General features: G+C 37.6%; 3 protein-coding genes across 11 annotated transcripts; 1 reads left to right on the top strand and 2 right to left on the bottom strand.

Annotated features, from left to right (window-relative positions):
- The first annotated feature begins 22,321 nt into the window (after positions 1 to 22,321).
- On the top strand, positions 22,322 to 478,617 carry VPS13B (vacuolar protein sorting 13 homolog B). 9 transcript variants are annotated; one of them, XM_080611863.1, is made up of 63 exons: positions 22,322 to 22,499; positions 23,200 to 23,377; positions 30,649 to 30,792; positions 64,766 to 64,889; positions 67,176 to 67,343; positions 68,442 to 68,623; positions 71,075 to 71,249; positions 77,885 to 78,153; positions 80,792 to 80,887; positions 81,242 to 81,364; positions 83,196 to 83,333; positions 84,527 to 84,614; positions 89,542 to 89,733; positions 90,333 to 90,502; positions 92,760 to 92,954; positions 94,586 to 94,710; positions 113,580 to 113,764; positions 161,235 to 161,369; positions 162,257 to 162,430; positions 226,101 to 226,210; positions 233,465 to 233,612; positions 246,332 to 246,459; positions 254,953 to 255,187; positions 264,170 to 264,390; positions 269,063 to 269,269; positions 279,608 to 279,779; positions 280,753 to 280,867; positions 282,834 to 282,975; positions 284,785 to 285,193; positions 290,264 to 290,375; positions 314,288 to 314,491; positions 323,166 to 323,292; positions 325,000 to 325,143; positions 357,725 to 358,427; positions 368,220 to 368,357; positions 379,396 to 379,803; positions 391,568 to 391,767; positions 394,360 to 394,567; positions 394,907 to 395,091; positions 412,233 to 412,429; positions 419,303 to 419,484; positions 421,255 to 421,604; positions 431,560 to 431,721; positions 440,815 to 440,970; positions 442,172 to 442,435; positions 442,590 to 442,673; positions 442,841 to 443,016; positions 443,517 to 443,687; positions 444,334 to 444,535; positions 445,169 to 445,357; positions 445,756 to 445,902; positions 446,977 to 447,260; positions 448,811 to 448,938; positions 449,520 to 449,719; positions 452,338 to 452,456; positions 453,624 to 454,447; positions 458,869 to 459,045; positions 459,954 to 460,124; positions 466,735 to 466,911; positions 469,376 to 469,478; positions 470,126 to 470,375; positions 476,462 to 476,719; positions 478,081 to 478,616. In XM_080611863.1, the coding sequence occupies exons 2-62, from the start codon at positions 23,231 to 23,233 to the stop codon at positions 476,705 to 476,707; spliced, it is 12,105 nt and encodes a 4,034-aa protein (XP_080467989.1). In that variant the 5' UTR covers positions 22,322 to 22,499; positions 23,200 to 23,230; the 3' UTR covers positions 476,708 to 476,719; positions 478,081 to 478,616. The 9 variants fall into 9 exon arrangements, with proteins under 9 accessions (XP_080467989.1, XP_080467993.1, XP_080467988.1 ...); XM_080611867.1 differs by having other exon boundaries at positions 64,769 to 64,889; positions 233,468 to 233,612; positions 476,462 to 478,617; XM_080611862.1 differs by having other exon boundaries at positions 476,462 to 478,616.
- Positions 478,618 to 480,881: 2,264 nt separating this feature from the next.
- COX6C (cytochrome c oxidase subunit 6C) lies at positions 480,882 to 486,665 on the bottom strand. Its single transcript, XM_080609590.1, has 4 exons — positions 486,564 to 486,665; positions 485,576 to 485,703; positions 483,835 to 483,972; positions 480,882 to 481,004 (listed from the first exon to the last, which is right to left on the bottom strand). Exons 2-3 carry the CDS (start codon positions 485,687 to 485,689, stop codon positions 483,853 to 483,855), a joined length of 234 nt encoding a protein of 77 aa, XP_080465716.1. The 5' UTR covers positions 485,690 to 485,703; positions 486,564 to 486,665; the 3' UTR covers positions 480,882 to 481,004; positions 483,835 to 483,852.
- A 4,030-nt stretch (positions 486,666 to 490,695) lies between these two features.
- On the bottom strand, positions 490,696 to 564,242 carry RGS22 (regulator of G protein signaling 22; the record flags this gene model as incomplete). Its single annotated transcript, XM_080609724.1, has 27 exons — positions 564,188 to 564,242; positions 563,492 to 563,520; positions 560,544 to 560,606; positions 552,173 to 552,394; positions 547,813 to 547,898; positions 546,258 to 546,423; positions 545,748 to 545,910; positions 542,166 to 542,835; positions 541,459 to 541,620; positions 540,300 to 540,480; positions 538,679 to 538,818; positions 538,056 to 538,161; positions 536,075 to 536,200; positions 534,424 to 534,525; positions 527,562 to 527,756; positions 523,233 to 523,325; positions 522,556 to 522,722; positions 519,501 to 519,663; positions 518,730 to 518,888; positions 516,878 to 516,937; positions 514,718 to 514,879; positions 511,700 to 511,879; positions 510,038 to 510,178; positions 507,846 to 507,995; positions 504,680 to 504,782; positions 504,010 to 504,197; positions 490,696 to 490,797 (listed from the first exon to the last, which is right to left on the bottom strand). Exons 1-27 carry the CDS (start codon positions 564,210 to 564,212, stop codon positions 490,696 to 490,698), a joined length of 4,104 nt encoding a protein of 1,367 aa, XP_080465850.1. The 5' UTR covers positions 564,213 to 564,242.
- Between the last annotated feature and the right edge of the window lie 6,652 nt (positions 564,243 to 570,894).

Here is a 570,894-nt window from a genome sequence, read left to right on the forward strand (position 1 = left end):
ATGAATGTAAATAAGAAAAAGAATTTGGCTTGGAAAAGCTGATTGAAAATTAAAGAATACCCTAGTCATTTTTAATGGGCCAAATTCTGTAGCCTTACTGGAGCAAAATTCCTGGTGGTGTCATTTGACATCGAAAGAGTGTTCCTGGACTCAGGGCTGTAGCTCTGTAACAGGAGATGTGCATACACTGGAGTTGGTCTTTTTATTCCCTGTCATAAATATTTTCAGAAGTGAAGCAAAGGATTTCCTTTCCTCTGTTGAATGCAGAGAGGGGCTCCTCTTTTTCATTCTATTTGACAAGAAGTGCTGCACCACACCAGTGTCTCTTCTTGCCTAGTGCAATGAGAATATTTCCTTCTGCCTCAAGTCTACTTTGTTTGGCAGATATTTGAGGGCAATACATGTGCTAATCTCTCCAGCAATCCTCCTGTGGCCAGTAGTGTCACTTCATATGGCTTCATTACATTGCAAACCACCACAAAATAGAACTGTATTTAGAATCCTACAGGAAAGAAGATAAAATCCACAAAGCAGGCATTCTTTAAAAGTTCACAGCAGAAGAAAATAAAGCAGAGCTACTGTAGTTCACAGCAGAAATACAACTATTCACAACTCCAAGGCATCTCTATCTGATTATCCAAAGGGATTTGGCAAATGTGCAAAAGGAATGATATGATTATCTTCTTTTGAGGGAATCAACAAATTGGATAAATTTAATTTCTTTCAGAGGCAGACATCTGTGACTTTTTCTGGGTTTGACAATGAAACTAGTTCCAGAATTGCTGGATGAAGAACCCCACATCTGAATGATAAATATGGTTTAATTTGAATATATTTTTACTCTCTTCTAAAATAAGTCTACTGATTTTGCATGAGTCGAATTAGACAACCTAGTAAAGAACATTTTATTATTTAAGAATCCTCTAAAATAGCCCCAAAATAGCTGTTCCACATTTCATAATGCCATAATTTTGCATTCTATCTCCAGAGCTCTCCCTCTCCTGCACTCGTCCCCCCTTTGGATCCATTCCAGGTGCAACACTAAATACCACTATATTCAAGACCTATGGTTGCTCTGCTTCTGAAAAGGAATGGAAACTTTTATTTGGCAATTTGTATTTTTGGTTATTTGATTCTTAATATATTCTAGGTTGTTTCACAGTAGTCACAGAGGCCTAGATGGCATACAGAGCAGAAGGTAGGTGAGACAGTTCATGATAAATGTAATTTATCTCATGAATATCAGCACCTCATTTGTGTATGTGTGTGTTTTTGCCGTTGCTGCGTTAATTATTCTTGGTAATAATACTGAGTCAGACACCTGAATGTTTCATTGCAGACAAACCCATGCTATTTATGCATTTTCATTAACTTAATCCTTGCCACGGGCGAGTTTTTAACCTTGTAAGGGATTGCAAGCTGCTCATGCATGTAGTTGCTCTTCCCAAGGAACAGATCGTGAACAAACTTAGAGTCATAGTCCTGGTTTGTGTCTTGTTCTCCTCCTGTAGGGCGGAATAAGAGACAGAGCTTCTGAAGGTTCTTTGATGCAGATGAAGTTTTACGTGAAGATAATTTAAGAAAAATAATTCTGGGCTGAGGAGCATGTCTTTCTTAAAGTCACCATAATTTCTTTATCAGGGACAGGAAGAAAGAAAAATACCAGCTCTCATTCATGACGGAGATAATCCCAGCTGTCATGCAGCCACTCAGGAGAGCTGAGCCCTGTTCGCTTCAGTGACTAATTCCAACTGAGCAGAGCACATCTCATCTCCTCTGGCATTTCCCTTTGAAGGACCTTACCACCCAAAACCTGGTAGTTCTCTTTCTTCCTTTCCCTCCAGCAGCGAAGAACCCAGCCTGGTGAAGCTGGAGACTGGTGGTGCTCCTCTGCAGGTAGGTAGAGCCACCTGCCTGCTGCTGGAACACAGCGCTGCCCCAGTGCTGAGTGCTGGTGCTGAGTGCTGGCGGCTTACAGCAGAGTTACAGGTAGCAAAGTTGCTATGTTAAGGTACACATTCTTACTCAACAGAGCTGTTCCCTGCTTACCCTGGAATTAGAGCTGCTCACTTTTCTGACCGAAAGCCTGTTTTTCACTATTGTTAGCACTGCAGAGCCATGGAGCTCTGGGAGGGTGAGCTGGCTTCTATTCTGTTTTGCACATCATCAACAATATTGTCAGCTAATTTCCTATTTCAGAATCTTTATTACCAGAAACGACCTATGAGGCAGAATGAATATTTTTTACTTTCAAATCTCAGGTGGAAGCTGTAAATTGGCAGCTGGAAAAAACAGATTTTTGACCTGTAAACTCAGCAAATATGATATGGAAGTCATAGAAAATGAAAAATAAGGATCTTAATTTTGTCCCTGTTCAAGAATAGCTGAATTGCAAACACATTTTAAACGTCTGTTTGGGGGGGGGGGGGTTGTTTGTTTGTTTTTGGTTTTTTTTTCGTCATCTGTTCTTTAAGACTTTATTATGTCTCTTGGTTTTAAAATCATGTTGACACATACAGTTTTTTTAACCCTAAAACTGGCATCCTACAAGGTGTCAAAAATAATGAGACTCGCTTAAAAATTTTAAGTTCCAGAAACAATAAGGTCGAATTTTTGAACTTCTAACCTTTTATCAAATGTGTTTGTATTTTCAGATCTTACAAATGTCAGGGGTAGAAACACACTTGAAGAAAAAGAAGCTTAAAACGGTCATGGGTTCGTTTACATCCAAGAATGGCAGTTATAAAGGAAGAAGCAAATATTGAAACACAAGATAAAATCTTGAGACTTTTCAAAACTGAACACCACAGTCCTCCCAGACCAAAAGCAGCTCTAATTCTGGAGCTCAGACCGCAAATCTCCACTAAGAAGGTATAGAAAAAAATACAGCAAAATAGTGTAATTTCTTAAAAAAGGAAATTAACTTTAAAATGTCCTGAAAGTAAAGCCACTTAAAGCTCAGCAGCTGGTACAAAAAAAACCTGAGGCACTGGAAGGCTTTCAAGTACAAGTTAGGGTACATTTCTCCTAGCCATTCCTAAAGTGAAGTAATTTTGTCTCCAGTTCTTTTTCCCCAGTGAATACTCTTTTTGAGGTGAAGACAGTCAAAACCGACTATGTCCTTACGGTTTGTAGAGGTCAACAGGAGTTTTAAATGTGAAAGGACTGCAGCACTTAGTCCTTGTCTAGTTAGCCATTACATCAAGTCCTGTTGACCATGTAACTGCTTATCCTATGCTGATATTTTAGGAAGATCACAAAACAGTGTAAATTATTCCAAGATTAAGAAAATCATAAAGAAGAAAAGCATGCAGCTGGAAAGCATCAGCCCCAGTGGAGAGTGGACTAAATCAAACTTGGGCAAGGGAAAGTTTTCAGCTCTGCTATCACAAACCAAAAAAAAAAGGAGCCATTTGCACAGTTTATACGTACAGTACAAAACCTCATCCCAGACAAGGATCCAGTGGCAGGAAATGTAGTGCAATTAGAATTTCGAAGGAGGAATAACCAGAGGCTGAATTCAATTTCTATTAGAAAATTAATTGTAGCTCTAATTCTACAGAAACTTCAGCCACTCGACATAATAAACAGGCTACAGGTGGAGATTCTAGTGCAACTTCAAAAAGAACAAGGAAAGTGGAGAAATACGAATGACTCTCCTACATCCACAGAAAGAAGCACTGAAAATAAATCATTGGTGTAATGTGGAGTAGGTGTTCACTCAAAAAAACCACGAAAAATGTATAGATCTACAAGGTACAAGCTTTTCCTGACTATAACACTTCTCCAAGATGTAAAATGTGTTTTAAAGAACTACTTATCCTATTGTTCAAAAATGAGCTATGTTTGCTGATACAGAAGCTCATGGCACACAATTTTATCAGAGTTGGATGAAATCCAAATAAATTGTTCAGTTTGAACTTCTGTATTTTTATCAGCTTTGCAAAACTCTAAAAAGATAAAGTCAAGAGAGAAGACTAATCAGAGAGACCTATTTTTTTGCCATCCCTAAAGGCAGTGATTTAACACAAAGTAAAGCTAATATGGGTGGAAGCAGTCTGCATGAAATTATTGTCAGCAACTTGCTTGAAACCCAAAGTGAAACTTTTTTGAGATTTGAAGTGCCTGTTACACTTCTGAGAATGATTTTATTCCTTGACTATCCCATTTGCTCCACTTACATTTGGCTGGGATCCGAATGCACAGAATGGCTGACTTTCTCGTGTGCTGAGTTCAGCCTTAAGCCAAACCAGTCATAACCTTTTTCGGCAGTTTTTTCCTTGAATTTTCCAGCCCAGATCTTCACAGTCATAAGAACCTGAGAAATTGGAAAACTTTTAGATTGCTGAGTGTTCTTCCAGGCTGAAAATCATTGCAGGGAAAACCAAATTAACATACTGCATTCATTTTATTTCAGCATACATAATGCTCCTAAAAAAGGTTAATAGAAAAAAAGCTATGAAATAGCCTGTATTCAAAAACCTTTGAATTTGTGATGTCTCTATTGCATACTCTAACTTTATCTTGAAAAATTATCTGTCTCTTGAGACAGTGGCCCTTTTGTTTGAAGTTGCTGTTAGGCAAGAGTGGTGCACTCTTGTTTCCTCCAAGAATAGGATTATTTTTATTTCTTGCTTTCACCTTGAAATTAAAAGAAAAACAACTTAAAGACTGAGAGAAAAGTGGAATGGTTTTGTTTACATACATGCATACATAGGAATATATATAAAAGCAAAACCAAATGGATAAATAAACAGAATCTATAACTATAGATGGTATTATTATTTGGTACTTGCCTCCATTTTCATATATGTTTTGTTGGAGAGAAAATAAGAAGCCCTGCACTAACAGATGTTGCAGAGCTGCAGTATGGTGTTCAACACTTCTCCAGAAGCACAGAAATTCCAAGCTTGATCCCTTATAATCACATCAGATGTTATCATTGGTTTGCAAATCATCAAGATTAATAATTTTAGTTTTAATTAAACATCCAGCTATGGACTTCACTAACTATTTTGCGTAAAATTTCAGCCTTCAACTGCCAGTGCAAACCTACATTTTCTATGACAACTGCCAACTTCTACAAGTGCAATAAGGGCAATGCCAAAAGGCAGTGGAAAAACCCCCTACCTCGGTATCCCTATTGAGCAAGCCCATTCTGTCCTTTGGAATAATGCATTGTATGGTATTTTCTACCTTGTTTGGTATTTAGAGGTGGAATTTATTGCCAGGCTTCCTGGCAGCAAGCTGTGCAGGTTGCAGGCGGAGGCTGATGGAGGTGAGTGAATTAATGTGGTGGCTGTTTGGAATGTCGTCCAGCTGCCAGGGAGAATTATGTTTGTTTGCCTTTGGCACAAGTGTGAAAGGAACAGCCGTAGATTTCAGAAGTGTGAGTCTACATTTTTATATCTCACACTAATGAATACATTTTTTTGTATCCTATACATTTGGGGAAATAGTAGAATTTATTTGTAGATTTTATTTACCACTTGTGTGGTAGAAAGGGAATGTTTCCTCAGAGACCAAACTTGTACTTTAGAAAACAGAAAGGAAAAAAGAGAAAGAAAAAGAAAAAACAAGAAAGAAAGAAAGACCTGACTAATCCAAGATGGTGTCAGTAAAAATGACCCTAATTTCACTATTTTTGTAACTATATCTAAAGTCAGATTAAAGGACAGGGAATTTCAGCAAGCTTTGAAAAGTTCTTCATGTAACACTTTTCTGAGGGGAAATGTCACTGAAAGACATAATTTTGTATTTGTTTTATGCTGGAATTTTATTTCTTCCAGTCAGATCTTTCCTTTACCTGCAACCTGTTGGTTACTGCAACCTCCTGTTCTATCAACAGAAGGATGATAATGCTATTTGTAATGTGCTCTGATGTGAAAAGTGCTGTAGAAGATTGAATTGTTGCTGCTGATAGGACCAGAAATTTCCTCAACTAGATCTGTCAATAGCTGACACTAAAACAACAAGGTACAAAGTGCATTTGAAGACTGTCAGACACCATTGCTTTTTTGTTTTCTCTAGCAAACTATTCCTTAGATAGCTGACTTGACCTAGTGTTGTTTAAAAAGATCAAGGGCTCAGTGGCTCAGAAAGAAGAAAAAAAAGATGGAAAAGAATAATATTAGTTACTCTATACTATGTAAAGTCTAATGGTCTCTTGTCCCATTATAGTATGCAAATAAAACTGTCATTTATATATCTTCTGGTCTTAATAATACAGAAAGAGAAAAGGTTTTCTGGGTTTGGTTCAGTAATGAACCAAAAATAATAATTTTCAAAATTATTTTTTAATAACAACTTGCAATTACATTATAGGACAGATTTTAAACAAGTAAATATGGATACATATACCTAGCTTCTCAGTTTCTATGTGCAGATATGTAACTTGCACATATGATCAGGAAAACTGCAAATGGAAATAAACTTTGCAATTTAATTTTAATGATTCTAAATTTGTTGTTTATATATTAATTGACTGCTGTTAAGATCAAAATATACCATAATATAATTCAGCGACTATTTGAGGAGAAGCAAACATATTAAACATTAATGAGAAAATAATATGTTGAATTAATGTTCCTCAAACCTTTGTTTCATTCTAACCATTAAAAAAATATATGTTTGCAACCCTGATTAGAGTCTATTCCCTTCAAGGAAGGAAAGATGTATTGAGTCGCATGACCAGCAGGAGAGAAAAACAGATGTGAATTTGTAAGCAGGACTATTTTCTTGTAGGATGAAGATGTGAGATACCAATTTGGAGATGGGATTGGGGCAAACAGGTGAGGGCAAGAACAAAGAAGGGGAAAGCAAAAGAAGGAAAAGGCAGGGGGTAACTAAAGGAAACAAGAATAAAAGGAACATAGAAAACAGGGAGTGGAAGGTAAAGAATGTGACAGAGAAGAAGAATGAAAAATAAACGTCAGTGGGGACAGAGAAAGAGCATAAGAAGCCAAGTGGAAAGAAAAATAAAAGAGAATTGCATAAAACAAGGCAGAGTGAAAAAGCAAAAAGGAGAGGAAAAGAAACCTCCCCAGATTAGTGTGAAACTGAAGGGGAAATAAATCCCTCTTGGACTAATCAGTGCTTCCCAATCATCCACATGGAACCCCTCTGGTTTACCATATGGTCATAGCTGTGCAGCTTTGATGCCAAGAACTACTTGGAGCTGTGGTCCAGCATCAGAGGGCGTAAGAAAAGATAGCAGAGAGTCCTGTGGCAGTGAAACCTCACCTCTCCCCAAGTGCAGTGCTTCTGCCAACAGACCCAGCTGCAGCCAGCTATGGCTGGAGTCACTTGGTACTTGCTCTGCAAGCAGGGTGAGCCACCCAAGAGTAGCAGGAGTGTCGCAGGCAGCCAGATCTCTGCAGCTTCCCGCCTTCTTTGTATGCCAGTGCCCAAGGAGATGAGGGTAGAAGGACAGCTGGAGAACAGAACAGCAAGAGAAATAAGGCAAAGCAAAACCTATTTTAAAAAGGGTCACAAAAAGAGAGTAAAAAGGAAGACAGTACAAGAGAAAAACAATTAATTGTCATGGCCTCTTTACAGGAAGAAATTACTCCTACTACAGACATAAGTGATCCCTATGGGAGCTGCAAGTAGGAGAGGCGCAGCAAGGAGCCTGCTGTTGCTCTCATGAGCCGAGTAATGTACATGAAAGCACAAGAGTGACACACATTTCTGACTAAAATCAAGCCACTTTCAAATGTGGAAATACTTCTGCTAGGGCAGTTAGGTGGAGTATATAAGTATCAGTTCCTTTCTGATCAGCTTTGACCTTTTCTAGAAGGCAAGCCCTTCTTTATTTATTTTGCCAACATGGCTGTATTTGTCAGCAGAGTAATTAGTTGAGTCAGTAGAGCTCTGGGAATAGACTTCCAGTTGACATGCACTCCCTCTTCTGGTTGGCATTTGCCTCTACAACCAAGATCAAAGTAAAGACAAATTTGGTTTGTCTAGCCTTCCAAAAGAATGAGTTTTAAACCATTCTTGCTCTGTTTTTATACAGCTGTGAGATCCCTGCTGCTCATACCACTCTTGGTGGACCAATAGCACATGCAGATTGACACCTTCTGTCTTTCAGACAAAAGGTTTACAGTCAATGAAGTCCATTCACGGATTTGTTTGTTAAAATGGTATTTGAATTGTTTTACTGATAAAGTGTGCATTAATGTATTTTTTTTATTTCACAGTAGGACAGATTCCTCATGCTGCCTCTCACAGCCATTCCCAGCTGAGGTCACAGGGAACACAGGGCAACCAAAGTTTCATTTCGAAGAGATCTGATACATGATCAGCTGGGTATTATTCATAGAATCATAGAATCACAAAATCACAGAATCACAGAATCATAGAATGGCTTGGGTTGAAAGGGACCTTAAAGATCATCTAGTTCCCAACCCCCTGCCACAGGCAAGGACACCTTCCACTAGACCAGGTTGCTCCAAGCCTCGACCAACCTGGTCTTGAACACTTCCAGGGATGGGACAGCCACAGCTTGTCTGGGTAACCTGTGCCAGTGTCTCAGCACTCTCACAGGAAATAACTGCTTCCTTATATCTAATCTATATCTACCCTCTTTCATTATTATCTAAATCTACCCTTTTCATTACTGTAGATTGTCTTGCTCGTTCACTTTATCTGAATTGCATAGTGGGGACATGCAATGTTAAAATATATCCTGGGTGAAACAGCTCAATCTGAGAATTTCTGTGAAAACAATTCTTTGTTTTGGTTGCGGCCTGTTTGTTAGAGCATAAACAAGTGAGCAAGTACCCACAATTGGTAACAGGGCGGGTCAGTTCAGAGAGCCAAAAAATGCTGTGTTCAGAGCCACGGTTTTTAGGATGGGTGGCCTCTGGTGTGACCATCAGCCACCAAGAGCTCCAGACACCTAGTAGCATGCCTAGCAGTTTCAGCTAATGAACTATGCTCAATAGCAATTGACTTCTGAATTCTAATCCTGTATGTAACACCAAGTCCTGGTCAAAATCTAGTTACGCTCTTCATGATTTGCTTCCACATCCACAAAGTGAGAATAATCCATACTTATAATACTTACTAGGTATGCTAAAGCAGATCTTCAGCATTTATACTTCATATCATCTGTTAATCTGTTCCTGCTTGACTAGGTCATGCCTCTTTGGTGCTACCACATAAATGTTAAAACTTAACCATCATCTTTTAGATTTTAGAAAAGGGCAGCTCCAATTCCCTGCTTTTTTTTTTTTTTTTTTTTTTTTTAATTACCTTTTGAAATACTGTTTTAATAAAAAAGAACAGATGAAAAGTCTTTTTGGCTGATTCCTATGTCAAGATCTAGGACAAATTGCTGGATAGTATTTTACATTCAGATTGGAATTATTACTTTGGCCCTTAGGCAAAATGTACCAGAAACTTGTCTTGGGTCATGCTAGCAGCAAACGATGAAGAAAGCAAAAATCTTTTATTCTAACTATCGCCTGTGAGTCTTTTCAAACATAGAGACTAAATTTAGACAATTCTCTTGGAAACAAACTCATGTAGAAAACGTAAAGAGAAAATGTAGATTTTTTTTTTCTGTTCGTCAGTTTTCTAACTGTTCAAATTTAAAATAAGCCGGATCAGTCAATTGCTATTTCCTCTTCTAAAAAGTTTTCTTTACTGGTTTCAGCTGCTTCCTATCATTATCACAGTTCAATTCTTGCAGACAGTAAAGCAGCTGAACAAAATAGGCATCCACTAATATTTTCAAGTCCTTTTCAACCCACAAGCAAAGCTATGTTCTATTTGTCCATAAGGATTTCACTCAAGCTTGCCGGGATTTCTTTTGGGACTTCATTGCATGAAATCAATATTCAAAACAAATTTAGTTAAATTAAGTTATCAGCTCGTGATTGCTAGAGTTTATATCTAGCCTGGAAAAGTTATTTTTTATAGTACAATCCAAATGGAACTATAATTTGTGTGTGAATTGCTTTATTATCATTGTCTACAACATCACTGAAGAAAAAGTCAGCACAATATTATGGCATTATTTTTAGGACACCAAATGCTCAAGATGCCCTTTAAAAACTTTGCTGATATTGCTATTGCAGTGATACAGATGTATCTTGAATGAATATGTATCTCAAAGTCTTTCTATCAATTGTTTTAAAGGAGCAAAATGAATAGCGCTACTGTTCACTTGAGAGGAAATTAAGCAGAGCTTAATTTCTTACTCATTCATCATTTCTTCAATATGAACATCTTGCAGGGATAACACACAAACAGCTCCAGTGACAGGAATTATTATGGCACATTATAAAAAACCTAAGATATAAAACCATCACACCTGGCTCTTTTGCTTACATCACCGATCCCCAAACTGCTTCATGAGTGCCTGCTGAGTAGATTGTGGCCACTTGGGGAATATCAGTGGGCACAGGTTTAGAGAGTGCTGTGAGGTAACAGAGGACAGCACCATGGCCTGTCACCTGTCTGGTGACAGGATATATCACATGGATCCCTTGGCATACAATTTGTCTCCTGTCCAGAGGTGCTCCACAAGCAAAAAACTTAACGAACAGTGTTGCCTGTCTTGCTCACAGAGGACCGGAGCTGCCCACCTCAATATTAGAAGGGAATTTCAGTCAAAATGAGGAGGAAGGGCTTCACTTGCTTGTGGACACCTAATAATGTGGTAGCAAGGAAATTTGCCTTGCCCAGGGCACACCCAGGTTTAAATCACTGCTGTCATATTTGAAGCAGTGTCTGAAACAGGGATTCACCACGACAGGTAACTATTTAGCCCCAGTGATATGTCTGTCTGCCTGCCTGTCTCCTTGGACTGTCTTGCTTTCAAACATGCTGAAAAGTCTTGATTTCACCCTGCTTCAGAATGAAACCAAATGCCAAAACCTCAGAATTTTTCACGAAACAGAATCCTTGTTTCCTGGCCAGCCCTATTATTGAACCTTAATATGATACAACATGTGTCCATATTTGCACACATGGTCCACAGTCCTTACACATGTGTAAATCCTACTGAAGTCATGTATAAAGGATCAGTCTCCAAGGCTGTTATAGAAAAAGTTCATGTTTCACTGAGTTTTTGGTATTCTTTGAAGATATTAGATTAAGAGTAAATATAGAGAAGTACATGTTATATGCAAGATTTTCAGAGAACATTTAACTTCCACACCAGAAGGTCACATCTAAGGCAATATGGTTTTGGAACAAGTTCAAAGTTGTCACACTTGATAAAAATAGCTTAAAGGGCACATAACTGTGCTGGAATATGGGAAAACAGTGGAACATGAGAGGGAGAATGATTGAAGGCCCCATTACTAATTATGTACATACTTTGCTGCTATTGAAAGCTAGGTTTCCAAGCATGTACATGGTACTTAAGTTAAATAGAAGTGCAAGTAATTAAAAGAATATAAATGCTTTTGCATTGCTCTATCTAAGGAAGCAACATTTTACAAATATAACTCTCTAGAATAACAGAAAATCTTTTATCAATAAACAGTGTAAATAAACTTTGTTTCTAGTTTCAAAATTATGCTTAGGCACTTACATTTTTGCATTACTTATTAATATTTTTGTACTATATTCTTGAAAAACAGACCTTATATATTTATTTCCCTGATATAAGAAACTGCATTCACTTGTTTTATATTTAATCTAAAATTATTGCAATTATTTTGTAAGGAAAAAAATTGTATTTTCTTCTAACATCCTGAAAGATGGACAAATGTACACAACAGGGAGCTGAACTTTAGGAACACTTAAATTATACTGGAAGATGGGCTTTTATAGTGCAATACATGGTGCATTATAAACAAAAGTTAACATTAAATTGCCTCTTGAAATACACATCACATCAGCCTGGCAGTCATTAGCCTTCAAGACTATGTTCTATGTATTGGACACCTGTTAAACCACAGTCAAGCCTCCTGATGATACTTCAGCCACACATTCAAGCGCACATAAAATAAGATCCTATAGCCTTTCTGCAAACTGATTCACTCATGCAAACCTGCCCTCAAAGGGCAGGTTGTTTTGTAACTAGCAGGACACTCAGTAAGTCATGGGCTGTACATGGAAAAGCAACATCACACATCTTCCAGTTAAATGTTTTGGTTTATTTTATTGTTATCTTAGTTTTGTCTCTGTAAATAAGAGATCATGCAGAGGAATCTTCTACTTTGCTTTTAACTGAGACATTCGATATATTTTGCACATACCTTCTAATGATTTATGGCATGGTGCAATCTCTGTACCAAAACTTAAAGAAAGAAATTAATGTTTGATGATTTTGTAATGCAATACTTTTGACTCAGTTCTGCCCAGAATTACTACATGCAGGGCTCAGTCCTGTCCTGATCCTATTGATCTCATCAAGACTCTTAATGATGAGAAAATGAAATTGCTATCTTCCTTGCCTGGAAACAAATTTTTCATTCATCCACATTCTTTCCTGTAGAGAAACTGCCTCAGATACAGGTTTGTTTATGGTTTTTTTACTAGGTTTAGTCTCACAAGAGACTCATGTAAATTACCATGTAAGGTAATTTATTTTATGGCATCAGTCTGCAAAAAGTACGTTTTGTGACTGCGACACTTTTTTTGCCATGGCAGTAAAGTACTTAAGAATTGAAGCTATCCCTTGAACAAGAGAAAGATGTCCAAAAGAGCAGTATCTCATGCCTCCTATGATACAAATATCTAAGAGGAAGATTTTACATCTTTGATGATTTGGAAGCAAGTTACAGCAAGTACCTGAAAGCCACTGTAACGACAGAGAACAACCAAACTCCAGGAGGTGCACTGGATACCCAGAACTCTCTATACCACTCTTTCAAAATGTATAACCATGGGAAAGGTTACATTATATTACAACAGAGAAGCAACAATGTAATTTATGCTGCTCAGTTTAAAAGCATCACATTTTTATACAATAACAAAAAAGCAAAGAGTCTGAGTCATTAGAAAAATACTTGCACAGCTGGTAAATTGTATTTTCTATGGACCCTATATATGTGATTCTAAGCGCTAAGTACACACATTATTAGGGTCAATCCAAATCCAGGCTGCTGAAAAATCCAAAGTGTTGGAGGATTTAGGATCTTCCTGTGGATTTTGTTGTAGCCTCCACAAGCTATGCTTTCATTAAAATAATATATGTTCTAACTTTCCACGTTCTGAAAGGAGCCTTTGCAATGTTAACCAGTACACTGTCTCAAGGACCATACAGCCAACAGACTGACACAATACTACCAGGATATGTAGAATAATAACAATATTTATTCTGTATTTTTTTCTTGTTAGAATGGATTGACCACTGATTCAGAAGCAAAGAACCACTGTGACATGGCCCTGGCTTCTCACCCAGTTGGAGACGGTAATGTTTAAGTGGTTTTAGTGCTAATCATCTATGAAGGAGCACAAAAGGTAGCATACCCCTGGAAAGCAAGACTGTCAGTGTCTCTGTGCTTGTTACAACTCTGTTAAGGGTGATTGTACTACATTTGGTTCTTTCGTCTTTGCAAAGTGAGTGACCCAGTCCATCAGAAGTTTGCTTAGCTGGGAAAAATGACACATCTGTTGTCCATTCTTTTTTGCCTCAGTCTCAAAAGAAGTGATTTATTTCTTGTTGCATCTGGACAAAGACAGACCTGGTGGAGGTGCTCCCAGCTCCCTAAAGTTTCTAGGATGTTTTGGTTTAAACTTCTGCTCTACTCAGACTTGTGTTCAGTTACTTTCCGAGTCATATTTACACATCACATTTCTTTTGGCTGTATTTCTCTGCAGTCACTATATGCCTCTCTTTATCTAGTGTACAATTCTGAGAACTGCAGTGAACAGGAAGGCTTTTAGTCCTCTTGCCAGTTCACATAGTCTGCTGCTCAGAAACCCTTGAGCTGGAAGAGATTAGAAGCCATATAATTCTCCATGAGCCAATGCCCACTGCTTTTAACTCGAACAGTTTCAAAGGCCATCCAAGTAATGCAAACTGAATTTGCATGACTCCAGTCCAATGGGTTGGATCTCATTGAAAGGGTTTTGCTACCAAAACTATTTGCACTGCAGCAGAGCTAAAAGCTGCAGTCAGAAATCAAAGTAATATTTTACAAGACACTGCACAAACTCAGAAGACAAAGATGGTCAGTGCCTGAAAAATACACAACATAAAGATTTCATCTAGCTTTATACTTTCCTCAGATATAACAGTTGGCATGTGTTTTGCACATAAGCTTTGCCACAGGAAAAAATGTTGCACCTAATTACATCCCAAGGTAACAAATAACATGGAGATATGACTGACAGATGGGGAGCCCAAGGACATAATCGTATGACAGTGATTCACCAGAAAAGGGAGGGTATCAGTTCCCTTGCTCCTAGCTGTTGTCATTTTGGTAGACATCCTGGTGACAGTGAGTTTTAAGAAAGGAGATGACAAAGTATAGTGAGGGTCTTTGTAGGTGTTTAAAACATGTCTTTATGTATGAAAGACTTGCTTAGGTGGTAACGCATGGGGTGAAAAACTTAGTGTTGGGATGGTGATTTGCATCAGTGTCAGAGCAGAAGTGAGTATAGATCTGCTGCAAGAATAGAGGGAGAGTAAAGGTAATGCGCTTAAAAGAAATGCAAAGCACTGAAAATTAAATCCTACCTATCTGTTGTGATAAACACAGACAACTTAATGGAGGGATGCAAAGGGAAGTTCGTACTTTGTGGAGAAGAGGAATGGTGTAGATTTGTAATTGTCAAGTGCTTTAGAAAAAAACGCTGTGGTACCTCAGACATGATGTGATGAGAACATGAACTTCACCTTGGCTAATTAACAGCAGCTGCTCCATTTTCAGAAGTTTTCCATTAGTGAAGTTTAGATTACTTTGGTAATTATTTTGTCCAGCTGCCCTAAAACTAGTATTCATCCTTTCTCAGTATCAAATTTGTATGTCTGAAAGAAGCAAATACACTTCCCTATGAAATACAAGTATTTCTCTCTTTTCATGCAGATTTATTTCTTGATGAAGAAGAAACTGTGTGAAACAGAGTGGAAGTACAAACAGAAAATAGCTTAAAATGGCTCATTTCACCCAGAATTAAAATCAGCAGCTATGTTCTGTTTGGAAGAGAACACCTTTTCAGTACACTAAATTTAGACCTAATTTCAATTTCTAGAAATGTCATGTGTTTGAGAACATAATAAAGGTGATGATAAAACAGCTAGATATAAGGTTATGAGACCTGCATCTATGTTTACCATAAAACAGGTGATCATGTGGGGTCAATCTTTGAAAGAGAAACTAAGAATTAATTTTTTAGCATTCTTTCCATCTCATAGGCTCATACATGTTTGTTCTTAGGCATGTCTATCTAAAGCTTGAATAAGCTATCAGAAAACTAGTGTCTGGAGGTCAGCAAGCTTTATTTTTGCAGTCTGCATCACAAATGTACATTACTAATAGATAGGGTTAGTCATATTTCCTTAATTTCTCACAGAGAACTTCAGAATCTCCAATACGGAGCAAGATTTAGAAAAGAGTAAGAGCCATCACTAATAAAATTATTTGGGATACCTTATACAACATTGTAACAACCCACAGTGTCTCAAAAATTTGAACAAACCCCAAAAACATCTCAAAACTGCAACCTGATGAATAGATGGTGTCCCTACCTCCTAATCACCTTTTCCAGGTCTCTTCTACAACCTCTGTGATGTAGTCACCTGTTCTGTCTTTTCAGTTTAAAATTCAATTGAACCATTAGGCTTTAAGCATTGGTACAGTCTCCTTTGTGGTGTCAGGGGATGGCCACTCTTTGTCCACCTTTTCAGGCTGTAACTTCCTCCAAACCTCCTGCTGTGTGCAGACATTTTTCCCAGATTCTAAATCTTGTTTTTCAGGGGCAGAAGGAATCCTAAGCAGTCCTTCCATCATAACTGGCAGCCTTGCAGAGCTTTTATTGATTTTTGCAGAGGTGTGAAACAGCTACTTAATTTCATACAAAATATGTAAGAAAATAATTACATGCTAATACATTTATATTTTTTTGAGAGAAAAAAATAAGCCTACCTAAGGCTTCTAAGTTATGTGCTAGGATGAAGAGCTAAAAATTACCAAAAGAAGCTCTGTAGATGACAGAAAGCTTCCCTTACATAAAAGATACAAGTAGCTCAATTATATGCTTTACATGTTCTCTTTTCAGTCCCTTGTCTCTTTTGCAGACTGATTTCAATTTATACATACTGATTTCAGTGTTAGGACTGATGTTTAGTTATCTATAAAGCCCAGGAAACCCAGGAGATCAGTGCTGAAGTAACAAAGATTTTATTCACGTGGAGCTGTGGCTGCCAATCAGGTTCCAAGGGTGGCTGGAGCTGACATGTTTTCTTGGCTTTGCAGTTCTTGTAGCTGTTCAACACATCTGATATTTATTAATATCAGCTTTACAATATACAAATCAAATCTAAGGACATTTTCATTTACATTAAGAAGAAACTTTAGAACAGACTTCAGCTCCTGCAGAAACGCACCCAGCTTCAGCTGCAGAAAAAGCCAAAGAAGGGGCATCACAGAGGGTTATAGCTTCACTGAGAAACTCATTTTCCCGATAAATAAAAAAGGGAATTGGATTTAACACAATTCAAGCAAAATACATTCCTGAGCTTTGCCATTTCTATTTTCACCCTCTAAAGAACCAACCAATGAAACAGAAAGAAGCTGTTGTTAAATTTTACATTTTGATAACATATACTATTGTTAAAATCAGGAAAATAAATATGTATTTGAAACATATTTATGAATATTTATGTATTTATCATTTATTGGAAATTATTTATAAATACAAATACATAGAAAATTATATACTTGCAAAGTTTTGTAAATAAAAATGAATAAAGATCAGAGAAATGTGGTCATTTAACTCTTGAAATGCAGGACTACTTTAAAGGAATGTAAGCTAGAAGTTGTCATTAGAAATACATACGTTTTGCATAAACAGTACAGCAACAGTAAAGCAAAACCTGTGTGAAACTTTTAGTGCATAAATCTCCTTGTGCCTGGGGGCAGTAATAAATTACACGTTTCTTTACACAGACATTTTAAAATTGTCAAACATACATTTCATGTACTAGAATCAGAAATAGTATCTTCTTGGCTGACTTTTTTTGATGTATTCCATAATTAGGTGTAGAAGTCAAAGGTACCTTTTTATACCCAAAGGACACATAAATCCTTTACACATATTAGAACAGGTCAAATGTCTTTATATACCCTAAAATTTCAGTTATGCAATTCAGGTAATTGTTCTCCTTTCCTACCAATTCAGCAAAAACTTGGAAGACGCTTTCAAGCTTCAACTTCCCTGGTTTAGATGGGCATGCATGCCTCTCATGATTTACTTGGAAATTATACTCCCAGAAGATCAAAACTGCATTGCTTTTACATTCCCATTCTGTTCCATTCATGTTTCCCATCTTGTCTTTCATTCATTCTGGTGTGTGAATAAAAGTTTAGTACCACAGGTATTCTGGAAATGCAATATCGCCTCTACATCAGAGGTTTAATAATTCCCAAAGCAACCTGAACATATCTAAAAAGTATTTATGCCTGCAGTTTACATTTTAACCCACCACTTACTGCAGTTGCATCCTTACATTTGAGTGCACCATCACTATCTGGACCAGACCCTTTTCAACCCAGCACTGCTCACAATGGTTAAACTGGTTGCTAGTCTATTGTACAACTTCTGAAGAGGAGGTTCATCAGATGTTTGTCCCATTAACTCAGAGCAAATGCTCCCTGACAGAGGAAACACTGGGGGAAGCTGGTAAAGCCCCTGAGCTGGGTTAGCACCCAAATGTGCATAAATGTGTCTCGCGCCCCTGTGTCCTGAGCATTCTATCCCCAGGCTGCTACAGGGATTTAAATCTACCAGATTTAGAAAGTGTTGGGAAAAGTGATATCCTAAAAAGCCAGATGAGGCAGCAATGAGCTGGATTATATATCAAAAAGCTACTTGCTTCCAGAACATAATGACCTTTGTTCACTGTATTAATACTTTCTGATTTTACTTAGTGTGAATTTAACTGTTTCAAAAAACTCTTGCTCATAATCACAGTTACAAATTCTAAAATTATTTTACTTTCATTTTAATACTGATTTTCCACTTTAAAAGTGCCACAATTTAGTCTATTTTCCTTAACACTCAAAAATTACCACTTTAAACCTATAGCTGAAAGTTTTTTCAGTATAATTTTCAGACAAAATTTAAGGAAGAGAAGAACAAACAAAACTTATGATAGACAATCATTTGCGCCTTTAAAACTAGAATATACCTAACATTCAGATCACAATGAAAATCTATGTGCAATTTAATTTTTTTTTTATTATTATTATTAGGTTTTATTTTTTTCCAGATTTCAAATCTGTGTGAATTTTGGTCAACTGGAAAATAACTTTAAATAATAAAAGTTGTATGTCAATTTTTATCTCCCAGTTTTTGATGGCTATACATGATTTAATAATTAAATAACATCACGTTACTAATAAGCTATTCTAATAGTGAAACATTGATTTATACTGCTTGCTTTTGTTGATGTAGTTTTTAAATGTCTGGAAAATATTAGGAGATAAATAATTTTGGTCAGTTTAGTCATGAGCTCAGGAAATTCCCTGTAAAACAGAGACAGCAAATCTTAATATATTTATATATATTATAATAAATGCACATTTATATACATATATATAAGATATTTAATGCATAATATATTTTGCTACAGATAATGATTTGTAGTAGAAACAGAAAAAGGAGCCAGGAAACATTACAAATTAAGTAGTCCAAGTTTTAGCACCCAGAACAGGAGAGGAGGAAGAAACCCAAGTAATTTTTATTTCCTTCATAGGTGTTTCTAAAATATCTCTATTATATTGACTATTTAGCATTACCATCTCTTTCATGCTGTCAGACACCTGCTGTCTACAGGGCACCTCAGTAGGGTATAAGGAATCATAGAATAGCAAAGTCTTTTCTCACTGCCCACATTCATGCCACTGTACTTGGAGGCACTGAAGCAGGACCGGCAGAATCAAAGCAAGATACACATGGACAGCAGTAAGCTAACCCAGTAAAGTGTTCAGTATTAGCTAAGGGACATAGTGATGGAAAAGGCTAGAGGACTGAAAACTTTTTTGCAGTGAAAAAAAGGAGCTTCTTACAGGTTGTCTCTCAGCCCTCACCATCAGTAACCCCAGAGTCTCTCAAGTCCTGCAAAGAGCCTGGGCCAAACATTAAAAAATCTATTTAGATGTCTAATTTCCTTGTTTTTTCCCTTGACTCAGGCAGTGGGATAGTCACTTAATCATCCTCTACCTTTTCCTGACTTTATTAACTTTTTATGAACTTTATTTTTGCCCTCCATTTTGCACTTCATTGATCCCACTTCTGCTGCCGAAAATGGTGAATCATCCATAGCAGCAGCAACACTCTGAAAGGTTCTTTTATCAAGCTACAGTCCCCTGCAGGTAGATACATTTCCTGAGGACTCTCTTGAAGCTCTGTTCCCTTTTCACTCCCAGCCATATGTTACACAATCTTGCCTACGTCTTCCCAGTCTCCTGTATCTACTTTTGTTAGCTTTTAAGGGGTTTGGAATGCCTCAAATTCTATGAATGAACAAGATGTGTGCACCACTAGATCTGCACTTTTTGGTTATACCTATCCTGCACGTTTTTCACTGAATTGCTGAAATCTTAATAGATAGTACTACCTCAGGCAGATGACATTTCCAGCAGACATGCCCTTGTTACGTTTGTGTGCCCAAGTTCATTACTACACACCACCTGCCTGTTACCTCTAATTCCCCATGTACTCAGCTCTCATCCCTTTGTACATCAGAGACCTCTTGTAACCCTCTCCAGGTTCTCACATTTCATGCCACCCATTTCCTTTCTGTCAAAGACTGATTCCCTCATGATCCCTTCCTCCCTTTTTTTTTTTTCTTCTTCTGTAGGAAATAAATTATTCAGGGCGTCAACATACTTGAACTGGAACTGAGATGGAAGTAGTTATAATGAAACGCTAGCAACTGCCAGGAAAATTACAGAGTTGTTCTGAGCTGCTAGGTCTGCCAAGCAGCTGCCAGGAGCACTACGTGTCTCCCCTACTCTTGTTCTAGTTTACTGATTTTTACCAAAATAGGGCGTTGTTCTTCAATTCCAAACTTTCAGAAAACATTCCAGTGTTTGTTGATTGCATGTGTCATTCAAAAGTAATCACATAATGGACAAAGAAACAAAGGAATGTTTTTCTGTTGAAACGAGGGCTTTTGATGCATGCTTACTGTGTGCTTCAACATTACACTTATCTGTTGGCACATCCCTCTGTTGTCAATGCAACTCTATAGAGAGGATGTGCTACAAACAAGGTTGCTTACATTAACAACGATTAATTCATGGCTTGCAGTGTAGACTCTCCAAAAGTTCTACCAGTAAAATTCACCACTCCCACAACTCTATCAGAAGGGCAGAAATATGTAGCAGTTGTGTGAAGGAACTCTGAGAATATTAGCACTAGATAAATTGTAAGTCAGAAGCACATCATAGAATCATAGAAGGGTTTGGGTTGGAAGGGACCTTAAAGACCATCGAGTTCCAACCCCCCTGACATGGGCAAAGACACCCTCCACTGAACCAGGTTGTTCAAAGACCATCCAGCCTGGCCTTGAACACTGGGGCATCCACAGCTTCTCTGAGCAACCTGTTCTAGTGTCTCATCACTCTCACAGTAAAGAACTCCTGATTATGTTGAAACATGTCTGTCCTTCACCTACCTGCTACCACCTCTTAGCCACAGGTTATCATGCCACAGCTGCTGAAGAACAGTTAGACATACGCTCCAGTATGTGCTGTGGGAGTGGTGACCTTAGTAAGAAGAAAAGCAGTCCAAGCTGCTTCAATCCTTTGTGAATACTGTCTTACAAGCAGTGATTCATGAGTGAAGATGGCATAGCAAATGAGGTAATGGTGTATGTAAAATGAGAGTAGATTAATGACTAACTCAGTATGTGTATACCAGAGGCAGAGCAGCCAGCCAACCCATCAGGAGCTGGAGCCTTCAAACCTGGATTAGTTTAGTCATATTTCAACATAGGTACTGCTGTGGGAGGTGGACTCCTATCTCAGCCCTCACTGTTCGGGCTCAGCTTCACAAAACCCCACCCTGTGTACCACATACTGCTCTTTTTTCTGTTTCCAGCCATGTAACACCACGCAGATAGAACACACAGGATTTCAGATTTCCAGGAGGAATGTATAACTGAACGGGCATATCCTGGGTTTTTCTTCAAAACTCAAATCAGAGGCCTTTGTGAAAGGCTTTTCATTATCTACATCAAAGCCATGCCCACTGGCACTGCCTGCTGAGCTTCACCCTGGAGAAAACGATCCCAGCTCTTTTCCAGGTCATCCACATGCCAACCTGTCAGGAGCCCATTACCTCATGCTTTTCCAGGGAATTCACTTGCTCCCTGGAGCAATCCCTAAAGGTCTCAGGCCAGCTGGGAGGGCTCTGCTCTCTGATCAACATATTGAGCTCTGGGCGCACACAAAATAGGAAGTATTCCTATGTTACCTTCTTCTCAAATCACAGAATCATAGAATAGTTAGGGTTGGAAAGGACCTTAAGATCATTTAGTTCCAACCCCCCTGCCATGGGCAGGGACACCCCACACTAAACCATGCCACCCAAGGCCTCATCCAACCTGGCCTTGAACACCGCCAGGGATGGAGCATTCACAACTTCACTGGGCAACCCATTCCAGTGCCTCACCACCCTCACAGTAAAGAATTTCTTCCTTATATGTGGAATGGTGACACTCAGAACCCGAGCTGGTTTGCTTTCGCGTGAAGTTCTGATCCCGTTCTGAGCGGGTGCCTTATTAAACACAGTGGGAACACACAGTATGTTTGCCATCACCACGATTTGCCCCAAATTCTCATTCATCAATAGAACACTGTGAAACAAAACCTAGAGCTGGAGCTTCAACACACCCCACGGCCTGATGGTGCCACAGGATGAAAAACAGCTACCCACCGCGGGACCCCCTGCGCTGCGATTTACACCTCTGTGGAGGAACAGGCGGCTGCGGCATCACGAGCTCTGCCACTCACAGAGACCCACCCCTGGACCGCCCCTCCCACCTCCCCAACGGCTCTGGCCCCACCCACCAGCGCCTGGCAGAGTGCGTCACCTCCGCCGCCTTCACACCCTCCTTCCGGCCCCGCCCCGGTGCTGCCGCCAAACTCTTCCGGCTGAGTCGCAAACTCGGGTCCCTGCGGGACTTTCGGTGGCGGACGCTGTTCTCCAGCACAGGCGCCGGGGAACCCGGAAGTGCCCGTGCGGCGGAGCCGGAGCAGGGGGAGGTGGTGCCTGTGCGGGGCTCCCGCGGCCCGGCCGGCCCGGTGAGGGCGGGGGCACGGCGTCTCGGGGCCAGGGCTTCACACCTCTCGGAGGGGCAGGTAAAGGGGTGCTGAGGGGACTTAGGGCTGGGGGGGGTGTGCGTGTGAGGTGTGTCCCGAAGCTACGGGCGGGGGTTTCCGGCTTCATGGGTGTGCCCGGGAGGGGCTGCGGTGGTGGTGGGGCGGGGTGGGGTCCCCTAAGGACAGGGGGGTGCTGTAAAGGCGGGAGGGTGGTGAGGATTGGTGGCAAGCGTCAATGCATTTTTGGCTTGGGCTGTGAAGGGTGCTGGTTTGCTTAGAGTTAAGGGTGGCAAGAAGATGGCGGTTTTGGCGTGTACACGATGCTCAGGTTATCAGGTCGGTGAGGTGTATCTAAGGGGGTGTTTTAATGTGGATTTCTGTCAATTAAAAGTGACAGGGTTTGTGTCATTTAAATTTTACATGAAAGCATGGTAGATTGCTCGATCTCCTTCTCTTTTTGGTTTGGTTAGGTTGGCTTTTCTTTCGATAGTAAACAAACCAGTTTTTAGTTCTAGTATATGTGTGTGTATAAGCTGGAACTTGTAAATAGATGTGCTTTCACTTTGGTACGTATTTCACCTTCATACATAAGTATATGTATCTCTACATAAAGACATACAAGTTTAGAAAGCAGAGTCTGAAATAAAAATTATCATCCATCCAATGTAACTGTTGCTTTATTGAAAATTAGACTGACAGATTTATAAATAATATCTCATTGTCTTGTTTTTTTCCTTAGTGCTTGCCCTGTAATACAGAAATTTTCCAGAATGCTGGAGTCCTATGTTACTCCTATTCTGATGAGTTATGTGAACCGCTACATAAAGAATCTGAAGCCTTCAGATCTACAATTGTCACTCTGGGGAGGAGATGTCGTACTTAGTAAACTTGAATTAAAGCTAGATGTGCTTGAACAGGTATGTTTATAGTAGTTGCAGTCTATGTCTTTGATCTAAAAGAAGTTGACTAAATAATTTAGGTTGGTCTGCACAGATAAATGTTCATTTAGTACTTGCTGGTTTTCTTCTTATGCAAGTCCTTTATTTTCCCAGCATTTAGTTATGTTTGCTTTAATTCTATGCCTTTTGTTTGGTAACGAATGGTAATTCTTTGCACACCCTATAAGTTATGGGGTGTGAAGAGAATGGCTTTTTGTGGACATGTTTCTTATTTCAGTAACTATTGTTTTACAGTATGAACATAAACTTAATTGCTTTTCCAGTCATATTTACTAATTGCATATAGTATCTAATTCAGAATGTCACAAAGTAGGATCTCTCTTTAATTGTGCAGATTTCTGTTCTCTGTATTGTTTTGTAATTCCAGGTTTCATCATTCCAGTTGTATTTAACTTAAGAGTAACTGAGGGACAGAGTTGATCAGCTGGTTTGTGTGGATTAGGTCAGGGGCTCTCAGCCTTTAAAAGACAAGCTTGACCAAGTAAAACACTTGATACAGAATTTGGAGCCTGCTGTTGATATGAACTGATTAACTCTTAGCGGAGGGACTGTTTCCTTGTGTGCTTATCTGAGTTGACAAGGAGTTGGATGTGTGAGCCGATAAAGCTGTTTTTTGTTGATGTGATGAGACTTAGCTGGTGTCCTGTGTCCAGATGTAGTCCAAGTGAAGGAGCTGAGAGAAGTGCAGCAAAAATAATGGGAGATTTAGGCAATATGGCCACTGAAAGAAAAATTAGACAGGAAATGTGGTTTTAATTTTGAATAAAAAAATTGAGACAAGATAGGACAAGAATCACGTGGATGAGACAAGAAAGAATGGAATGAATTTTATTTGGAGAGACTTAGATTGGACATCAAGGGAAATTTCCTCGTTTTAATCAGATTATGAGGCATTGGAGAAGACTAAGGAGGCTGCATGGTCTCTACGGGGAGCCTTTTTAAAACATGAAAGAATTTGATCTCTGATCCCGTTCTGGAAGAGGAGAAAATCTTTCAAGAGATCCTGTCCTGTTTTCTGTGCTTTTGTGAAGAGCCTGATTTGTCTTACTTGAAGTATCTGGTGGCCTGTGTATTTTCTATCAAGTCTTTTGGTTCTTCATTTTATTGGTACGGCTTGTCCATACAGATGGTGTGGATACTAGACTTCAGTTGGTACGATGTGTTCCTCCTGTGAATATTTGAAGCCTTTTTTAATGTATATATTAGGAAATCTGAGAAGGGTTGTTCAGAAAGGATTTCTGGAGGTTATCAAGTCCAACCTTCTCTTCTGAGCAGGGCTGTTACCAGTATTATGTCAGATCAGCTTGTGGTTTTCTCCAGTTGAGTCTTGAAATCTCCTGTATTGGTTTTGAAAACCTCCACTTGTTCTACTGCTATACTGTGTAGAGAGGTTTGTCCAAATAACAAATGGTGACTTGGGATGGATATATCAAACTTGCTACATTACCTGGTACAGTTAGGATTTTGCTGCTGTCACTTATGTTGTTCCCTCTCAGATAGTTGCAGTTTGCTGGTGGGTGATCTCTTCATCTTTGCCTATTTATCACCTGGGTACCTAAACATCCAGTGCAATCTGTTAATGTCATGGCTCTTGTAGAGGCAAATGTTGCCACAATATACCTGTGCTCATGTTCTATCAGCTTGAACGGGGATGTGAATATGCAGTGAATACAAAATTGTTGGGCAGAGAAGAGATTCAGAGCAGCCCTGCAGAGAAGGACTTCGGAGTGTTGGTCGATGAGAAAATGAACGTGAGCCGGCTTCAGTGTGCGCTCGCAGCCCAGAAAGCCAACTGTATCCTGCCTGGGCTGCATCAAAAGGAGCGTGACCAGCAGGTCGAAGGAGGTGATCCTGCCCCTCTACTCTGCTCTTGTGAAACCTCACTTGGAGTATTGTGTGCAGTTCTGGTGTTCCTCAACATGCAACTGTTGGAACAAGTCCAGAGGAGGGCCATGATCAGGGGACTGGAGCACCTCCCGTATGAAGACAGGCTGAGAAAGTTGAGGCTGTTCAGGCTGAAGAAGAGAAGGCTGTGTGGAGACCTCAGCAGCCTTCCAGTATCTGAAGGGGGCCTACAGGGCTATAGGGATGCTGGGGATGGACTGTTCATCAGGGACTGTAGTGATAGGACAAGGGGTAATGGGTTAAAACTTGAACAGGGGAAGTTTAGATTGGGTATAAGGAAGAAATTCTTTACTGTGAGGGTGGTGAGGCACTGGAATGGGTTGCCCAGTGAAGTTGTGAATGCTCCATCCCTGGCGGTGTTCAAGGCCAGGTTGGACAGAGCCTTTGGTGACATGGTTTAGTGTGAGGTGTCCCTGCCCATGGCAGGGGAGTTGGAACTAGATGATCTTAAGGTCCTTTCCAACCCTAACTATTCTATGATTCTATGAATTTAGCTCAGATTACTTTTTTTTCCCAGTATTTGGCTGTGTTTGTGTGAATAGTAGTGAACTTATTTTGGCTTTTATTATTCTTTGGAACTTGCCTGGATGCACAGACTGTATTTAGGATGTCTATTTTCTCTTTTTTTTTTTTTTTTTTTTTTTGTTGTGAGGATGCTGCTTTATGCCTGCTCAGCAAAACTCTTTTGAATATGTAGTAATACAACATCCCAAGACCTTTGCAGCTGGCAGAGAGCTCCCTTGAAAAGAAAGTCCTTCTGCCTAAATGGATTTGTGATGTCCAAAATTAGTTGCCTTATCTGCTTTGGTCTTCTAATGTCCTTTCCTGGGCTGTTATCCTAAGCCTAGTTCCCTGCTCCTTATCTGGCATAAACACAGCCTTAATTTCATGCTTTATGCTTTGGATACAAATGCACATACCCTGGATATCTTTGTCTGGAGCCCTAAACATTTTCAGAGAATTCCAGCTTTTCTGGAACTGTAGTGATTTATTCAGGTACAGTAGCATAAGTGACAACTACCTGGACAAAGCACCTTTTAAAAGGTTTGGGAACAAGTCCGTTCTTTCTTCCCTCATTCCTTGCACTTCAGCTGATGTTCCTGTATAGTTCTGGTGTCTTCAACATAAGAAAGACATGGAGCAAACAGCAAGTCCAGAGAAGGGCCACGAGGATGATCAGGGGGTTGGAGCACCTCTGTATGATGGCAGTCTGAGAAAGTTGGGGATGTTCAGCCTGCAGAAGGCTGCATGGAGACCTCATAGCAGCCTTCCAGTATCTGAAGGGGTATACAAGGATGCTGGAGAGGAACTCTTCATCAGGGACTGTAGTGATAGGACAAGGGGTAATTTGTTCAAACTTAAACAGGGGAAAGTCGGGTTAGATATAAGGAAGAAGTTCTTTAGCGTGAGGGTGGTGAGGCACTGGAACAGATTGCCCAAGGAAGTTGTGAATGCTCCCTGGCAGTATTCAAGTCCAGGTTGGACAGAACTTTGGGCAACATGGTCTAGGGTGAGACATCTCTACCCATGGCAGAAGGTTGGAACTAGATGATCTTAAGGGCCTTCCGAACCCACACCAGATTCTATGTTAATACTTCCATGTCATGTTGCATACTTGTGGGTCACCAAACACGCAGTACTTAATGAAAGAGGAAGAATTGCACAGAAAAGGAGGACAGAAGGAGATGGTCTTTGGTATGTTGTATTATGAGCAAATTATTAAATCTGGCACACGTTTTGTATTGTCTACTGAAATAGCACAACAAAGATTTGTCTTCATGGCTTTAAGAAAAGTTGGCTATGCAATTAAGATAATGTCAGACAAATTCCTTTGAGAAAGAGCTGTCTTTTAGATAAGCTGTGCATTTGGTTTTATCACCTCATTTTGAAAGGATTCCTATTTCTGTTTCTTTAACTATCTTACAGTTAACTAGACAAAAATGAGAATATGTTAATCCATCCAGCAAATAGTGGAAGAAGATCTATTCCAGAGTACCTTTTGAAGTAAACTTGTAGCTTACACATGTGAACACAAGTCAGGTTATAAATAGATGTTATGGTATTGATGAGCAACATAAAAATTATGTGCCTGTGAGTCTGGAAAGGAATTTATTTCTATTACTGTTAATAGTAATAGTTTGCTGTCTTGATTCTTGAAAGCATTGTCTCTTAAGTTGGAATGTATTTTTAAAGTCCGTATTTTTTTGTGCCTGCCTTCCTCCCTCTCTTCCCCCCAAGCTGTGGGACATAAGGTACTTTTTCATGTATTGTATGACCAGTGTAGTGATGTCTGTACTGAACTGCTCAGTATTTGCTTTTCAGTGGCTTAACTGAGACTGTGTGGGTTAAAATTTTGGTTGGGTTGACTGTAAGCATAAGGCTAAATTTTTAGGAGAGAGGCTTTCAGCTAAAATCCTTCAGTATATTAGTGAATGAGATCAGGAAAAAAAAGCTTTGTTAAAAAAAAAAAAAAAAGACAATTTTCTTTGAGCTGTTTTCATGGGGAAGCCTGTAACTGTCATCTTTTGGAATGGGGACTTGGAATTAGACGTGACTTTCTGTAAACATGGCTGAGGTAGCAGTCAGGAGGTTCCCTGACATGGGACAGTTGTGTGGCTTTTTAAATTGGTTGATGAAAGCTCACTAAACCCTAAAACCGAATTTACCAACTGAAAGCTTTATGACAACAACAACAAAACCTATAGCTATGATTTTGTGAGTTGTCTTCTCTGAAGATTTTGTTAGCAGTGAATATACTTCATCGACTATTTAGTCTTGGATGCAAGATGAACTTCTTAGTCATACCAGTAGAAAGGCTAAAGAGGTATTAACTGTAGAATGGAGAGAGTGTTCCTTAACATTGCTCCTATTAGGAGCTGTTGTCACTTTGATGATGCTAGGTATTTGTGGGTAAGAATAGGTGGCTTCTCTTTTGGATGACTAATTAGAGTCAGGATGCTAACCTGTCACAGTTGCAGTGATAGTTATTTGAAGTCTGAACTTATGGCATGATAACTACTATGAAAAAATTTTTAGTGGGCTTCCAAAACATGCCACTAAGATTTGAATGCAGTTTCAAGATGTTAGGCACATAATGATATTAACTAGCTTCACAGAAGGTAGACTTATTATATATGCTAAGTACTAAATGCAAAATATATTGTCCTCAAATTTTATTATTGTAGAACTTCTATACAGCAGGGGTGGGACTAAAGTAAAGCAGTGCAGGAAAATAGGCTTTCTGGGTCCTCTTCTGGATGTTTGTCTAAAATTCCCTACCACCTTACCTGCTTGATCTCAGATTTTCATCAACCTTTTCTATTTAACTTCTACTCATTCATAGGAGTACTGAGTCAAAGCACGCAAGTACCTAGTACCTAAATTGAGCCAAGGTGCAAAGGTGCTTAAGTCCCAGGTTCCCAGGGAAATTCTGAAGTTCTGAACAAAGGTTTATATCCCTGAGTTCACTAAGAAATACAACAGTTAAGAACCTGGGGGTGCTGACTGACAGCAGGCTCAATGTGCCCTGGCAGCCAAGAAGGCAAACCACATCCTGCGGTCCATCAAACAAAGAATAGCCAGTTGGTCAAAATTAGTGACTCTCCTGCTGTATGTGGTGTTGGTGTGGCCTCACCTTAAGCCCTGTGTGTAGTTCTGGGCACCACAATTTAAGAAGGATGTGGAGGTCTTTGAATGTGTCCAGAGGAGAGTAACAAAGCTGGTGAGAGGGCTAAAAGGAATGTCCTGTGAAGAATGGCTAGGACTTTGGGCTTGTCTAGTTTGGAGAAAAGTAGGCTGAGGGGTGACCTCATTGCTCTCTAGAGATCCTGAGGACAGTAAGCAGAGATGGAGGTGCTGAGTTCTTTCCATGGTATCCAGTGATATGACTTGTGGGAATAGTTCACAGCTGAGCCAGGGGAGGTTCAGTCTTGACCATAGGAAGAATTTCTTAACTGAGAGGGTGGTCAAACACTGGAACAGTCTTCTTAGGCAGGTGGTTGATGCTCCAAGCCTGTCAGTGTTTAAGAGGCATTTGGATAATGCCCTTAATGACATGCTTTAACTTTTGGTCAGCCCTGAATTGGTCAGGCAGTTGAACTAGATGATTGTTGTAGGTCCCTTCCAACTGAAAATATTCTATTGTAGTGGTTAGAACTATTGCTGAGTATCTGGGAGACTTAGATTCACTTCTTCGTCAACCAGAGAATATTCACACCTGTAGTTCCCAGCATCTTAAGGTGAAGACACAAACACCAGGCTATAAGCAGCTCCAGCGAAGAGATCTGTTGTTGTTTCACCATTAAGACTTAAAATCTTTATAGCCAAAAATGTCAGGATAGGAGATCAGGAAGTACATTATCATTGAAGCCTTGTCATAGAATGCTTAGTATTGAAAATGCTGACTAAAAATTCTGTAATAATATCAAATATGGTTTCTCTATTTTGCACTAAGCACTTATTTCCTTATTCCAAATCTTGATGTCTAGCTCTGGGACCAGGTCTCTAGCCTGACCATTTGTCTGATAGGCGTTAAACTCGTGATTCCCAGGAGAACCTCTGGAGCTACTGGGGGAATTTCAGCACTTCGTATCCAAAGAATTTAAGCTTTAGCACCCTGTTTTCTGCTGACTCACTGCATGCAGCAGCAGCTGCCTCACTGGGGCTGTCCTATAGAGGTGTGATCTACGCATTGACTGGGTGGAGCGCCAGGCATTTGTTAGGAGTTCTGGGCTGATTTGCACTGGTTTTTAGAGCAGTGTGATATACACATTAGGCCTTGGTGAGGAGTTATCAAATTTGTGAATGGAAAATTTAAGAACTTTGTATTTACTGAGCAGTTTGTTGTGAATGTGGCCACAGTGGGCCAATCTTAAAAGCTCCAAGCTCTTATAACTAAGATATTTTTGAAGAAATTGACTTGCTGTGGCTTTGTCAATGTTAGTTTAATTCCAAATTTGTGTTCTTCAGAATAATGCAGGTTGCATATAATTTTAAGTAATTACTTTCACCTGGTTCATTTCTACTTGTCCCTTGAACAATGATACATTTTGCAGTAGCTTCATGCAGGAGAGGTGGCTTTAAATTGTCTTTGATTATTAAGGACACAATAATCCAAATGTTTCCTTTGAATAGACTAATTGTATGTGTGCAAGCGATTGTAAAGCTAGTTGTCAAGGCCCATGGCTTGACACTGCTGATTTGGGGAGACAGAATAAATTCTGACTTACGTTTTGTGCTAGAACTGTACTATTTTAAGTTACAAATGTGCCTTGAATTTTGATGTGTTTCAGTAGTTCATTCACCACTCTTTTTGTTGTTGCTAGGAGCTGAAACTACCATTTACCTTTTTAAGCGGGCATATTCATGAACTTCGGATTCATGTGCCATGGACAAAATTGGGATCAGAGCCAGTTGTTATCACCATCAATACAATGGAATGCATCTTGAAATTAAAGGATGGAGCTCAGGTAAGAAATGTGATGAATGCATTTCTAACATTGAGAGGTTGAAAATAATAGCTTCTATGGTCACCTTCTTTAAAGCCACCTGAAGAATCAGGCACTTGAAGGTGTGGTCCCTGCTATTTTCTAAGAGGCTGATATTCCCAACATGGCTAGTATCTTTGTTCATGCTTATTTTTAAATCTTTATTAGGTGTAGCTGTGTGTTTTGCAGATGTAAGAGCATGTTAATAGTGCTTTGCTGGAATTTTCCTACGACTTGACAAAAAATGTATTTCAAGAATAATGCAGTTTCCTGCACACTTCCAACTTCTTCCTCCCAAGGAGCAGTGCTGGTTGCTTGAGACAGCTGTGGGCAGCACCACTGAGCATTGGGCATTTTTCAAAAGATGTGGTGTTATTATTAAAGGAGTGCTTTAAAGATCCTGGAGTGTAATTCTTTTTTCCCTTCAGAAGTTATAGTATTTGGTTGAATGTACTTAGAAGCTTTCTTACATGAAAGGGTCTCAAAGGGCTTTTTGTTTTGTTGCTTGCAGTAATTTGCCATTACACTGTTTCACAGGCTCAGGAAAGATTGTCTTCTGCCACAATGAAACTGAAATATGCAGTGGCTCGATTTTGTTCTATGTCTAACTTAGTTAACAAAAAGTACTTCAGTATTTTAACGTTGGACTTGGTTTTTTTTAGTCAGTATGGTGCTTTAACCCTAGAGAGGTTTTGTGGTTGGGGGTTTTTTTTGGTTGTTTTCTTTTTAAATCCTTGTTCACATTTTAATTTCAACACAGTCCTCCAGCTATATTAAGGATAATACAAAAGAAAATTCCAGTTTGTGCTAAGCTCTGAAGTGTTTGATAGGGTGCTTGATGAGCTGTTAACATTTAACATCAATAATTAGACATAAGCCAGTAGAAACATTTGAAAACACATTTCCATTATGTTTAATATTTCTTGTAATATTCTTTCACTGTTACAGAGCTAAAAGGCTTTTGTTGCTGTAATAGAAATCTCTAGACCTATGTGTGCCACTCATAAAGCATATACTTGCATTCTGTAGTTCACTCTGTGTGCATGCATGCATATACACATATGTATGCACACCAACGGCCAAATGCTAAGTACTTTTCTAATGGTAAGGTAAGATTTTGAGGCCAGATGTTCCATGAGAAATGTTTTAGAAGCAGCAAATTGCAACTAATTATAGAAGTTGCAGAAAAAGATCTGTAGCCTATGACTTTGTGCAACCCAGAACTAATATTTGATATTGGACCATGCAGATGGCTGCTGCTGGAATGATCAGATTTCCTGCTTGCATGGTATTTGAAACTTAAATTTTGTGGTGCATACAGTAAAAGGTCAAGTGTCATGAATGTAAAGCACTCTCAAAACAAGTATTTGTTACAGATGTTTAAGATTCAGAGGCAAGAAAGGTTTTTTGAAAATTGCAACTGACATTTGAACAAATTATTCAGTGGTATGTACATTCAGGAGGCTAAAATTTGGGTCTGTGCCATAGAAGGATTATCTTTGACTAACAGGACTGTAAATGAAAACAGTTTTATGCTGTTTTCTGAGGATATGGTTTTAAAAGTTGACAGCTTTAATTTTATTTCTTAATTAATATTTGAAAGTTTTTTTATAAAAAGAAAATGTTTTGACAAATTCTTGTGTTCTAACTTCCAGTGTGACAATGTGCTTGGACAAAGCCAATTGTCATAAAAATGTTTGCAATCAGTGAATAAAAAACCTGAGTGAAATAAAATATATCTGTGGAGCATAGTAGTAAAATGAACTTCAGTGAATTTAGCACCAACTGGAACTGTTCTACCAAAAACTTCGTATCAGTGAAGAGTGTCATTAGCAAGAAAGTTTAGTTCTCAAAAATGGATTGGCTTGATCCCGTGTTTCCTTCCTCAGGTCAAATTTCTAATAAGCACATGCATAATTTCACCTGAACAAAAAATAAAGTTTCTGACCTCAATTTAGTGTGATGTATATTCTTTGGAAAGGGGCTATTTCAGAGGTTATTGATTTTGAAGATCTGTGGGGATTCAAATACATGGTGTTGTTGGAAGCTATTGTTGAGTGGACCCTACAGATTTTTGTAAGCAAAAAAACCTCTCTCCTTTTGTATGTTTTTGAGAAGCTTCAGCCCCCTGGGGAATGCTTTTGTACATCTGTGCTTTTACTCTGATGCTGTGTCATAGTTCAATTTCAGTGCTAGGTTGGCTGATTTTTTGGTGTTTATGCTATTGCAGCATCTCCTTAGCTGAAATGAAAGTTTGGAGCGGAGAGTAATAGCTCAACTTCTAGTTTTATGCTAATAATCTCCTTTTCTAAGGAGAAATGTTGTATAAGAGGTAAGTTTGCCCAGTGATATACAAAATCCACGGTGTAGAATTAGTGATATTGTCAGTGAATTTCAAAGTTTGAGCCTTTCAAAGGTCATTGCTTTTTCTCTTTGAATTCATATGGTGCAAATTGGCTGAGATAAGCCTGTGTGTGTTTTGTTCACCTTCCTGACATTACAACTAACCACAAGACTAATCTTCTCTGTGTTCAACCTTGAATTCTGTGGGTTTTAGTTTTGGAACTGATGCAAATCAGGAGATTCAAGGAGAAATGTTTTATCTGTGTTACTGCTTCACTTCTGCGTCCTTGTCTTTAATCAGGACAAAGTGCATCAGGAGTATGCTGATGCATATGAAGATGAAAACTTTCCCTACCCCAAGGATGACTAATTATAGAGTCATGGAAAACTGTTAGATACAAGTGCTAACAGGGGCACAGGGAAGCCAAATAGTTGTTTGGATCAGCATACAGACAATTAAGCACTGTTCCTTTTATGAGATACTACAAAGAAAGTTTTGAAGGAGTGTAATAACTTTGCAGAAACAGTGGAAAACAGCCCACAATCATGACTGTCAGAATAGCAGATGTATTCTTATCTGAGAATCAGTAGAGACTGCCATCAAAGAATGCTGAAAGTAGAAATTGATCTTGACTGGGAAATGATTAAGATGGTAGATAAGGTATGCAGGACAGGTTATGAAGGACTGAAAGTGAAGACAGAAAGCTTGTATTTGAAGGTATAGTTATATGAAGTTTTTTGTTTAGGTGGTAAAGCTAGCTCTAGGTCTGAGGCAATGCTTTGCTGTTTTTCTCCTTCTCGCCTGGGTTGTAAAAGTTTGGTTGAATGTGGCTGTATGGACAAGCAGTGCTCTTTATTCACTAAATCATGCCACCCAAGGCTTTGTCCAGCCTGGCCTTGAACACCGCCAGGGATGAAGCACAACCTCACTGGTCAACCCATTCCAGTGCCTCACCACCCTCACAGTAAAGAATTTCTTCCTTATATCCAATCTAAACTTCCCCTGTTCAAGTTTTAACTCATTACCCCTTGTCCTATCACTACAGTCCCTGATGAAGAGTCCCTCCCCAGCATCCCTGTAGGCCCCCTTCAGATACTGGAAGGCTGCTATGAGGCCTCCACACAGCCTTCTCTTCTTCAGCCTGAACAGCCTCAACTTTCTCAGCCTGTCTTCACATGGGAGGTGCTCCAGTCCCCTGATCATCCTCGTGGCCCTCCTCTGGACTTGTTCCAACAGTTGCATGTCCTTTTTATGTTGAGGACACCAGAACTGCACACAATGCTCCAAGTGAGGTCTCACAAGAGCAGAGGGGCAGGATCACCTCCTTCGACCTGCTGGTCACGCTCCTTTTGATGCAGCCCAGGATACAGTTGGCTTTCTGGGCTGTGAGCACACACTGCCGGCTCATGTTCATTTTCTCATTGACCAACACCCCCAAGTTCTTCTCTGCAGGGCTGCTCTGAATCTCTTCTCTACCCAGCCTGTAGCTATGCCTGGGATTGCTCCGACCCAGGTGTAGGACCTTGCACTTCTCATGGTTAAACTTCATAAGGTTGGCATTAGCCCACCTCACAAGCGTGTCAAGGTGCCTCTGGATGGCATTCAAGATCAAGGTCTTTATTTGTGAAATATTTTCATTACTTATTTCCATAGTGTTATCTTTAATTCAGTAAATCTGATACCGAATTTTAATACTCATATGTGAAATTCAAGGTGAAGGTTGTATCAAGAGCTGCTGTACATGAAGCAAACTATGTGATCACTAGTGTTGAGTTATGATCTCAGGTTAATGATGAGGTTAATATGAAATTCATCATTAAGCAGCCAGCTCATGTTGCTTTTATTTGTGTTTTAATAGCTTAGTATAGCAAAGGGGATTTTATCCATTTGTCTGTCTGTGCATACAAATAAGTGTATGTAAGTAATAAGAACAGTTTTGCATCTTACTTTTAATGGAAAAAATCCTATATGTAAATTGGACTTTAAGTAGCTGAATCTTTTCCAAAGGTTTAGGAAGTTTTGGCAGAGCCTTTGGTTGGATTTTATGCCATTTGCAGTCAAGAACTCTAGTCTGAAGAGTTCTTCTGACATCACACTGTTCATAGAAAACATGTGTTTTAGGTAGGGGATTTTATTTCAAGGGTATTATCTTTCTAAGGGAGAAATACCATGTTCTACAAATCTCTTGCAAAAATATTTAGTAAACTTACTCTTTCAGCAGAGGAAGCAGTAAATGCAAGCTGCAGCACCTGCTAGAAGAGGGCTTGGAGCATTTGGTTCAGACACTTGTTGTCTTTTAATATCCAGTGTTTTCATGTGAGTGGCTGAAGAGGAGGTACTGAACAGCTTTGCTTAAAGATGGGTTAGTATTCGTATGTTCTAGCTGGGCAAGCAAGAGTGACCATGTAATTTACTTCTATTTTTTTCTACTAAGCACATTCATATGAAAAGACTTTAAAAGCAAGGTATCTGGCATTGTAAATTGCAGTAATTCTGCTGCCAAAAGAAGAAATCGCCTTTGCTGTGAATTTGTTCAGATGCCTGTGGACACATTTCTTAATACTCTAGCTGTACAAGTCAGTCCACTGCCATAGCATTGCCTCAACCTGAATAGCTGGCTTGCTTACCTAAGTCCCTCTTACCATTTTAGTAATTTTGGATGCTTTTCTGACCACACAAACTCTAGATGACCAGGCACAACAGGGAATGTAAGTGACCACTGCAACTGAACTTTGTGGTTGTTGTAATGTTCCCCCAGTTTATCATGACAGTGCACATGTACGTGAAAGATGGAAACAAGATATGTTTTCCTTTCTTTCTGCCAGCTTGTCTTCTAAGTAGTCTCCAACTGGCTGAAAATTAAATGCTTGTTAGAAAGATTTAGATCTTGATAGTTTCAGTCCTTGAAATATTTAGGCCTGCAAATGTCAACATTATACATCTCTAAAAAGAGAGGCCAAGTACACTATATCAGGCATATTTTCTGTGGAACCAGATTCAGGAACAGAAAAACAGTCAAAAATGTAGTTTGGGCTGTATTCTCACTAAGGAGGTTGGATTTTTGAATGCAGTTCAAGAAGGATATTGTCAAAACGATTAATGGTTGGACTAGATGATGTTAAAGGTCTTTTCCAACCTCAATGTTCTATGATTCTAAAATCAGCCTTGTTGTTATCACAAAATGTATTGAGATTGTATAATAGCAATGATTTTCAATAGATTGTGGGTTGGTTGGTTTGTTTGTGGTTTTTTATGTTCAAATGGATGCACTTTGCAAATTGCAAGTGTAATGAGCAGAATGCAAGGCAAGGATATGGATCTGTGCTGGTGCTGGTGTTGCAAGGTTAAGGGAGCTGCCAAGAGCTGTGTGTGGAGTTACAGTTTTCCCTTCAGTGCCTGTAACAGTTGAAGCAGTAGTATCTAGTTGAGTAAATGTTGCCTTTTCTCAGCTTGCCTGTTGTTTTCTGAACAAGACCTTATCTGTGTACCTCTTTATGCTGTAGTTCAAATAAAATTTGTGCTTTTGAAAAAATCTGGCTGTCCAGTGTTACTGTGCTTTGACCTCTGTCGTGGTTTGGTTTTGGAACTAATGAGCTGGATCTCTCTTGGATGAAACTAAAAGGAAAATGTATTCTAGGAGCATGGTAATGTGCTCCAGCGGTTAACTGAAATTCATAAGAGCTATTGCCTTGTGCAAGTTTTTAATAGAATCAATGTTCTGTGATCACCAGCCATGGTGTAGTCTCAGATTAGGAGCATGGTGAATCCTACTAGGCCAGTTGTGTGTCTTTTCAGATGTTCTGGCTGACTTGGTTCATAAAATCTCTCTAACCCACACTTAGTGCCTACTTCTCTGCTCTTTATAGTTAGCATGTCTGTGCCATTAGTAATCTCACAAAACATCTACTTACTGACATGGTGCAAACACCACTTCTTTTATTTTCCTCTTTCCTCCTTTATGAAAGCACACCCCCTAGCATTTTCTGAGACTGTAGTGAAGGTGTATGTTCCTCTTATCCAGGGGCTGAGGAAAAAGGTAAGAAAGCAAAATCTAAGCTGCCAGAATGATAGATTTTTATCACTCTCAATTTTTATAATGATTTAAGTAGCAAATGTTCTGCAAACAGTCTGTAATTGCTCCCTCAGAATGTAATTTCTCTTAAACTAGAAGAAAAAAAGAAAACTAACTGTGGTAGTCAAGTCAAGCAGGTCCTGTTTTGCAGGCAAGTACCAGCACTTGATATCTATGTATTTGGCATGGATAGAAGAGGGCAAATTAATATTCATATCCTACTTCCAGCAGTGTCTTGAACTCTGTGTAAAGCGCAGAACCTTCTGGTATGAGATCACTTGTCAAGAAAACAGAGTTAATTGGAAGAATTTTAGGCAGGTGAGGATGCAGTGATTAACAAGGAAGGTAAGGGACACTGGCACAACTGAGCAGTGCAGCTGCACTTCAGACTGTCATCATGAAATTTCTTTCTTAGGCATGAACAAGTGAAGTCCTGATGTCCTTCATGTTGACAGACATCAAAGTATAGTCTCATTACTGTGCGTAAACACCTCATAAGTGGTGCCACTCTTTGTTTTGTGGTCCTCTGTACTGTAGGAATCTAATTCAGTGCTGGTAGAGAGCAAAATATTTCTGTTTTGCACGTTTTGGAAGTGTAGCTCTAAAATTCTTGTTTTTATTGCTCCCTCTCTCCTCTGAATTGCCTCTTTCTAAACTGATGATTTGCTTCAGTTTGCAAAAATGATTGAAAGACAGTCTTCACAATGCAGTGCTAGTAGCTCTAAAGCTAATTTGACATGTATATATTATCTTCAGTTGCTATACTGGCGGAGGACCACTGTCAACTGCTGAGGTTTTGAAGTTCAAGACCTCAAATTCCCTAGGTGCCTTGTGATTTGTGATACTTTGTATCTTTTGGTATACTCATACAGTTGGTTTGATAGATGTATGCACTAAGCTTCCTGTCATCTGTTCTAAATTGCTTTTTTTGTTTTCTAAAATTTAAATCTTTAGAATTAAAGATTATTTGGTTTTTAGTACTATTAAGCTATATTGGCTTAGACTGAATCATTGCCTTTTTAAGATGTCTGTTGTGTGCTGGGGAATGTGGCTCACCCAAAGAGGAAAGAACACTTTTGAAGTTTTAAACAACCCATTGCCCTCAAAAAATTAGTCTGCTTGTCCTTTAAATACAAGGACAGAAATATATTTGCTTATGTATAAATATGGGTTATATAGATTAATATTTTAATTCTTTATGCATCTAAGTGCACGTGAACTTCATTTTAACTCCCAAATCAATGTCCCAGGTTTGGAGACTGAGCTCTTTTTCAAGTGCTTGTGTGGTGCTAGCTGTGCACCTCACTTAATATATGACCTTCCTGTAGGCTGTTAAGCAGCCCTGCAGCTGCAGAGGCTGCAGCTCCAATTTTCTTCGTTTAGCAGGTAAAGTTTGACTTTTTAACAGGGTGTTTGCAGGATATGTACGTTTTCAAGAGAGCTCTTCTAGAGTCATCGCTGTCTTGCTATAGAGTCCTATCATGTTTACAAAAGTAGGCACTTAACATCATAACCTCACAATTTCTATCAGATTTAGCACAAGGAACATGTTTGGAGCATGCCTTTTAAAGTTAGTTGGCCTTATGCAGGACATCATCCTGCTCTTTTGCTGGAACCTGCTGCCTCCAAATAGGAAAGGAAAGATGCAAACATTTAATGGCACATTGGCTCCTAGTGTTTACAGGCTATTAAGCTGAATGCAATGGACACATATGTCACTAATATCAATCAGAAGCCATTAAAAATCCACCAGTATCTTCACTTGCCACTCCACCAAGTGTTGAAAATTTTCTTAATCATTCAAGCCCAAAAGGAAAGGACCAGGGTATTGTCACTTGGATCCATTAAGGCCAAGTTGTTTCTAAATTTTATAGACCAATGATCATCCAAAAATCTTAACTTTCATAGAAGATGAGGGGGATTAGGAATTGTAAATTATGATGAACAACATGTTCAGGAATTTTGAGATTTATTTCATGACTGAGATGTTGTCTATGGAAGGCGCCCTGGAATCAGAACTGCACAGAAAGCATTACAGTTTGACTGAATCTGTTTTAACCTATAAGGCAAGTGTCCTGGGTTCAGCAGTAGCAGTCATTTTTTTCTCCTTCTTAGTAGCTGGTGCAGCACTGTGTTTTTGATTTTCAGCCTGGGGACAGTGCTGATAACACCGATGTTTTTAGTTACTGCTCAAACGTTTAGTCTGACCAAGGACTTTGTGAGTCTCATGCTCTGCCAGGGAGGAGGAGAAGCGGGGAGGAAGCAGAGACAGGCATCTGACCCAAACTAGCCAAAGAGGTATTCCATATCACAGCACGTCATGCCCGGGATGTAGCTGGGAGTTACCCGGAAGGGCTGGCTCACTGCTCTGTCGGGCTGGTTTTCGATGGGTGGTATCGTATTCTCTTCCCTTGTTATTTCCCTTATCGTTATTATTCTGGTAGTAGTAGTAGTGATTTGTGTTATACCTTGGTTGCTGGGCTGTTCTTAACCCGTGGGAGTTGCATTATTTCCATTCTCCTGCCTGTCCCTCTGGGAGTGGGGGGCTGGGAGGAAAGAAAGGGTAGGTGGGGGGAGTTGGTGACAGGGTTTAGACCACGACAGCAAGAAATGATAATTCATTTGTTTCAGCTTCAAATGTCCCAGAAAAGCTTACTTTCAGTAGCAAAGTTTAAAATCTGACAATACTTGAATCATTCCGCTGTGCAAGACTGGAGAACATAAGTATGGAAATTCTGTTAGCAATTTTCTGGATGGGTAGAACATACCCCAAATTGAATGACGTAGCTCATATCATAGAATCATAGAATAGTTAGGGTTGGAAAGACCTTAAGATCATCTGGTTCCAGCCCCCCTGCCGTAGGCAGGGACACCGCACACTAAACCAGTTCACCTAAGACTCCATCCAGCCTGGCCTGGAACACTGCCAGAGATGAAGCATTCACAACTTCCTTGGGCAACTTGTTCGAGTGCCTCACCAGCCTCACACTAAAGAACTTCTTCCTTATATCAACCTGAATTTTGCCTGCTTCAGTTTTAACCTGTTACCCCTTGTCCTATCGCTACAGTCCCTGATCCTAAAGGTCCTTTCCAACCTAAATGTTCTATGATTCTATAATTCTGTGATTCTAAGAGTCCCTCTCCAGCATCCCTGTAGATGTATCTTCAGATACTGGAAGGCTGCTGTGAGGTCACCACACAGCTTCCCTTCTCCAGGCCGAACAGCCCCAACTTTCTCAGCCTGTCTTCATACAGGAGGCGCTCCAGTCCCCTGATCATCCTCATGGCCCTCCTCTGGACTTGTTCCAACAGTTCCATGTCCTTCTTATGTTGGGGTCACCAGAATTGTACACACTGCTCCAACTGGGGTCTCACAGGCGTAGAGGGGCAGAATCGCCTCCTACAGCCTGCTGGTCATGCTCCTTTTGATGCAGCCAGAGATATTTTTGGCTTTCTGGGCTGCAGTCATTTTCTGGGACTAGAGATTATTCAAGACAAGGTGTGTGTCTGTTGCAATGCCGTGTCAGTGCACTTTACAGTTTCAGCTCAACATAGGGAATGAGGAAGCAGACTATGTCCTTTTTCAAAACTGAGTTGATTGGGAAATAATACAGTGAGAATTCAGAATCTCAAAATTTAGCGTTAAATCAACATATGTTCATAAACATGTTCATATGGTTTTTCTCAATAGTATTATTGTTGGTGGAAAACAATTAGTTTAATTGATGAAAATTGAAGTGTTCTGAGCTTACTGGATATATGCTGCTGTTGCTGAAAACAATAGCTGGATGTCAATATATAAGACTGCCTGGAACTGGAGTGTATTATGAGTGGAGATTTGTTGGTGTAGAAGCTGCAAACCATGCTGGGAGTATGTCCTGGCTAAAGTGTTTCACCAGATCTTAGTTGTGGAAACTTGCATATTGTTGAGAATATTTTATTGTTAAGTAATAGTAATAGTCATTTTAACCCATTTCTCTCTCTCTTCTCTCCCCCCTTGCTCTTTTATTTTTGCTTCTATAACATTCTCTAAAATGGATTCTGGTATTTGACTGTAACTTGCCAGTGGCAACTTACGTTCTATTAAAAAAAAATCAAACTATATACACCAACAGCCAGTAAAGCTCCTTGACCTTTAAATGTGCACATTTCTCTTTAGTCATGCCCATGAAAACTTAAAAATGTATACCAAATGCCACTATTAACAAAATATGCATTGTTTATTTTAACCAAAAGCAAGTGTTTCTCTATTCTGCATGGGTAGTCATGTTTCTGTGCTCATCTCTATATGAGTCCTACCATACAATTTCATTTTAGTGAGCTGCTTCTTACACATTTATTTGACACTTAACATCCATACATCTCCCACTTCTGTTATTCCCACTTTACGTGTGAAATATGTCAGAAGTTGACAGTTCAATAGTGTTGCCCATGTGGAGAGGAGAAGTTTTTGTCTCGGAGGAAGCTGATGTTGTTTCTTTTACTCATTTAAAACTGTAGTTCCCTATTTCCTACTTACTACTTTAGATACTTAACAAGTAAGGAAGCATCAGACCTACTTACCTGTTGTGCTGCGCTGGTGCAGAAAGCTGGTTCTTTCTGCATATGTGTGTATGTATAAATGCATGTTAAAGGCAGCTTTCTATCCAACTGCTTTTCTTTTCATTATTGCTTAATGGTAAAGTGGAACAGCTGGGACAAGAAACATTAATAGCACCTAGTACACAGTTGCTTTGGACAGTCATAATTTCCCTGTTACTTCACTTTTTTGTAAGGCAGTGGTAGCAGAGTAAAGCTCTTTTCTGACTGTTTTGTAGGCAGATACTCTCTCCTGTGCCCAGCTGAATGGTTGTCAGTGTATATTCAACTTATTTTCTTCCTTCGCTTGAACCACCCAAAACAGTTTTTATTTCTGGAGTTCTTTTATGGGCCATCTTCACATGCTCTGTAATCACTAGAAGACTGCAGACCCCAGATTGAGTACTTACACTATGTAGTACAGCTATTTTCTAGAAAGCTTACATTAAGATTGTGAATGTTATGGTTTTTTATAGATCAAATCAGCTGAATTTGCAGTGTGCAAAGAAAAGGGGAAGAAGATATGCAAGGGATTTTGAGGCTGCAAAATGAACTTTGAAACCAAATGTCAGGTTGAACTTTTGGCAAAGCATCACTTAGAAAGTGCATTGTTGAAATGTAAATAATAGTTTTGTTCTGTACCAGCTAGGGTAGTATCCAGTACTTTTTTTTTTGTTTGAAGTGGCTGTTGCACTTGGTAATTGAGGTGATTACATGTAGCAAACCAACATCATAGTAAGAAAATGAATGGCATAATAAGTTAAAACATGTAGCAGTGACCATTGTAACTTGCCTTTTAGAACTTTGGAGTAAGCTGTAGATCTCAAAGCTGTGGTGGATTTGAGTATGAATGCACTGGAATTACTTTTAGTGCAGCTGAATGTGGTATGTTTCTGGAAAAAACCAGTCAATAGATTAGTAGGTAGAAAAAACTATTTTTTTGATACACTTGATTACTGAAAGTAGAAACCAACAAAAGTATTTATTTATTTTAATTATGCAGGTGGGCAAGTAGATAAAGGACTTGAAACTAGATACTACAACCTTGCTGATTTATATTCTAGAAAATAGGTTTACTAAGGCAAACGCAAATACTGACATGTAAGTGGTGTATTTCTTTTTATAAAGTACAGAGAAGCTGTTCTGCTGTGTAGATACAGGTGTATAAAGTAGAAAGATTAAAAGTAATCCTTGTACCTTTACTGATTTTTACTTTGCTTTCTTTCTGAACTACTTTCAGCAAGGGAATGCAATGCCAATAGTCAGTGTCTTTGTTCCAAGCTATAGGGTGAAAGGATTTATATATCATCTTTGGCATAATTCCTAGAAGTCTAGGGTTGGATTCTGATTCAGCTTTCCCTGGCGTAGGTCTGGAATACCTCAATTGATTTACTTTGGAGTAATTCCAGATTTGTCCCAGTCCAGCTGACATCAAATCAGGACCCTACAATCCAGCTTTGTTTTATGTAGCCAGGTGAAGAGTTTGGATTGGTATGGTGTAACAGGGAATGAGGTGAGGTAATGGATTTAAAAATATTTCCTTGGAGAGGAAGTAGTTTTTCCTCATTTGTTGATAGATTAAAGCATAGTTAAATTTGTTGGAATGTATTTTAGCTCCTCATTATAGCAAACCCTACTATTTCAGAATGGGCATGATTACAGATTTTGTAGTGGAAAAAACCTGTAATTTATCCACCTTTGGTAAAAGCATCTTAAAATTCCAAACGACAAAATACTCTTAATTCTTTCATGTATGAAGTGTACTCTGAAATTATAGCTTGTTCCTTTTGGAAGGAGTGGTATTTTCTCTGAAAGGGTGTGATTCAATTATAATTTATTAAATACAGTTATTAAACTTAAGCAGAAAAATTCCCTTTATTCACCTTTTGGTTGTGACTTACCTTACAGTACCTGCATGTAGAGTGGTCCCTGCTAAATAATTTTGATGCATAACTGATGTAGATTGTTTTTTATTTTGAATGCTTTACGGGCAGTAATAAACTCTTATCCCAGTGAGCTGTACTACTTCCAAAGAACAGGGAAATGTTCACGTTTAAATGGGCACTTGCTCTTTTGAGAAAAAATCCCTGTCTTACCTTTTTTAGAGGTCTTAGAACCCTAAGGAAATTCTACTGTGCTGTTAGCAATACTCTGGACTATCCAATTGTCTCAGTAAACTTCCTAATTTAACTCCAACTGTTAAATAAACATGAACTTTAAATATTTATTTCTTTGCCTCTGGAGAAAATGGAACAAACTTGATCCCTCTATTGAGGTATGATTTTTCTGTTTTTTTTTTTTTTTTCTTGTGTCCTCTCTTTGGCATTTTTGTTTGGTGGTTCTGCCTCTGACTGGGTAAGAAACCATGTCCTGAGGCCATGACCTTGGCTTATAGAGAATCCTCATTTGGTTTCATTTACCCAGGCACCTGTCAGCTTTGGTTGGTGTCTAGTAGGGCTGTTGGTCAAAACACAAAGGTCTAAAGAGCCCTGAATGCTGTTGGGTGTTGTCCTTCTTTTTCAATGTAAGTCCTTCCACATTGCACCTAATTGGAGGATGAATAACACAAAGAGCTGCTTCACACGTTTTTATTTTATATGCATGACTCATTCTTCTGGAAGATTTTGTCATGTAAAGGGCTCTACTGATTGCAGTTGCTTAATTTGCAAGTATTTTCAGTTGAAGCTGAAAATGTATTTTGGTTTCATTAGACAGCAAAGCACCTTTTTTTTCTTTTTCTTTTCTTTTTTTTTTTTTTTCCCTTTCTTATTAGCCTGACAGCATTATCCAGTATTTCTGGTGATGGATTCCCTGAAATGAGCTAAAAGCTCTGATAATTATTTAGAATTAGGCCTAAAGCTTATTAACCCTGATGTTTTACAATTGTGTGAATAATAGGGGACTACTTTCCAGCAAACCACAGTGGTTTTCCATGCAGTTCTGTGAGCTAAGTGGTCTTCTGTAAGTGCTGCCCTGCTATCTGCTGTGGGGAGCAGTTGTTTCCAGTCCTTTGAGTGGGTGGGCTGCTCTTTGATTTGCTTTTTATTCCCACTGGCAGGAGTGTTGTATTTCATGGCTTCTGGGACACTTTCTGTAGGTGAGTATCATCTGGACTGTGTTGTGTATGTGTGTAGTTCTGCTGCCTCCTGGAAGCCTCGGCGTTTCTACTGGATTCCAGGTGTTTAAGCTTTCTGCCCTGCAGTTTTTCCCCAGCAGGGCCTGATGAAGATCTGAGAAAGTGGGCAGACAAGTGTGCTGCTGACTCCATACAAATCATTCAGCCTGTTCCTTATAGACCTCTTTCCCATATGTTCCTCAGCTGTGGACAGTGACAGGGCTGTGGGGTAAATGCATTGTTCTGGCAGTGGGAAGCGGCCATCTTCCCTGGAAGCTCTTCAACCCTTTTCCCAGCGTGTATTTAAATATGGGCTCATTATATGATGGGGAAGAAGCTACAAGCCTCCTAGATAAAATGGTCGTGGGGAGCAGGCTGCCTGCTCCAGAGCAGTCATCTGGTGTGCAGCTGAGGCTCTTTAGGAGAGGAGGCCAAAGGGAACAAGCTAGATGAATTGTCCTGCCATACTACATACGGCCTGTGGGCTATAGGTTGTTCATCCTGGATATTTGCTTACAATCATGAAGAACATTGGGATTTTGCAGTAAAACTTTAGAAAAACACTTAACAGCATGAGAAAAATCTGCTTAAGCCACAACGAACTCTCTAATTCTTTTTACCAGTCTTCCACAAGAAGGGAGCATCTGGTGGACAGAATAGATCAGAGTCCCAAGTGCATATGCTAGTGGTTTCATTGTCATCAACAGACATTACATTTTTGTTGATTTATTTTGTGCAACAAATAAAACTTCATTTCCTGCTCTGTTAAGGATGTTCTACTTTGCTTGACATGTACAAAAATGAACTATGGTTGTATCCATATAAAAGCTGAAGGCAATTGGGTGGCATGGAGTGAACAGTGGACATTTTTTATTTTTATCTACCTATATGCACACAACAGTTTTTTCATCTAAAATCCTCTAGTTATTGGTGATGCTAAATCTTATGCAGTTAACTTTCCTTCCTCAGGACTGCTATCTAAAGGTCAAGATACTCTCATATTTTCTGAATTTATTACATATCTGAGTATTCCACTCATAAATGTGGCTTATAAAACTGTAGTTTATTACTATATACTAATTGATTAAGCACTTCTGTTCTCAGTTAAGTAAAACCAAGGGAACTGTGCCTATAGTTGTTAGAAATCTGAGATTAGTTTCTATCAGTGAGTGTATAACCCAGGTTAACTTGAAGAGCATGCTAAAAGTAAAATGACTGAGCAGTTATGACATTTTTGATGAAAACGTATTTCTGCAAAATTGTGTTTTCTTTCTAATGGTTTTACAGTATTGTTTTAGCCTTTTTTTCTCTTTTGTCTTGGGGGAGCGGATGGGACGTGGAAGAAACAAGATACTGTGTTTGGAAGAACACAGAGCAATATTTTTGTGCTTGTCAAAAGCAGGACCCTCACATTTTTGGGACTATTCAGTATTGAGTTGTATCTAATTAAGCGCTGCTCTGTTGTGTGTAACTTGTAGCTTGGATGTCTGTTTCTCCATTCTGGACTGTGTTTCTGGCTGTTTCCTCCAAAACATTAGTGGTGTCTTTTTCACTGAAGTGCCTAATAAAGGACGTGAATCCTGTGCTTGTACAGGGCACCATCAGGAATATTTTCTTTGGAGGAGAGCTGGACACACTCAGAGCTAGTGTGTCTCAAGGCCACCCTTCACTTCCTGGTTTTTTCACACACACAGGTATTTTGATCAGACAAAATAAAGGTGTGTCAATTTCAGGAATATTGGAAACATTTATTTGAAACCAGTAACAAAGTACAGTGTTTCAAAAATCTGAAAGTAAACTTTGGTGCTTCCAGTTATTGTTCCCTGCCCTGTTTTTATCTGTATTAAAGTGCATTAGTGCTAAAAGCAAGTTATCAAGGTAATGGGACCACATGAGTCTGACTGTGGTGAGTTGGCTAGTGTTTTAGCAGTTGGTGAGGAATGGACTTGTTTCAGAATTGCCAGCTGATGAGCACTGATATTCCCTCCAGCCATGCTGGACCTGGCTAGAAGTTGATTATTCTGGCCCACAAATTCTTAATTTGGGATGCAATTATATGATTCTGACTGTTTGAGGGTAAACTGCAGCTAGTTTGAAACTGATGCTTTCTGTCTTTATCCATTATTAAGCCAGTCTTTTGATCATACTAATACCAAGATCCTACCATTCCTTGGCACCAGTGGGGTTGGTACAAGTCCTCTGTGTGTTGCTTGCTCATAGAAGATGGATTACAGCTCTTGAAGTAATTGTTTATGATCTGCTGACACTGGTCTTTTGTGATTCTGAGTTGCAGAACAAATGATGGGTAGTGCCACAAGAAGAGAAAGCTGTGGGGATTGCTGCTAGCAGTTCTGAAGAGATCCCCTGCTAGTGACATTCCGCTGTAACAAAAACATCAAGGAAGTGTGGTCTGGTGGGTTTTGCTCTTAAGAGTGGTGGTGCCCTTCCCCTTCAAACTTTGTCCTTTCCTGCTCTGCTTGAAGGCTGTCAGAGAGCAGCACCGCACACATACATGTTCTTTCCTTTCCCCCTGACTACCTTATGCCTCGTCTCAAAATTATCCTATATTTTTATTCTTTTATCCCCCAGTTTGTTCTAGTGTTAACATTTGCTCATTTTTTTGATGTCTGACCTGTGAGTTTTGCCCATCTAAAATCTCGAGTGTATGAAGTTTTAAATTTTATGACTATGTAATACTGGATATCTTCACCCAATTAAAAATCTTGATAGTGATGATACTTGAGTCTTTAATGTGTAGCATGTTTGTGTTTTATACTGTTTTTTCATTTGAAGAAACACATGTCTTAGATCTATGCAAAAGGCTCATGTATAATAATCCTGTGAAGGTAGAAAGCAAGAACATATTTAAATGTCGTGTTCTACTATTTTCAGTGTTTACCCCTGCCCTAGGGAGACATGTAGCACTTTTTAAAGTGATTTCTAAAAGCAACCTCATGAATACCTGTCAAGGTCCAACTGGATAAAATCCAGTGTTGAACATACTTTGCTTGTGATCCCCAGAGTGAAATTAAGATGCAAACGAGGTCAAGTACCACAATTGGTCTCTTTATTTATTATAAAAAAAGATTATTATTATAAAAAAAGATAATAATAGGTCATAAAAAAGGATAGAAATGAAGCAAGCATTCAGGGTGCAGAAATAGTCAACACCATGGATCCAGTGGTGTCCCAAGGGTCCATAGTTCTCTTCAGTGGTTGGTGGCCCCACGGCGATTACCTTTTTCCGCTTTTGTAATACCTTAGGGGGAAATACCTCTGTTCTTAATGTCACATACTGCACAGTCCTGGTGGGTCACGTGCATCCAGTTTTGCTGGTCTTGCAGCCAGCTCTTCCACTGCACATGCCTGGTAGCAATCCTTGGGGTAATGGACAGCAATTCCTCACATCAGTCCTCGAGATAATGGACCCTGGAGTCTTATCTCAACTCCTCCCACCCATTTCTCAGGCAATGGATGGTGGAGTCCCATTTCAGCTCCTCAAAACCCTCTCTCAGACAATGGACAGAGAAGTCCCATTTCAGCTCCTCACAACCATCTCTCAGACAATGACAGTAGAGTCCCATCTCAGCTCCTTACACCCATCTCTCAGACAATGGATGGTGGATGGACTCTTATCTCAGTTCCTCCCACCCATCTCTCAGACAATGGATGATGGATGGAGTCTTATCTTGGGTCCTCACACCCACCTCTGACATGGTGGACCTCAGCTTCTCACACCAATCTTTGAGACAATGGATGATGGAGTCTGATCTCAGTTCAGTGTCTCACACCACCTTCAGGTCATAATAGCTTCCTTTGTATAGAATGATTTTCTTTCATGGTTGAACACTCTTGTGATGAATTTGAATGTATCTTCCTGTCATCTTTGCTGGCTGATACAGCTTTTTGCACAAATCAAAATATTTTTGGTATTTATTCTTGAGTATAAATTCACGTGTTCTGTAATGTTTACTCTTATTATTGAATAAGAAATAGCTTTGATCATGCAAGGTTATCCTATTTTTTCTGCACTATAAGAAACAAAAGTATATTCCTAAATACACATTCTTTCTTTGCTCTGGTTTTGGTTGTCTGTAATATGTAGCCCATTCAGGAAGGAACGGTGGCTTCATCTGTCTTGTTCAGCTTCTGAAGGGCACCAAATAGTATATTCCCACATGTTGGGGTTACAGTGTCTGCTCAGTAAATCAGTTCTTTTGTACCCATGTAACAGCAGCTGTGACAGACTTCTAGCAATGCGTAAGTCTTTGGAAAAAGTCTGTAATAAAACTCATAGGTTTATCAAACTTTAGAACTAGTTTCTAGTACATAAACATGTTCAGAGATAGTCCTCACTGTGGGGCTTAGTCTCTGTTATATTTAAACTGCATACCTCTTGGTGTTCACTGTGTAAATAGCTAATATTCTTTTTTGTTTGGGCCAAGCACTGGCTCTGTAGGTTGTGCAAAAGGCTTCTTGTTGCTACAGGGTGTAGTGTTTAAGATGCTGCAGGAGATCAGGTTGGGGGTGACAGTGTTGCTACTTCACTGCCCTTGTATGTGAGAAGTCTGCAAAGCCGCTGACTCCAAAGGTTGGCCATCTCATCCATTGTTATCCACAGCCCTTCCCTCACTGTGTGTGTGGCCTAGCAGGTTCCCTAGTTGTCAAAACTCACATGTAGGTAGTTCACTAGTTTTACCCAGTGTGTTTCCTGTATTGCTCTTGATTAATGCAGTTCTGAAACCAATAGTTTTGTTGCCCAAAGATTAGTTTGAACATGTTTAGCCATTTTAATTTCCTACACGTGAGTGGTATCTGCACAAAATACCATGTGAGTAGCCGGTAGTTTCACGATTCTCTGGAGGGCATAGTTTGCTACAGCTGGTTTTGCTGTACTCTTATTCAATAAAGTGTTTTACTGAATAGCTCATAACAAGGTGCTGTTATACAGTCATGGTGGTATTTTGTAATATAGCTACAATAATCCACCTGCATAGACTTCAGCAAAAGGCTTAATGAATTGAGTCTTCCCCTGTTGCTGGCTGCTCCCCACTCTGAGTTGGAGAATGTCCCAAACTCTACTTGAAGTGTAATACTGGGGCAGAGTAACTTGGAAACTCAGGCTCCTTCCATCTGAGAAACATAGCTCCTTCCTTCAGAAGGTGGTGGTGGGGGAAGGAAAATATACAACCTTGCTAGGTATGGAGGGATAACAAACATGCCTTTCATTGCTTATTGGAAATGCTTGAGCACAGAATCTCCATTCTAACTAGATTGTCTTACATGGTCTGGTTCTGTATCAAGAATAAAAGGATGTATCCGAGGTGCATCCTGGCACCCAGTTTCTGAACACTGTGCTGTGGGATATTCAGATGGTTTAAAAGGTACTCATCTAAACAACTGTACTTTAGTATGGTGAAAAACCTGTTTCCAATAACTTTTATAGATCTTGCAGTATTTAATATACATCTAGTAATAGCTGTGTATGTAATTGTCTCTGTATGATCAAAATAAATTACTGGACATACTTTTACGTTCAGATGCCAAATTAAAATTTACTGTCAAATGTGAGTGAGGTTTCTTTTTCCATTTAATAATGCTGGAACTAAGATTTACCGCGCTGTGTGTAGTTCAACTTAGTATGTTTCAGTTGACTGAAGTATTGCTGTGAGATGCTTACGGGAATTTTCTCATGCTAGTTGGTTTGGCTGTTGTTCAGAAACCCATTTTCATAACTTCTTCCAAACTATTTTGGTGAACTTACAGACCTTACATATAAACCATGTAGAAAATTTTAATCCTTTTAAAATCTTGTAGAGAGACAATTGTGCAATGGAGGCTTACACAGCAAAAGAGATCAGTGAAAGAGAGCTAGAGTAATGCCTACTAGTTGTGTCTCTTCCTCCCACCTTGGATTAAGCCAGGTGCCTGGCCATGTTGTGACTCACACTTTTTGGTGAAGATTGTATTTCTTCTATATTAAAGATACTATTTTAAAAGATTTTTTGTTTGTTTGTTTCTACCACTCTGCTTTCTTCTTTGCTTTGTCTCTTTTCATCTTTGTCATACTATCCACCTCCATTTCTGATAATCTACTAGTCATCCTTTTTGGCACTATTCAGTAGTCAATATTGGTGTAAGTGGTTGTTGAAGAAGCTTCCTACCATCCTAGATGAATAGGCTTTTAAGATCAACAGGAACCTTTTGACCATCTAATCTGATTTTCTTATAAGAAGGTGTCTATAAATTGAACTAATTTTCCCTCATCTTTAGGGCCACCATAAACCAGGTTTCTTCCTTGGGCTAACATATGGAACCCAAAAAATTAGTTTGTTGCCTAGAAGTTTTTCTTGGGTATGAAGGATTGTTTTTAAACCTGATCAGGGACACTGTAATTTGATCATTTTAACAGTAGAAAGGTGGGTAAGGACTTGACTAGTTGTCTGTGGCTGGTGTATACGTTCTTCATGAGGTATTTGGCAAAATGAGCTATGTCATCTTTTGGTTGCATGAATACAGGTGGATAGACATAAGCATAACGGTGTGTATTAAGCCAAGTTTAGCATTTGCGTAAGAGCAGTGATGGAGAAATTAGAGGGGGCGGGACCAGTAAAGAAGTGCCGAGTAACTTGGTGCTTCTTGAGTCCTCTGGGATGTGATGTGCACCATGTATTTCTGCGTTTGTTTCCTCAGCACTGTGTGGAACATGCCCAGTTTTCAGACTGGAAAAACAGCTCTGGTTTTATGTGTTTGATTCAACTGAAATGCCTTGCTGCTTTCCAGCGCTTGCGCTTTCATTCCTGCAGTTTTCTATCCTTCATGCCACTGATGCAGCAGTCAGCAAAAATTCCTTTTGGAGGCCCTCAGTTTCTGGTGCTTTTGAAGACTTCTAAAGTTGAAGTTAGAATTGTTTTAAAATATTTTTTTTTTTTGGTGAGGATTTAATCTTGTTAAAAAAAATTAAACCATGTCGGGTGTTCTGCATTGGAGAAATGTTTCTGCTGTGTTTGGTCATTTGTCCTTTATGATAGAACACAAAGCTACTGCGAGGAGTTACTCTGTTGCTTTCTGCAGCTGTAAATCAGGATTGATTAGGAAAGAGTATGAAAGTGCAGTACCCTGAAACTTGGTAATTTCCAATCTTTTCTATGTGTAAATCCTCAGCAGCCTTGAAGTGCTTTCCTGCTTTTGGTAATTGTAAATAATCAAGCTGTCACTATCTATAAATGCAGCCCCTTGAAAATCAGTGCTGTGCACCTTAATTAAATATCCCAATGAGAGACAACAAATATGATTTAATCAGAGATTTACATTAATCAGAGCTCTCTGTAAGTGAAAAGCTAATGTCTTGGTATATTGACTGATCTTTAGTGCCTAAAGATCTTTATCCTAAACAAAGCTTTTATTCTAGAACAAATCCCAGTTGGCCCCATCATGTAGAAACAAGAGAAATGTGTTCAGTCTTCTGCTATCTCACATCATGCCTGTTAGACTTTGAGACATTTAGTTTTTGTTATGTTTGGAGCTTAAGAATTTTTCCATCTGATACTAGAAAAATGTAATATTCCAAATCTTGTTATGATTGACCTAAGTGGTGTAGTGGTGAGACTGGCTTGCATTTTACAAGAAAAATCTAAGCCTCTGCTTGATTTCCTAAACCAAGCATATTCTTATGCAATAAATAAATAAATATGGTTTTCATTATGTATTTTTAGCACTGTTGTTTTATAATCTTAAAAAGTCTATAATCTCTATATATTTAAATAACCTGATCAGAGAAGGAAATGTTTCATATTGAAGTGTAAACCTGAGTGGGGGAAAAAACAAACCAGGCCAAGATCTTTTAATTTACAAGGGTAATTACGAAAAGTTACGGATGTTTGTTACAGAAGTAATAGACAAAAAATACTTTCCCTGGCCTACAACACATACCACATGCAAAGTTTTTTATTAAATGCAAGGATATTTTTCTAGTAAAATATCACATTGTGAATACCACAGATGAATATCACTTACGTGATACTTGTCACAGGAAACATTTTCACATACTGTTTTGCTAAGCTGAGTACAGGAACACAGATTACTTGTGGAAAATGTTGTGCTGTAGTTGGGCCATCTGTGTTTTTTCTCTAAAATTTATTTTGCGAACGAAATCTAGGGGAAAAACTGCATAGTACGAGTTTTGTCCATGAAGATATGTATGGGACCCTTTTGTTTGTGGAAATAGTTGAAAAAATAATGTCTGAATAGATAATGATATTAGAAATCTGACACTTTAAACAAAAGTTTATAAATATATAGTATGTATATAGATACACAGACTATATGTAAGTACCTATCAATTTAGCTATAAGTATACCCACATATACTGTGTGTATATTAATCTGTTTTTATATACTACACAATACCTTCTTGAAAAGTAGTTAAAAGACTGTAATATAATCTATCTGCACATAGGAGCAGAGGGTATGTGACAAGCAAGAGTGCAACGAATGTGATTATACTCCAGGTTCAAAAGAGCAAAGGTGGAAGTTTCCTTGTTTTTAGTGATCTTGTATGTGACAGGTTCATTTTTTATTTGGAAGTGACATTTTAGAAAGCTGCATCTGTACGTTTAGAAGAATAAATAATATAAATTTGGAGATAAGTTTATCATTGATACTTGTCATGTAAAAATTTATAAGGACTTGTAGATGATAGCACTGTGACTAGTACTATTTTTGTTATCTAGAGTTTTCATGAAAATCATAAAGGTATATATACAATTGATAGCTTTTCCATATTCTGTGTTGTGATTTGGCATGAAGTTTTAGCTTCACATAGTGTAGGTGTTCTTTGTTCTTACTCTGTATTGTTACTGTTTTATTTTTTCAAGAGCTGCTAAAACCCACAGCTAATCTATCTCCAGTATTGCAAAATCTCTTGATTTTTTTAACCATTGCATTGAAACAGTAACTTTTAAATTCTATTTTAAATGATTTCTTATATTGTTTTTTCTATTTAAACTCTAATCCTAATGCTTGTAGAGTATGGGGTAGGTTTAAAAAAGACTGACGGAAAAAGGCTGTTTGTTTACTTACATGTAAGTGCACCTTTGTGCTTCCACAAAGGCAGCGGCATTAGGATGAAGTTCTGCCAGATCGTATTTCTAAAAACTGAAAGTCACAATGTAGGAAACACTGTTTAGTCTATTTTAAAAGATGAATATTTAATTATCATAGTGTGACTATATTGAGACTCATATCAGTATGATGCACTAATTCAATCATGTCCTGTGGTATCTTTCATAATATGTAGCGTATTGTCTACTTGAACCTTGTATATTACACCATAGAAAATGATTTTCAGGCTCACATAGATATAAAATGTCTGTTGCAGCAGTCTGTGCTTCAGTGTTTGTTCAGCATGAAGTGGGGATGTGTGGTTCTTGCACCCCAGCAAATTCGGAAATAATCATCTGCCAGCCTGTTAGCTATATGAAAGCTAGATGGTTTTTTTCTTATCAAGTACAAACCAAATACTTAATCTCTGTGTGATGAACTACAAAGCTGTGTTTCTCCCCACCAGTAAATTTTGAGAAAGAGTAGCTCTTGGACCAGATGACAACGCTTGTTCAAGATTTCAGAAAAAATCATTGCTCAAACTGACGTGTTTTAGAGCTTTGTATTTGCAGAACACTATAACAATATGTATCAATGCTATATGTTGAAAATACACGTTTTAAAAATGTTATTTATTCATTTTAATGGTATGTAGGACTCATTCAGAAGTGATAGTTGCAGTGTCCGACTTTGTAGGCACACGTGTGACATAGCGTAACATAATACACTGTGAGATGTGGAGTGAATATTTGGTCCACAGGCTGTTTGAGGGGAAAGGAAAGACAGTAGTGAGACCAGCCCGAAGAGAATAAGTGAAGGGTGTCTGTCTGTGTATGGTGGTTCCAGGAGTAGATGAACTATGGTCTGTGCCATGGGAGGGTGCTAAACCCTGATCCCTGAGAGGTTGCTATGAGTGGATAATACAGGATTGTCTTATGTAATACCAAATCCTAGTCCTGAAGGTATTGGTATTGTGTAGAATTCACATCAAGCCTTTTTTTATGAAGTGCCTTCTAAGTAATTGAATTCTCTGCTGCAACTGCTCTTTAGGACTGCAGATAAAAAGCAAAAGTCAAGGAAAGCCCTCTTCATTTGGTGTGAATGTAGATGCATTTAAATGACTTTATAGTATTATAGGTAGTATGCTTTAAGTTAGTTTTTAAAGAAGCTAAAGCTATCCACTATCCCAACAAATCTCTACCAGGTAAAAAGATAAACATTAGAGAAACCTGAATGAGTTCATGACTTAATGGTGTGTTACCTGTGATTACTCATGTCAACCTTAAATTTATAAAACAGCTTTTTTAATGTAAATTGATAGATAAAAACCTGATAAATTATAGATGTAAGAGAATATTTTTGTGAGTTTAGCTTTAAATATATTCTTTAGCCTGTGTTACTCAGTAGTTTTGTTACAGATGATGTTCCATGTTTTGATTTGAAACAGGATACATGATTTTCTTCTTCCACACTAAATTCTTGCTGAGTGTTTCTGCTTGGCAATGCATGAGATTAGAGGATGTTTCCAGGCTTTTAACTTTCCCACATACATATTTTTTCCCCAAGTTCTTTTGAATCTTATATCTCCACCCTGTTGTTCAGTTTTTAATCTCTTACTTCTGCATGTGGCTGGAGTGCAAAGCTGAGCACAGTCGCAGTCTTGTCTCCCCAGCTCCATATGTTTTGTTCCCTTGGGCACTCAGCTTCATTTCTTGCTGACACTTTTCTCCCTTATTTTAAACCTGTACTCATTCTTTAATTGCAAATTAGACCAGGGATGAAAAAAAAAAAATATTTTCCATACAAAGTGATTGGGACATCTTTGGAAGGAGGGGATTTGCCCTGAATTTTATGTAAAGCAAAACAAAGAAAGGAAAAAAAAGAAGATTCCTTCTGATCAGCTTGTACCAAGGAGGGTACATTCATTTGAGGAATTTTGTATGCCAAAATCTTTGTAAGAAAGGAAGTGGCATGCACATGGTGGTCACTAGAAAGAATAATTACTGTTGGATGCTGATAAAAAGTCCCTTCTGCCTGCGAGGAGGCACACTGTATTTTAAACTAACCAGTGTAACTAAAAAAATTATGTTATGTTATAATTTCAGAGGTATTTTGTAAAACTTTGCAACAGTTGTAGTGTTGACAGCTATACTTCTCTTAATGTATAGCATTCTGGTAGTTGTGTGTGATAGATTGCTGTTTTAGAAGATAAATTATTGCTTGTTTAGGTTTAAGGTAATGTGTCAGAAGCTTCCTTATTTAAAAAGCAGTACATTATAAAAAGCAATAAATTCCTGGAAATGGTGTACACACCACAGACTGACAGTTGCAGAAGAAATGACTGATTATAAGTAAAAACTCCTTAATGTACATGTTTTGAATAAGTTGTACCCGCATGTACTTTTTTAAACATTGATTAACCAGGAAGCTTTTGCAGCCACTTGTCCAGCTATGTAGTTTAGTCCATTTTTAACATTATTTAGATAAGATGTAATTGATAAATTACTTTTAGTGAAAATGTATTCTTCCCCATATTGGTGTTGGAAGTTAACTTAAAATTTAGTATTTTATTTTTATTCTGAGTTGTTACAATTCCAGTAGGGCTATTAATGTATAATTGGAAGTTTAAAAAGAGAAATCGTGATGTTGCTTTTATGGAAGTTTTGCTTGAGACACCTCAGTAGTGAAATCCTTCACTAACTTGGCTTCTGTGTTTAGAATTTGAAAAGTTAGAAATCTAAATTAGGCCAAATGATGTTTCAGCCAGGTGTATGGAAGTCTCTGAAATTTATCATTATACTCACCCAATAGATTTTGTTAAAGCTATTTGAATATTATTCATATATTTGCATACATGTATGTGCATATAATGCAGAAAAAGTATACTGCATGAGAATAACTATTGGAAATAAGTTAGGAAATTAAATTTTGTCCTAACATGGCACTAAAAAGACATTATAAGTATTCTTTTTGTGAAGAATAGCTCTTAAAAAGAGGAAGTACATTTTTGCTTGTGTCATGACGATGTTCCAGTCTCCTGCTATAGATTTTACTGTTTGCTGAGATCTTACTTTTTCTTTAATGAAATTCCCAATGCTTTCGAATTTATAGAATGTAGTGAAAACTGTAGAGTTCAAGTATTGCTATTGAGAATTCTCTTCTTGCTTGAACCTACCTGTACTGGAAGAAAATATCTTGAAAAATACCATTCCCAGCTTGTGAAGAATTCACTGATTGTTACGAGGAAAATGGCCATAAGCTCGAATTTGGCTTGGACCCATCTCAAACAGTAACTGAGGAGGAAAGGACAGATAGGCTAAAATCTGACCTCAGTACTTTTCAATTGCACTGGGTTTTAAGTTTGGTATCTTAAGGAAACCAGAATGATTTTTTTTTTTTTTTTTTGTCTGTCATTCAGTCTTGTTTTCCTCTTCTTTTGCACTGCTCCAGTGAGTTATGAACCTATTGACTAGTTTAAAACAATTTTGATGGAGAACTATTTGCTTTAAGGATAATAACCTATAAATTTGTCAAAATCAGTGGCAGCTGGGGAGACCCTAGGGGGTATACTAATCCTTCTGACATTGACATGTATAATCAATGGCCAGTTCATTGCTTCCTTTCCTCTCTTTCAATCCCCAGTAGCTGCTGAAGCCACACACTGCCGGAATGATGCCCAGCAATAAAAAGATCTCATGGATAATAAGTTCTCCTGAGGCACAGACTTTAGCCTGGTCTTTCCCTGTCATGTGTCAGAGTTTGTTGTGATGTTAGAAGTTTGAGAGCTGAGTATTACTCAGTTTGCTGGGTCCTGCTGTAGGTATGCTGCTCAACAGTGTTTGGGATTAGGGGAAAACTTGGTCTGGACAGTATTCTGCCTTCCTCTGAAGGAAGTGGGTGGCAATGTTATGTTGTAATAAAAACTATACTACATCCTTGGCAGGTGCTTGGTGGAGGGAATTCTTGCATGTGGAATCTGGCTTTCTAATAAATTGCAGTAGGAAATGTGTTGGGGTAAAGTACCCCTTGAAGAACGTGTGAAATGGAGCTGTGGGACACTAGGACAGTGGGGGGAAACAAGTACCCTTAGTAACCTGCCACCACAAAGGAAAGTGATGGTGAAGTGTCTGGTGCCAGATGAAACAGGGCTGGGGACTACTGCTAGCCTTCTAGCAGGTGGAACAGATTGCAAGAAGAGGTACCTGGATATGCCAAGTTTTTGCTAATGGTTCCCAGACGTTGTTTAATGAATTGGTGAGGTGATTGAGCCATGCTCACCATGATTGTTTCCATCTTCCTGCAGTGCACAGGACAACATACTTGATAAGTGCTAGAGAAATGGTGCTCGGCTATTTAATATTTCAAGGGACTTGTAACAGGGATAAGAGTATGTCTGGTCTTCAGTACAGGGTCTTCCAGAATAGCACACAAAAAAATTTAAACTGTCTTAAATACCATTACTGTACACAGAGGAAATGCAGTGGTGTAAGAAAAAAGTGTTTGTGGTGGTGCTGGCCAGTTCACTGTCTGGATCTGTCTGTGGGTGTCATGGTCCTGTAACAATCCCTGATTTGTGTTAGGCTGGATGACAGCAGAACAGTCAAAACTGTTCTGGAGTTTTTATGTATGGCAGTAAACTGTTTCAACTTGAATTATATATTCCTTTTCGTTCAGATTAGTTTTCAAGGTTTATTTTAATAAATAGCAGTTCTTTTAATGCTTTTAATTTTATTAGATTTGATGATGGTTTCTGAGCACAAGTTGGAAAAGAGAATAAAAATATTGTAGGTCACTACCTTTGCAGTATTTTGCTGAGAGGGACCATTTTTAGCCCACATCCATCCTGTATGAAGGATGCCCCACATCAGCAGTTTTGGTGAAGGAGCTTGCTTAGAATTAGTCTTTTTGCTACGTCTCTCTTCCTGAATCTTTTCTTTCAGGCCACGCTGGTGTGAAAATTATTGAGTGACAGAGTTCTGTGCACAGGGAGTTTTGTGGAACAAACATTAAGGGACTGCTTTTTCTATTTTCATCCCTTCCACCCTTCCTTCTGTAGTAATGCCAAATCTTTATTATAGCTGCCAGTTGCTACTGTAATATTTCTTACTCTGTTGTTTTCTTCTTTGTAGCTTTGAAAGATCTAGTCAAGGATCAGGACTCCCCTGTGCTAGGTATTAAACAAGCACAGAATAATGTTACAGAAGTAAGATATCCCTACAATATTACCCCAAACCAAAGTTCTGGGCAGATTTCCTGTAACATGAGGAAGAGTGAAATCTTTAAAAATCTTGTCATAGGAGAAATTGCAGAAGAGCCATTTTGGGATGTTTATTTCTATTAAAAAGCATTTACATCATGGTAGATGGTCTCATAATTAAAAAAAACCCCAACAAACGAACACAATAAATGTATTAAACTTTACTAAATGATCAGTTAACAGTTCATAATATAACTTTCTTTCCAAAACAGAAGATACTGGTACAACTCCCCTCAAAAAGACTTGCAAAGTCTTTATTTGTTGCTCTGTTTTGGGTGTTGAGAAATTGGAGTGTATTTCTGAGGAACACTTAATGAGAATAGCCTGTTTTATTTATGTTTGGCTCTATAGCCTTGTCACCATAGGCTTTCAGACACTGACAGCTCCCTTCCATGTAAAGAAAGGAACATTCCTCTCAAATATCTCAGATAATCAGCTAATGAAAACAATAGCAACATCACAGGGAGATGCTATTACGCAGAAATCAGTAGGCAGTCTGCAGGCATTCTGCAGGATCACTGCAACAAACTTGCTACAAGCTTCTTGGATTTCATCTGGGATGCTGTGACAGCATTTCAGCCTGTCCACAGCTTTCACGTGGATTTTTAACTCATATTCCTATTTCAGAGCACATTGTGCTATGCTACTATAGAATTAACAAAATACGGCTTATGATAAGAGGCCAAGAGGTAGATCTAGTGTAGGTCTCTTAGTGTGCCTTGCTGGTCACTGCTAATACTCTTTTATCTGAATCTAACATCAGCTGAGATCAGGTGAAACAAGATGCAAATGCAGGCAAAGACCTTGTTAAATTATTTCTTGATTGCTCCGGTTTGTCCATTATTCTTAACCAGGTTACCCTTGTTGGTTCCCGCCACTCATCAGAGTGCGTTACCACTGCATCTCTTCCACAAATTCCTATGTATTTCTCTTTCATAGTGGGGTACATAATTTTAAGAGTTGATTTTTGACATGTTCCTGAGTGAAATAATACTGAAAAAAAAAGAATCTAGTAGGAAAATAAAGGTCTTCCATCATGTTCTCGTCTGCCTTAGAGGAAGAGAGAGCTTAATCTCTGAATACTCATTCTGTGTGGTTTGCCAGTTTGAAAAGATTCAGAATTGGGTTTTGTGACAGCGAAAGAAAGAAAGAAAATGGCCTGTCTTGAAGGTGTAATTTCCATATATAATACAGAATGCCTTAATAATTCCACAAAATAATAACACAGTCTGATTTGGCTAAATCTTCTGTATTTTATACTGTCATTTTTAAGTGTACATATAGGTATATAATTTTAAAGTTAATGTGCATTAGACTATTGATGCTTTCCAAAATACTTACACATGTCATGTTCAGGTCACTGATTTTTCTCTGTTTCATTGTTGTTATGCTAGTTTGCTGTTTGTTAGAAAAATAATATTAATTTTCTGTCTCCATATTTCAGTTTGTTATTAACTCTTGGTAAAGTTTTCAATGCAGGATAATTGTGCAGTGAATTACTGAAACTGTAGTAAAGTTGATGACTTGTTTGCAAGTAATGCTTGACCTATGCTAGCCAGCAGAAATGTTGTTGCAAAGTTAGTGTGATACGATTTTTTTTTTTTCTTTCCCAGAACTTGTTTTCTTTAACTTGGTTTGATAAAAGCAGGACAATATTTGCATAAACAGCTGAGTGATCCACAGGAGAAAACAGTATTTTCCCATAAAGCATGCATAAGATGTGTTTTTGAGGCTTTGCACATTTATGTATTTTAAAATGAGAAAGTGTCTTTTTAAAGAGAAAAAGTAGCATGTATTTTAAATTTGGAAAACAGAAAAACAAACAAATATAAGCTCCACCTGTTAGGAAAGATGATAATAACCCTCATCTATTATGTGTTCAGGTGTTGTCAGCTGTAATTTGCTTTAAATCTGGCAATAACTGTTTTATATTGTAGTAGAAAATTGTTTGAGGAACGTGCATGTGAATGTACTAGCCTAGGTGTCTTTAGTATGTTACTTATGACTTGGATAGTTTTAGAAGTAACCATAGTGCTCCATAAAAACATTTCATCTGAGTACCTGCTCTGGTGCATTTGCCAAAATAGAAAAAGGAGCAGGGCTGTGCAAACTTCTGTTTATCCTACTCCAAGGTATATTTGTATAACGTAGGCAGGACCTCATGTTAAATTTTCTAAAGTTTTCTGGGCTTACTTACCTTTTCCCACTAACTTGTATCATATTTTTGTAAATGACTGACATTTTCTTTAAAAACCATCTCTCAGGATACATCATGAGTATTTTTAGTTTTCCACTGTTATGACTCTTTTTTGGAATCACTCGTTACTGCTAAAATGAAGAGGCATTTATCAAATCTGTACTATAGCTATAGTTATTAGCACTTTTAGAATGTAACTCCCTTCCCACCCCCAGTATAATTTTGACTTTAACTTTCAAATGTTTGTCATCTGGTGTGAGGTGGATTTATGGGAGTGCAGTAGTTTTAGTGCCTTTTGGCTGTGTTTCTGATGACATCACTGTGATCTAGACACAGTGTGTGACTCTAGTTGGTTCCAGTGTTAAATAGTTTAATAATTATGGTAGTTTTGGCAGTTTGCTTGGAACTTTTCCCAATCTCTTTAATGAACATGTTTTACTTCTGGGCTTATGAGACAGCCACGTTTGAGAAATTAATAGTGTGCTCTTAAAGTTGACATTGAACAGGAGCGTGCAGATACAGAAGGCTTTTGGGTATATATCTCAATAGGAATGTAGTTTCTGTAAGGTCATGGCCACTGTTATCATCTTCCGGTAATAAAAGAGTACAACATTTGTTTTATAAAGTATTAGTAGCTTTGTGGAAATTGGTGTGTGTTCACGAGCAAAAAAAAAAAAAGCGCCATACAGCTCTAAAACCTTTGTGATAATTGTGTAATACAAGGAGATGAATGGATGTTATCCCAGATTAAAAAACTTATTTCAAATGTTTGGCCAGGTTGAATTCTTCTTAAATGTAGGTATGCTCTCTTACTTGATGTGGATTGATTTCTGAGATAAACTTTTGTGTTTTATTATGGCACCATCTTGGAACATGTATATTTTTGTTTTGGTTGCTTTTAGGTCCAACTTCTCTAAATGGTTGCAGCCATTTTCCATTGTAACAGACTTGTGGCTCAGGGAAATATAAAAAGCTTATTGTATAGAACTTATTTATAGGTTAAGATCCGAGACCTTCAAAATTAACATAGTCTAAGGGTTCTCTGCCCCCTTCCTTTGAAACAAACCTCCTCAAAACCCAGTGTGCTAGTATGTTTTCTTAACTCTCTGAAAGTGGTAAAAGCGTAAACCACCTTTATTTTATCTTCAAGCATTAGTTACACTCTGTATGATTAAAATATCACATAGATTTTGCATGAAGTTATGATAAGATTCATTTAATGCGGTCATGTCAGTACGAAGATAGAAAACTTACTCTTGAATATAGTTGATACAGTTAACAATTAAAAAATAGACTGCCTTCCCCATCCTCTTGCCCTCCCTTTCTTTTCCTCATAGCCAACATAAATATTAAAAGGCAAGCGTAATGTGATCCTATCAGATCAAATCTCTAAATAGTCCCACCACAGCATTCTGTGCAATCCATAAGCGTGCTCAGGAAAGGAGGAAATGTGCTAATTGAGCTGTTTGGTCACTCTGACATCTTGAGGGTGTTTTGCAAGTTCAAAACATAAATAGCAGCATGACTCATCTGAAAAAATATCTTCATGCTACATGTGAAATGGTTTCCAAGAAAGAAGGTGTAGTTAAAAAGATATTTCAGAAATCTTAGCTTAAAAGTCTATGATCTAAGTTTTCTCAATAAGCTGGAGACGTGAAGGGGAAGTGAGCTTTTCTAATTACAAAATATACATCGAATCATATAATCAGCTAGGTTAGAAGAGACCTTTAAGATCATCAACCATTACTGTGGGACTGCCAAGTCCAGCACTAAACCATGTCACTAAGGGCCTCATCTACACAGTTCTCGAGCACTTCCAGGGACAGTGATTCCACCACTTCCCTGGGAAGCCTGTTCTAATGCCTGAAATGGTAACTCAGCCTTGTTTTAAAAGCTGTCTAGGGTTTGTTTGCTGTCTTCTGCAATTTCTCCAGATAAACTCAGCTTTATTCCCTGCTCCCCTCCACCCGCCCTGCTAAGATTATATTGCTCATCTTTTTTTCTTACTGAAATGATATTTCAGCTTTATCAGAGAATTACGCTTTGTGTTCTGTTTTTTTAAATGCAGACTGGAAGGAAAGAAACTGTCTCTTCAATTGTTTTAGAAGTTGTAGAGTTTTATTTAAAATGCATCATTACACGTAACTTAACTTTTTCTTTTCTTGTTTTATTTTTTCATGCAAAAAACTATTAAGAAGCAAGTAATGTTAGGGTCCCATTTTGTAATTTCTCTGAGAGAAATATGAGAAGCATTATAAATACCAGGCAGCATGCAGGGAAACACATGATCTATCCTGTATAAAAACTCAGCACAGTTTAAGCTGTCTGTTTTTTGGTGATTAAAGGACTTAGAGAATATTACAGTTTCATACTGCGGTACTTGACATTTGTTCCCCAAACTCTTCTTTTGCGAACACATTGTGTGATCCTAGTAGTGCCGTGACCCAGAGAGCATTTTGTTCTTTTTCTGCAACAGACTACATCAATGGAAGAAATAGTTTGGCTTGAGCCAAAAGTTGTAATTTGCTTCTTTTCTAACCTGCTTTTCTAATACAAGAATATCTGCATTACTTTTCTTGGCTCTCTTGCACTTGAGTCTTGTAGTTAAACTGTCATTCTGGAATGTAATGGGAATACTAGTGAGGTGTTTAAAACTCTAAATTCAGGTAATTAAGATTTTCTTGTGTCTGTGAATTTTATCTTGCAAGGTTCATATCATCTACTGTAATTGAGCCATGTTTCCTGCTTCTGAATTCCTTCAGGTGAATAAGCTATATATAAGCCCAAGATGAGCAGGTGCCCTCAGTTCATGTATCTTTTCTGGAGCTATTCTGAAAGTTTGCAAAAATATTTTGCTTTGTGGATCAGCTTCAATTAGCTGAAGAAGGACATGACTGACATCTGGGAACCATGTGAGGTGGTTTCATGTGTAGCTGTGTGAGCTCATAAAATTCAGTATTTTCTTGTATTTGTTTTGGTAGTGTGCAGGAAGGACTATGTCTCTGAAGGAATGTTTCAGCAGAAATGCAGCTAGATGAAATGTGTTCAATTGAAATTAATAATTAAAAGATTTTTTTTAAAATAAAAGTGAAAGTATTAATTACAAATAATTTTTTAATGCTGTCTAGCTAGGTTTGTAAGAATTTGTGCAGTTAGATGCATGTACAGAGCTGAATTGATGGAAAAATAATAACTCAAGTTTAGTTTACCACAACTTCACCATGTTGTTCTCCCCATATTTATTTTCTTCTTTTTTTATTTGGTTGACTGAGCTGCTTTCTTGTCCTCTAGCAGGAAGACCATGAAAGTTGTGGCTCCAGTTCAACAAACCGCAGCACCACGGAAAGCATGAAATCAGCATTAAAACCACGACGAGTTCAGCAGTCGGCTTCTCCTGACCCTGATTTACCCCCAGGTAATCCATAATTTCAGAAGCTGAACTGTATTTGAGTGATAGAAAATACCTAAATTTCATTCAGGTGGCCACAGTGTCTAAGTTAGACTATAATATCTTTGTTGACCTACAAATTATGTAAAGTTGAGTGAAATCCTTGACTATTATCAAATAGAACCAAATTGCAGTAGAATGTGGTTAATCCTTATATCTTCCATTTTGTTGAATAAATTTACAGAACTAATTTATAGTTCAAGGTAGATTAGAGTGAAAAATAAACTGTAGGGTTAGTGTATTAGATTTTACCCTCTGCTGCTTCGGTTCTTCTATTTAATACTACTCTGTTTTCTGCTGCTCATTAACTGCTCAGTGGTTCACATTAGGTTCTTTTCTTGTATGCTTTCAGACATTTTGTTTTCACAACTATTCTTATAGTAGTTTAAAGGTAAGGTTTTCTGTTTATGAGAGTAATCATTCTGAGAGATGTTTCTTATCAAGTCCTGTATCTACTGGTAGAAGCGTTCACCACCATCCTCTCCCTGATGTGAAATTTGGCTCAGTTGAACTTTGGCAGTTTTGTATCATGTAAATATTTCCAAGGAACTATATGTTTGATTACTGTTGTCTCTGAGTTTGCACAAAAATTTGGAGTATGAGGTGTTTTGTGCAAAAGAATGAAATTTGAGAATACTGGAATGAATTACAATTTGCTTTCTTGGGGAATGTATTTTAGATGGGTTAAAGACATTACAGTTTTTTGTGCTAGGCTTTTTTTTTTTTTTTTGGCTTTTTATAGCATTATAGAATGGTTTGGGTTGGAAGGGACCTTAAAGATCGTTTAGTTCCAACCCCCCTGCCATCGGCCGGGACACCTTCCACTGGACCAGGTTGCTTAAAGCCCTATCCAAGTTGGCCTTGAACATTCTTTTTAACGGAAAGTTTATACTTTGCCCTGAATCAGAAGATAATATTGAAATTTGTCATGTGGAATATAAGGTACTGCAGAGCGTCATCTTGCTTTGGAGTGGGTACTTGAGGAGCCAGATCTGGAGGCTTTCTTAAAGCTCTTGGGTCCAGTAATCTGATGGCCTGGAATCCAGGGTTCTTGGCATCCACAATTTGCTACCATGGACAGTGCTTCAACTCTGGCAGTTCCTTGGCGCTTGGTTCTTTGGGTCTCACCTATGAGTCAAAGCTTTGCCAAAGAACTGGGTGATTATATGGCCTTCAGTGATAGTTCTTGAGTTTTGTTTCCTCAAGTTTGTTTCTGTCAGTGCTATCTGTGTGCTCTCCAAAAGGTGTAGTCTTAGACAACTGAAGCCTCTGAATTTAAAACTGTATCATTAACTGGCTTTTTTTCTCAGCATAGTTACCAGACTAGATCTCTATAGCATGTATTGAATGTATTTTTAGATAGAATGTGAGTAATGTTATAAATTTTAAAACATAGAAATTTTTAGGTTTTTTTTTTTTTTTTCCCAGCAGAAATGAGTTAGCTCCATAGTTACATTCAATATACAGAAGAGACATGAATATGGGTAGTATTTAATTTCTTTACCATGTTGGTAAAATATGAGTGTTTACTGCATACTGGGAATTCACAGACGAGATCATTTTTCCAATCACAGTACGTCTGTAAAAATGTAAATGGATTTCTTCCCAACAGGCATCAGTGCAGGTGCTTACTATTTGGGTTGTTGACAGAAACTGATTTTGTTATGTCTCACAGGGGTCTTACTGAACATGATGTGGCTATATTAGCTTTTAGAATGAAAAAAGTACTGAGCATATTAATGTTTAGTTAACTTCTAAGAAACTAGGTGAAGGGGCAAATAGGTGTAGTATGTGTATACTTGAAATGTAACCTAGCAAATGCTGTTCGTTTTTCCAAACCAATGTCTAAATGTAAAAACATTAAGTAACATTTTACGTAAAAGTAAAAACATTACTGTCATTAAAATTCTTTGTCTACAGCAATCCGTAGTTTTCTGTTTTCTTAATTAGTTTGAAAGTCAATTCTTGCCACCAAAAATTTATTTTTTATTCTAGATTATATTCCTAGTAATTACACTTTTTTCCCTATAGTTTATTACATTTCCAGGATTCTGATTCACTTAACTGCTCTGAATGTTAAGAGTTTTAAGTCCTGTGATTTTTTGATAAATAAAGGCTAGTGATACTTAGTTTGTTTTAATTTTGATTTAAAAAAAAAAAAAAGAATGCAAGTCGGAAATAGTGATTTTAGTAATAAATGAATTTGGCGTCATGTCTTCCTTATAACTCCTAAGAATTTGTTTCATTTTATAGGTTATGTTCAGAGTTTGATCAGGCGTGTTGTAAACAATGTCAACATTGTGATCAACAATCTAATATTAAAGTATGTGGAGGATGATATTGTTCTCTCAGTGAATATTACTTCTGCAGAATGCTATACAGTGGATGAGTTTTGGGATCGAGCATTTATGGATATCTCTGGTGAGTGGATATGTTTTGGTTTTAGGTATCACTGTAGAGACATTCAAATTCATATAGAAATTTGCAAATCAAATAAAAATGGCTCTTTGTCAGAAGATACTTCCTGCCTGTTTTAATTTCTTCTCAGTTTTTCCCTTGTCCTTCATTTTGAAGAGCCAGTTATAATTATATTGATTATTATCTGTAAGCACAAACATCCTTCAGTTTTATGCTTGCTGCTGGCAGTGAGTGCTTAGGGAATCTATTTCTAGTTTTGTGAATGAGCAGTAGTATCTTAAGGCGTTCCATTACAACTCTTTGTGATGATCTTAAAACTCTCTAAGCAGGCTTTCTAGAGAGGTAGCAAAATGTGCTGCACTGCAGTGAGCATGGCATACCACTGCAAGATGTGCTTCATCTTGCTTCATATTTTCAAGAGAAAAAAGCCCCAAATGACAACTTTTTGGTCTTTGTTTTGGTCTTCAGTGTCTGAATGTCTCAATCTTTGAATTACCAGTGTTTGCACCTAAGTCCAGGTGTTCTTATGACATTTGTAGAGGTGGAATTTGGGCACAGTAAGAGTACTCTTAAGATCACACAGAAGATCTCTGTTAGAATGGAGAATTTACGTAATGGTTTCCTGACCACTGGACCCATTTCTTTGTTCTGGCTAAAATTATCTAATACGACAAAATTACAAAATACGTTTCATGTTATGATTGATGCCATAGCTTTTGTTTGCTTTGAAAGATTTGAAGGAAAACTTCGGGGAAAAATCTGCAAGATTCTTTCTTGGAGAATAATGAGAATAATATTTATTTGTCTTATGCTTGCACAGGAAGCAGCACTCTTACTTTATAAATAGATCTAAGGTACAGTGAAGGGATGTAAATTTGAATTGAGTGTAACTAACTTGTCCTCACTTTCAAGTATTCAGCTGAAGAAGTCTGTGACAGGTTAAATTATTCTTTTTAGTCACATAGGCAAGTACTTAGCTCATGATTTAAATAATGACTACACATCCGTCTTGTTATATTGCTTTCTTCTAGATAAGAATATGTATGTCTAACTTATTTTTCTTATGCAATATGTTTTTTAACCTGTATACTTCCTTTAAAGCCACTGATCTGGTACTGAGGAAGATGATCAACTTTTCTGACTGCACAGTATGTCTTGATAAGAGAAATGCTAGTGGTAAAATTGAATTTTACCAGGAACCTCTGCTGTACAAATGTTCCTTCAGGACTCGTCTGCATTTTACTTACGATAACCTCAACTCCAAAATGCCATCTATTATTAAAGTAGGTATCCAAAATATTTTATTTTGCTGCTTGCTTGTGAAGTTTTGAGGGTTTTTCGAAATATACTTTGGGATTTAAAGTAAAACAAAAAGCTAATGCTGGTGGGTTTTGTTAACAGGATTTAGTGATTGTGTTTTGTTTGTATAATGCAATTAGTCTGTGCACAGAAGCAGCATGTAAGGAGGGAAGTAATGGTCTCTACTACGTTCTGTTTTTGCTGAAGTTTTAAAAAAGAAAACATAATAATTGTAAGGGAAAAAAAGATGTCTACCGATAATCTGTTAAAAAAAAAAAAAAATCCCAACGTACCTGCGATGAGATGGAAATGATTTTTCACTTATGTTGTTCTTTCAAATGTAGCTTAAACTCTCATAAATAACAAGAAACTTCAGTGTATTAACACTAAGAAGTGAACCATGTGAAGTGGATTAGCAAACCAAGCTCAGTTCCTAGTGAGCAGGGGTGCAATATTACTTGTGGACACCTGACATGAGGTGACGTTTGCTTTTTGCAGTGCAGAAGCAAAACACTGGGTTGGTGGAGAGACTAAAATACCTTTCCCTCCTACTTTTCTTTTTCTGCTCTGAGCAGTCTTACGTGGAAGATTCGTCTTCCCTTCCTCATTTCCTTCATTCCCCCTCACTCGATGAATGCCAGTAGTGCCCATTTAGTTAGTTGAGAACTCTTCCAAATTAAGACACAGTATACTAGGCTTTTCCTGTTTTAAGAAAGTAAGCTTCAGGTGTGTACACTGCAAAATAGTCAATTTTGAGATAACTTTTGATGAACATTTCTCAAGAATATGATGTCAATGTGTCACTCTTTCAGTTAGGGTACTGCATTTGTTTGGCTCATGATGTTTTAGGAAGTCCTAGGCTGTTGTGAACTTAAGGTTAGGAGCTAATTAGGAATCATGTCCAATTTGGAGAATGCCCTTGTTTCTTGTATGTTCTGCACAGCTGTATGCCTGTGATTACTTTGGGCAAATTTGGAGATTTGTGGATATGATTGTGGCTATAGGAGTCTTTATCCAGATAATAATTGTCACGAAATGCTGGATACTTCTTTTTTTTTTTTTTGGCTCAGGGTAACTGGTAGTAATTTGGGACATGTCCTTATTTCAAGTTTTATAAACAAAAAGTTATGTATTCAATGATAATAAGACTTAACTACATGCCTTATAACTATGGGATATCTATGAACTCCAGTGATAATAAGGAATTATCATAGGACTGTCTATAGTTTACTAGTTACGGTCTTTATGTTCTGTGGTGACAGTATCATTACTGCATATAGACAGTGAATCTTAATGTTAAAAAGCCTGATTTTTAAGTTAGCCATATAGTTCTGTTAATTTTGGAGACATAATCTGTACCTGGCTAAGTCCTATATGCCAGTTTTGCAGAGCAGAAGTTTATGATCAAATTATAAGCCTTTGACAACACACATTAATGGAAATACTGACACAGTCTTCATATAGTTTAAAACGATACAGTTGTAAAAGTGATGATTATTGTTTTTTCATTATTAAATTTTTCAGTGGATACTGGACTAAAATAACACACATAATAGAAAACTCTCAGGCAGTAGTAATTTAATTAAATTTGTATTAAACTTTTCTGGTAATCTTTGTTGGTGGTCATTTATTGCCCCTGCCCCTTTTTAAGGCGTATTTCAGCTGGTTCAAAGCTGTCTTTCGCTTCTCCCCCTTCCCCCACATAAACTCTCAGGTATTTTTGTGTTCTACATAGTTTACTTACTTTTGAATCTTTTTTTAATGTTTCTTCTTTTTCTTACCTTCTTTTTTCTTCAGTTTTTCAAGAAGATACCTTTTATGAACATGTTCAGAGATGTGCTCAATTTAAACATTTAGATATATTATGATAGATTAATATTTAAGTGAATTAATATTTGTCTATCATGAGCCAAAGAATAATGGTCCAAAGGTGAAGAAAGAAAAGGTGGAAAAGAATCAAAATGAAGGACCTTGTATATTAAAGCCAGTGTATTTAAGTTTTCTTTTAGGATGCAAAGACTTTTATAAAACTCTGTAACAAAAATGAGTTTAATCAGATGTTCTCATGTGACTTATGGTTTAGAAATTTCTTCAGCAACAGTTGTAAACAAGCAAACAAACAAGCAAAACATTTATATATATATGTATGCAAAATGTGTTACATCTGGCATTTCAACCTGAAGATCGCTTGTGCAGAAACCCAAAGAGCATATGCTTTTGACAGCTATCGTTTGCAGCCCTTTGCCTTGTGTTGTGTTGCAGATTTTGAAAATTAAAATGCTCATACAAAATGAATATGATTTAAAAGTTGGCCTTAATGGGGGGGTTAGAACTAGATGATCTTAAGGTCCTTTCCAACTCGAACTATTCTATGATTCTGTGATTCTGTGACAGAGGTTTATTATTATTTGCTTTTGTTCTCTTTCATTTTATAGATTCACACATTAGTTGAAAGTTTGAAACTTTCAATCTCTGATCAGCAGCTTCCTATGTTTATACGTATAATGCAACTTGGGATTGCTCTTTATTATGGAGAAATAGGCAACTTCAGAGATGGAGAAAGTGAAGATTTGATTAGCCACACTAAAGATATGTTGGGAAATATCACAGGTAAATACACTTTTACATTTTAAAAAGAAATGTTAAAAACATTAATTTCTTTGCTTTTTACAAGTATAAATGGCAAGGCTAGTCATTGCAAAGTATCTTGGCAATCTGTAGTTTGTTAGAGGCAGTTCATTGTGCTGGATAAGTATGAAGTGCTCTAATATATTTTTTATGTTCTATTCTGAAAAGTATTCTGATGGTCCTGAGTAAACTAAGGTTAGACCTTATACAAGACTACTGTTTTAGGAGTTGTGACACAGTAGAGTGCTTTGGGTTTATCTGTCACTATCATGCAACAGTGATGCTCCTGCTATGTGGAACTGAGCAAATAAAATGTTTGTAAATAGTTCCTGTATTTTCTGTAAGGCTCAAATAGCTTTCTGCACTGGAAACTATTTGCCTTTCAAGAAATGTGGAGTTTGTTACTGAAGACATATGATTAGAAGTACTTAATATTCTTATTTGGGCTCAGTTTTTAATAAAATAGTAATCTAAAAAAGAAATAGCATTATGTAGCTTCGCACTGATGTACACACGAGTTGTCAGACTAAGGTTGCAGTGATGATAACTACCAAGGAGGTAATCTGTAATTTCCTATGCAATTTTTGTTCAACTACATTGTGCTCAAAAATTGTCATTGAACTTAGTGATATGCTCATTTATATTTGACAGAACTAGCTCCTCCAGAGCACAAGATGACAATTGTTGGGTCACCAAGCTAGAGAACTGTAGGAACAGTCCAATTCTGGCTTTCCTGCAAGATATTTTGCCACGTACAGGCTAAAACTGATACCATTTATGCATTCATACCATTTATGCTTGTTTCCTACATAGAGTTTAGTATGTGTGTAGGCATACGTGCACACACATAAATAAAACTTCTAAGCACCTAGTTATTTTTCCCCCATATTGGTCAGTGCAGTTAAGCAGGAGTGCCAGATTGACATTAATCAGGTTACCCATACCATTAGTTTGTGACTTTACTTTCTTTTTTCTTTTGACTTCATATTATGTCTGTGTCTGAGAAGGAAAAAAGCCGACTTTCTTAGCACTTCATGATGCCTTTGTCTTCCAATTTTCCAACCACAGATTTGAGCTTTTCTGAACAAACTTTGAATGTGCTACTACTTTCGGGGAAAAAAAAAAAAAGAAAAAGAAAAAAGTGATCAAGTTCAGTCCTAAATGACAAGTGTCATCTGCTGAGCTGTATTAGCTACATTTTTTTTTTTTTCAAGAGTAACGCTTCATGAAATCCAAGACTGATTCTGCTGGAATTGTGCCTAAATTCTTTACAGTTTAATAATGTACAGACCTCCGTCATAGATTATATTTTATAACTCTTTGAAAGGGTTCTGGAGATTCATTAAAAAGTTTGACCCATTATTTACTAGTAAGCAGTCCCCACCCTTCCAGTTTAAAGAATTTACTGGGTTCAGTTATCACAAATTCTTAGTCTTTTGGACGGAACTTACATTTGTTATGTTGCTGTTGACATAATAAAATCAGTCACCTATGCATGTCTAAGAATATTCCAGCAGCAGTTGGCTTATTCTTGTATATGCCAGTGTAATACCAAGATCTAGAGATTTTTCAGCAGGGTAGCCTGTGTTGTGAATATGTATTTTGCTACCTGAAAAACTCTGCTCACATTCTGTTTAAGCTGAAAGCATTCAAAATACACAGGTAAAATTACAGATCAGAAATACAGGTAAACTCACTTTAAGGTGGTCTGAAAATTCACTTAATACTGTATGCACACTGGACAGTGCTCCTGCTCAGGGCTGGACAGGGCTTTTGCTTCTACTGGGCGGAGGGCTGCCTGAACTGTGAGCCTGGATATCTGCCTTGGTAATGCAAAGCAGGAAATTGATGTATTTCAGAGCATAGAGATAGAAAAGTGAGAAGGGTTTGGACAAGAGCCTGTGGCAGAACCAGCAGTTGCATTTGTGGTAGGGTTGGATTTGAGAATAAGCTTTTGCTTTGTGGTGGAAAATTTGCTAATGTAACTAGAAGTGTAAACAATTTTGGCATGAAAGAGGACAAGAAGCCAGGATGCAAGGGAGAGCTGGAATTTAGTTGGATAGAGCTGTTGAGGTTGATGATCTAAGGCTGAAATACTACAGCTGGTTAAGTAAAGAATGATCTGAAATGACTGAAGAACAGAAAAAGCTCAGGCAGAAGTCTAGCACTTGCTGGGTGCACAACAGTGGACTAGAAATGAAAAGTTGCATTGCTGAGGGAGGGATGCAGGGCAGCTGAGCAGATAGCTGAGGTGGGTCTGCATGATGATGTTAAGAGATGCTGAATAGGAAGCTTGGGACAGATAAGAGAAGCTGGAGTCATGAGCAGTATGAGCTACTGAGCTTCTGAGCGTGGTTTTAGGAGTTTCTGGTGCTACCTACTCTGAATATTTGCCTTAAGAATCTGTATTATGGAAGTTTAGGGTTTGGTTTTTTTTTTTTTATTTCATGAAATGAAATCCATGGCAGATGTGATTCCAGCATATGAAGCGTGTTTCTCAGGTGTAAAATGGCAATAATAACAGTAACTTTCCATCCCAAAGGATGGAAACATCCCAAAGGAATGTTACGGTATTTTCTAATATTTGTAAAGCACAGTGACCTTATCATGATCTTTATTCTCAAAAAGCTAAGTGAAACTAAAGTAGGCCTTTGAATGTGGGTAGTTAACACTTCTACAACAGAAACAGAATAAAATGTTGCATAGATCCTATGAAACTCAGTTTTTAATGGGCTGAGTTGCTCCTTATTGAAAACTTAGTGGTAGGAACAGTAGTGTGAGGAATTTTTTGGATACCAATGGAACAGAAAGCAGGTCATGAGAATGAGTTTAATGTATTGGCAGCTTTGGGCTGAATATGAGATTTGAGTTGACCAAGAAAACCAGGTACAAATGATTTGTTACACCAAGAAATTCTAGGTGTGCATTAGTTGTTGAAGGAATTGATTCTGCTGTATTCTAATAGGACAAAAATGGAAGAACTGAAGTAGATTTATTTATCAATACTTGACCAAGGAAAAGCAGCTGCGCCCTGTGTTAAAGAGTATATATTTTAGTATCCTTCCAAGGAACAATAGGTATACGTGCAATTTGTATTTCAACAGACTAAAGATTCAGTGTAGACGGACACCTCTGGAATGGGTTTTTTGGGGTCAGTCCACTGTGCAGCTGTCTGATAGAGTGTGACAGTAACTAACTTTGTTATAGGCATCTATAACAATGGATTGTAACTGGTTGCTGAGATGCCATTAAAACATTAACAGTCCTTGAGTAGAGACCCCTCAAAATCTGATTAAATCTTTGAAATATAGGAGTCACACGTTGGCCTTTAGTTTTTACTTATAAGAGCTTAAGTATCAAGACAGTTTTTCTGCTGTTGATTTTAAAAGTGTTTTAATGTAGACAGCAGAATGCAAGCAACTTTTTTTTTTTCAGTGCTTCCGATGAGCAAAGTGTATTTTCAGTTGATCTGCTTGAACTTGTATGTGAGATATAAAAAACCACTTTTTGGTTTGGCATTGTCAGGTAACTAACATCTTCCTCTCCCTATTTGGTATCTACACTTACATATCACTTTAATATTAACTGCCTAGTGATTTGTACCTCAGCCCAGTGGCACTTGCCCTTTTGTCGTGATATTTCACATTATTTAGTTTCCTTTGCCATTAAAATAAAAATTCATCTCTTACCTCTTGTGCTGGCTCTGGTGTTTTAAAACCACTGCCACTTGTTTTGTGGGTCACCATTAGGTAACTCATACATCTGCTCTGAATTTTATTGAGGTTGGGATATTGTTTAAGTAATTGGAATTTTAAAGTAATTGATTAGCACCACCAAGTAATTTCATGGGGAGTACTTTATTAGTGTTATTCCAGCACTTCAGAATTGTTGTGGCATCGTTATTTATTGGGTAGTTTCAATTTACAGTAAGACAAGACAAGTAGACTAGGAGCAGAAGCTTGGAGAAGTTTGTTTAACAGATAGAGATACATACCATGAGAAAGCAGATTCTCTGGAGTTGAACCTGAAGGGTTTTTATAATATTACATTCTCATGCCATATTCAGTGGACTGTGCAACTCAGCAGTAAAAGGGAGTTATGATTTCTTGTCTTGATTTACGGTTGTCTGTAAGGTGGGAGTATATTCTAGTATAGTAGGATCCAGAGGTTCAAATTTAAGGAAGATTATATTCTCAATGGAGAAATAAGAAGAAATCTTGAAGTTTTAACTGTTTTGCAGTACTGGTACCTTGGCTACGAATCACTGTAGTGGGTTGTTGTTTACAAAATAAGTGTGATACCTCTTTAATGTGTCAGTATACAGTCACTGGAGTATGTGACTTCGTAATTTGTGCTACAATTATGATGGCATCAGATTCTCAACTAGAAAGTGTTGGATGTACATTTACTTTTAAAAGGAGATGCAGAATGCCTTTCAGACTAGAGCTTGGTGCATAATATTTTAGTTTCTACTGGTGTTGGTATTATTTCCTCCCTGTATCATAAATACATGAAAAGGAAAGTGATACAGGAAATATTTATTACCCTGAAAGCATATGTGGTATTACATTTGTGATTCTCCAAGGACAGGTCATGCTGCAAGGACAGATTTAAGGGCTATTGGATTCTCAAGGTCAGCACCAAAGCCTTTGTTTTCAGTCAGATAACTCTTGCTCCTTATAAATGTCTCTCTCTTTTCTTTTTTTTTAAATATGATTTATCCCATGTTTTTTTTGTATTCATGATTAATTATAATGTCCTAGATGTGAGTTTGCAGTCACTTCTTTAACTTACAACAGGTAATTTAATATCTACATTACTTAGGGATACAAGAATGAAACATCTGCAGCTGTGTTCTTGAAGTGCCTACGAAGTTTCATTTAGGCAGTTTCATGGTTGATTCAACCAGATGAAAATGTCTTCTATTGCCAGCAGGGATGGTGATGTATTCCCTCCCTTTTCCCTTAGTGCCAGCTCTTGTATTTAGGTAGCTACAGTCGTAGCTGGATCAGCCTTACCTGGCTGCAAACTAACACAGGCAGTATTACTTTGAAGTATTTAGAGGATTTTGTGGGTTGCTCACTAGGCTGATGTGTGTTTGTTCCAGAGTTAGACTGTTGAATACATAGTGTTTTTAGTAGTTTTAATTTAGTGATGGAAGATAGGTGTATCCTCTTTTTCTGTCTTCTGTCTCATGGTATATAGATATCGTCACTGTAGTCTAGCTGCTCTTGTGTATTGTTATATTGGCTTCCAAAATACTAAATAATGTTATAAACCAAACTATTATTCGGCATCTTTTACTATTGTCTCTGTGTGTACACATCCCGCAGCAAGAGGTATGCTAAATGATGGCTGAATTTTATGGCTGTATAGACCAAACGTTATGCATGACCCAGGTCCTACACCTCCACTTTTTTTTTCCCTCTCTCTTGGCAGACCTTCTACCATTTCCTCTGTACTTGCCAGCTATAGTCTGGGTTAAACTACTCTAGTCATGCTCTTTATCAATTTTTTTTCCTTTCTGTATGTGACAGTGTCTTGGCCATTTCCAAGGCTCTGTGTGCACCTCTTCTGTATTTCCCATGTTTCAAGATTCACATTTGAGCTGAAATCTGATCTCTGACACTGTTTTGTAAAGAGAGCAGGAAGGAAGCTTGCATTGCCCTTGTGGGAGGAGGTGTCCTTGCCTCTAAGTATGTGCAGGGAATGAATTCTCATGAGTGGTTTTTCATGTGCGTTCTCCCATTGCACAAGTGTATAAATAATTAGACTAGAAGACTAATTTGGCTAAAGAGTAAAAACTCTAAAATGCATAGGAATTGTATCTCCGAGTTTGAAAATAGGTAAATAGAAATGGGGTATGCCTATTTTTGTTCTTGGATAAATAATACATTCAATACTGTATCTGTCCTGTACTGTACCATTCAGAATGGTAATTCTGAAGTAGCTAATACCCCTCAGGAGTCCCGTAGGAGTGGTGATGAAGCCAGACAGGCTAAGCTAATTGTGCTGTTTGTACATGCACTGTGTTACCCATTTGGATCATGAACCTTAGACTTGTATCTTTTGGAAAATACTTATTTTGTCCTAAATGTTATCTCAACTGTTGGTCTTCTATGAAAAAAAAACATTTTTTTTTTTGTCTTGCAGGTGGCATACCAGCTTTTTTGAGTCTAGATAAACCTGTACCTTTGAATACCTGAAAAGTTACTTCTAAACAAAGTTTTTTTTCCTCATCAGGGCTTTTACAATTGAGGTCCTTTTTTAATTTAACGTTAAAATTGAAAACTACAAGATTGTAGTAGATCATTATTTAGAAGAAGTCTTCAAAACATGACAAATTCTGGTCTTACTGCAAATGTATGATAATAGAACTATTGCAAAGACCATTTTTTGAGGAAAATGTTATGAATCAAACAAGTGTTAATTTATATTAACAAGTGCAAATTTATATTCAGAAATTTAAAATCTGTTTATTTTCTATGATCATAAACCAAGTATCTGATATGTGGAATACTGTCCTAGATAAATTTCACATACTACAATTTTGAGTATAATAAATTAATTTTCAAGCATGATTAGTTGGAAATTTGACTTAGTTTTTGTTTTAAAAGGTGCAGAAGATGAAACAAGCTCAGTAATGCAATATCCTACACAGTATATTAATCAAGATCCTTACTTACGTCAAGATGATGACCAGCAACAAGGATGGGTTTCTTGGGCTTGGTCTTTTGTTCCTGCTATTGTGAGTTATGATGATGAGGAGAATGATTCTGGTGGAACTGATGATGGAACAATGCTGCATCAGCAGAAATCTCAATCCCTCAAGGATCCTATTGTTTCAGTTGGGTTTTATTGTACAAAGGCAACAGTAACTTTTAAGGTAAGTATTTCCCTATGTTGTATAGGATTACTTGGCTTGTTGAGAAAGCACATAAAGGTTATCTGAATGCTTGTGTACTGTTTGACTTGAGACAGGGAATACTACATTAGCAAATAACAAAAAATGTGAACATTGAAGGTGTTGTGTTGTTAACTGCAATGTAAGGTGTTTATGCCATTTGAGCTAGCATTTGAGTGAAAACATTTTCATCTTAAAAAGAAACTAGTTTACTTAGGTTTTTTTTTTTTTGTGGAAGAAAAAGCATAAAAGGCTCTCTATGAACGTTTATTGCAGATTCTATCTATCTAATGTTTGTTTATTTCTTTATAAAAAAGCCTTAGTATCATATAGTTTGTAAATTATAGGAATGCTTTTTTCTTTTTTTAAGATGTAATATGTGCAAATATGCATTTACATTGATAACGTTGAAATTATTTTCCATGGGTTGGAATTGAAATAAAGAAACAAAAGGCTAAATGACATACAGACTCTGAGCTATAAATTATATATGTGGAGAAAGATTTGAGTATTTTCTACAAACCAATCTCAAAACAGTTGCTGAGCTTCTCTCTAGTCCTTTCATAAGCTTGCAGAAGGGAGAATATGGAAGGTCTGAATAAGATACTGACATGTACTGACAGAAATGAAAAATTAAGTTTCTGAATTAGCAAAATACTTTTGACACATGCCAAACTATATGCAAGCAGTTCTGTATGCAGAACTATAATAGAAACTGGCTCTTGGTTGTACAATTAAACATATGTTAAATCAAGGCCAGAACCCTTCAGAACAGGAAATATTACCGTTTCTATAAGAAGCAGAATAACTAAGATTGATTTTTATGACTTTGAGCCTTTCAGATGAACAGCAGTACTTTTCATAATCTTTGTATAATGTTTATGTGCATGATTATACCCTCAGTACCATCATCAGTTCCTTTGTTGCCTGTTTGGCTTGTCATTTGTGCACAAGAGAGTGCTTTCAGGGGCTTCATGGCTACTTTCTCTTAGCTATTTTTGTTTGGCAGAGGATTTAGCTGCTCAGCAACTGTCGGAAAGGATGAGACAAATGACTTTGGGAGTTGCAAGCATTTCATGGAGGAGGCTAATGATTTAAGCCTTCAGTCTTCTGGCAAATTTGATTGCAGAATATAGCTTCAACAAACATTCACTTTTGTTCTTTTGTGTTAGTCTGCTTCAGCCTTAGTTTAAAACAAAGCAAAAACCAAAACAGCAGAAAAGCCAGGCTAAAAATAAATAATGGAAAATAATTTCTTCCTCCTTTAGTTAAAAAACCCCAAACTTAAATCTGAACAACTAACCAAATGTCAAATATCTCATTTTTCATGGCTCAGCATCTTCTTTCTTTTGTGCTTTGTCATACAGTAGTAATTTTGTGCTCTCTTTCCTCACATGAAAAAACTCATTAAGAATAATTTCTCTTTAGAACATGATTTGCTGCATTGGGCTCTTCTAATGTTTCATTGGCAAGTTTACACATTTTATATTAAGAAGTGATAAAAACTACTTAAAATGTAACATCTTGCATTCTATAAATTTGAAATGTGATGTATGATACTAATATGGTGACAGTTGGGAGGAAAACAGAATTCATTGTTCTGCTTGCATGCAAAGAATGTATGGAATTAATTTGTGGTTCATATTTTGGTTAAAAAATAAGGTCAAGTTTCTGCATTAGCATTCTGAACAGTTGATATCATTCCAGCTAAAAATCATGCCAAATTAAATGTAGCATTTTTGATAATGGTGAAAATTATTCTTGTAATGTCTGAGTTCTTTTAATCAATTAATTGCTTTTCCTCTACAATAATTGCACACAGCTGAAGGGTGATCAGTGATACTTTTTTTTCTTCTTCATACAATTTTCTTGGACATTTGGATTACAAAATTTTAATTTGAAACAACATCCATGTGTATCCACTCTTGAAAATAATGAGAGCTTGTGGAGATTGTGGATATTTTTATATATAATTGAGAATTTGAACTGTTCAGGCTGCTCAACACAAACAAACTTAAGTATTTTTTAATGCAAAACATGGCACCTTCATTATTTTGTGCCTCTTTTTTTTTTTTTAGCTGCAGGTTATGTGCTTTTTAACCTGAATGTGGGTTTTACCACTTGAAGTTTTTATATTGAAATCATGCAAGAAATATAAATATATGTTTCTCTGAATTCCCATGATGAGAAACAAAAACGAGTATGGTTGTAATCGAAATGCTTCCTTAATATTATCATGCTGTTTAATTATTTGCTGGGAAGAATAAATAATGTATTTATGGACTTTTACAGCAATTTATAAGCTAATTTGATACTATGTTAATAGCGCAGCTGTGTATCTGTTCCATCTTTTCACATAGTTTCTCTTTAGATAAGCAAACTAAAAATACTGTAGTGGATTTAAAACTTTCAGTTATGGCATACTTCAACCAGAAGTTGAATATGAGAAGTTCTAATATGGATAATGTGTTACAGCTGTTTAACTGCACCTGTTTCCTGCTTGTTAATAAATTTTGGCTCATAGTTTAATTTGTCTTCATCAGTTTTGTGTATTAATGACATTACTGCTGTTTAATACTAATATTGACTTATATAAGGTGTTTATCCTGTTGTTTCATAGCTCACTGAAATGCAAGCTGAAAGTAGTTATTACAGCCCTCAGAAAGTTAAATCCAAAGAAGTTTTATGCTGGGAACAAGAAGGAACCACAGTTGAGGTAATTTTCCATTGATAGGGTTTTTTGATTCATTGTAAATAACGTAGTAAGTAGTTTCCAATAAAATATTTTGAAATTACTTCATTACTGATTTTTCATATTCTGCTGTTTTGGATGTGTTTGTTGTAATAATCACTTAGATAAAAATTCTGTAAAGTTCTAGGTCTGTAGTAATCAGACACCAGACTAATACCTTCCTTCTAAGTGCCCTGTTCGATGAACTTGCTATTTACTAAAGCTTTAAATATATAAACCTAACCATATTTTGGTTCACTTTTATCCATCTTTTCTATTTCCTGTGGAGCAGAATTCCTCAGAATTCTTCAAAATATCACTTTTTTTCTCCCTCACTAGGTCCTTATGAAAGGTGAACTTTTTTTTGATTGCCAAATAGGTTTTGTTGGTTGCCAAGCTATGTGCCTTAAAGGAATTATGGGAATTAAGGATTTTGAAGAGAACATGAATAGGAGCGATGAAGTAAGTATATTTATGTATCAGTTGACCTGCTGAATAGGCAATTCTGGTATGCTTCATTAAAATATTTGGTTGCAAGAATTGGGAAGGCTGCTGTTACCAATTGTGTTTTGGATTTTTTGAATGTGTCACTTGAATATAGAACTCAGTGTCTATTACTTAGAGTTGGAAAGACAAATATCCAAGAGTGAGAAGCTGTAAAACATGAGACCTTTTTTTCTTTTTTTGGCAACCCCACTGCTCCCCATCATTTTGTTTATCTGCATACTTTGATGTTTTGTAACAAATTTAAACAGTTGAAAACCTTTGAAAGTATTTAAATCAACAGAAGATTGGAAGGAAAGATATGGGAACACTGTATGATAAAGATAATAGAAGTGTGGCTCAAATACTGAGTGATTATTTTGCCTAATTTTACAATAAGTTTGATGAGAACAATATCAAGTGAAGAAGTAAAACAGTATTAATATCTGTATTTTAAGTAGAAGCAAAGCTTCAGTTGCTTAAGACAAAATCAGATATCCATATGAACTACTCTTAAAATATTTAATGAAGCAGTGCATGAAATTCCAATTTCAATAATGAGGATTTTTGGTTGAACTATAGGTAGAATAGTGCCCTAAAGTTCTGAAGAACAGCAACTGTTACCCATGTTTAAATAAAACCTAATAATGCAGCCAACAACAGACCTTGATGTTAATGCTCTGTGAAGTCTTAGGAAGTATTTTAAGAAGAAAAGTTAAGAGTATGGAAGAAAATATAAAGTGACTGTATACTAATGTCAAGTATCTCCTCTTTTATAAAATGGTCATATATTTATATATACTTGTGATAGGTATGATTGGACAGGTTCTTTTGAAAGCAGCATGGCTTGGTGTCCATCTCAAGCATTTGTATACAAATGTGTGCAGCACAGAAAACAAACAAGAAGAATTAGATATCCTTACACAGCTGTAAAGAGCTTATAGAGGTGTGTGAGACACACTGCATGACTGATGTGCTGTAATGGATAGACATAGGCTTTTCCAGAAAGGAAAAGCAAGGATGAGCTAACATGCTCTGCTGACCTTGTTGGATATAAGGGAGACATGGTTGGGGATGTGAGGGTGGACAGCAGTCTATGTCTGTATCACCTGTGAGACTGAGATATAAAATCATGAGAAGTGATTCTTGGTTTGGGATGGGTGGGTGAGTGAGTGAGTTTTCTGTAGTTTAGTTTTTTGTTTATTTGGTTGGTTTGCTTGAGTTTTTGTTTGTTTGTTTGTTTTTCCCAACCATCTGTTCTCAATCTCATGTAAATAACTTTTTGGAAGAATAACTCTTGATGGAATAGTTGTATTAATTTAAGAAGGACAGAGGTCTTGGGATATGGAGAAGGCATGTGAAAATCTAGATGAATAAAGAAGAATGATAAGATAGTAAGCAGGTCATATATTGAAATAACTGTTTATGAGGAGGAGAGAAAATATCTGAAAGGTGTTGGTCAGCCAGCAAAATGGAGTATGTAGTGATAAGATTGTGTATGGTTAATAGGATGGGGCAGAATTTGGAGTAACAATGATCTGGGGATTTTTTTCTGTTCAAATGAATCTAGCATGTTCTATATTAGAGCTCAGGCCGTTTTTAATAATTTGAAAATAGGGAGGGAATGGTCAGGAACTGGAATGTTATTTGAATGACATTACTTTATTTGTCTTATCAGTATTCATAATGATATATGCTCTTGAGGGATGCTACCATGTCAGTAGTGTGTTATGACAGAACTGAAGCTGATGTGTTAACTTGATTATTTTTTTCTCTCCCTTGCTGTACTAATTTCTACTACCTCATAAAGGAGGTCTACTTCTTTAATTGTGGAGAAAATTTGAGTGCAAAAGGGATGACGTACCTTACCAACTCACTATTTGATTACAGAAGTCCAGAAAATAATAGTATTCGTGCAGAATTTATATTGGATGCTGCTCATCATAAGGTCAGAGAGTTACTTATTTCTTAGAAAAACATTTCTAATGCTCTCTAATGGATTTCTAATGATTATTTCAATTTGTGTACTATTAGAAGACTGATTGTCATTGCTTTGTCCTACTTAACTGAGTCTTACTTTGCAGCTGGCCAAAAAAAAAAAGGTGCAAAGACGTGTCCAAAAGAAACTTCTGCCCCCAAAACTGGATTAATGCCATAGTTTTCCAAAAGCACTAGCTACAGAACACCTGCAGAGAAAACAGAGATACGAGAGAATGTTAGCAAAAGGTCAAGCTTTAGCAGCACATACTTCTATAACCAAACAGGAAGTAGTTCATGGTCTTCAAATTAAGAAGTGCTGTCTTGGAAACCAGATATTGGGCAATGTTAATATCATTGCCTACGTGCTACAGTTGTCTACTTAGAGGAAGTTTTGCTGGTTCTGCCCTTTTTAGAGACAAATTTTCAGTCATTGATAGTTGCTGTTGTTGTAAACTTTGCAGGAAACCTTTATTCCCTGATTTGTCTGCAGTTATTAGAGACTGAATGTGCTGACCCATGTGGTCCCTTCTAGGCGTGTTCATAAGGTGGAGTGAAATCACAAGTACTTACCTATATTCAAACATTTCCCATAGTGTGTTTTAGTTTTAAGTTTTACTTTTTCCTTGGCCTGTCTTCAATGCTGCTGTGATTTGCCCTTTTTTTTTTTTTATGTATAAGAGGGGAAGCAACTTTGCTGTGTAGTAATGGGTTATATTATATACACATCCCAATAATCACATAAATTCTTAGTAAGTTTCCTCGTGTTTAAAGATAAAACCACAATATTCCTTAAAAAAGCTAGAATGAATGAGCTTCAGTTTTCAGTGTATTTAATTAGACAGATCTGTTGGATGCAAGAGGTCAACTGAAGAATATTTGCTCCATTAAAGCTACTAATTAACTAGTTGTTATTGATGAATTGGTCGGCATGTCCCCTGGAATTATGGATGTGCCTTTGTGTGGCCTCAAATAGAAGTTACATAACCTGTTGGAAGGTGAATTCTTTGGGGGATAACCTCTGTCCTTTGTTTTGATAAGCCTTTCTGTGTGTTGATGCACAAATCCAAACGTGAATGTATCTTGCTCATACCAGCCTATCAGTTGGTAATCTCAAGATTCTTTCCTTATACATTTTCTTTGTTTACTTTGCTTTGTTGGTAGGAGACATACACAGAGATAGCTGGAATGCAGAGGTTTGGGGCTTTCTACATGGATTACTTGTACACAATGGAAAGCACCAGTGGCAAAGGTACCTTTTTGTCTCTGTTTACCATGTTAAATAATAGAAACAAAGACTTTTCTTGCCCAGCTTGTCATTGACCAACTGTCCTCTAACTTACCTTACATTTAACATCAGGTTCTTCATTGAAATGGTTTTATTTTCATTGATGTGGTTGAGATTAGCTGTTCTGGTTAGCTGTTGATATGATCTTTTTTTTCCCTGCCCAATTACTTACATAACAAATCACAATGATATCTTTTATAGTCAGTTGCTAAACTGAAAATAATTCTCTCGTAGTGGTGAATTTATAAAGTATGTTTTTTTAAATTTTTAATTTTTTTTTTATTGTTGTCATTATTGACTGTGGGGGTGGGGTGGGAAAAGCTCTTTTAGGAGACCCTGGTTGAAGAATGAAGTTGATCATCTACTTGGAGTAGAAGATGAGAAAGGACTGTACTTTTCTTCTGTGAAATAAAATGCAAGGATGAGAAAATTAATCTTTAAATATGCATATCTGAACAATGTTGTGAGCAAATATTAGCCTAAAACATGCACACATAGATACTGGCTAGCTCTAAGTAATTTTTGAGATTCATACAAATTCTTTTCTAAATCTGAGACAATACAGTACAGTACAGTTTAATGCAATAAGTATATCTACTTTTGTGAGTGTCATAGAAGCCAGGACAAAAGAGTTAATGTGTCAGCAATTAGTATGTATATATCTTTATATAGAGACATCATTTTTATCATGAATTGCAATGTGATTTCCCCCTGCCCCCAGGAAGATCGTCATCTACAACTGCTGCTCTGCAGTTTTATTGCCTAAACAATACTTTCTTCCCTACCTAAGCGTTTATTATCATGAAGTCAACTTCTGTGGACATCTGTTGGGAACTTCTCGCTATTTTGTGACCGAACTCTGTATCTATCCTTACTACCTAGTCCGACTCATCTGGAGTTTTTTGCGTGTAAGAAGTCTCAACTCCTAATTGTTTTTGTTTTCTGGGCTTGTTGGATGTTAAGTATAAAAGGAGTAAGTAAGAAAAACTTCCAGTTTGGTTAGGGTATGGATCATGTAAAGCTTATAAAAAGAAATAGGTGATGCTATTACCTTTGATAGTAGAGTGGTATACTAGGTAAATTAACAGTTCTTTCCTGGCTCTGAGGCTTTCCTCTCTGTACTGTGAGTGTGATGTGAAGCTGAGAAACTGCACACAAAGTCAAACTTCTTCTGCAGTCTACTTCTGGTTCTAATAAAAAAATAACTGTTTAATTGCACACGGAACTTTTATAGAAAGTTCTGTGTAAAAGTTCTGTAGGAAAGTTGAAGATGTAGGGTAAGCTTTATCCTGTTTTTGAATTCTGTTACTGAAATTTTAACACACACAGACTACTCGATTATGAGGAAAAAAAAAGATTTTGTGCAGTATTTTGTCTTGTTTTTTGAATGCACAGGGAATGTAGTGAGACATCTTTTCCTGACTGTAACTAACTTTTTTCAGAAATTGCTGAACTCAAGGAATACTTTTTTACTATTTTTTTTTTTTTAACCTTTCTTCCAGGTCAGGCTACTGGTATTTTCTGACTACCTTTCCCCCTTCTTAACTTTGCTTCTCTTTCTTTCAGTTTATTTTGTCACGGCCTTTGCTTTTATTTTCTGCATCACTCACCAGAATACATCTTACAAAATGTAGCTTGGCTGCTGTGTGCTTTTATTTCAGTATAACTCCTCTAATTTCAGCTACCTGACTACATAAAAGAATGGAGTAATAATTTTTAAATTAATGGTTTAAATGGTTCTAGAATCAAGAACTTAAACCCTGAAATTTTCAAATAGTTCTGTTCTTCAGAAAAGCAAATGTGACATTTTCTGCTAGTTTTCTAGCTAATTTTTCCATACTGCTAGTCAAGTACATAATTATTGAAAAGAAGATGAACAAATAGGTGTAAATTATTTCTTTATAATGAAGATATAAAACCCTCAAGATTTTGAAAACAATGTAAATCTAGCTACATTTTTAATATGTGGTGCCTATGTTAAAGTATTTCTGTAAAAGTTTGCATTTGACTATTTCTTGTTTTGACATTAACTATGTTTAAGTTACAATCAGTGCACACCACCTTCCCCTGAAAAAACTAACCCAACTTAAGTTATAGGAGGCAGTTACTGTGATTGTAAGATTTTTATCTGTCAAGGCAATTTTGGTTTGACACATTCACTGTACCTTTAACCTTTCCTGAAGCATAGGATTACTGATTAAACCACAAGTGCCTCCTGGATAACATTAACCTCAGGAGTTTCATCTGTCACTTATAGAAATGCATTAATCACTTTTAGTATTTTGAATGAAAACAGGACAGATAGTCCTGCACAGTAGTCTGATTTTGAAATTCTGCCTGTTCTTCCCTTCCAACTTTATTTTTCTATTTTCTAGTTTGTATTTCAGTGCAAAACAGTAATTTCCCTGGAACATTGTGTAGCTTATCTGTTTCCTAATCACTGATTTACATGACCTATATGCCTAATGGGGTGTACTTTTGAAGTTACATTTTCTTCATAATGTGTACCTGTCTTATACTGGTGTCAAGTTTATTGTACAGCACTCTCGTTTTAAGATTTTAATTTTTTTCAGTTAGACATATAGTTTATTGAGAGCTGAATGCTCAGTGATCAGAAATTATTTTCCTTTCTGCGTTTGCGAAGTTTCGAAAGTAATCTGCGCTCATCTACTTCTGTAGGATCAATAGGTTTTCGATCACATTCTCTTCGGACTTAGTTAAAATTAAATGAAACTATTCCAGAAAGTGGTTTGTATAAATTCTGTCATTTCAGTGTATTATTCATATACATACAATATATACAAGTGAGTCTTTTGAAAAGGTAGGCTGTTATTACTTCTAAAGGCTTTTGACCTTGATATTTTTAATGTAATGTAATATAATGTTCTTTAGACTTCTTGGTAGCATTCATCTGAGGTAGATACTGTGTAGAATTGGAAGCACAAAATTGCATGTTAACTAGACATTAAATAAAGCATACCCTGGCAGCCTGCTGGATGCTGCCTTTTAAAAAAACCTGTCTTTTTCAGGATCTGTTAAAAAGTTTGTAAGTTCAGCTCCATCTGAAGATTTGAATAGATTTTATCAGGTAGTATCTTCCTGTCCTTTTTTACTTTTTTCTAATTTTCTTTTTCTTCTTAGAAATGGTAAACAAATCACTACGGGAAGCAGTGGCTATAAACGCTTTCATCATCAACTTCTGTTGGGTTTTCAGGGATCAAGTTAATTCTTCTGTTGAGTCTGCAGAATGTTAGGGCAGGTGTGCTTTAAATTCAGCATAGTCTTGGTTTATTCAGAACCTTTCTCCTCAACAGTCCTTAGAAGCAACAACATTTTATGGAGTATGATTCAAACATAAGGGGAAAAAAGCCAATCTTATCTTTTCTACCTTTTTCCCCAAGCTTGCTTCCACCATTAAAGACCGTTTTGAATTAGTACAGGAAAAGAGGATGGGAAAAGGAAGTGGTACCCTGAAGGGTAAAAGACAGCTAGGTTCCTCACAGGCAACCAGAAATAAAGCATGTTCTTCCACTTGATTTAAAAGTCAGATTTACCATGAAGTTGTGAAGCACACCATGCCAGGCTGCTTAACCACAAAGCCTCAGGTACTCAGAAGTTGCCAGATCCTGCATCTTTTTGACAAAGTGGGTAGGTGAACTGTCTGCAGCAGCTGCATTTCCCACTGCCCAATCTGGTGACCCTAGCTTGTCTTGCTGTTTACGTTAATAGAGGCTGATTGCGTAAGTGAGGAAGATGGTGTAATGGGAATTTGGAATTGACAGATTTTCCTGTGGTTTTGGGTCATAGTTCTCTACAGGTGTGTTTAGTTTGTTACTGTGACAGAAAGGCAGGAGGTTATTAGATTTATCCAAGGAAATAAGTTGATTTGTACAAGGCATATTGGTGAAAAGAGGAAGGGGTGGGATCTGTCTTTCACTAAGGAGGTGTACAAGATCTGCATTGGGTAAGAGCTTGGAAATCACTTGAAAAATATTGCCATTGAGAAGGATCATCAGGGAACAAGTCAGTCCAGTGCTTACACAGTCTTTGGTTGCTGTGACATGACATGATCATGAGTACAAGGAGAGCATATCAAAGGGACATCACTGCAATTGCAGGTGTATTACATTGTGGAAACCAGGGTGAATTTGATGGCAACGGCTGTACCTTTCCTGGCTTTCTTCTTTGTCACAGCTTTGACCAGGTGGATTATGGTGTACTGTGCTATCTAAGGAGTATGTGCTGTCCAGATTCTCTGTGGCAGTCCTTCTAAAAATGGTCTGAGACGTAATGATTAAAAAAATTTTTATTCTCACTGACCATACTTTACCTAATCAGTGAATGAGAGGAAGAGTTTGTCTTCAGTTATCAGTCTGGTTTATGACAGTGCAGTTGTGTGTGATTTTCATTGCTATTCTAGCCCAGGTACCAGCATTTCAAACATTTGAAAGGCCCGTTTCTGTAGTTTCTCTGCAATACATCTCTTCCATGATTGTTTGGGATTGATATCTTTGTGATAAACTCTAGAAGGTTTTGAACAGCATGGCTGTCATTGGCACCTGTAGGTTGCCAGGGAAGTCTGGACACCTTCAGAGAATCACAAGCTTAGAGACACAGAGTTAATGGAAACGTTCCCAAGTTGTGCTGTGCTTGGAGGCAGGGCAGAATCTTGCCCTGCTTGCTCTGCATTGAAAGGAATAATGTTTGTTTAAGCATGTTAAACCAGTCACAGTATATTTATGTGTTCAATTTGCATTGTTATATTTTCTCTATACTTATTATCTCTATACTCAATTCTGTGATCACAGGATTTGAAACAAAAGTGGCTGAGAAATTTTATTATGTCCAATTGTTTGGTATAATTTGTTGTAATTTCTGAAACTTCTTGTAGTTTCTGGGAATCAGCAAGACCTTTCTTCAGTAAAGAGTGAAGATTTTGGAAATGTTCAGGAGATGTCTACAAAAAGCCTCATTGTGGGCCCACTCAGTCTTCGACTGGACAGCAGTGCAGTACACCGGATAATGAAAATGATAGTTTGTGCTCTGGAACACGAATATGAGCCATACAGCAGAACTAAGCCAGGTTTGCTCCTATTGCATATATGCAAACATACAGAATTAAACCAGACTAAATTCAGTGTTCTTGAAGGTGTGACTTCCAAATAGTTGAATTCCAAATGTGTCAGGGAATTTTATGAGTCCAAAGAGCAAAATCTGAAAGATAAAATTAATTGCATTATCCTCAACAGTGTTGGAAATACCTCTGAGATAATTTCAGACACTTTGGAAGCCATTTGTTTCAATCACAAGCCTTCTGTTGCAAAAGGAGGGCTTATTTCATTGGCAACTCTAGCTTAAATTCAGAGTCTTAGAGAAGAAAGTGTCCCTAGTGGTATGTATATATTTGAAATACTAGTTATGTAGGGTAAAAATGCATGGAAACAAGCAATGGTAAACTGTCAAGATTAATATCTAAGAAAGAACTATTCAAATTTCAAAGTAAGAAAAATCCACTTATGGTTGCATTAGCCTTAGGTAGAACCAGTGTGGAATAAAATTATTAAATATAAAAGGCGTGGGAAGCTGCCAATTTTTTGCTAGTCCCTAACCATTTCTGAAACAGCAACTATAGGAGATACTTTATATATTTAATCAAACATACCTAATCTTGATTTATTGTAGATATTTTGGATGGAAATAGAACTACGCCAAGTTCAGAAGAAGTAGCATCATTGGAGGAGTACATTCCCACTCGACTTACAACGTTCACGGTTCTTAAGTGTACAATTATAATCCCTGTGGCAGAATTCAATTTACTAGACCACTTGATGCCAATAATCATGGGTGAGAAGGTATGTATGCACAGATATTTATTCAGGTCTTTATATCAACGTGTGCTGTTTCGTTTACATTTTCTCACTGGGCTGTTATTCCATATGCCAGATGTAGTGCTTATCAGTTTGGTGTCCAGGAGCCTTAACTTCAGATACCCAAGACAAGTGCTGTGTGCAGCAACTAGCTAGACTTGTCGAATCATGTATAAATTGAAAATGTGAAAATAACTGTATTTGTGAAGCATTTATATGTAAGAAAGATGAAGACCATTTGAAAAAGTTGTGGGTTTTTTGTTTGTTTTTTATAGATAGATTGGAGTGTATTAGATGATGGAAGGAACAATGACATTCTTGAAAACGTAGTAGATACATGCTGACAAGGAGAGCACCGACTTATGCTGTATTTTCTTATGAATGTGCTTATTTACAACATATTGATGTGATTTAAGATTGTGTATGTGCAAGAGGACAGAGGACAAAACTCTTCATTTGTGGTATTTCTTACAGTGTGCTTGTGTAGCCATTTTCATTGGTGAATTGAAATGCACACAATATATACACTAATACTTCACTTGATTTACCAGTTTGTAGGCTGCAGCATATATAAAATGTTCAGCGTGTGTCATTCAGTAAGTATACTTAAGGATGTGTATCTTTAAAATTTAGACTACTGTCTAGAGTGAGCAAACTGGTTATGTGTTATCTCTTGATGTATTGGGATATAGGCTTGTGAGTGTTAGAAGACAGGACAATGCTGGGTGCCTAATGGAAGCATTATTCCTTTCAGCCTGGAGTAGCCCAGTGGATTGTGGTGCTTTTCACCTTATGGGCGTGGACAGATGGTGTTTTTATAATGAGTGAAGCCAAGCATATTCAAAATAGTAATTTTGAATTTTGGATGGGAAATATGCGCACATCAACTTATTGTCCTAATTTGATACAAGTTTAATACAGTTTTTAGACCCATAAAGTGTTTCGGATTTGAAAAGATCTCTGGAGGTGATCTCCAGGAGTCCAAAGTCCTTTTCAAAGCAAGCCCAAGTGGAGCAGGTAGCTCCGGGGTGTGTCTGGCGTGACCATGAATGCATAATAATATATGACAGTGTAAAGGTTAGATCAGCACGTGTTTCGTGATAGTGCTTTGGAGGGATAAAAATGCAAACAAATATTTTATAGAACAAAATATTTTGAATTTACATATTTCTGTAGTGGTTTGACCTTGGCAGCTGCTAGGTGCTTACCTGGCCACTGTCTTGCTCCCCCTCCTCAGCAAGACAGGGGGAGAGAATAGGATGGGTTGAGATCATAGATGAGGGAGAAGATACCAGTTACTGTTATTAGCAAACCAGACTTGACCTGGGGACAATTAATTTAATTTATTGCCAATTAAAATAGATTTGGGTAGTGAGAAACAAAGGGATCAAAATAAAGTCTTTCCCCCATCCCCTTTTTTCCCCAGGCTGAACTTCACTCCTTCATTCCCTGACTTTTCTATCTTCAGGTCCACAACACAGGGGAATGGGAGGTTGTGGTTAGTCCATAACTGTTGATCTCTGCCACTCCATCTTTCTCACACTTTTCCCCAGCTCCAGTGTGAGTCCTTCCCACAGGATGCAACCCTTGAGGGAACAGTCTGCTGCAGTGTGGGCTCTGCACAGGACTACAGGGTACTTCAGGGTATATCCACCTGCTCCAGTATGGGGTCCTCCACAGGCTGCAGTGTGGAGGTCTGCTCTGCTGTGTGTGGTCTCTTCCATGGGCTGCAGGGGAATCTCTGCTCCTCTGCCTGGCACGCCACCTCCTCCCCCTCCTTCTCTGACCTTGCTGTTCATATTGCTTTTTCTCACTTTTTTTTTTTTTTTTTTTTTTTTTTTCCTGACTCCTCTCAGCCTGTCTGCTCTTTATACCTTTTTAAAATACATTTCCACAGAGGTGCTGATGGGCTCAGATGTGCCCTGCGATGGAACCAGCCATGTCCGGCACAGGGCAGCCTCTGGTCTCTCCTCACAGAGGCCGCCCCCTGCAGTTCCCTCGCTGCCAGCACCTGGACACCTATGACCAAGGCAATTCTGGATAAAAGTTTATACATATATTTTAAACTTTGAAGAAATGTTTTTGTAAAGATACATATTATAATGACTGTAAGGCCATGGTATCTATAAGCACTTTATTACATGTAGATTTCCTTGAGTGTGTGGGAAGGCAAGAATATATAAATATGGTAGAAAGTACATATTAGCATAATAATTGCATTTTTTTTTCCCCTCTCCCTTAGAATGTAAGTGGTCAGTTAAATGCTGCAAGCTTCCAGCCCCTTCGGCCTTTACCTTCCATCCGAATTTTGGTGGATAAGGTTAACCTGGAGCACTCGGTGCCGATGTATGCCGAGCAATTGGTGCATAAGGTCAGCAGCCTCGGCCAACCGTCTGACAACCTGCTCCATTACTGTTACTCACACTGCTATCTGAAGGTAAAAGAAGGCTTGAGATCTGTTTCTTACTGCAGTGTGCTGAGAAAAAGTTAATACAAGTATAGATAATCCTAACTGTTAGCAGGGTTCCTGGGAGAAGGTTTTCAGCTTATTTAAAAGGGCGTAGAATGACCACATTTTGCAGAATGTCATTGTTTGGGATTGCTGCTTCTGACTTGAGCCAAATGTTTTGTAAAATGAACAGAGAACTTCACACAAAGAAACTGTGCAGACTGAAGCCCTAAGGTCTTTGTGGCAACGCTGAGTTAAAATAATTTGGAAAGAAGCCTTTACCTTCTTCTAGGATAGTGCTGATAGAATATGTAGATGTCAGTGAATTACACTTAGAAACTTTATGGGATGTTATGAGGAAAAAACATTACTTCTAGCAGTATTGATAGAGCAAAACCATGATGGGGGAGGTGTGCAACCAAAAACTGTTACCAAACAATTTATTTTTTTTCATTATAAGAGGAAAAACCTCTGGATGTTCTCAATTAAAGATCTATTATGTGAGAGGAGTTTTTATTGCGAGATTGGAGATAGTTTAAGAAGCTACTGAAAAATTGCTTTGAGATGTTAGTAGAACAGAAAAGTGAAATCTCAAGAGTTTTAAAACAGGCCTTCCAACATTTTAGGATGTGCTCAGGCTGTTCGAAACCTTTTGGGTACTACTAAAATGTAAATATTTACTACTACTACTGTTCATTTTACATTTATTTTTTTTTTTTTTTTTTTTTTTGGCCGCCTTTTTTTTTTTTTCCCCAGTTATCCATTCACTTCTGTGCTGATCTCTTAATAGAGAGTTAAACAATGAAATTCTTACTACCTGCATAAAGCAGATTCTGTCCCAGAATCTTATGGCAAGCTTTAAGCTTTCTAGGTGACATATTTACCTAATTTAAAGTGATTGGGATGGCAATATTGCAGATCATCTGTGTTTTTCAGTTTGAGAGGATTTTTTTCTATTCAGAAAGTTTTTACCGGTTGTTTGATCAGTGTTTGCAAAATGTGGGCTTTAGTTTTGACTTTTATAGGTTTTATTTGCTAGCTTTAATAAAGGCCAAAGTATTCTGTTCTTACATGGATTGTGGTATAGCATGTTAAAAAGTTAACTCTAACACCATTTGTTTTCCATATTGAACAGGGAAAAATCATAAAGAATGGTTGTGTTGAACCTTTCTTTAGATGCTCTTAATACGAAAAAAGGTTTTTAAGGGAAGCTTCTAATTTCCTTTAAATACCACTTTTTTAGGCCCATGATGTTATAATTACAAACAATTACTTATTTTATATAAAAGGCAATGTGCAATCTGCAGTTTAAAGGATATAGAATAATGTATTTTAGTTGGTAAATTATAATTTGGCCTTTTTTTTTTTTTTTAATTCAGAGCACAGTTTACCCTTTTTGAGTGAAGAAAATACTTTTTATATGCATTCCTGTTGGGACATTTATTTAGGTAGATTTGGGTAGTTATATTTATGTTTGAGGGGAAAATAACTTACTTAAAAATAATGCACAGTTTATGTCATATTTGAGTATATTTAAAAATGTATCATATGGTAAGAGTAAATTGAAAGTAATCTAATAATGCAATAGTATACCATTTGACCAACCCGATTTGTTTCAGATATTTGGTTTTCAAGCAGCACTGACTTCTTTGGACAGTAAAGGATTGTACTGCATCCCTGTTCCAGTTATTCCCTCATTCAGTACTGCAGTTTATGGCAAGCTGATCAAGTTTCCCAAATATTGGTGAGCATTAAGCATATACATTTTATTTAAGTAATGTGTTCAGTTATTTTTGGGTTTCTAATGAATGATTTAAAAATGCCAAGCTCCCTATAAATCCCTTAACTTTGCCGTCTCATGTCTTCTGCCATATTCTCCTGTTAAGTCTGTTATGAATAACAAATTTCTTTGTAAGGATAGCTGAAACCTGGACACTGTTCTAAACTCAACTAAATAAAAAGCAACAAATGTGGAGGACGAACCCAAACCACCACAACCCCACAAAAAAACAGTCTTTTCTAGACTTTTATTTCTGTTGGTCATTACACTTGGAAGTGTTTTAACATTGTGATCAGGTTCTGAAAACAATTCTGTGCTTTATTATGAAATGAGCTGTATAATTTTTTCTTTAATGCCATGGAAATTCAGTTTTTAAATTAATCTCTACAGGTTAGATCTTGTGAATATGTAATGTCAGTATGTAATAGTTTTTATTAATTAAAAATTGTATTTATAAAAACCATTTTAATGAAAATGTATATTGGCAGTACTTTGGTTAGTTTTCTTTATCCCTCATTTCGAGCAGTAGCTATCTGCTCAAAGACTACATTATGACTAAATCTATATAAAGAATCTTACATAAAAGAATAAGATAACAGAAAAGCAGGTTAATGTGTTAAGTATTTTGGCTTCAAACACTGTGTTGTATAGCTAATTTGTAAAATTTGTTTGTGAAAGTTTATATACTAGTTTATCTCTCATAGCTTGTGATACCATGTCAGATATGAGGTTTTTAGCATAATCAGCACACTAGCTACTGCTCAAAATGAGGGATAAAGAAAACTAACCAAAGTACTGCCAATATACATTTTCATTAAAATGGTTTTTATAAATACAATTTTTAATTAATAAAAACTATTACATACTGACATTACATGTTCACAAGATTTAACCTGTAGAGATGAATTTAAAAACTGAATTTCCATGGCATTAAAGAAAAAATTATACAGCCTAATTGACTTTCTCATATTTTCCGTCAGTAGTTTAGAAGAGTACTAACCACTTCAAATTAGTTGGTGTTCTGTTATGGGAGTTTGCTAAAAAATAATAAATGTTACCAGGATGACCCATAATCAGCACTAATCAGAGTACTTCAGTACTCTGGTAGGATTGGCAGCCTTTCCTGACATGACCTGACATTTAACACTAAGCTCTGGTCAGTGATCTGTATTAGTAAACTGAAGAAATAAATTAGTGTTTAGTGGTAATCTTAAATTTCTTTAGTACATTATAAACCCCATGGTTAGGTGTGTGAAACAAAAATAATGTTTTAGAGATGAAAAGTAGTTGGGAAAAATCTGTCATGTGACAAGTTTATGGTATGCAAGCGCTGGTGCTTTCTCATGAGTGCTCTTGTGCTCTCTTTTGAGTGTGCTTGTGGTTGTTGCAGTCGATCTCTTGCTTGCTCATGCTTGATTTCTTATGCTTTTCCACACATGCTGTTGCATGCTTGCCATCATGCTCTGTTTCATGTGTGCATGGTCTTGGGCTAGTGTTCTCTCCCTTTCTCAGCCATTCTCTGCTTCTCTCATGCTTTCCGTCTTGCTCACTTTCTCTCTCTTAAAAACACATTGCATTACGATGTGTGCCCAGATGGAAAATAGAGCATGGTAGACTAACAACATAGAGAAATAAAAGTGAACAGTAGTTTTGGGGTGCGGAGGCAGGGGAATGGTCCTGACTTAAAATAGCAAATGATCTATCAGCACTTATTAGCAGATCTTCTAAGACCAGCACTTATTGTGGTCTAGTGTATTTTAAAATAATTTTAATAGTTTACTCACATTTTTCCCTGTGATAGAATATCTTTCTAAAGCTTATTTATTTATTAACAGTGTGAAATAATTATATAAAATTAACTTATTCCAACAATTTATATAAACTAAGCAACACCAATTTGCGGGTAATAAAGTAGAAAAACAAATGAGTACAGCAGCAGCCTGGTTAAATGAAGTGTAGTTTGAAGTGAATAAAACTCCAGATGAAACACATCAAATAGCACTTGAACTAAATCGAAATCAGCATGAGGACTGAGAGCTTCATTGAAGTCATGCAGTGAGTGAGAATTAGTCTGGTAGGATAACCTGGTAATGTCATTAAACTCAAATTCAGTCCTCCCCCCTAAATTATACCACCTGCTTTATTTGGACTTTTAGATTTCACATTCCAGAGTTTCTTAAAATACACACATCTGATGCTACATGTGTTCTTCTGTTTCTTCATAGAAAATATATACCACAGACCATACCTTTTTAAAACAAAGACATTTTATGAACTGTTATGGAATCCCTCAGGTAGTGTGTTTTGAGTTAGCAGTGAAAATCTCAACTTTATTTCTGACATAAATCAGCAGAATAGCTTTCTTTTCTAGTTTCAATATAATTCTCTCAAAATGTATAAAAAACTGCAGTAATATTTTTTTTTAAAACTAGTTGATAAACATAGGTAGCATGTTTTAACAGATGAAATTTCAGCAACATTGGCCCAGTAAAGTCCATTAAATAACCATTAATGTTACGAAAGTGTTGTTTCATTTACCTACTAGATTGATGTCTGTTTTAATTTCAGTTAATGCACTTTCTTCTTATAAAAGAAATACGCTCAAGCTTGCTAGTTAACTAAGTCATGGACATCTTTTAAATTGTATAGCTAATCTATTTTTATATGAAAGCAAAAACATCTGGTCTTTTGTTTTTGTCAGACATAACAAGATGCAAAATACAATGTTAATGTCAATATTTTGCAACTACTTTATGTAGTGTTGCATGCCAGATTGTAAAGCAACTTTCAAGAGGATGTCTAAAACCAACTGAGAATTAACAGAATATGGTTAAAAGCCTATAATGAATGACAAGAATGTTTATTGCCAAACAGAAATCTTGAGAGGAATTAGATGATTTTTTTTCCCCCCCCCTTTTTTTTTTTTCATTTGGGTACAATCAATGTCTGTGGTAACAGATGAGGTAATCTAGTCTAAGATATTTCAGTGTTATAACGCTCTATCACTTATAAAACATCACTTTATTGTAGTTCTGAAGAATGTTAAAGTAACATTAAAGAATATAGATTCTGAATAGCCTTCCTTTATTTTTCTCATGTCTGGATTGATAGTGAAGTATGCTGTCGATATATTTTGAGCTGGATATTGTTCCAGTTATGTGTGTTAATTTTATTGCTTTTTCTCTTTTCTTCACCTGTCTACTCTAAGTTCCCTTCCTATGACAAGTGTTCAGACTCTAATTTAATAAGGGTCTAATTAATAAGGGTCTCAGTTACTGTCTCCATCTGTGACAGGCTATGAGACTTTAAATATTGGTGGAATAAGGTTATAAATGGGGATGATGTGATCTCTCCTTGCATCTTTTCTATTCAGCTTCTTATTCCAGTAGTCTACTTTGAAGGAATGCATTACCTTGATAATGAGTCTTCTCTTTCTCATTTTGAGACTAAAGCAATAGCTGCTGGCTTGCTGTCTGCAAGGATACATGAGTACAGACTTAACTAATAGCTGGTCATGTTAAATTTGAGTGTGTGAATGAACCTTTTAGCAAAAAGTTGAGTGCTTGGTGGGTAAATGAGTATCAGGATTTCATAGCATGCACTTTAATGATTAGAGTACACAGCAGTTAATTGATTGTTCTGAATTGTTACTCTATCAGAACAAATCTGGAATAGAAACTTGCAAGTAGATCTTAGTAAACAAACAAAATCTTTGGGAGGCTCATGGATACAATTTTTGCAAAGATTCTTTCTTTTGAGCTGTTCTCTGCGAGTAGTGTCTTAGGAAATAAATTTCAGCTTAAAAGTAGGCAGTGTGCTAATAGTCATGTAATTCCTGGTGGGGAAGGATTCTTGATAAAGTAAAATTTGAGTTGTGTTGGAACATGATATTTGAGTTGTGTTGAGATTGAGTTTCTTTCCTTTTGTGTTTTTATTGACAAAAGCTGACAAAAGTTTAAAATTTGCTTTTAAAGGAAGTCATGTGTTTCATGTGCTGGGCACCTCAGCTGCCCAGAGATACGATGGCACTTATTTCACTTATGAAAGATGTGGGTTTACAGTCCTGATGTAATTATTCTATTAATATGTGCCATCATAGTACTGGAAGATCATTGTGGAATTGTAGATAAAAAGATCCTCCCATGGAATATATATGTGTATTTTCTGTAGGCTTTGTTTTTATGAACTCTTAAGAACATTTGTATAATGTGTCTGTTCTTAGTATTTCAACACAAATTTAGTGTTTTTAAACACTATTTACTGTGTCTCTAGAATCTGTTATATTTACATTAGAGTGGCATGTTAGGTCATAACCTCCTTTTTGCTAACTATTATACAGTGCTATTGAGAAACATACTTTGCCAGCAACCTGAACATCAGCAATCTGTTTCCTAACCTGACTTCCTAGCATTTATTTTGACTTTGTCACCCTGCAGTTGCCAAATGGTTGCTATGTACACATAATTTAGTTTAACTTTTTTGATTTCTCACTTAACATTACAAAACCTGAAAATTCTAAAGACCTTGTGTTACTGTTCTTTGGATTTCTGCTCAAGCTTTTGCTACTGTAAAGGTCTTTGTATTTTTATACAGCTTTACTTCCATTTTCTTGTCATGTATCCCTTACAAGGCAAATATCCCTCCCTTAATCAAGGCTATGTAGTCATATTCCATACAACTGTATTCTTATTGAACAATTCATCGTTAGACTCCTTACACAAGCCTGTAAACTCATTTAAGCTCCAGTATGAGTCAGGATGTGCACCTGCTCATGTGTGCTTTGTGGGTTGTCTTGAAAATCCCATGTGTTTTGAATGGTATCAGGGAATTTACCAGAGTGAGAGCAGTTTGTGTTGATCTACAAGCAGTGTAGTAGATGAAGATCTGGCTTACTGCACAGTAAGAAGTTATTTAGCAAAGAATTTAGCTCCTGCTTATCTGGCCTTTACCAACAAGGTGCTGCTTCATTCAGAGTAGGACATTTCAGGATTTGCTGTTCACCAAAGAGAAGATTAAAAGTATATAATGGGCTATCAGGCGAACTGTCTTCATTACTTTTTTGACTGAAGCATCTTTTATGGGCATGTCCAATGGGGTAATGTTGCTTAGAACTAGAAATCACAGATTTCTGACCCTGAAAGTCATGGGACCTAGCCATCATGCAGTTCTGTGCAGTTGTTACACTAAGAGGCAAGCAGGCCCTGCTGGCAGGAAACACTGGGCCAGATATCCACAGACTGTGAACATTAGATCATAAATCTAGGAAGTTTTCCAATAAATTGACACTTGGGTCTTGATTTTGGCAGCCCCTTTTTATTGACTAGTCACAGTAAATCAAGAATAATGTCAATTTAGATTGGATGTGGATTGTGTTTCACATGGGCAGTTGAGGGGCATGCTCGTTTCCTGGGTCAGAAGCAGAAACAGGTTGAAAACACGTGAAACTCATTTTGTGGCATTCAGTTGTGACTATTAGTTATGTCAGTAATTGGATATAACTACCAGATGAAAATTCAGGGTATCCTTCGGAACAGGAAAGATCTGAGATTACATGCCTGAACAGATGCCATCCGTGTTTGGGACAGGAAAGGGTTTCAGGCACATCAGCATCATGAGTTAGAACTAGCACATGTGAAAACCTGTTTGAACTATTGAGATATGCCAGTGATATGGGCTGTGCAGAAGCAGACAGAAATAGTCATTCTCTTGGGTTCTGCAGGGGTGGTTGTGTAGAATTGCATCAGATGAGAATGATCAGTCTAGGAAGTACACTGGGTTGCTTCAGCACTGTGTACTTCCCTGCTTCTCTGCCATCACCTAGAAAATGCATCAGAGAACATAAATACTAGATCAGGGTTTTGTGGGGTTTTTTGTTTTGTTTTGGTTTGGTTTTTTGTTTTTGTTTGTTTAATTTATTGGTAGATGTTTTCAGGATGTTTTCAAATTCACTGTTGTAAGCTGTGAATTTGACACTATAAGAAATTTGGTTTACTGTGCATCTTTGTGTTTGAGGAGTAAGTATGTCAGTATATCATAGCAACTTGTGAACAGTAATATGCAGTGATTTAACACTTAGTTTTAACAGAATGGTTTCTTACTGATAACATGGTTTAACGTGTCTTTCATTATAAAAGTTGTAGGCCATGCTTGTGCATGAGGATGAAGATGCATAAGGAACTTGTGTGGAACACTTGCTAATCTGCAGTGATACTGGCATAGCAAGTTTCAACATGAACATTTTGAGACACTTTCCAAGTGCACTCTTCTGGAAGGAGCTGTTGTCAGTTACCAAGAACAGCCCTCTGTCCAGGAGAGGTTTTGCATTCTGAGTACACATGACTTGCAGCTTGATTAGTGTGACTACAAATTAACTTCAGTTGGAAACCTTCAGTTTAATTTCTTTTTTTTTAAATCAAATCCAGATTTAATGTCACTGCTTCTCAGCAGATGTGGCAGGTGGCATTCAGCAAATCTGTTAAAAGTGCACTTTTAATCAATGTAAATTGGAAGCAATTGTATTTTTTTAGTATTGTCCATGAGGAGGGAAGTCAGCAGAGTTGACAGTAAATGGTGGTCATCTGTAGAGTTTTCAGTGTAGTTATTTAGACTAACTAATTATCAAGGCTCTTCAGTGAAAGTAAATTAAGCCTATTACCTAATACCTATCTGTCCTGGGAAAGTGACTGCACATGGTGAATACTTTATCCAGTATTGTCTGGCATTCGCGCTGGAAACAAGCAAATGTCATTTATTTCAAAATGTGTAGGATTTTCAGAGTTAAAGCCACATTTTGCTTTACTTGAGACTGGTAAAATGTATAAAAGACTTACTGTCTTAAAGCTGAAGTGCTGCTAAGCAGCATAAATAGTGAAGAAATTTTGAATCCCTAATATATATTCCTTTTGTATTAGATGTATTAGAAAATTCTGTTGCTCTTAGTGTTATCCCTATCTGTAGAAATACCTGGTTGGGATTTTCAGTGATATTCTTGGTTATGAAGCTTTACTCCTGTGAGCTCTGGACAGAAAGATCCACTGGTGGCAGTTCTTTGCACACATTTTGTCCTTTATTTCTTGAGTTTATTGCCTGCAATTTGGTGACCTCCGCTTCCAGCCTTCTGCCTTGAAGTGTATCTGTGAATCAAAGAGAAATACAGTCCCTGAGCTGGCGTGTGTTCTACAAAATAAAACATTCCAGAAAACAATCTGTGGACCTGAGGCCTAGTGGCCTGTGTGGCTCAGTTGATAACCACATGCCCACCTGTAGCTTTTCCTTCTGCTCCCCAAACAAAGCAACAACAATAAAACACTTAAGAAGGATATGGTCAGACTTTGTCTGCAGACTGTGGATGGGAGCAGCTTTTGGCATGCTTGGTCTCTTCAGCATTGCTTGAGAAAGTGCCAGCTGCTGTGGCCTGAGACTGGCAGGGACTAAGCTGACAGGTAAACTGTATGCACAGCCACTGGCCATTACGGGAGCTTGCACTTGGCCTATATTAGTTGGCAAATAAGGACTTACCCTGCTTGAAACTTGTATTCTGAAACTGAAGGGCATGGAGGTCAATGGTGGTGTCATCCTGCTAGTCTGCCCCATTCAAATGCTGATTAGCACACAGGATTTTGAAGGAGTGAGCTTTAGTGTTTGCAGTTGTTCTCTTACCTTTCATCTTTGCATTTCGGTCTAAGAATATGCTGTGGGTGTTGATAGGATTGAAAGCACTATTTTAAAAGGTTGTAGTTGTTAAATACAATAACTTGAAGGAAAATGTAGATCGTCTTTCATGCTTTAGGACTTCTGGTATAGTTCCCTATTGAATTATGTTTCTGAAATTTTACTATTCACCTTGTGTACCAAATAATCCTCCTTTACCAAGTTGTATGTGTAAGGGCTTCTTGAATAAGTCAGATGCTTATTAAACAAGCTGTGTAGAATTGTTGTTTTTTATCTTTTTATGGTTATCTTTGTTATGCTTATGAAGCCTTGCTATGTTGCTGGGCAAACTGTAGCGTATTCTTCTTTGACTCGCAGAGCTTCACTCTCAGGTGGTAGGCATCATTTCCACATGGAGTGAGGTAGCAGCAATTTCATAGTGTTAAATTATGCAAGCATAATCTATACAATTAAATTAAATTATACAAGCATGTTAATGTCACACTCAGTTGAATTTGGTAACCATAAGTGGTGACTGAAGCCATTTTATTAAAAAGCTATATTTATCTTCACTTAGAGCAGCAAATATACCAAAAAGAAAGGCTTATGTGGATGTTCACCTGTTCAGCTCTCCATAATACCATAGAAGCCTTACTGCACCTGTGTTCATCTCTAGGCAGGAGCAGCATACTGTCCTGTGTCCAGTATCTTGTTTTTTTTTTTCCTGTATTGTCCTCATGTTTGTTCTTTCTGAGACTTAGATGGGCTTTTTCTTTTCCATGGGAATAGTCCTCGTGGATCAGGATCTGTCTTTGGTTCTATCTAAGTACTAAGGCTAAGTATGTTGCTTTTGTACAGGGAAACATCCTGACCATTTTTACTCAAGCACTTTCATCCTAGTTGTTTATAGCTTTGTATTTATTTTTAAAATTATTATTTCTTTAGTAACACCTTTAAAAATAAGTTTAAGTAAACCTTTCAGCTGTACACACTGAGTAACAGGCACTGTACTCCAGACATACTAATCTTTGGACCTCCACTGGGCCTATATGTCTGGAAGGCATTTTCATTAGGTTTTGATCTTCTAAATGGTATCAGCTTCCACTTTCTGAACTATAATTTTAGTATATGTTTTGGATGAGAACATTACAGGGCAACTTGAGCAAAAAAGGAAGAATGAGAGAACAACTGAAGTTAGGCTCATGTGAGATAAGGCCCTTGAACAGTAAATTGTGAGAGTAAAATCTGTTTATCAGAACAGATTTGGAAATCAGTTATATCTGTTGCAGGTGCTTCCGATATGATGCAAGAGGTGGAAAGGAGTATGTTGACTGAGAGGCTAATAGAATTGTGGATTAATTTTTTTCAGCTAATCAGAATTTTTATCCATTGTAAAACGAATTAAAAAAAAAAAACCCTACAGGTTTCTATAATAAATTTTTAATTAGTTTTATTTGCTGATGTCTGACTAGCTTTTCCTTTGAGTTTAATAGCTGATTCCAAAACGAACCATCGAGTAGAAGGAAGTGTATTTGGTAAGCATGATGTGAATATTCCTTTGGTAGTCAAGAAATGTGCACATACATGCAGAATGGCAGAACTAAGAATCTGATTTTTATATTTTAAAGGGGCAAATTGAAATGGAATTGTTATAATGCTGTCACTGACTTAAGTCGCTTGCTCTTAAAGTCCATGTATTTGTTACACTCTAACTTTTATTTTGCACAATTCTTGGATTTGGCTGTGAACATATTTTATAGCAAGAAAATGTGTTTATTATGTGTTTTACTGACAGTATCTTTTTCTTCAGTATGTGTGTATACGATAATTTTGGTGGTCTTGAAGGCTCACTAGGGCTTATGAAGGTTTTTAAGTAATGAAATAGAGGTAGTGAATAGACCAAAACTGAACACAACCCCCCCTATATCCATAGAATCTGCCTCAAAGTTTTTGTATTATTTTTAATGAAAGAATGGTGTAAAGTCAATGCCAGAGTCAGTACTTAAGATGGTAAATTTAGACTTAACAGTTGTAGTCTTTGAAGTAAAAAGTGCAAGCATTTACTGGGATTTAATGTTTTGCTTTAAATAGTTCTGGTAGCCTTTAAAATTCTTTTGAGTTTGCAAATTAGTGAGGCCACAATATAATAATTTTAACAGCCTTTATACTTTTTCTGCTGTTGTGCAGCGTATACACGTGAATCGTTGTCTTCTGGGATGGCAACTTTTCCTCTGCATAAAATACAGCTCTGCACTCAAGTTTTTCTTCCACAGAGATAGGCTCATCTGGTCAGCTGTGCTGGCTCTGAAAAATGGAAAGGTCCTCACCACAGATAGGGCCCATGAGCCAGGCTGTATTCTTGTAAATAATGTGTATTTAATTTTTGAACATGTTTGACTGATAATTATCAAAGTGGTGGAAGAAACAGTAAAGAAGAAAGTCTCATTGGAAATGGGCAGGAGAGGCTGTGTGCAGTGTTGGATCGTTGCCTGCTGATGCTGATCGTTCCTTTACTGTAGAACTCATCCGGTTCTATCAAAGTTCATTCTCTGTTGGGATGATGGTCGGAGGGAAGTCAGGGCCAGTCGCTGGTGCCCTGCAGACTTCTAGTTGATGGGCTATAGCAGGCAACAGCATACAATTGAGTTCATTGTCTGTTTTCCCCTAAAATCAAATCCCCTTGAGGTATGCATTGGACTGCCCCATCTTCCCACATTACCCACCAAGTATATCCGGGTCCCTGAGCAAAAGCAATCCCACGAGTGGGTTTGCCTTTACCTGAAGCAGGAATAACCCAGACTGTCTTCCCCAGCAAATTCTTCATGTGCACCACAGGAACTTTGTCCCCCTCTACAATATGTAAAAGTTCTGACTGGGCTGGGCCAGCCCTGTTGGCAGATCCTCTGGTGTTGACCAACCAGGTGGCCTTTGGTAAGTGTGTATCCCAATGCTTGAAAGTTCCCCCACCCATTGCTCTCAGTGTAGTTTTTAACAGCCCATTGTACCGTTCGATTTTCCCAGGGGCTGGTGCATGGTAGGGGATGTGATATACCCACTCAATGCCATGCTCTTTGGCCCAAGTGTCTATAAGGTTATTCCAGAAATGAGTCCCATTGTCTCATTCAATTCTCTCTGGGGTGCCATGTCACCACAAAATCTGGTTCTCAAGGCCCAGGATAGTGTTCCGGGCAGTGGCGTGGGGCACAGCGCATGTTTCCAGCCATCCGGTGGTTGCTTCCACCATGGTAAGCACATGGCGCTTGCCTTGGCGGGTTGGTGGGAGTGTGATATAATCAATCTGCCAGGCCTCCCCATATTTATACTTCAGCCATCGTCCTCCATAGCAAAGAGGCTTTAACCGTTTGGCTTGTTTAATTGCAGCACATGTTTCACGCTCATGAATAACCTGGGCAATAGTGTCCATTGTTAAGTCCACCCCTCGATCACGGGCCCATCTGTATGTTGCATCTCTGCCCTGATGACCTGAAGTGTCATGGGCCCACCGGGCCAAAAATAATTCACCTTTATGTTGCCAATCTAAGTCCATCTGAGCCACTTCAATCTTAGCAGCTTTATCCACTTGTTGGTTGTTCTGGTGTTCCTCAGTGGCCCGACTCTTGGGTACATGGGCGTCTACATGGCGTACCTTCACCACCAGGTTCTGCACCCGGGCAGCGATATCTTGCCACAGTGCAGCAGCCCAGATGGGTTTACCTCTGCGTTGCCAGTTGCTCTGCTTCCATTGCTGCAACCACCCCCACAGGGCATTTGCCACCATCCATGAGTCAGTATAGAGATAAAGTACTGGCCACTTTTCTCGTTCAGCAATGTCCAGGGCCAGCTGGATGGCTTTCACCTCGTCAAACTGACTCAATTCACCCTCTCCTTCAGCAGTTTCTGCAACTTGTCGTTGAGGACCCCATACGGCTGCTTTCCGTCTCCGATGCTTTCCCACGATACGACAGGACCCATCAGTAAACAAGGCATACTGCTTTTCACTTTCTGACAGTTTATTATATGGTGGGGCCTCTTCAGCACGCACCACCTCCTCCTCTGGTGACATTCCAAAATCTTTGCCCTCTGGCCAGTCCATGATGACTTCTAGAATGCCTGGACGACTGGGATTTCCTGTTCGAGCTCGTTGTGTAATTAGTGCAGTGTAATTTTGAGCTGTGCTAGGAATAAGAAAGGTAACTTGACAGTAGCTTAAAAACTAAATAATTACTGCAATTTAAAGAGATCATAGAATCATGTTGGATAGAAATCTGTATAAAAAAATCCTTATTTGTATTCCTAGTGATTCAGCAAAATTCTATCCTACAATATAATATCCTACCATACAGAAATATTTTGTAAATCACAATTATTAGCTACTGTATGAATTTCCCTCAGGTTGAAGGGATGGCTTCTGAGAGCTGCTGCTCTTACTTCTGACAGCATGAAAGGATGATGGAAATAGATGCTGTTCTCAGCATCTCAGGGCTGCTATTCTCTTGCTCCCCTGATAACACCAGGTGAAGTTTGGATCTCTTTGCCAAATGGCAGGAGCCTTTGTGTCCTATTCTTGTTTTGTGGCATCATGTTCAACAGATGACTGTTTGCCAGTGTAGTTTTCTTCACTGAGCACCAGTGTGTTTCAGTGAGCACCTCCTGGCTCCGTGTTTTACCTGCTAATGGCAACCAAATGGCTCCGTGTGGCAGATTTAGAGGATTGATTTAATAGCTGTTGCTGCTGCTTCTGGGTGAAGGGGGAAGGAGTAGAGGAAAAGGGAGAGGATGAGTTGCTTCTCTGGACAGTAAAGCAGGCTGCTCTGTGGGAAGGCATTTTTCCAAACCCTGTTCCAGCCCTGTGGCTATTGAGATGAGATTCCACTGCAGTATCCAAAGCAATGATACTGGATTTACAAGAAAAATACAGAGTTCTAGTAAACACAGATTCTTGCTGTTTGGAGGTTTATGCCCTCTAGCAACTTTTACCTGTTAAGCTCTAGTGGTTTTGGTGGTCTTGGTCATCTGTAGCTGTTTAGTTACAGCATCTCCAAGTTCCAGGTGATTTCACCCCCGGAAACTATAATTTACCAGGAGGAAAATTATAATGATTACATTTATTTTAGCTTTGCTGCTTTACTGAGTAAGAGCTAGTTCTCTGAAACATATAGTAGATGTAAAAGTGCTCTGCTTCTGGTTTGATTCCCTCTGTACTACCTTCATCAAACCAGTGGTTCCCTATAAGAAGTCCTTGCTTCTTTCCAAATGTCTTTCTGGTGGTTTTTTTTTTGTTTTGTCTTTTAAAATATGATTTATTTTTGGTCACTGTAATGCGTACCAATTTTTCTCATGGACCTTATATTTGGATGTCTTTGAACGTGATGCAGCTAAATGTCATATCCCTTCTACTAATATTCACAGTCAATGGCAATAAGTTTTCTAGATTCAAGTAAAAAAGTTACAGGCTTCACAGAAGTAAAGAAAGAATAGATGTTTAAAGTGTAAGAAAAAATGTCCTTCATGGGCATTAATTGCATTCTATGAGGAGACTTTCTTATCCCTTGTTTTCTGATTTCCTACACACACCTTGTGGAGTTCTGAAGATGCAGTTCTTCAAAGATGTAACTGTATGCACAAGATTCAGTTGGTTGATAATGTGTCTAAAGCTAGCCATATATATTAAGGACAGAAAGAAGGCTGAGGGCTCATATTGTAATCTCCTCAGAGCAGAGAACTTTGAATTTTATTCTTTTATAGATTGTCCATATGACTTTAATGATTGTTTCTGGAGAGAAGTATTAACTAGTGGTTAGGAAAGGATTTTTTTTTTTTTTTTTCCTCCAAAGGAAGAAAGAGTAATTAGTGCCTGACCTCCACTTGCAATCTGATGGGAGTTCACATCCTTAGCATCTGTCCCATTGGTGAGTTTTCCCAAAGCCAGTAGGCTGATTTTGATCTAAACATCCTAAATATGTTTTTCTAATGCAGCTGCAAGTTTAACATGTTGCTGCATTACAGTTTTAGCAGCCAGTTTGGTTTCTTGTGTCTCCAGAAATCCTGAAACCTCTCCCCTTGTTGGTATCAACACATTTTTATTACAAATCCTTTGTATTTTGAAGTGCATTGCCAGTGACTTAACTTGAAGTGGAGATAGGCTGCTTTCTCGCCTTTTTTTTTCCCTTAAACTTTCAATCCAGTGGATGGAAAGACTCATCTGATGCTTAGTGTGGTTGGATTCAAGCTGAGGGAAATGAAGACTTTCCTACCCTCACATTCCAGGTCATTTGTTTTTTCTTTCAGCCTTCTGCATTTTTCTCTTTGTGTCTCACAGCAGATAAAGTTACAATAACCACCCCACTGAGGTCACTGCTTCTCACTTCCTTGTTGCTTCACAAACCAGTATTGTTATCTGATGATGGTGCATGTAATGGTCATCAGTTTTAATCTAATGATAATAACTTAATGTCCAGATGTAACAAAATAAACTAAGTTATTTTAAAACCAATCCAAGTTTAGAGCTCCTTACATGTATGTTCAGAGTCCTGCATTCTTTTTTTCAAAGGGATTTTTTTTGGTAAGGTTTCTTCCTCTTAGAAATTTGTTTGATTATATTAATTATTTTCCTTCGTAATAATGCATTTATATTTGCTTTGCTGAATAAAGCTAGGTTTTATTGTTGCATTAAAACACAAACTGTACCAAAAATTGAGAATGGATAATCTCTGTTCATCTAAAACATATTGAAGCTTGTACTTTGCCTCCATTATTTTGTCACTATTGTTTCAAGGAAATCTGTGTTTTTACTGAAGTTCACGTATGAATTAACACTTTACAAATGTGTTTCATCACTGACAATTTCAATTCCAGAACTCATATTAAAAAAAATAGTATACAGAAGCCAGTTTTCAAATTATTGTCTTGTTCCCTTCTAATCCCTTATTTAAAGTTTTCAGACAGAACAGGTTGGTTTGTTTTATTCATTAAAAAAAAGAAAAAAGTTTGGTGACTCTTGAAGTTCATTGTTTTCTCCCTTGTAATAAATTGTATGAGTAGCAGTGTTTCCTACAAGTAAGAGGCAAAGGCACCTGCAGCTGCTGAAAATTCCTCTGTGTAAGACATGACATAAGATATCAGGCAGCCTTTAGTGAAGCCTATAGAAGAACAGAAGAGGTTTTGAGGACATCAGTCTTGGAGATATGTTTGGAACAAAGAGTTCCAAAGCAGATTTAATTATTTGTTTAACAATTATTGATTTATGACTTCATTCTAGCATTAAAAAAAGAACAACAACTAAATAATTCCAGGACTGTAGCAGTTAACTTCCTTTCCATTTTTTCTCTCCATGCAGGCTCTCTTCAGATTTTTAATATTTGTCATAAAGTAGCTAGACGTTGTTTCACTTACCCAGTTGTTTAAATATTAAGTAAAAGGATCAACATTTTAATTTTCTTTAAGATGATGTGAAAGATCAGATTTAAGTAGAAGTATGGATTTGTTGTAGGTATGTAGATGAAGCCTTTGGTCATGTCAAATATAAAACCAGCATAGGCTGTTTTTTTGCCTAAGAGGCAAGGAGTACAAATGCTGACTGAAGTTATTTAGGCATTTAAATTACATTCATGTTCTTCTGAGACACAGTTGCTGGGTTCTAGTAGCAGGTTACTGGTTTTGTTATTTTGGAAAAAATGAACTAATCGTGTTTTACTGTACAGGATATGAGTAAGAACAAAAATTAAATTTTTGGAAACATTTTGCAGGTTGCAGCCTTGCAGTTGGGGACTCTATATAAACCTCTGGACCCAGCTGTTCACCACTATATTCTTTCAGTCACTCCAAGGTGTTGATTTTAAAAGAATGAGTTGCTGTTCCTGAAGTCTACAAGCTGAAGATACTTCATAGCAGGCCTATGAACATACATGGATTGGTTATATTGATGCCTATACACAGGGTATAATAAGGACCAGTTCATGTTTTCATTCAAAAACAGTGAAGAAAAGTATTTTCTTTACTGGTATACCAGATTTATCCAAATATTTCAGCAAGTCTGTATTACAGTTTGTCAGCAAACTGGGGTACAACCAAAGTGTATTTAAAAATCATTTAATTACGACAGATTCATTTTCACTCCATGCCACTACACAGCAAGACTTGCTTGTTCATATTTCCTTAAATTTATTCTGGAACTTGTCCAAGTTCAGCTTTAATGAGTAGCCTATCCTGCTAGTTACATTAGGATTTATTTTCCCCTAGAGAAGAGTGTTTGAATTGGTAGGTTTTTAACCTGTTCAGTTAAATGAACATATGTTCAGAACTTCATCTTAACTCTTGAGTGTAAAGATTTGAGAAATAATTATTTCTATTGTTGTTACACTTTTAAAGTGCAGTTTAAATAGTGGTTTTAGACTCCAGCTACGTGCCGTAACTGTTATAATATGGTGATGAGTTTTGATATGAAGTCATATTCAGATGCTTAATACAGATTTAATGATACAGTATAGAAATACAGATCTGACTTGGTTGACTGAAAAAAATTATTTGTACTTGTATTTTCACTTATTGCTTGAATATATCTCGTGGGTCATAAAACTTGGTTAAATATAGCTCAGTACCTTATTAATGATGGATTTTCTGTATTAACAGGTGCAGTTTGGTAGCAAACTTGTATTTTAAGTTCTCTTAAATGCATTGTTTGTTTTTCAAAACTATTATAATAAATCCTGAATTATAAATGTACTTTCATCACTAGCCAGGTCTAGTTAAAATTTCCTTTAAGCAACATTTGCTGCACATATGGTACAGTACTTCCCCCTGCTTTGCTTTCTTTTTTTCCTATAAAAATGGACTTACTTTCTCCAACTTCCCATTCCTGCAAAGGAATGAAAGGTACCTGAAAAGGACCAGTAGACTTTACTCCTATGAGATTGTTAAAATAGAATAAGTGTAGAATTTGCATATTGTTAAAAAAAATCATACACTGTTTCTACCTCTAAGGGACTATTTTATGTGAAGCTTTCAAGTTTCAAATTTAGCAAATTCAGTGCAGTAGCTGTAATATGTATTAAATGAGTAGTCAAACTTTTTAAGACAAAACCTTTTTAACTGTCATATTGTCACAGTTTTTCACAGATGTTCCTCTCCTCCCATTAAGTGTTTGAATTTGTTAATGCAAATGTGTTATTTCATTTGGAATTATTGCAGAGTCATGTTCATCCTGAATTCTATTGAAAGAAGTTTTCCACCTTCTTCCTTCACCATCTTGCATCAGGGAACCTGTCTTTTGAAATACTCAGAAACTTTTTCTCTGAAATGTTTAATTTTAATCCTGCAAAATACTATGCAGAAATAAGAGGGAATAGTAGAAAATGTAAGTTATCTGAAAGGATAACAAAAGGAAAAAGAACAAAAAAAGGACCTTAAGATCATTTAGTTCCAACCGCCTGCCATGGGATGCCTCACACTAGACTGTGTTGCCCATGGCTTACTTTTGGCTGTTATTGGCTGACTGATAGTTTTACTGAAACAGCAGGCTGCTCTTCTTGTTGTTTTGTTGTTGTTGGGTTTTTTTGGCTTTTTTTTTTTCCCCTTCTTTCTGAAGGTAATTGCTGGTACCAAACAGAAGGCTGAGTTCTCCCTATGGGAGATCGTGAAATGGTTTTCCTTAATGTTTTTTCTGCAAATGGCATTTGAAGGTGGCAGCACATTTGTGTCATTAGCTTCAAGTGAGTTCCAACTTGGACAGTCTTGTTGCTGGTTTCCTCCCCCTTTTCTCAGCGTTTTTTCAGACAGGTAATCCTGATTCCAAGCTTTATGAGGTTGAAAAGCCTTAGTGTAAAGAATACTGATTACTATTACAGAAGTCTGCAACATCTGTCTTTGTTTGTTCTTCGGCCTTCATTTGTATTTGCATCCATTTTCTGTGTAACTTTCCTGAATATCTTCTTTCATCGGAGTCAGTTTTTCTTTTATTTCCTGGTTTTTATTTTTAGTGAGGAGCAGTGGAATTGGCTTTTGTGAGTGGGTTTTATCTATGAAACCTTGTTCTACAGTGTAGATATCCACAGCTGAGATAATGTATTATAATATTCCTTTGTGGGCAGAAATAGTGACCTGTAGGAAGCAGTTAATTTAATCTTCAGATCTAGAATGAATGGCTCTGTTACATATATACGTGCTGTTTTCCTTCGTTTTACCTTAAAAGCGTCTGTACAGCCAACTTAGGTATGGATGTTACATGTTGGATACCTATAGTATATAGCTGGATACTATAGGTATCCAACATGTGATGAGATTAATTCCTTTTGCTCCAGATAAAATGGTTTTCAGTTAGCTGTACTGACAAGGAATTGAGGGAGAAGATCTTTTGACAATATGACAGTATTAAAGGACCTTTACAGCTTTTGTTGAATGTAGTAAATCAACCTGTTGCTTATTTTCAGGTAATAGTGTAGAAATTAAGAGGAAAAGGTGACGTACTTGACTTCACTATAGTTGTGGCGGAGCCTTCTTGTTGATAGTGGACTCTATTTTCACAGAAGAGTTTATTTCCAAACACAATGTCCTTTACCTTGTACTACTCTTGCAATGGCTGTTCCCACCACTTCCTACTCCCCAGTTACGCGGAAAAAGGCATTGGAGACTATCAGAATAACTTAATGAGCTCTGTGTCAGCCAGATAGGGAATATTGAGGACGAATATGGAGTACAGGGCTCTTCGTATTTTGTTGTATGGATATTGTCTGTATGTGATTTTCTTTGAACACTGAACATATCTAATTCAGTGATTCACTGTAAGCTTTTAAATAAAAAAATTGAGAAAATTCAATTTTTGAACAGATTTTCTCTGTGTTTTTAATAACCGCACGATTTTATGTGTAGCTCTTATTTTTGTATGAGCATTTGGAATTGCTTTTATTAAATGTTATAAACCCAGGAGATAATTAGGTAAAAATATATTATTTTTTTCCTCTCATGTTTTGGAGGGAGACGCAAAGTTAAATCATGTAACAGAAGTCCTGTTTAGGGTGAATTTCAGTATTAGTAGAATTAGCTTTTAGAAGAAATTTAACAGGGACACAGCTCCAACCTAACAAACTGACTGCTTTTAGTCTGGTATTTTGTGAGTAAGTTTTTAAATTGTTACTTTTATGCACCAAAGTAATGATTTTCTTTTTTGTTTCTCTCAATATTTTAAACAGGACCAAGCGAGCTCATGTCCCGCTAACAGAATGCATATTTGAACTTCCTAATTTGACAATTCAAGTGACTAGAGCTCAAACTCTTCTGCTTCAAAGTGTTTATCAGAGCTGGTGTCATCCTGTTGGAAACATCAGTTCGGTGGTGGTAAATGAAGCTTTACTGAGTGAGGTTTTCCAAACTTCAGGTAAATATGTGATGCATTTGGTTAAGTATTTATTATTGCACAGAGCACTGCTAGTGAATGTGCATGCAACTATATCCTTTAAATCCATGCTTTTACTTGCAGTAGTTAACAGACAGAATGTTTTTTGTATATATATATGGGTATTTATAGCTTATGCTTAAAATCCAGGATGTAGGCTAAGCCACCAAGCTTCACTCCTTGGCACCAATCACTGGATGTATTTAATTTTCCCATATAGGATAATTTTTCCATGCTTTCCTCATCTGAAACATCCACTCTTGCTGCCTTATATGGTGGAATGTTGTAACTTAAGATCATTCAGAGGTGAAGCTGGATTATTAAGGGCTTTATTAATCAATGGCATACACTGATTTTTTTTAAAGGGCTGCAGGTGTTTCTCATCGAGTTTCATAAATAAATGTTACTGAACTGTTGTGAAACTGCTGAAGATACGGAAGTCTCAATGATGATGATATAAATAATGAAATTGGTTGCTGTCATACTTTTGCAAAATACTCATGGATTTGTAGAGTAAATTAAGGATTTTGACCACCTTACCGTAGTCTTCAAGAGCATAAAGATCATCCAGAAGAAGATAATGCTTTTTTTCCTTATATAGGCTAGAATAATTTAGACCCATTATTGTTTAGACACATTATTGTGTATCTGTCGTGAATAAACACGTAACAAGAATAATTGAGATCTTTTAGAATCTCATTATCAACCTTGGAGAACGTGTTAGAAGAATGTTTCAGATGTAGTAAATCATGACTTGAGCAGAATGGTAGATTAGACTACTACTGGAACATTTTATCAGTTGTGTTTTTCTGAGTCCTATTTTTCTTTTTCAGTCTACTTGTTTTTTCAAGTCAAATCTGTATTGTTTTAATGGTGCAAAAACCCTGTTATATTTCTAGGTGTGTAACCCTTGGAATAACTGTTTCAAATGCTTAGCTTTTCCTTCTTTGCCAGAAGTCACTGATCCTCTTCATTCCTAGATTGTGTGGGTCACCGAAGGATGAGATTGTCATGTTTTAATTTTCAAGTAATGGTGCTTCTGAAGGTAGCAGGTTTACAATCGACACTTCAGAGAAATGTGAAAATACAGTCATTTGATAATTTCAGATGGTCCTAGGGTTTACACAGTTCCAAACTAAGCCGTTCCATCTTTTAACATGTTTCAGTCCTTCAGTACAATGAACCGTGATACAACCATGCTTGCGGTGTATCAGCAGAATAGAAATCTAGAGCACATATTTTAAGTACTTAAAGTAAACGAACAGTACAGTACACGTGTTTTGATCTTCTTTTGTTTGTGGCTTAATTCTTGACCTGGTAAATTTTACACTTCTGTCCTTGCACTCCACATAAACTAGTGAAGGTAGCTTTGAGTTCATGGCTATGAAATGATTGCTGTCTACCCTTCAGTCTTAATTCTTAGCTTTGTTCTTTCCATAAAACTACCTTTGTATAAAACTTAATACCATGCCCTGTTGAAAATCATCCTTGTACTTAGTAACATCTTAACAATATTATGTATGTGTATAAGCTTCTAAAATAACCTGACTGTAATTCTACAGGGAATTTGGAATTTCAGCTTTCGTTATCCTCATAGTTACTTCACTAAAAAAGAATAAAAAAAGTAGTCAACAAGGAACTTTTCAGTGAACAAGGCACATCTATTAATCACTGATACTCTTTTGCTAATATCCAGCATAGTTTCTCCAGCATAAATCAACAGCTGATTAATGTTCCTCGGGAGTCCTTGATTTGGGTTTCCTCTTGCCATTGCATGCCCCTGTGCAGCTTTTGATGGGCTGAAGGCTCCTGTGGTGGGCACAGAAATAGTTAAAGAAAATAGCTTTTCCTCCTGTTGTGTTGTGGATGTTGTTTCTTTGATCAATTTTGTACAAATAATCCAAGTATTAATGTATTTGCTTTATTTTCTTTTATAGCTCTTTTCCTTTGTTCCTTAGCTTTTTCTGATATTTGTTCGTATGAAACTGTAGTATTTTTGCAGGAAAAGTTTACAATAGGATTAAAGATCTCCTTACCTATTTCCTATGGGATCTTTCTTGAAATTCATTGCTTTATTCTGCTCTTACAAATATCAGAAACTGTGGGTTTTATGAGTACTGTTGCCCAGGTTATCTTCTAGCTTTACATTTTCAAACTTCTAAAATAGCAGGACAAACAGCTATTTCGTTATCTAGATTATTATGTCTCTGTTAAAAATAAATAAAAAAGCCTTGCCCAGACACAACGTTATTCTCAAGAAAAAAAAAAAAAAAGAAGAAATGGCTTGTGTAGTTTGTCTTCCTATTTTTAATGGTCTGCTGTTAGCCAGAGATTTCCAGCAACCTTGCCTACCTGATATCTAGATCACAGGATTTTATACATCCTTCATACGCAGTATGCTTTTTTGTCCTTTGTGAACAAACTGTGCACTCCTATAGAAATGTTCTAGTTATGCATTACCATTCCAGATGCCAATTTTGAAAATGTACTGAAATGTTAGATTTTTCTTCTATAGTTTACTCGTTGTATGTAGCTCATGTCAGATGTGTTTGTCATTTGTTTACATAGCCTACATGTTTCTCAGCTGCCTGTGTCTGTGCTACCACTTTTTGTGTGGTAACTGAAGAGAGTTACTGGTCTGAAACAGTTGTTGCTAAGCCCCTTATGCCTTTATTGCTGCTTTGTGCCAGGTGCTTTTGTGAATGATGTGCCTCCATAACATTGATTCAGTATTACTTGAACTCAAAAGTGATACCACAATCCTTTGCATCTTCTCAGCATAATTTTTTATTTTTTCAGCAGGAATTATTCTCCCCAGTTTTATGCTTTTTTCCAACACAACCATCTCCAGTTTTAAAACTGCATCACTGGAACTATGCTTTACAATATGGGCTAAGACATGCTGTAGGGAAAGAACAGGTGAATTAGGGAAAAAAAAAAAAAACGCAAAGGAAGGAAAAAGGCAAAAAAAAAAAGGAAAGCGATATGCAAGGGAAAACAAAGTGAGAGGAGAAACAGGCAGAGAGAGTTAAAGTAGAAAAGCAGTAAAAGATAAGGAAGCCAAAATTTAATACAAGTACAGATACAGGAGCTGCAGGAAAAGGAGAGAACATCACAGAAAAACTGTGATGATTGGCCTTTTGACATGCTGTGGAGAGTCTCATAAGGTATGAAGGCCTCTTTGGGAACCTGTCTGCTGGGTAACTGCTGAAGGATTTTCTCTGGATGTAGTTTAAAAAGGGAGCTCTGCACTGAAGCTAACTGCTCCAGAAACATAGGAACAGAATTTATAGCTAGTACATGGGCCTCTGCCCTATGGTTTTGTCTTCTGTCTGGAGCAGAAATGTTTTTCAGAACTATTTTAGGCTGAAGATGGTGTAGGGATTCAGAACAAACTCAGTCTCTTTCCTGTACAAATTCTTGCTGGGAATAAATTAATGGAATACCAGGAGGGAAAAATGCTTGAAGATTAGCAAACTTGTGTTCCCCACCTTCCTTCCCCTGCTCTACAGAAACCTTTTTCTACTAGGAGAAAACCCCTGTCCTCAAATAATTCATAGTTTGCTGGTTATTAGACTTGCTGTCTTCATCAGGTAGTCTGAGACTTTCTCTTTTGAGAGAGGCAGGTTGTCTGAAAAAATAAGTTTTGAAGTCTCAAAAGGAGGTTGTGTGTGTTTGGTTTCTGACAGAATTTAAGGATGAAGTGCCTGTGCTACTTAAAGTCTTTGTTTGTCATACGTGTCAATAAGGTCTGTTATGTTAAAATGACAGTAGAAAGATCAGTATGGTACTGAGACTAGCTAATTAAGTTCAGAATTTATGAAGGACTCATTATATGAGTATTTCAAGAAGGTTATATGGGTTTTACACTAGATATTTATTGTAAATATTCTTGAATATTATGCGTGCCTTAGCTTGAGGCTGTTTAATTTTGCTAAGAACACATTTTTAATTATGACTGTTTTGGAATTTAAAAATACAGGTAATGACTTACTGGGATTTTTGAAAGTACCTAACTCTCTTCATTGCAGTGACACTGTAGCACTTTTGTAATCCATAGTTTTAAGTGTCTGCATGGCAGAAGATGTTTTCAAATGTCAACTGGTATTTTTGGGGTTCAGAGAAGCCAAGGCAATAAAAAAATTTACATAAGTGTAAACCATGAAACTTATTACTTGAATGAATAGCATTTAACATTAAAAGTACAAGAAAAATTTATGCTGCCTAAAGTAGAAGTTATGCAAGAACAAAAGCAATAGAAAATTTCAAGTAGTAGATGGGAATACAAAGTGACAAAATGCAAAATAAGAAATGGATAAATAAAACAGCTGCAAACAACTCCTTGCTCTGTTTCACAAAGAAAAGAAGAAAAAGGCATTAGTAGGTTTTTGATAGTGCATTACATGTAGAAAAAAAGAACAAAAGCTCACACAGAGCTCTTTGGAAACTAATGTTTGTGTTGTGGTTTTATTTTATAATCCTTTTGGTATACAACCACAACAGTAGGTTCCGTGTCAGTTCAATTATATGTTAGTTCTTATGATTGCACATGTTTGAAGCATCCTGATTTTGCATTTCATCCACTGAAAATGTGGAAACAAATGTGAATCTGAAATGCATCATGCTTGCTACATTTTTGCAAGTAGATATATTGGATGCACTGATGATAATAAAATTGTTTTACAATTATTATTGTCTTTTTTTTTCAAAAATAAGTGCACAAAGTACCAAAATTTTAGAGCAATAGTGCCAGTTAAGGTCTTCCAAAGGTTGAGTGTAGTTAATCCCGTGGAATAAGTTTACTGTGTATTTTTTCATTATTTGTTAGTAGGTACCTGAAGCGCTCAGTTTCTAACCATTTCAGCCAGCCAAGAAAACATATACAGTCACACATGGCTTTAGTTTACTCTGGAAAACTGGAACTTGCTACCACTTTTTCCTTGTCCTGTTCAGGTAGTTCATTATTTTGTTGACAGTTCAGTTCCATTAATCTGGTATTTTTGGGAAAATTGCTTGCAGACCTTACATTTCTCTATTGAAGGTGATCAAATAGGCATTTGAATCCCTCATGTAAATGATGTCTTAAAGTTAAAAGAAAATCTACTTTCCAGAAAGTAACTGTAAAACTATTTTATGCAAGATTTCATGTGGGATACCTTAATGGTTGAATAATAAATTTTACCTCATAAAAATGAAATTCAATAATACAGTAGCTTTCTCAGCGCAGTAGCATCTGGTTGAATCTCATGAGAGCCAATATTTTCCAACTCATTAGGATCATGTCGTTCTGTATGTCGTCAACATTGACTTAGCCAAGCTACCTTTACTTACATAACCGCCAAACTATTAAATAGGTCTCTTGTGGAGTGAAGTCAAATATTCCTCTTATTTTGCTTTTGCCTTGGAAGAAGAGAAGAAAATGTACATACTGTAACATTTAAACATCTGGTCTAAACCACATCAGGGTAACGCTGAGGAAAGTAACAAGATTCAGTATTCTTCCCAGGTGTACGTATAAAAAAGGGTTGTGGAGCTGCTGCATAGTTCTTTTAACTACTTAGGAAAAAGACTGAAATAAGTAACTTGCCTTTCTAATACCACTGTTTTAAAAACTACCTTTTTTTCCTCTCACCTGCTCCCCAGCCACCAAACCCCAAAACACAAACCCACGAAAAGCCCAACATCTTGAAGCTAGTGGTAATGCAGGTTGTTAAGCTGTAATCATTTCCTTGCAGCATATTGGCATTAATTTCTCTTCCACGTAATATAGCCAGTTTCTGCATTCATTTCAACTTAAACTTTCTGATTAAAATCAAAGTGTGTGAGTGTATTCTGTTAAGTAATTGCTAGAGAGTGGCAGGACACAGCTGTATGAGACTTGTACAGTGTAAACAGTTGTCCTGGGTTCAGCAGTAGCAGTACTTTTTTCTCCTCCTTAGTAGCTGGTGCAGTAGTACTGTGTTTTTGACTTTATGGCTCTGAGTTACCAGCTGGGCTTAAACCATGACAACAGTTTACTATGTTGCATGGGTGATTGTATCTACATGTGTCCTTGGCCTTCAGGTAGGATTCTGAATGCAATGTGTAAATAAAATTATTTTTATGCATTGTAAATTCTTTGGAAGTCTGATAGATTATCAGCTCTAATTTCAGATGGAAAAAGACTGTGGATAAGCAACCTGGGCACAATTTATCCCTTAATTATTTGAACTCAATATAGCTGCGTATAATCCTTTATCACCTCTTCTTGTAAACATTTTCAGTTATATTCTTGAGTCATGAACTGACACTGAACGTGAGATAGGTGGGACATTTCATCTCTTTAAGATGTAATCTGTGGAGTTCAGCTTGTTGAGTAGCTTCTTAGTAAATCCTCTGCCTGAAGCAATAATTCTGTAGTGGCCTGGAATGAGGAACTAACATGTGAAGTAGGCATGTAAACCAGTCATTAGAATTGCTTTTTTATTTTTTCTGGTTAAATTAGTATATACTATTAAGGTTTGAAATTGAAACATACAGCATTCTGATGAAAGAATTCATTAAAACATTCATACAAGCTTGATTCTGATTTGTGACATCATGCTGAAGAATCTAATGTACTTAAAAGTCCACTTGAGACTTTTAGAACGTCTGTTGTGGTGAAAGTGGATGTATACTGAGAGTCAACAGCAGAGTCACAGAGAACATAAAAAGCTAAAAAAAACCCCAACTCAATAGGTTGTGAAAGGGAGATCTATAGGTGTACATATACGTATATAAACTTCCTAAGTTGAATTGTGTTTCAGAATTGCAGGAGAGCTCAGTCCTGTGTCTATGTTGAAATTAACAGTGAACTCTTGTTGGGTATGTTGGTGGCCTACAGAAAACAAGACACCTAAGTCTAGAGCTATAAATAGTGCCCTTCCTCCAGAGACCATAGTTTATTTGCACAAATAGCAATGGAAGCTGTGACTGAGAGCACCTGTTTAGTTTGTTCAGCTGTTAGCTTTATGTTATTTCTTGTTGCATTAAGAAAGGTATGTTTGGACAGCAGGAAGGTAGACTGCCTTTTTGCCTTGTTCTAGCTGCCATGTACTGTATCAGGTGAAAAACTCCACAAGGAGGTTGAGCTGGTAGCTGCTTTTCTAAGAGCAGCAGAGCATGTTGAGGCTAAACTACTGGAATTCAGTGTTACAACAAGACAATTGGGAAGAACATGAGTCGTGAATCTTCTGCATGATAGGAGCTGCAAAATATGAGAAGAGCGCAGAGCAGACAAGATAGAAAGCTTCAGATAACAGAAGGAAAGATTCTTTTCTGGGGGATGACCCAGAGAATTTGCTGTCAAATTTAGGGTGAACTGGGAAGCCACCAGTGGTCGCTAATATAAGAGTAAAATGTGAATGAGAAGGTCATGGGGTTTTTTTGGTGTCTGTTTTAAGAAGAATGTGCCTGCAGAGGTCCTGCAAGAGAAGGATTGACCCCATTCATGCTACCATTAGCTGAACAGTGCCTTTCAGAAGAGCAAACGGAAACTTTTTCTTTTATCCTGGCAGAAAATAATAGGCTCATCAGAAAATTGAAGTCGAAAGGTCAGTCGGAAATCGCTAGTCTCATCTTCTGCTACAGTTGTGGATCAGACCAAGTTCTTTAGGGCTTTATTCATTCAGACTTTGAAATCTCCAAGAGTAAGAGCACCCGGCCTCTCTCTGCAACCTGTAGCCCTGCTTGACTGTTCAAACAGTGAAAAAACTTTTCCTCCTATCCAGACAGAACCCTTTTTGTTTCACTGTGAAGAGCCTAGCTGCGTCTCCATCACAACCTTCTTGTACATATAGGAAGGCTGCTAATATGGCCAGTGTATTACTGCTGGTTATTACCTTTTTAAGCATTGAAACAAAATTATAACTGAGGAGTCTAAGCTAGTTAAAACTCAGTGATGATGCTTCTGAGATCCATTTCCTGTTCTGTTTCTCAGGCCTACTAGATTTAACCTGAGCTTTGATGCTTTAAGTATGTATAACATAAACTCAGTCTCACTGTTGTTTGGTTAGGAAGCATGCTAATTTATGACATCAAATACTTCCCACACCATCGCTCTGGTAGTTTGACAGTTGTGGAAATTTCAGAACCCAGCATCTCTCCTTTTGCTCTTCAGATTAAAGAATCCTACTTTGTAAGATATTAGATCAGTTTATATAGTGAGATATTCTGAGAGGGAAATGAAAATGCATACAGGTGATACAACAGGAAGAAATCAATAATTTATATCTAGTAATTGTATAATCTTTTCTGTTTATGGTTTCATGGGACCTCCTTTCATCTTAAAATGAAAACAAAGCTGTTGTGAGTTGTTAAAATTGCCTGTTACAGGGTTTTGTTCACAATTTTCAGTTCTCAGGCTAGGTAGTTGCTATTTACTATTAAACACTCTTAAACACAGTAGAAGCATGTTCTCTGTTTGCAAACATGCAATATTGAAGGCTGATCTTGAGTAGTGAGTTTGCATAATGTGTGTAGTAGTCTTGATCAGCTAAAAGTTGAAATAAGTTGAAATCATGTGACAGATTCCAAGTATTGGACTGTTGCTGAAAACTTGTAACAGCGCCTACAATGCAAATAGTTCACAAAATCTAGTATGCTGTAACATTACTTCTGTGTAATGAACTCTAATGAATAACATGGAAAACTACTTTCCATTTGTGGGAGCCTTTTGGTTGTTGTGACAAGGTAAGATGATACGTACTAATGATGTTCTTGCCATAGAAGGTTTCCAGAATATTAAATACTGTGATCGCAATTGCTAGTATGAAGCCTCCATATGATTTATTATTATATTAAATCAGGCTTTGTAAAAAGCTACATATGATTATTTTAAGACTAGAGATTATAGATTCAAATCTCACTTTGTAACTGCATGGATAGTCAAGAAAAGTATATTCTCCAGGACTCTATATTGTGGAAGATTAAGCTGTTAAGCTGTTCAAGTGCAGACTGAGGAATGATTGTTGTCACCCTTGCAGTAAAGAATAATGTTTTTCCTACATATATAGCCCACCTCATACTCATACAGTAAAATTAATGCAAGATACATCTAATAGGGTAATGGTCAGAACAGAAAGTGAATTTTTACTGGACAACACTAGCCAGCGATTAGAGCATTGCTTTGACCATGATTTTTTAGTTAGCATTATGTCCCTAAAGGTGGGCAGTTCTTTTGGAGAAAAATTCTACCAGTGGTGGAAATAAATAGGAATATTAAAAAGGTACTAACAATAAGGCAGACAAAGTTAATGAAATACTTGATTCTCAGGAAGCAATAATATGCAAGAAAATTTTTAAATTAACATTTTACAGTTTTGATTTTGCTTTTGGAATTACTGAGGAATAAAGGAAGAAAGGAAGGTGTTCTGTTATGGTATTATTTAACAGTGTCCAGTGAATGTCCCTTCTGTTTGTGTGAAGCGTTATAGGAAAATTAAATATGGCACAGCAGATGGAACTGCTTTGATCTTGCTTTGAAGTGTGGTACTATTGTAGGAAAGCACTCCTTACTTTGCAGTATTGTGTAGAATTTTTTACATTAATAAAGATATGTACCACGCTATGTGGTATGTTAATTAAAAGCTTGGATTCTAAGGAGATGTCATAATTCTATGTATAACCACACATCTTGAATTTTGGGAGCTTTATCTTATGCAGAATAAAGAGCTCCTACATCTGCTTAACATACTCCAAAACATGCTTTGGAACCAGGGCTGCTGTCAATTCAGAGAAAGTAATCAGATCTGTTTCCAAAACCACCTTTGTTTTAGTTGGAGATCATCTAAGTAAGTGTAGTCCCCACTCTGAGCTTAGTTTTTCTGTTATGATTACATCATAAGGCTGGTATGGATACACATCAAAACAAATGTGTGGTTTACTTTTTCATTGTTTTTCCCTTTTTCATCCTTATTTTCTGCTTCCCTTCTCTCCCCCTTTTATTTTTGTTTTGAGGGCAACATGGTAAATAAATCCAGATATTGCACCTTCTTATGCTGATTTCTCCTGTCTTTACACCCTGATTTGTTGCTGCATCTCATTCATGATCATGATTTTCCTCCTTTTACTGTTTTTATGTCACATCTATCACAGTATCACAGTATGTTAGAGATTGGAAGGGACCTCAAAAGATCATCTAGTCCAATCCCCCTGCCAGAGCAGGAACACCTAGATAAGGTTACACAGGAATGTGTCCAGGCGGGTTTTGAATGTCTCCAGAGAAGGACATTCATCTGGATGATGGGACATCTCTGGATGTTCAAACTGCTTTAATGGTCTTTTGATTTTTTTCCTTTCTCATATTGATTTGGCTGTTTTTCTGCTTTAATAAACATCAAGGGATCTGATCAGTTAGGTATGGAGGGCAAAACTGTTGCTTGGGTGCAGCTTCAAATGTTCTCATTAAAGATGCTTGTTCTGGGGATTTTTGTACCCATCTTTCCCCCCTTGATTCTTGCAGGGTATGTGGAGTAACTATGTTGAAAATACAGAAATTAAGACGAAATGCAGCTCTTGGGTAGTGTTACAGAAATGATTTAAGTCTAGACTGATAAAAAGGTGGGGTTTTTTTTGTTGTTGTTGTTTTGTCTTTTGGGTTTTTTTTCTTTTAAACATTGCAGTAATTTTTCAACTTTTTCCATTTAAGATGTTGACATGGTTTTTCTCCACCTGCTGTTGGAATAAGAAAAGCTTCATTGCTCTGAGGTATCTGGTCTTGTTAAGAAACGACATTTAGTTCTTCCATATGAATTGTCACCTTAGTAGGAGTATATTGTCTGGCTCTATCTTTTCTGAAAAGTGAATACTGGATGATTCTGAGGAAGATGCAAGAATCATAGAACCTAGTGTTATATTCTTGCACCTCTGCAGAAGCTTTGAGTTCCCGTGTGCTGTTCAATCTCTTGGTTTTAACCTTGCTTGAATAACATGTCACAGCTGGATACAGCAGCTTTGTGCCAACTACTTTTTTCTTAGCTATCTTTTTTCATTCTCTTGTATGTAATCTCAGATTTATGATGTAGCCAAGCAATCTTAAACTAGATATTTTAGTAACTGAAATTACTAACTAAAAGTTTCTAAAGAAAAATAATAACAAGTAAAAACACTAATAAACTAGTCACATGTTTTACTACAAGCTGACCAAGAAAAGTTTCTGTGCTCACTTAAAGACCTGTTGCAGCTTATCATTTTAGGAAGTCAAGGAGTCCTTGAGGTTTCTATTTTCATATATCTTCTTGAATATTTTTCTTATCTCTTTACTGTCTTCTCAAAAACCTGAAAAATCACTTCACTGATGTCTCTGTATCAGCCTCTTTAGTGTGCGCTCAGTGAATTGTACTCAGAAGCTATCTGATGTCTTTCAGTTTCAGTTTAGATGGCAAAAAACCATCCTCCAAGTGTAGTTGTACCCCTCTGTGTGATAGCTGGGTCCATTCAGCTTTTTGACTTCGTATTTTCTTATATTTTGACTGTCAAAGGAATATGTTAAATTCCGTTGCTCCCGTTTAACATATATGTCAGCATGTCATCTGAGAAATCCAGACCCCAAATAATTCTGGGGATGCAGAATTACTCTCTTTTCTGAGTACCTTCAGATTTGTTACCACTATGAAGAATTAGTCAGCCATCCATCTGCAGTGCGTTCTGCAACAGGAGGAGTTTAAGTAAGAAATCGATTTAGGTTTTTGCTTGGTAAAGGAGTGGGTTTTCAACTTCTACGCTTCCAAACGATGACTAGACTTAGAAATGAAATAGATGTTTTTCAGAGACTTTGGACATCACATGAGTCTCTTGTGACTTGATATCAGAAGTCAGTCCATTTTTACCCAGTAAAATGGAGACAAGTGGTAGCTGTGCCTGCCAGAAGGGAACAGTCTCCCCTTCCATCCAAAATGTACTAAAGTATAAGGTTCTTTTGATATGATCTGCTAACAAGACAAGGAATCGGGAACAGAGATTATTATTATTATTTTTAACCCAGGGTTTAAATGCAGTTTTTGAATGAGTTCTTGACAATGAGTATTTGCTGTTGTAAGTAGTTACAACCATGTGCTTGGTACACTCTTGGCAGTAAATGTCTGAATGACTCGCAAGTTTAGAATTGTGGGGTACAAAATTCTGAATTTACATGGTATAGAACACCTGTTAGATATCTGTTATACTTAATATTTTTCCCAATTTTAGAGTCCCACTTATCTTCTAAAGAATACAGTTTCTGCATGTATTCAATAGCTTTTCAAATGCTGTGAAATTGTGTTATAATGAAGATAAGGTAGAGTTCAGAAGGATGAACTGCACTATTCTGGTCATGCTCGTAGGAAATTGCATCTGAAAATATACTGTTTGTGCCAACAAACCAGATCACTTCAGAAACATTAGGAGTTCATAGATATTTGTCTACTCTTTTTAGACTGACTGTAAGCTTTACAGCAAAGCTTTGAGGCACTGACATCCCAGCATTTGCGGTTCTGTTGAAAGCTCATATGATTGTGTCTTGCTATAGCTCTCGTAGCTCCTGGTTTCATCAGTTAACTCTGTATTCCGTCCACTGAGCTTAGATGAGGTGGTTGTGATCACCAAAGTGCTAAGCACTTGATCTTCTGTCTTTCAAGAGAGCTTTTTATAAAACTTACTTTGATGTGTACTTTGTGTCCAGGCTACTTTCCCAGTGGGATCACTTTTATGATGCTATCCATTTGTATGTTGCAGTATCCCATATGTTATCAATGAAACACAGCTTGCCAGCAGATTTGTGCTTATCACCAAGGTAGTACCTCTACCATATTCAGCAAAAAGAACAACTGCTTCTTTAATTCATAAAATTTGCACAAGGACTTGAAAAACTACCCTTGCATCTACAGAATATTCCCTAAATACAGAGAAAAAAATAGCTGAAAAAGGGACTAGTACTGGAGCAAACTATTGTTATGATCTCAGTTTTCTCAGCTCGTGCCTTCCCAGTTGCTTTTTTACCTTCATTTGAATGATTTGTCTGACTTTGAATATAAACCTTTACAGAGGCTTTTTTTTAATGATGTCAGTGAAGAGCTGTTCTAACTTAAAAACTGGAGGAGAAAATGATCAACAGAAGGAGCTGGTGATCAGTTATTAAGGCATTGCAGTAAGCACTGTAAAGTCCGTATGTATGGTTGTGAGATGAAATAAAGAAATACAGTTCACAGAAGCACAGAATGGTTTGGATTGGAAGAGACCTTAAAGATCGTCTAGTTCCAACCCCCCTGCCATGGGCAGGGGCACCTTCCACTAGACCAGATTGCTCAAAGCCCCATCCAGCCTGCCTTGAACACTGCCATGTATTTTTTTTCTAATATTCATCTATCAAGCGATCAGTCACATGCTGTATTTGCTATGGTAGCGTTTGATGAGAAGATTGAGCTGCAGAAAAAGAATCTGCAAACTTCCTAACAGAATACCTTGAAGCACACCTACAAGTAAAATGGATGAATTTATAGAGAACTAGATTTGTGTATTTCCCTCCTTGTTATATTCTGATGCTAATCTGAGTTATGAAGATTGTCACATGTTTCTGTAATACTGCCCAGTCTTTTCTGGAACCCATCTGACTGTATGAATCCTTCCAGGGTGAACATGAGACTGTTTCAATTGCATCAAGGGGCTTTGTTCTTAGGCTTTCAAAATGGGATGATTATCTGTGTATTAATTAGTTTTTGGTGAGGTTTTCTTTAGTGTTCTCTTGAAATTGTTATTTGCTGTAATGCAGTCAAATTTGTGTGTAGAATAACAATTTGTCTATGAGTATCACATTCCTAAATCTCCTTTGCAGTCTGTTCTTTCAGTGTTTTGCTCTCAGTTGTTTGAATATAATTGAATGTATTCCGAGAACATGTCTATTTCCTATGTATTTATAGTACTTTAAAAGTTTCTATTGCAAAGACCAGTGAAACTTGAAGCTTTAATGTGCCAGCCTAAGTATTTGCCTGAATACCTATTTGGAATTCCAGTCCGCACTTCATCTATGAAAGTATAAGCTTCTGATAAATCACAGAAATACTGCAGGAGTCAGTTTGAAAACTTTTTGAAGAATGGCAGAAAGAAGAAATTATTCAGGGTGGCAGGATATAGAAAAGACTTGCTATAAGAAAACACCAAAGTGATAGTGAAAAATGAGCAGAATGTGCTTATAGGTAAAAATAGTGAAAAATAGGTAAAATAGTAACATGAACTAGAGTGTAGTTGGTTTTTTTTTTACCAGCTCTGACTTTGCTTTATTGCTGTTTTGAAACTTTTTGTCATTAAGAGTACATTGTTTAGTAAGTTGTAGTCAGAACTCAGTACCTCAGTAGAGGTCTTTCTAGCATCTTCTAATCTAAAGGGAAATATGCCCTTCATTTCTGTAAAACACACTTAAATTTTCCCCTGTCCTTAGAAGTCATTTTCTGTTTCCTTGAGGTAGTACAGAGCTTTTTTGTTCTAGTCAATTAGAAAATTACTTCTTGGTGCAGTTGCACTGAAAATCACAATTCAGAGCCTAAGTGTTCTTATGGATGCTTCCTTGTTTGGACAAAGCTTACCAGGGGGAGCTCAAAAAGTTGCTGGCCGTAGAGTCAGGATGCTTTGTTCTTTTCATGAGGCATTGAATTATTATTTAAATGAGAGAGTTCAAATATTTAGAATTTTTGTATTCACTTTTACCTATATAAAAGATACATACACACACACACACACATGCACACTCTTTTGGGTAAGTCTTTGTATTCAGGTGGGGAATATCTTTTCATTCCTTGCCCTTTTTGTCTTGGCTTTCAGTGATTTTAAGCCTATAAACAAAACCAGCATATGCTGAGAAGCAGCTCCAAGGTTGCTTATGTCAGATTAGTGCTGTACATTGTTTTGTCCTCCCTCAGAGAGCAGCTTGACTTCCAAATGTTGGTCAAATCATCATTTTGGCATTTGAAAAGCCACTGATATTAAGGCTCATGTGGACTTTGGAGTGGGAAATGAGATTCATAACAGAAATTACTTGCAAGCCCATAAAAGTTGCTTTGTAAGAGACAAATCTACTGACAGTTGTCTGCATCATGTATTCAGAATAAAACATTTCTGTCTAGCAAATTGAAGTGTAACAAATTCCAGTAGCCAAAAGAAATTCCAGCTAGAAGATGTTTTTTTATGTTAACAGTAGTTAATGACAGCAGCAACTTTCTGAGATTGCAGGGTTTTTTTTTGATAGATGCATGCTGCTGTTTAAAACACAGGAGAGGAATTGTGTGGCCTGTATTTTAAGAGAACTGAGGCTGGATGATCACAGGGCTTTTTCCTTTTACTTTTCATTCTCTGTTACTTGATGCTTCACAAATTATTTTCTGTTTGAAATGTTATTTCTCTCAGATCTCTAACTGGAGCCAGCTGATTTCAGAACTGTCCTCTTTATCAGGCTGTGTATGTTTAATGCAGTTGACCCTTGTTAGCTTTTGTTACTAGCTGAAGTTTGTATTTTGCTATTGGTTTATATTTAATTTGTATCTTGTGTATATGTTTTCTTTATGTGAGGCTTCTGTTCATTTTGTTGCATATTAACTTTATAGCTTTATCTGTAGTGAGTAGTGATTGAAAAATGAAATGTTTCATCAGTATTATGAGAATCCAGGCTTACAATGCCAAAAGTTTACAAAGCTTGCTGCCTGTGACATGTTATCGGAGTTGTCTTGTTTTTCTTTTGCTTTGCTGACTGTTTTAAATACAAGTTACTAAAGCTGTTAGGAAAAAACCCATAAAAGTGACTTCTTGAAGTTAAGTAAGACTAATACGATTTCCTGATGATTGCCATGTCATTCTTCAGTGTAATCTTCAAAATAAAAAAAACCCAACAAAACATCTAACATAACTCTTATATAGTGACTCAGCCATTTCATAAACTACTGGAAAAATTCTTTAGCTTAGAAAGTCACCAAGCAACAACTATTGAATCTGTATTTCCAGTAATTCAGAGATATTTTGTAACTTTAGACAGTAGGAAGAATGTATCTCTCCTTTTAACTGAAAAATTTTCAGTTGTTTCCAATTGATTCAGTGGTTTTCAATTGTAAGACATTTGTATTTAGCTGACTAGCTCAGATATTTTTCCTGGTTTGCACAATTTCTCTCTGGCAAAGGAAACTTTCTGATAATAAGAGGGAGGAAAAAAGTAGATAGAGGAATGTTTCAGCACCCTTCAGCTTGCTAGGTGTGTTCTGTGGAAGAGATAAATTGGTTTTTTATGATTTCAGAGATTTCTGACATGGCTGTTCATACTGTTTCCTTGCAATAAAAGTTAATGGGTTTATAAACTGCCATTAGTTATCATTTGTTGGTTATCCTTGCTCTTGGGTTTGAAATGAGATTGTCTTGGCACTGAAACCTTTGATGTTGGGAAGGTCAAATAACAACTTCTTCACTTTCTGTCCTTGATGTGGGTAATCAACTTTACTAGCATTGGAATCTAAATGTGTCAGAGGAATTCCTTAAGCCTGCTGTGAGTTGCCTGTGTTTTATCCTGCTTTTTGCAGTACAGCATAATGTTGTGCAGTGCCACTATTTTTATACTTTTAGTTCCACACCTGTTTCTTTGTAAAAAATAATAAAAGACTTCCAGAATATCTAAGTACAATAGAGTTGTCCTTTAGATCATTCTCATCTGTGTTAAGAACTGTTTGATATTTCAGTTGTAGGACTCTGTTTCCCAACAAAAGTCATGTGACATCAGCAGTGAGGTGCAGTAAGAGCTCTCTTAGGATTACTTTAAATAGAATGGAAGACTTTGAGCTTATAAGGTTGTGTGGCCTTGAATGTGATTTTTATTTGATATATGAGCTGTGACATAGCTATTGCATGACTGAGATGTGCCTGTAAGCAATGTAGTGTACAGATGGGGTTTCTCTGAAACAAAGCCAGCGACTAAATCTGAATGTGCTCATTTAAAGGGTAAAGAATACTTCATAAAACATATGGAAACATTTCTATGTTTTTTCATTAAATAGGCTTCTTACTCTTTATGCATTTTTTATGATTGTTCATGCTAATATGCCATTTACCTGACTCAAGACTGCCTGTGCATCCATTAGGTTTAGTGGTATTTGCATGATGTTATGAATATTTTATTTATAAACACACTGAATATACTTTTATATTTTAGTATTCCAGAACTTTTCAGAGGTGAAATACTCCTTTTCACAGAACTGTTGAAATACCTCTCACCATTATGTATTGCAAAATATATGATTTAGTAAGAATGTCAAATGATAGTAATAGGGCAGTTGCAAAGTATGATTTGAATTACACGGTTAATGGGATCCACTGAAGTAAAATCCAGGATTATGTACATTTGAACAAGAATTTTAGACTAAATTTATACAAAGAGTATCTCTTCAAAAGTATGGATGCTGAAAATGTGCAGGGATCGTAGCAGCCCACAACTCAACAGGGACTTTGTGTCATGCTATGTCAACAGGAGAATTGAGAATTCAAAGCATCTGAGCTTCTTCCGAGCATATGTGATCTGTAATTACTTACAGGGACCCTGTTGAAAAAATACATGTTATTGATTTTTGTCATTTAATTTAAAAAAAATAAAGTCAAATCCAAAATTTCTGAGCACTAATTTGGAATATTTTTCTAGTTAATTTATTTGCGGGGATGCAAGGTGGAAACTGCAACTCCTGAGTTGGTCAGTCTTGCCCACACATCTGTCTCTTCACTTCCCCGATTCCAGATACTTAGACTTCGAGTGCTTTAAATTCAAAACATGCTTTACTAATATGTGTAGAGTATCTTCTGGATGTAATTTTTTTTTTATTTGCTGTGATGGCAAATCCATAATGGTTCTTAACATTTAAATATTAAATTAATATAGTGGTGGCATTCATAGCTGCTCTTCAGAATCACTAGTTCAGAATCACTAGAAGTACAACAGGGCCCTGATGCTTGACAGTAGCTCAGAACAAATACTTTTTACCTTTGTAAGGAAACATATTAAGTACATTCTCCGGAAACAAAGCAGTAGTTTGTGTTCTTTCTTGGTAATTATCATCTTTCATTTATAATGGATTCAGAGTTTTGCTTTGTCCCCCTTCAGCCCCATGGTTACAGTGTGTTTGAGCCAGGTTTTTTTAAACTATTTTTTTCAGTCTAGTCGTACTCTTAATGGAAGGCTTTAAGGGTTCAAGGAATAAACACCTAAAACCTGGATCTAGCTCTTACAAAGATACAGTCTTTTGAAACTTTTGGCACCTGTTTTTTCTTGTATACACTATTGAAGTGTTTTGGTGCCAGAGTTTGATTGCGGGCATTTTCATAAGATTAAGGAGGTTTTAAAACCTCTCCTGTACTGTCTTACAAAGAGTGTGATTTCCTATTAGTTTTAGCTGATGCAGGATCATACTGCTGTGTAAAGAGGTGGTCCTCCTTTGCACTCCTGACAGCAGTTTTCCCACACGTTCTAATGATCAGGCAGATATGAGAACAGTTAGTTCAGCTTTTGTCGATCCAGCTGGAAATTTCTCCTTCTGAGGAGGGGTTATTTTTCAGTCAGTTTAGCCATTTATCTGGCTTATAATGTGCCCACATGAGAACTTGAGACAACTCAAGGCAGAGCAAATGATGGCATTGCCCCAGGAGAGAGACCTTATAGCTGAATGAATGTGTAAGCTGGTCTTGGTATCATGCTCCGCAATAATCTCAAGCTCTTGTTTTAAGGCATCAGTTTATTTTCTTTTACTTTCTAGAAGATGCATAATTTTGCAGGTTAAGATTGTTTGCATTCTTTGTGTGTTTAAAATAATTACTAATACCCACTACTTATTGTTTGCGCTGGACTAATGTAAATTGCATAGGATTCTTTCTGCCTTGTCTACTACTACTGAAGTCCATACTGCCTCCATCACAAGTTTGTCAAAGTTGATGAAATTCTACATTCTGCTGTGCTGTAACATACTTGTAGCATTGTGCCAAAAAATACTTGGGGAATTAGTCTTGAGAAGTAAACCAGCTGAAATTTCTTTTAATAACATCCCTACATTGAAAATTTACAAAGCAGATACCTGTAGTCGGCATGTAGGTAGGACTTAGTCCTCAATTTTGAAGTGACAAGTAACTTTCTGTAAGGTGAAGTGTTTTCTCTTATATGCTACTACTATTTGGTGATCATTTTAGAAGTTGTCACTACTTAGTCAATCTCGTATGGTGGGATTTCTGCAGATAAAATCAACTGGGTCTTTTTTTCAGGCCTTAAAGAGAAGGAAAAAAAAGGTCAACACTGAAAGGTTGTCATCTTATCTAGGAGATGTAAAAGGAGAAATTTACAATAGAAGTCAAAAGAGATTTTTGATTATAGGAAGGTACATACGCAGACTGTGTTTGCAATGGGATCTTACAATTGTAAAGAGTTGTAAAGTAAGCCTCTCTACAATTGCATGGGTATGATGTGCAAGGAAAGCTACTATTTGTATCCAGAGCCATTCTAAGCATTGATACTGTCCACACTATAAAAGCAATTACAATGTTCTTTGTAAGAGCTACCATACCTCGCCTGTCGGTAATTCTTAGTTAACCAGGAAAGTCCTTCTTCTGTGGAACAAATTGGAACAAATACGAATTTATTCTGTTTGTGGTCTGGTGTTTTTTGAGGGTTTGGGTTTGGTTTTTTTTTTGTTTGTTTGTTTTTTTAATTTTCTTTTTGAGGCTGCTGGTGGGGTTAGTTTAGTTTGCTCTGTGTTCTACAGTCTCCTTGAAGTCTCTCAGTCAATTATCTTCTAATTAAGTGATTGATTTCCGTGTTTTGCTGTGTTTGCTATCTGACAAAAATTCTTTGTACATCAGGCTGTATGGCTGTATTTTGTGGTGTTTCTTACTAAAATAAGTAAATACATTACCTCATCTCTTAATCAGCCAACTATGCCACTGATGACCCCATACTTATGGTGTAATACTGCCACTATTGAAGCTCAGCCAGACTCTAGGGACCTCTCGGTAACATGCTGCTGTAGGCAATTCTTAGGGTGTAGAGCCAAATACCTTTTCCCTGGGTTTCATTTCCACTTTGATTTCCTTTGGGATTTTTATTTCCTAAGGAGGGTTGGCCTTCAGTTGCTTGAATGCATAAATGGTCTACCTGTTTAGTGATCACTGGGTGCAGTTGGACCAAGAGTGTTTGTCTTCGTTTTCATAATTGTTTATTTTTTATAACATTTCCCTTGAGTATGTCACGTGTTTGTATAGGTGGCATATTTTTTCTACTAGCAAAGTAACTCATCAGCAACACAGATGAAATTTCTTCAGGTGGTATTCTTCTAAGATGCATAGCATTACTTTTTTTGGTTTTCAAATTTCTGCTGCAATTGCATGGACTTCTGCAAAACTTTAGGGAATGTAACTGAGAATTGTCAGTTTATCTGTGGCAGAAAAGTAGATTAATGAATTGCAGAACTGCTGTGCTTCCTTCTTAAAAAAAAATATAACAAATTGTCCTGGGTTCAGCAGTAGCAGTCATTTTTTTCTCCTTCTTAGTAGCTGTTGCAGCACTGTGTTTTTGACTTTCAGCCTGGGAACAGAGCTGATAACACCAATGTTTAGACTGACCAAGGACTTTGTGAGTCTCATGCTCTGCCAGGGAGGAGGAGAAGCCGGGAGGAAGCAGGGACAGGACACCTGACCCAAACTAGCCAAAGAGGTATTCCATACCACAGCACGTCATGCCCAGGATGTAGAACTGAGAGTTCCCGGAAGGGCTAGATCACTGTGGGGTGGGGGTGAGGTACTGGTTGGTGAGCGGTTGTATTCTCTTCCTTGTTATTTCCTTTATCATTATTATTATTGGTGGTAGCAGTAGTGATTTGTGTTATACCTTAGTTATTAAACTGTTCTTATCTCAACCCGTGGGAGTTGCATTCTTTCGATTCTCCTCCCCGTCCCTCCAGGAGTGGTGAGAAGAAAGGTGGGGGGGGAAGTAGACTGCGTGGTTCTAATTTACGGCCTGGGCTTAAACCACAACACAAATGCATTGTCTGAAAGGAAGTTGTTGGAGTAATTCTAAATGAGCAGTTTTCTAAAATTGCCAGGAGTTTTTAACTCCATTTTTAACATATGTCTTCTGGAAAAACAAAATTTGATCAGTGAGATTATTCTTGATGTTTCTTATTAAAACATCTGGATATTTATGATTCTATGATTCTATGATTTTTGGCCTCACCCTACAGTGATGGCATAGTTAGCAGAGAAAATTGAAAAAAAACCAAAACCCCAAAACCCAAACCAAAAGCCAAACAGAACACCTTGAGAAAATTCCTTATACGAGAAATGAGATGTCTGTCTTAGTTGCTTTCTTGTATTTTACACACTGCATATATGTTTGTCCGTATCAGTACAGACATATTTTCTTCTTTAAAAGGCATTTAAGTCTTAAGTATTAGGGTAGTATTTCTATTTTAGCTTTGTCACCAGTGTTAGAAATATTTACTGTTCTATTTTATTTGGGTCACTGTTATGGGGCAGATTGACTTTCATAAATCATGTTAACACCATCCTCTCTTTCCTTAATTTCCTGTTGTAAATAGTTTATGCCTTTTGTATGATGTATTTTTAGTGTATTGTCTCCCACTGCAGTGAAATACTTTGGGCTAGCAAGATAGCAACTCCTATCTTTCCACTTGTGAATGTACTGACAGATATATAGTTTCCCATGATAGGCTGAAACCTATTGAAAGTTTGTGGGTTTAACATCAGTTGCCATTTCATGTAGCTGATCTACAGATTGCTTCTGTGTACTCTGTGAAAAGGTTATTAGTGAACTGTTTCCTCTGGGAATTAATTTGAAACGTATGTCTTGATTATTAATTATGCATTCTGGTCAGTGTGTTGAAAAAATTTTGTTCCTGTATTTATTGACATTGTCTGAAGTCTTGGAACTACACTCTGATATGTTGTGTAACCACTACAAGAAGTAGTTAGCACATTGTACATGGAGGAGCTTGACATTAGGATATTTTATTTATTCTATCATATAGCTGAACTTATCCCTTGCTCCTCCACATCTAGACACGTTCTTCAAAGCATGGATGTAACTTGAAAAGTTTCATTATTGTAGTTTATTATCCATTTGCTGAGTAGGGCCTTTATAGCGCTGTGAAATTAATTTCCGTTACCATGTGTGAAACTTCTGTATTTGTTATAGTAGCATAAGGAGAAGTCCTGAAAGACGATGCAAGTTAAAGCTTAATTTAACATATTTTGTAGTGTGATCTTCAGGGAGAATGTCACATAGGTCTGTTTGCCTCTTACTAATTCTTTGGTGACTTCTCACAAGATACCCTGTTTATCCAGAAAAAAATAATCAAGTTCTTCTCAGTGAAGGGCATAATAGTTGAGCTCAATTTGCCATGGTGTAAAGAACCATGGGTTTGCTCTGGAAATAATAATTATAAATGAGCAACAATACTGCTGCTGCAGACTCAGTAATTTTAGTTTTGTTCCATATGCAAGTGCCTTCAGAGTTAAAGTTAACATGAGAATTGAGTATGGATAACCCAGATACAGACTGTATCTGGAGCAGTTTGGTTCGCTTCAAAAGTCAGCATAAAGAAAAGCAATATTCACAGCAATTCCTAATCAGCATTCTTGCATGGGCCCCTTAGCTCTGACTTCTGCAACGCTAGCAAGTATGGATTCAAGATATGTATATACATTAAATGTAGGTTTAAATTTTTGTTTGTGGGGAAAGAATCTGGACAGAAGAAATGTTCTCTGATGTGTGTGTTTGTTTCTTTCTTGAAAGTGACTGGAGACTATTGAGATCAAAGTCTGTCAGCAGGAGTAGTTAATGTGAGGTATGTGGAAATGCATGGTAAAGAAGTTTCCATTATGATTTTTATTTTATTATGTTTTTAGGATCTGTATATGTTTATTTTCAGAGAAGGACTTATGGCTTATGTTGTTAGAATACAGTATTCTAGACATGAATGCCATCTTTCCACAGCTTCAGTGTATGTTTGTGCCTGTAGGACAAAAATAAGGCAAATGAAATAATAAACATCTTTCTAGTTGTTTATTATGTTCCAATTTTTCTGCATTATGAGAGGAGGAGGTCTTTTCTGAGTGTGACATGCTAAATATTGAATTAATTTCCAAAGGAATGTCTGCTTTTCATTTTTAAGATGGTACTGTATTTAATGCATTCTAGACATGCGAAAATGATTATGGAAATGAGGGTATGTGATCTGAGCTTCACTGCCACTTTGGTGTGCGGTGTAACTTGTGTTAAAGACCATGTTATTCAACACTTCTGCTAATAAGGACAGTTTTCTGTTAAGCACAATAATAGTCTAATTTTATTTTTCTTTAGGAGACTTAATATATCCAGAAGTTACAGTCTCAGTATTGAAAGTCGTACTGAGAACACCACTGTTGACTTTTTAATGTTTTTCTCTGGAAAGTGATTTGCCTGAAAATATGTTCTGTTATAATTGTAGGGTCCTGTATCTTCGTATTTCCTTCTTTCTCCCCCTCACCCCTCAGAAAAAAGAAGTTCCAATTTTTATATCAGTGTTTTCCAAATATTAAGTAAAATGCTTCTAAGTAGCGAACAGAAGACAGTAGCTCTTCTGATTCAGGGTACTAGAAGGGCTGTTGCCATATGCTTTTCCTGTTACAGATTGGTTTTGACACTATTTCATGACTAATCTCTTGCATATGAATCTTCCCACTCTGCTGATGATTATAACTAGCAAAGTTGTGGTTTGATAGTCCCTGGGGAAGGATAGTAGCATCTTCTTACAGTGAAGCTATGTAAAAATGACCTGAACTATTGACCATCCCTCAGTTTACTGTTAACTGATTACGGTAATTGGAAAAGTTTATTAATTAACATAGCTTAGTCATAAATTAACTTGTTACAATACAGTGCATGAAGAACTTCATTTGGAAAACTTGAAGGACTTATGAGAATTGAGTTCTTAACTGGGGACAGCAACAGGTTGGACTGCTATAAAGAAATTAATTCTCACCTGTGAGTTCTCTGTCTTAAATTCTGAGAGGAAACTCCCTTGTGTTTTCACAGATCTATTGATTTACATAGAAGAATATACAATATATTGTTATATAGTGGAGACATTTAGTCCTCTTTAAGGATTTAATTTAGCTAGGCTTTAACCACAGATTTATAATTAGTATTTAAATACTTAAAAATGCTAGAGAAGCAAATGGGTTTTGAAGATTAAGTATCTGTTTGTTCTTCAAGACCTCAGAAGAGTAGAGGAAAAACAGTTTTATTTTGGTAAATAAGCTCCTTCATTGTTTTGTTGAAGAACTTGTACATGAAGACTACAGGTAGAGCTTTAAAAATCTACTGCATTAAAATATATGCCAGGAGAATTTTTTCTGTAAAACTGTGTAAAGAAAGCATTACATTAAGTCCAGATTTCATGGGCGTATTGTGGAAGGAAACTACTTATCAATGAGCATCTTACGCAGGTAGGTAGTATGCAAATACATTATCCTGTTTTCCTCACAGTAATCTTTTCCCCAGATCTTTTGAATAAGGAACATAAAGTTAGAATTTCATTTTATTTGGAAACAAAAAAGAACATGCAATTTATTTATTGAGTTATTTTGCCTTAAATAGCATTATAAAATACAAACCAGTGGTAGTTTCTTACTGATTTAATTACCAGTAGATGTAAGAGATACAATTTACTACAGAAAAAAGTAAAGTCTCAAAGATGAAGCAGTTGTGTAGTTTCCAAGCAAGTAATACAGGACACATTTTAAAAAACCCATAAGAAATGGTTTAATGTCATTAACTGTGGTCTAATATGTTGTGTATCCCACTCTTGGTAAACCACAGCAGCATTTACTGGCTGTTGCTTCAAAGCACTACTGTTTTTCATCCCTTTTCATTGGCCAAATGTGTCATAAGAGCATTAACTGAAGTCTGGAAAACAGTTCTCATGGATTTTGCTTTAATGATAAATCTAGCATATAGTGCACTTGCTGATATAATCAAGTGAATGGAATTTCCAAAATCTTGGCTTAATGTCTTTTAAGCATGAAGCAATAATGTTTTTATGAAGTAGCTTTTAAATGGCATTTGTTGAAGTGGAGAGCAGATGGATTTAGAAGGGCCTGTTTCTAACTGCAATCAGCAATGATCATAGTATCGTATTACAGTCACCCTATAAAATAGCTTGTATTTTAAGAAAAATGGGAAAAAAGTGGAGGTAGGAATGGAGAGAGAAGTAAACATGGTTTGTGTGATGCCCATAGGATCTGGAATTGGTTACAGTTTGATAATGTTGCTTCAGCTGTTTGGGCGACAGTGTAGTTCTCAATATAGGAAGTTCAATTTAGGTTTTATCAGGTTTTTAAAATGTTGTGGAAATGCAGTCAGTATGCATTTCTCAAGCATTTTAAGATGTTAGGTGGCATTTTAATTTTAATGTGTACCAGGTTAAGATATAACTGCAGTAAAGACTAAAATTACAGAATGTGTTGCAGTTTTCCCCTCTATTTCTCTACTATGAAATCTTTTTTACTAATTTTGAGTTTATATCCATTTGTATAAATGGACTGTATCTCTGCCTGTCCCACCTCGATCAAGACCCTTTTTCAGTTGATCAGGTCTTTGAACAGGGAAAAAATTTTCTTTGGTTTCTTACAGAACATCAGTGGTGGTAGTGGTGGTGTGTTCGAAAATTTAAAAGTCACTGCTGAGACTCAAACTTTAATTTAGGAAACCACTGCACCCTTCCAGTAATTGTTCATGAATTTTCTTCTTTAATGTGTTATATCAATGGATGAACTTAACAGTGAGCCATTGTTTTTGTTTCAGCAAGAGCTTGTAGCTTTCCAGCAGTAGGCAAGATGTATATACCTTACAAAATTCTCAAGGTTTGCTGGCCTACATTGTGCAGGAATGTCTTAACAATTTTAAGTCATTATCTTAATACAAATTAGCTTAAGTAATTTTCAAGCTATGAAATCCTCTTATTCATCAGTGCTCTTTTTCATTAGTATTCTTGAGTACTCCTCAGGCGGGGGTCTTATATGCTCTTTTATTAATTTGATAAAAAGAATTTCATGCTATCTGCAGCAGATTTGATTTATTCTAGAACGGTTTGATACAGTCTTAGGCAGGAAGTGATTAAGATACGTAGAAAATAACTGTGCCTAAAATCCCTGCCCACTAAGGTGGACAAATTGTCAAGTTTGATTTTTAAATTGAAAGAAAACAAAAGTGTAGATGACTTGATTATGGAGAAATTCTGCATACTGTTTGATTTGTCTAGGCAAAAAAAAATGCACTCATCCCTGCCCATTTAACTGTACAGATATATATCCTTCGTCATTAGAGTAAAAACTGCAGTTCCCTATCAGTTATCTCAAGTTTTATTGTTTTTTTTCCTCCCTGGAAAGGACCTTTTATTGAAAGGACTTCCCTTGCCTGAGCTCTTTAGACTTAGGAGATGTCTGTGGCTTGATTTAGTTGTACTGGAATGTGGTTACGTGGAAAAGAGTAATTCCATGGTTAAAGTTTTATGCATGCCTTCTTTTGCAGGCTGTAGATCCAAGATGGGTGCAAAATATGTATCCCTGAAATTACAGATCTTTCTGTTTTGATACAGAAAGATAGATTTGGTAGCATAAAAGGAATAATTAACTGTGCCATTTCTGTTTTCCCTGTAGTCTAAATATCCATTTTTTCTTTTGTTTTGAAGTGTTTCTTTAGAATTTTGTTAAGCCATGTTTTAGTGGCTCTAATATTGCGTATGTCTGAATATTGTTCATCTCTGTCTTTGGTGCCACGTGTGCCTTTTCAGCATTTACTACAACCTGTTGGGCCTCAAAGAACAGCTACCTTTATGTCACATGATGAAATCTTTATGTGATTGTTAGTTATCTATCAGTAATTCTAATCATTAGATCTTACATTGCCGTAATGTTAACACAACCCTCATGTACACTACTGAGACACCAATAGTGATATTTCTGGTGGCTGACAAATACATGGTCATGAAATATCCTTAGGTCATGTTTAAGAAAGCGACCTTTAAGAATCCCTTCTTTCTTGGAATCATGCTATTAACTTAATGAAGAAAGGCAGTTGGGATGGATTCCTGCTCACAGTGTTCCCAGGTGCTGCTGAATACTGCTGTACACAAGGAAAAATGTGGTAACATGCTCAGTGCCGGTCAATGTCCACCCTACTGATGTGTTGAAATGACATCTTCCTCCCAGCACGTGAAATCTGAGCGAGCTATTATGAATGTGTAAATATATGGTCTTCAGAGAAGAAAGCTATGGGTAAGGTCTGGTAAATTGTTGTGATTCTAAACAAACACCATGGAGAAGCAAACACATGTGTTTGCATGGTATTTTAACTCAAAGTTTAATGGATGAAATGTATGTAGGATTTTTCCTGATAGTGTTCATAGTTTCTTATATTTTCTGAGACAATTTTTAAATTTAAAATTTCATACCATACTCTAACAATCTGGATAAATAGGTAGCAAATTGTTTTAGAAGTTTTATTCATTTTCTCATTGATTTATTTCACAGTTGCTTTTGACATATGAAGTCTCTGAAAGGAAACTTGCATAAAATTAGGCTTACTGCTTTTTCTGGTTGATTAAAATACTTTTAACATCTGTATGACCACCATGAAATTCTGTGGATGCTGGTGTCTTCCAAACAGTTCTGAGAAAGGATAACTTTTGTTGTTTTTGCAAGCAAGCAAGCAAGCTAGTTACAGTAAAGTGTTTATTCTGCACTTTTTTTATCAAGTGTTTTTAGAAGCTCACCTGTGATCTAAGCAGTTAGAGCAAAAAAACATAGAGATAGAAAAATGCTATGTAATTATAGTAAATTTGACAAAGTATAATATGTAGCTAATAAGGAACTTTATGATATACTAACTATAATTGATTCCAGTGATTTGTCTGTTAAAGCCAATGCAAATAATTGTAACATCTGTCAAAAACCAACCACCAGCATAAAAACCTTTTAACGTTTTGCACTTAATAAACTATTTTATACATAAACTACCTTATTGTTTATATTAAAAACTAAAAAATATTCAGTCTGTTCCAGCCATTCTAACAAAAAGTTTAATAAGTAGACGTTGCATAAAAATGACACAATCCAGCAGTTATTTGGTAAGTCCAGCATAATCATAAATTTACCATCCACGCTTTTCCAAAAATACTAACCCATATTGTTCTCCCTGGACCTGTTGCAGGGATGACTAATCCAGCTGCTGAGGTCTCCCTTTATGTGTTTGATGGAACACTTGGCTTGCTAGACTACAGCTGTGTGTTTATGTGCAGTGCACACCTGCAGAGGCCTGACAAATAGCTGTAGTATGCAGAGTATACAAAATTACCCTGGCAGTGCTGCAAATAAGGAAGTTTCTGTTTTGAAGTCCATATGTGTGTGAGCTTGAGATGCCAGCTGGGGTATTTATGTTGCATTGCACAGATGTAAAACTGCCAACTGATTTTATACCAAATAAAGGCTAATCTTTTTATACATACTTGGTGTCAGAGTTATGAAGTGGTACATAAGAATGTTCTCACGACTTAGCTCTTTTAAAATAAAAGCTGATGTTAAAAATGTTCTGAATCACAATATGCATAGAGAGTAAAGATAAAAATGTACTTTATTTACTTAGATATCTGCTAAAGCACAGTATCTTTTAAGGGTTTTATTATTAGTGACGTATAGTTATTAGCTGCACATAATCAGGGCTTGATTTATTGTATGCTTACACACTGGACTATATATTCTTTTTTCCAGGTCACTTCAGCTCTATATTGAATCCAGTTTATGGGTTCTGAAATGTGAAAGCCCAGTTTATATAGCTACTTAACTTGAAATCTTTGCTTTTCTGTTTTCAAATGTGTTTAAGCACAGTGATAACTTTTCATCAAATTTAATACATATTCTGAAAATTGCTAGTAGATCTTGTTTGTGAAGATACTTTTAAGAGTAATATTTGCCTTCAAATACTTAAGTAAAAATGGAAGCACTAATTTCATTTGCTAAAAATAACAAATAGCACAGATATGCCTTGATTGTTTGATCATCTCAATCAGTACCTTGACTTTTAGTATGAAATAGTTGCAAAGAAAACAAGGTGAAATGAATAGTTTGTTTTCATTGTTCACTTCATATACTTAAGAGCTGCATGCTTCATGTTTTTTAAAAGCATAAAAGGAAGACTTGGGGAAGAAGGGGTTAATGTGCAGATATGAAAGTGAACAGTTTCTGTGCTTCTGACTGCAGGCTTTGGAAGTTCCTTAAGCAGTTATATTTTTAGGCTTAAGATGCTTTCTCTTCAATTTTTTTTTTTTTTATCATTATTACTATTGTTTTTAATTTGTTTGGGTTTTTTTTCTGAGCTACTAAAACATTTGAAGATGTGTAGAAATCTGCTTTGCCTTACCGTGTCACAATGTATACTTGAAACACATATGCTAAATGTGTAAGAACAAAGGAAATGGGAGCAACATTGAAGTATATCACTATAGAATGTGTCCCAAAGGATTTAGGAATTTATTTTGCTAAATGTAATTGTACAGCTTAGAAATGACTAGCCATCACACACAGCTCCCCTGTCTGGTGGAGCTTTTTTAAACCTAAAGAATTTCATACATACACACATGTGTGCATGGACAGGCTCACCCTGAGATAGCAGTCGTGGACTTTCTGAGCTTAAAATTAACTTCTGCAAATATCCCCCTGAAGCTCAAACGTTATCCAGGTTTACAAAGTTCAGAAATAAACTTTCATGATTACTGAATTTTAGAGCAGAAGTTCAGGCGTTAATATTAGTTAGCTGAAGAGGTAATGATGTTCTGCAAGTGGAAGAAAGAGTTGAGCTGAATCACCAATATTTACATTAGACATGTCTCCATGTGTAATGTAATGGAGTGAGAGTGCCTGTGGGATGCTCCAACTACCATTAACTGCTGAGAACCAGTCTACATAGCAGAGGAGGCTGGGAAACAATACAAAATGCCCAATCTCGACATGTCTCCATGTGTAATGTAATGGAGTGAGAGTGCCTGTGGGATGCTCCAACTACCATTAACTGCCGAGAACCAGTCTACATAGCAGAGGAGGCTGGGAAACAATACAAAATGCCCAATCTCGACATGTCTCCATGTGTAAGGTAATGGAGTGAGAGTGCCTGTGGGATGCTCCAACTACCATTAACTGCTGAGAACCAGTCTACATAGCAGAGGAGGCTGGGAAACAATACAAAATGCCCAATCTCAGTGAAAAATGGAAACACTTCCAAAGAAGTTACTTCTGGATGAGTATAGGAAGTCCTAATTGTTGTTGTATCCTCCATTTAGGAAGTATATTTAAGACCAAAAAAGCAGAATTCTATTGGCATGTGAGGAAATATGTTGCAAAGATGGTTTAGTTGTGTCTGAGCCAGCTGTCTCATAGAAGGATATCACTTCAAACAGATTGCCGCCACTGCAGGTTGCAAACACACAATTGAAGGCTTCTAGTTCTCAGCTCATGCACAGATGTCTTTCAATAAGTTTACCCAGTAATTTCTTCAAATTGCTCAGTTTATCAGCAGCACATGTCATCAATCCTGGAGTGGTTGCTCCAGTCAAACTACAGAATCCTTAGCTTACAGACACAGCTGCAAACAGGTGAACAGGCAGAAAGTAATTTGTGCAGCTTGGTGGCTGTCAGACAAAAGACAGACAATCTGTGTTTAAAACAGATTGCAGGCCTTGCATGAGCCAGACAAAAGGGATTTCTACAACTGCAAATAATTCCAAGGTTAACATATTTTCCTTTCTGCCATTAGGTGATTTGTTAAAATTGGAAACAATGAGCATTATAAATCTACACAGAAACTAGAGATAAGATGAAAGAGAAAAACAGATCGCTAAATAAGTTTACATCCTTCTGTTGAAAAGTGTACAACTGGCATTCATATAGGCCTCCTTTTATGAACTAAGCCAAGCTATAATACTTATAAGGACATTCAGTACATATTTGAAGTTATGGTAAGGATGTCTAATTGGCAAAAGAAACAACGTTGAAGAAAGAGTAAGTTCATAGTAATGCTCCTCTGTGTTAAAAAGCAGACTTTTTTTTTTTTTCTTCTTTTTCTTCTTCTTTTCAAATTCTCCCTTTGGTATCATTTTAAGACACTGTGAAGATTTATCAGGATTTCATTTTAACTTTGAAGTCCTCTGTTCCTCAGATGTTTCAATAGTCAGTAGATTTACCAAGATTTACTGTACCAAGTATATTGGAGTTAAAATTTGTAACAAACAAGCTTGCTGTAGTGCTAACCTAATTACAGTAAGTTATAAAACATGTACTTCTCCAATCACAGATTTTGCGTCTTCAAATGTGTGGCTGTAGAATATCTCTTCCTTCCACTTCTCATGGGGTCTGTAAACTTGCCTTGACCTCAAAACTTCTTCTGCAGCGTTCCATGAGGTACTAATCAAGCTAATGTTCATGGGGCTCGAACCCTTTCTTCCTGTTTAGTTCAGTGAGTAAGTACTTACGTGCAATAATATTGACAGGTAATTCTATGCTTAGTTTACGTTGGTTTGGCAAATGTATTTTCCATGTTATTTAAAACTTAACAACATAGAGATATGTGTGTGAAAGATGATGGAAAGAGTACTGTTAAAGGTAGCAGCTGGTTTTTTGAAGATATGATTCTGTGTGTAGAGGATAAACCAGTCTATTAAAGACACTGCTTGAGATACATTGAAATTGATGGACTTTCTTAGTGTAATGTAGTAATAAGTATTACAATGAACTCATGAATACAATTATATGACTCATTAATCGTGCAAAAGTGTTTACAAAATTATTTAAATTGACCTGTCAAAATTCGCTGTTGTTTTTTAAATGGAAAACAGGAGCTTACTTAAAAATAATGTATTTTTCATTACGTGGTCATGCCTAAATTACATACTCAAGTCCATTATGAATGTTGTTGTAATTGAAGAACACTACTATTAGGCGATTGCAAGTATTTACTTTTATCAAAATACCGTACTAAAGAATTCTGCAGGGAAACCTTATACTTGAGGGCGAGTGGAAGAATTCCTTAAGTTTCTCAATTATAAGGATGTAAGTCACAAGCATGAGCTTTTATAAGCTATATATACAGAAGTATCCTTTTTCATGTTTTGTGTTTTTTTTTTTGACAAAATGCTGCTTCTGAGATTAAATTGTGTTATTACTTATTATTAACTTGGATTTAGATTTTCTTTCTTATATGCTAATAGATGGGAAGATTTCTTAACCCTTCAGAAATTAATTATACTAATGGAGATTTTAGATACTTTGGCCAGGGAAGATAATGTATTATCTTTTTTTTCATAATGCTGACAGTGTTTGTGTTGGTTATGCAGGGTATATGCTGTAGGTTGTAGCCTGACATTGTTATGGTGTTAGCATGTATGGGCTTCATGTATTCACTGTGAAGGTGAGATCATCATTTTTAAAGGATGGTTTTAATTTGCATTGGTGAATCAAGTGGATACTGTATTTAAGGAGGGGAAAAAAGTGTACTCATGCAGGTTGTTGTCTGCAGTCCAAATTGCTGATCAGAGAGTCTTTATACACATCGGTAATGTGCTGTGCAATATAAGCTGAAATATATTCCACAAGGGAGGAAAACGGAATAGGTTACATACGCTGTTCCTAAGTGCAATGAATATAAAACTCCATTACTCACTTTAAGCAGGTGCTTTTTATATGAGGCTTTAAAGAAATATAAAACTGCTGGTGAAATGATTGGTTTGTACAGACACGACTTAACTTCCAGTACTTTGACCAGATAAAGAGGCTAAAAATATCTCTGCAAACATTTCTTTAATGATTTCAAAGATTAAAGGTTAATATCCTCCTAGTGTAAGAAACTGCCATTCCAGACACTAAATGTACTGTTTCTCTTGAAGTCCTCAGTAGTTCAATAGAATATTAAAAAAAAAAACAACAAAAAACATTTTTGTTAAAATTAGAGCATCATGTTTTTAAGTTTATATCCTAAACAATGTATATTTAAATTGCTGGGAGGAGCACAGCACTATAAAAGAAATGCAGTGAAATATAGAAAACTGTGATTAAGAATGATACTCCAGTTGGAAAGAAAACTTACCTTTAAAGAAAGTGAAATTTTGTCATGTATGCATGTGGAAAACTCTAGGTGAAGGGATAGCTTCAGATCTTTTCTAGTCTTTAAAGCATGTATTGTCTTGAGAAAGAAAATCATGGGTAGACTGTTCAAGATAATACTGGTTTACTGTATTTTAATTTTTCCATGTAATCTGTATCATGTTTTAGTTGCCTGCCTTGTCTGAATTAGTCTTCCTCCCATTTCTTGCTCCTTTACAGTCAGTATCCCCAGCGGCAACCTCTGCTGTCTATCTTTTAGCCATGTGACTGCTGGCTTTCTTCACCTCCCAGCTGAAAGATGTTAGTGTTCTCTTTTGCTTCCCCTGCCATCCTCAGCAACTCAGGAAATAAAACTGTTGATTAGACCTTAGATGTTCTTATTTTTGGTAATACTGTTACTGAATACATCTGCCCTTCTTTTGAATTTTTATAAACCTTTGCAGTTTCTTCTAAGAAGTGACTATGTCCATCCTCTAAAATCCTCAATATGTTGACTTTTTTACAGGTCCATAACTGTTCTGTCCTAAATGCAATTATCTCAAATTGAGCTTGTGAGAGATTTCAGTCACTAGATATTCTGTTTGACAGCAAGCAGATGATCAGGTTTTATGTGGGTTACAGGGAAGCTCACAACAATATGGATGAGATCTGGCATTTCTTTTCTCCTTCATAGTAGGTATGTTACATAGCACTATAAGGTTTGTGTCTGCTCTGCTTGATTGAAACTTTTTAACTGCTAAAGAATACAAACTTGTAGGAAACCAGGCTTTCTTAGTTTCATAGTTGCCAAATAGCGTATTTAAATAGATGTGTCTTTAAAAAATAAGCTTCACAGTTGAAATTGGAGGTGATGAGATTTGAGATGACCTGTGGTTCCCCTAAGACTTTATTCTTTCATCCTACATTTTGCTGTCCTAGAAAGCTGTAGATGCCTGTTTTCTCTAGTTGCTACCACCATTTTACTAAGAGAGTTGTAAAATGCAGGTTTTTTTCCAGAGTCTACGATGTATTGCAGCTTATGCTCAGTGTATTTGAAGACTGGGCGTTTGAACTGGTACTGGATTGAACTTGATAGAAACTTGACTTAATAGAAACTCAGGACAGAAAATGCAGCTCGTGTTTTTTGTGATTTTGTTACCATATATTAATGAGAAATAGTGTTTTAATATACTTCATGTGTTGACTTTTTGCATGAGCTGTTAAACTTATCCTCAGATACAGCAAAACTACTATATTTGAAAGGGATAGAAGACTCCTACAACTAAGATGGAAGCAACCAATTGTGAGTGCATGTCTCCAACCAAAGGGTGTATTACTAGGGGTGGAAACTGTAAGCTTTTTCCTCTATCCATCTGTCTGTGTTTTCCAGGATCTTGTTTCAAACTCTTTATGGTAAAAGTTTCTCAAGTTCTTATTTGTCTGTATTGTCAAAGCATTCCACACATTCCAGCATGTCACTTCTAGCATTTGTCTCCTGACAATGTATAACAGAAGGATTGATAAGCCATGATTTTTGAGTTAGAAATTCAGATTCTGATGTTTTTTTCTGTGTTTTCTTGGAAGACAAAAGTTATTTTAATGCATTAACTTGGGCTTCTACGATTTGTCTCAAATGATATTGCAGTATCCGAAATGCAGCTCTTGAATTACGCAGAAAGGAAAATCAATTCTTTTCTTCTTTATGAACCTCTGTTTACAAGAGCAGGAACAGTGCCACTAAAGCCACTTTAATCCTGTGTCCTGACCAGTATCATGTTGTCAGATCTAAAAGAATAGCTTCAATTAGGAATGCTTGTAATTGGGAATGCCTAATAGCCTGAGTGTTAGCAATAATAAGTTGCCCAAACCTACAATTTTCACAGTAAGGTTTTAGAGATATTTGCAAAACTATGTATGTTTAAAGATGGAAGGTGGTATTCCTTCTCTGAATGTTGGCTAATCAAATCAAAAAGAGCAGTAGTCAGACTATGCATGGATTGTGTGTCTGTACTCTGGAAATCGTGCCTGACCAATTTGGTGGCCTTCTATGATGGGGCTACGGAACTGATGGACAGGGGCAGAGCAGTTGATGTCATCTACCTGGACTTGTGCAAAGCGTTCGACACTGTCCCACACGACATCCTGGTCTCTAAATTGAAGAGACATCAATTTGATGGGTGGACCACTCGGTGGATAAAGAACTGGCTGGATGGCTGCACGCAAAGAGTTGTGGTCAACGGCTCGATATCTGGCTGGAGACCGGTAACGAGTGGTGTCCCTCAGGGATTGGTGTTGGGACCAGTTTTGTTCAACATCTTTGTCGGTGACATGGACAGTGGGATTGAGTGCGCCCTCAGCAAGTTTGCCGATGACACCAAGCTGTGTGGTTCGGTTGATACGCCGGAGGGAAGGGATGCCATCCAGAGGGACCTTGACACGCTTGTGAGGTGGGCTGATGCCAACCTGATGAAGTTTAACCATGCCAAGTGCAAGGTCCTACACCTGGGTCGGGGCAATCCCAGGCACAGCTACAGGTTGGGCAGAGAAGAGATTAAGAGCAGCCCTGCAAAGAAGGACTTGGGGGTGTTGGTGGATGAGAAAATGAACATGAGCCGGCTTCAGTGTGCGCTCGCAGCCCAGAAAGCCAACCGTATCCTGGGCTGCATCAAGAGGAGCATGAGCAGCAGGTCGAAGGAGGTGATCCTGCCCCTCTACTCTGCTCTCGTGAGACCTCACTTGGAGTATTGTGTGCAGTTCTGGTGTCCTCAACATAAAAAGGACATGGAACTGTTGGAACAAGTCCAGAGGAGGGCCACGAGGATGATCAGGGGACTGGAACACCTCCCGTATGGAGACAGGCTGAGAAAGTTGGGGCTGTTTAGCCTGGAGAAGAGAAGGCTGCGTGGAGACCTCATAGCAGCCTTCCAGTATCTGAAGAGGACCTACAAGGATGCTAGGGATGGACTATTCATTAGGGACTGTAGTGACAGGACAAGGGGTGACGGGTTCAAACTTAAACGGGGAAGTTTAGATTTGCCATAAGGAAGAAGTTCTTTACTGAAAGGGTGGTAAGGCACTGGAATGGGTTGCCCAGGGAGGTTGTGAGTGCTCCATCCTTGGTGGTGGTCATGGTCAGGTTGGATGAGGCCTTGAGTGGCATGGTTTAGTGTGGGGTGTCCCTGCCCATGGCAGGGGTGTTGGAACTAGATGATCTTAAGGTCCTTTCCAACCCTGACTATTCTATGATTCTATGATTCTGTACCCTCCCCTGAGAATGGTTAAGGATGGTCCTTGTCCTTTTGATAGGTTGTGGTAGGAGGTCCATCAGTGTTTGCTGGCTGGCTTTAGTATGGTGGGTAAAGGGAGTTTTGAACCATATCCAGCTCTGATGTATTTTCAGAAAAGTTGTTCTGGTCTCTTTGTGGCTGTTTATTTTGTGTGTGTTTTTTGTTTGTTTGGTGTGTCTGTGTCCTGTTTTCCTCCTCCGCCTCCTCTCCCCTCTCCATTTGAAGCAATATTTTAGGAAAATCAAGAAGTTTGCGGATTGATAGATGAGACCTGTATGAAGGCCGTTGCGTGGAGTCTCAAAATGGGAGCGTAACATCAGGGACTTGCCTACTCCTCGTAGGTGAAATATTGTTGTTCTTTAGCAAGCTGGGAAATATTTTGCAATATGTAACTCTCCATTACTAAATGATGGTGCTATATCTGGTTTAGTGTTTTGGAAATGGAGAAGCCTTAATTATTTTACAGGCAGTTTAAGGATTAAAGTGGTTAGTTACAGAGATTTTAATACTGATCTCCAAGGTGGAGACCGTTGTATAAGTGGCTGTGTGCTTGGCTCTGAAATCTGCCCGCAAAAATACTGAAAATACATGAAGAGATTCATTTTTGTGTTGTGCATGTGTGTGCATCTGGGTATTGCAGCTTATGTTCTGATGAAGAGAATGGTAGATACATTGATAAATATTTTGTCATTGTTGCATATTTCAGTCTGTTAAAAACTGTTTTCACCCTTCTATTCACTTACTTTCTCTTTGAGTATCGTGTTTGAAGAGAAAATGGAAGCAAGAGCTGTTTTTTGGGATAGGTTTCTTTTAGGTGTGGAACTGTGGCACAAGAAGCAAAAGATAGTAGAAAATCGGTCTAGCTCACCATACATTAGAGGCAAGACAAGCCTACCCCAGTCCTGTTGTTATTGCCCTTGAGTCTTGGAAGTGGGTGGGGTTGAAACTTTAGGTGTTGTATGTGAGGAAGCACAGGAATTGAAAGAGATGTTGAAGTTCCTATACTGCTGCTGTTTTACTGCAACAAAGAATGCAAAAGGTCATGTTCCCTGGTACTTTGAACATGAAAAGTAGGACTGATGCCAGTTAGATCTGGTCTTTGTGGCTTCTGTTATGTTCGTACTGCAGGGAGGAAGGAATGAAGTTTGGTTGGTTTTAGCTTCAGGTTCCTCAGAAGTGCTATCTCTGTAACAAAGTTCAGTACAGACTTTTAGAAATTCTCACTGAGGGCACTGCTTAAGCAGGGACTGAATACAAATGGATATCTCTCATGAAAGAAATCAGGTTTCTCTTATGCTTTAATTTGATCACTAGTTTTTGTTAGATATATAAAACTTAAATGTATGTTTCTGTGAAAATAATTGGATATTTTTTTCTTGATTCCAGTAGGACATAGGCCCCGATGTTATTTCATTTGGTTAATAGCTCCTTGTTTATTCATGGATTCATCTTTTTACTGAGTTTGAAATCATTTTGACATGTATGAGACCGTCTTTTACTATATTGTGTTGCCAAACCATAGTTTATTGCTACTTAATGCTTTAAATATTGAAAATTTTCCTTCTCAGGCCATAGCCTAAATATGGAGAGAATTCATGTGGAGCTGCTTCTAGAAGTTTTAGTCATGCCTTATTAATTTCTTATTTCATATTTTGCTGTTCTTTCTTTTATGATCTTTCTGAAGAATTATTTATTGTATTTCAGGATTTGGTATCACATGGTGCTGACTCTTGTCCTCAGAATCAGTAATATACCTGTTTTGCTGATTTCCTGTCTTTTCCGTTAACAGTTTAGATTTTGTCTCTTGGTTTCCATTAATCATTGCAAATTTGCCTTATTACGAATGAACTGGTGAAAGATGTGTAGGCCATTGGTAAAAATCACTAATTAGTTAACTTCATTAACAGGTCTTAAATGATTGCTCAGCATTAATAGGCTTGTTAGTATAAATCCTGGACTGATCTAGAAAGGTCACTGCTGTGACCTGCCTTTAGGAATTTAATTCCCTCCTGCTTGCGCACAGAATGTCACTGAATGCAGGTACTTCAGGCAGGCTGCATGGTTGGGTGGGTTGTATACATACAGAGAGACAAAGCTATGATGATCAAAGTTGGGGGAAGGATGTGCATGCCTGCTATAAAGCGTGAAAGAACCTTCCTCAACAGTGTGATACCTCTGTGTTTCTAGATCAGAATGGCTCTATTGGCTTGGAGTTAAAGTGAGTTAGTGTGCACAAGGTGTAAATTGTCAAGGTATAGTAGATTTTTAGGTTAGAAAATCTTTCCACCTACTTTAGGTTTCTGCAGTATGGAAGACCTAGCTTTTTAGGACTTTGAAGATGTGTTGTATTCTACATGTGATAGCCTGATTCAACTAACACAGATAATGCTTGATCACCAAGTATAAATATGGTTACATCTTGGGAAAGAAACGCCTGATTGTTACTGCAAATAGTTCTCCAATGGGCAAGATGTTGCCAATACAAAAACCACAGCTATAAATTTGTCATTTTTATCTGAAGCAGCCGTAGGCTATATTTGGTGGAGACAGGTATATGTATCTGTCTCCATAAAGTCGCATTACCATGCTCCTGATGAAAATACTAAATTAACTGAAGAATTTGAGCTGTACTTGAAAACAAACATGGTCACTCTGTTCTCCAGTTTTGACTACACTGAGCAACAAAGTCAAGTAAATGACAGTGCTGACTTTTGAAAGTATGATTCCAGAAGAGTGAGTGTGGCACAAATTTTGCTTTGTTGTCTCGCACTTTGGAAATAAGTCTTCCTCATGCTTCATTTCCAGGTCACTGAATTTGAGTAATGTTGCTGTTTGCAATGATAGATTTGATTTCCCTGGTTCCTCGTTGAATTCATATTCAATATCTTAACTAAGTGGAGTGTTTATCTCCATACTAAGTTTGAGTTGGTGTTTGGAGGCATGGAGTATTTCTTATCTAGGAGTTTTAACATCTTCCTGCTCGATCAGCCCCTTGAGAAGACACTGCCTCTAAAAAGATGAACATAGAGAGGAGGGAAGGGAGCCCCAGTCTTCGCTTGCTTAAACATTCGTTTGCTGAAATAGATATTTAAGGAACACTTTAGCTATTTGTACAGCTGTTGAGGCTTTGATTTTACAGTGATATTATCATCATGAAAGAGATAATAAAGGAGATTATTTAGGAAGAGCTAAAAGGATGGAAACTATAGGTAGTAAGAGGTATACATAAGAAACAAGGATTCTTACCTATAGAGTAGCTTTCCAATTTGACAAGTTTATGAGGAGTGGTTCATAATTTCAAAAATTTTCAGAGACTGAAGAAAATGTGCTGCTTCCCTGTATTAAACCTGTTCATTTTAAATGGTTCACCAGAAGTTTTCAAGTTTCCTGTGATTTCAAAAAGAGACTTGTAACTTGGCAGGGAGAATCACCTTAGGTTTAGGTGATTTTTGTCTTTGTGATGAAAGTCTTGTTAGGCCTCCTAAATTCCTTACTCCTCGTTGTAGGTTGTATAACCATTAATACATTGGTTTTCTGAGTATCTCTCAGCTTTTTCTTGGAACTTCTCCTTGATTACTGTGGGGTGCTGTGGTTATCAGATGTTAAAACTAAGAGTAGGATTATGTTGCCGTTTGATGTCAAAGCAAGCTTGAAGAGGAGGGGCATTGTTATGCTGTGTTCTCCTAATGCCGTTCTATTTTCAAAAAATTGAAAACAACTGAGAAAGTGTTAAATCCCAAAAGAAATAGCTTATTACTGCTGTAAGTTACTTCTTTGTATGCACTAAAATATGGTTGTTAATTGTACGATTATGTATTGAGGGTTTGTGGGTTTCTGCAAGGCCAAGCCATTCAGCTTTCCTAGCTGCCCGTCTGCTGGCTGAGTGAAACACAGTGCACTGGCTAGTTTGAGTGATGCTTTCCTGACTGGACAGGTAAAGGGACAAACATACCCACAATTTTATGAAAATTGTAGGAAATAAATGTCTTTGATAACCTTGCATATCTTACTGAAATTCAACAAGTCCAGCAGTTACTTGGTGAGGGAATAGGAGTGAACAGAAACAAATAGGAAGCATGGTCATGTGAACCTTGGTTACTTGTTTTCAAATATGATACTAAAACAAAGTTCAAGTTACACATGTAACTAGCATGTGAAGTTTTAGTCTTAAATGCAAAGAGGTTGGCCAGGGCAATGCATGTAAAAGTGGACTGCATGATGAAAATATTTAGTCTTAAAAGTACTTAATCTTCCATGGTGAAGTGAGAGAAATGTATTGGACATCACACCTTGTATTTTGAGGGATAAAAGAGCTGCTGAAAGATGGAAACAGCAAGAAGCTACCAGTTTTGAGAAGACTAGAAAGAAGGGGGTCAAATTATGAACTCAGATTTGTTTTGCTTTGACTGTAATCTTGGCTGCTACTAGTAGTATTTTATAATCTTTGTTTTGGAATAGGCAGAAGACAGGGCTGTCGTGGTTTAAGGCCAGGCCGTAAATTAGAACCACGCAGTTTCTACTCCCCCCCTCACCCCAGAGGGATGGGGAGGAGAATCGAAAGAATTTAACTCCCACGGGTTGAGATAAAAACAGTCCAGTAACTAAGGTATAACACAAATCACTACTGCTACCACCAATAATAATAATGATAAGAGAAATAACAAGGGAAGAGAATACGATACTGCCCGCTGGAAAAGAGCTCGACAGAGAAGAGGAGGTGCCCTTCCGGGAAACTCCCAGTTACATCCCTGGGCATGACGTGCTGTGGTATGGAATACCTCTTTGGCTAGTTTGGGTCAGGTGTCCTGTCCCTGCTTCCTCCTGGCTTCTCCTCCTCCCTGGCAGAGCATGAGACTCAGAAAGTCCTTGGTCAGGGTAAACATTCTGACCAGCAACTGAAAACATCGGCTTTATCAGTATTATTCCCAGGCCGAAAGTCAAAACCACAGCACTGCACCAGCTACTAAGAAGGAGAAAAACTGACTGCTGCTGCTGAATCCAGGACAGTATCCACCCCTTATTCCATACCATTCACGTCATGCTCAGATCCCACATTTTCCATGTACCCTCACTCTCATCTCAGTGCACTGTTATCTTAGTGCACGGACCAATTCCTATGAAGCTACTGAGTCCATTCGGTCCATGATGTTGGGCTCCATCTCTTATAACAGTCTTTCAGGGCAGGAGAGGCTGTGTGCAGTGTTGGATCGTTGCCTGCTGATGCTGATCGTTCCTTTACTGTAGAACTCATCCGGTTCTATCAAAGTTCATTCTCTGTTGGGATGATGGTCGGAGGGAAGTCAGGGTCAGTCGCTGGTGCCCTGCAGACTTCTAGTTGATGGGCTATAGCAGGCAACAGCATACAATTGAGTTCATTGTCTGTTTTCCCCTAAAATCAAATCCCCTTGAGGTATGCATTGGACTGCCCCATCTTCCCACATTACCCACCAAGTATATCCGGGTCCCTGAGCAAAAGCAATCCCACGAGTGGGTTTGCCTTTACCTGAAGCAGGAATAACCCAGACTGTCTTCCCCAGCAAATTCTTCATGTGCACCACAGGAACTTTGTCCCCCTCTACAATATGTAAAAGTTCTGACTGGGCTGGGCCAGCCTGTTGGCAGATCCTCTGGTGTTGACCAACCAGGTGGCCTTTGGTAAGTGTGTATCCCAATGCTTGAAAGTTCCCCCACCCATTGCTCTCAGTGTAGTTTTTCACAGCCCATTGTACCGTTCAATTTTCCCAGGGGCTGGTGCATGGTAGGGGATGTGATATACCCACTCAATGCCATGCTCTTTGGCCCAAGTGTCTATAAGGTTATTCCAGAAATGAGTCCCATTGTCTCATTCAGTTCTTTCTGGGGTGCCGTGTCACCACAAAATCTGGTTCTCAAGGCCCAGGATAGTGTTCCGGGCAGTGGCGTGGGGCACAGCGCATGTTTCCAGCCATCCGGTGGTTGCTTCCACCATGGTAAGCACATGGCGCTTGCCTTGGCGGGTTGGTGGGAGTGTGATATAATCAATCTGCCAGGCCTCCCCATATTTATACTTCAGCCATCGTCCTCCATAGCAAAGAGGCTTTAACCGTTTGGCTTGTTTAATTGCAGCACATGTTTCATGCTCATGAATAACCTGGGCAATAGTGTCCATTGTTAAGTCCACCCCTCGATCACGGGCCCATCTGTATGTTGCATCTCTGCCCTGATGACCTGAAGTGTCATGGGCCCACCGGGCCAAAAATAATTCACCTTTATGTTGCCAATCTAAGTCCATCTGAGCCACTTCAATCTTAGCAGCTTTATCCACTTGTTGGTTGTTCTGGTGTTCCTCAGTGGCCCGACTCTTGGGTACATGGGCGTCTACATGGCGTACCTTCACCACCAGGTTCTGCACCCGGGCAGCGATATCTTGCCACAGTGCAGCAGCCCAGATGGGTTTACCTCTGCGTTGCCAGTTGCTCTGCTTCCATTGCTGCAACCACCCCCACAGGGCATTTGCCACCATCCATGAGTCAGTATAGAGATAAAGTACTGGCCACTTTTCTCGTTCAGCAATGTCCAGGGCCAGCTGGATGGCTTTCACCTCGTCAAACTGACTCAATTCACCCTCTCCTTCAGCAGTTTCTGCAGCTTGTCGTTGAGGACTCCATACGGCTGCTTTCCATCTCCGGTGCTTTCCCACGATACGGCAGGACCCATCAGTAAACAAGGCATACTGCTTTTCACTTTCTGACAGTTTATTATATGGTGGGGCCTCTTCAGCACGCACCACCTCCTCCTCTGGTGACATTCCAAAATCTTTGCCCTCTGGCCAGTCCATGATGACTTCTAGAATGCCTGGACGACTGGGATTTCCTGTTCGAGCTCGTTGTGTAATTAGTGCAGCCCATTTACTCCATGTCGCATCGGTTGCATGATGTGTACAGGAGACCCTGCCTTTGAACATCCAGCCCAGCACGGGCAACCGGGGTGCCAGGAGGAGCTGTGCTTCAGTGCCAATCACCTCCGAAGCAGCTCGAACCCCTTCATAGGCTGCCAGTATCTCTTTCTCCGTTGGGGTATAGCTGGCCTCAGATCCTTTGTATCCCCGACTCCAAAAGCCGAGGGGTCGACCTCGAGTCTTCCCTGGAGCTTTCTGCCAGAGGCTCCAGGTAGGACCATTCTCCCCAGCTGCGGTGTACAGTACATTTTTTACATCTGGCCCAGTTCGGACTGGTCCAAGGGCTACTGCATGAACTATCTCACGTTTAATTTGCTCAAAGGCTTGTTGTTGCTCAGGGCCCCATTTAAAATCGTTCTTCTTCCGGGTCACATGATAGAGAGGGCTTACAATCGAACTGTAATTTGGGATGTGCATTCTCCAGAACCCCACAGCACCCAAGAAAGCTTGTGTTTCTTTCTTATTAGTTGGTGGAGACATTGCTGTTATTTTGTTGATCACATCTGTGGGGATCTGGCAACGTCCATCTTGCCATTTTATTCCCCAAAATTGAATCTCCTGTGCAGGTCCCTTGACCTTACTCCGTTTTATGGCAAAACCAGCTTTCAGCAGGATTTGGATTATTTTCCTCCCTTTCTCAAAGACTTCTTCCGCTGTATCACCCCACACAATAATGTCATCAATGTACTGCAGGTGTTCTGGAGCTTGCCCCTGTTCCAGTGCATTCTGGATCAGTCCATGGCAGATGGTAGGGCTGTGTTTCCACCCTTGGGGCAGTCGGTTCCAAGTGTTTTACTAATTCTTCTGGATTTTGCACTTGTTCGGTGGTGAAATTCCAAAACACTGGAGGGGCCCACTGACCTAGATACTTGCCCATACTATCCCGCACACCCTGCCACTCATGGCTGTTCAGCCTCGGGGAAAATCTATCAGTCTCCCTATATTGTCGTCTAACCCCAGACAAGACCCAAACCTGACTCTGCTTAACTCTTGAGATCAGACGTAATGGTTGTGGACAAAACACACTCTGTATGCATGCCAACATGGTGATCCCCATCACAATCAGCAAACAGGTCTCAACAATATTAAAAGGCCATTCAAAAACTTCAAAACTCTCAAACGATGCTGTAAGTGGTCTGGGAGGTGCACTGGGAGGGTAAAAGAATGTCTCCTTCATAGGTTGACCACCCAGGAAGGAGAAAAAAGATGTGTAATTGCTAAGCACTTATATTATATACTTCCCAAAGTATAAAGGTGGTGACCACATTGGGAACATAAGCCAGATCAGTTTCATGATCAATTTTTCTATTGTATTACAAGTCATTACCATAAAATACAATGAGACAATAACCTTAGCCCAAGCTCCACACTTAAAAAACACTAACACAGCAAATACCGGCTCTAAGTAAGCTACAGCATATTGAAACTGTGAGATCAAAAACAACAACTTTGAGAGCCAATAAATCAGCATTGTGACGAGTGACTATTAATCCAAAACACTGAATGCTTATCACAAATACGATTAGACACACTCCGGTCAGTTCTGTCGTTATCCCAACCCTTCGTGCCCCACATTGGGCACCAAAATGAACTGTCGTGGTTTAAGCCCAGGCTGTAAATTAGAACCACGCAGTCTACTTCCCCCCTCACCCCAGAGGGATGGGGAGGAGAATCGAAAGAATTTAACTCCCACGGGTTGAGATAAAAACAGTCCAGTAACTAAGGTATAACACAAATCACTACTGCTACCACCAATAATAATAATGATAAGAGAAATAACAAGGGAAGAGAATACGATACCGCCCGCCAGAAAAGAGCCCGACAGAAAAGAGGAGGTGCCCTTCCGAGTAACTCTCAGTTACATCCCTGGGCATGACGTGCTGTGGTATGGAATACCTCTTTGGCTAGTTTGGATCAGGTGTCCTGTCCCTGCTTCCTCCTGGCTTCTCCTCCTCCCTGGCAGAGCATGAGACTCAGAAAGTCCTTGGTCAGGGTAAACATTCTGACCAGCAACTGAAAACATCGGCTTTATCAGTATTATTCCCAGGCCGAAAGTCAAAACCACAGCACTGCACCAGCTACTAAGAAGGAGAAAAACTGACTGCTGCTGAACCCAGGACAAGGGCAAAACTTTTTTTTTTTTACTCTCTTTCTATATATGTGTGTGTATATATAGATATATACATATATATATAGATAGATAGATAGATATGTATTTTCCTCAACACAATGGCCTTTATTTGCACAAGTTTATAGGAAGTCTGAAGAGCCAGAGCCAAGACTGGGAAATGCCTACAAATACTGTATCTGCTTTTAAAAATTCATGTGTTGTGTCTGATACTACGCCTCGAATCAAAGGGGATTTTCGGCTTTAAAAGAGGCTTACTCCAGGCAGGACTGGGAATGATAGCGTATTCAGGAGACTAAAACTGGTAGCTGATCTTTCAGACTAAAAACTGATGGGATGTTGTAGTGACAAGCACACAAATGGATTGCAGTGAGCATTCTTGGAGCCTGAAGCCTTCGTGCATCACACATTAGGAAAAGGCTGGGTATAGCTCGAACACAGATTAAATTTTGATAAGAACGTATGCTTAGGTGTCTCTTTGTATTATGCTTCTCTCTCTCCCTACCTTAGAAAGTACTTTTAATTCAGAAATTATTTTAATGTCTTCCCAGAGCAAAACTTAAATAAATATGTTTAAGAAGTACATCAAGAAGTCTACTTACCAAATGATTTTATATGGACTACCAAATACATTTCAGTGTTTACGAACTGGAATAGGCACAGTGAACTAGGCACAGTTACCAGGCTTAGTCCTAAATCTGGTGTTTTCTGTCACATTTTAGGAATTTTTCCTTACCAGTTAAAGGTTGTTCTTTGCATTAAGTCTTTGAGAAATTGTGCAGAAACCTAGTGAGTTCACTCTGTAGACAGTATATTATGTTCCTTTTAATGTGTGTAACTATCTTGAAATACATATCAAAATGCTTTTATTTTTTTTTTTTTTTACCTGATATTGCATGATATTTTCCTTGCATAATTATGGCTTTTGGAACACATTCTGTGTTACGTATGCAAGGAAACGGTTCCATAATTATACTAACGTTTGCATAATTAACAAGCTGCTTGCCAATTTTAATGGACAAATTCCAAGTCACTTCTGCATGAGGGGAAAAGAACCCATAAAAAATAGTAACTTCTGTTAGTTTTTCCTTTCGTACTTCTTACAGGTGTTGAAACTATTTGTAATTTGCAAGTAAATGCGTGTCTTTTTTTCTGATGGGCAGTGCTGTACAGAATAGGAGGGCTGGCTTCCTCCACCCATGATCTGAGGCTATTTTAGGGGCTGCCCTTGAGCTCTGCCAGCATATCTCAGTCCTGACTTGTAAGATCCCCTGCTGCTGCTTCCACGGTTCTAGGCAGCTCTTCAGAAGTGACTGCCAATAGCACTGATTTCTTCCAACCTATGCAGTAGTTTTGTGGTGTGCACAAATGGGGGCTGCTGAGGAAAGACCACCAAAACTTGTTTCCACTTGTGACCTAAGGCAAGGTTTGAACTCCAGTTTCCGTTGAAAAATGGCAAGTGTGCCATTGGCCTTCTGTGCCATTCAGCTGCACAGATTTAATGCTTTATGTTGCTACTGAGTAAAATGTTGTCTAAATGTAAGCTGAAAACACTTAAGTCATTTTAAGATCCTGAAATGAAAGGGTCACAATAAAAACATGAAAGAGAATAGCAGAGGTGGTGCTTACAAAGTGAAAACAAAAGTGTATGTATATATATATACATATTTTTATTCCCATTTCTAAGTGGCCTTGTGTTTTCCTCACAGTACCTGTGTATATTTTATGCATAACTGTTTGTATTAAAATGCCCATATACAGCATTCTCTCACTTCCATTTAAAAACTGTGAATCACAACAAAAATGCTGTAAGAACATCTAAAGTAGATAATTAAAGTATAATTAAGTTTAAATGCCTTGGTGAAGGAATATAAAAATATTTAAATTCAACAGGCTAGTACATTTGCAGTTTTCTTTTATTAGGTGTGAAATCTAAGAATCCCCTGCCAACTCTTGAGGGCTCAATCCAGAATGTTGAATTGAAGTACTGCGGCACATCATTGGTCAAATGCGCCTCTGGGACCGTGGGATCAATAAAAATTTGTGCCAAAGCCCCAGGTATGTGCAGCTGGACCATGTAAAACTTTATTGCCTGTATAGGAGAATTGGCCTTGCTTTTTACAAGGAGAGTTACTGAAACAAGAATTTATTCATTGTTCCTATGAATCAGAGAGGGGTTTTTGTATTCTGGTTTTGAGTTTTTTTTATTGTTAATTGTGCCAGGATGATCTAGTCTGGCCCCAGTATCGTCAATTTTACACTGAATAAAAGATTAAAGGTGTTTTGGTGTTGGTTGTTTTTGTTTTTTTTTTTTTTTTTTTAATTTCCCTGTTGAGAGTAATATTAATTTAAAAGAATTAAAGAAACTGGAATAACTGCATTTTTGTATTGCACAGAATAGTTGTATTTTGCTTTATATGTAGCATAATTTTGATATATTCTGTTTATTGCCTAAGGTCTCATTTTCCATTAGTGCTACAAGCGTGTATTTTGATTATGAAGTTTTTGAGGGCTCTGTGATAAATAGTTTTGAAATTTCTTTAACAGAATTTTTCTTGAGGAGTATGCAGGAACTTTTCTGGTCAATGTCTGTGATCTCTTTATATATACAAAGACAGCTAATGTCAAGAACATTTAAAGAATAGTGTCTTGAAGTCTAAATTGAGTCCATGGTGATTTTTAAAGATACTATTTTATAAAGTTGGGATGGAAATTACTATTTTAAGGAGAATTGATTGTTTGAAATCCTCCTGGATGTGAAGACATTTACAAGATAACATTCAGGAAGTTGTTTAATAGTTTATATGAGATTGCTCTTTCTGTTTCCTATTTTAATTCTGCATTTACAATGTTAATAGCTATTCTCTTTGGACTAGTGAATGTTTCTGTGTTGAAAATTTATCGTGTTACATTAATAGCTGTAAGGAGTCTAATCTTTATTTTAGGTGATGGTGGAAAAGATAAGCTGATTCCTTTAATTCAAGGCCCTTCTGACACCAGAGACTTGCACAGCAGTAAATGGCTCAATGAAAGTAGGAAGCCAGAATCTCTCTTGGCTCCTGATTTGGTAGCCTTTACAATCCAAATTCCACAGTATATGGACTACTGCCATAATTCTGGTAAGTGCAAAACTCTTGTTAAGCTGGTATCACGTTACATTTTTCCTATCCAATGTAATTTTCAAAAGAGGGGCTTGATATAAAATGTGCCAAATGCCAGAGTGTCTTTTACACACACTGGACACGTTATAACTGTAGCTCACTTTGAGATAGAAAACATTAAAAGCTGTATTTTGATGTGTCTTCTTCAATAAGGAATGTTTTGTTGACTTTGATTGCCTTTTAAATTACTTATACAAAACCTCTTGTAAACTTTTTGGGGCAGGATCCATGCTGAGAAGACAAGTTTTATTCTTTCTTCCCTATGTCTATTAGGTGGAGCTTCTTACATAGAAATTGACATACTGAATTCAAAATAGTTCATATAAATTTGCAGCATAATTTATAAATAAATTGAAGATTTGATATAAAAATTGCTAATAATAACAAGTGATTTAAAGTGTTAAAGTGATGCTACAGAGCACACATTTGACATCGTCAAACTTGGTGTTGTGGTGGATTTGAATGAGAAACAAGCTCATATTTTTGGAGAGTGGATTGGATTAATTTAAGGATGTTGTTGACTTTGTGGGCATAAATATTTTTACCTAACATTCTTATGGTTTCTGTGGGCTTTAAACAAAACATTGGTCTGTTTTAAGCAACATTAAGAATTTTGAAATGTGTCTAGTTGAAAATAGCTATAATACGGTTTGTGAAATACACATGGATCTAGATTTTGCTGTCGGTATGGTGCATTTGAAAAACAATGCTTTCATGTTCTTAAAAGTTTACCCTCTTGCTGTGATAAGAGTAGAATCAAATAGGGGAAGAAAAACAAACCCCAGAATGATCTAGTTTGAGGAAAGCAAAAGAATTAGCTGATCCCGATATTATGAAACACGAAAGTAAACTTCAAAAGTGCTTTTTGCCTCTTAATTCTTTTTCATGTGTAAGGGTGGTTGAATGCCATTAGTCTGAAAAATAACAGTGAATTTATTACCATCTTTGTAATTTTTCCGTGCCTATGTAAGCAACACTTGATTCCTATGCAAAGTAAATATTTGTAAGCACTATGCACTCCAGCAGTTGTTAGATTATTTTTTCAGTAACTCTACTTGTATGTTTCTTGGAGAGCATCATGTTGGAAATGTTTACAGCACTGTTATTATAACAATTATCTTAAATTCCTGCCCTTAAAACATTACCCAAAGGCAGTTCATGATTCAACAGTCTCTGAGTTATTCAGATGTGTTTTTTTCTTTGTTAAAGAAAATCTTTGTTGCACCTGTTGTCTTAAGTAGCTTTTAAATACTCATAATAATAATGTTTATTATTGATTGTTGTATTTTCTGCCCTTTTTAAGGATCTTTTCAGTTTAATTTTCTGATTTTTATCTTAGAATATTAGTTACATTTTTAAAGGAGCTGTGCATACCTATACTACAGAATTACTGCTTTTTTTTACAGGTCACAGTGATGACATACATTAAAATGTATCAGTATTATGGATAGCCCAATTAGATAGTAAAGAGTACTTGATAGTTTGTGACAGGAGATGCCTAAGAGAATTAAGGCCCTGACAAATGAAGTGCCGGCCAGACTCATATGCAGGGACTTTGAGAGGCAGAAAATTGGTTTGTAATGGACAAGTGTCTTTTGTAGATGGATGAAGCTACATTTTAAAATGCTAAGGTTTTAGAACTGAAATTTACTGGAAACGTCACTCCCTCTCTCCCCCCCACCAAAGTGCCTCAGAAAAGTTGTACTGATTCTGTGCACTCAGTGGTAGTTGCTAGCCTGCATGCTCAGGCTTTAGCTCTGCTTCTCTGTATCTGTAAGGTGGCACCTGTGACTGATGACAAGTGAAAGGGAAAATCTGACTACCGTGCTAAAGCTTTGGCCCCAGTAAACATGAAGAATAGTGTACTGCAGATGATTTGGTGGGCTTTTTAAAATATAAATTAAAACTAGGAAACATTGATGTTTAAATTATCTCAGCTTCAATACAAAAGATGAGGGAGTTAATTAAAGCCTTTGCTTTCAAATACTTGCTGAAGTAATGAAGGCAATTTAATACAGGAGATATGGCTATCCCTTTCATTATGACTGTGAAAATTACATGGAGAGAAAACATGAAGTGATTTGAGAACATAAAAATGCTTTTGCTGTCAGTTGCAGTCATTTCTGGGAATTAAGAAAGCTGTACTGGATAATTTCACAGCAAATTCAACTTATGGCTCAGGGGAATAAAAGCGCTGTTTAAAGCTGTACTACTGGAGATGATTGTGCAGTACTGAAGTTGTGCTATTTGAACAATTTATCTTAATGATGTTAGATATGATGTTCAGGAATAGGAATTTGGGCTGCAGAGAAGAGTGAAGAGATTAGTGCAACCTGCTTATAGAGATAATAAAAAAAAACTATCCGGGAGAGATGAGAGAAATCATCTACAATTGTTCAGTGTTACCAGATTGCTGGAAGTAAGGCCAGGGTTGGACGAATCTGCTGACTCTACAAAGTACATATACAAATACCTGTATAGCTGGTACTTTCCAAATGCACATACTGTTTCTCAAAAGAGCCAAGGGGAACAGCAGTTCCGGCTGGATGGGATTTGGTATGTTGTCAAACAGCACTCGGATAAACTCAGTTTACTTCTCCCCATATACGAGATTCAGAAAACTGCAAGCTCAGTGTAAGTGGAGCTGATGGTCACATCCCTGCAGCGGAGCAGGAAGTGCATTGGAGCTGTACAATGCTAAAGAGCTGCAGGTTAGCCACCTCCCTTAAGAACTGAATGATACAATATTTTGTTTTGTGTAAAACCAAGAGAAGCAATTTCAGGAGAATATTCTGGGTACTCTGGAAGAATCTTGGAATACAACACGATGGCTGTGTAAGTGATTTTTAATAATATTTTGCTTGTATAAAAATTAGTGCAGGAAGAGTAACCATTTCATTATGCATCTGTGAAGTTGAAGGGAAAACAACTTGGTCTAGAATCAAAGCTATTGTTTGGATATAAAATGCCAAGGAGAAGGTTGTGCAAATGGCATGAGGTTCTTGAATAGATCAGAATGTATTTACCTGGAGAACAGGTAGGGGACCTTTCCTATCCTCTCCCTGTCGAGTCAGCAACTGTCTACTGTCTTGTGCCACTTGAATTGTACTATCCAGGGTGATCAGGGTGGTTGTGCTACTTCCTTTTACTGCTTGCCTGCAAAGATTAAGGGTATATTTATAGTTAGAGTGATAAACACTTTATAATAGTATTTTATTTCTTCTCTTTCACTTCTTGCTACTGAGAGGAAGAGAAAAAAAAATCACAATTCTAGTAGTGCCGTGCTGCATTGAGTATGACAAGTTAAGTAAAAAACTATAAAATGTAATTTGAAAAAGGGCAGCATTAAAGTGTGTGATGTACAGCATATACAGGCAGAGTAAGTATTATATATTAGAAATGCATGTACTCATGATTACTTAGCAAGAGTGTTTTACTGTTTGGTGCACAAAGTGTCATTAGCACAGTGAAAAACTGAACCACCTATGTTAGAGGAAGTATTTAGCCATGAGGAATATAAATATGATTTTGTTCAGTCCTTAAATACTGGTGCTTAGTTTTGGATACTTTTTTTTGTATGAAAAACTGTCCCAGAAGTCACTGTGCATAGCTGTAAAAATCAGTGGATATGCTTCCCAGTCTTTATCTCAACTACAGCATATAAAATAAGTACAAGAGAGGAGATTATTCCATTACCGCAGGGCTTTGGAAGGTCGTCTTACTGCTTCTCTGAAATAACGCTGGCTTTATTAACCCTTGGAGCAAGCTGCAGACCTTGTTTGTTTCACCTGGCCTTTGAGAGAACCAGGGAGATTGCAAAATGAACGCTGGTGTTAGTATTTAATTATGAACAGCTGTTGGATAGATGTGGTGAGTTGATTAAGCTCTGTTGGCTTTGCCATATTGAATAATTGGGAGTGTGTGCACAGTCGCTGTATGGAGAGCTTTGTTACATCTAAATCAAGAGGAACTAAAATAAAAAATACTGCTAATAAAGTTTTCTTTGAGCTGATCTTGAATTCAGTAATGCAGCAGTGGAATAAGGGAGTAACCAGAAGTACCTGTATTAATATCATGCTTATGTGTGGTAAATTGATGCACCCAGTGGAGCAGAGTAAGAGTGGGAAGGCCTCTCTAGTTTATGAAAGCTGCATGAAGGCTGAAGAGCAAATATGCAACCGTGTAAAAGTTGGTGTTTCTCATTTAAGTGATAGGTTTCTTAAACGTACAAAGATTTTGGGATCTTTTTTCCACTATCAATATTTTGTAAATTTAGATAAAATCACTCCTTTCTCTTCCTGTCCCCAAAAGGAAAAAATAATTAGTGAAGTGAAAATACTTTTAAGACTGAAGAAATCATATCTTCAAACATGAAGAAAGTACCATAAATGTACCAGCAGGAACATGAATTTTTTTGTATAATAAACCAGCAGATTTTTATCTGTTAGAACTTACTTGAAAGGAGTTGAGCAATTTTACATATGTTCGTTTTTATGCATACACACTTGTATGTGCCCACACTCCCCCTTTCTTGCAGTTAAAAAAGCCTATCATTGGCATTTTTTTTTACTGAATTTTGACTGCCTAGACTGGGGATACTGCAAAATCTGGATTTTAAAACTGGAACAATGGTATTTTTCAAGTTCTCCGTTCCAATTTAAGTGAATGTTTGTGCTAGTAAATAAAAAAATAACACTTGTAAAAGAGAATTCATAAGCCAATATGGAGTATTTTGGAAAGATTTGACACAATGAATGAGTAAAAATGCTTAATATATTGGAGTAATTAAAGACAAGTCACATTTGTGGTTTGGGCATAAATGTGTAAAAATTATACCCATCTATCTTATTACATTTCCTTTTCTGTCCCTGAGGATTTCACAATGTACTTTATCTGTAATTGTTGCCAGTTTTCTATCAAGTTCCCACTGGGCTTCTGGTGCAAAAAATCTTATCCTCTCGATGACAGAGCTTGCCTGAATGATTTCATGCTCTTAGCATTTTTGTTCACGGGAATTAGGGGCAGAATGTAGCTGCAGCTGAACATAGCATCTATTTTTGTAATTTTGAAGTTTAGACTCTGTTATTGGAACTAAATGAAGAGATGCAGGTGTTCTCCAGTTCAAGTCCTTTGGGATTTTTGATGGTAGATGCTTGAAAAGAAAATGCATGTGTTTCCAGAGTCAAACAGCAGCTGTGGACAAGGATTTATGTTTTTCTCAGAACTTTGGGATTTCAAAATGTTACATTTAATCACATGCACAGAAAGGAGAGCAAATGTTAAAGATGTTACATATAAAACTAGGGGACTGATCTTTTTACCATACCAACTAGTTGTGGGAATAGAGGAACAAAGTGATCTTTAATCTTAATACGCACAATTTCAAAAGGATTATGATAGTTGCCAGGACTCTGGTCTTTTGAGAACTGTGCTCTTGCAGTGCACAACATTTATATCTTCTTAATTGCTTTTAAAATCTGGCTTATTCTCATGTTTTTCCTTGGAAAAATATGAATGCTAAAGTTACTGAAAACACAGTATTCATGTAGTCTGATGTTAGTCTGAGTGAATTTAAATTGAGATAAGTATACACTTTTAGGAGAATTTTTCTAGTAGAATCATAAAATCATAGAATAGTTAGGGTTGGAAAGGACCTTAAGATCATCAAGTTCCAGCCCCCCTGCCATGAGCAAGGACACCTCACATTAAACAATGCTACCCAAGGCTCTGTCCAACCTGTCGCTGAACACCGCCAGGGGTGGAGCATTCACAACTTCCTTGGGCAACTAGTAATGCCCTCTAGTTTTCAAATTGGATTAAAAATAGTAGTTCAGTTGCCTGAACTGTGAGGCTATATTTAGAAGCTTTCAGAGTTATATAAATTGTGGGTGGAAGTATTTTGTGGTAATGCAATTTTTCTCTCCCTTTCTCTCTAGTATGGTTTTGAAATTAGTTGTAGTAAAAAAAATGTCTGACATCTTTTAATTTTATCAGAAATTGAATTTGGGGCAGCAGATAGTGATGCTACTGAGCAGTTCAGGAAGGGAGATTAGTGTGGGAAAGAGCAAGTTGGTAAATGCAAGTTAATACCAATCTGAGAAAGGAAGAGCCTCTTTTTAAATGCATTTAATTTTCCACATTCACCAGCTTGTGTGTGCTCCATCCTCCCCATTACCCTCACAACTCAGTATGTCACGCACTACAGCCAAGATAAGTATCAAAAATTTCTCCAGACCTGAATGACCTTTGTGTGTACTGCCTTACAAAGATCCAGCACTTAGTACTTTTTCTAAGAGGGAAGTGAAATTGTCCTCAGATGCAGTCTGTTGCTCTACTGGCTTGCATTATAAATTTCATGTCCGTGGGAGTAGCATCAGGGAGGGACATACTATACTACACTACACTAATATTTCCATTATTTCCATTATTAACATTACTGGTGGGTTGCATAGCTCTGGCAACTGGTGTTAAGTTCTGGTTATAGAAAGGTAATTGCACAGTGCAGAAATAAGGCAGGTTCAACTTTCCATCATGTAATTGCAAATGCTCTTGGGGGAAGAGGTGTTTTAATTTCTCTGCTGATGTTGCATTCAATTTCTTGTAATATGTTATAAATCCGTCAGCAATACGTGTACCCTAAAGTTCTGAAATTGTGACTAAATAGGATTCTGAGTTTTGTAAAATGGTAGTTGAAAAATTTGTATTGAAAAAAGCAATAGGCTGCTCTCTGTCCTATCAGTTGTTAGGAAGTCAGCCTATATAGTTAAGTTCCCTGAAAATATTTCTGTTTTTCCTTCAAGCCTCAAGGATAACAGCATTCTGCCTATAGGTAATGTAGTTGATCCTGAGGTCCTTGGGATAAGAGTTTGTGCTTCAGTATTGTCAGCTGAAGATTTGAGGTCTTGAGTGGTGGGTAACATCAGGTCTACGGGCTTTAACGGACATAAAGGAAACTGCACCTTCTCTTTAAACAGCACATAACCTAGAAAATTCTGTAGAAGAAACTAAAAAGAAAAAAAAGCCTTTTTTTAACTCATTTAATGTGTGCAAGTTAGGGAATGGCAGATAGGGGATTATTTCTGCTGCCTTTATTTTGTATGTATGCATATGTGTTCCATAGGATTTTTGTTCACTTTACAATCTGGCAGCATCAGAGTGTTTCATATGGCCACCAAAATCATATTTAACACTTCTGGCATGAAGCATAAAAAAAAAAAGAAAAGGTGGGCTCAAATGATAACTTCTATTTCCATAACAGTATAGGGTAATGTTGCCGTGCTTCATGTGCTCATGAGAATACATTCACCTTTTCCACTTGTGCATCTAGAATAGCTGTGCAAGGTGACGAGATACTTACTGATGGTATAGAGAGTTTTGGAAATGTCACAGGCATAGGCTCTTAGCAATTGATGACACATAGCTTTGGACATTGAAATCTGTTTTTAATTGAGAAAATACATGTTAGCCAACATATTGGGATAACTCCTACTCATTTAGAAAAAATGCCATGAGATCTTTAACTTTCATTTGGACACTTCCCAGACATGGGCATAAGGGACTGTAACTGTTTACTTTCAAATGGTGTTTAAACTGTTTCCAGCTTTTATTATTGAATAATACTGCTCTCACTACTGCTTTGATGATCTGAATGATTCATATAACATGGCTATTTTTTTTTTGTAATGAAATGCTAAATAGATATCACTGAAAATGAGTAGACTTCTGCTGGTAAAATCTAAATGCAGTTTGACCAGGTCAGTTTTTGTTTTTCAAATTTTAGTAACAAGTGATAAATAATATCTGAACAGAAATATATTTGATGAAAACCAGCATTAAATAAGTTATCTCAATTATTTTTAATGCAGAAATGATCTAAATTTATATTTGTTTGTAAATCTACAGGTTGCTTTCTCAGTAATTTTAGTGCTTCTGCTCTATAGTAGGTTAAAAAGAAACTACAGGTTCCTCCCGAGATTTCAGTGTTCTGGATATAATCATAGAATTATAGAATGGTTTGGGTTAGAAGGGACCTTAAAGATCATCTAGTTCCAACCCCCCACCATGGGCAGGGACACTTTCCACTAGGTCAGGTTGCTCAAAGCCCCATCCAGCCTGGCTTTAAAACACTTCCACAGAGGAGGGAGAAACACACAATACATACAAATGTACCAACAGTCTCAGTTATGTAGTTTAGGAAGCAGTCTTAAATACAGAGCGTGAATATTCAAGCACATTGTCCCCTTCCGCCCAAATATTACTGTCCTGAAGTTCCCACAGAAATTCCTTTCAATGATGTTAAAAATAGCTATTGGTGATCAGAAAATAAAGTTGTGCCATTATCAAGTGATTGACTAGTTAGTATTGTGTAGAAAGCAGCAGTTCACAGCCAAGATTAGACAAAGCAGATTAGAATCTTAGTAGTATGTTGATTTTTAAAAAAATTCCATTAGACAACCCCGGTGATGAGCCCCAAGCTAAGACACATTCCTGTAGCTGGCCAAACCGAAAAGTGATTTTGGACAGATTATCTTTGATGAATAAAACTTCGGAAACATTTAAATTAGTTTAATTTTCTTCATGTGCTGTGAAGCTTCTGAAAAATCAATCTGTGTTTTTATCAAAAGTCTGCAAACCGGATAGAAATTGGTACGGCAGGAACCATTAGCCACTTTTAACCTTTAGACCATTTAATCACTTCTGTGATGTATGAGCTGATTTCGTTTTTCTTTTCCCTGTGCACTGAAATAGAACTAATGTGTGCAAGTTACTTGTGCATATACTTTGGTGTAAGATGGCAGAAGTACTTAAAATCAATATGATACACAGTAAATTTAATAACTAAAATCAATCTACTTCTGTAACGTGAGCATTAAATGTTGAGTATCTCTATAGAACACATTTTGAAGTACATCAACTTCAAGCACAAATACTGTATATTTGAGGTATCTTGACATTCTCGGTATCACGTGGAGTACTAAATCTATTTGAGAAGAAATGCAGTGATAGGATTAGAGTGAGTGGATATATAATTAAATAGCTAAATATTTTGGATTCTTAATTTTAATCTGATTTACACACTTCAGTAGAGGAAAGATGTTTAGAAAAGAAAAAAATAAATTTGTTTTTCTGAAGTTATGTCTGAAAGAGAAGATTTTAGCTGTTGCCCTAATCTTCTAGCTGAAGAAACATGTGCTGGAGTAAAGCAATTTGAGGACCTGAGTCCTAAATACTCTTTTAAACACTATTCTGCTGCTAATTGTTAATACTGTGCTCTACACACAGCCTAGCAAATTAATGCGAAGTCTGGTTTTCCCAAGTGTTTTCCTAATTCCTTATGTATTTTCAAGATGAAGTAGGTGGGTCTGGAAAAAAAAAAAAAAAAAGGTGATTTTACCCTAGAGATTTAGAAAATTGATTCTTTGTGTCTGCAAGCAAAATAATGAATCATTTTGGGTTTGTACTATCTGAAATTAATGAGAGCATTGCATGGTTATGCATGCAGGAATGGGTGGCCTGACAGTGCAAACTGAAGGGATGGGAAGTCCCAGACAAACGTGTCAGTGCTTGCAGCTGGCACAGTAAGAATCTGCCTGCATCTGCCAACTCTTTCACTTTTAGCCCCTGTGCATTATCTGTCACTGTACAGCTTCTTGGGCCATTTGCCTGGGATCGGTGCCAAGCTGGAGAAGTAGCTTTGACTATGCTACCTCATGTCCAGAAATCTTGGAAAAACAGCCCACTGCTTGTAGAAGGTGAACACGAAAGGAGTCAGACTGATCTGAGTTTGATCTGTATCTTTGTGAATACCAGTGTTGATAGCTGTCATGCCAGAGGGATAAAGAAAACCCAATACCAAAACACTGTGTTCTAATAATATGATACAAACCATAAACAAAAATAAGGTGTAATCTGAAAATTAGTGTTCAATATTGTAGCAGTAGGACAAGTGGTAATGGGTTTAAACTTAAACAGGGGAAGTTCAAGTTAGATATAAGGAAGATGTTCTTTACTGTGAGGGTGGCGAGGCACTGGAATGGGTTGCCCAGGGAAATTGTGAATGCTCCATCCCTGGCAGTGGTCAAGGCCAGGATGGACAGAGCCTTGAGTGATGTTGTCTAGTGTGAGGCGTCCCTGCCCGTGGCAGAGGGGTTGGAACTAAATGATCTTCAGGTCCTATCCGACCCTAACCATTCTGTGATTTCTTTGATTCTATGAATATCAAATAATAATCTGAATAATTCAGGGTCTGACTGCTTCTTCCCATCTCCTCCCACCCTCAGAAGTGTCTATGCTTTTCTTATTTTTGGAATAAAACTATTTAAGCCATTCAGAATCTTTGCTTAGATACAAGATAAAATGTAATATTAGAATTGGTTATCATAGGGATTCAGACACCACCACCACTCCCTGCAAAATGCAGACAATAATGGAAATTTTGTAAATAGACGCAGTTCTACTTGGAAAAATAAAAGATGTGATTGAATCTAATGAAGCATTAAATACAGCGTTTGGCTCAACATTAGTCACTGAACAGGGTTATAGAGCACGTGATGGATTTGTCCATGGCATAGAAGGTAATCTGTCAGATGCAATCAATCATCTTCTAAATAAACTGGACATTTTTTCCTCTCTGGGCTTTGAATAAATTCTGCAGTATATGTTTTATATTTAGTGTAACTATGTTCATATTTGGTTATCTATGAAATGGAAATATGTTAAGGGAAGGAGAATATAAATTTTCTTCTCCCTCTAATTTTGATGTCTCTTACAATGACCCTGTTGTGATAAGAGAAAAAGGAACTCAGTATTGATCAAATTTTCTTTCCCTGTTGTGATCTGCAAATTTATACAAGAAAATAGAAGATACTTAATATGTATTTGTAGTATTTTAAAAATATTTTAGCTCAAGCCCTGGATTAATATTTTCAGACATTAAGATTCTTGCATAATAGTTGTTTTGTACATGTTTGATAATAGATCCATTATTAAAGGGTAAGCTTAAAATTAATTTATCATATTAAAGTTTTGTTTTTAAATCAACTTTTGCAAAACTTGATGGATATAAAGTAATCTTCAGTATAATGGAATTATCTGAAAATAGATGTGTGTGTTTTAAAAAGCACATATCATTCCTTTAAGTTGCATGCCAAAACTAATGAAATGAAACTTGAGTGCAGATTGCAATCAGTTGATAAAATTGTTTTTAATTGAAAACCAGGAAATAATAAAGGTCTATTTGATTGTATTTTGACATTTTAAGCCAGGCATAATAAAAATATAATAATAATAATCTAAATACTTATTATATTTAGTGTAAAGACTTTTGTAATAATACACTTTTTTATTTCTTCACCGGTAACATAACACAGAATGAGTATAAGCCTGTGAAAGGGATGACTTAACACAACTGTTGATGCACTTCAAGTGGAACATCTTTATCAAGTTAATACAAGAAGCAGTCATGCCCTCCTTGAATTACTCATTTATATTGGCTGAGCAGCAGCCTGGATGTGGACTTTGAAATCCTGGGAAAATAAGAATGCATGCATGCATTCAAATGTCTAAAGTCTTTGCTTTAGAGCAGCTGTAAAATGTTGAAGTGAGATGTCAGCTACTAGCTGTTGTCTACGTTTTTAGTCTGAAGGGAGATGTGATCATTTACTGCTAACCAAGTTAGTGTTATTTTAATCATTGCATCCTCAATTCAAGACTTTCTATTTTAAAGAGCCATTTCAACAGTTAGAACCTAAGAATCAGAATATTTATGTGCTTTTTGCATGGTTTTTACGCACAGATTATTCCAACTTTATTTTAAGAGCTTATTTGGTTTGTTATTAAATACACAATTTTTTCTGTAACTTTTATTGTGCTTGTAATGAGGAAGTAGTAATCTTACAGAATTGTAAACGATCAAAATAAAGCACATGTAAGGGTAGCAATTTAAAAAATGCTACCTGCATCTTCACTAAGAACAAAAGAGTATAATAGCCGGTAAAAGCCATGTATTAAAAGAATGTCTGCCTCTCTGCACTGTTAGGATGTTGCAGCTTGCACGATCTTTTGCAGATGCCTGCATTGCCAGGTTCCTTGTCTTCACAGCTTGATACCATGTTTCCTTTGAAAAGATAGACATGTAGGAAATTAACTGTTCAACTTTAATTTTTCTTCAGATGGTTGCACAATGCCAAAAAGTGTGCATCCCATTACACTTGAATCACAGATTTTTGATATGAAGTGCCAGATGTTGTGTCTCAAGTATCCTTAGACTTTCCAAGTCAGCAGTACAGAGGTAACTGCTCTTCTGCTGCAGGAATTGTGGGAGCTGCCATGACATAAGGTGAGTGAGAGCAGGAACATCCACTTTTGCTTGTTGGATTATATGTAAGAGCAGCATGAACTTTGCTTTTGTGTTGTGCTTTGGAGGCAGACAACAATAATAATCTTGCAGCAGTTGAGACTGCTGGTGAAACTGCAGGGATGCTTACTTAAGGACCATTCAGAGATTGGTAGTTAGAGTCAAGTAGTTTTTTCAGGATTATGTCTGTTACAAGTAGAATTAAGATACCTTGTACTTAATTTCAGTCTGTTTTCTGAAACTGGGTATCTCTAACATGCACCATACAGACTTGTTTTTTTCTTCTGGAAAATCACTATCCCAGAAGTGTGATGGAAGGAACAGGTGTTTTCTACCCAATGCCAACAAATTAAGTCACGAACTCAAAGATTGTGCCTTCCTTTGTGTTAATGGGAAAACTGAGATGCAAGAATAATCCACCTCAAAGGTAGAAATATGATGGTTAAAATCTTCATTTATGTTTGTCCAAGGTAGCACTACTAGAGGGATTGGAGATATCTCTTGGAAATTACTCTTTGCACAGGAATTAGCAGGGCTTATTGAAAGATCTTTAAACTGGATTTGAAGGGGGAAAGAGATAAACCCAGGCTCACTAGTGATGGCCATGAGGGCAGCACACCAGTGTTTGAGGGGTGGTGTGCTAGCATGTTCCTTTGATCTGCCATCTCTCTGGCAGAGGAATCCATACAGTAGCAAAGATGCAAGAGTTAGTGGTGTGTTAGAAACAACAGAAGCACCTGACAATGGAATGTTTGCATAGAAATTAGGGTTTCTCCCCCAAAAAAGATGGTGGGATCAGTAGCTCAACTGAAGTGTATCTACAGCAATGCACACAGCATGGACAACAGACAGGAGAAGCTGGAAGCCATTGTGCAGCATAATTGCTGTCATGGAAACAGGGTGGAATGACTTGCACAGCTAGACTGTTGCAGTGAATGGATACGAACTCAGTGGATGGCTATAATCCCTTCAGAAGGGATAGGCAAGAAAGAAGAAGCAGTGGGTTAGCCCTGTGTGCTAGGGAATGTTTTGATTGTCTCTAGCTTAATGGTGGTGATGATGGGGTTGAGTGTTTATGGGTAAGAACCAGGGGAAAGGCAAAGGCAGATATGGTGAGAGTCTGTTATAGACCACACAACCAGGATGAAGAGACAGATGAAATACTCTGTAGCCAGCTGGAAGAAGTCTCACAATCACCGGCTTGTGTTCTCATGGGGGGACTTCAACTTAGCAGATGTCTGCTGGAAATACAATACAGCAGAGAGGAAACAGCCTAGGAAGTGCCTGAAGTATGAGGAAGATAACTTCCTGACATAGTTGGTGAGTGAGCCAACTAGGCAAGGCACCCCACTGGACCTGTTGTTTATGCATAGAGAAGGACTTGTGGGTGGTGTGATGTTTGGAGGCTGTCTTGGGCATAGTGATCACGAAATTATAAGAGTTTTCAATTCTTGGACAAGTAAGGAGAAGGGGGTCAGCAGAACCTATTTAGGAGCCTGGTTGACAGAGTCCCTTGGGAGGCAGTCCTGAAGGACAGAGATGTCCAGGAATGGCGTTGAACATTCTTCATAAAGGAAATCTTAAAGGCACAGGACCAGGCCCTATGTGCTGGTGGGGAAGACTGGCCTTGGTGAACAGAGAATTTTGGCTGGAACTCATTAGAAGGAGGAGTGTTTATGACCTTTGGAAGAAGGGTCAGGCCACTCAGGATTACAAGGACTTTGTGAGGTTATGCTAAGAGAAAATGAGAAGGCCAAAGCCCAATTAGACCTTAATCTGGCTACTGCTGTAAAAGACAATAAAATATATTTCTCTAAATACATTAGCAACTGTCATGGTTTAAGCCAGTCGGCAAGTCAGCCAAGCAGTTTCTATACCACCACCCCCTCACCCCCACCCCGAGGGATGGGGAGGAGAATCGAAAGAATGTAACTCCCACGGGTTGAGATAAAAACAGTCCAGTAACTAAGGTATAACACAAATCACTACTGCTGCCACCAATAATAATAATAATGATAAGAGAAATAACAAGGGAAGAGAATACGATACCACCCGCCGAAAACGAGCCCGACAGAGCAGAGAATGTGCCCTTCCGGGTAACTCCCAGTTGCATCCCTGGGCATGACGTGCTGTGGTATGGAATACCTCTTTGGCTAGTTTGGGTCAGGTGTCCTGTCCCTGCTTCCTCCTGGCTTCTCCTCCTCCCTGGCGGAGCATGAGACTCAGAAAGTCCTTGGTCAGGGTAAACATTCTGACCAGCAACTGAAAACATTGGCTTTATCAGTATTATTCCCAGGCCGAAAGTCAAAACCACAGCGCTGCACCAGCTACTAAGAAGGAGAAAAACTGACTGCTGCTGAACCCAGGACAGGGACGAGGAGAATCTTCATCCTGAATTGGATCCTTTTTTTTTTTTGGTAAACAGTGACAAAGGATGAGGAAAAGGCCAAGATGCTTAATGCCTTCTTTGTCTCAGCCTTTAATATTAAGACCAGTTGTTCCTTGGGTGCCCAGCCCCCTAGGCTGGAAGACAGGGGTGGGGAACAGAATGAAGCCCCTGTAATTCAAGGGAAAATGGTTACCAAACTGCTACACCACTTGGACACACACAAGTCTATGGGGCAAAATGGGATCCAACCAAGGGTACTAGGATTGCTGGTGGAAGTGCTCACTGAGCCACTTTCCATCATTTGTCAGTGGTCCTGGCTAACTGGGAAGGTCCAGTTGACTGGAAGTGAACAAATGTGATGCCCATCTACAAGAAGGGCTGGAATGAAGATCCAAGGAGCTACATATGTGTCAGCCTGACCTTGGCACTGGGGAGGATTATGGATCAGTTCAGCTTGAGTGCTATTGTGATGTGCGGCATGTGAAGAACAAGCAGGTAATCAGGCCCAGTCAGCATATGTTTATGAAAGGCAGGTCCTGCTTGACTAACCTGATCTCCTATGACAAGGGGACCTGCTTAGTGGAAGAGGGGAAGGCTGTCAGTGTTTTCTACCTAGACTTTAGTAAAGCCTTTGACCCCATTCCCAACAGCATTCTACTGAAGAAACTGGCTGCTTATAGCTTGGGTGGGTGTACTGTTTGCTGGGTAAAAAACTGGATGACTGAGCCCGAAGAGTTGTGATTAATTCCAGTTGGTGTCTGGTCACAAGTGGTGTTCCCCAGGGCTCAATGTTGAGGCCAGTTCTGTTTAATTTTTTTTATCAATGATCTGGATGAGGGGATTGAATGCACCCTCAGTAAGTTTTGTTGGGCGGAAGTGTTGATCTGCCTGAGACTCTACAAACGGATGTGGACAGGCTGGCTGGATGGGCTGAGGCCAATTGTATGAGGCTTAACAAGGCCCAGTGCCGGATCCTGCTCTTGGGTCGCAACAACCCCGTGCAATGCTACAGGCTTGGGGAGGAGTGGCTGGAAAGCTGCTCGGTGGAAAAGGACTTGAATGTGCTGTTGTGGTTTAAGCCCAGGCTGTAAATCAGAACCACGCAGTCTACTTCCCCCCCCCCCCCGCCTTTCTTCCCTCCGCTCCTGGAGGGACGGGGAGGAGAATCAAAAGAATGCAACTCCCACGGGTTGAGATAAGAACAGTTTAATAACTAAGGTATAACACAAATCACTACTGCTACCACCAATAATAATAATGATAAAGGAAATAACAAGGGAAGAGAATACAACCGCTCACCGACCGGTACCTCACCCCCACCCTGCAGTGTTCCAGCCCTTCCGGGCGACTCTGTTCTACATCCTGGGCATGACGTGCTGTGGTATGGAATACCTCTTTGGCTAGTTTGGGTCAGGTGTCCTGTCTCTGCTTCCTCACGGCTTCTCCTCCTCCCTGGCAGAGCATGAGACTCACAAAGTCCTTGGTCAGGGTAAACATTCTGACCAGCAACCAAAAACATCGGCTTTATCAGTATTATTCCCAGGCCAAAAGTCAAAACCACAGCACTGCACCAGCTACTAAGAAGGAGAAAAACTGACTACTGCTGCTGCTGAACCCAGGACAGGTGCGTGTGCACAGGTAGTGCACACCAGCACTGTGTGCACAGGTAGCCAAGAAGGCCAACAGCATCCTGACTTGTGTGAAATAGTGTGGCCAGCAGGGCCAGGGAAGTGATTGTCTCCATGTACTCAGCCCTGGTGAGGCCACACCTTGAATACTGTGTTCAGTTCTGGGCCCCTCACTACAACAGAGACATGGAAGTGCTGGAGTGGGTCCAGAGAAGGGCAACAAAACTGGTGAAGGGTTTAGAGAACAAATGTTACGAGGAATGGCTGAAGGAACTGAGGTTGTTTACTCTGGAGAAGAGAAAGCTCATGGAAAGCTTATCGCTCCATACAACTTCCTGAAAGGTAGCGAGGTGGGTGTTGGTCTCTTCTCCCAAGTTACAAGTGATAGAACAAGAGGAACTGGCCTAAAGCTGTGCTGGGGGGATTTAGATTGGATATCAGGAAAAATGTCTTCACCCAAAGGGTTGTCAGGTATTGGAACAGGCTGCACAGAGAAGTGGTACAGTTACTATCCTTGAAGGTATTTAAAAGATGTGTAGATGAGGTGCTTAGGACCTGGTTTAGTGGCGGACTTGCCAGTGCTGAGTTAATGGTTGGGCATGATGATCTTAAAAGTTCTTCTGCAACCTAAACAATTCTATGTAGGCTGGGAGGACAGTGGTTATCTTACACTGTCGTGCAGAGTGGAGCATTTTGGAATGGTTTTCATTGCTCTTCTCCACTGATGTACTCTTAACGGGCTGCCTTGAGAGGATGATGGAGGGATGTTTCCAAGAAGGAAGTCTACTGGGGGCTGGTAGAGCTGATCTGACAAAGAAGAGGAAGAGTGGTTTTGGTAGGAGGTTTGCCAGGCTGGTCAAGGTTTCTTTAAACTAGATGTGTTGGGGGAGGGGGGCATCGTTCCAACACGCCCAGTCAGTTGCCAGCACCTACAATAAATGCTCGGAGCGATGCAGAGATATTCCAGCCGCTCCAGCCAATGAGCCGGCTTCATTTGGGGCTCGGCTCAGATGCCTCTATACAAACGCCCAGAGCATGGGGAACAAACAAGAGGAATTAGAGATGTGTGCACATCTATGGGGGTATGATATAGTAGGCATCACAGAAACATGGTGGGATGGCTCCTACGACTGGAGTGTTGGAATGGAAGGTTACAGGCTCTTTAGAAAAGACAGGCCTGGCAGGCGGGGAGGGGGAGTTGCTATTTATGTTAGGGATAGGCTGGAGAGTATGGAACTCTGTCTGGGGACGGGTGAGCAGTCGACAGAGAGTTTGTGGGTCAGGGTTAAAGGGAGAGCAGCGATGGGGGACATTACTGTGGGGATCTGTTACAGACCGCCTGATCAAGAGGAATCTGTGGATGAAGTGCTCTACAGGCAGATAGGAACAGCCTCACGCTCACAGGCCCTTGTTCTCATGGGAGACTTCAATCACCCTGACCTCTGTTGGAGTGAAGGTATGGCACGGCACAAGCAATCCAGGAGGTTCCTCGATTGTGTGGAAGACAACTTCCTTCTGCCAGTAATAGAGGAGCCGACAAGGAGAGGTGCCATGCTTGACCTCGTGCTCACCAACAGGGATGGACTCGTTGGAAATGTGATGCTCCAGGGCAGCCTTGGTTGCAGTGACCACGAGATGGTTGAATTCGAGATCCTCAGGACAGTGAGAAGAGTGTGCAGCAAGCTGGACTTCAAGAGAGCAGACCTTGGCCTCTTCAGGAGCCTGCTTAATAAGGTTCCATGGGATACAGCCCTAGAGGGCAGGGGGGCCCAAGACTCTTGGTTGTTATTCAAGGATCACCTGCTCCAAGCTCAGGAGTGTTGCATCCCAACTGGAAGGAAGTGCAGCAAGAGGGCTAGGAGACCTCCTTGGATGGATAAGGAGCTGCTCAGGAAAATTCAAAGGAAAAAAGAGGCTTATAGAAGATGGAAGCAGGGACAGGTGGCCTGGGAGGAATACAGGGATGTTGTCCGGGAAGCTAGGGACCAGGTGAGGAACGCTAAGGCCCAGTTAGAATTGAACTTGGCTAGGGATGTTAAGGATAATAGGAAGGGATTCTATAGGTACATAGCGAGTAAAAGACAGACTAGGGACAACGTAGGCCCCCTTCGGAAGATATCGGGAGAACTGGCTACCCAGGATTTGGAGGAGGCAGAGGTTCTTAATGACTTCTTTGCCTCAGTCTTCACTGGCAAAGGCTCTGACCGCACCACCCAAGTCTTGGAAGGCGAACACAGGGACTGTGAGAATGAAGACCCTAGGCCCACTGTAGGAGAGGATCTGGTTCGAGACCATCTTAAAAACCTAAACGTACACAAGTCCATGGGACCTGACGAAATCCATCCACGCATCCTGAAGGAGCTGGCGAATGAAGTTGCTAAGCCACTGGCCATCATATTTGAAAATTTGAAGTTCCCGACAACTGGAAAAAGGGAAATATAACCCCCATTTTGAAAAAGGGGGAAATGGATGACCCGGGGAACTACAGACCAGTCAGTCTCACCTCTGTGCCTGGCAAACTCTTGGAGCAGATTCTCCTGGAAGACATGCTACGGCACATGAAAAACAAGGAGGTGATTGGTGACAGCCATCATGGCTTCACTAAGGGGAAATCCTGCCTGACCAATCTGGTGGCCTTCTATGATGGGGCTACGGAACTGATGGAGAGGGGCAGAGCAGTTGACGTCATCTGCCTGGACTTGTGCAAAGTGTTCGACACTGCCCCCACACGACATCCTTGTCTCTAAATTGGAGAGACATCAATATGATGGGTGGACCACTCGGTGGATAAAGAACTGGCTGGATGGCTGCACGCAAAGAGTTGTGGTCAATGGCTTGATGTCCAGCTGGAGACCAGTAACGAGTGGTGTCCCTCAGGGATCGGTGTTGGGACCGGTCTTGTTCAACATCTTTGTCGGTGACCTGGACAGTGGGATTGAGTGCGCCCTCAGCAAGTTTGCCGATGACACCAAGCTGTGTGGTTCGGTTGATACACTGGAGGGAAGGATGCCATCCAGAGGGACCTCGACACGCTTGTGAGGTGGGCTGATGCCAACCTTATGAAGTTTAACCATGGCAAGTGCAAGGTCCTACACCTGGGTCGGAGCAATCCCAGGCACAGCTACAGGTTGGGCAGAGAAGAGATTCAGAGCAGCCCTGCAGAGAAGGACTTGGGGGTGTTGGTGGATGAGAAAATGAACATGAGCCGGCAGTGTGCGCTCGCAGCCCAGAAAGCCAACCGTATCCTGGGCTGCATCAAGAGGAGTGTGACCAGCAGGTTGAAGGAGGTGATCCTGCCCCTCTGCTCTCGTGAGACCTCACTTGGAGTATTGTGTGCAGTTCTGGTGTCCTCAACATAAAAAGGACATGGAACTGTTGGAACAAGTGCAGAGGAGGGCCACGAGGATGATCAGGGGACTGGAGCACCTCCCGTATGGAGACAGGCTGAGAAAGTTGGGGCTGTTCAGCCTGAAGAAGAGAAGGCTGTGTGGAGACCTCATAGCAACCTTCCAGTACCTGAAGGGGGCCTACAAGGATGCTGGGGAGGGACTCTTCATCAGGGACTGTAGTGACAGGACAAGGGGTAACGGGGTCAAACTTAAACAGGGGAAGTTTAGATTGGAAATAAGGAAGAAATTCTTTACTGAGAGGGTGGTGAGGCACTGGAATGGGTTGCCCAGGGAAGTTGTGAATGCTCCATCCTTGGCAGTGTTCAAGGCCAGGTTGGATGAGGCCTTGGGTGACATGGTTTAGTGTGAGGAGTCCCTGCCCATGGCAGGGGGATTGGAACTAGATGATCTTAAGGTCCTTTCCAACCCTAACTATTCTATGATCCTGTGATTCTAAGGATGCACTAACCCTTCTAGCCTTGCCTGTGGATTGGCTCTATTTGGCTTTTAGCTGCCACAGGTTGTCACCTCTTCTCAAATGGCAGCAGCTCAGCTAGCTTCAGTAAATGGTTTCTGTATATTGAGGTGTGAATATACTTGAGTCAGTGACTCCAGAACATTTGTTTTTAAGAGCATAGAAATTAGTAATTAAGAAGTATACTTGTATAAAAGTAGTATGAGGTAATGTTAAAGGAACAAGATGTTTTTCATTCATTTTCTGTGAGGTCCCATAGTGAAACACTTGCAAGGAAATGCTGTTATACTGGGAGCCACTATAGCTCAATATTAGTTACCAGCATCATTTTGGTTCTGGCTTTGAGGAAATAAAGCACCATCTGAGTTCCTTCCATGCTTTCCAGCATGAGGCAGTGTTGGAAAGTCGCAAAGGTGTACCGCTTCTGTCTCATACAGATACCTCTGTGTGTTCCTGTTTCTTAATGCTCTTTCTAGGGGATGTTATTGGCTCATAGTGTAGCAGCCAGCATGTAGGACTGCTGTTTGTGTGCTCCCAAGCCTTTGACCTAGCCTTTGTGAATAGTTGTTCAGGGGTTCATGCTGCAGAGGGCTTTGGCTCACAACAGTGTTGTAACATAGAAGCCTCCCTACAGCTGCTATTACAGGGAAGTAGAACCAGTGTAATAAATAAAAAAGTTCTTTTAACTATTAAAAATGTGAAGGTAACCCGTCTTACAGTCCCACTTACTCTTATTCTTGCAGTCCTTATTCTTTTTCTAGAGAATTTTTTTTTTGTTTTTTTTAAGCGAATGATAAAGATCTCTTCCTACCATTCATTTCTTAAACTGGAATGCCAGAATTAGAAGTTGAAATGGCCAGAGTTAATATCTTAATTGCAGTTGAGAAAAAGTGGGAGCACTCAGTTACTTCTTGTCAGACAGCTCTCATAATTTTCCCAACTGTCTTCATGTTTAGATGTATGTGTATATAGATGTGCATGCGTAAAAGTGTACGGAGAGAACAAGATAGCTATTCTCCATATATCTGTGAATAGGATGTTCTCAGTATTGTTGAGATTTCAGGAGAAAGCTTAGAGAAATGATCTTGTGGTCCACAGGACACTGTTTGACCCGCCCCTATAAATATATCACAGAGCTGCAATGTGAGAGAAAATAGAAATGTTTTCAGCTCTTGATGTTCTTGTTTCCCAGAGGATTACAAGAGGAACAGGGGAACAGTTTCTTTAATTCCTTTATCCATAACTCAGTCCCTTTGGAAAATCTCCAGTCGGTTTTTCACACCCCAGCAAGAATGCCAGCCAAACACTTGGTGTTTTTTGGCAAATCCTACCTAGTTTCTGTCAGTACCAGGGCAGTGTGGTTGACATATCTTGGGGAAATGCAAATTCTCCTTATATACAGCGGGATAGAAAATAGAGTGGTAGTGAATTGAGTATTTCTAATGGTCTCCAGTAGTTTGTTCATAAAATAGGAGAATAATAAAATATGACATAATAGTTTCTTCACAGTTATTTTAAGAATTTTTTGCATGACTCCACCTGGCCTTGACTTGTCATGAATATATGACACGGGCAACACTTCAATGAAGTTTGCATGACACATTATTTTATACATAATAGATGTAGTTTATGTAAATCAGGATCAATGCTATCAGCTGAACTTTAAAGAAAATCAGTATTTTGAGCTTCATATGGCTTCTTTACTAAATTTTTGGTGTGCTTTTATAAACTAATTTCCAAACAAATAGGCTGTACCTCATAATGATACATGTCATCCCACTAGAAATTCCAGACAATTAAGTATGGTAGCCTGAACTATGTAAAAGGTGGCTAGGAGCACTGCTTTTAGTGCGATACTTTAAGAATAACGTTACACTGACTTAGAATGGTAGAATGTGCCTTGCAGGTCAGTGTGCCAAGGCAAATAATGTTCAGACTTTTCTAAGACTTCCTAGATGTTTCTTCTGTGAAGTGCCGTTTAATATTAAGTTTCTGATAGTGTCCATTATTACTGTTATGCTTTGGATCAAGGAAAAGATAAAATAGTCTGAATTACAAAGCATTCAATAGCTTGAGTTTTCTGCCTAAGAAGTAACGGAATGTAGCAGACTGAAGTGCAAATTTATATGGTGAATAAGTTTGAGTAGTTTTCTGTGCCATTAGCGGAACAAATTAAACTTTCGCTGGTTGAGTGCATGTACCTAAACAGTGTAGTGTGGGAGGATTATCAGCCAGTTAGTCTTATTGGTTTATTGGCAGCAGAGCAGATTTAAACCAAATTTTCCCATGGCAGAGGTACTGTATCAGCGATCCCATAAGTTTTCCTAAAATTTATGAAGTGATATGAAAGTAAATTACTGAAGAGCCATCAAAGCAAGTATGTTATTAATTGACAATTTATTGACTTCATCCTTACTGCTAGTTAAAAGAAAAGAAAGGGATTAGAATTCAGCCTACACTTTGAAAGCTGCGTGAGGTCTTTTGTACAATATTTCAGTTAAGCTGTAATTAATTAACTTAATTAAACAAATATTAGTAAAAGAGTAAAAGCACACTTATTCTGATGCATCTATAAAATAGTCATAAGATTGATGTAAATAAGTAATGGAAAGTGTGAATCTGGGTCTGGTTAGGGCAAAGTGTAACACCAGTTGTCTTTGATCTTCTGAGAGACTTAGTCCTTGCTCAAGCAAATCTCTCATAGACCTCACTGACTAATTGCTGAAGAACTGCTGGGTCTTTACCCTTCAGGTCAAGGTCAAAAATATATTGCTCTTTATTATCCTGGCCATTTTTTTCCCCTAGGTTTAATGAATTTAATTCAAACAACATTTCAATTTGCTTTTATTGTTTATTATTTTACCAATATTAAAAAAATGGGCTAGTGATTGCAGTAGAAAGAAGGTGTCTTGTGTTAATTCCTTTTTCTTCTACTGACTTACTGGTCCTGGCTAATTATTTAACTTCTCTGTGTATCATTTAATCTGTAAAAATACACGTTACCATTCACACAAAGTATTATGGGAATTACCATAAGAATATTGTCAGACTTTTGCTTGGAAGATTTTACATGAAGTCTGAAATTTTATAGTGATAGTAGTTATATATGAAGAATTAGTGAGCATGTTGTAGGTTTTCTAATGCGTCTTATTTTTGAGATAGGAATTTAATTCCTGCTAATAATATGTGCAATAGGAGGTCTCCTTAAGCACTAAAAATGAATCCAAAACAAAACAAAAAACAGCAAACCCACCCCCCCCAAACCTAAAGCTGTTTTTCACAGATTAATCATGTATAATTTAAATTTAAAGGGTTTTATGGCAGTCTTGATTAAGACGTGTAGGTTTAATGAGGAATATTTTTCCTATTACTAGTAGTCCCTAAAGCCTACTACATGTAAACCACATGAACTCTCTCCCTTTCTGCTTTTCTGATGCCTGTGAACTTTTTCTGTTGCTTTGAATGGCTGATAAATTGTTTGCCAGGTAGGAGAGAAAATGCTTGCCTTTGACTCAGAGTTGAATTTCTTGAGAAAATACCTTTCTGAGCAGTGTGTCCACAATGGGAGCTATTATAGGATAGTTTACTTCACTATCAGGTTTTTTGACCAATTTACCCATGAAAGCAGTCTCCTAGAAATCAGTTTAATCAGCAATACTGTTTTGAAAATAAACATTGTGTAAGGATCTGTCCATTTCTATTAACAGCTCCAAACATTCGAAATAAATCTAAGTAATTTTTTTTCAGTCACCCATGATATACTTCCCTTCTTTGATATTGTCAGTTTTACCTACTTTGTTCATGGTACTTCAACTTTGATCTCAGCTAATTGCCATTAAATTCACACTGCTTACTGACTTGGCAGGCCAGAGCAAGTTAATGCTATTCATCATAGGAGACCAGTTACTTTATTCTGTCCCCTCTAGGCATGTGCTTGTTTGTTTAACAGCAAAATCATTTGAGCAGTTTTACATATGCTGCTCATACATTTTCCATATGAAAATCAATAACATAGTAGAATTCTATAACTGAACAGTTTTAAATGTGTTTATTGCTTAAGACATAAGTATATTTAAAAGTATTTTTTGTGCTGTTTCAGATGCTGCTTCTACCCCACAGTAAGATTTCATGTAAGGGATTTGGAGCTTGTCCTTGTGTTAAAGAAGGATTTTTGTTTGTTTGGTGGTTCTTAATTCTTCAGAACAAAGATTTCTTTTGCTTGCTCAAGGTATTAAAACACACTTAAATGAAACAAATGCAGGTTTTTTCTAGGGTTATTTTTTCCCTTCTCAAATGCCAGAGACTGTCCAATCTTGGGTGAGGAAAAGACAATCTCCTAAGTCAGTGTCTGTTCTGGGGCATGGACACTGTCCTCGTCCAGCTGACGGTGTGGTAACTTCTGGGTACTGCATTATTTACCAGTGTAAATAATGCTGATAGGGAGGAATCAGTTTATTAAATGTGTATTTATTAATTTTCAGAGTACTGATGAAGCAAATATGTTGTAAAAAAAAAAATGATCAAATATATTAACTTAAGCTTTTTTCTCCGAAAGGAGGACTGTGTTAGCTGGGAACTTGGATAGTGGTTCTTTTTAAACTTCTTTCTGGTTTAAAAGTCTGATAGTGCCCAATTATTACCAATAATACCAATAACAGTTCCTTTCCCATAGGTGCAATGACTGTGTACATTTGAAGCAAGGTGTAGCATCTAATGCATTAATAATGAGCTAAGAATAAACAGAAATTATGAAGGAAAATTTTATAATCTATGTTGTTAAATTGATTCTTAGTTTGAAACTGAGGGAAAACTTAAAATGTCTTTAGCAATGTCATTACTAAATCCTCCTGAAGGCAGCTGGGGAGATAGTAATAGCAGTTCACGTTTGTCACTGTGTTTGTTGAATCTTTCAGAACTTCTTTGACCTTAGTTAATAATAAATCTTCTGCATTGTGAGAGGAATCTTACTACTATAATCATCTCTCTTCAGGGGAAAAAAAAAGGGTAAGAGAAGTAGATTTGAAAAAACACATTTTTGTTTGTAGAAAAATATGGAAATGCTGCTCACCCCCAAACATTCAAATTGGATTTTCTGTTTTGATCAGAATTATTTGTGATTTTTTTTTTTTTTTTAATAAGCAGCTGTTCTTTGGTGAAGGCTTTTTTTAAATTTTTTTTTTTATTTTGGTCACATACCATTCCTTATTTTGACTTAATGGTACCATCTCGTGTTTTTCAGTATCTGCCTTAAATCTGCAAAATTAATCTTACTGGAATATTCTTTGAATTTTAATCTGCCTAAATTTTTTTTAATGAATGTTTATATCACTGTGTGGAACAGCTGAGCTGTCTACTGCAAAGTTTATGCATTTTGATAACTAAGACAATTTAATTATCTTTAAGTCTTCATGACCCATATATGTAATGAATAAGAACTTCGAGAGGGAAAAAAGGTAACGAGAGTATGATGGGAAAGATAAAAGATAAACCTGAGCTTGCAGTAGGCCCAGCAAAAGCTACTGGGCAATAGTTCTCAAGAAGTGCTGGAAAACTGCAATGTTGTGAACTGCATCCAGACGCAATGTTATTCTCCATTACTTGGTTAAGTTGTGGGGTTCAGTAATTAGTGCAGCTCTGTTGTTGCTGTTGTTCTTCTGGATAGTAACATGTCTTAAGGAACAGTTTTAGAAGAAATGCTCCATCATGCCATCGTTGTTCAAACAATTTCACACCACAACAGTTTGCCTGTAAAGTGCATGCAGTGGAAATTAAAGCAGAGCTCAGCCAGGAGCAATATAGCCAGCTGTGGAAATAGAAACCTTACCTAAACTGCCTTACTCTATTCCTTCTAGCATCCCACACTAATAATAAAAAAAAAAAAAAAAAAAAAAAAAAAAAAAAAAAAAAAAAAAAAAAAAAAAAAGATGGAAACAAGAGTTCTGTCAGGTGGATCTGCTAGAAATTGTGGTTTGAGAACATTAGTAGTAACATCAACATTAAAGATTACAAACTACTGTGCGGGTGTATTACATGTTCAGGATTTGTTTGGGTCCTTAGGGTCCTTGATCTCATTTTGGAATGATGTAGTGTAAAAGCTTTTTGTTTATTTGTTTTGTTTTTGTGATACAGTTTTCTCGTAAGACCCGTGTTAATGTTCAGGAAGCAAGATTTAAATAAGAGACTGTTTCTTGTTTTAATAAAGTTTGAATTCCTTCTCTAGAAAAATAAAATGTCATGTGAGACAGTTAAATAGAGTAAAAACTGAAATAAGCTGTCCAAGCTAAAATTACTAGACCACCCAGGTCTTGGACCACCCAAGGGACCAACAACAGGCAGTTGCCTAAAAGAAGTGGCCTTTTACTCGAAGTCGAACAAGTTGTAGTGCAGATCTTGGAAATACTTGGTAGTGACTTCTTGATGCAGTCGGCTATCTATGGGAGATGGTCCTTATCCTAAGTTCCTACTGTATAAGCCGTGTCTCTGTGAAAATGGACCTCCTTATTTACTTATGACCTTAACCTTTAACATTTTTTTTTCCTCTTTTTAAGGCAAAATTAAAATCAGTAGTTTAGCAATGTGTCTACTGAGTAGAGATTTCAACTTATTTCAAGTTATATTGGGTTTGTGTAATGCCACATTCAAATGAGATTTTTGAATAAGTGATATTTTATCCGTGCCACTTTTAGGACTCGTGATGAGAATCAAATCGGTCATGTAAGTAATCTTACTTGAACTGCTTTTACTGTACTTGTGTTTGTGAGAAATGGTACAATATGAAACCAGGTAACCCAAGATTAGAATTACTGTTTCCCAAGCTTAAATGACCTTTGGAAAATATAGAAGATCTCTTTGGAAATTATTGAAAGTAGTAGGTTTTGTCCTTAAAACCACAGGAAAGTGATGTATATGAACTGTGTAAATATTTTCCATGATTGAAAATAGACACTGCTGGGAAATTCCCTTGAATTGGTGTTTCCTGTGGCAATCATCATTTCAAGATGTTTTCCCATTCTGTTCTTTTTTGAATATTTGAGGTAAAGTGTAAGTTATGTAATGTAACCAACCCCAACCAACATTTTCATGAGTCTTTGTAGCAAGTGTTGTTGTAATGATGATAATCTAGATATAAAGGTTTGCTGAGAAGTTGTACCTGAATAACAGTTACATTAATTGTTATTTGGTTGAGAATTCCTCCATAAAATCTTACATTCCTATAACCTTCTTATTTCAGCAGCTAGAGAAAATATCTAAAAGTAAACATTGTACAAAACGTCTCTAAAGCATATTGCTTTATTTCTTTACCATTCTTTTCCATTATACGTTATTCAACATCTTGATTTCTGGTTTTTCTTTTCATCCTTTCTTAGAAATAAAATAAAGGTAGCACCCAATATCTCCCTTTTTGCAAGCTGGGTAAGGCACTGCCCAACTCCTAGAAGAGTGAAATTTATTTCATAGATAAAAATCTGTGTAATTTTGTAGTGTTTTCTTCAGTCTAAAATGAATACAAGTGTTCTTGTGGCCCTGTTGAAAGATACAAAGAATTGCTGTTTCTTTTCAAAATAGGAAGAAACTTTTGAATAAAGAGGACTTCAATTGAAGTCCTGTAAGCACCTGAGATGCTTCTAGAGCAGCAAGACACAAGCAAGGCAGGTCAGATGATGTGGATGGTGTGGAGGGAGTACTGGTGCGATCCAGTGTAAATGCATGTATGTTGTGCCTGTTTATTACTGTGTATGTCTGTATAGGTGTATACGCTAATTATGATCTGTGCATTAATAATAGTTTAATTATCAAATTAATATTATTTATACATGAATTCCAGAACTACTACTTTCTTCATTTAATTCCATTAAATACTAATGAGGCAGACCTCAGTATAACAGACTCAGCCTGGCTTTTATTGTCATGACGATGATGATGATGTTATATATGTGGTGTATAAGAATATGTACTTGGGTCATCCATATCACCAAATGAATTGCAGATACCAATGTAATAATATTTTTTTAAGAAGATTTCACAAAGCATTTAGTCCACATGTCCTAAAAGCCATAAAGCCTTTCTGTTTTACCACCCTATAACAAACTGATTAAAAAGAAAAAGAAAAAAACCCTCATATGAAGTAATAAACTAATTATGTTTTTACTTTCTTTTAATAAACAGTTATATCATTAAATAATAACAGTGATGAGGAAAGTGGTCAGCATTATTTGTAAGTATAGAGATGAGTTGTATATTTTTATTACGAACATTTTAACTTTCCTCCAGTTCCATAATGCTAATAATTCGTTGCAAATCTATGTAAACAGACTCCTGATGAACAGTTTTACTGAGGGGAATGTTCTTGGCAGGGCTTTGTTAACCTGACATTCTGTGGTTTCGCCTCATAAAACTAGCAAAGGGCTCTCTGCATGGAATGTTAATGGGGTGAAGTAATGAATGCAGGATGGGATATAAGATTTGAGCATGCATGAAGTCCTTACTTGGGGCTTTTGGAGATCCTTGCAGACAGTAGCTAAGATAAAAGCATTGGGATTTATTCTTTTTTAAGCTAACAGTTGGATCTCTTTGCTGGAAAATGGTCTTTGAAGTTTACTGGTGGTATGAATGTAAGAAAGTAATTAAAAATTAAGCTCTATACGTTTCTTTTAATTTGGTGTTGGCAAAAGGAGCAAAGTTGAAGGTCATCCCCTTGGTTGTAATGCAGTCCTTAAAATTGTTTCTGTTTCGAAACGTCCTTATAAATTATGTCCTTTTCAGTTGTGCAGTAATATACTAATGAGGTTTTCTGTAAGAGGAAGGTTGCTTGTGCCGTACCTTTACTTTTTTTTTTTTAAAGTAGTACTTTGGGAAACATTTGACTAAACTAACTTAAGTTCCTGGAATTTGTAATTGCTTTTCTGGGGAAAATATATTCCCTACTTTCCTTCACAGTTCCCAAGGAACCAAGCAGCTGAAATTTTATACAAGTGCAGTGCTAATTAGTTATATTATTCAGACATGAACTGGTCTTGAATTTGGTGTAAAGAGAATGAAAACATGTTTGGATGAGCTGTTTCTTGTTCTGTGTAAGAGTGGTGCTTGTTACATGAGGGCCCAGATCAGGTCTGGTGAAGCAGGTGTACTTATTTGTGTTATAGTAAAGCTCACTCCTAACTGTCAACTTCATCAGATCCTCTCTCTTTAACGACTTGGTCACTTCATCGTCTCACTACTCTGTTGTCAAGTGCTTCTCCTTCAGAATGGCTCACCTGAAGGGCTTTAAGCTCTCCGTGTAACATTATTAGATACATGACAGAAGGGATGGATAATTGTGATCTGAAACAGATATTCTTTGTTTTGGCGCGGGAGTGCCTTTTTTCCATGACACTGAAAATTTCTGTATTTCTTGCTGACGTGTTGGATTTTTTGGGTATAGGGGTGAAGAAGAGAAGGGATTTAAAGAGAGACAGTATAACCTTTGTAGTACTGGCATTGCTGGCCAATACCACTTCTAGATAAATTATGGAATATGCATATGGAATTTCATGTGCATATGGAGTACAGTTCATGCCAGTAAAAATGATCATGAGGGGAAGGGAAACGTGAGATGCTTACTTCTGTCAGCCAAATGTTCTTAAAGTGAACAGTAGCACAGTAAATATCACATTGTAATGTTGATGATATGTGGGCTTGTGTGATTTACCTGGTTTAAATAATGATGCCTCAGTTTATTAAGATTATTAAAAAGGCAGTTAAGAGATAGCTTTAGAATCTATGAATTGGTAAGGAAACAGATTTTTGATTCTTTTCAGTGTCGTGGTTTAAGCCAATAATAATAATGATAAGAGAAATAACAAGGGAAGAGAATATGATACCGCTCGCCGGAAAAGAGAGCCCGACCGAAAAGAGGACGTGCCCTTCCGGGTAGCTCCCAGTTACATCCCCGGGCATGACGTGCTGTGGTATGGAATACCTCTTTGGCTAGTTTGGGTCAGGTGTCCTGTCCCTGCTTCCTCCCGGCCCCTCCTCCTCCCTGGCAGAGCATGAGATTCACAAAGTCCTTGGTCAGTCTAAACATCGGTGTTATCAGCTCTGTTCCCAGGCCGAAAGTCAAAAACACAGTGCTGCAACAGCTACTAAGAAGGAGAAAAATTGACTGCTACTGCTGAACCCAGGACATTCAGAATCTAACGAATTAAACTGATTTAGGACAGTTTAAACTCAGAGGTGTGTATTTTAATAAAGATAAGGATTAGAACAATTTGCAAAGGGCCATCAATGTATTCTCTGTTACTGGAAATGTTATAACCAAGTGGGGGCTTTTTCAGAATATGTGTTCCAGTACAGCTGTATGTTTCAAGGCTAATTTTGCCACTTGCTTTTCAGTAGAATTAATTAATTGGGTGGTTGGATATTACTGCTGTCTCTCACTTAGTACATGGTACTGATAGGATTTCTATAATAATCAAAGACTGTAGTAAGTTAGCAAATATAGAACCATTGCTAGTCTTCCTCAGAGCTTTTTTCCTAAATTCTTAAGCTGTAGAATTCTGCAGCACTTGCTGTTTCTCATGAATTTTGTAAATAAAAAATACATGAAGAAAAATCTTTAAAAGAGTAATACGTAACTTAATGCCAGTAGTTGTCTTGGAAATTATGTTTTACATACTAAATACAAGGAGGATAGGTAGTGAAGATTAAGATTGCAGCTGGCACTAATCTTGTAGGTGTTCAGGTGTGCTTTCTGTAAGAAGCAGTAGAGTATAACAGTTCATTGATGATTGTTTCTGGTCACTCAGATTACTTCAGAAGTTTTGGTTTGGTTTTTTTTCGTTCTTTTTTTTTTTTTTTTTTTCCTCCTATGTGATGGCAAAAGGTAGAAGTTTTGTTTAAAATGCAGGCTTGAAATATTTGAATTTTAACAACCTGTTGAGTATGGTTGTATACTGTTCCAGGGAACAGTGATTGAATTACACTGACGGCACCCAGCTACATATGTCCCCTTTGGATAGTGCCTTTGTCAGTGCCTAATGAAGGTACAGGATTTGGATGAGAACAAGCTGGCTGAAAGCCGGGTAAGATGAGGTGATGGTAATGGTTTGAGAGAAGCAGCTGGAGGAACCCTCAGAGGTCATGTTATTCTTGAAGGAATGTAACCAGTATTAATTCTCAGAGCACAAAGTGCACTGACTGGGTGCTCATTAAGCCATACTGGGCTAGTTTCTGTTTTTTCCTCCAAAAAAAAGGTAAGTGGGCTTAATGCAGTAACTTTTGCTGACAGTGATATAGCAGTGTTATAGTCTCAGAAACCAATGAGATTGTAATGGCAACTCCAGATATTGTGCAAACAGATCTTAGAGTCATAAAATAAAAAATAGATAGTGTTTGTTCCTTCGGGGGTTTTTGGGGGTTTTTGTGGTTTTTTGTTTTGGTTTGGTTTGGTTTTTTTATACTTAAGTATTTAAGCCTGCCTTAAATATAAGGAGATTCTCAATCACTGAAATGTTGGAATGGGTCTTTAATCAAGTGTTCACTTTTACTTATTATAAAATCTGGGGCATTAAACTTTTTTTTTTTAACTTTCAATATAATCATAGAATTATATAATGGTTTGGGCTGGAAGGGACCATGAAGATCATCTAGTTCAAACAGGCAGGCACACCTGTGATGATGCATTGTTTCTGCTGACGCTTTTAATTTGCAAGATCTGCTGCTTAATTAGAATCTTTATTACTAAGGACAATTTATCTGTATAATTTACCTTTAATGTAGATATTAAAGTAAAATATTAGCTAGCTACTTGTAAACAACAGTTAAAATGGGGTATGATGATTTTGAGAATGTATTTTGTCATCTTTTTTTGAAGACTTACTTCATACCCTACTTCAGGTAAAGCGAAAAATAATGGTTACAGATGAATATTTTAGATGTTGTGCTTCACATTTCTTTTAAAAAGGTGTATTTATTGCTTAGATGATGGCAAAACATAGAAATAGTATAAATTGCATACCTTAAATCTTTCACTAAAGGATCAGTGATATTTCAGTTTATAAACTGTTGTTATTTCAAAGTAGAATCTTAATCAGAATGTAAGACACCGCATGAATAAGAGACAAGCAGACAATATTTACGTATATATTTATTCCTGCTTCACTAGAAGGAAAGAATCAGTGTTAGTTTTGATGGGTAAAGGATATAAACCTTCAGCTAATGTGACTTTTTAATGTCTGTCCAGGATTGACGGCTGTACAGTCTGGTTTAAAACTGGATGATACTGCTTGTCGTGAGAGCAGAAGCCTAAAACCAAAAGACAGCCAAAAGTGGGTTGCTGCCCAGTCTCTAGCCACATTTAATTCACTTGAATGTGTGGTATTTACCAATAAACCCACTTCACTGGCAAACCTTCAGTGATTTGAGCAAAACGTTTCCTTCACATGGAATTTAATAGGGGATTTGAATAGTGTTGCATTATTTGTGTATTGATTTGTTCCATTTGGAAAAAAAAATGTAGAAAAAAAATTGTGTACACAATTAGTTTTTTAAGCAGTGTTACAGTACCGCCACTCTATCCATCAAGTTTAGAGCTCCTGAGCTCACAATCCCCATTCAGTGCTTGTCGTTGGCTCCCACTGAAGTCGTGGGGAGGTTTTAGAAGTCTTGGAGCTCATGCGCTCCCCTGAGCACTAGCACTTGGGGAAGACGTAAAAAATCCCTGAATATGTACTCCCAAGGCTCAGGAGTGAGCTCTTTCCCAAGGAACTAAAGATAGTTCTTCAGCTGTTCATAGCAAGAGCCTTTCTATAATACTTTTAAACTTTTCAGCAGGGTTGTTTAATGCCAATACTAGTAAAACTTATATTTGTTTGCTGAAAAGGTCATGAACCTAGTAAGATTTGGGGCCAGAAGAGAACATACGAAGTCTCCTAATGATAGTAGGGGTTGGAAGGCAAGCCCAACAAAAGCCGGATTAGTCTACATGTAATGCAGGGAGCCTTGTAAAAGGAATGTTTCCAGTATTTTCCTTTACCTCTTTCTACTGTGCTTCGCTAAGCCCAGTGATCACTGTATTTTTACCTTGTATCATATATACCTTTTAAAAAATAAAATAAGTGCATTAGAAGGTCTTAAAAAGAGAAGTTGGGGGCTAGTAAGAAGTTTGCAGAAACTGTGAAGTTATATTGAATCTCGAATTTGGAAGCAAACATTTAAAATTAATCATCTGAATCCTCAGGTGTGGGGTGTTAGATTCAAGTTGTGACAAATATTTTGTGTGGTGACTGTCATTTAAGAAGTGTTTAATATATTTAGGTTATTCATACAGATCTGCTCCCATGTCTTTTTTTAGAAAGCATAATTTCTGGAAGGTATTTGTTGCTTAATCATATAAGCTATGACTGTGGCATCATAGGAGTCAAAGTATCAATCTACCATGAATATTTAATCTTAAAATGGTGATTAAGCAAATTATTCAGCTGCTTTTCTTTATCCTTTTAGTGAAGCAAAGATTCTGTAAGATTATTTTGATTATTTTGTTTGCTTTTTTTTCTTTTTTGATTGTTTGTTTTTATCACATTGCAAAAGGAAAAGACATAGGAAGCTCGGCTGTAACAATTCTTTTTTGTAGATTATCAGAATTCAGGGACACTTCTCATATTTCAGATTTGACAGAAAATTAAGTTAAAGCTTAGACCTAATGTACCAATTTGTATGTTCTTTTTTTCTTTATTTATTGGAAAGATCCTAAATGTCTCCTTAAGGGGGACTACTTTTGTAGTCCCATAATTCAAGTGTTAAATAAGTAGAAATAGTTGGATTCTGTGAAGTCTTTATCTCTCTTACTATTAAGTGGCTGATGCTGAAAAGATCAGCTAGCTGCTGGTGGGTTTGCTCTTTCTGACTTCTTGGTTTGATAACCCAAATCAGTAATAATTCTGCATCACACGTCAAAGACCTAGATCTGTCTTCACCTGATAAAGAGCAGGCATTAGGGCATTAGAGCTGTCACTGCAGTCTCATTGGATTATGCAGCTAATTTATAGATTTGTCTGTGCTACAGCACTTTGACAGCAATGTCTTTTGTTAACACCTTTCTTATCAAGCTTTTCTTTCTCTCCTGCTTATTTATTTGTTTCCTCTTCTGTAAGGTCTGCTAAGGAGAAAGTAATAGACTTTGCTGCTGCTGTGGAGCAGAGTGCAATCAGTAGCTGCAGTGACAACGTTAGCAGGGTTAGGGCCGTGCTTGAAAGTAGCGGCATGCAAGTGAGTTTGGTTTTATTTGGATAGAGTGAGAAGTTTGCTATACTTTGCCAAAATAGAAAGTGATAGCACCCTCATAAGTATAACATTAGACATTATTGTCTTGACGGGTGTCCTCAAGTGCTTAGTTGGTTAATTTGTGCAGTTGTTTTATTTTGTTCCTATGCTCTTACAGAATTATAATGTAGAGAATCCTAAGCCCAGATGGTAAAGAAGGCAGAGTGAAAAGGAGAATGATCTAAAAATAAGGGGAAATTATCTAGTAGTATTCTTACTGTGATAAGGATATGTGTTTTTTATACTCCTGGGGAGGAGGGTAGAAGGGAAGAGAAGGATATTTATCTGGTTGTGAATCCACTAGTGAAATTAGTGTATATGTTAGAATTGCAGACTGCAGGGCAGGCTCCTTCCAATGTTTTTGCAATACTGTGAAATGACAATACTAGCATAATTATTTATATGCTTCTGTTTATGAGATTTGTAAGAAAAGATAAAAAACCTGATTACAGGCTTGCAACGAGCTACTTTTCCTAACCACAACTTTTACTGGAAAAGAATGGGGATGCGGAACACAACTTATTTCCTGGAAAATAACTTTGATTTTTATGACTGAAAGTGTAAACGCTCACACTGCTTTGTCTTAAGTAGCAACAATGACAGATTGTTACTTATTAATAGTATTACTGGAAAACACTGTTACAACCTGCAAACTGATTTCACACTTGCTGTCTATTATTTTGCTGAATTATTTATAGATCCTTGGCTGTATTTTATTGCTCTGAAAGTTAATTTTTTTTGTGGTGATAGAGAACTCAACAATTATTAGCTCTAGATGTGTAAACCCACACCTGTTTTCCAGTCAACAAATGAGATTTCAACTAGTGAATTTATTTTTTTAAATGGTAATATTATTTAAAATTTGTACTTTGTAGTGTGGAAAGTATATTAGGGTAAACCACTTCTGTTCCATCTGTTGCTGAAAAGATGCTCAAATGGTCAAGAAAGTCACTTTCCTTTGAAGTAGGAAGGACTGGCCAATCTCCCAAATGTCTTTTGTTTTCATTAATTTCTTTATTCTTGTCTTGTTGTGCATTGTGTTTCCCCATCTCCATTGAAATTCCTTCTCAAAACCTCTCCTTTTGTGAGCCTATCAGCACAGAAGCAAGAGGTGGAAAAGGCTTATTAGGTCACCTAGTAGCCTTGCTGCTGGTCAAGTGAGGAGGGGTCAGCAAAGTGGGGAGAGAAGTGTTTCCTCTGATATGTTTTCAAGTAACTACTGTCATATCAAAAGTAAAGCCCAGTATTTACCTGTATTTTCTGCTGAGTATAAACGGAACTGGCCATGTAACCATAGTAGAAGTTTCAAGCATCATAATATGAATAAAGTTTTGGGGTTTAATAATGAATCTGAGATCTGTGAAAGAAACTAAATGCTGATAGTAAGAAGCGTCTCTGCATGGAAAATGTAGATAATGTATATACAGTATGTATGCATATGTTCCTATATGTAAGGCAGGAAAGCTTCTTGTCCATATGTTATATCCAAAGAGGCTGAAGCAGTGTCTTACAGCTGCTTGGGATATAAGATGATAGCCACACTGACTTGGGGGGGAAGGGCAGAAGGCAATCTGAGGTGCCCAGAAAGAGAATCAAGCCTAAATACATAAATGATATGGTGCCTAATTATCTCACATGAATAATGGATTTCATTGTTCCATCATCCGATAAACGCTCTGCACTAAAGATAAAAAGTAATGTAATCTGAACTGGTGGTTTGATGCAAGTGAAATATTTTTGTGTATGAAATTGTTTAACTGTGTAATAAAAACCAGGTGGATACTAGACTCATTTAAAGGGGGACAAAAACTTTGACCAAGTACATGTTCTATCTATATATATGTATGTATTTGTGTGTGTATGTATATAAGGATGTATATGCAAATGCTTTTTTCTTTCTATCCTTAACTTTATATTGGACATTTACTTTTAAGAGAATAGGCAGGTCATAGTTCTGTTGTTGGGTTTAGCTGATAAAATTAGTTGTCATTATATAAGGGTGATGCTCTCATTACTGTGAATATTGCAGGTGCTGTGGTTAGGAGCACACAGGTTGGTCACATCCTGCTCTCAGTGTCAGAGCAGTCCTAGGTTGTGTTAAATGCATATGTAACCTGATTGGATAATTAAGAAAATTAAAGATACCTGATAGTTTCATCCTATCCCTGTGAGAGTGGGAACTCTCAGTGTCTTTTAAAATAAATTGGAATGTCTGTCAAGAATCGGAGACAAAAAATCACTCTACGTTCCACTCAACTTGGGCAGTAAATTTTATAATAGCCTGACTTACAACTTCTGGTGGAGTTCAGGATTGACTGATTTATTGCAGTGTGCTTACAATTACTTCTAAACTCTGAATATGCTGTCTTTTAGGTACCAACAAACTTTTTAACCTGTAGGAAAAACTGGGTAATGTGTTTTAGTTCCTTGTGTTAAGGGAACTATACAAAATAAAAAGTACATATGCCAAAGTCTGTTCTCATCCTCTCCTCCTTCTCTGTCTTCTTCCCACTCGTCACAGGTAACACTTACCAAGAGAAACTCAAAGAATAATAGTACCTGGAGCCTGTTGCCACATTGTTCTATTACTTAAGGAGAACACAATATCTTTCTGATTTAGGTGGACAAGTTAGTGCTCCTGAGTTTTTACCAGGAACCACCCCACCCCACCCCATGCCACACCCCCCTCCCCTCCCCCCAAGGATTAATATATAGTGAGATTTCTTTCTTTCAATATGAACTTGTGCACCAGGGATGTTTCATGTTTGCTTTTCAAAACCGAAACCTTTCAGCACCTCTTTTCATAAGCAAAATTAGAATTGCTAGTGCCAAATCCAAAATGTTTATCTGAAAAATCCTGATTGAATAGGACAAACAAATGTCTGGGGAAAGAATTTTGTCTGATACAGTAGCTCTGCTAGTCTAGATCTCTGTGGGTATTCTGGTCAGAAGTGCAATTAAGACAGTTGTTAGCATTCTCTCTCTTTGTACAGGTTCTTAGCATTAACAACCAAGATCCTTCTCAAATGGCCAGAAAAAAAATCCATCTGCCTTAAGAGGAAACTCCCTGTTAGTTCCAAATTATGAAGAAAGCTGATACCTTTGCAGCCATAAAGTCAACTTCATGTGTAATGCATCCCACAATTCCCCCAGCTGTTGGCGGGCATGATAGCTATCAACATAATCACTAGACATGCTCTGTGGCTCTGACCCTTTTCTGCCCTTTATATAGGAAAGTGTCTGTTCCATGAGCTAATGATCAGACACAGATAATAAGGCTTTCCTTTACTTGCCCGGAAGTCTGCTTCAAGGTTGTCATTCTAAGTAAGGGTGCTGTTTAGTCCTAATACAGTCCCCACTTGCCTGAAAAGTAAAAGAACTCATCACTGCTGCTTTGAAAACTGCATGACAAGCTTTGGGTTTGAGCAGTTACTTTAGAAATGACTCAAGCTATTGGGTCTTCAGACTGACTAGGTGGCTCCCATGTATTTATAATGATATTGAAAGTCTTCTCCTGTCCCATTACACATTTTCATTCCTGCTAACTCTCAAAATTTTCTTGCATCAGAATCACTGGGTAACATTGCCAGGCATAGTTACTTGTCTAATACGGTAAGAAATAAGGCAGTTTTCTGCTCTTTTTCCTTTTAATTTTCTATGGAAGCCGCAGACATTCTGATAAGTACCTAGGAAAGAAAAAGTAAACAAATATAAACCGTCATCGTCAAATGCAAATTTATTTTTCTATGGGGATTGAATTACATCTAATAAATTGTGGTACTGCATGTCATTTTGCAGATCTCATTAGAATTTTTCAAATCTAGGTTTTAAACTTTGACTTCTGTATTCTTGTAGAGACAACTAAATAATTTTTCTTCCTTTCAAAGTGACTGGGACATCAGCAAGCACATCTTGTTGACAGCAAAACATTTTGTGCAGTTGTTCCAGATTTGTATCAACTACTCTGTTGCTTTATAGAGTGTGTCAGCGTATTTCCCAGTGTAGTGGGAATGAAGAGGTATTTGGGATTTTGAGTCCTGAGATAAAATGAGTTTTTACAAATAACAGTGATTCTGTTTGTAGTATCGTTCCTGGAGTCTGATTTTCTCTGTATTTATATATACATTTATATATACATATATAAAATAATTATTAATATATAATAATTAATAATAATTAATTATAATTAATATTAATTTATTATTAATATAACTATAGTTTAATAATTTATATTATTATATATAATATATAATTATATTATTAATATAATTGTATATTAATTAATATTAAATAATTAATAATATATAATAATATATAATAATTAATAGTATAACATATAATATTATATTATTTATGAATATATAAATTTAGAAATACATGAATATATAAATATATGATATAAATAATTATATATGAAATAATATAAATATATATTTACATGAAAGTATATATATTTACAGTTCAAAGTAATTTTATTTCCTTTTTCCTTACTTTCCTATTTCCCTCTGCTCTGTGAATTTGTTGAGAATAAACAGAAGAAAAATCTGTGAATAATCAAATGAAAGGTTGAGAGATATTTATGAATAGCGGATGGAGGAGATTGCAAGGTGAAAAGACATGAGATTTTCCTTGGGAAATGCAGAGTAAGGGAGAAACAGGTTCAACTTCATTGAAGGGTAATTGGAATGGGCTGTTTTCATCCTGAAATGTATATACATTTGGAAGCATGGAACATTAATGCAGTTGGAAGCAAGAAGCTTCCAATCAGTTTTTCAAAATTAGATATACCTTAAATAATGTAGGTTTTAGGATATGTTGATTTTTAAGTCAATCATATGATTCTTTGTGGGTCAGACTCAAGATCTTTTACCACCAGGGTTGATGGTATTCAGAGCCAAGAAAGCATTGTATAATTTTGGAAGATTTCTTTTTCATTTCCATTCCTTTTATAATTTCCATCTCTAGATAGCACAGCTATGATAGTGGATTGGAGTTCTGTTGATATGAATAACTCCACTTTTGAATAATTTCCATCCTGCATAAGTTATTAAGTAGTTGTCATTGAATCTTGAACACAGTTTTTGTGTTAAACTAGAGAGTTTCAAACTTCAGAGTGGTATGAAGACTCTGTCTGAGGGGGCCTTTTCTCACAGAGGTGCACCTCCACAACACTTTTACCACACAAAATTGAAAACTCTTGTGCTAGAAAAGTCAGAAAGCTGTTTTGGGGATGTTAATGGTAAGTTTTAGTGAAGGGATCAGGATAATGATCACTGTGTGTTTGACATACTTTTTGGGGTTTGATTTTTGTGTAGAATTTTCTGCGGAACATTGCAAACATTTATGCTTCCATAGCTCGTATTCCTGGTCTGTCTCTTCTAATAAATTGTAGAATTGGTGGTTGTGCTCTTACAGCCTTTTACCTAACAATGACTCCTTCCTTGTAGATTACTGGTACATTCAGGAAACCATTTAATAATTGGTGGTGATTTAATCATCTAGTTTTGTGAAAAGGTTGTCTTTTTTTTCAGAGATATGTGATACTGGTTTTTTGCATCTAGTTTGGGAAAGTGTGCCTGGGAGGTACAGGATGATAGTTGAAAGGACATTCGTTTGTGAGTCTGCAGGGCTGTTGATTCAGGCCAGCTTCAGTTCAAGAGAGAAGCTGCTGCTCTGAATGTTTAGCCATGTTTATTTATTTATTTACTGTTGTATTCAGAGCCTCCTGTTTAAGAAATTGTCTGTGAACAAATTAATTAAGGTGACTACTTTAGGGTGGTTTATTTTGTTTAACATTACTGCCCCCATATGGATATAGTCAGAACATACAGGGATGGAGGGAAGGCATTTTGCATATAAAGCAGTTTTAAAAACGGTTTTTTGGTCGATTCTAAGCTCTTAGATTTCAACTTCCTCTTACTTGCTTGGCGTTCAAACAAAACAAGGTATGGCAAGGGAGGTGCTGATGCTCTCAAACAGAGAAGTTGAAAAGAAATGCACTTTAAATGTAATTATAATTGATAATTTTGCAAACGCACCTGTAGCCTACAAGTTCTCTAGAAAACCGTCTTACTGCAAAATGGAGATTCAAGTACTTAAACTTTCCCTGTAACTGAATTTTACGTAAGTGTAGCTGCAACCTCTTAAAATCGGTTTCAAGATTTTCAAAATAAAATTTGGCAGGTCATCTCTAACAATATTTGAATGAAGTAATGTAACTCGTACATGTAACAGAGTTAAAGGTGATTTTTGTTAAAGCTAAGTGTGGTAATAAACTGCCATCTTCTCATTTAGATTATGCAATTATCTATTATTTATTATTATGCTCAGATTATTATTTAGTACCATGCTCAGCAATAAACTGAGCATCTTCGCATTTAGATTATGCAGCTACCACTTAAGCTAATTTAACTGCCACAATTAACTGGTTTCTGTTAAAAAAAAAAAACCACTCTTTTTCCGGTGCTTTTGTGTGGTTCACTCTGTAGTATTAAATTTTCAGTCCTGAACTGGTTGGATTGAAGGATTATTTCTAACAAGCCTCATGCAGGAAAATCCAAAAATGAGGAATGAATATTTACTATTGCCACAGCAGCATTTTTTTAAATGGCCATTTCCAGGCAACTAGGGGAACAGTTAAAAATTTTTTTAATCAGTTAAAGTGTTACAGGCCAAGTCGAGTGTTCTTACAGGCCAAGTCGAGTGTTCTTTATTTATTCCAAGTAGCTCATTCAGTAAATTCTTTGGGTGTCCCAAAGGGCTCTGTGTGGAAAGGATGTTTACAAGTACAAAGTCAGTGTTATACTTACACTATATGCTTGCTTAACTCCAGTTTGTTTTAAACACACTGATATACATTACCATTTGCAACATTAAATTTGTTCTGCACAGTGACAACAATTTGTAATCTATTAAATGTAGTCAGTGATTACTTTTTGGTTTCTTCTACTTTTTGAGAGCATAAAATTTGTACTGAACAACCATTTTTGCTGCATGCTATAATAGCTGTCTCCTGTTTGATGTCTAGGACATCTTTCATTCTCTTCAGCCGTATATATAGAAATTTTTATTTTATGTTCATTGAGTGTGTATTTTGATAAAATTCAGTTTTCTAATTAAAAGGCATTATCTTGCCTCTGAATTGTGAATTTATTTGGAAAATAGGTGATAGTGTTTGTTCATTGCCTGTAGGAGAAGGAATGGGCATATATACGCATTTACAGCAACTTTTATATCTACAGTAAACTTTGGTAAATACTAGTAAGTTATCCTTTCAGTAACTCATTCACTTTTCAGATTTGTCTTAAGATTGAGGCTTTCATTTGCAATACTGGAATTAAACTAACATGAAATAATGTAAATAAAGACAAAATGAAAAAAGGAATTAGAAATGTCCCCTCATTGTAAGGCTAGCAATCTCTGCATGTTTGCCTGTTAGCAGCAAAAGTGTTCATTCCCTGTTCCAAACAGACAGACGGTGCTGCAAAGTGGCACAGATCAGCAAATCATGTGCCTGCCAGTGTATGCTGCTGCCTTTTACTGTGATGAACAGGAAAGGAATGGAAACTTTTTTTTTTTTTTTTTTTTTTTTTAACTATGGAAAATGAAACAGTGTCTCGGCAGCATATTATTCATGTCCCTAATTATCTATTGATAATTAAGGTACAGTATGGATTAGCTGGGGTAATAATATTTCAGGGAGGAATTAGGTTAAAAGAATGTTTACTTCTGAACTCACTATGTGTCCAGATAAAACTTAAAAGTCATGTTCAGTGGTAATGAATCTGCTGCTTTTCTGTGCCATTTTAAGGCAGATGAAAAGCCAGTTGCAGAGGAGATAGCAGTAAAATGACTACAGAGAAAAATTAGCTGACAAAATGGAGTGGAAGAACAGCTGTTGAAGTGGAGCTGAGTGACACACTCCTTGCCCTGTGCTTTCTTTTACCTAAGAGAAAAGACTTAAGATCCACACGATCCGAGTTAACTGGTTCGTCTGCAACACCATTCCAGTGCATCTCTAAAGTGAGACTCCAAAATATGTAGAAGTTTCTTGCCCTATTAACCACATTAATTATTACATATATATTACATATATTAACCATAACTTGTATTGAAAAAAACCAAAAACCATATTAAAGTTTTGCTCTCTTTCCGTGTTTCTGAATTTGTGGTCCTTTTAATTCATGTTCCAGTTGAATCTATTCAACTGAAAAATACATTTGAAAGGCTATTTTATTTTGGCTTACAGCATCAAAATGTATGCAAGGCAGCAAATCTGCTTCCTTGATCATTTTTGTTTAAATTTCAAATAGAAATAAACCAGATCTAGTAGGAACTTAATAGATGAAATTTCCTATATGAGACTTGTTTATAATGATGGTTAGAAAACTTCAGTTACCAAAATTGATTTTGAAATTGGATGACAGTAAATTGTTTGTCACACTGTAAAAGTAAATGGTACATTAAAAAAATAAACTGTATTACAGGTTCAGAAAACCCAACATAGTGAAGAAACAAAAATGATGGGGTAGGTGTAGGACGACATGTCTGTAAGAGTATGGGGTATGCTGATGGGTCAAAAGTAATTATGTTAAATAATATTAAATGTACTTAAGGAACTACATTTTAAGAAATAGGGGAAGATACTGATGAGAATAAAGATATCTGGTGTGCTGGGAATAATATGACATGAGTTTGCAAAAGGAGATGAGATAGGTGGAAGAAGGCTGTTGTATAAGAGAATGGATGGAAGAAAGGTTAGAACTCCACAAGACTAAGCATAGTTGGAAATAATAAGATAAAAACATGAGTAATGCTGTTATTAAGACCCTAAATTAATTATGCCTTAAAAATATGTTTTTAAAGTTTTCTTTTGGGGATCCAACCTGTTAGATCTTGCTGTACACTTAAATACTTTGGGAGGCTTTTGAATTCTGGATTTCCACTGAGATCAGCAACATTGCCAGATTTTCCTGATCTGCCATTTTCCATTGTTTCTCCCAAACTCATGAAAGGACCAAAGAATAATACAAGTCTGCTGCACTTAGTTGATTTAAATCGCATCAGCCTATGACGTTCTTGTGGGAACCTGCAGTATTTTTGTGGGAATCTCTTACATAACTTTTTTTTTAAAAAAAGGGGAGGGGGAAGCAAACAAGAAAACAAGTGCCTCTTCTGTTTTCCCATCCTTTAAAACTGCTCTACCTACTGCTGTCATCTTCAGTGTTAGCAAAGGACTCACAGCGTGAAACAAGTTTTTTGGACACAATGCGTATTGGTGCCTTTTTGCCCCCAAATGCAGATACAATTTTTATTTATTCCAAAAAAGTAAATTTTGTAGCAAATATTTCACAGAACAGTACACTATCAGCAAGTTTGCTGATGACACTAAGCTGGGAGGAGTGGCTGACACGCCAGAAGGCTGTGCTGCCATCCAGCGAGACCTGGACTGGCTGGAGAGTTGGGCAGGGAATAACTTGATGAAATATAACAAGGGAAAGTGTAGAGTCCTGCATCTGGGCAGGAACAACCCCAGGTTCCAGTATAGGTTGGGGAACGACCTGTTAGAGAGCAGTGTAGGGGAGAGGGACCTGGGGTCCTAGTGGATGGCAGGATGACCATGAGCCAACACTGTGCCCTTGTGGCCAAGAAGGCCAATGGCATCCTGGGTTGTATTAGAAGGGGGGTGGTCAGTAGGTCGAGAGAGGTCCTCCTTCCCCTCTACTCTGCCCTGGTGAGACCGCATCTGGAATATTGTGTCCAGTTCTGGGCCCCTCAGTTCAAGAAGGACAGGGACCTGCTGGAGAGAGTCCAGCGCAGGGCAGCTAAGATGATTAAGGGAGTGGAGCATCTCCCTTATGAGGAAAGGCTGAGGGAGCTGGGTCTCTATAGTTTGGAGAAGAGGAGACTGAGGGGTGACCGTATTAGTGTATATAAATATATGAAGGGGGAGTGTCATGAGGATGGAGCCAGGCTCTTCTCAGTGGCAAACAATGATAGGACAAGGGGTAATGGGCTCAAACTGGAACACAAGAGGTTCCACTTAAACTTGAGAAGAAACTTCTTCTCAGTGAGGGTGACGGAACACTGGAACAGGCTGCCCAGGGAGGTTGTGGAGTCTCCTTCTCTGGAGACATTCAAAACCCATCTGGACGCCTTCCTGTGTAACCTCATCTAGGTGTTCCTGCTCTGGCAGGGGGATTGGACTAGGTGATCTTTTGAGGTCCCTTCCAATCTCTAGCATACTGTGATACTGTGATAAATACACAAATCGGATGTGCCTCTTTGTAATTCCCCTGGAGTTTTTGCAGAGGCACTTGTCCTTTGTTCTGCCCATGTAACACAGCTAAACTTGACCTGGATCAGCAGAGGGCACTGCTGGGTCTCTTTAGGGGGCCATACTGTTCCTTTATGCCTGGGAGATAGTGTATGACTATAGAGGAAGTTGGATCTTTTTCATAACTTATTGTCTGATAATACTTCTTCTACTTTTTGATCTAATAAGCAATCTAGAAAGAAACAGATAAAAGATACATTTTTTGAGGTTTGGTGTGGTGATGTTCTTCCTCAACCCTGTGCCTTCCCTCTTACCATGGAAGCCTACTTCATGTGTTCCTACTTCAGGCACCAAAGCTATGATACATGGGCTGGCATTTAGTATCCACATTTTCCAAGTGATCGCTAAAAAAAATGCGCTTCTTTGTGGCAACACAATGTTCCCATTGGACAATACAAAAATTGCATTGCCTGTGAATAATACCTCAGTAAAAGGAGATTATAGGTTCTTTCAATATTTTTAATCTATTTTTGCACAATATGCTGACTTGGTAATGAAGGAATGATGAGGAAAAGTTTCTTTTCCAAAGACTATCTGTTCCAATCTTTGTCTTATAGAACATTTACAAGCATTTTGCCCTAATGGAAAATACTTAAAGGATATTCAGAACTGTAGGTTGCTTCCAAATGTGGTAGTAGTGACAGGAAAGTAAACTTCGGTGTAATAAAGATTTACATTACATTTGAGCTTTATTTTATTAGACTTAAGCTATACAGAAGCTTGAGTACTGTGAAGTTTGTGGCTAGAATAAATGACTTTTTTTTTTTTTTTTATTCCCTGTGAGGTATCTAGTGCAATTGAAATATCAAATCACAGAAGAGTTTGGGCTGGAAAGGACCTTAAAGATCACCTTGTTCAATTCCTGCATATACTGTGAAAATTACTTTTGTAGCTTCAACCAGCTACCTGGAGATAATGCTGGTTTTGGTGTTATCTGCCATAGGCAGATAGGCACAAGCAGTGCATCTGTTGTGTATTGGTTAGAACGAGATTGCTTCTAGCACGTGAGAGTGAAGGAATGTGCAGAATTAGTATGTGCCAGCCAGAGTGCTCCAGCAGGGCCAGAGGCTTGTGAGTCTGGGAGGATGGGTTAGTTCTGCTGGAAAGGCTGGGAACTGTGTGTGTTTGTTCTTCAGGTGGCATCCATGGAGGATTCTTACCCTTTTCCTGAATGTAATGGTCTCTTGAGGCAGGAGTCTTTCCTAGGGTTAGAGGAATCAGTCTGTGAATCCTGTGAATAAATATGGTATATGATTTTTGAGGAGTGTTTTAAATGGAATGTTATCTCTTCAGTTGCAAAGAAAACAATAGTAAAAAATTCTACATCTCAACATTTCTAAATGTTACAGTATCAGTGGTATCTCTGTAGAATATATTACAGCAATTAATGCTAAGTGGCTTTCTGATACTGGGAAGAAACTGTTCATGGATGTTCTTCTGTAGAATAATACAAGACTAAATTAATTTGTGAATATTTTTTTTATCAATAAATGGTTATTGAAATGCCCCCACAGTGTCCTCCTTATCGTAATAATGTTTCAGAGTATAAAATGTGCTGCATATCAAATACAGGATGTTCCAGAAGTCATCTGTACAATACAGTCTTTCTTTCAGTGGCTGTAACTGCTTCAGAAGCCACTGCAGCTTGGAGAGTGTAAGATATGGGCACAACTGAAAAAAAAACCAGATTAGATCCACCGATGATGTAGTCATTAATTTGCTTTATTCTGCTTAAGTGAAAACGTCATGTTTAATATAAAAGTGTACAATAGGTTCTTTGATGTTAAAAATACTCATCTTTCATGTCCGAGAACCCTTTTGCCTCAATTTTTAAGCACAGTTAATATTCATTAAGTTGTGGTCTGACACAAAATAGATGTTTAAGATAGGTTATTTTTAACAGGTGTATTACCTTTATACCATACTTCTGTGGCAGGAGACTTACAACATTCATATATTATGTATTATATTTAAGGAATATCTGATCTGGTTGTAGCTGGTAAATGCATGACCTAGGACAGATACATAAAAGTCAAAGTTTAAATAAGGTTAATCTTGCCATCCATTTTTACCTTGAATTTTATACTCCAGCATCTTTGGATACATATGCTTATTGTGTTCTCACAACCAAGATTCGTTTACATTTAAATAATACCTTTCTGTTTCTTTGACTCCTATTACTGTGATTGCATTACAAGTATCATAGTATTTCTTTTTAATCACTATTAAAATTATGTCAAATATGGAACATCATTTTCTTAGTGACTGGGAGTTTTAATAAAATTCAGTTTTAGCCTGTTTTAATCTAAACCATCCCGTAAACATCCAGTAAAATCTGTTACCCTGCTCTTGTTTAGCTGAACGTATTGACAGAGGAGAACTAGATCATCATATACTCAAAATTACAAATTCTTGAGGCTGTGAAATATTTTTTGTAAGTTTGTAAGCATGCTGCAGATTGTTTAAACACAAAGTCATAGAATCATAGAATAGTTAGGGTTGGAAAGGACCTTAAGATCTAGTTCCAACCACCCTGCCATGGGCAGGGACTCCTCACACTAAACCATGTCACCCAAGGCTTCATCCAACCTGGCCTTGAACACCGCCAAGGATGGAGCATTCACAACCTCCCTGGGCAACCCATTCCAGTGCCTCACCACCCTAACAGTAAAGAATTTCTTCCTTATTTCCAATCTAAACTTCCCCTGTTTAAGTTTGAACCCATTACCCCTTGTCCTGTCACTACAGTCCCTGATGAATAGTCCATCCCCAGCATCCTTGTAGGCCCCCTTCAGATACTGGAAGGCTGCTGTGAGGTCTCCACGCAGCCTTCTCTTCTCCAGGCTGAACAGCCCCAACTTTCTCAGCCTGTCTCCATACGGGAGGCGCTCCAGTCCCCTGATCATCCTCGTGGCCCTCCTCTGGACTTGTTCCAACAGTTGCATGTCCTTTTTATGTTGAGGACACCAGAACTGTACACAATACTCCAAGTCATAATGCAGTTTGTGATAAGGATTTGCTGCTGTGCAGGAAGATGTTCTGAGTTGTGTGCTCTTGTGAAAGGGATTAATACAGAATTCAGTTTATAATTGTCTTGAGTTATAAAGGATATGTAAAGGTAGTAGAGACAGCTGTATTTAACGAAATAACTTCTGGTGCTTTCAGGTCTTAGAGATTTGACAGATGTGGACACTAATGTAAACACTCTCTCCTAACCAGCAAGCAGTACAAGCATAGTAAGGTGCTGGCTTGCTTAGTGTACCTTGCTATTTTTGTAGCAATCCGTGCAGGAGCTTTCTGACTGAGGGCACAAGAATTTAGAACAGATTCTATTAGATAATGTGCTCCCAATGTGTCCTAACTACAGCAGACTGCTGTTGTGAACTTCCCCGTTTCTTTCTCTGAGGGACACCACGAACACAACTGGACTGATCTGAATGTTTTCCTTAAATTAAGGAGGTATTCAGGTTAGTTACTGTGCAAAACCAACTTGGATATTCCTAGCTATTGGCGACATGAAATTATTTTCTGGCAAATGATATGGACTTTAAGTACAGACAAAGATTCTTTTCTTTATATATATCTGTGAAATAAGAACATGAAATCGAAAACGTTCAAGGCACTCATGTTAACTATTCATCTGCTTTTGCCTCAGACTGAAAACAGCTAAGTAAACAGAGTTATTTTGAACTATCTTGACACGTTCTTCTGTTGGACACACACAACTGTTTAGCATCTAGCTTGTCACTCTGGAGATAGCTGAGCATAGATTAATATTTACAGAAAATTTAGTGATTTTAATAATCTTTGGAATTGATATAAATTTACATACAAGGAGGAGCCAGCTATGCAGCAATAGTGAAAAAGCAGGTAAAGCTTGTTCCACGTAAAAGAGTGAGAAGCAACTGAAACACAGCATGAATGATACATCTCCTTTTATTAACTGTATATATCAACTAGTTTTCTCTTAAACCCATGACTTAATGAAACTTTAAAATTGCTCAGTCCATGATCTAAGGTGGAGTTTTGCTAGGATGATGACTGCATGCTGGGAATGCTTATTTATCAGTCACTTTTAAACAGTTTTTAAATGTTCTCACCAGTTTAAAAAAAACCACCAAGAAACACAACAAAAAACCAAACTATAACCCCCCAAAAAAACCCTCAACCCAAAAGCCAAGTGTCCTCTTAATATCACAAAATGTAAAGCTATAAACAGGCACAAAACTTTATAAATAAACATCTGCATTTTATTCCAGAAATATGGTTTCTACATGCAGTGTTATAATCATAATAAAGGATCATAATTAATGAGCTGGGGAAGAAGCAGCTGGTCAGAATTATTTCACTTAATATCAAGAAAATAAGGTAAAATCCTCTAGGTTTTTTCTTCTTACAGGTACAGAAATGATAGTGTATTTGCTGTTATGTTCACTTTTTGGTTTTAGAACTGGTGCCTCTCCAGCCCAAGTATAGAAATACAGCACTAAGATATGTGGATTAGCAAAGAATTTGTTTAGCTAGTGCTATGGTTACATGGTAGGGACCATACATGTGGTGTCAGGCAGAAAATGTGAAATTGCGTGGAGTATCTAAAGCATGGTTATAACTAAACATGACCGTTTCTTTTAACCCTTAGAACTCTGATTGTTTTCTGGTTGTTTTTACCTGATTTGCTTTCTTTTCTATGACTATTTTTAGTCTGATGTGTACCATAAGAAACACAGTGAATGTTGATCTACATAGTTTGTAGCAGGTACAGGTTCTGCAGATCTCTAAAATATGACGCAAGAGCACAAACCACTCTTATGGAGCACATCCCCAGAAGATCTGCTTCGAAAATTAGTATTTTGAGTACATCATGATATATCATTAGCCATCTGCAGGAATATTTGCTTTGTAAATAAACTCCGTGTTCTTATAATGCTTGCGCAGATGTTTTATATACTTAACACTTTTTTTTGCTAAAAATCTTAAATGAGCTTTGTAAAATCATAAAGCTGCAGTGTTCAAGTTACTGCCAAAATAATACTAAAGGTTACATGTTTCTGTTTATTTGTAACATTACTCTCAGAAGACACTGTAAAAACGTGAAAGCTGGTTTCACTTAAAAATCAGTTTTTCAAGGCAACATATTTAAAAACTCCCACTGTGGCCTAAATGTATGACAGCAGCTTTCTGCACTTCTACTAGTTAAGAGATGCAGTTTTGTAATTTGCCTTACCTGGGATTTTCCAGTGCCTGTACCAGAGAAGTGTATGTGCTTTTTAAAAATAACTATAATAAATAAATTTTTTTGGTAAATAATAGCCAACTGGACAGTGTTGTTGGTTTTAGTGAAGAGAACCAGTCACTCAACCCCAAAAGTGAAAGTAAAATTCCTGCTGTCAGTTTTACTAAGAAAGGATTTTAAACGTTGACTGAACTAAACACCATTTTGAATATATTAATCAAAATATATATAATCAATTAATTTTTACCTTGTTTCAAAGTTTTGAAAAAGCTCGGCAGTGATAGAAGAGGTTAAAAGCAGGTTTGAAAATAGGTATATTTGCATAATAGTATAACTAACTGTTTAATACATATTAAGAGTAGTTAACCTAGTGAAGATTTCTTATAATTCATAAATATTAGTTCTGAGATTTAGCAAGGCTTTCACAAATAAGTTCTTGAATAAGAAGATACTGATCTCCATGAGTAAGAAGATATTGATCATAAATCTTGACACCATTCAAGAATGTGTATTTCATTCTAAAAGAAAATGAGTTTACTATATTACGTATTTCAGTTCCTTGGATGCATCATGTTTAGCTCTTCTGAATTTTTAGAATGATTTATCTTAACAGCTGACCTTAACTGTACATCCTAAGTTTACTGACATGCTGGCATTGGGAAGAATAACATAATTCTGCATCAACTAAATGATATAATAATTTGAAACAACTAGTTAATATTAAGTAGCCATTTCCCTGATCACTGCAGGTAGAAAGGGATTGCACAGGCTTTGGTTTTGTTTGCAGTGTCATGCATTAATTTCTGATGTGAAAAGACTTACTTTTTACAGTTACTTTTTCTGCTGCATTGGAGGCTCACAGCTTTGTTTCAGGCGGAAGAATAAAGTAACTTTTATAATCTAGTTTGGCAATCTGGATATCTTTAAGGATATTATGACTGCTATTTTTCTTCTTTTTTTTTTTTTTTTTATAATACTCTATGAAATTTATACTGTCCTGCATTGTGAATATTTAAACATTAACCTTTAACTTAATCCTTTGGTTTTATGTCCTCTATGTGACCTGTAGACATGCTTTTATATTTGTCTGTTGGTGATCATGGTAACATTCATTATAATATTGAGTAAAGTTATTTCAATAATTCCAAATTTGTGTTAAATTTAGCTGTGAACATTTATCTCTATGAATTGAGAGATTATTTAAGTTTTTAAAAATACTGTAAAAATATTAAAAATGGCCCAGAGTAATAAAGGCAGGATGGTCAACAATCTCCTCCAGTATTTCTCATGTTGGTGCTTTGTGTTGGATCCTTTATTTTCTGGCATTTTTAACGTTATTTGCTGCATCTCTTTAAAAGAACTGTGACAGGCTTTCCCTTGCCCAGCTAAGATTCTTCTTTAATCTTTATCTGTAACACTCACAGTGACCATCACCATTTATAGAGTCTGAATTACTGTACGTTTCTAGCAGCATAAATGCTGGTTTAGGAAGGTACCAAATAATTAGAGGACATGTCATATCAATTCCTCTTTCTAACCAGTATATATGAAGCTATTCTACAAGGGGATAAAGTTGCTACCAGTAAAGGTGCAATTTTACATTTCATACAGAGATGACTGAATCTGTGATTAATAAGGTAGTTGTTTATTCTAGGGTTTGTGTTTATTTACAAGATTATACAAAGGAAAGCTATTTATTCTGCTGAGCTTGCTAGCATCCCAGATGAAAGTTAGAGAAGTAACAAGCAAAACTGCAAGCAAGGAATCCGGATTGCACTATATGCATTCAATATGCTGATGTGTGAATTCAATCTGTATTTTAGGCAGTTTCACAATATGAAGCAACAGGGCAGTTCTGGGTATTTATGCTGTGTAGGAATGTTTCAGTAGTACACTGTATATGTATTGAAAAAGTTCTCAAATATGTAATGTAGTTAGTTTGAAATCTTTATAGAATCTCTTGAAACTATAGCATGTTCCCAAGACTTTCTGAAGCTGGCACCCCTCTTCTAGGTGTGAATAGAGTTATTACAACATTTGAGATGTCAGTCCATGCCTTTTTGTGTTTTGGTACAACCATTTCAGTACATGTGGAAATGCTTATCTGTTCTCCCTCTTTTCTTACATCCTCAACAAAAAAAGGACATGGAACTGTTGGAACAAGTCCAGAGGAGGATGATCAGGGGACTGGAGCACCTCCCGTATGAAGACAGGCTGAGAAAGTTGGGGCTGTTCAGCCTGGAGAAGAGGAGGCTGCGTGGGGACCTCATAGCAGCCTTCCAGTATCTGAAGGGGACCTACAAGGATGCTGGGGATGGACTATTCATCAGGGACTGTAGTGACAGGACAAGGGGTAATGGGTTAAAACCTAAACAGGGGAAGTTTAGATTGGATATAAGGACAAAGTTTTTTAGTGTGAGGGTGGTGAGGCACTGGAATGGGTTGCCCAGGGAGGTTGTGAATGCTCCATCCCTGGCGCTGTTCAAGGCCAGGTTGGACAGAGCCTTGAGTGGCATGGTTTAGTGTGAGGTGTCCGTGCCCATGGCAGGGGGGTTGGAACTAGATGATCTTAAGGTCCTTTCCAACCCTAACTATTCTATGTTTCTGTGATTCTATGTAGGTTTTATAAGCTGAGGAAGGATTTTGGTTTTGCATGACAGGTGTATGTGTACCAAAATGGTACTCTAAAGCTCAAAATCAAATTATCTTTAATAGACTTGTGCAATTTCCTTTAAATTTGGAGTTAATATGTTACTAAGTTTACCTCTAACATGTAATTTTCCTTTTTTGTGTGAATTGAGCACACATTCAATGAAATGGGTTTTTTATTCACGAATGCAAGCTCCTTTTGGAATTACTGCAAAAAGGACCAGGATTGACTGTCATTAGAAAACATGCCGTTTTTATCTTCATACTGTCTAAAAATGGTGTTTGTTTTCTACTAAGTAACCAAGGACTACAAATTCCATGTTTTTCAAAGTTGTTTCTTTGAAGAAAGCATTTGCTTTCAGCTGGAGTCCTATATATCAAGCTTCCGTTGGAGTGCACATATTTAAAAAAATAATTAATGTTAGACCTGCCTGTGTAACTTTACCTATTCTGTAGTGTCACAACTTTGACAGTGTAATATACTGTGGCTACTTTTGTTCTGGCTCATTGTTTGGCAATTCATTGTTATACTATTTATTTCAGTCTTGAATCCTTGGTGTAGAGAATGGAATCTTCTTAAACAGTATAAAGGAATATATGAATTAGGATTTTCTATGTAGACAATACATGTTTTTCCATTCTTTCTCTGCTACAGAGAAGAATAACCTTATGTAGAATGTGTACTGTAAAGCTTGCTTGCCTTCCTAAATAATTTTCTGATTCCACCAGCCTTTGTGCCTGTGGGTGTATTCATTTAATTGAGCACATAAGAAGTTACGTGAAATCTTCTGTGTCTTTCCTGTTGCCTCTGAGAGGCTGTAATGTTCAAGAGAAAAGGAAGCAGAAACCATAGCTGTATGTTATTCAGCTTACTTTTAAGAGAAGGCATACAAGGCATCTACTGCTGAAAAGAATTCCGTTTTATAACTTAAAGTGCAAGACCAGTTGGTATCCATAGTCACAACACTACAAATCTTCAACTGCTGAAGAAGGAATGAAAATAGCCCCCTCGGTGCCGTGTTGCCATAAGGGAAGAATCCTATGGCAGTTCCCAGAGGAGTACTGCTGTAAGAAATTGCAAAATAGAGTTTTGGCAGATGATGGTGAGGTGTTTATAAATACAGAAGCTGAACTTCATTAAGAAACTTCTTGGCAGTGTTCAAAGCAGCATTTGCTGGTTTTAGTTTAAAACCCATATTATGAAATGGAGATACTGAAAATCACTTAGAAGGAGATATATTGAGGCATTGCTTGTTGTAACTAAATCATTAGTTGACAATCTGCCTATAAAGTTGTGTCACAACAGAAGAAATGGTGTGATAGCACTCTACCAATCTGGGCATAGAGAAAAGGAGGATGCAATCCTGGTATATGATGCCTCATAGAAATTATGTGTTTTAAACTGTATATAGTAAAGCTTCACTCTGCTGTTTTTCATAGTAGAAATATTGAGCTTATTGGCATTCTCATAGCTTAGTTAAGGTTAATACATTTGGATCGTGACTTGTACATTGATAGATGATGACATGTGGTCCTCTGTTTCCTGCTGGGACAAGAATGAAATCAAGTATTCCAGCAAAGGTTTGTTTCCCATGATTTCAGAGCCCTGGAGCAGACCTCAGCTGTTTTCTGGGTTTTTTTAAGCTGAATGAGATATTGATAATTCTAATGTTATATTCCTGGCTGTGTTTCTGGGCTGAGAATTTACCCAATAGAGATGTCTTTGTTAGGAAGTCAAGGGGAAGTCTGACCTTTAAAGATACAGGTAAATTTGTGTTTCTTTCCTGATGTCCTCCTGCCATATCTTGATTTTACAGGGTACAGTACTAAACTTCACAAGTTTAAGAATGATTCTATATGACTCATCTATGATCCTCAACCTGCTGTTATGCAAGCTTTCAGCTGGAGCATTCAGGCTGTCTTTTAGATCTTGAAGCTTAATTGTTTGTCCATAAGGATGCTTTAATTTCAGTCTGCTGTCTGGCTGGTGCAGAGTTGTTTGATTCTTACTGTTGGTATGGTCCTGTTGTTGCAGAAGAATAAAAAGTTCATTTAATAAAATAGGCAGTTTGAGGCTTTCCCTTTCCAAAAAAAAGAAGTTTTCCTGATATCCAGCATTCCCTCAAAGAGGGCTGAGAATACCTATGAGCGGCTAGTTGGTTTTGGACAAAGCTCCTTCATAAGCAACTGCAAGATTTAATTCAGCAATCACACTGTCAAAACATTATTTGCCTCACTTGCAAGAGGTCTTTGTCCACTTAAATGTGTTTTCTCAGTGGCTTGTGTCTCCATGGCCCTTTGCCCTTCAGCTAAAACTCTCTGTGCAGAAGTTTCTGTGTGGAACTTTGAGGTATTTTTAATCAAACTGTGCTGCAGCATTGCCTCCTCCAGTGATTAAAATTCATTTGTTGCATATCTGAAGACTCTGGTATTTTCATCAATTAATGGTTGTGTAAGCAGTATGTAAAGTGCAGCTATTGGTGGTACTTACACATCTGTATACATACTTAACAACAATGCGATCATAAAACTCTGCAAAAAATACTGCATTTGGAAAAGAGGTTCTGCTGTTGCAGTTAGTTTAAGGCTCTGAGGTCCATATCCAGGTGGTTTGGACCTGGAGTTGTTCAAAACCCATTTGCTTTGGAGTTCACTGTAGTAAATAGGCCATCATTTAAAACTGAAGAAAATTACTTAACCGGTAAGTGAAATTCAAGATACATGTGTGTATACACTTTTATTTCTGTGCTCTCTGCACTGGGATTTGGAGAATGCATAATGCTTTTGGCATGGAACATAGAATGAATCAGGGAGCATAAATACTGAATGAATGGTATTGTGAAACAGAAGTTTCCAAGTTTGAATGCTCAAAACTGATCATTTTGGCTGACCGGGGCTACATGCAGTGTTCTCAGTATCTGTGTACACAATGGATTTATGCAGTGGTGTAGATGATATTTTCTGTTTTATTGCCTGTTCCTTCCTTCCTACTGAACATTGAGCTAACACTTTTCTAGAATAAACAGAAATCTTGTTTTCTGAATCAAAACACTCAGATAAGTTCTGATTTTACATGTGAAGTTAAGATATGAGGCAGCAATATCAGTAGAAAAAGTATGCTTATCTGTATTGAATCAGGTAGGATACTTTGGGAGTACTTTGGTCAGCCCTGTTCTTGGTTACTCTGGAGAGCTCAGCAGAGTTGGTCACCGCATTAATCTCCTGGAATGTCTTGGGCAGCACTGGTCCCTGCAGGGCTCTGCCTTCTTCCATAGTGGAAATTACAGTGTTTTCCTATCACTGTTTCTTTTCTGCTATGTCATTTGTCCACTCTCACATTATTTTTCTATTTAACTTCCTCTCTTATACCTTACAGTTAGCATAGTTTCTTTAAAAGCCTTTGATAAAACACTTTGTGGAATTTGTGTTGGGGATTCCAGTAGATTATGTAACTGAATCTGCTTTCATAGAATTATAGAATCATAGTTAGGGTTGGAAAGGACCTTAAGATCATCAAGTGCCAACCCCCCTGCCATGAACAGGGACACCTCTTTGCACGGAACCATGTCACACAAGACTCCATCTAACCTGGCCTTGAACACTGCCAGGAACACTGCCAGTCCTTATGCTGTTGATTCCTTGGGAGAACATGGGGTTTCAGCCATAGTATTTCTTATTTTATAATTAAATCTGTTCATATTTTTCTCGCAGAATAGAATGTGATCCAAAAGTAGTGCTAGACTCCTGAGATAAAGTGAAGAAAGGATTTGCTGCCTGACTCCTCTTATTTCAAATCCCAGTCCTTTAAATGTAGGAATTAGCAAAATTCTTGTTTAACAAAAAATATCCACATAGAATTTTTGTTTCTAGTCTGCTTGATCAAATGTCTGTTTACAGTAGTTCATCAGAAATCCATTCCATGGAATTACTGCATTTTACAACTGAGATTAAAATTCCTTGCACTCTGAAAAATATCCGCCACTGCCTTTATAATAGAATCAAGATCTCAGCCAGGTAGAGCAAACAAAAGTTAGGAAAATTACCTCATAGTTTCTGCAGAGCACCAAACAACTTTTTACTTTAATGGAGTGTACAGTCTCCTCTGGATCTGCAAGGGTGAGTAACTGCAAGTTGTACTGGTTCTATACAGAAAATGAACAGTCTTGACATTACAACGCGTATTTGAGTTCTTTTGTTGCAGAGCTAAATGAAATAAAACTCTTAAACCTTTGCTAACATTTTGAAACCTTGTCAGGTATGATCAAGTGCTTCATGGCATTAGAGGTCTAAACAATCTTTGTCATATGTGTAATTGTGGTGGTATCTGATACAAAGGCAGAACTGATGATAGCCTGAGAGCTCTTCTATATGTGAGAAGGCTCTGTGGCGATGCTAGCAGAGCAGGTCTTATCCATGGAGCTTTATAATAAACACAGTCTAAGGACTTAGAGTCAGATTGATGATCATATTTATAACATCAAATGCTAGCTAGATTTCTAGTGGGACTTTTGGGGACAAAAAGACAAGGGGCCAGACGTCAGTAGATACCTTTGTAAACTGAAGTGATTAGTTGTAAGCCCTGCAGGGTTTCTGAATGCCTCTAGTAACAGCCTCTGCTTGGAGTCACTTTGGGCCACCCTTCATTTTCTGAGTGGAAATGCAACTTTCTGGTCATCATGAAAGTTGTATTTCTCCTAATTTTTTTAATGGATAAAACAAACTGAGTGTTCTTAACTTCATGTCATCTGTAATGTTTGCATAATTTTATTCATCTGCTGACAGTATGGTTTTGAAGTCATAATATACCCATACTTTCTGTCTGCATAGTTCTTTCTGTCAGTTGAATTTAGAGCTCCTTATTCTTCTTATTTACAGAATAGTAAGTGTGATGGTTAAATAGATAAACAGGACCTGAAAGTGGACATGAGGAAAATATACTTCAATGAGATGTTCTTGCATTAAAATCCTAGAAATTAAGAAAGAGGTGCTGTTCAGGTCAGCATAGGAATATTGCTGTTATGTTTTCATAGAGATGATTCAGTAATCAACTGCATAAAGCTGATGTTTCTGTATACTACAGCTGCCTACACATTTCCTATTTTTTTTTAATTATTATTGCCTATTAAACGGTTTCCCTGAACCCACATCACCATATTCTCTAAAGGCAATTAAAGTTTTGCTCAAATGAATTCTGGAAAACAAAGCAGCCTTTCAAGATTTCCTCCTTCCCTTCCCACCCCCCAAAATACCCAAACCAGACAACAAGCCTCCATATACCAAACCAGTTAAATATGAGTATCTAACGATTTTGTGAAAATTTACATCTCAGCATGTCATAAAGTTTTTTTTCAGTTAGAAGGAAACAATAATAAATGGACTCAATTCCATTCTTAACATCAAAGGGCAGAGATGATATGAAATAATGGAGGTTTTTTACCCACATCTTGGTTTGATAGACCTTGCTTCAGATTGATTGGCAGAAATGTAGCTCCTTGTACTTTAGAAAACTGATGCCTCTCATACAGCTCTGTTCAGCAGTTTTGTGTTTTGCCTCATTATGTTATATCTTTGACTATAATTGTATGTTATAATTCAGTAATTCAGCATTTGTGAGTATTTGGGTATGTGTGTTGATGGAGATAGATAGGCTCTTTTCTTTAACCTTAATGATGGCTTATCAGAACATTCAGTTGAAATTAGGGCCATGTAATTTAGAGTTACGATTAACACAAGTCACACATGAACCTTTGTTTTGGTTTTTTGCTGCTAGTTACAGTAGGTACGTAGCTGGGACATGTAACATCTGACTTCTGTCCCTGGGTCTTGCTGTCCTGCTGTGTGATGAAATAACTTCTCTGCCTCACTTTCTCTATTTTTGAAATACAAATAACAATGCTGACCTCTTTTGTTTCAGCACTTAATGCTTTTCTGCTGTAAATCTAAGTAGGAGAAAGACAAGGTCACAGTAGCAGTAGAAGTACATTCTTAATGAATGTTTCCAAAGATCAAAAGCTCTTTTGTTTATTTATTTACTTAATATGGAATAGTGTTAAAACATTTTGAGGTGTGTATTCCTGAGCAAAGAATAACTGTTGTGTAAAGGAGTTGTGTTTGATGTTACAGACCAAAGCACCTTAGTTCATGGGAAAATGTTACCCCACTACTTCTGTTCTAATGAATTATTCTACTATCCGTCTAAGCAACTAAATTAATTGATCTTAGACTTATTTTAAGCACTTGGTGAACATAAAACTTCATCGAAGAACAGTAGACTTGGAGATTTTTCTCTGAGGTAAAATTAGGATAGTGCTTATGTAAAAAGCCATCTCTAATCATTCAAGTCAACCTTGAATAGGGAGACATGCAGACATATATTTCAGTTGTTAGACAAAATTTATTAACCTATTGTAGCTGGTATAATGTAAAAATAATTTTTCACAGTCACATAAACTTTGATGTAGCTTGAAATATCTGTTTCCCTTGTCTGACTTGGCAATTCAGGATGAAATGCAGGACTCCGTCTCTTAGATAAGCTGATTTTTTTGCAAGACATAATATTGTCTTGTCATTGGTATTCCGAAGTGGACAGAAAGGTTGCTTAATTTAGTAACTTATTTTTTTTAGTTACTTAATTTTTATGCTGTATAGCTGCAATCTCTAACTCTTACTTCAGCTCTCATTCTTCAGCTTGGGATGTGACTGAGAATGGCTGTGGTGCCATAGGATAGCTAGTTGATAAAGCCTGTTTGGAATGTGGGTAAGCGAGGCATTTGGGCAGTAAGGTGAGTAGTGAAGGGCACACTTTTCCCCTTAGTTGACTCCCAGGCTAAAATTAAACTGTTAGATATTTCCACATTTGGTGATTTACAATGCATCTGTTCCAAGTCAGCTAGCAGAAAAAGCTAATTACCTATATACTTTTATAAAAAAAGACTCGTCACTTGACTGTAATATGCAGAGATCTGGATTTTTATAGTATGCTTTAGTGGAAATGCCCTTCAACACAGTAAGATAATGCGTAAAAAGATTATTTATTCTTTTTCTTAGCCTTTAAAATAATTGGATACTAAATGAATAATGCTAATGATACTAAGTAATGATGATCAAACTATGTAAGCACCTGCTTATCATTCATGTGTCCTGAAACCTCTAGGAGTCATAAGCGCAATGCTAAAATAATTCATGGTGCAGTTTATGTAGCAAGATGGTAATGTTTTCTTTATTTACTTAGTTACTAAAAATAAACAGAGCTTGTCACAATTAGTTTTTATTGTAGATCGTTCCCTTTGTTCATGTTTGTGATCCTTCCCCAACAGAAAGTATACATTAACTGTAACTTAAACTTCAGTTTCCTGCAGAGGGTTTTCTGTTCATTTTATAGAGGAATATCAAATATGTGTTACTGAAAGTTTTTACTGCATATGGCAATATGGATGTGTTTGGATACTGCACACACACAGAGCAGAGAAAGAATTCTCTGGGGGTGATCAATAATTGCTTCAGAGAGAAAATACATTTTACACAATGCAAATTTATGCAGTTTACATTATGTAAATACATTACACAAATTGCAAGACTGCTTCTCAATGTCTAGTGCATCATAGTATGTTATTGTTGTATGCTGAGTTTCAGTAAGTAAATTTATGACTGAACTATTAATGTCTGTGCTTCCTAGTAAATGGTTTTTAACTAAACCCCTGTGATATTTGAAGCCTTTTCTCATTCTTTCATGACCACTGAGCATCCCTCAGAACCACAACTCTGCTGCTTGGTTCTGCCCCATCTCACCTGTCCACGACAGCTACCTTTACCTCTAGCTTCTTTTTCTCTGCAGCTGCATCCCCCAGGTGTTCTCTTCCACCCCACCAGAAGTGTACCATATTCCTTTTTTCCCCCCAGTTATTATATGCTTGAATTTTACTTTGGAGGAGAGGGTAGGGCTAGAGCCCCAGGCTAGTGACCCTTCTCCTCCCTGTTCCTCCAGGAGCCTTTTCTCAGCAGTCAAGGTGGGAGGAGGTGGTGGCAGAGCCAGCTTAAGTGCAGTAGGCCCCACGTTCTCCTCTGAAGCCCCCCACCCCACCCCACCTCGGTCCCTTGGGAAGATGAGTGCTGTTGCTGCAGCTGTTATCATCCAAGGAAGCTTGTCAGGAAGCTTGTCTGCAGGATAAGAGTGCCAAGTGCAGCTGTGCTCTGCTGCCTCCTCTTCGTCTTGTGCTGCCTGCCTGCAGCATCCCCTTGGTTCATTCCTTCAGGAGGGAGCTGAAACATAGGGGGGAAAGAAGTTATTTGCCCAAACTGTGCCTCACAAATGACACCATGACATTTGAGGAAATTGCCAAGTGTTCAGTGATTACGTGGTGTTGGGTTCAATTCTTATTTTTCAAATAATTAACTAGATAGATGTAATAGATAACTCTGGCAAGAGCTGGGATCTGGAAAGGAAACCTCATATGTTGTGGGACTAAGGTCTTTTTTCTGAAATGTAAATTTAATTAAAAGGAGAAAAGGGGAGGGGAGAAAACACCACAATCTTAATGAAATCCAGGAAACTTGAGCATCACATTTTGACAGAGACAAAATAGCAATTGATTTTTTTTTTCTTAGACGTGTAAGGAGTCTGCTGACAACTTACAGCTTGGTCCTCACATCAGTGAGATCTTCCTTGAAACTTGGGGGGAATTCTTACTTCTTGGCAACAAAACACGAGTTCTTTTCTTGGGGGTTCGAGGAGAGGAGGCACATCTGAGAAACTTTTCTTTGACTACTAGTTATTTATTTTGAAGAAAGCTGTACACAGAAAATGACTTCACATAGGTGATGGTGATTGAACTGCTCTTTGAATGTAGTGGCTGAGTAGTAAATATGGCAGTAAATTTCAGTAATTCAATGTGACAGAAGTGGCTTGGTAGGAGGCCAGAGTTACCTGATAGTCAAATTGAATGGCAAATAGTGTAATTTCTTATCTGACTACTTGTACTGGTTTTTTTTCATTTTTTTCCTTCCAGATGCAAGCTGTCAGGGACAAAAGACAACTGAAAAAATAAACCATTTTGCCCTCTGTTATACCTTACTTCAGAGTTTTATGGGACTGTGTTAGTGTGACTTCATTGAAGTGAAAAGATAGTTTTAGTTCAAAGAAGAACTTAATTGTATTCAACTTTGTAGTTTCAGTTTACTTTTTTTGCAGTAAACAAGAAACTATACTGAGTAACTAGCATCATGTGCTGCAGTAACACTGTGGGTTTTTTTTCTTTTCAGGAGTCTGTTATAAATGTGGGATTTTTTGTTGACTTTGCCTGTAGGCTGACTTTATTCCTCACTCTTTGGGAGGTCTCTGACTCTCACTTGTCATATCACATGCACATTAAACCTTTCATTAAGTATTACTGACAACAGGCGGTATCTCTTATGAGAGATGCAGGATTCTCTTATTTTGGCATCCAAGTATCTTATAAAAGCTAATGATTGTAGCATATACTTTATCAATCATCTGTTACCTTCTGCTTCCTTTTTTTAGTCTCTTCCAGATCTTGCCTCAAGGCATATTTACTGCTCTTCTTACTTGCATGTTACCCTTTTACTGTATGCTTGACATCGCCTTTGCCTTAAACTGCAGATTTATTTCTAAGGTTTATTACTGACATTTAAAACCATCAGCTTACAGACACTAGTCTGTGTATAGGAATTCCTCACAGTATGTGTTCCAACTCCAAGCCTGTGCAAGGCAGATCATTTGTCTTTGTGTATTTCTTGACTGCCGTTTTCCCATTGTTCTTGTCTGGCTTTGCATGCGTCATCCCAGGTTGGTGGCTCTTCTGCCATTTAGAATTCTGCTGGTTTTAAAATTCTGTTATATACAATAACCCTTTGTATTATATATGTGATGCCTATGTTAATCCATTTGCTTTTGAATTTTACAGCACTGCAGTTACGTTCTGCTGCAATAGATACTATATCTGTACTATTAAAACAAAAGCCTCACTAATACATCATCAGATTTTTAATGCAGGTTTAATGGAAATAGTAATTAATAAATTTGGTTTTGGTGTCCTTGTCTTGAAGTATACGCTAGGATTTCTGGATACTGAGTTTTTCTTCTATTTTGAGCCTTAAGATATAGTAGCCTTATCTTCTAATCCTAGGACTTAAAAAGTGAGATATAAAGAAAATTATATACATTTTAAAAGTTAAGATAAAATCCTAAGAACTCACAATACAAAGAATTGCCAACATTGCAGAGTTCAAAAATTTTCCCTATTTTGCCTAACTAGTCCACTGAAGAATATTCATGGCCACATTTACATAGAAAACTTTTATCCTGAGCAGCTTTGAGCAGAACACTAACCTGAAGTAGACTTATCGTTATTAAAAGAACCCACTGTCATAGACCAAGTTTTTCTGTATTGAGGTTGGGGGAGTCATGCATTATGTTTTTCTGTTTCTTTCAAGGGTCTTATTGACTCATTTCTTGAATAATGTTATTTTTGGCTGAGAATCTGAGGCAAGGTGTTGTGTGTATCAAATTACACATACAACTTTGTGAAAACAAGTATTTTTCTTGGCAAAAATTGTAATAAGCAAAAAGTAATTATCTTTTTCCTTTTTTTTTTTTTTTTTTTTTTTTTTTTTTAGATTTTTTTTTTATTTTTTAATGTGTGTGTGTGTCCATAACTGGCAGTGCTGGCAAGTTTCTCACTTTCATCAAGTTACTGAAGGTTATGTTTTAATTGCTATTCTTGACTGGAATTTACAATACATATGTAAGTCCAATCCAAACAGAAGTCGCATCAAAGATGATTTGTGTGCAAGAAAAATGAATACGTACACGGAGATTCTTTAGGAGATTACATTTTCTTTTCTTTTCTATGGTGTATAGGTGCAGTGCTCTTGTCCAGTGTACAAGGATTAGCAATTAACATTGATCCAGTCTTGCATACTTGGCTTACCTACCAACCTCAGAAACGAGCTGGTAGACACATTCAGCAGGTACGTATTTTTGGAATGGGGAGAGGGGAAACTTTCCTTTATGCCAGTAGCGCATTCTTACTGCATGTATTTTTTTTCTGTCACCCTGTTCTTGGTAGTTTGTTGCCTATACCGTTGATCTTATTTTAAATTATTAAAAACGCTAGCTTTTGCATAGTAAAATCTTCATTTCACATTATTTTAATGTATAATGTTTAATTAGAAGAATAGAGAATTCTTTTTGATGGACACTGCTTAGGATCCATATTTTGCAACTATTTTTAACTACTAAGACCTCATAAGCCTCCTGTGTCTGGAGGATAAATCATGTTTAACTGCTTGGGATGGTATTTTTAATAATTGCATAATTTTTTATAAAATCATTACTCTTCTTAAAACCCATTTTAAGAGAAGATGAATCATACATTTCCTAACTTGACATAAGTAAATACTGTAACAGATTCTGTATATGATGTTAAAAACATGTATTTGTATGTAAAGTGCTCAGAAAAAAAAATACAAGAAGTTAAGGCTGTGGGTCTGCATCGCACAGGAATTTCTTTGATGTATTCTTGATCCTTAATTTTCATGCTCCATACTCCTTACCTGGAAAGAGCACAGGTTTTGCCTGATTTTAAACTTACTTTTAACTGTTGTTTGACAAACCAGTAGAATATTCTAAAACTTAAATTTGTCATAATTGAGCCTAATGTTCTGTCTCAGTTACAAGTGATCTATTATTAGGTGGCCAATATAAGAATCTTTTGATATTTCTCTCATAAATACAGAACACTATGCACATCAGGGAAGTTTCATACAGGGCCCTTGAAGTGAGAGGATTAACACGATCTATAAACATTTCTGTTTCTTGTGAGTGAATTCATATAAAAGTCTTAACATTAATATATATAATAATTTGTTACTCAGTGTTTTCTCTTTTGATTGTTGTCGTGGTTTAAGCCCAGGCCGTAAATCAGAACCACGCAGTCCACTTCCCCCCCCCACCTTTCTTCCCTCCGCGACAATTGTGCTTATATACTGTGTGACAAGAAAGGTTCAGTCACTACCTTAGGGAACTTACCTGTCCATGGTTTTGATCACCAGTGGCAAATTGTTAACCAAATTTTGATTAAGTAGTTATTTTGTAATTTGTGTCATTATCTTATTTGGCCTTTTAGATTTGTTTGTGATCTATTGCAGTTAAAATTACTGTATCACATTTCTAAAGTTATTAGCATTTGGAGTTGTGTAGTCCTTTGAAATTATTCTCATGTTTGCTTAACAGAATTTTTTGCTCTGTCATTTTGAGTAAGTCAAAATTGAGAGTTTTATCTGAACACTGAGAAAAATCTTTCAGTACATTTGGATGTGTGTACACATTCTGTCAAGTAATAACGTTGAGTTCAGTAAGTTAAATAAAATTACTAATTTATCTGGGACCACAGTTATAGCCATGTAAACTTCTGATTGCATACAGGGTAGGCTGGAGTTGTCTGGCTCCCCACAGAGACAGGTATGCATTTACATACCAGAACTTCTTGAGATTTGTTTGCCTATTAACTATTACTCGGGGATTCTCAGGTTTGTAGTGCCACTTTAGTAGTACGTGCATTTTGTATCTTTACTGCAACATTCACTATGTGTAATGTAAGTGTGGTGGCATGGTTTTGTATGAAAGCATGAAAAGTTAGAAATAATAGAACGTACTTAATGCCGTAAGCTGAAGTAGGAGAGGATAGAAGCATAGAAGTAAATGTATTTTTACAAAACCCATGGATTTTCAATTATTTTTCCATAAAGCTGTACTGTGTTACCTTCTGCTTGATGAAGCCACCAAGAAATGTAATTCTGTTTGGCCTTACTGAGATTTTATTCAACAGAATAAATGGAACAGAAAGAAATGGGACAGAACAGTGAATGTCTTCTGTGTTGGAGTATGGGGGCACATGCAACTCAGCGAGGACAACCTCTTTTCATTTATTACTGTTAGACTATTGCTAATCCTACCTCTATTTGCACCTTGGTTCCCAGCAGCAATTGTACATCTAGTGTAACTGCTGGGGCCATTGTATTGCGTGGTTCATACAGTTACTTCTTTGCACTTTCTCCCCTCCTTTACCCAGTGTGTCTGTTTTGTACAATTAGATTAGAAATGCTTCAACCATTTTTATGTAGTATCCAGTACGTTGTGTCATGTGCCCTGATATATTCTTAGATGGTGTCTGCAAACTGAGATGAATGATAAATGAGGATTGTAAAAGTCTGACTGAAGGTAAACACCAAAAGGAAAGAGAAGCTATTTAAATGAAAAGTTAAGTTTGGCACGACAATGAGTGAACTAGTCTTTAAGGCTTCAGCATATTTTCTTAAATGCAACAGAATATTTGGTGCCAGATGCTTTCAGCAAATGGCATTGCATGGTATTACCATTTTGTCACAAAGCGACAATGCATGCCAAAGTGTGACTGCTGTTGCATATTTGAATAATGACCACTGTGTTTGCTGTTATGGCTATATGATCAGTGCTCTAGGGTAAATGGATGTAAATAGAACTCGATTTTCTTTTATCCATTCTGAATTTCAACATTCATCTAAAAGTTTTCCATTCTCCCCTTTGAAGTACAGAAACAATGTTGGAGTCAAAATCCATGTGGCACTTTCAGAGTTTGAACTAATGAGCATATTGCTTTTGAATTTCTCTCATGGCTACTAGAAATATGTGGTGTAATTCTTCAGTTGCTTTGTTGAAATGAAAGCATTGTGCAAAATAGGCCACTTCTATATCTATAATCTTGTCCATTATTGCCTCTTACCTAATTGGTATTGTTGGATTATTGTCAGTATAATGCCATTCTGAGGAGCGTAAGTGGATGTTAATCATGAGTAGTCACGCTTCTTTTAAGATTCAGTTTGGCAGAAATGAAACAGTAAACCCACACAAGCACAAACCTTTTGTCATTTCATCATAAAATGTTATCATTTTATCATTTAAGACAGGCTTTGATAAAACAAGCATTTTTACATGATAAACATAATTCTATTGATCTGCAAAGATTTCTCAAACTATAATAGATTTTGATTTCTGATATTGCTTGCAGGCCAAAAGCACTGTTTTATCCCGATCAGAATCTGTCACTCTTAACCATAGGAAAACAGTCAAGTTTCTGAAGCATGTGGGAATGAAGTTACTGCTTACTTAAGGAGCTAAAGCTACATGGGACTTAAACCTTTTATCTTTTACTTTCAGAGGCCCCTTGAAACTGCAGACAGAGAGCAATTGGTGAAAATGTGGGGGATTCTTGGCTAATATCAGTTCATCACATAAGTTTGGAAAAATTGCAGCTAATCAATGATTGGTCTTTTTTATCAGCAAAGCAGTTTTCCAAGCATATCTGAGATTCCTACCTGCAGCACTCACTTGAATCAGCAAGCTTGTCTGCCAGGAAAGTTGGTGCTTTTGTGAACCCCAGGGGTTAAGCATGCTTCATCTTTTTAATCAGGAATTAATTTACTCTTAATTCATGTAATTTTATTAATTAATTTAGTTTTAATTGTAAACCAGGCCCAATGCCTAATTTTGTTTGAGCTTTCTGAAGCAGTTTAGGTGTGTGCTTAAATTGCTTATCTCAGAAATCAAAACAATGAAATGTAACTCTGTAGTCAAGCAGTGATTATGATTTCATGATATTAGAACTTGTTGCAAGCCAGATACTTGTACATCCTTCTGATTGTTGGAGCTCATTCTGGCACAGCTTGGACAGTCTTGCAGCATACATGAATATTCTTCTCTGAGGCAGGTAGTGTGATTGCGTGACAGTGATCTTGCATTTCTTGAGTGGAACTGCTATCTGTCCCTATTCCAAAGATTTCATTAATTTTTCTTCCTGCTTGTTGCTTGCAAGTTACTGCACATGTGCACATCAATCCTTGTGCACGCAGTATCCACTGTATGGGACAGCAGGCTTTGGTGCTATTTCAGTGATGGCAACCTATGTCTGAGCTGGTGCTTCTGAATTAACATTTCACAAGCCAGCGCTGCTTCTTTTTTTTTTTTTTTTTTTTTTCCCTTTAGTAATAATATATAAGTTCTTATCTTGGAATATTCTTTTGCCTTTGGTTTGTTATCAGGGAGGTGACAGTCCAGACATTCCTCAAATGAAAGTTACTCGTCTGCTCAGTTGGTCAAGTTTTCTTTCGAACACATTTCTCATGTTCCCAGATCTGCCTGAATCCTCCATATCCTCACACTTGTGGGAGGTTACAATTCAGAAATAAAATATTTAATAACTGAAAATCCCAAATAAAGTAAAATATTAATTTATCCTACCTGGGGCAAATTTCCACTAGCCCTCTTTACAGGATATTTTAGCTTCAGTTAGTTGGCATATCTCCACATACATCAGGAAATACTTGGGGCTTGGTATTGTTGGCAGGTTGGTTTTTAGCTGTTACTGTCTGTGCCTTTCTCTGATTTTAGATCTTTATAATTTCCAAAGTCATGTTGACTGCACAGTATGAAGTAAAATAAAAATATAATCTGTACCTGTTGATCCATTTACATGCATGAATAGCATATATGTATGCATGTTTTGTGTACACATCCTTAACATGGTGTGTAATGTGTTAGATTATTTCTGTCAATAAACTTTAAATGAGGAAAAGGATAGCTTTCCTGTAGATTTAGCCCTTGCTTAAAAAGTTAATTGTAGTAATGGTACTGGAAAACTAGTAAATTTTCTTGGTTTGAGTACCATGAATTATTGCTAATCTAGTATCCAGTGTATAATAGCCACAAAATATTATTGCATTGATAAAACTGTGGTCAGTATTCTAGAACAGAATCTGATTTGACTTTGTGTCAACAAAACAATCTCATATAAATGTTGCCATAGTTCCTTAACTTTATGTAATGTTTGTTATCTGACCTATAACACCACCAATTAGTAACCATAAAGCTTACATCCCAAGTAGGTGTATTAAACTTAAAATACTACATATTACTTTATAGCTATCTATTTGGATTCTTGTGATGAATGCTTATGATAACACTTGCCTGCAATGTTTTCTTTCCCGTCAGATTCATCTTCTCGTACAGCTGTTGGGCTCTTGTCATCTGCTATTTCCCAAGCCACAATTTCCTCATTGGTTTGTGGCTAAAACCCAAATCTTGATGATCCTTTTCCATCTAGTTCAGTGTTGATCTTTCATCTTCTGCATTCTTTTAACCAGAAATCTTATGCCAAAAACCTGACAAAATTGTGCTGGGCGTCATCAACAGCAACATCAGGCTTGATTTCAGTGAGCAAAGATGAAACAGCTGTTTCATTGTCCAGATCAGCACTCAAGCACTCAAGATTTGGTCATAATTTTTTCCAGCTTTGTCTGGCTGTGATAGCCTTGATGTTTTTCAGTATATGACTAGTGGTGTAACTTACTGTATTTTGCTGATCCATTTCTTCAGAGGTTCAGGAATAGATACTGCTGCTTCAGACAGTATTTCCAACCTATTGTCTTTAGTACTGTCTTGCACCGTCTGTGCTTGTTCTTCAGAAACTCTTGCTTCACTTTGGCAAGTCAGTGTTCTGTCAATGTTATGTCCAGAATTGCTAAATTATGGCTCAACAGTTGCTGTCATGGGAAAGCTGCAGATGGCTTTGCCTTATGCCAGGTTGTATCAGATAAACTGCTGCATTTTGAAAATAAGTGATGTAAAATGTCTGACGAAAGCTTATAAAACTTCAGCTTCTCTCTCTGTATGCACGTGGGAAGTATGTCTGTGGTGTAAAACTAGTCTTTTCAAAGCTGATGGTTTTTTGTTGTTGTTGTAATGGCTAGAGTACACCAAAGTGGCATGTTACTATATAGTCCAGAATGACTTTTTAGTGCTTTTGGAGACAAAGCTCATGACTGTACATTCAGAGGGAGGAGGAGAGATGAGAACTCTGTTTGTCATTGACATTAATATTTTCCTATTAACTTTGCATACCACTGTATATATAAGTTGATTGTTTTCACTGGAGTGGGATTAAATAGTTAATTGTCGTTCTTATTTTAATTTACTTTTGTAGTGGAAAATGGTTAAGGCGTTTGGAAGTCATGCTCCTCCAATTAAATGCTTTTTCTGTTTATTTTGGGGTTTGTATATGTGTGCACGTGTTGCACACTGCTTGATTCAGTGATCTGTTTTCTATTGGAGAAAATTTACAAGCACATTGCCCGCCTCACACGAATTTGTTTCCCACAGAGATTCCTTCTGCAACGTGTGAGGTTTCTCGTTACCCTGCTATATGGATTACATTTTCGCTTCAATACCAACAAAATTAAATTACACAAAAATTGATTAAGATGCTTGTAAGCCTAATGTCTGATCTTCAGGAAAAAACTTTTGTCATCTTTAAATGATAACCCTCTGCAAAATCAATGGTAGAAATATTCTGCTTTTTGTCAACCATGATACATCTACATTTTATATAGCAGCTAATGCTGTAGCAGAATGTTAACAGCCAGCTCTTACTGAGGATCCAATTTTTCGAATTATTTTGTCTTTTCTAGCTTACATTAATAAAAAAAGGAACAGTGAAGCTAGTAGACTCTATTAATTTATGAACCTCCAGTTCCAGAACCCACATGCATTAAGGCATGTCACTGTTTCCTAATCTTAAAATAAGGATGCGGTGCTTCAAAATAGATTTCAGTGCCTTCAGTTTTGTTTTAACAGTCATATTTTTAATATTTTGTAATTTATTGATGTGCTGGAAAGACAATTCAAAATCAGTAGTGGTCAGAACTGAATTTTATATTTGAAATGTCAGGAAGAAATACAATGACATATGAATACCTATGCATCTTTTTTCAAAGTTTAATGAATGTTGATACATTTCTTTTCAAAAGTTTAATATCTTCGTATCTGGCTACAATTTTCCAGTTCCCATTAAACATTTAGATAATGATTTTGCTTTGGTGATCATTCAGGTTTATTCATGTGCATTTGATTGGCTAACAAGGATGGTATTTTAAGTTAATAAAATATATTTCACTTTTTTTTTTGTTATCATGGAGCCTTTCTTCAGCTTAACAGGACTAAAATGATTACAAGTGCAAGTCTGAGTGTACTGTTTGATAATTTGTTTTCAAAGTATATGTGCTCCAATCATTGTTTCAAGTTGTCTTCTATACATTTCAAAATACGTAGTTTATGTTATGCTTCTTATGACAGTGTCTTGAGTACTAGCGTGTTTTGGTTTTGAGTGGTTCACAAGGCATTTCTTTTTCTAGCAGTCTGTAGGATCTGTTCCACTGGGTGTGTCAGTAACGCGGAAAAAAGAAGACGAAGCATCAGTTGGAAGTGCACCTTTGGCAAGGCAGCAGTCGAACCAAGCCTCTGAGTATGCCAGCAGTCCTATCAAAACAAAAACAGTAACCGGTATGATCACTTCATTCAAACTAGCCCTTCTGCTATTGCAACCTCCCTGAATAACATGTGTCTGCAATTGAAGAGCATCAGCTGTGCAAATACTGTGGGACAACTTTCAGTTTTAAAGAAATATTCTCCCAGAAAATTAAATTTTTTAACATAAAAAATAATCAAACTTGCAATTTTGAAATATATGTTTAATTTTCTTCTCATTGTCATTTAGGAGCCATCTTGAGGCCCTAATAGTTTCAGGTAGCGTGTTTTCAGAAATGAGATAAAGGAGATATGCTTCAAATGGGATATCTGCTATTTGTCTTGATATTAATATTTTAGTCCATAATTTTATCAGGCTTTATACACTGTGATTAATCTCTTTGATTTCAGTCAGTCTGTTCACACTGCTGAAAGTCTGGTTTGTATGGAAGTCAAGATTTATGCAGAAATGGTTAAAATTCACTGTTTTCAAAATCACTCTCCCATAGAAAATGGATTTGTTGGCACTTCTATTTCTGGAATTCAAGCAGTTACTGCATTTAAGAGTATTTTCTGGCCCCTTAAGAGTGCTGAAGTTAGACTTTATCACTAATCAAGATGATAAAGCTATCTGGGATTTTCTAGGCTATTTTTTCATATCGTACTGTCTGCAAGTAGTAAAGTAGGAAATCGTCCAAAAAAAGTGACTATCCAGCTGAGACTTTTAGTAATCCGAAATACACTGAACAAATGATCTTTTCCTTTGCATTGATGTTTATTTCCAGATAACCATGAAGTATTTCAAGATGTTGTCTGCTGAAGCTAAGATTACAGTCTTTTCTGTTAGTGGTAGGGTAATTTGTTATTTGGAGATTAAAAAGGACTAAACCCAGAAAATCTGTTTGCTTAGTATTATGTGGGTTGCCATGTTATCACTGGTAGTAAAAGAATAGTTTCATTTTGGAGACCTCTTTCTATGTCATTTGTGAATATCCTTTATTTTTACAATTTAGCCTTTTATTTTTAACATTCATTTATGGATTTCCTTTATTTTTGCCTGCAATGAAATGACTGTACTAAGTATATTCTTTTTTATCTATATTTATCTGTTCCGCTATATCAACATCGTAACTGTTAGCATGCTATCATAAATACGACTTGTTTGTTCTTGAGGTTAATTCTACCTGTGCCGATTAACAAAGCACAAAGGTATAATTCACTAGAGAAACTTGAAATTTTGAATATTTGAGATTCAGACCCACCTATTTGCCTGAACAGATGTTAGATCAGTTTATATAAATGATCAATTTATAAAATGATGCATTTAGTTTGCAGAAGTACCTTTGTACTTGATTTTTGAATATTAGCGTCCCAGTCTTATACCTGCTCAGCTTGGTAGCCAGTTTAGATCTTCAGCTTTTGTTATTCTTCACCTTGAATTTTGGCTTTTCTGCAGTAACAAACACTAAAAGAAAACGTTACTGTTAAAAATCTAGAAATTTCATAAATGTCAGTTTTGCTTTTGTTTTGGGTTTTGTGTGTGTGAGAGCAGAAATGGTAAAACCAAATGATAAATTATAAATAACATCCCAGAAGCAAAGGAAGGATTTTTGTGCATCTCAACTTCTCCCACTTTTTAATTTAAAGTCAATATCAAGATGTGTTTTCAGTTACTTAGTACAACACACGTTAATGCAAAAATGAAAACTTCATTTTTTGGTTTCATTTATGTTAGCTACCTGTTAGCAACCATTTACCTTACTCACTCAGTTTCTCAAATATGTTTAGCCTAAATCCTGGAGGGTTTCGTCCTTAAGTAGATACTTGGCTTCACTATAAAATAATTTTGTGGCATAAAGTTTGATACTAATAAATGAAAGGTGATAGTACTAATTCTCTCTTCGTTTACAAAAGCACCATTTAAAGTGGTTAGAAAAGTTTGGAAGGATGCAAGTGAGAATTCATTCTCAGAGAAGTTTCAGTGGATCCTTTATTTCACAATTAATTTCTTTACAGGAATATATATGTGCTGGAATATGATGAATAACTGACTAGTTTATTAAACTTAAAATAGAGTGCCTGTGATTCTTCTCCTTTCTAATTTTTCTGGGTCCATCACTCCCACTATTTTTCACTTTATTTCTTTTAATTTCACCTACTTTTTGCCTGAGTTTTCTTTCATTATTTGTTTAATCTTTTTAAACCAGCAACACTAGCAGTTATAGGTCTAGAATGTATGATGCTACCTATGCTATAAAAGCGTTCTAGGTGAAAGGGGCAATGATTCTTGTCAGCCTTGTATTTCTTCATCATCAAGGCTCTAGCTAGCTACATATGCCTTAAGTTGTCAGAGAACTAAGGTTCCTACATTGGTAGCAAGCACACATATGCATAGTCTTTTCAAACGGAGATTGTATCTCAAAATCATGCTGTTCAGGTGGTGATTTTGAATTTATCCTTTTTAAAGTCTAGCATGATCTCAGCAGTCATTCCGCTGAGAACTGCTAAAAAAAACCCCCTATGTATTAACTGAAAGCAGTTTGTAATCACAGCTGTAAAATGATTTAAAACATTGATCTTGAGTTCAGTTTATTAGTTAATGGCTGTTGAGACCTTGCCAAAAATGAAGCATGGGAAAAGAGCAAAACTACTATTTATATGGTATCTGTGAAAATCCAAGGTTTCTGTTCTTAAGTCTAAAACTGTAGTTACTTATAAATCCCCTTAACCACAGAGGCTTCAAAACCAGAGTACAATATTAGAATATATGGTTTAAATTTTGTGTGATGCAGCTGTGATCAAGCAAGGTGATAAAGAAAATTTATTTTCTTTTTTTTTTTCCAAAAAGGAGTATTTACCTCAATTCTTCCACCCACCCACTTCTCCTCCCCCCCTTCTCAGCAATTCAGCAGTTCCCTGTTAGTTGAGTGAAAAGGGATTTGCAGACCTGTAGCTTTACACAGGTGTGGCTTTTATGTCCAAATAGTGGCAAAGTCATTGCTATATATGTGTATTAATATGCTGTATATACATATATATAGAGAGAGCGTATATAGCGTACCTTCACAGGAAGGTATTATGGGCTGCAGTAGATGGATAGGGCAACGTTTGAAAGCTGCCCTTTGCACTGTATTAAATAATGATTAAACCCAGTGTCTGTTTTCACACATTCAAGGTGGTTGCTCATAAATTACTGAAGTGACTTCATTCACATTAAGCCATTAAATGATTATAATTATTTTAATTTTAACATTTACCATGCTTAAAGATTAGACTGTTTTTTTGGGGGGATGTTAGTGCCTTCTAGAGAGGTCTTTATGTAGCTATTACACTGAAATTTAATTTCACCAACATCCACCAGGACATCCAACGTTTAGCAGTGCTTGAAAGTAAGTGCTTTATATCCCAGACACAAATTTGATACAGTCTTGTGAGGTGTAACCCAGCGACTGTGGCATGTAATTTTTCAGTAGCAGTAGAAAAGTAGCCTCGCACATGCTCTTTAGTATGAGGAATGCTTTTAATGACGTAAACTACTTTAGAGTATTGTGTGAGAAGTCACAAACCTTAGGGCTGCAGTAGGTCCTGAAGCCTCTTACAAAGGCACCTGAAAACTAAATGCCTTGTCTAATAACTGAAAGCACACTTATCACATAAAATTTTGCTGTTTCTTGTTAGGCAACAGCCAGGTGTTTGGTCATGGTACAGGGGGTGACTGCATTTCAGCCACGTTGCAAGCATACGCAAGGGCATATGACAGCAGTCGAATGGTTTTCATTACTAAGTCTTGCGCCAGTAGCCAGACATTGCTCCATTTTGTTGTCTGGTGGACAGATTACAAGAGCATTTGCAAGAGAGAATTAAACAATGGTGGGGTTTTGACAGCTTTACCATAGGCCAGGTTGATCAGGTCCACAGGTCAGAGCATGCGCTGGTTATTTAATTCCACTACAGTGCAAGTATTAGCATGGAGTATCAGTCCCAAGTTCAAAGCTGAGCAGAGAATCTAGCATTGGTTTGTCCCACAGGAAGTGTATGTGTGGTATGTGAGAGCATCTGCATATGGGGAAAATGATAGGTACAACATGATATCATTCCAGTTTGGAAAAATCTATTTGTGTTTCTGAAACATTGATGTATTTTTCTGTGGAGCTGTTGTTCTTACAGAGAAATAATTAGAGAATTTTAAATTTTAAGTGCAAAGTTATATTCAGTCCTCTATTCATTTGCATTTCAAGTAGGTGGAGGATGGTGTCATAACAAGAAAATTAAAAACTCTGTCTTAGATGGCCTTTATATTCTCTGTCCTGTATAAATTGTCTGATTCCTAGTAAGGACAGAGCTCCTGTTGCTGATTTCTACCTGCTTTCCCCTGCTTATGTATTTTCACAGACCTTGTAGAAACATATGTTTGAGATACTTATGTCTCTATTTAGACCAACTGATGCTGTATTAGTGTTTTTAGTTGGTTTCATCTAAAGTTAATAAACTTTCTATTAAGTACAGTGTGGCAGAATACGACCTTTACTTAGCAAAACTGGATGCAGTTACTGATTTTTTTTTTCCCTGAAGTACAATTAGAATGCTGAAGTAGATTCCTTCTAAAATGAGCTGTTGGAATGCAGAAATCTGTCAAATGTGAGAGAAGGTCTGGCTGGTAAGAAATCAATGGATTATCTGAAGTATTTGACTTAGTAGGTCAGTATTTCTGCTCAATGAACTGAATGATTATCGTTTAGTCATGCTTGCTATGAACTGTATGACTGGCAATTTATTTGGGAAAATGAACTAGCTTAAATAGATGCTAAATAGGCAAAGTAAAATGCAGGACTTGAAATCTGATGCACATCATACCTGGGGTGCCTGAAAACACTAGGATTTTTATATTTTTGTAAATAGGGTTTAGTTCCTGGAAGAGTTATTTAAAAGGGAGGTCTCCAGGCGCAGATGATTTATTGTAACTTTTAAAATGGCTGGACAGTCACATACCTAGCATGATTTCTTTAGTGTGGATGTCAAAACCATTAGTAATATAAAGCCAATGTAGTATATCAAACATGCTTTCTGTATGGAGAAATTCAAAGTAGAGATAAAAGAATGGGTGTTTCTTTTTAGATTATATCTGAAAGACTAAGAAACTTTCAGTGAATTTTTAAGAGGGCAGAAAATTAGGCAGAATTCCTCCCGCATTTACCAGGAAAGTTTTTGCAAATTCAAAGGCTGAATTTCTTACTCCATAGTATAAGATTTATCTGGAATGATAATTAATATTTAGATAAATTCAGGCATAGATTTCAGGTATGAGCACACATATAACACATTTTTCTAATTACTAATGTAGTAGCTCAGTTTTGTGTGTGAATGGCTGTTATTGATTTGTACAGAAGTGTCAGTCGTTTTTTATTTTTGTTCTCAGAACTAAATAGATATTTTTTGCCAGAAATAGTGCAGCAATTGCTAAGAATTTGGTGGAAGAAAATGCTGACTCTAGCCATTCCCTAGCCAACTTCTGCTTTGACACAGATCCTTTCTGCTTGCAAAACAATGTTAAGATCACATTTGTCTTTGTTTACTGGCATATGTTTATCCTAGGAAAGGCATGTTGGTGTAAAGTCAGAAGCCTCTGTATTTTAACGCTTATTCTGCTGCTAACTCATTAAATGGCCATCCTGATGTAGTTGCTATACCTCTCTGCTGCTGTTTCCCTGGGTATAAAGGACTTGCTCTGGCTGGTTGTGAAGGACTGTGTGCCTCAACTGTCATATTGATTGATAAAAGTCATATAGTATCTGCACTGCTAGTGAAAGTAATGAAGAATACAAAAATGCTCGAAGCCCAGTAAAGAAATTATTTATGCAAAGACTATTCACCGTGTGAGCAAATATACTGCATATTTTTCTAAGCTTAAAAGGACTTCTTGCTGTTATTTAAGTTACTTAAGTGCTACTTTTTTGTTAAGTATCCTGATGTTTTTCTACATAAAAATGATCGTAGGCTACTCTTATGAAAAAAGGATCTCTTACCTGAACAATTCAGGTATCAGTCATCCAGGAACGGGGGTATAGGGAATAACTTGTAATACTGCAAAAATAAAATGTGAATCTTCTGAAACACTTCTGATGATACTGATGGTTCAGAAAGTATTGGTAAATACAGCTTTGAGCTTCACCTGATGGTTTCAGTTAGCCTACTATTTAGATTAACTTTCTATTTTTTTAATTAATTGTGGGGAAAATTGTATATTAAGATATGAAGTATTTTTGGCAAGATATTCCTCTGTGTTTGCAATTTCTTCTGTATGTTCTAATATTAAATCATGGAACATAGTTATTGTATGGAAATACATTATATTGAGAACACAATTTGGTTTTTTGGCGTTGTACATGTATACAGAAAAGTGTGAATCATTTGTAATGCCTCACATCTCTCTCTGTAGAAATATATTTTTAGTTCTTTTGTGCTGTAAATATAAGAATATGTAAGCGTATGAGGAAAATTGGAATGCAAACCTAAGGGAAAACAAGCTTTTATATAACAAGTTTCACTGAATTTTTACTTTTTCACAATATTGTATGTAGAAACCAAATACTGCTGGTTTACAGAAAGGAACAAGTAAGTTTTAAATAGGTGGTGTTTTTGGTGGGTTTTTTTGCCAGTGGGTAGTTCTTGTTTTGTTTTGCATATGAAGAAACCAGTTAATCTTCTGAAAAAAAAAAAAAAAAACAAACCAAAAAACCAAACAGCAAAACAACCAAAAAAAGCTGTAGGCCATTTAGATATTGAGAATTTTTTGAGTTGTTTGAAGTTTGAATTTTCTCCTCCACTGCACTTTAACCTCATTTGTAATCCCTTGGACCCCTTGCTCAGTTCCTTAATGGCTCAAACACCTTGGTATTTTTATTTCTGATAAGAAACCATATTTAATACATGCAAATGTGAATATTAAGAAATCCCAGTGAGTTCCTTGCCACTATGGACACTACTTCTAATTTGAGCATTGGAAAAATCTTTCCAGAAAGAGACATGTAGTAGCAGTTTACCTTCCTTTGATTTCTTTCTTCTTTTCAATACTGTTAATGTTCATGTGTTTTGCTGTCATGGCTTCTTAGTAACTATGGTTAGTTAGCAATGGGATTTTTCTCAGCTTAACTCAGTTCTGATGTGTGAGAAGCTGTTTGGCAGATGATGTGATGTGGGATGGAAAGCTTCCCCAGCTTGTTGAGATCAAATGACAGGTGCATTTTGAGTACAGTCATACAGTGATGTGGTGGAGAGGCATGGGTTTTTGACAATGAACCTTGTCGTTCAGTAGGAGCTCTCTAAGGTTTTGGGGATCACTGAAAGTACGTGTTTGCCTGCGGCAAGATAACCTTTTCTGACCAGAAGGAAGCTGCTGCCCTCCTAATGCATGAAGTATCTGAGGCACACAGTGGGCTGGGATAAATGAGTCACCTTGTGCCAGAGGGATGAGACATGATAGATCTGCACCACATACACATTAGGAATAAGATACTAGCTCTGTATTTTACCTTTCTTTAGTTCAGTGGCTAGCTGTAAGGAGAGGAAGAACTGAAAGCATGGGGCTGGCTGTGAGTACAGGTTATCATTAGTCCTCAACCCAGTAGTGGAAAAACTGTGGAAGATCTGTGGTCTTTTCTGCTTTGATCTATTTGAGGAAATGTCCATTTGCCACAAATTTTTACACATCAAAAGTTGTGGTTTTGCTTTTGTGTTCCTTAGGTCACTGAATATTAATAGCACAGAATAGCACCATTTTTGCCAAAGAGCTTATCTATTTTTAGAACTTCTAAATATTTTATGAATCAGACTTCTAAAGTAACCGTTCCCAGTAGGCTAAAACAAAAAAAACACAGAAGAGGAAGAATATGTCTATATAAGAAAGACACCTCTATCTAGAATTTTTACCTGTAAGTCTTGCTTAGTGGCATCTCCTACAAAGACAGTTATGTTTATGATTAATTTTGCAGGATTATCACTGCAGGATTATCACTCTATACTTTAAACATGAATTGTGAAATGAATTATGAAAACTGCTATTTCTGGTGGCTCAGTTCTGATTGATGTGATCAGCCCTTTCTGAAATCTCAGATCATCACCAGTGTGTGTGTTCTGCAGTTGAGGGTGAGTGTGGCAGGTTCTGAGAGACTGGTTGAACTTGATGATCTTAAAGGTCTTTTCCAACCTAGTTGATGCTATGCTATGATTGAAATAATTGTGGTGTATATTTTTACAAAAATAGGACTAGAAGATGAGAGTAGGAAAATTTTATGTTCCTGTACTCTGGTTTTCCTAAAAATTCCATTTATACAACCTGAAGCAGTCCCCCCTCCATTGTTTTGTGGGGTTTTTTGTTGTTGACGGGAGGGGTTTTTTTTGTATTTTTTATTTCTTTTTCCTACATCCATTTGTAAGTATTTCATAAAATTCATATTTCCTATCTAGCTATTGCTGACTGGCTCTGGGCTTCAACACAAGGCTGATTACCGTGCCAGGAAATGTTCCTAAGTTTTTCAGTTCGGTAGTAGCTGAGTAGCATAATTATTTTAGGAGATTAACCTTCATAGTGAGACAGATGGAGCTGATCCAGCCTACATGTCTGCTATAGAGGACTAGCCAAACACGTGCAATAGCCACACCAGAATACTACAGTCTCTTAGCAACTGTCATCTACTGATGGCCTTGCCTGATAGGGAGTTAAGACATTGTTCTCTCTCAACATCCCTTCAGAGAAAACTCTGGGACAGGAAAAAAATGAACAGAAGACTTCTTTTCAGGAGTTATTTCTGTGCTTGTTTCTTCTTTCCACTCTGAAACACTTCTTATTGTTTCTCTATTTTACAGGATTTCTGGTTGAATGATTCCTTTTTGGTTTGCTGGTTTTTTATTTTGGTCTTTTGACAGAGTATGGTGTTTTACAGAGAAGGTGTTGTCTATTGTGGATGTTCTGCTTTGCAGGTTTGAATTGCACATATATGGGGAGAAAAAAGTGGTGCTTCAGCAGCTGATTTTGTTTTTCATTCACAGGTAGTTGTTTGTGGCCTTAGAAAGTCTATTTCCCTAATTGCAAGAGAATTAGCAGAGTGTGTTTCCCAGCAAACAGAACATAGAAGACTTGACTAAAATCTAGCTTTAAATCCCACTCACAGAGAATGCACTTGTTCAGTGATGTAGAATGCTGGTTGTGCTGTATAGTTTTACACTGTATTTATCTGTTCATCCTGACCTGAAGCATTCCTGCCTGTGAAATTTCCAGAGTTCCAGCCCTTACCCCACTTGTGTTATGGAGTTCTATGATGCAGTAACTCTTTTATATTAATATTTCTTGATACTCAAGCTGTTCCTCATTCTTACCTTGTAAGCCATGTTGTGTACAGCCTGACTACACAGAGAAGATGGTGTGAACTGAAGTAGGGTGAGAAGTTAAAACAGAACAGCTATTCCTTACTGAATGTCTTTGCTTTTAATTTAATCCATTCGTAATGTGGATGGAATACTCACTGCATGGCGTGTGTGTCCACGTGATAAAAAATTATGAAGTAACTACTCCACGCTGCTTCTCCGTATGAATGGTTTACTTGTTTGTCTCCCCAGCACAGCTGAACAACAAACAATCATGAGATGTCACATTTTACATTCTCATGATCCAATTTTCATTCTTTATCATTCTGATAGATCCATAATTGGAGGCAGGAGTATCTGAGAGGACTAATTATACTGCAGCCATAAAAATTCTCTTTCACTCTTTTGACCACCTCTCTGAATTTTTTGAATCCCCATCAGTTTAATAAAGTTAATACTTCTTTTCAGGTCATCAAAAATACTATTTGTTAAAGGATAGTGGTGAGGCACTGGAATGGGTTGCCCAGGGAGGTTGTGAATGCTCCATCCTTGGTGGTGTTCAAGGCCAGGTTGGATGAGGCCTTGGGTGACATGGTTGAGTGTGGAGTGTCCCTGCCCATGGCAGAGGGGTTGGAACTAGATGATCTTACGGTCCTTTCCAACCCTGACTATTCTATGATTCTGTGATTTTGTCTACAATATTAATCAACTCTGGCCTTTTCTAGCCTTGATGAGAAAAATGTCACAAATTAATTCCTCAAGTGGCATTACCATTGCACGCTCTTGGCAGAAATTCACCTCTCAAATGTTTAATTTAAAGATCTTTGCATGTTTCCTTGCACGACCAAACCTGACTGAAGACCCAGTGATACATATCAAGGGGCATATACTTTTGCTTATCTGAGTTCAGTTGGTAGCTTTATTTTATTTTGAGAATTTTTCTGTAGTTTGTATGCTGCAGCTTTCTCCTAGCTATATAACTGGGAGACAAATAGTCACACTTGGTCTGAGTTCAATTAGTTTAAAATGAGATCATGAAGACTTCATAATTTATTCCTGAAGTTTTGTCAGCTCAACAACATGTAGGCCAAAACTGGAAATGTTAAAGAATCTGACAATAATTTGGTGGGTATCCCCCAAATGAAAACTCATGGCAGTCAGGTGAAGTTCCCGACGACTGGAAAAAGGGAAATATAACCCCCATTTTCAAGAAGGGGAAAATGGATGACCCAGGGAACTACAGACCAGTCAGTCTCACCTCTGTGCCTGACAAAACCTTGGAGCAGATTCTCCTGGAAAGCATGCTAAGGCACATGAAAAATAAGGAGGTGGTTGGTGACAGCCAGCATGGCTCCACTAAGGGGAAATCCTGCCTGACCAATCTGGTGGCCTTCTATGATGGGGCTACGAAACTGATGGACAGGGGCAGAGCAGTTGACGTCATCTGCCTGGACTTGTGCAAAGTGTTCGACACTGTCCCACACGACATCCTTGTCTCTAAATTGGAGAGACATCAATATGATGGGTGGACCACTCAGTGGATAAAGAACTGGCTGGATGGCTGCACGCAAAGAGTTGTGGTCAACGGCTCGATGTCCGGCTGGAGACCGGTAACGAGTGGTGTCCCTCAGGGATCGGTGTTGGGACTGGTCTTGTTCAACATCTTTGTCGGTGACATGGACAGTGGGATTGAGTGCGCCCTCAGCAAGCTTGCCGATGACACCAAGCTGTGTGGTTCAGTTGATACGCCGGAGGGAAGGGATGCCATCCAGAGGGACCTCGACACGCTTGTGAGGTGGGCTGATGCCAACCTTATGAAGTTTAACCATGCCAAGTGCAAGGTCCTACACCTGGGTCGGAGCAATCCCAGGCACGGCTGCAGGTTGGGCAGAGAAGAGATTCAGAGCAGCCCTGCAGAGAAGGACTTGGGGGTGTTGGTCGATGAGAAAATGAACATGAGCCGGCTTCAGTGTGCGCTCGCAGCCCAGAAAGCCAACCGTATCCTGGGCTGCATCAAGAGGAGTGTGACCAGCAGGTCAAAGGAGGTGATCCTGCCCCTCTACTCTGCTCTCGTGAGACCTCTCTTGGAGTATTATGTGCAGTTCTGGTGTCCTCAACATAAAAAGGACATGCAACTGTTGGAACAAGTCCAGAGGAGGGCCACGAGGATGATCAGGGGACTGGAGCACCTCCCGTATGGAGACAGGCTGAGAAAGTCGGGGCTGTTCAGCCTGGAGAAGAGAAGGCTGCATGGAGACCTCATAGCAGCCTTCCAGTATCTGAAAGGGGGCCTACAGGGATGCTGGGGATGGACTATTCATCAGGGACTGTAGTGACAGGACAAGGGGTAACGGGTTCAAACTTGAACAGGGGAAGTTTAGATTGGATATAAGGAAGAAGTTCTTTACTGTGAGGGTGGAGAGGCACTGGAATGGGTTGCCCGGGGAGGTTGTGAGTGCTCCATCCTTGGCGGTGTTCAAGGTTAGATGAGGCCTTGAGTGGCATGGTTTAGTGTGAGGCATCCCTGCCCATGGCAGGGGTGTTGGAACTAGATGGTCTTAAGGTCCTTTCCAACCCTAACTATTCTATGATTCTATGATCTCAAAGCATAAGAAAGAGGGTATTCTGTAAGAGATGACAGGAGGAATTATGTGCCATTCATACAGTCTTGAATGAATGTGCTGTTACTACCTGGTCTCCTCATTAGTCCACTTTTGTACTTCTACTATGCTTGTATTCAATTAAATGCCTCTGTTACCGAAAATCTTCTCATCTTTATGTTATTAAATCACTAACAGTTTAAGGAAATTTCTCTTTTTACTAGAAAATATTTAATTTTGCTGAAATATGCCATACTTTAGTACCTTATGCTTGACGAAGAAAATGGTTTCATTTTTATAACTTTTTTTCTTTTTTGAAGCAAACTCAAGTTTCTAAGTGAATTTTTAAAAGAAAACTAATCAAAGGTTGCAATTTAATATGGGCTGTCTTCCATTTCTTACAACGAGTTTAGAAAATTAAAACCTTTTTTGGATTAAACTGGCAGCAGTGTATGTGAGTACTTCTTGTGTTGCTATTCTGTCACCAAATAGGTTATCACACTGAAAACTGTCTTAATTTGCTTAGGTCAAGAATTCTTCATAATATTTTCTTAGCAGTTTACATTAAAAAGTTTAAGCATTTCATTTCATTGCGTTTCTCACCAGCCTTAACTGATACAGTTGTATTGCCAATTTTAAAACTAATAGTAGATGCACTATTATTACATCCATAGTGAGTTACATGGTGAAAGAAAATCTATTTTAGGATTTAAGTAATCTTTTTCTTTGCTACCAGTAAGCATATTACTTTGTTATATATTCCGTCTGTAACTGAGATTTGTTGTTTGCATTTAGAATCTCGTCCTTTGTCACTTCCTGTGAAAACCATGCTGAACTCATCTGAAAGCTGCAGAAGTCCTGAAGAAAGAATGAAGGAATTTATTGGAATAGTGTGGAATGCAGTTAAGTGCCTTACACTTCAGGTAAGATGAAAAGGAAGTGAAAAAAACCCTATATCTTTCCAAACTTTATGATTCTTTTTATGCATCCTAGCACTTTTTATTAGAAGGTTTTTAAAGGAGCTCCCAAGTTTTATTGTCTTATTTCAGTAGTTTCAAAGTCTTAGAGAATGAAAAATAAAATACAGATTTTTTGTAAATTAAGCAAAGAATGCTTTGGTTTTAGAATATTAATTTTTGAAATAAATTTTATATCTAAGAGGGAAGATCCTTAAAAATTAAATGAAGAAAAAATGCTTATAATACTTTTCTATATTCTAAACATACCTATACACCTTTTTATCCGTAGTTAGATTTGCAGAACACCTTCCTTCTGAAAAACAGTTGAGGAAAGTGTGTATGATAAACACTTTCTTGGTATGTATGATGTTATACAGTGGTGTCTCAGCTGCTTACTTGTCTACCTTTTCATGAAGGACAAGTAGATGACCACTTGAATTAAACCTTTTTGTCCCAGATTCTTCTAGATTATGATCACTGATCAGTGAAAGCAGAGCAGTATATGCAGTATATATTCATATAATACACAAGAAGGGCCATGTTTGAAGTCCAGTGTTAAGACTGCAAGAACAAAAACTGGCAGGCTTTGAAATACTAAGATTAAGATTCATAGAATCATAGAATCATAGAATAGTTAGGGTTGGAAAAGACCTTAAGATCATCTAGTTCCAACCCCCCCTGCCATGGGCAGGGACACTTCACACTAAACCATGCCACCCAAGGCTTCGTCCAACCTGGCCTTGAACACCGCCAGGGATGGAGCATTCACAACCTCCCTGGGCAACCCATTCCAGTGCCTCACCACCCTCACAGTAAAGAATTTCTTCCTTATTTCCAATCTAAACTTCCCCTGTTTCAGTTTTATCCTATTACCCCTTGTACTGTCACTACAGTCCCTAATGAATAGTCCATCCCCAGCATCCTTATAGCCCCCCTTCAGATACTGGAAGGCTGCTATGAGGTCTCCATGCAGCCTTCTCCTCTTCAGGCTGAACAGCCCCAGCTTGTCTCCATACGGGAGGTGCTCCAGTCCCCTGATCATCCTCGTGGCCCTCCTCTGGACTTGTTCTAACAGTTCCATGTCCTTTTTATGTTGAGGACACCAGAACTGCACACAATACTCCAAGTGAGGTCTCACAAGAGCAGAGTAGAGGGGTAGGATCACCTCCTTCGACCTGCTGGTCACGCTCCTTTTGATGCTCCTTTTGATTGTGTTCTTCCAAGTATGAATGAAGTGCCTGCTTAGAAATTACCCTAACTTCAATTATTATAATTTGTGCCTCTTGAACAGGATATTCTTTGAGATTGGTATTATATGGTGCACCAGTATATGGTAGCAAAACTGGTTTTGTCTTAAAATAAAATTTAAAAAGTACAAAGACCCCTTATTTCTGACAGAAGGTAATTGTTGAATCATCTGTTCCTTCTTCCTACCAAGACATATATTTTCTTATATATGGTGTTATTCCAGAACGTGTGTCTGTTTTATGCCTCTTTCATGCAGGAAGTACCTTGGGTTCAAAATATTAGAAATTCTGAAAGTTTTAAGTTTTGCCTGAGCAAGAACTTCAGATTTGTGACTTGATTGCAAAACATTGAAGTTGAGAAGATGCTTTCTGTTAGTTGTTTAGTTTTCAGCCAGCTCTTTCACCATTATTTCATGAGTATTTTGTTTGTTTTCTTTTCTTTCTTAATGTTGTCAGCGCTGGAGATTAAAATGGCTAGATAAGGGGAGTCCAGCGACATAACTTTTAAGCTGTTTGAGGAAAGCAGTTCATTTTTGTTATGTGTCTGGGTGGTACCTATCACAGTGCGACTCCCTATCTAAATGAGGCTTACAGTTTGAGTCATAATAAAGATAATAATATCCTAATGAGGATAATGATGTTGAAGAGCTGGTCCTTTATAAATGGGAGAAATTGAATCAGGGCTGAGCTGTTCTGCCTATACATTTTTCAAGATACGCTTTTTTATGTGAGCAACCAGCAAACTGAATTTGTTTCAAAGAATGTTTAAGATACTGACCAGCTAAAAATGAAGTTGATCAGTTACCAAATAACTAACCAGCAAATAAAAAAAGGTTGCACCCAAATTAGTGTCTTTTTTGTGGAGATGAAAGCTGGTGACAGTGATAGGCACATGTTTTCTCAGAGTAATTTGTAAATGTATTTCAGTTCTTACATAGCATAAACTCATGGGTTAGAGTTAAAACAGTTAGTGTGGGCGGGGGATTTTTTGTATTAGATATTCTTTCTGGTGTGTTTGAGGTTCTAGATTTATTTGCTTTTTACAGCTATTTTTAGTAACATACTCATACTTTCTATTTTCATAAATATGAATATGAAATTATATTTATAGTTCCTATATAGAAATTAAAATAACCCTATGAAAACATACAACAGCTTACACACTTCTGATACGTTTCATTCTTATGCTTTGATCATACTGGGTAAAGTACGTGCCAGGATCTTGGCAGAAGGATATTACATGTTACCGGTGTAAAGTTTCAACAGACTCCAAGGAAACACTAGAGATAAAGTCCAAGAACATGCTGCCAAACAAATGCACAGTGCTCCTTCTTGGTGAAATATGAAGGATTTATAGATATGCTTACTGTTCTTTTTATTATTCCTAGTAGTCCCTGTGGCTGTTTTATCTAAATACATTTTTTCAAGACATAAATGCACATACATAGCTTTTTACCTTCAATACCAGCCTAAATGTGAAAGCTGAAATTTGTGCAAGGCAATGTATAGGGGATAAGATGATGAGAATTATGAGTCTCTTTTTCAATTCAAGAACAGTATATTTATTTTATTAAACATAATTTTCATTTTATTAAACACATAAATAGATTTTTATGTTAAGTTCATCCTGATTTTCTGTGGTTTAATATAATTTGGCAGAAAAAGGCAAATTTCTAGAATGTTTTGTCTGGTTATATGCTGAGCACTTAGACTCTTAGTTTTTTTCTGAAGCTAGTTTCATGTTCCTGGATCTTTTATTAACATGACTGTAGAACAGAAAAGTCTGTAGTTGTCGTCAGATAAAACAGAACTTCATAACTTAAAATCATCAAAGGATTATTCTTTTAGTGGAAGTTTGAGTAAGTAAATGTGTTTGGAACCAAAGTAACTGGAAAGTTTATTTTGGACGCAAAGCTGGTACTTGCTTAGCCTTAGCCCTGGCTTGCTCATGATAGAATATTGCATGAAAATTTTGTGCATTAGAGTTGTGGTAAGCTATTAGTATTTAAGTGAAAAGACTTTCATACTTAACTATAAAAAATTGTTTTTATTATTTAGTTGTTGTAGAATTTTATATGCAGCCTTGAAGTCTTTTTGGCAGTTGCACCCTGTAGGAGGGTAGTGCTCACTTCTCACGTGTTCTTCATCCTAATAGTTGCTAAAATTGTAGAGCAGTATAAACACAATTATTTTTAATTGGTTGTTAATGCTGAATTCCACTGAGAACAATGAAGGATCTGTATTAAAAGCAAATGAATTAATGAGTAATGTTGCAATGAACGCCAACTAAATAAGAGTGTAATGATTACATATAAAACTTAGCCAGATATTCCACATGCCTTTTAATATCCCAGAAATTATTTGAAAAAATGAGTCTGTTTCCTGAAATTATTGAAAATAATATTTTCTTTAAAGCATAATTTGTACAAAATTTTAGTCAGTGAAGCATTGATTGAAAGAGCAGAAATGAAAGGATGGAGTTGACTAGAGTTCCTGGTCTTTGAACAGTACTCTTTATTCATGGGTCAGGAAGAGATTCTGTGACTTGTAACTTAGGAGTTACAACTATCAGAAGTTATTCAGCAGTTAGGAGAAAGGATGATTTCGTTGTTTACTTGCCACAAACTGACAAAAAATTAAACTTTCTGTTACTAAATAAAAATTTTTAAAATCAAGCTTTCTTAGAAAAGAATAGGAATGCTGTGTAGAGCTAAGACATAGTGTTTTAAGTGGTCAAAGAAGATGCAACTGATCCTCATTTATACTTGTTTGTATGGACAGGTAGTCTGCTCTCTCAGTTTTCTCACTCATGTGCTCTGCTTTCCATTTATGCAATTTGTACTTTTTGTCTAATTTCAAAACACAGATTTCTGGCTTGCCTTTTTAAATAATAACACACAGCTTGTGTATGGCTCAAACCCAGATGGTGTAATTTGGTAGAACTAATTTGGATGTCAGAGGCTGAGGTATGGTCTTACAATAATGACCACACCAGAACCCCTACCTGAAATGTGTAGTGGTGGTTCTTTTCAGTTTTGGAAATCACTGGAGGTTGCATTCTTTACCTGAAACTCCCAGAAAAACATATTCACCTGTCTGCGAAGAGGATGTAACGAATGGTGATTTATGCTCACAAGCGCAACTTCTGAGGAGACACCTTTATGTGAGTGTCACTTGTGGGTCATTTTTAAAGCCTTTAATTGGTCTGTAGCTATAAAATATGGGTTTGTGAAGGGAATCTCCTTATGGTATCACTATCGTGAAAGGCTGTAAAGACTCTTGTACAACCTGTCCCTCTTTGTCGCACTTGCACAGGATAACTGTGGCATGTCACTTGTTTTGTTTCGCTCCCTCCTGCTCACCCTTCTCAGTTAGGAAGACCTGCAGTATATAATCATTGTTCTCTCTATTGAGCTACATTCTTTTTATAGAATATGAATTAAAAATACTCCATTTATTCCAGTAACTTAATACTTTCATTTCTGTACCAAAGTCTTGAAGTCATTGCACTTTTTTAGCCTTATATATTAGTAAAAGATGAGAGCAAATGCCTTGTGCAACATTTTAAAAATAGAAGGGAAGATACTGCTTACTTCATTGGTTTATCATTAGTGTACGTTACTTAGCATGTATAGGCCTTGACATAATAGAAATGAAAATAGGGAGTGATTCTGTTTCAAGAATTTGTAATAATTCCTTCTCTTTAACACATGAATGTCTTCAGTATTGGCAAAGGAACACGTTGCTACCAAAACTGAAATAAGATCCTTGAAACAGAAAGGATGTTGCCATGGAAAAATGAAGTAACACTCAGTGCAGCTGCGAAGCATTAATGAATAGGATATTTTTTTAAAAGATCATTTGTGTTTGGTGTGGCTTGGAGGGTCCCAACCAGATGGTTTCCATGAATAGGATCTGACCCCCAGCTTGAGGACTTCTTACTGGCAAATTACTTCATTTTCTTTCCCTTGGATTGTCAGATCCTTACATTAGTGCAAGATTTACTGCTGCAGATTTATATTCAGTTACATAAATCAGTCGCATTTTACATTAAATGCACAATTTTAGACACACCGTTTAGCAGTTATTTAAAAAGTGTAAAAAGATTTATATGATAGTTTTAATATATGCTATTGATGTAGTTTAATTTTAAGAATTTGGATTACATCTATTTTAAAGCGCTTTGCGATTGGTGAAGCAATTTGTAGAGCACATTCTCACTTTTGTTTAACATACAGTTCTATCATTTTAGGTGCGCTCTTCCATTTCTTCACTGGAACTTGTTATTAGACAGATCTCCAGATTCTGTCAGATAAATGTACACGAATACCACTGAAGTTGATAGTTGTGTGTCAGCAGAATCTGCCTCTGAGAAATTCAGCAGGTGCAATTCAGTTTTGCACTTCTTGGGCCCTTGTGCATCCAAGTTGGCTATTTCTTATGTAATTATAATAATTGTGTGACTTGCACTAAGGTGTGGAATTTTCCATGTTCATTGTATTGGCCTTAGAAATCCTGCAATAATATGTTGCAAAATTCCGTTATTTGTATAAAAATTTAAGTGAAGCACAAGTAAGCAAACCATACCTGTAAGCAGATCTGTAATACTACATATGGAGGGCCTGATGCACTCATGTAAACCCCACCAAAATTCATGGTTCAACTGCCATTAAGGTGTTTGAAAATTAATTGCAAAGTAGCTGCCTATGTAAACAGTAATTTCCATCAGGCGTTTGAAGGAGTGAAACTATTGTGATTCCACTTCAATATTCTTGATATGGCAAAGTAAAGTACAACAAAAATGATCTAATGAACTTTTCTTCAGTACAAAGCTGTACTGAACTGTAAAATTAAGTGTAAAAACCCTACTGAGTATTGAGAAATCTTCTCAAGAGTACTCAATAAAACATCTCCTGCAGATCCTGCTGCTGGTAATGTGTTGAAGTACAGTATCTCTCCAAGGTGGTGGAATTATTTGATTATTGTTACCACATGGTTTGTGGCAGCATTTAATGTTAATCCTCATGGGTACATATATATGGAGAATGGATGAGTTGTTATAAACTGTTTACTCAACAAATGCACAGATAAAAAAAAAGTTACACTGATCATAAATTCCCTTGTCATCTATTTATCATTATCCCACAGTGGCTTGACCTGCAACCTATTACTAATAGACCAGAAAACGATCTAATGTGTCACTGTAAAAATCTTTGCAAATTGACACAATGACTAATTTACCATTTAAAAAAAATAAATCCAAATTTATTACATCTGTAACAATACACCGTTGCTTTTCATCCAGTATAAATAAAGTACACTCTGCAACCTTGGATCAATAAACTACTTATCAAAGATGTAATTAACTTCACTTTACAACTCAAACAGTTCTAAAATGAGAAACAAACACAGACTTCATGTAACAATGTATTTATTTTTGCAAAATTATGCTTATATTTTTCTGCAGTGAATTCTTGTCAGTTTGTCTAAGCAAAAGGGCACAAAAATGTTGAAACAAAGATGAATATCTGTGTTCTCTTCACTAGGCTGGCAAAGTACTTATGGTGCTGGGGAATTCCAGCTCTATTGCAAATCATTATTGCAGTCTTGAGGGACTATTAGACTTCAGGGGAGGGTATGGAGTACAAACCTTGGTTATCAGCTTTAAGCTGTGATGTCTTCAGTGATGTCAAATCAAAAGACACTGTTGCGTAAGTTTACAGCAAACAAATGTTCTTTTGTCACAGCTACAAATAACATCTTGTGTTCAACATTTCATACAATAGGTTTTTCCAAACAATGTGAAGACATGAACTGAATCATAGCTTGTACTTGCTTAATAAACCATTCAAGTGTGCAGGCTGTTAGGGCTATTTGATATCCAGGTGCAGAATGTTACATGTAAGAGCCAAGTAATACTAACAGGGACTGCAGTTTGCACTGCCTCTGAGTTAACAAGTCATGATGAGTTCAGTTCTTGGTTTGGGTTCACTTGGCCTTGCTAGAAGCTCACAAGGAGATGGCAGAATGGTCAGAAATGTTTCAGGGTAACAGCACTGCTTGAAAATAAAGAACAAAAAAAGTGCAATTTCACATTGCACTTTTTCATTTGCACTACTTATTTTTGCAATGAAAACAGGAGAAAAGCTATATAAACTTTGTGAACTCTATTCATTTCTCTCTTTTGTAGAATCATAGAGTGGTTAGGGTTGGAAAGGACCTTAAGATCATCTAATTCCAACCCCCCTGCCATGGGCAGGGATGCCTCACAGTAGACCATGCTCCCCCCGGACTCTGTCCAACCAAGGCCTTGAACACTGCCAGGAATGGAGCATTTACCAGTTCTTTGGACAAGTTGTTCCAGTGCCTCACCACCCTCACAGTAAAGAACTTCTTCCTTATATCCGATCTGAACTTCCCTTCTTTAAGTTTAAACCCGTTGCCCCTTGTCCTGTCACTACAGTCCCTAATGAAGAGTCCATCCCCAGCATCCTTGTAGGCCCCCTTCAGATACTGGAAGGCTGCTATGAGGTCTCCACGCAGCCTTCTCTTCTCCAGAGTGAACAGCCCCATTTTTTTCAGTCTTTGTATGGGAGGTGCTCAAGCACCCCTATCATCTTTATGTATGTATGCATTTGTTTTAAAGTCAGTTTTTCACTGCAGTTTATATTTTTCCTAGTTTACCTGATGGTCAGACTTTTTGTACATGTTCATTACTGTTGACAATGTAAAGATGGAATTTTCCCTGAAATAAGTCTTAAAAGAAGTCTTTATAGAAAGTAACAGCATATAAAATGTTGGGTAGTTCTAGAGGTGTAGCTGTTCCTAACAAAAGCTAATGAACTACAAAAAGAGAAGGCCTTTCTCAGCTTTATTGTGAGAACATTTTCTGACTCAGTTATGCTTGTAAAAAGTTCTTGAAATGTAGATAGAGGTATGTTCTCTTTATATGATAACACCTTTCTGATCAAATTTACAGACCAAAATCACAATTCTTCCCTACCCTGCCATAATCATACTTTGCAAGAATATATTTTTTCCATCATTTTATACCATCTTTCCTCTTAATTTGACTAAAAGCCAAGACTGTTTTCAATGAACTGTGATAGATGAGTAATGTGAGGCTTTGTACCAAGAGGAATACTCCACACTGGGAGGAAAAAAATGGTGATCTGTTTCTGAGAAATTGTTCTTGGTTTTGTTTTTTCAGCTTGAAGTGCAATCTTGTTGTGTATTCCTTCCGAATGATAGCCTGCCTTCCCCAAGTACAATTGTATCGGGTGACATTCCTGGGACTGTGCGAAGCTGGTACCATGGGCAGACCAGTATGCCTGGCACACTTGTCGTCTGCTTGCCCCATATAAAGATTATGAGTGCTGGACACAAACACATGGAACCATTGCAGGAAATCCCATTTGTTGTGCTGAGACCAATCCTGGAAGAAGGTAGTGTGATAAATTCAAGTACACTTACTCTTTAATTTCCAGTTGTTACTGTTATGAAAATTATCATCACTTCATTTTGAAAACTTCTGGTGCTATGCTGCTTTTTTAATATTATGTTATGTATTATTGATGGCTAGAAATACTAATGACAGGGTTTGGTCCCCAGAGATGAGTGAAACTCATCATCAAAGAGCTAATTTTGTCATGTTTTATGTGTTTGTTGAAGCCAAAAGAATTCAGAAGTGCAATCTTTATCTGCATTGGCTTTTGTCATTCAAGTTTCTGTGGTACCTACAATTGGTTTGACATGACAGAAGGAGGCAGTGAGTTGTGAATTCCGAGGCAGAACTGAGGCAGGTTAGGAAAACTTTGTGGTTTATGGGTTTATGTTAATGCCATAATGCATGAGATCGTGCCTCATAATTAAGTTAAAAATTTCATGGAAATGCCATTTTTTGAGTTTTAACCCCAGTGGGCTGCTCAGCTCCATAGAATAACCACTCGCTTCCCCCTTAGCTGAATGGGAAAGAATCAGAAGGGTAAAAGTGAGAAAACTGGTGGGTTGAGATAAAGACAATTTAATAGGTAAAGCAAAAGCTGCACATGCAAGCAAAGCAAAATAAGGAATTAATTCACTACTTCCCATCAGCAGGCAGGTGTTCAACCATTTGTGGGAAAGCAGGGTTCTATCTCACGTTAAGAGTTACTTGAGAAAGCAAATGCTGTAACTCTGTGTCTCCCCTTCCTCCTTTCCCCAGCTTTTTTTGCTAAGCATGGAATCATATACTATGGAACATCCCTTTGGTCAGTTGGGGTCATCTGTCCCAGCTGTGTCCCCTCCCAACTTCTTGTGCACCCCCAGCCTACTTGCAGGTGGGGCAGCATGAAAAGTAGAAAAGACCTTAACACTGTGCAAGCACTGTTCAGTAATGACTAAAACATCCCCATGTAATCAACAGTTTTCATCACAAATGCAAAGCATAGCACCATACCAGCTACTATGAAGAAAATTAAGACTATCTCAGCCAAAACCAGTACATTGGTGTACAGTTAGTTCATTATTGTATTCTTGAACTATTATTATTTGGAAAGAATTGTTGTAGTTTTGTCATATTAGAGATGCTGCCAACTGAAAAGAAAAAAAAAAAAGAGAAAGGTATGTTTTTCCTAATAATTTTCAGGAGGAATGATCTAATTTGCTAATCAAAGTGACAGATAAACAATAAATAAATTTAACCAAACTATTTTGTTTGCTTTAACCGATAATGTAATTTAAACCGTTTATGAAGGTAAGAAGAGAGTTGAATTTTGTTAAACCCAGATTTGAAGAAAAGAATCCTAGTGAGAGAAAAGAATCCCCCTGGTTGGGATAAAGCCTATGGTAAGGAATTTGTTTGCGTGTGGCTTTGTGTTCTGGGAATAATGCCAAACAGAAGTTCTCACAATCTTGATATTTTTGATTCTGTAATGGAGCTGTTGCCTTCTCCCATGCCAAAACTCCCTCTTCAACAGAGTGTTATATTTTTTTTTCCAGAGCTTTTAAGTCACCTCCTTTGTTTGTTCCCATGTAGAGTTAAATAATTTTTATGGACTTTTACTGGGAGAGTCTCTCATTTGCATTCTATCTTTGAACAAGTCTTCAGGGATGTACCACCATTCTTAAGACATGTTACCATCTCTCTGAAATTATATTTATTCAACCTTGCTTTTCCTGGAAACTGTTTTTGGAATCAGTCCTTTTTTTATGAAGAAGACATAAGTAAAAGGCTTGTTTACAAGGATGCATAGTTACTTTCAAGAAAGCTGTATGATCACTCATTTTTCTTACTGCATGAATAACTAAAAACAGAGAAAGAGGGAGCATAGTTATACTGTCACTTGGGGATATTGGAGCCCACTCACAGGGACTTACTGACCTGAAGATGTCAACATACTGTAAAAATAGTGTATAAAATATCCCACAATCGGGTCTTTCTATTTGCTTTCAGAGCCCTGATACATTTCTTTTCTGAGGTAATTGTAGTTTGTAGGTATACTTAAAGGAACGTTGTAAGTACAGTACTTTGATTCAGAAACCTAACAGCTCAGTTGTACTAAGTAACATATGAACAGAAATGGGTTTATCTATGTAAGGCATGAAATATGCTGTTGAACTTCTGTTGAATAGCAAATACACTAAATAAGTTCATAAAGGTATTAAATTACACTAAGTATTATCTTTATAATTCAAATAAATTAGATTATAGATCCATGAGGCAATATTCACTGAGAATATTAAAATAGAATTGCAGAATTGTAGAGCAGCCCAGGTTGGAAGGGACCTTGAATGATCATCTGGTCCAAACTTTCATGTCAAGCAAAGCCTAGATGAAATTGATTATAACCAGCACCCTGTCCAGTCACTTCTTGAAACCCTCCACATCCCTGCGGAGGTTGTTCCAGTGAATGATTTTCTTACTGTAAAAAACTTAATTCTTGTGTCAAGAGGAAACCTTCTCTGGTGCAGCTTGTACCTGTTGCCCCTTTTCTACCTCATTTTCTTCTTCTTGTGGAAAGGGGAACCTCTGTCCTATTTGTAGCTGCCCTTTGAGTAAACTAGTTACTAAGAAGAGATTGAATACTTAGAAATTCAGTCTGAGCAGAACTGAAATGTTTAGAGAACCATTTAAGGGGAGTTGTCACTTTCTGTGCACACTATGTCCCACTTCAAACACTTGACGATCATCTCTATATTCTTGAAGTTCCAACCTATAATGATAGTTAGTAACTTTACAGTTTGACAAAATATGTTGTTATGATCAGGACTTCTGGACTTCTGAGTTGTCTTCCGAAAGATAAAAATGTTGTCATAGGAAAATAAATCAAAGACATGATACTGGTAACTTTTATGAATTCACCTTTGTGAAGATCAGTGGTTGCATCAGATACAGTAAGATACAGATACTTAGGTAAGACACAGTAACACACATTTAGAAACCAGTGTTCAGAATACCTTAAAATTGTTGTTGATATTGATATCTATCTATTCACATTCTCATATGGATAACAGTAAACTGACAATCATTTAAATCACTGTACTCCAAACATTTGAATCTGAGAGGTGGCTTTTGTTTGTGAAATATGACAAGTTATATAACCTCACAGATTTCTGTAGCATATGTTTAAACTCAGTAAGTTCTGACTTGTAGGGAAATAGAAAATTAGGGCTTCTAATACTAGTGTGTGAAGAAATTACAATGAATCATAGGGTTGGAAAGGACCTTAAGATCATCTAGTTCCAACCACCCCTTGCCATGGGCAGGGACACCTCACACTAAACCATGCCACTCAAGGCTTCGTCCAACCTGGCCTTGAACACTGCCAAGGATGGAGCATTCACAACCTCCCTGGGCAGCCCATTCCAGTGCTTTACCACCCCAGTAAAGAACTTTGTCCTTATACCCAATCTAAACTTCCCCTGTTTAAGTTTGAACCCGTTACCCCTTGTCCTGTCACTACAGTCCTTAATGAATAGTCCATCCCCAGCATCCTTGTAGGCCCCCTTCAGATACTGGAAGGCTGCTATGAGGTCTCCACGCAGCCTTCTCTTCTCCAGGCTGAACAGCCCCGACTTTCTCAGCCTGTCTTCCTACGGGAGGTGCTCCAGTCCCCTGATCATCCTCGTGGCCCTCCTCTGGACTTGTTCCAACAGTTCCATGTCCTTTTTATGTTGAGGACACCAGAACTGCACACAATACTCCAAGTGAGGTCTCACGAGAGCAGAGTAGAGGGGTAGGATCACCTCCTTCGACCTGCTGGTCACGCTCCTTTTGATGCAGCCCAGGATACGGTTGGTTTTCTGGGCTGCGAGCGCACACTGCCAGCTCATGTTCATTTTCTCATCCACCGACGCCCCCAAGTCCTTCTCTGCAGGGCTGCTCTGAATCTCTTCTCTGCCCAACCTGCAGCCGTGCCTGGGATTCCTCCGACCCAGGTGTAGGACCTTGCACTTGGCATGGTTAAACTTCATAAGGTTGGCATCAGCCCACCTCACAAGCGTGTCGAGGTCCCTCTGGAAATAATGAAATATATTGGACATAAGATACTCCAATATAATAAAAGCATATAGATTTCAACCTGCAAAAAATGGGAGTTGAATGTTTAAAGCAGAGCAGCAGCATACTGGCATTCTTAGAAGTTATTGTCTTGCACTTTATTTAGAAAAAAAGCTCAACTTTAGTGTAACAGCTGAAACATAATTTCTGTAAATTGTAAGATGAATATTTAACATTCAAATAGTGTGCTATTTCATATAATCATAACTTGGTTTGGGTCAGAAGGGACCTTAAAGGTCATCTAGTTCCAACTTCCCTGCCATGGACAGGGACAGCTTCCACTAGACCAGATTGTTCAAAGCCCCATCCAATCTGGCCTTGAACATTGCTAGGGATGGGGCAAACCTGTACCAGTGTCTCACCACCCTCATAGTAAAACTTCTTCCTAATGTTTAATCTAAGCCTAACTTCTTTCAGTTTGAGTTTATATTCAATGTCACTATCTGTAAAACTTGGTAATTATGGCATGTAACTTATTTGTTATGGTTAATGACCTTATAAAATCAGTTGTCACATTTTAATGACATCCATCGGTATCTGAATAGAAATGAAGTTCTGCATGAACAAGTTGTTAATGTTGTGTTCAGCTGCTGGAGGTCTCTAATAGCTGGATTTAAGTTAGAAAAGCCTGTGGGTTTGTGCTTACATTGGAAGTCTTGAACTAAATTTCATCTACTGAATGTGAGCTCTGGACTTGAGCCCTTAAGGCTTTTGTCTGAGTGCACCTAGGATTATGCAGCCATACAACTGCTTCCCTGTTGCATGACTGGAAGTTCAAAAGTGACCTAACATGTAATGATTGCAATATTTTTTTTAAAAAACATTGTATGTTCCATGATAACGTGAGCATGTTGGAAATCCGTGTAAAATGCCACGATGTGAGTGCGGAAAGGGAAATGAAGACAGAGTTGTCAAGATGCTTTTTGAAGATTGCAGAGGATACCTTTAGGAAGTCTGGGAATAGATCCCAGATTGTATGCATGATAAAGCTTTTGTGATCTCTGTCCTACCGTTACTGATTTGAAACAAATGCAATTTCTCTTTTTGCAAAAGTGTCAACATTGTATACACAACATTGTGTACATCTGCCACTTCTGCAGCCTGTTTTTTAAAGGAGAGAAGTGTCATATAAAAGTGAGAGCAAATACGTAACTGTTATTAGTAAAGTACATTTATCAGTATTATATGTCATGCATTTGAAAAGGCTTATAATGGGCATTACTCTAGCTAAGAACCAAAGTGCATCAAATAACTACCAGAGAAAGTGCTTTCACATAGCAAAAATTTGTTATTCTATATCATAGAACCATAGAATGGTTACGGTTGGGAGGGACCTTAAAGGTCAAATACTTATTTATATCTTGCAAAAATAACTCAAACACTCTGTAGGACGGGAATCTTGTTGAACTGTTGGAAATAGCAGATAAATGATGAATGAATGCCAGTCCTTTGCAAGATGTCTGATGACTGGGTCAGTCAGCTGCCAAAGATCTGAAAGTGGTATTTATATATTTAAGAAGTTATCAAAGCAGTTGAAATATCTTAATGAACACTTTTTTTTTTTTTTTTTTAATCAGTAATGATGCTTGAAAAATTTAAAAATACTGATCTATGAGAGTGGTGGATCAGGAATTATAGAATCATAGAATAGTTAGGGTTGGAAAGGACCTTAAGATCATCTAGTTCCAACCCCCCCGTCATGGGCAGGGACACCTCACACTAAACCATGTCACCCAAGGCCTCATCCAACCTGGCCTTGAACACCGCCAAAGATGGAGCATTCACAACCTCCCTGGGCAACCCATTCCAGTGCCTCACCATCCTCACACTAAAGAACTTTGTCCTTATACCCAATCTAAACTTCCCCTGTTTAGATTTTAACCCATTACCCCTTGTCCTGTCACTACAGTCCCTGATGAACAGTCCATCCCCACCATCCTTGTAGGCCCCCTTCAGATACTGGAAGGCTGCTATGAGGTCTCCACGCAGCCTTCTCTTCTCCAGGCTGAACCAGCCCCAACTTTCTCAGCCTGTCTCCATATGGGAGGTGCTCCAGTCCCCTGATCATCCTCGTGGCCCTCCTCTGGACTTGTTCCAACAGTTCCATGTCCTTTTTATGTTGAGGACACCAGAACTGCACACAATACTCCAAGTGAGGTCTCACGAGAGCAGAGTAGAGGGGTAGGATCACCTCCTTCGACCTGCTGGTCACGCTCCTTTTGATGCAGCCCAGGATGCGGTTGGCTTTCTGGGCTGTGAGTTTGTGGTGGTGTGGGGTTTTTTTTGTTTGTTTGTTTTTTTTTGTTTTTGTTTGTTTGGTTTTTTAAAATGAATAAAAGCAAACACAGTTTCAACCACAAAATAAGGATTTATCGGGTGATCAGTTCCAGTATAATTTTATAATGGTCACATAGATGGTATAGAACTGAAGAAAGAGGTAATTGATGACATTAGGGGGAATTTTGTAGTTCTAAATTTGCCATATCTTTACTACAGCGATTGTTCGGTGTGCTGTGGTTTACACACATGGATAAAATTTGATTGGTGTTTTCCTTTTAAGGTAGATAATGTAAATTATGAAACAATGTAAATTTACTGTGGTAGTCACAGGAAAAAAACCCAAACAAACCAACAAAGTTCATGCGTGGTAATTAGAAACATGTCATTAGAGTTGACTTCACACTTGAATTTTTTCCATTTATTGCAATTAGTATTTTGTATTTCTTGGCTGACTGAACTTGGAAAAAAATACAGCTCGATAGCTACTTTAAAATTTCTAATCTGAACCCTTTCCAAAATATTTTCAAGTTAATTTGGTTGAGCTAAATATTCAGTATATAATAGCTTCAAAATAAACTACTGAAGTTTTTAGTTTCTTAGAATGAGTACACACGGAATCTTCTGATATATGCTCTTGACCATGTACATTTATTGCAGTGCCACCTGTGGAAGAAACAATGAAACTCTTACTAAAATAATACAGTAAAAAGCGTTTGGATCCAGCTTTATTTTAATCTCAAAACCTTTCTAAAGTTTCTTTTAAATAATCACTGTTAACAATTTGTGCTTTTTCTTAGTGTTGTGATTTCTCAGCAGGACAATGTTGACTGTAGGCCACACCAGGCAGCAAACAACTCTCCATATACCTTTTAAATATACTGGTTAGAATTCTTTGTTGCCCTGTGAGACTCCAGATGCCCATCCCATTGTATTTGTCTGTCATCTTCTGTTCTGATTCTCGAGACTGGCTCCCATGCTTTGGGGTATTAGATTAATTTGAACTCTTCTTACCCATGGCTCCAGGCCCAAGTCTTGAACAATAAAACCTTATGCCAAATAATCTTCTGAATTTTGATTTAGGAAGGAGAACTTCTCTCCATCTCTTCCTCCAAGTGACTGCACTTTGTACAAAGATGAAGACTGTTTCAGCCCAGGCTGAGATTTGTGGGTGCTCACTAGCCTACTGTGTTTGGATCTGAGATTGCATTCTGCCATTCTGATGTTACTTTGAATTGGGGCAGGAAATTTCTCTTGGTGGATAGAAAATTCACATGCTGAGCAGAGGCTCTCTGTCATTTTAAGTGGAGACCAAAAAGTACCAATTTCCTCAGCAGAAAATCTGATAAATGAAATTATGAAAATTTTCTTTAGAGGGAAAAAAAACCACAAACAAACAAGCCCAAAACCTGAAATAATTGTTATGCAAAAAAAATTTCAGGTAAAATGAGAATTACTCACGTATCTCTCACTATCTCATGTTCCTCACTTCTGCTGAGCATTCTTTGAGTTTCGGTTCAGTGTCTCTTGCAGAGCCTCTCTGTGACCCATTTATCATATGTGGGATTGTATTGATTTTATGTGGCAAGGTTTTGGTAGTGGGGAGGACTGCAAGTGGAGAAGATATCCACCTGCAGCCCGTGAAGCTTTTCGTCGTATTTTTCTCTTCGCTATCCAGTTGAGGAGGGGAGTGATCAAGCAGCTTTGGTGGGTACCTGCCATCGTGTTTCCATAGTCTGTGGAAGATTATCCCTCACTAAAAAGAATTCCTGATGGTCTTTTCAAGACTTACTCAGATACTTCTGTCTGTGATCCTGCTTTTGAAACTCCCATCTACTGACAATCTAAAGAAAACTTATTGTACCAAAGTTTCAGGCTTTTGTAATTCAGCTGGACACTGCTATTTCTCTCACATATTATTCTTGATAATGATTTGTGGTAAGCTGCCAGGCACTTCTCTGGGTAGGGTCCCTCCTACATATAAGAAACAAAATGCTCATGTATGTCTACAGTAATTTGTTTTTACAAAATCCATCACCAACCTAGGAAGTTAAGTGGAAGCAGTAGAAAGAGCTGTACTGTGATCAAGGTTTTGTTTACCTGAGCAGTGCATTGGGATAGGCTTTACTCTGTGGCACCACTCTCTTTGGATGCAAGCTGTGAATTTGTGGAAGAATTTTTTAGTGATAAAACCTGTAAACACACATGAGTATGTAATAGAAGGAACTGCCTCTGCCATCTGTATGCTGAAATAAGTGGGGAGTGGTTTCTGGATATTCTTCAGTTTGAGGAAAATGGTGTAATGCAAAAAGACTTCTTTAAAGACTATGTTGTACATGTTTGTTAACAGTCTTGGGGTTAAAATTACCAATGGATTTCAATTTTTAGAAAAGTTGTAAGAAATTTGTTGCTGTTGCTTAGACTTTGAGGTATAAAATGGAATTGATGGTTGAATTACATTTGTGAGAGATTGAGATCAATTTAATGATTGTTGATTTTTCTGACTTCTAAGGGGTTTTAGGATAATCCTTTTAATGAGTTTCGAGAAAATGATAGCATACTTTTTTAGTATGTAATTATTTAACTGTTTCTCCTTCTTTTTAATCATTAGGTGATGCTTTTCCATGGACTATTAGTCTGCATCATTTCAGTATATATACTCTTCTTGGGCAACAGATGACACTTAATTTAGTGGAACCAATGGGCTGTACTTCTACTTTAGCTGTCACTTCACAGAAACTGCTTGCTTCGGGGCCAGAATCCAGACACTCATTTGTTGTCTGCCTCCATGTCGACCTTGAGTCCCTTGAAATAAAATGCTCCAACCCCCAGGTTCGTACATGTAATTGATTTATGAAAGGAAATTAAAAATAACTTGGTTTAAGTACAATTGTTATGCATTTTGTGGAAGAAGTTCTATCTTATTTTTTTTTAAATCCATCAAGATCAAGGTGCTTAGATTAAGATTTGCTTTGAAGCTCTCTCAAGTTTTGTAATTTAAACTCTTCTCAAAATGTAATAGCTACAGTATAAATGCATCTTCTGGCTGATGGAGTGAAATTAATTGCAGATGTACCATTAAATGCCGTTCTGCTGTCACTGTGGATTCATACATTGAAGTGGTTTAATGTAATTTTTTACTGCGTTTTCATTGAACTAACATTTCTTCAAGCATAAAATGTTTTTTAGGCAGACAATGGTATAAAAAAAGATGAATGTGTGTAAACAAAAGTTACAACCTCAGTTATGTTTATTAAAAGGCAGAGATGTTGCTAGATTTTTGGAAAGTGCACCCTGTATTTTAATGACTTGGATTAAGTTTGCTGTAGTTCCAAATAGAGTAGGATTTCTATGCAAAATTTTGAGTAATCTTTACTGCAACTCGAAATGCATTCCCAACAGTTGCAATGTTTCCAGCAGTGCTGAAGAGAGCACTCTTCTTGGGAATCGCAAATCTTTTGAGGTCTGCATTCGTATGCTGTCTGCTCTGAAGTTTTAGCCATAGGTAAGATCTTTCAAAGGACCTTATGGACAAAATGGACTGTTCATTGCTTCACTTAATGGAAGGGAAAGAACACAAACTATTATAATTTTGATCTGATTGACAGCACATCACATTTGTAAAGATTTATGGACCTATGGCCTAAGTCTGGGAATACTAAAGCTAAGGTGGCTGATGGAATTTTAATGTTATTCCTTGTGTGTACTATTACAATATGTTTCTCAGTTGCATGCAGTTTTTCCCTTGCCTCATTCCATGTTCTATGAATGAAACAAGTGATTTAAACTATGTATTTATTTTACCCTTAATGTGTGGTCTCCCTTCCTGTTCACTACTTTCCATACAAATTATTTCTGACTCATTTGCTTTATGCCATTGTCTTCTGCACCAGGTAGGCTCCACACACGAGGAAGAGTGGTCACTGGACATACCAAATTAAAATTGAGCAGCCTCAACAAGATCTACTCAAGAGTGTAAAGCTGTATGAGAGATGTGTTTGCACGCATAAAGGGTTGTCACTGTGTTAGAAATGTATAAATAGGAAAGGGCAAAATTATGTTTTTGCTGACAATTTACATTTAAAGATATATATTTGTATTTAAAGTACATTTATTTTGTAACTTTGTGGTATTTGCATTACATGTAATGAATAATTTCGCAGCCTTCGTAAACCTGCCTTGTTCTGTATTAATTTTCATACAGCTGTCAAGATTAATCTTGATATTGCAGCTATTTAGAGAATTGGTAAAGATTTTGTAGAAAAATAGCTTGCTACATTTGATCAATACACTCTCAGTGAAATTCCAGCAAACTGTCTAATCAACTCTGATTTTTTTTATATCTCCAAAAGGATTACTCATGGCTAATATACATAATACATCAATAGTATTAACTTATAAGTGGAAGTCTTACCTAAATTTAAGGTGCAAATTAAAAAGAAAAATGGAGCAAGTAAAATACATTTTCAAGCTTCAAAGTGTGATCGTATAATTCATTTTGCAAACTATGCAAAAATATTTGTATTAAAAGTTTAGATTGTAAGCTCTGTGTAAATCATATTATAGGTATAGTGATATGTTACTGTGAAGTTGTATGGTAGAAAATCAGACCACTTATTGTTGTCTTGAAGGATATTCTTTCCTCTGTACGCCATGGTATTGCTCATTTACTGCCGTATTATGGTGACCTAAAGGGTGAGGACAAATTATTGGCATTTAGCAAAGATTCTTGAACTGTCCTTTCTCCTTTATATCTGCCTTGCTTGTTCTTTCTGCTTTACGTGTGCAAAAGGGGAAAAACCCAACCCAACTCAGTCATCTTTAACCAGATGTTCAAGAACAGAATATGGAAAATATAGTTACATAAACAGCATTTGATAGTTACTAATTCATAATAGAGTATGAAATTTGATTCTTTAGAATGATGGACTGTATTTTGTCTGTAGATGACAGCCTTAAAGTAGGTGATACTTAGTGAATTTGTTAAATGGCAACAAAGGTGAAATATTTTACTATATGACTATTATGATTTAATAGGAAACCATGTTCTGATGATTGTTAAAGTCAAGAGATATTTCCAGTCTGCAAAATTGCCAGGATATTGTCTTTTGTTATAGTTTTCAATTTTGTAGTAATGTGTTATTTTTGAAGTATAAAATGCTGTAACATACTGAACTTCAGAGATTTTTGCCAAGTAGTCAGTGGGGTCTTACTGAGTTATGTGTGGTTTTGCTAGGGAGGGAGTAGAAGCAGCCTGAGAGGGAAACTTTTCTTAACACATACTGGCAGAGTTATTCCTATTTTTGTCATACCATTTTTCTTCTTTTGAATAGAGCATACTAAAAATAATTATTATATATTAACTGTTATGCTCAGAAATACTTACAAAGGTAAGAGGCCTTACACTTACGTTAGCTCTTCTAATAAAATCAGAAATCGGTTTTCAAAATACTAAGACTAATCACTTGAAAAACTTCAGCTAACAGGAGAAGTAGAAATCCTTCCATTTTTACATTTAATGAGTAACAACCAATGGAATAAAATTAAGTGGATTAAAAATAATCCAAGATATAACTTTAGCTCGTTATCTGAAGTTTTAAAACTTTATTAGCATGCAGACTTGTGCCTTCTTTTTTGTTTTCATGAACTTTTGGTGTGAGGACTTTTAGTATTTTTTACTTTTTAATGTATCTCCATGAAAATTATCAAAGTGTGCCATTTTTAATTGGTGAACTTGTTTTGCCTCTGGTTTCAGAGCAGGGTGGAGTATTAGTGTCATACTACTTGATGTCTGATTGCTGGCAATATTTGGAGATGGCTACTGCTGTCTGAAATAGCCACTGCTTTGGAGTGGCTGCAAAGATTCTAACCTGAGCAATTTTAAAAGATAAAATAAGTAGTTATGTAATTATTATGACTATTGCAACCTCACTAAGAATTTAAACTCTTAAGTGTTGGATTACCCAATGACAAACCTCTTTTCCTTGCGTATGAGTATGTATATAAACACACAAGCTCCTTCTTTTGTGTTATTTTGTGCCTTTGAGAACGGTAGCATAATTAAATTTCTGGAAGCCGTGCTTCATGAAGACAAGTATAGCTGAAATTATCCTTTGGTTTCTTGACCAAAAATATCGGGTGGGGGGGAGGAGGAGAGAGGGGTTGTAAGCATGTATGATTTGGATGTGTGCCTGTATCCAATTAATTTTCTAGAGACTTTTTTGCCAGCAAAGTGTCAACACCAGTTAATGTAATATTGCTCAATCAATCAGATGGACATTAGTAGTTGATCTTCCGGTGTTACATGGAAAAGACTCGTGAAAACTTAGAAATTTGCAATTAGTACTTTAAAGGTTACCAGTGCGTATCAGAGTGCTGCAGACACAAAATATTTTAAAGGATAAGTAAAAGAACTTTTTGCCACAGCCAGTTATTGTTTCTCTGTAGATTGCTCTGTGTATGAAGACAAAAAGTGTACTAAGAAGTTTATGTCCTTTAAGGAAAAATTCTGTCAAAAGAGTGTATGACCTGCTCATTGTAAGCCTTGAAACTTCAAAAGAAAATCCAAGATAAATTAAGAGGGGTTTTATAAAATTCCAGCACTGTACCTCTGAAGGAAGAGCTGTAGCGTGTACTTGGAGACTTCATCGCACATTCTCACGCACAAAATCAAGTACTGTTTTGTATCAAATGTAGATTGACAACAGTGTTTTCCTGCATCTGTTCTGCCCACATAAGAAGCCAGCTTCATAGAGTAGATGTGTCCCGAGGCTTAAAGTTCTTATAAATATGAGAATTTCCATTTTTTATAATGGCAAGTTGGGTATGGTGTCCAGCTGTGGATCTGCTTATATATTGTTTGCAGTTTTCTCTGAGCTTGTTTTATACAGTATATTGCAGTGTGTTGTCATACAAAATCTGTGATTAATGCTTATTTACAAAAACTTGTGTAAATATCTTAGATCTGAGTCAAACAATGTGCAAGTTAAACAGTGGGTTTCTGAATATTGGAATGACATATGCCAGGAGACAATTGAGTTTGATAGTGGATATTCTTCCAAAAATGGAACAGTTTCATATGCTGTGTGCAATCATTATTTGAATACTATTTAAATGCATAATCCTGGCATTGTTAATATGTCATAAAGTTTTAATATTTTCCTTTTTCTTGAGGCAGTACCTATACATATGGAATGTACTATAAATTACCTTTGTTGCCTTGTCAAAATAGATATTAGTAAATTTTTACAAGACCATGTTATTGGTTATGGTTTTGAGCTACATTCCATATGTTTAGAGAAAGCACAGATTATTTTTATCACAGTCATTATACTGTAGCTGATGTTAATTATTTTAGTTGCCATGTAGTTGCTTATCAGAACACCATAAATGGTGAGAAGTTCATTTTTGCTGCATTCTCAATCTCAGTGGAGGAGTTTTATTTTTCTACACCCCTTTAAGGAAAGCTTCATCTTAGAAAAGGTTGTGGTTTTTTTTCTTTTAGGTGCAACTTCTGTATGAACTGGCTGAGATCACAACTAAAGTTTGGAATAAAATTCAGAGAAAAGGAATTCTCTATCAATCATCTGTGTATACTGAAACCCTGACAGGACCTGCTCCTCCTAGCTCTCCAGTTAAAAGTAGTGTTGGTACCGCTCCACCAGATACCAGCACGTACAGCCCATCAGCTGATATTGGGACCACTACAGAGGTAGGCTTTCATAAAAAAATGTAAGAATTTGGATATGCATCTTCAAATGCAAGCAAGATTGGCCCCTTGGTTTTATGTATTTCTGCTTCTGTAATTTACAGCACTGCATAAGTGCCTGAAGAAATCTGGTACCTGATCGTAACCTCTGTATGTGCCTAAGACTGTAAAATACTATTTTGAGGCATGGGAAGGTGTTCTGATTCTCTGATATGCCACGGAAAGAAGGCTGATTCTTTTTTCAGCATCAATACAGTGTTAAATTTTATCCCTGAGTATCATTAGCTGTGAGTCACCAGGTAGCTGATACATAGTGGAATGCGTGGATCATAGGAGGCTGCGCAACTGAATAGGCCTAGTATTTGTGATTTTCTTAGTACCCCTGTCAGGCTTACTAGTTAGAATGATGAGTCCGCCTTGTTTGTGCTCCAGGAGAGAAACAAAAATGCATAAGATGAATTGAATTTTTATCAGTGGTGTGTCATACATACGCAATGCTTCATTCTTAACATGAAGCTATTAAAATGCAGAGAGACTGCTCTGAGAGACTGGGTTTCATTTTTAGGATAAATATAGCAATTTTGGGGGCACCTCATAGAACACTTCTGGAAGACAGGCAAATACACAGCAGTTTGAAGACTGAGTGCAATAACATATTCAACAACATCTGGCCAGGATTGCTTTCACCCTGTATATGATTTATATTAATTCCTGGGTTTGGAGAAAATGAAATTATGATTGCTAATGCTTATTTTTTATATGCATCACACACACACACAGAGGGGAAACTGTCATTAAACGGTGTTTGAGCTAGAGTTTCAGTTCTTAAGTTGTTTCATTAAAATGTGTCTAGGTTATGTAGATAACATAGGGCTTGATGTGTTCTATGTGTATGTGATATCAATTCTGAAAAATTTTGCCATGCATACAGAATTGAAGGTAAGCAATAATAGTTAGAAAACAATATGGCCACAAAAATAGTGGTTTTCCACCTACTCACATCAAATCCCTTTTCCATTAATTCAGAAACCACCAGTTTTATAAATAACAATTTGGTTTTGACCCTCTATATAGACAGCACTATTTGGAGTACATGCTGTACTTGGAGCATTATTTGAAAGTGATTCAATTATTGTTTTAATCCAAATGTTACCAAGACTATTTTGGTAATATGGCTCCAAGTTTAGCATTCATATCCTACTCCTTTGCAAAAACCATTTATTTAATTTTCTTCCCATTCTCATCAAATGTTCTGCACTAGCTACCTTTTCTCCTGCTCTAAATGAAGTTTGGTGAATTAGCCATCAAAGGGCAATGTTAGAATTTGTGTTCAGTCTTCTACACTCTAAAACTAACACCGTAATTTCAATTTTCTTCAAATAGAAAGTTACATTAAGACACATGGCATTAATATTGGATCTTTTTTCACAATAGGAGGCTTAGAGTTGACATGGCACTTCACAACTGAGATTTGAAAATTGGTCTGAAAGAAATGTATCATTGTGCTTAGACAGGATAAATAAATTTAAAAATTGACCATGGTCTGAGGATATTATTAAAGACATGGAAGGAGGAATAAAGGTACAAGCAGGAGTAAATGTTTGCATGAAGCCATTGTTCATATGACTGAAAGACTGAGGAATAGAACTCCTATCCATCATCACCATACAGAGCTCTCAGCCTGAAGTGTTCTGTCTGTGGTTAGGAAGGCAGTTCAGAAGGAAAAGCCAGTACAAGGGATATATAAGTGCACAGACAGAAAAGCATAATGAGGCAGGTGTAAATTGCTTAATGGATACAGTGAGGTAGGAGAATGTATGCGTGGACAGATATCTGAGATTGTGAGACATTCTTTGTCAGAAATTGAAAGTAAGGATTAAAAGGGTAATTTTTATATTGTCAGGAAAAGATTCACAGGGTTGTTCAAGTAGGAGGCTAGTATTTTTGGCTTGGCAGCTGAAAAAAATTTTATTCCATTTCTGGTTAACTGGATGGTAATATTAGTTGTATTGAGGTGATTAAAATAAAAACAGTATGTAGGGTGTACAAGGGCTTTAATTAACAGTATAAAAAATAAAAGAGAAATACGAAGGTTTTGAATAACCGTGACTGAAAAAAAAAACCCCACTTGGAGAGATTCATTGTCATGGGAAGTCAAGCCAGAGTTTAGATTCCTGTAAGATTACTAGCTAAAAAATGCTGTGTTTGAATTTATGGCTACTATCATATTTATGAATTTGTGAGTCAATGTTAACACTTTAAGACCACCTTTGATGTTGGTCTTGAAAAAGCTTACTGGTACCATATGGTGAAAAAGAAGGGTTATCCAGTGGAGGATTCATCTAAATGATTTGATTGTTATGGGATGTGACATCCAATGTTGTCTTGATCTAGTGCTTTCTTATTATTAAAGGCAGGTTTAAAACAAAACAAATTTTAAAAAAATATTAGCCCCTCACTCTTAGGACTAATTTTATGTCAAAGTACCAGTTTGAGTGAGGCGAGTCACCTAATTGGATGATCAAGTTAATACGTGGTGATGCATGAAAGCAGAGGATGACTGTAAAAAGGCATGCTTTCAGTGAACACTAGAGGGGAAAGAAGGTGAAGCCAGCTGAGAAGAATGGAGCAGCATTCTACCATTTTCCTGGGTCTTGTTTATCACTTTCTGTGGTTTTGCTGCTAGTTGGAACTAGACCACTCCTTTCCCTTCTCACAGACTGAATTCCATCAAGGGAGCAATGAAAGCAGATGAGGCAGTTACAGTGCAGGCACTTACTGGCCAGGAGATCTAATACCAACAAAACCTTGGTTGATTGCTGTCTTGATACTGACAAGTCTGAAAACAACTTGCAGATCCTCAGTGAAAGAGAAAAATACTTTATATCTGTTGAAATACTGTGTACTTTATATCTTTACACTGTCTAAAATGGTGGTACGGATTACTTACATATATTTTGTTTTTTTAGAAATTTGAAGGTACCTAATATTGGTCTAATGTTTCCCGCAAAGAAGTCAGTGGGAGCAAATCCAGGTCCATGTTGTTTGATTTGGAAAATACTATCCTGTATTTTTAAACTAAAACTTGTTTTCAGACTGTTGTAACAATAATTTTTTAAATTAAAGAAATAGAGGAAGCAATGTATAAAAATCGAGTACATCAGCCACAATCAGCCTTGCAGCTGTATATTTTATAGTCATTACTGCTGAGCAGCAATGGAGTATATAGAGTGATTAATAATACTTATTTCTGCAGTTTTGACTTATGGAGATTTTTCAGAAGTTTATCAGCATCTGTATTTTGTTTATATGTTCCTATATTTTTAAATCTTGAAATCTTGAAGTCTGTCGAGCAACAATACTTTGCTGTGGTAGGTGTATTTTTTCCTATGTTTAGAGATTTTTACAGTTAATATGTTATTTTGTGTGGTGGGAGACAAATGATTATTTTTAAAGCTTCTTTCAGCTGCAGTGGACTTGCTATAGATGAATCAGAAGGAAGCAAACTCTCACAAATGTTAATATTAAACAGTTAAAAAAGTACTTTGTTTACGTGATCCATAGATGATTTATATTTTAAGCTCTGTGTAATTCTTTTCATGCTGACAAGTTGATAGTGAGCACCACAGTCCTGTGTGGGTAAAGCTACCTAGCTTACTGAATTTTAGTCTGGGTGGTGGTAAGACAGGGAAACATGAGTGAGAGGTTGAAGTGCTGGAGGGCTGCAAACAGTTAATCATTTTTACCATCCCTCCTTGGCACAGCAAAAGCAAAGGTAGTACAGACTACAACAGGCCACTTGTTACTGTTTACTTAAGTACAAACAGTGGTAGAAGTGTTTAGTCCTTGGGGAAACTCAGTGATTGAGCAAGAACGCAGAAGTTATTTTGATAAGGCATAGCATTAGTGTGGCCAAACTGTGATCATCCCTGAGCTGTAGGCAGGCCAAGGATGAAGGCCTCATATGTTTGGATCTTCCTGATGAACAAAGATAAATTCTGCTAAGAAAATAAACTCTGTATATTGGTCAATTTGCAACAATTGGTGAAAGAATTAAATTGTATATTTTAGGACTTGGCATGAGAAGTTGTGGGAAAATAGTTCAGGGTTTCTGACTCTGGCTTGATTTTTCTGCAGATCTGGAAACAGAGCAGAAAATTAATGCATAAACATATTTAACAATACCATGCTGGGTGCTGAAAATCCAAAATGAAAATTGAAACTGCATGAGAAACAAGAGCACAGTCCCCTCTCATTTCAGTTTCTTAGTTTTGCGCTGCAAAAAATTTCTAAGAATTCGCCCTCACTAAAAAAAAAAAAAGGAAAAAAAGATACCAGCTACTGCAGACCATCCGTTTTTCAGCCCCTGCGACTCTGCCCAGTGGTTCTGGTTACAGTACTATGAACAGAAGGCTAAGAAGAAATGCAGTTGCTTCATTTTTCAGCTCCCAAAGGATAGCCGTATAGCAATATCTGCTTCTGGAGTAGCATCTGCAGTGCTTCTGCCACTGAGAAAAAGAATGGTCCAATTCAACTGTTTACATATGTTTGAATGACAGAAAAATATCAGAGAGTATGTTCACATTGAGCTGTTGAAGTAGGGGGTGGGTGGAGCCAGGAACCCAGGAACTGCTGCCGGGGACATGGTGTTGAGCAGCTGGGGATGTCTGTTGATAAGCTCTGCAGCTGGCACACTGTAAAGAAGAGGTTATCGATGAAAGCCTGAGCTTACTGCAGTTAGAGCTATACTGTTAAGCTAGCTAGCGGTAGTGCACACAAGTTGAGACCCTGGCAAGGACTTGCAGGCTCTGTGGTAGAACGGCTTCCAAAACTCTGGCAACTGCAGGTCCGGGTGTCTGACCCCTAGCTTACTCTGCCTCTGTTTGTGTCCAGGGGTTCACAAATTCCTTTATTTCTGGTAGCGTTGTTCTACACCAATATCCTCCTTTGACTTTGAAATTCAAGGACTGCTTTTCTTTTCCAAGTTCACTTCCAGAAATATGTGCATGTGAAGGCCTTACTTGTGCATTGACTAAATGAAGTTTCGTTCTACGGCCATGCAGTTGTGTGCTACACATTTTGAGTATGATTTAATAAAGCCACCTCACATGCTACAGAAATTGAAGTGTGAGAAACATCTGCAAATCAGACAAGCATCAGCATCGCAAACATCATTGGAATGAAGCCAGTGAATGCTTAGCTTCAGCATTAGTAACAGAAACTGCAAGCATGTTGGCCACTTTTCCTCACCTGTGAATTTTTTGGTTATAGCATATCAGATATACGGTCTATTTCATTATGTATTTAGAAAAAGAGGAAGCAGTTTCTAATGATACATCTGCGCCTGTACTGGTAACTGGTTTTTTGTAAACTTTGTAGATTTGATAAGCTTGGAAGTTGGTAGGGAACCACATTCCCTAAAATTCAAGATTTGCTCCTTTTAAATTTGATTGCACATTCCTGGGTTAATTTGCTTTTTATATATGCCTGGGGTTATGCTAGATACATACAGTTCTTCAAGAATCTCACAAATACTGTTACAAGTAGCCTTGTGCCAAAATTGTCAACTGGAAGATTCTCTGAGAGGCATAGTACAGCGTTTAATATCTTCAGAAAACTAATCTTAAAGAAAAGTGTGGGAAAATTATAGCGTCAGTTTTCTACAGTTATCTGTATGCTCAAACCACTAAACAAAAACAGCGCTCTATGAAAAAAGAAAGTTAACAAAATGCATAAAACATCTGAAGACATTAAATAGCAAAAATAAAAGAAACCAATTATAAAATTCAAAACTTGCCATGGTGGCAGTGCATATTTGCTGTTAACCGTACCCTTTCTTTTACTATTGTTTTCTTCTTTTTTTAACCATCAGAAAGTAGAGACCTGCCAAACTTTTAGAGCAAAGTCAATTTTCGTACAAAAAGCATTTTGGAGCATGTCCAGTGGGAGAGTGAGGGTGTGTGTGGAAGGCAAGAAGGAGACTGACTATGCTTCCCACCCCCTCCATCACAGTTTGTAAAATACAGTTTGGCAAATAAAGTGTCTGAAGTGTTGTCTGAAGTACGGAAAGAACTTGAAAAATACTCCAGCTGTAAAAAAAAAAAAAAAAAAAAAAAAGACACCACGGGGTACTTCATATAAAATAATATAAAATAATTAATGATAAATAATATATTAGGTTTAAATAATTGGCTTCTATTTCTTGATATCCTTTGAAATCCATCTGAGGATCTGAGCTAAGAGGGCTCAGAGAGATTGCAGGAGGTGGGCCTGTTTAGTCTAGAGAAGACTGAAAGGGGGTTTCAGTGCATATAAATATCTTCAGTGGTGCCCAGCAATGAGATGAGGAGCAGTGGCCATAAGCTAAACCAGAAGAAGTTTAACCTCAACATGGGAAAGAACTTGTGTACATTGAGGGCGGCAGGGCACTGGAACAGGCTGCTCAGGAGGGTCATGGAGTCTTCTTCTGTGCAGAAATTCAAAGCCTGTGTAACCTGCTCTAGGTGGCTCTGCCTTTGCAGGGGGTTGGACTAGATGATCTCCAGAGGTCCCTTCCAGCCAGAACAATTCTGTGATTCTGTGAAATTTTCTTTGGGTGGCTTCTTCATGCACAGACAACTGTGATTTCTTTCTGATTAATCTTGCTCTTACCCTTCTTGTCCTTGTCCAGCCACTTCAGATCAGTCTGAAGTTTGGAAAAACAGGCATTTTTAAATTTGCTGTTCCCCAGCCACTGATTATAAGTAATAATAGCACTAATCTCTAATCGTAGAGATTTACAAAGTTGAACTACTTAATATTTAGAAACAGAAGGTTTAATTCTAGAAACTGTCAGGGTATATTTTGCACATACCTGAATTATGTCTTATCGAGTTACATTCGTAATGAAAAGACACCGTTAGATGGATTAATAATCCTGAATCATGGTAAAGTTAGAATTGGACTCATCTTTCTTTGTTTTCCTCTTCACAAATGGTATCTGAAGAGCAAAAGCTCATCATCATTTGCATGACATTTCATAAAGCAAAATCTAATTTCTCAGTCCATTAAACATATGTTGCAGTTTGTTTCTAAATCTAGCCATGATGATTTTTAAAAAATGTACAAACTTGTAATAAAATATATATAATATTATGGAAATACCACTGATTTTCCTTAAAACTTAATTGATGAGAATAGGATATTTATTTTTTGAATTGTGTAATATCACCATGGAATGAGCATTACAGTGCTATATAGCATCTCACTGCATTAGTACTGAGCCTGAAGGTTTGTCTTATAGAGCTATGGCCTGATTTCTTTCCTTTCGTTCACTTTCAAGAATGAGATGAGGAGGTTGAAACCAAGAAACCTGATACTAGCAGCAGCTACCTTTTTGTATCTCTGGACCTGCTGGAGAGAGTCCAGCGCAGGGCAACTAAGATGATTAAGGGAGTAGAGCATCTCCCTTATGAGGAAAGACTGAGGGAGCTGGGTCTCTATAGTTTGGAGAAGAGGAGACTGAGGGGTGACCTTATTAGTGTATATAAATATATACAGGGGGAGTGTCACGAGGATGGAGCCAGGCTCTTCTCAGTGGCAAACAATGATAGGACAAGGGGTAATGGGTACAAACTGGAACACAAGAGGTTCCACTTAAACTTGAGAAGAAACTTCTTCTCAGTGAGGGTGACGGAACACTGGAACAGGCTGCCCAGGGGGGTTGTGGAGTCTCCTTCTCTGGAGACATTCAAAACCCGCCTGGACACATTCCTGTGTAACCTCATCTAGGTGTTCCTGCTCCGGCAGGGGGATTGGACTAGATGATCTTTTGAGGTCCCTTCCAATCTCTAACATACTGTGTGATACTGTGTGATACTGTGTGGATCTAACAGTTTTTCAAAGATGGCATTGTGGTTTAACCCCAGCGGGCAACTAAGTAGCATGCAGCCCCATACATGCACATGCGTGCTATGTGGAAGAGAATCGGACAAAGGTAAAACCTGTGGGTTGAGACAAGAACAGTGTAATAATTGAAATAAAGTACAATGTAATAATAGTGGCAGTATTAATAGTGAAGAGAGAGATAACACAATTGCTGACTAATGCCCAGCCAGTCCCTGAGCAGTGGTCACCTCCCTCCAGCAAACTCACTTCAGTTTATATAATAAACATGATGTTCTATGGTATGGAGTATGTCTTTGGCTAGTTTGGGTCAGGTGTCCTGCCTGCTCCCTCCCAGCTTCTCGTGCCCCTCCTCACTGGCAAAGCATGGGAAACTGAGAATTTCTTGACTTAGGGTAAGAGCTACTTAGCAACAACTAAAACATTGGTGTGTTATCAACATTATTGTCAGACTAAAGCCAAAACACGGCACTATACCAGGAAGAAAATTAACTCTTTCCCAGCTGAAACTGGGACAGATGGTCGCCTATGGCTCTACAGGTAGTCTGTTCAGAGCACTAAGCAATAATGGCTTAAAGAATAAATGTAAAAATAAATGGAAGTATACCTGGTTTCTTCCATGTATTTTAATTAATGTAAAGCCACCATCACCATAGATAATTGAAGCTGAATTAAATATTAATTTTCATTTCAACACTTCATATTACATCTTTTGAACTGGTCCAGATATTCTAATTTAAGTATTATTTTCCAGTAATGTACATATGTTAGTTGTACAAGCTCTCCTTCCTTGTATGAATGAATATCTCTATTTCAGCTACTGAAATGTGTGGATGGTTTCTTACCAATTGTACTAGGTATCCCTGAGGTTTTCAAGGGTAAAGGTCATTTGCTGTTTCTCTCTGTTTTCTGTAAAGTTTTGCTGGGACAAGAAAAAAAAAAGTCAGTAAATGTTAATTTGAGTGATATAAAGCTGAAGGCGTGAAGCAGAAGCTGTGTTTCAGTGTTTCTCTGAAAAAGAAAGTGGTAAAAATACTCATATTCTTCATTATGCAATAAACTCTAGAAGCGCATTGTCAGACGCTCTATTTGGTGTATGTCAGATAGCCTGAAGTCGTAATGGGTTGTGTGCAAAACTTTTGTAAGATCTTAAGCTACCTTGTTGTCTTCTCTTAGGGTTGGGTTGGTGGTAAGAGAACATGTATGCATGATAGAAATCCTACAATTAAACTGTAGGTCTGAGTTGATTGAAAATGTGATTTATCAACATAAATGCTTCCATATGAGCCAAGAAATGTTCATTTGTTTTGGGATAAGTTCTACATATCCAGAAAACAGATTGCTAACAGAATTTCCATACTCACATTCTCTAGTCTTAGACAGCAGAATGACTCAAGTATTGTCAGATTTTAAACTTTGCTACTGAAAGTAAGCTTTTCTGGGATATCTGAAGTTTAATCTTTTAAAAACAGATTGCTAACAGAATTTCCATACTCACATTCTCTAGTCTTAGACAGCAGAATGACTCAAGTATTGTCAGATTTTAAACTTTGCTACTGAAAGTAAGCTTTTCTGGGATATCTGAAGTTTAAGCAAGTGCATTGTAATTTCTTGCCTGATAGCTTAAAACAGATTCAGTCAAACTGCAATGCTTTCTGTGTAGTTCTGATTCCAGGGTGCTTTTTGTAGACATTGTCTCAGTCATGAGATAAATCTCAAAATTCCTGAACATGTTGATCATCATAATTTACAATTGCCAATCCTCCTCACCTTCAATAAAAGTTAAGATTTTGGGTGATTATTGGTCTGTAAATCTTAGAAACAACTTGGCCTTAATGGATCCAAGTGACAATACCCTGGTCCTTTCCTTTTGTGCTTGAATAATGAAGAAAATATTCAACACCTGGTGGAGTTGCATGTGAAGATGCTGGTGGATTTTTAATGGCTTCTGATTGATATTAGTGACATATGTGTCCATTGCGTTCAGTTCAATGGGCTGTAAACACTAGGAGCCGATGAGCAATTACATGTTTAAATCTTTCCTTTCCTATTTGGAGGCAGCAGATTCTAGCTAAAGAGCAGGATGAAGTCCCATTGCTGATAACATTTCAGTTGTGCCATCAAGAACTACCAAACATGCCTGCAGGGCTTTGATAAGCCCCTGTAACAGGATTTTCAGTTAAGCTTTCATTTGTCATGATCCTTTCCTGAGAACATCAATCTTTGTGTGTTCTTCGTTGAGTCCTTAATGTTTTGGGGAATGAACAGAGATAATTGATGATACAGAAGCTTCTACAAGCTCATTTGTCAATGTAGCATATATTTAAGAACATTGCAACTGACAATCACCTTTTTTAAATAACAGAAATATTCAAAAGTGGCATTTAGACATAAGAAAAAAGGAGTGGTAAAAAGGAATACTCTTTTTTTTCTTCAGCTGTTACATTTGTTTCATAGGGTGATTCTCTTCAGGGTGGTGATGATTCTCCATTCTCAGACTCCATTACACTGGAACAAACAACAAGTAATATCGGAGTCTCAAGTGGACGTGTCAGCCTATGGATGCAGTGGATGTTACCAAAAATTACTATAAAATTGTTTGCTCCTGATCCTAGAAATAATGGCACAGGTATTTAGCATTCTTTTCTTATAGTATACTATTTTAAAATCCATACATTATTTTACAGCACAGTATTAACTATTCAGAGCATTTCTTAACAATATTAAACACTGAAATGCAGAAATAATGGGTTAGATCTATTTTTAAACCAAATAACAAGCTGTAGTTAGGTTACTACATGTAATCTGAATTCAGTACTGTTCTTTGCCATGAACTTCCCTTTTGTGGAAAAATTATTATATTAATTTGGAGAAAAGTTGGTTGTTTTACTTGAGTGCTGTGTTTATTGCCTTAAAAGCAATCATATTTCATTTTTATTTGATTTAGTAGTGTTTTGTGTATGTCCATGCATAGACATGTAGTTTTTTATTGATAATTTCAAATATAAATTTAACATAATCATCATAGTATAATCCTTAAAGTCATAGGGAGTTTAAGATGGAGTTCAAGTAGAAGTTTCAACTTTTTTGTTGAAACAAGAAATACGTGTGGTACAAAGCTTCTCTGTTTTCTTCGATATTAGAATTGGATTATCATCCGAACAGTAGTTTTTTGAAAGGAGCTCAGATTCTGTAAATGTACTGCAGGAATTGAAATTATGTTGGGGTTTTTTTGTTAGGAAATGCTGCTGCTTAGCAAATAACATTTACTCATAGAAATATGTATAAATAAGGAGAACAATGATTAAAAGTAATTTTCAGAGAGATGTGCTTGAACCTTTGATTTAAAAAAACTAATTATTGAGACAAAGAAATGTCAAATATTGTTAGAGTAAGTATCTTGGCAAATATTTTTTTATAATTTTTCAGGAATTATGCTATGAACACCTGAACTAAACCCTCCAAGTTTCTACACTTTTGTAAGATTTTGATTCTAGGGTTTTTTCTTGCTCCTATCAGTGTGACACTTAATTAAAAAAAAAAAAAAATGATTAAAACCTGTCAAGTTTCAGATTAATCATTTTGTTCTTTGACTATTGCAGAAGTTTGTGTTGTCAGTGAAGTAGAAGATCTCAGTGCCTCAGTGGATATGCAGGATGTTTATACCAAAATCAAATGTAAAATAGAAAGCTTCAATATTGACCATTACAGAAACAGGTAATTTCTGGAAGTTATTCTGCTTTTATTTCAGGTTGGAAGAAAGAAGGCAGCAGGTGTTTTGGTTAGTTTTGGGTTTTTTTCTTTATCCTTTTTAATTGTTTTCTTGAATTGAAGGTAACTGTTCAATTTCAGGGAAATTATTTTAGCCTTTTAGGTAATAAAAATCAGAATTGAATTTTCACAGAGTTATGTCTGATTCCAAAGAAAACCACAGCAATCAGTACAAATCCGGAGAGTGGTTTTTCACACTTACTGCTCTGCTGGTCTGTTAGACAGAAAAAAAAAGTAACTAATTTTAGCTGAACTTTTGAATGGGAGATTCCTTAAATATTTTTTCATGATGTGTTAACAAGTGCCAACATTTAATGACTTATAGCACCATACTCCACACTCTTAGACATTAAAAGAAGTTTCTAAAAAATTGAGCTGTTCCTTTGCTGTGGCTTAGCAACACTGTAATGCAGGGAACTAAGCTGATTATCTGTGTCTGTGACACAGCACAGTGTTATGCAACGTGTCCAAGCAGGATCTGATGTCTGCAAGGTCTTACTGGACAATTGTTGTTCCCTATATATAGTAGGAAGGAAATATAGTATCAGTTTAGCAAAGTTATAAGCATTTCTGAGACTTTTTTTTTTGATCAGCTGCCTGAAAAGAAGTCATAAAATTTGAATTCCTGTTCTTTTACCCAATGCAGTTATTGTTTGTGCACACTGTATTTTGTAGTATTTTATAATCAGGAATTGTACTTTATTTAAAAAAATCTTTTTAAAATCAAGTCATGATGGTTTAAAATGTTTTGGAATCCCGGTAGTTATGTGCTCTTAAGAAGTTGCTTTGTCCACAGATTTTATGGAAAGCTTGAGAGAAGGTACTTCATTCCCAGAAGCTGAAAGCTCCATTAGAAATGTTTTCAACTTCAGGGAGTACTTGTTTGCTAAAGTTATATTGAGGCTTTAAAATAAAAAAAAAAACAAAACCAATCAAGCAAAAACTTACTCTACTTGACAATATTGTTACTGTTCACATTTATATTTTGTAATATCTTCAGAATACCTTTCTCTGTCTTTAAATCTTTGTAGTCTAAAACCAAAAGCAGAGAATAGATAAGGTGAACGTTCTGTCTTCCAGGCCAGGGGGAGACTGGCAGTCAGGACATTTTGAAGGAATATTCCTACAATGCAGAGAAAAGCTTTTGGTGAGATTTCTTTAATAAACTAAGGTGCTTACCTTGAATAACTCTTCTTCAGCAACATATTTTTCTTTATTTTTCATATGTTAAAAAGAATGATTACAAGAATTGTAGTACAAAGCACTTTTTAATACTTAATAGCTATTTTTTTCTAAATAGTGCAGTGATTTGTAACGTATATGAATGTAGCTTTTCTTTCAGTTTTTTAATTCTTGTAATCATTTTCCTCCTCCTTCTAATGAGGGTATCTGCTGAAAATCCAGGTGTAAGTCCCTTTTCTGTATTCAGGATTTTACTATACTTTTATTCTTATGGTCTTAATCTCCACCCACCGACCGATACCCAGGCCGATCCTAGCAGCAATCTAGCCCTTCTGGGTAACTGCCCCCAGTTTTATATACTGGACATGACTTGCTGTGGTATGGAATACCCCTTTGGTTAGTTTGTGTCAGGTGTCCTGTCTCTGCTTCCTCCCGGCTTCCCCTCCTCCCTGACAGAGCATGAGACTCAGAAAGTCCTTGGTCAGAGTAAACATTACTGAGCAACAACTAAAAGCATCGGTGTTATCAGTGTTGTTCCCAGGCTGAAAGTCGAAAAAACACAGCACTGCACCAGGTACTAAGAAGGAGAAAAATGACTGCTACCGCTGAACTCAGGACTGTATGGCAAAGGCTTTACCTTCCAGTTATGTAGAAACACGCAAGTTCAGTGTATTTCAATTGTTTTTTCTTTTTGTCTTTCCTTCTTCCATGCCTTGTTCATTACCTCAAGTCTTGGGGAAGATTCTTGGTCTCTGGGGCAATATGGAGGTGTGTTCCTTTCCTGTACTGACAAGCTGAACAGACGTACCTTGTTGGTTCGACCCATCAGCAAGCAGGACCCTTTCAGTAACTTCTCTGGCTTCTTTCCCTCTGTAAGAATCTTTTAAAAAAAATTTTACTACAGAACTTCCACTAATAAATGCCAATTGGATTAAAAAACCAAATCCAAACAAAACAAAAAAACGCAACAACAAAAAAACTCAAATGGCTTTAGTTTCTTGTAATCTCTTTTCGTTGGTACAGAATATGTGTATTGCTTATACTGATTGTATTTGTTGTGTTACTTCCCTGTTAGTCTTTAGTAATAGTTGTCAGTCATTTTTTAGTAGATACAGGAATGAAGGTTGATGTTTCACCACCTGGTGTGTAGCAGCAGTCCACTGCAGTCAATGGGATTCATTTATATTACAAGTGAGCGCATACAGTAATGTTTGAAAACCAAATATGTAAAAGCCACTAACGAACACCACATTTTGTTCCTGTAATTTGGATATCTATTAGGGATTTAAGTACTTTGTATTACTGCAGTATTCCTTTATGCAACCTTTTAAAATCACTTCTATAATTCTATAATGTAACAATTTTGTATTTGAGTTATTCTTTTGAATGCTTGGAACATTATGTGCTGATTCAGAATATCTCAGTGTGAGATATTTAGCCTGTTTTTTCTTGCCTGTTTATCCTTGAAAGACTTTCTGTGTTATGACATTGATCTATTTATCTTCACAAATGTATGGCTGTATAGAATCACTTCATGTTAGTGGAAGTTCTGTGTGGTCTGATTTATTTTCATCAAGAATAGTGATTGGTAATACTTGCTCTTATTCTGTTTGTTTCAGTTCTTACAGGAAATTAACTTACTAATTTGTTTTAATTTACTTAATCATAAAAGCTTCTAGTTTTTCAGCATTTAAGCTCTGTATCCTGTTTATTTATGAGAAGATATTGTTCCATTAAAAAGTTTAAATAATATTAAATTATTTTAAATCAAATTTGAAATGCTGAAAGAAGCAACTACTTGCAAAATGTAGTTGCTTTAATTTGTGCTCCCATGATTATAGCTAATATTTAAACAAACTTACGGAATTCTGTCAAAATGTTTATTACACTGTTCAAATAATGGTTTTCTTAGTGTTTATTTTTACATTTTTTACTCAGTAACAATGTATTACTGAAAGACTTTTGAAGGTAATATGAAAACTGTACTATGCATCTTCTGGGAGCTAAGCATACAATTGTCACATTTAGCTGGGAAATGTGTCTTGAAGGAATCTGCTGTTTCTGAAGTACAGTGCAGTGTAGCTTTATTTAAGTGATGTACTTTAGCATGTGGTACTGCTGTTCTCTTTAAATACTCAGAGGGGATGAGGGCAAAACCAGCTCAATTCTTAAGAGTACTTAGTTGACTATGGGTCATTTATACACCCATTTTTAGATGGAGTGAAGCTACCTCAGCATCCAAGTGTTATTTTAGCACCGTTTGCACATATGGAAGGAATAATGCAAGGAACTAAGATCTACTTCTGAAATGTCTAAAGTGAAGGAGAAATCAAAATACATATCTGTGTGAAAAATTAACAGAAAAAATGGGTAAACTTTGACCCTGGAATATGTGGAGGGTTTTGGCTGATTAGATTTGAATTGCATATAACATAAATAATCAGAAAAGAAAATGTTCAGCAAATCAGTTTAAGCTGACACAGTACAGTGAAGTGTGGATGCACTGTGGACAAATTGTTCTTTCAGAAAAATGAAAGATTTTTTCTACTATACAGAGACAGTGGAAAACTATTAGAAAATATAGAACCATAAACAACTAACAGAGAATATGATGAGTAATGGATGTTATATGTGTACATTTTTGCAGCAGTTGTTTGTTTTTGTTTTTTTTCTTGAAACAGACAACTGCAAAACTTTTAGATGGCTCCCACCAGCAACATGGATTTCTTTCTCTCACTTATACCAAAGCTGTGACAAAAAATGTCCGGCACAAACTGATATCAAGACATGAACGAAGAACATTCCATAAACTATCAGAAGGTCACACTGATGGTTCTCCTCACTTCCTCCATGAGATCCTTCTCTCTGCTCAGGCCTTTGATGTGGTCGTCTGTTTTCCTTTGCTTAATGCGATTGCAAGCATTTTTCAAGCCAGGTTGCCAAGGAGTCAAAAAGAGAAAAGAAAATCACCAGGCCAGCCTATGAGGACTCATGCTCTAACTTCCCGCAACTTGCCTCTGATTTACATTAACACTGGTGTAATAAGAGTCTTCTTTCCCAAAAATGAGGAAGATCATCACACTGCTGAAGGTACAGTATTTATGTTAGAGATTTTTTGCTTTCAATATTGCAAACACGTACTCTGAGTTAAATCACTGACTGTTGCTGGAGCCTTCAGTTGTAAGGGCGAGTTAGGAAACATCTAACATTCATGCTTCTTCTCTACAGATGTGCTGAAAAGTTTTTGTTGCTTTCCCAGTACCTATATGGTCAAGAATCACGGAAAGAGAACCCAATTTTGCAGTGGTGATTCTTGTGTTAGCTCTCGTTATGCTGATACCAGTTCAGTCTTCCATAGACGCCTGTTCCAGTAATGCAGTGTAATCAGGGAGCCTTAGGTCTTGTGGGAATTGACACCTAGAAAACCATGCAGTAGAGAAACAGGTTGATGTTCTAGTTCAGTTTGGAGAATGTTACTGAAGTGTACCTTATGATTGATGCCCAAAAGATGGTAATGTTTATCATTTATTTAGTAAATTTTAATTGAACCATTCAGACTTCTATGCAAGAGGTTTTCAGGTGTTTAGATTTGTGGACAGCATAAGTTGTTCTTGCAAACAACAGGAAGTAGCTACTTGATGTATGGTAGTACTTTTTTCTGTAAGAAATTGTTTTCCATTCATGCATAAAATATATTTACATCCCTATTGAAATATTTGTACATAAATAAAGCAATTCTGATGTTAAAATTCCTGCATGTAACAGCTAGCAGGAATGTGATTGTTCCCATTGCCAGCAGTTGTAGAGAAAAGTTTTACTCATATCATGATATGTTTACATAAGTCCTGTAGGTATGGGTGGTTGGTGGGTTTTTTTACCATTATATACAATAGCACACCATATAATCCTAAGAATATAGTCTTTAGATTTTTCTCATAACCTAATTGCAAGAAGTGCAGACAGGGAGAATTTACATAGATAATTTTTTTTTGCCAGCATCCTCTACAATTTTCCAACTGGGAATCCTGAAAACACAGGAAGATAAAATTAGACTAGCTGTGTTGGCAAGCAAGAATTATGATTCTGGTTGGAAGGGAGTTCTTGGGCATGCTGTCAAGGAATTTTTTTTTTTTTTAAGTATATTTTTGTAGCTCTGTAGCTATACACTTCGTTAAACAGAAATGATAAAAAAATTTATCCTGTTGCTATCACTTGCTTGAAAATGCAAGCAAAGAACAGAATTGCAAGCAAAGAATAGAAATGCTACTGGGAACAGAATGGTTAAGAATGGAGACAGGAAGAAAAACTATGTATGCTTTTGAAGAATAAAGCTAAAGATTAGCTTTACTAAATAAGTAAGAAATCCAGCAAACCTCTTCCACTGAAAAAATCTGAAATATGATCACTATGAAAATTAGTACCATTCTCCTTTTATTTCTTTGTTCACCCTAAATTTTCCAAAACTCTTCTCTGCTTCTGAATGTGAAATAATTTTTTTTTCTCTTCTACTGCTTATTGTCTCCAAGAACAATAGAAATTAGAACCAATAATAAAGAATGAGAGTTGAATATGACCCATGTTACTGGTGTACTAGATTAGAAACTTGTTACATGCTGTGGAGATACGTCCCAAAAGATTTCATTCATCATTTATTAATTAAGAGGGATTTTTAATCCCTTAAGATTTGGGTGTTTCAGGTTGTGATCACTGCAGTAAAAGTAGAAAAACACTGACCTCAGTTTCTTTTCTAGTCAGTCATCTGCTGTTTGTACCTTGTACCTAGTGATAGCTACTGCAGCTGTCCTCCCCCCCAAAAAAATGCATGTAATTGTAACTTTTTAGCTAGAATTAAAAAAAAAAGGCAAATATGTTCTTTATTCATGCCATGCAGTACCAGACTTGCACAGTTAACTGTGGTACACATACACTAGGAAATAATCAACATCATGGGTTTTATGCTGAGGGGTTTACATTTGTACATGCATGAATATACCCACACATTTTTATAACCTTTTAGTTTCATGTTTTTTTTTGCAGCAGCATGAGATTAGCATTTCTTTTTGTGATGGACTTGAGGGCTGCCTTCTGTCCTAGGCAATAAGCAGTGCTGCTTTCCATCACAATTTGATTTGTTAATACATCAGGTGGTGGTTCAAGCTCTGGCCAACAGCCAACACTTAGTAATGAAGTAAAGGCAACAAAATATATAAAAGCAATATATAACAAATAGAAACAAGAATTACTGCAAAGCAGAACCCTGTAAATAAAAATCTTAAATTGCAAAAACCAGATAAGAAGTGGTAAAGACAGGGAAAATCCACATCTGGCTGGTTTGAGGACAATAGGAGCTTTTTTCAGTATGACTAGGAGTAAAGTATCAGGAATCACGAGAAAGGCCATGATAAATTTGATGATAGTGAAAAAGAAAAGGCGGCATACTGAATGGATGTATGCCCTGCATTTGTAGGAGTGATATATTCATGTCACATGAGCATGACTCTACTTTGAAGTCTGTCATAACATATGGTCTGTAACATCCTCCTTGCTTACAGTTGAAAAGTGTCAAATCCGTCAGACTGAGTAGCTTGTGCTCAGAGATCTTAGTCTTCTGCGGCTAATTTTTAACACACCTTAGAAGTGTAGGTTTTTAACAGCTAAAGGTGTATGTGGTAAAATGAAAAGTGTGATGTTCAAGTAAAATGAGGAGAGGTAGTTTTATCACTCTCCCCCACAGAATGTAAAGGGAAAAATACCTCTTACAGGGTACAGTTAACAAACAATTACATCTTTCTTACATAACACTAAATAATGGCTTTATGGAAAGTTATTTTGTTCAACACATCTGATTTCCATTCTTCATTATGGCTTCAATTCTTAGTTGATAAAATGTTTGCAAGGATTTGATAATCTTAGACTTTTGTAAGGAGTCTGACATTGTGTCTCATGGTATTCTAATTTAAATACATCTCCATACGATATCTTTGGAAATGTTAAATGAATTTAAAATGGCTAGCTAATAGTCTAAAAGAAAACCCCAAACCAACTCAAGTTGTCAATTGGGAATAATAAGTGAAATTGGTATTTAATAATCTGAAAGTAAATGTAAAACCATTGCTGTTAATGTCAACATATGTTGCAAAGAATTTCCTGAGGAAAATAGTGTTAAGGACTCAATAGGTCATGCATCTGGATCACTGTGCTTAAATCACTGCTTGCAGAAAATATAGTAAATCTTGTAAAGCTGAGAGTTATATATCAAGGAAACAATTTGTGTTTCAAACTATATCCTCAGGCTGGAGAGACTATCCTGGGAAACAGTGGCTGGAAACATCATAAGGGTCACAGTGGACATAGTGAAAAGAAGTAAGAGAGGTAGCTGTGCTTCTGCATATTGCAGCTGTAATATCATGTCCATTTTGGTTTGTGTTATAAAAATGGGTATTGATAAAACTGGAGAGGGTGCTGAAAAGCACCAAAAATGTTAATCAGGTGCTGGGGAAGCCGTACAAGAAAGGATTAAAAGAGCATAATGTGTTCATCTCAGCAAAAAAGAAGACTGAGATGATTGGGTAAAAACAAGTAAGTTTGTGAACGTTATTACACTTCAGTCTGTTAGTTTTTCCTAGATTGCACTTATATTGTGTAGTGTAGACTTTTTTCCCCCCTCCTATTTTTACATATTTATAATGACTATGATTATATACATTATTCCCACATTTTGAAAAACTAATGAAAGAAATCATGGGTTAATGTATGGAGATAAGAATTCATCATCCTAAATCATGACTTAGATTACCACTCGTTAGAAATCAGCTGAAAATATTAAAGCCTGTAACTCTTTCTGTTTTAAGATTGGCTTAATTTTTTGACCTTACAGGAAGAACCACACACAAAAGAACCATATCCTAAAACCTTTACATAATAGAGACTCTGATAAGTAGTCTTACGTTTATTTGGCTTTGCTAAGTGTCAGAGACACCGTAAAATTCTTAGCCTAAGATCTATTTTATTAAGAACCAGTTCTCAGAATTAGACATCTGCCACCTAATTAAGTTGCAGTTACAATCTGAAGTATAGTTGGTAACTTTACTCCTTTTTCATATGTGAGTATCAGGGGAAAAAAAAGCCCACAACAAAACATCAAGTGTGCAGTGGCAGGAATTCTAATACTTAGTATAATGCCTTGCTTTTTGATCTAAAAGTTGCAAATGCAGGTTCTGATTTAGTCACAAACAGGGTGATGTTGTCAGCTTAACTTTTCTACCTTAGTTCTGGCAAGCAAACCATCTATATATAGGTGGGGCCTAGAGGGTTTGACTTCTGGGCAAAATGTTGTTCAAATGCTTTGTGTATGTCTGTGTCTGCTGAGAGGGAGATGCACTAGACTCAGTCTTTTCTTCTAAGGAAATTTCAGAGTTAGTTTAGTATGGGAAATGTGTTGCTATTTTTTTCTGGGCAGAACTTTGGTTTTCTATCTATTATGATCACTGTTTTTGAAACTGAGACTTTGTAGATGTGGCTGAAATTTGACTATGATGTACATGAAGTGGAAAGCAGAGATCTTTCTTCTTGGAGTAACTTTGCTATTGATGTGAAATTTGCTGTCCACTGTTGCATGTTGTTCTTTGTATATGTGTCAAATTTCAGATTCTCTTTTTCAATCCTTGTGTTTGAAGTTTTCATGTGTGTTGCAACCAATACCAAATGCTACTGGGATGGTTACAATAAATATCCTACCGTGTTTTACATCTAAAGCACCATATTAAAAATGGTGAATGATTCAGAGTGCTTTACATGCTGCTATTTCAGCAGATAAGAAGAAACAGGCAAATCACAAATAAGTCTGTGGAATACAACCATCAGAGAAAATGAGAAGTCACAGACGAGGATTTAGTTTTGTGATAAAACTCTGTGGGGAAATTAAATAACAATACTTCTGTCTTTTATGTATCGCAAACAACCGTGCTATTGTTTTTATGGTGTTTCAGTTTGGGGGTTTGTTTCTGGGGTTTTTTTATGCATTAGTTTTTGCTCCTGTGCAAAACTGAATCTTTAGCAGACATTCTTATATAGATTTTTTTAACCAATAGTTTTTCAGAGTTTCTGCTGCAAGCATTTGACTTTCAATCAAACACATATTTTCTCTTTTCCTGACTACAGCTAATCCAGCAATTAAAGAAGACACTTTGGTTCTCAAGATTGGATCTGTGTCTATGGCTCCTCAGGCTGACAACCCTCTTAGTAGAGCTGTACTCAGAAAAGACATTTATCAGTAAGTGTTGGAGAGGGAGTTGGGTTTTCATATATGGTCTCAGAAAAATTCATTTTGAGAGAAGTTAGTTGATCAATAAAATGGGTACGTGCAGCCTGTAAAAATACTTTTCACATATGATCTTTTGATATTCAAAACCAGGTTTTTCTGATTTTCTTCACTTGTGGGCTTTCAAACCCATTTAGACAAATCAAGTTCTTCTGTGAAGTGCTGATGAATACCAGAATTTAAATGTCAAGTCATTACGAAGCTTAAGCTCACAGATGAGAACATTTTAAGAGGCTTTCTTTTATTCAGCTACAACAAAGTTCACCTAAGGGAAAAGGAAATTTTTTGCGACTACCAAAGTGCTCAGTAGCCATATAGTGTGAAAGAGATAGATCTTAATAATATAAATGGTGAACATATATTCAAACTGTAGGATTCTTGATGTCATGTAGATCAAAGCTGAAAGGAACGCAAACTTCTAAGGAACTCTTTCGCAGTAAACACATTTTCTGTGAAAATGTCATGCTCTGGATTGTGTCACTAAGTATGTGCAAACCACACTAATCATATATAGGCAGCAAAACTGGTGAACATATGTAATCAACATGATAAAAGTAATGTATGATCTTTAGTAGAGTTGGCACTGTTGCCAGACATGAAAGTATGGTTGCAAATAATACCAAGTGAGAAAAGTCACAGAAATACAGATGAACAAGTGTCTTATACTTCCCGTTGGTCTGTTTTTCAGATGTGGCAATATTTTTAACTACTTCGTAGTGCTCTTCAATAGAAATTACAAACATCAAAATCTTTTCCCAGCAGTAAAACATTTACTGCCTAGAAAATGACAGCAAGTTTTACTTTTTGTCAAGACTAGGATTTTTAGGAGACCGTGAAGTATCTCCAGTTTCACTTCTGATCACTTTGAAGTTGTGAGGCTTTTTCTTCGTATTTCCATGTGGAAACATTTAAATTAGTGTTTTTGCTTGTATGTTTAGTTATAGTAGTCGATATCTTCTTTTTTTTTCCTTTTTGTTTTCTTTTTTTTTTTTTTCCCCTCCCTTTGTTAAAATGAGCATTTTATCTATTGTATTATTGAACTGTCGTGGAAGAAATCTTACAGCCTGGCACCAACAACAGCTTTGGGTGGCAGGGCCTGATCCAACTGTCCGTGTGCCCACAGATAAGAGATCTTCCCAAGATTTTTACAGGCTTTACCTCCGTCTTCCCTCTCAGTCCAAAGAGACTCGCATCTGATATCTGAACCAAGTGTACGTTCCACTTCTCATAGCAACCAAAAATTTGTGAGGAAAATCCCCAGTCATAAAGTGGAATCTGTAAGTTCCAGACCCCATAAGGCCATTCCTGTCACCTAGGGGATCTGTGTAGTGTTCCTTGCACACACATTACAAATCAGTGAGTAAACAACAGGAGGGATGCAGTTTACACCTAAAATCAATGAAGCTATGCCAGTTTATATTTTTGAATATGATATCTTCGTAATTGTGGCTTTACCTGTAATGCGGAAATTCAGTGCTTTTCAAACCAGAAATCACTCAGTTCCTTAAAGAGTCTGATGCCCTTCTGCATTATGGGTCTCTGGGACTTATGTACATAAATATTCCCATCTAGGTTTGTGCAATGTATATTTGGCTTTCATAGTTTTATACAGTTACAATATGCTCCCGTCCTCCTTTAGAAATCAAGACATTAAATGGGTAAAGTAGAAATAAGCACTGGGCCACAGACATCTCTCATCTGACTGCTACTGACTTCTTTGTGACCAGTATCACAACACCATGCTTCCTGTATCTTTTTCTGAGTAATGTCTGCCATTTTCAATAATTTCCTCTAACTGCTGCTGTCATCATTCTTCTAATTTCTCAGCAGCTGCCAAATGGTTCAGTCTTATCTTTGTTCCTTTAATCATCCAATTATACTAGCTTTAGTGTTTTTAAAATACATCAGGCAGAGTGTCAAGTTACTTTGCAGAGTTTTATGAGACAATATTGAAGTTGGTAGTGGGTGGTCTTTTGGTTTTGGGAAGAGGGTTACTATTTTGATCTGTTCAAGCAAGCTTCAATGCTTTCAAGCAATATAAATTAATATTTTTTAAGTATATATATTAAGATTTCAGTTTGGAGTCAAAGTCGGTGCATTTTCTAATTACGTACGGGTTTTTTTGATCCAGAACATACTGTAGTTAAGGTTGAAGATGGCCATTCATTTTCTTACATGGCAGTCACTGCTATTAGACCAATGGACTTGTGAGTGGAGTTAGTTTCACCATTTTTCATTTTTTCTTTGGAAAATAAGATAAATACAAAAGTCTTTGTATTGTTAGGGCAGGGAACATGGTCTGTCTTCAATGAAAAAAAGAGGTGTCAGGGATATTTTTAACACATGGGCCTGATGGTAGTATTCATTTCTCCAAATACAAGATTTCTTAACTTACACAGTATTTACCCTTTTTAACCTGCCCAGGGGAGATGGTACTAGATAGCAAAAATGTGTAACAGGCTAATATAGAGTGCTTAAAATTCAATTAGTGAAATGAGCAAACCCACACAATGTGTAACTCGTGTATTCTGGTGAAAGATTTCGTAGTAAATACCAACAGAGGTAGAAGTAGTACAATATGCAGCTTTAAATACTCTAAAAGAAAAAAAGCATTACAGCAGCTTGTTGGTTACTGAAGAATTAGCTGCTACAACATTCTAATAATCCCAACATGTTGTCTTCTTTTTCCAGCCTCTCTTCTCCTCTAATTTGCTTCTGCTGCTTTTAATAGAATAAAACAAAATAGATTGTTGTCTGAACCACTGTCTTTACAGTGTTTCTGGAGTGGGGATACAAACTTAATTTGCGGTGTCACTTTGGTTTAAACAGTCTTCTGTTTAGGTCTGAAATACAACCACATGAAATTAATGTCACTTTTGTACTGTTTCATGAGAAAGAATTTTTGCTTCTCATTTAGAAGCTATTCTTCTAAGAAAGGCTGAGAAACATTTTCATGGCTAAAGGCTGAATAGAATTCCCAAAAATCTTTTGAATTTTTCCCACAGATTCATGCAAAAAACCCTGAATGTGCTCATATATTGTTAACAGCATGCCAGTGCATGAAAGGTAAATCTGGAATGGCTGCGGGTCATACTAAATAGACCAGGCCACTTCTGGCCTCTAAGCTGAAGTGACTTCCTCTGTGTCTTAGGAAAAGTGTTTTACTTGCTTAACTTTGAGAGAGAACTAAATTGAAAATGGAATGTTGAGAAAACCATGTGCCTCAAAAGTTTGGGTACAAATATTTTTTCAGGTGATTATTGAAAGTTGGAAAGAAATGTGTTAACATGGTAACTTCAGTTTTCTTATAGCATATAACAATTAGTCTAAAAATAACTATTTCCTTCAGTAGAAAACAGGCTAATTTATTTATGTAGTAAACAAAGATGCATATGCCATAACAGTAAATATAGGTCCGCTTGAAGAATTTGACACATTTTCAGCTGTTCACAGTAAGAGACAATTTTTCCTTTTCAGTTTTCCCCCTATACCACTAAATCCTAGAAGTTGGTTTGTTTTAATGATTTTTCATGAACTTCTGATTCTTAAACCCCAGCTAAGGTATGCTTCTCTTCAAACAGAATTGTATGTTACCATCAAAAAACCACCAGTTCTATGGAGCAGAACTCTTGTAGATACCGGAAGGGCTTGGGATGGGGAGCAGGGTATGTTGGAGATGTTGGATAAAGGAGATGTTGGATAAAGATGCAAGTGAGGCAGCTGCCTAGCCTGGCTAAAGCAAGGGAAGAGCAGTTAATTGAAACTGAGGAGAAGTTAGATGGTCAAAGAAGTTTCTGCTAAGCAGTGAAGGAGAGAAACATGTTTTTGTGGGTTTTAACTACCTGATCATATTAAACTTGGGATTTGGGAGGGGGGGATTGTTGCTTAGAGACAGCTCAGCAAGCTATATAAAAACAAGGTGATGTGGTCATTTCCTGATGTAATCATGCTGTGTATGTTAGAACTTTTGCAGTGGCCAAATTAATGGTCAAATACACTGTACAAAACAGAGAAAGGTCTAGCATTTTTGGGAAGGAAGAGTACTGAAATAGGAAAATTATCTTAATGCCCTGATGGAGTGAACGTCAGCCAGTTATTTGATCTCACAGAATCATAGAATGGTTTGGGTTGGAAGGGACCTTAAAGATTATCTAGTTCTAGCCCCCATGCCATGGGCAGGGGCACCTTTCACTAGACCAGGTTGCTCAAAGCCCCATCCAGCCTGGCCTTGAGCACTGCCAGGAATTGGGGAATCCACAGCTTCTCTGGGCAACCTGTGACAGTGTCTCACCACCTTCACAGTGAAGAATGTTTTCCTAATATGTAATCTAAATCTCTCTTCTTTCAGTTTCAAAGCCATTCTCCCTTGTTGTGTCCCTACAAGCCCTTGTGAAAAGTCCCTCCCCAGCTTTCTTGTAGGTCACTTTTAAGTACTAGAAGGCTCCTCTAAGGTCTCCCCTTTTCAGCCTTCTTCAGGCTGAACAACTGAAGCCCTCACAGTCTGTATTTGTAAGAGAGGTGCTCCTTCCCTCTGATCATCTTTGTGGCCCTTCTCTGGACTTGCTCCAGCAGGTCCATGTCCCTCTTATGATGGGGATACCAGAACTGTATGAATTACTCCAGATGGGGTCTCACAATAGCAGTGTGGAGGGGGAGAACCACCTTACTCGGCCTGCTGGTCAGCAAGTCAGAGAAAGTGCATCAGAAGGAAATCTTATAAATGCTGTAACTATAAGAAAAATGAAGCATCTTTTTGGAGGCAAAAAATTGAATTTCTCAGTCCTGGGCTCACTCTTGTTTTGCTCTGTGGTGTCTAATAAGGTAAAAATTCCAGCTGATGTTTTTCTTTTTAGTTGAGATCTTTGTAAAACACTGTCATCTATGGATTTCTTGATACCTAACATCAAAGGTATGCTTCTGCTACAGTGCTAGTGTTATGAAATTAGGAAATTAACTGTATGCAACTAAACAGAGACTTGTCACAGTTGAGGTGTTTGTAGCATTGTTCACCTAGGAGGACCTCAGTTAAGATTTCTTATTAGCAGTGAGCACTTTAAAAAATGAACAAACCATCACAAGACCCAGCAATTATATTTCTGTGAAAAATAAGAGGAAGTAGATGCATGTCTCTGCTGAAATGTGAAGCAGCTCCGAGTACAAATTGAGATGATATTTAGTTCTATTTCTGTGTTGGGATAAGGGCCCTGTTATACCAAATACTGTGCAAATTGCCTGTTCAATTATGTAGGTAATTGCCATTGGCTGGTTTTGGCCTCCTGTGACATGAAACATTAATTAATAGAATTTTAGAGAGTATCCATGAACAGATGGAGTATAATATTGGTAATACAAAAATGAAATGGCTGACAAAGAGCACAGAGAATTCAGGCTGTTGGAAGGCTATTGTAAAAATCTTTTGCTTATGAAGTCCAGAATATATATTGCTAAGCTATCATGTACCAGAAGTTTAGGTGAACTGAATCACAAGCTTTCCTCAGCTTGGCCAGTAAAGAATCTAATTGTTGTCTATGCTCTGGATTCATCATTTTTGAGATCCAAGGATTTCATTCATGTCATACATCAAAGCTTAATAGTCCAGGTCTGAATGTTCCATGGTCATTTTCATGTGTAGATCTTTCATAGATCAAAGCATAAAGCTGTCCTTAGACTGTTTTCAATTTATGAATGTAAATGGAAATTCTTTAAACACCACCACCACCCCCCATCTCCCCAACCCTCCATCCCCCAAGAAAGAATTACATGGCAGAGAGTTTAATCATTAAAGGGTAGTTGTAAATTATTTATTCTTTCATAAAACTTTTAATCCATACAAGTCTTTTTTATTATAAATCTATCTAATCTACTATGTTTTTAATTTTTGTAGTTTACTGTTTTCCATTGTTTAACTCTCAAACATTTACAAATAACAAAACAATGCTATTTATCTTTATTTTAAGGACCTTTATCTAGAACATGCTTGTAATAAGCATGTAATGCCCAGAATAAGTTAGCAAAAATCCTTCAGTGAAAAAAGGAGTAATAAACAATCTTGTTTGTATGTGCTGATAGTGAGGGGAAGGAAAGAATGATGGAAGGAGTTTATGCAAGAAGCACATACATAGCCAGCAGTCTGTGTGGAAATCTGTTTTTTCTTTCAAATGTGGTTTAGAAAATCAAATGCTTTTCAAAACTTTTCAGCAGCACCCACATCTATAAGCATCGTCTCTTCAGAAATATTTTTTTGTACAATATTAAATTGCTGTGCACGTGTTTATATTCAGAAAACTGTACTTTTAAATTATTGTTACAAAAAGCCTGGATTTTCTGTAACTGTAATATGAGCAAAGAGATTAATTTTTGATGTTTTCCTCTTCAAGCCAATTAACAGCTAAAAAAAATAACCTTTTTTGCATAGAAGTTTTAGTATTAGGATAACTACATGTTTCCCAGAATACGGACCTAAAATGAATAATTTCTTTTGAAGAGTTGATTATTTTAGAAAGGTTATAATCAAACTTATTTTCCGTGCTTCATTGAAGCTTATTTGGTAGGTAAAAAAGAAATTAGCTAATGCTGCTTTAAGTTTCTTTATTTTTCCTTGAATAATGGCAACAAAGATAATCAGTGAATCAGCTTATTTAAAATGTACATATGTACCACAAGAAATTGGAAAAAGTAAAAGTTACAGGGCATTGTAAAATCTGTATTGCAGTTTCTTCTTTAATTTCAAAATGGATAAACCGCAGAGGTTTTCCTATTACATAGGGAAAAAAAATGTTAGTATTTCAAGGAAGGTTTTTCTGTTATTGTGTAGAAGTTGTGAAACAGGGTCACATTGGCACCATGTTCAGTTCTTCCTCTATTTAGGAAAAAAAATGTAACAGTGACTATTTTAAACTTAATCTTGTAACTTATTTTCTGATTTTAGACCAGGATGGGGTTTTATTCCTCAAGACATGTCATCTTTTTTTTTTTTTTAACAGGATTCTCTCTACATTTAATTTGCATTTTGCATTTTGTTGGTTTTTATTTTTTTCATTTAATAATCTTTAGCTTTATTAATTGTTGAATTGGGGTTTAAATCAAAATACTCATATGAAATAACAAAGTTCTAAATATTGCCCTTTGCTGTTGTACCTGAACCCATGGGGTTTTTAGCATAATGACCTTAAGAATGTCATCTTTATCTTCTGTAAGTAAGCTATACCTCTCTCTGGAACAGGTCTTGGAAGAAGTCTTTTCCTGCCTTACATTTTTCTCTTCTATCTTTAGCAGAGGGGAGGAATAAAAGTCTGCTTATACCTTTTGCCCAGTAAAATATTCATATATATGGATAGCATTACATGGAAACACCATTCCTAATTAACATTGGCATGTTTGAAGCTATAGCAGCAGTTATTAATTTAAAACCCTCAGTGGAAACTAATTGTAAAATAACAGCTGGAACTGCCCATTTAGTTTCAGAAATGTAGCTTGTTAATTATCAAATACCAAAAGCTATTTAAAGCTAAATTTATACTCAGAATTCAACTTTTAAAATGTTCAGCTTTAGCTATCAATCTTACTTTTACTTGGAATTTCTGTAATTGTCAATGGTACTGGAATCTGCAATAATATATAACAAATTTGCCTAAATGCATATATTTGAAATACATTTCTCAGATTATGACAATAAATAAATAAATAAATAAATGAAATAAATTTCAGAATAAGCATTTCTGCAACTTTTTTTCTTTAATTCTTCATTTTAATCCCTATGTGCTCAATACACGTACCCACTTTATATTTTTTCCTTTCACTTAGCACTGAATCTGATTCTTACAATAATTTTTAATTTCTTCATGCAGTTCCTTAAGCAAATTGAAATATGTTTTATAGAAACATTTGTATCAAAAACTAATGGCAATACTGTGTCATTTTAATCATCCATTTGTTTGTTAATTAAGGCAGCTCTTTTTGAAACCTTATTAAACATGTCAGGAAAAATACTAAAGAGGTCAGGAAGAAAAGTAAATGGCAATAATAAAGGAATTATAATTCATTCAAACAGAGCAAAGTTGAAGTATGTAAAATTGTTGAAGTTATTTTTTGAAGTCTCCTAGTAAACTCTCAAACAATGCATGTGTTTAAAAAACAATTTTAATATTAAAAATAGCATCCCTCCTTAATGATATGTTTTCAATTTTGGTTTGGGAGCTTAATATGAATTCTATCTGTGAAGTTCTTCCTTTCAGTTGGCACACTGCCTCTGACTAGGCTGAGTTATTTGCACAACTGTGTTCTTTACCTTAGCAGCATTTCAGCCCTTGGTGAGGAGAAGTGAGTAGGAATGAAATTAGTTTTTATGGAGATTCACAGAGATGTGTTTATGTGTGCCCAAGAGTCCTGCTCTAGAGTGAGGCAGAGATTTTGAAGTGCAACTTCATAGATCTCTCAAATTCCTTCAAGTTTGACCTGGAAGTTCATGGGAACTTGCTTATGTGTTTGGGAGGGACTACAGGTATTGAAGTATGGTGAGGATAACCCCACCTTGTGGAGGTGCCTGTTCTTTAGCGGTGCAGCGCAATGCGGCAGTCTTCCCTGGCCATATGTACCAGTTCCAGATCAATGCCTGGCTAGCTATGACTGACTTGCACTCACACTTCAGTGGGCAAATATGATGATGATAACCTCATGTTTGTCGTGGTTTAAGCCCCGGCTGTAAATTAGAACCACGCAGTCTACTTCCCCCCCCCCACTCCCCAGAGGGATGGGGAGGAGAATCAACAGAATGTAACTCCCACGGGTTGAGATAAAAACAGTCCAGTAACTCAGGTATAACACAAATCACTACCGCTGCCACCAATAATAATAATGATAAGAGAAATAACAAGGGAAGAAAATATGATACCGCTCGCCGGAAAAGAGCCCGACCGAAAAGAGGACGTGCCCTTCCGGGTAGCTCCCAGTTACATCCCCGGGCATGACGTGCTGTGGTATGGAATACCTCTTTGGCTAGTTTAGGTCAGGCATCCTGTCCCTGCTTCCTCCCGGCCCCTCCTCCTCCCTGGCAGAGCATGAGACTCACAAAGTCCTTGGTCAGTCTAAACATCAGTGTTATCAGCTGTTCTCAGGCCAAAAGTCAAAAACACAGCGCTGCACCAGCTACTAAGAAGGAGAAAAACTGACTGCTACTGCTGAACCCAGGACAATGTTCAAGCCTTCTTTTGGCTGTTTGCCTCACTCTAGAACATTTGCAAAGAGGTGAAAGAGTTGAAGTACAGTGAAGATCTCAGTGCTCAGGGCAACCACAGTTTTTCTGGTAAAGCTTTTGAGCTTACAGTGTGGTTATGATTATTTCATTATTCAGGTACAGTTCATTCTAAACACATATGATTTAAAACTAAATTGGAAGTAGGTTTTCAGCCTGCCTTTAAACTGGCCTGTGTGTTCAGGTCATGAAATTCTCAGGTCAATCAGTTCAGCTGTGAACTTGGGAGAGGAGCATGAGAGAAGCATCACTTCAAAAACAGAGGCTACAAAGTGTTCAATACTAAATTTTGTATGATTTATTGTAGCATGTACTCCATGTCTTTGTTTAATAAAGATGCCATCATGTAACAGCTTAAGGTCAGAAGTAAATAGCAGTTGTAAAGTAAAACTTTCACAAGGGCACTGCTTTCTCTGTTATGGTAGTGTGCTATACTTTGTTCTATAAAAAGATTTCTCAACTGCGGGTGATCTTAACTACCGTATGTTCTGCAAAGTCAAAGCTAAGTTAAAGATACACAGCAGCCTGAACTCAGAGTCTCCTTGGTCTTCTGATATTTCTTTGCTGTTTCAAATACAGTTTAACACAGTTAATTAGCGTTTGTTCTGTGGTATATATGGAACTTGACATGTGAAGTTCATGCAGCTTCAGTTTTGAAATCTGTTGATTTCAAAAATCTGTTTGAAATGGTTTTGGTGACTGAGTGAAGGAGAGATTAAGACTTCCTTTGTACTGGTTTGGGGAGCTGTTTAATGTAGTTTTTTCTATTATCTTTTGAAAAAAAAGCAATTATGGCTGTGATGAAGCCTATTACCTATTATAGTGAAGCCAATTAAAATCAAGCAAATCAACAGAAATTGGGTTTTTATTAGCTTTAAAAATTTAAAACTTTTTATTATGTTCTGTTATCATTTTACATACTGAAATGCTCACTATTGTTAACGACTTGCCTTCATGTTTCCTAATCTTTAGATGATGAACTGTTGTTATGCATAGGGGTTTTTATTGAGACCTTAAGGTTATTGCAGTTCTTGTTACCTTTGCCCTAGAAAGAGGCATTTCTTCTCTTTTTTGTTTCATAACAGTTTGCACATTTAAAACAAATGCCTCAGAAATCTCATGTCTCTTTCTCCTCAACCAGCACCGAAACACACCACCTTCATTGAAATCAGGTTGTGTAGCTATTTGCTTCCCTGAACTTTAATAATGGTGTTCCCTCCCTCCCATTTGAAAATATTTTTGAACTTGCTAATTTTCCCCAAAATTAATTCTTGATTTACGATGGTGGAGAGAAGACATGTCGGATGTTTTAATAGCTCCTTGAGTTAGAGAAGTCAACTCACCCTTTTGCACCAAAGCAAGTGATGTGCAGACTGGCCGTGCCCAGTGAAGGGGCTAAAGGAATAAGGCATGGCCCCTGGTTTCCTTGTGTCAGCCCAGACTGGGGTGGATGTAAATGCTGATTTTTAATGTTACTTCAGCTACAGTGTTCCTTGAGCAGTAACGGTGGCACCTATGTTACAAATCTAAACTCAAGCTGTTCTAAGACCTTCTCTGTGCAGCTCCGTGGTGTTGCTGTCATGGTTTAAACCCTGTCGGCAAGTCAGCCATGCAATCCACTCCCTCACTCCCCCCTTTTCTCCCCCCACCCCGCTCCCAGAGGAACGGAGAGGAGAATCGAAAGAATGTAACTCCCACAAGTTGAGATAAGAACAGTCCAGTAACCAAGGTATAACACAAACCACTGCTGCTACCACCAATAATAAGGGAATAATCACAAGGGAAGAGAATATAATACCACCCGTCAATACCCAACCCAACCGAGCAGTGAATTCGCCCTTCCGGGTAACTCTAGTTACAGCCTGGGCATGACGTGCTGTGGTATGGAATACCTCTTTGGCTAGTTTGGGTCAGGTGTCCTGTCTCTGCTTCCTCCCAGCTTCCCCTCCTCCCTGGCAGAGCATGAGACTCAGAAAGTCCTTGGTCAGAGTAAACATTACTTAGCAACAACTAAAATTATCAGTATTATCAGCACTGTTCCCAGGCTGAAAGTCAAAAACACAGCACTGCACCAGCTACTAAGAAGGAGAAAAAATGACTGCTACTGCTGAACCCAGGATACTGGTAGTACTTGTGTATATTGTGCTGGCTGAGGCAGCTGAAAGAGCTGAAAAATTTTGGGGCATCAGGTAATTTTTTTCAGTTAGGTCATTGCCCTGAGCTTGTTTATTGTATAGGCACACAAGGATTATCCCTAGCAAAAAAGTAGCATTGCAGCAGCCTGTATTTGAATCAGCTTAATATGCCATCATGCTTTGGGCTTTTGAAACACAGTACAGAATCTGACACTGTGAACTAAGAATATTAATAAAATTCTCAGATTCAGCATTAACATTATTAAACAGAGTGTAACAGTTTAAAAAGGTAAGCAAAAAAAGGCACAAAGACACTAAATACCATTTAAAAATCATAGAATTATAGAATAGTTAGGGTTGGAAAGGACCTTAAGATCATCTAGTTCCAACCTCCCTGCCATGGGCACAGACACCTCCCACTAAACCATGCCACCCAAGGCGCTGTCCAACCTGGCCTTGAACACCACCAGGGGTGGAGCATTCACAGCCTCCCTGGGCAACCCATTCCAGTGCCTCACCACCCTCTCAGTAAAGAATTTATTCCTTATATGCAATCTAAACTTCCCCTGTTTAAGTTTTAACCCATTACCCCTTGTCCTATCACTACAGTCCCTAATGGACTATCACTACAGTCCCTAATGAAGAGTCCCTCTCCAGCACGCTTGTAGGCCCCCTTCAGATACAATCCCGGGATACATTATACAGCTTACGTACTGAGCAACATGAATGCAATGAAAAATATTTCAAGGTAAGCTGTAAAACTGGAAAATGAAAGGTAATCTGAAAGCTGGAGTTATTTTTTTAATATGAGTTGTGTTGTATGTTTTATATTATAAAGCAACATTATTGAAGTTTTTACATTTCTTCTTTCAAGTTACCTCCCTTTAATCTTTCTTTTTCTCTAACCAAGTAGCTTTATAGTCTGCCCGTTAGTGGGGGGAACAAGGAATGAGGGGAGGTGTTTGGCTTTCTGTTAATGTGGGGGAAAATAATTAGTTAATCCTTAGGAATTAATGCCATTTTAAGAGTTGGAGTGCTTCTGCTATACAAGTTACTTAAGTACTGTTCAGTTACTTTACACAAACTCCTAATAGCTTCTTCCCAGGGTTTCCGTTGCTGATTCTTAAAATAAATGATTGAATCTATGTATCAAGATTACTTTTCAGTAACGAATGTTCCTAATAATAAAGATTAACATCCAAAAGTCTTGCTTGTGATAAGAAATTTCTCCTAAAATAATTCGGTAAAGCCTTAAAGACTTATTATTCTATGCAGTTTTATTCTTAACTGTTTGTGACTAAATACAATTTTTATCAGATTTGGTTTCATCAAATGTTTTGTTTGTTGAAAAGTATTTTCTAGTAATATATAAAACAGACGTTTTTACTTTGTAGCATTTTTTACTATAACTGGATCTCAAGGTAAATATAATGCAATTGTGTGCTTCTGTTACTGGGAAAACAATATCCCATTTGTAATGAGACATTTGTTAACTTCTGTATACAGATTGTGGTTCATTCCATAAATATTTGTGGGTTCTCTGATGTCCCTCACAGAGTTTTATCTATGACAGATTCATACCACAGTTCTTAAACTACTTTTCAGATAGATTTCTTTTGCAGAGCTGTTTGCCAGTGTATCTTTGCATTTCATGTTTTTGAGTATTCCTAATTCATTTTTCAATCATTTAACAAAAAGGATTATCAGAAATATACAGAATAGTTACATGTTATTTGGCATATTTCTGTATGTGATGCTATGCAAAATTCTCATGGCATAATTAAGTCCTTGTTACTGTTATCCTGAACAAATTAAATTGTATTGTTTAAGTGAGTATGAGTCCTTGCCCTTACTAATTTTCCAAGGTAGCTTAGTGTTCAGCCACTTTAGGTACAGTCATAAGTCACGCTTTATGTTTCTTGTATTTAAGCTTTCACTGTGCACACTATATATCACCCATTATTTACAGCAGCATAATTGCTCCAGCTGATTATGCAGTAGAAAAAAAAGGAAACAGATTAAAACCAGATTAAAATGTTACGTACAGTGTTTATGTTGAGTTTCAGAATCTATTTTTTTTTTTCCTTAAAGATCTGAATCCATCACTACTATTTTTTTTCTTTTAGGACTAGTTTGTATTCTTACGGGGTTTATTAGCTATAGGACACAAAGATATATGTAGTATTTTTCAGCCTCTGAGGACATTTTTCATGCCCTCTGATGTTTTTTGTTGGTAGGGTTTTTTTTTCCTGTGAGAAGGCAATGGCTAACACTGGTATGTTAATGGCAAACACAAGTGCATGTTGAGAGTAATAAAATACAGAGATAGTATCAGGCATCTCTATAGAGATGATGATTCAATGTCAATGGTTGGCATAAATCACAGATACTCCATTTTCTAGCGTGATAGTCTATGTTCTCCAGCAATGAAAAATAAACAAGTGTGGAGGTGATACAAATAGAATGTAGGAGTATCTATGCATAGATACATCCTGTAATGCAGGACAGGGACAGAACAGATTTGAACTCTTCCTGATAACCAAAGTTATTTAACTATTGAATAGTATTATTTAATTTTTCTGTGTCAGCTTTTTCAAGGAACAGGGAGGAGCTTGCAGATTAGCAAATCCATCTGCAAAGCAAATCTGAAGTGGTTATGTTTCCCAATTTAAGTTTGGATATGTGTGTGTATATATATTCAGGAAAAATTCAGAGGGATGCAATTCTCTGGTATGTGTTGGTTCAGACTTTCTTTCAATACACTTCATTCTTCAGACAGCTTTCAGTATTTGATTTTCCATGTTCTTGGCATAATTAAAAAATGCCTGATACATTATGTAACAACAAGTGTTGTACAAGTTGCTTTCTAAAAATAATATTTAAAACCTACATATTGTATTCTTTACACATTGCAGCTCATAAAAAATTTAAGGAACTTTAGTAAACTGGATGATAGAATTTGATAGATGATAGAAATGATAGAATGATAGAATTTGCTGTTTCCCAAATGGGCAGTGTAGTGAGCTGGGTATTTGCATGTGTGTGTGTGTGTTAGTATCTGTGTAGTGTCCTTGCATATTTTTGTTTAGCTCCAGGCAGAAAGCAACACTCTTGAGTTTTCTTCATAACCAGCGCTGTTTCTATGTTTTGGGTGCCTCATGGAGTAGGTTGAGCTACTTGACGTTGGAATTTGTAGTTTTCGTGGTCAGTGTGAATACACAGGGATATTTTGAGCTTATGAGGATGACTCTTGCCAGGTATTGCCCCTGTAAGTAGAGATTACTTAAAACCTCTGTTAAAAAGCATCTCTAACACGCTCTGTTTACATGCTGAATAGTAGGCTTTATCCAATTTAGTATGAAGGCTTTAATGTTTACAAAAGCAATGGTGTATTTTATGGCTTCCTATGGCATGATGTAGGTTTCTAAGCATATGTTGTCTCCTGCCACTAAAAGCTACCTGAACAACAGTTTATAATGAGTGAGAATCCTCTTGAGTTTGATCTCTGCCTATTTTTTCATGTCCTTTACTTGTTCTTTCTGGTTCTCCAATATTTTTATGTATTTTATACTTTTTGTCCTAACAATGAGTTTTGAGGTCAATTTCCTAACAGGTTTCATTTGTTCTGTTTTTCATCTTTTAAAGCATATTCTAAATATGTTAAAAAGCCTTTACAGAAATAACCCCGTTAAAGTGGTGCATCTGTGCACTTGTGGAAGTATACTTTCACAAAGTTCAATATATTGATATCACAATTTAAGATTTAGCAGTAGTATGCTTTTAAAACAAAAGCTACCAATTTATTTTTCGTTATAGAAGAAACTGGAAGATAGTCAGTTCAATCTGAAATAATTATTTGTAAATTTAAGTTGCAGTAACTGTATTTAATAATATGGAGGAATTAGTGGGCTTGAAACTGTAAGGATGGGACTCAAAATGCGTGGCTTGTGGTCATAGCTTTGTTACAGACTTTAAGATGAGAATATACACATCAGGATTTCTTTGTAAACTGAGCTTTCAAGCAGATCTCGCTTGAAGTTCTGCTGCATCCTTCCTTATCTTCTGCATGTTTCATGAAATTAATTAAAGAAGTTTGGAAAAAAAAAATAGTCCTTTCGGTGATGTGCAGAATACTCATCAATAGCTTTAGTCTTGCTTCTTGTAGAAAGCCTTCCTAGATTTCTTTGTGGAAGTTTTCACCCATTGTCAAAGTTATTAGCTCTGAAAACTTTCTCTAATGGTTGTAAGTCAAGGAAAATGTTATTGATTTCTAGGTGTGACTCACAGTGTGACTCACAGAGTTTTTGAGAAAGGATATAGTAAGGAGGAGATGAAATCTCCAGTAATAACATAGAATCATAGAATCAGAATAGTTAGGGTTGGAAAGGACCTTAAGATCATCTAGTTCCAACCCCCCTGCCATGGGCACGGACACCTCACACTAAACCATGTCACCCAAGGCCTCATCCAACCTGGCCTTGAACGCCGCCAGGGATGGAGCATTCACAGCCTCCCTGGGCAACCCATTCCAGTGCCTCACCATCCTCACACTAAAGAACTTTGTCCTTATACCCAATCTAAACTTCCCCTGTTTAGGTTTTAACCCATTACCCCTTGTTCTGTCACTACAGTCCCTGATGAATAGTCCATCCCCAGCATCCTTGTAGGTCCCCTTCAGATACTGGAAGGCTGCTATGAGGTCTCCACGCAGCCTTCTCTTCTGCAGGCTCAACAGCCCCAACTTTCTCAGCCTATCTTCATATGGCAGGTGCTCCAGTCCCCTGATCATTAAGTCCCTAAAAGAACTGGTGAAATACTGTCAAAAGGTATGCCATAATCTCCACAAAGTATACTGTAGTGGAGCACTTCCTTCCTCTGCTTCAGTCCTCCTGTGATGCCAGAACGAAATGGAAAACAGTGGTGGGGAACTGATTTTTTCAGGAGAATATTTTACTTTCATAAGGGAAGAGATGGATGTTTCTAAGCTTTTTCTGAGAAGAAAAACTATAACAGATTGTAGGGAAGCTGGAAGGCTTGGGTACTATGCTTCATCTGGTTCTCAATCAGTTGATAAGAAACCCATAAAAATCCAGTAAAGAATAATGCAAGAAAAGGGAGTGTGAGGGCACTCTGTACTTTGTTATGTTCAAGAGTAATCCTCTAAGTAAAGGAGGAGGTAACCAATCAGATAAACTGCATTTTGTGCTGTATTTTAGTAACACCACCTTGATTGTTCAAGTTGTAGTATTTTATAGAAAGAAGAGAAAGACCAGCTTGAACAATTGCTTTTCACTCCTTTATTCCTTTAAGAATTAAAATGAGTGTGCTTGCATTTACACTAAGCAAACTAGCAAACTGGGAATGCTTATTAATATGTAGTTGGTAGCAACTTTCTTCTAGAAAACAGCTGAACTCAAAAGTGGAAGAATCATTTTCTGTGTAACAGATCTTGCCTGTTTGTTAGCTTCTGTCTGTGCAGCAAGAGATTCTGCCTGCAGACATGTGAACTCAAAACTGTAATGCAGACTTACAGGTACATAAACATTCAAGATGCATTTTCAGGAAAATTAATTTTAGGGAGCTATAATATCTTTTAAAATGAGAAAGGACTGGGAGGACTGGGAGTCTGGAAGTTCCTTGCCTGAAAATACAGTACGGTAGATGCAATTATTATGCAGACATGCTTCTGAAGAGGAAACTGTGGCAATTATCAAACAAAATTGACTTTCACGTATGTATCAGTATCTTGAGAAACCAGTTGATTTGCAACTTGAACTAGAAGTAGGAAAAGAATGAATGTCTGTGAAAATATTGTTCTATCATAAAAAAAATTCAGCATTCAGGCAAATCTGGATTTCTCAAGTAGCCAATTGTGTTTCAACAGGAAATTTATAATCTGAATTGGGTAATCAGTCACTTGTTTTTTTACTTCATTTCCTAAAGTTCTCTGGAGAAAATGTGAAATACATATTGTTCAGTGTATCTCTTTTATTTCGTTGTGAACAAGAATGATTTCTGCCTTTTGCAGTCCTAAGAATCACTGAGAATAAACTAAGAAATTTATTTACATATTTTTTCTTTCCTTTTTTCCCCTCTTGAAAAGTGTATTTATAAGTAAACTCCCCTTCAATATGTCTTGTTAGGCATGGATTCATACTGAATTTGGAAGTGCCATTAATAATAGTATAATGGGGCTTTAAGGAACACAAAATACTGGTTTTGACAAGAAAGGTAATATATTTCATAATGAATATAGACTGGGTTTTCTACTAGGGCAGTTTCCCAGTGATATTTAAATGGAAAAAGCAGTGCAAGGACTTCAGAAAAGAAGAATTAGAGGTAATTTTTAAAGACCTTGTCATTGACATATTTTAAAATATCATATACAGTATTTTAAAAATGGTTCCATCTTGCCATTATTAATAGAGTAATTCTGCAAAAAGAAAATATAAGTGGGAAAATACATCTTGAGAAGCTGATTTAATCGGTGCCAAAGATTAAATTAAAACTTACTTAAAGTAAGATTACATTTACTTTCCAAGTAACTTGACTTGGAAAGTTAAACATTCATATTTTAGAGTAGTTTCTTGTTGTATTATCTATGCTGTAAACATTATCTATTACAAATACACGCATCCTGAAAATATGCATCAGTACATATTGTTTAATATAAAGGGAAAGCTGGTATTTATTTCTGTTCTACTTTGTATAGAATTTGACTGATGTCCAGGTGCGAGTTTGATATACTGACACAACAGCAAGAAGAAATTCTGTCACATGTCAGCTTATCAAACACACTGTGGACAGCATGTCTTCTAGCTTGTGCTATTCTACCAGGCTGTACCACACCACTGAAAGAAATTCCATGCATCTGGATCATACATCCATGAAGACTGTTCAGTGAAACTCAACCTCAGTATTTCCAGATAAATTTATGCAATATCTGAAAAGACTGAGGTATTGTACCACTAAACTAGGTAAATCAATTAAAACAAAGTAAAATACAGGATGAAAGCAATGGGGAAAGTCACAACATTATTTACCTTACAGAATCACAGAACATTAGGAATTAGAAGGGATCTCAAAAGATCATCTAGTCCAATCCCTCTGCCGGAGCAGGAACACCTAGATGAGGTTACACAGGAAGGCGTCCAGGCGAGTTTTGAATGTCTCCAGAGAAGGAGACTCACAACCTCCCTGGGCAGCCTGTTCCAGTGTTCCGTTACCCTCACTGAGAAGAAGTTTCTTCTCAAGTTTAAGTGGAACCTCTTGTGTTCCAGTTTGAGCCCATTACCCCTTGTCTTACCATTGGATGTCACCGAGAAGAGCCTGGCTCCATCCTCATGACGCTCACCCTTTATATATTTATAAACATTAATGAGGTCACCCCTCAGTCTCCTCTTTTCCAAACTATAGAGACCCAGCTCCCTCAGCCTTTCGTCATAAGAGAGATGCTCTACTCCCTTAATCATCTTTGTCGCCCTGCGTTGGACTCTCTCCAGCAGGTCCCTGTCCTTCTTGAACTGAGGGGCCCAGAACTGGACACAATATTCCAGATGTGGTCCCACCAGGGCAGAGTAGAGAGGAAGGAGAACCTCTCTTGACCTACTGACCACCCCCCTTCTAATACACTCCAGGATGCCATTGGCCTTCCTGGTCACAAGGGCACATTGCTGGCTCATGGTCATCCTCCTATCAACCAGGACCCCCAGGTCCCTTTCCCCTTCACTGCTCTCTAATAGGTTATTCCCCTAGCTCTGTTGTAAACCAAGTACACATGAAATATTTGCAAAATCAAAAGAAGGGGTCTTTCATTGCTGAACAGCATAAAATTCTGAGATAAAATTATTTCTACCATGAAACAAAAGCATAAAAGATTATGGTTATATTGTATTTTGGCTTTTTTGCTAACCCCCACCCCAGATTTCCACTCCACCCACTTAAACTCTTCAAGCTCTCTTCTCACGGACTCTGTTTAAGGAAACTCTACTCCCACTTGTTTTTTCTAGATGCATTTGGCATCCAAAACTATCATACAGACCTTCCTTTGGAATTGTACATACTTATCATTTATACAGTCTGTCAACTGTATATTTATACTATGCTCCCTGAATTTTATTGAATGCTTCAAAGCTATAATGATATTTCTCAAACTGTCTAAACATTAAACAGTATAAAAATGAAAAACTGATCTTTGAAAGTTCAGACTTGCTCATGCTGTTATTTTTGCTGAAGAATTTAAACAGTAAAATTACAAAAGTAATTAAACAGATGACATCTACATGCACAGCTGCAAACTTCAGCTTTGTTTCATTTTATGGTTTTTTTTCGAGAGAGGGAGACTGAGATTACTTTTTAGTTTACCATACCATACCTTATAATCATAGATATCATTCATACTGTCTTCCAGATACAACTCTGGAAAACAACTGCGGTGCTGAAGTTCTTCAGCTTCTTTGCAGGCGGTTACTGTACCAAAGCCTTTGGAGCAAGGGGCTACTTTTAAATGTCTGGTCACCTCACAGAATATGTAGAGCATTTCCTGCCCGTAGGACTAGAGGAAGGAAGCATACAGCCAAAATGTTTGATCTGTGATCTACTGAGATTCCTTTCATGTGTTTAGTAGCTTTTATATGATCAATGTAGTGCTACCAATCCTGACCTTGGTGTGGTCCAGTTCACTAAAATCTGACGTTCCTAAATTGGTAGCAAATGGAATTATAGTAACACCCACCTGGCACCAGCACTGTAATTAATTAGGTTTCAAAATAAGAATTGTATCTTGATAGAAAATTGCAATAGTTAATTTTTATATGTGTTTCTATGTATTTGCATTCTTATAGCACTGTATCTCAGATGATCTCAAAATGTTTTCTATGCAATTAATCATATTCACAACGTCATTTTGGCTTTGTGCCCACAATATCTATGCGTAAACTGTTGAAGAAGTTGATTTTGCTGCTTAGTCACATAATAACCGAGTTTAGAGAGAATGGGAATGAAATCTGCCTCTCCTGTTTTCCATTGTCATGTTCTAGCCTTACAGAGAGGGAAACATGTCCTGCAGGCCTGCAGGAGGTCTGCCCTTGTCTCAAACCTTCTTGTGCGCAATATATGAAGACCTGACAGATTTAGCTCTTCTACGTGTCCATGCATCCAGTTAGATGTCACCTCAAGTTCTGACCAAGACAACATTTTCTGTTTCTTTTGAGACAGCGTCAGATACATGTGCAAAGTAGGCACAAACTGTTGAATTCAGTTCTCCAAATTTCTTCTTCTCTATGTTCAAAACCGAATTTGTTTTCTCTTGCACTATGATAGCTCAGTGAAAATCAGACCTTTTTAAAATGGTTTTGGGTGAAAGTAAATATCTGTATGACTCAATAGTTGCGGTTGATAAAACTGGTCAAATAAAGGACACAAAATAGTTAGCCAAAAGAACTGTTGTGTTCTACATCACCTGCTGAAAGGTTCAGGTGGGATAGTGAAGTTACTTACAGAAGGAGGAAGCAATTGAAATCATAACCAAGCAATTGAAATCATAACCCCTCCAGGTACATTTCAGCTGTAAAACAGTATTTATGCTAGGGGTAGAAAAGTAATGAATTTGGCTTACTCTGTCTCCCTGGTTTTATTTGCCACAAGGATTTTGAAAGCTGAAGAGTTCATACACAGCATGTATGCTTAAGATTAGTCCAATTCTGTTGTGGTTTAACTTACTTTCAACCTCCTAGGAAGTATACAACTAATAAATTGGGGGCATACTTAGGAAAATAGTTGATATGGAAAACCAGAAATTAGTGTTAATGTAAATAACTGTATGTATATAATTTTTTTGGGAAAAGAAATTTTGACCCTTGTATAAAACTGGCTGGATGTACTTCCTGAAAGCAATAATTGGATTGGTTGAAACATTGAGGCGTTAGTAACTAATCCTTGTATTTTACACATATGCGTAAAATGTGTATCTTGAAAGGGGTAATTTCTAGAAACAGAAATTGTTTGCTTGGGTTTCAATGCTGTATCTAAAAGATCAGGGGAAGTGTTTTGTATTGTATATAGGAGATCATTGATAGTAGAGAGAGGAGAATGAAAAAGAAGAGCATGAAAAATGCAGGTTTTATATTAGTGGGAAAGTATTAGGCTGTGATAACCCAAATCAGTACAAACAGCCAGTCCTTGAGATTCTACAGAATTGATTGGATTGAGTAAGAAAAGCTCCAATGGACAGATAAATCTTTTATCAGCAATGCAATGCACTAGTACCTTGTGTCTGAATAGTACCTTTGTGTATTTTGCTGCATCTAAAAATGTGTGTCAAAGGCTGACTTCATTGTGATTTATATTTAAAAATGTAAATTTATGAGGGGGAGAAAGCCAATGTCACAATGGTGAGTATCAGATTGGCGCTTACAGCCACATTTTGCTCTAAGAATTTGTTTTTTCAAGGTCGTGGTTGTACTGAGCAAGCCTCAGGAATATAGTGCTAGGTGCAGGTTAATGTATGTTATTAAACTGCTTATAAAAAAACAAATGGAAAGTATTCTTTGTGCTCAAGTACAGGAGAGAAGCATTCATTATGCAGGTGAAATTGGTCTCATATTCTGTATTTTAAGTACTTCATTTCATTACATTGCATGCTTCATACTTTATTGCATTACATACTTTCATTCAATACTTCATAGATTTCATAAAATAAGTACTTTTTTTCTTTATTTTCAATAATATTTAAAAAAAACCCATAATACTTACTGGTATTAGAAAAAGCATGCAAATAGTCACTGTGTCATACAATAATCTGTGAGGCTTTTGTGTGTGTTTTGTTTTGTTTTTTGAAGAATTACATTCAAATTGATGAAATAATGCCTAGAAAGAATAATAAATGACACAGTTGTTGTGGTTAGATCTCTCTATGTGGAAAGTTGACAAACACTTTCTTGAGTTTTAAGAAACCACATTTAATTCTGAAATAGCACTACTGACATAACGGATTTTCAGTGTATTTCTGCTAAACATTTAAGGAAGTTCTTAGGGCTACTGAACAATGCCATCACACTGCCTCACCAGGAATGATGTGATCAAAACGGCTTTCCTGCCATTCACATGACTCTGTGGGTAAATACAATTAATTACTGAATTTTCTCAATTGCTAGCATACTCCATTAGTGACGATGCAGTAGTGTTAGCAGTTTCAACCATGTTTGGATTTGAGCAGCATTAGGATTGCATCTTGAAATTGATTGAATACCTGTACTTATAGATCATACGCAGTGCATGCATCACAGGTTGAGATGTGCTGCTTTAAACCTTATTTATTGTTTGCTTGTTAGCATCAATAATTAACCAAACTGCAGAATTATTAAATTCTCTGTGGAGACAGCAGTTATATACTAAATAAGTATTCTGGCATAAGACAACAACCTAAAGTGGAACAGTAGATTGGATGGCATCTGCAAATAAAAAGCTTAAACTTCACTCAGATGTATGAAATCAATAAAAATAGACTGATATTTGATGTGATCAGAGATTCAAAGCAAACAATAACTAAGATACTCTTATTCCCTTGTTTTAAAAAACAGTGACTAGTTCAATTGTATATTATTATAATATCAAGTGAGCAGTGCACATAAAGCTGTATTGTTCCCAGCGTAGAAAAGGCAGGATAATTTTTTGGGCGATTTACTAGTGCTTATTAGCAAAAGACAAACAGTAGTAGGAGACTCCTCTGGTACTGGTAAAACCAAATGGTCTCACCAGCTTCCACTCATTCAGTAGCTCTTGAATGTTTTATTGAAGTTGGGCATAACTATTTCCCAAGCTCAGCTCAAGATCGGAATATTTCGTAAAATCTGATCTAGCAGAATTTAGAAGAATCCACAAGTAATGTGGATTACAAGTAAGTAATGTGGTTCTCTCAAAAATGCTTTTTCCTCACTTGTAAGTATTTTAATAACAAAGAACTGTACTGAAATTCCATGTTAAAAAGATCCATCATCTTGGAATGTTCTTTTTAATTTTTATTCTTTAATAAATTTGAATAGTGCAACAATTGTCTCACAATAAATTTGTTTGTGATACTGGTATGTTGCTGTTCTCTTTGATGACTTGAGTGTGACATCCTCTATCTATTCAGTAGCTATGAATTAATCTTGCTCCCCCTTAAGGCTGCTCATATGAACCTGGTTGAAAGTGCAGTAAATTTGGTGGGTTGCAGTCGTATTAATTTTGGTGGCTCTGGCTAAATTTTGAAATATATTTATTTGCATACTCCACTGAATTCCATAGGAAAGAGGCAGCTGGATACTTCTGAAGATCTGGGCTTAAAATAATGCTTATTTGTAATAAAGAATGGCAAAACTGATGCCTTACTTTTCTGAATTTTGTATCTTAGTATGTATCCGATTGGTCTGATTTTGACCTTTGCTGCTGATTTTTTTTTCCTTTTTTTAAATTTTTTTTTTTTCCCTTTGACATTCCAGAAAAGCACTGAATCTAGGAATACTTCGAGACCCTGGATCAGAGGTTGAAGACAGACAGTACCAAATCGATCTTCAGTCTATAAACATTGGTACTGCTCATTGGAATCAGTTGAAACCAGAGAAGGAAAATGGAAAAGGAGGGGTTTTGACAGAGAGTGAAAGAAATTCTCAAAATCCAGCACTTGAATGGAACATGGCCAGCAGGTTAGAAGGTTTTTTAATTTATTCTTTTCTAGAATTACATAGCACAAGCACTGCAGGTACCATTTGCAGCATATCTGAATCAAATAATTCTGTATTGGTTTTGTTCTACATTACAAACACATTTCCATGGAGTTTTGTATTCTACATTTGCAATGCACATTACTATTATTGTTACACTTCAGTCACTGTCTAGTTGTTGTTATTTGTTTCCATTATAAGCACTGAGTGGCTTACTGTACATCCATAAAAGTAATCGCAGGGGCTGAGACTTCACCTTCTCAGTCTACAAGCAATGGGAGGTTTTGGATTTGTTTTGTTTGGGTTTTTTTTAAACTTATTTTGTTTGTATTTTTACAAAGTTTGAGGAAACCAGCGTAGACATTTCTGAGTTAGAGGAGGATAAAGTTGAACTTTTACCATTGGTTCTAAACTGGCTTTTACACTTCTGTAACTAAAACCAGATGAATTTTGAGAAATTTCAGCTGAGTCTCCCTTATTGTGTATTGTATGATATGTGCATACAAAGCCCCACCCTCTAGCTAAACAGGGTTGAAAGATAAAGCATTAAAATACACTTGCGCAGTATTTTAAATCTTAACGGTTTTAGATAACCAATTTAAAACCCGAATTTCATATTTGTGAAATTTTGAAATTTTTTCTCTAGTTTTAATATATTTTTTATACTTAAAAATTCATACAGGTTGTTTGAAACTAATTTTTATAGACTGTGTAGCAGTTGAAGTTCTCTCTTTAACCTGACTGGAATAATGTCTGATGGCCAAGAGCAGGCTTTCAAAAGTAATTTTGTGGATTTAGAAGCATTTCTGCTAGAAGATGTCTGCCCACACATTTATTCATTTTCATTTAAAAGACCTTTATATCTAATTCACACAAAAACAATACTATTTTATGAAATGCATGCATAATTTCATGGTTCTTAAGATAATTGAATTGAGGGATGTGTTCCTAAAAGTGATACAGAAAAAACAGGCAGAATCATAAGGAAAGACAAAAATTGAACTATTGCTGGTTTAATTTTCGAAGAAAGGTGGGAGATGAGAGGACGCAGAGATTTTTCTGAAAGTGTGGCAAGCTGTAGCAGAAGCAGCTACCTGAGGATGGCAGGCAGACTGAGCTTTGTAAGTGTTGTGTTTATGAATGATCAAGAGAGCAAATAAGCTCACTCTGGAGGGTGCGCATGCAGGAAAAGGATGTGATCAAGAATGAATTCCACTTTATCACTGAAAAACAGAGAGCAGGAAAAGCAGATCTAACCAAAATAATGATAAAACCACAAGGAGTGACAGGAGTACAGATAAAAATTTAAACAGAGTAGTGGTATCTGTTCTTAATTTACAAGATCACCTGCTTCTTTCCTGTCTTTTAACAATTTATTTCCTTTTTTTAGCTAATGTAATTCGATAGACAATTTTTCTTTTAAATTCTCAGTCTTGGAAAAAGTTCGTATGACCTTCTAGTTGGGCCTCAATGTTGGGCAGGTTGCCCATGAAGTTCTTTCTCACAGAACAGTGTAGAGCCACTGGCATTTCTTAAAAGATAACATTAATCTCCCAAGGAGAGAGTTGAGCTAACTGAGCAAAACCAGCCACTGAGGAATTGTCTTTCCTTTTCCTTCCCATTGGTGACTGAAATCATATTGCCAGCACACTCTGGTCTGAGCTTTGTGGTTAATAGATCTGAATATGAAATTTGGTGGGATCCCTGAACAGCTATTAAGATAAGGGAAACAGCTATTGCAAATAATCTGAGTTCTCTCTTTTTTCTTTTTCTTTTTTTTTTGTTATAACTGCTTGTACATTCTTCTTTTCCTCAGTAAATGTCCAAAATAAACTTTTATTAGAATATACTTGACAAACAAGTATGTTTGCTTTGAAATTGCTTTTGAATGAATCTTCTACTTGGGTTTTAATCTCTCTCAGTTGTAATTAGCTTTCCCTTTGTGGTATGCAATACAGTATTTTAATTCCAGCTTTGAAATTGTTTAAAGAGAAACTATGAGTGTTTTCTCATCCTTTTGGCTTTTACACATTTACGACAGCTCTTTTTCAGGATGTTTGCATTTTTGCCTTTTAGTTGGCAGTCGGTTTTGCTGCATCTGGGTTTATTTTATGATCTGTGGAAGTGGTGTGCTGAGAACTGGAAGAACCTACATTGCACTCTGCCATCCACTGAGATATTTCCAGCATGCACCACCATGGTGTTTTACATCGTGCTTAGTGTTTCCAGGATGAAGTTTATCTTAAGATTTCCTGCAACTGCCACAGAAGCTTTATTCTTTCACCTATTTGTGATATCGTTTTCTTTTTTAATTCTTTAAGTTCCTTGGACATGTTTAACCTGGAGCATAATGAGTTATTTTTACTGAGTTATTTTAGGGTTAATTTCTTTGTTTGGTTTTAATATATTTCTGTTTGGTTTTACTTATGGTTTAGGCCCAGTGTTAGGGTTTATTAAGTTCACTGGGTTTTAAGATTCTTTTTTGATATGTGTTTCCATCATTTTTTAATTCTTAGTTGCTGTGTGGTGCAGTATGGAATCCAACCTAGATCCATGTATTTCATACAGTTACTTTACAGAAAACTATTCCGATTCCTAAAAGCATTAGTGTATTGTTTTTTTTAATTAAAGTTCTAAAAATTGTTAAAATAGCTATATTGTAATTTAGCCTACTGGGTTAAAATTTGGACTTGTTTTAAAAATTTGCATGAAAACCAAATAATTCTAAATGGAATGTCTATGGATATGCAAGCAGATGTGAAAGCTTGTGACATAACTTATCATTTAAATGCTTTAACAATCTTTACACAGAAGGTCAATCCTTCACATTTTCCCACCACTTTTTTCAGAGTTCAGTGTTTCTAGTACTTAATATCTCATGGGTTTGAATTTTTTTTGACTTTTACATTGTAATTTGGAAAGCAAGGAGTCCTGCTTTGAGACTAAGTGTTGAATATTTCAATGTTTTTAGTGTAAAAGTCTTCTGGGGGAGGGTGCTGTGGGGCGATATTGTGAAGTGCTGGTGTGATGCCTCCTGTGCCCCTGCAGGTCACCTCAAGAAGAATGGGGGCACTGGAGCACTCTGCTAGGGTGGGTGCTGTCTCTTAGATAAAAACATCCAAATGCTGTACTGTACTGAGTATGAGGGAATCATAACTCTTTCCATTATGAAATGTTTATACTTCACGGTAGATGTTATAAAAAGCTCCCTAATGGTGTAATATATAAGAAGAATACTAGAAACAGTCAGACAGCTCTAATAAGGTTATGTACAAATGAAACCTGTCCACATTTATTCCCTTTACCAAACAGCATGTGGGGAACTGGGAGTACTTAACCAAAAGAAGTTTTCTTGATTGAAAACTGCTTTTTCAGCTTGCAGATCTCCTCCTCCCTCTCCCTCCTCTCAATGGAAAAAACAACAGCCCTGAAGGAAATAAAGAAATATATCCTCTCTTGAGGCCTCGCCCCCATCCCTGAACAATCCTTCTACAGCTCCCAGCAGCAACTTCTGCTTCCTGCAGCCTGAATAAACTCTGTTTTAAAAAAAAATTAATTGAGCTTAAAAGCATTATTTCTCTATGTGGTAATGAATTGAGTGTGGCAATATACTGCATTACAGTTTTATCCTTGGCATGCCACCATCTGGAACAGCTCTCTGCAACTCTCATTGAGTACGTCAGGGAGCCAATGATCTGTTGTACAAAACTGAAAAAAATACCACTCTGGCTTTGCAAGAATCCTCAGAAAGGTTTTCTACAGATTTTTCTTTGAATAGTTTTCATTTTCATGCTTTTAGGAAAGTTGAAGTGTAGCTTGCGAAGTTCTGATAAATACCAGATAAAAGTGATCTGTAGATCCATTTGTAGGGAAATATGGCCATTCCTTGTGAATCTTTTAGCATATAATGCATTTATATAATAATACATTTATATTCACTTCTGTATTTTCATTCCTGTACCTATTGTTCCTGAAGTTGTGGTGTGTTCATATTGTACAAAGCCTTACTCAGTAAGATGGAGTATGTTATTTTGTTACTCCACAGCAAAGAAATGTTGCGTGGCATTTTTAATAAGATGAAAATTTGTTTTACTGAGCCATAATTATATAACAATACCCATTCTGTACAGCCAGATGTTATATGTTTGTTCATTGTCTAATTTTGCTCATTAGATAGTCCTCACAATGATGCTATGTTTCAGTGTCCCACAATGTGTCTTTGCAACACCTCAGAGAGCTGAAAGGATGTGAACTGTTTTGCCCACTGGGAGCTGGAGGTTTAAGGCATGATGGTGTTACTAGTAGTTAGATACCCTAGTACATTTGTGAGTCAGTGATTAACTGTTTTATGCAACTACATGGGAAATCTGCAAGTCAAAGTTCTAAGTTAGCATGCTGACCAACATAGCATCTTTAGTTTTGCATGCCTCGCACTACTAGAGAACCATTTGATTTTGTGGCCTATTCTACACTAATACTTGGCTTTTTACCTTTCTAAGTTGCAAAATCCTTTGTGAGGAATTGTGTCTCTGTAGACAGTAAACTTACATGGCATAAATGAGCTACTGATGGTCATTCATGAATTGAATGTAGGAGTTGCTTCCTGGCTTATTTATTTTTTAAGTATGTAAGGGCTTAAACTCTAGATTCAGTAAGGTATTATTAATTAAAAAAAAATATAATTAAGAAGAAGGCATTTCCAGGTTTCACATCTAGGTTATGTTTAGCTCTTACTGGCCAGTGTTTTCTGTTTGTTTTTATCATGTTTTTTCCACATCAGAAGGCCAAGTTACAGTCCTTCTTGTGCATTTTCACAGCTTATCCAGTCTCACATCATCACATCTTTTAATTAGTGCAACATAATCTTTTGGCAGTGCTTCCTGCTCATATAACTTCAACGTGCTTCTCAGAGGATGTAATCAAATGCTGATGATTTGATTTGATGTAATCAAATGCTGTTGCTTTGATTGCAAGATTCTGTTATTCACTTTTTTCCTCTCTTCTTTCCACAACATTTTTTGTCATATTAATTATTACATATGTCTTTGCTTTCAAGGTACTTCCGGACTCCTGTATCTACCCATTTCCCTTTACATGTCTTCTCGCATTTATTTTGACACATCTATGCTCACTGCTCATCAGACCTCATCATACCAGTTGCCAGGGCTGCTGCATTTAATTTTCGAAGAATCACTTTCTTGCTTACACCTAGGCTAACCTGTATGTTATAAAAGCACTTCCTATGAACAGTCACAAAGTTATTGCAATGTCTTCTTCCAAATCCTTCCAAAAATTTCATTTCTACTATACTGTAATATAAAAATTCATAAGACAGCTTTCAGTTTGCCACTGTACAGATATTATTACCTATGGTGCTGTTAGTTGTTCCCTTGTAGTTCCCTGCATATGAGCATATTTTTTCTTATACTTAAGTTGTAAGCCTTTGAGGACAAAGACCGTTTTTATCCCATGCTTTTATAGTGTGGATTTGTGCCATAACCAGAGTTCATGTGATCATGCAGATATAGCCCAAATTCAGCACTGAGTAAAAGGCACTTCCAGGCCTGAATACAACTGCTTTGCTGCCTTGTTGCTTTGTGTTAGCATATGGTCTTTCAAATGTGCTGTACTTTTAAGTATTGATGATCAACTGCTTTAACATCTCTAAAAGTACTAGCTTTTTCTTTTTTTTCCGAGACAAATATATAACAGATGCATAAATGAACCATAGAATGAATGTGCTGCAGACATAGAGCCATCATTACACTCTTCACAATCAAGTTTTTTCATAAGCTCATGTGGCGTACACCTGTGTTAAGTTAATGGTGCACTTAGGTGCAATGTGGAAGACTTAATAATTCAAAGTGGAATTTGTTTCTTTGTTCCTTTTGTGCTCTTTCTCATATCCTCCCCATTCATTATTTACCGTGCTCTGTTTGCCTTCTGTTTGTACTTACAATTATTTTGCTAATACTTGATTTGGCTGAACTTCAAATTCACCAACTAGAAATATGGAAGCAGGACAGGGATACCACATAGGATGATAAAAAAAAAAAAATCAGCAAGCAATCTGTATTACAGAAAATGTGCCTTAATATTCACTGTACTGAGTATCTACTAGAATAACATTTGAAAATTAAGAAATGAGAATATATATGAGTTGAAAAATAATTTAAACAATGATTGAGCAGAGCTAATTGTGCATTTGGGGTTCAGCGAGTAACTTGCTACTTCAGCTCTGTTTCGTATATTACAATCATACTTGCTAGCATTTTTATGCCCCTTCAGGTAGAGGTTTTCTAATGTATAGTTGTGTGTTCTTTCATAGAATAGTTCTACTACTTAGTTCTTTCATTTTCCTCAAAAACAAAAGCATTTCTTTCTCATCCGATTGAAAAGGGGAAATAGGAATTGGATAGAAAGCCATCTGGTTTAAATTTAAACTGAAGGTGATGGCAGAGAGAGAAACATTTTTAGAACTTGCAAAATCTAAGGCCGTTTTCTCAGTTGAAGGTGTACACTAACCACTAATGGCTCTGCTTTTTTAATTTGGGGATCTAATTGGACTAATCTTACTTTGAAAAACATTGTTAAAGATCAGCAGAACTACAGCTGACCAAAAAGGTAAAGCTTTTAATGTAAGATGGTAGGTTTTTCAAACTCAGTAACTGGCTTGCTCTTAAGCATGCTGCATGCTACATACAGTAGCTTGCAGCCTGCCCGGCAGTGTTTGTGAAGGTCATTTGAAGCACAAGTTTATTAGACTTGTGCTCAGCAATTACTAGCTCTGTGCCCTATAGCATCTGCTGTTAATGTCTGTATGCTGTTGCCCTTAATGGATTGAAAAGGCTTCAGGCCTACCCACGTCTGATAGTTCATATTCCTCATAGATTACCATGCTTTCTACCTGTTTTAAGGGCACTTATGCAAATTGTTAGTAGAATTTGGAACATCAAAATACTCTAAGCAATAAATTGTCATCTATGGATTTTGAATCTTTTGAAGTTGACAGAATTACAGTCACGTTATGATACCTATTGGATTTATTTTTGGCCTACAAAAATATCATCATCATCATTTGAGATGGTTTACTTTTCAACAGAATCCATTTCAGAACCATTACCTTTACTAGACTGTGTATATCAATACCAGTCTTAATCAAGAGATTTAATTACCTATTCCACATGCAGTCCAGAGATTTCTGCATAGACAGTCATACAACCATATTGTTTAATGACATTAACAAGGATAACTCTAGATGATGGTAAAGACTAATTGTCTAATTGCGCAGTATATGCATCTGGCTCACTTGTGTGATTTATGCTGATGTCCAAACCACCATGTGTCCACTACTGGCGATAGAGAGATAAAAGGAAATACAGGGATACCTAACTGACATGCAGATATATCTGAAGAATTCTGCATAGATATATTTTCTTCTTCTATATGGCAGTGTAGTTTGGTCTTTTTCTTTTATACCATGATAGATATCTGCATAATTTAGTGTATACTAGCCCATATTATTTCGCAGTTGATAACTTTCTATTTTGTAAGCATAGGAAAACTTACCATGGACTAAAACTTCTTAGTGTTTTTTAGTGTTCTCCTTGGTGAAATGCAGATATTTAGCATTTCTATAAATGATGTTAGGTGAAAAGAATTATCTATTTTGATAGAAGGGTTCTCCCAGGAATTTGAACTGTATCCTCTTTTAGGGCTGAACACCATCTTGATCTCATTACGTTTTTTTTTTTAACCTGATCAGAGGCTCTCAGATGGCATTTTGTGGCAATAGTTTATTTGACCTGACCCAGAAGATTCTGGCTATTTGGAATGTGTTGTCATAAGCTATTAGTGATCCATCTATAACAGAGTTGTGCCTCTAGGCTTAGCATTTGGTTAAAAGGAAAAAAAGAGAAAGAAAAAGAAAGAAAAAAAACAAAGCCAAACACCCAGCTGGAAAGCAAATGTAATTATCAAGTTTAATGCATGAATATTACTGGCAAGCAAATGGTGATATTTAGATTGAAAGGTATCAACAAAGAAAAAACAATGACAGAAGCATTGAAGATGACTGACATGTCTCAGTTTTCAATGAATTTTAAACATTGTGGACAATAGTTACTATAAATTTAATGTGTGAACCCCTGAGTTTTATGGGATTTGCTAGTTTAATATTTCATATCTTTGATTTTTGTGTCAGTTATGTTTTGCGTGCAGAATATTTTCACCACAGACTGAATACCATGAATTCAAATATTGTACAGGCTTCTGGACAGCTTTTTATGAAATGAAGGGCATGCACAGGCAAGTTTGAAAAATGCTGACAATAAAGTTTGTATCTTTATGCAAATGATTACGTATAGTAGAAGTACAGTAGAAGAAGCAGTGTCAAACTTGTCTGCCTGGAGATGTGTTGAAGAGTCAAATATTTAGACATACTTTTTCTGTGAAATGAAGAAGTCTGCCTGCAAGACGGGAATTAACATGATTTATAATGAAGATGATATTTAATGCATGTTGAGGAAGCAATCAAGTGCCAAACCGGTGTTGAAGCAGTTTTGTACCTATGCTGAATGTAAAGAAGAATATAAGAAGCTTTTCCCCCTCAACAACATATAATGTAATTTTATCTTTTGTTTGTTTGTTTTATTAGCATAAGGCGGCATCAGGAAAGGAGAGCGATTTTGACTCCAATTCTAACAGATTTCACAGTTCGAATAACAGCAGCTCCTGCAATTATTTTTACAAAAATTGATGCTGCAGAGAATTTACACCAAGAGGTTAGTACAAAGCATGAACTGAAAAAGCATAACTTTTAATATGTTGATAATCTTAATGTTACTGTTTTACCATTTGCAGTGCCTTGTGTTTTCAGATACAGAGATCACCCTGGCAACAGGGGGAGGGGTAAGAGTTTTAGTAACTAGCTGAAATGTTCATTCTCTACTGAAGAAAGAATTTGTGTATAGCATTTGATATTCAAGGTAGCCTGTCTAGAGGTAGATAAGCCTCTTTGCAAATCGGAAAATGGGAATCCCCTAATGATTTCCAGCAGTATTTTCAAAAGATTTGTGATAGAAAGGTTTTGAGAAGAGGTGCTATTGCGAAACATTGTGTTCAATGTATTCTCAAAGAAGCCTGAAAAAGCAATCTGTACAGTATCTATAAGAAGAAAGTTGAGTTGAGTTTTTTTAGCCAGATTTTCAAGCCCACAGATTGCCACAAAGCATCTACTCCCAACCATTACTGTGGACACTTCATGGTACTCCAGATTTAGCAATCACCATTACCAGTCTGTGTGTCAGCTTGTTAGTGATTAGTCTGTGAATCATGTTACAGACAAAAGGTATTGGCTCACTTTTTGGCATTAGTTTGTAGCTCAAGAATTTAAAAGATTTTATTTAGGGGAAATATCAGAAAGATTTTGTCTGTTCACAAGAAGTATTTCTTATAACAGCTACCTCCTGGGAAGAGCAAAACTGGTACAGGAGTTCAAAAGGTATTAGGTGTGTATTGTAATAATGTAAAATAGGTGTACATTGTTGGAAAATAACAGCTAATGGGTATAGAAAGAAAAAATGACAGCTTCGTATTGCATGTAAAGGGTCATCACAAGGGCAAATGGAGAGTTGTTTCATTAAAAAATGAAATAGAAAGCTTAGGGAGTGACTAGGATGCATAGAAGTTATTTAAAAAAATAATCCGTGAGTTTTACTAATCCTCATGTTGAAGAATTTCAGTGTTTTCTGTACATACATTCTTCTTGTTACCTGTTCCCAGGATGACGTTTCCTGATGGAGAGGTCTAGTTTGGATTATGAAAAGCTTGAACATTGTGCAACCTTCTGATGAGAACAGGCAGTATTTCTACTTATTAAGGAATCCTTCTGCATTGGTTCTCGTTTTCATCTCTTTCTCGCTTGCCAGCTGTGGTGAAAAGCTTGTTTTGTGCTAGATAACACCAATAAAACAGTGGCCATCCAGCTAGCTTTGCCAAAGTTTTAATAACGGTTTACAGGCAAGAAGAAATCAATTAGCTCGGTTATCAGTGAGTTCCAACACAGGATTTCATTACAAATCAAGCAAATTTTATGTTTAAAAAAAAAAAGTCCTTTTCTTGAACGTAAAGGACAATAGGAGTTATTGCCAAGGAAGTGAAAAACAAAACCTGACAGTCCACTCTTTGGTTCTACCAGGAGATGGAAACAAGACCTCACACATTAAATGCTTTTCTTGCAAAATTTGTCTTAATAGTTATACTGTTGAAAGCAAAGGAAAGAATAAGCTACATCCATTTTTAGAAACCAGAGTCACTACTTTCTCGTAAAAAGACCAAATTAATACTGTATTTTATATAGTACTAATTTGTCATAATAAGTCTATATTGAAGCATTGACTACAGCAGAGAATCACAATATGGTTACATAAAAGCTGAAAATTATTTCCAGAATGGCTGTTATCTTGTATTTTCCCTTAATTTCTCAACAGGAAATTTTGGTGTGTGGTCATTCTTTGGAGGTAAATGTAACAACAAACCTGGATTTCTTCCTCAATGTAGCTCAAGTACAACTTCTTCAGCAGCTGGTACAAGCCAATATGGTTGGACTGGAACCTTCCAGTAGTGCCACTGAGGTAGGTTTTTTTCTGGTTTGCTCTTGAGTTTTTTAGACTGCCACAGCTCAGGTGTTTGCATCATCTAGATAAAATAATAAAGGTAAACGAAATACAAGTTTTGTTATTGTTTCTTTGGTCAGCTTTAAAATGCAATGTGAGTATTCTGACAATAGGATGAGTGATATTTTAACAAGAATATTATTCAGTAAACTAGACTAAGGTGTTTCTACAACATCTTATGTACAGGAGAATTATGTAAACAATGAAGGAAATCAGTTTTGAGATAGGTTTTTGAGGCTGTTTAGTATTTATCTTTAACTTTTCTTGAAGCTTCAGCATCTTCTTGTAAGTTTACATACTACACTGTACTTCACAAAAGCCAGTAAACCATAAAATTTTCTTTGTTCCTGGTACTCACATTAACTGCCTTCGCTCAAGTCCCTAATATTCAGTCCACCTCTGAATATTCTTATACTTCTTCTGTAAGAATGGGGATGTGTATATCATGAAGGGTCCTTTATCTTCTGCACAGTTAATGTCTCCTTTTTTCTGCAATCTTACTGTGTTCAGCAAGTATCTTTTGAATTTTTCATTCTTTATCTGGAAATTGATACCTCAGTTTGCATTGAAGACCAGTCACCAACTGTGACAGATTTTAAATTAAATTATTAATTTTAATTGTTACTTTAAATTATTAAACTTCTGGGCTGATACAAAAAAAAGATACGAGAAAAGAAAGTTAAAACTTTGCCCTAAGAAAAAAAAATTTGTATTTCTTCAAAACCAAGGATCTAGTCAGGCTGATGGCATCTTTAAGACAATAGAAGTTAATGTGTGACAAGACACTAATTCCAGTGGAATAGCTGTTGGACTATTGAGAAATCTTCACAAATAGGAACAAGAGCTAAAGAGAGAGTTAAAGAGGAATACACAATCAACTATTCCTTTCAAAGAATCTGGCTAATGGAAGACCTGAAAAAACTTTCCTTCTTCCTTTCCTGAATCTCTCAGATTTGGCATGCCTGTGAATCTGGGTGGAAGCGAGGAATGCTCTAGAGCAGCCAAACTACTTACATTCCTCTCTCCTCATCCTGTCAAAACCCCAAAACTTGTTTGTGTCTGCTAATCTAGGCATCACATCACCCCCTGCTCCTTTATCCCTTCCCAAGGATAGAGGGAAGTAAATGACATTTTATTAACATGCTGAGGCATGAAAGATGTAGAAAAAGGCAGTGTATCTTTCTTTTCCTTGGATATTTCACAGACACAGGGCCTCTTTTGGAGATGAACATTATAAATAAGTATATATGGGAATATCTTCAATAAATAATTTGTGGAGCACAGTTTTCCCATTTTCAGTGGAATGGATAGAATCGGAATATTTAAATGATGCCAAGAATTTTAATTTTGAGTTGGCGCTATGCAGAAGTGCTGCATGACTGATTTGACTGCATGAGCTTAAAAGCAATTTGCTACGTATTTTCAGGCAGGTTTTTTGTTGACTACATCCAAGATGCCTATTTGTTCTTCATTAATATCTCACTTGAATTATTGAGGTCTCCTGTAATGAGTAATGGAATATTTCTTGTTCAAGGCGGTGGCTTCTCTTTAATAAGTTATAGAATTTAATCTTGATTTACTATACTGAAAATATAAAATGCAATAGTTGGTCCAGTTCTTTCTTCAGTGTTCTGTAGTCTTTTGTGCCTATATGAAGCCGTCCCGCCCGCTGATATATGCACATTTATTATTATCCTCATGTTTGTCCTTTCATGTTTGTCCTTCTCATGTAAGTGCCCAGTAAGCAGAGAGAAACATAATACAGTGATTGTATCCTGCCATTCTCACATCTCAGTGAATGAAGTCTGAAGCCTGCATGTGGCTATTTGTACTTCACAGCCACTAATTACTTCATAGCAACAATCGAAGCATATTTTAGGCTACAAGATGCCTCTGAAGACCATTCTTTTGCTACGAACACTAATGTCAAAGCTGGATGAGTTTTTCAGTGCATTGTTCTATGAAGTCCTTCTGTATCCCCAAGGCAGAAGGTTGCACCACACGTCTAGATAATTATCCTGTGATTAACTACCCTCTCTCTGTCACATTTTTGTATTTATATCCATTCAGAGTTTTGCTCAGTCCAACTTCTATCCATTGCATCTCAACATTTCACTATATATCTCCAAGAACAGCTGACTTCATCTTTGTAACCTTGCCGAGGTAACTGAAAAAAAAATACTCCACAACCATCCTTAGCCTTCTCTCTTTCCATCTGAACAAACCACCTACCTATAAATTCTGTGCTTTAACCAGTAACTCTCTTGATGATCCTCTGCCCGCTCAGGTTTATTGTCAGTCTTTTTTTTCTTCTATTGAGCTCAGTTAGAGACAGTACTCTAGATGTGGACTCACAAATATTTAATAAAAGCTAAAAATGTCACCTCTGATCTGCTGGCTATGCTGTTGTTAATGCTGCCCAGTAAGTGCTTAGCCTTCAACTCTACAGGGGCATGCTGCTATCACACATTCAATTTGTTGTCCACCTGAACCCTTGGGTTGTTTTTTGCAAAGCTACTCTGTAGCAGTTGGCCTTCAGCTTGTATTAGTTTTGGGATTTTTCCATGTCAGGTTCCGGTCTTTGCGTTTATTTTCATGAGGTCTCTGTTAAACCATTCCTTCATTTTGTCACTGTCCCTCTGAATGGCAACCCTACCCCTCGCTATATCAACAACTCCCTCCAGTTTGATGTCATCTGTGAGGTTTTTTTGGGGTACGTTTTGTGTCGTTGCTAAGGTCTTTAATAAGGATATCAAACATGATCAAACCTTGAGGAATGTCACTCTATAGCTAGAGTTCAGCTACTCTTTGGAACAGTCGCCATTAGTCTCTGATTTTAGTGATCCAGTTTGGTTTTTACACACCTTGTCATCTACCCATTCAGTTCACACTGGATGCAAGGCTGCTGTTGAAAACTCTGTCTAAACTTTCCTATGGTCAAAGCAAAGGGCATCCAGGTTCAATCATTATTATCATTAGTATTGTGTGCAGTTCTGGTGTCCTCAACATAAAAAGGACATGGAACTGTTGAAACATGTCCAGAGGAGGGCCACGAGGATGATCAGGGGACTGGAGCACCTCCCGTATGAAGATAGGCTGAGAAAGTTGGGGCTGTTCAGCCTGGAGAAGAGAAGGCTGCGTGAAGACCTCATAGCAGTCTTCCAGTATCTGAAGGGGGCCTACAAGGATGCTGGGGATGGACTATTCATCAGGGACTGTAGTGACAGGACAAGGGGTGATGGGTTCAAACTTAAACAGGGGAAGTTTAGATTGGATATAAGGAAGAAATTCTTTACTGTTAGGGTGGTGAGGCACTGGAATGGGTTGCCCAGGGAGGTTGTGAATGCTCCATCCTTGGTGGTGTTCAAGGCCAGGTTGGATGAGGCCTTGGGTGACATGGTGTAGTGTGGGGTGTCCCTGCCCATGACGGGGGGGTTGGAACTAGATGATCTTAAGGTCCTTTTCAACCCTGTTCTATGATTCTTTGATTCTATGATTATAGGAGGCAATTAGATGGTGGGAAGGCATGGTTTGCCTTTTTGTCAATATGTGTTATTTGTTCCCTAAAGCTTTTTTGCCCTTAAAGTGCCTGTAATTTGCTTCTGTGAAAATGTGTTCTATCACCTTCCCAGGGACTACAGTGAGGCTGACTATCAAGTAGTTCCCTAAATCCTCCTCCTTGCTCTTTTTTGAAGATGGGCATGACATTTACTGTTTTCCAAATATCAGAGACTGTCCCAGACAGCATGTCCTTTCACACATGATAAGGAAGACCCCAGCAGTGGCACTACCCAGTTCATCAAACACCTTTGGATGTGTTATGTCTGATATTTTAAGAGAAAAATTGAGCTGAAGTTATCCACCCTCCAAAGGCTTTACTGAGATGTTGCAAATTACCTAGGCTGTTGTGCAGGTCATAGTGATACACAGAACCTGTGCTGTTTCTCCTGCTGTAGCGTTCATTGTGCAGTTGCATTCAACACAGTCTTATTCAGCAGGACAATTCATAGAAAACAGATTTCCCTCTTACCCACAATGCCTATTTTCTTTGCAGATTTAAAGCTTCTTGTTTGTAGTGTTTGAGGATTTTCATCGATATTTCTATTAGATGCTTAAGCGTGATTAACAGAAGAGTAGGAAGAAACTGTATTCCCCATGGGAAAGTACAAAATTAAATGGAGAAACCAAGTAAGTTTGCATTTCTGAATCAGAATGTATGAAACCTGTTTTCCAAACCTACCCCAAGATAGCATGGGAATGATTTTTTTTTTCCTTTTTTTAGTTTTTGAAGTTGAAAGGAATAGAACATTTTTGAATAAATATTATTTTGGTACATTACATCACTGAACTTTGTTTGCAGTAAGTACTTACTCAGTTATTTTCAAGGTATTCAGAACCTATGCCCATTACATACAGTGCCTCTCATAAGGGACTTATGAATGAATAACTACACAATAAATGGAAGTATGTAAAAATTATGTACATGGGCATTCTCTGAGTAGGAAAGGGGATAAAGGAATGCCTTGAATTTCTTGAGATAACTGACCATAAGTGAAATTAGGTTTTTTTGATGGTTCTGTTTTGTCTGCTAAAATAATAAGATTGAAATAGATTCTTGTTAAAGATTTTGTAGAGTATTTGTCAAAAAGTGTACTTTTATACTGAAATAAACTGTAACAGAAGCTGTAGGATTCAAGAGTTGCTTAAATGTAGGAAGAAAACAAGAATGGAAGTTTTTCATGGTTTTTTAATGCATTGGTGCCACTTTAAAGTCACTGCAGATGAAATACTGAAAAAAGTCTTAGAAATGCGTTTGAATTTTTATAGATCTGACCACTGACTACTGAAAGTTACCAGAAATTCCTGTTTCTGAAGGAGCGCAGCTGAATGAAAATTCCGCATTGCTAGTAGGGATTTAGTCTTTTCAAAGAGAAAAAAAATGTCAAACCTGAGCATATGGAATACAGAGTCATTCTTCAGACTTAGTGGAAAGATTTAGTGCAATTTAAGGTCTGAGCACCAGGGCTGAGAGACAAAAGGAAAGTTAGGTTGGAACTCAGATTATGAATGGAATTTTGTATGACAATGATTTAAGGCAGTGAGTGTATTTGCTTGGCTTTCCTTTAGGCACTCCTGTTATTACTAATTAAGATAATAATCTAGACTGTATAAATCTCCTGCAGGCAAGAGATGTTCAGCCACATTTAAAGATGTGGTGTTTAACCTGTTTTCAGGAAGCCATTTTTACAGTATGAGGTCTTATTTAAAGGAAAAGTCAGTAGTGATGAATTGTTTATTCATCTCATATTTATTTCCTGGTTGTGTCTGTTTAAACACTCTTATGCATATGTGTAAAGTTATGGTTGATTTGCTTTTTAGCTTACAAAGCTTAAGATAGGATAGAATCATGGAATAATTTAGGTCAGAAGGGACTGAACAGAGTTCATATACTCCAGCCCTGCATACAGCATACCTAGTTACATCAAGTTGCTCTAGGGCTTCAGTCAAGTCTTAAATACCTTCAAAGATGGAAATCACACAAACTCCCTGGGCACTAGTTGACCACCCAAATGCTTTTTAAAAAAAATAAATCTTAATATCTAATTGGAATTTCTTGTGTTCCTTCTTGTGTCCATTGCTTCTCATCCTATTACTGGGCATCTCTGAGAAGAGTGGCACCATCTTCTTTATGGACTACAATCAGGTAGTTTTACACACGCCCATGGATGCTATCTGATTAAACTTTTCGTCATCATCTGATATTGCTGTCTTAATTTCGTAGCCATCTTGGTTCCCTCTGATACTTTTATACTGTGAGGACCAAAACTGGGCACAGTATTCCAAATGTGATTTCATGAGTGCCGAATAAAGGTCAATAATCACTTCCCTCAGTCTACTGACCATGTTTCTGTGGATACCATAGAAAATGCTACTGGCCACCTTTACTGCCTAGGCACATCACTTGCTTATGTCCACCTGGACTGCTCTGCAGCAGCTTCTGTCATTGCTGAGGTTCTTCCTTCTCACGTAGAGGACTTCACATTTCTCTCGTTTAACATCCAAAGGTTCCTGTTTGGCTCATTCATCTACCTTGTCTAGGTCGCTGTGGATAGCATCCCTGCTCTTGCACGTGTACACTGCTTCCCATTAATCAAAACCCTCTGAAATCAGTCATTCCTCTAATTTTGTATCCGTCAGTTCACCCATCCAGACTGTAATGTCCAAACTTAGGTTCAAGAATTTTGCAGAAGTATTAAAAGCCTTGCTTTTAGACTTCCACTGTTCTACCCGTGTCCACAGATCCAGACCCTTTATCATAGATGGTAATCAGGTAATCTGATAGATACGTGCTTTGTGGGATCTGAGGAAGGGCAAAGCATATCAGAAGCTTTGTTTTGTTCATCTTAGCTTTGTCAGTTACCTGTGTTCATGTTCTTTGACACTTAGGAATGCTTTGTATTTTTTCAGAGCCAATAATTTCTGCTGCTGGTGGTAAATGTCCGACTATGAATACATAAAGCTTGACTCCTTTTCTGCTTGTCTCTAGCACTCCTTCTGTAGGCTCCCTGCTGATTCTTTCTCTATCAGGGTGAGCACTCAAGGGTCCCAACTATGTGAGCTGATGACAGCTCTTCCATCAAGCAGCCCTTTGAAGCTAACCAGTATTCCAAAGATAACAAAATATTTAGGGATTCTGTTTATGATTTGTGGGGCAGGTGGTGGATCGTAAGAGTCAAATGTGTGCACCTTGGCTGCAAGATTAATGTTTTGGAGCTGTGAAGCTACAAACATTTAAGAAGTGCAAACATCAAGGCTGAAGTAGAATCACCTAGAGTTGTATAAACAATTACAGAGATACACAAGTAGTTAAATAATTAAAAATGAAAGGAAACATTATTCAAGTTTGGATTTTAGGAAGAGTCTTATTTGGTGTAGAACACTGCTGAGGAACATGACAAGAAGATGTTGGGGTCCTTTCCCTGATTTTTCCTATCAAAAGTCTGAGTATCTGCTGTGGTTTTATAATTGATTTGGTTCTAATGTTATAATCTCCAGCTAACCATAACAACCCCCTATCAATTTCTAATCTATGTGATTTTGAGTTCAGTAAATTCTATTAATCTGCCTTGGATTTAAAAAAATAAGCCACACTTAGTTAAAATGGCAAAAAATCAGTGAATTGCATTCTCTAAAGTCTAAAAATCATCAAGCAGGTATATCTCTTTTTATTAGATACAAAGGAACTTTGGTGTATTATGACTACCTGGAGCATGTGAATTTACCAATAGTTACAAATTTTGTTATTCATTAATATCAAGTAGCCATCATATTAAGTCTACTTTAAAACCAACCATATCTAAAGAATATCACATGACTGATTTTGAAACCAGTGTTTTCAAGCAAGTTAAATCTTTATACTTTTTAACAAAATAAAAAACATATTTTAAGGGGGCAGCGATGAACCACATCTTTAGGAAAGCCAGAGATGGGAATGCTCTTTGATCTATGTATATATTCTAGTATACCACAGTAAAAGACCCACCCTTAAGTGATGAAGCTAATGTAACATTCTTTCCTTTTCCCAGTCTTCTGACTCTCTTCATGCTACCTCTTTCTTCATGGTCTTCCACCATCTACTGTAATCCTTTCTTTGTGCAGAGTCACTCTGGTTTAGAAATTATGTAATAAAAGCAACAATAAATGCGGTTTTGTGTCTTCTGAAATTACTTGAAGACTTGTCTTTTTCCTCACACAACAAGAAAAATTCTTCAGAATGTTATGGTACCTTCTGCTGTTGGGTGGGGTTTTTTGTTTGTGTGGTTTTGTTTGTGTGTTTGTTACCTTTAAAGAAAACAGGTCATAAAGAAACAGACCTGAAGATTTTCTTTGGTGCTTGATAGTTTCAATGGCAGATTCACTTTTGTTCAGAATTTCCAAAATTTTAATTTTTTTTTTCTTTAAAATCTGTTGAGTTTTTTCTGGATTATCTTTTGGGAGGGATGGCGTACTTACTCCTTTTGCTACTTTTGTCCCATATTATCCAGGTTTTTTGTTAATTTTAGAAAGCACCATTATAAATGTACATCTTGGTGGTCTTCTTTGTGTAAGTACCTGAAATTTTCACAAGTACTTCCTGTGAGAAATTCATCAATATTTTTGAATTCATTGCACAGAATGTAGATAGGGATTAATAGAAAGATTTCAGACCCAATACTAGATAAATATGATTGACATGCCTAGATAAATGCAGTTCATATTTGCATGTGGTATAGTGACTTAAACTGAGGGTCATTTATTTAGCCCTATATTAGCATATGAATTGAAAACAATATAAGAATAGATGCATTAATTATGCATCCCTACAATATTTTCCCAGCTATAAGGTAGTATTTGCAGCTCAGGCACTTGGAGAGATAGTGATGATGTCTATGTACCTGATAGTCTTCAGTGGTTGCTTTCTCATGGATTTCTCCAGCTGCCCTTGAAACAAACTTCAGAGAACCAGCAGATTTCTCAGCACCTCCTTTTTCTATTGCATCTGACTGGGGCTTATGCCTAGAAAGCTTTTTCTTCAGTATTTAACCTGTTTTGTTGGAAAACAAGCAATCTTTAATGATATAGTTGAACAGCTGAAGAGATTGTGGCTCTTCAACAGCAGGAGTTGAACAGTTTGTTCTTTATTTTTAAAGGAAAGAAATGAAATATTTTTTATGCAAGGAAATTTAGTGTAATTAAAAAAAAATTGCAGTAACATTCCTGAATATTCCTGTCCGTATTGTTTTAATGCCATTGTATAATTAGTATTTCATTTGTGTTTTCTAATGTGTAAGTGAAGATATACTAAAAAAAAGGGATGGAAAGTTTTTAAAAGACTGAATTTAAGTAGATTGAAAGCAGGTGGTTATCCACATTGTATCAGAATTTTGGCACAACACTCATTAAGGAAACCTATGCCAGTGAAATTAATTCACGCCCAACAGATGTTCAGTACCAGAAAGGGATATGACCTGCTTGACACCAGTCACTGGAAGGAAAACATTTTTTCCTTTGATGTTTTCCATTAGGTACCGTGGATATTACATGTCTTACACACTGAAAATAGAAATTATTTTCTTATATAAATTTTACTTAAATGCACTCTCATCCCTGCTGTTCAGCCAATATAATGAATGTTTTATAGAGAAATATACGGTTCACCAATAGTGTGGGGGTTCATTTAGCATGGACATTGCATTCAAAACCAAAGTAATTTCTGTATCTAGGTGAAATTGAAAAATCTTAAAACTATATAGTTAGGTTTTGTCTATTTGTACAGGTAGTAAAATTGTAGCAGTAATTTAATGGGATACTAGACATTTATCTTTTTAAAGTATCATGATTATTGTAAATGGATTTTTTTTGGAGCCCAGCTTTTAGCCCAGAACTATAGATACATATATGAATTTGAAGTGTAAAATTTCAGGTTTTATAGATTATAATAACGATCCATACTTGATCATCATAAACTTATGGATGGAGTTTTAAACAATAAAGTAAGACTGGAAATACCTTGAGTTTGCAAGTGCCTGTGTGGATGTGTTAATAAACATTTGACCTTTGGAGTCAGGAAAGCAATTGTGGTAGGATTTTTTAAGGTTTTAGGCAAATAGGAAATTTGTATTTGTGGTTTTCCTTCCCCAGCCTCCTGTGGCAACATGATGGTCTAATGCTGAGTTTCAAATAAAATTAAGAACTTTAGGTTCAAGTGTTGGAAAGGCAATAATCTGCTTAGCATCCAGTCAAGACAAAAAAAAAAGCATGTGTGCAGCTCATTATTTACAGGAATAAATAACTTAAGGGAATGTTATGATATGTCTGTCTGTGAGCAGTGATGCTCTTTCTCTAAAGAGAAGAGGAAGAATGAAACGGTTGACTTTTCCCATATTATTTTTGGCTTGCAGCAAATTAGTGCGAATAATCAGTATTAAAATGGATAAGTTTTAAGTGCAAAATACTTCTAACAGTTTCTGTCTGGATATAAATTAACTATGTTTTAATCCTTGGTGATACCTGCTAAGCTACATGTGAGAAACGCCTTGTACATGTTCTAAGAACTTTAGTCTTTTTTGAGACTCAGTATATATCTGTAATTTAGAGTATGCTTGTTCTTAATAACAGATACTTCTGTAATCCTTGTGTTTGACAACATGACTAAAAGCTACTGATGTAGATTATCTGAGGTTTGTCTTACTCTAGATAAAATGCACTGCTACTCGGAGTAAATGGAAGATAAATTAAGGCAGTTATATTCTAGTAATGTATATGGCTATCTTGATGATATTTCTAATGCTGGTCCTCTTTAGCACAGAGTAGGAGCAAAACAAAAGATCTTCTCCCCTTAAAAAGCATGCAAACAGAAAATTGCAAGTCTTTCAGTGCCTAATAGCTTTATTTTGCTTCCAGTAACTTCTCAAACCGAAAACGTGTAGGCCCTGTTTTTTAAAGACTTTCTGAAACAGGGAAATAATGCTGAGGTCACATCCTGAAATTATTTTTTGTTATAGTCAGCCAAACTTCCCTTCAGTCACAATACCATTTTTTCCTGTTTTTTTTAAAAACAGGGGCCATACTTGATACCTGCTAGAGAGGATCTCATTGGATTCCTTTTCAATTTTATCTTTGTTTTTACAATGTATGAAAATGAATATTGACCCTCAAATCAGGCCACTGTTAAAATATTTCTATGTCTTTACGTATATTTGCTTTTGTTATTACTAGGAATCTGTTGCAGTCAGTTCTGCAAGGCAGTCTTGAAACTGAATTTATAATTTTGCAATTAGCCTTGAAAGGGAAGAGCTCTCCTAGTTCTTTCTTACCACTAAAGCTAGACAGCTATTTAGCACGTTTTGATTTGACAGTACTCCGGAATTTATTATGTGCTATTTGCAAAGACATCTGAAGAGTTTTGAAAGTAAGTATAGTTAAGGAAAGTTTAGAAAGAATAATTAAATAATTATTATATAATATATTATAATAATATATATTATATATTATCTATTATATTATATTATATTATATTATTTATATAATTATATATTATATATTATATATTATAATAAATAAAACTCTTCTCTATTCGAGTATTTAGATAAAAATCGGCTCTTTGCCAGCTTTTCTCAGTAATTATAATAACAGTATTTTCTTTTAAATATGTTTATAATTTGGAACAATCTATCCATGGGTCTCATCATCAAGACATACCTTAATTGAGGGAACTTGCAACTCTTCAGTTAGTAAGACTGCGACTTCTCAGAAAATGTTTTTTCTTCTCAATGTGAATTCAACCAGATGGATTGATCTCTGATTCTGCTGACATAAAAAATTGTTTAGATAGGCTAGAAGACATAATACTGTTGTTTTTTATCAGAACATTACAATTAAAAATAGAATTCTGTACATGTGCCTTGAACGTAAGATCAAAATGTAAGTTGTAGTTGCTCTGTTACTGAAATAGGAGAGTTGAAGTTTTGGCATTGCTGAATTTTCTGGAATATTTATTGTGGTTATATAAGCAGAGTAGTAAGGATTGTTAGAGTTCTGTTTAACTTACTTGAAAAGCCTGCTATAACCTTCCAAGTGCCAAGAGCTGTTCTTAACTTTCTTCTTTCAACAGTTTAGCATTGCAGGTTAGAATGATATTAGATCATGACAGGCACCAATTCAATAAATAACCAATAATGAACTCACTAACTTAAGCTGATGTACTTGCTCTTTTTTTCCAAGCATAGTTACATTGAATGACACTGTTTCATCAATCACAGTGAGTCTGACTTCATTAAGAGATTATCTAATCATCAGTGCTTTGTTGGAGGCATCAAGTGGGCTTTGAAGGATTGGTATTGATACTGGATTTTCTCTATTTTAGTCACTATGTAAAGTAGAACTAATGACTGGAATTTTTACTGATTTATGAGTTTAAGTAAGTAGGAGCTTTAATAAATTTTAATGAAAGCAGGTTAATTGCCAAAATGAAATTAAAAGTATTAACTGGAAAATAGATGGGGTGCAATTTCAGAAAGGGAAGTTGTATGAATAGCCTGAATGAGACAAGTACTGCGTTAAGGCTGAAAGAAATGACGTTAAAACCGATGTGGGCAAAGAGAGAGGATGCCCTTCATCAACAGGGACCTGGACACGCTTGTGAGGTGGGCTGGTGCCAACCTTATGAAGTTTAACCATGCCAAGTGCAAGGTCCTACACCTGGGTCGGAGCAATCCCAGGCGCGGCTACAGGTTGGGCAGAGAAGAGATTCAGAGCAGCCCTGTGGAGAAGGACTTGGGGGTGTTGGTCCATGAGAAAATGAACATGAGCCGGCAGTGTGCACTTGCAGCCCAGAAAACCAACCGTATCCTGGGCTAGCTTTTCTGTCATTAGGGTGTTTTGATAATTCAGTTTCATAGACTCTGTGATTAAGGTGACAGTGGAAATTACTGTGATTGGGATTACTTCAGACTGTAAGATTTCCTTCAATTCATCTTAAGATGAGATATTTTTAATTAGAGCGATTTTAAATTATTTCCTGTTACATAAATAATTTTTTAAAAATAATAATTCAGTGATAGAGAATCCACTACAGTAATACATAAACTTTTCCAAGAAGTAATTGTTCTCTAGTTTTAACTAGAGAAGTGCATCTTATTTCTTGTTTAAAAATTGAAAATCTATGACTTCATAAATTCGATAATCGCTTTTAATGACAAATGTCAGAGTGGCAGTCTGTGTTAGCTCTTCTCCTTTTTGTCTGGAAACCATATTTGAGATAGCAAACTATATTTTTATATAGTGTCATTTATAGCTGGAATAATGAAGAGAAAATACACTGGATATATACTTGCTTTGAATCTCATTGGAATTTTTTTTTTTTAATGTGTATTGAAAGAGAGGAATGGGAAAAATGGAAGAAAAGCAGCATTTAAGATGTGAAAAAACTTCACTGTCCTCCAAATATTTGACTAGATAAATCCTGAAGATTGTTGAACAACTATAAACATAATTAATCTTAGTTAGGAAGCTTGATTTCACTGGAAGTTCTTGGTAAATAGAAGGATTAAATAATTGTCTCCTGCCTCAAAAGTAAAATACATTATCGTTCTCTGTTTTATAAATTGGTTACATAAATACAGGCAGTCATTACAGTAACAACCCCTTGTTTAAACTAAAGGTGTGATTTCCAAATGGACTGTATTTGGTGGTTTATAGGGCAATGTTGTAAGGATTAGTGTAGACAAAAATAATAAAGAAGTGATGATTTATGGGTAAATCTTTTTTTAAAATGTTTTAATATTCTATAAAGAGTTTCATGCCAGGTCTCCAGTGCTGTGTTTTTACTTATTATAAGCCCTAGCTTTATACTCTTTTATAAATTCATCTTTGATGTCCAGTAGACCTATTGTACTGACTTCTTCATAAAGTATAGTCTATTATTGCAAACAATATTGCTTTGATCTGCTTGACAGGTTTAGAAGAGGGACACACATGTGGTGTCTGATAAATTACCTGAGGGGCAAAGAATGCTGCTGCCTTTTCATAATTATTAATTTTTTCAGAATTAATATATGCCAAATTCTTACAAGAAGAACATGTAATACCTGCACATGGAGAACAGAAACAGAAGTGCTAGGAAAAGAAATACAACTATATGAGTGAAGTTAATGTCACGATTTTGTTCAGTGATGCACCTAAGATTATAGGTGCAATGTTAATAAAAGGACCACATTTCCTCATTCTTAAAAGAATTTTTAATATTCTGGTAATGGTCTTTGCGGTATAAATGATAACTAGTTTTACTGCTGATCAGTGATAGAACAGGTGAATTCTCAAGGAGTTTCTTTCTTAGTCTGGCAGATCCATTTCCTGATGTCCATCACTTACCACCTGGGGATTTTTGGCAAGAGAGCATTTATTTGTCCTATCAGCATTTAGACGTGGAAAATAGAAGAGCTCCTCTTTGAAAAAGAAATTAAATACAAACCAACACTCATCTTGGTCTGCTGCTGTCCATGTACGCATGCATAGAGAATGCATCTTGCTGAAAGTCAGTGCATCTTATACTCCTCCATCAAATATGGCCATTGAGGTCATTACCAACTATCTTCTTTTACAAAGTATGCCTCTGTAAACTTCAGAGTAAGGGTGGATTTTTGGGAAAACATTAGCTTATGCGCACATAATAGTTTTGCTTAAAGGTACCCTAAATAATGTTCCTGGCTAATAACTATCTAGATTGGAGTTACTTATGCATACAAAACACAGTTATTTTGTATCTTCCCTGAAGAACTTAAAAGGTACTTCTGAATTCTTACTTTTTCTTCACAAAATCTCTGAGGATTATGGCTCAAGGAGAGTAATCAGTTATACTAGTGAATGTAAGATGCTTGCTTTTAAAATCCAAGGCAAGTTAGACATCTGAGGTATTTTCCAGAGGATGTCATCTGAAGCATTTACCCATTTTCTGTCCCCTATCCCCTCCATCCCTTTTTTCAGGTTACATAGTCTAGTTTGTTTTCTTTTAGCCCAAATACATGCTTCAGTATGCTGCAAGGCCATATCTATCCCATAAAATCTGAAATTCAGATAGGTAGCTAATAGACTAATAAAACCCAAAATAAGCTATTTCTTGAAAGAATCATAGCCAAATCATCATCTTTTGCATCCATCATTCATTTCTTATTTACAAGTTTTTAACTGCAGTGAGGAACTCAGCACTCAACAATCAGTTGTTGCAGATACGGAAATATTTGCTCATAATATAAGTAGAAACCAAAAAATTGTCCCTGTTTTGGATGGCTTTCAGACCTCCCTGTTCCTTTCTGGCATTCTGTCATTTCTACCTGAGCAATGAAGAAAGCTTCCAGAATTCTTCAGTTTATTTGCTCTTATTGTATTGATGTGTTGCTAGCCATCAGAATGCAATAGCTCCTGCACAGATTTGATGCTTTAAAAGTTTTTTCTTCCCCAAAAAACATCTGAAAAAAAAAGATCTTGTTAAAAGTTGAGGAAGAGATGCATTAAATGATTGAGCTGGTGAAGGATGGGGTCAGAGGTACTTTTAAAATGGTCACACAAAGAAGGACCTGGGACTGAAGTGTCTGGTTGGAATTTTTATTTATAACTGTTACATATTTCAAGCACAATTTGCAGACAAAGGCAATGGACACAAGCTGTCAGTCACGTGGGGGCAGTGTTGAGCAAAAAGGGGGGAAACCTCCTGGCGGCAGAGCTTTATTTTCTCTCAAAAGTTGAAGGCACAACCTGCTGGCTAATGTTTTCTGCTTTTGTAATACCTGCTTCTAGATATTTGACTTTTGAGCGCTCTGTCTGGGCTGCCCAAGCCCTGGCCTCAGTGGTGTTCTCACAGGTGATATTTTTGTTCTAGACCTGTCTCTTGGCCAGTCACTTTGGGTAAACCCCACCAGCAGATGCGACATGTTCCATAAAGCTAACTGCCATGTTCTGATAAATTGCAAAAACAACCAGCTTCCTGAATAAATGAATAAATGATATTAATATGGAGAGCTTTGGGCAGGAAATGAGGGAAGAAAAAAGGGGAGAAGCAGAAGTTTTTCAACCTTGGCATTTTATTCTTTTACCACAATAATAATTTTTGGAGTCTTAAGTAATGTAAAAATTGGATATCTTACAGTGAACAGATTGTTACTTGTAATTATCCCAATAATGGGAAAGGCTGGGGGAAGTACAGCTCCAACCTGCTCAGGTACCCAAACAAAATCAGCAAATGCTTCATGAGTAGTAGGCAACACGCTAATTACAGCAAATTAAGTGTTAACTGAGAGGCCTCCAAAAGCGAGAAGGCAGAGAAAACTCTTCTGTAGCAGCTGACTCCTTTCTAGCCTGCTTGAATCAAACTGTGTACTGATTTTTCATATTAGAGAAATTGCAGTAGTATCTGCAGAAGATATAAGCCATTCTCTATTGCTGCATATTAGGCTTAAGAAAGTGTTTCTGATAAGTTATAATACCCTGTAATATGCTGGCTCTGGAAGTCTGGAACAGTATGCTGAAGTATAGGCTTGTTTTATTCATACTTTTTCCCTAAGCTTCCACTTATCACTGCTGTCAGAGAACAGCAGTCTAGAAGGACGTTTGGTCTGACCCAGTGGTACCATTCTTATGTTCCCTTGTGGTTTATTTCTGTTTACAGAAATCTCACCAACTCTCTGTTGTTGCTGTAACTTCACTATAAAATAAAGAACATGATCAGCAGGAGGTATTTTCAAAAGTGCTATTACAGTTATATCACACATAAAATTTGAAGGAATGATAGTTAGTGGAGTTTATAGCAGTCTTTCTTCCCGATGGTAGTTCAACAGAGTAATTTAATTAAACTTTAGTCAAGGTTATCAATGTATGACTTCTGTAGAGAATGAAAAAAAATAATCAAATAGTACCATATTTTTTGTTTAAAACAAACGTAAATTTATTTTCCATTTTTTATTTTGTTTGGAAATAATAACAATCAGAAAACTGGTAAAATAAGTTCCAGATAATACTACTTAAGAAGCCAGACAGCCAAAGTGTGAAGTGGCAGATGCACATGTTGCACAGATGTTGTGTTGACTGGTTAGTATCCTTATGGAAAGTTTCTGTAATTGGAAGTATTTTTAGTATGTTGAAACTTTGAGAAGTTGGCATCCTTATTTACAAGGTTCTTTTGAAGCTGTTTATCTTCTGTCTTTTAGTTACTAAGGTCTAAGGTAATCAGTGTTAGAGGGTCTTTGTTTCTGTATTTTATATAGATCAGATGACTTCAGGTATGTCTTGATATCTGAAACTGTGTTGGCACATAAAACAGGCAACGTCGTGTGAAGATAGCTTCCTAAGGCTTTAAAGACTTTTATCATTATGCATTTGAAATTTGTTGCAATGACTAGAAGCAGAGCAAACTTAGCATATGGTAACAGTAATGTCCCAGAAATGGTAGGTATTGAAACGTGAACTAGTAAAATACTTCTCAGAGAATTTCGTATTTCTCTTAGGCTGCACAATTATTGATCAGTTCTTGCTTGAGCAGTCCTCTTGTTTGAGGTTGTGAATGCTCCATCCTTGGCGGTGTTCAAGGCCAGGTTGGATGAGGCCTTGGGTGGCATGGTTTAGTGTGGGGTGTCAGAGTGTGGGGTGGCAGAGGGGTTGGAACTAGATGATCTTAAGGTCCTTTCCAACCCTAACTATTCTATGATTCTATGATTCTAAAACCCCCAAAGTGTTGATTTTCCTCTGTGTTCTCATTAATAGTAATTAATCTCTCAGATTTTGTGGGTTTGGGTGGTTTTTTTCTTTTCTGATATTTTTCTGAGTGTTTTTAAAATGGAGCCTCATGAGAGAGAACAATTTTTACATGAGTTTTAAGTGCAAGTTGAGGTTCAGTCCACTTCCTCCCACCCTCCTTAGCCTACACTATTTGATTATCTGATCCATACCTTCTTGTCTCTGCTCAATGAATTGCATTTCTTCTGTCTCATAATACATTTAGTGGAGTAGTCAAAAAGACATAAATGTTCTGTCCAATCTCTTTACTACATATTCTACCTAGCAATATTTTGAACATAACTTGTGGATATTATTTTTATTATCAGTAAATTAAATACTATTCTACCTTTTTATCAAAATAAAATGCTTTTAATAACTAAATGGTGTGTAAAGTTAATTTAAAACTTTGCCATTTTGAATCATTTAATGTGTTAAACAAAAAAACAGAAATATTGATTATGGAGATAATACAAATACTGTTATTAAATAGGCCCAAAATTCAAACTATTCTTTAAATTATTGAATGTGTGCAAGAATACTTATTGGTTCATTTTTGCAAGAAGGGATTACAAAACCAGAAACCATGTAAGAATTATTGTGGTTTTGCCATAAATAACCAATACAGTTGGTTGCTGAAATGTAGGCAGGACAAAATCAATAAAGACAACATGGTGGCTCAAAATCACCCTAAACAGAAGTGTGAGAGAACACGTGCTTGGACTTTCTCACACTGTGGATGTTGAATGTGTCATAGTGATGATTTGCTTAATCGTCTGATGAGGAGACGAAAGTTTGAGTGCTAGGTCACACGATGTATGAATGCGGGTTCTGCATTCTTTGATCTTGACTAATCTTCTCCTTTAAGTCATCTAACACTTGTATACAGTAGAGTTTGATGCTGTGGCAACGTTACCGTTAGACAGCGCCAGTTACAGTTTCTTCCTTGCATCTACCTGCTTGGTAGTGCAGAAAACTTGGTTCTTGACAGTAATTGTAAACACATGAATTATATAATTCTCTTCATTTTAGAGTGAAATAATATGGGGGATTTTTTCTTAAAGGGGAAGCTGGGAAATAAAAGGAGAAAGGATAGTTGAAGCCAGTAAAAAGGTAATAGAAGTTGTAGTCAGTGAGCAGTGAGCAGTTTTGATGTTGAACTGGTTTTTTTGTGGCAAGGATCCTCATTTTTTCTGGCATTCTTTCATGAAAAACATTCTTTTTCATGCAATTCAACCTATTTTTAGAAGTAAATAAACTTAATGTGATCACTGTATATGTCAGTCTTCCTCAAATAATATGTAATATTTTGTCTTCTCAGCCAAATTAAAAACAGACCGAAGTCTCGGGGTTAATTATTTTTTGTATTTGTCAAGATCAGTAAATGGGTGGTGAGAAACTAAAGCAGGTGTTGCCACTGAGGGAAAGCTGTTATTCAATAGAAGTTTCTTCTCAAGTTTAAGTGGAACCTTGAAATGTGAAAGGAAGCTGTGTAAGTGTGATTTACTAGATTTAATCCTACAAATTGCATGAGTTCTTCATGACAAAGATTAATAAAATTAAAGTCCAAATATCTTGATCTCTAACAAATGTTTTCTTTACCTTGAGTTAGAAAAAGTATTGCCCTCTTTTTTTTTGCCTTGTTTTTGATGTTGTGCAGTAAGTCAAAATTAATTTTAGCTTGCTAAAGTCTAATAGCATGCAGTACAGTAGATGCTTATATAGGTGGGACACTATTCTAGAAGTACTGAAATTGGACCACGTACAGAGTATTCACACCTGAATGAAAATCACAGGCCAAAGAGAAACTAATCTTGAAAACCTGTAAATAATGTACATGCTGCATGAAGAGAGTTTCTGATGCTGGTAAATCTGAAATAAGTTTCTATTTCAATTGAGAAAAACATAGTGAGGATTACTGTCTTTCTTGGGAAGGCAAAAAAGTGTTTCCCTATTTTTCTTAACAGTAAATATAAATTCATTGCATTAGATTCTTGCTTCACAATTTCCATTGAGCCCAGTTGTCTTCATTTCTTTGACAAGTTTACATGTTAGTAGTTCACATGAAGGTAAATAGACTGTATTGCTTTGGACAAATAGTCTACTTTGGGTTATCTGGTGGTTTGGGCATTATTTTGTTTTCTGTTGAGTCTTGTTTTTAATATAGTACTTAAAATCTATGGAATAGCTAATTTTTTTAAAATATAAATTACATTAATTGTCTTCTGTTAATTTATACCATTGAGCTATTCGGTTCAGTTTTAAACATAAACTTGTAGTTTGATATTGTCAGAGACAGTGCCAAAAGTGTAACTTCTTGATGATGCCAATATAAACCCTTAGCTCAATAGCTGAGTAACTCTTGCATCATTTTCCTGGTAGTTTTACCAGTACTTGGATTCCCACAAAGCCACTTGTCGGATGTTTTCCTGAAAATAAAGTGATCTTTGGTTAGTTCAAGGACACTATCAAAATAAAGTCCTTGCCAGTGTCTTAAGTCATTGCCTTACCACATTTCCATTGTTAGGAAGCTTTGTCTCATCATTTGATTTTGTTGCCAAAAACAGCAGGGAGATATCTTTTTGAAGCACTTTGCAGTACTTTTTGATACTTCCTATGAGCAAACATTTTCATTCCAGTAGAAACGTAGATGCAATTCTTGTACTGAGAAAATAGCTGTGATTTTACTAAGACTCTTCAAAGCAGAAATCTTTGGGATTCAGGGACTGAAGTAAATTCGCACTAATATGGGAAGCTTGGAGAGAAAGGGTCCATTTTACAGATATGAAGGCAAAACACAAGAGGATTACTCAAAAGGACATATGCATGTATGTGGATGACACAGAGGCACAGAGGTTTCAAACAGTGAAAAACTCTTATGACAAATACTTTGAAGTATGTGTTAATCTGGAATTTGTAAAAATGTACAATTTAGTTTTAGGTTTCAAATCTAAGCATTTCTTTTAACATTTTAGATTGCTTTGGAGAGTTTCATTCATCCCTGCAATGCTGCCCAAGTTGTATCCACAATCACAGTGCAAAAATTTAGAGATGGTTGAATTTGAACTAGGTATTTTGAATGGAAGAATATAGTTGGTACTTTACACTTCAGTTGAGGTTTCCAAAAGTAGACAATAATTCTCTGAGATTAATATCCTCACCTTGACAGCCACATTAATTTCTGGAATTACGTGAGCTTCTAGGCCTCTTTGAATCCCAACAATTCATTTCTGTTCTATGTCCTGCTTGCAGGGAAGTTCACTTGTCTCAGTAATAATAAGTTTTCACTTGCCTTGAACATTTGAATATTGCACTGGAGTTTCCTTGAATGGTGTAGAGAATGTTAATAGTGTTTCTTCCTGGACACACAGTGTTCAGACTGGAAAGATAATAAAGCCTAACTCTATTTCATTCATTTCTAATGTTTGATGTATTCTGCCATCTAGCACAAAAACCAATATAGTAAAATTACAGTGAATTACATTTTAATATAGTGTCACTCTTTGGTGACAAGGCCACAAAGTACATGCATAAGATCTCTGACTTTGGTAAGTATGATAAAATCCAGTAGTGTTTCTATTTCCATTTAGATAATAGAGGTAGTTGTCACACTGGTTTACACTGCAGAGTGTTTTGACAAATATGGAGGAGATTAAAGATAATGCTTCAATTTTTAGAGCTAACTTCACTCTGATTTAGTTACTGGTTGCTATATCACACAGTGAAATCATAGATTATGATTGTGATAAGACACTAATATGAGTCATGCACATGATACTAATAACATTTACTGCATCAAATTCAGGTTTGCATCCATTTCCAATTACTCTGAACCTCTGCAGATAATTGGCCACCAGTACCTATCTAGAGAGAAGACATTGTAAAGCTCTCAGTTGTTTATACATAGTATGCGACTTTGGTGTTTCTGCTGTGCTTAGTGGGTTTGCTTAATAACCTTGCATATTAGCAATTATTTTCCTCAGTGAAAGTTTCCAGACAGTATTTCCAGCTATTTTCATTTCAGTTAGACTGTACTTTCCTCTCAAATTGCCTGTGACTCATTGCATGAATCAAGACTGAAAGCTTCATTCTTGACTTCTCCTAAGTAAAGATTTCCACTAATTTTAACTTTCTCCATCAAAGCACAAGAGTAATAGTGACTTAGTAGAGTATACTCAGAAATTAACAGGGAATACTATTTCACATTATTGGAATGTTGGTTAAAATAGAGAATCCACAAAATTGAAAATGTTAGCTTTACTAGTAGGGATCCTGCCTACAGGTTTCATGAAACTCATATTTGTCTGAAAAATGGTGAGTTAAGACAGTATTTTAGAAAGTCAGGCATTTTTTCTTCACATAGCTACAAGGATAGATCTGTGTGTTTGCAGTAGTTCAGCTGTATACTTGCAGTAATTTATATGTCTTTTGTTGCTTTTCGGGTAAATATGCGATTCGGTCTCCACGGATCAGCTGCTTTTGCTGATTCGTTGCTTTCCAAAACACGAACAGAAGAGAGTAGGAGAGATTCAGAATCACAAATAAATTATCTGTCGAACTCTTATTTTTCTCAGTGGGAGATGGGCACCTAACTGTTCTACTTGCTTTTGAAAACATCTCTGGTTTTCATAAAATTCAGTCTATCTGGCAGTAAGGCCTTTTCACCAGATGAATGTTGATTACACCTTGAATGTGCCTATTGGATCCTTGGTGCTTATCGAAAGTAATCAGTGGACAGGTCTGGGCTGGGTGACTCGTTGGGTCTTTGTCCAGATATGTCCACCATGAAGTCCACTGTAGTAAATGGATTTATGCCCAGGATCAGTATGGCCCAGCTACCAAAATAGTCAAAGTCAGAAGGTTGGCTTAGCTAACTTGTGCATCCTAGCTCTTTGAACAAGGCTTTATGAATTTATCAGCAAGCTGAACCTGAATTCAGATGCAAGCTTCCCAGATTCTTACGTGCTGCATTCTGACAGACTTGGAATTTTCCAGTACGTGCCATAAAATTGAACATTTATTAAAAAAAACCCCACAACTTTTTTTTTTTATATATATTTGTATATATGACTATATATGTGTATATAAAAATGATCATCACACTAAACAGTTAAAATTTGTTAGTATTTTATATAATAATTCAAGTGGAACATTAGTCCCTTAGGTGGAGTGTGGGTTTTGTTCCATTCATTACTTTTATGCTTCTCCCTTTTATTTTGCTATAGATTGAAGATATGAAGATATGGTATTGTAAAAGTGCTTTAGAGACAAATAGAAAATGCTGATACTTTCTCAAAGATTGTTTTTGATAAAAAAATCTATAGCAGTACACTAAAGTATGATCATTTCAAATTACATTGTTTTACCACCTATAAATAGATAAAGCTGTTCTGTCCAATGTTTGCCTGTCTGGAAGTTCCAGAAGATGGACTATCCTGAGCTTGCTTTTCAATGGTCATTTTTTCAGTACTAGGAGTGAGAACCATTTCTTAAATGGTGTGCAAAAAGGAATACATTGCACAGTCTGTGTAGCTGAATTGGAAGCTATTTGGAACACTAGCTTTAAGGCAGCACCTCATAAATATTTGGAAGTGTGGAGCACAGACATAATGTTCTTATGCTGTGTGCATTTCTTTTTACAACAGTGTGTGTTTTCTGCATGGTCACTGTAGCAGTTGCATAATTTTAAAACATTGTACTTAGAATAATATTAAGAAAGTATTTCAATAACATTTAACAAGTAAGGGAAGAAGCAAGGAAAAGCAGCAATTGTTTGTGAACCAACAGGAGCTTCATGGCCCAAAAACTGGAAAAACATTTTTATGAAAAATACCACAGTATATGTAAATAATATTCAGTAATACCTGCAATCTTTTTGCATCTTTATTATATTGTGCCTGAATAATGCCGTATAGAAGCATGTAAAGGCCAAGAATGTTTTTCATTAAGAAGAAAACTTGTCACTGTATCTAGGCCCTCTAATTGTCTTTAATGTTATTATCAGCCCTCAGTGAGATAGCTCCAATGAAATCTTGGTGCTGCAGTTACATGCTTTGAAAATGACAGACTGCTGCAGGATGTGTTTCGTAACAACTCTCCATTGATTTTCCAATAAGGTATAAAGTCAAATCTCAGCGTGGTTTGAGTGCCGGGTGCTTTGAAGCAGCCTCCTAGCACTGAGAGACTAAGGCAGTTGGAACACTGCCAGGCTTGATCACTCAGAAGAGCCTGAAGATGCAGCTCCATGTGTCATCTATGGCTGAAGTGGGCTTACAAAGGTCCTGTTTCTGACCTTTTGTTACTGCTTCAATGCCACAGTTCTTTTCTGTATTTTAATTATTTTTTAAAGAGTTCAGAGGGCACAATTTAGGATGCAATTTTGAAGCTGGGCTGCCACAATCTGTCCTTTTCCTTTTACACTTTGTACAATGAGCCAATGCAGGAAATGGAACAGGCCAAAAAAAAAAAGTATATTTTTTTCTCAGGTTTTTGTTTTGATTTTGTTGTTATCTGGTTGTTTTTTCCTGGGATTATTTTTTGGATGTTTCAAGACCCTGAGCTGGCTGTTTTACATGGTCAAACAAGGCACAAATGAGGAGACACAAATTCAGTCTGGCATGGAATTGCATACCAAGGCTGTGACAAACAGCTTGCTGAAAGTTGGCATATTTTGTGATGTTCTTGTTACCAAAAACACGTATTCTGGAATTCTTAATTTCCTAGTCTTTAATTCACATGTTACTTCATGTGCTTTACTTCCTCATGTAGTCTTGTTATAAGATACTCTTGGCAAATTGAAACATGATTTACTCAAATATTAGGCTAGATACAACTTTATTTGGCTTGATACAGGTGAAATATAACAATGTAAAAAAAATGCAGTAAGGCAGGAAAGATAATTTTCCATGCATCTGGGAGCTTTAAAACCTGAAGCACTTGAGATACCAGCACACATTTCAGTGAGCAATCATCTGTGAGCAGTTGGACATTTCTCACTGGATACTCCTGTGCTGTGGATTTTTCTGCTTGTGGCATATTATCTGGCTCAGTCTGACTTAATATTACTGGAAATATTATAGAAGGAACATTTTTTTTTAGTTGGGCAATATTTGTACATGGCATCTTTTAGTCTGCTTTGGATTTAGTTAATTTAATTGCCTTTAAGATGCTCAAAAAGATAAAGGCTATAATATATTCTAAGGAAAAGATTGTAGAATTTGATTTTGGGGATAGTTAATTTAACTGTACACTGGTTCAGTTAAGAGGTTGTAGGTAGATTCTGTATTATGAAAGTCAAGGACCAAGTTACTTTACTGCATTACAAAGACGACTCTTTGTTGTTCATACATTCATTCATTCTGTCCTAAAAATGATGCCTAAATTTGCATTCTGGGGCTTTGCTGAATCCTACTTTGAATCTCTGCCAGGATATTTGGCATTTGCTTCTACATATTTTCATCTATTTTACAGAACACTGAATATTAGTCAATGGGAGAATATTCTATTTACTCCAATGGTAGTAAATAACTCTTGAATTTCTTATCTCCGGATGTCATAACTGTGAATCATCTGATATTTCCATATTTAATATTATTAAATTATTTAAACTGTTGTATCTAAGAATTGTTCAGTGAGTTCTTTAAAAATATTCAAGTGAGAAAGTTTTTGATCCATGATGGAACGTCTGATCAAGCAAACATCCATGTATAGGTTCCAGGGGTTTGTGCACCTAAGCCCATTATTGTAGTAGGTGCTACCCAGTAGTAGCTCTGTGGTTTCCCTGAACTGGTCACTTAGAATAACCCCACCATGGGCTGTGACATGCAAGTTTCAATGCCAAACTTGTTTATACAGCCAATCTGGGCACTGAATTAGGTAATTAGTCTGTCTAGTGTTTGAGGGCAAGCTTTCTGTTGTGAAACCACAGCCTTAATGACTTAAAAATGTAAGTCCTTGAATGTTTTTTGGTGTGTTTTCGGTTTTCTCAATGTACTTAGGCGCACCAGTGAATGAGAGCTAATTCAGCCTTCTGAAAGGACTGAAGTCTTGTACTGAAACCTTAACACTGAAATGTTAGAGAATGTTATGCAAATCAAGCTGAAGCTTCAACTGCTGCTTTTTAAAGTGTACGAGTGAAGTGTGCAAGTAGACTCCCATGGAAAACCACTGTTTCTTGGCTTTAACCAGAAAAAAAAAAAAAAAGTGCAAAAATGAACAAACCTTCACCTTGTCTAGAGTAAATGTGTGCTTATTTTAATCCAGACTTTCTCATATAAAAGCAAAAATATGAACTTAAAATTCTGAAATTAAATTTGAAAAACAACACAAAAAAGCTAATATTTCTAGTAAAAATATTATTAAAAAATTACTGTTGGGCAATGTACTCAGCCAGCTTTCAGGCCAGTCTTTTTAAACTGAAAGTGTTTCTTTGAACACAAAAGTTTCTTACTGGCATTTAATGAAGTAGCAAAACAAACATATGCTTTGTATTAAGATTAAAAAAATAACTCTGTTGGCATTAGAAAGGATTTAGCATTTGCATATACACATGTTACAATTGGAACATTTAGCACAGTTTTGATTTATGAATATTTGGATCAGTGTTTAAGAGAATGTAGCCTCTTACTCTACTTTTGAAGGGTTGGAAAAATATTGCACAAAGAAGCTGAGTTTGTATTGCTCCTTGCCATCGCATCTTTCACATAATTCCTGAATTACTATCAAAACTAAAACTGAATTCCTGCCAGAAGAATATCTGTAGATTTGTACACCATTGCGCTTCAAATTTGTATCATTTGTTTTGCAGCAAATTTTTGTTAAGAAGGAAGTTCTTCGGTGGAAAAAAAAACAAATGAAACATTTGACTGTTGTATGAAATGCACTATTTCAGACATCTCTGATATTTTTGTTGCCTCATTTTGGCTTGATTTAATAGTTCCCTTTTTGGAGGACAGCTTTGGATTCATGTTTCTGCAGTTGGATTGATACAAGTAGAAATAAGTCTGCCTAGATTAAATTGTGGGACTGAAGTTTTAATTTAAAACTTAAAAGAGGAATTTTATTAGACTGTAAGACATAATTTAGCAGTCTGGTATGCTTGTATGTGTGTCGTATTTTCTATGTGAGATTAATGTGTCAATTTACAAAATTATTTTTATAATTGTCAGAATTAAAGCAAATAATGTTGGGCATATGCAAAAACAAAAATATAGTTCAGTTTTAGCTGGAGTGTTTTAGTTGAAGTGTTCAGTAGAACAATGTAGCAAACTTTGGTTAACCAAAAAATAAAAGGTTCCTTGGCTAACAATGGTACGTCAAATGAACTTCTGAACTGTTGAGAGACTCATTCAGATGGATTAGATTGAGTTCTTAGAACGAAGGTAGAAAAGATAGAAAATATGTTCCTTTCTGTAGCAATGCTACAGAAAGGAACATATTCCTTTTCTATAGCTGTGCGGTAGACAAGATTTTTATTTCTGTAAAAATATTACTACTTTTTAGCAAAAGAAATAAAACTAGGTCACATGCCACAGTGATAGAGCAGATGTGATTGGCACTTTGATTCTGTGGTTTCACACTTGTGACTCTTCCCGTAATTTATGCAATGTGAAGAATGATCTCATGATTGGCTGAAGGGTTGTGATCACAGTTAAGGAACAGCTATGCACAAGGATGGAAATTTTACTTCAATAGTGTCATTATATAACCATAATTAATATGAGAAGCTGGAAAAACTATGCAGATGTAGATGCTTTTTATCTAGAGCAGTTGCAGTTCCAAAGATTATGTTGCTTACAGTTATTCTATTAATTAAATAATCATCCTGTGAAGTATCAGAAAAAGAAACTAAAACCAATAGAAACATTTATAGTGAAATTTGCACATGCTTACATTTGTTATTAATGAAAACTCTGGAGAGATTAAGAAAGTTAAAATATAATGGAAAAAATCATTACCAATTGTTGTAAATCACCTCTCCGATTTGGAAAATGTGTTAATTATTGGTCTAAATCATTAGGTTGTGCGTTTGCCTTCATGGTTTTACTTGCCTCTCTTTGCGGAGTGAAAACTTTGAAGACATGTCTCTACCATCTAAATACTTTTATCAAGAATGGAAAATAATAAGAGTTAACCTGATTAAGATTGAAGTCACCTCAGATAGGACTGCTTGCCAATTTTGGAAAGCAAATCTATTTCTTTGCCCCTGATTTTATGATGTATTTAGCTCTGTGTGTTCTACAGGACATGCTATTTCCATGCCCTTTCACTAGATAGATATATGTGTCTCATGCCCTACTGAACTCAAGGGGTTAAACTAGTAAAGTTACCTATCTCAACACATGAAAAGGAAGAATTAGCCGCAGTTCCCTAGCTACTAGTGTAGCTTTCAACACCTTTTCTATGGTGTCTAGTATTGATAGGATATATAACTGTGAAAGGACGAGAAAATGCACTGAAGTCATCTAAGAAGTAAACTATCATCTTGACATGTTTTTTCTAGCTATTGAAAACCTTTCCATATTGCAGCTTGTTCTGACAGTGAAACTATAGAATTCCTCTGATTTAAGTACCATCTGGTTGTGCTCAAAGCTTTAAAGCTATTATCTCAGCATAAAATTTCAGCGTCCTATACTTTTTTCTTCACCAAACTATCCATTTTTAAGCCACAAATATTTTTCCAGTCCTTTCAGATTTTATCTAAAAGTATATTTTAACAGTATTTAAATAGTTCTTAAACAATAACAATTTATCTTGATAGATGACATGCTGTGTTTTTTCATTTTATTTTAATTAGCCATTGTGGAACCAAATTCCCTTTTGTTTTATTCCTTTGAATACTGTTTAATTATAGTTATCATGCCAAATATCTTAAAGGTTATTTTACCAATACAGTTTCATTTAACATAGGCCATGTGGAATCAATAGTCCTGTTTCCTAAAGTGAATGCTTGGAAAATCTTACATTCATATGTTAAGAGTACACATCCTTTCCTCATTAGTTGGAAAGTACAGGGATTTTGGCACAGGTTCTGTGTGGAAGCATTGTGCAGCTTTTATATGGATTTTGTTTTTAGCCTTTGATGACACTGTTTAGAATAGGAAGTATCTAATAAGTAAAGCATTTTGTCTAATGTGCTGCCAGTGCGTTTAATATATGCCTGGAGGTCTGAAACATTATCTTCTCCACTACAGTAATATGCATTTAATTCTCTGAAAGCAGAAGGTCGAACTTTTAAAAGGGACTCAAAGTACATTTTCAACTAAAATAATTTAAAACACATTGGATAGGGGACCAGAGTAATGTACGGTTGGTTTTTATGGTTTAATCATGATCATGTTAATGCACACCAGTAGCTAATTAAAGAAAACTTTTATTGTTCATTTTAAATGGGTTATGTAAAGACTAAGAGAGCTGATATAATACAGCCCAATGATAAATGTTACCATTACATTTGCTAACAGCAAGCTGATATTGCTGTTCTTGACATTTTTAAGTATTGGCCCATTTATTCCTTAATAAAGCAAAGAATCTTTTTAAATTATACTGAGAGTGTAACCTTTAGAGGAATACCTAAATGATTCCCAAATTTATTACTAAGTGTATTTTCAGGTAAACTGTGATATTTGGTTGGAAGGCTTGATGCTTACAGAGCTGAAATTGATGCAAGAAGATATAGTGGTACTTCTGCACCTTTATTTTGTACCAAATTGTGTTATATAAAGCTGTCTTGCAAATCATTACTCACTTGTTCCAACTTTTATAATATATGTGGTAAGAACATATATAAGTCAAAGTTTCATTGTGGAACCAGGTGGCATGGAAATCCGAAATAGGATATGGTGTCTTTCACCTTTCAGGCACTGGTTCGTATTCCATACTGCTTAGTAGTGAGCAAAAGTTACTGCTGTTCAGTGACCTGCATGAATTGATTTGGGGTCTCAGTAAAGTTTCTGTAGTCAAATGTCCGCATAACAGGAAACTCGGCAGTTGGGACCAATTAGCACCCTTGCAGTAGTCTTCACAGAGAAACTATAGTCTGAATGGGGATGGAGGCAGAGCTACTTTCTTACCTTCTTTGAGGTGCTTTACATAGACCAGCGCATTTAATGAATACCTGATTATAAAAAGAGGCAGAAGAAAAAAGCTAGGCTTCAAGTCAAATTTATTTAAGTATGAGGAAAGAGGATCCATTCAGAAACCAGAAGTCCTGTGCTTTCTCCCTCTAGCCAGTCATACACATGCAATGGTTTTCTCCCTGGAAGATTGTCATTTAGTGGATGACATTTTGTTTTCAATTCCTCTAGCCAAGGCAAGCATAACCTAAATGTCAGGTGACTGTAGAAATTTCTGCTGCATAGAGAACAAGAGAATAACATGTAGTACCCATAAGAGGGTCATTCACTACAGAACCATACTTTCTAAGAAGATTTTACATCAGACTGAACTGATGCCTATGGAGCAATTAAAAATTGCTGGGTTTAGCAGCATATGCCCTCTACTTCATTTCAGGCAGCATTTCCATGAAATGATAGAGCAGATTGTTTCACAGCTCTATCCTTTCTGCCTTCTGCTTGCCCTCAATTCACCAGTGATAAAAAACCATCTATACCATTTTTGAAAGTTCCATCAGTGCAGGATATGGACAAAGCACTTCATAGTTTACCAGAGAGAGAGGGTGAGGTGTAAGTATCCTAACTTTGCTAAGGAATCAGGAGGAATCAGGATTTCTTGGCTCGCAGTATAGTAATTCATTAAAATGGTCTCTAGTTATTTTTACAGAGGCTGCATTAAAAGTGGTATCACATTTACAAGTCAGTGATATGAGTCTGCCATAGAAATGAGCCGCAAGGAATTTTATTAGTTATTTGAAAAATATGTACAAGAGTGAATCTGAAAAGATTGTAACCAGAGCTGGCAAAAACCTTCTCAAAGAAAATCTCAGCTAGTTAATGGTTCTGTTTAAGGATTTCCTCTGTAATACTTTTTTTCTAGTATGTTCATTCATTTAAAGAAAAGGAGAGGGGGTTGTTTCCTTTGTTTCATAAAGCACAATATAAAGGAACCTTTAAAAAATTGCTTTTTTTTAGCTCTCCCACAACCCAGTTTCTGCAATATACATGGAATCTATTAATATTGCTGCATAAAGACCAAAGGTTGAAGAAATTCGCTAATTCACTGCCCTTCATTTCTATAGTTAAGTTGCTGATAAATTACATAAGTACTTGTAATTCATTATTATATTTTTCAAGAGGTTGTTAAGGTATGGTTTTCCCTAGTTTCTATCTCCCTTTTGAAAGATTCAGTGGGATGGAGAAGGTAGAAAGAAGCTATTGAAGTAGGTCTTGGAACAAAGAAATGAAATCATTGAGTTAATGTGCAGTGGCAGTCAAAGAAAACCAACAAAATACTGGATATCAGGATGGAGACTGAGAACAAGACAGAAGGCATCATTTTACTGCTGTATAAAACCATAGTGATCCCTCTGCTTTGAGTACTGTGTAGAGTACTCAAGAAGTGCATAATGGAGTTACAGAAGTAGAGAAGGGAATCTAAAATGATTAAAGATAGAAGAGAGACTCAAAAGGCTGGGATTTCCCTTTCTGGAGAGGAGGAGGCTGAGGCAAGCTATGATAAAGGTTTACAAAGTCATAGTAACAATGATAAAGCTGAATGTGGACCTGAATATTCAAATCATGTACTGCAGATCAGGGAAATGCTATGACACTAGTAGGAGATGGGTCTAAAGCAAAGGAAAAAAAGAAAAAAATAAAGAAAAATGGAACTTGCTTTCCCAGAAGTTTGAGGAGCCCAGACACTGTCATCATGTTGAAAAAGCTGATTAATTCATGGACAAGAAGTCCAGAAATAGTTACTAAAACAACTACACAGGCGTGTACCATTGGCATCCTAAATGCTACGGCTGTGGATGCCTGGGGAGCAGGAGAGGAACAGATTGCAGGAAGTGGCCAGGGTCCATGATCTCTCTCGACAGTCTCCTCCTGGTGCTGTTAGAATCAGTGTACCAGGCTGGATGGGTCACGAATCCAAGCTGGGCATTTCTTCTGTTAACTCTTCTATGGAGGACAGCAGAAACACTTCTTCTGGGCAGCACAGATACACGTGTTAGTTGTGCTGTGGAAGCTATACAGGGTGAATGCATTACTGTAAACTCCATATGACTCTGAGGGCTTGGGTACACAATTTTTTTATTGTTATTATTATTGAATTTCTACAGAGAGGTCCAAATATTTTAGCATATGCTTCCCATCTTGTCCCCAAGCTCTTCATAAGATTTCTACTTGTTTCACAAGCAGTAATGAAAGTGTTTTATTTCTGAAGGACTTTCTTACCTTAGCTATCTCACTTTCTTGACCTGGTGCTACTAGTCCCTGGACACAGACTTGCAACTTTTTGCTTCACTCTTGCATCTTCTGTGATAGAAGTAACTTTCTTTTTCCTGTTTATTAGTGGTATCTTTTCCTTTTGAAATATTTCAATATGCAATGATTTCTCATGTGAAACCCTGTGAATGTCACAGCCAAGACCATATGTAGCCTTGGTGATCCGTGGTAAACTAAGAGCTCTTACTCCATCACAGAGCCAATCTTTAGATAATGCTGCCGTTTCCTTTCACTTTGGTGTTTTATCTAAGGCAGCTGTCATTTCCACGACTCTTAAGAAAAATATTTTTTCTACAACATAATATTTATACATTTCAGCTTACAATTTCCTAATAGGCATTTTGTGATTTTTGTAGCAGATTAGTATTACATTATATTTCATCTAATCATGGTAAAATATTTTAGCTCCAAAGAGGACTTTTTGAACATCAGTGCTCAAAACTGAAAAACAATTCTGATTAGTCTTTTTACTTACAATGCTTTATTTCACAGAGATATGGGTTAATATTAATCTATACATTTCTTGTAGTTTCTTTAGAGAAAGATTTTAAATTGAAGAAGAAGGAAGTCATTTAAGCCTAGAAGTCATTACCCCCTTTTTTTTTCCCTTTCACATGTTCTTTTGGCACTTTGTCTGTTGTGAGTCATCATTTCATTGGAACAGACACCTGCTGTGTTTTCATGAGTGATTACTGTGTTAAAGTTAACTTGGCAGATATTGTTTTTATAATTCTTTTTTGACATCATGTTTACATAGTGATTGTTTGCTGCCACTGAAATGGAAATAATTGGGATATGAGTATCCTAAGTTAATGTAATATTTTCCTTTGCAGGTTTCCAAACAAGAGCAGAAAAAAATGGATGTGTCTGATGGAGGAACAGTTGAGACCCTGTCACGTTATAGTGGGGCACAGGACAGTGGGATTGGCAGTGACAGTGTTAAGATCAGAATCATTCAGATTGAGCAGCACAGCGGTACCAGCCAGCACCGCATTGCCCGTCCTTCCCGCCAGTCTTCCATCGTGAAGAACCTCAATTTCATTCCTTTTGACATTTTTGTTACAGCAAGTCGAATCTCCTTGATGACTTACTTATGCACTGCCTTACCTAAATCAAAATCAGTACAAGATCAGAAAGATGGTGAGAAAATAAGCAAAAGCTCCTTGAACCTTCCAGAAGCGGGCTCTGGTGGCAACCATGATACCAAGAAGGCCAGTCAGCCATCCATTTCCTCCATCACTGCAGATGATCTTTTGAACAGTAATGTTCCCCTATCTGCTGGGAGAAAAACAGGTCTTTTGTCACTGGAAAGTCTGCATGCTTCTACAAGATCATCTGCTCGACAAGCCCTGGGTATAACTATTGTTCGGCAGCCTGGTCGGAGAGGAGCTGGGGACATAGAGCTACAGCCATTTCTCTACCTCGTCATTTCACAGCCCTCTGTGCTACTGAGCTGCCACCACAGAAAGCAAAAGGTAGAAATATCAGTGTTCGATGCTGGTCTTAAAGGAGTAGCCTCAGACTACAAGTCCACAGGTAAGAGCTTTTAACTTTCACTCCTGGTTACAACTACCAAAATAACTGCACATCTCAAAGCTAACTAGAGTGGTAGAAAACAGCTGGGAGATTTTTAAGATGTCTTTGAAAGCCATTCAGTAAATGTACATATTTTTAAGATTATACCCCACAGCTGAATCAAGTTTAAGTGTGTGAAATGTTTGAAATTAATTAAGATCTAACCTTTTAGCAACCAGTTCTTCCTGTTCCTCAATATTGCTTTCTCATTACCAGATTACGACAGGGATTACTGCATTACTCTAACTTCTCAGTGTTTTGTAAGGAAGAGTTGTGAGCCAAGGTGATTTCATAAAAACATTTTTTAATTACTGAATGTCACAGTATTTTCCTATACTAACCTACTGATAGATGATAGAATTTAAAGATAAACATTGTAGAAGCACGTGGTGTTTTGATCATAAACTGTAAGAAAATTATAGTGATCTAAATGGTATCTAATGATGTCATATATTTTAAGTTTTCGTTCAGCTGAATAATAGTGTTTTGCAAGAATTTCATTCTCTTAACGAATGTGTATGTGCAAAGCTTATAATAAGAAATATCAGAATAACTGTTCAGTAGAAAATATTCTGAAATTTTCTTTTTCTGTCTTACCTGTACTGCTGAAGAGAGAAATCAAATTACTGCAATTCATCTATCTGATAGCCAATACTAGGTATAAGAATTAAATGAGATACATCATTAGAGTGTGTTAGCCCCAAAAAGTGTAAATGAGGATACAGAGATCTGCTGAACACACAGCCAGAAAATTATGGGGGGTTTGAATGAGACCTGTAGGTAAAAACCACTGCTAGTTTTCCCTTGCATTTATATTTATAATTTATATTTTTATTTTATATTTTATATTTTATATATTTTATATTTTATATTATAATTTATATTTTATATTTATAATTTCATAACACTAGTTATGAAAAGTAATATACTTTTTTTTTTGTGCAGCTTTACCAAATCTTTGCTGAATCATATTTTATTTTTTTTAAATTGGCATTAAAATAATGTCCTTATGCAAAAGACTAAACTGCTTTTTTTAATAGATCTTATCTTCTGTTAAAAATCCAAATAACAGTGGGACTTTTAAAAGGGATTAAACAGTGAGAAAGATTAGACAGTCAGAGAGAAGATACTTAAAATAGGGTGAAGATTCATTCTCTGCTACACTTTCTTTTATCATTCTTGCATTTTCATTTTTGCTGTTGCCATCCTGTCTTAAAAGAAGCATAGCTGTCATGAATTTGATTTACTCCAGATTCTCATGTATATTTGTTAAATACCATATAAAAGGTAGACATTGTAACAATTAAAAGATTTAACAAAGCAAAGCTTGAAGGAAAATTGGGAGTAGTTGTAAGTTAAAGATCACAACTTCATTAACTTAGTGTTTTGGAAAGATGCCATTGGACTTCTTAATTCCTCATGTCTGAGGCATTGAAGTGTGTTCTTGTACAAGCTGCCACCACATTACCAATGCACTGGGCAAAGTTCTCTCCATTCTGCCCTTACAGGGAAATCTTTCACCATCATGTTTTTGGGAACAATTCTAGAAAACACAGGCTGAAGTAAAGTCCTCCTACAAATTGAAAGTGGATCAGAGAGTGCATAAGGATGGCAGAAGTTTAAATTATAAAGATGGTAGGAACATTCAGCAAAATGCTCCTTGGTCACCAGCAGTTGTTCAAGTGAAACCCAAAGGAGTCATCTTGCAGGACAAAAAATCAGCTGTACGTGGGTTTTGCCCCTTTTTTTTTTGGCTTTTTGTCTCCTTGTAAGGAAAGGGTCAAAGAGTATGGAGGCAGGTGTCAAACTATGTGAAGGCGGAAGTTCTGGTCTCATCCTGCTGCCTTTGTGAGAAGTGGTAATTACTTTGTTCGTGTATCAGACATAACTCTGTGCTTGCTACTGAAGCATTAGGGCTCTTTTCAGAACAGTTTGAGAGGTGGGTACCAAAGTATTAGGGCCTAAAAACACTATGCTAAATGCATTAATAAGTTAGTAAAACTAATCCACACTTCAAGTCACACGCCGATTCACACAGCAAAGTAGTAGCATAAAGTTTTTATTGCCTCTTGTTTAGGAAGACATGCTGTGCCTGTAATTGCATTGTTTGGGATTAATGTCATACCACTGTAGAAGCATCTTAGCTTTGTAAATTTCTAATTTTCATTTCTAGCATGCCTATTTGAGGAAGAATAGTCATGAACTATGTGTTTTATATATATGTATACATACACATAACATATATGTATATAACATATATATACCTATTCTATATATTGCATACCTTATAATACAGCATCAGAAGCTCTGCATGGCATTTTCTGCATTGCTGCAGTTGATTTCATCAATCACACCAATTTGTCTTGATGTTGTGACTATTTGCTGAAAGTTTTATCTGAGAGAGACGTGTCATCCAAATCCAGAACACTATAAAGTTTGTTTAAGCTTCTCTGCCTTTGTACACTACATTCTTGTATTTCTCTATATATCAAGGACTGGAGGGTGGGAAGAGGGCGTAAATGACATTTAATTTACAGCAAATATTGCTAAAGAATATTTCCTGTTAAACTCTCAGAAGACTGCTTTTCTTGTGTCTGTATGTATGCATGCAGCTGTCTCTGTAATCCTGAAGTAGGATGGGAAAGAGGACACAAGGTAAACATAAAAGATATATTTGATTTAAACTGCATTATGAAAAGTGATAGAGTGTATTCCTCCTGGGGAAAAAAAACCCAACAAACAAAAACAAACAAACAAAGAAAAAAACACCCCAAAACTGAAAAGCAAACAACAGACATTTAAACAGTGGGACAATGCAAGCAGGCCTGATGAGAACATTGTGTCATTACATCACAGGATGGAGTTAGGCACCAGCACAGCAGCAGTGCAGAAGATCAGGCATATGAGAAGATTGTGAATTTCATAATAACCTAAAAATATTGAGATTTCTTTGGGCAAAAGTTAAAAATACATGATGTTTGTTATAAAGTTTTATTGGTACTCCTGTGGGGGTGGTTTCTCATCACTTATACTAATATGGTTAAGCTATATATGAAATATGTAATTACATCCAAAATATGCTAATAAAAGCTCTGCCATTTCAAATCATCATTCTGTGTGTATATATATATATATACACACCATATACACTGCATACAAGTATTTTAGGAATGTTTTAAAGCATTTAAATTCTTTTTCAATCAGTTTTGTTGTGTAATTCTGAGGACTTGACTACTGTTAGTTTAACAGCAATAAATTCAGGTCTTATGAAGTGTGTGCTATAATTTCTTCAAGTTTTTCTAAAAGACAAAAAAAACAGTTTTGAAACAACTCTCAAATCTTGCAAGGCAGAAGCAAATACAGAATTCTGTTGTGAAATTAGGAGGGTCTTATTTTTTGACGGATGTTGGTTCCAAGAAGAAAACCTCTAGGGTAAAAAATAAATGTTGGTAATAGTCTGAATCTAGTTGTTTTCCATCCCTTACCTCCCATTAGTGTATTTCTAAGAAATATATTGAACAGTAAGTCAATGAAGAATAGAATTCAGAAATGGTCCTAACAGGTAGTGTGAGGAGAGTCTGTTCTATGAAGATTTTAATAAAAATGTGAAATTATACTGTAAAAATGCACCAGCATGAAATTCAAAGAGAAAAATTGTTAATCCTGGGCTGATGACAAAATTAAACTTACTTTATGATGGTTTACTGCTTTGAACATTTATAGGAGTGAAGTTTTTAATACTGTTACAAAGCCACGTATATTTTATTTGGATCATAGAATCGTAGAATGGTTTGGGTTGGAAAGGATCTTAAAATCATCTAGTTCCAATCCCCCTCCAATGGGCAGGGACGCCTCACACTAGACCATGTCACCCAAGGCTCTGTCCAACCTGGCCTTGAACACTGCCAGGTTCGTTCTTATTTTTGAAAGATTTCAAAGTAATAGAGCTTAAAATTAAGGATCTTGCACAATAAGCTGTAGCTGGTTTTGTGAGTATTGCACAGGGGCCAAAACACCAAACTACATTCAAAGATGTTATCCCCTGTGTCACTAGCTGTGTTATTTTACTCTCTGAAACATGCAAGAAATGAAAAGAATAAAATAAGAGGAAATAGGCTATTTAAAAGTATTGTTAGTGTGTTAATTAGCAGTAGCAGCTAATTTCCATCAGGCCAGTGTCTGTATGTGGGAGAATTTGTCTGCCTTGGAGCTAAAGGCCTGAAAGTTGTGCTTTTAATTTCCTCAGTGCTTTTCTCCAACCAAGTCCACTTGCAAGTTGGGAGGAGGAGGAGACTTTTTAGGTTATTAAAATGTTAGCTCAAGTTTATTATGGTTGTGCTAAACTGCTTCAATTGTGGTTTTAAATTGTTTTTGTAATTGCACAGCTTGATTGCAATTATGCTACTGCCAGCTATAGGAACTTCAAATCAGAGTAAATAAATTAATGCAATAAATATTAACTGCTTAATAAGCACTATTAAGAAGACTAGTTGCTCCCTGAGTTTACTTGTAAGATTCTGTATATATAGCCTGCAAGATACTATAAACCAACCTTTTTTTTTTTACTCAGTGCTCATCCTATATTTAACAAAAAGGCATCTGCTAACTGTTAGTTTTTGCAAACAGAGCAGTGGTCATTTCCACTTAAATAAAAGTGGGTGCAATTGTTTTTAATGTAATCTCATAAGCCGCTTTTATAAATATTGTTTTAAATCTTTATTTGCTTTGTTTCAGGTAATGTAATCCAGATACAAAATTGCCTCATTTCCTGACCATTGTGCTCTGGGCATTCTTGAAAAATCTTTTTTCTATTTGTTTGTTTGTTTACTTTCAAAGAGGACATTGTGGTGCTTGGTTGTTTAAAGGGAGAGAAATTTCTCAGTAAATAACTGCTATGTGTGGAATTTCTTCAACATCCGCCAGTGAAGCGTTTGTAAAAAGCAAGCATTGTGAGGCCATCCAGAATTAATCTTGGTTTTTATTTTATTTTATTTTACTTTACACCCACGCCTTGGATGGCAGGAGGTCCATGAAGAGCAGATGCAGTAGCTAAGACCACATGTAACCTCTGATCTAATGGAAAGCCTGGGCTGCATGGAGAGCAACTCAGGCTGGCTCTGGCAGGAAGTCTGATTCAGTCAGACTGTCTCTCAGTCAGCCTGTGCTTCCTACAAGGCAGAGAGAGGGTTTAAGGCTGTTTCCTAGCATAGCATTGAGGGAGTTCTGCTGGAGCGTCACCTGTTCCCCTCCAAGTATATTTATTGTCCAGTACATTTGTATCCATGGACATGGAGGGGTACAGCCCCCACCCATAAAGACAAGCTGGCCTGGGAATGTACATTCCTCAGGTTACTGTAAGAGCTCATTTTTGAACTTAATGACACAGCACTTGTGAGTACGCTCATAGAAATGTTTTCCCACTTGTGTTCTTTAAATTCCAATGGAAACCATTTTTAAAACTAGACCAAACGTTCCACTTCGGAGTTTGAAATGCAGAGATGATTGCAGCATCATACTGGCTTTTAAAATTGATTGTAGACCAAAGTATGATTCATCCATTGAAATAGAAGCATGTTGCAGAGCTCATTTGGTCTGGGTTAAGTTCCAGCTGAACAGTCCAAGTTGCCGTTCCGTGCACACACTCAGCAGCCCTGTCCCCTGCCTGGCTGCAGGGATGCTGTGGATTGCTGAGCCCCCTCTATGAAAGCCTCCCAGGACCTATTCCCCCTGAGCTTCCCTGGCTCTTAGCTACAAACTGGAACAAAACTACATTCTGGAGAATGCAAAGCTTCAGGATGTGAAATTTATCCTGCCTCCCTTCTTTCCTTTCCTCTCCTCTAAGTCTCCTTTTAATTCAGAGGTTTTTGTTTTGCTGTCTGATGTTAATGTATGAATGATGGGATAGCAGCTGAAATCAAAATCTTGAAAATTTAAATCAAGTTTATGAAGATACTTCATAAACTGTGAAGTTTGGAGCTGAGATCTGGACGTTAGCAAGACTGAAAGGGTTTTGGATATTTAAGTGGATTCAAAAACAGCTAGACTTTTTTTCTAGGGAAAAAGAAAGAGGGCTGGAAATGTGCACGTATTGAAGGCCTCAGCTTCTCAGTCTTACAGATTTTAAATTACAGTCTTGGTTGCAATCTGTGATAGTTGTCTCACCATTTTTCTTTTGCTGCCACAGACAAATCTTTCACATGGTGCAGAGGATAGAATTTCTGGCCGTCTTCACCACTCTTGACTTCTCAAGCCTTTCTTTTCTCTCTCTTGGCTTGCTGTGGAGTAATTCTAGCCTCTCCTTTTACTTATATATGCATCCCTTGGGTTTTCTCCAGCATTTTCTTTATACAAATAACTGCAAATTTAAGTGTTGATTTTTGGGAGAATCATAGAAAATGGAAATGGAAATGACCTATTATAATACATTATTCAGACTGGTTCCCTGCTGATGCATAATTGTTCCCTATTGTATATTTTATAGTGTTCTGTCAAGTGTATTTTTAAACATTCTGAATGTTTCCATCATTTCCTTGAGGGAGAAGAGTCCTTCTCCTGACAGCTCTCCCCATCAGGAATTCCTCACTTTTCAGTCTAAATTTTCTCTTTTTCATTCAAATGCTTCTCTGGAGATTCCCTTGGCATAGGGATTGATTGATTGATTGTTACTGTTTTCTTCCTTTTCTGATCCTTAATCCTATGAAAATGTATATGCTGGTTTTGACTTTAGAAGTTGTTTTAATCAAGGTGCACATATTTCAGTCTTTTGACCTTCGGTGTAAATGAATTTGTCTTATCCAGATATATTTTATAAGTTCTGCTTGGAACTCACCTCTAGCTTTTGAGGTATACACCATCACAGTCAGGGTTGAAACCTCTAGATTTTAGCTTTCTTTTCATTACGTAAAAGCTTGCTTATTGATCCATATCTGGCGTATTTGGATATACGGTCAAGTCTTTTAACCCAGGTTCCAAATTAACCGTATGCCATGGGCTTAAAGGAACTCAAACTAGTTCTTTGCCTGGCCCTTTGGGAGTGTTACTTCTGAATACAAATCACGTCAAGGCAACTATCCTGCTTCCAGAATTAGCTCAGTTTCAGAATAAGAAGTTGAAAAAAAAAGGAAATGCTTGAAATCAGAAAGGCCAGTGCTGGGTTAAAAGTAATATATTTTGTTGGACTCAGTGCCCCAGGTAATGAAGAGGTAATGGTGGTGCACTCCTCAGAGACCTGACAGAACAAAATAATCTTCTGAGAGCCCCATGGTTCCTTGAGGTTTTTTGATTCTGTGCTTATGTGCTGCCATTCTCAGTGCCCTGAAGGCAGTGTTTGTATAGCTAATGTATTATGTCGTGCAAGGATTTTCTGCTATGTAAGTTCTTTTCATCAGAGATATTTTCATCTTGAAACAGCTTCAACTTTGAAATAAGTATTAGGTATTTTATAACATAAACACATCTTAGGATAATAGGGATACCTGTAAATGTGTTCTTCAGAAGAAATTTTTGAATATATTTACTGGACTTTCTGAAAAGCCAGTGGGTGATCTAGGTTGCTGTATACAGTTTGTGATTATGTCTTTCAGAAATGAGACAAAATAATGCAATATTGCAATATTTTGCCTCATATTGGTACACATAAATGTTTATATTAGTACTTCTGAAGGAACAATAACTTAGAGATAATTTAATTGATTCAGTGATATTTATTGCACAATGTTCAGTGATTTTTACAATGCTTTACACTATATATTCTGAAAAACATTGGCATGTTATTTATGATGAGCTACCAGATATATATAGCTCTATACCTATATATATAGAGAGAGAGAGAGGTATAGATCCAAGTCAGAGATAACATCCTGTCCAGAACAACTACAAAACTATATTTTGGAAAAGATGTGTACTTTGGTGGTAAAGATTTTTTATTACTATTAGTTTCAGTATACTAGACAAACCCCAGACACAGGAAACAAGATATTCCCTAAAGCATTTACTATAGAAAAGGGAGTATGCCACACCATTCTGGTTAATGTAATTAAAGGAAAGGGCTAAGAACCATAAAGATGTAGAAATTCACATGGAAGATATACAAATCTGCTGTATGCAGTGACAGCTCTTAAATAACCATTAGGAGCTGACTTTATAAATGTATAGCAGAAATAAAGGGAAGGAAAGGCTGTAATGTATATATGCCATGCAGTACAAATACTGCTGTAAAGTCATTGCCTGAAAATTGATCAAATAAAAACAGAAGAATGTGCTAACTTTTGATCTTTTCCATAGATCTAAAGTCATGATCAATTGGTTTCAGTAGGTTCTTTGAAATCACATAAGGGTTCATGTGTGCCAAGTTTTATATGAATCACATGATAATGTCAAGAAATACAAATTCCAAAGCTGACTTTATATACCCAGTCCACATATGATTGTGATACTACAATACCATATGTTGACTATAATAGTGGATATGTAAATGCTGTTATTGAAAGGAATCCACTCGGTAAAACTCAAACAAAGCAATTATAGCAGGTTTTAATTAACTGTAAGTGGGAGAGAATAGCATCAAGAAAATCTCCTTAGTTAAGGATGAGGCAGACATTCAGTATTTAACATAGCAGCCTGAATAATATAGAATAATTGATTATTTAGAATTTAAAACCTGTAGTGCCAGAATTGAGGCCTGTTATAATGAAGGTTATGAGTTGCTAAAGATGAAAAAGCCTTTTCACACTACTGTTTTTGCCATTTGCGTTATGTGAAAAATGAAGGCAAGAATAGCACTTGGAGGAAATTATTTATGTACTGTTATGTTGTCATATTGCAGACTGATCAAAGGAATATAATTCAAGGTGGTATTCAAGAATAGCTACTGGCTAGCTATAGAGTGAAATGCCAAACAGAATGATATAACCACATTGTCATTATACACTGTTCCTGAGATCTGATAGCATTCTGGTCTTTTAGCCTTTACAATTTATCTTTCCATTATTATTTTTTCTACCTGGCTATGAAAACACGGACTAGAAGTAAAAAGGTTTTGAGTATGATTTCTCTTTTAAGGACTGCTTAAGTATCATCATAATCAAAGCTAAAATTGTGTGCTATTTTAAGTCATCTTATGGCAACTGATGTCTTTTACTCATATTTTACTTGATATTTTTGTGGGTTTTCTACATTTTGTGTAATTACAGCTTTGACCTTTTGCCTATATATGCATGCATTGTTATACACATGCATCTACAAGGGGGCCTACAAGGATGCTGGGGATGGACTATTCATCAGGGACTGTAGTGACAGGACAAGGGGTAATGGGTTAAAACTTAAACAAGGGAAGTTTAGATTGGATATAAGGAAGAAATTCTTTACTGAGAGGGTGGTGAGGCACTGGAATGGGTTGCCCAGGGAAGTTGTGAATGTCCCATCCCTGGCAGTGTTCAAGGCCAGGTTGGATGAGGCCTTGGGTGGCATGGTTTAGTGTGAGGTGTCCCTGCCCATGGCAGGGGGGTTGGAACTTGATGATCTTAAGGTCCTTTCCAACCCTAACTATTCTATGATTCTATGATTCTGTGATTCTATGATTCTATGATCTGTCTGTAGGCACAAATGCTATTTATAGCAGTCATATTAGGAGTAGTATTTACCGTGATATATTTTAAACTTTTTAATCTTGTTTAATCAATTTGTATGTAGAATTTTGTTATGTATTATCTCCCTGGAATATCATTAATGGCTTACAAACATTATCATCTGTAGATCCTGGGAAGACTCTACCAGAAGCTCTGGATTATTGCAAGATCTGGTTACAAACAGTAGCAGGAGAGGCAGATGCTAAAAGTGGTATTCCTCCACCTCTTATCACTGTGCAAATTAAAGACTTCCTTAATGGACCAGGTAAACGTTGCACTTTAACCTCTGTTTTCTAATGTATTCTCTTTGTAGATATGCACATACAGACACACACACATCAGATCATCAGAAAAATTTACTCTTTGCTAATGAATGTGAAATTTTCTTCCAGCAATTGCTCTGAATTGAAGCCAAAGTTGGGGAATGGTCAGTCTTGGACCAGTCATAGATTTAAGCTCGAATTATTTATTTTCTTCCCAGGGTGAAATCAGAAATTTTACTCCTCACAGAGGCTGAGGAATTTCCAAAGGAATGAAGCCAACCTGCTTCTAGCCCTGGGACAGCTGAAATTGTGTTACAGTTATGTTTATTATAAAAGCTGACTTTTAAAATGTTTCTGAAGATTTTTGTAAGCCACGTTCTCTGGGGCTCTTTGGATACCTGGCATTGCAAATTCCTGTCATCTAAAGTGTTGGCACAGTGAAATTTTAAAAATACTAATACTGTGTTTCTTTCACACACAATATAACGTGGTGTAGTGTGAAGGTTTATTAGTATTTACTTAAAATAATGTGACTTATATTGAATAATATATGGTTATATTGGAAGTTAGAAAATACATTTACATTTACCTGTGCTGCCATCATTCATTTCTCTTGTTATATTTGTTATGATTTGTTGAGTTCTGTAAGTTTTTTCCAGTTTCTTACTTCATTCATTACACAGTATGAATTGTTATCAATCAGTCACTTCATGAGCAGCTCTTCAGTACTGGGTTTTACTTTTCATTCCATGACCTTTTCATACAGTCTTACAGCACACTATCTAAACCCAGCTCTAGAGCAGCATTTCTTTTTTTCTCTGTGTTGCTTACTACTTTAGGATGCAAGCACTACAGAAATACTAATTTATCTGCACAACCCTCCCATGGGTGGTAGAATAGTATGCCCTTGCCATTTCACAGAAGGCAACTGAGGCATAAGGAAATTAAAGGGTTTCTTGAGAAGGGAATCTTGAGGAAAGAATGAAGTACATGAACAACCTAGTAATTGCCCCTTTTTTGTTTTTTCTGCGCTGTCTTAAATGCATCATTTAAGAGAAGATTTATAACCACCTGATAATGCAGACTTTTGTTATATTGATCCTTATTTGGCTTCATTAATATGACTTTGAACCTGCAGACCTACAGTCATTAGAACTGAAAAATTAATTGACAATAATAGTATATTTTCATTCTAGTCATAACTAGCACAAGAGAGGTAGAGACAGCTACTGTCAGTGGCCTTTTGGACACTGATGCTAGATTGGTTTTCTTTTATCCGTCCTTTCCTTTCCCCCACCCCCCCCAGTTCTTCTGTCTTCTCTCCCCATACCTGTCAGATTCCCTTATCCCAGATCCTTCTCCTGTGCATTCCGCTTTCCTCAAGATTCTCACCATAATTTCTTGGCTCAGCCTGTTTATTTAATTTATTACGTGCTTGAAGGTGTTTCCCTGATGCTCTCCTGTCAGTAAGACAGACTTCTAACTAAATGAGCAAACATGGGAATTGTACCAGCTTGCAAAGTATGTATTCACAAGTAGCCTAAGTATCTACCCCATTCTCAGCAATTCAGTCAGATCTCGAATTGGTGTTAAATCTCTCCCCTCCATGGTATTTGGCTAAATAAAAAACTAAAAAACCATAAATTAATGCATCATAAACTTCAGCCTACTTCTTCTCACAAAGCAGATAAAACTTCAGAGATTTCCTTTAGGATCTCTTCTTAGCCAAAATGCTTTTTTTTTTTTAATCATCTTTTTGCTGCTAATTGGAACTATGATTGCATAGTATTCAACAGTAATTAGCCTGAATTTTAATGAAGTGTTTTGCGGCTGTACTATAGCAAAACAGTTCTGCATTCCTTTGCAGATTTTTCTGAACTCAGCTGTTGCCACTATGAGATCCTCTTCAAATAAACTAACCTTTACCAAGAAGCATTCCTTGGGGGCTGGAGGTTTCACTGGATGAGTAATGATAGGCGCTTTCTGCATGTGATTGCGTCAGAGCAGCACATGCAAAGAGTTATGAAAGCTTGACAGCTCCTCAGCAGGCTACTGGAAAATAAGTTACTAACTCTCCTTGGGGGGAAGAAGTCCTCTAACCTCAACTTCTTCCATGGTGAGGTAGCTTGGCCGTCAACAGGCCTGGAGAAAGTGCCTGCTTCGCCAGATCCTAACCAAGCTGGCTGTTGTTCATTGAGGACAGGAACCTCAGCAGAACTCCTGAGAGCTCTTTAAGGTCATCAGACAAATGATATTTGTGATGGGAGACATCACAGTTAATAAATTAAATAAAGGCGCTGCTGGGTTATGCTTATGTTGCAGGACTCAAAGGTCTACTCCCTTTTGGTGAACATATAGCAAATAATGCTGCTGCTAACTGCATATTTTCTAAGGACATACTGTGTATTTTCATAGTTGTTCATGCATGTGCGTTTTATAACTGCAGAAAGTAAACTATTAAAATGCAGTGGATGCACCAGTGGGTGCTGCCTATTGGGTACAGCTGATCTGCTGTTCTGAAAAGTCAGTACATGTGATGACAGCTGTGCCCAGGCAGACAAAAATCTGGATGTAGCAGTTGGAATAACTCTACAGTTTTCTGTATGTATTTTAAGAGTGCAAAGTTCAGGGGCTTAATTTTAATGTAATTTTTCTTGCAAAATACATTGTCGCTGTGCTGAGGTTAAATTCCAAATACAGCAATCAATCATGCCTATGTTTTATGACGCAAACTACCATGCAAGCGGTTGAAAGAAACAGGTTCCCAGTGTTTGCTGTGTTAGATAAAACCAGTACTCCTTGTAGATAGTTTGTTAGCTGAAGTAAATAAGTAAATAGTGTTCCATAGAAAAATCGTATGGTTTCACCACACAGGAAACCAAGTTGTCAGTCCGTATTAGCTCAGAGATGAAAAAACTACAGCAAGTAGCAAAACTTGGAAACCACTAATTAAATGAGAATAACAGGATACGTTAATGCACTTCTTGCCACATGAGTTGATTATTTTGTACATTTTTGGCAACTAAAGAAAAATGATATTTCTTCCAGATTTAAGGTAATAGGATCCTAGGAGAAATAAGCATTCATCATCAAGCCTGTGGGAACAGACCTCAACTTTAACCCCACAGTGTATTAAAGGACTATTCTTTCTCTTTCTACAGTAACTAATTATTTAAAATTTTTTAAATTCCATCTACATCAGTTTACATGACCCTCTTTTATGTTCAGTCTCTTACTGGGTTGTACATCTAATTCGTGTTGAATACGTAAGTGAGCCATTTATTGCTTCAGCATTAGGTATTATTCATTACGTGAGGAACAAATATGACCATCTTGTTCTAATAGGTTTTGAAAATTTATTCACTTTGCCTTCTAGTCCTTTCGTTGGATTTATTTTTTTAATCAACTGGGCTTCTTGGCTATAAAAGCTGTCTGTTTGATGTGTGCTTTGTGCATGCAAATGATACAGAACATGTTCAGGTAGCGCAGCTTCATACAAATTGTCTTAAAATACTTACACACGCCAAATATAGATGGTTTATACCAAAGTCCTTTTCCCTCAGTAGTTTCTTGGGAAGACTGCACGGTGTGAAATAACTGCAGCCCTTGATACTTCACGTTTCGAAATAATTTCTACAGAAGAAACTATCCAGGCAAACTAAACAGTGCCGTGCCCCACTGAAAAATAAAGTGAGAACTAGGGGGGCCCAGGGGATTGCTCTTTCCTGGCAGTCCCTCCGTGGCAGCGTTTGGACACCATGGGTGGCACAGCGCTCGATCTAGGGTTGTGCGTAAAAAGCAGCAAACAGAACTGCACCATGGCACTCTCTCTCCAGCTTTTCTTCCCCCTGTTTGCAGAGGCAACAATTGTATCCATTAGAAAGGTCAGTGGTTTGGAGAAACCTGGAAAATAGCAGCTACCAGAAACCCACTATAATAATATCTCCAGCAGGTGATAGATTAGTTGGAACAAATTGGAACCATTGCACTTCAGCAATCCTGGTTTCTTTCAAGCTGTTTTAAAAATGTCGTCATTTTAATACACAATATCAGCCCTGCGGAACAGTCCACAGCAGGTTAATTTGAATCATATGATGTATCACTGCCCTCAGCTGACATGAGCTCCGTTCCATGTGTGAAGCCATAATAAATCCATTCCCAACCGAGGCAAATTCCCTGTGAGAAGGTGAACTAATCCAGGCCTCACACTGGCATGTTAGCCCTCCGTAATTGAAAGCAGGGCCACCTGTTCCCAGCACAGTTAGCCTATAGAGAGAAAATTAGCATTAGATCAGATACTTAATATATTGAAAAATCATTCATACTACTTGCAAGTTCAGCTGTGGGCTGCTTAGCATGACATCATATATAAATCTAGAAATGTGCCCACTTGATCCCAGTTTAACAGTTTTGTTAACCATGGTGTTTGTTAACTTTGAAATGAGAATTTTTTGATTTAATGAGAGCTGACACGTGAGAAGGGGAACTGGCCGGGGTGCAGACTTTTCTAATTAACTCTGGGTCATTTGCAAAACTTCTGAGCTTTCTAGTAGGATTTTTTTTTTCCCTTTGCTCTTCTACAAACAAGTTTTTAAAGCGCTGACACTGTAGCCATGAAATGATATTTATTTGATTAAGAGGGCAAAGAGAAATATTCCAAACAGGTGTAGCAGCCAGTAGGTATTGCCTTGGTTTTGACACATCTGTTGTCTGTAGTATCAGTGTATTAATGTACCTTTCTAAAAGCAGTGTCTGCAACAGTTACTTTAAATTCTTAGTTTCTTAGATGTCTAAGTACTAGAAATGAAACCTGCGCACCAAAGCCACATGGATAAGTTGGAAAATATTTTATTGGCGTATTTTCAGTGTATTGGCATTCTTTTAAAACTTATTTCAAGCATTTGCTCAGTTTTCTGAAGTCCTCTCTTCCCCTCCCCCCCCATATGTTTTAATATAGATGTGTTATTTGGCAGCTAAGCAGATAATACAGAGTTAGTACTTAATGGGTTTATTTCCATAAACATGCTCCATGACCTAGAACAATTTATTTTTTCTCACTGTACTGTGCTTCAACTTCCCTGACTCTCTGAGAATTAGCATTGCCCTTAGCTAGATATTCATTTCACAGTACAGTTTTTGGCCTCACCACCCAATCGTTAACACACTTCTGTATTGTATTTGGTAGTTGCATGGTTGTTTAATTTCAGTCAACATCCTGTGAATAGCAGTAACTCTCCATCATTTGTTAATGGTATTTTTGGTCTTCTCAACCTAAAACAATTTGGCTTGGCTCAGTTGTGACCATTTAAAAAAATTAACAGAATAACATCACTCTGACCCTTGTCCAAGCTCTCAAACCCAGCCACTGGCTAGCTAGAGTTGTTAATGTTTCAGTGTCACCTTCACATAATGTGGATGACATACTAGATCATGGAAGCAGGAGTTGTTACTGCTGAGAACATCCCTCATGGCTCAAGTTGATTAAGCTCCCTGAAGGCTTTAGTTTGCCATGTTGGCATTAGAGAGCTGCTTCCTTGGGGCTGCAGCACACAGACAGCAGTAGGTAGAAATACTGAGTAGTGACTACCAGCCTCTCCCAGACTAATTGGCATCTGTCTCACAGAAGCAGAATACAAGATGGACTGCAGATGGCCTCTGAAGCCTTGTCTCAAGTTTCTTCCTTCTTTTCCCTTGATCCAAACTGGGAATGATGAATTAGAGGATAAAAACAATTCATTTGGATTCTTCTTGCTTTTCAATTTCTTTTAATTTGTCTTTCTTTTGATGCCTGACTAGGGACAATTGAGAACAGTACAGCAAGTCTTTTCTTTACATGTCTCTCTCTTTCCTATTTTTATAAATTTAATTTTTGTAATTCAGCCGTTTCCCTCTTACTGAAGGGCCACCCTGACTCCAAATCAGAATCAGGGCTCAAGATTACCTTTACCTTCCTCAGATTTCCTCTGTTTAAACTCTCTACATTAGGATGGGTGGCTCCCAGAGAAAGAATGTTACTGGTGGTAAAATGTTTTGTGTATGTTGTCTGCTCTTCTACTGTTTAGGATTAGGAAATTCAATCCTGCTAAGAGTTTAGGGCAAATAGTAGTTTCTTTTATAGCACTACAATTTATTAAGAATTTTAATATTTTACAGTCTTCTTGGGGTAGGAGAGAGCAAGACCCATGTCCAACTTGAGGAAGACAGACCTGGGCTTTTCTATATTAGCTATAAAAAATAAAAGATCTACTGGAGAATGAGGGTTATGAAAAGTGAACAAATTCTTGGAAAACGCCATATTTTTCTCTCTCATGGTTCAACTTTTCTCATAGTCTGTGGAAAGATCCCAATCTTATAAATAAAGCTTATAAATAATTTTAATGGAGTTTACTTTCTGGTTTTTCAGATTCAGAGTATACTATGGTAGTTTATTAGTCATAGAAATAGTTACCTGGTGTACATTAACTTATGGGATATATTAGAATAAGCTCACTGACTTTAGTAAGAGCTGGGGTTGACCTAATGCAACTTGCTAGGAGCTCTGTTATTTTTGTGTTGCTTATTCATTCTTATCCCACCAAATAAAAAGTCCTTTTGAGTAATATCATTTACCCTGAGTTCACAGAATAAAATTATATCTTCACAGTACAAATCTGAATGTTATGGAGAACAAGGGTAAAATACTCATAACCCTGAGATTTTTTATCTGCGGCTCTAAGTAATAAAATGACAAAGAAAGAAATTGTTTCAGACAGAAGTTTCAGAGTGCTGCTCATAGGTTTTCTTTTATAGATGTTATGATTTTGTTCAAACAGGCCATATTGAATCCATTGGGTTTTTTGTAATAGATTTCAAAATACATAATAAATGTAAGTAATATGATGACTAATGGGTCAAGTGAAGTTGGAACTTTTTAAATGAGAAAATAGCTGGGAAAGGTTTTCAGGAAACTATTCCAGTTTATTTTTTGGTCCCCCACAAGGTGTACATTAACATAAACTCCATAGAATCGCCTCTGGGACCTGAATTCCCTCTCTGATTTCATTATTGCAACGTGATTCTTTTCATTTCACTCTAAAGTCATCTCCTGGTGTGGTGGAAGCATATAATAAATGTAATTTATTTATATTTATCTAATCTCCTTTTAACTCAATAGTTATTTCATCATTCTGTTTCCTGGTAGCTGTTCAGAAAGTTGTGAAGGGTAATTAGAAACACATAATTGACAGACATGGATTTACTGGATAATCTAAAGAGTTGTAGTGAAGAAAACGAAAGAAAGAACAAGTCAAAATAGACATTCAAATGCTACACTGTAATTAAAAAAAAAAAAAAGAGCTTTGATACCATCTAGTTCAGTCTGGTTTAAATATAACCAGAAATAACTCACTTGAATGCAATCTATTTACAAATACAGTAATTTCTTTACTATTTATTTGCTGGAAATAGGTAGCATCGGGGGGGGGGGTAGAAGGGGGGAGTTACTGCTATTATGTATTATGTCTTAAATATGAAGAAAGCATTGGGCTGTAATTGTGTTAGCCAGTCACTGGTAGGCAAAGAAGAGATTGATGTAATTGAGGAGTTAAAGGCAGCTTTGAGCTACCTTTTGCTCTGTCCCAATTCTCATGTAATTTTGGACATTCACAGACTTGTTTGAATTATAGGAACCTGTGTTTTCCTACTGGTACAGAATCTTTACAGTGTTCTGTGATGTGCTTCCCAAGGTGCTTAACATCATCTAAAAAGGCTGTTAACTCTTGGATTTTGCACCCTGGAAATTTTATTCCAGCTGCATCTAGGTGACCCTTTACATCATAACATCTCTTTTTAGTCCATTTTGAGTGAATAGAGAAGTTGCTGCACATCTATCTTCATCATGTGCTATAAATAGCTCTTCACATTTCATCAGTTTTCACTGTTTCTGCCCATTAAATATGTTTTCTTAGAAGAAATGTTAAATTTTCTCTTATAGTGCTACGTATAAAGCTAGAAAGATGTTGATTGCTCAATTGGATTTTTATTTTTTTTAATGTTTTACTTAAAATGCCAAAGAATCTCCTTGTATAATCTTTCCTCAGTTGTGAAAATAACCTGCATCACTATGAGATAGTTAAAATATTTGCATTGACAGTTCCAGAATTGCATTTTCTGCAGTTATCCATGTGGCTGCCACTGCCTTCAGTCAAGGCTGATGCACTAGATAATAGTAACAACTTCAGACAAATCTTTGTCAAGTTATCAGTCATGACATTTTTCTGTGTGACAGGTACAGCTTCCAAACAGAAAACAGGGAACTCATTTACATTTCTCTAGTGTCCTAGTGTCCATTTTTTTATTGCTTTCTTGTTTATGAAAACAAGTGACTAACAGCAGTGACAAACCACAGGCCAGGATGGGAGGTGCCATATGCTTGTTCCACTGGTGAGCTTCCCCAGAGCCCTGCATCTTCTCTGCCCTGTCTTGAGGAAGCCCAAGAGAGAACTGCTGCTGTCATGTTCACCTCCTTTTAAATCTTTCTCAATCACTTTACTCTATGGCTTTAGCTTGGCATTTGTTCTGTCAGCTTACATCTAATCAGTTTGGGGTTTAGAATCGTAGGTTGTAGGGGTTTTGTTGGTTTTTCCTCTTTTGGGCAATACTGCCATAAGTACATAAGAAAGCGTTTGCAATAAAATCTGCCTTTGACAAAGCAGTTAGATGTGAAAGGTGTAACACAAAGCAATAAGAGTCCTTTTCCTCTATTTGCAAACATAATTCTGTAACAAAGCCGAGAACATCTGTTTTACTCCTGTATTACTATGTCACTAATGGACAAAATTAAGCTGATAAAGGACTTGTTTTGAAAGTGCCTAAATGGTTCAGAAACCCAAATCCTAGTGCAGTTTGGATTTCAAACTTGAGTCATTTTAAAAATCCTGCTTATTTGTTTGTTGGGTTATTTGTTTGTTTATTTTTAAAACATTTAATTAGAATAACACTGCTTTCCATTTGAGTATCATAATTAAATAAATATCATCATGTCACGTGGGTGTTCAATTTCTTTGTGTTTCCTTTCTCCACTCAAAGGGAGGAGAGAACCAATTATGTGTGCAAAAAGGCAGGGGAGACTTGGGGTATTCTTTACTGCCAAGAAGGGTGGAGAGATTTTCAAAAGTGTTCTGACATTTCTCTTCCCTTGGTTTTAATTAAAAATATCAGTGCATAAGCATTTTGAAAAATCTTCCAAGTTGATCATGTGTGGATCTTGGATGCCTAAAGATCTGTTCTCTTGTAATGTCCAGTTTCCCTGCTTTGATGTTTGCCTTTTTACTGGGCCCATGCATTAGCAAGTGTTTTGCCACAGTTTCTAGTTCTGCATGGAAGACTTTAACACAAGAGAAAGCATTTTCAGAAAGCCATTAATTAAAATTCTAAGTTATAATTAAAATAGATTTTTAGTCTTAGATTTCAGTTAGCTGTGGCTTGTGGAGTACTACGGACTTCTTTTTTAAGATTGCTGGGGTTTTTATAATGCAGCTGTAATAAATCTTATATGGCCATTAATAAATTGCACTTACCATTGTAGAAGAAAATGCTAGTTTGTAATTCAGAGACTTGCCTGTTAAGATACCAAAGAATCTAACTGAAATTTAGAACCTCACAGATATTTGTGGGTTCAGAAAAGTGCTTTGTCCTGTGCCTGGGACTCTTTGAAGTATAAACCTAACTTAAAAACATAACTTAACATAACTTTAAACATAACTTTAACAATTAAATTAAATTAATTTAACAATTTAAACATAACTTTAAACATAACTTAAGAAGCAGCCCTACCATTGTTTTAAAAACTTATAATTTACCTAAAGAGTGGGAGAATTGAGCTCATCAGTTTGCATCTACATTAGGGTAGAATGTGATCCTGGACGACTTGAAACTAGGTCCTAATTTTGGTGAAATACTCATTAATCTGTGCAAAACCTTGAACAAACAGTGTTTCTTAAATATATCTATAATAAAACTTGAAACTAAGTAGTGCTGTTTTCTCTGAACATTTAATCTAGCTTAGATATATACACAGAATTTCAATCATTGTGAGTTCTTGGGGGTGGGGCAGTGGGAATGAAACAGGAAAGTGAAAAGCAAAACTTTTCTCCCTGCCCAGGGTAGCTGTCTCATTGCTGGCTGAATTTGAAATGAAGACTTTTTAAAACTAAGTTAAAGCTGGATTTCCGTAATGAAGTGTAATATACTGATAAAAAGGTAGTTAGCACAGAAGGGAGTTTCAACCGTCATAAAATCCTGCTTCCCATCTGTGAAATAATCTTGGTAATTGCAACATCTCAACTACTATAATGTCACTTTTGTCGATGTTCATGTTAGTTGTGATTTCTAAAAATTCTGTGAGACTTTAAACAGTCTGGGAAGCACTAAAATCCTTTACTAAGGAGACAACATTTTGAAAATACTCGGTTATTCCAATCTCCCTGGAAAACAAAGGAATCTCAACATACATAGGCTTTTATATTTGACTTTTTTTTCACATTTCATCTTGAAAATGCATTGAAGAATACTGCATATTAGCTGTGTAGAAAACAACAGAATATACATGTTATTCACTCATTTAAATGTGTATAAAATGTTTGCAGTTGGCTTTGGAGTTTAGTCAAATAGTTTTACTGGATGCAAAACTCAAGAGAATGTGAAGTGTATTTTCATTCTGACACAAAAGGACTAATGTATTTACCCTCCTACACGCTCAAATAAAGTGTGTGTCTTTCAGATAGCTGTGGTGATCCCTGGGTAGAAACAAAGAAATAAGATCCACATTGTGATATGTTTCTTCCTTTAAAACTGTGTTTAGTGAAAATTCTTTGTAGTATTTTTCATGATGTTTTAATTCAGATTTATTAAAAAAATAGTTTCTTTATGTTTTAACGTTCAATCCTTTTCATGAAACTTGGTAGAAATAATGTTATCCCGACTAAATGACTAATATTTTTACATTACTTGAATAATTGCACTATAGCATTTCATGGTTTTTTCTCCAACTCTCTCCTACAGCTGACATAAATGTGGACATATCAAAACCTTTGAAAGCAAATCTCAGTTTTGCCAGACTTGATCAAATAAACCAGTTTTTGAAGAAAATCATAACCACAAATGATGATGAACCCAGGAAGGAGGCTGACCCATCAGCTGGCATTATTCCAGACGAGAATGCCACTTCAATAACCAGAAACCCAGGTACAAGGGATGTGCTGCCTGCAGCACACACTCATGCTGTCCAGAAGGCTTCAGTACAAGAAAAGTTATGGCAAGCCCTTTCCTGCTTCCAGAAAATTTCTGTTCATACCGTTCAAATGGTTGTTTCGATGGAAACCATCCCACATCCCTGTAAACCTTGTTTGTTACTCTCCGTATCAAACCTCAGAGGGAGTCTGAATATTAAAAGTGGACATAAAACTGCAGGTAAGAGTTTTTGAAAGCTGCAAGTGCTACTGATTTGTTCAAGTGGTGGCCTAGTAACCATTTTAAACTGCGGGGCTTTGAGAGGAACTCCTCTAGCTAACATCGTAAATCCACAACAGAAAATAACAGATCCCTAACTGACTCCATTACCTGAGCTTTGCTTTCAGTAAGGCAGCACCCAGGAGTGCTTAATTTTGTAGTTAATATCCCCCAGCTTGTAATTACTAATTTATTGATGGAATTCTGGCTGGAATAGTGGTTATAAGAACCACTATTCTGGTTTTCTGATAATTCAGCACATATTTCAAAGGGCAACATTTTGATGGTTTTCACTCTACAATTACATTTTCTTGTTAGGACCCTATATTCCTGCTTACAAAAAATACAAAAATAATTGTTCAGAGCCCTGAGATACGCTTCTGTGTAAATGTTGGGTCATACTGTTATTCTTCTTCAGGTTTATGAACTTTTCAATTTTTACATGCTTCCTCTGCACAGCTGAGAATCACCCAGGGAAAATGGGCGCTCTGGCCTCATTACTGCAGAACTGCAAGGAAACTTTACACCTTGGTTACAATTAACAGGATACCAGAGACTAATTTAAAATGAAGACATTTTGTGTGTCTTTGTAAAATCTTTTATTAGTCTTTTAATAAAATTAATAAGATGGTACATTTACATGATGTGGAGATGAGCCAGATGTAGGTAGTTGGCAGAACAGCTTGCATGGTAAAATGGTCTGTAGCTGAGAGGAACAAGTTTTAAGCCAAGCAAGGTGGTGATTTATTTCTTTTTCATCAGAAATATTTCTCCTCAGGCCAGCAAGTTTTAGTGTTTCTTCATTGTTTTAAAAGTTAAAAATGAAAAATTTAAGGTTCATAGGACATGAAAGCCTGTGAATGTGCTGGAGCCTGAAAATCTCAATTTATCCATAAACAAACAGCAGTGCAGGCAGGAGCAGTGCCTGCGTTCCCACGCTTTTCCAGTCTGATCGCAATCTAGCATAGAAAGCAATGCAGCTGAGTAAAAGGCCTTTCTAATGTCCTTTAAATAGTTCTAGTTCTCTTTCTGTGTAATAATCCTCTTTCCTTCTACAACTTCCCCTCTATCATTTATACATTATCTGTCCCATGGTACATTATGGTGTCCACAGCAAGCTTCGATGTATCAAAGCCAAGCCTGTTCCGTCACTGTACTATAAAGCAATTTGGCAAACTCAGCAGTGTATATCACTTACCCTGGAGTTTTTCATCCTCCCAGGAGGAGGACATACCTTGTCTTGCATGTTAAGCCTCAGAAATATTCCGCTACGAAGTTCTGCTTTTTAATTCTTCTGGCAGTCTGAGGAAGCCAGTCTTTATTTTTCATGTCACAAGCTATACATGAATCTTCAGTATGTTTGCAGTCTGGCAAGCATTATTAAGTAAAGCAATACTGATGCTGAATCTAATGAAAATGGAAATCAGTCATTCTATATGAATAACTTATGACAAGACAATAAATAGACATCAGCAGACTTTTTTCACATTTTTTCCAGTTGAAGTTGCCTTGTCTTTGCTTTATGAAAATACATGTGCATGAGGTTTTGCATGTTATTACGGTGGAGCAGTAAGTTATTCTAAGTGTCAAGAAGTGCAAGACACTTTCACAAAACTGACTGAAAAAGTGGAAAAATCTTTTAATATTTTTTTATCTTATTTTTATTTAAAACTATTAATTTGAAATTGAAGTGCCGATAGAAACCAAAGTGGAAATTATAACTTCAGGGAAGATGGTATATTACTCAGTGTGGGGAAAATGGTATTATAATCTTGTGTTAAAAATACATTAGAAGAATACCACAGTTACTAACAAGATTTGTTTTATAATTGCAAAGAAATTATGCAAGCTAACTCAATTAAACAAGTGTAGTAGCTGTGTCTTGGGAGCAAGAAGTATTTAAATATATCAGTTCTTCACTATTTTTCTTTTTAAAAAAGGTTTTATAGATATACCTTTTGAGCTGAACAGGGTTAATGTCAGCTTTTTTTAATAGAATGAAACTAATACGCAAATACTTCACTGTGTCTTTGATTTTACAGTCAAATAACTATTGTGACCATCTGCAGCAGCTGCATTTTACGAATTATTTGCTGAACTAAACTAAGCACAATGACAAAAGTAGTCATCTCAGATGTACTGTTAAAACAGAGGAAGAAAAAGGAGCATTGCTTGCCTTTTGTACAGTATGGCCATCTGCTGTACAGATGTTATTATATAGAATGACTTCAGATACAATAATTGTAGAAAATTTTCATTAAAACCTCAACAATTTGCACTTGTTTACTTGAATCTGCATAACTCCCCAGTGAGACAGCACAATACGCTTGGGGTTTCTTTGGTTCTCACTAGCTTTCTCTTTGATCCTTTTTGATGTGCTGACTTTAATAAACATAGTTAAAAACACTGTTCAAAAACATCTTGGAAAAAACTACAAAGGAACAATTATAGCAGTAGAAACTACTCTAATCCCTTACTTACGCAAGCTATTTTTAGTGAAATACGTTTTTTTACACATTTTATGTGGCAGTATTTTATAAACAGTGTAAACGACCCTTTTCCAGATGAGTTTTAGTGTAGGAGATGAGGTTGGTTTGTAAGGAATCCTATTTGCTAGGAATTATTTAGAAAAAAACTCCCAAGAATGTATTGTCGGCTTTTCCTCCCTTATAGGGGGAAAACAAAAGTGCGTGACCCTGTGTAATGCTTTGATTTTTTTAGCTGAAATTAAGAAGGAAGCTTGCTATGTAACTGTTTTATATATAATTATCAGTTTTCCCTCTAGACTTCCCTGGTTTAATCGTGGAATCTCAAGGCCTTCTGTCTTAATTTTTCCTCTTAATTTATTATGAAAGTGAAACGATGTAGCTTCTGAAAAACAGGACTAATTAGTTGAATTATTTCACTCTCAACAAAATAATTTGTAAGTGTTGAACACTTGCATTGCAGTTGGATCAAATTAAAGCACCTCCATTTCCACATATCCTGCTGCACTGTTATACAACCTTAAACCTTTAGTGTGTCAAGGGACTTCATTTTTTGGACATTTTTCATGGTTTAATACAATAGTTACTTTATAACATCATGGTTACTATTTCTGCTAAAATACTTATGTTCTCCTCTGTGCTTATGGTGAAATCCCAAGTATTTTGGTTTTAGTAAAGTAATACTATTGTAGAATGTGATGCAGCGTATTGGCAAAAAACAAACCAAAACAAAGTCCACTTAAAAAAAAAAAAAATTAATTTTTGTAAGAGGCTACCAGTATTGTTTTTCTGATACTCTTAAGGGCAGCACTTTAAGTCGTACTGATGTTAAATACAATATTTATCTGTAGTCATTTTATACTTTGTGGTTTAAAGTTGCAAATTAAAACATATCTATTTTGTACAAGGAAATAGCAGACATTGAGCTCATTTTTGGCAACTTAATTTGTACTGCTGCCGAAAAACCCAAGTTCAACAACTATTATTAGACCTGGTTTAGTTATTTTTGTCCTATGAAGTATGTGGCATCTCCTACAAAGTGGCTAGAGCCCTTGAGTTCCATGTACCCAGTCAGAGTTAAAATTGCTTGGTATCTCACTTGAGATATGTAGCTCACTCCACAACAGTCACATGCCATTAAAGTTGAAATAATTTTTAGCAAACAATATGAGGAAATAGAAAGCAATTATTAAATCTATAGTTTTCGGTTAATTTGGATTTGGTGTTGAAATTAGCACTACCTACCTGCCAGAAGAGCAGATAAATGAGAGAGGCTGAGGACTGTACTCTCCCCAGAGTGAAAGGCAGCAAGAAGCCTGTAGCCTCTCAGTGGAGCCTTATTTTGCTCTGGCTGGACACAGGAGGGAAGTCTTGCTGTTCAGTGTCTGAACTGAGAGAGTTACGGACATAAAATATTCCAAAGATCATAGACAGAATTCCCCAGCTCTTCGTCCCATCCGCAGAGATGATTACTTTAGCATATAAATAAAGGGAAAAAATAAACACTAGTTGAGCATATGATAATGGCACGTATTTTTAGTAAACCTGAAAGAAATTGCATACTTAGATACTTTTACAGAAATACTAAAAATTAAATGACGCTATTAATTAGTGTAGAGCAAAGACCAACCTTCATTTTGGAGTTAACTGGCTCTCTTGAGAAAACTCTGCTAAGGCGTTTTCATAGCCTTTGGATGCTGCAGATATGCAAGTTAGCCCATGGGGAAATAAAACATTAAATTAGATATGACTACCTAAAATAATATGCAGCAGTAACAAGCCATTTACAACACCCAGAAGACATTTGTTACTTTTAGAAAGAAATGTAAACTCTTTCCAACACTTGAACAATAGGAAATTAATTCTTTGTCAGTAAAAGCCAGAGGACAAACTAAATATTTAAATGGCCACTGAGGACTGAGGTGGAAGTGCAGCTTGTAGACAGCTATACAAATCACTAACAAACCTTAATGAATATTGGGTGTGGGCATCAGGGTCCTGTCAGATTTGACACCATGTCCCAAGTAGCTTAAACCGAACTCTCAAGAAAAGGTGGAGACCTCATCAAGCCTCAAACATCTGGGATTTTATTTGTCATTTTGGCATACCCTGCAAGCGCAAAAGAAAGAGTAAAAGGGGATTATCCTGACAATGAAATGAGTTACTGAATCTTGTGATAATGAAAAGCAGAAGAATTCTAATTCCTTTCTATAGTCCCTGAGGTGGAGGTGCATTTATAGTTCTGCAGGAGTATAACGTAGGAGAGAAGAACAGATGGCCTAAAATCCATGAAACAAGACACCACCTAATCCCAGGACTGAGTACCACTATTAATCCTGGTCAGATTCCCTACTGGTACTTTGTAACAGGGTTCAGAATTGCTACCGATGAACTAGTACGTTAACTTGGGGGAAAAAGAAAAATATGTTAGTTGTAGGTAGTTGAATTAAGGCAGTATGCACTAATTTTGTAGAACTGCATTTACAGTTTAAATAACTTGACTTTAAAAAGTAGACTCCAAGTGAATTTGATTCAGAACAAATACAGTTGTTTTTTAATCTCTTCAGCTTTTATTGTGAAAGCAATTGCATATTTTTTTGAGACTGGGATTTCTTTTGTTATGTGGACCCAGTGCTATATGTGGCAGTAGTAGGTGATGCGGCATTTTCGTGGATACAGTCAAGTCTATAGAATATTTACATTCATGAGGAGATACAGATAACAGTGAAAGCTGAATGTTTTCTTTATATGTTTAATGATTTCTGTGCATTTCCTCCAATTCAATCTATATTTTGGAGCTTGAGGTAGAGAACACAGATATTAGGCATTACTGCCCTCTCTTAAGGACCTGTTTCTTAAGTTGTTTAAAATTGTTGACATACTGACGACATGTTTCTTCTTTTTCTATGACAAGAATATTTTTTATGGGATGAGCTCACCAACTTGCTGCCCAAACAAAAGGCACAATTCCATAGGGGGTTCAGGTTACTGTGGCTGCACGTTTCCACACTCTGCCTTGTGGTAGCTCTGTTCCTTGGGCAGCTGTTTATTGAGTTGAGTCAGGTCACTGATCTGTCTGAAAACTAACCCAACAGGAAAGAAAGCTTTCCAGCAAGATTGTCTCCTTCAGCTGCCTTACTGGACAGGTACATTTTAATGACCATGCCGGCACAAAAGAGGATTCAGAGAAATATGTAAAGGAGGGCATGAGAGGAAGGATTGAAGGGAGGAGAAGACAGGAACATCAAAACCTGGGCCTGGACTGGCCTTAATCTGGGGAACCACATCCACAGATTGCAAGGAAACCTGTTCAGTTTGTGTTGTCTGGGTATATCTGTCAAGCCTTAGTCTCCCACAAGCATAATTCACTGGGTTATAGAGGCTCAAACAGCTCAGGTGCTGTCAGGCATGATCATCAGGATGGTTTATTTATAAAGAAAAGTTACCCTCTAGTTCATGGACCGTTTACTTCATTAAAGCAGTTGAAATCCAGTGAATCAAGCGTAGAGCAGAGAAGCAAGATACCAAAGCTGTAATTTTAATTCATCCTTGTGGCAATTATACAGGGCTACGTTTTGAGTGGCACCCACTATTTTGTAATGCTTCCTTTACTGTGCAACCATTCAGTGTCTGATCTTTTAGTAGTGCAATGTATCTGCAACTATAAATCAGTGGCAGTTTTAGGTACCAGCTATCTCCTGAAAATAAGACAAAAGTTTTCAACCAGCCATCTAAAACAGAGATATGAAACATAGATTTTGGTTTTTTTAATTTAAAAACCTCTCCATGCCCATCTGTAACGCAGGAGTAAGACTGTTCAGTCACTTCTCTGAAAACTGCTGATAATCTAAAAATAAATGTTTATGATGCAAGAAACAAGTGTTACTCATGTCAGTATAGCACTCAGTTTTGAAAGCTGGACTCATGGATGCAAGATGAACACAATATTTGTTGTTTTCCATTATGTATTTTTGTCTATTTAATAATAAGAGGGCAATAGAGACCTTTACAAATATATTCTAAATTCTTGTATACCAAAGATGGCCTTGACCAAAAATGAAGATCCCTTAAGATTTTAAATCTAATATGCCCTCTCTGATCAGGCATTACAAAATCCAAAATTGCCAAATCATAAGTGAATAGAGATTTTTCAGCTATTTAGTATGCAGTAATGAACATTATGTACCTGCCAGTTATTCTTTAAGGGAGATGAGCTCATTTCAAATAGATAACCATCTTTGACTGCTCTGCTGATTCATCACTGACCTGAACTCCATTTGAACCTTGTTAGACACAAAACAAGCAGGATTCCTGGCCTGAGCTATAAAATATAATTAAGCCCTTTTGAAATTATGTGTAAAAGAACATAGCTTTACCCCCACTATAACTACTACCACCACCACAACCAATAAAGTTAAATCAAGCACTGCCTGTAATGGATTAAAATAATAAATGTTCCTGGATTTTAGTGTTTGAAGTATTTGAAGAAAACAGGCTCCCAGCAGCCAGGACTGCTGAATGCATGGGGACATTTATTGGTGACGAGTTCAAGGGTTTGGCCTGTTTAAGATCATTACTTTCTGTTTACCGTGTGTTACACATCTTTTGTTTTTACAGAGTCCACATGTGTCCCTATGTAATGCTGAAAAACTCTTTCACTAAAGAATAGTTAATTGGTAATGTGTAAATATTGTTCTCATGGGGAGAATGAACTATCATAAGATTCAGCTCAACACTAATGAGAAATACAGTATGGTCAGTGGATTGTTAACTAAACCTTTCCTGGAAAATTGTCCTTTACTACATTTCACCATTTGTTTGCTACTACTGTTTCCAGACTTGAATAAATTGGCTGACTCTTAAATTTACTGCAGTGTTTCTCCTGTAATTATTTTTGTAGCTTTGTTACCCTTTCTTCTCAGACACTGCTTCATAGAGGATACCTGTCAACAGAGCAGTGTAACTTAAGTATAAATACTCAATACTTGATGTATCTGAAGTTTCCTTAGGAGGAAAAAAATCATGTAGATAAATGTATCCATATTTTAGCTATAATAGCATATTTACATATTAAAAGCTTAGTATCTTTGGCAATTTTAGCTACTGAAGTTGCAGATTAAGGAGAATGAATGCTCAGAAGCAAGAATTATCACCTTAATAATGTGTGACATTAAAGCAGAAGGTAGTAAGGAAAACCACTTGCTAATATACCTTCAGCAGCCAGATTGTATCTCTGCCACCCAGGCATGGAGGGCCCATGGGAGAGCCTGGACTTCAGAGTGCACAGCTACCTTTTGGGTGGGAATGAAGTCTCTCAGCTGCTGCAGGCAGTGCAGACCATATCACTTGCATGCATCTTGCCCAGTGGGAAACAGCTTGCCAGGCTCTGTGCTCTGGGATGCAGGCTTGCTTCTGAGCTGCCCCAAGCTCAGAAAAACAGTTTTCTTCCTAGCACTGCCATTTTTAGCAAAGCTAATAGCTTCAAGAGACTTTTTAAAAGCTAGCTCGACTGTAGTCCAGTGCCATTTGCTATATTTATTGTATGTTTTTCCATTTTCTTAAAACTCTTTTCCCATACTGAAGCTTCCCAATTACAGTCGTGCTCTGTGTTGTATTAGGTGACAGTGCAGTGAACCAAACAGGATTGGCAGCTATCTAAGGCAGGGCAAATACACAGAGCATAGTAGAAGGGGAAAAACCGTGGCTGCATTTCTACTTGTTTCATTTGGATTTGATCCAAATATCAGTATTAAAATGTTTTTTGAAAACAGAAAGTCTGTAATGTCAAAACATTGTCTGTCCCTTTGTCTATGAACCAAAGAAAGTAACAGAACTCTTTCTTAACACCTGTTTTGCCTAAAGACTGAGTGGTTGTTACTGTAAGGCAAGGGTTGTTTTAATGTATTTGCTTCATCTATTAACATGGATCAGCTCTTTTTTTTTCAATACGCACAAATGAATTTATGCACACAGGGCAGTTTTACAAACATGGAGCCTCCTGTTATTGGTAGGTCGTCTATAAACCCTAAACTGTATTTATAACTCTATTAGGGTACTCATATTCTGTGAGATGCCTTTGGAAATGTTAGCATAAATCAAGTCCCTACGCCTTAAAAAAGGGATGTTAGAATATCAAAGCAATGTTTTCTTTTAGTGAATTTTCTTCACTATTCTACTGTAATGATATACATCATTAATTTCCGAGCAAGTTAATTTCTTGACATTACCAAGCAAGTACTTTTTTTCAAACCCTCCTACATTATTTCCAGCCAATTAAAATACCTGGGTATTCCTTTTGCCCATATGTCATCATAAATTCTTCCAATGGCTCGCAGAAGGCCGGTGTAAATTGCATTTTGCTCAGTGTGGCAGCACACTGTGATGCTGTTGTGGGTCTGGGTGGAGGCTGACAACAGAGGGCTGGCAGCATTTTTTAAACACTGTCCAAAGCAAGTGCTTCATATTTATTAGTCTCTTGGAGGAGTATTTTAAAAGTCATGAAACTGTTTGTTCCTAGAAGTAAATTATTGCACGTACTGGAAAGTGCATTGATGCTTGTGAACAGTAATCCAAACAGAACAAGTTAACTTTCACATATGACAGCAATCATTTATGAAGATGTATTACTTCTATATGGTGCCATCTCAAGTTCATTTCAAGTGGAGACTTTGATTTAATCTGTTTAAACTGAAGTTAGAATTCTACAATAGAAGTTTGTGAGAGATGCAGAAAAGGAGACTGAAAATAGTGCGTGGGAGGGAAAAAACAGGAGAATTATTTTGCATCTTTCGCTTTCTGAGGTCATTGCTTTAGTCATAGGAAAGCAACTTCACTGAGTATATACTTTCAATGTTAGTATGGCATTTAGCAATCTTAAAATAAGCTCGTTTCCAGAATGGTGATGTGATTCTTGCCTCTACAAGAGCAGTCTGGGTTGCAACAAGAAAAAGAAAAAAGCTCTTACTGAATCCCCAAATTTTTCCTGGTATTTGTATGTCACAATCCAACATGTGTCTTGTAATATCTTATTTATTTAAAATTTACCAACACTTCCCTTATTTTTAATTGTGTCTGCATTTGTCATTGTTTGCATAGCATTTGAGAAAGGCACTGCTGATTTTGAACCAGCAGTATTTTGTGCTCAGTTTTGTTTCTAAGCCACTGGATATTGTTTTCTTTGTACTTTGTGGAGCGGAGATGACAACAGAAAAAGACTGCAAAGTATAATCCTTCCAAGTGTAATCCCAGTGAAAGAAAACATAAATAAAACCACTTGTATTCTATCATTCCTTTTTCCCTTTTGTTATTTCTGTAACTTGGCACGTATTCCAATAAAACTATAGAACATTTCTGTATATTGCAGAATTGTGCAATAGTTACTGAGAATTTCTCCCCTTTAGAATCAAAATTCTGTGTACATTATATAAAAACAATTAATTTCCAAATATTGTACTGCCTCTTAAAGTAACTGGACTGAGGATAGCAGAGTGAAGGTGGGCCCTTCCTGTAAAGACACCTCTTCCTTTTTTCAGTTTAAGACTGTATGTGAAGGTGCTTCAATCCACAGTTTACAGAATCAAGTCTGAACTAATAACAAAAGGAGAGGTGTCAGGGGGTGTTGATGTTAAGTTTTCTTGATTATCGCTGAAGTTCAGTGTCAAAAATAGACTGAACAGATTTTGTCGTATAAACCTGTTTCACATGAGAACAGACCCGGGGGTTCAGAAGTCAACCTAAATAGCCCAGAGCTAAAACCCCTTTCCCAATCATTGACAGCAGTCCTGTTGATCATCATAGGATGAAGTTTTGCTCAAGCCCTTGATCATTCATACTGAACTCTAAACTGCTCAAGGGGGAGCTTCTTCTTTTTTGTGGTTCCTACTGGGATTGGATGCAGTTCAGTGCCATTATCACTATAGGGACTGTTGCACCAACTTCCTAGTAGATGCTGGGTTAACAAAAAAAAAAAAAAAAAAGAGAAAAATCCAGTATATTTCGTCACGAAATATTTCTTGGTATTATGAAAGTGTAACTCCTGTAACTTCTGGATTCCAGGAGAGATTTGTAGGAGTTTTACTGCATGTATTCAAAACAATGAGTTGTGTTTCTGTGGGATTTTTCTAGCAGAAAAAGTGTGAAAATATGAAATGGAACTGTACCTTGAAAAATCTGTATGTAAGCCTTAGGTGTGTTTTAATCTTTTGCCTTTTGTGAATAATCCTGTTTCATTAGAAAAATAAGCTGTGGGCATTATAAAGTACGGTGACATTCAGTATTCAGTCTTGAGTCCAAGTACAAGCACCAGAAAACAAAAAAGTTAACCCAAACTCTATGCAGTACTTCTCATGTAAATAAACAAAAGAAATACAGATATATTAAGTATGTTTTGTTTTATTAAACAGTGATTTGCAGTAAGTTAAATTCACAAGAGATCTGACATTTCTAGATAGTGTTTCTTTCCTAAATGAATGTATCTAATGAGAGTACGTAAGTTCTGTCAGAAATCTAACCTGCCTTTATCATTTTATGTTTTATAAAGCTACGTAAAGTGCAAGTGATCATGATGTGAAAAGTTTAGATTAAATGGGGGTTTTTTGTAAACACACATTATATATTTTGAGTTACAGTAATTGTTTTGAATTATTTGAATTCAAACATTACCCTTATTCTCCTGCTGAGCTCTCTAAAGTGTAGCAAGGCAATATTTTATAATAACTAACCTGAACAAAAGCAGAGAGAGTCGTTCAAATAGTTTTTTCCTATCAGTTTAAAATATAATCAAGTGAAGCAGCTGTTCTTGGTCTTAATGTATTCTTTTAAAAAAAAATTCATAGTTTACTGAAAAATGTCTCTTCTCATAAACCTTAAAATACTCACACATGTAAAAAAGCATGGTGTTTTGGCAAATAGCTCTATGTAAGGAATGTGCATGAGACATACCTGCTTCGTGACTGCAGCACTATATAAAGTATGCTTAATAGGATTGGAAGACACAAGCGAAAATAAACCCAATAAAATTTATAAAATCACAAGTCCTGTGGCCTAACTGTGATGCCCTTACTTGGAAAGGAGAGCAGTTGCCCACAGAACAATTTCCATGGAAGTCAGTGGGACTACTTGTGTGCATAATTTCTTATGAGCAGAGATACCCTGGCTCATGGTAAAGTGCATTCAGGAAATAAACACATGAATGTTGGGAGAATAACTACGAGCGGCATTAATTGTCTCTCTCTTTTCAGGAATCCATGGATCATCTTTTGTTCTTGACATAAAAGATTTCCTACTTAAAACAAGTCTCAAAGAAAGAGCCAGGTCTCTGGTGGGCCCTTTCTGCTGCTCGGTTAATGTGGAAGCCAAGTGGTGTAAACACAGTGGTGATCCTGGCCCGGAGCAGTCTATTCCAAAAATATACATCGATCTGAGAGGAGGACTCCTGCAGGTCTGTATAAGCTGCTTATGGTTCTGCTATTGAACTGGACTGGCTTTGGATGATTGAGATTTTATAAATAAATTTCATGAAATATTTGTAAATAAATTGCAGGCTACAACAGTTCATGGGGTTGGTGGGGTTTGCTTCAGGTGGGGTTTATTTAACCTTTTGAAATAAGTATCTGTTCTTTCATGTAAAACTGTTGATTGAAAAATTGTGTACAAAGTTTTGGGTTTGTTTTCTCTTAATACTGCTTAAGTCATGTATTGTAGCTGTCGGTATGTGTGTGTTCCCTTGAAATGACTGGATCAAATTACTAACACTTAATATCTAGGACCCCGTTCTGTTACGTGTGTGTTTCTCCATGAGCTATGCATCTGTAATGCTTTGGGCTAGCTTTAAGAAATACATATCCTTTCTTTTTAAACACGCCAATTTCTCAAGGGAGTAATTATAAGCTGTTGTTTGTAGCAATTAATACTCAGTTTTCCATGCTATCCTCTCCTTTTTGTAAGTGCCCACAACTTGAAATCAGTCCAAGAAGCATGGGAGTTCTTGAAATGAAAAAGATTCTGTGAGGCTTAAACAAGTGGGCTTTAACATATGTCTTATTTTAATTATTTTTATTGTAGCATCTTTACACACCAAATGTTTAAAAATAAATATATAAATCAAGCATATAAAAGACAAAAAGGAAATTTTGACATTTAGTCGTGTCATTAGGTCTTTTCCCAGAATTGGCATTAAAAGTTCCTAAAACTACAGCCCTGGGAATAGGGATAATTGAATAATACACATTTTTAAAAACTGTATCTTTAAAGTCAGTTTGTTTCTCTGCTTCTTTTTTATTTGTTATTTACAGGTACTTGGTTAACTAGATCTACTTGTTGTTAATAATAAAGTGTTGTGGGGTTTAATCCCAAAATTTTGGGGATTTGACAAGGACCAGAAAAATATCTATAAATCTGAGGTAGCCATTTATTATTAGAGCATACACTGGGGTAATTAGCTTGTGAAGAAAACTTTTGAGTATTTGGTCTGGCAGAATTAATTTGAAAATGCTGACAAAAGCATTAGCAGTTCTGTTTCAAATTAATTTATTTATGGCTAATGATATTACCAGCTCTAAACGTGACCTCATCTTCTACCACTGTTAATTTGTATTGCAGCCGAGCCTAGAGAAGTTATGTGAAATCGGTGCCTCATCTGTGAATGCTGTGGTAGGAGTTCCATGCTCTGGAGTCCCAGCTGCCTAAAAATAAAATTAACAGAAGTGGGAGAGAAAAAGCATTCCTCCCTCCTCTGTCAATTGGGGACTAAGGCCCCTGAGATCAGCTTAAGTGACATGGGGCTCCTTTGAGGTGGTGCTCAACCAAGGGTGGGACCCTGAGCTTGAACATACTCAGAAAAGGCAGTTGATGCACTAAATTCGTGCCCTAGTAGCCCGGGAGTGTTTAGCTCAAGACTGGCTGTTTTGCTCTGTTTCAAGAGTGTTTGTTCCATGGGCCTACATGTATATGGAGGGGAAGGAAATGCTTCCTTCGTAACAGATGTACTACACTCCCTTTAGGCATCTGCTGAATTGTTTTTCATGTTTGAATATTTGCACTGTTCTTTATGTGCACACCTGACCTGTTTACTTTACTCCTACCCATATCATGGACTTCTAACTTACTGTCTGATTATTTTTATTTGCTCCCACACTGGTTCTAATTCTTATTTCTTTATTACTTGCTAGTTGCTTCCTTGTCTTCCCTGCTGCTTCTGGACCCACTCCTGCACATGATGACTAAGGGACTAGTCTCTGTTAATGTGATTCTCTCAAACAGGAGTTTGATTTCAGAAAAGCAGTGCTGATTCTCAAAGCTGGGAGAGAGGGATGTCTGCTTGCCTTATTATTTTGCTGTAAAGTGTATGAACCTTCTGGACTTTAAATGCCACTTTTTATTAAATATTTTTCTAAATTTCTGGTTTAAACTTCAGAACTTTACGCTTTTGAACCTCATTGTGAGGACTTGCAGCACATCCCATTCGTATGTTGTATATACTCAGTATTTGTGGTTTAGATGATCTTTCGTAAGTCGTTCTAGTCATCTTCCTGCCATTTCAGTTAGTTTTTAATGCATTCCAGAATTCCACTTTTGGACAAATAAGCTCTTTGAACAGCTTAAAGTTTGCATCTTTAAGGCTTTTGTGTCATATCTTAAACTGCAAAACCTGTGATCAGTCCTAGCATTATGTACTGCACTCAGCTGTAAGTTCTTGCATATGACTTTCAAGATCTGTGCTCTTTCAGGCAGCATCAGTATCAGTTGTAAGTGGTAATAATTAGTACTTTCCTTTGATTGATGAAAAGAACAAATTTGCCAAATGGTTTTGTAGAGGTTTTTTGTTGTTCGTGTTCTTTATCTTCATACTAAGGATACTTGCAAGCAATTAAGGTATAGGTAGAGCAGTCTGAAAGCCATATAAAGTTTCTGTTGTTTTGGGGAGTTTTTTTCTGTCAAAAATGACCAAATATTTGTATGTAATTGTTTTATCTTTTTCTTTTTCTTTTTTTTTTTCCTTTTTTTTTTGGTTTTTTGGGGTTTTTTTTTTTAGGTTTTCTGGGGTCAGGAGCATTTGAACTGTTTAGTTCTTCTCCAGGAGCTTCTGTGGCAGTACCTCACTAAAAAGGGCAGTGTAGAAAAATTGATACCTAAACGTACACACCCCACTTGTTTTCCCACGGAAAGGAATCAGGCCTCAAAAACTGAGCATACCTCAGATGATCTGAGAACTGGCCTGTTCCAGTATATACAAGATGCAGGTAAGAAGAAAATTATTGCTCTCATGGGTTTTTTTCTTTCTTTTTTTATTATAAAGTAAATACAGTAGTAATCTATTAAAGATTATTTGCCTCTTACAACAAATAACTTTATGGCTTTTGGAAAAGCAGTTGAAAAGACATCTGCTAGAATTAAAAAGAAAAATACTTTTTTGATTTCTTTCCATTAAGCTGTAATCTTTTAAAAGTCAGGGAAATTGCTTTTTTATTTTCTCTCCTTTTGATCCTGAGGGGTTTATTTTTAACTACTTTGGTTTCATAAACCAGCATACTTCTATCTAGAAATTATATAACAGATTATAGCTTTCTTTCGTTTTACAGAAGCACAAAAACTGCCTGGTGCCTATGAAGTTGTGTTTTACAGTGAAACTGAGGATAGTCCAGGGATGATGTTGTGGAGGTATCCAGAACCCAGAGTGCTCACTCTTGTAAGAATTAACCCTGTTCCTTTTAATACCACTGAAGACCCAGATATTAGCACTGCTGACCTTGGAGATGTTCTTCAGGTGGGTAACGAGAGTTTTCTACTTTTATTAACAAAAGAATACATTACTGCTGTAAAGTAAAAGTTTTCAAACTTGGGTTTGTTAAAAATGAGCACAAAACAAATCTGGGGAGCTCTGTAAAATCACTAGGAGGTAAATTCCACAGCTTGAACACATCTTTGGTTTTAAAACTACGTGTGTAAACATTTTAATCACTTACCTATAAGGTTGTCCCATGGCATAATAAGCTGTAGCCAAATTTATCACTTCTGGTTTGCAAGCATATAGAGTTTTTATTCTGGCTTCCTGTGATTTCATCCATCAGTCTTTAGAGACTTCATTTGATTTGAAACTGAAAAATCTGAGGAATGACCTGGTCTGAAGTTGCCAGGACTCAGTGAAATCATTGAATTTAAATCTCCAATCCAGCCCTCCTCTCGTGTGTCCGCGGTGACAAGTGGCTGTCCTTCTTCTAGTAAGATTCATGGAGTAGAAAGAAACAATCTGTTTTCTCTCATTTTGCTTTGAGAGGGTTGAAGTGGGCTTCAGTTTGACTGTGTGAGATCATGGAACTGGCCTTCAGAGAAGGGCTGAGTGCTGCAGCTGTGTGACTCTATGCCCCAAAAATAGACCATAACTCTCCTTTAACTCTGAGAACTTTTGCTTTCCAAAATACACAGGTAGCTACATTCTCTCCTGTAATTCATCTTTATAAATTCACTTACTCCTTGCATAGCTATTTTGATTTTAGCTCAGTTTTAATTTTGTTAATCTCAGATTCCTTTTTGTATTACAAATTTGGTCTACCACTTTTATTTCAATCTGCCTGTTAGTCAGAATAGTATTGTGAGTCAAGGGAAAAAAGTATCTCCCAGTTCTTCGTATTTGTTCAGAAATCCTGAATTATATTTCATTATTGCTATAACATTAAAGATTGCTTTTAAAATTGAATTATGCACCAATATGCTTTGAGTTATGGATAAGTAGGATAATCTTCCTCAGATAAATGGTATAATGTTGTTACCATGCACATACAGTTAGTGAGATCATGTAAGTGTCCTGCCAATTTCTTTGCCCTCTAGACAGTCAAATGTCAGCTCCTTTTAGTTATATGAAAATTAAAATTAAATGGAAAAAAATCAGCACCATTTGGCATGAGGTTTGAATCAAAGATCAAAATTGTGTTATGGTATGCTGTCTTGATGACCCTATTAGGTTGCTATAAAAGCCAGCAATTTACCTTCTTTCAGTATGGTATTTTCAGAGCACAGCACACCAAATTTTTGGTATAATTACATTACGCTTCCATTATAGATAACAGACATCATACGCATAATGTACGTGCTTGTGTAATAGTATGACCCTGTATAGGGGGAACTTTGGTTCTTAAAGTGGGCATACACAGCTGGATTTCTAGTAGCACGCTCGTCCTGCTGCTTTGTGCTTCCATGCTACGGTCTAGAGAAGAGAAGGTGGTTGTAGTCATCTTTCATTTCTCCTGTGATTGCCTTGGACAGTAAGATAGAAACTGGGAAGCACTCAGCTATCAGTGTTCAGGTTCTGTCAGCTTCTACTGGTCTTCATGTAATTGTTCAGATTTGAATTTAATCTTATACAGTGACCACAGAGAACTGTTTCCGTTAGTCTTGTTTTAGGTTTGTGGTCAAGCGTTCCTGTATACCTTCTCTCCATAATGCTTTTTCCTGTGGCACACTTTCGTCTTAAGGTCTGTCAATTTTATGACTGATTAATTCTTAGTCTTACATTACTACCTTGGACTTCTAGTTACAAGGAAGAGATGAAGGATATCAGCCAAATTAGAGGCATCTATTAAAAAACTGTGATTTGGGCACACAGAGTGCAGAGATGCCTGCAAGAGGATCCATATTTTGGTAGTGGGGCATTAATTATGGCAGTAACTGTTGCCTGGCTCTAGGTGGTGATTTATCATATTTTCCAGAAATAGCCATGCACCTACACAGGGCAGCTCTGCACAGCATATATAAACAGCCATTTTAAACGTGGACAGTATGCATTCTTCTAGTAGGCTAACATAGATGGATGGAATAAGTAATATAGAGTTGATTTTCAAATTCTTTGGGTAAACTACATTTACTAAATACTCATCACAGTCTTTAGATTCTGATTTACTCAGGAGGTCTTTTGTCAGCTCCACTTTTTTCCCCATATGGGTATGTCTGTTTCTTAATATACTGCCTAGTTAGTACATATGGAAAATTCACAAAACATAAAGAGAAAAAAGACAAAACAACGCTTTTATTCACTTTGTGACATGAAACATTAGATGAACATCTGCAAGCCAAAGACTTCAACTGTTTTGAAAAAAGGTTCTAAATTTAAATACAATGATAACGAAGTACATTAAAAATACATTTTAAAACTTTGCCTGGATTGTGTATATGTTCACATGTTAAGAGGACCTGTAATGTCACCAGCTGTGTTATCAGTTTCCCTCAATCTTTTACTTTGCATAAACACAGGCAAAGGTGCACTTCTGTAGTTTGCCTTGAATTAAAAGTTTGCCAATTACATGTTCTTTCTTTTTGAGTAAGTTGCTGTGACATTTCGTCAAGCTTTGTTTCTATCTTTGTTAAACTTTAGGCATATAATTTTATTCATGGGTAGGTTTTAAAAGTTTCTTTGCTTTGATAGCTATTTAAGTTCCTGAAAATTGCAAAAGCATCACCATAAAGAGAATCTCTCTAGATACTGAAGTTTTGTGTCATCTGCTGTAGCCGAAGGATAAGTGAACAGCTTCACATTATAAAAGCTGATGTAAGATATATTTCTCTTAAACTTACCTTGCTGCTATCTCTAAATTGGCCCAAGAGCTTATTCTTGTCCTTTACTTGTGTTGTTGCAAAGGTAAGCGGTTTCACTGATTGAGTTTGTAATACTATTTTACAATCCCAACACATTGTTGCTTTTATTTGTGAAGGGAAAAAAGAAACTGATGTCTCTGTCATGGCACAACATGTTACGTTTTCTTTAGTGATTTGAAATAGAAGATTGATCTATTAGTTTAAAGGAAGTGAAAGAGAATGCTAAATGCACTGACAAGAAACTACATCAGGATTGTGTTTCTTTTGGGAGATTGAGTATCTGAACTTGTTGCTCTCCCTGTTTACCAAACATTGCAACCCCATTCTATTTAATTTCTCTTCTCTCATTGTCCCATTTGCACACGCTACAAGTGTTCTTTGGCTCTCTGTGATTTATCATTCTTGAAAACACCTTTAGACTTCCCTGGTACCTCCTCCTCAGATCTGTTCTGAATACACCTTCTCAAAGTTTATGTGGTAATATTCGCAAGTTCTTAGTAATGAAGGACATACACAGGCATTATTTTCAGAACACAAAATCAATTAAGTAAAGCAAAAAACAATTTGCCACTGTGCTTGTGGGTGCAACCTTGTGTAGCTAACTGGGAAAAAAAAGTTAATACTGAGTTCTCTAGAAAGAGATGTGGTATTGATGTAGAATATTCATCAGTCTTTTAAACTGAACATCTTTCTATTTCCTTGATCAAAACTATCAACTCTTGTCTGTTCTATCAGTTTTTTATTTCTACTAATGATTGCCTGTGTTCCAAGTTGTGAGTTTTTGGTTGGTGTTTAGAAAGCTCTAAATATGGCTAAATATCTTAGTAAAGATCAATATGAGGTGAAGGACTATACGCACAAGAGCAGTAGTTTCATGTTCTTACCAGAAGAAAAAGTAAATAGGCTGCATTTTGTCCAAGTTACGTGATTAATACTGCTCTAAGCCACCACTGGTGTACCCCTTGCATAAGGGACATCTACAGAAAAGAAGGACCTTCAAACAGGAACTCAAATCTTGGTAAAGGCATACCCTTTTGATCTTGACTGCTGCTAAGATTATTTTTAAAATACATCAAGAAGAAAAAGTGTGTTCCACTGATAACTTTACTTAACACAGCACACCTTTCGTAAGAGTGAAGTTAATCCCAGTGCTGACTCCATCTAATGTCAATATAAACCAGGGTAATCCGTTACTGCCCAAATCAGCAAGGGCAAAGGGTGGAACGGTGTTGATGTGAGAATCATATTCACACCGTAGGAGCAGAGGAAAGTCCAAACCTGGAAAAATTTCAAAAAATTAATTCAAACGGTAATAAGCAGGATGAAATATCAATGCCATTAATTTAAAATATTGAAGATTTATATTGGTACATCAAAAGGGATGCTCTCTGAGACTTTCTCAGTTACAACAGGTAAAACTTTAACATGATTCAAGTAGATTACTGGTAAGAGAAAGTCTTGGGTTGAAGATATGTGAATAAGCAAGTTTTAAAGCCTATTTTATTATGTGCTTACAGAAATTATGCACACAAAACCAGGGAGACAAAGCCTACTGTTCTTGCTCCAAAAGTTAGTGTTACATTTAGGACACTCTCTTATGCAGATAGTTTCTATAGCAAAAATTGTGCAAAAGGTCTGTTATTTGCTCTGTGATGTCCTTGTTCTGTAGCAGTTAAAAGTTGGAATCTGTTGGTGGTAATGATTCTTGTTCTTGTGAATCTGTGCATAAAATGTGTTCCCCTGAGGACTTTGAAGCCTGGTAATAGCCTTCAAGCAAAATATGGTTTTTACGGTATATAGTGACTTTAAAATTGTACAGATACAATATGGAGTTGGCTATATTTAGGTGTTTAAGCTCAAAGAAAGTGCTGTTGGGTATCTTTGCCATGGGGCTTAAAACTGTACTTGCATTATGCACTTAGTTTCTTCCTGTGTCTTCCTGCAGTCTGAGAATCTCAGATTTACATTTGTCTTCATCTCAGATTATCCTATGTTGGTTTACTTTTCTCATTTCATCTGGGCCACATATTTATATCATTTATCTTTACCAAGAATGAGGTTGACAAGTTTGGGTTGGCAGGGGAGAGACCTCAGCAAAATAGGAAAGCAATTTCTATACCGTCAGGGAAGTATTCTGCTTTTCTGTGCAGGCAGGTGAACAGGACATGCAAATGATTTTCTGTGCAGCTGAAGGCCTATTTTTAGCTCGTGAACTTTTTACAGAGATGCTTAGTGTTTGCCACCCATTGTAGAGGTATCTTTCCAATAAAGGATATTGCTGGCACTACTCCATATCTCAAAAAAAAAGCTATGTATTGTTACAAGAGCATTTACACAAGTGGTTATGGATATAAAAGGTGGAGAAATGCAGATTTGTCTAATTAAAGTGATCATATAATGTGTAATGCTCCAAATTCTGAGCTCTCCGATTTATTTAAGCTGCGTCACCAACAGAGACTTAAAATTCTTTCTTCGGGCTTCTCATCCAGTGAAAGATGCAAGCTCTTAAAGCTTACAAGACAAAAGGAAGATAATCTAGGACATTTGTTCATTTCTCCATATGAAGTTAAAATAAAGTATCTACTGAACTATAACCCTGACAAGTTTTTGTATTTGAAGATGTTTCCCTTGTGTACCTGCTAGAATTCCTATTGCATGCAAGCGTAGTCAGCATTATAACAGCTAATGAAAAGATGAGTATGTGCTGAGGTCTTTCTTCTTTATATAGTGTCCTAATAAACAGAGCACTTCTGGTTTAGAAAAGTGGTGATTAAATTAACCAAATTTCAAGGTCTACTGGAGAAAATCAGGGCAGTGAATGTAGTTCTGAGGTTGCAAGGGCTTAACTGAGATTTAATGAGGAAAGACTAGGTAAATAAAACCACTCTCTAAAATTCACTCAGAGCATTTGCTGAGATGGTGAAATCCCTTGTAAGAGAACATGAAATATTTCCAACTTCAAAAGATGTGGATTCAAAGAATTGTCTGTTGCATTGCCTTACATGCTTAGGTTATTTAAATAAAGCACTGACAAGCTCTGTAGACTGGAATCTCGTTTGTTCAATGCTGTCAGCCAGTAAACAGTCATTTTCTAACACCTTGTGGTTGTTTAAACAGTGGCTTAAGGAAGCATGAGCTTAAGAATGACTGACATTAGACCTACTGTAAGTCATTATTCCAGGAAGAATTTGACGTGACAGTCAAGAGGAAAAGAATTATGATCAATGTCAAAGACATTCATTTTTCCTTTTAACGGGGAATACCTCATTTTTGGCTGGCTCTGCTTCCTTTTTACTTTTTATTCCCTGTTGGGGCTGCAGTGTTCAGCTGGGCATTTGAGAGTCTGGGAAAAGAGCTTTTTGGGAAACCACAAATTTTATTCATGTTTGATTTATTTCTTACATTCCTAAAGCAACAACTATTTTGGAAATCCAGATGATTTGTGTGTGACAGGTTACTGATTTAAGTTCATAGTATTATTAGATAATAAGCCATAAAGTTCAACCGTGCTTATCAATAAACCTTTCTGTTTGCAAATGTTTAGCTCTACTGCAGGCAGTTCAGTACATGTCTTCAAATAATCAGATTTCTTAGATGGATGGTGAAATAATTTGTCTAGCTGTTGTGGATTACTAAGAAGGCAAATTTGGTGTTTTGACTAGGATTCTGCTTTTTAAAACTTCAATTTCTTGTTAATTCTACTTTTTGATGTTATTCAAAATGACTGTACTAGTCCTACTCCTACTATACATAGGTTGCATATGGAGTTTCTATGAGCGCTCTATTGTGTGAAGAGTTGCAACAAGCTTGAAACAGTACAGTGTAATTAGTGAGCATATCTGATGATAAACTGGAACTGTAACAAATGCCTGTAATTATAATATAGGAAACTGCTTTCCTGTCAGTAGAAACAGTGTTTACATCCATCCAAAATGGATGCAGGTCATCATGTAAACAAGTGGTCTGTATAAGAGGGCTTGTAGCCTGATGCTAGCAAGTTTTGTGATGCTGTGCAAAGTTTTGAACATTTCCCAAAGTTAAGGCTGACTATTAATGATAAGCATTGTCTTCATTTTCTTGTAAGGAAGGAAGTAGGGGCTAAACGAGTTGCAGTATTATACAGCGAGTCTTAAGCAGATGGTGAAATAGAGCCCGTTCTCTTTAGAAATTCCAGCTTTAAACATTATTTGTGCACTTCCTTGCCTGAGAGTAGGATTATCTCAGACTTTACTATTTTGTTAGTGTATTTTGTGTGTATAATCTTAATTATTTTGCTGTGTGATCTTAGTGTTCACTGCATCAAGATGAGACTGTATCATTCGGCCTTCGGTTTCTGTGCAGTCTGCAGGGAGTTAAGCGTAACTTGTTGGGAATGTTAATGGAAGTTGTGCATAATTTGCCTGTGCATCACACTGAAATTTACCCTTTGGTGTTACTGAGCCAGTGAAAATTCTACTGGGTGCCAGAGGACTGACGAAACCATCAGATTATCTTAATGACAGATTTACACTCTCCTCGTGTTCTGTAGCTTTTCAGATTTTGTAACTCTGATTTATGAAACTTTGCAAACCCAAGTCCTTCCTGCTGTATGCTGATCTTGTGACATTTCTTGTAGGAATCAGGCTTTACTGCAGTGAGAATATGTGGTCAAAATAGCTTGTATCTGAAAAGTGTGCCATACTTTATGTGTTAATAGACTGCTGCCCTCAACCCCAGAGGTGACTACATATCAACAGCATAGTGCTTATATTATTAATAAATACTGAAGCTTAGAAAATGAAAAGCCTTTAGAAAACTGTGACAGATTGTTCCTGTATCAGAAAAAGAGAATAAGGAGTATTGCAAGGAGTAGGTAAGTCCGTGATGTAAGAAAGATCTCCTCTCTGTATACTTTCGTTTCTCAATACTTGCAACAATAAGTTGACACTAGTAAATTAGATTGAATACTGTTGCTTTTGCTATTAGAAAAGCAAGTGATCTTCACATAAACTCAGTTCATCTAGAGGGATGAATGACAGTTAGTAAAAAATATGGGCTTGACATTTAGTAGCGTATCATTTTCCTGTTTAAAATGTCCTGCAGAAGTCTCAATTATAGCATAGCACTATTCTGTGCTTTCTTAACAAAAGCTTTTAGTGTGTTTAGAGTAATTTTTCCATAATGAAAAAAGCTGGTATCTGTGACAGATTACATTACTATAAACACCTGCATTTGCTCTGAATCTGCTAGCCTGATAAATTGATAAGTTGGTCACATGTTGTTTTAAAAAGGCAAAGAACATAATTCCTAATAAAAGAATGCTACATATTTCTTCTAAAAGGTTAAAAAGCATTTCTCAGGGCTCTTAAATTACCATATTCTGATACCAAGGGAAAATAAAACCTGGGCTTAGAGTCTTGTTTGTACTTAGAGGGCTTTCCGGACAGGAAGGCAATCTTGATGCAATTCAGTAAGCCACAATACCAGTGGGGCATTACAGGTGAAAAAATTGCAGCTGTACCCCTCACCACAATGTATTACAACTGTACAGTGGAATATTTCCTGTACAGAAATAGGGCTTGGTTAACTTTGTTTCCCAAGAGTAGATCACATTAAAATGTTATAAAATCGTGATTTCCTGCATTTGAATACTTGTGGTTTCTCAACTGGTTCCAATATTACAAAGGGTTTTTTATAGCTTCTATTAGTTGAAGATGTATAGAAGTTTTTTTCCAAAGTCAGCCAAAAGGCAGTTATGTATTTTTAAAGAACAGTTTCTCTCAGAAGACAGGAGTTTTCTTTCACATCTATTACACACGTTTATTATAAGTATTTAATATTTATTTTATAAATTGCAGTATAGATGTAAATTTAAATAAAATGAAATAAATATGCTAATAGGACCATAAGTAAATTTGTTAAATAGAGTTGAAAGAGCCAAGGTATATGTTATTACTCAGGAAGCAAAATAGTAATTTTCATTATTCAGCTAAAGACCTCAGTATGAATAGGGAAAAAATTAAATTAAGCAGATATTGCATATCCAATCTTAAAGCGAGTATTTATAATTTAAATGTTCTAGCTTTAGGACAGAATTTCTTAATCAAATTCAAAAAGAAGTCAAACAAATTCAGTGAAGAAATGATATTGGATAATTTTGAAAAACTTTTAGAGTTGTGGTGTCTGATTATTCCTGAGTGTTGAAAATTGAGAGTGAACTGTGGAATAACTTTAACTGCCCAAAATATACGAGTATGTAACAAGTCAAAATGGTGTCAAAGTACAGAAAACCATAATAAAAACACAAAGGGGATTGAGCTGGGGGGACAGCAAATTCTTTGTACCGCGAGAATGTTTTTAATGCTACTACTACTGCTAATCTTAATACTACTAATACTCGGCTGAATTTTTACCTCACTGTGAACCACTACATCTTTTTTTTTTTTTTTTTTGTTATTTTATTTGGATCTTCATGAAAAGGGAAAATTGGTGGTCTGTAGCTGTGCCAGGAGAGGCTGTTTTCCACACTGATATGATACAATCTTAGCCCTGAGGAAGGCTAAAAAAATGTTATCCAACGGGCAGTTCGGTTTGTAGCACGATTTCACGATGTCAATCACATAAGATAAACAGGAGTGTGGATGCTGAAGTATCATACAGTTGTCCAAAATGTTGTTCCACTGGTCAGATTGGACTGTGTGTGTTGTGTGAACAGGCATATTAAAGAGGTTTTATTCTATTTAATATGAATTTTCTTTTTCATTTCTCTGTAATATATTTTTCTACAGGAAAATATATTTCTTTTGCTATTTTATATAAATAATGCTTCCAAATCAAATTTAAAAATAAAGTTCTTGGTAGTTATTGCCTGAATTTTTTCCCTAATAAAACTCTGGATAAAGCTTTTTATTTCCTGCTACTACTGTTCACCTAAGGGGAGAATTGTATTTTTAAGGCAGTTTGCCCTAAAACAGTAAAATATCCTAATAACAGAATAGCTTTATGACAGAGCAATCAGTTTACTCATGCTCAGGAAGCTGGAGTTACAATCTCAGCATGGGTTGGTGTCTTACACAAAGTGCTAGTTTGTACTGTATTCTGCCTCTCATTCACTTAGGGTGGCCCTGCTTGGAGGAGATAAAATACACACACACTTCCTGTCTTCTGTGTGCATTTTCTTGTACAGTAGTTGTTTCTGGAACAAGAATAACTTCATTTCCAAGAGGAAGCGCCCACGATCTGAGGGACTGAGATTCAAGAAATGAACATTTATTCTGTGAAAGCTTATTTTACAGGAAAAACATGCATCAAAAGGAAGCATCGCTGAAAACAACATTAAGCACATTCTGCAACCCAGCTGTTAATATCTTTCTTTCTCAGTTTGACAAGATGTACTTTGCTGCATAAGAGATCTACACATGTATAGTTAAAAGTCCATTTTCATATTGATTTAAAAATTATTCGTTCCAGTATTTAAGTAATAAAACAATAATACTTTTATATAGCTGCCATTCAGCAAGCTCAAAGCAGTAGGCAGATGTCTGTAGCTTTTTCCTAGAGGCAAAAAAGATGTCTGTGAAAAAGATGGGATTAGCTGAGAAATTGAGATATTTTAATTATTTCTATCTCAAATGGCAGTGGTGTCTCTATCTGAGATCTGTTAACATTATGACAATATGTATAGTGAACAATAGGTATTGATCATTTACGGTAACATAACATCTTCTGGAAGTGCACTAGTGTTGGGCCTCAGCTCAGCTAGAGAGCTTAGCTATAGAAACATACCTAGTGGTAAGTGGTGTGTACCCAAAGCTTTTAAAATCCAAATTAGCAAAGTATTCTAAAGCTGGGAGGATAGCATCAGGACATGGGAAAATCTAGAAGTGTGTTGTGATTATGAAAGCCTTTAAAAAGCACATATGGATCAACAGGCGTTTGTCTCCTGTTGTGTTTTATTATTACACATAACTTTATGAGGAAACAAGGAGTATCCATGTGGTCAATAGAGTGTACAACACATGGATAAAAATATTGATATGTAACATAGCATTAACAGATTCTATAGCATTTCTTGAACCCTGGTTTCCAAAAAGGACTTAATTGATTCTGGTACAGGTAATATGTAAACATTATATGAAGAATAAGAAAAAAACATGATCTATCACATTGCAGTGCATTAATGGTCATACTTCAGTGGGTTATTAAGAATGACTTGCTAATAGGTTGACAAACTTGGGAAATTTCTTGAGGGATACAGGTTTTTAAGAGCATTTTTGAGTTTCTTTTTGGTTTGGGGTGTTTCTTTTTTTGTGAAATGGATATGATAAAGGTTTCAGCTCTGCTCAGGTTGAGATAGTTTCTATTTGTAGTTGATTTGGAGTTGATGTGTGTTCACAAACGTGATTCTCTTAATGTCTGTGTTAATGTAGTATATATGAAATTTTTTTCCATAGAATAGGACAAAGCGAGAAATTCACAGGGAATAGGAATACACACACTCCTAATTCAAAAGATTTCTGCTCCAAGGCAACTATTTCAGCTGAGTGGTTTCTTTGTGTTCTGTACTCGCAGGGGGTAGGACTGAAACTGTCACTTGGAGGAAACTGCTTTCCTTCTTATCAGGATTTGTTAATACACCATTTCCATTCTTCATCAGAACAGTGCCAAGCAATTATCAGATCTCCCATGTCTATAGCTGACATCAGTAAAGAGAAAAAGGAGGAACTTTCAAAACCTCTGCTTTGCTTTAAATGTATTTATTTTATTAACAGTTTTTGTTATAAGTACTTTGTGTTCAGGCTGTTTTCACGTAGCTTTTGACTTCCGCTTCTGTTCTGTGTCATTAATGCTGCTGAAAAAAAAAGCATTTAACTGCTGTTATGCTCTCTGTTGCCGTAATCATCCTTCTAAACAAACATTTGTGTCTTAGTATATGGTTTTCTTGCAAAATTGAACTAGGAGATTCTTGGTTAAATCTGAGTTAAATAACAGTTTTATGCACACGTAAATGACAGAGACTGTACAGTTTACAGTTTTACAGGTGAATAAAATCCTTGCAATTAAAACTTTCTTCGAGAGCTAGGAAAGAAAATAAAAAGCTATGGAGAAGTGTCTGTTGAAGAAACATGCTTGTTTTTTGGCAGAGAAATTTGTGGTTAGCTATGCTTTGTTAAGTGTTCAGTTTTATAGGGGCAGTGCTAGCGCTCACATTTTCTAACAGATAACAATTGTCTGAATTATAGCTTAGGTTTTATTAAAATATTTAAAGGTAAAAGCACCATATTTAATTCTACATGTGGGGAATTTTTTGTTGCAGCTAATTCACTTATTCCCACTGCCTATGACTCAGTTCTGGCATTATAGCCCATTTCCAGGCTTTCACAACTATTATTTTTGGCAGCTAATATTGCCCAGAGCTACCATCTTTCCTTACACTTATCCAGATCAGGCATTAGTAATAAACCCCATAGAACAAATAAAGCTAGATATGTAGGAATCAAAGACTCTAAGTCAACTAAGTCTTTTGCAAGCTTAAAACTAGAAAGCTTACAGTTCAGACAGTCCCAAAGCATGAGCTGTATTTTGTATAGGCAATCACATAAAGCATGTCATAGAATCATAGAATAGTTAGGGTTGGAAAGGGCATTAAGATCATCTAGTTCCAACCCCCCTGCCATGGGCAGGGACACTCCACACTAAACCATGCCACCCAAGGCCTCATCCAACCTGGCCTTGAACACCTCCAGGGATGGAGCACTCACAGCCTCCCTGGGCAACCCATTCCAGTGCCTCACCACCCTCACAGAAAAGAATTTCTTCCTTAGATCCAATCTAAACTTTTTTTAACCCGTTACCCCTTGTCTTGTCACTACAGTCCCTGATGAATAGTCCATCCACAGCATCCTTGTAGGCCCCCTTCAGATACTGGAAGGCTGCTATGAGGTCTCCACGCAGCCTTCTCTTCTCCAGGCTGAACAGCCCCAACTTTCTCAGCCTGTCTTCATACGGGAGGTGCTCCAGTCCCCTGATCATCCTCGTGGTCCTCCTCTGCACTTGTTCCAACAGTTCCATGTCCTTTTTGTGTTGAGGACACCAGAACTGCACACAATTCTCCAAGTGAGGTCTCCCGAGAGATGAGAGGCAGGATCACCTCCTTCGACTTGCTGGTCACACTCCTCTTGACGCAGCCCAGGATACAGTTGGCTTTCTGGGCTGCGAGCGCACACTGAAGCCGGCTCATGTTCATTTTCTCATCGACCAACACCCCCAAGTCCTTCTCTGCAGGGCTGCTCTGAATCTCTTCTCTGCCCAAGCTATAGCTGTGCCTCGGATTGCTCCAACCCAGGTGTAGGACCTGGCACTTCTCATGGTTAAACTTCATAAGGTTGGCATCAGCCCACCTCACAAGCGTGAGGATCCCTGAGGGACACCACTCGTTGCCGGTCTCCAGCCGGACATCGAGCCATTGACCACAACTCTTTGCGTGCAGCCATCCAGCCAGTTCTTTATCCACTGAGTGGTCCACTCATCAAATTGATGTCTCTCCAATTTAGAGACAAGGATGTCATGTGGGGACAGTGTCAAACACTTTGCACAAGTCCAGGTAGATGACGTCAACTGCTCTGCCCCTGTCCATCAGTTCCGTAGCCCCATCATAGAAGGCCACCAAATTGGTCAGGCAGGATTTCCCCTTAGTGAAGCCATGCTGGCTGTCACCAACCACCTCCTTGTTTTTCATGTGCCTTAGCATGCCTTCCAGGAGAATCTGCTCCGAGAGTTTGCCAGGCACAGAGGTGAGACTGACTGGTCTGTAATTCCCTGGGTCGTCCATTTTCCCCTTCTTGAAATGGGGGTTATATTTCCCTTTTTCCAGTTGTTGGGAACTTCACCTGACTGCCATGATTTTTCAAATGTGATGGCCCTTTTACCTCTAATGTGCAGACGGCATCTCAAAACATGCTGTCTCTTGCTCTGGTAGATTTCTTGAGATATTACAACACAGGACAAAATCAGTGAGCAAAAATAAAGAGGAATAATCTTTTCAACGTGCTTAGCAGCCTGCTTTAACTGTTAGGTGATATGGTCTTTCTAGCTACTCATACTGCTGAGTCCAGTTGTCATTCCTGTGCCTTTCCAAATTCTTCATAATTCTCTTAAGAGGTTACCCTGAAGTTCCTAAGTGGCAGGAATATTGAAGTACTTACTTTTCTTAGGAAAAAAAATATATATATGTACACACATGCATATATATATGTCTATATTTAGATATGTATATATAAAGAGAGATGAATGGCCTTACTGATAGTTTTGGTTTTTCCTATTGTAGTGCTACTTACGAAATTCCTTTATTGTGCTCTTCACTTGTTCTTCCAGATCATTAATCTTAGTGGGAATAGAATTCATCACCTTGCTTATTCTCTTATTCAATGTCTACTACTTGCCATTCTAATCCAATTTTGTGAGATTCACATTAGGGAGACTTGCATATTAAAACAAAGGAAGTTTTGTTCGAGGTGTGATTTGAAAAAAATAAATATCCTAAATAATAGAATAGCTTCATGGGACTTCTGTTGCACACGTGTTACTCATTGACAGGAGAAGATAACTTGGGTGTTGATAGGCAATAGGAGGCACAAGATCAAACCAACTATTCAAATATATTGGATCAGATTCCAGAAGAATCTCGAGGTATTTTAAGGACTGAGATTTAAAAATACACAGAAATACACAGTGCTGTATGTAGAAGTACCTGTACAACCATGAAAGCCTGCAACCTTTTGTAAAAATTATTCAGATAAGAAATATGCCAAGTATTGCAATATTTTAAGTAAAATCAAATGTAGGCTGTAGAGGTTTAAAAAAGAAGTATATGAGTGTGAATGACTTCACAATGTAGTCTGAAAGATAGCAAATGATGGAAGTTGCTGTTTATGTGTTCATAGTTAACATAGGGGAATTCCTTGGATACATCTGTAATTGAAGGGTAGGAACATTGCTGTGGTATTGTGGTCTTGAGTGTTTGTCCACAGGCATTAAACATTAAAATAATTCAATACTGAGAAGTATTGAAATCTAAAACTATAGTGACACAAAGAGCAAGAAAGAATATAACTACAAACACAATAATACAATATTTCATATTGCTGCACAGCACTGTTGTAGAGTAGCAGGGTTCTCTAAGTTAACAGAACCAAGAAGGATGTTTTCTGGGTCATCAAGCCCAGCCTCCTTCCAGTGATTATTACTGTCTTCAGCTTATTATCAGATCAGGCTTTTAAAAGCAGCTGTCACAGGCACAAAGGCTGTCCTTGAACCTCCCTATCTGTTTATTTTGGGGTTTCTAGCCTTACACTTTATTCATAGAGCAACTCTGTTTCGATCCATGTTTCTACAGAGTTTTTCTGCCATTAGCTATTTCTCTCCTGAGGTTTCTGGGTAGAAAAATCATGTTCCATTTGTTTTCCTTCATTTGGTCCTCAATTCTGCATAGATCCCAGTGTGAGTTAGTACACTTTAGAATCATAGAATCATAGAATAGTTAGGGTTGGAAAGGACCTTAAGATCATCTAGTTCTAACCCCCCTGTAATGGACAGGGACACCTCATACTAAACCATGTCACCCAAGACTCTCTCCAGCATGGCCTTGGCCACTGCCAGGGCTGGAGAATTCACAGCTTCCCTGGGCAACCCATTCCAGTGCCTCACCACCCTCACAGTAAAGAATTTCTTCCTTATTTGCAATCTAAGCTTCCCCTGTTTAACTTACTTAAAAGGTTAAAATAATTTGGGTCATGAAGAATTGGAAATGTGTGTCATATCCCAAATGAGGCCCCACTGGTGTCTTATACAAGTTAATTCTTACTTGCCCCTTGCTTTTGGAAGTATCTCACATGATGTCTCAGAATGGCATTTGCTTTTTCCAGGCATTGTCATAGTGCCTCATAATTTTCCAGCTGACATTTGCATGTCTTCACCATTTCCAATTGAATATGCAGCTTATAAACAAATGTGTTGCCATCTTTATGTATATGATGTGTGCTTTTTGATGTTAAAATAATTCCTTTTTCTCAGACTGTAGTCTTTGAAATTAAATCAGCACTCCTGATTGATATTGCTATGCTCCTCTCTATTATATACATTACTGGCATCAGAGTTTTGCAGGCGGTTATCAGGCACTTTTTTTGTTTGGTTGGTTTTCCTCCATCCTGAACTAAAAAATGTTAGTGACTGTAGTTGCTTTTTGCAGTCTTCAGGTATCATTGTGACTTGACACATGTAGTAAAAATCCATGTTTCAGGCTCTGTGGTTCCACATGTTAATTCCTCCAGAATAGAATTTTTTGGTGATTATTTATGTTCCCTTGCCCTCCCCAGCTTGAACCACTGAGCTCCCTGAATTTTCCTTCTTAACCTTCATTCCTGTTAATTAATCAGCCTGCTGTCACCTTCAGGTCCTTTATAGTCCTTACTGAGTAGCAAGGAAGAATACTTACAGAGCTCTTTCTTCTAGCTATGCTGAGATTTTCTTACAACTGTACCACATTCTTACTGTCTTTCCTGGTTATTTATATATGTACATCTATACACAGACACACAGGGATACAAAAAAGTAATAGCACTTGTTTTTACTATTTGCTTTATGTCAGCTTGATTTTTATTATTTCTTGAGCATGTGCAAATGCCATAACTAGATTCCTGTATCTTAATTCTAAAATTTTCATATCTCACTGAGGTTGCATTTGTTTTAAATTCGTACTTTCATTCATTTTCATGCTATTATTAAAGAAAAAATAAAATAAGAAAAAAAGGAGGCCTAAGACACAACCTTTTAAAATTTATGCTTTTATTAAAATTTTCTACTGTCTTTAGAAATGTCTCTAATAACATTCTCTCCAGGTCCAGTGATACATCCAGAAATAATCCAGGTGGTTTATATACTGATTTAAAAATAAGGGATGTCATTAAACCGAAGCTACTATGTATTTATTGGGTTCAGGTTCTCAAAATAGTTTGCCTTGATACTGTAGCATGATCACATCTGATAAATTTTTTAGCTGCAAAATATAAGTAACGATCTGTTGAATTGTCTTGGTTATTGGTTACTGTGGAACAAGTAGCTGTTTCTGTGCCTAGCAAGAGAAAGTTTGAAGCATTATACTGCAGTGATGTTGTAAAAACATTTTAAGATAGCACAGAATCTGAGTAGTGGTTAAAATTCCGATTTTCTATATGACAGCTTTTATTTAGTTTACTAAATAAACTAAAAAACACTTCCAGTGTGTACAGTAAATCCCATTATATTTGTGATTAAAGTAATTATGCCTTCTCTCTTTTATCACAGATTCCTTGCAGCTTGGAGTATTGGGATGAGCTTCAGAAATCATTTGTTGCATTCCGGGAATTCAGTCTGTCAGAAAGCAAAGTCTGTGAACTACAGCTACCAAGTATCAACCTTGTGAATGATCAGAAAGAGCTCATAGCCTCTGACCTGTGGAGGATTGTCCTGAATAGCAGTCAGAATGTGGCTGATGACCAAAGGTAATTTTAAAGGAGGAGAGAAAAACAGAAATCTAATGCTACAATCTTGAGAGATCTTTTTAAAGAGACTTAGGAAATAAGATATTGTTTTCATATGCGGTAAGAGTAGCTGGTCTTAAATGACCCTCAGACTTGTAGTTCATCTTCATGCAAGGGCATGGATTATGCACAAAAAGAGCTCTCTTAGATTTATAGGCAGCATGGCAGCATTACATTCATCCATTTTCTGAATGCAAGGACTACTGTAGAATGAAGACAAACAGGCCATATACTGAAACCTCTTAGCTGCACAAGGCAGTAAAATTAGCTAGTTAACAAAAGAAGGGTGAGGCACAATCCATTATATAACATAGTAGTAAACATTCTTCTTCCATGTACTCCCCATACATCACCTTTAATTTGTCCTCAGTGCAAGTCAATGAGTAAAATAAGCCAAGTGACTATTTTAAATATATTAAACAAAACTTGAGTACTTCAAGAGCATTACATTATTATTTACAAAGCTTGCTTATAATGCTAGAAGTAAAAAAAAAAAAAAAAAAAAGAAAATTGATCAGTGTTTCCGAACACTGGGATCCATTTTTCATTATGTTTACAGCTGGAAACAATGTACAATGATAAATACTCTGTTTGCATTCATCCAGCTTTGGTCAATATGTAAAGTGAGAAGAAATGAGTAGAAGTTCTCTACACGAACAGCAGTGGAATTGCTTTCAAAGATCTTCTTAATATTGTATAGCTAGAGCAGAAAACCCAGAATGACCCTGTTGAATCATTGGTATTTGCTGATTGTTGCTACCTGTCTATGAACACGTTTGAATGCGTGTGCAGCATCCAACATACATGTTACATGAAGCTACAGAAATCAGAGAAATCAGGAAATATGAACATGGCTAACGAAATCAATGAAGAAAATTGAACATCTGGTTTCCATTAATAGTATCAGGTTGGAAATGATTTCTTGATGTTAATTGTGAAAGAATGCAGTTTCATCATTGAGAAGTTAAGTGTTTTAGACAAGGTTAATTCCTCTGAATGTGGGACCTTGGCAAAATTGCCTTCCTGGTCAGCTTAACACCACAGAAATGTGAACTCGGTGGGAACTGAAAATGAAGTAGTGAAATTTAGTAGATTTCTTTTCATCAAAATTTTGGCAGTTTAATTGTGTTTACTGTTTTCTGTTCAAATGGGGTTCATCACTACATGCAATGTTTCATTCAGGGAGATCCGATAATCTAATGAATTTAAATTGTTCAGAAAGATGTCCCTGTCCATGGCAGGGGGCTTGGAACTAGATGATACTTAAGGTCACTTCCATCCCGAGCCATTCTTTGGTTCTGTGATCAGCCTGAGGTGATTCTTCTCAGAGAAACTTAACAGGTCAGGAAAACTTCAGAGATGAAGCTTTGACCTATGGTGCTTCAGGCATACCATTGCTTTCTTGAAGACACAGGCTGTGTCTTCAAGAGGATCATGCCAGTCACATGTCACTGACCTGGAGATTTTGAGACTCTTCAGAAACGCTGAAATGCATATAGTTACAGCTACAAAACAAGTTTAAGGTAACAGTTAAGCCCCAAAGGATCACGTTCTATTAAAGGAAAGCCTTGTTAGGAGGTGGTGACAGATGCTGTGGACCCGTAGAGAATGCCAACTTTTGTAGACCCCTAGTAGCAGATAGGAAGTCTGTGCTGGCAGTAACTTTGCTGAAACTTTGGCTTCATCAAATAAAGATACTGCTAACAGTTTGGATATTTTCTTGTGACTAAGAACCCTAAAATGTATTCTGGATTCTACTTGGCCAAAAATGCCAAACTTTTTTGGTTTTGGGAGAGACTACTCCATGTCATGGTAAATTTCAATGCTAGGCTTGTTCCTAAAGCAGACATTTAACATGAGATGGTACAGACTTGTGAAAAGAGCCACAAGGAGCCATGCTCAAAGCTAGTGCCAAGTGTTAGACTAGGGAACTTCAAGGCTGAGGGATCTGCAGGTGAGAGGAACTTTGTTATCCTGGACACTCATGATGATTCGATATTAATTACATACTGTAACTGTGTGATTGATTAGCAAATTTAATTCACTATTAATTGTAAAATACAAAAATGCTTTGATGAAGTTTATTTTCTCAGTTTGATCTTTCATTTTGGGTCAGACTAACAGCTGCCATATGCGTGCAGCTGCTCCTCAAGGATATTTTTTTCTTCAAATTCTGCAGAGGTTTTTTTTTGTGGTAACCTCTATGATATGCTAATTATTAATAGCAGAGAGCTGGTCCCTTGTGTTCTAAGTACTTTATTACTGATTCCTAGCATCAGTTATAAAGTATGAAACTTACGTGGCTCATGTGACAGGAAAACAACAAGGTTTGTGCGAAGATGTAGATCCAGCTGATACGTTCAGCAGTAGCTGGCAGGCTGAAGTATATCAACCAATAATGAATATAGGAATATGCAAAGATGTCATGATCCAAATCTTGTGGTATGCAAGCTTTTTCTGAGTTTGATCAGGAACTAATTAGAAGTATAAAAATCAAGGCGCTATCTGGTTAAGGACATAATTTTTATGCATGTATTGTTTATTTTTGAGAATTTTGCAGACCATTCATTATTCAATAAATGTATAAGGTTTGAATGAACATTTATCAATGTTTATTCAATGAATGAACAAATCTGAAGTAAGATCTAAATAAAATAATTTAGCATTCACTTGGGGATTCAACATAGTGTCTCTCGAAGGAATCATATATGGCATAAATGACTGTTTATGGAAGACCTTAAAATAGGGAATTAAAAGGAAATTATCAGAAAGTGTTTTCAGAGGTTGCATTTTTGTGTTGCAGTACTAGCAAATTATAGTCAAAATTACTTTTGTTTACAGCTCTGTTTGTTTGATGAGACACTAAAGCTCCTCCTTAGTTTGGTTGGGAGGAGTTTATCATTCTTTGTTTAAGTGGGTTACATTACAAGATGTTTTATATATTTGTGCATCTCCGGTGTAATGTAAACAGTATTTTTATAATTACTGACATACTAATGTGAAATAGTAATTGAAAATGCCTTAAGATACAAACCGTGAAACAAGTACAAAAACATTTAAATAAGCCTTAAATTGCTACTTTTTAAAAATTAAAGTGAGGAATCATGATCATGTTTCTTGCTAATTGTTTTAGCTTTTATTCAAAGTAAATGATGTACTGGATTTTGACCTCTAACAATTTGGGTTCAGACCAGCAGTTGAGTCATAAATTAAATGAGTTAAGTGGTCTCTTTCTTCTTCCCAGTGGATATTTTCCCATGTTGCGGTTTCATCACAAATGGCAGTTTTGGTTTAAATATTCCACTCTTAAAAATAACAGGAATAATGCAGGTCACTGTTAAGGCATTGTTCCCAGTTGCCATATATTTAAATTGAAATGTTTTGCTTGATGTGAAGCTATCATACTTTATAATATATAATTACTTTGAATGGAGATGTTTTCCATATTAAAAATTTTGTTTCATAGGATTAAAAAAAAAAAGGTAAAAAGAAATTTCTAGTGTTAAAGTCAGGTCAGTTTTGTGTAGAATTTCCTCTCGTTTTGCTACACCTATCTCTCAGCATGTGTTTGTGCCAAACACAAAGCAGTAGAAGCTGGTTATTGCTTTTCTCCCCAGCTGAAAAATTGTGGACAGTTGACAGTTCATCTTGTAGCTCCAAAGCAGCCAAGAGAAATTTTTTTATATACTGTATTCATTTCATGCACAGATTTTGATTTCACAGTCAGATCTAACTATGATGTTAATGCTCCTACTGTTGGTCACCAAGACTTAATAGAAAGTTACCTGGGTTTTCAGTAGCGCTGCTTTATATTCTGTTCGTGCACAGCATGTGATGAAGGACTGTGTCTTTGATTTCTGTGCTCTCTGTAGGGTAAAAGGATAAAGTAGCAGTGCTAAAGGTCTGACGGAAGTCTACTAGGCAAAAAGTTTAAATGGGATTTAATTTAAAATCAAAGGGTCATGGTAGTGATTGTAAGGACTGCAGTCCCCCTTAAAAAAACTGCTCATTCAATATTGTGATCTCTTATTACAGTTCTATTTTAAATCAATACTATAGTAATTTGGATGCTGCTTTCAGTATATTTTGCACTGTAACTGGTTTATACTGTTACTGTATTTTTATTTTCATAATGACATGTGGGCTATAATTCTTTATATGGTTTCTGGTTGAGTAAAAATCAAATGGACTCCTTCACAGATAATACTACTTGAACAAAGTCTGAACAGATATAGGAAAACAGTGATGAAAGAATCCTCATTGCATTTCTTTTTAGATGAGTTCTAGAAAGTGATCTTGTCTCTGAAGAGCGATTTTCTCTTCTAAAACTTAGCTTATCCCACATTGTGCTGCTTTTCTCAGTCCTCCACTGCCAGCATTTGTCCCTCCCTTGCATGGGGCAGGATTCAAAGCCAGTTCTGTCCCAGGGAGCAACATTGTCCCATCCTCATTTGATGTTTCACTCTGATTATTTTTTTAAGCATATGGTTGGACTCTGAAGTTTGTTAGGGAACCGTTTTAGTGATGGGCCTTTTTGGTTTCTATAGTGATTGTCCATGAGTCACTTTGAATCTTGCTGTTCCAATCATTTTAACTTCCAGAATATTACCTCTTCTTGGTCTGCTGTTTGTGGGGCAGAAAAGGTCAGAGCAAAGTATGGTTAAATGCTTTAAATTATTTCCTTGGTGTGAAGCTCCTGTCACATTTCCTCCTGCATCAGGCATGTTATGTTGCCCTGTAATCATTATGATTATGAATGAGAAACGAGAAAGGTCCTATCACAGTAAAATGCTTGATAAAAAAAAAACAGGTATATAAAATTTGACTAAGTAAGTATTTAGAGATTTTGTTTGGGTTCTTATTTTATGGAAAATATCCATCTCCAAAAAAACATCTTTAAGGAAATTAAAATGCTGAGTCACTGATAGGTGACTCGAGGAATAGGCTTCTAAGGAAAAGAAATATATCATTTTAGACTAAACCTCAAATTTTAGAAATAAATGTCCTTCTTTGTTACTGCAGATAGTGCTATAGCTGTTTGATGCAAATTAAGTGTTAACTGAAAATATTAAAGCATAATTAAAAATAAAAAAGTTCCTCATAGTTTGATTAACATTTGTTTGCACCTGTCTACCCTTTTTCTATTTCAATTCCATGTGTCCCTGAACTTCTGTTTCTAATCAAAATGCAATAAGCAACAGTAATTAAAATGTTAAGAGTTATTCTAAGAGAACTAACCAGTTTCATAGATTCAGAAGTGTTAAATGGTCTAAATCAGCATACGAATTTTGGCAGCTTTTGGATTTGCTTCCATGCTTTGGTTCCAAACAATCTAAGGAGTATCCATGACAGAGCAAAGCAAAGCATCCTGTTTCTTTGACCCTAGTCCAGTCTCACAGATGTTTTGTCTTTTAAACACAAAGAATAATTTTGTTTCCTAATATGCCAGATCTTAAAAACCTGCAACACCATTTTTGAAATGTGAACGGGCAATTTGAAGAGGTAAAGAAGCACAGGGAAGCCAACTAAAAATCTGATTAAGTTATCTGTCTTTCATCCTTCATAAACCTAATCCATTCTTGATGTCTCGTCTTGATTCTTTGGTAACGAGCTAATTTTAGTTATGTTTTACTGTTACACAAGTATTTTAATTTATGTCCACAAATCTGAAGTTGGACTTGAGCTCCATAAATAAATACTGTGCTAGCTGGCTACCGTAACACAAAATAATAGTGATAAATTCACTTATCCATGGAATTTTATGCATTTACAGCTGAACATCTTGAGTATTTACTATATTTGTACATGATTTCATGTTAACATGCATGGAATTACGAAAACTTTGGTCCTAAAGGCATAAGGCGTTGCTTTGAAAACCAATTTAAACTTGTGTTTGCATTTAAAATAGCTTTAAAATGTTTATTCACAGTGCTTTGTAAAAGCTAATTATTTTCTGATAAAAATAGTAAGTTGGCCTTACTTAGTCCTTCATTAAATTTTATTTTAAAAATAAGGTCATTATTTGACTGAGGATATGACCTTAGCTTTCTTGAATCAAACTAGAACTCTTTAATGCCAAGCTGCAAAGGGAGTGAGAATAAGGAACATTAAGGGTAGATTTGGTTTAAATTAGAAAGTTTATTTGTACTTCAGTGGTGTCTTAGCAACCTGTAGAATTGTGATGTAGTATTAGTGTCTCTCAGGAGACTGAAAGATAATGCTTGGAAATTCATGGCGTCAGGAGCACGGCTATGGAAAAAAAATCAATGGGATGGCATTTTAAATGTATAGTTAATACGTTGTAATAGGTGCTAGTAAAAGGCTCCAGGCTGAGCTTACGATACTCGGAGATGTTTTTTAAATGATGACTATAGAGTGACAAAGACAAAGGAAAGAAAGTTTAAAGGGACAAGGTTTATACGTAGAAGTAGTTTGATGGTTGTGAGTTGGTTTCCTTAAAATGAAAGAAATGTTTCTCTTGACCAGATTAACTTTCAGCTCATTCTTACGGCTTTAGTAACACTAATGTACTCTGTTCAACTATATCAGCAATTAAAGATACCTGGTATGTTTTGGTTTTATTTTCTGTAAATACACTTCACTTCTGCAGTTACAGTTTGTAAATTGAAAGTGCAGCATGATAAAAGCAATGTTGGATTGCAAACTTACCTGCTATGTTCTGCTTGGGAAAAAGCACATACACTGACATTAGCAATTAGAAAACTATGACATTGGCTATGTCGGAAAACCAGCACAGCAGATGGCCAAGTCCTGTTGTAAAGTGATAAAATCCTGGAGTTGCTTAACTGCCATTTTGTTATGTACTTTCCACAGCTCAGAAAGTGAATCTGGCTCACAAAGTGCATGCGATCAGCTTGTGACTCCCACAGCATTAGCAGCCTGTACCAGGGTTGACTCCTGTTTTACTCCTTGGTTTGTGCCATCACTAAGTGTGTTGATCCAATTTACCTATGTGGAAGTCCACCTCTGCCATCATCTTGATCAATTAGGCACAGGTATGTATACCTTTACACAGAATAATTAAATTATATAGTTTGCACATGCTGCTTAATCACTCTTCTGCTGCAGGTAGTCCACATTTCTTCATTCAAACAGGCATTCTTGCAATAAATTATCACCAGCAGCCACTGGTGGTACAGACTTGAGGGTAAAATGGATGACTTTGGTGCACTGAGAAAGCACATAGGGTAGGCAGTGGGGCTGCCTGATCAGTCCCCTTCCTCCCTCCGGAATGGGTAACTGTAGAAGCCGTTGTTTTCCGTAGTCTGATCAGTGACAGCAGGTGCTGCTTCAGTTTTGAGCCATCTTAATGAATGAATTTGGTCTTTTAAATTTTCCAGCATATTAACAGTACTATTAAAATATTTGAAGATTTTGAAACCCCCTTATAGTAAGAATTCCTTGGAAAGGCTCTGAGAACTGCAGATTTAACTGTTACTTCAGTTATGATCACTTTTGGAGCTACATCTGGTTTTGTTCAGTGCTCTCTGTCATTGCATTAATGGCAAATACATTCCAAGAGATCTTTAGATTATTGTCTGATTTTCAGATGCCAGGAATACTTTCTGTGGAAGATGAGCAAATATCTTAGATAATTTTGGTAGGGACAGCTTTCTCCATGAGCAGTTTTTGTGTTTCTGCAAGTATTATAATATATGCATTATCAAATCATACCGAGACTGGCACTCAATGTCTAGCAAATAATTTCTTGTCTATAGGCTACCTCTATCAGTACATGATCTCCCTCACTATTACACTCCAATTCCAGATGCTCGGTCTTTAAAATTACATGTACTGGAAAAGGCAAAAATCAGATTAAAATCAAACCCAGCTGTTTCATTTTTCAACAGCAACTGAGTTTATGCTGACACTGCTGTTGTTCTTGTTATAGGCCTTAAATTTTGGGGCTCTGTTTTGTTATGTTATACACGAAGGCAGCACAAAACTTACTGTATCCGTTATGTGTTTGTAGAATAATAGGGCTTGATCATGGAAAGCTATGAGTGTTTTGGTTCCAAATCTGTAGAGCACTTGAGCATATTCTGATTTTAAGCATGTGAGTAGTTCTAGCAACATAAATAATAACATCAATGGAAATATTCGTATGCTTAAAGCTGAAGAAGTGATATATGTGCCTTGCAGTATCTGCTGCCACAGTGCTCGTCACTTTGCAGGACTGAGACTTCAATGGACTTGATAAAATAGTTTTTTTATATATATTTCTTATACTTTAGTCTCAATATATTTTTTTGTTCAATTTCTAGTATTATGGGGTAATATGTAGCATCTCAGTGGGTTTCTGGTCTTGAACTCTGTAAGTGCAGCAAAGACCATTTGCATTTTGAGGCCTGCGAGCCTGCAGTCATGTCAGCAAATATTATATTGCTAATTTTTATTGTATTCAAAACATGCTATCGTATATATCTACTACAGCAAAAATTCTCACAGAAATATGGTCTCTGCTCCAAATAGGTGGCAATCTGAAGTATTCTGCAGTGTGCTGATAAAGCAGTTTGGGTGGCTATTCTATTTATGGTAAAAAGATTTTGGTTTGCAGATTCTTTTTGTTTGCAGCTGCTATTAATTACAGTTCTATTTTACATCTAACAGTGTGAACAGGATTAATTTCAAATTTCAGAAAAGTTGACTCTTATGAATTTTACTTCTTTTCATCATATGTACAAGCAGTTAAAACACAGTTTACAAAACCATCCAGAATGTTTCAATGGTGAGGCTCTGATCTTTTTTGTTCTTTTACTTTTCAGCACCACCAAAGTTTCTTCAGCCATTTTCATCTGATAAGAACATGCCATCTGAACTAGAATACATGATAATTTCCTTTGTTGAGCCTCACGTATATCTTCGTCAGTGGAGTGATGAGTCAGTGTTCCAGGAGATCCAGTTTTCAACTCAAGCTGACTGTAAACTTCTGGAGTGCCGAAACGTGACTATGCAGAGTGTTGTGAAACCTTTCAAAATCTGGGGGCAGATTGCTGTTTCCAGCAGCACAGTAGGAAGGCTCTTGGACTGCACAATAATGGTGGACCCCGTTTTCATCAACTTTGGCCAATATGCACTTCATTCTCTAAATACAGCAATTCAAGCTTGGCAGCAGGTAGGCAAAAACAATAATGAGAACAAATGTAGCTATTGTGATTAGTTTCATATCAAATTAGAATACCAACTGCATTCATTAAAATTATTCCAAGGTGTAAAAGCTTTAACAGTGCTTTTTGCTAATAAACATTCATTTCGTGATAAAAATGAAAATTAGGAGGCAATGAATGCTATATGTAAAGGTAAATGTAGCCATAACTGCTTGAGTTTTGGTGAAACAACAGGTACTTATATCAAAGTAATCAGGATCTTGGTCTTGAAATGCATAATGTTCCACTAATTTATGAAAAGGTGGATGGTATGTAAGCTATATATATGTAAGATGCAGCTATATGTATGTAAGATGCAGCTATAAGTATGTAAGACGCATGGTATGTAAGCACAGCTCAGTCTGAGTGGTAGAGCATATTGTTTCCAGCTACTACTTCTATCCTTATTGAAGTTCAGCACTAGTTTCACATTACACTCTGTTCAAGCAGCATTAATGGCTGAAGCCAGTCCCAGTGTAAGGAACCGTACTTCTTCAATGACCCCACAAAGGCCTGTAATTCCCTTATTCCACTATAGCCTTGAAATCAAATCATTCTCTTCATCTGCCTGAAAACCTATGTGGAGCCTGGGAATTAATTACCTATCATGGCACTACAATAACAAAGCCCCCCAAAAAGGATAGAACATGTGTTTTATATCAAAAAATTCTTTTTAACGGCATTCCACGGTTTTCTTGTTGCAAAAGGACATTCATAAAACAAGATCTAGTGTGATTTAAATCTTTACAGCTGGCTCAAATATCAATGTGAACAAAAATCTTTGTAGCTCCAATTTCTGGTTTTTGTCATATTTTGAACAATGCCGTTAATAAAAAACAAACATAGAAAGTCGAAGAGAGTCGTTGATAGGCTGTTTAAACCCAGAATATTTCTGACTTAGTACTAGTCCCTCATCTAAGACATGTGTGGCAACTACTGCAAAATGGCCTTCAGAAAGGTCAGTTTCCTCTTTGGATGGAAAAAAAAAAAAAAGATCTCTCAGACATAGCTATACATATAAATAAAATATGGTGCATAAATATTTAAATGTTTTAAACCACATCAGAGTGTGAATGACTGACTGACTACTCTGTGCCTTGAAGGAATATTCTGAATTGAAAAAATGGAATTGTATATTTGATTAAGTAGAGCCATATGTCGCATAGTATATTGCTGACAGGTACATTCTATGAATAGTTGGTACTGATTTATACATGGATTTGGCAATGTTAACATGAGCCACAGGAGGATATACTTCTGTAATTGTTGCTGTAATTTTCTCGTTTCCTCTCATGTCAAGGGTACTTGCCACCATGTTCTGATGTGGTGAGTATCTAGCCCTGACTCTTTGAGATTAAAAACTTGCATTACTTTGAAATTAGGGAACAGTTAACACACAAGTGAGTTCAAAACAGCTTATTAAAGTAGTTATTACCAAGACGTTTTGTATGTGGCATTACCTCCAGATCCGGGGCGAGGCGGGGCACGCACTGCACCGGGAGGGAATGAATTTCACAATGATAAGCATTATTTGATGTTTGCTGTTCACACAAAGTACAATATAAATGCTGCCAACTAGAAGCATGAATTTAATAAGCAGGAAAGGTTATTTGAATTCTCCACATATTTTTTACTGGATTAATATCTGAAATAAGTAATGTACTCAGTGGACAGACAGATGAAGCGTGAAGCAATTTGAGCCTGCACCTTTAGGTCAACAGTTCAGGATTACTAGAAGCCTCTGTCAGTGTCTTTGTTTCTTAGATGTGGACTAATTTTTTTGTTGTTGTGGTTTAAGCAATGATGAACATTTTGAAAGTAGATTAAGCATAAAAAACAGCAGGCATAAAACTTGCTTTATACTTCTAAGTCACATGCTGAAAATCTGAGAGGATTAGCACTTTTTAAAGACAGTTTCCCCTTTTGACATATTTCACTGTCTAATCTGAAATCCCTGTTTTAACTACAAGTAGAAACAGAATAATGTACTTCTAAATGCAAAGCTAAAGTCATTGTTTTAATAACCAAATAACTGGGCAGGGAACGTCAGGGTTTTTTTTTATTTAGTTTTATTATTTAATAATAACATGCAGAGTATCTAGTGAGATAGAAAATGTGTGTCTCCTGTGAGTATACCTGGGGGGGTGTTGTTTTTTCCCATTTATTTGGTCATTTCAGCCTTTACAAGTTATTTTATAGCTTTAGTGTCCTGTGGTGTCTAGATACACAGGGTCAGGTGAGAAAACAGCTCCCCAGGTACAGTTCTAAGTGAGTATTCCCAGGGAAAAAAACTTTGTGGTCTCACGCGGCAAATGTTTTCCCAAGCCCCTCAGAAGTTATAAAAGCTCCTCTTTTAAACCTATTTTAAACCATTAGAACTTCTTTTCCTTGAGGTCTATGTGGTGCTTAACCTTTCTGTTGGCAGTTGCGTAAGTTTTCGTAATGAGCTGGGATCAGTCAAAATGACATCTGTGATCGCAGTAGTTTCCCCATATTTTTACCATAAGCACAGAGAACAAAGGAAAAAAGTACAGAAAATTTGCATGCAGCTTCAGTTTAACTTTCTAGCTGAGAATATCAGGATACTGCTGTAAGAATGGAGTTTAAACAATCAGAAGGAAAATGTTCTTTTCTCTCAGAGGAGTTTTGAGGGAGATGAGAAATTGCTAAAAACTTTTAAAACTTTCGATTCAAAAAACATTACTAGGTGCTAGAGAGAGAGAGTGTATGTATGTGTTGGAGAGAGAGAAAAGGCTTGCATAGGTCTTCTTTCTGTGAAGCACACAGAAAATAACTTTGTGCATATAAAGAAGTCTAGGCTTTTATAGTGGTGTGGTTTTTTTCCAGATCCAGAAATGCTTTGAAATAGCTGTGAGTTGAGATGTGTGTCGTGATTTAAGCCCAGCTGGGAACCCAGAACCATGCAGCCGCTCGCTCACTCCCTCCACTTTCTCCCCCGGCTCCTGGAGGGATGGGGAGGAGAATCGAAAGAATGTAACTCCCACAGGTTGAGATAAGAACAGTCCAGTAACTAAGGTATAACACAAACCACTACTGCTGCCACCAATAATAATAATGATAAGGGAAATAACAAGGGAAGAGAATACAACCACTCACCACCCGCCGACTGATACCCAGCCTGACCCGAGCAGTGATCTAGCCCTTCCAGGTAACTGCCCCCAGTTTATATACTGGGCATGAAGTGCTGTAATTTTCTTTGCTGGTTTGGGTCAGGTGTCCTGTCTCTGCTTCCTCCTGGCTTCGCTCCTCCCTGGCAGAGCATGAGACTCACAAAGTCTTTGGTCAGAGTAAACATTACTGAGCAACAACTAAAAACATCGGTGTTATCAGCGCTGTTCCCAGGCTTAAAGTCAAAACCAGAGCACTGCACCAGCTACTAAGAAGAAGAAAAACGACTGCTACTGCTGAACCCAGGACAATGTGAGCAGAAAATCCTGCACCCAGGGAAAGCCTGGTGACTGGTATTATATGGGATGCTTTTCCCCCTCTCAGAATAGAATTCACGTATTATTTGAAAGCCCAATAAAGGAGAGACACTTTCCTGGCCTCTCTGAGAGAAAAGAACAGATGAAAAATGATCTAAAGAGGGGCAGGAAATTGTCCCTCAGGAACTGACCCTAATCTGTGTCTGATTCAGGCTGTTGATCTATTGCTGATTCTTTCAATTTGCTGTTTTAATTCAGAGAGAGAATTTTTTTCCTAATCCAGACCTAGGTGTTTTCAGCTCCTGGAGTCATCATTCAGCTCTTCAGCATCATTGCCACACAAATGGCCCAGTTCTGTTTGGTTTTATTATGTCTAATTTCTCTGCACTGTCTTTTATCAATCAAAATTTTCTCACTCCATCGTTTGCTATTTTTTCCTTTAATTATTCCTTTTTTTTTTTTTTTTTTTTTTTTCTCCTTTCTGCTTACCATAGAAGCTTCTGCTGTCAGACTTCAGCAGCAAATTTGGGATCCAGTTACCTGCGATGGGTGCAGGGAACTTCTGTAGCTTCTCAGGCACCAAGAAGCTTGGGAGGTACTATCTGGCAAAAATCCCCTTCGTTTACTGCAATAAGAAGAAAAGTTGCCTAGAACCTTTCCTATGCAGTGTGTAGTTGCCATACTGAGGTAAAGTATTCCCAGGCTTCCTTGATGGTCCTTTAATCAGCTGTTATTATCAAGACTTGAGGCATCAGTAGCTCTCTCTTAAGCCTGGGAGCATGGAGCAATGCCTTATTCACAGAATCGTACCATAGAATGGTTAGGGGTGGAAGGGACATTAGAGATCATCTTGTTCCAACCCCACTGCTATGGGCAGGGACATCTCCTACTCGACCAGGTTACTAAAAGCCCTGTCTGACCTGGCCTTGAACGCTGCCAGGAATAGGGCAGCCACAGATTCTCTGGGCAACCTGTGCCAGTGTCTCACCACCCTCATAGTGAAGAATTTCTTCCTAATGTCTAATCTAAATCTACCCTCTGGCAGTTTAAAGCCATTCCCACTTGTCCTATCCCTATGTGCCATTGTCAAAAGTCCCTCTCCGGATTTCTTGTAGGTCCCCTTTAAGTACTGGAAGATTGCTATTATGTCTCCCCTGAGCCTTCTTTTCTCCAGGCTGATCAAGCCCAGCTCCCTCAGCCTGTCTTCATAGGAGAGGTGCTTCAGCTATTTGAGCAGATTAGTGGCCTCCTCTGGACTCACTTGAAGCAGTCTATGTCCCTCATGTGTTGGTGTTTCTTCGATTAAAATATTGGAATTGTTATAATTTGAGATTAAAATACCTCTTTTGGTTTGAGAAATATTGCTGTTAAAAGCAGTAGATTCTAGTAGCAAATCTAGTAGGATCTCTAGTGAGATCCTCGGGACAGTGAGAAGGGTGTGCAGCAAGCTCACTGCCCTGGACTTCAAGAGAGGACTTTGGCCTCTTCAGGAGCCTGCTTAGTAAGGTTCCATGGGACACAGCCCTAGAGGGCAGAGGGGCCCAAGACTCTTGGTTGTTATTCAAGGATCACCTGCTCCAAGCTCAGGAGCATTGCATCCCAACTAGAAGGAAATGCAGCAGGAGAGCCAGGAGACCTCCTTGGATGGATAAGGAGCTGCTGAGGAAAATTCAAAGGAAACAAGAGGCTTATAGAAGGATGGAAGCAGGGACAGGCAACCCGGGAAGAATACAGGGATGCTGTCCGGGAAGCTAGGGACCAGGTGAGGAAGGCTAAGGCCTAGTTAGAATTGAACTTGGCTAGGGATGTTAAGGATAATAGGAAGGGATTCTATAGGTACGTAGTGAATAAAAGACTAGGGACAACGTAGGCCCCCTTCGGAAGATACCGGGAGAACTGGCTACCCAGGATTTGGAGAAGGCTGAGGTTCTTAATGACTTCTTTGCCTCGGTCTTCACTGGCAAAGTCTGTGACCGCACCACCCAAGACTTGGAAGGCGAACACAGGGACTGTGAGAATGAAGACCCTAGAGCCACTGTAGGAGAGGATCTGGTTCGAGACCATCTTAAAAACCTCAACGTACACAAGTCCGTGGGACCTGACAAAATCCATCCATGGGTCCTGAAGGAGCTGGTGAATGAAGTTGCTAAGCCACTGGCCATCATATTTGAAAAATCATGGCAGTCAGGTGAAGTTCCCAACAACTGGAAAAAGGGAAATATAACCCCCATTTTCAAGAAGGGGAAAATGGATGACCCGGGGAATTACAGACCAGTCAGTCTCACCTCTGTGCCTGGCAAAATCTTGGAACAGATTCTCCTGGAAGGCTTGCTAAGGCACATGAAAAACAAGGAGGTGGTTGGTGACAGCCAGCATGGCTTCACTAAGGGGAAATCCTGCCTGACCAATTTGGTGGCCTTCTATGATGGGGCTACGGAACTGATGGACAGGGGCAGAGCAGTTGACGTCATCTACCTGGACTTGTGCAAAGCGTTTGACACTGCCCCCACACGACATCCTTGTCTCTAAATTGGAGAGACATCAATTTGATGGGTGGACCACTCAGTGGATAAAGAACTGGCTGGATGGCTGCACCCAAAGAGTTGTGGTCAATGGCTCGATGTCCGGCTGGAGACCGGCAACGAGTGGTGTCCCTCAGGGATCAGTGTTGCGACCGGTCTTGTTCAACATCTTTGTCGGTGACATGGACAGTGGGATTGAGTGCGCCCTCAGCAAGTTTGCTGATGACACCAAGCTGTGTGGTTCGGTTGATACGCCGGAGGGAAGGGATGCCATCCAGAGGAACCTCGACACGCTTGTGAGGTGGGCTGATGCCAACCTGATGAAGTTTAACCATGGCAAGTGCAAGGTCCTACACCTGGGTTGGAGCAATCCCAGGCACAGCTACAGGTTGGGCAGAGAAGAGATTAAGAGCAGCCCTGCAGAGAAGGACTTGGGGGTGTTGGTCGATGAGAAAATGAACATGAGCCGGCTTCAGTGTGCGCTCGCAGCCCAGAAAGCCAACTGTATCCTGGGCTGCGTCAAGAGGAGCGTGACCAGCAGGTCGAAGGAGATGATCCTGCCCCTCTACTCTGCTCTCGGGAGACCTCACTTGGAGTATTGTGTGCAGTTCTGGTGTCCTCAACATAAAAAGGACATGGAACTGTTGGAACAAGTGCAGAGGAGGACCACGAGGATGATCAGGGGACTGGAGCACCTCCCGTATGAAGACAGGCTGAGAAAGTTGGGGCTGTTCAGCCTGGAGAAGAGAAGGCTGTGTGGGGACCTCAGAGCAGCCGTCCAGTATCTGAAGGGGACCTACAAGGATGCTGTGGATGGACTATTCATCAGGGACTGTAGTGACAGGACAAGGGGTAACGGGTTCAAACTTAAACAGGGGAAGTTTAGATTGGATCTAAGGAAGAAATTCTTTACTGAGAGGGTGGTGAGGCACTGGAATGGGTTGCCCAGGGAGGTTGTGAATGCTCCATCCCTGGCCGTGTTCAAGGCCAGGTTGGATGAGGCCTTGGGTGACATGGTTTAGTGTGGGGTGTCCCTGCCCATGGCAGGGGTGTTGGAACTAGATGATCTTAAGGTCCTTTCCTACCCTGACTATTCTGTGATCTAGGACTTAAGACTAATGATTAATGGCAGTCATTTATAAGCACCAAAATGTGTGCAAGTCTATTTATAATTCCTGATGGGATAACATTCCCCCAGTACAATTTAGGAGTTCTGTACATGCCAAATACTTGTGTCCTGGGTTCAGCAGCAGCAGTCAGTTTTTCTCCTTCTTAGTAGCTGGTGCAGCGCTGTGTTTTTGACGTTCGGCCTGGGAATAATACTGATAAAGCCGATGTTTTCAGTTGCTGGTCAGAATGTTTACCCTGACCAAGGACTTTGTGAGTCTCATGCTCTGCCAGGGAGGAGGAGAAGCCAGGAGGAAGCAGAGACAGGACACCTGACCCAAACTAGCCAAAGAGGTATTCCATACCACAGCACGTCATGCTCAGGGATGTAGAACTGAGAGTCGCCCGGAAGGCCTAGAACGCTGCGGGGTGGGGGCGAGATATCCGTCGGTGAGGTGTTGTATTCTCTTCCCTTGTTATTTCCTTTATCATTATTGGTGGTAGCAGTAGTGATTTGTGTTATACCTTAGTTATTAAACTGTTCTTATCTCAACCCGTAGGAGTTGCATTCTTTCGATTCTCCTCCCCGTCCCTCCAGGAGTGGGGGGAAGAAAGAGGGGGGGGGGAAGTAGACTGTGTGGTTCTAATTTACGGCCTGGGCTTAAACCATGACAACTTGCTAGATTCTCTTTTCCCTCTGGAAAATGCAAGAACCTACAGTTTGTGTGAACTTACTTGAAACTAAGTTAGTTACTCAGGTAAAAAGAAGGAAGTTGACAATCTTCTGATATTGTTCTTCCAGCCTCTGTGTAATCAGCAAGAAAATGTATTGGAGTAAAAAAAATAACCAACAATTTCTTCAATTCCCCTGGGGTTCTAAATAGGTTTGACTATAACAACATGTTGAGCTCTGTGGATAGTAAATCCTCCCTTTTAAAAAGAACATTGTGCAAAGCTGTAACAGGAAAATATATATATTATACATGTGGTAGACCTATGAGTATGTGGGTATGGCAGCTTGACAGTAGAAAGTCATAGATCTGCCACTAGAAAATGCCAAAATAAATTCTGCACTCTGAAGTGGCACTGTAAATGTCAGCCTTTAGCATACCCAGATCTGCTACTGAATGTGATACAGACATATTGCTCTGTAATGAATTTTAGTGGTTTATAAAAGTGAGATTTCGGTTATGCTTGCCTGAGTCCTGTTTCACAGAAGATACTTGATCTATGCAGAAAAATTCATGAGATTTGAAGAGAAGCTTTAATGTAAATATTCATATGCTTAAATCTGCTAGGGTGAATAGTTTTTTTGCACAAATGCTCCCAGCCAACCATTCTGACATCCAGTCACAAAAGGAATCACAACCTGCCTGTACCTTAGGTTCTTCTAAAGTTAATAGCAGTTGTGAACGTGCATTCAAGCTCAGATATCTTGCACACTTCGCTTTTCAGAAAATCTGTTCCACGTGTGTCACCCAGGAGTGTGCTACAAGTGATGTACGGAACAGTTTTTCATGGATAACTAATGATCCATAGGGATCTATGAGGAAAAAATTTTCTCTCTCTCTTGCTTGATCTCTGAATTTCTGCAGGCTTCCAGGCACATTGGTATCAAAGAACTAGAGGCCCATATGATCATAGACAGAGGAGGTGCTAGCTTCATTTTGTCTGTTTAAAATGTCCACTGAGAGAGCAAGGGGGGAAACAGAATCAGCTCTCAAAGACCATGGAGGGCCCATAAGTTGGAGAAAACGTCGTGGGAGGAAAGGATGAGAAAAGAGCAGCTGGGATATATTGTGGAGAGAAGGGAACCAACCAACAATAAAGCATTGTCAAAAGTATGTGCTAGGAAAGATGGGTCAAAAAGAGGTAACAAAAAGTAGAAGATTAAGAGTTCTTTGTGTTATACCCATTAAATTGCATTAAGACTATCCAAATGTTGCCTTCTTGGAGTAATTTTTATGGTTGCTAGATAGTTGCTTGAAAGTGAAGGGTGCCAGCCCAGTAATGACTAGGACAGAAATATATGCGAGATGATCTCCAAATCAAATTGTCAGTCACACTTCAGCCTCTCCTGTACAGGGGATTATAGTTCATGCCGTCAGGGGTGGAAGACCTGTAGCTCTGGTAATTTTTATGACTATCATGTAATCTCATTGTGTCAACAAAGTGACAAGCAGCCAGATGAAAAACAGAAAGAGAGGGATGGAAGGATGTTGCAAGCAGGAGAAAAAGTATTGTAGAATATAAAATGCTTTAAAACCTGTAATAGTTTTTTGGTTTTCCTATTAGACTGTTGAATTGTGTGGCGCATTTTCAGAATAGCCTCATGGAGCTGCTTTTTCTTTTTCCTTTTTTTAAAGTGCTGTGGTATCAGGAGAGAGAATGTCTTCTGCTCCTGACCCACCACAGCATCTCGAAGTCGAAGCAGCAGCTGGGGAAGAGGAAGTGCAGCCTGTTGGCCTGAGAGATCAGTTGTCAGCATGGAGAAACCTCTTCATGCTGTTCAGCCTGCAGTGCGCCATCTGGCCTATGTGATATGACTTTTCCCACTGAACTTAATTTCGTTGAAGTCTTTTACATAAGTTAGGAAATCAAGTTTTTATTGTAATTTTAAATCTCTAAGTATTACAGAAACATGAAGTAAAATATGTTAAGTCTTAGCATATATTTTGTCAACCCAAACACCTTTTTTTTTGCAGAGAGTAGACTACTATGAGACCAAAGCTAATGGCAAGAGATCTTGAAGCATTTCTGTGTTGTAACAGTCGCCACTGGGCAGATAGCTGCCAAATGTCTTGCAATTAATCTGATGCTTACTGGCTTTCATATCCCTTTCTTTTCAGAACCAATGCCCTGAGGCAGAGGAGTTGGTCTTCAGCCATTTTGTGATCTGTAATGACACACAAGAGACACTGCGGTTTGGCCAGGTGGATACTGATGAAAATATTTTGCTGGCTAGTCTCCACAGTCACCAGTACAGCTGGCGCTCTCACAAGTCCCCACAGGTATGTCAGAAACAGCCCTCTGAATGCAGCAGTTACTAAAGCTGGCTGGTGGCTTTATGGCTTTCTCTGTGGTCTCGACTATCTCTAAAGCTCTGGTTCCTTCAGGAGTCAAATGTCGGGGCTGCATCAGAGAGAAAAGGTAAACAAAGAGTGAGGAAAGCCAGAAGTGTTTAGAAGTTACTTGAGGGTAGAACTGGATGTGCAAGACCGCTTTTTGTAAAACTGAGCGATTGTGGAAACTGAAGCTTCTGGAAAAAACCAAAGGAAGATCGCTTGCCAGGTTTTTATAACTAAGTGATCAGTGTCTGTTTTCTGTGATGTACATTAGAGGTTTGGGGAATTTTTTTTAATGAATTGTTTTTACCAGAAGCATCTGTTCACTGAAATTGTTTGCAGAACAGGGTCAAACTGGACAAATCTCTCAACACAGCATGTGCTTGCATTAGAAAATATTCTAAATTGTCAGAAACACCCCACTTACAAAGTTTAAAGAATGCCATTTCTGTTTCTTGGGTATTTTTTTAAGGATAAACACTGAAACTGAAGTAAACTATTTTAAAATTATCATCAGGAAATATTTCAATGAAACCATGTTGTTGGTTTTTGTGAGTGGTGGTGAAAAATCGATTTTTCATCTTGATTCAAGACAAGGCAAGAATTTAAATCTAAAAATAATCATTTATGAGACAGCAAAGCCATTTCTTCTCTCTTTTTAATATGTACCCATCTCCTGCTGAGTGGGAGACTGGAGACCTGTGCCACCCTACTTGATGAGCAGTAGTCCTGCACTGCACAGTTGCTAAAACTTTTATAGCTCATGGGAGAAGTGTAATGGATGGGTATTCCCAACTCCTCCAGGGCCCTGGAAAATACCAGCCTTAGCAAGTGAAAAAGGTGAAATTTAGCTGGTAATTCTAAACAGGAGCTGTGCACACTTTCACTGCTGACAAGTTTCAAGTTTCTTTGGGAAGCAGAGATGACAAATTTACTGTGTTTTTCTTTCATATGTCAGTTGGTGATATGCAAAACTACTGAATTTTACATAAATACAGTAATCTGTGCAGAGCAAATTCAGCCAGACTAAACAGTTGCAGTTGACACTGAAGTCAAGGCCTTAGTTAAGAGGAAGCAGCCTAATAAAGGACCATCTAACCCCAGGGATAGAGGAGTTTTTATAAATGGTGTGCCCTGGTGTCGTAGTGCACGGAGGGGGGACCTTTGGAGACTTAAAGACACTGGAGTACTGCGTGTCCCTTGTCACGTTTTCAAAAAGGACATATGTTTTCTCATACAAACAAAATGCCTGTGATGTCCTGTAACAATTTTTCATATCCATTTTCTGGTTACTTATATAAAATAGTTCAGTTGGGAGAATCCTATTTTTGACCATCATTCTAGGTAGTTCTACTAATGGTGTAGTTCTGATTATGGTGTATTTCTAATAACGGTGTATTTCTGATAATGGTGCAAACTCTAAAGAGTTTTGAAAATGAAGGTTAATGGAGGTTATCTCAAGCAGAGTGAAAAGTAGAAGAGTTAAAATTGCAGCTTGTTACTGATACTTCCTATCAGTTCCAGCCAAGCTGCCAAAGACCACCAGCACAACATATGTCATTAGCCATCTAACACCTGCAGAACTTTAATATTTAAACATGGAACTTTAGCTTGTCCTTTCAGTCACAGACTTGAGCAGTTCAAAATACTCCGTTTCCATGGCGACTGTGTAAGTCTCTTATTAAATGAAAAACAAAAGTGTGGGATGAAAGGTGGGGAAGTCCAGCATTAAATCAAATCACACATTAGGGAGTGGGTGAGGTGACAGTAGGAACTTAAGATTCGTTTTTCAGATATTCATTCTTCAGCTAAAAGTTGGTGATGTCAAAGGGTTTCCCCATTCTGTTTTGCTCTGATCAGATTCAGATTCAGGGAACAACTGGGCTCACAGTCAGGAGTGTCCTGTTGGATTCCCATGTCCCAGGAGATGGCGAATCTAACAGCTCACTCCTCCTGACTCAACCACATTGTTGGCCAGCAGGCTCTTCTAGTAGAGGGGCTGTAACTCCCTTCTCCCAGCCTTTGGAATCATTTCAAGAATATTTCTGCTCTTTAAATGTTTTTAACAGCCATTTCTTGATGGGAAATTTAGAGACTAAAAAAATAGCACTGAGGTAATTTCACTGAAAAATATAAGGCTTTCACACACTATTGAGATAGAAGCAAATTTTCTTTACAAAGGTCAGGGAATCTTGGCATCCATCTGTAAGGTTTGTTCATTTGGTTAATGCTAAATATGAATCACTAAATTTACCATGCTTCTGAATGGCAGTTCATCTAAACAGTCTAAACAGCACAATCCTTTGTCATTTTAGATCATACGAAATAGGTTTGTTTAAATATTATTGTCGTGTAAATATTCTCAGTGATTAATACAAATCCTTGAAATGAAAACAAAGACTCAATTAAGACATCAAGTTGTCCTTATTATGCTATGGCACTTTTCTAATTGTTTCCATGCAAGACTATCTAACAGCTTGTTATCCAAAGGTCAGAATAATGCCCAAGCATGGACAAACCCTCCAAGTGTCATATTCATGGAATGCTAGATGACTTCATAGTTATGAAATTATTTCATTTCTCATGATAATTCCCGACTTGCCAAGTTAGTGAATTTTAAGAACTCTGAGAGCAGATTGTAAGATAAATGTGAAATAATCCATACTTCTGGAGTCAGGGACTTCCCTCCAGGCATTAGTTCATACTTGACTTACTTGACTTACTCTTGGGGATAAAATGAGTTAGGACAAGGTCTTAGATACCACATTCTCTTACTGGGAAAGAAAACCAACTTGCACAACTTCAGCTGGCTCATGTTTCTTGTTACACAGGCACTAAGAAGCAGTGGTTGCCATGAAATACTTTATTTAACCTCTGCAAAATGTTTTTCTAGTATGGCAAGGCAGTTCAGTTAAATGAAAATAAATAGTTTTAAAAGGATTGTATTTCTTTTACATTCACATCAAGAAAATTCTCCATTTTTCTTTTGCTAATTAAGCATAGTGAGAGATGCAGTAGTTGCCCATTTGAATTATTTAACATGAAGATATATACCTAAAATAAGTTATTTTTGTAGTAGCACATAGTTATATTCTATATAATGCTTTATTTACATTTAGAATTAATATTAATGAAGCTACAATAGTCTAATTAAAAATTGTTTTTCATGTTACAAAATCAGCTATAGCACACCAACGATTTGGATTTATCTGCTATTGATGGTGTCCCTCCAACTATCTGGCTTAACTTAAAGCTCCTTCCTTCCTTCATTTTTTCAGAGCCCGGGTATTCTACATTTCAGGGAACCTAACCTTTCCCTTTTAACTTTCGCTGTGATTCCTGCAGGTCTCGCTAGTTTGGCTAATATTTCAGTAATAAGTCTGAGGTCCAATGCTTGCTCTTCTACTCCACTCCATCCCCCACGTTTTGCTCAGATTTCATGAGGTTTTGTCCTTCCTTAGGGATAAGACACCCCCAACTATATAGTCCCTTTCAGAGTTGGGGTAAGTCCAAAACTGATGATATTTAAGGCTTTAAGCAATTCTAGCAAAAGTTGCCAGACCTTGTGAGTTCCTTTTGCAGATTTTAATGAAAGGTAGAGGTCTGTTAGATATCATTAAAAGGGAAGAGAAGCTATATCACTCCTGTGCCTTACAGACAACACTGGCTCCTACATTATTATTGGATCCAGTCTGCACTCCTTATCTTGATCTTCAAGTTGCTTTGTGGGATGGGCCCCAGTTATGTCAAAAGTCATGTTTGTCTCCAAGACAGCTGTGCTTTTTAGGAGAACTGGAGCATATGATACACAGGGTGAAACTCTGAAGTTAGGAGAGATCAGACCTAGCAATTTACTCAGAGTTAAGGAATTCTGTCTTGCAAGACAGTAGGCAGTCAGAGGGTCCCACTGGGGATCACAGCAAATGTAAAACCCAGCTATTCACATGAGAGTCCCCTGAACATATTCTGCAGAGATCATTTCCTTGTGAGTAAACAGCAAAAATCTTCTATAACATGGTAGTTATTACTAGTTATTTTCCCCACGCTCAAACTTCAGCAGAGTCCTCTGAAAAAGCAAAGAATAGTGGATCTAAATTCAGTATTTTACTTCCTATACAAAACATAATGTTGCATAGAAGTCTGCATTTAAAGTAACAGCTCCCGACCTTTCTCCAGAGCCTTCCTCCAAGGTTATGATGCCCATTTTCACTTCTCACCATCCTTGACTTGAAACAGTCAAGAAGTGTAGTGGGTAAAAATCAGTTCCTATGTTGATTTGGGCAATGACTTCAGTGAGAATGTGGCCAAATTACTGGTTGTAAACATTATAGTTTTATTTCGTATCAAAGTAGGTAAATATGCCTGAAACAGCTCTCTGTCACTTTATTGCTACTTACATAGAATTTGGGGGGGGAATATTTCTTTATCATTTGCTTTTCTGTTCTTCTAAATGCACACTTATAAATTCTTGAATAGATATTAGTAGTGATTAGTATATTAGTAATACCTTCACTGAAGCCCATTTAAAGTTGTTTTTCTCTTATTTTAAATAGTGTGCCTGCATAGCACAACTTCTTCTAGACTTTTATAAATGTAATTTTTAAAGGTAGATGTAGATTTGGAAATAGTTTTAAGAATCTCCTCCTCCTACAAAAAAAAAAGACTGAAGCCAAATTTTCCTATATGTTGCATGTCCAGCAGCATCATAATTCAATGTTATTTATTTCAAAGTTGCCATTCTTTCAGGTATAGGGTTGTATAAAGTATAAGATGATATACAATACTCTGTGGAAACTGTGAACTTAGAAACTGTGACTTATATTGGGATATTTTCCTGTCTTATTGTTTAGGGATCTTACAAATTCGCTGCACAACTTTTTACATTTTATATAATCTTTCACAGGTCATTTACAGAACAACATCAGGGGGAAAAAAAGAAACAAAAACAAAACCAAAAAAAGCTGGTTTATGCTGTTTTACACTTTTCAAGTAGTGAGAAATGTATTGTTGCTTTCCTTTGGAGTCCTGCATCTGAAATCAGTGATTATACTATGTTCTATGTAATTGACTTTCTAGATAATATCTGGAGCAGATGAGGATTGGTATTATCCATGAATCACATGAACCCTTATAATTTGGTTACTGTTCCTTAATCAAAAGACTCTTTTCCACAATGTGTAGAGCTAGGTTTACCCATGAGGTTCAGGCCAGCTTTGCAGACTGTGCTGAGGCTCGCAACATCTCCAGGACACCCCAAGGCTCAGAGTTTTATCTACCAAGTGTGACATTTTTTGCTCCTAGCCAGCATGGGATGATGGAAATTGCTTTCTCCCATGCTCTGTACTGCCCTTCTGTCTTACAAGGCCCAATGATGTAGAACTGGTCAGATCTCCCAGGTCCAGGAGAAAATGAGGCCAAACTGAAATTGAATTGGTGGTCGTTGCTTCTGACAGTGTGCAGAGTGAACATTTCAATCACTGTTTTCCCAAATACTAATTGATTTTATTGTGGCATATCATAATCCTGGTCAAGAGCCTCCTTGTATTCTGAAAACACAACCAAAAAATACTGATCATCCTTCTCCTTTAATTTTTCCATTAAAACTTGCTATACCTTCAAGTCTTAGAATTCAGCTCCCATCTCCAGATCTCCATTTCCTCCATGTTTCTGTATCATCACAGCTTTTATTTTACTGTCTTACATCTCTTAGAAAAAAATGACTGCTTCCACACCATTAACCAGGTCCTCACTTGATTCCTCACAGTCTCTCAGAGTTGAGAGTAATAACCCTTATTCTTCCCCAAAAGCATTTTCTAGTTTCACTTAGAAGACAGATGTAATCTAACTAGAGTGAAACTAAGCTAAGTTTGGTTGATCTACAAGCAAAGTAGAAATCAAATTTGTATCACTAAGCATTTTGAGGCCACAAGCTTTAAATTACTTACACAGCTGGAAAATGCTGCCTTTTCTGCCCTTCTTAGTCTCATTTTTAATCCCCCATTTTAGTCTTCATGCCTTGTCATATGACACTTAGCCTTATTTACTCAGATCTTATCCTTCACTCACAAATCTAGCTGAAAACTTAAATAAATTTTGAGGAGTACATAGAAACATTCTGTAAAGAAACATTATAAAGAATACAGCTTTTCTAGACATTTACTCCAATAGGAGCAGCTTCATCTTAGTCTGTCTCCCTGAAGGTAATTTCTTTCCTTCTCAAAACAGAAATCTATAATGGCTCAGATTTAAAAATCCAAACTCCACAAAATCTAGTCAAAACAAAAAACTCTGTTATCTCTTGATCCATTTTCCTAAAACAAAATGCAGAAATCAAATGGTTACACAAATGAGTGCCTATTTTCACATATACAATAGATTGTCTGTTTTAAATTCTCTCTAGACTATAAATTGCCACTAATCACTGGATTATATTTGTTAGAATGCTTTTGAAGTCCATTGAATATTTTTTGTAACTTTATGCAATGACTTCTCTTCTAATATATGTACCATACATAGCTGTACTTGTTGAATTTTCTCTAAGCAGAGTATCTAATAAATACTTAGAATTTACTTAAAGTGTGATAAATGAAAGGGAGTTTCATGGCAATTACTGTGAATCTGTAGTGTTTGGTCAGGTTTAGAGCTCTGCCGTGTTGAGTGTCTAACACCATCTATTACGACGACTTCTGCTAAAATAATGTTAAACCTGATCACTTAATTTTCTAAAATTGCTTCAATTTTTATTTCCTGCCATATATCTCTGTATCGCTTAGTGTCGTTTGCTAATTACTTCTAGGCATGTTTTCCAGAAATCTCACATTTAAATGACTGATTTCCCCAGAGGTCTCTTTGCATTTTCATGGAATGCAGTTTCTTGGCTCAGAAGTAAACTTATGCAGTACCCAATTCTTACATTGTTATGTCCCCAATACAAATATATTGGATCTCTTTAACTTACAAAGGCTGTTCCCTTTGTATGTAGCATTTACCAATGTGTGTATGTGTGTATCTTTTTTGTTTCACTTTCTGAACCATGAAGTTAAATCCCGACTAATTATTATGTTACAAAGAAAATTAGTAGGCAACATTTGTGTTCTAATGACTGCTCAGGGAAAGCTGACAGCGCCTTCCTTGGGAACATTCAGGTCGTGAGCAAAGCTGTTTATACAGGGTGGGAGACATCCTAATGTTGGAGCTACATAAAATTACTAAACATCAATTATGACATTTATATGACATCTGTCTTTGGAGCACACCATGTTTTGTGTGCCTTATAGCTTTAGTACCTTTTCTCATTATTTGGCTGTCATTTCCAGCTACCAGTCTCTCCAAAGTAAACAGTTTTCTTGTTTCTCTTAGTTTTCATATGTGATGAGATTTATTCCCAGCTGCCTCTGTAAGAAACTGAACTGATTCCAGCCACTACAGTTGGACTGTTCTGTTTTGTTTTGTTTTTCCTTTTCTGTAACTAATACCTAAGAATCAAAGCGACGTGTTTGTTTACGACTCTGAGTGTCCTAGTGCATAGCTTCCCTCAATGTATTCTGGAATATAAAGCTCTGCCCAGGCATGTGCACATCCAGATGCATGCCCATGTTCACACTGGCACGTATTAGCCTTTGTGCTTCCAGCATAAAACTAATTTGAATCTGAATGCAACAGTCATCACTCTCGCAAATTCAAAAGCCACCCACTGAATGGATGTTATTGTTCTGTGTGTAACTTGTGCTGAGGATACCACAAATTGCAAACAGTCTACTGAGTTGTAATGTCTTTGAAAGTTGTTGCTGTGGTTTTTTTCTTGAAACAATGAAAAAACCCATCATCCAGCCCTTCACTAAGTCCATCTGGCCAGACCCATGACCAGTGCTATCTCTTTCTAGAAACAAATCATGTGAGAACATAATATTTACAAGTTTCAATTTTTGCTAGTATAAATAATTTGGGCCTGATCCTGGTCTCAATTACTTAAATTAATTAATGACAGATGTCCAAAATCAGAGTGAAATTCAACCCTCAAGAGAGAATTCCCACAAGGCCTTTATATAACTGTTTTAAAGGACTTAAGTAATGCTTAGGTTCTCTGCTGGCCCTCTGCAAAGAATAAATTTTACCCAGAATGCTTATTGCTTTGATCCCTTATATGTAACTCACATCCTTAAGTTTGCACAGCCACAAAACATCTATACAGAGCTAAATAGCCAGATCTTCAGCTGGTGTAAATTTATGTAACTTCATTGACCTACATGGAACAGTACCAATTTTCACTACTCTGGCTTAAAGAATCTCCATGGGATAGAGGTAAGTGCGTATGGTGGGTAAATGGATGAAAGGCTCTTCAAATGATGAAAGACTATATTGCTCTGGAAGTGATTTAAGTTAAACTGGAAAAAAGCCACTCCTTTTCCGGAATAAATCACACAAGGAGTATAATTATGCAGTTAGATTTCTTCTCATGCAGTCAAGCTTGAACTTGCTACCACATTTGTGTAAGAAATGAAATATTTCCCATCTCTCAGCAATATACTAAGTTCTACTTTTAACACAGATTTATATGTGAGCTATACACACAGACATACAGATTTTCATCTTTATTTTGAAGGGAAGAGTATTTGTAATTTTCTGTCTTATTCTGAAGGCCAGAAATTTCGCCTGGACCTGCATTCCCTATCACCTTGCTGATAATTAAGAGGGTGGATTTCTAGAACAATTTAAAGGGCACTAAAGAAAACCTCTTATTTCCTGTTTTATCTCTCTAGTCTACATACTGGTTTTTTTCCTAAGCATACATTGTTAAAGCAGGTAATTTCTAGACATGTGTGATGCAGAGCTATCTTACGGTGGTTTTGATTCTTCTGCTTGTATCTGAAATCACAGAATCACAGAATGAGTGGATCATTCAGCAAACTGGTGTGCTTAGCATTGCTGAATTTTAAAGCCAAGAATATTTTTCTTTCATGGGAATTCCTAGCCTACTGCAAGGCTTTTTCTTTTTTTTCCCCCAGTTATGTATTGAAGCAGTAATTGCTTTCTTTCCAGCTGTTACACATCTGTATTGAAGGCTGGGGAAACTGGCGGTGGTCTGAACCATTCAATGTGGACAATACAGGGACCTTTATTCGTACCATTCAGTACAAGGGCCGGACAGCATCGCTTATTATCAAAGTTCAGCAGCTCAGTGGAGTGCAAAAGCAAGTAAGTATTTGATCCAGTCTGGAGAAAATAGCATGGGTAATTCACGAATTAGTCACCTTGTTATTTATTCTCTCCTACTGGGATCTGAAAAAAAAACACCCCACACTAACTATAACAGTCTTTTTGGGGCATTCTGAGGAGATTTTACAAGTTTTTCTTCACTTTCGTATGTATATTAGCATTTAAAAGTTCAATTGCCACCATGTATTTTACATGTTCTAGTAAACATCTCTTTGCATGGTTTGTAAGTTTTGACAGTTTTGTTAAAGGAGAAAGAAGTAATGACTCAATTAACATTTGAAAATAGGCATCTGTGCAGTGACTTTTCACATACTATCTTTGTAAAGAGATCTTTAATAACACCGCAGTCCAGAAGCCTGTGTTGGCAGAAGCCAGAGCATGTGGTGGATGTAACATGTTTAGCTCATGGATATGGCAGAACATCTTATGTTGTGCAACAGAAATACACCTTCTCAGATGAGAACGGTGCCTGGTGTTACTGAGGGCCCTGCTGAGACTTTGCTTGGTAGGTTGTAGCTAGAGTGTGCACCCTCATTAATGAAAAGCAAATGAAGATGGTTACACAGGGGTACACATAAAATGCTGTTCCTTCATATAGCTTAGAAAAAGTCAGCTATATGTTCTATGATAAACAATTCATGTATGATGGACAGCAACAACTCTGAGTCTAATTTGGTAATTTTCTAGGTGGGTGCACTTAAATACAGAAATAGGGTACAGCCATTTAATGGAATTATAAGCATTGAAACAGGAAACATACTGAAAAATCTGGAACACTGGATTGTGCTGGGAAAGTGAGGCACCAGTAGAAACCTTTCACTGCGTCTGCTCAGAAAGGGCTCAGCATTCAGAGACCATCACGGTACTCTTAAAATCCAATCCAGAGCTTGGGCAGTACTGCTGAGTTCAGTGGGAATGAAAGTGGATACATTACGTGTTTCTCTCAAGCCCGGATACTGCGTTAGCAATATTTCAGGCATTTTAATGCCTAGGTTTCTATGAAATTGCACATACATTTGGCCAACAAAAATAATGTTTTACCATTCATTGCCTTCAGCAGTGCTTGGGAAAACCTAAAATAGGGAGATTATTCTTGTACAGATTTTCACTCTCTAATTCCATTTTGACCTTTCTTTTTCACAGTTGTTATATATGAGCTGCATATTTTTATGTGTTTTAGATCCTAATCTGCGGAAGGCAGACTGTCTGTAGTTACCTTTCCGAAAGTATTGAACTGAAAGTGGTTCAGCATTACATGAGCCAGGACGGACAGGCCGTAGTAAAAGAACACATCAACTGCCTTGCAGCCAAGCAGAAGTTGCCTTCATATGTCCTAGAAAATAATGAGCTCACTGAGCTGAGTGTGAAAGCTACAGGAGATGAAGACTGGTCCCGAGATGTATGTCTAAGTTCTAAACATACAGAACACAGCAGTGTCATTCAGGTATGACTAGAAATAGGTATATGGAATATAGCATTAAAAATGTTTGAGAAAGCTGGGGACTTAGCATTTAGACTTCTGCTTAATATGATGAAATGTTGAACATTATCATCCTGAAATAATATTAGTGTAATGCTGCTGATCTCTCTGTATACAGGTACCATCTTCAAAGAGTTCAATTACATATGTGTGGTGCACCATTTTGACTTTAGAACCCAACTCTAATGCGCAGCAACGATTAGTAAGTACACTTAATGTCTCTGAAATCTAAACTTTTATGCCTTACATGTCATATAATAAATCAAGGGCAGAATGACCTACTTGAAAGATTTATCAATAGCTTGTTTCAACAGCTGTAATACTGGAATAAAATTAGCCTTGAATTGGTATATTGTTTTCTTTTTGTAGATTGTTTTCAGCCCTCTTTTCATTGTAAGGAGCCATCTTCCAGACCCAATTATCATACATTTAGAGAAAAGAAGTCTGGGACTGAATGAAACACAAGTGATTCCAGGGAAAGGGCAGGAGAAAGCACTGCGAAATATAGAACCTGATCTTACACACCACCTGACATTTCAAGCCAGGTAAAATACTCACTTTCCTTGAAAATGGTTCATTTGTATGGAAAAGGAGGAATAATTTACGCTGTAATTTCTGGTGCATTTTTTCTGAGCGCATAGCATATGCAGAGGAGATAGAACAGAACAAGCATATCTGGCCTGAAATTATATGACAGAACATACTAAATTTGGTATAATTGTCCTAAGCACATTAGCATTTTTTGCTTAAGCAGTCCACGGTTTTATGTTTTGAAAATAAATTCCTAAATTATCTTGAAATATTTTTTGGGGAATACTGAAGAGTTTCTAGGGTCTCAGACACAAAGGTCATTAGTGTCATAACAAATTCGTGTGTATCAGTTAATGCTCAGGAAGTTGTTAGACATTGTAACTTGATTCATCTGTGATTACCTTGTGAGTGTTCCTACTGCAGAGTAAGCTTGGAAAGCTTCATTAAAGAAAATGTTCATGCTACTAATCCTTAATCTTGTTGTGTAAGTGACTGAATCTGTTTTCTATGACAGGGAGGAAGATGATCCATCAGAGTGTGCAGTCCCTATTTCAACCACACTAATTAAACAGATAGCGACTAAATCCCATCCAGGTGGCAATGTCAACCGAATACTGTCTGAGTTCTATGGCACCACTAATCCTCCCCAGCCTACATGGCCATATAATAGGAAGGATTCAGACGGGTAATTCTTTGCTAAACCTTCTTCATTGTTATTGCATTGCGTTTTCAAATAAACTTAAATCACATTCAAGAAGACTATATGTGATCGACATTGAATATGTTTTCAGTAATTACATGATTCCTGTATGTAAGCTGCAGAATCTGTTGTGGGTTGGAAAAAATAGAAGTCAGCCTAGGGGCTGCCCTTGATTACATTGTGAACATCAGCAAGGATTAAAAAAAAATTAGTCTTTTTACTGTGAATGCACCTTCTTTACTGCAACTCTAGAGGCTAGAGCTGTTGTTTATTCAGCAGCTGTTTCAGTACAGAAACAGGGAGTTGCTGAAAAAAAAAACCATGGAAATGTGATTTTATGACTCTAAAAGTTACAGGTTTAGTTCGGAAGGATAGTGATAATTCTGTTAACATATTTCTTTAACTGACCAAATTAGGTGGAGCTGATGCAGTTAAAAATATGTCTTTGTAGCCTATGCATAGCTAGATCAGTCTTGACAGCATCTGGATATGTTCCAGGATGATAAGAAGAGATTGTTTTTCTATTTTAGAACCAGAAAAGCCTTGCAAATTTCCAAAAATGACAGCTTATCATTTGTAATCTTGAATTCATTATTCTTTTGACTATATTTGTTTGTTTGGTTTGGAACAGCAATGAGCAACTCTCCCAGTGGGATAGCCCAATGCGGGTAAAGTTGTCGGTGTGGAAACCATGTGTTAAAACTCTGCTGATTGAACTTCTGCCCTGGGCTTTGCTTATCAATCAGTCCAGGTGGGACCTGTGGCTGTTTGAAGGAGAGAAGATTGTTCTTCAAGTACCTACTGGGAAAGTAATTATACCTCCCAACTTTGAGGTAACTTTACCATTGATGTTAACAGGCATATTTCTGCTAAACCCTTCTGATTCTGAAGAATGGTTATTAATGCAGATGATTCCCACTTTCCAGTCACTGTTAGTCATATGATGAGTAGAAATAACAGTAGAAATTTGCCATGCTGACTCACCAAGTGGGTAGCACAACATACCAGCAATGTTTGAAGAACAACATGTCTTAAAGATGCATAATTAAAAATTTTCACTGCAGGAAGAAGACCGGAACGCCATCTGATTAAGCAGCCTACTCCCTCTCAATTCAGCCAATGAATCTGCAATGTGGGCATAATGTAGCAAACCAAGTAAATTGCTGTAAAGGCCAAATAAAGGCTTTGGCCCCTGCTGTGCTAACTGGCCCCTGGGAAGTGGATTGAGTGCGGTAGCAAAGCTGACCACCTGGAAGGAATGTTTGGTTTGAGAGCAGTTTAGATTGAGTCATTTCATATTTCATATGCTACCAGGAAACTGGATAATGAGATAGGGTGAATTATAAACAAAGAAGATTCTTTAGGAGGGAGAAAGGGAAAAAATGAGGTTGACTTCATACTGGAAACTACTAGTAGAACTGTATCAAACTGCCAACAAGTAATAATCGGTCATTTTTCACTTGCAGGAAGCTTTTCAGGTTGGAATATACTGGGCAAACACTAATACTGTGCACAAATCAGTGGCAATTAAACTGGTCCATAATGTGACCTCCCCAAAATGGAAGGATGCCGATAATGGGGAAGTAGTAACATTGGACGAAGAAGGGTTTGTTGAAGCTGAGATAAAACTTGGTGCTTTTCCAGGTCATCAAAAGGTTAGAAGAAAATTATCCTGATTTATAACTTTATCATTTAAAAACTAAGTCAAACAGAGAATGAAAGCAATCAAGTGTAAGCAGTGTGAAAGCTCCTCCCTAATTATGTTAATGAGAGTATAAACAGTGTATGAAGTATAATTTAAAGAATTAGATTTCCAAAAACTTTCTGCCCAACTCATCAAGCTAGTACAATATTTTGTGGAAAATAATTAATGAATTTTCTATCTTGTTTGGCAAACAGTGACAAATGCAACTTCAAAAGTATTTGATGTGGCTCCAGCTACAAAGTGTGTGAATATAGATGGGATTTCCACAGTTAAAAAGAAAATGGCAGATCTGCTACTATATTTTATGGTTTTGTGTGTGACCTCATCATCTTCTTTATTATCTTACAGTTGTGTCAGTTCTGCATTTCTTCGATGGTTCGACAAGGTATACAAATTCTACAAATAGAAGATAAGACAACAATGATCAATAGTACACCATATCAAATCTATTATAGGCCACAGCTTTCTATTTCCAAAACCCACTCAGGAAAAGAGGTAAAGCACTGTGGGTACTGGTTTTGCTTGTCATCTGCAGTATGTTTAGATTTGTATGGTTTCAGCTGCATATAGAAGAGCTTGAACAGAAATCTTTAGACATAATAGTGCTAAGGTATTTTATTTAAAGTACAGAATCCTGCATAAATTCAACTCCAGTAATTAACTGGGATCAGGAATCTGTGCAAAGCAGGAGATTCTTGCACATTGCAGAATTAGTTCTGCCTGTTCTCCATCTGTTCAGGCACTAATGGCCATTTCTGTAAAATAGGCAGCGTAATCCGTAGTAGCTGTTGAAATTGTTCTCAGAATTTTTACTGAGTTTGCATGTAAAAGAGGTATATTGGCCTGGCAGGCTGAAAACTTCTTGTTATTCTTTTGGGAAGATTCCAGTTATCTGAAAAAAGCTGCAGAACTAGAGACGTGCCCAAAGTTTATGTATTTCAGGGAACTGCATCAAATCGTGAATATCAGTTTTCTAATAATCGCACAGTGTATCTAAGGACTAGCTTGCAGGAACCAAAATGTATGCATGGTCAATATATTTTAATCAACCATTTGTACATATTTATCGAAGATTACATTTATAGTAAAGTATGTGGAAAGAATTCTCAGGGTTGAACTTGCTAGAGGAGCTGGCAGGTAAACAAATTTTTAAAGTTCCCTATTTGTTTTGTTTTCCTTCTGCATTAATTTTCTTCACATCAGTATCTATGTTTGTGCATCATGCATTTTGTGGCAGTCTTACAGGATGGGGAACTGGAAAACTGTTAAGGTTAAAACCTGATTTTAGTTTTGTATCGATAAATGGACTTTCTTCTCATGGTTTTATTACAGTGATATAACTATTGCTTTTGGTAGAGTGACGGACTGTAGAAAACTGTGCTTAATTAGCTGCATAAGTATACCTAAAGACAGATTTTGGCCGAACAGCTTTTAATGCAGTCTACTTAGTGCAACCTTTAGTTAGTTGTGGTCATTAGCTACTTGAGACTGTTCTGTGCAAGGTCACCACGAATAAACTTCCTGTTAGAAGCCAGTATGTCATGCTACCACCATCTTTTTTTTTCCCAGGACTTCCATTCACCAGACAGTACGGTGTTCAGCATCAGTCCAGCTGGGGCACCACCCAGAGAGGTGCTGAGTGCTGTGCCCTTCTGGGATCTGATGTCGGATACCACTCCCTTAACTTCAGGGGTACCTCTTACTGAAAAACGCATGCTGCTGAGTTTCAGTCCAGGCGGCTGTGCAGGGAGCTGTGAGCTGTGGAGTCTACCAGCTGTCATTAAACAAGAGTTCGCTAGACAGAGCGTGGCTGTGCCCACAGGGGTTTTTAGTGAAAGTGGATTTTGTACCAGGTACTGTATGCTGAACAGTCATGAATAATGATCTGTGCGTGTTGCTATAAAGCCTCAGCTAGGAAGAAACCATAAGACATTAATGCAAAAGTCAGAGTAACACATGCCCCCCATATGTAGAGGCAAGCCTTACTTTAATTTAAAAATTGTTATCTTTTGATGGGTTTGATGCTTTTATTATAAATGGTTTCATGTTATGACTGTGTACAAGTTGTACAATTTTTATAATGTATGGGCTGATATTTTTTTATATGCATATAAAATAAGAGCGTGAAAAGGGGTTTTTTTGAGATTATGGTCTTTTTTTCAATTTGAGGGTAACAATTTAAGTGTTCAAGGACAGTATGAAATGATACAATACAGCAATTCAGGTTTTGTTTTTAAAAGGTAAAAATACATTTTAGTAAGAATAATAAGAAGATAAACAAGAAAAGCAAAAAAGGAATGAAACTGTTTTGAGACAAGGAAAAAAAATCCACATTTTAAAGCTTGAAATAATTGAAACATGCATTCTACTTAAAAACAAATGCACCCGGCTTGTTTAAAGTAACAGCCCAATGACTTGTCAGATGACCAACTTCAGTTCTCAGACCTCGTATCTGAATCTATTTATCCTTATACTGGTATAAACAAGAAACAATCTGCTGAAATTAGAGAAGCTACATCAGTGCATATTACCAGCAATATGATCTTTCTCTTGCCTGAAGTGCTTGATACCATTCAAACCCTCACACTGTTCCTCTGTAGTCTGAGAGGTATCATTGTGGGTACTAAGGATTCTCATAGAGACTTCAGATTAAAAAAAAATAATAATGGGAAGAACAAGGAAAAGCTTCCTCATGATTGTGAGATGGATACAGAGAATCTCGTGTTCCTAATCCAATTTGCAGACTGTTTGAATTCTTAAAATCACCGTGAGGTGAAGTTTTTTAGAAAGAGCCAGTAAATTTGCACAAGAAAAAATGAACTTGTGTTTATGCATGAAGACATTTTGTGTAGCTAATAAATAGAACTAAATTAATTTATTTTCATTTTAGAAATTTGTGTAGTGATGATCCATAAGATTAACATTTGAAGGGGCGATAGCACTGGGGATCATTCCAGGGGAGCAGTCAGTTACAGATTTATGTATTGATAAAAATATCTTTCATGTGTATCAGAGAAGTATGTGTGCAAATTCTTCTGGAAAATGTTTAAGATTTATGTTGAAAATTTGGACCTACAATCTCATGTTTTTAATTTAATATAAATCTCTGCTGGCCAGGGCTCTCATCTTGTAAACACACATGCTTGATTTAACTCATGAGTTGTCTCAAGTGATTTCTTCTCTAATACTGTTTTTTGTGCTATTTCCACCCATTTCTCTGTTTCCGTATAATTCTCAGTGGAGATATGTACTTGCCTAAATATTTGTAAATATCTGTGAATAAGAACTTGATTATAAAAAATCTTAAAGATGTTAATTTTGAATGGTTTTATTGTTCAGAGTAATGATATATAAAGGTTTTATCCAAAACATGCATAATCAAATATATCTGCTTCTGTTTTAGGGCTATAGCACTCACTTACCAAGAGCATCTTGGTGTGACGTACCTAACACTTACAGAAGATCCTAGCCCTCGTATAATTATTCATAATAGGTGCTCGGTTCCATTGCTTGTAAAAGAGAACTTCAAAGGTAGGTAGTATGCAGAAACAGTGCACTGTTATAGTATAGATTATTTTACTGTATCTCCAATGCAAAATTGAGTTCAGTATGTGTTTTGGATACAACAAGAACTTGATGCCCTCATAAAGATCCATCTGAAAGTGACAGACCCTGGAAGATACTGAAGCCTGGAAGCTATTGGAGCTAATCATGAGGTCAGAAGTATGAATTTACATGACTCCAGACTTTTGGGTCTCCCTAGTTGCAGCCATCAAGGTGACTCAGCTGTAGGAAACTAGTAGGCAGTAGAGTCCTTTTGACATCAGTTCAATCCCATGGAACATTTTAATTTCCTAAGATTCACAAGTGTAACACAAAACATTAATGTTAACGCAGTGATCAGTAGAACATTATTTATGTAAATCTTAGTGCATTAAAAAAGAAAGGGAAAAAACCCCAAACATATAAAATTCTAACCAATGGAAAAGTAATGTTTTTATTTATTAGTAATATTTTAGACAGAAACATCCTTGTTTGTGTAAGCATAGGTGAGTTTTCATTTCGTGCAGGTTTTAGAAAGTTCTAATCTTGTATATTTTATGAAATTTCAGATACACCAAAGTTTGAAGTTTATTGTAGAAGGATTCCAGCTGAATGTTCAGTTCATCATGAACTTTACCATCAAGTCTCCAGCTATCCAGATTGCAAAACAAGAGATTTGTTGCCCAGCATTCTTCTGAAAGTGGTGTCGTACGATGAATTAGTAAATGAGTGGAGTGATTTTGTGGACATCAACAATCAAGGAACACAGGTAAATCATTATAAACTATTTCCTAGTTCACAGCATAAATGGTTGTCTTCCTGACCTGCACAGTATATTGTTGCTTTGCAAGAAGCATACTCTGTTGGTAACTAAACTCTGTTGGGTTCAGGGCTTTTTTTACTTAAGTATTGGGAGCTCTCCTTCCTCCAAGTGCTGTTGGGTTCTTTGGGCTTTGGTTTTTTGGGGCGTTTTTTTGTTGGTTTTTTTTTTTTTTTTTTTTTTTTAACTTTTTTATTTACATTTTGGGAGTTCTCCTTCCTGATCCCCGTCCTGTGGAAGTTTTAGAATACAGATTACCTTCTTCACTGGCTATTTTTAAAAATAGCTAGATAAAAATACAGGCTTTCTAGCACTGAATTTTTTCACTTCTTTTTCATCAACTTGGTGTTCCCTGGAAAATTCAGTCCTGAAAATTTCTGGCCTCTGTAAGCAAAGAAGCCCCTGTAAGCAAAAGATCCAGGAAAATCCTTCTATTTGGTAACTTAATTAACACAGGATTTTTATCTTTACATCTTGTAAGAATCATCACTGTCATTCTCCCTCTGTGTCTTCACAGAAGCTACTCATGTCTTTTTAAAACAAAACAAAACAAAAGAAACCTTTTATTTCCTTCTGTTATTTTTCTCCTGTTTTGAGGTAAATGAAAACTTCCTTGACTGGAGTAATTCTTTTGGATAGGAATTTTTTTCCATCTTTGAAGTCATTAGTTTACATGGAATCAACATAAACTGCTTGGCTCTTTGAAAGAAATACTAGTTTCAGATGTTTTCCCTGGGGACCAATCACAAAATGCTCTTGATTATTGAGTGTTATGTTATATTGCAAGTAGTTGAGTTTCATTCAGCAAGCCAGTCAAGCAATGCAAGGTTTCAAGTTTCAGCCATTAATGTTATGCCAGACGAGGGTTCTTTATAAGTATCTGGCTCCTACAAGGAATTAGATGCTAAGACAACATTTGGGGATCATTGTCTACTTGAAGAACTCTCCAAATAAGAATTGTAGCCTTCTGTTAACAAAGTTTTAGGGTTTACATGTAGAGAATTTCCCCAGGATTTCTCAGTCCATCCTTCTCTTACGAAACTGTAAATATAAGTAAATAAGGAATAAGCTAATAGCTTCACATACTTGATTCAGATTGTGAAACAACTGGGATTTAGAGGATCTTGAGTAATTTGTGCTCTTTCTACCTAGTCACAGATAGGTCCTTATTCTATCAAATGAAAATGTTATTAATTTAAAAAATTAATAACATCTGAAATTGGAATTAAAATTTCCAATCTTTAAGATCAGTAAGGGTTTTTTAGAATAATGAGGGTGTACTGAAAATTCAGTGTCCTTTTTTTGTCCCCTTCCATCATGCAGGATTGCAAATCTCTTTCAGATAAGCAAAGGTTTAAAACTGAAATATCAAAATTATGAATTTTTGTATAGTAATTCTCAGAAGAATAAGACATAATTTGACAAATGAAATTTAATTACCTCTACAAGGTTGTTATATGTAGCGTAAAGAGAATCTATTTAAGTGCTGATCTACTAAGCTTCCAAGTGCTTTCCTTCTGGTGACTTGTTAACAGCAGTAAAGATCCTTCAAAGCAAACAACTGTTTCTTTTACCTATGCTAGCCCATTATCTTTGTGTTATCTCTTGAGTTTGTATTCATTTAAATTATATCTTCTGTCATTGCAGTCTTGTAAACAATTGTGTTGATAGTAGCCTTACAAAATAGAAGTCAGCTTGCTCTAACAAAGACTGCTGTGATTTTTTCAAGCCTGAAAAGACCTGTCTTTTATATTGTGGAAGAACACAAAACTTGCTCAGAACTGTTGTAGAATTAAGCTACAAAAACAATATGTTATTTCTTAAAGTAGAATATTTATCCCTAAGGACAACTTATTCAGAATGAAAGTTCGCTCATCTGTAAGCAAGACACAAACCTGTTGTCAAGTTCCCAGTTGCCTGCCTTTTTAAATGTTTTATGCTTTCTAATACTTTTGCCATTTCTTTGTGGCAGCACCTTGTTTATGAAAGTTGTCTCTCAAAAGCAGTTTAGATGGCTTAAGAATGTGTTCAATGTTGTTAAACAAGTCTTCATGATTCCAGAATGTTACTTTAATTTTTAGTCTTCATGTGTTTTGCATCATGCTATCGGCCACTCATCTAACCAGCTCTGAGCTAGGGCATAGCAACGTAATGTTAATTTAGGGTTGGTTTTCCAGAGGAGGTGTTATTGTGCAGAGCTTTAGGAATATGCCTTTCTCCTTCATCTAAAATCGCAAATTAAAATTTCCTATTTATTCTCTTCTCATATAACTTTCCCCCTCTCCAGCACATCATGCTTATTTCTGGAGAAGAAGTTTCTTACTAAAATATATTCAGTTATACAGTTTAAGGATGAGGCGCAAATTTCATCTTGCTGTACAACTGAAATACTTAAAGTATCAGAGCTGTTATTTTCTAAAGTATTGAGATCTGTTTCTGTTTTTCCTGAACAGTGTCATGATTTGAGTAAGAAATCTCAACCAGAAGACGCTAATATTAATTCTTATTCTGACATTAAAAATAGTAATTTCAGTGGCATTCCATATGTTTCTAACTCTCTTCTCTAGATTGTGTTCTTGACTGGCTTTGGCTATGTTTATGTGGACATTGCCCATCAGTGTGGAACAATAGTCATAACCTTGGCCCCAGAAGGAAGAGCAGGAGCTGTCGAGATCAACCTCAACAGGTACATAAAGCACATAAAAGGTGATGAAAAAGCATTGCCAAAAGTGTTGACCGGTCAGTCAGCTTTCTAAGTGTTAACTAACTTACAAACTTTGGGTTAACTGTTTGTTTTGTTTAATAGTGCTGCGCTTTGTGGCATATGTTTAGACCAGATGTTATGCTTTGTATGTTGCAGTTAAAAAAGGACAGTCTAACACCAAAGTCATGTCACTTTAGGGTAAACACTGGATGCCTGGTACAAAAAGAAGTCCCGTGTTGTTCATTAAAAAAAAAAAAAAAACAACCAACCCACACAGATTTTCCCTTCATAATTAATTTTGAGTGTGTTCTTCAGTATAAAATGTATTTAGCCAGGTCCTGCCATCTGTAATTGTACAAGCTCCCTCTAAAATTGGCAGGAAGTTTGAAGTGCAAGGGCTGTAGAAATAGTCTTACAGTCAGTAAATAACTGTACTTCATTATAACACTCTTCTTAGAAGACTTCCTCACTTCTGTAACACACTGCAACCTCAGCTCCATTCAAGATGCAAAAAGCCTGGCCTCCAGCAATGCTGTTACAATTAGAGTGGAATTTGTTGTACTGTTTTTATTTGCACAGTAATTAAGTATTAATCCCCAAGAAACTGGTCATCAGCAGTACATGATAGCCCACTTGCTAGTTAAACTTGGCAATGGGCAGTTAACATTGGATGAGGGAGGCTCTCAGTGCTGTGGTGGCTTTCTTGGAGGACACTCACTGTATGTGGTGTGAAATGAATTATCCATAATAGTAACCTTCAGTAGTGTCTCTCAGAAAATACTGTAACATCTGAGGATGTATGTGAATTATCAGAAAATTGTAGTATTGTCTGCTTTAACATCTGGCTCTGTTGCAAAAAAAAAAAAAATGTAGGAAATTACTGTGTATATGAAGATGTTCCTGTCCAAATTACCCTGTTGATTGATAAGAAAGAAAGAGGATAGATGGAAATATCCCATTTCTTAAAAGACCTCTTGGGTGTTATCCACAGTGGTGGCTGAAGCTGCCAGATCCCATTAACAGTAACAGGACTTGCACAGTGAGTTTCCTATATATTATAGAGAACATCTCTTCTGACAGCTTTCTAGAAAGTAAGATGCTGGGTGAACTCAAAGTACATGAAGTAACAAAACTTCTTTTCCTTCATAGAAGTCAAGAGCAGACTCTATCACTGAAAATGTTCATCGGTCAGTTAAGTCTTGCTGCATTTGATGATATTACAAACCACAAAATGTCATCCGAACTTCTGCGTCTCACAGCAGACCACGTTTTCCTCCACATGGCTCCAGCCACCAGCTACCTGAGACCCTTATCGCAGGAGTTCCAGTGGGATGCCATGGAAGGCCTCCCACAATTTCATAGTCTCCAAGTGTATTGTGAAGACTTGCAACTAGACAATCAGTTGTACAGCAAATCCAATTTCCATTTTGCAGTCCTGCTGTGCCAAGGAGAGAAAAATGAGACTGTGCAGTGGTCCAGAGTGAGCAACCTCACTGTTTGTAACAAAGATTTGGAAAGCTATAAGGAAAACTGTTTTATAAAATTCTGCATTGCTTTTTCTGAGGAAGAGAATTTCATGTTTCACATAAATGACCTCAGCTTTGAGCTCAAACCAGCTAGGCTGTATGTAGAGGACACCTTTGTTTACTACATTAAGACTTTGTTTGATACATATCTTCCAGAAAACAAAACCACTTTTCAATCCATACATACTTCAGATACTATCCTGATGCTGCCTGAACAAGTGAGAGAGCATGCAAGAGCTTTGGTCAAGCCAGTGAAGCTAAGAAAATTAACAATACAACCTGTTAATCTCCTTGTCAGTATTCATGCTTCACTGAAACTGTATATAGCCTCAGATCACACCCCTCTCTCTTTCTCTGTGTTTGAGCGAGGACCCATCTTCACCACTGCCAGGCAACTTGTCCATGCCTTGGCCATGCATTATGCTGCTGGAGCACTTTTCCGAGCAGGTCAGTACTTCTCCTTAACACGTAACATTTTTATTAGGTACCAGGATTCTGTGACTGTCTCTCAAGCTGAATAACCTAGATGTTAACCATACATTATTGTTTTCCTCAGACATTCTTTGATAATGATATTTTCAGGCACCTTTCATGTTCTGCCATACAACAGAAGTGAAATAAAATGGCTGAGCAGACACCAGTGAAGGTTTGTAAGGTTGTGCTAAACATTGGCCAGCCACCTGAAAGCTTTACAAAACCCTGAATGCAGCATAAAAATGTATTCTAGCAGGCTTAGGTTTTTGTCATTTTGTATTATAGCACTAGTCAGAATCAACCCACATTCCTCACATAAACTCCCCAAAACTACATTTAATCAAATTATTCAGCATGTTGCTCTGCATTCAGAAGTAAATTATAGCCTTGGATGTTTTTTGGTTGTTAAAACTCCTTTTGGTTGCAGTTTATGGTTAGGAATCTGTCTTTCTTCATACAGCCTTCATGCTAAACTGGCACACAGATGTTTGTTGTCCTTTGATCCAAGAAATATGAAGTTTGCTGTTACTAACTTTTTCCCATATAGGATCAAGAGTGAGCAATTAGTCTATTAGGTTAGCAGGTGCATTCTGTTTCCCATAAATGTTAATTTAGAAATTACGAAATTTGGTTTCTGACATGTCTTCGTCTGGAACAGAATTTTTACCTGAGACAGGAGGAAGCTCCTCCATGATCACATGTAAGTAATGTAATCTGCACTGAAACATGGGATTTATTTTCCTGCAATACTAATGGTCAGATTTTCTGGAATCCTGATGTGCTGGAAGCATGGCTGTGACCTGATTTCTGTGCACAATTTCCAAAATTGAACGCATGCGTTTCAGGTATTTATAAATAGAAATAGTGAGATGTTGGTCTGGTCTTTCTCACAGTTTAGCACCAGAACAGTGTGCACTGATTCGTTATTTTCTTGCATTATTTTGCTTGCAAAAATTTGCTGGTTTTTCTTTTTACTACTTATTTGGATTTGTTTTACAGTCAAATTCCATAGTACAAAAGGGGAAACGTAGTTACTTGCTAATTAAGAGTGAAACTATGGCCCAATGTGAATGTTTCTCCCCACAACTGCCTAGGAGTGGTGCTACAAGTGGTGATAGACTGCAACAGGAAATTGAGGTTATACTGGCTTTTCATCTGCAGCATCCCAGGTGAGGCACATATGAGAGTTAGGGATTCCTGAGCCTGGTGTTTGTCTTACCTCCTGTGCTACCCTTGCGGGGTGCAGTGCAAAGGCCACCCCTTGCTCTGGGCTCATGATGTAGCTGGAAGCAAGCAGGTTTAAATATTATGAAGTAAGGTTTGCTTCAATGGAACTTCTCTTCAGGAAAATGCATAAGCATATATTTAGTCACTGCTTAAACCACACTCAAAGCACTAAAACTAAAATGTATTTTTTGAAAGGAGTTACCATTGTTAAAATGGTGAATTATATTGGTTAATATTTGCTTGGGCAAAGAAGATGCTATATTCTGAAGAGTTCGTGACACTTGTCAGAAGGCTGTGTCAACAAAGTTAAAAAGGAGGAAAAAAATTAAGCAAAAACCTTATATGGTCTTCAAACCCTGAGACCTTCCCTCACCATCAGGTGAGTTATACTTCTTGGATTGGTCTCTTGTGGAAAAGGACCTCGCACTCCTGCATTTTAGCCACATTAATCTGCAAAATGAAGGGTTGTTTGACCCCCTTCTGCTAACCACTGTCCAATGCATAAATCATTGTAGCATCTGCATAAATGGCATTCCCAAACAGCTGTGCCTTATGCTTCAAACAGGTTATAGTCTCATTTTGCCCTTAGCTGTGTGAAGGATCATTGCTCCCCTATGGGAGAGGGCAGGATTGACCCCACAGCTTGCCAAAAGGGGTGTGTCATGCTGCCCCCCGTATGTTGCGAAGGAGTGGCTAGAATATATGTCTTGTAAGCAGTGAGTAGGGCTGGGGAGCTTTGCTCAGATATGCTGATTAGCATTGCTTGTCTCAAATTAGCAAAGCTTGCAATGAAAATCCCCATCCTTTTCTAATTAAGTTGGCTTCTATTTAAAAGTTAATAAAATTCTATTTAAAAGTATCACAGGTATCAGCCAGATCTAACACTGTAGTTGCCTATAAAGAAAATGCAGTGGCTCTCTGCTAATATAGTCATACTAGTGGATGTAATTACTAAGCATACTTTGGGAAATGGTAACCTGACATGATACTATATTTCTGCAAAGTATAATGCAGCACAGAGCTTCTGAATGGAGGGACTATTCCTGATTCATCATTTTTCTATTCCTTACTTACTCTCACACCTTCCTCCTTGGATTGGGTGGTCCATGCTGGCAGCGAGGAGCCCTTTGATTTGCTCTGAGTGTTGGCCAAGGAGAGCCACACTTGCTGCAGGTTGCATGTTCCTCCCATGTGCTCTCAAGGGGAGAGCATGCTCCTTCCAGAGCTTCCAAAAAACTGACAGCCCACCAGCCAGGGCCAGACTGTCACAGCTCACCCCCAGGATACCAGGCAGCCCCTCAAGCTTTGTGTTTACCTGGTTTCATTCATACATTTAATGTGGTTTTCATTCCTGAACTCACTGGCTGGTCAAACAGGTGAGTGGAGTTGGAGTCTCTCGTGTTCCAGCCTGGCAGTGTCTGCTGGGGGTGTTGGAGGGCAGCAAGGCACTAAGCCGTGGTGTCATTCAGCCCCTTTCCATTGCACCACCACCTCAGGACAACAAATGATGAGAATATTTAGAGAGAAAAATAAACAAACAAACAACAAAGGCTGCAAGGGATTATTGTAACATTATTGATCTGAGCAAGCAGAAAGAGCATCTCTTCCATCTGCACGCACCTCCCCACCCCTCCAGCTTTTCAGCACTTCACACAGTGGCACAGATAATTTATTAAAAATACTACAGGGAGGGAGTACAGGCCCAGCCTGAGCACTGGCTTCCCATGTCCCAGCAGGGAGGGACTGCCAAGGGATGCTGCTTTCCAGGGCAGGCGCTGCAGGGCCACAGTGCTTGTTGCTGCCTTCCTTGTTACATTGCCAGTAGTACTTGTTTTTTGTTCTCATAGTCCATCCCACCCTCTCCCTTATGTCTACTGTGGTTCCCGCTTTTTATGCTGCGGATACTGGAGTTCTCAACCTGCCAGGGCTGAAATGTGGGACAGATTCAACAAGAATAATAGATCTTCCAGGAGCTTAGAATGATAGTATGAGATTAATTCATTGCATATGAGTAACATTTTCTCTTCTGTTCAGTTTCATGATTCAGCCTTCCACAGGAGTGACTGGAAGGGGCTAATAGAAAACAAGAAAAGCATCTGGATAGCAGCAGTTTGCAGTGATGAGATGGGAATGAGGAGGGCAGCGCAGATAGAGGGCTCTCAGCGGGAGAGCAGGAGGACAGTCTGTCCATCTTTCAGTGTCCCAGCCCTGTCACACCCAGTGTCATTCTGACAATGCCAGCTGGAATTCATGGTACCAGGGCTCAAAGACCAGGCAGTTCCCATTTAAGGTTTATTGCCATTTCTGAATCGTTCTCTCAGGGCTGAAAAAAAACAAGTTATGCAGCACTGTTTCCCTAATAAATCTGCTGCCAACCAGCCTGAGAAAGACAAGACCTGCAAACAGCTTTCCAGCAACAGATTGCTGCATGCTTGGCCATCAAGCAAGCTGCTGGCAACCCTGCATTTATATAGGAAACCAGATCTGCAGATGCCTCTCCTGGGATATGCATAAGGAATACTCCCCTATGAGTAACCTAATCAGCATGTAGATGTCATTGCTGTTTACACAACTGTACTGAGCAAAAGATGTTTGTCTGGCTTTCACTGCACTCTGAAAGAAAATGATCAGCTTAGAAGGGTTGGGGTGGATTTAAAATAACTTCTTAAGCACTTGTCAAAAATCTGCATCCCCTTTCCTAACACTCCATCAAGCAATTGACCTGCACACTCCCGTAAAGCAGTACATTGTATCAGTGTAAACTCGCTGTCACAATTCTATAACGTAAGGATGTGAGATCACCAGGCTGCCTTATAGTGTCTAAAACTGACCTGGCGATCTGAACTTGCAGTCCCATCCCTCCGTAGCTGTGAGGCTCTAGCATCCGCCTCCCTAACACACTTTTAGCAGAAATACGGGAAGCTCCTGGAAGGAAGTCATTCTAAAGCTATTTGTGAGTTTGCCAAAAGGATTTCTTTGATTTACGAAGTATGAAAGATTGCAATTTCTGAATTCGTAGTGGATGAGTTATTTCCTGTGTTTTGCTCAAAGGAAGGTCAGAATGCGATGAATACTAGTGTGAAAAAGATAATTAAGGAATAGCCTTTTCACAACTGCTGCTTCTGCAGTTTTTGCAGCCGTAACATATGTCTTGTTTTTCCATGCAGGCTGGGTTGTTGGATCGTTGGAAATTCTTGGAAGCCCGGCTAGCCTGGTGAGAAGCATAGGGAATGGCATAGCCGATTTCTTTAGGCTCCCCTATGAAGGGCTGACCAGAGGCCCGGCAGCATTTGTCAGTGGAGTTTCCAGAGGAACAACATCATTTGTAAAACACATTTCCAAAGGTAGAGCTTTCACTTTGTTGCTCCAACTACTGCTTTGTTGTCAGGCGTTGTTAAAGGATGTGTTAAAGTTTTAAACAATATTGCTTGCAGCTTTGTTTGGCTTGCTAGGCTGCGGCGAAGTGCTGGGAGGGTAACAAAGCTCACATATAACATCGTATGTATTAAACAGATCACCGCTTAACTGCAGTGCGTAAGAACATTTCAGAAACTTCAGAATTTTAAACCTCCCAGTGGGAAATGGAGATTGGCTCAGCCGGTATTTCATGTGATAACTGCAGAAATATGAAAGGTGTTCTGTACTTCTGCTAACCATCAGAAATTCTACACTCTGTCGCCTCATCATATTTATTATTCCTTAAAAAAAAAGAGAGTAGATACAGTTGTCATAGCTGTGTAAGCGCGTGGATGGGTTTTGACAGCGGGGCTGGGCTGGCCTGAGAGCAGGAGCAGCTTTTGTGTTGCGAAGTCTGTACAAACAGTGCCATCGCGTGGCTCTGCCGCCCGCAGAGACCCCAGCGGGACCCTACTGCTCCTCCTGGGGCGCTCCCTCAGGACACCTCCTGCCTGGCTCCTCCTGTAAACGATTGTTTACCTTTCCATCACACACACACGCACCCTCCGTTTGAGTCAGCCCGACAGAAGTTTGGGAGCTGGGAAGTGATGTTTGGGTGAGCTGCTGTTCCCACCAGACAGGCAAACCTGGTGCGGGCTAATGTAAAAGGCGTGACGTAGACCGTAGAAGCAGTGTGGTGATGCTTGACAAATAGTAAAGCATGTTACACATGGGTGACTTTTCAGCTGACTTGCTGTTCTCATAAGCTCAGTATTGCAGTGAGGCATAGAACGTCTCCGTGTTTTAAATTAAAGCATTTTGATCCAGACCCAAATGTATATCTCCATGTATTTAGGTACACTGACGTCAATTACCAATCTGGCAACAAGTCTTGCTCGGAATATGGATAGGCTGTCACTGGATGAGGAGCATTACAACAGACAAGAAGAATGGAGAAGGCAGCTTCCAGAGAGCCTGGGAGAAGGACTGAGACAGGGGCTCTCTCATTTAGGCATTAGCCTTCTAGGTAATGTACTATTGAATATCAAGTTGAGTGATGATACTGTTTTCTGATCTGCTCACCAGCCTTTTCAACATGTGAGTTATACTTGCAAATTCTGTTTATTTTGGTATTTTCTTGTGAAATAGCCTCATGGTATGTATATGAGATACTGTTTCTTTTTATCAAGTGAATTATATTTAGTGAATTTTGTGTATATTTTTTGCTGATAAAATAATTGCAGAGATTAATAGAGTGAGTTTGCACTCTATTTGTGAAATATTTTCATTGGTACATAATGCATCTCTGAAAAGAAACAAATAATTCTGCACAGGGCAGGGTGATTTGTAACTAAGCACAAAGACGTCATCATGCTGATGTTTACTTTCCAGTGAGTTGTAGGAATGCCTTCCAAACCTGCTTGGTTTTGCTGCACTGTAGATATCGGGGATTCTTGATTTTGTTTGAAAACCGCTTGAACTTAGTGCAGATGTTAAGTAAGCTTTGATGAGGAATTCTGCTTTTACAGAAAGACCCAGATTATCCTGATTCAGTGTAATTGTACTCGCTGAGCAGCCAAGGGGTTTGGTTAGTTAGAAGTGAAGATTACTCTGGCCTTTTCAAAATAATACCTAAAAATTCGAAACCTAACCGGCACTGGAAAAAATCTCTGAGAAGTTTTGCAGTGAGGGGCTGTATTTTCTAGGTTTCTTCTACTTGTCACACAGCAGAGGAATGCAGAACTGTATTGTTTGGCAGAGTTCCTCAGTACGTATTAAAGAGTATGAATCCCTTCGAGATCAAAGTGACCAAAAGCAGCACAGTGCAAAAGGTTAGCAGAGCTGAAGCTTGAAAGGATTTGTCCTCTTTCCTAATCTTCACTAGTGTACACAACTCCTAAATTTGCAACCGCAACCTTGAAAGCCCTGAAGAGGAAGTGGTAAAAATGTTACAAGTTTGGGTTAAGTTACTGGAAATTATTTTGAGCAATAACATTAGATGATGTGAAGTACTGTCGTTTGATAATGCCTGTAAAGCAGCAAGCAAGTGTCCTGGGAGAAATGTGTATGAAGGAGAAATTTCATATATTAGTAGCTACTTTCCCAATAGTAAGCTATTACTGGTGTTGCAAATCAAAGGCACGTCAGAGAAGGTTTTATTTTTCCTTCTTGTTTTATTGGGCTAAGGGCAGTCAGGTTGAGTAGCTGGATGAAAGATTATACTTTTAGAAGCACTGTGTCAGCCTGGTGTATATCTGCTGATGAAATGGTTTGGTGATCTTGGCTCAGTTGTTAATAAAACAGCGAGGTAACGCGGTGGTTGTCCCCTTCAATGACACACCAGAGCTCTTCGGAACTAAAAGCATCAGCTGTACAGCCTGCAGAGCAAAACTTTGTCTCTTTGGCTGCAGCAAAGCAAAGTTTCTGCTGTTCAGAAGAGCGGGGAACGCGTACCATGCATGCACAAATACAACGCGCCTGTGCCTCCCTGCGCACAAGGCTTCCGTTGCCGCTGGAGTATGCCTGAGGTAAAAACAAAAGCAGAAAAAAGAAAGAGTTAGAATTTCAGTGTCCCTGAGTTCCTGGAAAATCAGACTTCATGTTAGAAGCTTAGATCTTCATAGTAGCACTTAAAACAGTGCTCCTCTGCAAGCTGGAATCTTGTTTTACTCCTGCCATTATGAGATTCCTACCTGCTGAATTCCTCTGTTCTTAGCAGTGGAGGCAATGAAGCACCCAGATAAATAGCTACTGATACTCTGTAGCTGGACTCGACAAGTGTGGGACCTCTCACTAAAGGAATAACTGGAAATATCCCACTGGATTTGTATCAGGCATAATTATTTAAACCGGATTTTTAAAAGGCGTGTTTTCTTTGTATGCACAGCAGCGTTCATGTAAGTTGTGTCGAGACCTAAATTATGAGTAGACCTGAATTTCAGTTTTTACAAACACATCAGAAAGCTCTTTCTGTCCTGACCATTAGTTTATAGAATATTGTGGCTTTCTCCCAAAAAACAGTCATAGTTGAAGGGGAGGTATCACCGTGCTGCTTTCTTTTACCAGCAAGTTCAGAGTAAACATGAAGATTCTTACTCTAAAAATACTTCCATGTTCTTCATACGTAGCAAAATGAAACTGCTATCTTATTTTCCTTCACAATCATGAAGAGTTCAGATGAGCACAGGAACGCAGGGAGGAAGACCTTTTGAAGCCACAATTTCTATGACTTTCTAATGGCAATAATTGAGATGTGAAAAAGATTTCTGGGATAGTCACAGGACTGTCATGTTTGTAAAAGCCATCTGACTCAGGCAAGCAGCTTTAAGAACTGCAAATGCAGATTTCGTGCCTAGGCCCAGGCAGGCAAGAGCCCTCAGTTCACCGATACATTGTGGTATCTGTGCAGAAGGAAGAGTTGCATTTCTGATTTTTCTGAAAGTCTGGCTCATGGTGGCCTTGATTCACTTAAGCACATGCTTAAGTGGTTTGCTGAATGAGGGCCAAAACCATGTACTCTTGTCTCCTCCTCAGTGCAAGTTGTTCCCTGTGGTACATTCTTAAGTGCTTTGTCCTTTCTCATTTTAAATGACTCAAGCACTGTCAGAGTGTTGTTTGATTTGATTGTTATCTTTGGCTGGTTGTCATCTTCTTTTCTAGTTTGAGGGAGACTTCTGGATCACTTTAGTAATGTTTATGCATGAAAATAAGCAAAAGCGTATGGATAGGTGGGGTTTTTTTTTCATATGATTAGACAAAAATGCAGTGGAATTGTATGTAAAATACTTAGATCATTGGCACTCCCCACCAAGGAGCTGTTTTTTACATTTTTCATGCTGGGGTCAGGTTTTAAAATAATAATTTATAACTGTACAAAAGAAGAGATGGAAACTATAAGCTTTGTTTTCAACTACTGGTCCTAGTGAAACAATATATTAAAGTAGCTCCCTTTAGGAAATGGAGCATTTCAGAGTAACCAAAAAGCTGACGACTATTAGAAAAGCCATTTTTCACAACGGCAAAAGTGCTCAACATTTCAATTACTTGTGTCTGCTTTTGAGGAAAGTGAACTGATAGTAATAGTGACTGACAGTGCAACTGTGCTGCTAGAGAAGGGAAGGCCTGGATTTCAGTAGTCCAAATTTTTAATGTTATGGGTGATGGTTGTTCTTGCTGTGCAGCTATCACTGAATCAGAGCCACTCCACTTTTGCCTATCTGCAAGTGAGATACTAACAGTCCATGCTAATCCTAAAGGTGTGTGCTATTCCACATGCTAATTCTGCAGATATATTAATGCACACCAGCAGGTGCTCTTTCCCTTTCGCTATATTTTTATGTGATGTTTGCTGTGATGAGACTAGGCTTCAGCTGTATTTTCAGCGTGAAACACTTGTGGCAATCCTGAAGGACAACAGAGAAAAGAAAAGGAAGCAAAATGGTTTCAGCTTGGCTACCTTCCAGCCTCGTGGCAACGCATGGCCAGTTTCTGCTGGTGGGGGATTTTTCCCAATTAATTCTTGGTCTGAAAGAGTTTGTCACAAGCAGCCTGAGCTTTGCCGGTTCTGAAAGCCATGCTACGTTTACCACAGACTGCGTGCAAACCAGTTGCTGCCCGTAATCAAATTCTTCTTGAAGTAATACAGGGATATATTCTGAACTACCTGAATTTTGTAGTTATCAAAGTATCCTTTTATGCTTACTGAGCAACATGTATTAACCTGATTGCAACCCATCTGATGTTTAGCAGATGTTATGGTGTTGCTGGAACTTCTTTGTCCAGTAATGGAAGAATATGTTTTTGTTTTGTTGCTTTGGTGTTTAATTTTATTGAGGTTTTCTTTATGCATACATAATCTGTGTGTACATATGTGGACATGCATATAAAATTAAATGCCTAGGGTAGGAATGAAAATAAAAATAGAGAATGATTTCATTTAAAAATAATATAGGGCAAAGGACATTACAGAGAATGGACAGGGACAGAAGTAGGACACCATAGCTGTCTCCAGATTGTGCTTCCCTGATACCCTACTGAATCTTGAGGGAGAGACCTTCTGTCGTAAGCCCATCCAGCATGGTGTTGCTACCACTAACTTTATGTTCGCAAGAAAGAAGCCACATGGACCGAGGGAACATCTGCTTCGCACAGTTCCTGGTACTAGGAGATGCAGTGAACCTCACGTGTGTCATCATTTTCTCACTGCTGTCGGGTTTTGAGCTTGCTCAGCCTTCGACCTTTTTGTGTTTTTTTCTCTCCTTTGCCCACACACGATGCACCCAGGAAAGGAGCTGTGCAGATCCAGCCCCCCATGCAAGGGTGGTAGGGCCAGCCATTCTTGAATGAAAGAGTGAAGTTATAGTTTATTATGTGATTTGTGGGCATGACGACAGTACATGAATGAGTTGTCATTGATTTGCGGTTCAAGATAAGAGATTAAAAAGGGTGAGCAGAGAGAGAAGAGAACATCATTGGTTATATTTTTTGAGGGCAGAAAGACACAACTTGCAAAAGGATTTCAGGTACAGAAGGGCAATGGCTTCACAGGCAAGTTCAGAGCATGCATAAAATGGCAGAATAACAGAAAGTGTGGAAGTACTAAATAGCTGGTTAATTAAGCTGTATATTATTTAGGATACTATATAAATAATGTTATATAACACAGCCACAGTAGTTTCCATTCTGTTTCCTTGTCCTCTGGGCCTAATTCCAGCTGAGAAGTGCCTGGAGCATACCACAGGTCCTTTGGAGTAGGCTCTTATTTATTATTACCTTATAACGTTGCTCAAGTGTATTGCAGTAAATAATTTACTAGTGCTAGGACTTAGGTGAATTACATTTAATAAGGCAATAACTTCTGTTCTGAAAGTACAGTTGCTGTGGATGACCTCAATAGATAGGGTGACGGAGGTCACAGGGTAACGCAATACTGTAACTTAGCAGAACACCAAGTATTGTTTTATGTCTTCAAATGCATCACAGTTGTACAAAAGAAAAGACTGGATGAACAATCCCAATTGTGTAGTGCCATGTTGGGGTATTATTTTAGTCAAGCAGCAGGAGCAGCTGGTGAGTACTAATGAAACAGAACTGAATTGAAAATTGTATCGTTTCCATGGCATGGCATTGAGGAAGCTTCACGGCCTTTGTGGTGCAGAGGGTGAATGTTCAGCTGCACGCTCAGCTTCAGTGAGGGAGCTCAGTAGAAGCTGGGTGTCACGTTAAAAATAGACCAGCATTTTCTTGGGAAATACTATACATTTATCAGTAAAGGACACACATGTAGAAGTTGGAAGCAATCTCTCTAAAAGAAGAGGGAGGCATTTATAGGGAATACAAGTTTCTTGAATTGCTGATAGATAGTATCTCAGGGACAAGGATTTAGGGGAATGTGTACTGCTTCTCATCCTTGTCTCTTTTTTTTTTTTTTTGGACAGGATACCAGTGTCCAAGTATGATATTAGTTCTTGTTGTTCAAAGTCAGCAACTTCTCCGTTTATCCAGTAACAGTAACTAAAACCATCTGAAAACTGGTTAGCAGCTAGCTGACTAGTGCGTTTCACGCTGGTAAACACATGGGGCCAAATACCTCAGCTGTGGTTGTCCGAATCTGTGGAATTATGCCTGGATTTGCTTCCACATACAAAGCCGAATCTTCAAAGATGTCTGGGTTGCAGTAAAAATGCCTAGGTACCAACGTGACACTGGGTCCTGCTTCTTAAATAGTTGTTGTATCTTTATATTTGCAGCTGAAGGTACCAAGGAGCCTGCAAACTTGCTTTTCACTGAGAGAACCTCAGATCAGGCAGACTGTTTCCTAACTGATGTCACTGTGTCCAATCCCTGTACTCTTAGCAATTTCCAAATAGCTTATCTATCAAAATTGCAATAACTAGAGACATGTCTGTGGTTAAGTGGCTTATGTAAACTCAAGATCAAAGAGATGTACCACCTCACATACCTGTTTACATTTAGGAAGATTTGAGCTGGAGTTCTCTGTTGATACTAAAAGCTGGGAAGGTCACTGTGTCACTTGTAAAAGTTTGACCCATGCACATTAAAGTAAAATATGATTGTTTTCACAAAATGGTAACAAAAAGTCTCAAAGTCTAATTCTGCAAATCTTAGTAATATATCAAAAGCTGCATTAGCTTATGAACATTTCTGGCAGTGGAAGAGGATATAAAAATGATGTATTGAATACAGGCAGTTTTTATTCTCATGAAGTCAATCTCAGGCTTACATGAAATCTCATTTCCATAGCAGCTCCAGTCTTCTAAAACTGGTGGACTTTATTCCAAGCCCAGCATTTTCAGAATTGCTACACAAAATGAGCTAAGTTAAACTAACTCGGCAAAAGGATTTAGCGAAAGTAGATGAAAGATGAAAACACACTGTCAGGTTCAGTGATCTGAATGTTTGAAAAGTAAAATGTGTTTTAAAAAAAAAGAGGAAGCTGAGATTTATCTTAAACTCAGCTAAGGTAGTGTTTAGCTAATTGGTTGCATGCTAAATAGCTGTAATGAGAGGGGTGGGGTACACTCTGTAATCCAAGCAACATTCACGTCCAGCAGTAAGATTTCCTCTTATTCTGGGATATTAATCTTCACTAATTGCTGGGACTCTTGTTTTTTCAGGTGCAATTGCTGGGATTGTGGATCAGCCGATGCAGAATTTTCAGCGAGTATCTGAGGCCCAAGCTTCAGCTGGGCACAAAGCCAGAGGGGTCATCTCGGGTGTGGGGAAAGGAATCATGGGGGTCTTCACAAAGCCCATCGGAGGAGCAGCTGAGCTCGTCTCCCAGACAGGTTATGGTGAGTTTCTCTATTTCCAACATCTCCATTTGAATTCTAAAATGCTCTTCAGGCACAACCTGCTGTGTCTTTCTTACCTGGCTCAGTGGCTGTGTGACTTTCTTAGATAAAGGTTAAAAATGGCAGTGCTGAATAAGTATAAATGTTGTGCTGGTTTTCTTAAAAGCCATCCTGTTCTGCTTCTCTGTTGTGTTACTGATCGGCGTTGTACAGCCACAGCAGCACAGAATGCAGAAAGCATGAAGTAATTCTTGGAATACAGTAGAATTAGTTACAGAAACATATGTGCTTACAAAAGAGCTTTTGACATAAAAGTATTAGAGCAACACTATACCCAATTAGAGTGTTATTTTGAGATTGCTTTGTTATAGCAAGGAAAGAGTTGTGCTATCTCTATGCAAAGAGAGAGTTACGTTCCTGGGAGAAAGAAGTGAGTCATGTAGTGGGAGCATCCCTTTTAAACTGCAGAGTTGTGAGAAGAGGGTCCTGGTTTTGGAGACACGAGTAACCATTTAACAACCAGAGGTGTTTTTTTCCAGCTAGGCTGAGCACTTTGTGACAGCAGTGATGAATCCTTTCAAAGTGATGTGAATACTTCTGAATGACCAAAAACTGTAAAAGATAAAAATAAAATATGAAAATGCACAAATTTATTTATTTCCAGTATCCATAAATCAAAGCTATTGGTCTGGATATTTAAAAGGGGGCAGGGGGTGTCAGGAAAGAAAAGGAGGGTGACCTGTTGATACAAGAACAATGTGTCAATAATTTTGCTTCACTAATTACACAGGATAAATCTTAAAGATTTAAGCCTTTAATTGCTAGCAGTATTTATGTTTGTGATGTTGATTAGCATATGAGTAGCTCTCCCAGGGCTTAAGTTCAGGATATTATTTCCATGCTTCCCATCACATGCAGAACTCATTCCTTGAAGCAATCTATTTAAAGAAATAATGAAACAATTATTACAATTCTTTCAAATTAAATTTATCTTATTTGATGAGTGTAAATAATAACCGTTCTCCTGAATTATGCATCCCATAGGTGTAAAACCCGTATCAGTAAAACCAGAAACTTCAGTCTGTTGCTGGCTGCCTGTGTGTTGGTTTTGCTGCCTTCAGCGTTATTCTTTCTAGAAGTACTTCTGCTGCAGCCTTTATCAAGAAACTTGTAACAGGAGAAGGACACTTTTCATGGCAGATATGATACACAAGACATCATGTTTTCCATGAGCATGTGACAAAAAGAGTTAGCCAGGAAAAAACATAAAAACTGTATCAATAATAGCTGACGGTGCGTGAGAGGAAAACACACAGAGTTCAAGTAACTCTTACCCACAACTGGATTGGAAATGGGACCATGCCTCTTGGGGGAGACTGAGGGGTGGGGGACCACACAGAAATAAACACATGTTCTCTTTTCCTCCATCTGTAAATAACATTTTCACGCACATAATGCTGAGAACCTCGGTAAGCCAACTGTTACAACTGGGATGCTGCTTTTAAGTATTACCATCAACATGTGTGCTAAAAATTAAAGGGGTTTTTTTTCAGTGCTGATGTTTTGTTTAAATTATTATCCATTGTGTAAAAAGGAATCTGAGTTATTGACACCCTTATGCAAAAATGTCTTTTGCTTCCATGGAATGCTTAATTAGACAAAAGAAAATGTCTTTCTTTAAAGAGTAACTTCGCACTGAGCTGTCTCACTGCAGTGCTCGCTGTGTAACCTACTTCCTGTCTGCCTTGTAAACATTTTTTAAACTACTTAATTTGTGATTTTTTTTTGCAACCCACTCATTCTTTCTGGTGACCGTACCTCATCTTTAAGAGTTCTCAGGCTATCTGAAAGCATATATACCATATTGTCTTCAGCTTTGGATAGTCTGTTTAGAAACCTGTGTAACTGCTGCTTGTAGTCTCTGTTCTGTGCTGGCATTAAGAAGAATTCACAATAAACCAGATGCCCCGGGAGATCTCATATATGTATATGGATCTGTTTAATAGCTGGATTAAGTAACTGAACATTTAGATACAGTATCTAGGCAAACTTGCCTTCTAATTTGTACCAATCGTGACACATATATGGAAGTATTTTAATATTAAGCAAGAAAGTTAACAAAGGTCTTGAGTTTTCTACATAAATGCTAAGTGATGTGTCCAATCCTACTCTGAAATGATGGCTCTCAGGAGCATTGTGTTTTTCTTGACTGCAAGTGTATGGCTGGTTTTTAGAACACGCAGTGGAGTTTTTTTGTTTCTTCCTAATGCAAGATCACTGGGGTTAAGTGCACAACTCTTGCATTGTAATATTTAGTGAATTATCTCGACTGCAGCTTCCAAAGATGTGACATCATTTTGGATCTGCACTATTTTATGAACTGCTCTAAACAGATGACATCACTGCAACACGTAACTGTTTTGTAGAAAACAACTACTGAAAAACTTACATTCTCTTACCACAGGTATTTTGCACGGAGCTGGACTTTCTCAGCTTCCCAAGCAGCGCTCTCATCCAGATGATCAACATGTTGAGCAGGCTCCAAATAGCCACGTCAAATATGTCTGGTAAAATTATTTAGACACTTGCTCATTTTTACATCCACATTGTTTATTAATAGGTTCTGGCCTGTGGTCAAGTTAACAGGCTGCTTCCCTAGGAAAGGCTGAGTTATGGCAGTTTGTTTAGGAACATTAAACACAAAGGTAGTGCATAGAAACCCAATCTGCAAATGATGGGCTGCTGACCTGCTTCCAGCTTTGGAACTACAGAGCTGATCTCTATTTAATGGCATTCAGTGAGTTCTTACTTATTTATCATTGCTCTGAGCCCAAGAAAAATACTGCACATCTCCAGAAACAGCTGTTGGTGAAGATAGCTTTATTTTCTGCGCTGAATTTGTAAGCCACTTCTCAGGATAATTTTTCTATTAGGATGGGAAATAGGCTGACCTAGCACAGTTAGTAGGCCAATTTTGCACGAAAGATTAAAGAGTTTTGATAAGTAACAGTTTCACATTGGTTCTCTAAATCTTAATTTAATGGAGGTTTGAAAAATATTCCCTCGCTTAAAGTTTGAGGTGATAGTTACAGGCTTAAGTGTTCAAAAGAAGTCCTCAAGGAGCCAATGCATAACACTGACTACTTTTTTCTTCTTCTTCTCCTTCTTCTTTTTCTTCTCTCCTCCCCCCTCCACCCTCCCCTTGATAATGCAGGAAAATGCTGCAATCTCTGGGAAGGCCAGAGGTCCATATGGCCTTAGACGTCATGATTGTGAGTGGCTCAGGCCAGCAGCATGAAGGCTGCTTGCTGCTCACCTCAGAGGTACTCTTTGTGGTCAGCATCAGTGAAGACACGCAGCAGCAGGCATTCCCCGTGACTGAAATAGATTGTCTGGAAGATGATCAGCAAAAAGACATTCTGAAGGTGCAGCTGAAACAACAGAGAGTGCCTTCTGAATTGGAGGTAAAGACCTGAGTATGGTGTGGGGGGTTTTTTTAAGATAAAATTACACCAATTATGAGGCTTTTAGCAATGGGCATACTCACCTTTGGGTCGGGAGGCCAGAGGTCTCAGTGCCAAACCAGTAGCCCTGCTGCTTGTGTGCACCTCATAGTTGACTTCAATCAACTTTGGATGAAAGGGACTTGTCTTCTCCCTTCTGTCCTCTTATTGATCATGACATTTCATATCTGTGACAGCAATAATGTAGAGGAAGTCTGGGTTCTTGGTAAGCACCACCTCTTTTCTGAAGAGGTTCTCACAACTACATGTGCATGAGCTGTTTATTGTTTGGCAAGTTACAGGCTGCCTGTGCCTACAGAGTCACAGTGAGAACAGTTCCTTTTATTCTTCTGTGACATCTAACAGCTCCTTTCACCATGTTTCTTATCTTGCTTCTTCCAGTGCAGTGGTCTTGCTTGGCTGCTAGCTGTATTTACTTGCTTAGATCTTCCTTCTTCTGCAAATGCTAACTTTAAAATGGATCAGTTCTTTTGCTGAGTTGGGATGCACCAAGTTTGCCAGTAAGAGCATAAATCCTTCATCTTCATATTGAAAGATCTCTAAGCCATTTGAATACTGAGGTTTTGGATGAATTATCTTCTTTTAATGGTAGAAGAATGTTATATTTTTACACTTTCGGGAAACAATGTTTATTGTGTTAAATTCTCAAGTGGAATCATATGAGAGATCATTTCAAAAATAAACACACATATCCCAGTTACCGTTTTTCTAAATCTATGTCAGGTAGTTTGTAGACTGCTTAATTTCTGTTTCAAATACAAGAAAAGAACATATAAAACCCCATGAAGTATGAGGTGTGCCAAAAAGTAGGGGAGGCTTCAGCACCTTCAGGAAAATCCTAACTTCGCTGAAGTCACTGAAGAGTTTTGCCATTGATTCCAACACAAGGATTCATCTGTGTCATGACAGTGCTTAGATTTTTTCGTGAAAGCTTTTTTTAGTGGTGAATTCTCTATTTACATGTATTGTCTTTCCACTAACCTCAGTCTCACAGAGTGCTGTTGAAGTTGCTTTCTCTCACCGCAAAGCTACACGAGGCATTACTTAAATTTTAATGCAGGTGGGCGAAGCTCAGGTTTTTTTATCCCTGAGTGCTGAGTGGTTGCTGGAGGCACAAATCAGACTGAATCCAGACTATCCTGCTTAGTCCAGAGCTACTGTCCTGGAGGGAAGAGGAATATAGTTTGTTCTTCCTAAGGCATTTGAGGCACTCAACCCATCATAACCCTAACTTTAGCACCAGCCCAGATCTTCTTTTATTAGTGTGATGGCTCTTGTCTTTGTATCTGTTTGTCCAAGGGGTGAGGAGTAAGCTACTGCTCTGAGGTTAGGGCTGCTTGCCCAAAAGGGAGAGAGGAAGGTGAGGGACAGGGAGCCTAATTCTAGTCCCACCACTGCTGCAGCTGGGAATGTACAGGACTTCTGGGCAAGTGGCTCCAGTACATGCACAGTGCAACCATACATGGCATGTGCAGAGCCCAGCATATACACATGCTAGTACACACACTGAATGGGTCCTGCTTTGGAGGCCCTGGACCAAATACATGTTTTTTTTCTGAATTTCTGGGTAGAAATATGGGAGTCCTATTCCAGCAGTGTAGCAGTGCTGGGAGCTGTAAGCTTTGAGCCACCCAGCCTCAGCACACAACCTCTTTTGCTGACACAGCCTCTTGGGAGTGCACGGAAAATGTATGACATGTCACAAGCACTGAAAAGTGCCAGTGTCCCAGTTGTGCAAAGTCAGTGGTGGCAAGACAGCAAAAGCTTTACAAAACAGACCTGGCAAAATATTCCTTCAGAATGCAGATGCTGATGCTGAAATTTGTGTGAAAATTTAAAGAAAGAGATGTGCTATAAGGAGGAGCAGTTGAAAGAAAGGCAAACAATAAGAAAGTTTAATTTTTTTTATGCTAAGGCAGCTACACAATAAGAGATTCCAAAGCTTCATAAAGTTTTACTAATTACTTCATGTTCTTTTATATAAAGTTTATTATAGTGGGGTTTTTTTCTCAGTGGATTGGGAAGTGTCATATTTAGTAGCTTCCTTTCTGTGGTGCTTGCGGCGTTGTGTGCAGCACTGGTGCTGGCAGGAGCTTCCCAACAAGAGTTTCTAAAAGCCCTTAGAACATGATTAGGAAAAGGAGCAGCCTCAGAGCTAGAGACCTACACCTAAACAGACATGATCCTGAACTAGTAATGGTGGCCATTCTGTTGCATTGAGGCTGTCCTCAGCTGAAGTGCAGGCACATCTGTACACAATTATATTAGTGAAGATGGCCAGAATTTTTAGCTGGAAAATGCCCAGTCAGGTCAACCAAAATATTATGGTGAGTTTAGCAAAATGGAGGTAATGTTACCAAATGTAAATTGTGTCTATTTTTCTTACTAATTTAGTCAAAGATTGAACCATTTAGTTTCAACATTATAAAAATCCACCTTTTTGTCTTACTGCTCACAAAAATAATTGCCAAAAGTTTTGTTTCAGCTCTGCCCAAACGAGTTTCTTCCCTTCCTTCTCCTCAGTTTCTTGGAACTATTAGGAAACAAAACATGAGTTATTCTACAGCTGTAATCACCAGAGATGTTATAGAGCGTATTTTGACTTGTTCAGCAACAGGTTTGCCTGATGGCTTGTTCGCTTCTACAATATATAACTTAATCCATCTGGCTAAGAATAGTCTGGATGGAATCTTGAAAAATCTGGCACTGACAACATTGTTATTGAAAGGGAAGCATTAATTGTACTTGGATTATCTTCCAGAGTAATTGAGACACTGCTTGCTTCCAGATAGATATCAAACTCAAAAGGCCTGTTCTTCCAGCTGCTCTTGGTAGAGCTCACAATGTCAAGATGACAAAAAAAATTAAGGCCCCTGAAATTTCAGATACTCCAGAATTTCTTTGTGATAATCTGCAAGAGGGTTCCCATGATAGTGCTACATGTTATTATGGCTGGAGCTGAAAACCAGGCTCTGGAGTTTTTAAAGCAGTGAAAAAAAACCTGAAGAACCAGAATCAGTGCGCACAGAGCAGCCCACCAGTGCCACACACATCTGAACTGCACAATGAAGGTGCTGTAGCTACTGCAGAGTTAGAAATGCTGAAGGTTTATTCTTTATAAGCTGTAATGGGAGGAATTTTGGAAAAATACTGTAGTTCTTAACCTGAAAGTATGGCCTTATAGCATGACAGCACATGGTATCTTTAAAGATTCCTCTTGCAGGTGCATTAAGCAACCCTTGATTCAGTTATGATTCATTGAATGTTCTGGCTATTAAGAGTGTTCAAAATAGTGGGCTAAGGCACTTAGTGACAATGTTAAGTCTCATTTAGGAAAAAATGTAGAATAACAACAATTCCAAGTTTGTGGCGTTGTCTTGACAATATAAGGTAAACTGAAACTGTTTGGAGACGCAGACAGTTGCAGTCATCTGGGAGCAAGTAGGGTCCCAGTTACTTTGGAAAACCATCCAAGGGCAGTTAGTATTTCCTTCTGAATAATTATTCTGTATTTGTGGAATATAGCCTGGGGGTGAATGAAGAATGGGTTCACAAGAGCAGGTGTGTGGGATACCAGCACTCTTTCCATCTCCTTTAATAACTAACTTGGGTCTTTTGGTCGGACTGTAAACCAGCTTCCCCTGGGCTTGCCTGTCCTGAAGTAGAAATCAGAAAAAATTGTGGAGCCGGCTACATGCAAGATTTACCCCATAACTTAAAATCTATTTATTTTATATTAGGTAGGACTTCAGCATGCTTCTCTCTCCTGCCCAGGGCAGTGCTGGAGTCACTGTCCCTGAAAGTGTTCACACACTGTGTAGATGAGGCCTTCAGTGCCATGGGTGGCCTTGGCAGTGCTGAGGGAATGGTTGGACTTGATGATCTTAAAGGTCTTTTCCAACCTACTTGATTCTGTGATTCTATAAAACAGACTGACTGCTGAGATACTTTTTCTGTGTCACCAGACAGAAGATGAAGGGGGCCTACAAGGATGCTGAAGAGAGACTCTTCATCAGTGATTGTAGCAATAGAAGGGGTAATGGGTTCAAACTTGGACAAGGGAAGTTCAGGTTGGATATAAGGAATAAGTTCTTTACTGTGAGGGTGGTGAGGCACTGGAACAGGTTGCCCAAAGAGGTTTTGAATGCTCCATCCCTGGCAGTGTTCAAGACCAGGCTGGACAGAGTCTTGCACGATACGGTCTAGAGTGAGGCATCCCTGCCCATGGCAGGGGGTTAGAACTAGATGTCTTATGGTCCTTTCCAAACCAAACCATTCTATGATTCTGTATGGCTCAGATACCATTCTCCACCGTTTTCCCCTCCCTTTAAGGTCATTCATGGAAACCACACTCTCCTCTGCCCATTTCATCATTTCTGCTCTTTCTAGGCATGGGCTCCAACTTGAGCTTCTGAGCTTGTTCATGAGCCTGCTTCCTTTAGCATTTTTGTGGTGATGATTCAAAGCAGAAGTGTTCCTACTTGCTGAGCAGCAAATGTATCTCCAAAAGCACAGTAAAAAAAAAAAACAGAGAGGCCGGTTTTGATGTGGATGTGACATCTGTCACTGTCTGTCAATCAGTCATATTAATTCTTTCTTCAAATAAGTAATGGTTTGTTTAAAATGAGCCTTGCAGTCCAGAGATGTGGCAAGATATTGATCATGGATGTTAAATTGAATCCAATGGCACTGTTTGAAAATGCCACCACATCTAGTGAGGCATGTGTAAAACTCCCTGAAAAGCAGTCAGAAGATGATAGCAGTCTTTGAATCTTTACCATGACATCTGACAAACAAAGACATTTTAAACCCTCCAGAAATGAAACTGGTTAGCAGTTATCTAAGTGTCAATGAGGAAGCATCAAGCCCTAGGATAGCTTCTGCCTTTTTGCTCACTGTTGTATTTTGGAAGTAACTTCTACTCTGGATGACTTTGCTAGTGAAACCTCTGTGGCATCCATGGTGGTATTTCTGAAATACATTTATTTGAAACTATGCAACTAGCTTGATGCCTGCCTTCATGCCTTCCATTCTCAAGCTGGTGATAGTCATCTCCAGTTTGTTCTTCAAAAAGGGCACAGCAGATTGATCTTTCAAAGCCAGGTTTGCCTGTGGCTTTTCATCTAATACTTTATCTGGAGTATATATGGTAGAAGCCACCTTTCTGTTGACAGCATTTGTTTTCTTGTATTTTTTTCCACTAGAGGTAGCTTATTTGCATCCCTCCTGCTAGGACCTTGAACTGCTATGTATTTCAGCCTGCAAGCAGGGATTTCTTCAGAGGAATCCTACCAGTTCATGGTGGTGGAAAAGGCAGTTTGCACAGACACCTTGATTTCTTCTCCAGAAATGACACCCCCAAACCATCTTTAGTAAACCCCTTTTGTTTAAATAAAAAAAAAAAGGTTTTGTGGGTCCTCTGACCCAGGATGGCTTTTTTTGGTCATCAGAAACAGATGGATTTATCCCATCACAGAACATTCATCTGGAAAGTAGCTTCTAGTCTTTATTTTAAATCAAGTTAAAGACCTACTTAAACTTAACTGCCCAGATATTTCTATGAGCTGTCTTTAATTGGAATTTGTGAGAAAATGTTTTGCTGATTAGAATTGCTATTTGATAAGCACTGCTGAGAGCTACTGACATCTTTCTAAAAGGGGTTCAGATGCTTTTCCTGTCTAAAAAGAGTTGATCTGTTGCAATGATCTACACTTTTGTCCAAGGTGTCCCTCCCTGAAATTGTCAAAAGAGAGTGCTTAAATTTTCTACAGCAGAGTTAGAGCTTCTCAAAAGTGTCCAAAACAGTAAAGGAGAGGACTAATCCACCAAGCACTAAACTATGGAGAACACTTGATTAAAACATCCATTAGACCATTATAAGAAAGATCCCAGGGACGAAGATTTTTAACTACAGAAAGTAATGTGGAAGTTAGTGCCCTTACTACCGACTTTAGCTACTGTCAATTACTCAGTAACTATTTTATATTATCTGTATATTACTATTTAATATTACATTTGAATTTCAGGCAGATGGAGCTAGAGAGAGACTATCAGAACAACAATACAACCGCCTTGTGGAGTACATCACAAAGACATCGTATCACCTCGCTCCCAGCACCTCGACAGTGCCAGCATTGCAGACCATGGCTACTGAACACCTTCCAGCTACAATGAAAACATACCAATACGTGGTTGATCTAAATTTTGCCGAAGTATTCATTAGCAAATTCACCATGGTGAAAAATAAAGCCTTGAGGAAAGGATTTAATTAATAATAATTTGTGGTGAGTATAGTAATGTCTTACTGTTTTGAAAATAATGCTTTCTCTGCAGTAACCTACATCAAGTAGAGTTGCATACAATTTTTGAGGAGGTAAGAGATGATAACAAAGCCCAATAGCTTTTTCCAATCTTGACAACATTCCTGCTCCTTAGCCAAAATACTAGTGCTGGAAGGAAAGTGTTATAGCAGATGATTAAAGGGAAAAGGAACAGCCTTGGACTGTAGCTCTATCAAAATCCTTTTTCCTTTCAATAGCCAAAAATCAGAGAACAAGGCAAAATTGTGTGCATAGACAGTTTTGCCACACACACAGAATGTGTATCAGTACCCTTTATATCATACTTTAGGGTCTGCCAGTTTCTATTATAAACAAGGTTTATTACTGGGCTGTAAAAACTTGCTCAGGCCGAGCCTTTTTCCCACACACACGCATCCCCACCAACATGTATGTCCTGAGGTAAAACATTTTCCCCCACTAAATCTGAAAACCCCAGTGTGGCTGGTTTAAGTAAGTTACTAGTGACAGCTGGGTTTTAGCACCACTTTAACCTTACAATGGCTTCCTTTATTTGACTGAAGTTTTGCAGGACATTAGTCCTTAATGTAAACTAGTGCCTTTGTGTGGTTTGGAGAGCAAAACATGAACTACAACATGAATTTCTTTTTAAAACTCTCTGTATACAGAAACTTTATTTTATCCACTATCAAATGTTCAGAAGGACTTTCAATGTATATGTGACATCGTGCATTGTCTGGTCATTAGCTCTAAGCCAGTAACATGCAGTTCAGAAATTTAAGAAACAGAGCTTAGTCTCCTTAAAAATCTACCAAAAACCTACAGGTTCAATGTAACATATATATATATACACACACGCGTAAATATAGCCTTGCTGTGTCTTGCTTACTTCTGATCAGCTACTATTACACTTGAGCCCTGATTCATTTTGTTATCATCTTCGAACAGATAAAACCAGGGATATTTAGAAACATGACCTTTCAAATGTGTGCTAAGCAAAGTGAGATTTTTTTTTTCAAGTTGAGTGACTGAAAACTATGGACCCACAGGCACCAGTTACATTAACAGATGCCATCACGATACACTTATGAATATATGTTAAACACATCAAGATGAAAGAGCTTTCTAAGTAAGTAAGTGTCTTATTTTTCAGATGTTTTACAGTTTGTGAGACAAGAAATGACTCTTTCTGGGCACAGTTTGATTACTTTATTAACCAAATATGATTATGGCAGTTTTAAAACCCAAAAGCTTACTTGGTGTTCAGCTATGTGTCTTACTTTTCTCCTCTTTTCTATGTACTTATGGACATGAATTTTGTATGGGGGATTCCTGAACATGGCCAGAATTGGAGACAAGAACTGGAATAAATTCTGATCATCATTTGAAGCAGATGCATATGCTTTATAGTTAATAACTTCTATGCATACTTGATATGACCAAATGCACAGTGAATAAGAATGTAGTAACTGCAATGTTTTTCTCATGAGTTCTGTTTTGTTAAAGGGTATTTGTAAAAGCCATGTCTCTCGTGTACCGAAAATATAGAAGCCTGGGATCTGCATTGCCCTTTTCTGACTGTGAAATAAGCCCATCCATTATCAACATTTCATACAGTGATTTAATAACTTAGTCATTGTTGAAATAACACTGTTTAAAAAATGTATATGTATATATGCACACATGCTTAATTCCTGAATATTTTATGGAAATAGTTTAATACTTCTAATTTTGCATATTGGTGGACAAATTGTAATATAATGAGATTGTTTAGAGATAATAAAGCTATTCCTATAATACTGGTTTTGTGAGCTATTTGGTAATTTGGTTACAGGGAATGAACAGGTCATTGTGTAGAACAGGACAGACACAAGCTTCATGTAAGACCCCATTAGATTCATGTCCTAAAAAATGCAATAGATCACGACAATACATGGTAAGTAAAAACTGATGATTAGCGTGCTGAAAGAAGGTTTCTGCTTTTGTGACTGAATCAAAACATCAGTGTCGTTACTATGTGAATTAGTCTAATCTGCTCATTATTTATGTAGTACACAGGCCAGCCAAGAAAATGCACACACACCTGTTAAAAAAAAAGAAGGAAAGCAGCAGTTTAATTTCCAAAAGTTGGTAGACTGCAGACTGAAGCCATTGTTTAAGATACATTTGTGTTATTCTGAATTATATTCTCCTGGAATGAACACTTGCTTAAATTACACTCCATGAATTACACTCAGTGAATTAAGCTGGCATCTTTACTGTGTTAGGCAGGTTCCTTCTCCCCCTTCCGACCACATGTATGGAAACATATGTGGAGATGGCATATAAATGAGCCTCTCCTACATGTGGGCTGTGTGAACTATGAAAACAAAGTTGTCCAAAGAGCAGCTGCCTGTACTTGGCAGCTAAAGCACTCCAATGTGTACTCTTAAAACATGCCTGCTCTCATAATGCTCCTTAGACCTGGAGAGCTCACAGCTTCAAATGTCTTTTTAGTTTTTAGTGTTGCCTGCTAAAAGGAAGCACTTGTTTTATACCCATCCACACAGAAAGCAACAGTTCTACCCTGCAGCCTCTCAAAGCACAGACATAAAAGTTGAAGCTCACCTGTCCTTGTCATGGTTGAACAGATTTAGCTAGAGACAGCTCTGCTGTAGGGTCAAAAAGCCACCGTCAGTCACAAAGCTCTCATTTCTTTAAATCAGCACGTGCTGGTAACTGAAGGAACACAGACTACAACAATAACTGCTGCTGGCTGTAAGTTTAGAAGAAACTTGGACTTTAAAAGTAAATTAATTCACAGCAATGGGAAAGAGTAGAGGGTAGAGCGGCAAGGGAAGGCAGGTCTGCTAGCCGGCACACCTGGCAATAGCAAGTTTCTTTGCCTCAGAAGCTGTCAGTATGACTGAAGACCCCCGTCTATTTAAACCTGCAGACAAGCCTGAGAAAACGCTAGTCGGTACTCAATGGCACGCAATGTTTATACTGTACATTGGGAAGATAAATGGGTATCATTTGCTATTGTTAAGCTCTGGTTTACATTTATAGGAGCAGGGGTATTTTGATTACAAGACAGTTTCCCCTGCGTCGCTAATGTCAAATTCTTTCTTCGCTTAAAGGAAGTACTGCCTGTATGGAGAGTTTAAAAATCCCACATTGCTCTGTAATAGTGCTCTCGATCAAATACATTACCTATGTGCTTTCATTAGTCCAAATGTTGCTCACAGATACCTATTAAGTGTTAAGTAGTTAATGATCCATTTAAAATAATGAGTTACTCCAAACAGGATTTGAACTGAAGACCTTAAAATACAACACAGATGGCCTAATTTGTCATGCTGCTCTGTACAAAGCCTTCCCTCCCTTCACACCGTCAGCTCCAACTCCTCTCTCAGAACCCACACTCAGCAATCAAGAACCACAGTCCCAGTACCATCCATCATAAACCTCAGCAACAAACAATGCACAAAGCATGTTTCACGTGACAGGTATCGTGGAAGAACACAGATCATCAGGTCTTGTACTACACAGAACGTAGCAGAGATCAAAACTACACTTAAAAAGGAAATGATACATGTCTAGAAGAAGCAGCATGCAAAGATGTTCATTACCGTAATACCCTAAAATATTTATTTTATCTTTCCCCTTCCCTGTACATCAAATACCTGCAGTTTAAAGTCATTTTGCCATCAGAGTAGCATACCATGTGTAAGAGTGGGCATTTGCACAGTTTTTAAGTCTTAGATATAACAGTTGGCTGCTGCAATGATGGCAACACAGTGATGACAACAGATAGAGATAGGAAGGTTGGCCAGTGTACTTCCAGAATTCCTCTCTAAAGACTTTCATCTCAAGGCCAGTTCAACCCTGTGGAGCCAGAGGCCAGACCCTTCCAGAAATCCAGCCTCTCCCTTCCTATAACAACTATCCTCTTGCACATTCCCATCAGCACCTAGGGCAACCCAGCTGTAACTGCTTAAGATGATACACTTTGTTATCAAAAATGGAATTTGGCCAAACCAGAAGCAAACAGTTCCTGGGGAAAAGAAAATGAGACTTAGTCACCTTGAGCAATTTACGAAGACTTTCTACCACTCCTCCCAGCATCTGAGCAGTTAAGCATTTCAACATTAATGAAGACAACTAATGCCACTGTGATGTATTTTATTTGAGTTACATTAGAGTTTGCCATGCACTGAAGTGCATTACACTTTACAATTCAGTGAACAAATAAGGTTTGGTCACCACATCTCCTTAGACTGACGGGTATCTGCAAGATAAAAAAAATACTAAGTTAAGTTGGACAAACTTCATGCTCTAAGTAAACATTATTAGCATGTATGAATGCAAAGCAAGAGAGGAATGTTTATGTGGTGGTTTTGTCTAAAGGAATTCCCCCTGTTATTTCCTTATGGGTTAAGATTCACACACCCTTCATGTGGCAAACAGAAGTGAAACATGGAACAAATCAAGAGCTGGAACAATACTGCACAGCATGTCAGATCCACTATACATGCTGCACCGATAACTGAATCAATCTTGCTAAGGGCCTGAAAGAGAAAGGAATGTAGCTTTCAGATAGAAGCCAGAAAGGAAACAAGTGGTGTAGGCAACCTACCAAGAAAGGAAGAAAACCAAATTCAAATAGCTTCTCCACATTACTGAGCACAACCCAAGACCAGCTGTGCTCCATGACAAGTCATGCAAGTGGGGATTAGCACCAAACTCTTAGCTTGCCCCTTTCTTCTGTTACTGAGCATATTTTAGAGGTAAGATACTCCTCAAATTTATACTTGTACTCATTATCAATATCCCCACACCAAGTCCATGCCAATTCACCCATAGGTACCAAGTTGCCTGCATGCTCAACAGGAACAAACTCCATGCAGCCTGCCAAGCTAACACCTTAGCTAAGGAACTCCCCTCCCTTTCCTCAGTTTTGGGGCTAAATGCTAATTCCAGAGTCAGTATTCAATGAGGTTAAACCACTGTATTTAGTGCCACATACAGAATATATTCTAGTAAAATGGGAGATGTAGAGCATGCATGACCACTATACCCTTGGGTAAGTACAGCAAAAAAGCATCAAATTCAACCTCCAATCTCCATAGCCAAGATTTAAACTACTGAGGCAAATGAAAATGTCCTCCATTTGTTCTGTGTACTTGTCATTTTCACAGTCTTTCCAGAACATCTGAAACACTGGCATTGCTTTTCCCTTCTCCTACTTAAGTATCCATGTGCATACATTAAAAAAGAAACCCAAAACTCTTTCCACTGTAAAGAAGTGAAAAGTATCAGTTATGATATAAACAGGCTAAGGAATAAGAACCATTAGCAATTCAAACAAAATCCCACATAAAGCCTTGACTTTCACATTTTCTTTTGAGCTGGTGTAATCACGGAATGGAAGAAATGTTTAGGAAACATTTAATTTTAACAGGTGCTCACAACATGCAATTTTTTTTAAGCTGCAAACATCAGCTAATAGAGAGCAAAGCTCTATTTGCACTGAAAAAAAGTCCTGCTCATGACTCCAATTAAATATTCAACATGCATCCTTGTTGACAGTGTTTGTTTCAAATGATTTTACCACCAGATGGCCTTTCAGAACACTCTGATGAAGGCCACCTGACTAAAGAATGCAATTCCAGTCTCTAAGAAAGTTTAGAAGTGCCTATATATTAGCAATGGGACCAAACCAGAGGCAGAATTAACACAAATAAAACCAGGTAAATGTAGCATTTCATTATTTATCTTTGTTGCAGTCATAGCTAAAGGACAGAAGTTTCCCTCTCACCAAAAAAAAACCCCAAAATCCCAAACCAAAGGGACTGTCACAGAGGTTTTTTTCTTTTTTTAACTTCTAAACTTTTTAGAAGACCTCAGCTTTTTATAATGTAATGGTGTTATTCAGAAATCAGATAGTTCTTGCTTGTCACACAACAGAACTTAATATTAATAGTGTTGAGTACAAATCGTTTATTCAATCTTGTTGCTTTATGCAAACAGACTGAGAAAATCCAGCTGGCTGGGATAATTAGAGCCACAGATTATCACGTAATGATCACAATATGAAAACATTCCAGGAGAATGAAAAAGCTATCATCCTAGATTAGTTAGAAGTAATTTTAAGAGAAGCAGAGAACTCAATGTAAGAAATCTGGATCAAGAAAGGGGGAGGAATTTTTTATAGAGTTGTCACACCATGAGCTCGTGCAGTTTACTGAGTATGGTTATTAATAACTATGACAAGGTTGAAATCAGGACTTTTTTCCTGGTGTTATGAAGACTAAGCGAGGACAAAGTCTGATAGTCTTCAAACAAAAGGCAGCGTTAAGTGCTAGTAAAACAGTATTGTGAACACAGCTCTATTCAACCTTAATTCATAGAATCATAGAATCACAGAATAGTTAGGGTTGGAAAGGACCTTAAGATCATCTACTTCCAACCCCCCTGCCATGGACAGGGACACCTCACACTAAACCATGTCACCCAGGATGGCAAAAATCTGAATATTAGTACACAGAGCTGTGCGCCATTGCAATTTTTATATATGTGTGTGTGTGTATTTAAATATATTTCCTCTCAGGACTAGTTATCTTCCCCCATCACCAACTTCAAAAGACAAAAGGATATGTGGAGCCTGTCTTTGTCCCTTACATTCAGAGACAAATAGCCTCTCCATCTCATTCACTGTGCTACCCCAATTACCCAAGTAGTACATACAGATAGCCTAAAGCTAAGCAGTTCAAGGTGTGACAGCAGCAGCATAACAGTGGTATCAGGCAAGTCTCCTTTCCATGGCTGTGTGAGTGAAAGGCCTGGCATCTCTCTCTCTTTGCAAGTCTCCTGTATCACAGAAGTTAAACAAATTATCCAAAAGGTATTCAGGAGCTTTGTATTCTGCCCTTACTCCCTCTCCCCAGCTCCCGTATTTCTTCATATTTTTATTACCCAGAAGTATCTCAAGTGCAATTTATATCCTATTTCTTTGGGAGCACCTTTCTATTTGATCAAAAGGAAAGAACCTCCAAATGAAAGCAAGATGTTTCACTGAACCTAATCTACTCTTGTTCTACTGCAGAGTAGCTTACTACCTGTAAATGCAGATGCCATCATTTGGGTGGTGCAGACTCAAACACACCCGCTCTTCTCATAGCTTCAAAGTCCTTCATGGGATCATAGTTTTTGTAGAACTCTGCATAAGCTCGTTTTCTGGGCTCAGCAACTCCAAACTGGAAAGTGACACACAGAAAATCAAATCTTGCCAAGGTTTACAACCAAGACTTTTTTTCTATTAACACTATGATTTGTATCAGTGGATATTGGTCTTAAAAGCCTTTATCTCAAATTAGTAAAATATTACTTTGTTTCTGTTCAAATCCACAGTTCAGTCTACGTGACCACTGGTCAGGAAAACAACTATCTGAAGTAAAACTTTAAAAAGAAACTCCATTACAAGATAGCACGTTGTACTTTTAAGATCCAGAAACACTCCACCTACATCGACACTTAAGTGTCCAATACTCTCCTTGTAAAACATGCCATTATGGCAAGTTTTATGCCTGCAGGCAGCTGCAGAACTCTAACTCCAGATAAAAAGGTGTCCTGAACAATTACATTTGAGCTACACTGTTGGTCAGCTACAGAAGTTGGTAAAATATTACAATACCTCCAAGCCACTCATACAGCTCATCAACACAGAAAGACACAGTCCTGACTCCTTGGATACTCATTCACAAGAAGCACACGGATATGCTCCAAAAGCCACCAGACATGAAGGAAAGTCCAAGGTGGGTTCGTCTAACAGTATCTTAATGTGTAACAAAGTAAATCACTACTGAGATCCATGTTACTCAATTCTAAATATGGTCTGCTGCCTTACTACTGTATGAATGTGGGAGTGCCAAAGAAGGTATAAAACCTTCTATGTTTTATTAATTATTAAAAAAAAAAATATTGTAAGTCTGACCAAAACCAAGCTTGCCTACCTCTTAATAGAGGTCTTAAGTAGATGTTGAACTTTAACTGTGCAAACTTACTTCTGAGATGTTTGTTGATCTCTGAGAAGTGTACGTAGATTGGGATATTTTTGTGATGAACAACCTGAGATCAACTTAATTTCTAGTCACTTTTATCAATAGCTTCCCGAGTACTCAAATGCTGCAAATCACATATTCACAAGTTCAACAAGGAAACCAAGATCTAATTCTTCCACAGTAACTCTGTGTTGCTTGTTGTGTGTATGAGATCCAAGAATCATTTGTTAAAGGCACACAAGAACAACTACCACTCTTTACCAGAAGTCTCTTAAAGACCATGAAAAGCAATCTATAAGTGGGTGGGGTCTTTTTTGAAATGTAATGCTCCATTTCCACGATACTTCAAAAGAAAGGATAAAATGACCACATCAGCCTTCCCCACACTGACAGCCTCAGTATCAAGGATGGGTTTTCCAAATTGCTTTTGAGCAAGTTTTCTGAAGTCAGCCTAGAAATAAGAATCTGACAACACTCTCAAGTCTCGAGATACTGTGACAGAGACACAGACTATCCAGAGCTAACTGCATGATTAAAAGTAGTCTAGGACAAGGAGACTCAAGGTTAAGTTGTCATGAATTGCATGATCTTGATCACACAGCTTAAAGCATCAGGTTAGTCATATAATTTCTTCAAATGAAGATTAGAAGATTTATTTATGTTCTGGAAATGTGCTTACAAAAATATATTACTAAAGCTTTCTGATGAACAGCTCAACCAAATCTCAGCAGAGAAATAGTATGAATTCTTAAAGCACTCTAATGAGTCCCGTTTATAACTGAATGACTGCAGAGCTCACCTTGTATAAAGCCGCACATCCCAAGGATACAAAAAATGCCCCAAATAGGTGAAGCTTCATCCGCCTGGCCAGAAGGCGCCGCATCTGTGGCTTAGGTAGCAGTGCAGATGACATGGTGATTGTATTTTCTAAAAGGAAAAAAGAAAAAAAAAGAAATTATGGGACAGTATAATTAAATAATTTTCTGTAGCTCTACTCTAGAAAGATTGTGCTTTTTGTATGGTGTAACAATTAATCTCACAGCACAAGCAACAGCGTTCCTATCAGACTTTTCAATGAGAGTGTTTAAGGGATAAGATTCAAGCACAACCTATTTATGACATGAATCTACGTAAGTTTTTTTACAGCCAGATCAAGGCTGGCTTTCACTGTTCACACTAAATCCTTCTCTTCCTGCAAGATCTACCATTTCAGGCTTGCTGTCCTGGTGTTTACATCAGATGACATACATAACATTGATCACATTTTATTCATTTCTAAGGAAAAGCACATGCCTCTTGAACTCCCCAGTTTGTGTAGTGGTTTTAGGTTTCTTTTAAGTAACTGCAACCCTTATTGCATTAAAGGATGTTTTCCTATTCGGTAAGATTTTACTAAAACCTCGCATGACCTGAAGCAAGGTTCAGTGAGCTGTGGCTGCCTGCAGGGTGCTGCCCTGTGCTGTCAGCCTGTGCTGACAGGCCCACGCAGCCGTAGCGAAGCCCGGGAAAAGGCCCAGCTGTCCCCAAAGCCCTTGGTGCTGCCTAGCCTTCTCTCACACTTCATAGGAACCATTCCAGAGAGGCCCCTCTGCCGCCGCGCCGCCGTTACCGGAGGAAGAGGCCACAGGGCCTGTCCCCGCACCCTCAGGGACGCGCAGAGGTCATGGGCTGCGCGGCGGGCGCCGGGCGGCAGACGTGGGGAGGGCGGCGGCAGCCGCTGGGCTGTGGTGAGGCAATGGGGGCAGGGGACCTGGCAGCACGAAGAGGGAGCGCGAACACGACCTCACCTCAACACAGACCCACCAACGTCCTTCCCCTCCGCCGGCCAGGCACCCTCTGCGGCCCCGCTACCCCGCATGCGCGCGAGGCGGCGACGAGTACGGCGAGCGTCTCGGCCCAAACCCAGCATTGCGCGATCTGCCGGGCCTGGGAGGGAGAGCTTCAGCCCGCGAGGGAACGCTGCTGGCTGTGAGGTATCGTCGGGGGCATGCCTGCAGCCACCGAGCGCTCGGCTCGGGCTGCACCCCGCTGTGGTGCAGAGCAGAGGGAGCAGCATGGAGCAGCCTCGGCGAAGCCTGCTGGGCCAACCCGGGTCGCGGGCCTCACGCCCACCAAGAGCCCTCATAGTGCTAGGTGCCTGCTGCTCCAACCATTTCCCACACAAATCGGTGCCTTCTGCCCTTCCAGCAGACATCAGTCGCTTTTCCAGATCTCCAGCGTGGCTATCAAACCCAAACGGCGGGAATACCAGAGTTCATGAAATAATAATCTTTTATAGAGTTTACTAAGAAGGGTTGGCCAAGCCTAGAAACAAATAAAGCAATTAGTAATCCTTTCTAGCTATCCTTTAGCCAGGTTTTGTACCTTTCCCGGAAATGAGGCACATGTGTGCTTTGCCCATGGATTCCACCTGATCACCATCTGCATGTGGTATTGTCATTTTTATTCCTGGGGAGTCTCCGTGGGATTTACGCTAAATGCTATGCATTCCTGTCTTGAAGAAACTGAACCCCCTACTGCGGAGCAAGATATTCATTCAAGCCTTGCACTCCCTTGCCAAAGCCAGCAGATCCCGACATCAAATGACAGAGGAGATGGGCCCTTAAAACTGAAGTTTCTTTTCCTTTGATGGGATTGAAGAAGAAGAAGGTGTCAGTAGAAAACTGCAGAGAGAAATCATACTGCCACGGCTACAAGCTGGGAGAGTGTTCTTTGCTACAGCAGCCTGAATAGATGCAGTTTGGACAATGTTCCTCAAAATAAAGAGAAGTTTGTTAACAATCGTTGAGACCAAAATGAAGAATGTCTGTCCAAGAATTCTTCCCATGTGGATTAACATAAAAAGACAAATGTTAATGATGTCCTGCAGAAGGAATGGCAAGATAGATCTGTAAAATGATTGTGGGGGTCTAAGGCAAATATCTGAGTCCACAAGCATACTGCTGTTCCTAAGGAGAGCTTGTGCAGTCATTCAGAGAGACCAGGAAAGAAATGGCAGGGAGAGTTGTCTAGGGGATCTTAAAATCTGCTCTCAACTTGCCCTTGTATTTCACAATGTCAGAAAAAGAGGATATGAGATCAATTGGAATAAAAGCATAGCAGGTTTCGTGGTTACTATTGTTATAGATGAGGAATTTTCCTATAAATGCCAGTCATGGTGAGAGAGAGTATTTTAGTGGATGGACCTAGGTCTGCAAATAAAAAAATCTTGATCGCTGTTTTCAGTAGCTTACTTCATGACTGGCCAGGTCATTGAATTATTTTCTACATATGTGAAAACTGGTCTCATACATAGAAAAGATGTGCCTGAGATAGTACTGGCTAGGCATCTTTGTGTTATAGTTAAGATGCTAAATGAAGTGCTAATTGTTATTATTCTTTGATGTCATTGTTGTGGAATATACAGCCAACTCCTTATTGTTCCGTATAAAGGGCAGTTCAGGACGGTGCAAATAAATGATAAAGAAAAGGATTGAGAGTACATTGGAAGGAAGAGCCATGAAAGGAAGGAAGGGATAATCAGCTCTACTAAGTCAGTGCACAGACTTGCTCCTATCATTCCAGTTTCTGAAGGAAGTATAAATCTGAATGTGGGTTTGGACCTGAGCAGACCTCGTGCATCCAAATGCATCAAAGCAAATAAACACTGAGGCATAAAATACAGCAAAATCAGTTATTTCCTATCCAGTCCCTGGGGTTTCTGACACCTGCTCCAGTTGTGTTTTGGACATGAATATTAGGACTGTTTGCTCAAAAGGTGCCACAGTTACCAAACTAGAATCCACAGTCCTCTTTTCATCTCCAAAATACTGTAGCACCAGCAACAGTTGATACTTCTTCACGGTATCCTTGAAAGAGATCATCTTTTGAGGAGTGCAGGAAGGCATCAATGCTAAATCATTTCTTGCTTGTCCATCATTGAAATTTAAAATAAAATTTACCTCTGACTTTAGTGAGAGAAAATTCAAGCAGTGGATCCTTGTTTTTTCCACAAAGAGTGCCAGCTGTGATACTTAGGACTGTACTTTCTGTGGTGTGGACAGGAGCCAACTAGGAACAGGACTGTGACAATCAAGTGATTTTGCATATGCCACAAAAAGTTTTTAGATAATCATAATCTGGATCAAATTAGAACCAATCTACTGGAAAAAGATCACATGGGACATCAGCAATCCCCTGAGCCAGATGCATTCCTAATTAGTTTAGTTTATTATAAAGTCTACCTATCAGAGAAGAAAAAGAAAAATCAAACAATGCTATGTGCCACACATGAAAGCACATACATTTGTGCTCCTTCTCCCAGTTCTGTGCCAGAAATTAACTAATCAAACACTCTTTTGCCATGGCTTTGTCGACATCAATCAGTGGTGCTGTGAAACAAACAAAGATACTGTGGCACAAGAAGTTATTTAGCAGAATTGGAATGACAGCTGTACAAAAAATGAGGGTGAATCAATGATTCCTAAGTGGAAAAAGTCAAAATTAGTAGGGGGAGGAAAAATATTTTTATACTTCCAACAGCTCATTATAAACAAAGGAGAAAAAAAAATTAAGAAGCAAGAGTTCAGATCAGAATAAATTAAGCAGACAGGGATTTCACAAGCCTTTGCTGATTTTATGCCTGCTTCTGAAATAGAAAAATCTCAAAAAAAAAAAACAACCTAATTTTTTAAGTTTGTTCAACTTATAAAGAGACAGATTTTGGTATTTTTTATACACATCAAATAGTGATATAATTCTGTGAATGATCCTGTGTTTGATACCATCAGGAATTATATTGTTAAGGAGAGAAAACTATTTCTCAAGTTCCCAACTTGCAGTCAAGACATTGCTAATGTGTGTATTCAGGCCCAAAAACTAGAAAACATACCAGGTTTCACAGCTGAGACATTTTCATGTGACACCCACTTTCTTTTCTGGAGTATGGTTTGTATTGTTCTCACTCTGAAGTCCTCCATGTTCGGAGGGCTTATGTGAAACAAATTTACACTGATTATTTTAGCAATGGGAAAACCTTTTTTGGATAAATTGGATTTTTAAACAAGTTGTGAATGCTCCATCCCTGGCGGTGTTCAAGGCCAGGTTGGACAGAGCCTTGGGTGACATGGTTTAGTGTGAGGTGTCCCTGCCCGTGGCAGGGGGGTTGGAACTAAGTGCTCTTAAGGTCCTTTCCAACCCTAACTATTCTATGTTTCTATGATTATTCTGTCTTTCGTGGTTTAAAACATTATGTAGCCTGTCTGTATTGGAAATAAAGTCATCAAAGGCAATGTTGTTATACTTCTTTACCACTCGATGTTTGCATAGAGGTACCTTATCTGATAAAGTTTTTTCATTCCTCATCCTGTTTTTCCCAGGAATCTTTGGAATTAAACCACCTTTACAGACAAATACTCCAATCTGCAGTGTAACCAGTCAACACATAGATTTGTTACATGTAATTCAGTTCCTACACTCCCAGCTCAGCAACTGACCGCCCATCAGATGTAGTCCACGAGTACTCCTAGCCTGGGTCAGCTCCAGAAAGTGTCCAGGGTAAGAACAGCACAGGAGCAGAGCTCCTCCTTTTGAAAATGAAAGCAAAGACTGCAACACAAGGACAACAGGCCAAGCTTCTCACACTCTTTTCAAAGCACAGTTTGGAGGATGTGCTGTGGCATAGTTTAGTTTCACACAAGGTGAAACTTTCTAGCTCCAAACATCATCTATCGTATGGAAATGATTGTGTGGCAGAAAATGTCTGCATGTCCTGTCCAGCAATCCTGGTGAGTCTGTACATGCAAGCACCTAGTACATTAACCAGTACTTTCCTCCTTGGTCATGGATGCATTACAGTCAGTCTAACCAGCAAATTTGTGGGTGCCCTTCAGTATTCCAAAGCCATTGGAACAAGGAGTGTTCTTCATACCTTCACAGGGTTTAGACCAGACCTTCTGTTAGCTTCTGTTTTTCCTTGATGCGACCAGTGATCGTCTGACCTCCAGGATAGCAGAAGGTGGCCAACTGCTGCTGTTTGTACAGCTACAATTTTGTTCAAGAAATTAATTCTCACAGAAAATGACAGACCAATCTACCTGTGGGTGTAAAACAGTGGCTGAGAAGTGAGAAAGTCTCCTTCAAATAGAAGGTAGGACTCATTCTCCACAAGGCACTGTCTTTAGCCCCTTTCTTGGTCAGGTTCAGCATGCTTGCTCTGGGCAGGTCCTGGCTCAGTGTGCTCCCCTCAGAGGAAGAAGCTGCATGGAGAGGAGAGAAGAGGCCTTGCTCAGGTATGGACTGCAGCCTGACCGCATAGGATTTAACCTAGAGACATCTGTGACCCTTATTCAATTCACCCAGTACAGCTCATTCTGCCAAAAAAACTTGGCCCAGGTTATGTATAAAATGCCACTTTGCAGTTGTTTCCTGTACCAAGTTTTTAGACCTTTTCTCAGAGGTTTCTAAACCTCTCGGTTTGGTCTGTTTTCATTCATGTTAAGGTGATGACATGGTGAGTGTTAGGAGATGTTGACAAGTTTTCCGGGTCTGAAATGACAGTCTAAAAGAGGGGAGGGGATGTCTCTTTCAGGTTTGTTGTGACTTGTATCATCATACTCAAGTCATGTCAACCAAATTGTGTCCATTTGTGAAAAGAGAGTACATGAACAGAATTAAAAACAAAAATAAAATAACAAGTATCCCAGGGATGATGTATTTCTTGACATGGTGAATGAATTGTGAGCCTGGAAGCTCATCCGTTATTTCCAATTACATCACCAGGTCTAATAAAAGATATCCCCTCTTCCTAAAAAATGCCATTGCTTTTGTTTATTTTGGTGTTGGAAGAACCTATTGACTTAGGATTGATATGTTGTGTAAAGGCTCCATAGCTTTTATTTCATATTTGATGGTATTTGATGGCTGCAAATATCAATTTACAATTATAACTTAGGCAGCACTCGAGGTTCCAGTCAAGGGAGTCTCTGACTCCAAAGTCTCCAGTGGAGCTAAAATCCGTGTCAGATTGTGGTCCCTGGTTTGAAAGGTGAGGCACAGTCAGACATGTGAGGCTTCCAGAAAGTAGTCAAATCATCTGTTTGTGTTTTTTTAACAAACTTGTTATTAGCATAAACTTTTAAAAATATGTATACTTAAACCAGCCTGTTTTAACTTTAGTGTTTTGTTTGAAATAATCTAATTAGGAAATTGTGGCTCTCCGGTTTCTACTGCATTGAAATTTTTGGGCTTCATGATTAACAAAACTGGCAATAGATAACAGCATAAGAAACCTTGGTTGAATATATTTTGATTAAATGAGTTCATTTTCCTAGGACAAATTTGGCCATGTTCAATACAGCATTACATGTAAATGTCTGGAAAAATTGCGTTTTTCCTAGCAGGAGGCATGAGATTACTATAATCCATAGCCTCCACCACAGTATTAATTAGCATGGCTCTCTAACCAGGGACGTAATATTTGTAAATGAAACTCTAGAAGGGCATCAGTAAGGAACAGGATGTTGAAGCCAAATGGAAAACATGAACCAATAAAAAGGCTGAACTAGCTAGAAGTGCAAGCTCAGCCTTTGAAGTTAGTTCAAGTACTGCATGCTTTAATTTTGGTGTAATCTTATGATGGGGGTATAAACAAGAACTCAGAAACAGATTTTGTAACATTTGGCCCAATTGTAGATGAATCAGTTTGTTGATGGTTACCAACAATTGCACAGCCAGAGAAGCTGTGGTCTTTGTTAAATTAGATTGAATAATTGGCTTCAGTGGGAGTTTCGGGTGCAGAGCAAATGAAGTGTCACGGCCCTTGACTCTCGTAAGATTCCTCAGCAAAGGCTAAGCTTTTGCATTCAGAACAACCTGAATATGGATTCAGAAAAAGTAAGTCCCTCAAGAGTTTGTCTACTCGCTCCCCTGCCCCAGTATGAGTCTCAAAATACATTCCTGGCAGATGGATGTATCTTACCTATTTTTAGAACCCCTCTGATGACAACAAGGATACCAAAAGCTCTCTGGGCAGTTTGTTTCCAGTGCTTAACTATTGTCTTGGAACTAGTACTAGAGTTAGTACTACATTACCTTGGCAAGCCTTGAGTTTTGATTTTGTTTTGCTATGGGGTTTTTTTAACCTAGTTTTGTGTGGAGCTGCAGGGACAAAAACTTGTTTTCCAAGTGTTTCTAAAGGCCTACTACTGCCAGGTGCTGAAGCACCTCTGGATATCTGAATTAAGAGAACAAGTTTCAATACATTCAGCAGATTTCAGGATCAGGCAGCCAGGAGTTAAGATGATCTTTGAACTGAAAGATCATAACTGGAAGATGAACACAATCATACACTTTCCATTTTTAGAGCAAACATTCCATTCATTAGCTTGAAAATAATAGATCATTTATTGTAGTCTTTAGTGAATGGCCCAACACGTGCTGTTAATTACTTTCTCATTTGGGAGAAAAAACACAGAAATTTATTTTTTTTCTTGTATATAATTTCTAGAGGGAAAAGAACTCCCAAAAAGTGCATTATTTTCTCTTTCCAGCAGCCATGCAAACCTCTGGAAAGAACCATAATCCTCAACAAAGCAAGTGTAATGGCTGCATCCTCTCAAATGCAAGTGAGCACAAATACAAACATTTCAATGAAACACAAAGACCTTTCTTTAAAAATAAAGTACATATAAGAAAATAGTTGGAATAGGAAAAAGATGATATACAACAAAATTAAGCCCTATGTGATTATGACAGTAAAATAGTTTACCAAACAAAGTAATTTTATGCATATATGTGTATAATGTATATATAGTTATATCTGCACAGAAACACACACAAGTCCATGAAGTGCAGATTTTATAGGCATGTAAATGCCTGCACATATACATATACACTATAGAGATATGACAGACTCAATTCCCAAGGTACTTTTTTCAGGAGTGAGTGGTATTCAAACCAGTCGTGGTCTGGGGTTTACAAAACCAGTACTGATCAGTTGGGTCTTGCAGCTGGGATGAAATTCATATAGTTGCCTACAGGCGAAAACTACTAAGAGTGCTGTAAGCTTGTTGATTACATTTACTGAGCCATAGGCACCATGCCTGATCGTAATGAATATTTCCAATGAAATATCTGTACCTACTGATTCTGACAAATGGGGGATATTGCATAAGCTATTGTGTGCCTATGCATTCCTTGAGTGTGATGCTGTGTTTTTTTCTTGTCTGCCTTGTCATTTGTTTCATTTAACTTTCTCATTAACGGCACAATTGCTCTGCTTTGTTCAAAAATCCTTTTCTGAGAAGTGAGTATTACTTTCTTTTTAAACTTCTTGCCAGCACCAGATTTTCAAACACCTATGGTACAGAGGAATCAAGTACAAGATTGTTTTGGAGGAAAAAAAAATATAATTTTAATCTAAAATTAAAAGCACAAATCCACTTACTACATTTCAACTTTTCCTTTGACATGAAATGAAACCTTAACGTGAGAAATGCACACTGTGAACAAATACATAATTAACATGTAGAATAAGCAATGCTGTTGTCAACACTTTCACATATGTTACCATGAAACTAAAAATTTCAGTTAGTAGAGAAATAGAAGGAAATCCAAGTAAATGCAGCCTGTGCTTGACATATAAATTAGCTTGGCTCGATGAATCTTAAAAGTAAGAGAATCTGCGCGTTGACTACCCTTACCATACTAGGACAGCTTGGTGGGTCCTGCATCATTCCAGTCTCCTCCAGCAGTCTGATTAATTATTACTTGGTGGAGTGGCCATTGTGCAAATGCTTCCTCAAATCACTGGTAGAAATCAGAATGTGTGAGTTCATTAGCAGGTAGGCAGAAAATGTAGACTTTGGTATTTTGTGTTAATCCAATCTGCTGGACTGGCAGAACCTTATTTGAAGGCTATGTAATAAGAGGAAAAATTAAAAACTACATAGCAATACCATGTGCCTTCTGATTTGGGAACTACAATTTAGCCTGTTAGACATGGACCTGTTCCAAAAGTGCACATTCAAACAATCATGCATGAAGGAGTTAGAAACACAGATGTGAATTATAACTCTCTGAAATCCTGGGTATGCTCCAGATCAGGCCATTAGAGGTAGGTTTGAACTGTGAGCACAGATTCAGATCTAGAATTTTTGTTCAAACCTGTCTTTCCCTAACATTTTTACAGCAACTACTGAATGTATTAAACCCAGCAATGTTCCATAAGCTAAAAAATGAATACCAGTTAACCCCGTCTTAGCTGTATTCAGACATGATTCACAGCGACTGACTAAAAGCATTTCTATAAAAGGTGGTAACAAAGATCTTCTGTTGAATGTAGTCGGGCAGTTTAAACAGGTTAAATTCAAGCTGGATTACTGCAGCTACGTTGACCGCGTACAGCCGCACAGTGATCAGTATGGCCCAGTATTAACATTAGAAACATAAATAATTTAAGGATTTTCTTTTCCGAGTTTGGGGGAGAACTTTGAAACATCTGGTCTCTTTTCAATCATTTTTACACACACATGATCTAAAGTAAATAGTTCTCACTAGTGCAATAGCATACGAGTGGTACAGGATAGAAAATGTCCCTAGGTCTGTAATACTGCACAAGGCTAAAGGCAGAGAAGAAGCAATGAAGGAACACCTGTCATTTTCCAGTACTCCACAGGAAACTGAGCGCCCTGCATTTATGAAAATACCCAGTTCATTGGTGCTTTTATCTCCAGACTTTATTAATGCAGGTTTCTCTTTATTTCTATATCTCTTTCTATATCTCTATATAGAGATTATTATATATTAAAATATATTTTAATAATTCTAATTATATATTATTAATTATTAATTATAATAATCATTATAATTATATATTATTCTATATATTATCTTTCTATATCTCTATAGGCAGATAGGAACAGCCTCACGCTCACAGGCCCTTGTTCTCATGGGAGACTTCAACCACCCTGACATCTGTTGGAGTGAAGGTACGGCCCGGCACAAGCAATCCAGGAGGTTCCTCAATTGTGTGGAAGACAACTTCCTTCTGCAAGTAATAGAGGAGCCGACAAGGAGAGGTGCCATGCTTGACCTCGTGCTTACCAATAGGGAAGGGCTGGTTGGAAATATGATGCTCCAGGGCAGCCTTGGATGCAGTGAACACGAGATGGTTGAATTCGAGATCCTTGGGACAGTGAGAAGAGCGTGCAGCAAGCTCACTGCCCTGGACTTCAAGAGAGCAGGCTTTGGCCTCTTCAGGAGCCTGCTTAGTAAGGTTCCATGGGATACAGCCCTATAGGGCAGGGGGGCCCAAGGCTCTTGGTTGTTATTCAAGGATCACCTGCTCCAAGCTCAGGAGTGTTGCATCCCAACTAGAAGGAAGTGCAGCAAGAGGGCCAGGAGACCTCCTTGGATGGATAAGGAGCTGCTGAGGAAAATTCAAAGGAAAAAAGAGGCTTATAGAAGGTGGAAGCAGGGACAGGCAACCTCGGAAGAATACAGGGATGCTGTCTGGGAAGCTAGGGACCAGGTGAGGAAGGCTAAGGCCCAGTTAGAATTGAACTTGGCTAGGGATGTTAAGGATAATAGGAAGGGATTCTATAGGTACGTAGCAAGTAAAAGACAGACTAGGGACAACGTAGGCCCCCTTCGGAAGATATCGGGAGAACTGGCTACCCAGGATTTGGAGAAGGCTGAGGTTCTTAATGACTTCTTTGCCTCGGTCTTCACTGGCAAAGTCTGTGATCGCACCACCCAAGACTTGGAAGGCGAACACAGGGACTGCGAGAATGAAGACCCTAGGCCCACTGTAGGAGAGGATCTGGTTCGAGACCATCTTAAAAACCTAAACGTACACAAGTCCATGGGACCTGATGACATCCATCCACGGGTCCTGAAGGAGCTGGCGAATGAAGTTGCTAAGCCACTGGCCATCGGATTTGAAAACTCATGGCAGTCAGGTGAAGTTCCCGACGACTGGAAAAAGGGAAATATAACCCCCATTTTCAAGAAGGGAAAAATGGATGACCTGGGGAATTACAGACCAGTCAGTCTCACCTCTGTGCCTGGCAAACTCTTGGAGCAGATTCTCCTGGAAGACATGCTACAGCACATGAAAAACAAGGAGGTGGTTGGTGACAGCCAGCATGGCTTCACTAAGGGGAAATCCTGCCTGACCAATTTGGTGGCCTTCTATGATGGGGCTACGGAACTGATGGAGAGGGGCAGAGCAGTTGATGTCATCTACCTGGACTTGTGCAAAGCATTCGACACTGTCCCACACGACATCCTTGTCTCTAAATTGGAGAGACATCAATTTGATGGGTGGACCACTCGGTGGATAAAGAACTCGCTGGATGGCTGCACGCAAAGAGTTGTGGTCAACGGCTCGATGTCCGCTGGAGACCGGTAACGAGTGGTGTCCCTCAGGGATCGGTGTTGGGACCGATCTTGTTCAACATCTTTGTCGGTGACCTGGACAGTGGGATTGAGTGCGCCCTCAGCAAGTTTGCCGATGACACCAAGCTGTGTGGTTCGGTTGATACGCCGGAGGGAAGGGATGCCATCCAGAGGGACCTCGACACGCTTGTGAGGTGGGCTGATGCCAACCTGATGAAGTTTAACCATGCCAAGTGCAAGGTCCTGCACCTGGGTCGGAGCAATCCGAGGCACAGCTACAGGTTGGGCAGAGAAGAGATTCAGAGCAGCCCTGTGGAGAAGGACTTGGGGGTGTTGGTCGATGAAAAAATGAACACGAGCCGGCAGTGTGCGCTCGCAGCCCAGAAAGCCAACCGTATCCTGGGCTGCATCAAGAGGAGCGTGACCAGCAGGTCGAAGGAGGTGATCCTGCCCCTCTACTCTGCTCTCAGGAGACCTCACTTGGAGTATTGTGTGCAGTTCTGGTGTCCTCAACATAAAAAGGACATGGAACTGTTGGAACAAGTCCAGAGGAGGGCCACGAGGATGATCAGGGGACTGGAGCACCTCCCGTATGAAGACAGGCTGAGAAAGTTGGGGCTGCGTGGAGACCTCATAGCAGTCTTCCAGTATCTGAAGGGGGCCTACAAGGATGCTGGGGAGGGACTCTTCATCAGGGACTGTAGTGACAAGACAAGGGGTAACGGGTTCAAACTTAAACAGGGGAAGTTTAGATTGGATATAAGGAAGACATTCTTTACTGAGAGGGTGATGAGGCACTGGAATGGGTTGCCCAGGGAGGTTGTGAGTGCTCCATCCTTGGCGGTGTTCAATGCCAGGTTGGATGAGGCCTTGGGTGACACGGTTTAGTGTGCGGTGTCCCTGCCCATGGCAGGGGTGTTGGAACTAGATGATCTCAAGGTCCTTTACAACCCTAGCTATTCTATGATTCTATGATTCTAAGTCAATCTTATTTGCAAAGCAAGTCACATTGATTCTTCTCATGTAAAAGATGTAGAAGGTGTGTCACAAACTAGTCTGGCCTTGGCCACTCAGTACTGTATAGTAAGAGAACCAGTAAATAGAAACTGGGTCTGCTGAACTTGGTCTATTGCTGTGTCTGCAAAGTACCTCTCTGCGTTCATTGGTCTCAATGCCTGATGATTAAATACGAGATTTCCACACCTTGGAAGGGACAAATGAATTCACAACTTATTTAGAGTTTTAAGACCATTCCCTGGTAATAGTACTTCAAGAAAGAGCACCTCAAAAGAAAACATGAGGAGTACAGAGGCAATGGCAAAACCAGCATTTTATGGACACAAATGAGAAAGCATTTTGCCCTGTTTTAAATGACCACTACCACTGTCGTATAAGTGTGCACCTTAATAACATAATCCAGTGCTATATATTTTCCAGAATGTATCTTAGTCTGATACTTTGTGCCATGCAGTAGCAGGACAGAAGTCAAAGCAAAATGTATAAAGCCCCTTCCTGAGTTGCATAGGCACAGCTTGTGTTGATACCAACAGTATTTGCATGAGCAACATCAGGACTGCACCCTCAAAGATTATAAAATGTTTTAATAAACATGACAAGTCTGATGAGAGAAAAGTGAAATACACACTTCTAGCATCTAAGCATAAATATTTAAAAATCCAAGTGATGGCTTAAAACAATTCCAAAATAGTCCCAAGATGTTGCATTACTTTGGAGTAAACAACAGAAGTAAGTAAGTCTGAATGAATGTGATTGGATTGTGTGTTTTGAATGCCACTAAAGCATAAATTTATCTAGAATTGTTTCTAGGTTTGCAGGTTTCTGGAAAAAGAATTGGTTTTATTGTCTGTAGTAGCAAACTCCACAGAGAACTGTTGCTCTGCTATAGACTTCCAAAACTCCAAAGTATACATAGTTAAAATAAACAAGGAATAACAGTTATCTAAAAGGAGAGGTATTAGAATTGTTGAATAAAACTTTCTACCCCTTTAGAACTGCTGAGCTCACATAGATGTAGATCAGCAAGCTGAGGGAGAAAATTTTTCAAGAACAAGATAAAAAGGCAGTAGGAGTGCAAGCTTTCTGAAGTGAGTCTTTGTTTAGAACAATAAGGTTTAGTTAATCTCTGTACCTGTTCAGTTCTCAGGCTCTGTGCTGGAACTGGCAGTAGTCATTACTTGCTCCCTCAGCATGAGACTAAAACCACGATTCTGTTACAGATGTATCACCAAATAGCAGTTATGTGGTATTTACCATTGGATCAGATTAGATTCAGTAACCCAGAAATGAAAGGGTCCAAGTCTCTTAATATGTTCCTTGTCCAGTTGCTCAATACTTCTTCAAAATTAACACATTAAATGGGCATAATGGTATGACCTCTGTCTCTAGCATTACTAATACATGTTATCCTCCTCAGTGGCGTACTAGAGACATGGGTTATAAGTGACTGTGCATGTGTGTGTGTATGCACACATATATACATGCATATATATTTTAGTTAACATGGAGACAGAAGCAAACTGGATTGAGGGTTGTCATTGGCTTGCAGAACTTTGAGTGCATAGAGCCAGTTTGCAAAATTTTGCTCACTCATGGAAGTACAGAAAAGTACTTTTTTTCCCTTTGTTTGTTGATAGATGTGTATGGTATTAATCATAGTAACTGTCTGGGACAGTAGATTTTGCGTGGGGGCTGGTAAATTTTCGTTAACAATTTGGCAAGGCTGGAACGTATTCACAAAGACTTGGTTTTATCATCTGTGACAAATATCTCAATAATATTTTTCATTTTAGAAGTAAACCAAGTATGATTCAAGTCAAAGCTACCAGCATAAGATAAGCACTGTCTACATATTACTTGTCTCAAAATGCCACAAAGGCAAGAATACAACAAAACTGAAACTGAATGCTGCGCTACAGCATTTGGTTGCGTGCACTGTTCTGACCACAGCAGTAGAAGGTGGCCTTTCACATGTTTTTTAGACTGATATACATCACTACATTTATGGCATTTCATGGTTCTTCTTTGCCTTTCACATTAATGAGTGGTAGGCCACACAGTACCACATGTGTTCTACGCACTACAAGATGCTACATTCCACACTCTTCATATATATTGTGCATTAAAGTTTACTGCTTCTGGTAAATTTTGGGAAAACATGAAAAATGGGGACAAGAATTTTATGTTTTACTCCCTTGTGGTTTCCACCCAAGACATCTTTCTCAGGTTATATCACACAAGCAAACAATCCAAACACCGAAGGAATGGAGATAAGCATGAAGCAAACTGCAGATTGTGGGGAAAGCAGAAACTGAACCAATTATCTCCATTGCTCCTTCTGCAAGGATATATGAGCAGGGCAGCTATATCCATAAAAGAGAATGTCTTTCTTCCCTGCCAGTCTGTTTGAAGTGACTCCTGATGGAAATCCCATACAACTCTTGGTCATTGTGTCAAGAGTCAAAAATTAAAAGACAATTAGTCAGCTGTCACTTCACACTGAGAAGGAAAGTACTCATGAATGGTCCTTAGCAGTATGGTCTAAGAGCTCCAAGTTAAGAAACTTTACTTCCAACAACTGAGACAGGGCTGCTTGGCTCATTCTCATTGCCCAAGAGATTGAGAGGGATAACGGAAGACAATCCCATCCATAACACAGGAGTAATCCTCAGGGACTCAGCAAGCTGGAGCTCACTGAAGTGCCTTTTCTCTTACATGCGTTACACATATGTAGAGATGAATGGAGCCAACAACTTTGTGGCTAGGGACTGGTGTTTAAAGTGGTCTGGAAAATGTGGAGAGGTCTATCGTCATCCTGTCCCCTGCCTAGCAGTTAATTCTGCCCCTGTCCCCTTTTAGCTTCCCAATTAATCCTTTGGCCCTAGTCCCAACATAAACTCTAATCCAGTTAGTTCTTGAACTCTTAAAATTGTGAAAAGAAGCAAGAAAGCAGAGAGTGCTGCACAAGAGCTAAGAGCTCCTGCAACCTTCTGGTGAGCAATGCCTTGGGACTAATGACATATGACAAAAGTTCTCAATCACATCTGTCCCCTGATGTATTTTACGCCTTTCAGGTGGATCAAAATCAGAAATGAGGCAGAGGATGTACTTTGGACCAGAAATCAGACAGGATTGGAAATAAACCACAACAGATTTGATTTTATGATAGCTAGACACTTCTTGAGTTGTCTTTGATGAACAGAAGTTGCGAGAATAGCAGTACTGAGATCATAGTGTGCCAAGACACACAGCTTCAGGGCTGTCAGTTCAGTGCAGTGTTTCACTTACTCATTAGATCACACACTGAAGAACTGGGTTTGATCATAAGATCTTTAGGCCCAAGACTGCTTAGTTGTTTGTACCATGCATACTTCAGTGGAATCTTACTCTAATTTGAGCCTCAAGGTGTAGCGTTAAACAAATAAGTAACACAAGAGTCAGCATCACAATCATGCTGATATGGAACACACTGGAAGGTGTTTATTTTCTACCCCTGACTAATGTCACATGGTTCTTAATAATATTCCAGGTCATCATCTTTGCTTCAGAAATGTAAGGACAAACCTTCCATGCACATTAATTTTGTGTCTCATGACCACCTTCGTTGAATGTCTCTGCATTCCCTTCCTTCAGAGAGATTTTAATTTGCCTGCAAAAGAAAAACGAATGTCATTGCTGTGTTGAAGCCAATTGAAATCATCAGAACAGTCCTTCAACAAATGCATCAAAAAGAGGGAAACAAGGTGTGGTTGTGTTGTTCCTCACTAGCAGTCAGTCTCCCACCCAGGTGCTCACCTCCTTACTTCCCCCACTCCCCCCAGCAGGACAAGGAGAAAAAAGAGGAAAACCTTGAAAGAGAAAGCTTGTGGATCAAAATAAAGGTTGCTCACCAGTTACTGTCACAGGCAAAACAGACCTGAATTGGGGAAATTAATATATTGTCAGAATAAATCCTTACTGATTCAGGTAGTGGGAAACAAAAACAAGAAAAAGAAGAAACAGACGTTTACACACCTAGAGAAGACACTTTTCCTGCCTTTCCCAGGTTCAAGTTCACTACAAGCACCTCTTCTCCTCTCTTTGTTATCACTACAAGTTGCACTCATTTCATTTGGTAAGGCACTGGAAGCCCCTTCTTCCTTCTCGTTCTTTTCCTCTACTGCAGCATGGGTCCTCCCGGGGCTGCAGGGAATATCTGCTCCACCGTAAAGCACCTCCTCCTCTTTCTCTGGCCTTGGTGTTTCCTATGTTGTTTTTCACTCTTTTCATTCCCTCCTCCTCTCTGTCTTTCCTTTATTAAACAGATTTCCCCAAGGTGCCACCATGAGAGGCTCATCTGTGTCCTGTGATGGATCCATTGGAGCTGACTGGAATAAGCTGTGTCTGGCATGGAGCAGCCCCTGACTTTCCTCACAGAGGCTGCAGCTACAGCCCCCTCCTACCTGCACCTTGCCATTTATACCCAATACACAAGCTCTGGACACCTTTGTAACAAAGTGGAAAGAAGCTGTTCCAGCAAGAGCAGCAGTAGTCATCTGTAGATATCTCACCCTACCAGCAGAGCAATCAGATCACTGCAGAGCACGGTTGAGGACAACACCAGGGGATCATGATGGAGGAAGAAGAAACCACTTGTGGGAACACAAGCCATTGGGAGGGACTGGGCAGGGCTGGCAAATCTCCAGTGGTATTGCAGAGCGAGCTGCAACTGAAGCTGTTGGGAGAGACCTCTCAAACAGCTCAAGACCACTACTTTATCACTGTGTTAGCCCATAGCAAAGCCTGATGGCTGGCAGTAATGCAACTTCAGGTTTTGAATACAGGGTGGGCCAGGGACTGCTGGGTTGTCCTGCAGCAAGAGCTGCAGCTGCCTTGGAGGCCCTTGTTAAGCACTGGGCACAGCTGGAAGCTTATCAGCTACAGAGGAGGACCAGAGCCCCTGCACAAGGACTCACCACAGTGATGTAGCCATGTGTGAAGCAGAACTGCAATACAAAAGGCATAAATGTATGAAATACAGTAACACCTGCAGGGGTGCATAAGACCCAAGGTGACTGGATGACTTTAACTAGAGGAGGTGACAGGAGGACAATAAGAGAACATGAGGAAAAACAGGGAATGCTGCAGTTATCTCTAAAGCCGCATACAGAAAATGCTGCCGTAGGAAGAATGTGTTCATACACTGAGAATTTCAAGAGGACTAGCAAGGGCAGGACACCAACTTCTCTAAAATAGCAGTGCTGAAATACCGAATTAGAAGAGGAAAGAGGAGCAGAGGAGGAAGGGCAGCAATAGTCCAAATTCTGTTAATTTTTTCAAGTCCACTTAATTTCAGCATAGGCTTAAGAAAACAAACCAAACCAAAACCTCCAGGGGATACTTCCATCTAGGAATTCAAGCTTTCAAGCAAAATCTGGTTTTCTGTCTTTATCAGACCTCTGTGCTATCCACTTCTTTCTCCCATTCTAATATTTAATTGGCTTTGGCAGAGATGATCTATAACTAGTTCTATGTCAAGCCTTTGCCAGTAACTCCATGGGGTCTGAGATTCCTCCAGTTATCTCACACTCCTATTTAAAATACTTTAACTGGAAAGCTTACTTAACAGCATTTCAGAGACTACCATTTTGCAACAAAGTCCATCTGGTCAACATTAAGTCCGCTAACCATGACTGGAGTAAAGAATAATCTTGCCTTCATGTTGAGGCTGTACAGCTTCAGTTAAACGTGATTTGGAGTGGGATAGCTTACTACTAATAAGCATCAGCACTGACAGCAGGAAAACTAGCTTTTAAGAAACCAGTTTTCAAAGCTCACTTGTTGGCATCTGGTACTCACTTTCTGCTTCTTGGGAAGATTTGAGTGTTTCTCCAACATCACACTAATCTTTGGAGAAATGGTGGATTTTTCAGGGTTTCCAGGCTTGGGGAAGGACATAGATGAGGTATTTACGTATGAAAAGATAATTAAAATGATGGGAAACTGAAGGGGTTTAATATTACATAGTGCTATTGCTAGCCCTACTGCTAAATTGAGCTATTTAATGAACAAACAGGTCATCAAATCCTTTGGAAAGACCCAAGAAGATATTCACAGCTGAAACAAGGATGAAGCAATGCCTCTTACATCCCCCAAGAGCACACTGACAAACTGGTGACAAAAAAGTTGCGTCTGTCTGGTTGTATGTAAGTTGATGAAGCACAAGAAGCCAGGGAGGTGAAATGCATATGTGAGCCAAATAGGATTGCTGTGTCACTCTGCAGAATGAAGAAATGTCCATATTCCTCTCTGCAGTAAAGACAATGCTGATACCCTACAATTTTCGCTTTCGCTTTCTTAGAAAACCTACAGTCACTCACGAGTATGGTGCAGAGAGCAACTCCCCTGCAGACAGCATAAGAGAGGCAGAGATTTATATGCACAAGTCCAAAGGAGAACAAAATCCTTACACTGAATCTCACCTAAGCTACAAGCTTGTTCTCCTAAACTGCAGAGCTTGGTTAACAACCTGTAAGGACAGATAATGAAGCTTTCTCCAGATCTTCTTGCATTTTAAGAAGTACTCTCTCCTGCTCCAAGGCTTCTATGTACTTGGAATAGGACCAGGAAGCCTGAAAGAACCATGAAAAGCGATCAGCCTCCAGATCGTATCACTTGCAGTTCCTGGTCAATTTCAACAGTAAGACAAAAATCTTGTTTATGTTATATCCCTGATATTGAATAATCACAATTACTAAGAAAAGGAGTTTTGTCATGACAGTATTGGAATCCTGGGAAAAAAAAGAAAAAATCTGTTGCTGCAAATAAGTGAATCTCGAAACACCATGAAAGGCAATTTAAGCAAGTTTGACAGATATGATGTTTATATTCATTTATTCTCCATCCCTGACCTGAGTGCTATTCTCTCTCCTTTTTTCTTCAAAACCTTAATACAGCAAACCTTTCCCCTCCCAAAATACCAGTCTTTTGTGCTATTGAGGACTTAATTTAATCTCCCTGCCACATCCTTCCTGTGTGCCCCTCCTCAAATCATCAAAAGTCTCACAAATCTCACAGTTATTTCTCCCTGCCCTCTCCAGCAGAATGCTGCTACTGCTACAGGCAGATCAACTGGAGATCTCATCCTTCCCTTTTCTAAGGAACAATTGCTCTTTACATTGCAAGAACCACAGTTCAGGTTCCATGTAAATTTAAGTATCAAATCAGTATGAGAACAGTACTTTGTCCTTTTCTTGAGGGCTTAGACATATGATATTGATATACTGGTTCACTCAACTCACTTTTTTTAAAAAAAAAGTAAGTATGAGCAAAGGTAGAAAGGTCTGTTTGAGGGGTAACAGTGTGAGCTTAGCTATGAAGTTTGCAAGGTAGTTTCAGATTTTTGAGGTATTTCAGGCTGCCTATTTCTATGTTCTGCTCATCGCTAACATAATGCCATGGGCAGAGCTCTGTGGAATACAAGGAGTGACCAAAGTGCAGTTTACTCCTGCATCACATCATAGCTGTGATTATTTGGTTGCACAGATTCCCCATTATGGCAGTATCAACTCAGCTATAAATGATCCCTTGATCCGCCCAAGGTGGCATGTCTGTTTCTCCCATAAAATGACTGTTACCTTTTCACTACAGATTTGATACATCATGAGAGTTGTTCTGGAATACTAAAAACCTGTTTTCTGACAGATTTTCTATTCAAATACGTAGATTTCCTAAATGAGTTCAGCTTCCGTTTTTGACTTATGAGCAGAACAGGACTCAAGCCTAGACCAAATTCTTTCAGGACATGAAATTCACAAGTAATTTAAAGCTTCTTATTCCAGAACTGAACTTAAATGTCTTCAATTTATCTTTAAATTAAAATTATCTTTAAATCTACACACATAAAGAGTTTAGTATGTTGCTTGATATTAATACTCCTCAGAATCTTAATCTTAAAAAAAGAAAAAGAAAAAAGTATCACCTATAAGGTAGGTAAACTTATAACAGTGAAGTTAGTTGTAGAAAAATGAATAATTATTGAAGAATCATGTGACAGCAGCATTCAAAACCAAACTCCACCCTCCCATTCTTCCAAGACATTTCCCCTCTCTTGAATGATGACATCTATAGCAACATGTTTATTATTCACCTGTGACTCATGTCCAACTGAAAATGGTGCTCGTCCTGTCTCCACACCAGTCTCATCTGTGGAAGCACTGCTTAGGAAACTGATGGGTTTTGTCCCGGGTTTTGTCCCGGGTTTTGTCCCAGGTTTTGTCCCCCCTTCTTTACCCTGCTAATAATAAGAAGTCATAATTTGGTGGAAATTATAGTTACTGAGCTAAAGTAAAAAGCTAAATCTGGGGAAGGAAAAAATTAACATTGGAAACAAGATAGTGTCATATGCAGTAATGTTTTGTAATGCCCAGTTTCATAATTCATCACATTGGCATAATAAAAAGTAGCAGAAGATTAAAAAGCATTTCTTTATCCTAATCAAAGTTTCCTGACTCCTGCAGACTACCGTCCTTTCAGATGCAATACCTGCTCCAAAACATAGCTAAGTGAGAGGGCAGATCTGAAACAGAATGCATTTTAAGGACAGAGAGGCCATTGTGATCTTCTAATTTGGCCTCAGGTATAAATGTAGAACATAGGATTTGTCATGATTAATTCCAGCTTGGTCCAGTATCTGTGAATGAACTACAGTATACATGTTAGGAAAACAGGCAATCTGATTTAAAACATTCAAGGTGAAGGACAAGGCATTGTAACCCTTGGTAAGCTGGTCTGATGACTAACTATTTGTCATTTTCATGTTGGTTTAGTGTTTTACTGAGGCTGCATCTTTGCACATTCTGTCCAATGATACCAAAACTCTAAAATAAAGTGCCTTTTCTTCCTTATCACACTCACTGTCCTATGAGCCCATCGTCTCTAAGGATGACTTTTGAGTATAGAACTGCCCAGGCAATGTGATGTTTTATTTCTCTCCAGAAGCAAGTTTACTAACTTCTGTGGCCCACTCAGTTGATGGAAGGGGGATGCCAAAGCAAACATGACAGTAGCATGTATACTAATATATTGCAGTTTATATTTGCTAGCTTTTTCAGTGGGAATGGTGAATTAAGTGAGGTGTTTAATAACGTCTTGAATAATAAATTAGGCAATGTTATGGCAATGTCATATCCCATGACATTGTGCCACCTATTAACAAATAAGCTTACTGCTAAGAAGATTTAACAGAGGTGAGGGAAATAATGGAAAAGGAAAATCAATGCTTATGGTTTTACCTTGCTCTGTGAAGGGCATGGAAAGAGTAAGTACAGATTTACAGGGGAAGTTGAAACTATTTTCTACACTTGAAAGTAAAAAATCCAAAGTCTACTTTGGAGGTAAAATGCAGTTGTATATACAACAAATAACAAATACTGGCATCAAGGCAGTCTGCAAAAAGTGACTAATGATATTTTTTAAGTATGCATCACGTGCATCTAGCAGTTAATAAAGGAACAAACCCACAGATGAGCCAAAGGTGAGTCCATAGAGCTGTGCCACACGAAGGGCAAATATGTGAAAACGGAGAAGCAAAACATACTCTCCCAAGGCAGTATCTTTCAAAACAACTATTTCAGCTCTATACTGAAGTAATCACATTATATTGAGTGTTCAAGCTTACTTCACCCTATACCTACCCCTTCCTGCTTTCCAGATAAGAGGTCTTTGCGTTGTACCATGCTCGGTTGGCGTCCCTCGCTGTGGGGAGAGCGGCTGTCAGCCACTCTTCCCTTGCCCTGAGTCAGTTGCCAGGAAGCCTTTGATACAGTTTGCTCCATAAATAACAACTAGGCACACACAAAAATTATTGAGATAGTCAAATAATGCTAAGTCATACTAAGTCATGCATCATTGTCCAGTGAAAACTTCCTTGTCTGCCCATTTTTTCTGTTGTAGTACATGAAAGTCCAACTCCTACCCAGTCAGTTCAGAAATTGAGGTGAGCCCAGGTAGATCTGGCACCCTAGGAACAAATTTGTGAGGAAAGAAAAAGCAGTATTTCTCCCTCAGGATCCTGATTGTTCTGTTTGACATAAACCCAAAATGGCAACTGATTTGTGGGGCCAGGGATGGGGGGAATATATATAAAAAGATATTGTTTCTAACGCTTGCCAGAGCTTTACTGTCCTTCAGCATGAGCCTGGCAAGACTGGGAAGCACAGACATTATTTTAAATGCCAAGAAATCATCACTTTCTACAAGATGCCAAGTGAACCTGCTATCACTTATTTTAGATGAACCTTATCAGTATTCTTCAGGGATACTGAATCAGTTGAATAGTTTTGTTACCGAGAGGACAGAAGTCTTAGGCAAGAGAACAGGAAATAGCAAATTCCTTAAACACTAATAGAAAGGGAAAAGGGTTTAAAAAGCTTACCAGTTCCACCTATTCTTTCAAGAAATTTTGCAAGGTAATTTGTTTACTTATATTTTTTTGTGAGAGTAGTCTGCAGACTGTTTACCAAAGTGCATTCTCTGCCTGTCACTTTCTAAAATTTCTTATCCTATTTCCCAGCTTAGAAGGGTAATTCACCTTTCCCATTTGTTCTCCATAAAAGCTGAGCTTTTGTCCTCCTGGCCAAGATTTGCTCTTTACTTCCTTGATCTTAATCAGAAATCTTATAGAGAGGCAACAAACAGATGGAAAATATAAGTCTGTGAAAACGCAGAAGTGCATTACTTTGAAATATTGCATTTTTGTACTGTAAGTATTGCCAATGGCCTTGCCAGATATATCTGTATGGAGGCAACGTGCTTTGGAGAAAGGAACATGAGTTCCTGGATTTTAGGCTTCACTTGACATTGGTGTGTGGCCTTGAGTAATGCTTCACTGGTCCTCAGTTTTCATGTGTCTGAAAGAGGATCACAATGTGTACATGTTCTTATGGGCATGTATGTCTTTATCTGTCCAGGTACTCATGTGGTTCTCATCATGAGTAACATCTCAACACATGTGTGCATGGTATTTAAAATATGTAAAGGTCTTTTAATGCTACTTATGATGATTTGCAAGTCCAATAATTTATCCTTCCTTAAATGAATGTTCTTTCCTCAAAGCTGGCCAAACAATTGCATTTTGTAAAAAATAAACTTTTGCAAAGCCTATAATCAATAGAAAAAGAAATCCATTATATTTTAATAATGAAATTCCAAGAAAAACAATTTTACAAGCGAGCATTCCTCTGTAGAGGTCACAGTTCTGTTAACACACTGAAAATGTCTGGAAACTCATTGTGAACAGTCTAACAAATTCACTGTAAAAGCTGAGAAATATTCAAGAAAAGACAAAGGCAAAGCAATTAGCACTTTTTTTTTTTTTTTTTTTTTTAATAATGTGCAGACTTTTCAAATGCTTCCTCTGAAAAATAGATATGAAATCTGGTTTGGTTTTATTTTGTTTTGTTTAGCTTTCAATAGTGACCCAGAACTGTATATTCTAACATACGACAGTGCATACTGAAAGTGCAAACAGGGCTGCAGTTACCCATTGTGCACATGGACCATACATAGATTTATATTTTTTAAAATTCAGCCCTCTTTTTCACTCTTCTCTTGGCACAAAAGATGACTAAAATACTTTTCCTCTCCGCTTAACGAAAGGAGTATTCCACTGGCTCATCTGCTTCAAGTTAAACATATGTATATGCATCGGCAGGATAGGGAACTAATTGCCCTAGGACTGGGTTGCATGTAAAGCTTGAATTCTAACAAAAAGATGTTGGTAGCTTTGGATCCGGCTGAGAAAGGGATATTTGAATTCATGTGTGCTTGCTCATGAAGGAGTTTTTATGCGGTCGTCAGCTGTCACCCGAAACTTTGCGAACCTTACCTCTGCTGTTCCATCTTCCTTCTTTTGCATCTTTTTTCCCTTTTTTCTCTCCAAGGCAAGTAGAATTTTATCACCAGCCAAATTGCTTTGAAGCTTACAAAATTTTGGCCAAAATTTAAACAGAAGAGCAAAAATACTCATCTGTGCAGAAGGAAAAGAAAGTCAATCTTGACTATATTAAGAAAACAGAGTTTACTGAAAATTAAATGTAGTTTACCATGAGAATGAAATAACTATTTCTTTTTCAATACACAGCCTTGTTCTTCCCACGTACTGTGTCCTGACATTTCAGCCCAGCTTTGCTCGGCACATGCTTTTCATCAGTGTGTTTATTATTGGTGAGAAATCTTCCTAAAACACAGTTAAAAGGCACTTTCTTTTTATATATATTTCCCTAAACAATTGTTTGCATTAATGAAAACATCCATCATTTTTTACAAGTATTCTTGATAACATATACACCAGTAGAATTGCTTTTGCACCACTGTTCTGCTCAAGTATTTAAAATATTCAGTTCATTAGGAAGAGGGCTTTTTTCCCCTCCTTAAGAGAAAGGAAATACTTTTTTTGCCTCTGGAAAGGCTCTTAAACCACATTACAGATCTATGAGCAAATCTTGGATAATTTCTAAATGATATAATCTCTCAGAGGGTCTTTTTTGAACTAGAATAAGAAAAACAATTTTAGAAAAGCAAACAGAGGGGCTCAGTGAATTCTGTTGCTGCACGTACTAAGGCTCACATTTTTCAATTTGTTTAGCTGTTTAATTCTCATTGAGAAACTCGGCTTCAAAGGAGCCAAACATGCTCAGCACCTCACTGCTTCTGGACTTGAGAGTGACACATGAGTCCCTGTTGCGTGCCTGTCACAGGTTTTTGGCCAAGTTCTTCCCCTGGTTTTGTGCCATGTTTCTGGAGTTCAGTGGGTTTTACACAGGCTGAAATGACACTTCTGTTTCTCTTAGGACCTATATGCACACTTTTCTCTGACAACACGTTCTTTTGTGGTCCAAACACTTTATAAACTCACAGTTAATGCTTAAAGGTGTTGGCGATGATTTTTAAGGAAAACAAGAAGAATCAGCTTTCTTAAGTTTAGAAGATTGAACAGAGAAGACAGTAACAAGGAATAAGAAAATAGTAAGTCTATAGTAAAGTTCACAAATTCCTGTTCAGTCTGATTAGTATGAAGATCAGAGAGAAAATTGTCTACAGCCGTTTAATACAGACTTTCTGTAATAAAGGGAAAGACATTCAGTAAGTGAAGCTGTCTTGTGCTTTACTCACATCTGCGTTTTTTTCACAAACTACAGAAACTACAAACTTTCTAACTACAAATTACTTTGCTTGCATTAACCAAGTGGTAAAGAGCAAGCAATTAAAAACATAGACATAATTGATTTCTACTGCCAGAATTCCTAACATAGGCTTGGGTAACACCTTACCAGCTGTCAGAGATTGCCCAGTTTATTGAGCAGTACATCTGAAGGCTTTCTGTCATCTCCACCGTACAATCTTTATTGAAATTCATTACTATAGTGTTTTCCTTCATGCCCATGTTTATGTATGGAGTCCAAATTGTCACATGAGAAACAAAGACTCTTCTTAAAATCAGACACCCACTCTAGCCAGACCCATTACAGAGATTCTCCCAGCTTCTTACCTGTGCCTCTCTAAAAATGTAAGGTCCTAGCTCTCTCCTGTGCTCCAAAATCTTCTTTGCTTGTTCCATTGGGATGTCAATCTGCAAAGCTGGAGGTATGGCAGAATTAATAAAGCAGTCAATAATAGTGGTGATCTTTTTCTGGATTGTGGCGTCATCGCAGTGAGAATGGCACAAGTCCTGAAAGATGAAAAATAGCATATTCAATCAGGAAAGAGAGAGAGAGGCAAGACCCTTTCCAGGGGCCCAGTGATCAAAGAGTAATAGTCATACAAAAATAATTACACAGTAGATCCTTTCAGTATGTAGGACAAAATTCTTATAGCAAATGTGCATGGTCAAAGACATAGTTAAGACATGAGCAGGCCTTCTGGTTTGCAAATGCAGATAGTAGCAATCTTTGCTTTTAGGTGATAATCTTTGCCTGCATGTTCTAATGAAACAGGATAGTATTTATTCCGCATTCAGTCTAAGTATGTTACTGTCAAATAGGAGGCATTTCTGAAAAGAGAAACACACCTACAGGTGTGAAATGCACTGATTCTTACAATGAGCCTGCTATGACTAGCATACCCATGGTAACTAAAAGACAAAGGCATGCCCTAAACTACCAGTATGATCTTCCATTCATTGAAACCTACTAGTTTCACCATTCATTAAGATTTTCTAGTTTCCCAAAACCGCAGTGTTTGAAAAAACTCTGTGCAGAACAGAAAATAAAATAAACCTGAACTTACAAGGCTGAGATGTCAAAGGAACACTGGAGGTTTGCTACCTTTTTTTAATGTGTTCTTATTGTTCTTGTAAAGCCTGTTATTACTATGTCTTCACACTCTAACAGTGCTACAATTGGACTTTGACAAGAAGGAAAAAAAATTCTAAGAACATCCTTCAAATGCTTTGGAACACGAACCTTCCATCTATCCATAAACACCAAGGAATTTCTATAACATTAGGAGATCATCTCTTATATCTATTAGAGACACAATGAGCCCTCTAGCGAATTTTCAGGAAGAGAGCTGTAAATGAAGAATACACATTTAGTTTTGGTATAGGAGGCTGGATATTTACTTTGCAAAGAAATTTAAAACAGGGCTTTTAACCAGAAATGTGGTACGCGAAAGAGCTGGCTTCTATTATTATGAATAGTTTTCTGAAGGAAAAAAAGAATGATAACAGCTACAATGAACAAAGTAAGGCAATACAAAAACATATTCAATATATCATAAGAATATATTATGGCTTTCTTTGCTCATCTAACATAGAAGAAAAGGCAGAGAGCTGTAGTAAGAGGGAAGACAAACAAGCCATATGATATGAAGAGGGATGAGACATGAGCACAGAGGAGCAGATGGAAATGATCCACAGAGTTATCTTTTTTCGTATTTGTTTAAAAAATAAAAAATGTTTTATGATTGTCCCAAGATGTGCCGCCAGCCTGATGGGTTACAGGGAGTGATGCAGTCATTGACTCCTAGAGGGAGTTCTGTCTAAACTGATGGCATGATAGAGCTCAGACAATACAAGTATGCACTGTGCAAAGTGCTGCCCACATCTTTGGCAATGTGCCTCCAGTTCAGCCTGACCCACAACACTCCTACTACTCTAGCCCTTTGCTTCTATAAAGAGCATCAACTGCCAACCACGACAAATCGCATGCATGTGGGAATATGGTCAGATTGTACTTCATCTTGATAAGAAGACAAGTAAAATTAACAAATGAAGGAGAGGGGGTGGGACAAAAAACAATGAAGCCTTTCTTCAGAGAGTAGATCCACAAAGAAAACAGTCTAAACTACACTCCACATGTCCTCCACAATGTAGCAATGAAGAGTCATAAATCTGAGAAGGGTTTATGCCATGTAACTTCAGGTGCCTTCATGTCAAGCTTCAAGTCTAAGCTATTCACTCAAAAAATGAGAGACAGCAGCACCTCCAGAGAGCATTTCAGCCAATGATTCCTTGCTTGGGGATCTGGGCCTCTGTGAGGAGGGGAGATTGCCCTAGAAACAGAGGAGCTTCAGCTTCTTAAGCAGACCCCACATTCAAATGTGTAAAATTAAACAATGGAATTACACCCGTATGCCTACAGCAGGATCTCCAGTGCTGATGCTGATGCATGTGCTATTGCAGCTTCAGCTGTTTTTACCCTCTAATTTCTGAGCATGTTCTAACCTCATGCTTCCTGCATGCAATGTGCACACATCCTATGGTTAGGAGCTCAAGAAAGGCTCTGCACTGTGGTAGCACTTTTGCATCAGCAATATCACAGAAGCAAAAGGAATGAGGAACATGTGAAAGATCCGTGATGTCCCTGTGCTTGGTCCAGGGTGATGCTAGGAGACTGCAGTGTGATTTTAAAGCTCACTCCAGAGTTTTCCCATTGTGCTTCTCCCCACAGAGCAGCAATTTCACACAGCGTCATGTATTTGGGAGAGAGGAAATCGCTGCTGACCTTCCCCATCACATTTCATCTCGGCCACATCTTCAGCTGCAGTCAAAAGTGACTGTACAAAATGCAAGGGAGCTGGGTTCTGCATTGTACATATAAGTTTTTTGTGGATATACTGTCTTTACATCTGTACATTTGGTTGAATTTAAAAGTTTTCTTTGATTTTTGAGTGATTGCCAGATTCAGAAATAATCCCATTATTTAACAGTATGCAACTAGAAAGACAGAATAAACATTTTAATGCTTGCATATTTTCTACTGCTCAGCAGATGTATACCAAAATCTGGGCATTAACTAGTTAGTAGTGTCACTTTAGAGACTCAGAAGAATATTACAGTTTGAAAAACATAAAGAAATATAGGAATAATACATTCAAGTAATTTAAAATATCTACCCTTAAGAAGTGAGAATTTTCATAGAAGAAAAAAGTTTAAACAGTGAAAGAGTTTTTATGATGAACAAGAAAATACCTAGAGATATTTTGTTAAAATTCTGCTAATATGCAGTATTGAATGCATTTGCTTACAAATTGAATGATACTCCCTTACTCCATTTTGCCACTGTACCTTATACTTCTGGACCTCTTGCCAAAACAGCAATCCATTCGCCAGTAGGTCTCCTTGCAGTGACACAAAACGTTGAAATTCATTGGCTGTTACTGGATTCAACAGTGCTTTGCGGAAAGCAATTACTTCACTAGATGAAGAAATACACTTATTGTTCGCATGCTGTCAAAAGAAGAAATAAATGCACCAAATAAACTTCATTTCAGAAAGCAATAACAAAGCAATAGTTAGCATAAACTGTCTGATTCTTATCTTTGCACTGACCCTAGCTTTCAGTAGTTTATGAGTTATGGCATGGATAGAATGTGGCAAGGTTTCATTTCTTTCTTTCCTTCTTTCTTCTTTTTTTTTTTTTTTTTTTTTCCAGTTGAGTTTGGGCAGCATTTTTTGGAAGACATGATGGGAGAGGAAATGACTGACAATGATTTAGACCATATGACTACGTACTATAAAGTATGGAAACAGCTATTGTTATTGATTATGGCAACAGGCTACTTTTCGAGAGAACAGTTTGAGTTTTCTGCAAACAAACAACAAAGAAAAAGACACAGACAAACCACATAGCTTAAAGTTGTAAAATGCTTCTGACAGGGATCTCACCAACAAAATGAGCTTTGAAATGTGTTGCCATGATCACCAACAGAAGCTGGAGAGTTTGCTCTCTGTGGAATAAAGCTACCAATAGTAAAAGAAAATTTAAAGCCATCGAGATATTTCAAAGCCATCAAGACATGCTGCAAAGCACAGAGTGGTAGGCAGCCAGGAAAGGGTGGAGAAGGAAAGATATTCAGAGACAGTTTGTTTGAAATGAGTTCAGGCTGGCCTGCCTTCCTGAACAAACAGTTCTTGTGTTGTCACTGAGAAGCAAGCCAAACAACCCACTTTTGTTATCAGATGGATGGATGATAACTATCTTTTAACAGTGGTATAAAATTCTTGAAGTCCGGGAGGGATGAAGTGCTGTTCAATGATCAGCATAGGACAAAGGCATTTCTAGTTCTTGCAGACAGCCCTGGAAATCTAACCTGAAGGTCTTTCTGCAACTTCTCTCAAAAACAGAGGTTATACTTTGTGTCCTGCCACACAGGCTGCCAGGGGTGGGAGCCTACCCTAGCGGGAGGGTGAGTGGTGGCTGTCCAAAAGGTCCTTTGGTTCAAATAAAGTCAGCTCAAATGAGACAGTAAGGTGGGATCTTCTCATCCCTCTTCCAATTCTCCAGTCATGTTCTGCCCCCTGTGACCAGGATTTAGGCAACTTTTTGGAAAACGTATTTCTGGGGCATGTGCATGAAGGAAAGAGCAAAATGTTGCTCCCATCCCTATACAAATATATGAACACTGCTTATTTTATGAGTCAACCTTGAAGCAGAACAGGGAAAATAACTATTGTCCTGACAAACAGACAAAGGGAAAACTTAGCTAACAGAACCCACATGCACTTTGGATCCTTTTTGAGCTGATGGTTTGCATGAATAATTGATGACCGGGTCTCCAGTTTGATTTCAACAGACAATAAAAGTTCAACTGAATAAATGTACACAACTTGTGTGTTGGCAATCACAAAGAGTTCACTGCTCTTCAAGAGGAAAAACTGGCAAACATCTGATGAAATGTATTATTACAAAGGTTTAAGATATTTAAAATTGGTATTATCTCAGTACCTTAAGATTAAAATACAGTTCTGAATGAAACAGATACTGTGAGATATGATTAAACCTGCTCACTCCACTGCATACTTCACATTCCCTTTTGTGTCTGCACGTAATCCAGTCGCAATAATAAATAAACTACCAGATGCTGGAATGAACAGCTTGTCCCAATAAGGCCATTGCATGCAAAATAGAGATAAATGTGAATTAAAGGTACAATATCAGTTTGAGGAGGGTTAGTGCTCCAAAGCCCAGGACAAGAGACATGTTTTTTTCAAGTATGACCTCCCGAGCCAGGAAGGGAGAGAAATTTACCATGAACACCCAGCAGGGAGCTAAATTCACCAGTGATGTGAGTAATCAGTCCACTGCAGCCAATACAATCATGCCTGCTTTCAACAGCATTACATTTGGGCCACACACTGTCAGCAGGGAAATTGTGAAGGATGTGCAAGGTCCAAATGAAAAAGACAGTGAAACTGCAGACACAAGAGACAGGAAACTTCACTTACCTTCCACAGCCTAGTTGTCTTCTGTTTTTGTTGTGAAAGATCTTCAGTTATGTCCCTTATCTACGATTGAACAGAAGATTATAATTGTTTTTTCTAACTCCTGTTGTTTCATGTTCAGCCCAGTAACTATTATAGTTGATACATCTTCATATGGATGCTTATATCTGAATCTTGTTGTGGACCCACACTGAACGCCATCCCTTGTTCAGCTATAAATGAGCACATGCTCATCAAGACAGGGGAGTTAAAGAAGACAACAGGAAATAGCAGTCAGACTGCACTCTTCCACTGGTTTACCTTATCCATAATTCTCTGAGGGATCAATTATGTTAGGAAGAAATTTGGGACTTTTTCTTTTTTTGGTATGAAATTGGTTTGGTTCCTTTGGACAGCTGCACCAGAAACAGACTTGACTCCACAGCTTCTTTGTAGGAAAAATACACCTCAAATCAAGGGCAGATTTTCTGAATAACAACTACATAGCATGCCCACAGTGTCTGGTCACTGTGAAATATGAAGCCAATTGGAGAATGTCATCTGGTTTCATTTCTTCTAAAATACTTTCTTCAAAGGACCTTTTCATCCTCTGAATTTGCAATAAGAAAGAGAAAAGAGAAGTCAGACATCAGTGGAGTAGAAAGACTAAAAGCTCATTAGAAGTATGTATTTCCTATAAACTGTTGAATACAACATCTTCCGAACTGTGTGGGCTATTCTCCCTGCAGCACAGTGCAGCAGGTGCAAGAAGATGCATGAGCTAGCTTCCAGACCTGGAAGCAGCTTAGCCTTAGTGCATGGTCTTGTGCCAGGGCTTGGAAACGAAGCAGAGGTGAGCTGAAAAGGGCAGAGGGTTAGGAAATTTTGCTCGAATTAACATATTCTTTATTAAAATCACTATTTGTCTTATCAGAACCTATACTTCTCAGATTGCTTAGTGCTCTGAATCAATGAAAAGGATACAGTTCATATGCACTTCCAACAACACTTTTGATAACCTTATTGATATTAAAAAGAGGATAGAAAACAAGTTTACTTGCAGTGTGGCATATGTGTCTGCTTGGTGGAACTGTCAAGTTTCCTTCTGATGTAACATTTGCATTTCAGAGCTGTTGTGGAAGTGCAAAAAGCCAAGTCATTTTGCATCTGTCACCATCAGGATGATCTCTCTACGTAGCTCCCAGCCATATAGGCACACTCATAAAAGGCAGATGTTAGCTCTGCCCGCTCCACAGTCCTTCTAATGAGCCAGCAGGAGTGAAAGGCTCCTCATTCCCAGTTTTCTGGCAACTTTCTGAAGTAACCAATTGGAACAAGGCTTGTAGCAGTTAACGTCCTCGCTCAGCAGATTTCACAAGCCCTGGAGTAATTTCTACACCACAGCTCCAGATGGAAGAATACAGGCAGCATAAAAGAGAGAGGGAGAGAGAGAATACAGCATGGAAAGCCCACTCATTTGCTTGTGTTCTTGTCCCCTTGGGCAAACCCTTTATCCAAAGCAGCATTTCTTCTGTATGCAAGGGTATGGCTAGGGCAAAATGTCATATAGACAATGAAGCACTATGGCAAAGATTAGATTACTCTCCTGGCAGCCTGGCTGGCAGCAGAACTAACACCAGGCTCTTCACATTTAGGATAGAACAATAATACTGTCAGCTAGACTACGCCTTTGGAGGAACTGCCTTCACAGTTACCAGGCTAAGTGCTTCAACCTGTACATGCTACAGTGTTTCTTTAAACATTAACTGAATGTGAGATGTGAGCTGCTTTTCCTCTGAACTGTTTTATCCCAATAGTGAATTATGAGCCAAACAACAAGCAATGTCTGGATCTGTTGCTGTTCTTAAAAAATTACCTTTGCTTGTCCCTCCACCCGATGGTGTTCATCTGCCAGGAACAATGGCAGCCATTGTTCTTCTAATCTTTTCTGGATGCATTGCTGAATTTCTAGCAGAACTGTTGCCGAAAGTTGATCCTGAAGGATTTGTCCCCATCCTCCACCTGAATGAATTATCTGAGCAATCCAAATACAATAACACATGACATAAACTTCTGTGTATACCAAAAATCCTTAATCTTTCTACATCTTTGATTTAGCAAAGCATGAGCTTAACTGTAAGCAAAGCATTTAATGCATGCTTACCCAAGGCTCACATGTACTTTTCATAAAAGGGAACAGATTACATTTGTCCCTACCTATAATAGAATACAGACTCTGGCAAATACTACCCCAGCTTCACCAAGTAAATTTCCTCAGTATCAAGACATATCAGAGTACCGCAGCTCAGACTTGCTGTCTGTGGCTTTACTGATGTACTAAAATAGGAACCTGGAACAAGTCACTCTACCTAACAGCCATTTTTGCACTTTTTCTGAGCTTTGTTGTGCATGCGCTGGCTGTAGCCTCAGATCAGGGTTTAAGAGAGATGTTCTGTAAGGAGAGTGGGAGGAAGAGCCTGAACAGGAAGGAGGGGACTGCCACAACCAGGACCAGATTTCTGGCCAAAAATGTAGGTAAAATTTTAGGAGATAGCCAGGGGAAAATCTGTCGCAAAGCTGCTTATGGACTTTTATCTCAGTCAAATTCAGTGTGATTTTTCTCTATGAACAGTTTTGTAACTGGTACCTGTTCTTGTTGTTCTCTGGTAGCTGGACTGTTGGGTCCAAAGAAGTATTGTTTGTTGAAGTACTTGTTTTTAATGTCTTTAGATTTTTCCTCTCTACTTTCTTTATCCTTGTGGAGCATCTCTCTGAACTGTTCAATATCTAGCCAGCACATGAGATCCATGCTACAAACAAATTTAAACAGAATGTCTTTTCAATATTGAGTTAATTTCATCAGCATTCTGGAGAGTTATTAGTTTAACCACAAGCCACCAAAATGTTCAAGTCCTAAATACCAGGTCAGGTTGGACTGAAATTTTATGTCATTTTTAATTTGCTACTACCATCTGGTGAGACCATGGCACTTGTTCAACAGGCAGATCAAATGCATCTTTGGGATCTCTTTTAGGGTGCCTTGTGGGATACCCTGAAAGAAGTAACCTCCATAGTGTGTTGCTGCTAATTCCAGCAGGGACTGTGAACCAGAGTCATAGTGCAGAGCTCACAGAGAAACTGAAAAATGAAACAGATGGGAATTTGAAACAGTACTGAGGCTGTGAGCCACCAAGAGATGAGTTGACACCTCCTGTTCTGCCTCCTTGTCATATTGCCTGAGAAAGGAGCAGGGATGACCTCTGGAAACATCAACCCCAGAAATCACCCCGTTCCTACCCTGTGTGAAGTGCTAGAGCTTAAGTCAGTCTGAAGTCAATCAGACAAAAGCAATTTACGATAGGTTTTGTTTCTATGGCTTTGTGTAGGCTGCCTGTCCATAAATCACTGGTTCTACTACTTATTTCAATATTCATAGTAAATGATAATTAATCACCATATGCAATTCTTAAATCTATATATTGTTCATAATTGATTGTGTGTACACTATTAATTTGTTTTAATGGAACATATATTGGTTTTGTTCTTTAAACCAGAGGACAGAATAACTGACATACCTACAGTTTCAGTTTAATTTATAGTCTGTTTTCTGATAGTATCTTATTAGCTGAAGTTTTGTGAGCACTTTAATGAGGATACACACTATATTTGCAGCAGGAAATATGAAACATTAAATTAAGACAAATCTGTTTCACTTTTCCATTCAGTTAATAACTGGGTTTTTCAAAGCATTGATCTATAAATAAAATTTTCAAAAGCATCTAACTGATTCAAGAACAGATGTCCACTTTCAAAAGTATTTTGAGACCTAAGTTCTATTGAGACTGAAATTCTTTCATTTGCTAGTTCATCACAACGTAAGTTCACCCAAATGCAAGCGATCCAAGTCACTGTGGTTTATGGAGTTACTCCTTGGCATCTGCCAATGACAATGAAATATGTCCATCTTATTTAAAAAGCAAAATATCTAATTGGAAAGTGTGTTAGGTTAAACTGTTTACAGTGGTGGCTTGTCCTACCATACTCTACTTTTTCCTTTCAACAGATCAGGAACATGTGAACAGTCAGTTAGTCTGGCAAGACTAATAAGTGGTAAATCACTAAACCAAAGTAATGGGTAAAGTAACTGTTTTGCAATTGTGTGAATATGATCTATATATTTAACAAAATGTTAATTGATGGAACTCCGATAGTTTCAAACAAGAATTTGTGCTGAGGCACTCAGCCTGTCCTTCCTGAAACTTGGATCATTTGTAATTAGGCAATAAAAAAACTATTAAGTTTTGATTAAGAAGCAAATGACATATTTGTTGATTTTTGCTGAAATTTTCTAGACTGCATTAATTCTAGGATCACTTCAAGTTTATAGTACCATTAAGTATCTTAACTGTAGCATGCCAGTTGGACTTCAGAGTTACTAGGTCTGGACTCAGCTCTGAAACACTGTTTTGTGAGACTTTTTCAAATTTTTAATTCATTATGAATTTTTACAAAAGAAAATTTCTCCATAAATTAAATATTTCTCTGCTTGGTCTGTCATGTAAAATGGGACTTGTCTGTGATTAACAGGGAGGCAGGAAGTCCCAAGGGTAATTCAGTGTACCTGTGCAAGACCTGATCTTAGCCAGTGACCGGTTATCTGGTGATTTCTGCCATTTACCCAGTTAGAGGCAAACTCTAGACCAGTGATCTCCAAAGCAGGGTGTGCAAAGAGATGGTTCATTGGAGAACAGTAAGAAAATAATAGAACTTCAGTAGCACATGCATATAATTTATAAAAAAATAAATATACATATATTGAGGGTGCATGCTCAAAAATTTTTTACTGATAGGATGCACAATCAAAAATGTTTGGAGACCACTGGTCTAGATAACTAACTCAGAAGTCACTTGAATATAGGGAACTGCAGAAGTGACGACACTGAGTTTTGGCCAAAGGAGTTGTGCTAGATGTCTGTCTCTGGACACTAACGGAAGAGCTGACCAATATCCAGTCTAAAATGATAGCAGTGCTTGACTAGAAACAAGAGGCAATATGCAAAATATCAGCTTATGGGAACCCAGGTTAAAGGGAGGAAGTGACAGTTTCAGAACTTGCTAGCAGTTACTTAAAAGGTATATTTGCCTTTTCCTAAAACAGGATAGAGATTAGCTGGGGCTTGGGGTGGGGGGTGGAGGGGGAGTGTCAAAGTCACAAATAGGCTCACTTTTTCAAAAATGCTGCATAAACTGTATCTGCTACAAGCTGGTCCTTAATTCTGTTTAGATTAGTGCAAACACAAAACTGCAGTTGTTCTCACACTGTGAGAATGATGTGTCTGTCTTCTATTTGTACATTTTTATAATACCCAGCTTTAATTTTTAAAATGTACTAAATTGAATCTGTACTAAAAAAGAGAAATTTTTATTCACTGAAGGCTAATTGCTCCACTCAGAGCTTTGCCACTAATCAAAGCAGAAACTGAAAGCAGAACTGTAATACAAACATGTTATGTAGGGAGAATTTTTACCCAAAAATGTTAAGGCAATTCAGTTGTCTGAACAATGTGTATGTGTATTTCATAAATATACAAACACATTTTTTAAAAAGACTAAAATCTGTGAACATTTAGATAGCCAAGATCCCCAGCAAAGATTTCTTCTGACCTTAGAAATGGAAAAATAATAATAACAAAGAAACATACCCAGCAGAATGCTCATTAAGAAAAGCCCAGAAGTGTTCTAACTTCTCTTTGTCATGGATGAGGTCAGATAGATTAGGACCTGTCAATTCTGTGGGAACTTGACGCAAGTGCTCGTCTTCTTTGAGAGCATCAGGGCAAGATGGCAGACCAGTGTCAGCAACAGTACTCTGAGGGAAGAAATTCTTTCACTTGCATAACTGCTTTTTTCATCTCTATGTTTTGCTCAGTCTGATAATCCCTGCATTAGATAACTTCTGTCTCTGTAGAACAGCTTTTGATTGCTGAGAAAATAAATTAAAGCTCCAGCTCTTAATCAGTTTTAGTTTTATGTTTGCTTTAAACATACCAGGTTCCATAATCAAATGAACGAATATATACCTGCAATTTACTTGAAATGTAGGTATTTACTCAAGGTTAAGGGCCCAAACTACATTCAACAGACTTTAGTGGAAACTCTATTATTGCCTCCAATCTTACAGTGGTCTGATGCTGACGTTACCGACAGAAGACCTATTTTTGTAATTAACACAATAGCTGTCAATCATTCCCTAGAATTAACGGTAGAAGTCAGACTACTAGCTTCTCCAAACTGGCATGTAATCAGTCTTTCATTGCTGATACTCAACCCTTTCTGATAGAAAAATGAGTTTGTTTTTGTTAGTAGGTACTTGTCTTACCTCATCCTTCTTGGAACCACTCTCTTGATGCAAAGCCTGGAGCTTTCTAAAGTACACGGAGTCCAGCTGTCGAGTTTCCTCCATCAACTCCACCTAATAAAAATAATATCTTATGTCATCCCTACAGTACACATTATAGAAAGGTGGAGAGAACTGAACGGGCACCTTGCCAGTGACAGGGGATAGAAAAGGATACATTTAGCAGTAATGAGGCTGATGTTTAGAAGATACTAGACATTACATCTTTATGAGAAACAATTCTATTAAAAGCTCTAGTAGAACAAAATCTTCACATCTGTGTAAGATAACATGTGGATTTCCACAGAACACCATGAAATAATTGTATCTTTTAAAAAATAGCTTTGTATTAAAAAAATTGCTAAATTATATTGTGCATACATTTGTGTATATTGTGTATATACTCTATTGTGTATATTGTATTAAATACACCTGATTGCTTATATCAGCAAATTATGTGTCAAACTGTCACTGAGAATCAGAGAAACAGTTTTTAAAACTGTGACTCTCAATGGGAAATTTCAAAAATATAGAGTGGCACAGATTTCCGGAAATGGAAATTTAAAATAAGAATGCTAAAATATCTAAATTACAAAGGTGAAAGCTTTCAGACTTTCTTGGCACCTTCTTAGTTTTATACCAGGTAATGCTTTAAAATAGTAAGTCGCCCATGGTTAGAACTCATGAAGTACTGATGTTCTTTAATTTAATTAGAAGCTTCATGTGTATAACTAGAGCAGTTCTACCATGTTACATGAAAACAATCAGTAACTGCATAAGGAATAGTTTGATGAGCCTCTCGGCTGACTAAACCATTCAAATAGTTTTAGGTTATTTAGGTTTTAGGATATTTAGCAAAATTAAGCCAATGTGTTACACTGATTAGCACACCCACTACAAAGATTAGAAAGCTATGGTCTTATTATACATGCATTTATGTGCAAGAGAGAGAAGGCCGATTTTAAATTAATATTCATTATGCTTTTGTCTACATGTGAACACCCACTAATCACTGTGTTATCTGAATGCCTTCAGGCTTGAAATAATTCTATTCCACTGTTATAAAGTGCTTTTGGGTATTCTTTCCTTTAAAAGAAAACATAGTTTAAATAGGAAAATAATCCAGAACATTTTTTATATAATTTAAACAGAAAGCAGATAGAGGCAGGGTGAGAGTCAGCAATAAAAAAAAGGAACTCTCCTGCTTTCATGTTCATTTAAAGATAAAAATATAGATACATACTGACTATGCCCCAAATAAACAATTTTGGACTCACTTAATTCTTGTTAAAATATCTTGTTTCATTATGGGCCAAATACATCCTGCTGTATGGTATAACAAAGGGGAAGAGTAGAGCCAGGGACTGAACAAAATATAAAGCAGACCTTGTCTTTGTGCTGAGAAGGAATGTGTGCCTAAGCACCAGCCTGTGCTTAGTACAAAGAGACTAGTACATCCTAGAACAGGTCGTGCTGTATCTGTGTAGTATAACTCTTCACAAACACATGTAGTGTGCACTCAAAAGTATTTAGTTTTGTTTTTTCACGCTCTGATTAAGATGTTTGTGTTATTAGGGCACTGAGAAGTCTGCATGTAACTACACTTGCAAAGCAAAGCATCATCTAAACTGAAAGGGCAATACACTATCCCTAAGTTAACTCAAGGAGGTATAAACTGACAAACACATTAAAGCAAAAGTTTATATTTTCAATTCTTACTTTGGAGGAATTCTTCAGTTGCTAGAAGCAGTGAAAACACTGTATTTGGAGAGTGCTCAAAAGCAGAATCCTTTTTGTACAAAAATGATGTATAATTGGCTGAGTCCATGACCTGACTCAGTGAGGACTGGCATCAACTACTAGACTACTAGTTTTGATAATACACATGGAAAATATACATTTACAAAACACTAAAACTAGTCTGATAGAAAGTAACCAAAAACTTCATATTAATAAAATCATAGATCAATTACATGGTTTTCTGCAGTTCATCAACAATTATAGCTGAAATAGCTTAGAAATATAATTTACCTGAAAGCTGAGAAAAGATGCTGAAAAGTGAAGAGAATATTTTGCAGATGTATTTGGATTAGTGTATTTCATTTTGATAATATTTTTTCAAAGTTCGAATTTTTGACATTTCTGAAGGAGATTAAGTTATCACAGGATGAGAGGGAAAGCCCCTTTGTGGATTAATTATAAGGTAGAAAGTACAAAACAAAGAAATAAATAACTTTCATTGTGGGGTGGGGTTCCTATTCTATTCTCACAGGGATCTGCTCTGAGGTCGTTTTCTTTAAACATTCAGAAATTATCTGGAAAAGGAAGTGAGTGAGGAGACAGCAAAGTCTGCAAAATGATTCCACAGGGCAAAAAAATTATATTGACTTTGAAGAGCTGCAGGATTTTGGGACACTTCAATGTCTGCATGATAAAAAGGCAGCTGAATTCAAGGACAACAAACATTAAGTCATTCTAATAAGCTCCAAATTGGGCTTTCGATTAGTTGTTCTTACTCTGTTAAGAGATGTTGGAATCATTGCAGATGGCTGTTAGCTTACATGTTGCACATCCACTCAAAGTTCACCAGGAGTCAAAAGGCAGAGTCAAGGAACAATTAGGAAAGGAGCAAAGATTAAAACAGAAAACATGATTCTGCCACTGAATAATCCTTAGTGCGTTCAGATCTTGAGTACTGCTTGCATCTCATCACAAATATATGAATTAACAAATCGGGGTGATAAGTGTAACAAAGGTATGGAATGCCCTCTGTGAGAGGAGAGGTCAAACAGTCTAGGGTTCTTGAGTTTCAAAGAGATGTAACTGAAGTGGGATAAAACAAAAACATATAAAAGCATAACAACATTAAGTATACAAGATAACAACTGTTCACTGTTCTTCATAAAATACAAAACTAGGGCACCAGGTGAAATTATCAGGGAGAGGTTTGCAAGAAAACCAAGATACACATTTTTTTCTCCTATTGTATGATTAAACCACAGAACCCATTACTGCACTGAGGCTGAAGATAGAAAATGACTCAAGACACATTTACATAAACCCATGGGGGGAAAAAAAACAGCCTACCCATCAGACTATTAGACACAAAAATGTGGATAAGACCACTGCTTCATTAATCTCCTCAGTTGCAAAGTGCTGAAGCTGGCAATACTGCCATTTTTTGGTTTCTGTTCTTATACTATATTCTTAAATGTTTAATATTGGCCACCATTTAATAGGTTTAAAATATCAGTGTCAAGTTTTATTTTGGATATCTGTTCTCATGGTTATTCATACATGCATGCACAACATAGTTACAAAAATACACTGTATTACGAAACTGCCACAAAAGGATTTCAGAATCTTTTGTAGGGTCAATGCATGCATGCACATTCTCATTACATGCTGATAGAAGCATCAGCTGTAAGTAATGATATTTACTGTAAAAATGGAGATGCTAAGGTCATAGTGGAGAAAAACGGGAACAAGAACTAACTTCCTGCCCTCCAACTCCTGATTTCTCACTGTAAGTTTCTCCTTCTGTACCTAAGAGAGAGATCTTAAAGACTTGGAATTAGAAGTTTGACCTGCAGCTGGTAACTTGTAGGAAAGTTTATAAACTGCAGAGAGTCACAGCATCCACCACTGCCTCCGCCATTTCTGATTTGTCAAAAGCACAGTCAAGATTGCAGCCATTTCCTCTCACCTGCATGAGCCTGCTCAATTCAAGCCTTCAGAGGCTTTCTGGAATTAGAACGGAGTAGACCACTGGGCCACCTGCTTCAGGAAGCCTGCGGGGCACAATTAGACCGTACACAGCAGGGCACCTATCTAAAAAGTGTTCAGGGCAAATACAGCTGGATCACCATATCACATTTCCTCTTATGCTAAGCAGTAGCTGCACTTTAATTCTGAACACAAGGAAATAGTTGATAGAATTAATATGGACCTAACATCACGGTACTAACGCTCTAGAAACACAGCTTATTTTTATTTGATCAGTGGTAAGATTGCAGAAACATGACACTTCCTGAGTACAAAGAGAAATTTTTCTATAGTAAGATACATTCCTCCCTAATTCACAGACCAAGGGGTCCATGAGGCTTGCACCTTCCTCTCGGATGAGAAGTTTGCTCTCCACAGGAAGCTCAGCCTGCTCCACTCATCAGTGTAGAAAGGAGTGGATGAGCAAAACACCACATAATACTTCTCCCTTTCTGACTAGAAATGTAACAGGATTGCATATGAAGGCTCTTGTGGTTTTCTTCCACCATCATAAGAATTTTTCACTGTGTCATCCAGATGAGTTACCTTTCCGTAAGTATATTTGTCTTCTTCCATCATCTTCATCCACGGTTCTATCAAAACAGTGAGGATATATTCTTCTGCTGCGTCAAAAAGATCCTCAAAAGCTGGGTCAATTTTCTGATAAATCATGTTTCTCTTCCTCTGATGAAGTCCAATGTCCATACTGGCAGATGGGGCAATGTAAGTTGCATACAGGAACTACAATAAAACAGAAGAAAGCTTACTCTAAGACATAATCTATTCCAATGGTCACAGTTCATTAGAGGAGAGAATTAATGCATATTTGTCCCATACTGCCTTGCTGTATATTCTAAACATTTATCTAGTTTAGATAGATACTAACCTATCTAACCTATACTAACCTATTTAGATAGATACTAGCCTTTCAGAAACCTGCCTTGTTTTCACCAATATTATAATTTTGCTTGAAATTCAGTTATTGCCATAACTGACTTCCCTGCCATTTTTACTTAAAATGGTTAGATCACAAATTAACACTTAATGTAATTTTTGTTTGGAACTATTTGACTGATTCTTGTGAGATTCAGGAACCACAATCGTTACAGCAACTGCATTCTTCATGAAGTTGCATTGCTGTTTTGCAGAATATGTGCTAGGCCAACTTATGAAGGTGTCTTCTTCAGAATAGATGGGAATTTGTAAATCTAAGGTTAAAATTAGTGAAAAAGTGTTTTAATTCTGTGTGGAGATTCTCACGCACAGTTCTTTGACATGAGTGACACTCATGGTATGGGATCCATAAGAGGAGATAGCACTGCACAACTGAGGTCTAAATACTTAGCAAAGCAGGGATTACAATATGCTTTTTTTGTGGAGCACACAGAGTTTGCCATGTACAAACAGAAGAAAGCTGAACCTGGAGAGTGTTTCTTTCTCTCTATCAGCTCATTCTTGAAGCATAGGGTAATTTTTTTCTTTCTTTTTTTTTTTTGTTTTCGGCCAAATAGTCCCCTAAGTCAAATTCTTGGGTTTTAAATGTTTCACAAATTGCCATGAAAAAGAACATTGAAAATTCAGTGAAAAAACACTTTCTGCTAGGAATATCTTGGAAGAAGATATTCTGGAATAGCTTTCTAATACATCATGATTCTGACTGCAGCTAGGAAAGCGAGTGAAAAAAAGATGCTGCCATAGTACATCTACTATGTACTTATAAATGTTTTGTCTTCTTTGTATTTTCAAATGTATGCTCAAGGGATCAGATTAGTAGCATAATTAAATTTCTCTCTAGGATGGACTTGAGGAGCCCACCTTCACTATTTATTATCACACAGTTTTGACAGTGAAGAATGCAGGTTTCTGATAATTCTCATTTTCCTTATGTTGCTAAAATCTAGCTGTAACTAGCAGATGTACAAAGCGGTAGAGAAGAAGAAAATAATATATTTACTCTGTGTTCAGCAGTAATAAAACTGTTGTGTTTAAATTTCAAGCATAGTGGGAGAATGTTTGATTACATTGAATAATTATGTTTCGGATTGTTTAAAATGAAATTCTGACCTATTAGACTCTTTCTTTAAAACTACCAGACTACATTCCTATTATTCTGGACCTTAACAATTTGAAACACACACTTTAGACTCTCCTGATACCAGGTCACTGAGGAATACAGGGCTATGATGGCTGACATCCATTCTCCAGTTAGAAGTTGTTATGATTACCATATTTACTCTTTATGCAGGATTCCATCCCCTTTCTACATAGATCTGATCACTGAAAACAAAGATGGTTTGTGACACGCTTGTGAGGTGGGCTGATGCCAACCTTATGAAGTTTAACCATGGCAAGTGCAAGGTCCTACACCTGGGTCGAAGCAATACTTGTAGCACAGCTACAGGTTGGGCAGAGAAGAGATTCAGAGCAGCCCTGCAGAGAAGGACTTGGGGGTGTTGGTCGATGAGAAAATGAACATGAGCCGGCTTCAGTGTGCGCTCGCAGCCCAGAAAGCCAACTGTATCCTGGGCTGCATCAAGAGGAGCGTGACCAGCAGGTCAAAGGAGGTGATCCTGCCCCTCTACTCTGCTCTTGTGAGACCTCACTTGGAGTATTGTGTGCAGTTCTGGTGTCCTCAACATAAAAAGGACATGGAACTGTTGGAACAAGTCCAGAGGAGGGCCACGAGGATGATCAGGGGAGTGGAGCACCTCCCGTAGGAAGACAGGCTGAGAAAGTTGGGGCTGTTCAGCCTGGAGAAGAGAAGGCTGCGTGGAGACCTCATAGCAGCTTTCCAGTATCTGAAGGGGGCCTACAAGGATGCTGGGGAGGGACTCTTCATCAGGGACTGTAGTGACAGGACAAGGGATAATGGGTTCAAACTTAAACAGGGGAAGTTTAGATTAGATATAAGGAAGAAATTCTTTACTGTGAGGGTGGTGAGGCATTGGAATGGGTTGCCCAGGGATGTTGTGAATGCTCCATCCCTGGCGGTGTTCAATGCCAGGTTGGACAGAGCCTTGGGTGACATGGTTTAGTGTGGGGTGTCCCTGCCCATGGCAGGGGTGTTGGAACTTGATTATCTTAATGTCCTTTCCAACCCTAACTATTCTATGATTCTATTCTATGATTCTATCCATGTTATCAGTGCAATAAAGACCCCAAGGTGTAAGGGTAAGGTCAAAGAATGAGGAAATCCACAAGAAGAGTCATAGCAAGTTGAGAATAATATCACATTTATCCTAAATTATGCCCTTCTCAGCAAATCCCCAAATAAATTTAAATTTAACAGAGACAGCATTAATTAGATACAATTAGTGATATCAAAAAGTTGGAAGTTATGTTGAAAAACACTAACACTAGAAAAGTTTCATTTACATCATATCGTCTTCTGATCCAAAACATTTAACATATAAAATAGCCAAATTAGAAGGGACTAGTCCAATGATACCAAGACATAGTATCTTCAAAAATAGAGGGGTTAACTATTTTATTCGTCATTAGGGCTACATTGCTGCACCTATTACAAGTCATAAAACCGCACAAGAGATCTGTAAATTGGTGAAAGGGTCCAAAACAGGTCGTTAATATTTTAACCTGGTTCCTTAAGTGGCTGATCATTTTTAGCATCGTTTTAAGAATAAAATCAAAACAAACATTGCACAAGTTTCTTGGATGAAACTCTTTTTTCCCCTCTGTGATTTCATATGAAATGAGTTAACTTGAGTATATTTGCTACTTTTCTTTAGAGCTGACAAAAACTTTCAGCCTACAGAGTCAGAAATTGCCCAGACTAAGGAAGCTCTGGTCAAAAACTGTTGACAATCCATTCACATAAACACTGTCACAATATATTGCCATTTTAAGGTCTGCCTTTGCAGGCTGCTCTACCTGCAGAACTTCTTCTTCCCCACCCCAAACCCCCCATCCTGTATAATTTCACACGCAAAACTGGAGCATGGTAAATACAGACATGTTTTTCCCAGAAACAATAGTTAGGGCTATTACGTGTGAACAGTTAGGGCTAATACATGTGAAGCAGAAATATAGAGGTGGTTAGGCTAGCTACAGGAGTCCACTTTTCCAAACGTAAAGGACCAAACCCTCAGTGCTGTCATCAGGATGGCCTCTTCACTTTTGAAGGGTGCAGATTTACAGTGTCTGAGGATTTGGAATAATGCCATCTTTTTCTTGAATTCTGGTAAGAATCCATTGTTATGGGATTTGGCCCACCAAGTAGAAAGATAACTTCACAAGGTGACAAAGTGAATGCAGACGGGAGAAAAGAGAAGGAGCATCCATCCCTGTGTCCCTTGCTGAGGATTCAGGTGCATTTGTAGATCTAGATTTGAATGCAAGGACTGCAGATAAACTAACTGAGAAAAGTTCTAGACATGCCAAAATAGAGGAAAAGTGGCTGTGTTCACAGACTTCAACACTGGCAAATGAACTTAGCAAGATATAGTGAGAAAATAAATTTTATCCTTTAAAAAAGAATATTCATAACCTTTTTTGACTTCCATGTCATGGAAGTATTGTGGGTTTCTGAATCTCAATGAATTAGTGAAACTATTTCATTGGCTAATCTCCTAAAGCATCAATGGGAAAAAATGACATTAAATGAACTTAAAGGTTATCAAATTCATACAAAAATCTTATGCATGTGACATCAAGTGCACATCATACTTTATTTATTCAGTGTTTTGTTCCTTTTGTAACACACAAAGAATTTTCCTACCTGCCAGCTATACATTTTCCTGTAATTGCATTAGGATAAGTGATGGATTAAACCCCAAAACCTATCTGGAAATTCGATCAGAGTTTGCATCTTATAATGGCACAAATCTGAAGATACAGAACGCTTAAGAAATTCAGATTAAGTCTTTAGCCTCATTTATGACTTTCCAAATCAGGACTTGTTTAGGCCTTGGGTTTTGGTGTGAATTCAGCCCCACATGAGAAGACTTTGGTAAGCAACTGCAGAATGACTAGAATGAAGCAAGAAACATGAAAAATACTGAAATCCAAGTGCCTTGTATTGCTGCCCAAGGAATGAATATTGATCTGATCTAAACAATGGGCTTGTGCTGCTGCTCCACAGAATCATATGATGGAAGAATACAATGCACTGGCTGGTCTAAAATGGAAAGGTTAAACTGCCTTAACCCTGTCATCACATTCCACTAACATAAATCTTATATCTGACCCTAAAAGTTCACAATAATAATAATTCCCTTTATCTAAATTGATTCTAGTGTTCAAATATTGTGCTTCGTATAACTGCATTAAATTTTCTAACTATAAATAACTATTTTTTATCCAAAACTACAATATGTTTTTCTTTATTGCTTTTCTTTCTCAATTTATTTTACACTTGTGTGTATGTTTATAGTGAATAACCATATATATAACTCACTGTTATTTTTATCCATCAGATTTCATTCTCACTGTAGTTGCTGTTCCTAGATGAATGAATATATGCCTTGGAATGCATTTGCTTGCTCTATCATAAAAATGCCTAACAAATGAAACAATGACTAACAGATACACAGCAATCCAGGTTTGCTCTTGTTTCTAACAGGAAGCAGGCAGAACACATACAAAATACTTCGGATGTGTCTTTCTGTAATAAATAGTAAAATATACATGACGATGTGTTGCGTGAATCTGACCCACATTCTCTTAGGAATATTTGGAATGACTATCTTATTGCTCCAAAGGTGAACACAGAATTTGGGAAGGCATCTCTTCGATAAGCAGACCCTGTAGATTGGTTGCAGCTTGACTCTTTACCGTGTTCCAATGAAAACAAGAATTATATTTGTGCAGCCTTAAAAGGCAAGCTAGAGAATGATACCAAATGTTACAGCACATGTGTTGATTTGTTATGTTACATTTCAGCTGTTAGTTATGCTAATGGAACAGTTTCACATATTTCGTTTTGATGTATTTACTTTAATGGCCATGTGTATGGAGCTCTCTGTAATTGCCTGGTAACACTGATTGTATGATGTTCTGCTGTCACCACCAGGCCAGCACTGGAAATAAGTAAAAAGGACCTGAGCCATGCAGCCACTGCAGAAAGAATATGAGCTGGTGTGAAATGAAACCAAATTGAAAACTACCATGGACCGTAACCTAAGATTTGGTCTACAACAAAACATACAGGAAAATGAAGACAATCTAGGTATGGTTAACTTGTACACCTGTTGTGAGCAGTGTCCCTAGCCACTGGCCTGAACTGATAGGGGAGACAGTCAGCCTCAGGCCATAAGTAGGGCTGGAGGGGAAAACAACTAAATAGAGTAGCAGTTTAAGTTAGCCAGTGTGTGACAGGAGGGCGCCTCGGCCTCTGCTTGGTGTTTCTGTACAAACAACGCTCACTCAAGTGATAATTCTGGACAAATACACAAAATTCTGTCATTTGCCCCAGTAAAACCTCAAAGTAGGAAAAGAAGACAAATAGAAAGAAGTCCAGATGCTCAGTAACATAAACCATACAAAGAGATTATTCTCCACTGCTCTCTATGATATTAATTTCAAAGACACGAAAGACATGGCAAGTAGCTTTACTTACTACAGCATATATTGAAATACGCAGATACGATATATTCCTACACAAGGTTTGCAGAAGGAAAACAGACCAAAGTTTCACTAAGTAATTTTAAAAGTTGTGAGTTCTAATGATATCACACTGCTGCAGCCTTCTTCCCTGGCAGTGTCAGACTATTCTGCAGTTGTTGACAGCATCAGCACGCATGGCCTGTGATGAGCCAGTAAACTATTGGTTTATTCCCTGACTCACAGTGCATGCTCAATTAAGGGTGCTTGTTTATAGGAAATATCAGTTCCGCTTGACAGTAAGTGAGGGTCTAAAGATCAAATGGAAAGGATGACAACTCCAAAAAGAGCATATTGATGCCCTGACAATAAGAAAAACAGAACTGACCAGTGAAAGATCCATTTTCATGACTAAGGTCATTATCTAAGCTCTGGACTGTGAGACCTGCAATTCTAACTCACACAGGTCGAAGCAAAGGTAAAGCACAATTAGATGATTTAGAAAAATATTATCTCTGATCTTAACACTAAGCAGACAGTTTCCAAATATGACACAGAGTAGCAAAGGAGAGATTAGGTAAACTGAGTATAATAGATAAAACTGGAACAGGCAGCAGAGCCTAGAAATCAAACCATGCACGTTTAACATTTAAATCAAGAAATACCATGGAAACAATCCAAAGAGCTTCTCTTATTGTCCACAATCCAGATTTACTTTGGTGTGGGTTGTCAAGGTTTGGAAACTTTTCTGCTTTCTATCTTCTTTTCAGTCTTTACACTGAGCAAATGTATTTTTGAAGGGAATGAACAAGTGTATTTTTGAAGGGAAAACACATTATTTACAACTTACTTGAGCTTGTTTGCAGATTTTGAAAGGATGAAGAGTTTCTTGGTAGAAAAGCTGATGATAAGCTTGTAGGTCAAACCAAAAGTACACGCTGTTCTTCCACAACTACAGATGAAAAATACTGCAAGTTATTGCTACCCAAATATCACAGCTTTATAAAAGGTTCACTTTCCAATGCAAGTAATTATTTAGCTCCTTGGGGTCACCATAAATCAAGCTCAATCTAAGATGGATTTAATCTTCTGATGCATATTGGCAGAAGGACAATATGTTTAATAGCATCATCACTGTGATATTATATCTTTTATTGTATCCTTTATGCATAATTGGCCATTAAAATTGTTAACATTGTAGTTAACATTTGAAGAGTGACCACATTTCAGTGGCATAAAGCCAGCACTAAAGAAGAAGTGCATGCAAAATTTGTACCCTGGTGAAATAGCATTTTGCAGCAGTAACCAAAACAATTAAATATTGTGTACTTGATGTATGTTACTGGGACTATCATTACATTTTTATTACATGCATTTCTGAGGCACAGTGTCTTGGCCTCATTTTATAAATTCAAACAAACATCAAAAGTTATTTCAGAAGGAGGAGTCTTTCCCCAGGTCCTCTCTTTTAACCATGTGCTTATGGAGTTTGGATCTTAAAAATACCCTGAAAACCCTATCACTGGACAATATAGTGTCCCAAAAAGATAGGAGCAGGACACTTTGTTCCACAAACTGTAGGCTGCCAGACCTGCCATATGAGTGAAATAGGCTCCACAGTTGTAGTTGAAATTTAAGGAAATAATTTTCAAAGGAGTCTGGCACCTGCAAAGACTAGAGGCCATGTGGGTAGGTGCTTATCTCTGATGAAAAATAAGTTACTTTTATGTAGATGTCTATCTATACACATCTAACAGTTTTAGATGAAGGTATTCAGCTTTAGAAACATTGGCTCTTGCCTTCTGGTAGCCAAGGCATTTTTAGCTACTGCTGCTGGATTCTGGGTTGTGCCAGCAATGAAACAGATGTCCATCTTGATTGCAATCAAATCTCCCCTAAAGACTCCATTTTTCTGCAAAGCCACTGAACACTGACTCAGATTCATAACTTGTTCCAACCAATCCTCAATTTACACACAGCAATGAATGATGGATCTGCTGACTACAGAGAAGAAATAGTGTTATGTTTCCCAGAAATCCAAGAAGCTTCATGGAAGCAGAAGAACGCTTTTAAAACATTGGAGATTTTGGACATCACTAACCCAACAAGTAAGAAGGAGGTATATTATCATGAGTAATAGCATAGCAGATTTTCCATCTTTTTAAAAAATGTTTTTGTGGGTTAAGACCTCATTTTTTCTGCCAAGTTAAAGGCTAGTTTTTAAGAACGATTAGTCTTTTTTTATCCCTGATGGTACAATCAGATTTCCAGTCTGTCTGAGACAGTTAGGAACTGACAGCTTGGTTAAGACCTGTCATTAGTTTGAATATACACATGAACAGTTTATTGTTGTTGAGGGATTGAAGTCTCACAAGTAATAATTCATCCAGTCAGCAATCTTTCTTTCTCCATTTTTTTTTTTTTCAGTCTGGCTGCCCTCTATAACTTGGCATTCAGTCAATTGTAGACTAAATTATCACAGGGTAGGAAAATGCTCATACCTTATTCCCTGACTTCTCACAGAACTGTGTGAAGTAGTAGCCTGCTCTGTTGTCTAAATAAAGAGACTGCAGCATGCTTTCCATTATTGATCCCCTTAAGACAGCACTGCCAGCAGCACTTTTCCCCTGGAGAAATAAAATACAGTTATACAGCAAGAATAAGAAGGTTTCATTATTTTCAAATGTCAGTATATTGCAATGGAGGGCCATGCAGTGTGTTCAATTAGTATCTTTATCCCAATAAATTAGACTCCATTTTCTACTACATATGCAGTTGATCATAACTCTCCATACCTTTTCCCCACTAGGTACTCACATCCAATGGAACAAGTCTGATGACTGAAGGCATGCAGAGTAGCAAAATAGCCATAATATCCTTTAGGTCATTCTTCAATACTTGAAACGGAAATGCAAACCCAGCCTTATTTCTGTCATTAACTCTTAGGTCTGAATGCAGAGAATTCCAATGATACTAAAACATATTACTTAGCTGTCAAAAGCTGACTGAGCTCAGGCTACCATGTTTGGGATTAATTTAACAGGTGGCTATTTGGCCAAGCCTCAACACAATTAGCTATCATGGAAAAAAGGATTTGTTTCCTGGGCTTACACACTGACATCAGCAACAAAATCATGAGCATTTAGGGGGCAAGAAATCCATGCTCTTTAATCTGGCTAGCTCCTGAAGCATTTGAGGAATTGAGCATTTTGACAATGCTCACAGAGAAGCTGGAGGAGGTTACAAAATAGTAAGTTTCTGATGATCACAAGAGAGAAACTTTCGCTGATTTCCTGTCTCTGATAGCTGAAATGGGAGCAGATGAGTCTGGTGGCTGACAACAAGCTTCTTTCCAAACAGTAACAGTGATGGAGAAGGACAGGAGAAAGCCAGATTTCTGAAGCAGAGTAGGAAAACCCCCCTCCCCAGTATGAAGTAGAACTGTGAATTCCTGCATTCCCCTTTGCATCATGGCAAACTGGAGTAGTGACTGTAGGTTCCATTCTAGCCCTGTACATGTAAATGGATAGTATTTTCCTCTCTCAGCTAGAGAGAAACTTTGAATTATGAACTTGTATAAAAACTAATAGTTCATGGTGTGAACATTTCCTGAATGTAAGTTTCTGACTGCAAATGTCCCCTAATTGCAAAGACTAGCCTTTTCTTCTGTCAAAATTAACAAAGAAGTAAAATGATTGCAGTGAAGTAATAAAGTATGATTTTGATGAAAAAAACCAATCAATCATGTGCTCAAGTGATCAGTGAACTCCATGCATATGTAAACAAGCCCAGATTTCATAATATGGTGGGCTGTTCTAGTTGTGAGACCATGGGTATCAATATCTCACTGAAACAGCAGGCTGTTTTAAGACCATTCCACAAACATGAAAGGTTTTGAATATATTTTAAATTGCCAGATCTTGACATCTCATACATTCAGTTTATCAGCATTTTAAAAGTTATTGAGAAGAGGCTCTTCTGTGTAGCCTGTGCCTCCTGAGGTCTGCTGGATTGAGGGCCTGCTTAGCAGGCAGTAATTCAACAAAGAGTGGATTACACAAGCAACAAAGAGGAATAGTACAAGTGAAGCATTTTCCCTTCAGAATTTTATTATTTTTATGACTTTCTAGGGCAGATTCAGTTTTCACTGTAAGTCTGGTATACTCTTCTAGGCAGTGATTCTACTGAAGCATTTCTTCAGTGAGTTTTCCATAATAGCCTACTGAACACATGGTCACCATGGAGAAGATCAACATTTTCTAGTGAAAATAAACCTCTGTATATGCCATGATTTCCTACCAGATAGGTGAAAGATACCACACAGAAAATGCTGACATTCTAAATATACCTCTGCATAAGACATGGAGATTCATGTAATCAAAGCAATTTCTCCCCATCTTTGACTACTTCCCCTTTAATACTAGATAATAAAGTGTTTTAACCCATGATTCAAGATAACTAATATTTTTAAATAGTACTTACTTGGAGCAGCTCAGCATAGGTGTACTTTCTATGACCCTGGTATTTTGAGTCTTTGGTGTCATCCAAAGCTGAGTAATGAATCATGTCTCTGTTGGCTGACTTTGGCCTGGATCCACAAACAAACAAAATTTTCAATACATACTTAAGAAAAAACTAGGACTGCTTATAAAATAAACAACTAAGAAGGGGCATGGAAAGAGGTAGAATGACATAGTGAACAGTAGAGGAAAAAGTACATATAATAAATGTAAGAAATGTAGAGGACTACTTTTTCATGCAGCCCTGTGGGAATCACTGATACAGCATGTCTTTGAGGGTAACTGCTTGAGACAGGTTAAAAGAATATTAATGTATGTAGAGAATATCAACTATTACACAAATGAGGGCAAAACACTTGTGTTTGGAGAAATAAACACTTCTGTGTGGTGGCACAAACAAATGGGAAACTAATCAGCCATGGAGAAATTCTCCATGCATGCAATTTGTACCATAAGTGTGCTTCCCTAAGCAGATCATTATATTAAAGAAAAATATTCATTAAACCAGTAGGATCTAAAAGCCTTTCATAAGTATTTGAGGTACACTGGTATGCAGAAAGAAGTACAAAGGACTTCTCTACTTACCACTTTATACTGGTAGAAATGTCATCCCTTTGGGGGCTCTGTCTTGATGGTAGGGTAGGTGATAATCTTGAAGATTTCTTCAAAGAGAAATTTGGCATAGGTGGTTTTAATAAAGTTGTTGGTGAGCTTGTTCTATTTTTCTAAAAGACATAACAGAAAAATAAGGCAATTCTGATTATTTTTCCACCTTTGTGTTTTCTTAACATGTTCTCATTAACTACTCAAAAATATTCAAGAGTTTTCAGGTCTATTTTTCCTTGTCAATCACAGTATGCAAAACAGCAAATTGCAAAAAGCTTCTATGAATATTTTGCAAGATTTTTCAGCACATCATAATAACCGTTATAGCTTTAAAATTGTATTTTTAACAGGTAGAAATTACAGCAGATGTCAGGTGAAAAGCACATGAATGTTTTGTGAATCTTTACTAGGATTGCTTTAAGTAGCTCACTGTAAAACAGATATAGTCACTCGGGAGGGGAGGGGAGGGGAGGGAAAGCGGGAAGGGAAAGCGGGAAGGGAAAGCGGGAAGGGAAAGCGGGAAGGGAAAGCGGGAAGGGAAAGCGGGAAGGGAAAGCGGGAAGGGAAAGCGGGAAGGGAAAGCGGGAAGAAACGGTAGATCAGCTGATTCTGTGAGGTGCATGGGTGCCAGGTCATCATTTTCTTCAAGTGCTGAACTCAACAGGGACTGGAAAACCTGCAGAGTTAGGATCCTGTCTGCCTAACCTACAGCTAGTCCTGGGTCATTAGCACACCTTGTGAAGCCAGAACTGGTCTCTGTAAGAGGCAACTGTGTTTGGCTCCCATTCCTGCTATGATCAGCAGGAATCTGACTACTGAACCCAGCTTCTTCTGAACAGGAAACCTGTCCCACTGCTTTCCCTCCACTATCTCCATGAATTTGCTTTCTAAAAAAATAAAATTGTAGTCTGAAACTATCCAACTCAAAGTAACAGATGTGTGTGTGAACAGACCCATGGCATAGCCCATCCAGTTCTTGATACTGGAACCACAGACCTGAGTCACTTTCTCCAGGTACATTCTGTCCTAAGCCTTAACACTGTGCTGCTGAAAAACAGGAGCTTTTGTTGCAGTTATCTCTCAAATTCAGGCTTTCAAGCAAGAGTCAAAACTGAAGTGGCCACCTGCAAGTGACGTGCTACAAAAAGGCATATGACCCTCTACAGAAGCAAAAATCATGTGTAGCTGACTGAAGGATTCAGGAGACAGAAGATGAGAACTGTGCCCTTTTTACAAACATAATGGGTAAATTCAGGGTAACTGCAGTGACATAAGAATTAATCTGGATTAAGATAAACCTCGTTGAAGGGTATAATCTGTGCCAATAGATACTTAATTTTACATTTCAATCCAAAAGACCCATGAAATAGCCAGGATGTAACTGAGAAGATAATTTGACTTGTTTTATAGCATGCTGTTGCATAAAGTATAGTAAAATAGTGTTGCATTTTTATATACAACTACCTGCCACAGACCAGCTTGCTAAATCTTGACTTCATAAGAATCAAGTACCATATTCTTACTCCATTGAATTCAAGGAGGTTTATCATTATTTTTGACGGGACAAAGCTTTGTTTTTCAGTTTTGTGATCCTACCTACCTGAAAAAGGGAAGGTGGTATCTTGGGCATGCAAGACTTAAGTGTCAGTGGTAGCAATGACACTATATGTGGAAAAGGATCAATGTCCACCCTTGGTCTCTGTTGGCATGCGTGCCACATCTTCAGTTTTGCACTGGCAGTTTGTATTGCTGTTGAATGAGTGACACAAAATCTGGGACCCCTAGAGAGGAAAAAAAACAAAAATTAAACCAAAAAAACCCAAACACAAACAAAACACAAATCTAAAAAGTAGAATTTTCACAAAACATTAAATACTGGGTTATTTGGCTTCTTTCCCCTCCACCATGATGGTGTTTACTGTATCAAAATATGGAGCTATGTGCACCTAAATTTAAAAAGCACTTAGCGTTAAAGGTATGTTTAGACATTGCACTCTTCCAAATCTAAAACCAAGCCAAACATAAATAAACTTAGGTTGCAAATTCTGCACCATTACATAGTTGCCTTTGTGTGAGTCTGCAGTAGGATATGCCCCATCCATCCTACAGCAAATAATAGGGAAGGATTATAGGTCATAGAACATATACCACAACTCTCATGAGGCTTCACAGCAAAGTTCACAATTGCAGGTACTTGTTTATGTCTGCAATTGGTTGACCCCCTTGGGGAGGAGAGAATATGTTCAAAAATTTAGCTTATGTTTTGGAAACAGGTTAAAATTTGCATCCTTGCTTAAGCTGTCAATAAAGTAAAAGGCATTTTGTATGAAAGACATTGAACAGTAAAGTCTCAGGGTCAAATTCCACATAGATGTATACACAGAGCATCCTCAGAAACTTGAGAAGGGCAGTGTGGGGAATAGCTTAGGACAGAATTAACCTTCTATGCCTGAAGGGGTTTCTCTAACCTGCAGCCTAAAGTTTACTTGAATAGTATCCAAGATAATTATACACAAAGTAGCTCAGATGCTTTGGCAGTAAAATAACAAGGGCTCAGTAAGGCAGATCTACCTGACTTGTCAGCAGATTGCAGCATAGTTTAGGATCAACTAAACTGCAACATCTGCTAGTATTTATGATGACATTGCTCCCCATAATTGCCATGGGATAAGTGAAGTGAAATAAACCTAATAAGCTTATCAAAGAAAAGGAAAATTTATTAAACAACAGAATCTTAGTTCACGTTCACTTTTTCATACCAGTAAAGAAGTAGAGGTTTCACTACTTCAGGCTGAATCCGTCTTAAATGCCTTACATTCCACTGATCTCCATGCAGCAAATTAAGTCTGAGTAACACTTCCGAACTGAGGAAGTAGTCTCCACTGCTCAAAAGATACAGTTTCTTCATATTATTGAGTTGCCTTGAGTCAACAAAAATAGTCATGTAAGCATGTATCAGATGCTATACAGAACCAAGTACAGTTCACCCTACTGGTTAAACTGCTGTCATGCAAAATGTTTTTAATTGAAAATGGCAGAAGCCAAAAGAAAAAAATCCACAAATTAGAGACAAGTTGTGTCTAAAATGTACAGTGCTTTAGAACAGACAATCTGAGTTCCACAGAGCCATTCATTAAAGCAGTTTGTCATACTGAATGCCCTACTTGTGAATTTAAGTTTTTGGGGGTTTGTTTTTTTTTTTTCTATTGTCACCTGTTTTCCAAGTTTCTTTCTAAACAATGCCGTAATACTATGGTAATTCTGACTTCATGTAAGCTTTGCAAACATGACTGCAAAAACGGTTTTATCAGCTTCAACAGAGTCATTCCTAACTTGTTATGACACTCATGATTACTTTAATTGTGTCTGTACTATTCAAACATTGCAATATCTCAAAACCTGCATTAATCTGGCTGGGTTACAAGTATTAAAACAATGGGAATAACCATTAAATAATGAGAAGTACCTTTGCTGCCTTGTAGTGGTTTTGAGCACCTTTAGTCTTTCAATATCCATCCAGAGCAACCAGTACCTTTCCCCAAGTGTTCCTTTAATGAACTTCTTGAATCTCTCAAACTCATGTCTGTTGCCAGTATCAGAAGTTCTGTGACTAATACACCAGGCTGTACTGTCTGACCCACCACTTCCAGAACTTGATTTTAAGCTTACTTCTTCAGTGTCTTGTTCTCTTACATCTATGTGGGAGTCCAAGACAGAAAATGGAGAACTTTGGGAAAGGAGTGACTCTGCAGTGCGATGGGAGAATTCATTATTTGATAGCTCATGTATAAATATTTCAGGCTGTTTGTGGAAATCCACATTACTGTGAATGTCAACAGTTGGCTGGTGGGTCAGTTCTGAAGCAGGTTCCTTCATTACAAGTTGGGTATAATCTGGTATGAATTCTCCTGGTGTCTGAATAGTTACGCGTTCCTGTTCATTTTTTTCTTTTGTTGCACTGTCCCATTTTGGGTCTACATAAACTCTTAAGTGAGTATGAGCAGGTGGTTCAGCAGTGGCCACAGAAGAACCCTCCTCAGCCTCTCTGGATGTCTTCCTTAAAATGATGGCTTTTGCTTTCCTTGAGGGGTGAAGGAAACTCCATTGGTGGCCTTCCTTAGACAGGGAACCTGCTTCTGCATTAAATCAGAAAAGATTGTTGAAGACTCTTCTGACTCAGGACTGTTCTCTTGCATATCAACATTTCCAAGTTAAAAAATGCAAATTTATTTTTATATTGTTCTACTGCAGAACAATCAGATCATGTCACTCTGCAGAGCAGGGAATAGCAGAGGTGCTTCTGCTGTTGCTATGGGTTTAGAAATTCAGCCCCATGACTCAGAAATTCATTCCCTGTTGAATTCCAGCAGAACAGGAGAGTTCAGGAGTAACTTCCTCTGGAGTCAATTGTCTTGTTTACTCAGCTGAACAACCCAGCTCCTCAGCAGTTGTTAAACCACTTTGTTGTGCTGCGAGGCCTGGTTTCTTCCTGAGCATTTGATCATAGTGCGATCAAAGTCACAGTATGTAGCAGGATTGGTTTTTGTTTAGGCCTGAGAAAACTAGTAAGGGATAATTCTTGCCTACTTAAGTTGGTTATTGCAAAAGACTAAAGCATCAAACAGGCCTCTGTCAGTTGGGTAAATTCTTGACATACATAGGATAACAAAACAAATGATTATGTCAAGGCCTCTGGAAACATTTAATAATCCTGCAGTGCAGTCTGCCACCCAGGAATGGCTCATTTACATTTAAAAATGTTTTGTAACTAACAAGTTTATAACAGTGACCAGCCCTGGTTTTTTTTGTCTACACTTCTCTATTTAATTCCTTTTTTTCCAGTCCTGCAGTGTCTCCATGCTATTAATCATGCCCCAGCATCCTGGTCTGCTGAGAAAGAAACTCACTGATTTAACCTGCTCAAATACATTCTTTACTTCTGCCAGATTTTCAGCAAATCAAGTAATTCTGGAGCATGTTAACAAAGATGACCTTGACTATACATACTGCTCAGCTAGGTTAATGCTGCTGTCACTGTACAAGTCAGTCCTATAAAATTGAGCAGAATAACTACAGGTATTATGAACAGCAGCAGAATCTAAGTGAAATAAAGAAAAAAAAAAAAGTAATAATTCAGCTGTGGCTCTACAATATCTTCATATCAGTCCAGTGTTTGAACTATAGAATAGGCTGAATCTTCTGTATTTCCCTAAAGCCAAGATGCAAGCTATTGTATCACTATTGTAGGTAGGCAAAACATTGTCAGTGAGGAGACTGCCACAACCTCTGAGCACACGTACTACATAAGGTTGCAACAGAAAAGGGCTAAATCTCTCGGATCCCCTGAATTCACATTTGTAATGTCATCAGCTTGTGCAACCACCTGTGGTGGCCTGACCAATAAATGGCAATGGTAGTTAAACATTCTTTCCATCTTTCTCCAAAAAGAAGCTTCATCTAACTAGTGCTGGCCACTGTCACAGACAGACAATTGGGTTCAAATGTTTTCACGTGACAAAGAAAAATTATAGCTTCTCAACACATTTCTGTGAAATTGAAACATGAAGAATGATTTCACAGGACCTGAGGCAATTAGGGAGGGAGAAACACAGTTCTTGAGTAATCAAAAGTCAAGTGGCTCAGGGTTTTGCTCAAGACATTAATTGACAACCTTGATCCAACTGAAGCAGTGAGCAAGGAATTCAAACTGGATTGTCTAAGCAAATACCTTCAGCTACTGAACTCCTTCTAATTGCAGGCTGGCTCTGAGAAACTTAACTGAAGTCCTTTACTGCTTCCAGTGCCTGACACCAGGTCAATACTGTGCCTGAATAGAAATTCTGACAAAAAATGCTGGATTTCCCATGAAATAAGCATAAAGAAGAATAATAAGCACAGGAAAAATGAAGGTCTATGTTATAAAATGATTTTTTTAGATGTAAAATATTAACTGAGGCAAAATGCTGTTGACTGCAGGATAGCTTCAGGCAAACAGGGCAGAGAGGCTTTCCATAGGCCTATGCCCAGCCCACTGCAATACAGACTTACATAAATGCTCTGCAAGAATGGTGCATGTGTGACCTCTCTGCTCAAAGCACTGCAAAACTTAGTGGTGAGGTCATGAGCTGCAAACAAAAGCAGCTTCAATAACTTCATTAATAATCCATGCATCAGCAATATATATCCTGGGGAGATCCTCATGGGTTTGAGGAAGACGACAGACTTCTGGAGTTATCATGTCTTCCAGTTTTCCATCCAGCCATAAGACACCAAGGTCCCATCAGAACAACCCTCAGAGTGGAATGGTAGCTTTTCCCCCCAAGAATTGGGGCCAGAGAACTCCTAACATAAGCCGAGACTTCCCTGTTCATCTTGCTACTGCCTACCTAACAGAAGCAAGGTTATCAGGTATGCCCATAATGTCCCTAACCTGCAATCGAGTATGTCCATAATTCATCTCTATGTTCTCTCACATGCATTCTCTATGTTCTCTTTGAAACCTGCTGAGTAATTCCAGTTGAATTTGACAGGAGTGTCACAATTATGTTCTATAAGATTCATAAAAATTGGCAGCCAGAAGGCCTTTGAAAGTGACCCTCACAAATACCCCAAGAAGATGACTGCAACACAAACCATACACTATCAAATACCCGAAGAATCCAGACAAGAAGGCAGGGATAGGGGAGGTTGGAACTAGATGATCTTTAAGGTCCCTTCCAACCTAAACCATTCTATGAGTCAATGAAGAAAGTCTTTCAAAACATATAAAATGAAAAAACAAAAAATCAGCTGAAACTTACAGATATCTATGAAACAGAAATATGTAAGAAAAGAGGCTTCTACTATCACAGAATTTCTTGGTTTCTAGCTCAAAATGTCATTTAATGTTGTGGCTGTGGAAACAAATCCCTGTCTGAAGCCTAAGATATCATGTGATACTCAGAAGATAACGAGTTAGCAGCAATTTCTTGGAATGCCTTTTCTTTCCACCTAGTCAGAGTTCTAAATACTAAATGCTAAATACTATGGCTGAGCCTCTGTTACTTACCCAGAAGACTATCTTTTTCACTTAATGAATCGTCTCTTTCACGCTGTCCAGGCAAACACTGAATTTGACTAGAAGCTACAGGTTGTGAGAATGAATCTGTAGTTTTCATTAATTCACTTCCTTTTGCTAATGTAAAACAATCCTTTGTCTGAGAAACTGTAGCCTAGGAAAAGAAATGTCATAGAACAATTCAAGTTTTTCTGTTTATTGCGGTGTTTCTGAGAGCAGAGCTTACTATCTGTAGTCATTTTGTGCAGTCTGTGTAGATTTCTGTAATGATAGTTCCCAGTGAAGAGAGCTGTATGATGGTAGCTGAGCGTACTTGTAACACAGCTTGTGTTTTAGCTGTATTACAAACCAACAACCTTCACCTGCAGTACAAAGAGCTTTGAAAATAAAGGATACTCAGAGAATCAGATATCCAATCAGGTTGTGACCTCAGTTACAATAATTTCACCCAATGCATTCAATATATCTTGATGTTACACCCACTAAACATGTTTATTTTACCTCTGCAAGTGATATATAGAACTTTCTCATAGTCATCGAAGTGTCGTCCTCCTCAAGAGGGGGAGGACTTGGGTCTTGCTTCCTTATCCAGGGATAGTAGTCATTATCGACAATGAAATTAATGCCAGTCTTGCTCCATTCTACCTGTGATATCAATTTAGCTAGCCTGAAATTAAATGTTGGAACAAGAAAATAGTTAATTTTAGCTTTCAATCAGAGAAAAAGTTAAGATTTTTCCCGAGAATAGGCAACAAAACCCACGACCAACCTAAAAATAAATTGTTACAGAGAAGGTCATGATCAGCAGATCATATTATTGATCATATTATTTCACAGATCATATTATTTCACGCTTATTATGTCACATTTGTAAACAACAGTACTGCCACTCCGTAGTCCACCAGCTTTAAGGATGATGACCTGCCTTGCATTATCAATCTTTACCAGTAAAACCGATTTCTGTCAGGATGCTCTTGCATGTATCTATGCAGTTGTAAGCCCTGCCAAGAAACCCTCAAATATTTTGATCTTTAAAAAGGAACTATTGTTCCAGATTGCAGAAGTCTGGTATCATCACCAGACACTACAGTTCCTGATACAATCAATCTTCCAGCAGTGATGCCACAGCAGAGATCGTACGAATTAAACTTTCAGATGATAACTGACAACTGGCGCTATCATGTTCAACTGGCAGATGTCTGAGGACGTCATAGGACTGAAGTGCTATCTTGTGTTAGCGTGAACCTCAGGATGTTCAAAAAAAGGCAATCTTAGAACCATACGTTGACAATGTGAGTGTTCCTGGCTCAAGAACTGGGGCAAAACTTAGCTAAGTTAGAAAGCAGTACAAAACCAAGGTCCATGTGAAGGGAAAACAAAGCCTATGCCTGAGCCTACGACCATGCGTGAATGCTCGATTTCATTTGTCCACACTATTTGAAGGCAAATAGGATTTCATTCTAGGGTTGGGGTATCTTCATCTATAAACGCAAATTTCCCTTTTAGCATCTCAGCTTATCTTGATCTAGACACAACCTTGAGGAATGTAGAGGCAGATCCTCAAAAAAGCATACATGAAGAACATCTGCTGAAAGGACATCTGGAAAAATATAGCAAGTGTATAACAGTGTATCATCCAACTATGGCACAGCATCCCACAGAGAACCTTGCAAAAGGAAGTCTGACAGTGGGTCCCACAGGCACAAAGCTAGTAATTGAAATAAAAAGGACTGGCTTATTTTTTTCTAAATAGATTTCATGGATTCATAACTTCCACTTATATGGCTTATATATTGATCAGAGAAAGATGCATTATTACCATGATATCTCTGTGGAATGCAGATTCAGAAATCAGTAATTCATGGTCAAGGAAAATTACAAACTGATGAGTGTAAAAAAGCCAGTGACTTTACTTTATCCAGGTCACTAAAATACCAAAATTAAACAAACAGACCTAGAGGTGAGAGAAAATATATTAAGAGTACTGTCAAGATAAATTAAACAGAAGAGAAAAAATAGACAAATTTAAAACTGAAAGCATAAAAGATTGTAATACCTGTATTCAAAGTAACAGTCACTTTCAAGAAATGCTGGAAGCCTTTCTTGCTTAATCCACTGAATTGCTTGTTCTCGATCAAGGGACTATTAAAAAAGAAATGCCAAAGATTTGCACTTTTCTTGACTTTCTTGCTTTCTTTGCCATGTAACTGATTCTCTCCAACCCCCTTCTACAGAGGCATTGTCTCAGGAAAACAAATATGCAGTGGACATCATCGTCGTTATAGAATCATAGAATAGTTAGGGTTGGAAAGGACTTTAAGATCATCAAGTTCCAACCCCCCTGCCATGGGCAGGGACACTCCACACTAAACCATGCCACCCAAGGCCTCATCCAACCTGGCCTTGAACACCGCCAGGGATGGAGCATTCACAACCTCCCTGGGCAACCCATTCCACTGCCTCACCACCCTCTCAGTAAAGAATTTCTTCCTTATTTCCAATCTAAACTTCCCCTGTTTAAGTTTGAACCCGTTACCCCTTGTCCTGTCACTACAGTCCCTGATGAAGAGTCCATCCCCAGCATCCTTGTAGGCCCCCTTCAGATCCTGGAAGGCTGCTATGAGGTCTCCACGCAGCCTTCTCTTCTCCAGGCTGAACAGCCCCAACTTTCTCAGCCTGTCTCCATATGGGAGGTGCTCCAGTCCCCTGATCATCCTCATGGCCCTCCTCTGGACTTGTTCCAACAGTTCCATGTCCTTTTTATGTTGAGGACACCAGAACTGCACACAATACTCCAAGTGAGGTCCAGTTTAGCCTTTATTATGCTGGGATAATTGAGTTGATTTACTTTCCTATCAACAGCTAAAAAGGTCTAAATCTGATTTCATCTATAGGAGTACAATTTTTTTAACAAATCATGGGTGTTTTTTCTTCAGAAATAATATGTGCATCGATCATGCTTTTACTGTACAATTCCAAATGCAAAATAGATGTTCATAATTTTTTTGCAATAGGAAACAGCTAATTTTTCTGACTTCACATTTTATAAAAACCCACTATTTTTCCTCAAGAATCTGAAGACTAAGAAACCCTTAAATTAAATTAGACTCCAAGAATCAGAGAGCTGAAGATATTAAAAACAGAATCAAACAAATAAAAAGCCTATCAGTTACCATGATTCTCACTTCTATGTCAGAGCTTTGCAGAACTGCATTGCACAAAGTAATACTTATAATGGAAACCTAAGTATGTTATGAATCGGGCCTGTAACAGATTTCTGCTTGGGCAGTCCAAGCGTCAGTGCCTCACCAAAGCAGAAAGGGAGGTGCCTCCAAAGAGTGGTCTAGGGTGTGAAAGGGATGTGTTGAACAGCGAGCAATACAGAACCAGCTAACAAAAACAACTATGCCTAAGAACTTACACAGAGAGCAAGATCTCTGACTATGGGCCACAGTGATCCATAGCTGTTTCCCTTAGAAATGACATGCAGCAAACTTCAATATTTTTTTAAGAGTGTACTTTTTCCATTCTTAGGGGATGAGCTGTTTTATTTATCTGAGGTGCATTTTTCCTTCTAGTGAAAGTGAGACTGGTGGTTTGGAAGAATGCAGTAACTCTCCTTGTCCATAAAAACAGGTCAAAGGGGCAAAGATGGATGCTACTTGCTATATCAAATAATCAGTTATGTAGATTACATTTTAAATTTTCTTTCCATGAGCTAATATTCCATTAGGGACAAGGGTTATTCTGCCTCATATATATCTGTAGGGGATTTAAAAAAATCTGAATTACTCAGAAAGGGGTGGTTTCATTTAGAAAGAAGAAAATATTTCAAAATATGGAAAGCTTATGTTGGCAGTGTCTCATACACTGTAATTTGTGGAGATGGAGACTAATTAGTCCCAACCACACACTGTATGCCTCTTTCTGGTAACAGACAAGATTTTTTGAAATACAGAAGATTGTCTCTTTATTTTGGCATTTAATATTTATGTATTTACTGAATAACAGCCCAGTTTTTTATCTGAGTGATTCATAAAATGTTCGCATCTGTACATGGCTGGTACACAAAATTATGTATACTATCAGAACGAAAGAATCTCTACTCTTTCCCCTTCCCTCAGAGAAAGATGCTACATTTAATTTGATGGGTTTTGTTACCTTGGTTAGCTTCCTTACTGAGTCAGCCTTAGGCCTTGCTGGGACCCAATCCAGCAAAGCTTTTAGCACGTGTTTAAGTTTAAGCATGTGTTTAACTTCCCTTGATTAAAGTTAAACACATACTTAAGTGTTTTGCTGAACTGGGGTTTCTCTGAAGTAAGGTATGTGGGATGCCAGCCAGGTTCTTTCCATAGTTGTGATCAGTTCTACCCAGCTCAGCAGGTTTATTTTCTTAATATATTTTACACCAGATTGATTTTGGCTGTTGATAAGAAGGTATTTACCTCCGTATCAATAATTTGCAAGTGTGCATGCACACGTGCAGAGAACTTTTGCTTATCTGTAAATTTGTAACAGTCTAAGAGGGAAGTAAAATACAGAGAAAAATACCTGTAGGTGTATTTCTTAAGTAAGATTTGTTTAAATTCAAGCTGTAGCCTGAAACGCCTAGTAGGATTCTCCAACCATAGCTCATTTTCATTAGAAATGTGCCAGTGATGGCCTCTTGCTACTTTTTGTAGCAATGTAACATTCAAAGCAACTGTCAATCTCTTCAGTCAGTGTGAAGAAAGTCAAAGGAAAAAGTAGCATCAGCTGATGCCTGAAAGATCAAATCCTGTTTGAGTTGAACTAAACTACTTGATGCAGTTGGTCTGGGATGACTTCTGGTTCAGTCACCAGGTTCTTTCACCTTGTGTAGTTGCAGTAACAATTTTTGGTATGCTGTTTTGCAGGCCATTTTGTTCCAGCTCAGCCTTGAGATGCCAAGGCATCAACAACTGAGTGAGGAATGTGTGTTACCTACTCAGTGAAGGAGTCAAAAATAAGAGAAAACATCACCCTTTCTCCCAAGAAGAAAGCATACTGAGGCGTACCACTCCACAAAAGACCATCATCTATGGAAGATGGCCCAGAGAAAGCAATGTATTCTTAAATAATATGAGAGCTGTGTTGCTCCAAACCACATGAAAGATGTAAGCAATAGTGAAATGGCTTTGAATTTGTCAAAAAAGGCCATCCACAATTGCAGTGATGTAAGGTTATTCCACAGAGTGTTAGCCACACTTGCACAAGCACACAACGTTTCCTCAATTTAATCCTGACAGCAAGTAAGAAAGCAAGAATAGTTCTTCCGGTTTTGTGCTCTCAAGCAAAATATTTGTGAAAATAATTATTTAACATGGTAGGGATGCCTGTGAGCCTTGTCCTGTTGTAGCATTTTTTCAGTCTAGATGCAGATAATTGCAATCTCACATTACTATCACTTCGTTAAACATCTTTGCCTTTTGACGTCTCTCAACACTGTTTTCTTTTATGAAAATAATTAAGCTTATACTAGGCAAAATAGCAGTTTGCTACAACTCCCTGCTTTTCTCTCAGCTTTCCAGCTACGACATAATTTAGAGCAGCAACTTCTAAAAATACAGCAAGACCTTAGCCTGGCTTTGAATGAAACAAACTGAAGTCACAGCAGTCCCACCAATGCAAAGTAAGCAAGAAAAGAATAAACCAAGTATCCCAGTGAAATGTTTTTTCTCCTCAAAAGCTGTTGTTTAAAGGTAAAGTCCCACAATTAGTTATATTGTCTTGTATTCTTTCAGGTGCATATGGTGATTCAAATCCTGATCTTAACATGCACAATTTGATGCTGAAGAAAGCCCTGAAAGTAAAGAGGTAAGAATACCAAAATCGATAATGTCTGAGCAAGTCAAAAACAAGATTATTTTTCTAAAATCCAACCCATCTTTCCATTAATTTTGCTTTCTTTTTGCCAAAGATTATTTTCTCTGGCCATTTCAATTGATGGCAACCATGTAAATCCTTTGGGAATTAAGAGAAGAGAGACTTATGTGTTGCCAGACCACAGATGAGCGCATAGCCACACAAGGAAATTAATTAATAAGGAAAGACTGAGATGCATTAGTTTCAGTCAATTTGCACATTCCAGGGATCACTAGTAAAGTAACTGTTGTCATAACATTTTTTCTTTTAATATTAAAAAGTATTCAGACCACACAGCTGAATCCTGCCCTACGGAATCTTCAAAATTCTGTGCTACAGGATGTACATCTGTAATTCCAGTCACTTGTCTGCTAGACACATGTACGTTGCAGGGCATAATTTGGCCCATCATTATGTTTTCCTAACATAAATTAACATTTTTCCCAAGCTACCAAGCCAAACGCAACAAAAACTACTGCCAGTATCTCTACAGTAAGATCTAAATATAAACTCAGGGGCTATAAGATGCTTACCATAGTGTTGTAATTTGCATCAATATTGAAGGTTGGAGAAGCACTGTGCATTTTGGAGAGCTGCCCATCATTCTTTGCTTTCCTTAGAGCATCATAAATGGGCTTTGGAGGTTTCTGCTCATGTAGACTTTTTTTCAGCTGGCTTTCAAGGCATTGTGGGGCATCAGTAACAACTTCAAAAACCCCGAAGTCAGAGTTAAACTTAACTGGCTGGGCAAATGTCTGCAAAAAAAAAATTTGGAAAGTTTATAACATTGTAATAAGGTAACTCTTTAATGTAAGAAAGTTACTTTTTATGGTATAGGAACATCCTACAGAATGCAACCTGGTATTTTGAGGTTTCCTTGTCTTGCCCGCAGTAGCTTATGTTTGGGGCCTGTAATAATAATTTTTTCTGTATTCTTGTTCTTTAGTCTCTTTGCTGTATAGTTTTCCAATGCATTCCTACTTTTTATCTCAGCAATGCTTAATTATGAAGAATTTTAATTTATTCTAGATCACAGACCATTCTTTTTCACATGCAAATAATAGGCCCAGTACACAGATGTCTAGAATATATCATTCACAGTGACTTTAGTAACTGTTCAGCAGGGGACTACTTACCTACAGGATCAGATCTCCAGTGCTATTCTCCCATTCATTACCACAATCAAGGCTTGAAAAGATTAGCAATGAAGTGAACCTTTTAAATGGGATGCATTTGAAGAGGAAGAAACTTAAAATTTCCATAGGTAGGAACGGCTTTTCATTATATTGTTACTTTCAGGTCAAATACCTACCAGAACTTGTAAGTTCTGTATCAGAACTTTTAAGGCTTGTAGTAAGTTATTATACATCACCAGTTCAGATAGTGTCTGACACATGAGGTAGACCAAACTTCAACTTCTGCTATATAGCTGTGACTTTTGTCAACTCAAAAAAAACCCAAAAAACAACCCACTGCATGTGTACACATTAAAACAGAGCCATCTTTCATCTTTTGAGCTCTGGTATTAGATATTTCCCTGAAAGACTATCTTTCAAATGCTCTTCCTTGAAATTAAGAGGGGAAAATATGGATGGATTTTACAAGTAATGGAGGATACCCAAGACAGTTGTGAATATGAGATGATATACAAGCAGAGCATATAAGCATCTCCACACAGAGCTAGAAGACAAGAAGGCATGTTGTATTTAAGAACTGAAGAAAATCCTGGCCATATCCAGACCCTGTGCCAAAAATTCTTTTTGGCTTCATTCCAGACAGGATCCCACCTGGTGTTTGTACAGTTGTCGTTCCCCTGCACTTAATAAGATTATTTTATTTTTTCTAGCACTGTGTTTTTCATTTCCTTGAACTTTTTATATATCACATATATAAAAACATAGACATAATTCATACACATACTATAGATGCTGAAAACATGCTACATATAATATAGAAATATATTACAGACAATTTTATTCTTCTGCACACCTATAGAAGTAACCATGTCAGTGTCAGTTATTTTGTTGCTTCTGTTTGAAGCCCACTTATTGATCAAAGTCTGTAGAGTAATGCTCAGGATTGAACCATGTGGCTGCAACATGTGGTTACAAAATTCCCTACTTATTCCATAACGTCTCACTGTGGAGGCTCAGCCTGGCAAAACATGCAGCATGTGAGAGCTTTAAGTGCATGGTTAGTGCCTATGACATCAGACTGTCACTGCTGAGAGCCATGCACTGAATTGCATTAGTCTGTTCAGTTACCTAACTTCAGTTGAAATCGTGGCTTGGTTTTTGTTCTCTGACACCTTGTGCCTCTTTTAGCATTAATTTTCTCTAGGGTACTCTGCAGGTTTTAGTGGGTTTTATCCAGATGTACTGAACAGTATTTTAAAGAGCCTTTTATGTGTAGTAGATTTCTCTGTACTTCGTTCAGACCTCCTCCCAGTTTGCTGTGTGTATATTTCATTTACTTTCAAACCTAATTTGGGCTGCTAACAACATTCATGTGACTAACTGTGCAACCTTAATAACCTCCAAATGTATTCTTCCCTATTTATTTTTTCATGTTTTTTTTTTAAAAAAAGCAGAAGTACACCAAGAAACAAGGTGTGTCAGTCTTCCAGGATTTGAAACTCTCTTGCTTGTGGAACAAAGCAAACAAAGTAAAAATTCCATAATACAGGGCTACGTGACTAGATGTGATCAGATTATTTTAGTTCCATGTTATTCAACCTTGAAAACTAAGCAACAACATTAGTTTATCACACACATCTATTTTTACTTAATCCTTCATAACTTACTCTAGATCTCATTTTTTCGGTATACATTCTAATTAACTAAACAGAAAACACCCAGCAACTTAAATGTAGTGAAACAGATGCAAGCAGCAATTTTTAAAATGTGAAGTGTGTTGCTGTTTTAGGAGTCTGACTACAAATCTTTTGTAAGACAAATATATTAACGGAACAAAGAACATGCACTGATAGGATAAGAAGATTAAGACTTCATACACTACATACTTGACTGAAAAAGGTGGTTCTTGACCAGACTTTTGGGGTTAGGACAAAGGTGTAGTTACCTATACCCAAGAACATCAAAGAGGCATCGCATGCTTCTTGTATCAGTCAGAAAGTAGCCAGTAGATCCTCTTCACCTGATACTAATAAGTCTGCATTTGGAATACTGCATTCAGTTTTGGGCTCCCAGTACAGGAAGAATGTTCACATATTCAAGTAAGTCTAGCAGAAGACCACTGAGCTGGTCAGGGGCTGGAGCACTTTCCCTGTGAGGACAGGCTGAGGAAAGAGGGCTTATTTAGCCTATAGAAGAGACAGCTCTAGGGGGACCTAGCAACAATCTGAAAGGACTTACAAGATTACTGAGAAAATAGAACCAGGCTTTTCGTGGAGGTGCATGCTGAGAGGACAAGAGACCATGGTCATACACTGAAATAGAGATCTCAACTGGATATAAGAAAAAAGGTATTTGTGTGTGGAATGATTAGCATTGAAACACGCTGTCCAGAGAGACTATGAAATCAGTTGTTGGAGGTTTTCAAGATCAAGAGAAAGTACCAAGCAACCTGGTTTCAATATTAAAGTACTGTCTCTGCTTTGAGCAGGAAGCTGGACTACAGACCTCCCCAAAGCCCCTTCCAGCCTGAGTGACCTATGATTCTGTACAGATATCAAATTCTACCAGAGAGAGCATCTCATAAAGGGATCATATAAAAGCATTTTAGAATAGTTTGGAATAGTTTGCTTACTTAGGAAAACTAGAATGATAAATCAGAATGTCTTTATAAGCATAATAAAAGAAGAGGTGAGTCCTGACCTCCTTAACTCATCCCAGCCACAAAAATAAAATGATAATGTTATGACAAAAAAAATCGAATGAGAACATAAAAAAAAAACCAACCAAACAAACATGATTTCTTGTAGATAACATTTTCCCAGTTACAGTACAGGAGAGAGGATCAGTCAATCCATTTCCCTTCTGGTATGTGAAGAACTTTGGAGCAAAACACATGATCTAACCATTCCCACACATTACAAGCCACAAAATAAAAAAACCCTGTTCAATACCCTGTAGTGAACTTAAAACCTTTTCCACAGAAGCCAAGAGCTGTAAAATCATGCAATGTTTCACAGGACAGTAATGAGAGAGGTTTATAACATCATCAATATTCTAGATCATTGCAATAATGATGAATTTCTTCAGTGAGGATGCCTGTGTCAATGAGTGGGTGATACACTAGGAAGGAAGGGGGAAAAGTCATCCGTGCCAATCTAATATGCTAAGAAATATCTTTCTTACCCCACATTTGGCAAGTGCTTTGGCTTTTTACAGACAAGTAAAATACACTAAGCAAAGACTAAGTGTATCATTCTTTCTCTAGTTTGGGCCAATTTTTGATCCTTTGAGGATGGAAAGGGAAAACTCCAGAGATAGATTATTCCTCAAGATGTTAAGAAAAAATAAATATGGTTTGGCAGGAGCCTTGAAGCTTGGGATTCATACATTATCAATTTAACACAATAAATAGGATCAACAAGGACTTGAGAATACCAACAAATAAGAAGTCTGCTGATTTTGCAAACTATTTCACTCAGACAATTCTCCCGTTGAACTCAGTATGAACAATGTAACTCAGTGTGGTAACCTCAGCCTCAGAAAAAATCTCCAAGCAAACAACAAAAAGCTGTTTTCAAATTGTAGTACAGCAATACTATTAAATAAATAAACCATTGCATGTACATTTTTGACAGCAAAGAAATTTAACTGTCAAATGCACATTGAATATGGTTTCAGCTGAAGAATAAATCAAATACATAATTCTGAAATCTAAAGTTATACACTTAACTGAAGGGAAGGCAAATTTCTCTCAGTCCTCCCAAAACAGAAACCAAAACAGCATCCATCACCATGTTACCAGGATGTCAGGAGTATAAATCTCACTGTTCTCTGCCTTAGCAGTTTTCAGATATATTTAACTTCAGATACAGTTAACAAAGTGTAAATACGTTCACTACATCCCACCTCAAATAATGTAGTTAGATCCCAGGAGAAATAGAATGACCACAGCTTGGCTGCCTCTTAGATTAAGGCCCTGAAAGGGTGGGAATTAATAGAGACCTCATCCAGGAGGTTTGCCAAAACTTCCATAAGACAGGTGTGTGTGTATCATAATTAAATGTCAGTGAGAGTCCAGACCAGAAGAGAATTTGAGAAGCTCTGTGAAGTACCTGGAAAATTCACACTGCACATGGTCAGTGGCAAATCTCCTATTGACTTCAATGAGTCCAGGATTTCCTTTCCATTGATGAGTAAGACACAGGTCACATTAGTCACATAATTACATACCACAATCTAATTAACATTTTGAGTAAACCCACTATCAACAAGAAAAAAAGTAAAACATGCTTTTTTTGCTTCGTTGAAGATATCAAGGAAGTCTCAACGCAATATGCATGTGGGGCCTTATTTATGTAAAGCCTTTTAAGGGAGGTTGTATTGGCACCTGCAGCCTCCCTCCACACACCTGGAAAAGACAAGAGGAAACTAATGAGTATGCACTGATGCTTTGAATTGATGCATTGAGGCATCAAATTAGTCACTGCCATCTTCAAAACAGAGAAGGGCTGGAACTATACAGCACAGTGGATTGCTTTTTGCTTTCTGCCCTTTCCATCTTTTGCTACTTTGTAGATCAGGGCTGTTTCTGCTTTTGAGAGCACTAGGTTTTCAGGACCATTCTGTTTTCAGAAAGACCAATTCACTCAAACTTTATTACTTGGGCTTTAATTGTTTTCAGAATCATCACCTGCACCAAATCCTGGATCCTGGCTACTTAGCAGAGAGCTTTTATAGTAAGAACAATTTCCAAAGAAGTAGTCTTCAAATCTGAAGTTGATAAAACTGTGATCACTTGGTAGCTTTCTGCTTGCAAGCAAAACCCACAGCCAGAGACTTGCCATCAAAAGTGTCACCTCCTGAATATGCTTCAACTGAGATGCAGTTAGCACTTTTGTTGCTAGTGCAACTCCTTGAGGTTGCAAAGAGGAGTGTGTCTTCATCAGGATCAGTGTTAACTGGAAAATGAGGGGGTAAGGCCCCAGCATGGACTTGGAGTAGAATAAGTAGCAGTCAGCTTGCAAAGTTCAGGAGAAATAAGTTGACATTACTGCACTTTCTTACTGAAGCCTCCATCTGAGCTGGATGGCCATTCTTGACTTCTGAATTTTCATTCCTGGCTTCTGAATTTTCATTCCTGGCTTCTGAATTTTTATTCCTGGGTGAATATATTAAAACTGGATGTTTTAGATACATGGATAAACCATTCAAGTTGTAGGGACGCCTGTCAGGCTAGAAATGGAAGTGTATCCTTGCCAATGTTTCTCAAATCTTTCATTTGAGATTAGTTACTAAGGAAGGTGTAACTAGTTTGTGTGTCATGTAATTGGTTTCTGCTACTGTGAAGTCATTGTACTACTGACAACAAGTGCCCTCATGAGGGTTTTTGTATTATTTTATCTTTCATAAGTATTTTCTGTGCAAACTATCGTTCATTACAGTATATAGAGCTTTGGAGTACCTAGATATTCATGTCAGATTGCATTGAACATTATTACAACAACAGGATCACTTAAAGGATATACTGTAAATCAAAGCAAAAAAAAACCCCAATCTGCCTGCTACAGCAAGTCCCCAGTAATACAATTTTCCATACACTACTGGTGCATTATAAATCAATGCAGAGGTAGTCCCTTAAAATAAGCATATGCTACCCCTGATTTCTGGTATCAAGTCACACAATATTTTCAGTTTAACTTGTTGCCTAACTACTAGCACACCTGGGTAATACTGTTCCCAGGCAACTGCGCATAAATACAACAAGAATAAAGCAATGGAAATTTCAGTGTGGTGTTTTAGTAGAAGCCTTCTGAGAAGGAGAAGGAAATTGGGAATATAAGGTATTCAAACCACAGAACTCACGGCATTAATAGAACTTAATCCTGAAGAGGGTAAATCCTCAGGAAAAGGTCAAAGAAAATAAAAACATTTATGAGAACATTACAGATAAAAGTAGCTAATAGAGCATGCTTTCATGAAGATATGTAAATATATAGAAAAGAGACCATGTGTCATCTTAGAAACCTAACAAGATTACCAGCATAAAACAGTGTTTACTCAGGAGCATCTGTAAACTCTTTTCTGTGGGCTTCCAGAGCCGTCAGGAATGCCTGGACAACCACTGCAGTTCAGAGCTGCTGAGCTGCGCCAGGACTATGGGCTGAGGAGCCCTCTGAGGCCAAGGAGAATTTTGGCCTCTAATAAACGTTCTGAGATCTGTGCACTTGCAGGGAGACCCAGAAACTAAGCAAGCTGAACTTCTTACCCACTCCATCCTTTGTGATTTGGGGAAAACTTGAAGCATAGTTTCTAAATAAGCAGCAAAGGCATGGAGGGTGGTATTCCTGTGCTAAGAACAATCTGGCACAAGGAAGCAGGCCTGGGTTTAAAAGCTATGTAGTTAGGCTTGGACTTAGACAGATATTCCAAAGCAGCTGCAAGGGGAGGGGGGAAAAAAAGAGAAAAAAACACAACCCTCTCATACACATTTTCTTCCATCTGTGTCTCCCTAGCTTTGTAAAAATTATTCTTAGGAATCTTGCAGTGTGGTGAAAGTATGTAAAGGCTGAGCTCCTCAAGGAAGTCAGTATCGCTGCTGTGCACAAAACCCACATTCTGATACAGAGTTAATACCTCCAGATTTTATTTTAAGATAAAAAGTAGGTATGGAGAGTCCATTCTGCCATCCTTAGTTCTGCAAATCCCATTACGTGTACTTTTACACAAATCTGTGATGTGGCTTAGAGAGCACATCTGTGTCTAGTTCAGTTTGGTAAGCCTGAATCATAACGATTTATTCCAATGGTGGCTACACCATAGTCTTAGGTCCAAGGAGCATCAGAAAATATACTGCCCCTTCCTAATGCTGGTAGTGGTTCCTACCAAGCAAGCTGCAGAAATAGGTGTATGTTCCCACAGTACAGGCTGTTGGACTGCAGTGCTTTGGGAGGGGACAGGCCATGGGGCAGCTCTGTTGCACATCAGACCCCACAGGAGTCATAAGTTACGCTGTGGGAAGGTTTGTGCCAGTTTGAAGGAGAATAGGGATGTGGAAATGGAGAGAATGGGGATAGTCAGGGCCAAGACTACTAAAATGAAGTTGAATGAGGCTGCCATGTCGAGGGAGCAGGATGGTTCATCTGACTCTCACAAGAGTGTGAGGAGGAAGGGTAGGTGATGAGGAAAAGGAGAAAAATACAGGGCAACTGGTTAAATACAGGGCACTGGGTACAGTGATCTAGCTGCAACCAGATCAGCACACAAACTACGGTGTAAGGCTGCATCCTTCCAGCTGCAGATGGGAGAGGAAGAGGCGTGCCAACTTTGAGACCTGCACAGCCATGAAGAGAAACAGAATTGGTTTCTGAGCTAAAATGTTTGTTAATCACCGAGTGCACTGCCAGAATAATGCAAAAGGACAAACATTCGTTATGTTGGCATGTTGTGATACTGGAATAGATGTGGACTCCTCATACTATTTAAATAAATATTTATATGTTTTTTTTCATTTCCTATCCATATTATTTTAGTGCACCATGATTTAAATATGTTAACTTGCAAGACAGTATCTGTCCCCAGAAGTGCAGATACTGTTATTTTTCTTGACACTGATAATAACATTAAATGATGAGAGTTGCTACCATTAAAATACAGATATATTGTATAAGCCATTTAACGACCCAGTAGAAAAATGCAAAATGTTCTAAGCTGGATTAATCTTAGTAAGGCGTTTCTTGTATTTTGCAAGGGATTTCTGTAAGGTACTTACCGGAAGACTCAAAAATTCATTAAAGTATTCCACAAGCATATCATCTGTGGCTAAGTATTCTTCCTATGAAGAGACAAAACCACAAAGCAAGCTTGTACTAATGTGCACTAACATGGTTTGAATGCACTATTGCCTCAAACAATGTTTTTTCCATGAGATATGACATGCAAACTTTTGCAAAATGCTGTTTCCCACTTTTGAGAATATAATCATTTCTTCATTGTTGTATTCCAGCCATTGCACACTGCTGCGGCCCTTAGCAATTTAAAAAACATACATGAAGGTAAATCCTTCGCCAGGAAATTTACAGATAAAGCCTCCATAAACCCAACAGCTTCTAAGTGCTGGAAATCCGCTCATTTACTTTTGAAAAAATGTGCATTAAGCTAAGAGTCTAGAAATTCCCAACATTAAACCTTTCTCTCTTGCATCTGGGAAGAAGAGGAGACTAAACATTCACTACAGCCTGCTTCTGCTTCCACACTGCTGGTTGGGGATGTTTTGGCAGATGTTTGGAAATAAAAGGGAGGTCACTGATCTATAATTTGGCTCACCAAGCAAGCAGTGTATGCCATCTGTTTGACAGAACTGGGATGCTTCCTGTTGACCTGGTCAGAAGTAAAGTCTACATCTGCAGGTGGGTTTTGTACCTGTTTTGACCCCTGCGTTACAAATCCTGCTAATCAGACTCAAAAACTGCACAGTAGGAATTAATGTTTTTTGCTGCTGACAAATCACTAAGCCCCCATTTCCATTCAACGGAAGACAAAAGTAGAACATTATTTCATTGGTCTTCAGAAATCTGTCTTCAGTATAATGAAGACTCCTAAATGTTTGTAAGTTTTGGATTCTTGAATATTCTGTTATTTCTGTCTTGCAACACAAGGAGAATTCACTCAAGCCAAATGTATTTACCAATATCAGGAAAGGTCTTGTGACACAAATCTTTTTTCTCTTTAAGTTCGAAGTGTTTTCTGGCCTTAGTCTGACAACATTTATTCCTTGGCATTTGTGGTTGCTGCTATGAGTGATACAGGACAGGCAAGTTAGCTCACGCTTATTCCCGGAAGACACTGACAACACTGAAAGCAATGCTTTCTGCGTTACAGAGATCGTGGGGTTTTTGGATCACAGGACCATAGTCCAATGAACTTGCAGTACTATGGACCTAGAGGTGTTAGGGCATTGATTAAATAGGAGAATTTACCAAAGTGTGTAACCCAAAGCATTTTGAAGTCGACAGAAAAACCTCTCCCAAATGTCAATAGGCAATAAATCAGACCCAGAAATCTCAATTCAGCAAGTGTTAACATAATTAATAATAACAACAGAAAAAAAAAAAATCTAATGAAGCTTCAGTGTGCCTCAGGTTTGGTTTGGGCAATGCACAAATAGATTTGACACTGATAAGCATGAGTCTGAAGACAGCCAGATATGACAATACCCCATGAAAATATCTTATTGTTTCGAAAGACTTACTCAAAACACAGTATCGCAGTATCACAGTATGTTAGAGATTGGAAGGGACCTCAAAAGATCATCTAGTCCAATCCCCCTGCCGGAGCAGCAATACCTAGATGAGGTTACACAGGAATGTGTCCAGGTGGGTTTTGAATGTCTCCAGAGAAGGAGACTCCACAACCCCCCTGGGCAGCCTGTTCCAGTGTTCCGTCACCCTCACTGAGAAGAAGTTTCTTCTCAAGTTTAAGTGGAACCTCTTGTGTTCCAGTTTGTGCCCATTAGCCCTTGTCCTATCATTGTTTGCCACTGAGAAGAGCCTGGCTCCATCCTTGTGACACTCATTTATTTCTGGCTGAATTCATTTTTTGAATATATTTCATATTCTGGCATAATTCATTTATTACTGGCTGAAGTATAAGCTCTCTAAGAATATACAGGTAACATGTGTTTTTAATTTGCTAAGGATATAATTCTCTGCAGTCCCATATAACAGCAAGAAATGTAAACACAGTGGTTGATTAATCAATAAAATGTTTATGATCTTATTAATGCAAGCTTTGCTACTTACTGATCTTACTGCATCTATGCACAAGATACTTTCCTCTGGTGTTTGAAGGGTTTTTTTGTGGTCAGTCTTATTTTCATTTGAAAGCATAGTTGCACTTGCATATTTACACATTCTAGGTTATCAAGTCCAACCGTTAACCTAGCACTACCAGGTTCACCACTAAACCATGTCGCTAAGTGCCACATCTACACATCTTCTAAATACCTCCAGGGATGGTGACTCCATCTGGAGGTATTTACCACTACAAATAAGTAAGTATGGAGTACTGAGTAGTTTCATAGTATTTTCTCAGGAGAAAAAAAAAAAATAGTTTTAAATACTAAGTTTATTCTTAGGGGGGGTTATTCTTTTTATTCTAAATATTTAGTTTATTTACCACTTCCCTGGGCAGCCTGTTCCAATGCTTTACAACCCTTTCTGTGAAGAAATTTTTCGTAATACCCAATCTAAACCTCTCCTGATGCAACTTGAGGCCATTTCTCTCATCCATTGCTTGTGTCATTTCAAATAAGGCAACAGAAAACATATATACTTTCCAAATGGGAAGGCAAACAGGAGAGAAATCCTATAATGAGCTATGAGCAAACAGCAGAAAAAGTAAAGTAAGGAGAAGATTGTTAAACCTGTCATGTTTAACGTTCCAGCTCATGATTTCATTCCTTCATCGTATTTCACTTTCCTTTTAATTTCCATCCTTCTTCTCCATAGTTTCCTGTTACTTTTTACTTTCTAATTATTTTCAAACTAAGTAATTTTTTTTTTTATCTGAGAAAAATACAAAGAAATTACAAAGTACTCCATACTTACAGAGAGGAAAGAATTGAGAAATCAGACAACAGTTTCCAAAAATGTGGTTTGCTTTTTGTGTTCCACAGTTGCATGACAAAATGAATGATCAAGCTTTATAAAGCATACTTACAAACACTTCTTCTGTTATACATGGAGGCTCTGAAATACAAAAATGAAATATCATGTTATTCAAGCAATACAGTCAAGCTTGTTCAACTAGGATTACTGAACAGAAACAAAAAGTAGTGAGGCATGGCAACCTTCCTGGATATTCTCAAATAAAATAACTTAGCCTGAGGAAATAAGATAAACTCTAAGAACATGCAGTATTGTTGACCCATGCATAAAAAGGATAAAATGATTAAATAAAAAATCTACCACAAGAATGATTTAAATATCATTCAAGTATTATTCAACTAGATTATTTCTCGTATGTATCAGTTAACTTCTTGTCAGCTTTGCTCTGCAAAATTGATTACTAGAATCTTGCTGGCTTTAATGAAAATATAGATTTCTATGAGACTCTGGGAGACTTGAAGAGCAAATATTATGAATCATATGGTAAAATTCATAAAAATGTGATTGTTGGTGTTCCCAGATATCAAAATCTCACTCATTCTAGAAGAGTATTCTGTCTTCTGTAATTACATCTGAAGGGAGTAAAGCTCTGTCTTGAGATTAAGGAATTTTACTGAATTTAAACCTAGCAGTTCAAAATCCCCCCCTTTTATATCACCATCTCTGTACCTAAGAAAATCACCCTGGGGTCAAACCCCCTGTCTGACATAGTTTCAGTCCATCCCCCTGCATGGGAAGCACTACATACCAGTGGTTAACCTCTTCGACTGCATCCTGGATCTACACACGTAAGGGCCAGCACCCACACCTGCAAGATTACACTCTCATTTGCAAAGGTGAAATCCTTTACTGCAGATCAGAAATAGAAGCTGCAGGGTTCCTCGGCCTGGCTGGTGAGTGCTGGTCTGCACCAGGCCAGCCTGCCTCTGCTGCATGTCTCCCAGCAAAGCGGGGTTGCTATGACGCTGTAAACAATGCATGGGGTGAGCTGAGCGGTAAGCAAACACTTCTTTTGCTGATGCAGATCTCCCTGAAGCAGACTTGGGTATCAGGCATACTGACAATACAGTCCCAAAAGAGATGCCTGTGAACTAGGAATTTCAGGAGGCTTGTAGCAAGAATAGAAATAAAATGCTCTTTTCTTGACTGACCTAGGCAGTTCTTAGTTCAGAATGATATTCTGTCTTCTCCTACATTAGCAAAACCCTCCAGCAACGTGGGATTTTGCCTTAAAACAAATCCCCAAACCTATGACTAACGACCAATGGATTTACATCATGTATCAAATAATTCTGCATCCATACATGTACAAATGGCCCCACTGTGATGTGCCAGAAACACAACCTGCAGCCTTGGTAACAGCCTTGCTTTCTCCTGCTGCCAGGGCCCAGATCTAGCAGATATCCAAAGGCAGCTGCATGTTCCCACAATTAGGGAAAAGTTTATAATTAGCCCAGGTAGAAGGAGAAAAGACATTAAAAGACATAGAATAGAGTCTACTCCCAGAATGTTAGTTTCTTCGTTGGCTGAGGGGGTACTCCAGGATATAAAAAGTCGCATTTCTGTTATGGTCAGCAAAAGCTAAATACAAAGAAGGAATTCAGGTTCCTATACGAGGATTTCAGTGGAATTTAGGTGTTCCACAAGTGGGATCTGAAAAACACCCTACCTAGCAAGTCTCTGATCCTAGAACTGAATAAATTCTTCAAGCTTTTTGGCATGCACATTCCCTCAAAGATTCTGTTCTATTGTGATTATGAAATATTTCAAATAGGTATACTTAATGTATATGAAAGAGGAATAGCATGACAAGATAGCCCATTGTCATGGTTTAAACCCAGCTGGCAATTCAGCCGCACATCCCTTGCTCACTCTCCCCCTTACTCACCCCACTCCCGGAGGGCTGGGGAGGAGAATCGAAAGAATGTAACTCCCATGGGTTGAGATAAGAACAGTCCAGTAACTAAGGTATAACACAAATCACTACTGCTGCCACCAATAATAATAATGATAAGGGAAATAACAAGGGAAGAGAATACAACCACCCACCACCCACCGACCGATACCCAGTTCGACCCAAGCAGTGATCTAGCCCTCCCAGGTAACTGCCCTCAGTTCATATACTGAGCATGACGTGCTGTGGTATGGAATACCTCTTTGGCTAGTTTGGGTCAGGTGTCCTGTCTCTGCTTCCTCCCGGCTTCCCCTCCTCCCTGGCAAAGCATGAGACTCAGAAAGTCCGTGGTCAGACTAAACATTACTGAGCAACAACTAAAACCATTGGTGTCATCAGTGCTGTTCCCAGGCTGAAAGTCAAAAACACAGCACTGCACCAGCTACTAAGAAGGAGAAAAATAACGGCTTCTGCTGACCCCAGGACGCCCATAAAATGTGAAGTTAACCCTTTCCAACAGGTAGAATTGCACTGAACTGTATATGAGACTGCATTGTCTCATAACCAAACTACTTAATATGATTTCAAATGTTTAAGCTAAAGTTCATTGCACTCCTTTACCCCCTCCTCCTTTTTCTCTCTGATTCAGGTTTAAACATAATCTTTGGTGTATAACATTCTCCTAAACCTCCCTAGCTGCTTGTAATTTTTGAGAAAAAAAAAAAAAAAAAGAAACATGGTGAATGCGTTTTTTGGGTTTTGTTGGTTTTTTTTTTTTAATCAGAAGTGGAAGCCACAAGTCAGCTTAGATAGAATTCAAGTTTGCAAATGAGTCCATTAGAAAAAAAGTCCTTTTTCTCTGCTGTCATCTGGTATATTTTGGTATAAAACTCTTAGGTTTTTGTTTTCTGTGTAGTGTGCTTCAAAGATTGCATTTTGGATTAAGCTCATCAGGAAATACTGTATTCTCTCATGCAGAATCTATTAGCAGTCATTATCATTTTCTCATTATCTTAGCTAACAACATAGATTTTAGTCAAGTACTGGGTGTGTGTGCATTTCAGTCTTGGTTTTATTTTGCCAGTTAAAAGTTCACCAGACAGTATTATATAATAGCTAGGGTTGGAAAGGACCTTAAGATCATCCAGTTCCAAATCCCCTGCCATGGCCAGGGACACTTCACACTAAACCATGCCACCCAAGGCTCTGTCCAGCCTGGCCTTGAATACTGCAAGGGATGGAGCATTCACAACCTCCCTGGGCAACCCATTCCAGCACCTCACCACCCTCACAGTAAAGAACTTCTTCCTTATATCTAATCTAAACTTCCCCTGTTTAAGTTTTAACCCATTAGCCCTTGCCCTGCCACTACAGTCCCTGATTAAGCTGATTTACCCCCTTTTCCACATTTTTCTCTTTCCATGCTCTTATTTTCATTTTGACTATTATTTAACTTAGCAGAACTGCAGGCCTACAGAATGTTTCATAAATATAGTCAAAGCCATGATCTATCCCAAAAAGCATCTGGTCTTTTAGAAATGATGAATGGCTAGGTGTGACAGAGAATTCTAGACAAGAGAAAGTAAAAAGACAAGAAATAGGTTTCAAATTATTAGCATAAGGCCAGTATAGGAAGAGATCTGCACAGGAAGACAAATGGGAGGAAAACATAGATTGATTCTCTCCATTCCTGCTGGCATCTCCCTCCTCTGCTCATTACTAAAGAGTCATTTGGAAAAGTGGACTTTCAGTGAAGACTTTACTCTGTCATTGTCCCTTTCCTCCACATTTCTCAGAAATATAGGCTTTCAGCAATTTACCAATCAAAGTGCCACTCAGGCAAATCAGATTAAAACTGCTGGGACAACTTTGCACTCAGAGAAACAAGCATGTAAGCTATGCCAGGTTGCTGGGTGAACAAGTCTCCTTGTGACTTGCTCAGTAAAGACATAAATTGGATAGCTTTATTAAATCCAAATGTGCACTTGTGTTTTTAGGTGCTAACCTGTGTTTGATTCCTGGCAGTGGTGACAGTGAAGTTATGAACATTCCCATAATTAATTACTCAAAAAAGTAGCAAATACAATACCTGAAAAGAGGCTGTAGCAAAGTGGGCATCGGTCTCTTCTCCAAGTAACAAGAAATAGGACAAGAGGAAACGGCCTTAAGTTGCACCAAGGGGAGGGGGTTTAGATTGCATATGAGGAAAAATTTCTTCACAAAAAGGGTTGTCAGGCATTGGAATAGGCTGCACAGAGAAGTGGTGGAGTCACCATCTCTGGAAGTATTTTAAAGATGTGTAGATGTGGCACTTGGGGATATGGTTTAGTTGTGGACCCGGCAGTGCTAGAGTATGAGTTGGACTTGATCTTACAGGTATTTTCCAACCTAAATGGTTTTATGATTCTAAAATAGTAAAGGAAAAGATGTGACAAAGCTTTAGTCAATCAACATCAGAAACTTTTTACTAGTGGGGGAGACTGTCAGAGGGAAGGCAAGCCCAAAGAGCTAGACCTCTAGCAGAAGTCTCTTTTTGGATAGTCACTGGAGAATATTCCTTGACTTGCTCATGTCACCAACAACCAAAGGATTCCTATAATAATCTTATTCTACCAGGACAATGTAGAAGTTTTAAGTTTAAAGGGGTTTAGAGGTTTTTAACTTTAAAGACTTTATACAAAGTTTTATTTCCCTTTGTTTCATATAAGTCTTAGAAAAGACAAAGGGAATACAAGGCACACCTGGAAAGTGAATCAGATTTGGAAGGACCACTTAGCAATTTGTGGTATGGTTTAGTGACATGGTTTAGTGTATTTGTGACATGGTTTAGTGTGAGGTGTCCCTGCCCATGGCAGGGGGTTCGAACTAGATGATCTTAAGGTCCTTTCCAACCCTGACTATTCTATGATTCTATGATTCTATATACACACCTGCAGTCATCTTATCCCTTCACAAATTTGTGTGAGTGTCCTAAGAAATAACTGCTGGAACTCTGGGAGAGTATCACACTACATTTTCTAAGTTTGGAAAAGAGCATTAAGACTTAATTGAAAAAACCACTCACCAAGATTGTGGCAGTTTGAAGAAATACATTAGAAATAAAGTCATTCTATGAAGACAATATGAAAATTAGGAAAGAACTACTATACCCACAGCTATCAAACCACATACAAGACAAAAGAACTGCCACAGAACATAAGTTTACAGCAAGCAGAGAGATTTTTTTACTAGCAGCCCGTTACAATTAACATAGCACAGCTTTCAACTGGAACAGAAGATACAGATCAGAAGAAACTATGACAGTTACTTCTCACAGAGATTTTGCTATCAGGGGGTGTATCAGAAATTTTGTCACTATGTATAAAAGATTGCATTGTCACTGTCTATTCTAAATTTTTCAAGTAGATAAACTAGAGCCGTGGTTTGTAATGCATTTTGGCTGTGCTAATTTAAGCTTTGCAGGTTTACCACCATTTCTTTCTTTTAGTTGTGGAAGCAAATTTCATGACAACTTTTTTTTCTTTTTTTCTTTTTACTTGTAGCTTGGTTTAAGTCAGTCTTTTCCTTGAACTTGGCTTAAAAGCTATTCCAGCTAACTAAATGGCCTGCACAAGAGGTGTATGAAGACTCTTCAGCAGACAGGAATAACATACACCAATAATGCCAAACAGGTCCTTTAACAAGATCATCTCCTGACAGGAGGTGGCATATACCAAACAAGAAACCTTAAAAGCGTGCATGTCTTTCTCCAGTCTGTTTTCCATCTTCTTTCCATCTGTTACAGTCAAACAGATGTCAACAGCAGTCCTCAAACCCAGGATTCTCCAGCTAAGAGCTAAGTTATCGATGAGAGATACTACTGATGCATCAAACCTGTGGATAGCAGCAGTGCTGTTTGAAACAACACATCCAACTGACCATCACCTCCCACCCTCTTGTGTCATGCCACCGTGGCTGTTTGTGCAGCAGCATAATGAAGCAGACTGGGAGATTGATCAGGATTGGGGGAGGGAGGGTGGAGAAGAAAGACAAAGAAAAGAAATCAGAAGGAAAGAGGAAACAGATTTCATGGACATCAGCTCTCAGAACACAGCAGTGTCAATGCAATAGGTGTTAAGAATGGTGTAAGAATCCATAACTAATTAGTGTTCCTTAAGATTCCAATAATGTTTCAGAAAAGCATACAAAATTAAAGTCTTCTTATTTTGTAGGTATTCTACTTTCCTACCTATTGCTCTCCTGGACTCCAAAAGTACCTAGTTAAAGGATAAAAAACACATTAATTTTCCAAATTCTCACCTGGTCTTCATTTAACAAAAACCTAACAAAATCCTGCCATTCTGATACTGTTTAAAATATCTTCCATGGAAATACTTAGTCCCTTTCCACTTTTGAGATAATAATAATTTCCCTTTCTTGTTCACTAAAGCCATCAGAACATCTATTAAGTATAAGATGCACACTTTTTCTTGTGATCATTTTAAATCATGGTAGATTGAGGAGGTACTTGTAGATTATCCATACTTTGTAAAAGTATATTGGATTTTATTATTTTCTTTAGGAAATAAAATCCAGAGCATGCAGCTCCTGAAACTATCACTTTTCAAATACTTCAATTGCAACACTTCCATGAGAGAGTAATGTTTTGTAGCCAACACCAGGCTGGCATGGAGACTGTAGGATAATCTAAGCCCATGGCTAGGAGAGGAGCTGAGCCAGCAGCCAGTTTCAGCCAACCTATGATTCTATGATCTTGCCTGGTTTTGTGCCCAACACAGCTTCACCTTGTAAAGGAGGCCCTGGAGAAGTAATGCCATCTGAATTGCTTCCCAGGATGCCACTCTTCTCTTGAAGATTTTGGTGTGAAGCTCCTGGGGGCTGGAATTACAGCTGTCCTTGCTTTAAGCTATTCAAAACGTTTTGCATTTGTATCGTTCAGTTAGTGTGTAAGGGTTAAATCAAGAGGGGAAATGACTAAAGTTCTCTAAAAGAAAAATCTTTGGTGCCCCCTTCTGATAAAATGTTTTTATCAACAGAAAAGCATTTGAAATCAAGGACTGTTTTCAGTGAGAAAAGCAGTTCAACACTTAAGATAGCTTCACATTTAAGTTAGTTAACTGAGCAAAGCATTTCAAGGATTAGTTTGTTTTCTTATTATCCACTCTGTGTTGCATAATGTTCTCCCCGGACAACTCTATGGCAATTATTTAAAATAAAGAAAAAGTCCAGAACGTAAACAGTGCACCACTGAGCATTTCTGTTTCGAGCAGAAAACAGGACCCATTGTGCTCCCTCACACTATGCCTATTTGGGATACAGAGTCTTGGAAGAGTATCTTGTCAGAAACGCTTCCAATAACAGTTTTTGCACACCACAGGGTAGACAATGGGAAAAGGATAAAGGAAAATTGCATCTGAAATTCCAGTATTTCATGAGAGTTCTTCTTGTGAATAAAATTTTTCCAAAGATGGAAGAATGTTGCCAGCACAACTGACATTCACATTTAAGAGCCAAAGATGTTGCCATTGCCACAATCTGTGTAGCATCTGATCAATTGAAAT

This window comes from Psittacula echo (genome assembly GCF_963264785.1).
Source record: "Psittacula echo genome assembly, chromosome: 2".
In the NCBI taxonomy this organism is placed as follows: Eukaryota; Metazoa; Chordata; class Aves; order Psittaciformes; family Psittacidae; genus Psittacula; species Psittacula echo.

Excerpts from the sequence above, each read along its gene's own strand:
- VPS13B (XM_080611862.1), top strand. The coding sequence starts at position 23,231 with ATGCTGGAGTCCTATGTTACTCCTATTCTGATGAGTTATGTGAACCGC. Across the intron at positions 23,378-30,648 it reads AGCTAGATGTGCTTGAACAG|GAGCTGAAACTACCATTTAC; the intron begins GTATGTTTATAG and ends TGTTGTTGCTAG. Across the intron at positions 469,479-470,125 it reads AGCCACGTCAAATATGTCTG|GAAAATGCTGCAATCTCTGG; the intron begins GTAAAATTATTT and ends TTGATAATGCAG.
- COX6C (XM_080609590.1), bottom strand. The coding sequence starts at position 485,689 with ATGTCATCTGCACTGCTACCTAAGCCACAGATGCGGCGCCTTCTGGCC. Across the intron at positions 483,973-485,575 it reads GATGTGCGGCTTTATACAAG|TTTGGAGTTGCTGAGCCCAG; the intron begins GTGAGCTCTGCA and ends GTCACTTTCCAG.